The sequence below is a fragment of the Homo sapiens genome, chromosome X, assembly GCF_000001405.40.
Source record: "Homo sapiens chromosome X, GRCh38.p14 Primary Assembly".
In the NCBI taxonomy this organism is placed as follows: Eukaryota; Metazoa; Chordata; class Mammalia; order Primates; family Hominidae; genus Homo; species Homo sapiens.
In genome coordinates this window covers 37,759,538-38,259,051 of record NC_000023.11, presented here as the reverse complement: position 1 = coordinate 38,259,051, position 499,514 = coordinate 37,759,538, and the positions used below count along the sequence as shown (strand labels likewise).

At 38.9% G+C, this 499,514-nt stretch overlaps 6 protein-coding genes, 1 long non-coding RNA gene, 1 other non-coding gene and 2 pseudogenes across 42 annotated transcripts, besides 6 other annotated features; 3 read left to right on the top strand and 7 right to left on the bottom strand.

Moving 5' to 3' along the window:
• LOC124905176 (uncharacterized) lies at positions 35,360-38,144 on the bottom strand. Its single transcript, XR_007068212.1, has 2 exons — positions 37,253-38,144; positions 35,360-35,630 (listed from the first exon to the last, which is right to left on the bottom strand). It is a non-coding gene; the product is annotated as an uncharacterized LOC124905176 (long non-coding RNA).
• SRPX (sushi repeat containing protein X-linked) lies at positions 38,181-109,713 on the top strand. 7 transcript variants are annotated; one of them, NM_006307.5, is made up of 10 exons: positions 38,181-38,356; positions 80,708-80,767; positions 84,701-84,892; positions 86,995-87,171; positions 94,157-94,283; positions 97,998-98,119; positions 98,856-99,035; positions 102,023-102,156; positions 104,469-104,590; positions 109,158-109,713. In NM_006307.5, the coding sequence occupies exons 1-10, from the start codon at positions 38,260-38,262 to the stop codon at positions 109,339-109,341; spliced, it is 1,395 nt and encodes a 464-aa protein (NP_006298.1). In that variant the 5' UTR covers positions 38,181-38,259; the 3' UTR covers positions 109,342-109,713. The 7 variants fall into 7 exon arrangements, with proteins under 7 accessions (NP_006298.1, XP_016885382.1, NP_001164221.1 ...); XM_017029893.3 differs by lacking the exon at positions 109,158-109,713 and adding an exon at positions 105,020-105,105; NM_001170750.2 differs by lacking the exon at positions 80,708-80,767.
• SYTL5 (synaptotagmin like 5) lies at positions 130,232-370,137 on the bottom strand. 28 transcript variants are annotated; one of them, XM_017029972.1, is made up of 21 exons: positions 369,894-370,137; positions 360,090-360,203; positions 319,363-319,470; positions 309,647-309,785; positions 225,044-225,518; positions 204,630-204,839; positions 186,890-187,005; positions 185,354-185,462; positions 182,351-182,485; positions 169,465-169,606; positions 164,628-164,757; positions 162,818-162,918; positions 156,618-156,710; positions 155,961-156,026; positions 152,281-152,459; positions 150,353-150,452; positions 148,570-148,731; positions 138,586-138,694; positions 136,837-136,972; positions 133,546-133,754; positions 130,232-132,464 (listed from the first exon to the last, which is right to left on the bottom strand). In XM_017029972.1, the coding sequence occupies exons 5-21, from the start codon at positions 225,160-225,162 to the stop codon at positions 132,322-132,324; spliced, it is 2,259 nt and encodes a 752-aa protein (XP_016885461.1). In that variant the 5' UTR covers positions 225,163-225,518; positions 309,647-309,785; positions 319,363-319,470; positions 360,090-360,203; positions 369,894-370,137; the 3' UTR covers positions 130,232-132,321. The 28 variants fall into 28 exon arrangements, with proteins under 28 accessions (XP_016885461.1, XP_011542303.1, XP_016885462.1 ...); XM_011544001.3 differs by lacking the exons at positions 360,090-360,203; positions 369,894-370,137 and adding an exon at positions 352,912-353,041; XM_017029973.2 differs by lacking the exons at positions 360,090-360,203; positions 369,894-370,137 and adding an exon at positions 352,443-352,545.
• Positions 154,520-154,589: an enhancer, noted in NCBI's record as "active region_29521". NCBI's record gives its function as "activates an Ori minimal core promoter by ATAC-STARR-seq in GM12878 lymphoblastoid cells {active_cell/tissue: GM12878}" and the evidence as "EXISTENCE:reporter gene assay evidence [ECO:0000049][PMID:35858748]".
• Positions 154,700-154,869: a silencer, noted in NCBI's record as "silent region_20734". NCBI's record gives its function as "represses an Ori minimal core promoter by ATAC-STARR-seq in GM12878 lymphoblastoid cells {active_cell/tissue: GM12878}" and the evidence as "EXISTENCE:reporter gene assay evidence [ECO:0000049][PMID:35858748]".
• MIR548AJ2 (microRNA 548aj-2) lies at positions 235,066-235,157 on the top strand. Its single transcript, NR_039674.1, has one exon. It is a non-coding gene; the product is annotated as a microRNA 548aj-2 (primary transcript).
• Positions 264,148-264,780, bottom strand: H2AL3 (H2A.L variant histone 3). The gene has a single exon (NM_001395555.1). It carries the CDS (start codon positions 264,706-264,708, stop codon positions 264,262-264,264), a length of 447 nt encoding a protein of 148 aa, NP_001382484.1. The 5' UTR covers positions 264,709-264,780; the 3' UTR covers positions 264,148-264,261.
• H2AP (H2A.P histone) lies at positions 267,738-268,273 on the bottom strand. The gene has a single exon (NM_012274.2). The coding sequence runs from the start codon at positions 268,210-268,212 to the stop codon at positions 267,859-267,861; it is 354 nt and encodes a 117-aa protein (NP_036406.1). The 5' UTR covers positions 268,213-268,273; the 3' UTR covers positions 267,738-267,858.
• On the bottom strand, positions 312,087-313,221 carry SC4MOP (sterol-C4-methyl oxidase pseudogene; annotated as a pseudogene).
• On the bottom strand, positions 388,838-388,943 carry RNU6-49P (RNA, U6 small nuclear 49, pseudogene; annotated as a pseudogene).
• Positions 411,481-420,216, top strand: DYNLT3 (dynein light chain Tctex-type 3). Its single transcript, NM_006520.3, has 5 exons — positions 411,481-411,571; positions 412,694-412,735; positions 417,147-417,270; positions 417,947-418,024; positions 418,401-420,216. The coding sequence occupies exons 1-5, from the start codon at positions 411,542-411,544 to the stop codon at positions 418,475-418,477; spliced, it is 351 nt and encodes a 116-aa protein (NP_006511.1). The 5' UTR covers positions 411,481-411,541; the 3' UTR covers positions 418,478-420,216.
• Positions 411,708-411,817: a silencer, noted in NCBI's record as "silent region_20733". NCBI's record gives its function as "represses an Ori minimal core promoter by ATAC-STARR-seq in GM12878 lymphoblastoid cells {active_cell/tissue: GM12878}" and the evidence as "EXISTENCE:reporter gene assay evidence [ECO:0000049][PMID:35858748]".
• Positions 445,113-445,312: an enhancer, noted in NCBI's record as "active region_29520". NCBI's record gives its function as "activates an Ori minimal core promoter by ATAC-STARR-seq in GM12878 lymphoblastoid cells {active_cell/tissue: GM12878}" and the evidence as "EXISTENCE:reporter gene assay evidence [ECO:0000049][PMID:35858748]".
• CYBB (cytochrome b-245 beta chain) lies at positions 445,591-478,993 on the bottom strand. Of its 2 annotated transcripts, NM_000397.4 has the most exons (13): positions 478,930-478,993; positions 476,869-476,964; positions 475,452-475,562; positions 466,993-467,077; positions 465,242-465,387; positions 462,911-463,101; positions 459,968-460,097; positions 457,704-457,796; positions 454,922-455,175; positions 453,884-454,046; positions 452,519-452,665; positions 449,361-449,485; positions 445,591-448,261 (listed from the first exon to the last, which is right to left on the bottom strand). In NM_000397.4, the coding sequence occupies exons 1-13, from the start codon at positions 478,972-478,974 to the stop codon at positions 448,135-448,137; spliced, it is 1,713 nt and encodes a 570-aa protein (NP_000388.2). In that variant the 5' UTR covers positions 478,975-478,993; the 3' UTR covers positions 445,591-448,134. The 2 variants fall into 2 exon arrangements, with proteins under 2 accessions (NP_000388.2, XP_047297811.1); XM_047441855.1 differs by lacking the exons at positions 476,869-476,964; positions 478,930-478,993 and adding an exon at positions 468,961-469,084 and having other exon boundaries at positions 475,452-475,571.
• Positions 478,902-478,951: an enhancer, noted in NCBI's record as "active region_29519". NCBI's record gives its function as "activates an Ori minimal core promoter by ATAC-STARR-seq in GM12878 lymphoblastoid cells {active_cell/tissue: GM12878}" and the evidence as "EXISTENCE:reporter gene assay evidence [ECO:0000049][PMID:35858748]".
• Positions 495,460-495,509: a silencer, noted in NCBI's record as "silent region_20732". NCBI's record gives its function as "represses an Ori minimal core promoter by ATAC-STARR-seq in GM12878 lymphoblastoid cells {active_cell/tissue: GM12878}" and the evidence as "EXISTENCE:reporter gene assay evidence [ECO:0000049][PMID:35858748]".

The window sequence follows — 499,514 nt, the reverse complement described above, 5'->3', positions numbered from 1 at the left end:
AAATACCACACGTATCTCATAAATATGTACAAATATGTATCATAAAAATTTTAAAGACAAAAGGTGATATTTGTCACTAGCAGTCTCACACTAAAGTAATATTAGATGTTTCAATTCCTTTAAGGCAGTATTCCTCAACCAGGGAGATTTTCCCTCTCCCCACCCCAGCGGACGTTTGACAATGTCTGGAGACATATTTGGTTGTCACAACTTGGAGTGGGGAGGTGGCGAGGAGAATGCTACTGGCATGTAGTGAGTAGAGGCCAGCGATACTATATCCTACAATGCACAGGATAACCCTGAAAACGAATTTTCCATTCCAAAGTGTTAATAATGCTGAAGTTAAAAAGCCCTGCCCTCAAGAAAGGAAAACTTAGGTTCACACAAAAACTTGTATTCAAATGTTTTATAGAAGCTCTATTCACAATCTCCAACACCTGGAAACAACACAAATATCTTTCAATAGTAATTGGAAAGCAAACTGTATTAGGTCTGTATAATGGAATGCTACTTAGCCTTAAAAGAAATAAATTGTTGATATCTGCAGCAACTTGAATAAATCTCAAAAGCACTATGCTGAGTGAAAGAAACCAGTCTCAACAGTTTACCTACTGTATGATTTCATTTCTATGAGAGTCTCGAAAACACAAAACTGTTAATGATGGATAACAGATCAGTGGTTTCAAGGGGTTAAGGGTGTGAATTCAAATGGGTATTATGAGGTAGTGTTTTGAAATGATGGAATGGTTTGTGTCCTAATTTTTGTGATAAAGCATGAAACTTTAAATGTGTAAAATTTATAAAACTGTAGAACTGTTTACACAAAAAGATCAGTGTTATTACATGTTAATTTTTTAAGTACAATCAAACTATACTTTAAAACAACCCAATCCAGGAAAATAAATTATATGGCCCCAAAACAATGAGGTCAGATAATCTGGCTTCATCTAAAGATAAAATTTGGGTTATCTTAGAGTAGTGGTTCCTAGCCAAGGGTATATGTAAAACACAAGGAAGTTTTTCAAATATAACTGCCTATGTCTTATCTACTTCTGATTCGCTAGGTCAAGGCTAGTCTTTTGGGATATGTATCTTTTAAAATAGCTTCCTAGGTAATTCTGACACAACACTAAGAATTGAGAATAACTGATCTGAACTTACAAATTACTATACACCTTCAGAATGTTATTTGTCACAAATAAGCTTCTAGTAATAATTAGCAGAAATTTCCAGGTTATATTCTCTGAAAGTCACTGGCTGTATTAGCCTGGGAGTTTAACTGCTATAACAAAGACACTCCAATTATGAGTTATTAAACATGATAAATGTTTATTTCTTGTTCACATGATAGTACACTAAGGGTGAGTAGTTGGCTTTGCTCCACACATTCAGGGACCTTAGCATCTATCATCTGATGGCTTTAGCATTTTCCTTGAGCCTTGGCATTTTCCAGGCCTGAAAGTGGCATGTATCACTCTGCTCACATTCCACTGGCGTTCGATGACATGTGCCCAACTTACTACAAGGGAAACTGGAAAGTGTAGGCTAGTTGTGATCCCAGAAAAACAAGGAAACTACCACAATGGAATATACCTACTATATGTGCCAGTGAAGAGTCAATCCATGTGCTTTCACAATTAACTGAGTGAAGGAATATGACATATTTATTTTAATACTTTTTATAATTTAAAACTCATTTTTAGAAGACAATTCAAACAGCATAAAACAGTCAAGTTTTCTCCAAAGCATAAATGTGTTTTGATTTTCCTCTAATTCAGTCTTCAGGAATCTCTCTGGGGAGTGGCTATAAATTTTAGCCCTGCCCTGACAGAACTCCCGGGGAAGCTTACAAACTGCTTTTCATGGGACACCACTTTTTATTTTATTTTATTTTTTATTTTATTTTATTTTATTTTTTTACATGAGAGCATTTTACTGGGTCAAGAAAGACACAAAAAGGATCGTGGGTCAGGGGTGGTGTTCACAGGGTTTGAAAATCTGATTCCTTCCAGCCCAGAGGATTTAGAGACCAGGCTCTTCAGGGAAAAAGCCAGGAGACTACATGTGGTCACAGCGTTGCCAGGCCAGGCGTGTGTGGAGCGGGAGAGGTGCTGATCTAGGATGACAAGATGTCAGGGAGGTAGGTACCGAGATGGTGGGACTGATCAGAAAGCAGGTGTACATGTGCTGGGGGCTAGGGGGCAGGCCTAGATAGAGTCACATTGGCCTCAGATGTCCCCAGGTCAGGTGGGTGTGAAGGGAAGGGGAGACATCACTTGAGCACAGGTGACAAAGTCGCCGGGCTGACTGGGGGTCGATGTGCATTTCTGGAGAGGTCAGACACACACTCACCAAGATGGTGGCAGTGAAACTGGTCACAGGGGTTTGAGGGGGCCTGGTGCATGTGGAAGGCGGGTCTGCTGAGCCCAATGCCAAGGTCATTGCCAGGTTGGGGAAAAGGGACAACCCCCCTACCCCTCGCCAGACACTGTCACAGGGAGAGCGAGCGGGAGAATCCTCGGGTCAGAAGAGATGGGGAGGGGTTCTATGTGGTCAGGTGACCTCAGGTGTCCCCAGGCCAGACGTGCGTGTGTACATGGATTGTCTGCTGCACTGGCATGACAAGCTCCCAAGCCGGGGGAGGGGGGCGCTGGACAGTCTCTGAGATGATGGGAGTGGAATCATCAGGTCAGAAGGGACGTGTGTGTGTTTTTGGGGGACCTGGATGTGGTCACGGTCGCGTGGAGTCGGGGGTCCCCGGCCCCGAGGATCACGGCGATGGGGGCGGGTCATAAGCTGGGGGCCTCGCCTGGGTCCGATAACTGGGCTCCCAGTCCCCGAGGATGCGAACCTCCCGGAGCTCGCCGGCCCCATGCCCCCCAGGTCACCATGACCCTCACTGCGCGAGCCCACAGCGAGGGGGCGGAGAGGAGGAGCGCGAGCGCCCCGGAAGCGGGGACGGGGCCTCGGGACACTTCTTTATCCTGGCAGACAGCCTCATTCCTAAGTGCTCAACCCATGACCAGGTGTCCCTCTCACAGGAAAGTTGTTTATAGTCGCAGGCGCCCTTGTGGCTCTTGTCTGACCTGTGTCGAGTCTATTCCTGCCAAGAGGGCCACTCTCTAGGAGAACGCCAACCGGGAAAGAAGTTAGGTCCGGGTGTGTGGGTGGGGTGAGACACAGAGAGGCAGCTCCACAGAACGTGTGAAATACCAGAGGCAGCATCTTCTTTACAGATTCCTCTCAGGGCCAGCAAGAAGGAAGGAACCCTCTGGGCCATCCATGCTTAGCCAGCAGGTGGGGAGCAAGATAGAGAGTGAGGGACCTGTGGGCCTAGGCCTTTATCGGGGTCCAGGCATTCCCAGGCCGCTTTCCCGTGGGGAGTTCTCATCGGTGGGTTGAAAGCCAGCAGGCAGGAGTTCCATGGAGGCACGCTGTGACTGAGAAGGGGTCGCTGTGGCAGATCCGTGCGGCCCATGTAGAGTGTGGGGGGTCAGTGGGGCCAGTCAAGTAGGTTGTATCTAGCTGTCCCATAGGGAGGTGGTCACCAGCAGGTGACTGTATAAGGTAGATATCTGGATCGACCACATTAAGGAACAGGGAGGAGATGGAGAACAGGAAACTGTGTCAAGGGTGACTAAGCCCTGCTTCTGGTATGAGAAAGTCCAATATATTCAAAATGATGCTGAGACAACATATTATAAAAATTCACTACATGTGTAGTCCTAAGAATACTAGAAAAATATGTAAAAGAGCTTAACTGAGTCCCAAATTCCCTTTCGCTAATATAAGTACACTCTAGCTTCATATGATGACACAACTTGGCAAGACTCTTTGACCCTTTCCCTTCTCATTCCCAGTAAGTTTCCTCCATTTGACCTCTAATAGCCCAGGATTTGGTCTTCCTGTATATTCAAAGACTGGTGCCATAGCTATAACTCTCTTTTTAAAATCTTTTGGGCTTTAGAAGCCTCCCTCTCCATTCTTGCTTCTGATCACAAGGACTTGCTAACATCACCCCGATTGTTTCTCTTGTACCCGAGTGAATGATTTTGTTCTCCATACTTTGTTCATCAGCTCTTCCCCTTCTCCAGAGTATACAGTGAAGATCCAAACACATGTGTTTTCTCTCCACCTCCCACACTGATAATAGTGTGGACTCCAAAAAAATCCACGCAGTGCACATTCATTATTACAGTATGTACAAATATTATCCCTAACCGTAACATGTGTACTCCAAGTCTTATCACATACAGTAAATTGGATGTGGGCAGTGGGATGGGTATCACAGAGCTACTCCAAGAAAACGGCACACACATGGAATACCCTTTATCCCATTCTTCATGCTCCACTTTAGTGCTACAAAAAATGATTCTTTGGCTGTTAGGATAGTGGTGGCAGCAACATTTGCAGTGGGTATGTGTGGGAAGGCATAGGTAGAGGAGGAAACAGAATAATGGAAATTGTCTACGATTTACTAAGGCATGAATTTATCACCATTTTCTTAGATGGGCCTAAACATCAAATAAATGGAATAATCAATGCATTCTGTTTGTTCCCTAAGGCTGTAACAGACTATGTTTGAATTTATTTGAAAGCAAGTTTTGTTTCCAAGATTAGATGACTTGCAAAAGATTTTATGCCTCCTTCCTGAGAACCTGAATAGAGCATTATATTTGGGTGATATTTTAGTCATTTTTCACAATCATTAGCAAAGGGATTACTCTGGCCACGAATATATCCAAGTCAGTGATTTCAGGAGTCAGAAGAGAAATGCTCCAAAAGACTACACCCCAGTCTTCAGCATGGGGTCAGTGTCAGGACTATAAGATTATGACTTCTTAGTGACAGGATTTCATATTTATAAAACCAGCAAAGTTTACTTTCATCAAGGATTGAAATATAAGACACAGGGCTCAGACAGTGTGTGGGTGAAGCAATGCGGAAAGGAGTAAGAAGGTACATGTGTAAACTGATAAAATTGATATCAACTAGACAGTGGGTGTATAATTTACATGCCTATATGTTACTTATTCTCTAAAATTCCCCCATGATGTAAATTTTGCATTCTTGAGACCTAGCAGAGCACTTTCCTCAGGGTTGGTATCCGATACCAAGGGAAATAACCATAAAAGAGAAATGTGAGGGGTTGGGAGAAATTAGACATCAAGTAAACCATAGGACACATTAAAAAGAGACCTTGAAGGGATTGAAATGGCCAAGGTTGAAAGAAATGGAAATCCAAACAACACAGAGAAACATGGACCTCCCTCTGAACTATTTGCATTTGAGCACAGCTGAAAAAGCTGAAGAAACTTGGTTTTTTAAAGCAAGCATAGTACACTTTGCTTAAAGCAACTGCCTGCCATGACCAAGTAGCTGAAAATAATATGAATTATGTTATCAATAATAATTCCAGAGTAAAAATATGACCTTCCAAAAACAACTGAAGGAAACATTGTTCTTGTATTTGTGTAAGGCTCAATGGAGTTGGCAAATAGTTTTTATGTTTCTTTTTCTTTTTTTTGAGACAGAGTTTCACTCTTTTTGCCCAGACTAGAGTGCAATGGCACCATCTTGATCTCGGCTCACTGCAACCTCCACCTCCCAGGTTCAAGTGATTCTTCTGCCTCAGCCTCCTGAGTAGCTGGGATTACAGGCAACTGCCACCACACCCAGCAATTTTTTTTGTATTTTTAGTAGAGATGGGGTTTCACCATGTTGGCCAAGCTGGTCTCAAACTCCTGACCTCAGGTGATCCACTGGCCTCGGCCTCCCAAAGTGCTGGGATTACAGGGGTGAGCCACCGCACCTGGCTCATGTTTCAACACTTAGTTGTTAACCACAAAAAACTTTTTAGAAAGGAAGCAGAAACATAATAACATTTGAAAATAATTATTTTCTCTGCCTTTTATGAATAGTCTCTGTTTCAGAGATCAACAGTGTGTCATTGATTAAGTAATTTACTCTTTACAGCTGCCAAAAAAATAAAATGGGGCTCAAATAAATTGACCAAACTGACATGTTAAACAGCTTTGTTAAAATTTTCATTACAAGAATGCCCTCTCTCACCACTCGTATTCAACATAGTATTGGAAGTTCTGGCCAGGACAATGAGGCAGGGAAAGAAATAAAAGATATTCAAATAGGAATAGAGGAAGTCAAATTGTCTCTGTTTGCAGACAACATGATTCTATATTTAGAAAATCCCATCGTCTCAGCCCAAAAAATCCTTAAGCTGATAAGCAACTTCAGCCAAGTCTCAGGATACAAAATCAATGTGCAAAAATCACAAGCATTCCTATACACCAACAGCAGACAAGCAGAGAGCCAAATCACGAATGAATGAACTATTCACAACTGCTACAAAGATAATAAAATACCTAGTATTACAGCTAACAAGTGACGTGAAGGACCTCTTCAAGGAGAACTACAAACCACTGCTCAAGGAAATAAGAGACGACACAAACAAATGGAAAAACTTTCCATCCTCGTAGATAGGAAGAATCAATATTGTGTAAATGGCCATACTGCCCAAAGCAATTTATAGATTCAATGCTATTCCCATCAAACTACCATTGACATTCTTCACAGAATTAGAAAAAAACCACTTTAAATTTCATATGGAACCAAAAAAGAGCCCACATAGCCAAGACAATCCTAAGTAAAAATAACAAAACTGGAGGCATCATACTACCTGACTTCAAACTATACTACAAGGCTGCAGTAACCAAAACAGACATATAGGCCAATGGAACAGAACAGAGACCTCAGAAATAACACCACACATCTACAATCATCTGATCTTCAACAAACCCAACAAAAAAGATGCAATGGGGAAAGGATTCCCTATTTAATAAATGGTACTGGGAAAATTGGCTAGCCATATGCAGAAAACTGAAACTGGACCCCTTCCTTATGTCTTATACAAAAATTAACTCAAGATGGATTAAGGACTTAAATGTAAAACCCCAAACCATAAAAACCCTAGAAGAAAGCCTAGGCAATATCATTCAGGACATAGGTGTGGGCAGAGATTTCATGATGAAAATGCCAAAAGCAATTGCAACAAAAGCTAAAATTGACAAATGGGATCTAATTAAGCTAAAGAGCTTCTACACAGCAAAGAAACTATCATCAGAATGAACAGGCAACCTACAGAATGGGAGAAAATTTTTGCAATCTACCCATTTGATAAAGGTCTAATATCCAGAATCTATGAGGAACTTAAACAAATTTACAAGAAAAACAAACCCATCAAAAAGTGGGCAAAGGATATGAACAGACATTTCTCAAAAGAAGACATTTATTCAGCCAACAAACATGTGAAAAAAAGCTCAACATCACTGATCATTAGAGAAATGCAAATCAAAACCACAATGAGACACGATCTCATGCCAGTCAGAATGGTGATTACTAAAAAGTCAAGAAACAATAGATGCTGGCGAGGCTGTGGAGAAATAGGAATGCTTTTACACTGTTGGTGGGAATGTAAACTAGCTTAATTTACATTGTGGAAGACAGAGTGGTGATTCCTCAAGGATCTAGAACCAGAAATACCAGCAATCCCATTACTGGGTATATACCCAAAGGAATATAAATCATTCTACTATAAAGACACATGCACATGTATGTTTATTACAGCACTATTTACAAGAGCAAAGACATGGAACCAACCCAAATGCCCATCAATGATAGACTGGATAAAGAAAATGTGGTACATATACACCATGGAATACTATTCAGCCATAAAAAGGAATGAGATCCTGTCCTTTGCGGGGACATGGATGAAGCCAGAAGCCATCATCCTCAGCAGACTAACACAGGAACAGAAAACCAAATGCCGCATGTTCTCACTCATAAGTGGGAGTTGAACAATGAGAACACATGGACACAGGGAGGGGAACAAAACGCACAGGGGCCTGTCGGGGGGTGGGGGAAGGAGAGCATTAAGACAAATACCTAATTCATGCAGGGCTTAAAACCTAGATAATGGGTTGATAGATGCAGCAAACCACCATGGCACACGTATACCTGTGTAACAAATCTGCACATTCTGCACATGTATCCCAGAAATTAAAGTAAAATAAAAAATAAAAAATTTCATTTCAGTTATTGTGCTTTTTTAACTCTAGAATTAGTTTTTTTATTTCACTATTAAGATTCTCTATTTGTTAACTCACTATTAACATATTTCCTTTTAATTTATCAAACATAGTTTTCTTTAATTTCTTTGACAAATTTATAATACCTGCTTTGAAGGCAGTCTCTGCTAAATCCAACATTTGAGTTCAATCAGAGTCAGTGTCTATTGACTACTTTTCCCTCTGAGTTTAGGTTACACTTTCCAGTTTCTTTATATGTCTATCAATTTTTAGTTGAGAATTGAACACTTCAGGCTACTCTCGGCACACTGCCTATAGGGTAACCCTGCTCTGCAAGGAGCAGTATTTAAAAAAAAGAGAGAAAAAAAGAAAATTGAACACTTCAGATAACATTTTATAGAATATATTGTAATAATTCTCGATTGTTTTATTTTTCTGAAGCCTTTTTGTTTATTTTGCTTGTTTGGTGTTTAATACCTTTTCTGAACTTAAACTGCAGAATCTGCTTCACTCACCTCACTCCTAGTATGCAGCCACTGATGTCTCTGCTCACATTTTTAATTCTTATTTTAACATTTCAGCCCAACTTTCTAAAGATTGCCCCCATCTCTGAATAGCTTAGTTATTGCCAATCAATTTGGCTGAGGTTGTGTTGAAACAGTTTGAGCTTATAAGGCTTCTACCCTCTGCTGATTGAACTGTGTGTGGTTAAAAAATGTATTCAAAGTTGCAGCCAGTTTTCATGTTTCCCTTGGCTTTCACTTTTCCCCAGGATCTTTTGGGTCTCTCCCATGTGTTTAGTTTGGCCATCCACCAGGGAAGTATAGAGAGCTTATCTCAGCACTTCTATGGTTCTCTGACTTCCAGACTCTTCCCGTTAAATATCTGGCTGTAATCACCATTCACCTCGAACCAGGACCTCAGCCTTGGGGAACAAGCAAAGCTGGGGTTTTCCCCATCTATAACAAACTAAGTCCACCACTTATATCTGGAAAATCTATGGGATTTCACCTTCCTCTTTATCATTTACATGTGTTACTCTTAATGTATCTCCTGTACATCTAACTCCATATTGGCATCTGCTTTCCAGAGGACCTAAACTGACATGACACAGTTGGTGTCATAGTTAAATGGGCCATCAACTCTGCAGTTGTCACTGATAGGATGTGTAAACTAGAATGGATGATGCACATTATCATCATTTATAAAACCAGGATTGTGCTGGAGCCACCAGCTAGTCTCTGTCCAGGCCTATTGGCTGAAATCAAAGACACTGCTTAATGCTTTAAGGAACCCCAGGGTGAAGTTCCTCCTGTAGAAAGGAATGAGGCAATCATATGGGGGAGAATTCAATGGTCATTTGAATTTGGGCAGTTGTCACCAACCTGAGGTGGGAAACTAGATTTGGAACTGAAGGAGGATCCACAGGAGATACCATTCTGGCAAAGAAAAATGTTTCTAAAAACCTTCCAGGACTTCCTGATTGTATTAATAATTGTATTCAGCTAGTTGTAACAGAGACTTGAATACAGTGGCTAAAAACACAATAGTTTATTCTCTTGCATAAAACAAGCTCATAGGTATACAGACGACAATTGGTATGACAACTTCACAAAGTCATCAGGAATCTATGATCATCCCAACTTTTTGCCCAGCCATTCTTACCATGTAACTTCTGTCCTTTAGGTCATCCCACATCCCAGGGTGAATGCTGGAGCTCAGCCATTATATCTGTATTCCACCTAGGAAAGAACAGGGAAGAAAAGCAAAAAGCCCTCCACTGAGTTAGCTCCTTTAAACAGCCTTCCCAAAGGTTGCATACACCACCTCCACTTAATCCCATTGGCCAGAACTTGATCACATTTCTACAACAAGGTAAGCCAGAAAATGTAGTCCTTTATTCTTAGAAGCAATATGCCTAGCTAAAAATCAGGATTCTCTTATTAAACAGAATTATTTGCCACACATCCTTCAGTTTAAAAAAATCTACATTGATCTGGTTTAAGTTGAACAGCATGGTCAGAGAGAGAGGAATGTGGGTAACTTTTTTCCATATGGGTCCCCTAGACACAAGAAGGCTGATGGCACGGAATCAACCATGACCATCAGGGAGAGCCCACTCACTACCCTAGAGACCTTGAAAAGAACGCAGACATAAGTCTCAATGAATGCAACTCTATGATTTTTTAAAGAGACGGGTTTTGCTGTGTTGCCCAGGCTAGAGTGCAAAGAAGCAGTCGTAGATCACTGCAGCTTCAAATTCCCGGGCTCAGGCAATCCTCCTGCTGAGTAAACTGAGCATGGTGGCACATTCCCATAGTCACAGCTACTGCTAATTTTTTTTTTTTTTTTTTGTAGAGTCGGCAGTCTTGCCATGTTGCCCAGGCTGATCTTGAACTCCTAGCCTCAAGTGATCCTCCTGCCTCTGCCTCCCAAAGTTCTGGGATTACAGGTGTGAGCCACTACACCTAACCATCTCTATGATTTTTTTTACTTGTCACTGAATACCTTTTCTCTTTTTGATAAGAGAAATTGGAAAAGCCCAGTCATACCTGTTAACAAAATACAATCAACCAAATTGGCTGTGAACATCTACTAATACAAACTCTGATTTGATAATAGCCTCTCATGCACAGACACATACACACAAATACATACAGATGTTCTAGTGAGAATTATCACCAGATCTAGAATTGAGTCTGATAAACCACAATTGTACTTGCTTGAATACCTTGGCTTTATTTACCTAAGAGGATGCCTTAACAGAAGACACAGGAAAAATTTTAGAAGTCTATTTTTTTAAGTAGATGGTCTCTGCTTTCTCTCTAATTATTCACAGAATGTGAATATATCATTGATCTAGGTCAGAAGTCCCATGTCAATGACACACGTAAACATATATGCACATAAGGTCAGTGCAAAAGTAATTGCGGCTTTGCAATTACTTTTAACGGCAAAACCGCAGTTACTTTTGCACCAACTTAATATATAAGTGATAATAATTCATGTTACTGAGCTATAGATTATATCAGACATCTTTTTGCAAGGGAAGTATTCTGCAAGAGAGACTACAGACTTGGTTTTCCCCATTCTGGACAACAGCATCTTGCCTACAACTCTCAGGTAGGGGTCCCCATTCCAAGTAGCTATCTGCCATAACACATGGAGGAAACTTTTCACCTGGAACTTCATAAAGACAACCTAGAAATTTACCGAGCATTATAAGTGTGTATCTTATATAAAGTTAAAGCATGGTTATACATAATAGTGAAAATATTAACATTTAATAAACACTTATGCACCAAACACAGTTACATGGGCTTTATTTTTATTAACTCTTTTAATCTTCACAACAACCCTATGAGAAAAGTTTTACTATCCCCATTTTATAGATTTAGAAATGAGTCACAGAGAAAAAAAAGTAACTGTGTAAGATCATACAGCTTGTAAGTGGATTTTTGACTTTACAAAATCTGTGCTCTTAATCACTATACTTTAAATTGTGTGCAGCATTAACTATAATTATTTGATTTCCTACATTTATTTTTTAATTTTTTCTCTATGAATTGATGAATATCTTTAGCCAAGTGTGGCTGAGAGAATTGTCTTCACTTTGATTTTTTCTTACTTTGTTGTGTTACTCAAGTTCTGGGTATAACCCTGCCATCACTTTTCTGAGTCTGTATTACGTTAGGCTACGTGTAGTGGCTTTGTAGGTCAACTTAGCTAACTTGGAACTGTGTTTCTCAGAATTTCTTTCCCTGTGTGGTTCTCTTTTGTGGTGGGCCACAAGAGAATTTAGAAGGTAAAGGTGAAGTAGTACCCATTATTCTCTGCAGCTCAGTGTAAGGAGCCAGGCAATCCTGCAGGCTGTACATATTGCTGCAGATATGCTGGGTCACTTTGTTGATATGGGACAAGAGCTGGGCCCACAGATTCTTTGCCTCCTTCCTGACCTCCTTCAGTTTCTTTAAGTTCTGAGCCAGATGCATATGCAGCTCCGTGGCAAAAGATGTCAACTTCTGCAGGTCACGCACATCATTGAAACTGGAGACAGTCAGTAATGGATGGTTTCCAGTTTGTCCTTATGGGCTCCAGTTTGGCCTTGCTTTCTCCCACTTTATATTCAACTTTTCTTTCTGATTTCTGGCCCTGCTACCTACAGTGACTTCACACTCATCATTGTATGCAGAGGCCACAACTCTTTTTTTTTGGCTATGATTTTATTTATTAGTTATTAATGTATTTATTTTCAATTTCTATTTTAGGTTCAGGGGGTACACTGCAGGTTTTTTACGTGGGTAAATTGCATGTTGGGGGTTTGGTGTACAGATAATTTTGTTACCCAGGTAGTGAGAATAGTACCTGATACGTAGTTTTTCAACCCTCACTCTCCTCCCACCCTTCACCCTCAAGGAGGTCCCTGTATCTATTGTTTCCTTCTTTGTGTACTCAATGGACAACAGCTTTCTATATGGTTCCTCACCAGCTTCCACAACTCCTTTGTCAGAAATTAATTGATCTTATATGCGTGGGTCTATTTCTGGACTTTCTCTTCTGTTTCATTGATCTGTTTGTCTACCTTTATGCCAACACCACATTATCTTCATTAACATAGCTTTTTAATAAATCTTGAAGTCAGGGAGCGTTATTTCTCCACATTTATTTTCTTTTTCAAAGTGGTTTTTGCTGCTCTAGTTCTTTGCATTTCAATATTCATTTTAGAATTTGTCTGTTAATTTCCATGACAAAAGCCTACTGAGATTTTGATTTGGACTGAGTTGAATGTAAAGATCAGTTCAGGGAGACTTGACATCTTAAAGTAATCCTTATCATAAATTCAAAATTCCATATCACTTACAGTATCTCTGCTTTCCTAATCAAACTTGAATGGATAAACCAATTCATAATATAACAAATAAACATGCAAACAAGCGGCTTAACACAACAAAGGTTTATTCTGAGCTCAGGATATAAGTTCAATGTGAGCCAACAAGGTGAGCTTTGGGGGTAGCTCTGTTCCACATAGCGACACAGGCTGATGGAGACGCTGATATCTTTGTTTTTGTTTGTTTGTTTGTTTTTTGAGATGGAGTCTTGCTTTGTCGCCCAGGCGACACTGCAACCTCTACTCCCCAGGTTCAAGCGATTCTCCTGCCTCAGCCTCCTGAGTAGCTGGGATTACAGGCATGCTCCACTGTACCTTGCTAATTTTTATATTTTTAGTAGAGACCAGGGTTGGCCATATTAGCCAAGCTGGTCTTGAACTCCTGACCTCAGGTGATCCACGCGCTTCGGTCTCCCAAAGTGCTGGGATTACAGGCGTGAGCCACCACGCCGACACTGATATCTTAACATTTGAGCTTCATGATTGCTGAGGCAGGAAAAGAGAAGAACTAGGAGACTCTTAAATGCTTTGCCTCAAAAGTGACAAATTTTACTTCTTCAAGCACTTTGGCCACATGACCCCATTTATTTGTAAAGAGGGCTTGGAAATGTGGAGAAACACATGGATATTCAATGTGCACTAGATGCCTCTGCCACGGTCCACACTTCTGTTTACCAAATATCCCCTTGCTTCCATTCACCCTGTAGTAGATGCTATTGGTGCCCCCACCTTGATGACTTTCACCAGGCAGGTGCACACATCTCCCAGCTGCTGTTAATGTTGGCCAGTGGCTCACAGCTGCTTCCTCTTCTGGAAAGTTGCCTTTAGCCAAAAGGAAATTTCCTCCTGATCTAAATACATTCCCATGTATAGAATACCCTCCACCATTCCCCAAGGGAGGCCACCCAAAGTCCCATGTAATCTATTAATATAGCTTATAATTCTGCATCTCTGGGCAATGCACGATAGCCTTCACCTCTGGACCAGTCCTGGTTCTTCTTGGTCCAAAAGCCTAATGAAAACAACGAATTGTCTGGCCTCCCCTTCCAACACACACCTAACATATAATGGTGGAAATAAACATTCTCATTTGGAAAGGGAAAGAAAGAGACACACAGCAGTTACTGGATGTAGCAGTTCCAAAACTGCTCTGTGTGAGTGGAGGCCCCTATCCTGAGAGTGAAGAACATTCTGAATCAGGCCCTGATTTTCTCTCTGGAAGAAACTCTCTTGTCCATTGTTCTTGGTGGTCCCTGGCCTGCCCTCTAGCAGCTCTCCTTTTTCTATTCCGCTTCTTGCCATAACTAAAGTAGTTATTGAAGAACATATATGCCCTCCTTGAGTCTATCTAGTGTTGTCTGCTGCCCTTAGAAGACTGGGGACCCAAAGATGGTTTATTTCATTAAAAAAAAATTTGATTGATTAAATAAAGGTTGTATATACTCAAGGTCCTTGGAGGATTTTAAGGCTTGAATAGTCGTCTTATTTTATTCCATTTGTTATTGCCCAGACTTGTGGCTTCTCTAGCAGTACGAGACTTTTTTTTTTTTTTTTTTGAGACAGGGTCTCACTCTCTTGCCCAGACTGGAGTGCAGTGGCCTGATCTGGGCTCACCGCAACCTCCACCTCCCAGGCTCAAGCGATTCTCCTGTCTCAGCCTCCCGAGTAGGTAGGATTACAGGCTCGTGCCACTACTTCTAGGCTAATTTTTGTATTTTTAGTAGAGACAGGGTTTCACCATGTTAGCTAGGCTGGGCTCGAACTCCTGACCTCAAATGATCCACCCTCCTCTGTCTTCCAAAATGATGGGATTACAGGCCTGAGCCACCGCGCCCAGCCACAAGACTCTTAAAAACTTGTTAGACTGAACAATGGGTAAACTGATTAATAAAAATGGCACACCTATGTAATGGAATATTATTTATCCATAAAAAGGAATGAAGCAGTGACACATGCTACAACACGGATGACCCTTAAAAACATTATGCTAAATGACAGAAGACAAATGCGAAAGACCATGTTTTATATAATACAATTTACATGAAATATCCGAAATAGGCAAATCCATAGAGACAGAAAGTAGACTAGTTTCCAGGGGTTAGCAGGAGGGAGGAATGAAAAGTGAGTGCTAATTAGGTATGATGTGTCTTTTGGGGCTGATGAAACTGCTCTGGAATTAGCGATATTGGTTGTACAACTTTGTGACTATACTAAAACCACTGAATTTGACACTTTAAAAATAAACTTAATAAAGCCTTATTAGACTTCTTAAAATATGATTGTAGTCAATGCCATGTAACAGCCACACCCATAGTTCTTTTGAGGACATAATTAACAGATCTGGCACACTTTTTGCTGTTTTGTAAATCCCACATCTTTCTCTCTCTATTGATTTAATAATGAAAGAATCTAGAAGAGGGCAGAGAAGGCCATCATCTTAATTACATTTTTTTTCCTGAGTAATTTTGTACAAGTAAGAGATTTTATTGAGGGCTACACCCTTAATCTGATCTTCACCTTACAGCACTTTTGACAAAATGGTTTTACTGAAGTATAATTGAAATACAATAACCTGCATATATTTAAAGTGTACAGTTTGACAAATTTTAACATGTATATATACCATTACCACATTCAATATAATGAACATATCCATCACCCCCAAAGTTTGTTTATACCCCCTTGTAACTTCTCTTTCCGCCCTTCTCCATCCCCTCCCCCAGGCTATCACTAATGTTTTCTCACTATACATTAATTTGTCTACAATTTATAGAATTCGAATAATAACAGTAGGTACCCTTTGTTTTGCCTTCATTCATTCAGCATAATTCTGATTTGGCTCATATGATAGGTGTATGGTTAACTTTTAAATAAACTGCCTAACTATTTTCCAAGTCTTTGTACCATTTGATATTCCTACCAGCAGGGAATGAGAATTTAATTTCTTCATATTTTCCCCAACATTTGGTATATATAACCAGCCTTTTAAATTTCAACCATTCTCATAGGTATGTAGTAATATCACATTATGGTTTTAACTGGAATTTCCCTAATGATGTTGAGCATCTTTTTGTGCTTATTTGTCATCCGTATATCTACTTTTGTGAAGTGTCTATTCCAAATTTTGGGTGCTTATTTATTTTCTTATGATTGATTTTGGAGTTCTTCATATATTCTGAACATATAATTTACAAATATTTTCTCTTCACCTGTGGCTCGTCTTTTAGTTTGTTAACATCATCATTTGAGAAGCATACCTTTTTCATTTTGATGAAGTTCATTTCACATTATTTTCCTCTTTTATAGATTGTGCTTTTGGTGTCATATCTAGGAAAGCTTTGCCTAGTCCAAGATCACAAAGATTTCTTGTGTTTTCTTCTAGACGTGGATCAAAGTGCTCTTTTTATTGGCATATAGATGTGTGATGGTTACATTATCATTTGTTGATAATACTATCTTTTTGCCACTGTATTGCCTTGGCACCTTTGTCAGAATTTAATTGATCTTATATGCATGGGTCTATTTCTGGACTTTCTCTTCTGTTTCATTGATCTGTTTGTCTACCTTTATGCCAACACCACATTATCTTCATTAACATAGCTTTTTAATAAATCTTGAAGTCAGGGAGTGTTATTTCTCCAAATTTATTTTTCTTTTTCAAAGTGGTTTTTGCTGCTCTAGTTCTTTGCATTTCAATATTCATTTTAGAATTTGTCTGTCAATTTCCATGACAAAAGTCTACTGAGATTTTGATTTGGACTGAGTTGAATGTAAAGATCAGTTCAGGGAGACTTGACATCTTAAAAATATTGAGTCTTCAGATCCATGAAATTTAATTTTTCTCAATATTTTAATGTTTGTAGTATACAGGTCATGCACAGCTTTTGCCAGATTTATCTACAGATCTCTCATATTTTTAATGCTATTGCAAATAGCATTACTTTAAAAATTTCAATTCTGATTGCTTGTATAGTAAATGGTATATATAACTTACTTATTAGTTCTAACAACTTTTTGTAAATTCTATTGGATTTGGATTTTTTTAATAGACAGGGTCTCGCCATGTTGCCCAGGCTGGTCTCAGACTCCTGGCCTCAAGTGATCCTCCTGCCTTGGCCTCCAAAACTGCTGGGATTATAGGCATGAGCCACTGCACCCAACCTGGATTTCCTATATAGACAATCATGCCATCTTTGAATAGACAGTTTCATTTTTTTCTTCCTAATCTGAATATATTTTATTTTCTCTTCTGGCCTGATTTCATTGACTAGAACTTCCAGTAAAATATTGAATAGAAGTGGCAAGAGCACACATCCTTAGGGGAAAAGTATTCTACCTTCACCATTAAGTATGATATTAACTGCGGTTATTTTGAAACGTTCTTTAATGGTTTGAGGAAGTTTCCTTCCAGTCTTAGTTTGTGGAAAGCTTTTACCACGAATAGATGTTGAATTTTTGTCAAATGCTTTCTCTGCATCTATCAAGATGATAATATTATTTTTCTTTTTTGATCTGTTAATGTGATAAATTACATTGATTGAATTTTGAATGTTAAAACTACTTTGTATTCCTAGGATAAACTCTACTTGGTTGTGATATATTATACTTTTTGTGTTATATATTGCTTGATTCAATTTACTAAAATTTAAAGAATTTTTACATCTATGTTCAAGAGGAAAATTGGGCTGTAGTTTTCTTTTTTTGTAGTCTTTGTCTGGTTTTGCTATCAGAGTAATTCTGGCCTCATAGACTACATAGGAACATATTCCCTCCTCTTCAATTTTCTCTAAGGTTTTATGAGAATTGGTATGATTTCTCCCTTAAATGTTAGGTAGAATTCACTAGTGAAGTCAACTGGGCCTGGGGTTTTCTTTGTGGGAGGTTTTAACTACATATGTTGGCTCTTAAATGCTTAAGCTTAGGAACAATATATCACACTTTTCACAGCCATAACCAGCCATATGGTTCTACCTAATTGCAAGAAGGCTAGAAAACGTAGAGAAGCACATAGGTATTTGGTGGTCAGTAAATGTCTACGCTGTAGGGTCTTTCTGAAAATGTATAGAAAACTGTCTACATGAGTAACTGCTCAAAAATTACTTTAAAGTTTTGAGATGTAGCAACTATATTACTAGGCTAGTTCATCTCCTCCAACATTCTACAAAAATCCCATTGCTTTTATTGTACAACTCTGGAAATAAAATCTTATTCTCTGTGCTGTGTCTCTGTCCTCTGTTCTATGGAAACTCAGTTTTCTCCTCCTATGGCTTCTGCTTCACATTTGTGAAGGAGAGGATTTTATCCAAGTTAGGCTTTGGCAGGAAAAAAATAATTTCTAGATTGGATCCAAGGTGGAAATGGTTCCTCAGTGTTATGGAAACACAAATACCACGATTCTTACTGTCTTACACTATAAATATTCCAGTGTCTGCACAGCTTCTCTTGGCTACGGAATCATTTAAATATTTCATGTCTGCCAATATTTGAACTACAAAACCCCCTAAAGTTTTAATTTTGTTAATATTTTCATATTATTAACACTAATTGATTAGGCATGTCAGATAAGTTTGTTCAAAAATTAAGAACTTATTAGAAGTTATATTATTCAGGGTAGATGCCAAGATGCTGTGACAGAGACCCACTGTAGATTGGCTGATTCAGGGTACATGTTTCTTTCTCAGATCACAGTCCAGAAATGTGCAATCCAAGACTAGTGAAGCCACTCTGCAATCCTCAACATGCTTCCATTTCATGGTTCAAGATGGCTGCCCAGTTTTCATCTCCTAGCCAAGATTAAAGGGAGAGGCTCAGGATAGCATGTGAACCTTCCATTATCAAGGAACAACTTGGAAGTTAGCATACATTACTTCCACTTACATTCCGTGACAGAACTTAGTCTTAGGACTATATCAAATTGCAAGGGAGGGTGAAATACCCTGAGCTGGGAATTCATGTGCCTAGCTAAAGCTCAGGGGTTGTATTATTAAAGAGAGACTGGATATTGGTGAAACGTGAGCAGGATTTCAGGAGTATGCAATGTTGACAGGAAGGCAGAAGAAAAGGTTTGGAAGCAGGCAAAAGAGGGGCAGCTTTGAGTGGGCAGGGGTGGAGCACTGGGAAATAGGCATTGTAGGAACAGTCAGGGTGCTGCTATTGAAATTTTTAAAAATACAACCATTTTGTCACTTATTCTGTCTCTTCTTCTAATTCAAGGTCAAGATGGCCAAGAAAAGGTGCCTGCCTTACACTATATCAGGGAAATAAAGAAGAATCAGGTGGATGCTACTTCCTGAAACTCTTGGGCTTTCATAGTTGGACGGGGAGACATCTGGATTTCCCATTCCACTAGATTTTTCACAATAGGGAAAGGTAGTTCCCCAGAAAGAAATTGAGGTACGATTTGTTCTGGGCTATCACAAAACACAAACAGACCACATCAACCACTTAAAATATTTGCCAGAATATTGATTCCATCATTTAATTCATTTGGCCATTCCAAAAACAAGGAAGTTTGTGACTATTATAAAAATGAAGTCACCATTGTACCTCATAGTGCCAGGCCTTAGGTTTTACTGATGCTTTCTTTGCAATATTTCTTGTACCTGTGCCTTCTTTCCCATTCTTTGTATGTTTTTCAAGCCTTATCGTCTGTTGCCTGAAGTATCCATCCTTGGCTAGGATGCTTGGGGTTCAAGTAAGAGAAAAGCCTAACTCAACTGATGCAAACAGTAACAACATTTTTACCACCTATATGAAGGAGTCCAGAACCCCAGGTAGGCTCCAGGCAACATGGATACAGGCTCTGGTTCTATTTCTCTTGTCGTTCTCTTCATTCTCCTCATCTTCCTGTGTTGACTCCAGTCTCAGTCTGGTTGTGAAATGGCTATTGTATTCCAGGCATACATTCATGCATAATGTCAGTGGAACAAGAGGGACTTTCTCTTGTCTGTATGATTATTTTAGGAGTATAGTGGATGCTGAAATGTGCTACCTATATTCCTCTTTAGGATTGAAGGACCTATTCTCTCAGCTGCTGGAGGTGTTTTTAGCAGAGAGCCTGCAGCTGTCAGTCCTTTTTGGAAATGCCCTTTACTGAAGATACTTGCCTTGCTGAAATTCACTTTCCCTTCCTGGGAGCAGCCAATATCCAATAACTGTTTGTCACCAGTACATAAAGGTCCAGCTTCCTCACCTCAGCTCAGAACGACTCCGCAGGACCATCCTTAGAGTTCTTTGTTGGGCTGGCTGAGGCATTCACTGAAACTACATCACAGCTGAAAGTCTCTCTCACCCACTCCTGCTGTCTTCTCTTTCCTCCCACAGGCATCAATCTCAAATGCACTCCCTCATGAAATTCCCGCATGCTCATTGCCTTCTCAGAGTCTGTTTTTTCAGAGAACCCGATATGCAACAAGAAGTGAAGATACCTTTCACAGGCCCCCCTTACATCTCAGTGTCCTACTGTGCCACATGCACACTCCTAATTTGATTCTTGGTAGGAGGAACAGGACTGTCATGATTGGCTTACACCAAGTACCGCTTTTCCCCTAGAGCTGGGAATGGAGTCAAGCTCCCCTAATTCTTGTAGAGCAAGGAGGGGAACTGATCAAAACTGGGTCTCTGCTAGCAGTGAAAAAGCAGGCAATGAATGTTGGGTTGACAACCAACATTGTCTGAGGCATCAACTTCCTGCCTCAAGATTTTCCTTCTTGCTCATTGCAACCACTGCGATGGTCATCTTCTCCAGAGACTGTTTTACTCATATCGCTTTTATGTTTTAAAAAAATCTCCGTGGATACCCACAGATCATATTATACATAATTTCAATCTTTTTGTTTTATTTTCTTTTTGATATAACCCACCCAGAGAAACAACATATGCTCATCAGTCACAAGGGCGTGTTGCTTACTATTTCAATACAGAAGGGATCTTAGAAAAGCAGGAAAGAAGGAGAAGGGCACCCCAGGTAGGACAGTGCAAATTAGGCTCTCCAGAAGCATGTGTTTTTGACAACCCAGGAAGCCATATTGCATTCTCCTGGAGAATCACTCACCTATAGGTTCTAGGCTTCAGAATCAAGTAGATTTTAGCCTGATCATCAAAGATCCAGGTAACTTAGCTCCAATTTTTCTTTCCAGCTGCCTCTCTCACTATTCTCCTACATGACCATTCTGCTCTATCTTACATTGCTGTCTCTGCTTTCATTCTTCAAACCCTGCCTTAAGCCTCACCACCTCCATAATAGCTTTTCTGAGCCCTGCAGTCCACTTTAACTTCTCATTTACCATACCACCCATAGTGTCAGCCAACAGATGATGTCCGGCATTCACAAAGTCCTTCAAAACTACTAAGACATCATAGGTAGATATTTCTGTATGTATTCCCAGCCTTTTCTCTAATCACATTTCAGTACAGTCAAGTGATTCCTGGATGTGACCACACTACAACTGCCACGAAGACACAGAGGCTCAATCATTTTAAGAACGCTGAACAGACAGAAAATTACTCAGTCATTTCTCATACACACAAAAATAAACACACGTCTTAGTCCATTAGGGCTGCTATAACAAAATACCATAAACTGGATATTTTATAAACAACAGAAATTTATTTTTCACAGCTCTGGAGGCGGGGAAGTCCAGGATCAAGGCACCAGCAGATTCTGTGTCTGGTGAGGGCTTGGTTTCTGATTCATAGATGGCAACTTCTCGCTACATTCTCAGATGGTGAGAGAAGAAAGGGTTCTCTTTCAGGGCCTCTTTTATAAGGCCACTAATTTCATTCATGAGGGCTCCACTCTCATGATCTAAATTACCTACAAAAGGCTTCATCCCTTAATACCATCGCCTTAAAGGTTAGGATTTCAACATATGAATTTTGGGGGAACACAAACATTCAGATCATAGCAACAGAAAATGTGGAATTCTTAAATGCCAATGGTCTCTGGTAAATTCTTGAAGCATTCCATGTGTGAGCAACTGGAGTGAAGAAACCCTGTGATAACTCTTGGTATTCCCAAAGTGACTTTGCACATGGTCAACAAATGTTTGATGAATTAATGAGAATCATCATTCACTGTGCTTTGAGTCATTAATTTTTTAGTGAGAAATGTCACATCAAATAAGCCTTAAGAGGTTACACAATTAGATAAATTGAAGTGTTAATTCAAGCTTTCATATGGGAAAATTCAAACTTTCATATGGGAAAGTTTTACAAACTTGTCCCAACAATAGGAATTCATTCATTTATTAATTTACTCAAAAAGTGTTTTTTGAGTACCCACCATGTGCTCTTTGCTAGTGCTATAAATACAGTGATGAGCAAATCAGACACCGTTCCTGTGTCAAAGAGATTTAAAGTCTATCTGGGAATATATATATTATTCAAATACTTTACATAAATAGACAAATGTTATATGGTTTCAAACAAGTTGTTCAACTAGATACATGCTATAAAGTACATGTTTCAGTTATCTATTGTTGCTTCATAATGAATCATCTCAAAATTTATTGGCTCAAAACAACAACTATTATTTCTTATTATATCTCATAGGTCTAAGGTTAACGTGGCTCAGCTGGGCATTTCTCACTTAGGGTGTTTCATGTATTTGCAGTTCAACAGTGACTGGGGTTGAAGTAACCTTGAAGGCTTCCTAACTGTCATGTCAGCAGTTGATGCTAGCTGTTGACTGAGATCTCAATGACCCCTCCATGTGGCTTCATCCCAGTGTGGTTGCTGGCTTCCAATAGTCAGCATCTCAAAGAAAAGACCAGGCCAAAGCTACATTACCTTTTATGACCTAGCTTTAGAAGTCACACAGTGTCACTTCTGACAGTCACATAGCCACCTTAAGAGGAAGAAATATGGAGTTTCCTTCATAGGAGGAGTGTCAATGTCACACTGTTAAGAAGAGCATAATGGATGGAAGGTATTGTTACAGCCATCTTGGAAAATATGCAGCACATAAGACAGGCAGGCAAACTTATCTACTAGGGAGTCAGGGAGAACTTCTCCGAAGAATAGTCACTTAAGATAAGATCTGAAAATATGGAGCTGTTACCTGGAATAAGGAGTAGGAAATGCAAGCAAATGGAATATTATGTGTAAAAACCCTGAGGCAGAAAGGAACAGTACACAGACTGAAAGAAGTGTGGCCACAATATGGAATGAGGGGAAGCATGGAGGACAGAGTTGAAGCTAGATAGGTAGACAGGATCCAGATCAAACAGGGCCTTTTTGGCTGTAGTCAGAATCTTGTTCTTTAGTCTGTAGCACCAGTAATTCATCAAAGAGTTTTAAGCTGGTGAGTGACAGTTTGTTCCTAGTACAGCAAGTAGAGAATAAACTGAGGTTGCAGGAGGGACAGGAGTGGATGCATGGGACTACTTACAAGGCTGTTGTTGGGAGCCCAATTGACAAGTGATGGGATCTAGCACTGGCTAAGTGGGTGGCAATAAAGATGGAGAGACAGGGCTGGATTCAACCACCATAAACAGGAAAATCAACAGCACTTACGGATGGGTTGGGTGGGGTGGGGCATGGTGGAAGAAAAGTGTCAAGGATGAACAGTGGTGCCAACTATAGAGACACATAAGACAATTAGGTTGCAGAGTAGAGGTCCTGAATTTATTCAGTAGACCTGGAGTTGGGGATGCATTTGAACAATGAAAAGAAGATACATAGAGTTAAGAACACAGACAAGGACCTAAAAATACAGATTTACGGGATCTCAGTGTTTAGCTGACAATTAAAGCTGTTAAGTATGGATAAGATCATCTTGGGAGAGAGTATAGAGATTCTCATGGAATCCAATATTCAATGGTTGCCCAGAAGCAGATGGATAGCTAGAAACTGAGAAGCATCCAGAGATGTTGGAGGCAGGATAATATTATGTCCTGGAAACTAAAGGTTGTTAGTGCTACTAGAAGTGATAAGTGGTTATTAGTGTTGAATGCTTCTGAGAGGTGTGCAAAGATGAGGACTAAAATATTTCTGTAGGTGACAATAACACGCAGGTCATGACAGCAAGAGTTATTTCAGAGGAGTCATGTGGGCAGACATCAGATTGGACTAGGATATTGGAGATAGAAGGTTTAGGCAACATTTTTGAAAGGAAGAAAGTTGTAGGAAACGATATAATATGACCGTCATGCAATGGCATCCATTTGAGAATAAGATATACCAAACATTGGATTTCATATACCAGATCATATACTCAAGAGACACATCACTGCATGTTCTCCTTTTGAGAGAAGGGAACATGAGGCAAATGGGGGAAAGTGTTGATAACTTATGTGTTCCAGATGACCACAAATTGAATCCACTCCAGCAGAGAGAGAAAAGAACCAGAGCAGGAAAGCAGGAAAAGCTTCAAACAGCTGCATGAAAAATATTACTATAGAACCCCAATGCTGATAGCTCAGAATCTGCATTTAGTGTGGACGTGTTCAACTCTCATGGGTCTCTGTGCAAGTCTTGTAACCTTTCCATGCATTGACTTTTCTTTGGCTATTTACCATGGTCAGAGAAAGGCCGATCCTTGGAAAGCACTTGGAACAAAAAGTCCAACAGGATTTGACTAAATGAAGCATTTGATTAGTTATCACTAACAGAATGATGCAACCCAGGAAGGACTACTAATTCATTGTTTCTAAACTTTGCCATTTTTTTTGTACTTGGCTCCAGCCTTAAGAGCTCTTGCCAAACAGCAGGGTTTCTGCATGTGCTTTGGCCTCCCTGAGGACCTCATAATGAGCCAGAAACTCTCACCATCCAGGAGAGGTCTTTAGGAAAAGAAGGGGAAAGGGCATGGGCACAACCACAGGGAGAGGCAGCTTAGAGTGAGCACACACATAGAGAGAGTGGGGAGGACAGAGGACAGAGTCCAACAGGGGATGTACATTAGCTGTTCTTGCAGCTGGAAACCCTTCTCTAGCCTCCAGGACAAATTTTCCAGTCTAAGTCCTGGCAGTGATGCTGACCTTTGGGTTGCTTACAAGAGAGTAAATGAAAGCTTTCCCTCTCCTCCAACACATCCTTCTTTGACTTGAAACATGTGACAAGGCTGTTACCTCCAGCAGATGCTTGCTGGATGAATCAGCATTCTAAAAGACCAAGGCCCCAGGATGTGCCAAAGCAGCAACAGAATCAGTAAGGATTAAGAAGCGAGTAGGGAGAGACAGTTCAATGAATGCAGCCTTCTGCAAGGGGGCAGTTGCACCATCTTTGAAGTGGGCAGTCCAAAAATCTTATTGAGAATAAAGGATAAAAGGGTGAGAACTATGTGTGCAGGACCCGGAGCAGACCCAATTGGGCCTAAAATGGGTCTTGTTGGGGGAATCAATATGATAATAGTTGAATGGAAGCATTATCTCTGAGGATAGTCTCTGTATATTAAAAAGTCCTAGTCCTACACCAGTTATTTTCCTTTTCAAACACATAGCCTCAGGGATACAAATTGGGGGTTTCCTTTTCAAATGCATTGCCTCGGGGATACAAATGAGGGTTTCCTCACTACCACATTAAAGCATTCCTGCCTCAGAAGTGTTGTGGCCTCCTTTTTCTCTGTTGCTGTGTTAGGCAGAAAGGGTAGTTTCACAAACTCCATTAAAACCCACAGTGAGGGCTTTAAGGTTATGGAGCTCAATCCTCATAGGAAAAAGATTGAGCCACAAAATGTAACTGATGTGTCCTCATGTTGTTCCATTTTTCAGTCTGCTTCTAGTCCTGGGTCATGTGCCCTTGTGTATATTCCCTCGGGTCCTATCTGGCAAAAAATAAAGGCCTTTCCTCCTTGGGATTTGGATGTCCTCTATCAAGATCCAGAAGCTGATGTTTGCTATGGCTTCCTTCACTCCCCTCTGTTCTAATTGTATATTGTCTTTTTTCCTTTCTTCCTTTTTCACCAATGTTCCCAAGAATCTTATCCACTGTAGTGACTTCAGCGTTTACCTCCATGAAAGCATTTCAAATCTATATTCTCTCCTCATCTTTCCTACTGAATTCCAAATTATCTTACCTGTAGACATTTTTACATTGTTGTTTCACTTGCATTGTAATCTTAACATGTTTAAACTCAATTCTCTCCACACTGGCTCCTCACCTGTATCCGTCCAAGACCAATCAAAGAAGCAGAATCAGTAGGGGATATGAATTGCATACAGCCAATATGGATTTGTTACAGGGAATTGCCTTTATGGAATTGTGAGAGTTGGATAAGCAGTCTCTGTATGGTTATTGTTTCTGATTCTGATGATGGAGCTTGAAGTCCATGGGGCAGGCAGTAGGGAAAGAAAGACAGGTAAAGTGGGGAGATCAAGAACAGGTTGGAACCAACAAGCACAAGCTAGAACCCCATGAAGAAGAACTGGAATACATGTTAGTTCTTGTTGCCTCTGACCTTGGTGATAAGGGTATCTAGCAGAAGTGGGACTTTTTGTCACAGAGCTAGATACACATACCTGGCCTAAGAGTCACAGAAACCAAAAGGCAATCAGGGCAAAAGTAGAGCAGTTACAGGCCCAGCTGTTGCCTCAAACCAACGAAGTGAGTCAGCAGATCGACAACAACATGTATGAGCTGAAATAATGGCCACTGTTTCTCTTCCAGCCTTCAAATCTCCCAAGAATCTCCCATGTGGCCAACCCTAACTGGAAACAAACAAGAGAGTGAATTCTGGGAAGTGTAGCTCAGCCTAGGCAAGTTGATAACATTACAAAGCCATTAAAATCCACCCCTAGACAACTTGGCATCCATATATATCTCCTTAAAGTATACTTAATCACTGAATAATGATAATGCCAAAGGCATGCCTCTGCCTAGTGTGATATAACTATCTCTCATACAACTGAAAAAAAAAAATGCTAACCCTTTTCCCAAGTTTCTTTTTTTGTCCTTGGGTGACGTTTATTATTTTCCAGGCTGCTTCACATATATCATTTTATAGCTTGTAACTTAAGTGCTAAGATATAAAGTAAACTATTATTAAGACAACTTGTGTTAGATGATAAGGGGCCATGAAAGCGAAAAAAAATAAAATGTCTGGTTAATATATAAAAACATATTTATATTAAAATAAGGAAGAAATACTTACAACTCTTATAGTCCTTGTTTCTGCAAGGGTCATATGGTCATAGTTAATATCAATCACTACCTTTTTCCCATATTCTATCTATTGCTATTCTTTTTGCCCTCAGCAAGCACCTCAGCTGGTCATAGTTCTTTGCTTGGTGGAGTGACACAAAACTTCATTCTTGAAAGCTCTGGGGTATTAGCAGTCCTGCCTGAATTGAATTGTTACAGTTTTTTGTTGACTTTAATCTAGGACATGGAAGTATTAAGAGGCACTCTTGAAGATTTCCTGCATTCCATATATGATTGTTACTCTATTGTGTTACTAGTAACAATTGTGTTGCTACTGGTCACACAATTTTTCCCTGATAGAACTGAACACCCTAGCCAGAAAATAATCTCATTTTCTGCCTGTTAATTCAATGGCATAAGGTATCCAGAGTAGACAGGCAGCAGTCTCATCTTCCATTTCAGTGGAATTAATGTTGGGTCCCCTTTTGAAAGTATTACTCCCTTAGAACTACGATCTCTAGACTAGTAGAGCCTACAACATAGGGATAGGAAGCAACATTTTGTTAATGGATTAGTAGAGGTAATAGTGAGTGCTGCTACTCCTATTTTCACCGCTGGCTTTTTAAATGTATGACCATATATATATATATATGTTTTTTTGTTTTTTTTTTTTGAGATGAGTCTTGCTTTGTTGCCCAGGCTGGAGTGCAGTGGCGCGATCTCGGCTCACTGCAAGCTCTGCCTCCCAGGTTCATGCCATTCTCCTGCCTCAGCCTCCCATGTAGCTGGGACTACAGGTGCCCACCACCACGCCTGGCTAATTTTTTGTATTTTTAGTAGAGATAGGGTTTCACCATGTTAGCCAGGATGGTCTCGATCTCCTGATCTTGTGATCCACCCGCCTCGTTCTCCTAAAGTGCTGGGATTACAGGCGTGAGCCACCGCGCCCAGCAGATCTATGAATATTGACTATGGGAGAAACAGCACCATATAGTGGACTCTGACTCAAAGCATCCTGGAAGACATTGCCCAACCCTGCAAGGTGTTTTCAAAAGGCCATAACAGCATTTTCAAAAGACCACTCTGTTTCTATCAAGCCAGCTGCTTCAGGATGATGGGGAGCATGGTACGACCAGTAAAGTCTGTGAGCACGGGCCCATTGCCATGTTTCATTTGCCGTGATGTGGGTTCCTTGTTTGGAAGCAGTCTAGTATCATGATAGTAGATAAGGTAAGTTTATGGATGGTAGTTTTGGAAGAAGCTTTGTGGACAGAGAAGGTAAATCCATATCCAGTATAAGTGTCCATTCAAGTACCCAGGTAGACTACTCAAAATCCTGCCCACTGTGAGGATGATTTTCCCCTCATCCCTGTCTTTCAAGGCTGTTATTGAGCAACACTGTAGATGCTGCCACTATCTGCTTTCATGTAGTGTCTTCATGTCATGCAGCATCACCAGTAAACCAAATCTGAGGTTTTTCTTCCTTCCCCTTGTCATAGGGAACTCCCCACCAGACCATCGATACAAGTTGGAAAAGTGAAATTATATAGCAGAAGTAGGGGCCATGAGAATTTGGGCTACTTCTTTTTTTTTTTTTTTTCAGATGGAGTCTCGCTCTGTCGCCCAGGCTGGAGTGCAGTGGCACGATCTCGGCTCACTGCAAGCTCTGCGTCTGGGGTTCACACCATTCTCCTGCCTCAGCCTTCCAAGTAGCTGGGATTACAGGCACCCACCCCCACTCCCGGCTAATATTTGCATTTTTAGTCGAGACGGAGTTTCACCACATTGGCCATGCTGGTTTCGAACTCCTGACCTCAAATGATCCACCCGCCTCGGCCTCCCAAAGTGCTGGGATTACAGGCGTGAGCCACCGCACCTGGCCTGGGCTACTTCTTCATGCAACTTACTTGTGGCTTCAAGGCCTGATCAAGTCTGATCACATATACACCTCTTCCATTTGATAATGGAGTGCTTCTTTGCACACACAACTTTATGGCTTATCTAGTTGAACAACCTCAAACTCACGATGGGGAGCTCAGATTCCATGGTGAGTTAGTGGCTCATGGTTAAGCATCCAGTCTCTACAAAGGCTCAGTAGCAAGGCAAAAGTTGTTTCTGAAAAAGAGAGCAGTTATCTGCAGAGTATGGCAGTGGTTAGCTCCAAAATTCTAAGGGTCCAGTTTTGTGTCACTTATAGGGGCTTGCCAAAGACTTCAAAATGCATCCTTCTCTGTCACTGACACTTTAAGCACCACTGGAGCTCCTGGGTCATATGTCCCAAGTAGCAGAGCAGTTCGCACAGCAGCCTAGACAAAAGCCTTCTCTTATTCTGGGCTCCAATCAAAACTAGCAGTTCTTAAGTCAAATTCATACAATGGCCAACCAAAGAGGAAAATAAGAGGCATTCTCTCAATCAGCTTCTGTCTTAAAATTCCCTAAGCAAGTGTCTTATTGGCCTGCCTGGGACCTGTGCCAGTCCCTCTAATTGCAATGTCTTGGGAGTAAAGTTCTACTACTGACACAGCCTCATTCACGCAACCACACCCCATTACTAGAGTTTGAGGTATCTGTGGTTGTTAGGCCCCCTCCAAAACCATATTAGTTCCCCAAATGATGTTCTGGGAAAACAAATCAAGGTCTACCCCTGGAAGGATTAAGCTCTTTATGGCCTTCACTGTCTTCATTCATGAAGATAGCATATCTTCCCATTTAATTATTTTCTCTATGGCTCTTAGTTACAATTTTTAGAATATGTGTATATGTACATGTGGTGTATCATACATTTGTTTTACAGCTTAAACCTTTATTATCTAGTTATTTTGGGTAATAAGCTATTAATCTTCATACATTTTCTATTTATATACTTTACTGAACTCTCTGTGGCAGGCAGAATTCTGAGATGGCCCCCACGACCATTACTTCCTGATGCTACTCCCATGATTACATTAGGTTGCATTGCAAGAGAAAATTTCTAGATGTATTAAGGTTACTAGTCTTGACCCTAAGGTAAAGAAATTTCTGGGTGGGCCTAACTTAATCACTAGTCCTTCTAAAGTAAAGTCTTCTCTAGCTGGTGGTAGAAGAAAAAGTCAGAGAGAGATTCAAAGTGTGAGAGAGATTTGATGCAAGGGAGGTTCTCTGTTGCTAACATGGAAGGATCTGCAGGTCAAAGGGACCTGGGAGTGATATCTAATTGCTGACAGTAGTCCCTGACTAGTATTCATTAAGAAAACGGAACTTCAGTCTTATAACTGCAAGGACCTGGCAGGCTAGAATTTGTGCTGTATTTGATGTTTGCTATATGTATCACGTGAAAGACTAAATCTGCTAATCACAGTTGGTGCCAGAGACCTCACATTCCTCTAGTGCGTTTTTTTTTGTTTGTTTTTTGTTTTTTTGTTTTTTTTTTTTTTTTGTCTCCCTGCTTGACTTTGGGATTCCTTAATACTCCCCCTCAGGGAGAATCTGGATCTTTCTGCTCTTTCAGCTGGAATTCACTGTCATTATGCTGGAGCCCTGTTGGTGTCGTAGTAGGGTGTGGGGAGGAAAAGTGTTCTATAATATTATGATGAAATCTCAGCCTTTTAGTGAGCATGTGACCTTCGGCTATGACCTTCGCAGATATTTCTTAGTTTTTTAAAACTTCCCCTCTTAGGTGAGACAGGAAGGCTAAGGAGGCTGAAGTACAGGAAATGCACTTCTGTTAGGTGGGATAAGCCTCTGGTAAAGTAATTCCCCTTAGTAAAGTAGTCCTTTTTTATGGAGAAGTCTCTGGGCATATTTCAAATGATTAGATTAATCTTCCCCTCCCGCTGCCAGCACAGGAAGGGTCTTTCTTGGACCTTCATCATGAAAACGTGGCAGGGTTCTTGGAGGTAAAGCCCACAACAGTGTGGGGGTCCCAGCTATGACTTCAGCTCCCATGGGTCTTTCAATGTCATATTAGTCGACACTCAGCCTCCAGCAATTTTTCCAAACTGCCATTTAAGTTTATGGTTCCAGCATGTCTTCTGCTCCAGGTAAGCAGAGCTTGACTGTGACTCTCTGGACTTCTTTGTCTTTCCAGATGATGATGGTGGCAATTTGCCCTGAAAACTCAGTTCTCTGTTGGGTCAGAGAAAAGACATTGATTTTCAGTGTGTCCAGATTTTTCTTGTAAGGGCAGGAATGATGGCTTGTAAGCACATGCAGGTGAAACAGAAAGTCATTAACTTTAATTTTTATTTCTGCATTCTTATATTTCTCAGTTCTCTTTATGACCACCTATTCCTACTTTAAAAAAGAATTTTTCATGAATCTTTTATTGAAAGCACCAATAGATATTCTCTAAAATTGCTTTTCATTTTTGTAGTTTATTTTCATAATAGAGATCTGTTTTGCTTTGAACCTTTAGTAAAAATATTCCTTTTCTTGTGCTGTAGAAGTTTTTCAACCCCAGGAGCTTGTGTTGTTTCCTTCTGAATATTTACGCTAGAAAAAGAAGAAATCTCTTTAAGCCAAAGGATTGTAAACAGACACTATTCTTATACTGTCTTTATCTTCTTTGATCTTGACCTTGAACATTCTTACTTTAACCCCCTCAGAGCTAGATTTTTCATTTTTTAATTTTCTATTTTAATTTCTGAAATACATGTGCAGAACTTGCAGGTTTGTTACATAGGTATACATGTGCCATGGTGGTTTGCTGCACCTATCAACCTGTCATCTAGGTTTTAAGCCCCGCATGCATTAGGTATTTGTCCTAATTCTCTCCCTCCCCTTGTCCGCCCCCTACTCCCGACAGACCCTGGTATGTGATGTTCCCCTCCCGGTGTCCATGCGTTCTCAGAGCTAGATTTTTAATATATATGCATGAGCACAAGCATCAACCCAACACACCCTACTCGTCTGGCATTCGTTTCACATGATTTCAATAGACTCAGGTCAAATCATCTTGCCCTTCTATTCTTGAATTCTTGAAAAGTCTGATACATACTGTAGTTTGTACTGACGTATTATGTGAAAGAGTAAATCCACGATAACTGTGCTACTCACAATGTGTTCCCTGGACTGGTGCTGCTTTCTGAACTGTTTTGTACTGGTCCACAATTAGATACGTACAGAAATGGAGAGTATGACCTTAGAGACTGTGATAACAATTTGATAAAATAATTTTACTTCTGCTGGGCATGGTGGCTCACGCCTGTAATCTCAGGACTTTGGGAGGCCGAGGCGGGTGGATCACCTGAGGTCAGGAGTTTGAGACCAGCCTGGCCAACATGGTGAAACCCCGTCTCTACTAAAAATACAAAAAATAGCCAGGCGTGGTGGTGGGTGCCTGTAATCCCAGCTTCTTGGGGGGCTGAGGCAGGAGAATCACTTGAACCTGGGAGGCGGAGGTTGCAGTGAGCCGAGACTGCACCACTGCACTCCAGCCTGGGCAATAGAGCGAGACTCCATCTCAAAAAAAAAAAAAAAAAAAGAAAGAAAGAAATAATTTTACAAATTATTATTATTATTTACAAATAATAGATTTGTGGAATCTAATGAGAGAACCTTGAACTTTTGCTTTGTGTATGTCTTTGGCTTGTTTTCTCTTTTATTTTTCTACTTAGTCATCTTTACTGATTTTACCAAAGCATGGATCAATGATGGATTGGACATTAAAAAAAAAAAAAGTCCTTTGCCACAGGTAGTTTGAGAAGAACTGCCTTAGAATGAAGCACTCCTAAATATCTCTTTGACTTTTACTCTACTGGCAATCCATTTCCCAAGGTACAGTGAGCCACCACATTTCCCCTTAAACTTCCATCACTTTACTGTGAAAGGATACAGAAAGAAAAGAACTGGGTTTATTAGGGAAGCAGAAGTAGAGTAGGAAAGCCAGACTAATGCCATTTTAAGTTAACCTCCATCTTGAGACTAACAAGGCACATTCCTTGCCAGTCATGACCCATGGTCATGTTTATATTTAAAGAAACAGCTTAATGATATCTGCAAGGACATATTCCTACAGCAACAGAGTATCCCTATGTCCCAATATCCATAACAGTATATGATTTCAAGTTCATTATAGTTATGCTTTAATGTACTTATGTCAATTATGATGTATTTATTTATTTATGCTTTTATGTATTTATAGTATTGCTTTGGTGTATTTATGCCAATTATGATGTATTTATTTAAGATGTATTTATCCTTGGCATCCTAAGTGCCAAGGATAGTTTTATTTAAATCAGCGAAGTAATACATTTTGTCATACTTTCAGCCCACCCACATGTAGACATAACTTAGCTTAGCTTTTACATAGATAAGACCCCTAAACAAGAAAAACTTAAAACAAAGATGAGGCATTCCTCTTCTTGATTTCTGAGGACACCCTAATCTGTAACTGAGTAGCTTTTTATAAACTGTCTCTTCTCACTGTACTCTGCGACTTCCTTTTAACTCTTTCCTGCTGAAGATCCAAGAACCCATTCTTGGGGATCCCTTTTCCGGCAACAGCTTGAGAGGGCTGGGAGAATGAGGAGGCATGGGAAAATGGGAGGGGCATAACGGGGCTTTGATTCTTAGAAAATACCTCTCCTGCAGTACGTAGATGGCTGCCAGGGTCTCTTTCAATGCTGTCTCTGAGTCGACAAGCTCAAGGAAGAAAGTTGGGGGCAGGGAGGTGACTCTTGAGAATCCTTTTCCTTCCTTGTCTCCTGGGGCTCACTCTGCTCTGACTCAGGGGACAAGACTGTTTTGTTGACTACAACCTCCTCAACACTGCACAGAGTGGAAAGATACCTCCCTCCTCCTGCCAGACTTTGATGTCTGTGTTCTCTTCTTCTCACCTCTGGTACTTTGCCCAGTACTCAGGAATGCTTCAGATGACAAGACAGACACTGTCTGCATGCACCTGAGGTGCCTTGGAGACTTAGCTTATAGGCAAATAGATTGCACTGTCGTAGGTTGTACTGTGAAGCCACTACTGGCAACTCCTACTCTGTATCGGTGTGATTTTTTTTTTTAAGAAAACATTTTCAATGATCTGTTTAATTTAAATAAGAAATATCATTACATGCTTACATATTTAAACAGTACAAAGGATTGTACAGTAATAAAAAATTATTTCTCCTACTGACTTCCCCATACCCTGATACAGTATCATGCCTTCCCCATACCACAAATGGTAGCAAGATATGTGTATTATTTTGCTTGTTATTTCATTAAACAAAATATGTGAGACTACCTTTCCTACTGATGCATATGCATCTTGTTCATTCTTTTTAATGGCCACATAGTATTTCGTTACATAGGTATGCATAATTAATAAAATAATTCCCCATTAATGGATATTTACATTTACAAAAATGTCACCAACCTTTTGTTACTATGAGCAATGCTGAATAAAACCTTATAAACACTTCTTTGCACAGATGAGCCTGATGCAGTGGGGAGACTACTTGGCTTTCTAGTGATTCTTAGATTCTTCATGTGTGATTGGTTTTTGAGATCTAACATAGGACATCATATTTATCCTTGCTGTCTTTTAATGTTTCAATACAGCATGCCTGCCTAGAGAGATGTTTGGAATCTGTTTCTTGCCCTCCTATCTTCATGTCCTTTGCCAAAAATATCTTTTTCTAGTTCATAAATAGTAACATCAAGCAGGATAGGAATGGTGTCATAGCTCTGTGGCACTCCCTGAGTGACTTCTCTTTGTTTTCATCAACTCATTAACCCTTAAGTTATTTGACAGATTATGAATCTATTTAACTATCTGATTGTCTTCCAAGATATTGTGGGATTGGGATGAATTGACAACCTCTTCCTCTACCTTACCTCTACCCTCATCTCTTCTATCAGAGAGAAAACTGGAATAAAAATAATAAGAAAAATAAAAGTCCCATTGGAATTTTCTCTATAGGGTAGAAAAGAGAGCAAGAGACTTTTTTTCCTCATTCCAGGCTCTTATTTTATTTTTTCATGTTCATATTAGTTCTTCCAAGGGTTTATATCGAATACTTCAAGCTTGTCAAGGAAAAATAATGGTTTCCCAATATTATATCTAATTGTGTTCCCTATTACTCTAACCCACGTGATTTATATACCTTATACATTTTGACAACAATGGCATTCCTTTTAGTATTCCCACTAGGTAAGAATACCACCTTGTTCTCTCCCCTTTATCTTTGTTAGGTAAAAATGAAAGGGTTATTTCGATTTATTGATACAAGAGGCAACTGAACTTGGATCTGTCCTTCAAGATATCCTTGCACAATGAAAACAACAAATGTTATTTTTCTCTGTAAACATTATATAGAGATGTTTCTTCAAGTCTTTTATTTTTGTTTATTTTTTTAATGGACACATTGTAAATGTACATATTTATGGGACCCCCATATCTACAAAAAACACTTAGCTGGCCATGGTGGCACATGCTTGTAGTCCTAGCTACTCAGGAAGCTGAGGCAGGAGAATTGCTTGAGCACAGGTGTTTGAGGCTGCAATGAGCTATGATCATGCCACTGCACTCCAGCCAGGAAACAGCACTCCTTCTGGATAAACAAATTCAAATTCAGAATAAGACCCTGTCAAAGAAAAAAAAAAAAAAGAAAGAAAGAAAAGAAAAAGAAAAAGAAAAAATCAAGTCAGTATTTTTTTTTTTGAGATGGAGTCTAGCTCTGTTGCCCAGTCTGGAGTGCAGTGGCACAACCTCTGCCTCCCAGGTTCAAGTGATTCTCCTGCCTTGGCCTCCCGAGTAGCTGGGACTACAGGTGTGTGCCACCACTCCCGGCTAATTTTTGTATTTTTAGTAGAGATGGGGTTTCACTATATTGGCCAGGCTGGTCTCAAACTCTTGACCTCAAGTGATCCGCCTACCTTGGCCTCCCAAAGTGCTGGGATTACAATCATGAGCCACTGCACCAAGCGTCAAGTCAGTATTTTGCGTGACCATCACCTCATCCATTTCTGATTTCTTTCTTTGTGGTGAGGACATTCAAAGGCCAGAGAGCAAGTCAACAGTAAGTGTGGTGTTTCTTGTAATCCAGCCAGAATCAGTGGATAGAAGTGAGCTAGAAGTTCCTTCTCAGCCCAGTAATAGAATGTATACTGGTTGTGGTGAAGACACATTGCTTCAGAGGTGACATAGGAAAGGAAGGCTGCTGGCCAGGCTATCCTGGACCTGGAATTTGGGGTGCACATTAACCCTTGTTTACAGACCTAAAGAAGTAGTTCTCTATTGGGGGCATTTTTCCCCTGGGGGACATTTGGCAATGTCTGGAGACATTTTTTTGGCTGCCATAACTGGGGAAAGGGGGATTGCTAGTGGTATCTGTTGCATAGAGGCCATCGATGCATCTCTCAACGTGCAAGGCAGTCCCCCTCCCCAAGAAAGAATCATCTAGCCCCAAATATCAATAGTGCCCAAGTTGAGAAACTCCTGGTCTAGAATTTTTATCCTATACTAAAACTTATACCGTGGAGCTTAGCGGATTGGGGAGAGACAAAAATATGCATCTGGTCAAACTCCAGGTCACATTCCTAAAGATTCTGATTTTATTAGTGTGAGGTAGAGCCTGGATATGGTATTTTCATGAAGCTCCCCAGGTGACCCACATAAACAAGGTTGAGAATGACTCCCTGGAAAGTCTGGTCTGATGGAGGCCACAGAATAGACTGACCTCCCCCATTTCCTTGCGACTAGGGGGTTATTTAAGGGTTGTTGGTTCCCTGAAGAGGTAGCAGCAGTGGAGAAACCCACAGGAGATGGAGCGAAGTCCCCCCAAGTGCTAGAGAGGGTAAGATGGACGTTCAAGTCTGGGGCTTTTGTGAGAATTGGGAAATGGCACTCCTTCTGGATAAACAAATTCAGAACTTCTAGGTGAGTGCCCCCAGGGCTCTTAGCCTAGCTATCAGACCAGACTACTGTGGCAGAGAGAAAGATGCCCTTCTAGTGGATGTGGCCCCTGCCAAGACGCAAAGCTCCCTGAACCCAAAGGCATTTGGATTTTGGCTCCCACTTGCCCCTTCCTCTGGATGCCTTTGTACAGTGCCCAAACTGCACAACCTAATGCAGCAACTCCAACTAAAATTTGCCTTAGCTAAGATCTTTCTGAGACAGCAAAGGGGCAACGTATTGCCTTACTGATTTAACAAGAACTAAACAACCAAAACAACAAACAAACAAACAAAACTATGAGAGGCTTACTCAAATGCCTCAAAGAAACCAGATCCGTCCTGCGGGCAGCCTAGAAACCCTGTCCTGATGCCAGGATCCAGCGATGCCAAGCCACAGGGAAGAGGCTCCAGTCTGGTCGTGGTATCTTTGGGGTGGTTGAGAACAACCCAGGAAATGAGGAAATCTGGCTGCAGGAACCTACAGCTGGATCCCCATGGCTGTGGGTGAGACAGAGAACTTTCTGTGCCTTGTGCTCTCCCATCAGCTGATCCTGGAAGGAGAACCTCAAGCCCCATCCTAAACCGCAGCAGAGCAGGCACGCACCCGGTCCAGTCCTTGATTTATTCCTTTGCAAAAGAGAAACAAACTAACAAAAAATCTGTAGTATGGACTTTGACGTCGGCAGAACTACACACCTAAGTTCCAGTCCCTGCTCTGCCAGTAACGGGGGTGAATCTGGGCAAGTTTCTAAGCGTCGGTGTCTTATTGGAGAAAGTGGACATGGTAATAGCGAACTTGGGGCATGGTCGTGAGGATCAAAACAGAGAACATGGCCATAGTATCCGGCCGCAGTGGGCCACTCTGAATCCCCTCGGTTGCCCCTTCTGTTTCCGTGTGACTCACGCAGCTTTCTGCACAGATGGTATCCTTCTAGACGTCTGGGATGTTCGAGGCGGTTGTATTGAATACCGTGTGTGTATTCCGGGTGAGGGGGCGCGCAAATTGGGGCAAAGAAAGCTACTTCAGGATATTTCGCTCTGCTGGGGCTTGTCTCCAGCGCTCTCTGGCCAGAAAAAGCGCTGGCACAAAAGGAGGAGGTGGGTGGGTCAGAGCCCCGAACCGCGCAGTGTTCCAGGGGGGGCGGAGAAAGGAGGGCAGGCCCCAGGCAGGAAGGAGGGAGGGAAAGAGGCGAGAGGAGGAGTTTTCCAGCCCGGCCTTCGCCCGCCCGCTAGCACGCAGTCCCTTGGTCTCTTCGGTCTCCTGCCGCCCCCGGGAAGCGCGCTGCGCTGCCGAGGCGAGCTAAGCGCCCGCTCGCCATGGGGAGCCCCGCACATCGGCCCGCGCTGCTGCTGCTGCTGCCGCCTCTGCTGCTGCTGCTGCTGCTGCGCGTCCCGCCCAGCCGCAGCTTCCCAGGTAGGATCGGAGGCGTGGCTGCCTCCTCAGCTGGGCACCAAAGACCCCCGGAGTCGCCGTTGGGACCCTTCGCTCGGGATAGAGGGAGGTGCCGGGGGCGCCCTTTGTTTGCGCAGAACTCCTCTTTCGCAGCCCGAGGGTGGGGATGATGCGGATCGGGGCTGGTGTCTGGGCACGCGCCGGGAAGAACTGACCATCCCATCTCCAGGCGCGGGGCGCCCTCGCGGCGACGGGAGCCCTAGCACCTTCTGCGTCCGGGCTTCCAGAGTTCCAATCAAACCCTTTTCGGTGTAGGAGGCTCCACAGAGAAAGTTTGGCCGCAGACTAGTTTGCTACTTTCTCACCCCCAGAATTTTGCCTCTCACATGGTTGCCCACTGGAGGCTGGCAGCTTGTCCTGGAAGGAGCCTCTATGCCCTCCCACTACACGTCCCAGGCTACCCCCTTGGGGCCGCAGGACACGAGCCACGGTAAAGCGACTTTTGTGGAAGGCACGGGCGGGGCCTCCCCTGAATCTCTTAACCCCCCCTGCTGGGGATTCCGAGAAAGTCTGCGCCTCTGAGGAAGAATTGCCAGCTGAGAGTGGTGACATGTGGCATGCACTTGATTAGCCCCAGGGAAAGAGGGCTACTCGCGCAAGGATCTGCTGGGCAGAGGGTGCGGCTTATTCCTGGAGGGCGTGGTCTCCGGCATCTAAGGGGGCCCTGGTGTTTCTTGGGGGCTCTCATGGTGTGAGCAAAATTCTCTTTGGAGATGCACTTTAAAAAGCTCCAGCTAACTTCCTCACCCTGGAGTCTTAGGTTAGCGAAGAGCTTCAGGGGAGTAGGGCAATGTGCCATGCACTCCTGTTGCCTCGGAATGGAGAGGAAATCCATGGATGCGTTTTAATTTAGTGTTAATGGGAAAGTGGGTGACGTCGGCTATAGGGCGTGCAAATATTTGGCTCTGCGTTCAACACCGTGGGCAGCTTAAATCTAGGGTATGAGAAATGAACCTACTGAGTTCTGGTAGAAGGATAGAGGATGCCCATCTTTCTAGCAGTGTGCTTGGGAGATGTAGGGATGGCTGCGGGAAATTCTCTGCACGCACCTAAATAAATGAATGAATAGAACAAATTTGTAAATTAATAAACAGGAACATTTGTGTTTTGAGCTGACTCTTAAGTTTTAAGCTGCTTTGTAGGAACTGATTCAGGGTAAAGTGGAAAGGAAATTTTATCCTTACTGCCAGGCAACTGTTATTCCCATGGTGTGTTAATACCTCCTCTCCCACCCCCTTTAGCAGGAATCAGGTTAAAATGAACCTGTAGGGGAAGAGGAAGTCATTAAGCGTCCCAGAAGCAGCTTTCTGGGAGCGGGCAAATAAGGTGAGAAGCTAGAGGTAGCTTTTCCGCACTGAGTTGGGAGGTGCCTGTGAGCTGCCTGGGAACCTCAACTTTTAGTTGAGCCTTTCTCAAGCTGGGGACCCCTTCTCCTTTTCCATCCGACCTCCCTCCGTTCTCCTCCCCTGCCCTCCCCTCTCCTTTCTCTCATCTTCCACCTTTATATAGTACAGCTTGCTACCAGGGCCCAGCCACAGAATCATGAGTTCGCCAGTTTGGGCATTCACTACCACCTGTCTTTTGGGACCTATCCCTGGCTTTCCTGGCTCCCTCTGCCAGCCTGCAAGCTGCTCCCAACTTTTAGCCACCATGTTCCTGCTTGCCACCACCTCCACTGACTCCTAACCTGCCCTCCGGCTCTGCTCAGACCACAAATGAGCTGAAGCTGATTGGAGCTGCTTGATAAACACTCCTCTTGAGCCTCCTTTTGGCATGGCTCAATGGGGTCTCTTGGGAAGTGTGCTCCGCTGAGGTTGTGAGATCCAGAGGAGGGGATTTCAGTCCAAGCCAGAGGCTTTGGAAGGCTGGGGAGGGGAAAATCTCTAGGCCCTTGGGTCTGAAAGCAAATCACATAGGCTGAGTTCACTCTAAGTGCTGGGTGACAAATTTTAAAGATCATTTCAGAGACACTCTCTTAGCAAGTGGACATCATATCTTCAGTAAGAGAGAAAGTGAAGGACTTGAATCTGGAACTTCTGAAAGAAGATGGAGATCTAGGGCTCCATCAGCAAGTCGATTATGTAACTATCTGCACGTGAATAGCACATCTGTCAGAGTGAGAGTAAATCATTCTCATTCCCACTCCTAGAAGGTCTCTGGAGTTCTTCCATCTTAGAATTTAATGCAGCTTTTCTGGCTCTCTGATCTATTTTTTGCAGCCTAGCAAAGATGCAGTGTCTATAAAAACCTACATGAAGTGTATGGAAAATTTGTAGAAAAGTTGTTTGTGTTTGACTGTGTTTGTATGCTTATAACAGATGAGAATTTAGATTCTGTTCTTAAAATAATTCTTAGAGCTGTATTTGCATGTGAGATAGTGGTGGTTCACTCTGCCTCCTTCTGCAAACAAGGCTGAAGATGGAGAATGAGTACCATGGCCTCTAAGAAAGGCTTCGTGAATCTTACATCTGGAGAAAACTGGTAAAGTAGCGTGGTTTTACTAGTCAGGAAAACCAAGTGAGGTTTGCTAAAAGCCAAACCAGACTACATCAGCTGAAGCAGTCTTTTGAAATACCACATTTGGAGATAAGTACTAGGAATGGAGCACCTAGCTCAGGTTATATAATTAAGGTGTCACCGGGAACAGGCTAGGAATTCCTATTTAGATTTAAAACATGTAATCAGCTGACAAAAGTACTCTGCAATGAAAAGGAAATATGCTGGGGAGAGCAGGTCATTTTCCTCTGGCATTTTCTTCATTGATAACACTTTCAGTACAGTACAATGTTGTTTGTTAGTTACTACTCATTTCGCAGATTTGGGAGCTGAATGAGACACCAGAAACCATTGTTAAAGCAGCGTCTTCACATCTTCCCACCTCATCAGTCCTCGTACCATAACCAAAGTGCTGCTTTTCTCTTTTAGATTATTGCTATAACATTCTCACTTTTGGTCTCTCTAATTCTAGCTCATTTTACTTTCTCACTTTAGATAATGGTCTTTTAAGTCCATTGACTTTAGTACTGTTTTTTATCACATCACTCCCTTACTCAAAAACTTAGGGCAGCAGGTCCCTGTTCTCACTCAAGTAAAAAGTTCTCAGTTGTTTTTAGGGGGCTACACAGTTTGCTTCTAGCCTAATTTTCCAGTCTTTTCCCCCTGGTTTCCTAAAATCCTATCCTTATAGAACCTGAGTCACATTTTCCTTCTTGGCAGATGCTGCTTTCTGTACCTGGAATCCTTCCCCCTTGCCATTTGTCCAAATTCTGCCCATCATCCAGCAACACCCCCACTTTGATGAGACCTTTTCTTGATCGCTCCAATGGGAAGCAACGTGCCTTCCTTTTAACACCCATGGTCTCACTCATGTCTCTTATATTTATCACATATATCACATATTTGATAATGCTGTATATTATCATAATTTATGCACTCTTCTTCTTGTAGATTTTAAGACCTTGGAGGCAGGGGCCGTGCTATGTCTTACCCTTATTTGTATTTCCCACGGTGCCTAGCAGAGCACTTTGTGCCACATGGATATTTGTGCGTAATGGATTAACAGTGCCTGTAACTCCAGTGATGGGCCATTGGACAGGAAAGGAGCTGAGGGAAACATGTGCACAGGTACACAGGGCTTTGTGCCACCATGAATCTACATACATAGAAACGATGGCTTACTGGATACAGAGGTTCCTTTTAAATATACGAACACTCTCTGTTTAAGCAATAACCTTCTCTGTTGGGGGCTGTAAGATGAGAGACTGACTGCAACCGCAAGCTGGAGTTTGCATTTATTATTTTTGTTGGCCACCTTGATCTGTGCCTTTCCCAAGTGGTTGAATGGTTTCCTTAGTAAACGCAAATATGTGTGCTACGTCAATTCCCCTTTCAGAGAACACAACTGAAATTAGTAATTGAAAGTGAAGAGAGAATTTGAACAGAAGAAGGTTTAGTTTTGCCAGGCTATAACATAGTATGAAATTTGTAGCAGGCAAGTTATGATTAATGCCCAGGTTAGAGATTCGCTTCCAAAATAGCAGCGTGAATAATAACCTCTCCCAACTTCCAATTCATAGGGAGTTTCTCAAACCAGCCCCTCAGTTCTTGACTGTGTGATGTCTTAACTGCTAACTTTTATGGGCCATTTGTTTTAGGAGGGTGGTCTTTTAAGCCTGAATCTCTGGGAAATTTGGGTTTAGTTCTGAAATAGAATCAGTTTCTACCTTTTCTAATAAATCCTGGGCTCTGCCCAGAGACTTATTTTTAAAGTGAACACTGAATGATGAAGCATTTATGTGCTTGGGAGACCACGATGAAGAAGGTATGCAATTTCTTCTCTCTCGTAGCTTTCTGTCTTGTGGGGAAATAGAGACATAGTTATTTCAGGTGGTCAATGTTATAATACAATTGGATTGACAGGCCCGGGGAGCACAGAGAGGAGCTATGTGGGAACACTGGAATTGGTTATTGAAGAATGATGCTGAGACTTGCTGGTGCGGAGATGGTGGCACTAAAGGCCCAAGAAAAGTGAAAGTAGAGGATGTGTGGGCTTCTCTAAGAATGTTTTGAAATTGGAGACAAAAATCTGTGTGAGTGTCCTTTTTCTGGGGAGACGGCTCTATCCCGATTCAAAACCACTAGTTACTAGAGCACCTTCATGAATTCTATGAGAAAATATGCACTTAATGGGCAGAAAAATCAACATACAGAGTAAGATGAAATTACCACAGTAGGTAAACTTTGATTGAACCAGTGAGCAGGTGGCCTTTCCAGTTACAGCCAGCTGTATAGTTTCCAGTTATTTTCATTTAAAAAGCAGTACCAAGCAAAACAGATGTAATCGTAAATTGTAATTGCCTTCAGGCCTGGGCTGGTAACTTGCTGTACCCCCCTGCCCCACTTAGTACACAGTGTGACTTGGGGGAGGATCTTTAGTCAGTATTTGTGGATTAATTGATTGAAGTAATTGTGAATCAAAGTATTCCATTTCAAATCTCCCCTGTAGGATTTAACCAGAATTTCCAAGATGACACTTTCCTGAGAAAACGGATTGCAAGATAGCTAAATGTCAAAGGAAATTTGTCCATTTGGACAGGCAACGAATCAGGGCATAGTTAATTGCGAAGGCTCTTGGATGTCAAATCACCGTAAGACATTCTAAGAGACTTAGAAACTCAAGGGAGTTCTGGGGGCAGGATGTGCAGATAAAGATTTAGAGGAAAAGCTTGTGCAAGAGAAAAGTCCTTGGTAGCACTGCTAAGCTCCCAAGTTTTCCAGATGATAATTGGTAGCACCTGGATCTTACGGGTGTCTGGCACATTCTGACCTCAGAAACCTCTGGAGTACTCATTCCCGAGCTGAATGATTCACTCACCCGTAATCCTTAGCTCACAATGGATGCTTCTTTATGCATTGTTCTCCAGGGAGAAGATAAATGGGTTTGGACATAATGGCTTGGATTATCCCAGAGGTTTGGGGTTGTAAATTGAGCATAATGATTTTCAAACTTTCTTCTGAGTAATAGATCCAAACATAGAATCTGGGGACAGACTTTCTGCCTTGGCCTTGAAATATCATTGCAATATTTCTTCTGTCCCACTCTTACAGTGACCTGTAGTGTAGTCACATGTACTAGCAGCTCATTTCCCCTGCTATCACTAGCTGTTTGCAATGTACATCCAGTAGTACTTAATGAGAATCTCCTCAATGCTGATTACACCCCATGATCTGCTAATGGATGACGCTCGCCTGCCGCTTATTGTGTGGGTGGCTGAGCTGAATGACCCTGCCAATCCCAGTGATCCAAGATTGTTCGCAAACACGGTTAAATTAGGGCCACAGGGTGAGAATTAAGCCAAGGTTTGGCAGGCCCATTGTGGAGTGGTGAGGAAGCGGTGGAGCGGCTACATCCTCCACCTCCTGAGATTCTGCCCACAAAGTGGCAATTCCTTATAGGAACTCTGACAGACATGTTGGTACTGACTCAGTGTTAGTCAGATCAAGGCTCCAATTCCTTTCAATCCCCAACACTGAAATTTTGTTTCCACTTAGATTTTAATTCAGCTTTCCAAGGAGTAGGGTCATTGTGTTGCACCATTACCTATTCACGGAGCTGATGCCCCCAGCCACGTGAGTAGGTTGTGGGATCTTGTTCATTTTTGTATTCTCATGGTCTAGCAGGGAGCCTGACTTCTGGGAGGCTCTCAGTGGATCTGTGGAGTGACATGTGCTGGGGGGCATGCCTCTGGCCAGTTCTGAGCCTCTGGGTGGGTGTCTTGGTCTTTATCTAGATTTCTGCAGGAGTTTCTCTGTTCCACACCCAGGCTCCCTTGCATGGGTTGCCTAATTCATGGAACCACGGAACCTCAGACTGGGAGGATGCCTGAGATGGTAACTTGCCCTGCATTTTAGGGAGGAGCCTCTGAGGCTTAGCAAGTTGAAGGGATTTGTCTGGGGTCACACAGAGAGTTAAATGCAGAGTTGGGAGTAGACCTCAGTCTAGTGGCTATAGAATTCCTTTCACTTCATAGGCATGCATTGAATTCAATTTTTGAGTGATCCCTACATGTCAGGCATCCTGTGGGGAACCAGAGATAGGCAGGCAAGAATGAATGGCACTGAGCATTTGATATGGTTTGGATCTGTGTCCCCACCCAAATCTCATGTTGAAATGTAATCTTCAGTGCTGGAGGTGGGCCTGGCTGGAGGTGATTGGATCATGGGGGGCGGATTTCTCATGAATGGTTTAGCACCATCCCCTTTGGTGTTATTTTTGCAATAGTAAGTTACCATAATACCTGGTTGTTTTCAAAGTGTGTAGCACCTCCTTCCTCTCTCTCGCTCCTGCTCTGGCCATGTAAGACATGCCTGCTTCTCCTTCGCCTTCTGCCTTGATTGCAAGTTTCCTGAGGCCTCCTCAGAGGTAGAAGCTACTATACTTCCTGTACAACCTGCAGAACCGTGATCCAGTTAAACCTCTTTTCTTTATAAATTACCCAGTCTCAAGTATTTCTTCATAGCAGTGCAAAAATGGACGAATACAGCATTGTTCACTGAGCCCCTGTCCAGGGTGTATCTCAGGGCTATTCTTTATATTGACACTTGGCTGTACTCTCAGCATCTCATATCTAGAGCTGTTTGGATGTTTTTCAAGAGTTCTGAGAAGTTGCTGCCTCAGTGTCAGTCCTTGCCCTCTTTTGAGGTTGTCAGAGTCCCAAATGCTTCCTCTCTATACCATTTGCTTTGAGCTCCCCAACTGATTTGTGATTAAATTCATAACAGTTTTATTGAGATACAATTCATGTACCATACCTCATTCATTTAAACTGTACAATTCAATGGTCTTAGAATATTCACAGAGTTGTGCATTCATCACCACAACCAATTTTAGAATGTTTTCATTGCCCCCCAAATAAACTCCAAACCTTAGCCATCATTTCTTAATCCCCCATCCCTAGGCAACCACTAATCTATTTTCTGCCTCTATAGATTTGCCTACAATTGACCTTCCATAAAAATGGAATTACACAGTATTTATCATTTTGTGTTTGGCTTCTTTCACTTAGTATAGTGCTTTCAAGGTTCAACTGTGGCAGGATACTAGCCAGAGTCAGCCAATGGTGCCTGGCCACCTCTCAATGCTGGCTGCAGGGCCACCACTGGTGCATAAAGCACCTTTGGGTGAATTAGAAAAAGAGGCCCCCATCTGGCCACATGTAGATCTGTGGACACAGGGCTTGGTCAGGAGACAGACTTTGGGCAAGAAAAGGATAGAGGCAGGCCCAAGACTCAAGGACTTGAGGCCTTGAGTCCAAGGATTCAAGACTTGGAGAGTGGAGGACAGGCTTGATTTGAGACCCCACTTGCTCTTTTTGAGGGTGTGACGGTGGGTGCTGTAGTGCAGGGAACTCCCTGAACTATATCTATGTAGTCCTGGATGTCAGTAGCTTAACTCCAAGTGGACAAGCTATGGACCCCATATTCTTTTAGAGCTTGTGACTCTGTAAAATAACAAAACAGAAAGCTGTGCTTGCATGCCAGCAGCATCTGTGGTGAACTCTTGGGTCACCTGGGAGCACGTTAAAATTGCAGAAGCTCAGGCCCAAACCCAAGACCTACTGAATCAGCATCTTCATTTTAACAAGATCCTTCCAATGATTCTTCTACATGATGAAATTTAGGAAGTACTGGTCTGATGAATGAGTTCAGCCCTTGGCCAAGACAGAGTGGCTTGCCTGTTTATAACTGACACACAATGGTTCACTTCCCCTCCTCTCCCTTTTCCTGTTGGCTTTGCCTTCATCACTGAATCCTCTGACCTTCCTTTCCTAAGTCCCCAGCATTCCTGAGATAAGCATGTACAGCCTGTAGGTTAGGTTTTTCCTCCCTTCTCTAACTCAAAAACAAATGCAACCTCCCTTGGCTTCATCTCCTTTTAAGCCTTTCTGCCAGGAATACAGCCCCTGCCTGGCTTAGCCTTGAGCAGCAGCAAAGCACATCTTCAGGCTGATTGGTAACAGGGGCCTTGCATGGCTTTTTCCTGCAGCTAAGATGTATTAATACCTGATGAATAACTTTAGCTGTCAAGAAAACCAGGCTAGTGTGATCAGGGCCGCTCCTGCCACTCCGGCAAGACTCCTGGGGCTGAGAATTCCTGGAACTGATCAGCTCTTAAAGACACAGGGACTTCTTATCTTCATACCAGAAATCAATGACACTGGGGTTAGCGGGGAGGCAGCACCTTGGGAGATGAGTGAGAGTGAGACCAGTGGGTTAGTCAGGAAAACACACAGCCCCTCACATTAAGCCCCTCAAGCTCCATGAATTGGGGATGTCAGGAAGACTGAACTGTTAACAGCACTTAAAGAGGGTCTCTCACCTTTTCAGGGAGTTGGGTAAGTAGTAGTTTCCAACCCAGCAATGGTATTTTTTTTCTCTGTTCTTTTCCTCTTTTTTTTTTGACCGAGTCTTGCTCTGTCACCCAGGCTGGAATGCAGTGACATGATCTCGGCTCACTGCAACCTCCACCTCCAAGGTTCAAGAGATTCTCCTGCCTCAGCCTCCCGAGTAGCTGGGATTACAGGCGCGTACCACCACACCTATCTAATTTTTGTGTTTTTAGTATAGATGGGGTTTCACCATGTTGGCCAGGCTGGTCTCAAACTCCTGACCTCATGATCTGCCCTCCTCGGCCTCCCAAAGTGTTGGGATTACAGGCGTGAGCCACCGTGTCTGGCCAGCAATGGTATTTGTACAGGCTGAGTAAGGATCACCTGGGGAGTCTGATGAAATATGGTTTCCCTGGCTCCGCCTCTGTGTATTTTGATTTGGTAGATCTAGGTTAGGGACCAGTAATCTAGGGTGAAGGTCTGCAAACAAAGTCCAGGCAGGCCAAAGATGGCTCACTGCCAGTTTTTATATGATTAGTTGAGCTAAGAATGGTTTTAACATTTTAAACTGATTGAAAAAAAATCAAAAGAATAATAATGTTTTGTGACAAATGAAAATGATATAAAATTCAAATTTTGATGTTATTGGAACACAGCCATGTTCATTCCTTTGGGTATTTGTCTATGGCTACTTGGTGATACGATGGCAGTTGAATAGTTGTGACAGAGTCCATATGGCCTGCAAAGCTGAAATATTTTCCTTTACAGAAAATGTTTGCCGAACCCCTAATCCAAGGCCTTACTCAAAGTGTGGTTTGATAACCAGCCTCACCTGGGAGCTTTATAGAAATGTAGAATCTTGAACACCATCACAGATATGAAATAAGCACCTACCTTTTAACAAGATTCCTGGGTGTTTGGGGCTACTTCTTCCCCACCACGAGGCTCAGCTCAGGACTCATCTTGGAGGTCCAGGCCAGCATGCTATAACTAGCCTTGTATACGGTTAATTTATCTGACACATAACTGGGTGTCTCATTCTCAAGGTTTGAGGCTTGGTAGCCTCCTGATATCTTAGATGCTCTAAAAACTAGGTTGCTGTTTTATTCTTGCCAATTCTTGGCTAGGATCCAGTGTCCTAATCTGAGGCTGGAGGTGGACTGGCTTTTGCTACCTGCTGACATATTTCTTAATGCTTCCTGGATTTCTAGACAGCAGTCTCCAGATGTGCTGCCCTGCCAGGATCTTGGTATGTAGTATGGCCCATAGCTCTCCACCGTCTCCTACTTCCTTCCATGAAGCACTGCTTCCCAGAGACATTCAGAAATGGTATATGGGAAGCAGGATGCACTGTAATTTAGTTGCAAAAGGCTGGGTTAAATAGGTTTCTTTATTGCAGGACTGCTCAGGGTCATTGATATGCCAGTATACCTTGTTACTCTCTGAGAGAGGACAAGGAGGAATAGTGAGGACCACAGAATCTCAAAGTGGGGTCTGTAGACCAGCAGCAACAGCAGCAGCATCTCCTGGGAACCTAGTAGATATATACATTCTCAGACCACACCCCAGAGCTACTGAATCACAAGCTGGGTATGTGGGAAGTGGGCCTAGCCATCTGTATTTTAGCAGATCCTCCAAATGATTCTTATGTACACTCAAGTGTGAGAACCACTGGTGTGGACGTTTCCAAATGGTTTTCTCCGAACATCTCACTAGCCTAGTGTTTCACATTTGTTGATTTCAGTGAACACTGTGTTTTTGGTTTCAGGACAGGACATTTGGGAACATGACATTGAATTTTTCCTGAAGCATTTACTGGTGGCAGTGACCACTGCAGGCTTGGGGAGGTGGAAGTGGGGAAGAAAAAAAACCCCAACCTTTGGGTAGCATCATCTGTCCCACATCTGTCTCTCTAGCAATTGTGTCTTGGTTAAAGGAAGTTTTTTTGAGACGAAAGCCACCAACTTTTGGGTGTTGCCAACATGTGTTCTTTAAAATGTGTTTTTGTGTATTCAAATGTAAAGAAAGCTGGGGAACAGCCCTTGGGGTGTTTCTCTCTCCTCTTCACGTTACTTCCTTTCAGAATACTTTCTTCTGTAAAATTTCCTCATCCAAATTCCAAACTCATCTTTTCAGGCCAGCCAAGTCCAAATGGCTTTCATTTGAGTGAGTGACCCTTTTCTCCATGGGAAGCCTCAGGACACATTCAGATAGGAGGGAAGCTATGGCTCTCAGCATGAGGAGGCTGTGTCTTCCTTCTCAAAGCTCAGCTCACTCCCTCCCATTCCAGACCTTCTTCCTTTGCCTTCCATGGCTAGTGGTGTCACAGCCATGGGTCTGTGTGTGAACACTTTTTAGTGTTTACTCTGTGAGGATATGTAACTGCTGTGTTGTCACTTAGTTTGAAATTCTCAGTGATAGTGAGGCTTGAGGGTGAGTTGGGAGGAAGCACTAAGTTATTCTACTTCCTCCATGGGCTGGCCGCTGAGGAGAGGAATGAGGGTTGAGAAAGCCATGCAGACCTTGATTTTCAGTGAAAATAGATGAGACAACTGACAACTTCCATTTCTATGTTTTTGGTGGGCAGAAAATAGATATTATCGTTTACTTTTCTTGGCTTGGTGGTCTGAATGCTACACATATCTATAAAATGGCCCATCTGATATTGCAGATGAGCTGAAAGTATCCTCTGATGAATGTACTTTAACAAGGCTTTCAAAAATTGTAGGCTGACCACTTTTTTTCCAAAATTTTTTGCAAAAAAAAAATATATATATATATAGGCTGAGCACAGTGGCTCACACCTGTAATCCCAGCACTTTGAGAGGCCTAGGCGAGAGAATCTCTTGAGCCCAGGAGTTTGAGACCAGCCTGGGCAACATCTTGGGACCCTATCTCTAAAAAAAAAAAAAAAAAAAAAGAAATTAGTCAGGTGTGCTGGCACTCACCTGTAGTCCCGGCTACTCAGGGGCTGAGGTGGGAGGATCGCTTGAACCCAGGTGGTCAAGGCTGCAGTGAGCCATGATCATGCACTGCACTGCAGACTGGGTGATAGAGTGAGTCCCTTTCTTTAAAATAAAATTATAAAAGTAAAACATGCTCATTATGAAAATATTCAAATAGAGGCATAAAAAGTTGAAAGCAGGCCCACCCTTCATTTTCCTCTTGATTCCATTCTCTTTTTCTGAAATTGCCACTCAGTAGTTTGATATAAACTTCTGGACACTTTTCTGTGCTTACGATTCTTAAACAAAAAAGGTAAAAAAGGAATGTATTGCTACATGTAACAACAGGGATGAATCTCATACATAATGTTCAGTGAAATAAACCAGACACAAAAGAGTACATATGGCAATTCCATTTCTACAAAGTTCAACAACAATGTGCAAAACTAGTCCATGGTGTTACAAGTCAGAATAGCAGTTGTCTTTATGGGGTAGCCACTGGGAGGGGCCACAAGGGGGTCTTCAAGGGTGCCAGCAGTATTCTGTATCTTGATCTGGGTTGGGAGGTCTCATGGGTATGCACATACATAGAATGTATTGAGCTGTATACACTTAAGATTTGTGCACTTTACTATATATGTTTACCTCAATTATAAAGAAAAAAATACCCACAAATGTATGTGTGGGCGGGGCATAAATGGATTTAAGATGTCTTTGTTAAATTTCCATGCCATTGCCTATGGGAACTTTGGAAATATATGGTAGTGATTTGGGTTGTCATAATGATAGAGAAGGCCAGGCCTACACAATAAAGAATTGGCTCCCTTAGAATGCCCATAGCGCCCACATTGAAAAACACTGTTTTAAAAGTTTGCAGACTGTTCTATTGGGCAGGTGTTCAGAACATGGGGTAGGCCTTTGAAATAGTCTTGCCTGGATCTTTACTCTGTCTTTGTTTAAATGGAGTTGAAGCCTCAAGAGCTGATGTGGATGGATGGGTTCTTGATTTGTTTTTGCCTTCTGAACCAAATTGTAAAGGAGTGGAATCATCTCCTTTGCCAGGGAACAGAGGCAATTTGATAACCCTCAAATGTGAACTTGATGCAAGAGAGAGCTCTTCTCCAGCTCAGTGTATCCCTCCCATGCTCATAGCTCTCTGAGGCCATGTGGCCTCCGCCAGTGTCTTGGTCTGGAGTCTTCTGCTGAAAGTCTTACTGCATCCTCCTTTCCTTTCTTAGATTTTCTCTGTGTCCCATTTGACCTCTATAGAGGAGAGTTAAGCATTTGAAGGACCACATGCCACATCACAAATTGCTTTTGTTCCACTGTCTGGTTTTACTTTAAAGGCTAGCCCTCTTTTTGTCTGTCTGTGTTGACTGGGGACAGTCAGGCTACAGAGCTTTGTGAATGCCCCTTGGTGAGAACAGGACTTGGCATTTATTGAGGTCCCCTGCTTTGGGCTGACCTCCTCAGATTTAGGTGTTTGTCTTTTTTCTGTTTCTCCTCTCTCCCATCTCTGGGCAATGGGCAGGGACACACTTTGGCCCTTCGTAGTATTAAACAATAGAAGGAGACTAAATTGGAAAAATATTATTTTCCCCTTGGACCAGAGTAATGCCTTCATTTATAAAGCTTTTCTTTTAAGTTTATTTTTGTTGGCTCTGTAAAGTAGGACCACAATTGATATTTCACAAGCCACATGCTGTTTTAATTGTCTTTGCTAATGAAAGACAGAGGGCCTGGGGATTATGGGTGCCATGGACTCTGCCTAGGGTCTTCCTTTTGGGGTCTGCATAGAAGAGTTTGAATAAGAGGATGGAATATTGTCTAATATTGCCTCTGATGAAACAGCTGTGGAAGCAAGGCTGTCTCTGAGAGCTCATGTCTGGCAGGGATCATTCTCTCACCAGCCAGCCATTCTACTGCCATTTATTTCTGGATGAAATAAAGTTAAAATGAACATTTAAGTGTAGCCTCAATGGGGAAAGAAGTTATGTAACGGTAGTATTTGGATGCCAGAGAGGGAGGAAGAGTCCCCAGCAGGATGGAGCCCCAATTGCCCACAACAGTGACTCACAGCAGTTGCCCAGTGAGCAGTACCCTTATTGTCTTTCTTCTCTTCGCTGTCTCTCTGCTCTAGTCCATCGCTATGCTTCCTGGGATTGCTTCCCAAATGAACTACTTGTACTTTGTCTTAGAGTGTGCTTTTGGGGGAACTCAGACAATGGCTAAGCTGGAACTTAACCCAGGATTTTGGTTTCTGGTCCAGAGTTCTTTGTACTGCTGAATTGACTCCTGCTGAATAGAACTCTCTAGGTCACTGAATGAACTGTAAAGAAGGCTTCTGTGATGGACACTTGGAGGTTGTTTCACTTATCTTTTGATGCATAAGAAACCACTCCAAAACTTAGTGGTTTAAATAAGTGACAACTATGTATTTACTCATGATCCCGCAGTTTGGGCAGGACTTTGGGGGACGGCTCATCTCTGGTTCACATGGTGTTGTCTGGGGTGACTCATCTGGGTCTAGAGGATCCGGGATGGTTCCACTCATGTGTCTGTGTCTGACACTTCATCTGGGATGACTGAAATCGCTGGGATGGCTGGTCCCTCTCTCTGCCTCTCTGCAGTCTGCATAGTTTAGCTCTTTTCCATCTCCCCGTGTTGCCTTACTCTCCAGCAGGAAGCTGGCATTACATGCAGCTGGCCTCCCAGTGGACAAAAGCCAAAGCTACCAGGACACTTAAGGCATAGATCCAGAATTGTCACAGCATCACTTCTGTTACATTCTATTAGTCAAAGAAAATCACAAGGCAGGCCCATATTTGGGATGGTGGTGGTAGTGGATGGAGTCTACCTCTTATATGCATGTGCAGGGTGGGAGGAATTGTCGGTGGCCACTGTGCAGGCAATCCACTACAGAGCTGGTTTGGGACGGCATATTGGAGATGGGAGTTTAATTTTCCAGGATGTTTGCTGGGTGCCTTCTGATTAGATGCTGGACCTCAGGTTGCTAGCCAAGTGTATTAGGCTGTTTAGCTACAGAATGTGGCATATGCAGATTCATTGAAAGTTCATAGAAGTGAGTAAATCAGCATCCCTGGGAATATCAAAGGCTCATTTTCCAATGGTTATTGATACTATCAAAGACAAAGACTTTATTAAACAAAAATGAACTCAAAATAGATCATAGACCTAAATATAAAGCCTATAAATATGAAACTTCTTGATGACAACATGGGAGAAAATCTTTGTGAACTTGAGTTAGGCAGAGATTTCTTGAATATGACACCAAAAGCATGGTCTATAAAAGGTATAATTGATAAATTTTACTTTATTCAAATTAAAAACTTCTCTTCCAAAGACCCCACTAAGAGAGTAAAAAGAAATATATAAAGAACTCTCTAAACTCAATAACAAGAAAAAAAGCCACCTAATTTTTAAAGCAGACAAAATATTTGAACAGATACTTAAACCAAAGATGTTCAATATTATTATCCACCTGCTAACTGGATTAAACTCAGGCAACTTCTGCTTTCGTCTGCCAACTGTGAACAAAGCCACCTGCTCTTTTAGGGAAGTGATTTGTAATATACAGTGCAAATGTAAGGTATGGTTATACCTCCCACAAAACAACTTGCACACATTTCTGCTCCTTGTAGAGGGCTGACTAGCCATTTTCTCTGTCTCTCTCACTGGACTTTATGTGACAGACACCCGCAAATTGCTAGCCATGGCCGTTAAGTAACCACTGGCCACTGGCAATTTGAGGCAGATCATTTACTGTAAGCTCAAGTGGACGTGGGTGTCTCCTACCATGCTTTTCCAAACCAGGCTGGTTTTTAGGCCTCCCTAAAAAAATCTCCCACTGCCTACTTGTTCTGCCCTCAAGTGTCCTGATGTCCTTTCATTTCAAGGAACTTGCATCATTTGAGCCTGTAACAGAGGGCTTTTAGTCTTCTTTGGTACTATTGATATGTAAGAAATGTACTTTGACTTTGATGTTTTTCTTTGAATTCATTTGTAAGCAATGGTAAAGTTTGAAATGTATTACTTCATATTATCATATATTATTCTTCTCAAGACCTAATGTTAAATTCAATGCTGAGTGCTTAATAAGGATACTGATTACATGAGAAGTAACAGAACAGTTTTCATCTAGTTTCTAAATTTAGGGGAAAAAAAAGCTTGGATGAACGCCAAATAATTTCCCACTTTTGTGAATCCCAAAGGCCCCTCTTCATGCATTGAACATTCCTGAAATTTCTGGAATAAAAAAAATTGTGAGAAGAACACACAGGGTTTTTAAAAACGACTTTTTACTTGAGGTGTACTTGCCATGTAATAAACTGTACTGAATTGCTTTCATACCATTTTCAAAAATTAATTGGAAATTTTTGTACAGATCTGTTTCTGGGTTCTTTATTCTGATCCATTGGTTTATGTGCTTATTTCTTCACTAATACCAATACTGTCTTGATTACTGTAGTTTTGTAATATGTCTTAAAATTGGGTAGTGTGATTCCTCTAACTTTATTCTTCTTTCCAAAATTGTTTTGGCTATAAATTTCATATAAATTTTAGGATCAGTTTGTTTATATCTGCAAAACCTTGCTAGTATTCTGATGGCAATTATGTCACACCTACTGATCAGTTTGGGGGAGAATTGATATCCTTAATATTTGAATCTTTCAATCCATGAATATGGTACATCTCTCCATTTATTTAGATATTAGTTGATTTCTTTCACAAACATTTTTTAGTTTTCAGTATACAGATCCCATACATGTTTTGTTAGATTTATAAGTATTTCATTTTATGGGGCTACTGGAAATGTTTTTATTTTCTTAACTTTCCTCTCTAATAGTTTATTGCAAGTATATAGAAATACAATTGATTTTTGTGGTTTGACTTTGTATCTTGTGATATTGCTAACCTCAAGTGTTATTTTGTCGATTCTTTGAGATTTTCTACATAGACAATCATGTCATCTGTGAATAGGGACAGGTTTTTCCTTTCTTCCTTCCTGCCTTCCTTCCTTTCTTTCTTTCTTCTCTCCTTTTGTTGCGCAGGCTGGAATGCAGTGGCACAATCTCGGCACACTGCAACCTCCACCTCCCAGGTTCAAGTGATTCTTCCACCTCAGCCTCCTGAGTAGCTGGAACTACAGGTGTGCACCACCATGCCTGGCTAATTTCTGTATTTTTAGTAGAGATGTGGTTTCACCACATTGGCCAGGCTGGTCTTGAACTCCTCACCTCAGGTGATCCACTCGCCTCAGCCTCCCAAAGTGCTGGGATTACAGGCGTGAGCTACCGGGCCTGGCCAGAGACAGGTTTATTTCTTCCTTTCCAATCTTTGTATCTTTTCTTTCTTTCTTGTCTTATTGCACTGGCTAGGATTACCTGTATAGTGCTGAATAGGGTAGTGAAATTGAGTGTTGTGTTGTTCCCAGTCTTAGGGGGAAAGCACCTCAGTCTTTCATCGTAAAGTATAATGTTAATTGTGGGCTTTCTGTAGATCCCCTTCATCAGGTTGAAGACATTCTCTTCTCTTCCTAGATTGCTGTAATTTTTTTTTTTAAATCACGAATGGATGTTAAATTTCGTTAAATTCCTTTTCTGTATTAATTGATATGATCATCTGGATTTTCTTCTTTAGTTTGTTAATGTCATGGGTTGCATTGATTAATTGATTTTTGAATATTAAGCTAGGCTTCCACTGTCAGGATACGTACCATTTGGTGTTACCATATTATTCTTTTTATGTAGTGTTGTGTTTTATTTGGTAATACTTTGTTGGGGATTTTTGCATCTGTGTTCATGACTGATATTGTCCTGTAGTTTTATTTTGATGTGAAGTCCTTATCTGGTTTTGGCATCAGAGTAATGCTAGCCTTGTAAAATGAGTTGGGACATGTGTTCTCCACTTCAATTTTGTGGAAGACATTCTGTAGAATTCTTTTAAAAATATTTGATAGAATTCACCAGTGAAATCACTGTGCCTGGAGATTTATTTTTAGGAAGATTATCTATTCATCTTGAGTGAGTTTTGATAGTTCGTGCTTTTTGAAGAATTGGTTCATTTCATCTAAGCTGTCAAAGTTATGTGTAGAGTTATACACAGTATCTGCTGTGATACCCTCTGTTTCATTCCTAATATTGGTAATTTGTTTCTTTTCTTTGTTTTTCTTTGTCAGTCTTGCTTGAGTTTTGTCAATGATATGAATATTTTCAAAAAACAGCTTTTGGTTTGATTGTTTCCATTGTGTTGTTTCATTAATTTCTACTTTTGCCTTTATTATTTTTATTATGTCCTGCTGCATGCTTTGGGTTTGTTTTGTTCTGTAGTTTCTTAAAGTGGAAGCTTAAGGTATTGTTTTGAGGCCTTTTCCTTTTTCTAATATAAACATCTGATGCTGTAAATTCCCCTCTGAGAACTGTTTTATCCCACTCACTGTACTCTCTCTCCTCTCCTTTTTGAACTCTATTGACTGAAATGTTAAACATATGGATATTGTCCCACAGCTCCCTGAAAAAACCAAGATTAAAAAGAAGATTGAAAAAAAAAGTTTATTGAGCAAGGGGAAGACCAAGAAAGACAAAAAGTCACAAGGAGTCTTCCTACCCTCTTAAGACCACATCTTCTCTACAGAGAAAAAAATCTCCATTCCCAGAGTTTTAGGTATCTAGAGTTTGCTATACAATTGCTGTAGTCGCCACTGCTGTCACTCCTGCCCACTGTCACCACAGGGTTATATGGGGGCTGGGTCATGAAATAATGGAGAAAATGAACATAAAAGAAAACCAGGGAATTTTCTTCATTCTCTCTGAAGCATTACAGTTCTTCTTTTCCACTCTTAGAGTCAGAGATAGAGGGCTTCTCCTGGAACTCTCTCTGTACCCAGTGTCTACTTCTGTGTTTGGGCTGATTTTAGTCTAGTCCTGGGATACCAGAGCAACACCAATTCAGTGTTACCCCAAATTCTTTTTTTTTTTTTTTTTTGAGACGGAGTCTCGCTCTGTCACCCAGGCTGGAGTGCAGTGGCGTGATCTCAGCTCACTGCAAGCTCCGCCTCCTGGGTTCACACCATTCTCCTGCCTCAGCCTCCCGAGTAGCTGGGACTATAGGCACCCACCACCGCACCTCGCTAATTTTTTGTATTTTTAGTAGAGACGGGGTTTCACCGTGGTCTCGATCTCCTGACCTCGTGATCTGCCCACCTCGGCCTCCCAAAGTGTTGGGATTACAGGCGTGAGCCACCATGCCCGGCCCCAAATTCTTAGTCTGCCTGCTAATGTTTACTTTTTCAGAATCACCAAAGAGCTGTTCAGATGCACTTTGTTCAGGTTTTTCAGCTGCATTCAGTAGGAAAGACAGGGTGAAGTACGATTACTGCATCTTACCCAGAATTGGAATATTGTGACCTTTTTTTTTTTAACATTACATTATCCTTTTCATGGTAGTCAGGTGGTTTTCTTCCTCCCTTCCTTCTTTCTTTCTCCCTTTGTTTCTTCTTTTCTTTATTTTCTACTTTTTCTTCACTATGATGCCTAGTATATTGTTAGACCTGGATAAATAACTTTTGACTGTTGCAGATGGTGAAAAGTCTTTTGTGTGAGGTTTTATAGTTATTACAATTTAGAGAAAGGATTGGATTGTTTATCATTGGAAAACACTTTGTTTTCTAAAGATATATCTACTAGGATGAGAGAAGAAAAAATCACGATCTAAAAAGTGGGGAGTAATAGTCTTATAGAGTCACTGTGAAAGTTCAGAGGAATGATATATTTGTACCAGGAACAAATATGTTACATTTGTTCCTTTAAGTAAATTCAGTCCCATCCAAAAACGTATTTATTGACATTAGCTCATTTTTGAAAGCCTTTTTAAAATGAGCTAATATCAATAAATATGTTAATAATGAAAGGAACCTAACAATGCAGAATGATTAGGCATCAAATGCTGTATGTTTACTGTGGTTTGAATGTTTGTCCCCTCCAAAAGTCATGTTGAGATTTAATTGCTGTAGTAACAGTATTAACAGGGGACCTTTAAGAGGTGATTGGGCCATTAGGGCTCTGCCTTCATGAATAGATTAATGCCATTATAGCAGGAGTGGGTTGTTAGTTATCTCAAGAATGGGTTCCTGATAAAAGGGAGGAGTTTGCCTCCTCTTTCCCTTTCTGTCTCATGTACTCCCTTCTGCCCTTCTTTCATGAGATGATGCCGCATTAAGGCCTCACCAGATACCAGTGCCCTGTTCTGGGGCTCCTCAGCCTCCAGAACTGTGAGCTGAATAGACTTCTCCTCCTTATTAATTACCTGGTCTGTGGTATTTTAACAACAGACAATGGACTAAGACAGTGTCCTTCTTCTGCTTTATTAGATAGCTTATTTCAAAAGTGAACAAGCAATCCTGCTTGTAGTCTGAGAAATGGAAATTGTGGAGTTGAGGGAGATTCAGTAAAAGATGATCTTTCAGATGAGGCTATTGTTAAACTTTTCATTAAATTGCTTTTATTTTGGCCCTAGTATTGGTATCATCAAACATTAAACAGTCTTAAAAAGTGAAATGATACCCAGTCATCTATAAAAGAGTGAATTGTGAGAAATTATATGGCTTATTTCCCAGTAGAGACAAGTGATTTCACATTCTGCAGCAGACCCATGAGCCACACAAGTCACATGAAAGGTGGCCATAGCTCAGGTGTTTGGCTCAGCTTTCTATTCTATCCAAGCTATTTCTAATCACAGATGAACCAGCCACACATTCTTATTTTGAGCAGACATCTGAAATTGACTTCAGCTTAATTGCAATAACACTGAGGATTGGAAAACATTTGTGTTAACATCTACATTCTGTTCAAAACATCAACAAAAGCCAAATCCCCCAAATTAATAGGCTCTTTTGAAGACTTCTCTTTTGAATAAACAGTGTTGACATGTAATTCATCATTAACTCATAAAAACACTTCAGTAATATAAATCAGGATTGAAGTCTAAAAGCCATTCTGCTTTCAATTAGAGCATCCAAATCTGGTATACGAGACCTTTTCTCCTTTTTTTTTTTTTCCAGCCACTCTGTTATTTTGTCAATCTAATCTCATCTGTATCCTGCTCACGCTCTAGGAATCAAGTCTTTCCCTCAGATGCAATGCCTGCATTCTAATTTTAAAAGTAGTTAATAGAATATACCAATTCCATGTTTAAACAGGAAGAAACTAAGGCTCCTGAGAGGTGATGGGGCTAGCCAAAGTCACATGGCTAGCTAGTAGCAGAGCTAGATGAGGATTCTTAGCACCTCACTCCATTATTTTACCCTAGTCTTCTAGAAAGACCCTGTGCTGTTCCCAGAGTCTCACCTCTGAAATATCACACTTTTTTTATTTTTTTTAATTATTATTATTATTTTTTTGAGATGGAGTCTCGCTCTGTCGCCCAGGCTGGAGTGCAGTGGCGCGATCTCGGCTCACTGCAAGCTCCGCCTCCCGGGTTCACGCCATTCTCCTGCCTCAGCCTCCCGAGTAGCTGGAACTACAGGCGCCCGCCACCACGCCTGGCTAATTTTTTGTATTTTTAGTAGAGACGGGGTTTCACCGTGTTAGCCAGGATGGTCTCGATCTCCTGACCTCGTGATCCACCCGCCTCGGCCTCCCAAAGTGCTGGGATTACAGGCGTGAGCTACTGCGCCCAGCCCACACTAAAGTTTTAAATTCAGTCACAAATGTTTTTCAATACCTTATAAGTATATGAACCAAAACCAACTTGTGATGACATTAGGTTGGTGCAAAAGTAATTGCGGTTTTTGCCAATGGCAATGAAAAAAAACCTCAATTACTTTTGCACCAGCCTGTAGACGTCAGGATAGTGGCAGGTTTCTGACCATGTTCTGTTTCTTGATCTGAGTTCTCTTACATGGGTGTGTTCAGTTTATAACAGTTCATTGAATTGTGCACTTTTTAAAAAATAAAATATTTATTACGAGTGGCTTATGGTATTATCCCTGATTGTTGCTCGGGCCCCAGAACTTAATATGTTAGTAATGTCCTTTATTATGCAACGAGTCACCTTTCTCATCCAGCTTAAAAAATAATTTTCCTCTTAACATTTTTTTATTTTGCTCTCCAGTATACTTTTGCTTCCCAGCGCCTGCCTAATGTTTGTACCATCAGTGTTGTAGAATCCTACTTCAAAAGAAGCATTTGCTACAGCCCAGAATCATAGCGGTAATCATGCAGTGATCTTAGCCCCCACCCCAGGGTGCTTGCTTGTTTGATAGTCACTGTGAGTGTTCCTAATAAGCCAGGGCATATCTGGATTCATCATTTATCATTTTCTGTGCTCCAAGGCTCCAACAATATGTGTGATAAATAGCCTGTAGCTTATTTTCTAAATGACAGCAGTGAAACCTCCTGTTTTTCTTTCTTTGAATTGAATCTGAGACACATGAAATTGGTATTCTCTGAGGCTTCTCTCTTCTCCCTCCCCACATTTCTTTTACAGCAGGGGAAAAGGCAGAAACCTAAGTTTGTGATTGGTAGTGGATTGAAAGCCGTAGATCCTTTTCTCCTCTCCAGAGCTAAGGAAATGATCTTTTGTGAGCATTCATCACTCTGCCTTTTTATTATTTCTCTCTCTTACCTTTAGAGTCTTATTTCGTCCTGTCCTCCACCTTTCTGTACACCACTCCCTCCCCAAAGGTTGCTTTTTCATAGCGTAAAAGTTGATCCTGAGTATGTGTGCAAGACATTATTTGGTACTACAATTTCACAGAATCATATAATCTTAACCTTGGAAAGGGCTGTAGAGCCCCACCCTACTTCCCTCATCTCACCCCTCTTGCCAGCATCCTTCGGCCTCATGGGAACACTTCCAGCTTCAGTAAGCTTTGATGGAATCTCAAGATGGTCTTGGAGTCTTAGAATACCCTGCCTCACACTGGGCTAAAATCAGCTCTACATGACATCTAGCCATTGTCCTTATTTCTCACTTTTGGTACTGCACAAAGTAAGTTTCTCTCTATTTTTATCCATGGGATGACCATTGAGAAATCAGAACACAGGGATTCTATTTCCTTTTAGTCCCATTTTCTTCAGGCTACAAATCTAAAGTTTATTCACCATTCAACAAACTTTTTATTTATTTGTTTACTTATTTATTTGCTATGAAAGCTAGTCTCTGTTGGTCATTTTTTGTTTTTTCTTTCTAGCATCTTCTGGCATGTCTGTGTCCTTCTCAAAGTGTGGCCCCAAGTGATAAATATTTGAGGTGATAGATATGTAAATTACCCCAATTTAATCATTATGCATTGTATGCATATATCAAAATATCACTCTGTATTCCATAAATATGTACAATTATAACATGTCCAAAAAAAAGAAAGGAAAAAAAAAGAATTGGCCCAAATGGTCTGTTATTCCAGTGTGGTTGCTTCAGTCTAGGATAAGCCAGACTTCTTTGGTTTAGCCTCTGTCCTCTTGCAGGCCACTGTTGCTCTCTCTTTTTTAAGAAACTATTTCACCTGCTGGCTCACAATGTGGGCAACTAGCTGGCTGCTCTTTCCCAAGCCTGCCAGGGAAGCTCTCCCCCTTGCTGGGTGTACAGCTTAGTGTAGGGAGAGAAATACAAGACTTCATGTTTATAATCTCTATTTAATTTCTCCTTGTAGGTTTCAAACTAGCTATGGCCTATGGTTTCATCATCTGTTGGTTTTGCCCATCTGTAGCCAACATTGTTGATGCCCTGTGCCATCTCCCCTCCGCCCATCTCTGGATTCATCTGCAGCTGAGGTAGACAGTTCTCAAACATGCTGACAGTTTCTCACCTTAGATGTCCACATGTCTTAGAGGCTTTGCCTTTAGATTTACTCCAGTCCTGTGGGAGCTCGCTCAGCAAGAATTTCTGGAAGAGTAGGAGATGTAACACCCCGCCAGCTCTTAGCCAAAAAAAAGGCAGGAGTCTGTGGGTAAATACCCAACCTTTCGTGTCCCTGGGTTGTGTTTCCTCAGAGGCTCCTCAGTGGGAATGAATCCAGGTTGCCCCCAGAAGTAACCTGCTCATTAGCATATCTTTATGGGCTTTTCCCCTATTCCTTTCTCATTTCCCCTGCTTTCTCACTGTGCTTCCTGGGATCACCTTCCAAATGAACAACAGCACCCAAGTCCTTGTTTCAGACTCTGCTTTGGGAGAAAGAAAACTAAGAGCTTGTCCTCCCCAGCTTGGTTATCTTCTACAGATTTGTTCTTCTTAATTCTTCCTTCACTGGTAGAATGACACAGAGCCCTATAGCATATCTCCTGAGAGGAGGTTACCTGTTAATGGGTTGTGAAATTCTTGTAGTGGTCATGATTAGCACTTTTTAAACACTCAAATGTAATAGAATAGCAAATATGAGAGGGCATCATACTTAAATATTGTTCCATGAAACTTATTTTTCGATCATATAAATGTATGTGTGTACTGAGTCACAAGATGAAACATTTTCTGTGGATTGTATTCAAAAAAGTGAAAAGTAATTGCTTTCTGTGAATACAATTCATAAATCAGTATTTCTCTGAATGGACCTTTATGTAAACTAGATTTACTAGAGGAGGCATTCTCTTGGGTAAACCAAAGAAATGAGGTTACTTTGGCCTGATTTGCTATTTTTGAACCAACGCTGATTCCAAATTGTCACTATTCTAAAAATTTCTTCCTATTTTTTTTGTTAATAATCTGTTCTAAAATAACGCTTAGGATAAAATTGAAACTTTTCATGTCTATGGTTTCCATACTCCATATTTTTACTGATTTGAAAATTGTCTATCCACAGCCTTTGACACTTCTTTGGTTTCCCTTAATTTTTCAGTGATTATGAAGAATAATTTCACGTCCATCCTTTATATTCTTTAAGGCCCTGGGATGTAGTTTCCTTGGATCTGGAAATTTGAGCTCAGGTAAAATTGCCAGCTGGGATCTCGTTACTCTTGAGCCCTTCTTCCTAATCTGTGGCTTTTCCCCATATATAATATTAAAGCAAGAAAGATATTTAGGTGGACTTTAAGGAAGAAATTTCAACTTTCCTACAAGTAAAATGTTGAGAACAGCTTGGGAGTAGGCTGGGAAGGCTGTCTCCAAACTTTTGAGTTTTCATTGGGACTCTCTCAGTACTTGAGGCTGGCGTGTGCATCAGATTGTCTTCCAAGAGTATTTCCAGATCTAAGACTCTCTAATTTTATTGGCAAAGCATATCTTTTAGTTGGAGGCCCAAATGGTAATTTTTAAGAACTTCTTGGATAAACATGTTCTTATCATTGCAAACAAATGAGAAACAAACCTAACAAGCTCTTTGCATCAAAGATATTTTAATTGCTCTGCTTGAAAAATTTTAAATTAAACAATGAGTAGAAAAAAAGAATATTTACATAATATGGGTATGGTAAAAAAAAAAAAAAAAAAACCACAAACACCTCTACTTACCAGCCAGTTTAATAAGAACTTACCAAAAAAAGAGCAAAAACTTTACCCTGTAGTCCTTGCTATTCTTTCCTTTGGATTCTTTTCCTTTCGCTATCTCCTCAGAGGTAACCAATGTCCTAAATTTTGTATTTATCATTCCTATTATTTTCTTTATAGAATATGTTTATATCTCTAAAAATACATTATTTACAGCCGGGTAAAGTGGCTCATGCCTGTAACCCCAGCACTTTGGGAGGCCGAGGCAGGCAGATCACCTGAAGTCAGGAGTTCAAGAACAGCCTGGTCAACATGGTGAAACTCCATCTCTACTAAAAATACAAAAATTAGCTGGGCGTGGTGGCACGTGCCTGTAATCCTAGCTACTTGGGAGGCTGAGGCAGGAGAATTGCTTGAACCGAGGAAGTGGATGTTGCAGTGAGCCAAGATCGCGCCACTGCACTCCAGCCTGGGTGACAGAGCAAGACTGTATCTCAAAAAAAAAAAAAAAAAAAAAAAAAAACCAAAAACAAACAAACAAAAAACATTATTTACATTTGCATGCTTTTGACTTGTGTATAAATGGACACATGCTGAATATAGTCTTCTATAACTTGCTTGCTTTTCTTCACTTAACATTAGATTCTTAAGAGTTGCTCATGTTGTTACATGCAGTTGTGATTTTTTCATTCACGTTATCTTGTAAGATCCCATTGTGTAAATATGCCATCATTTATCCATGCTACTCTTGATGTGCATTTTGGGTTGTTGCTAGTTTTATGTTCTTGTAAACAGTGCTATTGGGAAGATTCTTGTCTATCTCCCTTGAACAATGTGCAGGAATTTCTCTAGACTAAGTACCTAGGAGTTGAATTGCTGGATAATATGCATACATATCTTTGACTTTGTTCAATAATGCCAAATTATTTACTAAGGAAGTTATACCAATCTAAACTTCTAGCACCAATGTGTATTTCCATTGCTCAACATCCTTGTTAACACTTGATCTTGTTATATTTTTAGAGTTCTTCCAAACTAATGGGTCAGAAATGGTATGACTGTGGTTTTAATTATTGTTAGTGGTATTTTAGTAATAATATAATAGTAATAATAATATGGTTATTAATTCTCAGGGGAAGGATTTTCCTTCTTTCACTCACTGCTGGGGTACAAGATGAGAACTTTTCTTTGTAGTCCCTATACATGGGATGGATTTATTTCACTCTTTACACTGAGAGTATAGGCTGTTGGTATATCAGCTTTATGTAGGAGGTGAGGGTGAGGGGATGTAGGCAGTCTCCTCTAAAACTGATGACCTTGAATAGTCTCTGGAGTTTGTCTTCTGTATCCAAGGTCTCACCAGTCCATGGAAATTAAAGCTCAGTTTTGGCAGTTATCCTCAGAATAAAAGGTGAGCCTTAATATCTGGTACCTAATCAGGATCCTGCTTTCACAGTATTTCTTACTTTCTTGCAAGCTAAAAGTGGATTTTTTTCATTGATTTTCATGTAAGCACAGCCAGGCTACATGGCTCACCATACTGCCTGAAATAGGATCCTAATTGCTTGACTTTGAAATTGATTCCATTTTCAACCTTTAGTTACTTTCAAATGTATTTCATGATATTGTGCCAGAGCAATCTGTAATTTGATGTTTGAAGGACATATGTACCTCCTCAAATTATCCTCTTCAGATTTACAAACTAGAAAATTCTCAGTGGAGATGGCTGACCTACCACTTGTTCAAGATTTTACAATGAGACAAAAAGTTGCCATTTGCAAGCATTTGAGGAAAATTTTTGGGTGTTCATCAAGGGAGGAGAGAAAAAGACTGCCTAGGGTGTTTCCCATTTGCTGCCTGCTTTAATTTTTCATTTATAATTCCTTGCTCAGAATTTCATTGAAGAGGGGAATTTCTAGGAAGCATTGGCATTCATGCTCTAAAAATGCCCTGTCTTAACTTCCCTAATGCAGCCTTAACAATGATGAAGATCCCATACCCAGTTTGATTGTGCTGTGTAAAATTTGAATGTGACTTGACTACTACACATAGAAGAACATTAAAAGACCCATACTAACAAAACAATTACTGACAGGTTTTGTTAGGGCTGCAAAATAGTGTGTTTGCATTTCCCCCCCTCCCCACCTTTCTTTTTTGGATAGGTTTCATGTGAATTCATGTGAGTACCTTGATTGAATTAAATAATTCATGTAAATCACCCAAGGCAGTGCCTGAGGTAGTGTCTGTTAACTAAATAGTAGGTATTTCTTCTCTCTTACAAGCTAGGACTGTAAGGACTGTGTTAGGACTCACTGGTGTCTACCTTGGCCAGTAAGACCAGATAAGATGGTGCTGTACAAAGCTGCTCCTGCATGGTAAAAGGCTGGAGAAATAGTTGCTACTTCATTTAATTTACCTTTTATTTCCTTCTTACCCTGGACTTTCATCTGCACACCAGGATGCTGGAAAATTGCTCAGAAAGACTCAATTTTTGGCAAAGTTCCCTTTAGGGCACATACTGCCTTTTTCACTGGCCCATGGTTTCTGAGAACTGCCCTCATCGCTGCAAATGAGGACTTCACCAGCCCCTCCAGTCCCTTCCCTGCAGACAGCCTGCCTTGGTCCTAGGGGAAGGACAAAGGGAGCCTGTCACTGCAGGCCCTTCTCCAGCAAGGGACTGGGAAGGGGCCAACATGCCTGCAGGCTCCTGTATTGACAAGTTGCAGCATCCTTAAGAGCAGCCAAGAAATAAAATGGTAATTTGTGTTTGCATCTGGAATTTCTGAGCTTCAAAATCTTGGATCACAGCACTCTCAATAACAGAAAACAGGACACACATATAAATATCCATATCCATATTAGCCTCTTTGTTAAACTCTGTCTGGGTCAGCAGCTCGAGACTGAAAAGTAGCAGGATGATTGTACAGGAAGTAGAATGAACCTGAATGCTGTGTTTCAGGGCAGGGGACAGCGGGCATGAGAGGGACGAGAATGGCCTCCCCATTTAGTGGACCCTGAGCCATCCCCCCAGGGACATCTAGAGTTTGACTATATTATGGCTTAAAACAGCTCTTATGGACTCTCTAGGGGACCTGATCACCACTGATAATGTGGTTTCCAAGGAAAAGCCAATTTCAAATTATAAGCAACTGATTTATAAATGCACTTTGGGGATGCTGCCATCTGTAGGTGAGAGGCCACATGACTCCCCTGTCATCAGTGCCCTGATACTTTGGCAGGGTTACAAGCCACGCTGTGCCTCTTTGTGGGGCTCTCTTTAGCTGGGCAGTGGGCTAAATGTGGTATTCGTTGGATAGCACCAGAAGCCTATCCATGCAACATATTATCTCCACTTGCCTGTTCTGCTGCCTGAGGTTTCCCCATGAGGATCAGGAAGTTTCCACAATGAGAAGAAAGCCATTTGGGGAACCCTGTAAAAAACTAGTGTGTTAAGGCATTATGTAAATATGAGAGTGGATAAATGACTTAGCTGATATGTACAGCAAAGACTATTCTGATTATCAACTTGGGAGTTCTAGATAAGGTGTGTAATACAATTGTTTTCAAACTCTTTTGATTGCTACCTGCAGTAAGAAATATGTTTTATATCACAATCCAAAACACACACATACCATGCACACAGTATGCCATCAACTCCAAAACTCTGTCAGTCGTCAGTCACCATTATTTTAGGTATCACTAAAAAAGAAAAATGATACCAATTAAACTATGCCATTCCATTGATTATAGAGCTCATCTTGGGTTCAGGGAAATTAAAATGTTAAAAAGTGTTGTTTTAGAGTCAATAAAATATGGTATATGTGTGTGTGTGTGTGTGTGTGTGTCTGTGTATAATTGAAACAAAAGTGTCATGAAACAATGCTCACTTTTACTATGTATGGTATATTATAAGTATCTGCTATTTTCCCCTATTCTAATCTAATGTATTTTATTGCAAATAAAGCTGGTCCCACTAAATTTATGGAATGGCTCACTAATGTTTTAATTTAATTTTAAAGTGTTAAGTCTGAGCTATAGTATTGTTTTGAAATAGGGAATTGGAAATGATACACTGAGATTGATTTCTTATCTCAAACCAGATGTCATGCTGTATGTTTTAGTCATCTATTTCATTCAAATGTAAATTGATGGTCTACTGTTTAAGTTAGGACTCTTGATGGCACATGACAGAAACCAGTTTCGAAAAAGCTTTGAAGAAAGGATGGGCTTATCATCTTATGTTAGGGCAGAGGTATGCTTGTGGGGCCAAGCAATACTGGAACCAAGGGCTCAAATATTGTGGGATCTCTCTTTCTCTCTTTCTCTGTTTTGTTTTTGCTTTTCTTTGATGGCTTCATTCTCTCGAATTAGCATTCTGTATGAGATTTAATCTTTGTCGTTGGCAGCTTCAGGGCTCACATCTTCCTCATTTTACCACCAGAGAAAAATCCTTCCAAGATTCTCATTGGTTCATGTAATTGGTTCATATGATTGCTCCTGTAGTCAAGGGATAGGATAAACTCACCTCTACTAGAACCACATAGGTATGAGGAATAATGCAGTTTTCCAAAAGAAAGGCTCTTCTTTCTTTGAGAGGAACACAATAGATGTCTATCACACCTAGGAAGTGCTAGCACCAGGCATTGTGTGCTGGGGTGTAGCCTCACACAACAGGTATTGCCAAAAGCCTGCAGATGATCATTTTGAAAACTAGAATTGCCGTCAGCTTAGTTGCACCTTCACTTTCCCACTAGAGCTTGAGTCTCCCAGTGAAGATAATAATAACTGACAACAGCTACTGTGTGACTATCAGTTCAAGGGCACCGAATGGAGAAATCGGTGCTTTCAAGAGAGAAGCTACCCAGAAAAGAAATGATTCTACCTCCCAACACAGGCAGAGCTGGATAAAATAGCCATCTGTAAAAAACTTCAAGTAAAGTCCAGGTTTTTGTTCTTGGGTGCTCGTGTTCTATTCCCTGTTGGGGAACCGGAGAATGTTTTATAAGGAAGAAGCCTTAGGTTTCAGCTGAGCAGACTGCAGCCTGTCACTTTCAGGCATTCTCATGATGTTCATTTCAGTGTTTCAGTGCTGTTTTCTGGAAATATCTTTCTTCACACTCTCTTCTCTCTGTCTCTCTCTGCCATTTAATGTACTATATTAAAATATCAATCTACAGCTGGCAATTAAAAGTTTGCTGCCTACAATTCTCAGTACACACTGTGGCGATTTTATTTTATTTTCTTAGACTCTGTCTTCTCTGAATTCAGTTATTCTCAGTTTTGCCAAGATGTGCCAGAATTTTGTAAGTTATACTGCTGGGTTACTGCCAAGAACGACGTACCAGTCGCAGCTTTATTTGGGCAGCTTTTTGTGCCTTAAATACAGTATCTGTTTCTGTAAGTACAGCCTTCACTGAGGGAGATGGATGTCTCATTCTGATATTGATGGAACAGCTTGAGCATATCAGTAATGTGTAGGCTAAAGTCTCAAGGGGAAGAAAACTTTTGAGAGCCTTTGTTAGTTTCACAGGGGCAGTAAGGGGAAACAAACCCTGACCGTATTCCCTGAAGAGTTTGATGTCTAGCTGGGAAGAAAAAACTCGAAATGGCTTCTGAAAATCCAACGCAACATAAAATCAGTGCTGATTTAAAAATGTGAACAGAGTGCATCAATGTGAATGGAATGGTTAGGAAAGATAAACTGGGGGAGCTAGGCTTTGAAATAGCTTTAAACACAAGAAAGGAACTGAGAGGAGGGAAAGGGCTTTCAGGTAGGTTTCTGAGTCATGAAGACAGAAACAAGGAGTGAAATTGCATGAGATTTAGAATCAGAAAAGTTCAATCCTTGTTCTCCTATAACTGATAATCACTTCATTCTCTGAGCTGAGAATACAATCATAAACAAAGTGTCAAAGAGTTGTTGCCCTCCCCAGGTTTACATTCTAGTCACTGAATGATACCTGCCTCATAAGGTTGCACTGAGGACTTAAAGAGGCAATGGAAATGAAAGACCAGGCAGATTTTTAAAATGATGTGCCATGGTAATTTGTTTATTGCCAGGTGTAGAAGGAGGAGGGCAATTTGATTTGCTTGACTGCTGTTGTCCCAGCTAGAGGTTGAGGATGGGAGTGTTCTAGGGTAACATAATTTGAAAACAGGTACTATGCCCTTCTAAACACTTCTGGTGTCCCATTTTACAGATGAGCAAACTGAGGCTCAGGAAAGAAAAGTGGCTTCCCAAATCAGGATGGCACTGGAACTTAATCCCAGGGCTTTTTCAGTTGCATCCTACCAGAGAGGATGGCCATGAGCAGTTGAGGAAACTCAGTGTCTGCTTGCTGTTTCATGGGATATAACATCTATGCCCTGAACAAATCAGATAAAAGTAGACTTCTACCACCGATCCCCCAAAGGCTTTCTCAGATTTTCAGATTCCTTCATTCTGAGGGAGGAAACCGAATTAACTTAACAAATGTAGGTTTTCAAAGTATTTAAATCACTGTTTTTCTAATACTTTTGACAAGACCCACAGGAAGAAATATATTCTACTGTGACCTATTGTTAGAGTGAATATATTATTTATTGTACAAATCAGGAAGGTTTTGAGTGTGAAAGAGAATGCTATTAATAATAATGTTAGATGGTAACCATGTGAGGTGATGGATATGTTAATTAGCTTGATTATGGTGATTATATCACAATGGATACGTATTTCAAAACATCATGTTGTAAACCTTAAATATATATAATTTTGCCCATTATACCCCAGTAAAGCTGAAAAAGTAATGCTGGGACAACAGGCATAAAATGGGACTGTGCTATGCAAACTGGGGATACCCTACCACACATACACCTATATAAAAACAAAAATTGTACAAAGTAAGGTTTATTCTTTATATGTGCAGTGCACCCTGACATTTTCAATTCTATTTCACTACAAAAATACTAGTCATGACCTACTAAATGGGGTCAACAGTTTGAAACATACTATTCTTAGTTGATGGTTGGTATCGCTGAGGCACTTATGATGGTAGTAAAGACAGGGATTTGGTAAGCTGAATGTCTGATATGTCCTATAAACTTGTTTCATCTGAACATTCTGTTGAATCTTCTGCCACAAGAAAAGCACTGGTAATAAACATTTTCTTCAGTTCATTCCCCATGATTAGCAAAAGGTTTAGACTAATCTTTCTGGATCCCTTTGTTCCATTTGGAACAAGAATCTTCCTCTGTGTATTTCCCCTCTTTTCTTACTCTTGCGCTTTTATCTATTAGTCTGCCACTTATTTAGGGATGTAAGGAATCCAAGGAAGAATGTCTCATTTACAGATCCTGGTTCTCTGTGTACTTGTTCTGAGCCTTCATCTTGGGGTTGAAGCTGGTGCTCTGAAAAGCTAAAGTTTCTTTTTCGCTCTACTCCTTCAAACATATACACCTTTACACACAACTCCTGGACATCTCTCCTCTGTTGAAACTTTGCCAAGATATAACAGAATAGATCTTGCCTGCTAGTCAGGCATACGGAACTGACTTCTGGGCTTCTTCAAAAGCCCCCATAAATTAGGACTTTCCAGAAGAGAAGCTTCTGCAGATTTAGCTATGGAGGAGAGAAGGGTTACCACTGTACCTGTGTCCACACAAGCTATGGACAGGCCCTTTGTTAGCCCATTTCTGTCACTAGAAATGTTTGTACACTCACCTGTGTTAACAAGAGCTTCAAGAATACAAGAGACCCGGCAATAGCACCTTTCAGCAATAAAATAACTTTTGGTGAGTCCCCATTTTGTAAATGTTTTTAAGTCATAAAGGCATATAGGGAACCACAGGGTTTTTCCTACCTCAAAGTGTAAACTATGGTAATGTCTTGAGCCTAAAAATCACTTTTTCCTAAAGCAAATTTTATTATCTGGATCATCTGAACTCATAGAGTAAACTTGACAACAGTTTACTTTTCTGAAAAAGATTGACTGTATGGCTTTTCCTGGTGGTTATTAAGATGAATACATATACATATGTTTATGAAAGATTTTCTAAATCACAAATCATACAGGATTGTTAGAGGAATTTTAAAAAACACACAGAAAACTTTGGAAGCACTGAGATTCTTGACCATGTTTCATGCTTAAACTTTAAAAAGTATATCATGCCAGATATAAGTTTGTCATATTTTTACATTTTTTCAAGAAACTCATTTACACAGCAGCTCAGGGATGTGGAGGCCTTCAATTTATACTCACATAATTAAGTAGAAAATGTGATTATGAACCCTCAAATTAGAAACTTGTAAAACTAAAACATATATATTATGCCATTTAATTTATGGCAACCCTGTTGAGGCATGCCTAATTGGGGTATTTGAGGCTTAGAGAGACTCAGTGGCTCTCTTAGCTTGGTTTCCTAGAAGCAAAGCTTATGGTTTGTTGAGGGAATACTCTCAGGAAAAAAACCTATAATTGAGGAAGGGAAGCAAGAAAGAGCTAAGCAAGGATAGAGTCTCAGGTAAATTCTAGCACCACAGGGTTCTTAGAAACATAAATACTGCAAGGTTGTCCTTCCACTCACCTTTGGGGGCTAGAAGTCTGGCTTCATGTTCCTCCATATCAATCAAACATTGGCTGCCTCCAGGAAACAGGTGGGGAGGAAGAAGTGGCTCCTATCAGCTGAGGACAATTCTCTGGAGAAGAGGGCAACTGTGAGTTATTTGCAGTCAAAGGCTCCCAGCAGCTAGGAGATGGGCACACCAGCCTGAGTAAAGGGGATCTGATTGAGGAATAAGCAGTATCTACCGCAGTGACCTAAGAGAAGACTATTAAACCAAGGCTGAGAGGTACATCAGAATCTTCTGACTTTAAGGCAAATGCCCTTTCTTTTTCCCTTCCTCCTTTTGTACTTTCTACTCTTCCTACACCTTTTCCTCCTTTTGTTTTAAAAACAAATACTGTTTATTATGTTAGAATTTTTATAAGTCAGGATCTGGGCATGGTTTAGCTGGCTCAAGGTCTCTCATGAGGTTGCAAGCAAGTTATTGGCTTGGCCTGCAGTTTCATCTGATGGCTCGACTTGTGGGTGTTATGTGTGTGTGTAGCTGGGGAGATCTTCTTATAACCTTACTTATGTTATTGTTGGCAGGCTTTTGGTCCCTCAACACATGGGCCACTCCACAGGGCGCCCTCATGACTTGGCAGCTAACTTGACCCGGAATGAGTGATCCAAGAGAGAGAGTGTGAGACAGTATTCAAGATGGACACCACAGTCTTTTTATAACTTGACTTCAAAAGAGATATGGTGTCCCTTCTGCCAAAATTTATTCATTAGAAGCAAGTTAATAAATTCATTCCACACTTAAAGTGAGGAGTTACAAAAGGTTATGAATGCCAGGGGACAGGGATAATTGGGGGCCATCTTAGAAGCTGCATATCAGAGTCTACCCTCTGGCACCCAGTGATTATTTCCCACCAACATGCAAAATATACTCACTCCCCCCCCCCTTTTTTTTTTTTTTAGAAAAATAGCATCTATTCACAGCTAAGCAGCTCACTGAGCCTGCTTTCTGACAGTATAATTGTAGGGGATCAAAGACCTCTCCTTATTCCTTAATGTCTCTGCCTTCCTAAGTCAAGCTAGTGATATTTCAGCATATATAACTCTTTTAAGAATTTTGTGGGTCTCCTGTGAATCTTCTTAGAATTCACTCTATTAGACAAAAGTTCACCCTATTAGCCACCTTACAAATCTCATAGATATAGACTCTTCTCTGTTTGATTGAGAGGAACTTGAGATACCCTTAATCTCTCTAAGGGGCCTTTTGTAAGACTGAAGGTACTTTAAGGCACTACCTTGATTTAACAAAGGATTTTACAGCCGTAATTTTGCCTTCATCTTTAAATCATGTTTTTCTGGCAATGCCTTGGATTTGATCTTTGTTCAGAAGCTATTCAAATGTCCTTCATACTGTACCACAGCTGCTCTGTAATCCATTGGCAGATCATTTGTTAGCACTAAATCATCTGGCTCCCACAAATAAACACCCTATGGCTTCCAATAGTACAAAATACCCTTTTGTAAACATCCAAATCTGCAGTATTGTCACAGTTTAAATTTATATACGGAAGCTGGACTGATTAGAATAAAACCATCCAAAATTATAAGCATGAGGACATAATTTATGTGTCACAAGAAATTTAAGGCAGATTTTTCTCTTTTTTCTCCAACATTTTTACCAATTCCAAATCATATACTGGGTATACAAGGTAAATTAGACATAGTTCCCACCCCTGAGCAATTTATAGACATGATTTATCTCCATAGAATACTTTTAAAAAGTTAGGTCTAGGCCTGTGCTATCCAGTATGGTAGCTATTAACCACATGTGGCTATTTAAATGTAAATTTAAATTAACTAAAATTAAATGAAATAAAAACATTCACTTCTCTTGTTTTACTAGCCACATTTTAAATGCTTAATAACCACATAGGACTAGTGGCTGCCGTATTTGACAGTACAGATAAAGAATATTTCCATCATTGCAGAAAGTTGCATTGGACAGCACTAATCTAGAAGAAACCAGTATGATAAGCATTTATCCTTTTTAAAAACATATTTGCTTCTCTCTCCCCAACACTAAAATGAGTTAAATATCAAAAAGAAGGACACTACATGCTTCTTCAGTAAATATTCTAACATGCTTAACAATAAAGAATGCTGTAAGACCATGGCTTTTAAAATTTATTAAAATCTACTGAAAGCTAACATCTTTTTCCCCTAGAAAAAGCATGCTAGTACCAAAAGGCATGTATCAAAAGCATGTACCAAAAAACATGTTCAATTACAAGGGGTTCATGGGCCCTCCAAAGCCCTTTCATTAATTCTGTAGTAGGCCATGATCCTCAGGTTAAGAATCCCTACTGCAAAGTAAATTTTATTTTCCCATTGACTTTCAGTATAAAATTGATGGTGCAATTTACTATTAAATATGCTTCTTTCTGACAATATTAAAATTATGTCTAGAATAATGATGAAGGGAGAAACAAAATGTAAAGAATGAAGAACTGTCTTCAAAATGACTAAAAAATAAACCCAACACTTTGAGCTAAAAATATAATACAGAGCCAGCAAATCTACCAATTTGGGTCAGGTATCATAATCAATAAAGAACTATGTAGTTTTAGCAAATTTGCCAAGTTTTCCATTAGTCTTAAATCTCTACCACATCCCTACCTTACGGTGAGAAACCTTATGGCGTGATAGCAGGAACACTCTACTAGCCTTCAGAAATCTAGTCTCCTGATGTAATTTCAATACATATAATAAGTATTATTTAAGAGTGACTTTGGTGCCTCGATGATCTTATCTACCTGGACATTCAGAATGAATGGGTGGGGTTCCATAGGCCAGGAAGACCCTAATTTGAACTTTGGAAAAAAAAAGAGTGGCTATTTCTTTGAAAATCTGTTGAATTAGAGAAAGTTTTTGCAAGGAGAGCAAAATTATAAATGCAGTTGGCTCCAGGTATGGCTGAGAGACAGAATCCTACATGGCTCTGAGTTTCTGATTTCTGAGCCAACGTACAATTTGTATTTGTGTGGAAGAAGCACTGAAGCATTCTTTCCAGAGTGGTAATCTGAACCATATGTAGACTGATTAATAGTTATGTCATAATAAAACCTCAATTAGCAGAATTCTAGAGGGATAGCCTTTTATAAATAAAGGAAAGTTTACTAAGAAACCTCCCTTCTCCCATCCTCCCCAACTTCTTTCTCTATTTTTCTTCCTTTTGAAAAATTTTAATGGTGGGGAAAATCTTTCCCCAATGTACATAAAGCTCCTCTGCTGCTTTAGTAAGTACAGTCTACTGAACATAAGTGAGTCTGTCTTCGAGCTTATTGTATCTTTCAGGGTGTCTATTTTGCAGACTAGTCATCATATTTTTATAGAAGTTAATATATGAGCTCAGGCTGAAAATAAACTGGAAATTTTCTGAGAGTGGCAGCTAATACCCATTTATTTTCTTTTCACTTAAAAAACACCTATCAAGGCTGAGGGCAGTGGCTCATGCCTGTAATCCCAGCACTTTGGGAGGCCCAGGCGGGCAGATCACTTGAGGTCACTAGTTCGAGACCAGCCTGGCCAACATGGTGAAACCCTGTCTCTAGTAAAAATACAAAAATTAGCTGAGCGTAGTGGTGCATGCTTGTAATCCCAGCTACTCAGTAGGCTGAGGCACGAGAATCTCTTGGACCCAGGAGATGGAGGCTGCAGTAAGCCGGGATCATACCACTACACTCCCTCCTGGGCAACAGAGCGAGACCCTGTCTCAAAAAAAAAAAAAAAATCTATCAAGAATATGCAGTAAAGTTTTCATTCATTTGTGTATCAGTTTATATGCATACAGTTGCATGTAACAAACAGTGCTATTCACAGTGGCTTAAATTGAAAGGATATTTATTGTTGACCTAACAAGAATTGTGGAGGTAAGATGTATAAGGTTGATGTTGTAGTCTGGTGACATCATCCAAGGTCCTGGGTTCTTTTTATCTATCCACTTTGCCATCCTCAACTGAAAATCTTTAGTCCTGTGACATCTTACCTTGTGGTTGCAAAATGGCTGCTCCAGCTTCAGACGTTTATCCTTACACAATAGCCTCCAAAGCTGAAAGGCAGAAAAGAGGGAAAAGTCTTCTCCTTGCGCAGTTTTCTCTTTTATCAGGGAGAAAAATCTTTCCCATAAGCTCCCTCCCCCTGCCCCTAAGCAGACTTCATTTTACTTGCCATTGTCCAATATTGGGTTACATGCTTATCCCTGGAGCAATTCCTGGCAAAGGGGAATTAATTTTTTGACTTAAGAGTCATCATGGTTCATCGTTTGGGGAGGGACACATTGCTGCTGAACACAACCTGTGATCTTTTAGTAAGAAGGAAGGGGAGAATGGCTGCTGGACAGGCAACCAGCAGCTTCTGCTACACATGGATTCTTCATTTTGCTTCTGTGGGACCCACTCTTGGCATATTTGTTCTCACACTACTGAAGAAGCCATTTGCTGTTTGCCTATCAGTGATCCCAAAGCCAGCTATCTCATTTCTTTGAAATTGTAGGCGCAGAAGGCAGTAAGGCCTAGTGAAAAAAGAATGATAGATTTGAAGGCCAGGCAGACAGGATTCGAATCCCTGATTTACCATTTACTGGCTGCATAACCTTGGACAAGTAAAGACGTTAGAGACTTGGTTTCCCTAATGATAAATCTAAAATAGTACCAAATGGCCAGTGTTATTGTATAGATTTAATGAGATAGTGCATAGAAATTGCCTAGCATAGTACACATATCATAGGCACTTAGTGTGTGTTATTTCCTTTCCCATGTGAATTCAATTGCACAGAAATCAGATTGCATTTAGCTTAGCAGATAGACCAATTCGGAAAAAGAGTAAGTTTGACTCCAGTAGGTTTTTTTTTTCTTTTTTCCTCCTTACTCATCTATGTTCACATAAAAGTCCCCTCTCTTATCTACAAAAGACTTGTGGGTAGAAAGCAGTGTGCCCTGTGTTAGGGTAGTGTCCAGTTACTAAGAGAAAGCTATAAAACCATATATTCATTTCTTAATTGGTTTGCTTAAATATCTGTTAGGTTTAATATAGGAAACAGAATCCTCTCTAGGTATTTTATGCAAAAAATGATTTAATGCAGGAAATAAGGTACTCACAAAATTGGAAGGGCTGGAGCAATGGAAGTCAAGAAGTCTGCATTAAAGGTCAAATGGCACCATGACTTCAGTCCAGATGCCAGAAACTCCTCCTATCACTCAGGCTAGGAAACTGTTGCTGCCGTGATTATCACCACTGCCAACGTCACTATCCTCCCTACCACACAAAGCTGATGAGGGGACAGTGGACACAGTTGACAACACTCACATCTGCTGTAGCCTATTTTCTGCATGCACAACTGTAGAAAAGAGTTCCTTCCCTTTGATTCCTTCCAAATCACTAAAAGTAGACCCTTTCACAACCTAGGGATAAGGGAATCTAGAAACTGTACTTTTCAACCCAATGCCAGGCTTTCTTCCGCCTTACCCATGTGAAAGCCCTCCTTATCTTACTAATCTGTGATTCCCCTGCTGGGCTATCTGCCCATGTGCATTCTCTCTTTGCCCCTGTTTTCCCTCTATGCCCTGTTTGGGCTCTGACATCCTGCTCTGGCCTACCATGCCTCCCTGTCCTTTCTGGTACAGATGTCTGCCTTGCTCTAAAGGCCTTAGAACTCAGTTGTTCAAGAAGAGAAGATTAGGAAAGGGTAAGAGGTCTCCTTGCTTTGTTAAAAATTACCGTACATATCTTTGTATTTCCCAACAATTTAGTGTTAGAAGTTTTTGAACTTTATAAAAAAGGAGTCGTATATATAGTATATAGTCTTCTGGGACCAACTTTGCTCACAATATTATTTTAGTTTTATTCATCCATATTGTTGTTCTCACACATGAGCTTTGCCATATTTTAAAATCTTAATGCATTTTTGCATTTTGGGGGTTATGCTTCTTTCTTTATTCATTCAGCATTCTATAATATTTTCCCATGTTAAGAAACCTCTTCAAAATGAACATTATTATGTTATGAATGGATCATAATATGATTGACCATTTCTTGTAGTTGGATATTTAAGTTAATTCCTATCTTAGAATGTGGTAGATGAAGAAGATAGAAGAAAAAAAGGCTGAGATTTTCCATGTGGCAGAGTAGCTGGAAGATGGTTATTTGCTGAAATGGGAAACACTGGGGGATGCACAAATTTGGTGATAAGAAAAGGAATCTGGTTTTGAGCAGGTTGAGTGTGAGTGTGGAGATATCCAGACAACAGTTGAAGATTCTAGCTTGGCTCTTAGGAGACAGTTCAAGGCTAGAAACAATGGATTTATCATCAGTACATGGGGAATGGTTTGAGGCAAGTATGGGAGTGAGATGGCCCAGGAAAATAGTCTGGAGATATGTAAAGGACCAATACTGGACTCCTGGGAAATACTTATGTCCAAATGGCAGGCTGATCTAGATGTGCTGTCCAGAGAGTCTGTTTAGAAAGGAGGAAGAAAATCGGGAAACTGTTGTCATTTGGAAGCCACTGCAGAAGAGAGCTTCATGAAATGAATGGGTAGTCATTCATACTAAATGCTGTAAATACTGTAGACAAGTTAACCAGGATGACAACCGAGGGCAAAATATATGTATGTGTGTATATGTGTGTTGGAGGGCTGGGCGGGGGGAGAAAGCTTGCTGCTCATGTATCTGGATTTTTTTTTAATTTGGATGATTGAAGGTTCACATGCAGACATGCAGTTCAACTGTTTCCTTGGGTAGATTCCTAGAAGTGGAATGACTTGATCAAAGGGTTTGAGCATAGGCCTTTGATTCATGTTGTTAGGTAGGTTTCCTGGTTTTCATTGTTTTTTGTTTTGTTTTGTTTTTGAGATGGGTTCTCACTATGTTATCCAGGCTGTTTTTTGAACTCCTGGGCTCAAGTAATTCTCCCACTCAGCCTCCCTAGTTTCTGAGATTACAGGCATGAGCCACTGTGTCTGGTTCCAGTGCTCATTTTTTTATATGCAATGATGAATAGTTTGTAATTTTGTACACATCTGGGTGTGCAGAGACAAGGTGAGGAAATCTGCAGCAAAGGAAAATACAGAATTGGGCTTCTGTAGTTGCGGGTCTTTTCCTAATGAACACAGTCCAGCCCTCATCTCCTCTCCACTTTCAGTTTCCACACTCTACATCTCTCATCCAGAACACAAGTGGAACAGGGACCATTACTCATTAGCTGCATGGGGATTTGAATAACCTCACAGTGGAGGATGTTCTTGTCTGTTATGGTGGCAAGTAACTACAACTAAATGCGTGACCAAGACAGAGCTAACTCGAGTCATTAATTAGACTGTGAAGTCTGGAGGGAAGTTCTCTGAATTTAAGATTACAGTTTTGAAGTTTGGCATCTGCTACCACTTCAAGGATTAAGGATTTACTGCTCACTGGAATTCAATATTTAATATTTTAAAAACCATTCAGCTCCAGCTTGCAAATGAGTTAAATTAAAATAATACACAGACGTTCTCTCTGAGGCCGTGGTTTTTATTGGTAGCAACGCTCATTAAGAAATTTTACTGGCTGGGCACGGTGGCTCACGCCTGTAATCCCAGCACTTTGTGAGGCCGAGGCGGGCAGATCATCTGAGGTCGGGAGTTCGCGACCAGCCTGACCAACATGGAGAAATCCCGTCTCTACTAAAAATACAAAATTAGCCAGGCATGGTGGCACATGCCTGTAATTCCAGCTATTCAGGAGGCCGAGGCAGGAGAATCCCTTGAACCCAAGAGGCGGAGGTTGCGGTGAGCCAAAATCACACCATTGCACTCCAGCCTAGCAACAGAGTGAGACTCCGTCTCAAAAAAAAAAAAAAAAAAAGAAATTTTACTTGAGCCATACGTTCATGAGAGGTTCTAAATAAGCACACAGATAGTCTATTTCAGCCTTCATTTCCTACAAATGCTGTATATAGAAGCAACTTTGTGTTTCTTTTGTCAAGATAAGACATTTGATTTACCTCCTTATCTTGCATTTAAATTTATTTCACAAGATGGACCTGTTTTCAGGTACCATAAACACCCAGTTCTACTGGGTTTTCTTTGACTGCTGGGGAAACTGTGGACTGTGTCTGATGCACACATTTTATTGCATCTCCCCTGGCATGAGATTCATATACATTGGCATCTTCTCAGAGTGAAGTTGACTCTCTCTGTTTCCCTATTCCAGAATTTCACTTGGCATATGGTGATTCCAAAACAGTTTGAGGCTCATTTTGCTTGGTTTTTGGCAATCTCAGCTCAGCCGGTTTCACTCTGAGAGATCTCCTGTTTGTTCCTTCATGAATGGCCACAGAAGCTTTTGCTCTTGGCTCTGCATTCTAATAGCACCTCCTGCATGGTCTGTGGCAAAGGAATGCTTTGAAATATGCGTCCATACTATGTGGCTTTTCTTGCTGCAGTTTCTGTTCTTTTTTATTGTAGGATCGGGAGACTCACCACTAGAAGACGATGAAGTCGGGTATTCACACCCTAGATATAAAGGTGAATGCTTTGCTTATGTGCTAATGAGGACCTGCTGGTGCCAGGAGAACTTTCCTTTTTGCCTTGTGAAACAGATTGTAATAAAGTGACCAGACAACACATTTAAGTTCTAATTATCTATCAAGGAAAAAAAAATATATATATATACTCCCTTTTTTAAAAAAGGAAATAAAGCAAAATGCATTGGAAATCTCTGAAATGCTGTCTTTCAGCATCCCAATGGTCATTTTATTCTCATAAGTTTCTTTACTGTCCTCACTTCTGCAAAGGCAGCTGTAGCTGATGAAAGTGAAAATCAAGCCTAATTCATACATTACAGCCAGAATCATCCAGAGTAAACCACCTAAGGTCAAATCTGGACCAAGTGCTGATAATGTACTAAGATGAATGGGGAAGGAGAAAACTTGATTTTCATAAGCTCATTTCATCGTGCTCTTTCTGAGCCCAGCATGGCTTCTGAAACGGTATGTTAAAGTATGTTGCTCAAATGAAACTTAATGATAAAGAACTCCATCTCTACATATTCCCAGCAATCCACTCCCCAGCACGTATAAAAAGCCTAAACAAGAACCTTCTGTCCAGACTCAGGTAAGTATGTCCACAAATATTTCTACTGGTGAAACATTTCTCTGAAGCTTAGGGAAACCTGGGAGAAATGAAGGTAAATTTAGAGATGCTTTCTCTCTGAATCTAGTTCCTCTTACAGTGGAGGAAGAATTTGAAAAAAAAAAAAAAATGGTTAACAAAGTTTCACTGCGGCATTTTGCCCTGGAAATTTGTCCTAATTCCTGGGATGAGGACATGGCCCTTGTTTGTTGTGATGTGTCTCAGATACAGGAGAATCAGGGTAGGACTGGACAACTTTTGACTGGAGATGTCCTTCAGTTGTTTTCTACACAAGTGAACAATATTTCCAATATAATGACTGGTGCCTGGTGCTTATGTGCAGGTGTGCTTCCCATCACATACCACATTTTTTTGTGAGATCTGAATGCAAATACTCATTCCTACCTATAGTTTCTATCTCCATAGCCTCAGGAATTAACCAATCAAGCAAAGCACAAATACGTTAATCAGATGCTTGGGGTAAGGAAAGGTTCTAATTCGCAAAACTTCTTAACTATTTATGGGTTTAGATTTTTTTTTCTTTGAGTCCCTTGTTGAAAAATCTTCCTAAAACACATGCATGCACAGATGACCCTTCACATCTACAGCAGGGGTTGCCTAGTGCCCTCAGGTCCTTGTTCTTCACATCCATCTTCACCTCACAGCATTGCAAATGTGACAGGTAGACCAGATGGCCAAAATGTGTGCTTGCCCTAGAACTTACCCTGAATGTTTAAGAATAAATTTTCTTAGGGCATTGTTTCTATTGTCAGTTAAATTGCTTACTGGTAGCAATCATTTCAGTATGTATAAGTATATCAAAGCATCATGTTGTGCGCTTCATACAATAAAATTTAAGTTTTATTTATTTTTATTATTATTTTTTGAGATGGAGTCTCACCCTGTCACCCAGGCTGTAGTGCAGTGGCGTGATCTTGGCTCACTGTAACATCCGCCTCCCAGGTTCAAGCGATTCTCCTATCTTAGCCTCCCAGGTAGCTGGGACTACAGGCACACGCCACCACACCCAGCTAATGTTGCATTTTTAGTACAGACAGGGGTTTCACTATGTTGGCCAGGCTGGTCTCGAACTCCTAACCTCAGGTGATCCACCCACCTTGGCCTCCCAAAGTGCTGGGATTACAGGCGTGAGCCACTGCACCTGGCCAAGTTTTTTTAATTTTAAAAGCTAGAGACAAGCCATTATTAAGTGAGGGTTTAGTTTTAGATCCTGAGGCCCCTGCACAATGTCCAGCACAGAGTAAGTGTTTTTGAATTAAAGTAAAATAAGAAAGAAAATTAAATGTAACCAACATTTACGGTGCTCCTGGTATGTGGCAAGCATGGCTTTTGATTCTTTTGCTTGGAATACCATCATATATTCATATTAATTGAGTGAGTTTGTGATGTATGAGTATGCAGGTCATATATATACATACATTAGTTCCCCCTTATCTGCGGTTTCACTTTCCAAGGTTCCATTTACCTTCAGTCAACCGCAGCCCCAAAATATTAGATATTTTGAGAGAGAGACAGTACATTCACCTAACTTTCATTACAGTATATTGTTATAATTGTTCTATATTATTATTAGTTGTTGTTAATCTTTTATCATGCCTAATTTATAAATTAAACTTCATCATAGGTATGTTTGTGTAAGAAACAAACAGTATATATAGCGTTAGGTACTATCCAAGGCTTCAGGCATCCAATATCCCCCGTGGGCAAAGGGGGAGTACTGTATATCACAAATATATGTAGTACATACAGATTATATTAAAACCCTTAGAGGAAGGAAAATTTATTCAAGGAAGTTCTTTAGGCCTTGTGTGAGCTCCTACACGTTTATATCCACATGGTTAAATTTAATCAGCTCTAGGTTAAGCCTTTAGGACATCACCTTTACCTAGAAAGTCCAGGGAAGATTACTTGAGTCTTGAGTTTAGGGCTCACTTGCAGCTGTCTGCAAAACATGATATGACGAAAGTATTAGCCAGACCAGGGACGGTGGTGCGTGCCTGTAGTTCCAGCTACTTGGGAAGCTGAGACAGGAGGATCACTTGAGCCTAGGAGGCCGAGACTGCAGTGAGCAATGATCATGCCACTACACTCCAGCCTGGGTGACAGAGTGAGACCCTGTTTCTAAAAAAGAAAAAAAAAAGAGAAAGTATTAGCTGAAGGAAATGTGAAGGCAAAACTAAAACAGTGGTCTATGCATAAGACGTGGCCAGAACTGTTGGTTTTTGTAACTGAGAAGCAGTTGGAGGCATATCCTCAGAAGAGAATTCCTGGGAAAGTAAAACAGGGTCTGTCCTCCTTCCTGGCCACATGATGGCGGTCTTACCTCACTCACTGACAGCTCAGGTGCTGGGTTGGAGTGATGAGCCAGGCAGTTGCAGGGAAGTGGCTCCTATTCATGGCATTGAGAGCCCGGCAGGCTTTAGGGAACTCCTCACTGTTCCCCATCAATTGTGGGACAATGGGGCAGTGGCTGCTGTAGGAACTTATCCACCAAGGAGCTAGTGTTGCCCTTATATTTTATGGATCTCAAAGAGAACATTTCAAAAGCACAGCAGGGAGGTTCTGATTTATTCATTTCATCCCAGCTGTGCTTTGGGCAACTATGAGACCAAAATCAAAACACCTGCAACTTTGCCATCTGGGGAGGGTGTCACCCTGTTACGTAAATGGGGCATAACTGGGGACACTTCTCTATGGAGAGCAATTGTTCTGTGACTTTAAGCGAAATTTATATCTTGTTACAAACACCTGGAAATTGTAGCATCATTTAGATTAATGCCAGTATTACAACATTTTAGAGAGAATGTGCATACGGCTCAGACGAAATCCAAATTAACCAATTATTGAATCCCTACCGCTATGTATGACATCAGTTGCCCTTGAAAGAATTATCTAAAAAATAAAAATAAAAAATCTTATGTATCTAGTTAAGGGAAATACTAAAAAGAACAAGCATTTATTGAACATATATGCTAGGTACTGTGCTAGATGCTTGATATGCAATTTTTATTTCGTCCTTGTAACAGCACTATGGCATAAGTATAGATATTGACTCAGAGAGGTTAGCTAACTTGTCTAAGATCACACAGTCAGTTATAGAGGAACTCAGATTCATGTTCAGATATATCTGACACTTAGTCCCATGATCATAACCTCCCTACCCGGAGACACCTAAGAAAACATGGGGCACTAATTGAAGGTCCAAAATTTGGAATGTAGCCAGCCTGGGACAGTAAGAGTAAGGGGACACATTTTCTGAAAGTGTCATTTCATATTTATCTCCTCTTTTGTTTCTGCTACTTGTAGATACCCCGTGGTGCTCCCCCATCAAGGTGAAGTATGGGGATGTGTACTGCAGGGCCCCTCAAGGAGGATACTACAAAACAGCCCTGGGAACCAGGTGCGACATTCGCTGCCAGAAGGGCTACGAGCTGCATGGCTCTTCCCTACTGATCTGCCAGTCAAACAAACGATGGTCTGACAAGGTCATCTGCAAACGTGAGTAGGCCAGCTCTGTGTTGGGTCCTCAGGGATGACCAGAGCCAAAGTTCTTTTGCTCTGAGATTGAGGATTTTCACTGAATATTGATGAGAAAAATTCTCCTTATGATCAGGGGGACACCAGGGGGATTCTAAGATATGGTGGAAGTGAGTTGGCTCCTCTCAGAGAGAATGATATGATCAGCTGTTTGAGAAAAGGGGAGAGAAGATCATTGTTCAGAAAATGAGTTACATTTGTTCAGTTAGTGCTGGATCCTGAAGAGGTGTTGGGGATTTAGAAACAAATAAGACGCACATGGGTCCTGCCATGAAGAGGCTTTAGTAAGGCAGAGGTGTCAACTGGGAGATAAGTACAAGAAGGGTACAAAGTCAGGGACATATGGTAGCAGATTAAAGAAGAGTTCTCCTGGCTGGGCGCAGTGGCTCATGCCTGTAATCCCAGCACTTTGGGAGGCCGAGGCGGGTGGGTTGCCTGAGCTCAGGAGTTCGACACCAGCCTGAGCAACACGGTGAAACCCCATCTCTACTAAAATACAAAAAATTAGCTGGGTGTGGCAGCGTGCATCTGTAATCCCAGCTACTCAGGAGGCTGAGGCAGGAGAATTGCTAGAACCCGGGAGGCGGAGGTTGTAGTGAGCCGAGATTGTGCCACTGCACTCCAACCTGGGTGACAGAGCAAGACTCCATCTCTTAAAAAAAAAGAAAAAAAAAGTGTTCTCCCAAGGAGTGGGGCTTAGGGAGGCAGGAAAGAGTCACAGAAGAAGTGATGCTTATTTATGAAAGTGAGTGTGCCTCAAGGGAGAAGCTTAGAGGAGCAGCATTTCAGGGGCTGGCTTTTAGCTTCATGACAAGTCATACCTCATTTGGAAAATTGCAAGTGGTACAGCATTGTTGAAGCACATTTTAGATGTCTTTGGTATTCAAAACAGCCACCACTTTTTGAGCGCTTATGGTTTGCCAAGAATTTCACATACATTTGATTTTTACAGTAACACTATCAATATGGGTGCCATTATGTTAACTTCATTGTCAGGGAAACTGAGGTTTCAAGGCTGCAGCCATGTCATCGAGACTATGCAGACTCTGCAACTGGGTGACTGTAGTGGACAATCTGCTCTACCCAGATCTCCTCGATGCCTTTTACTAGTTGTATGTATCCAGTACCCAGCTTCTGAGTACTTTGCTCTTAAAGACTTGGAACTTCAACCTTATTCAGAAGACTGCTCCTTCAGAGGACTGATCCCACTCGCTCTCTCTCTCTCTCACTCTCTCACTCTCGTTCTCTTTTCACAAGAGAAAGCATCTCCTGTGAGCAGCCTGTAGCTGCCCAATGACTGACTGATAAAGAATTATGAAAGCCCAGCTTCCTTGCCTGGGGGCAGGACAGAATGAGCTGTCATTCACACTCCAGAGCTTCCCTATGGGATCAGGCTGCTGCTGACTTTGCCTGAGATCTCATCTTGCCTGGATTTCTCCCCTTCCCTGTTCTGCTTTCCTCACCCCCTCACTAGTCTCCCTGGGAGCACTTTCTTACTAAACCTCATGCACATAAATCCGTATCTCAGAATCTGCTTCTGGGGAGCTCAACCTAAGATAGTGGCTTAGCTGGGTTGCCAACCCAAGCCAGTGTGACAGGAAACTTTGTGTCTTCTGTGTGACATAAAACCATCCATTGTTTCTTAAATTCCATTTGTTTTATTTATTTATACAAAGTCGTGTTCTTGTTGCCCAGGCTGGAGCGCAATGGCGCAATCTCAGCTCGCCGCAACCTCTGCCTCCTGGGTTCAAGCGATCCTCCTGCCGTAGCCTCCCGAGTAGCTGGGATTACAGGCATGCGCCACCACGCCTGGCTAATTTTGTACTTTTAGTAGAGATGGGGTTTCTCCATGTTGGTCAGGCTGGTCTCGAACTCCCGAAGTCAGGTGATCCACCTGCCTCGACCTCCCAAAGTGCTGGGATTACAGGAGTGAGCCACTGCGCCTGGCCTTCTTATATTTAAATTAACTTTTCACCTCATGCTTTCAGAGTTTCTAGACTCTGAAATGAAACTCTATAGACAAAAACTAAGAAATGCTGAATATCTGATTTTCTCATTTTCAGAAAAGCGATGTCCTACCCTTGCCATGCCAGCAAATGGAGGGTTTAAGTGTGTAGATGGTGCCTACTTTAACTCCCGGTGTGAGTATTATTGTTCACCAGGATACACGTTGAAAGGGGAGCGGACCGTCACATGTATGGACAACAAGGCCTGGAGCGGCCGGCCAGCCTCCTGTGTGGGTAAGAAAATGCCACAGCCCTTAGGAGGCACTTGCTTTGGGAGGAGCAGGGGGTGTTCACATCGTGGATTGTAAAGGGAGCATCACTATTCCTCCTGTAAGGCCTAAGCATGCAACTTTGCTCTCAGTAGCATCACTGGTTCTCTGGCTCAGCCCTAGATCTAACCTCAGTGTCTATCCTGGAGCTGACTTCGTAGCTGATGGCTTCCATCTGACTTTTGTCTTTTTCTTGGTTTGCTATTGAGGCAACTACAGGCTGGCAGAGATGTGGCATACTCCTGCTGATTTTAGTTCGGGGGCCTGAGCAAAGTTATTGACACTATAGGGACAGTCCAGTAGAGAACATCTATGTGTCTTTCAGCCCCAATGTAGCTTCTTTGTCATTGACTCTGGTGGTCAGCAAGCACTCAATTTGTTCAGCTGGAAGGGATTTGGATATTTTGCCTTACTCTGGGTTTGTTGGGCAGTGAGTGGTTCCCATGGTGTGGTCCTGGGAGCAGAAGCAGCAGTAGCATCTCCTGGTCTAAGAATGCAAATTTTTACCAACCCACCCCCACCACCTGCTGAGTCAGAAACTTTAGGGGTCAGGCACAGCATTTTGTTTTTTAATGAGCATTCCAGGGATTGTGAGGCACTCAAATAGAGAGCTACTGATCTAAGGCACTGCTTCTCAAACTTTACTGTGCAGCGAAGTCCTCTAGGGACCTTGGGAAAAATGCAGATTTAAATTCAGCAGGTCTGCGGTGGGTCCTAGGATTCTGCTAAACGATGCTTTAGGGCAAAGTTTCTGAACCTCAGCATGATGGACATTTGGGGCCAAATAATTCTTTGTTGTGGAGCCCTGTTTTTTTTGTTTGCAGGATGTTTAGCAGCATCCTTGGATTTTATTCACTAAGTGCCAGTAACACTGCCCACAGGGGGCACCTCACAGATGTTGCTTTCAATATCCTCCCTGTGATTAGCTATGTGCATAGCTCTTCAAAACAAACCAAAAAGAAAATTGAATCTACTCCCTCATATTGGAAGGGGCAGAGGTGATGGTGGGAGGAGAGAAGCTCAAAAATCTTTCTGCTAAGCAAGCTTTGGCAGAGTACTCTAGGGATCATACTGTTTAAATTTCCAGATTGTGTGCAACAATGGAAAGAAAATGCTGATTGTTCTCAAAAACCAACAGCATGTCTTAAGCTGGACCAGATGCGCCTGGAACCTTCCCAGAGGAAGAGAGAATGAACCCCAAATTCAGGAGATTCATATTACAGTTTGTCAGAACAAGGTTCAGGCATATTTGGGAGAAGGAGGATTGTACATGCAATTAGTTAGGGATGACAAAAAGGGGTACAGCGATCCACAAGAGAGCCTAGAGCTCCCAGGAAAAAAGAGAGAAATGGGCAAAGCAAGCAGGCAATTCTTTCTTTGATTTTCGCGACAGACAAGCTGAGGTTTGTCCCCAGTGAATTTTACTCCAGGGGTATTATTTACTTTTTTGGCTTTAAATGTATTAAAATAGTTTAATAAATTTGTTTTTGTGTTGACAGGGGTAGGGGGTCCTTGAGCGTAACTCAGAACTTCAACCTATTTTAGGAGGTGACACATAGTGGCTAAGTAGTTCCCAGATTTCCACACAACCTTCAACAGTCTTGGCCAGAGCTGTACTGAGTGGTGAGAAAGTTGTCCCAGTTCTCTTCTAGACTGTGAGGGAAGAGAGAAGACTGGGCTTACTTTGGACTCTGAGGTGGTCAGTTCTGTGGTCTGGCTAATTTGAAGGTGCCACAAGTTAAAATTAATTCTCTTACACAGACCATACTCTGGCAATGAGCTGAAATTCATAGTTATTTCAGAAACAGATATAGATAAAAATAAGTCAATGTAGGAGGAAAAAAAATACTGCAAATTGCAGGAGGGTAAAAAGTCTTTGAAGAGCCACAACCTCCATTGATCTGGAAGAAAATAAACCTTAGAATGTAACCACTATTGTTTTCGGGGGATATTTTTCTTTCTTTCCATTTTTAGTTATTTTTGGTTATGTTGGCATTTAGATAGAACAATGAACAGTTGGAATCACAACAAGTCCTCATGTAAAGACCAGATTTTGAGTAGACACATGATCTCTCCTTTAGACCAACACTTCTTCCTAGGCCAAAACAGGAAGAAAACAAATTAAAGATACTTTAAAAACCACGGACAATGAAAAACCAGCAAAGGTCTTTTGACATTCAGAGAGTATCCATTTAATTACTTTAACAAAAGACAATGTACAAACTTTCCTTTTTGCCCTGTGGAACGGATTGTAATAAAGTGACCAGACAACACATTTAAGTTCTAATTATCTATCAAGGAAAAAATATTTTTAAATAAATATATTTTATTTTTTGCTCACTTATTTTTTGTTTTCTACAGAGTAGAATAGGTGGAGATTTATTAACACAAATGAAATTCTGGAATAAAACATTTTGGAGATGTAATATATGGAAATTGATGGCATACGTTTCTTGTGTCCCAGCTGTCTCACAGCTGGTTTACCCAATGACCCATAGGAATGGGATCATTGCATTATTGCTGGGCTGCATTGCATTATTCAGTTGATGCAAACATCAGTAGGGCTAAGAATGAATGTATCCATGCATTGTTGCAAATGATGTTAAATTGTGCTAAATTCTTCCTGGGTTGACAAATACACATTCTTTTGCAAACTTTCAGAGGCTAGTTTCAGTTAAAACAACTTGATTGACTGAGATACTGATTCACTTTTTCCCTTACATGATTTGTTAGTACAAACAGAACAGGTCAACTTTTAGTGGCTCTCTCTAATATAAATGTATCACCAATGAATTTTTATTTGGGCTTCTTTCTTGTGAAGATGTTGACTTTTAGAGATGAGGTCTCATTATGTTGCCCAGGCTGGCCTCTTGCTATGTCGTCCAGGCTGGTCTTGAACTCCCAGGCTTAAGTGATCCTCCCACATCAGCCTCCTGAGTAGCTGGGGCTACAGGCATGAGCCACCACACCCGGCTATGATCATGACTTTTAAATGTGGATTTCATTGCCTCCCTTCTTGCCTCTTTTGTCTGTTTTGGAAAGTTCTCTGGATTTTTGTATGGTGCCAAACAGAGGAAACCACTTCCCAGAGCCATCCACAGAGATTACGCTCTGGCTGGGGGAAGCAAACAACTGGATGAGTTTTCAATGGCCAGGTTTGTTCTGCATTTGGCAGTCACTCACTTCCTATGCCCCCTTGAAAAGAACTCTTCCTTTCTCTATCACCAAACTCAAACTATTTTATATTTGCATCAGTGATCTGTTGCTGCACAATAGACCACACAAAACTTAGTGGCTCCAAACAACTATGTTATTGCTCAAAGATTCTATGGGTTGGAAAGTTGGGCAGAGCTCTGTGGGGACAGCTCATCTCTGCTGTATGTGGTAATGGTTGAGGTGACCAAGTGGAGCTGGAGGATTCAAGATGGCTTCACTCACAGGTCTGGTACCTCAGTTGGGAAAAGTTGTACTGACTGGGGTCTGGCTGAGTCTCTTTCTCTCTCTCTCTCTCATTTATAATTTCTCATCCTGATTACATGGCCTCTCCAGTCAATTGGACTTCTTTAGATGGCAGCTGGCTTTTAACATAGTGAAAGCAGAAGGCACCAGATTCTTTGAGGGCCTAGGTCTGGAACTGGCACAGGGTCACTTCCCTTGCATTTTATTGTTATCTGTTGGGCAAGACTTTGTCCTTTTGAGCTTCTTCCTTATTTCCACTACCTACCGGGTTAGATGTGTCAAGGATTTCCAAGTAAATAGTTCAGCTTCAGCTGGGTGCTGGTGGCTCACACCTGTAATCCCAGCACTTTGGGAGGCTAAGACAGGCAGATTTCTTGAGCCCAGGAGTTCGAGACCAGCCTGGGCAACATGGCAAAATCCTGTCTCTACAAAAATAAATAAATAAATGAATAAATAAAATCAGCTAGGCATGGTGGTGCATGCCTGTAGTCCCAGCTACTTGGGAGGCTGAGGTGGGAGGATCACATGAGTCTGGGAAGTCAAGGCTGCAGTGAGCCGATATTGTGCCACTGCACTCCAGCCTGGGTGACAGAGTGAGAGCCTGTCTCGAAAAAAAAGTTCAGCTTCTTAGATAAATAGTAGTTGATACAATGCAATATATTTGTATCTCATATTTTATATGCACAGAGATAACTAGAGCACAGAGAAGGGAGACAGTTTGTCAGATGTCTCCAATGAATGTGGCAGAGAGCAAAGGCCAGAATTTTCACTGAAGGTTTCAAGATTTTTATATAATTGCAGGCATCCTAATTCAACAGGGGATAGTAATTATGTTTCTATAGTAACTTTGTTCCTTTCATTCATGGAAATGTATAACTTATAAAATGCTATCGGGGCCAAGTCTGGGTAATAACAGGCTTAGGTCTCTGGAGCATCAGCTGAAGGGCAGACCAGCTTGTCTCACCAGCCGAGAGAGAAGGCAGCTGCTTGAGGATGTGTCAGGATCAAGTCCTGCAGAGGCTCTTCAAGGGTTCATGGGGAAGCTATGACAGACCATCACAAAACAGTATGTGTGCAAAGGTTGGCGGAAAACACTAGGTCAGCAGCAGGCAGATACACAAAAGGGTTTGGTTTATTAAAATAGCTTTAAAATATGTAATGGCATTTAAAAATCCCAGACCACAAAGAAATTCCAAAAGAGAGGAAATGCTTCTTCCCAGTCTATAAATGAGGATGCTAATAACACTGCTTAGTCTAATGGGTGGTTGTGCAAATTCAGTAAAATAATATAGGGAGGGTACTTAGCATGGGGTGGGCATGTAGGAAGGAGTCCTCCAATATTAGTTATTATTTGTAATGATTTATTTCTTCTTGTTTCTTCTTTGGAAGAGCACTGTTTCTGAAAAGCTAGGCCAGTTCAGCTGATCATTGTTAGCTAGAGATAAGCTGGCTTTGGGAAACTCTGAGACTCTTCACCCAGATAACCTATCTTGGAGCCTGTGTGCTTACACTGTTAGTACATCTTGATACAGAAAACAAACAACAATGTATCATCCAGACATTTAGTTTACCTGACAGAGACTAAGTTGCTTTTCACTCTGACCATGCTGCACCAAGAAAATATGGTAACACAATGTAATTTTACATTGAAATCTGTATGCTAATAAATATACTTTCTATAATGTAATTGCCAGCTATATTTGACCAGCAGGGGGCAGTCATTATATACTTGTCTTTCTGTGAAATGTTCATCTGAATTATAAAAGTTTGTCTTCTATCACCTATCATAGTAAAAAATTAAATGTTTTTAAAAACGTAACAGCTGAGTATAGACATCTTGAATGCATTTAAAGCATCTTCCATTTCATCATAGTATTTGTATACTTTATTTTATCAATTCTGAGAAGCGTATTATTTCTACCTTTTAATATCCCTGAAATAGGGATGCATTTCACAATTAGGAGTGACTTAGATTCAACAAAATATGGTGGTTATTCAATTTAGGATTGGTGCATTAAGGCTGTTAAGTTCACACTCCACTGAAGCACGACATAGAATGAAAATGAATTTGGATAGCTGAAGGCAAAATTGTTTAATAAGTTATTCGTAACTTCTTACCCTGAATAAAATGAGAAATTATTAGACAAGACACAGGAGAAAGTATATAAAGAATTTTACTTGGTGCATTTAGTCTCTCAAAGACATCTGTCATTCAGAATCAAAAGGACATTTAACTTTCATTAAGGCAGTAATAGCACTTAATACTTATCAGTTGATATGTAAAGTAACATGAAGCTGAATGTCCTTAATTTGCTATGCCTTCTTTAAATACATTCTCTACCTGTTCAGAAATATTAAGTAGAATTTGCAGAAATGTGAACTTCCTCTTGTGATTTCACTTCAGCTATAAGATGAAATACAACCCAGTGTAGAGTTGACATCTCATTTACTTTGAGCCCTCATTAACCACCCATCCTTGTTATCACTATCGAGGCAGAACTCCTATTACCAGGTAGAGAAACTACTTGAAGAAATTTGGGAGGCTTTTGGAGGTCCAGAGCCACAGTAAAACTGCTGTCCCAGAACATAAAACCATAAGTGTAGTTCAGTAGCAGTTCAAGGGGAGAGTGGACCCAGACAGACCATTGCCTATTTTAAGATATTAAGCAATATGTTGATAATAGATAGCAGGAAGAGAGAGAGCTTGTTCCAGTGGCAAGTGCTCCGACTTAGATTGTAATTCACAGTGCCATTATCTACATGTGTGGTCTTAAATAAATCATTTAAGTTCTTTGAGCCTCAGTTTGCACATCTGTAAAATGAGAGAGTTGGGCGGCTCCTCTACACCTCCATAGCATTCACTTTTACCTTGCCTGGGGCAATTGCCATTTTCTACCTCATGTTATATTTCATGTGTGATAATGTAATCCCTCCAATACATGGCAAATTCTCTGAAATGTCAGGAGCACATGATTCTCTTGCCTTTGTGCACCCCCAACCCCAGCAGTTGGAATGAAGCCTTGGATAAGATTGGTACTCATGAAAAATTTGTTGCCTTGAATTGAATCTGACTAGATGATAGCTAGAATGCCTTTCTGTAATATTCCATGATGCTGTGTTCAAAGCAGGAAGTACTCACTAAAGCCAAATGACTTCTAGTTTCAGCTGGGTAACTGCCATGTGGCCTTCGGTAGGCAGAGTTTGGAAGCATGGGGAGGAAAGGCTGTAACTAATGAATTACCCACAGGACACCTTGCAAGGCCAGTTGATTGCAGGTTTAGCCCTGCAAATGTGAGTATTTAAACAATCTTCAAAACTTAGCAGGAGAGTAAAAGCATTATGAAGGGAGAAAAGGGGAATATATAGGGTGAACAAACTCTTTGAAAATGGAGAATACCCAGAGGCTTTGGTATTTTAAACTGTGGGTGTTGAACCCCAGTTTGACTAGATATTTCTTGATGATGATGAGAATGTTTTGGTTATATTTTCAGATATGGAACCTCCTAGAATCAAGTGCCCAAGTGTGAAGGAACGCATTGCAGAACCCAACAAACTGACAGTCCGGGTGTCCTGGGAGACACCCGAAGGAAGAGACACAGCAGATGGAATTCTTACTGAGTAAGTGAAACTTGGCAGATAAAATGATGCTGTCTCTTTTATGTGAGATGTTTACTACCCAGAGTAGGGGAGTGTATATATGCTGGTCTATTTATGCTTTCAGATGTGGTCCCCCTGGTCACTACCTAACATACTATATATGTCACCTATGTATTTGTTGATTGCCTGTCTCTATTATAATATGTTCACTGCTATGTCCTTAATGCCCAGAACTGTGCCTGGCACATAGTTAGCACTCAGTAAATCCTTACTGAAGGAAAAAGGAGAAATAAGGGGTGGTGAATGATGTGATTATTATGCATTGCATGCCTGTATCAAAACATCTTGGCTGGGTGCGGTGGCTCATGCCTGTAATCCCAGCACTTTGTGAGGACGAGGCAGGCGGATCACTTGAGGTCAGAAGTTTGAGACCAGCCTGGCTAACATGGTGAAACCCCATCTCTACTAAAAATACAAAAATTAGCCAGGCATGGTGGCACACACCTGTAATCCCAGCTACTCAGGAGGCTGAGGCATGAGAATCGCTTGAACCTGTGAGGCTGAGGTTGCAGTGAGCCAAGATTGCACCACCGTGCTCCAGCCTGGGTGACAGAGTGAGACGCCATCTCAAAAAAATTAAAAAAAAAAATCTCATGTACCCCATAAATATATATACCTACCATATACTCACAAAAATTAAAAATAAAAAAAATGTAAAAGAAGGGGTGGTGAGAAGAAGGGAAGGAGGAACAGAAGGGGAAAGAGGAAGCCAGTTGGTTAATTTAAGAATAGAGCCACCCCCATTGCCTGCCCAGGCAGACCCTACTCATGCCCCCAGGCCATTACCTGCACTGGGAAGCCATCTGTGTCTCCCAGGTGGTGCCAAAGGCTGCCGCTCTTGTGCTCTGTGAGTACAGTTTAGTGCAAAACTTTTTCACCCCTTGTTTTTTGGCTGTATTTATCTCTTTCAAAGCTTTTTAATTTATTTTTAAAACTCCCGATCATATCAAACACTTACAGATGCTTATTTAAAAAAAGAGAAGGTATCTTCTGCTTTCTTCCCCACCTCTACCCCATTCTCCTGGACCAATTTCATTCATAGTTTGACATGTATCTGAGTTGCTTTTTGTTGGTGTGTTTGTTTTACCAATCACAATGAGAAGCACTGTTAAGAAGCTTTTAAAAATGGGTGGATCCCTTTGTGAGGGTTAGCTATGTGTTGTTCTAATCTAGCATTTGGGCCTGTACCCCTGCAACTGTTTGGTTGGCCTTCATATTCCCTGGAGACCACTACTTCATGTTAGCACATTCATATCTGTGCCTTAAAGTTTATGGGCATATTAGAGTTCCCCACTGAGTTTTCATCTGTAGATGAAAGGATACCTCTAACTTATCTCCTGGTGATCCATAAAGCAGGAAAAGACTTTCTAGAATCCTATCAACCCAGGCTGTGCATGACAAAACATTTTTACACAATGATTAGCAATAACAGTACAGTTTCTAGTGAGAGGAGACAGGACATTTTGTTCCTACATTCCAATAATCTTCCCCCAGTGCCTCATCTAGCTTAAGTAGTATTACTAGTTATGCTCTCCCATTGTAACTTCTCAAAGATAAAGTTTGACCATTAAAAAATTATTTGCTGTCACATACACATCCCACAAATTCCTTTGGAGAAAATGTAGGCAATCAGAATTGAAAAGTAAGTTGATGTTATCAGGGATTGGGTTTTATTTACCTTTGACTCTTCAGGGTCTAGCACAATGTCTGGCCCAGCCCCAGCACGTAGTAGGTTTTTAGATTTTTGCAGCTCTGACTGCTGTTGAAAAAACCTGTGTGATAAACACAAAACATCAAGCCATCAGATGACTCTATTTGTCTACAAGCTTTGTGAGAATATTCACCTTGTTCTTTTTATGGGTAACTTGCGTAATATGGTTAGGAGTGTTACATTTTATTTGATTTTTTTATTTTTTGAGACAGATTCTCACTCTGTTGCCCAGGCTGGAGTGCAGTGGCACGATCTTGGCTCACAGCAACCTCCGCCTCCCAGGTTCAAGTGATTCTCCTGACTCAGTCTCCTGAGTAGCTGGGATTACAGGTGTGCACCACCATGCCCTGCTAATTTTTGTATTTTTAGTAGAGATGGGTTTTTGCCATGTTGGCCAGGCTGGTCTTGCACTCCTGACCTCAGGTGATCTGCCTGCCTCAGCCTCCAAAAGTGCTGGGATTACATTCATGAGCCACTGCACCCGGCAGGATTGTTACATTTTAAAACAGCATCTCAGTATTCTCCTGTCCCTTTGTTCAGAGCAGCTGTCTGCTTCCAGAGTTCTACAACCCAGAGGCCAGAAAGGCTTAGAGCAGGATGTGGTGGGAATGCACTCCAACAGGATGAGGAGTTCAGAGAAGGCTGTCTTGTTCCCTTTTCGCTCTCACTAGGGCTCCTTGCTGCCCTGGCATTTCTCCTATGACCCCTTCCACCATTTCCTATCCAAGCTACTGCTCTATCGCTCCCTTGTGAGGGAGAAGGTTCTAGTGTCAAGCTCTGAGACAAGTGCTTCTTGTGAGTTCCCTTATTTACTCCTTCTGTTATTTGCATGTCACAGGTGAAACAAAGTCTCAGAAAGGTTACATCCACTTATATTTGAAGTATCACTCCTCTCAGGTTTATCTGAATTTAAACTGTGCTTTCTAAAGACCTTAAAGCATCTAAAGCCAACAGCAGCATGTCTCAAAATAGTGGGATTTCTGACATTTTCCCAAGACCCCTCTCTCATACCTGGTAAACAGCCACCTCACCCACCTACATGTAAGGCTTTCCTCAATGGTGACAATGATAATTCCACGTGTTCATTATTAGCAAATATTCTCATCATTCCCAGAACTGTAGGGAGATGGGGAATTATATGTATATTGAAAAACAGAACGTGGATTTTGATCCTGCTATACTTATTGGTGTCCTCATTAGGCAGCCAAGAAAAAAGATAAACTCACCCTAGCTGTGTGACCTTGGGCAAGTTCTTTAGCCTTTTTGTGCCTCAGTTTCCTCATCTGTGAATCAGAGATAATACTACCTACCTTATAGGGTTGTTGGATTAAATAAGGAGGATTAAGTAAATATATGCAAAATGCCTAGAACCATGCCTAACATGTAAGGTTTATGTAAGTGCAAAGAACACTTTTTGTCATTATTATTATGTTATTAGGATAACCAAGGAATCACAGAGAACTTGCCTTTAGGTCTCCACTGTCCCAGACAGAAAGAACAGAGAAAGTTCTAGCACCCACCCCCGCCCCGCAGGCCCAAATTGCCAGTGACTGCTTGGACTATATTCTCTAATGATTTTCCTCACAGAAAATTCCCTCGTCTTCCCAACAGTGAGGCAATTCAGGTCCCCCCTGGAACAAGAGTGAGATTGAAGGAGGAGACTTGGGCCCTATATTTTTCATCCTCCCTCCCCCCTCTACCCACTTCCCTACCATTCTACCCTTCAGCAAGAAAAAAGTCTAAGCTTCCCAGTAGTTTGGGTCTTCCATTTTCTGGTCACAAACTGCTCTTCTAAAACAGACTAAAGCTTAGGAGATTCTATTCTTCAAGAAATTTTTGTTTTATTTAAACTGGTCTAATGGTTGCCCCTCAGTCTCTCCATGTCCTGTAAAGAGTAGGGGATCGTCACTTGCTTGTCAGGTCCATAATGTCATCTTTCCTGTTTCTGATTTTTTTTCTCTAAGTGTCATTCTAAAAGGCCTCCCCCCAGGCTCCAACTTTCCAGAAGGAGACCACAAGATCCAGTACACAGTCTATGACAGAGCTGAGAATAAGGGCACTTGCAAATTTCGAGTTAAAGTAAGAGGTAAGAGTACTGCTTATTGGTTTTGTTTCCCCCTCTCTTTAGAAGAGCAAAGGGAAGTAGGTCCTCAAGCCAGAACTCTCTCAAGTGCCTACTGTGGTGGGAGACTTGCCAGCTTTAGATTAGTCTCTAATAAGGCTTGGGGAAGTGCCCTATCTTAATGCCTGAATTTCACGATACACATCCGGATGGGCGTCAGTGTTGCCAGATTATTTAAGGAGTTCCCAGGACTAGTCTTACAGGATCCCATAGCTGACTGTCCTAGAAGAATATTATTCAATAATTTTTCCATCCCTGAGCTTAGGTGGCCAGCTGAAGCCTGTGAGTCCATCTACAACCAGGGTGAATAGGAGCCCCCTAATTTGGGCCACCAGGAGAACATGTTTTTAGTGTTCTAGTACCATTGGTATGAAAGAAAATGTTTTTAAGGATTATTTTATGCCTGATGGTTTGGGCAACTAATTGCTAACCATCTTTACTCCTTACTCTTCTGGACTTCACTTCCTCATCTATAACACTAGGGGCGAAACCAGTTGATATCAGTGGTCTCATTGGTATGGATGGTGACCATTGCAAGACTCACTCACTGACCAAATAGTCATCCCTCCTCCCTCACTCATTTCACAGGCTGATGTAGAAGCCTGATTGCAAAGCTGATGCCTCTGCATCCTCACCTTTTCTGCTTACTCTGTGGATGGGAGCTCAGCACTGAGACCCCTCTGGACTTGTGTCCCTACAGTCAAACGCTGTGGCAAACTCAATGCCCCAGAGAATGGTTACATGAAGTGCTCCAGCGACGGTGATAATTATGGAGCCACCTGTGAGTTCTCCTGCATCGGCGGCTATGAGCTCCAGGGTAGCCCTGCCCGAGTATGTCAATCCAACCTGGCTTGGTCTGGCACGGAGCCCACCTGTGCAGGTAGGTATGCCGCCCCTCCAGCCTGCAGCAGAACCTGTAAACCCCTTGGTTCTTGATTCCAGTGCAAGAGAGGTTTCCCTTCATATACTTTGAGAAGTTCATGGCCATCCCTCTTTATCTGAGTGGATGAACATAGTCCCTAGATCCCTGCTGCAGCTCATCTCATCTGCCATCCATCTTGCCCCTGCCTATCCTCTAATTTCCTTTTCATGTCCTCTAAGGAAGAAGCTCAAGGTAGGAACCTAGGGCCAGCCTTTGGTGACATTATGAATCAGCAAAATTTGCTCTAGTTTCCTTTGTTCTAGAAATGTAAGGATCTTATTTATAAAGCTAGTAAATTGCCATGTAGAGACAATATCATACCTGCTTTGCATCACTGGCATGAAAGTTACATAGACTTTGGGCATTTGGAATCTTTCCTCCTATGTAAAATGAAGAAAATAATACCTCATCTACCTCTTGAGTTGTAAGGATTAAATGAGGTCATCTGTGGAACAGTGGAATAGAGCAGTGCCTGGTACAGGCAAAGCCTTATGCCAGCTCTTATTCCTGATGAAGAAAAATTGGGCTGGGTAATGAGTCTGAAACTTGGACTAGCCAGAAAATTATGTATGTATCTCTTGTTTATAGACTTCTCTTTTTCTCATTTCCTGGCACCCTTTCATCTTTATCACTTTCTTTTAATTGAAGCCCCCATTTAGAGTTAAGTGACAGAGAGACATATATACCATCAGCTAAATGCCTGAGATTCTTCAATTTCATGTATTAAAGTAGAAAGAACACACCTATTATAGACTCCCTACCTAAGGACTTCATGCCCACCACCTATGAGGCTATTCTGAATTGAGATATGCTATAAGTGTAAAATATATACCAATTTCAAAATCTTAGTGTGAAAAAGAATATAAAGTATCTTAATTTTTTATATTGATTACATGTTGAAATGAAATATTTTGGATATATTGGGTTAGATAAAACATAAAATCATTTCTACCTATCTCTTTATATTTTTTATTTGTTTGTTTGTTTGTTTGTTTGAGATGTAGTCTCTCTCTGTCACCCAGGCTAGAGTGCAGTGGCGCGATCTCGGTTCACTGCAACCTCTGCCTCCCGGGTTCCAGTGATTCTCCTGCCCCAGCCTCCCGAGCAGCTGGGACTACAGGTGCCTGCCACCACGCCTGGCTAATTTTTTGTATTTTTAGTAAAGACGGGGTTTCACCATGTTAGCCAGGATGGTCTTGATCTCCTGACCTCGTGATCTGCACGCCTCGGCCTCCCAAAGTGCTGGGATTACAGATGTGAGACACTGCGCCCGGTCTCTTTACACTTTTTTAATGAGGCAACTAGAAAATTTAAGATTAAATATAGTGGCTTACATTGTATTTCTCTTGACCAGAGCTATCCTAGACTCTGAGTCCCTGGGGCAGGGAAGAGGGCAGGAAAGAGGGCAGGAACTGTGTATCACTCAGTGTGACATCCTAGTACCTAGCATAGAGCTTGGCACATGGCAGGCACTCAGTATATAATGGCTGAATGAATGAATGTGTGAATGAACAAATACTTCAATGCAAACCTAAAATGTGAAATATGAAAACCAAGATTATAAATCATACATGGCATCTACTAGTTTTTCTCTTATTATTTCTTCTCTGGGGCTAAGCCTTTTGCTTGCCTATCTATACGACATCCTTCATTGACCTTGAACAGCTGGAATTAGTTGTCATTTATTTGCTTAAAGGGAAGACCTATTATAAAACCGCCTTGTCCCATGTCCTGTTTGCCTGTGTTGTTTGCTCTGTGGCCTTTGTGCCCCACATTGCTTTGTCCCTTCTGCACCAAGGAGGCAGACTTCAGAGATTCTGAGCCATTCCAAAGCCAGCCTGGCCACTGCCCATTCTCTTACCCTTCTGCCTCTCTGCACCCCTTTCCCCAGCAGATACTATGGTGCTTGGCCCATATGCCTTTCACATTCCCATCTGTGTTCAAAAGGCTACTTACTGCAATTAACTGGGTCTGTCTGTCTGAGAGCATTTCTTTCCTGGCTATGAAAGCATTGTCAGCCCATGCACAGAGCCAGCTGGAAGTGATGGAGAGTTAGTGCCCCAGAAGCAGCCCTCAGCAATGATGGAGCAATTGTATAAATACTCCAGTTCCCTCCAGTGGGTTAATTCTGGAGGTATGTTGTATATCATCTCCTAGAGTTCCCCAGTGGGAGTGAGTTCCAAATGCCCACAGCAAAAACTTGCTTGATAACCAATTGGTATTGTTTTCTTTCCTTCACTGTCTCACTTCCTGACATAGACAGAATAATGGTCCACCAAAGATGTCCACATCCTAGTCCCTGGAACCTGAGAATATGTTACCTTACATGAAAAAAGGGACTTTACAGATGTAATAAGTTAAGGATTTTGAAATGGGAAGAGTATCCTGAATTACCCAGTGGGCCCAATGTAATCACAAGCCTTCTTATATAAAGGAGGCAGAACTGATGTCAGAGTCATAGAAAGAGACGATGGAAGGAGAGGTCAGAGAGAAGAGAGATTTGAAGATGCTACACTGCTGTCTTTGAAGATGGAGGAAGGGACTACTAGCCAAGGAATGAATGTGGCCTCTCGATGCTGAAAAAGACAAGAAATCAGATTCTCCCCTAGAACCTCCATGGGAGCATAGCCCTGCCAACACCTTGATTTTAGCTCCATGAGACCAGGATCTTTTAGATCCTGACCTGCAGTATCTAAAAGAATAAGTTTGTATTATGTTAAGTCACTAAGTTTATGGTGATTTGTTACAGCAGCAAGAGGAAGTGAATATACTTCCGTACTCCTCCACAGGCGCTTCTTGGGACTGCCTCCCAAATAAACTGTTTACACTTGAATCCTTATCTCAGGGTTTACTTCTTACACAAATGGTTCTGTGTGTCATCATAGGCTCTGTTGAGCCAGAACAAGTGGAAGGTTTCTGACCCATGTGGCCATTTCTGATTACAGCCATGAACGTCAATGTGGGTGTCAGAACGGCAGCTGCACTTCTGGATCAGTTTTATGAGAAAAGGAGACTCCTCATTGTGTCCACACCCACAGCCCGAAACCTCCTTTACCGGCTCCAGCTAGGAATGCTGCAGGTGAGTCCTCGAGGCAGGGCCAAGGTGAGAGGGAGACCTTTAACAGGAAGGGCCCAGCCATTTCACTAAAAGCAAAGGCCAGATTCAGTGCCTAATGCACTTACAGTGAGTTTCAGGAAGTGGCACTTTAGAGCTACCACCATTCATTTCTGGTTCTGGGCCATAACCTGATTAACATTGACTCCTTAGAGTTAACCCAATCGTTTTCCAACTAATGAGGTTTGTCTGTCTTCACCAATAAGTCTAATTGACATGCTGTCCAGGCCTAGCCACAGAACAATTGTCTTTGCCAAACCTGTCCAGGATATGCCTGGCTGGAAGCAATCAATTGGTTGCCTGCCCACATTTTTCCCCAGGGAATTTCTTTGACTCAGAGGGTGACAGCCATTTTTTCTTAGAAAAGTGGTTCTCAACGTGTGATCCATGGACCGGACCAGAAGCATCAGCATCACCTGGGAGCTTGATAGACATGCCAATTCTCAGGGCCCCTCCCAGACCTACTGTGTCAGAATCTACACTTTTAACAAAATCTCCAGGTGATTCCTAAGCACTCTAAAGTTTGAGGGTCACTTTTCTGGGAAATGTGTCCTTCTCAGCTATGTAAATTTTGTAGCTACTAAATGAGGCAACCAACATCTTGGGTGTGTGGGGAAGGCTGACTAGAAACTGTAAGGATCAAACTAGAAATTGCTTGCTTTTGTCCTGAGGCTGGTTTGCAAAAGAGTGGCCAACTTCACTGAATACTAAAGAGGCAGGATGTATGCTGTGCCATGGATACAGTGCTGCACATTTTTTTGAGACTATTTTATTCATTTATTACAGTGGATAGAACTAAGTGCTTAGAACAGTATTGATTTAATCAAAGGCTACAATTTACTTCTCATATCAGCATTAATAAAATGGATAATAATAAGTCTCTTTTCACTCTTCCCACGTACTTGAAGAATTGCCTATGAACTCTGAAGAGCCATATAAAATTTTTGTGAGTTCCCTTGATAGGAACCAAATTCATTGCATCTTTACCCCTGGTCCCCACCAGCTTACCTCCCCTTGTATCTCCTTGTCCAAGCCAGGGGCTTGCTCTTCAGAAAACACAAGCTTATACCTCTGTCTTTTGTGGGAAACTGGCATTGCAGGCTATATTCCATGATCATGCATTTCCTCATCTCTTCTTATTCCATAGGAAAATGAATTAAGCCAAACAACTTGCTTTTCCTCTGTGTCAGCAAACTATGGTGACCCATGGCTAGTTTCGGTAAATTAACTTTTATTGGACACAGCCACACTAATTCATTTGTGCATGATCTACAACTGCTTTTGCACTACAATGATGGGTGAAGTGGTTAGGACAGAGGCAATCCAACCTTGCCAAGCCTGAAGTACTCTCTGGCCCTTTACAGAGAAAGATTGCCATCGTTGCTCTAGTCTGTCCCATCCCTTCAGACACTTGCTAACTTAACAACTGGTTGGATAAGATATTTTATATCAAGATGTTTTGGTGTGCCCTCCTCCTCCAAATATACTTACATTTGCATTTTAACCAGAGCCTTCAAAGAAAGGTTTGATTGACTTAGGCATTTCAGTGAGAGTAATACAAAAGTCTATTTCTAACTTTTTAAACTTTTCAACCAGTTCTGTAACCTCATATAGGGACGTTTCAGTGGAATTTTGGTAAAACATATTTGATGTTTTCGTCTTTCAAGACTTCAAAATTTCTTTTCCCATTTAGCCAAATTCATCATATTTGTCTTACATTACTTTTTTTTTTTTTATTGCCATTGCCATTCCTGATGAGCCCTCCTCGTGGTTGACTGGGCCACATTCCCAAGGTTCTTGCCAAGAGCCAGCTTAGAGGCTTGGAACCTTTTATCCTCTTTTCCCCTGGGATTGGGTGTGGAGGGCATAGGGCAGGGGAGTGTGGAGAGTGGAAACAGGGCAGAGAAGTGGACTCTGGAAATAGTCTTCTCTCCTTGCAAAGAAAAATTAGAATCCTCTGGGGTGGTCTTGGATACTTTTTAGGAAATTTGACTCACTCAAGGTCTCACCCTGTCTGGAAATACATAGACTGCCCTTTTGCTTAGGTTTTCAAAATCCCACTGTCAAGCCATATCTGAATGATTCCTCTAGCAAAGGTATTTAGGTTTTATAGCCACTATCTTAACCCCAATTTCTCATCTGTTTTCAGGACAGTTCAGAGTGAGCAAATAAACTTCCAGAGACAGGCCAGTGCTGCTTCTGTCGGTTTCTAGTTTGATAAGGATGTCTTTTTTAGCCATGCTCATACTTCCCCTGTTGGGTTTTCTTTTTCCCAGCAAGCACAGTGTGGCCTTGATCTTCGACACATCACCGTGGTGGAGCTGGTGGGTGTGTTCCCGACTCTCATTGGCAGGATAGGAGCAAAGATTATGCCTCCAGCCCTAGCGCTGCAGCTCAGGTAGGGGGAAGTTCTGTTCTTAAATCTTATCCCCTGTGAATGCATTTTTAACTGATTAGGTTCCCTGGTTTCTTTCTATTCAGGATTGAGTTCAGGCAACCTTCAATGTTTAATTGCTTTTATTCTGGGAGTGTTATAACCATACTAATCAGTATGTTGCTGTTTGTTCAAATAAATTGTGCAGTGGGTAATTACCAGTGTTCTTTCTTACTCCCTCCAACCAACCGTTTTTGCTTCATGTGTGTGTATGTGTGTGTGTGGTTGGTGGAGGAAGGATGGTTAGGAGAGGAGCACCTGAAGAAAAGACTTAAGCAATCATGGTCTTATTAGAAGAGCATGCATCCAATTAGACTTCCCAGGCTTGGTCTCTTTTTTCTCCATGCTTCCAGAACACTTGTTCATACCTTTATTTTAACAATTATATTTTAGTTTCATAACCCTTACAAAGTTGGAGCCATGGATTTTAGTCTCTGAATAATGATGTATTAAAGAAGCAGAATTCAACAACCAAAAGGTAATTTCAGAATAACCCAAATTTCTACTTGCATCTCTTGACCACTGTGAAATCGATAATTAGGCTAAAGCAAAACTCCTTAAAATCTTCCTTTCTCACCCAGCCTTTTCTCTCACACACTGCATGGGAGAGTACAGATCTCTGTTTTCAGGGTCCCAGGCTGCTCCCTGTCTCTCAGGGCCTCAGGCAGTTACAAACATCTCGAACACGTGGCTTTCAGGCTTCTGCAAAAGTGGGGAAAGAGAGTAAAAACTCACACTGACTCCTTTATGCTTCACGTTGGAGGTGCCACACCTTGCTCACTCTCTTAGTTCATTGGCCAGAACTAGTTACATGATTGCAATTCACTTTTAAGGGAGGCTGGGAAATGCAGTCTTTCTGTATTGCCAGAAAGAAGAAAATGAAATGGGACTTGGTAAACCCTATCACACCTGTTCAGAAGGCACAGAAATTCCTTGAGAGGTTATATGATAGAAACATATCCTTAGCAAATGATGCTATAGATAGACACAATAGCTTCTTTCTCTAATTTCCCTGTTTTCCAGCTGCCTTTGACCCATCCCATGTTTGATTTGTACCACTTTCCACCCAAAAAGATTCTGCCACATTCCTACCAAGGTAAAAAAAAAAAAAAAAAAAAAAAAAGAAAGAAAGAAAGAAAGAAAAAACTCAGAGGGCCAGGATGGAAGAAAAATAAGATGATTCATGAGTTCTCTTTAGTCGGCTGATGAATGGAGAAGGCTGGGTACACTCATATGCTTTTGTTTTTGTTATATTTTACTGCATTTGCATGTAGCACCTCCCCATACCGACTTCAGTAGCAGAGCTTTCAAATATTGGCTACTCAGTACCTAGCACAGTACCTGGCACCATGTTGGCGCTAAGTGGAGTAAATGACTCAAAATTTCATTGAAACAGCCTTACTATTTCCAGAGGTGATAATAGCTTTTAAAAGTATATTGTATATCTACAGTTAGTATACAAATACTTCAAGTTGAAGTGTACAAAACTTAAGACAGAGAGTTGTGTTGATATCTAAATATTTATGGTGAATATTTTCAAAGTAGGTTTTATGAAGCTGTTGCTTATTTAGAACTACTTGCTCATATCCTGTGTCAATGATTTTTTAAAACTTGTTGCAGAATTTTCTGAATGGTCTTTGGATTGAATGTGTGTGTATGTGTGTGTGTATGTCATCTTCATAAAATCTTGATGTGATTTTAAACTGTTTAATCTACTTGAAGAACAGAAAAATGTGATTAAAAAATACTTGTCATTCAGATTGTATATATTGGGGCTACCATAGACTTCTATAGGCTGAAGATAATTTTTAAATACATTATGTCGTGGTTCTCAAATTTTTAACCTCCATCAGAATCCCCTGGAGGGCTTGTTAAAATACGTATTGCTGGAGTCTACACTGTAGGCTCTAAACTGTGTTTCTGATTCAGTAGGTCTCTGGTCGTACCCGAGAATTTGCATTTCTCGTGAGCTCCCAAGAGACCACATGGTGAGGACCACTGGCCTAGTTTTTTACCAAAGCCTTTACAGTTTGAAATAGAATTTTTGCCCAGCAGCCTTCAAGGAAAGGGTCAATCACTATTTTGCAGCTGGATGATAGTCCAGGTAAATGTCATACAGAAATGATCACTCAGGTGCATTACCTAATGGATTCTGTGTCAGGCCGGCATGCCTGTGTTATCAAACATATCAGTGAGAAACAAAGAGCTTGGCAGAACTTTTTCCCTTTGAATTGGAAAGGTGTTTTTTAGACACCTTGGAGTCTAGTGCAGAGGAAAAAAGATGATTTAGGCAAAGAATGGGAAGCAAAAGAGGAGAAGGAAAAGCATAATGCCTGCATAATGTAAAAATTCTCTTGTCTGGCTATTTTCAAATAGCACCAAGGCCGTGATAAAACCCTTGAAGGGAGTCAACAGAAAGAAGAGACTGGGTGCCTGGGGTTGCAGGGTCACCGCCTACCTTCTTTCTTACCCTCATTTCTTTTTTATCTGGAGGTATGATCTGATTCATGCTTTCCAGAGGAATTTTCCAGCAATCTCAAGGAAGACAGGGACCAAGAAAGCCATAGTTTCTATACCCACATTATTCTTTGAGTCTACAGTGTTCCCTGGAAGACTTTCCAGGAAGAACTCCTTCCAATCTGACGACAGACACATATGTAACTCAGGCATACTGTCGGCATCACACCTCATCCCCGATTTTGTGTGGTGTTTGATCATTCATCCCCAAGATTTCTGTGGTCTTTCGGCCCTAGTGGGATGCATTCCTGTGGCTGCTGCTAGCCTGCTGATCCAACCACTCAGCTCTTCCCATGACAGTTTTCCCTCTTTACATTCTGTGTCAATGAAGGCACAAGACTTACACAGGAATGTGTATGGTAGCAGATGGTGGCACCGTGGTGGTGGTGGTGGGGGTTCCCATCCTAGTCTCACAAGCACTATAAAAAAAATGAATGCTCCAATTTCTTATTGGTCACCCTTTCCCACAGGCTTCAGCCACCACATTCCCTATTCCTCTGTTTCCTGAGAGCTCCCTGTACCAGAACTCCTCCACGCTCCCAAAAGAAAACTCAATATCCTTCCCCTTAAAGATGCAGAGCATTTTATCTCTTCATTCACACCTTTGCAGCCTACATTCGCGTGTTCAGAACTCATTAATGCACTTTGCAGTCATCTACTTCTGAGCTCCCCTCTTAGCACTGCAGGAAACCTGGCAGAGGTATTGTCATGTCCTCTTTATTTCATTTCTAGTCACTGGGAGTGAACTGGCAATTTAGCTCCCCACTGGGATAAAATACAAATTATTCCCTTCTTCCTCGAAACTCCCTCTTAAAAGGCAGAAAAAAGTAGTTTGTGTTCTATGTAATGATTTTTTAACCTTGATCTGTTTGTATGAGGAAAACATATTTTACTTTAAATCCAGATGGCAGTGTATATTCTGCCTCATACATAATCTCAAAATATCTAAACTGAAAAAAAAATCTGGAGAAGAGACTGAGTGGGCTCATTTATTCATTGGGCTCAGCTTATCTGTTTGTTTGCTTTCTCTAGCTATTCCCATCTAAATATGTTTGTGTTGATATAAAAATCATATTTTTTAGTTTAAATTCTAGTGTGGTAGAGCAGAAAGAACACCAGACACTTGAAACCACTTCATATTCTTTTTTGGAATTATTTGGGGTACAAATTATGATTAATCAAGTCAGAATACATGGGCTGTAGACCAAGCTCAATCCCTTATAACTCTGCAGTCCTGAGCTGGCCACTGAACAGGCCAGAACTATCATGCTGGGAAATTATATCAATCAGCTTTACCTAGCCCAGAGTTTCTCAGCCTTGGCACTATTGCTATGTGGGAACAGATAATTCTTTGTTTGGTGGGGACAGTTGGCTGTGCATTGCAAGATGTTTAGCAGCATTCCTGGCCTCTACCCACTAAATGCCGGTCACATCTTCACTCTCCACTGTGACAACCAAAAATATCTCCAGACATGGCCAAATTTCCCCTGGGGGTGGGGAGCAAAATCACCCCTGTTCATAATCACTGACTTTGTCCTAGTGTGTATGTGGTCGTGCAACACTAGTCAGCAAACGTGGGTTTTGGGTTGATTCCAAACTTGGATTGATTCCAATTTAATAAAAAAAATCTGTTAGCCTTGTATGCACCTTGTACCAAACGTTGGTATGTGGCACCATTGTACGCCTGAAGTCTTCCTGACTATAATCTAAAACCAAAGCAGTGCTTTTCAACCTCTCAGGTACATACCAGTCATCTGGGGATCTTGATAGTAATGCAGACACTAATTCAGTAGGTTTGGGGTTGGGCATGAGAGTCTCCATTTCTAGCAAGTTCTCATGTGATGCTGCTGGTTCAAGGGTCACAGTTGGAGTAGACAGGGTCTAAAGGATGATTCAGTCCTTCATTGTATCAAAGCTTTCTCTGCACACTGTCACAGTAAGGCTCTGGTTGATCCACCAGGACCCTTGGGAGTCATGGTTTGACTTAGTCTCCTCTTTTCTTTGTCTGCCACAGGCTGTTGCTGCGAATCCCACTCTACTCCTTCAGTATGGTGCTAGTGGATAAGCATGGCATGGACAAAGAGCGCTATGTCTCCCTGGTGATGCCTGTGGCCCTGTTCAACCTGATTGACACTTTTCCCTTGAGAAAAGAAGAGATGGTCCTACAAGCCGAAATGAGCCAGACCTGTAACACCTGACATGATGGTTCCTCTCTTGGCAATTCCTCTTCATTGTCTACATAGTGACATGCACACGGGAAAGCCTTAAAAATATCCTTGATGTACAGATTTTATTTGTAATTTTAAAAGTCTATTTTATTATGAGCTTTCTTTGCACTTAAAAATTAGCATGCTGCTTTTTGTACTTGGAAGTGTTTCAAAAAATTATATGACCATATTTACTCTTTCTAACTTTCTTTACTCCATCATGGCTGCTTGATTTTGTAGAGAAATTAGAACCCATAACCATACACAGGCTATCAACATGTTATTCAATGTGACACCTAACTCTTTTCTATTTTGTTTTTTAAGTAAGACTTTTATTAATAAAACAAAATGTTTTGGAGCAAATTTAGTAGAACTCACTTTGTTTGTCAAGCACCAGCCATACTTGTTCAGTGTGGTCAGTGGTTTTAGGATTGTGATTCTTAGTGGTGTTTTAAGAATGGAAAAAATTTAATTAGTCTTTTTAGGAGCTCTGCTGAGCTGGGAGAGAGCTGAGCTGTCAGGTGTTCAAGTAGCCAATTAAAGCCACAAGCTGAAAATGAAAGAGTTAAGCCTTCAGTCACAGTCTAAAACCAGAGGAAGCATCAACTTCACTCTTCCATTTTCCCCTGTGGGACAGCACGCTGGTCAAGATTCAAGTGGAGCAGCACAGACGTGGGGTCATCTTTATATTGAGGGAGTCCCGAACAAAAGGCTCTGGCAGTTTTACGGACCCTGGAGTCATGTGGTGGGGTAGGAGTGGAAAAGTCCTGGGCACTGAGGCAGAGTGAAGGAAAGTATCTTCAAATTTTTTCCCTTTTCCTTACCCCATAAGATCTCAGCAGAGGAACCTGAAGACCTCTTGCCCAAGGCCTCAGATAAAGGGCCTAGAAATGAAGGCACAGGGCTAGGAATGTAAATATGTGAAAGAGCATGATTGGCCAGGGGGTCTGAGTCTTTGACTGCAACACCCCACAGAGACTGCCATACGCTGGCTGTGCACCAAGTCTGGTGTGTGGAGGGCAGCTTTCCCAGTGAAGCCTGCCAGGTAAAGTCTTCGTCATCGCCTATGATCAGGCCTGAAAAATCACACATTGGTTTTTAACCAGTAGCCAGACTCCTCAATTCTCCCATGCAAATCTTGAAATTTTTCCTCCATTTTTAGAATATCAGTTTGGTTCACAATCTATTCCTAAATAAAATGACTAAGTGAATGATGTTTCCCACTGGTTTCCCACTGAAAATCTTGCAGAACTTTTCTGTGCACCTTTTGGACCTTATAGAAACAATAGATAAATTCTAACATACAGAGATTTAACACAGAAAGCAGATTTAACATTTTTTTTTAATATTAGGCAGGGCGATTGCTGAACTGCCAATAGGTTTACACTCTATTTACAAACATGATTTTGTTCACAGAGCATACTAGAAGCCAGTTTTTGACTTCTGTCTTCTTCAGATGTATCAGAAAGGTCAATGGCATGGCTCATAGAGGAATGTCAAATAGTGACCAACTGGAAACCATGAAAAGTTCAATAGGGGTGGGAAGAGGGTGAAGGATAAAAGACTACAAATTGGGTTCAGTGTACACTGCTCAGGTGATGGGTGCACCAAAATCTCACAAATCACCACCAAAGAACTTACTCATGTAACCAAATAGCCACCTGTTCTCCAAAAACTTATGGAAATAAAAGAAAAAAGGAAAAGTTCAGGAGATCATTTGTTACAATTAAGCAAGCATATATCTGCCTCTACCTTTGTTAAAGCTCTCTTGCTTTGACAAGTCAGCCTGTGCCCTTTGCCCCATACCCTGAAAGGTTCAAACCTTGAAGATGAGCTGACATTTAAGGAACTACTTGGATTCCTTCAAACCAATTTACCTGATGACTTGGAATATTGCAAGCACTTTTCCCAACAAGATCAACAGACTATTTGAAGATCAATGAATCCACTATGGTATTTTAAAAGTAAATACCCTGCATCAAAATTTGGGGACATTTCTAAAGATTAATTAATAGCCTCTCTCTAGAGAACCGGTTTCCCACTGGAAATCTTGCAGAACTTTTCTATGTACCTTTTGGACCTAATAAAAACAAACAAACAAAAAAAAAAAAACAGTTCCTAATTCTGCTTGCTTACAATTTGGTACTGCAGAACTTCTACACATGTATGCAGGTTGTAGTATACACACACACACACACACACACACACATATATATACATATATATGTGTATATATATGTGTGTGTGTATATATATATATGTATATATATATGTGTGTATGTATATATATATATGTATATATATCCAGATATAGTTGTTGTCTGTGGGAGGTTAGTCCAATAGAAACCATTATTAGAAATCTAGTAGTGAAGGATGAACTAGAAGGTGGAAGAGTCCAGTCCATTCACAGAGAACTGCAGATTTACCTCTACAAACTCTCAACTCTTGAGCTTAGATCATTGGAGTGAGCAGTGAAGGAGAGGAAAGGCAGTGCACATTGAAGCAAGGATTAATGCTCAGGATGTTGATACCTATACTATTCCTGCAGTAAAAATTACCCCAAAAATCAGTGTCTTAAAACAACAAACATATTATCTCTCACAATTTCTGTGGGTCAGGGATTTGGGAGCAACTTAGCTGGCCAATTCTGGCTTGGAGTCTCTCTTGAGATTGCTGTCATATCTTGGCTGGGACTGCAGTCAAAGGATTGACTGGGGCTGGAGAATCCGCTTCCACAGTGGCTCACTCACATGACTGGCAAGTTGGTGCTGATGGTTGGAAGAGATCTCTATTTGTCTCCACATGGATTTCTCCACAGAGTGTTGCATGAATGTTCTCATAACATGGTAGTTGGCTTCCTCTGGTAGAAGTGATCCAAGAAAGGGCAAAGTGGAAGAGGCAATATCTTTTATGACATAGTCTCAAAAGGCACACACTGTTACTTCCACAGTATCCTGTTGGTCCAACAGATCAGCCCTATTCAATGGGGAAGAGGACAACACAATAGGATGGATACTAAGAGGTAAAGATCACTGGGGCCTATTTTGAAGGCTAGCTTCTGCCAGTTCCCATAGCTGCTGACAACTTCTTAACTGGGGACATGGCAATTTATTTATTTATTGGCATAAATTTAGAGGGTACAAGTGCAATTTTGTGACATGGATATGTTGCATAGTGGTGAAGTCTAGGCTTTTGGTATCATTATCACCCAAATAGTGTACACATTATACCCATTAAGTAATTTCTCATTTCTCATCCCCACCCACCCTTACCCTTCTGAAACTCTATTATTACTCCACACTCTATGTCCATGTGTACACATTATTTAGCTTCCACTTATAAGTGAGAACATATAGTATTTGACTTTCAGTTTCTGAGTTAGTTTACTTAATGGCCTCCAGTTCCATCCATGTTGTTGCAAAGGACATGATTTCATTCTTTTTGTTATGGCTGAGTAGTATTCCATTGTGTGTGTGTGTGTGTGTGTGTGTGTATCACATTTTCTCTATCCAATCATCTCTTGATGCACACTTAGATTGATTCCATAGCTTTGCTCTTGTGAATAGTGCAGCTGTAAACATACAAGTGCAAGTGTCTTTTTGTATAATGATTTCTTTTCCTTTGGGTATATACACAGGGGTGGGATTGCTGGATCAAATGGTAGTTCTATTTTTAGTTCTTTGAGAAATCTCTATATTGTTTTCCATACAGGTTGGATTAATTTACAATTCCACCAACAATGTATAAGGATTCCCTTCTCTCCACATCCTCGCCAACATCTTTTATTTTTTTGACGTTTTAATAATGAGGGACATGGCTTCTTTATGGTAGAAAACATGGAGTAGTTCTAGAATAAACAAATATAATTGTGGCTTCCCAAATTGGTAGGAAAATTCCCAATTTTACAACTTCTTAGCAGTTCCCTTGGCAGTCCCAGGTGGTTTAGGGACTTTTTTATGGAAGGTCAGCATAAAGTCTATTTTTTTAACCTTCCACTCTAGATAAGAACAATATCCTTTCTCTTTGAACTAGCTTGCGTTGACTCTATTCTCTGTAATTAAGTCCTTAATGATACAGACAGTAAAATTAAAAGCGTAGTCTTGAAACACTGGATTTCTTGGACTTCTCTTCCTTGCAATTCCACAGTTAACAGTGATATCAAGCATCTCTTGAAGACATATCTTATAAGCCATGATAAAATCATTCAGTACAATTGACCATTTTTCTTCAGCAATGCTTAGTCACACAGGTTGAGGAAGAGAGAAGGCATACTGAAAGACTAATCTGGGGGTAGATGGTTGTGACAAAGGTATGGTGGCAGGACAAGGGGAGGGAGTTGGTTGTAGTATTGAGAAAATGGATTGTGTGATTACACACAAGGACAAGAGTTAGTCCAAAAAGAAACTCGGGAGGCTGAGGCAGGAGAATGGCGTGAACCCGGGAGGTGGAGCTTGCAGTGAGCCAAGATCGCGGCACTGCACTCCAGCCTGGGCGACAGAGCGAGACTCCATCTCAAAAACAAAAACAAAAAACAGTAGTGGCACTGACCTATTCAAAGAATATAGGGAAAGGCTAATGATCCTAATGTGGTTTAAGAGTGAATATAATCAGTATAAAGATATGAGAGATTTGGAAGAGATGAAGAAAATATCATTGAAATTGTGATGTTAGGAAGTTGAATAAATTATCCAAATGGGTGATGTGGATACTGGCAGGAGTTAAGGCAAAGGAGATGAGTGAGAGTCAAATTCCAAGGATATATAGAGTGGAGGAGATAACTGTGTATAGATAGGTGACTGTAAGGAGAGCATGATGGAAAGTGATATGGTAGATGGCAGGATTCTCAGAGAAGGTCTTTTGCTCAGATTAGGAAAGAATGATCAATTAAGAAGGAGCTGTGGGGAATTGAGCAGATGTTGACATTACCTCTCAACCAAGTGATATTAAAGTATGAAAGAGCAACCTGCTGTAAGAAAAGCGACAAAGAGGAAAACAAGAATTTACTCAAGAATATTTTGAAAAGATACTAAAGCTATAGGAAGGTGCTATGGTTTGGATATATGACTCCTCTAAGTCTCATGTTGAAATTTGATTCCCAGTGTTGAAAGTGGGGTCTAATGCGAGATGTTTGGGTCATAGGGACACATCCCTCCTGAATGGCTTGGTGCCATCCTGGCAGTAAGGAGTGAGTTGTTCCTCTGTTAGTTCCTGTGAGAATTCTCCTGAGAACTGGTCATCAAAAAGAGCCTCCAACTGCACTCCCCTCTCCCTTGTTTCCTGTCTTGCCATGTGTTCTCTGTACATACCAGGTCCCCTTCACCTTCCTCCACAAGTGGAAGCAGTATGAGGCCCTCATCAGAAGCAGATGCTGGCTCTATGCTTCTTGTACAGCCTGCAGAACCATGAACCAAGTAAACGTAAACCTCTTTTCTTTATAAATTACCCAGCCTCAGCTATTCCTTTATAGCAACACAAGTGGACTAAGGCAAAAGGTCACTTTACTATGAAATGTGTGTGTGTGTGTGTGTGTGTGTGTGTGTGTGTGTGTGTGTGTACGGCAATAGTCCAGAGGCATCAAAGTCTGGAAGAGAGTTGGGCAAGGGGACACTCAGAGCAGTATGAGAATGAGACAACAACAAGACCAGTGAGGGAGACAGCTCATGCCTGTAACTGGAGGATTATAGACATCAGAGACATGGATGAACTTGATAGGCTTTGAGGTTTCCATTTTCAGAGGACAATGTTTTAGTGCCAGAACTGACATTCCTTGTGATTCCTGTGTAACCTATCTTAGACAACCGAGACAGGAAGAGTCAGGTCCAGCCCCCTACCATGACCAGAACTGACCTTATGGTGGAGGCTGGGCCTGGTTCTTCCTGCCTTGAGGTATCTAGCACAGGTTACACAGGAATCATCATCAACTCCACAAGGAGACAGGACTTCCTAGAGAGTATTTGGCTCTACGTGTGGGCAGGGAAATTCAAAAAGAGCCTGCTGCTGTTGTCAAAAGGCAAGAATATTTTCAGAGGTAACCGAGGTAATATTTTTAAAAATATTCTTTCATCTTTTGATGGACTCTTAGTTTGATTCCTTATCTTGGCTATTGTGAATAATGCCACAATAAACATGGGAGTGCAGATATGTCTTCAACACACTGATTTTATTAGATTGTAAGACAATTGGCCAGGTGTGGTGGCTCACACCTGTAATCACAGCACTTTCGGAGGTCAAGGTGAGAGGATTGCTTGAGCCCAGGAAATCAAGACCAGCCTGGGCCAACATAGCAGGACTCTGTCTCTATAAAAAATGTTTACAAATTATCTGGGTGTGGAGGCATACACCTGTGGTCCCAGATACTTGGAAGGCTGAGGTGAGAGGATCACTCGAGCCTGGGAGGCTGAGGCTGCAATGAGCTGTGACCACGACACTGCATTCCAGCTTGGGTGACAGAATGAGACCCTGTCTAAAAAAAAAAAAAAAAAGATTGTGAGACAATTGGATATGTTATGATGGCCTTTGGCCCAACATCAGAACCACCCCGGCAAGAGGATATTAAACCAGACTTGCTGAGTGGATTGTGGGGAAATAGATTTTATAGAACACTGCACAGATGAAGGAGGATATATTGTTCAAGGGTCTGGTATGGCTCTGCTGTCACCCCACAGATGAGAACTTGGCCTTGCTAATCTTAGTTCAAAATGGGAAGACACAGGAATTAAATTTCATTTAATGGCAGACTACCCCATATCATACTAACCTCCCTGCTGATAACAATTATAACTTTGGACAAAATAAAGAAAGAGAAGTTACTGGAACTCATTGGCACTCAACCAAAAGCAGGCAGAGTCTGAAATAACTATGACCTTGAAAGAATGTAAGCACATTGGGTAACATGCACATTTGGTTGGCTTTTCCCTTGAGGACTTTTCCATTTGCTAGTGTACTGGATGTGGAACTCAAGCAGAAGGCTGTACTCTTACTGGGCTGAGGATTCAGAGGATGACGGCAGGATGACCAGAGAGTGTGGAAATGGAGGAGATATGTGAAAGGAGAAAGCCAGTGGGTGGGATTTGGGAGGGGGAACCCAAATGTGCATATAAATTGCCCTTAAATCTTTAACTGACCCCTGAGCTGTGCATGCACAGAGTGAGGCTACGAGAAGTCCAGGAGGAAAACAAAATAGCTGAAGGGAAAGACCTGAGCTGAGCAGTGATCTCAGCAGCTGATCTGTGCTGGAGAGATAGTTTGGAGGTCAAATCCTTTCAAGTTAAAGGAGCTCAGTGAACAGGTTGAGCTTCCACTGAAAATTCAGGACTACTCTTCAAAAGTAAAGAACAAGATTCAGGATTCAGTTAAATCAAAGTAGACCTCCTTAACAAAGCCTAAAATCAAGCTTCCACAACACCAAGCTGGGTGAATTAGTAATTTAACTGTCTGCAAAAACAAAAATGTGAACAGCCTAGGTCTATAAAAATTTCCTTAAACCAGCAGTTCTCAAACCTTTGAAGGATTCCAAAGTACTTTTCTTTGTGTGAGTTACATCTCTCAATATTTACCAGGTTAGAAATCAAAACAGAGAAATTTTAAAAATTATATTTCGATGCATTTCAAAAAATAAATTTATTGCATGATGATGTAGATAACATATTTTTGAGAAAATCTAAGTATGTTTTGCAAAACCAAAAAGTAAGATGAGCAGCATTATTTTACATTTTTGCAAGTCTCTTCAAGTCTGGCATAATAGAAGATAGCTAGTTTCTCATATATGCTTTCCTATTCAGTCTCTTGCAATATGTTATTTTGATTGAAATATAAGAAGAAAATCTGGCTTCACAGATACACACACACACACACACACACACACATATATACACACACGCACATATATGTATTTGGAAAAGGGAGGAGTATTTTAATAGCCTATTTAGATAACTGTGAATATTTTTTTGACACTTCACCAAAAGTCAACAAGTGGTAGTTCCTTAAAGATTAATGGTGATATGAAAACTCTTTGTACTCTGTTGCATTAAAATCCACTGGTCTATCTTGTGCTTTGAATGTATCTTTTATCTATGCACAATTTTGTAACTCATGCATCCATCATTTAGAAAACACTGGTTCACTGAATCAAGTAGCTCTTCCAAAGATTGATAAATTTTGTTACACAATATTAGAATATCACATTAGTTAATGTCATCACCAATCTTATCAGAAAAGTGTATAAGTATTAGGAAGCTGTCACAGTCACAATGGTAGATACAAGTTTTCAAAAATTCTAATTTTTGCTTCAAAGCTTTAATGTTATCATTGGCAACAAGTACTGCCAATTGTTTTCCCTGAAGTGACAGGCTCACTTTGTTCGTTTTTGAAAAAATGTCTGCCAAATTCTCAAGCTTGAATAACCCGTTATTTGTTCTTTAAAATAAAAAGAATGCTGAAAATGCATCATACTTTGGTATGCACAGAAAATATTTAAAACATATGTATTTAGGGTCAAGATTTAATAAGACTATTTTTTACTGCTTCATCAGGGATATTCTTAAATAAAACTGGTATTTTACTTTTCTTACTATGAAAGCATGAAGATAAAAATATGCACTGCCTTGATTCCTGCCATAGTGCTACAGTTTTGCACAGTGAAAAGAGCAAGTAAGGAAGATAGTTTTGTCCTTGCTAACCCCTTGAAGAAGTTTTAGGACACCCAGGAGTCCAAAGACCAAACATTGTACTGCCTTAAACTGAAAAGCCCCGTTTGTTAATATAATTCTGGAATTGTGATGGAATCTGGAATAGAAAGGAGTGGAAAAAACCCAAAATTTGGCATCTTTCTTAACTCTGGTAGGTCTTGTGGGGACTGTTCCTAATAGCTGTGTGCCTTGTAGAGACCCCACACTTAAGGGAACATTTCTCCACATGTGCTGCATCTGCTCCTGTTCTTTGCAGCTATCTTTCTTTTGGTAGGTTCTGTATCCTTAGCTAAATTAATCAGAAATGAAGAGCAGGGATGAGCAGACCCTTTTGGTTCATCAAGACTCTAAACTGTGAGGGAGGGAGAGCATCAGGATAATAGCTAATGCATGCGGGGCTTAATACCTAGGTGACGGGTTGATAGGTGCAGCAAACCATCATGGCACACGTTTACCTATGTAACAAACCTGCACATGCTGCACATGTATCCAAGAGCTTAAAATTAAATTTAAAAAAATCTAAACTGTAACACTGCGTTCAAATGATCTCATTTAATCTTCACAAGAAGTCACAAATATTTCATCTCCTCTCAGCTTTACTTGCTTGTTAACAGCTTTAAAGCTGGGACTTACAGTAACTGAAGAAGGGACACTGAGGGCTTCTTGTATAGCTGTGTCCTAAGGGTTGCTGCAGTAAGGGGGATGTCTTTGTCAGCAAGACTGCAAGCACGACAACCTTGGCCTACCAGCCCTCTCAATACACTTTATGCCTTAACCTTGGATATGCATTCAAATTACTCGGGGAGCTTTAAAAAATACTGATGATTTGGTGCCACACCCAGAGATTACGATATAACTGGTCTAGGTGCAGACAGGACTTGAGGGATTTTAAAAGCTTCCAAGGGGATTCTCATGTGAAGCCAAGGGTGAGAACCACCGTTTTGGTCGAGGTGAGAAAGATGGCAGTTATAACCAATGATGGGAATACACCTCCCCCTTTGGAGAAACACTTGTTATTGCTTCTCTGCCTTTGGCCAAGGTTTTTAGTGTTTGCATTACAAAGTTAAACTTATGTTTAACTCATTTAAAATATGGCACTTGTTTCTCCTTAGGACAAAGCCACAGGAATGTTGCAAAGCACCTAGCTTTGTTCATCAGAATCAATTTTACTAATGAATGTGCAGGGTACAGATGCATTTCTGTTACTATGGTGTCATTTCTGAAGATGCTCAACAGCTTAAGGATTTGTTTTTCTGTTTGCTCTATGGCTGCATTGGAGCTTGAAGAAAATTTAATTTCTCTGCATCGTGTTTGAAATGTTGTATTGTCTCTCTCTACATCAGAACAAGTTTCTGTGAAGGATGGTGCTGTGCTTAGGCAGCAGTGCTGTGAGACTAACAAATTGACTTCAAATGGAACTGAAATGCCATTGTTTGGTCACAGATCAAATCTGAATCTTTCTCTCTTGAGTACCTTCCAATGTGTCGCTTAGTTTCATGAAATTACGTTTGACTCTTGGGCAGGATAAGTGGATTTCTGATGCCTTCTGAGACTAAGCATGAACTTCCAGGCTTCAAAAGAGGAGTTACTTCTCTCTCTCTTGAAAAACCAGAAAGAGAAGAAATACTTTTATTTCTCAACAAGTGGCAGCAATATAGCACAAATATATGAACTTTGTGAAGGGACTGAGTTCCAAGACCCTCTAGAGCAATGCTCCTCAGAATGTGGTCCTTGTACTAGTTGCTGGTCCCTGCACCATTTATTACTGGTTTACAAGGAGATAAGGAGTTTGCCCAAGACTGGAAATCAACAGTGTCAATAAATTTGTTATTTAGTTCAGCTGATGTTTTTGATTGCAAAACTTTCCATGAAGGAAGCCACACACTGATTTACATTCTGATGCAAGCTCCCTATCTTATCATGGGCCAGCACCTTGAGTAGCATTTCCCTAGAGGAGGGCCAGAGGTGAGACACTTGTTCCTTTGTCTCTATAGAGACCAATTAGTAAATTAGAAATTAGGAAAGAAAATGCAATGGAGTTTTTCAAAGGCACAGTAGCTTTTATTCCAGACTGAGTAGTCTCAGTCATTACTAGTCGAGAGCCCACGCAATTCTGATTAGCAGTTTTGCTAAAGGATTGGTGAGTTATAGACTCTGAGCCTAGACTAAATAATATCTTAGAAATAAAAGTGATAAGAAAAACTGTCTTGATTTTTGGCTACCTTATATTTCTTCCAGTGAACAGAGGCACTACGATTGGAAGACATTTTTTTGGTTTGTTTTTTATTCAAAGACGTTAACATGTACTATGCACATATTAATGTGCCAAGTGCTGGGAATGCTTCTCAAATATGTGAGCAATACAATCTTGGAATTCTATTTTGAGAGGCTGCTTCCTAAAGAACAAGCCTAATATCAATTACTGTATCAATTAGGGTCTCAGCAGGAAACAGATGGAACACTGAAACTGTGGCTGCAACACTGAGGAAAGATTAGTAGAGGGATTATTTATAAAGGTGCAGTCAGGGTCAAGGGAAAACAACAAGGGATGGTGATACTAGCAACAGCTAGGAGCCTTTACCACTAGTAGGCCTGAAAGATTGGAGGGCAGGAGTGGCTCTGTGGCTCTAGCTGCAGGAGAAGGTAACCTAAAAAGAACTATAGCCCTGAATAGAGGTAGCCACTATCACTTGGTGACCCAGCAGGAGGGAGCCAGGCTTGTAACTATACCAGTCTCACTTTCCTCACACCATTCAATCTCCTACTGCTGGCTTTCTTTGTCCAAACCCAACCAAAATCCAGAAGGTAAGAGAGTCACATTGAAGCAAATCATTAAGGTTCACCTCTTAGGGCATAAAACAGTGTGAAAAGAGCAAAGAGAAAATATGCAGGAACAGATGTAGAATATCCAGAGCAACATCTTAAAAAATTATAATTGACAACATTTGTTTCTTCCTTTGTGGTATGTAAAGTAAGGCTGCCTCTTACAATCAATGGTGTCAAAGAGTAAATTAATTCTAGCACATGTAAGTTGTCATAGGACTTTAGAGCTTGAGCAGACTTTGAATATCACTTAGTTCAAGTCTCCCATTTTATAGATGAGAAAACTGAGGTTCAGTGAGAGAACTTGTCTTGCTCAAAAGCCACAGCAAGTAGCACAGCTTGGAGAAGGAGCTAGGTTTCTTAACTATCAACTCAGTGTTCTTTATAATACATCATCCTCTTTCAAGTTTGGGTTAACCAAAATGTACTTTTGGGTTAAGCCTCACATTTATCACTGACTTAAGCCAACTTGGTATCCAAATGCTTTTCTCTACAGTTCGTCATCAGCAGCAACACAAATATTGAGTCTTGATTGAAAATAGAAGATACCAGCTAGAAGATGTTTGATTAGTACTATGGAATAAAGCTTTCAGGGACTATTTCCTCAAGTTTAGGGGAGACTGTGTCCAAAGTCAGTTGGTCCTCATTCTATTTAGCAGGTTATCAGAATCATCTAGAATAAAAAATATTTAGGTCTTTCATTTCAAGGACTCTGAAATAAAGTCAAATTACCTGGCTGAGGGATGTCATCAGGATAACCACAGGAGAAAACACACACACACACACACACACACACACACACACACACACACACACACACAAAGATGTTAGTAATCAAGCATGTGTGTATGCCGAGAAAAAAAAATCAAGGAATAAAAAGGACTCAAAGAAAAGACTGGCAAATGGAAGGATCTTAGGACAATGTTGGCATCAACTACAACTGACAGGCGATAGTCTTAAGTGTCAATATCAATTCTGCCATTTTCTGTACACCAATGCATTCCACAGTTCATTATTCTTGCAAATCAACTAAGGATCTTATTATAATGAGCATTGTGATTCGGTGGGTGTGGGCTGGGGCCCCACATTGTGCATTTCCAACAAGCTCCCAGATTTTGGTAATGCTGTTGGTTCATGAATCCCACTGTAAGAGGCAAGTCTCCAGCTCATGACAAACACAAGGTTTCTAGTTGGGTTGCAGTTTAGTGTAGTGCAAAGAAATTGGGCTTTGGGATCTGAACTGGGAAGCTCCATGTTGGGTGAGGCTGTATTACATACTATCTTTGAACTTGGGCAAGTTACTTAACCTCTATGAGCCTCTTAGGTCTTTTTAAAAAACAGCCTTAAATTACGTAACAATTCATAAAGTACTTGACACATAGTAGATGCTCAATAAATGTCATTTCTGATCCCTTCCCTTGATTTATTGAGGGGAGGGCAAAGGGAGTAATTGTTTCAGAGTTTAGACTTACAGGAAGATAAGTGAGCAAAAACCGAAATGGGAAGGCAGATTCAATAGCTGAGCACCAAGAAGAGTTGTTCAACATCATTCTATTTTTAAAAACAGCAACCAGACACCCATCCAATCTGTGTGTCAATTCAGCAAATGTGCTTTCCTCCAAAGACAAATAAATATAAAGACACGAGGGATAGGTGACATATAATCCATCTTCAAGAACCCAGGAATAAGAAAACCAAATACCATATGTTCTCACTTATAAATGAGAGCTAAACATTGAGTGCACATGGACACAAAGAAAGGAACAACAGACACCAGGGCCTACTTGAGGGTGGAGGGTGGGAGAAGAGAGAGGATCGAAAACCACGTGTCAAATACTATGCTTATTACTGGGATGACAAAATAATCTGTACACCAACCCTGTGGCATGCAATTTACCTATATAACAAACCTTCACGTGTACCCCTGAATGTAAAATAAAAGTTAAAAAAGAACTCAGGAATAACTCAGAACATGTTAGAGATATTAGGAAAGTAAATTTAATGAAAAAATCCCAATTTGCAGCAAGTTCAGGGTGGCACAAAGCTTTTGTCTGGGATGCATGTTACATACAGAAGCTTAGAAGTAGGCATGTTAAGTATTTAAGTGTTACTACTAATTTTGCAATTAGTAGCATGGTAAGACAAGCAGTTAGTAAATATGGCAAGGCAAGCACACAGGAACAGTTATTTGTGGCCAATAATAACAAAAAAATCTAGCAGGATAAATAAATAAATAAATAAATAAAAGAAAAATAAACAATTAAAAAAATTGTTACTGTTTCCTCAGAGTTCTTCTGTCTTTTTCTCTATTTAAAAACAAATAAAAATACTATATTTTACACTTAAAATTTAAGAGAGTAGATTTCACATTAAGTCTTCTTACCACAATAAAAAAGAAATGAACTATCAAGCCACAACAAGAGATGGAGGAAACTTAAATGCCATATTGAAAAGTAAAAGAAGCAAATCCAAAAAGGTTACACATTGCATAATTCTAACTATATGATATTCTGAAAAAAGGCAAAACTATGGAGACAGTAAAAAGATTAGTGTTTGCCATGGTTTAAATCACAGGAGATGTTTTGGGCAGTGAAACTACTCTGTGTTACAATGTAATTGTGCATATATGATATTATAAATTTGTCAAAACAAATAGAACTAAAATACAAAGAATGAATCCTAATGTAAAGTATGGTATTTAGTTAATAATAATGTATCAATATGGCTCATCAATTGTAACAAATGTACCACATCAATGCAATATGTTACTAATAGGAGAAACTCAGAGGGAAGGTAGTATGTGGGAACTCTTATACTTTCTGCTCAACTTTTCTGTAAACCTAAACTGCTCTGAGAAATAAACTCTATTAACTAAAAACAAACAAAGAAAAGAGACCAACGTCCTATCAGAACAAGAGTGTAGGAGAGTAAATTGGCAGCTGAAGCAGGTGAATGCCATGACAAAGCAGAAATGAACATACTCACATGTAGGTGACCCACCCTATGGCACAGTTTGGAAAATTATCCCTTATTCCTTTTAAAGAAGAGCCCCCATTCCAATGTTTCAGCGACCCAGTGATTTTAGATGTTCTTAGATATTGAAAATGTGTCTTCCTTCTCCAGCCCACTAAACCTCTGAACTTATCTTCAGGTCCCAGAGAAAAAGTCTCCTCATGACTATTATGTTCAATCCAGGAATGGAGACCTGGTGCATTCAAAGAGCTGGGCCAATACTTGGGCTGATTATGTCGTGCAATTCTCAGATGCTCTGTAAGAATTTGTACAACATATATTTTTAGGTGGGCCTGCCTGGTGGAAGAGATTTGAAAGAAGTCCCCAGTGAAGGCAAATGTCCCTTTTCCCTATGTCCTTCCCAATTCCTGTGTTGTCCAAGGTTGCATGCCCCATTCAGCAAAACAAAGGCCCCACACCTAAACAGATCTGTCTTAGGAGGCAATTTATCAGCCATAAATTGCTCTTCATGCATGAGCTCCTCACCCCATCTATCTATTCAAGCAGACATTATTTCTTCCTGCTAATACCATATTCTTCCTGAGAGGAGCTCTCCACCTCATTACATTTTCAGGGATGTTTAGCACCCTTTATAATTTGGCACCCTGGGAAGCTCCCCAGCAGCCCACTCCTCAGCCTGGCTCTGTGCATTCAGATGCCTTGCAAGCAAGTGACTCTAACAGAACTGGGCTCTGAGGTGACAGGAAAGAGCTAAAAATGAAGAATAATATTTCCATAAGCCCATGTGGAAAAAAGCATGAAGGACATCTCTTAAGATTCTGGTGTGCATGCCATCAGCCAGAGGGACAATGTAAGAAGATATTTAGGTATTATGGAAGACAAATTAATGGAGGTGGCGGGGAAGCTCAAAAATCAAGGCTAAGGAAAAGTCCAGATATCTCTTTCTTCAAATCAACTGAAAGCCAATGATCTCTCTTTTAAAATGTCCATTTATGAATAATAAATACTAAGAAAGGATGGAAACAAATATACATACCCAATCCCCAATCATTTCAACTACGGGTTCAACCTTGAATTGATTGCCATGACTGCTTTGTGATGGAATGGCTTCCTTCCTTGTTTCCAAAGGAGAAAGGTTTAAAAATAAGTCTACTTATTGGGACTTATGGATTCCTGTGGATTTGCACAAACGAGCTTCAAGTTTGTAAAGACAAAATGAACTATTGACTAAGTAGAAAAAATGTTTGGAAAGAGAAATCAGAATCCTTCCCCAAAGTAAATGTATCTCACAATAAAGTATAATAATAATAATAATAAAAAGAAAGAAAAAAAGAGGTAAAAATAAAATATTTAGATTTAAATATCTATCTAGTTCTTTGCCCTCCTATAAGAAGACATCTTTTAGAAAATTCCAATTATTTAAACTTTTGCTTCAATTACTGTAATAAAATATCTGATTTATGTGCTGTATTAATTTCTGTCTCCTTCAGAGAAAAAGGAAATCAGAGACAAATCTTTATTTGTGTCAAAATACTTGAGAGAAAAGTATGATCTACTACCCCATATGAGTGTTTTGGCATTTATAGGCAATACTAACCATATATTCTACTTTAGTTTTCCAAGTATAAAAGAAACCCTCCCCCAGAAAATTTGGATAAATTCTAGTGAGGTAAATGAGGTACAATTGATTACTCATAGCGACAACAGCAGTTTGCATTTCTATGGAAATTGTTTTGACAGCATGGTAAATTTCCTTCTGTACATAAAGAACATGACTCTACACAACATTATTGTGAGGCTAGCAGGTTTTATCTTCCTGACATAGGGTATAGGGAATGGGCCATAGAAAGCGATGGTCATTACACTGGAAGAGAGTGTTGAAGAAAGGGGAGGAAAGATGGTTTGCTTGCAGGTTCCATAATCTGTGGACCAAGAAACTGACCAATTTTTCTCCCCATGATATTAAACATTTTCTGTAATATTTATTATCTAATCCAATGAAGTGTGAAATTTCAGTCTAAAATAAATATATTACTATCACCCACAAGGGGTAACCTAGCATAAAATACAGGTTTTTTAATGTTTGCTACACCTAAACACTGGAGATCACTTAATTGTACATAGAATGCTTAAGACCTAACCCAGCATGTAGGAAAAGAGGGGCATAAGAAATTATGAACCACAGAGTAATAGAACTAGCTCACCAATAATGACCTTTTTAAAACAATGGATTAGAATTTGCAAAGCATATTTACATATATTACCTTATTTGATATCTTCAGTTACTCCAAAGTAGCCTATTTATTCCAATTTTACAGGCAAATAGACCATGGCCTATAAAGAGTAATTAACTTGACTGAAGTCTCATGGTTGGTAAGTACCCAATTCAAGACTTGAACTAGTATTCTCTGAGTTGAAGGTTAGACTCTTTCCACCCCTTCATGGTTGCCTTGCAATTAATGATCTCTGGGTATACAGAAGATCGACTATTTCAAGATCAAATTCAAGAAGCCATCATGATGTAGAGTTGGTTTGAAGAATAGAGTTGATATAATTTGTCCTCTAATGCAGTGTTTCTCAAACTCTGATCCATTTGTATTAGATTCACCCAAGAAGCTTGATTAAAATGATTGGGATTGCTGGAGATTTTGTTTAGTAGGCTTGGAGCAATGCTCTGGAATAAATGTATTCAATTCATTCTCCAGATGATTCAGATAGTCCTTTGGAATCCTTGATGCAGTGCAATTTTCCTGGCTATTGTTCAAACCTTTCCAAATCTAATTTTTGTTGTACTTTTGCCTGTATGAACATTCCCCTCCTATTTTTCCACAATTTCAGAGGTCATACATGACACTATCGTAGGAGTAAAACCCTTCTGGTAACTTCTAGAGACAATGTTCACTTTAATGTGAAATGTATACATGGGAGAAAAACAAACATTGATCACAGCCCAAAATGCCACTAGTTCTCACTTTCAGATGCTTCTAGGACTTGATATTTCATTACACTTTGCTTCTAAAGGTGGGGTTTACTCTAATTACTTCCATGGCTTTCTCCTCCCTCACCAAAGGTAAACCTTGGGCTGGGCGCGGTGGCTCATGCCTGTAATCCCAGCACTTTGGGAGGCCGAGACGGGCGAATCACGAGGTCAGGAGATCGAGATCATCCTGGCTAACACGGTGAAACCCCGTCTCTACTAAAAATACAAAAAAATTAATTAGCCGGTCGTGGTGGTGGGCGCCTGTAGTCCCAGCTACTCGGGAGGCTGAGGCAGGAGAATGGTGTGAACCCGGGAGGTGGAGCTTGCAGTGAGCCGAGATCATGCCACTGCACTCCAGCCTGGGCAACAGAGTGAGGCTCGGTCTCAAAAAAAAAAAGTTAAACCTTGGAGTAGTAGGTAGTGATGACACTAATATGACTGAATCAGGTGGGCTCAATTCATTCATTAATTACCTAAGTACTTAATGATTATTAGCTATACATTTGTGAACATTTCTTAAGGAAAAAGAGGCCGAGAGTATGAAGTTACTTCAAAATATCTTTTTTAATGGTGTTTTCGTGACCTGAAAAATCTACATCCTGATGAGTCCAGCGACAATAACAACATAAATGAAAGGAGAGCTGATTAACAGAATTAATCTACCACATCCTGTATGTGTTATTTATGTATGCATGGATAAAATCAGCCTTTTGGATTTGTCCATGTCCCTTTTCAACTTGATTTATCTGAGGGAAAAATGAGAGTTGAGATCTTCAAAGAAGGAGTAGGACGTTCCATGCAAGGCTGTGGCCTCTTCTTCTGATAAGCTGACATGCGGGGCCGGAAGCATACTTTGTGCTTAGATCTATGCTGAGACAAGCTGGGCCCAGCAGTCTAGGGTTGTATCTACAGTACTTGTTGGAAGGTTGCTTTTATAAAAATTAATTTTATTTTTAGTTGATAAATAATAATTGTATATATTTATGGAGTACAATGTGGTGTTTTGATACACATATACACTGTGGAATGAGCAAACCAAGCTAATTGGTATATCCATCACCTCAAATATTTATCATTTCTTTGTGATGAGAACATTTGAAATCCTCTCTTTTAGCTGTTTTGAAATATACATTATTTTTAAGTATAATCATTATGCTGTGTCATTGCACAGCATGGTGACTATAGCAAGGTGGCTTTTAAAAGACCAATCAGTAAACGAATTCAGACATTTTTCTTGATCTATGTGGGCCCCAGTTTCCTTATCTGTTAATTGGGAGTTAGAAATGGTGGTTTCTAAAGATGCCTACAGTCTAATATTCTATGATGTTACATTAGTTTGTTTTTGCTTGTTCCACAAATATTTTTTGATTACCTACTGTGAGCTAAGGACTGGGATTATGGCTGTAAAAAATATAAATATTGTCTCTGCCCTTCTGAATCTTACATTCTAGGGACATGACAGGGAGGAAACAGACACAGACATTCAAGGACTCATTACGTTAATAATTTATTATAATTGTGATGTGTGCACTGAAGGGGAAATAGAGGCAGGCTGCCGTGACCTAGTTCAGTAGAGAGTGATCAGGGAGGGTTTCCCTGAGGAGGTAACATTTTAGACCTGGATGACTAATGGGAATCAAGCTGAAGAAAAGATGGACCAAGAAGACTCCTGGCAAAGGCCATGAGGTGGGATAGAGCCTGGCACAATTGATAAGTAGAAAAATGAATTCTGTGGCTGAAGAGAAGGGGAGGGGAGTCATGGTCTGGGAGAAACTGGCAGTGACCATCTTGTGCAGGGCCATGAGCAGGAATTTATATTTTATTCTCAAGACAATGGGAAGCCATGAGGGTTTTACAGATTGCTCTGGGGATGGACAGATAGATCAATAATGGTAAGCAAGTATAGTCAAATGTGAATGGCAGAGCTGAATTTGGGTGGTGGATATAAGAGTGTTCACTATAAAGTTTCAACTTTTCTGTATATTTGAACATTTTAAAATAACATGCTGAGACAAATCACTCTGGCCACAGTAAGAGGAATGGATTGAGGGAGGACAAAATTGGTGGCATAGACGGCAGCTAGGAGACTGCTGCGATAATCTTGGAGAAGGGTGATAGTGGCTTGGACTAGGATGGTGCCGTGGAGACAGTGAGAATTGGACAGGCTCTAGAGATATTTAGGAGGCAGACTCAATATGATTTCCTGATTGATTTTTGCCTCAGGATAAGAAAGAGGCAGAAACCAAAGATCAATACCAGGTGTCTGGTTACTGTTACTGGGTGGATGAAGGTACCAGGTACAGAGATAGGGCACGCTGGTGCAGGAAGACATGGGTGCGAGGGAGACTGAAACGAAGGGTACAGTTTTTAATATGTTGAAAATATGAAGTATCCTGGTGGAGATGTCATATGGGCAGTTAGATCTGGGTCTGGGGCTGACAGGAAGGGTCTGGGTTAGAGATGTGAGTTGGAAGTGAAAAGTGTATGAAACCTTGAGAGTACAGTACATGATAATGCCTAGAAGGCTGTATAAAGTGAGGAGAAAAGAACTGAGCACTGAATAATCCAATTTTTAATAGTTTTGTAGAGAATGAGTAAAGACAAAGATGAAGCAGTGACTTGTGAAGCAGAAAATCAGGGTCATGTGATATTATACAAGGCCTTTATTGATGGGCTTTTGGATTGTTTCCAATCTCTTTCAATAAATATCCTTGTATGTACTCATTTCTCATATATGCACTTACCTCTGTAAGAAAAATACTCAGAAGTGGAATGGTTGGGTAAGATTTATACCTCATTTTGAATTTCAAAGTGTTTATTCTTTGAAGGAAAAGTTTGCTTAGAAAAGCCATTAAATATAGATAGCTTGGTTAACCATATTTAATGTGGTAGTGGGTTGGACTGGTTAAATAAATTTGATACATCCCTATAATTTAATATCTTGTAGCCATAAAGAAGAATGAGACAGTCAATATTTTCTGATATGGAAGAGGAGAGAGGAAGACTTAACTTTTCACAATTTTGAACTATTTGAATTCTGTGCTATTCACATGCATTACCTATATTTAAAAATACTATTTGTAGTTCTAGACCATACTTTTGCCTTTTATTTCCAAGAGCAACACCAATAGGTTTCTGATGGATTTTTGCATACTTAAGTTTTGCATTATGGGAATACCTAGTTAGATGTTGGATTTTATGAAACCATGATACAGAGAGTTGCTCTACGTGTGGCAAAGATCTGAACACATAAAGTTCATGCTCTTCTTGAGTTCAAGTTATAAATTTTAAAATTTATTATTTTTTCATATTTATTATTAATGAATAAATCCACTTCGTTGTGTCTATACCAGAGATGTTTCCAGACTTCACCATCACCACCCTCTTACCTCCCCTAAAAATGTAACTGAAGACAGAATGAGTCACATCAAGTCTGAAGACATTTTATTTTTCCTATGTGGGAAGCAATGATGATCTTACACTTTTTGTTTTCTGTTTTTAAGAAGGGCAGCACAAGGATATGTGCAGATTTTCTTTTAAGTACCTTGCTAAGCGACACTAGACTAATAACCATTTTCTAGAATTAGGTGACCTACTTCTGAATAAAATTGAAACTGGATTGCGTATTCCCTTACTAATAATAATACTAAATATATTCTTAAATCAGTTTTCAAAATTCAAGATGAAATCTAGAAATATGGAACAACTAGCAGGAATAAGCCCGAAGATGATTCTAGCTCCGTTACTACTAAAACCTAGTTTCTAAACTTTCGAGGATTTTATATGAACTCGCATGAAAAAATGAGCTCAGAGGCTAGAATATGACTCCAGAACATACCTTGGTCGGGTATGTTCATGCTCAAGTAATCAGACTCTGCTCCAAATTTCTTGACATAAGCCCTTTTATCTACCTAATAAGCATAGCATTATGCCAAGGACTATATTGAAAAAAGAACACTGGCCTAAGATTGATAGTCTGGATTTAAGTCCAGATTTAGTCACAGCCTCTATATGGCCTTGGGCAAGTTATCTCAGCTCTCTGAAATTCACATTTGGAATCTGCAAAATGAGCAACTGGGCCTGAGGTTCCTTCTAGCTTTAACTTTCTTTGCATCTAAGTTTCGTAGCTCAAGCATCTGGAATTCCAGGTGAGAGAAGGTATGGTAGATTGAACTGTTGGCCCCAATTCTTCATGCCTTCCTGCATCCTCACTCTTGTCATGGCTTCACTGTGGGCAGTGCATATTTCCCTGCCTCTTCATCTTGGCCCTCTGACTTCCTTTGACCAATGAGATATCAGTAGACATGACACAACCAGGGGCTGAAAATGTACCCGAGCAGTGGGGCTCATCTTATTGCACTTCTGCCATCAAGATGCTCTGGCTATCCCTTTGGCTTAAAGAGGATGAGGCATAAGAAGCCCTAGAACCTCAGGCCTATAGCAGGAAGCAGAGGTGCCATAGCCAATCTTCATAACTGTGAGAAAAAGGATGGTCATTTTAAGCCACTGACATTTGGTGTGTTTTTTCATTCAGCATTATTGTGACAATAGTTAACCACTGCAAAAGGAGATAAGAAAAACTCAGTGAAGGAGAAAACAAGGGGGAAGAGAGCAGATGGAGTCTTTGATTCTCTCCCATAACAGGGCAGAAGAGGAACAGAAGTAAAATAGCAGGTAGAGTACCTCCTTTTTCATTAAACTAGTCTCGTCAGTGAACACAATGTGAAAAGGTATATCAATTGACCATTATATCTCATTTCCTTTTAGTTAATGGCTTAGAACATTTTATAAAATAAATGTTTAAAACAGAGCTCTCTTAGGTCATCAGTAGGGTGACCCTACATCCCAATTTTCCCAGGTCAATTCTAATCAACATCAATCGTTCTGATGTAGTTATTTAGCTCTCTTTGTTCTAAAAAGTAAACTGATTTAGATGATAAATTCTATAGTAATCATAGAAAGCCCTGTCAATCCATCTTGAAATACTACTTGGTTAATCCACAAGTTTGCTGCAATAACAGGACAATCCCCTTGCTCAAGCAACCATCTCCACCATGCCTTCTTGAGATCATGTGGATTCCTAGGGTGAGTAAAAGTTGGCCAGTATCCTTTCTTCTGACTTTTCAAGTGATCTACCTTCTCAGTGGTCCTCTTTCTCTTCAAAGGATTTGAGGAAATCTAAAGTAACTTATAATTAGCAAATGGAGGCTTGTGCCATTTCTTTTATGGCATAAACCCTATAAGCCTTTGCACAATTTGCTTGTTGACAGGACAAGTAGTACACTTTCTATCATCCAATCAAGAAGGCCTTGATTGGATGGAAATATATGTTTTTTAGGCACTCAGCAAGACCCTAAATGTTCATACTACTGACATCTCTCCCCTCATGTCCCAACACTGTCAGGTGAGAAATGGCAGGGAAGCAGAATCCCAGGTCTCAGTTTGCTAATGGTAGGAAAAGACAGCCAGATAGGTCCTGGTGGCCTCATTCTTGGAGAACTGGTCCCTTTAGAGCCTACATTTTCCCATGCTGGAACGAAGCATGAGTACACCCTCAAAGGGAGTTCCAGGGTTGTTGGCCATCTTCTGCCAAAGGCGCTGCTCTTCCCCCTGAGAGTCCATCCAATCCACGTTCTTCCCATGGCTCACACCTGAAGAGGCGAAACGGGAAAATTTTATGTCACACATGAAATGCTTTGCTCTCCTGCAAGGTATCTATCAACTTCTGAGCAGGCCTTTTCACCAGAGTACCTTTTACTGGCTTGTTCTCACTTAGTATATATAGTGAGTGGTGTTAGAATTGAATCAATCAATCATTTCAGCCTGCACTATTCTCTAATGCCTAGGCCATATGAGGCAAATCGGGGTGGCCCTGGTGACTCACTTCCTCCCTACTTTAGCAGAGAGCTGGTTCATCTGGACTGTGCTAACATGACAGAAGAATGGGATGAATTTGGCTCTCTTTTTCTAACAAGGGCACTTTTCTGACCTGGGGAGTTTTCCTTTTAGTGGTATAGATATTTTTGGCTCCCCTTAATCTATAAATAAGTAATTATCATAGTGATAGGACCTTCCTCAACAGAAATGTTTACCATGGTGTATGCTGATGGTCTCATCTATGTCTGGCTTAGGCTATGGGATAATGAGAGTTAGGGGAATGCACGTGCTCTACTACTGTAATCCCTCTTCCAATTCACCCTGTTACAGTTGCGTCTTGTGGCACCAGTGGTGGGTTTCCTTGATCTGTTTTTAACAATACTGGTGTTATTTTTATGAAAAAATGATTTCCTTTCAATTCAACCAGTATGAATAATAGCTGCAAGTGCTGGACAGAACTGAGAAGATGATGAAGTAATGTTGGTCTTGAAAGTCGCTCTCCTCCCATCAGAAGCCTATGCTGTCTTGGTAATCATCCCCTGAGCAAAATATGAAGCAAGGCCCAAGAAAGTACTTACAATTCACTTAGACTAAGGTGTAAATGCTAGTCTATGAAAGGATTGAATATAAATATGATATCTTCCAATCTTCTAGCCTAAGGATACAAAGTTACTGTAGTTATATTTGTATTTTAACAATGAATAGATCCTTAGCTAAAGGAATGAAGTATTTGTGGTAATTTCAGGATTTAGCTGAAACTATATATATACATCCACTGCACATCACATCTGCAAGAATAGCGCCCCCACCTGGGCCTAGTCACAGACCATCCCTGTGGGTCCCCAAATCCCTCACCACTTCCAGAATTCAAACGAACTCCTCCCAGAAAGATGTTGCTGGAAAAGGCCTCCTTGTCCCAGATAGTAAGTTCTAGGCAAACATTCTTTATATCCTGGGGATGGATGCCACTGAACATGAATGTATGATTCCACTGAGGGTTAACACTCTTTTTTATTACCAGAGTTTTGTGCTTGGTGGCTTTGCTATCATCAGGGAGCAGGTAGCTGCATGAGAAAAAACAATCAAATCATCAATAAGACAGCAGACAGAAAATGTCAGCGTGTACACAAGTGTGATGTGTCTATTTGATTTTCCTTCCCAGGCTTCTATATGCTTAAATCTGGATTTATATAGTGAACTGACTTATTATTTCTTCCCAGTGGGACATTAGTAAAATGCCCTCACTCTCCTTTCTAATCTTATTTAGGTCCTTCCTTCCATCTTGAAAAGAAAATACCTCCTGTAATAGACACTATTGAATGCCTTGCTTCAAATCTTTTTGGCCTCCTTGGAGCTGACTTGCAGCCAGGATGGGAAGTTCCTGATATACTTTCAGCTTCCCACCTCAAGTGCTTGTGTCTCTTGATACAAGGAATAAATTCCTCTAATTAAGGAATTTATCTGATATTGTGTTAGCTGGCTCAGCTTATGTGTAGGAAACTCTGGGATTACTTGGAATTTAATACCCCTGGGGCAACTTTTAACTGATGAGTTTGAGAAATTGGTGGATAATTTCCCCATCTTCCCTGTCCCTCAAAGTGACAATCCTAAGGTATATTCCACAGAGTTCCTCACTGCTTCCCTAGTGGAATCATGCTCCAGTTGCCCACAGTGGTAACCTGCCCATTAACATATGTTTTAATCAACTTCTCTTTCTTCCTTGTTTCATTTTCTCCACTTCCTCACTGGTGTTTCCTGAAATTTGTCTTCAAATAAAACGCCTGTATCCTAGGTTTTCTCGACTATGGTCAAAACACTGTATGAGGCTCTAGGTATGTGATAAAAATGGCTGTTTTCCCCCTTCAGGGAGCATACTTTAGAAAAGAAGACATATGTACATATGGAATTAGTACATGGAACAAAAACGAAAAGTGCTACAAGCAAATGACTTTACAATAAAGAAGATACATTAAGTCACTTAAGATTTAATTTCATGTACCAAGCAAAGACTGCTTATTATCTCCTAATATCCATTCTCTCCTTATATTCCTCTAAAAAACTGTGTTTTTATTTGAGCACAGTGTTGCCCAGAATAAAGACTACATTTCCCAACCTCCCTTGCAGCTGGAATAGCCATGTGACTGAGTTCTGGCCAATGGGATATAAGAAGTAGTGCTGATAAAACTACTTCTTACATCTGGAAAGTGTCCTGTCAGCTGGAATTTGTGTGGGATAGCTGAAACAGGAGCAGCTATCCTAACCCATTAGGTGGATACCATAACGAGATGGAAAAATCCTGGGTCCCTGATAATCATGATGCTTCCATACCTGCACTGGGGACCTTACCTTCAGTCTTTGTTTACATGTAAGAGAGAAAAAAAACTTGTCTTGTTTAAGCCACTGTTCTTTTGGCTCACAGACCGACCTAATGTTAATGGATATATTTTATATTATTAAACTTTACAGAGGGTCTATTCTTGCTCCCTCACTGTCTTTTAAAAAAATCTCATGTCTTTTTAGAATCAGCCTAATATTTAAGTATTATTATAGACAGAATTTACCGGAAAGTTATTGGCTTTTGTTTTTCTTTCTAGAACAAAAATACTGTCTTTTATTATTTCTGCTTTATACATTTTCCACAAGATAAAGTGAATACTGCTCCAGAAGATGTCAAGTACCGTTGCAAGGTCACAATGTGGCCACGGGTTGGGAGTCATCTCCTCATTCCAGCAGCAGAAGCTTAAACTGGATGGTAGGGCTAATGACACAAATTGTAACTGCAGTATCCAAAGAAAGCATTTCTTCTATGCTTAAATCTACTGCAAGGAAGAGTGAAGGGAAGATGTGCCAGGATTCAGGCATACACACTCACCAATGGGGAGGCCCCAGAACTGCTTCTCCCCACTACTAGCTTTACCAAAGTTAGAACATGTGGCCAGGCACGGTGGCTCATGCCTGTAATCCCAGCACTTTGGGAGGCCGAGGCAGGCAGATCACTTGAGGTCAGGAGTTCAAGACCAGCCTGGCCAATGTGGTGAAACCCTGTCTCTACTAAAAATAAAAATAAAAATAAAAATACCTGTAATCCCAGCTACTCAGGAGACTGAGATATGAGAATCACTTGAACCTGGGAAGCGGAGGTTGCAGTGAGCCGAGATGGCACCACTGCACTCCAGCCTGGGCAACAGAGTGAAACTCTGTCTCAAAACAAAAACAAAAACAAACAACAACAACAAATAACATGTGAGAGTGAGCTCAACCCATTTCCTTGTAGGAAAAAATACTCTTTTCCAATACAGCATGTGAAGAGGAACAATATTGCCATCCGACTCAAAGAATGAACCTCATGGTCTGGCATCATGGGAATTTGTTTTACCTTATGTGCTTTACGGAGTTCCATGAGGGCAGGGATAATATGTTATTTATTTTTGAAAGCATAGCACCTGGTGCTTGGCACATGTGCATTTTGTGTTTGTTTGAATGACTGAAAAATAACCTTGCAGTCTTAGTTTCTCAATTTCCAAGAGAAAAATATCCAGTAGTCAGGAATCAAAAGGGATTTGATGTTTGAGTTGCCTAGAGTTAGGCAAAAGTATCCATTTTAAGGCTGCATTCCCTCAGGAAGCTGCCCTTTGCTCCACAACTTGGGCACAAATGCCTAGCAGGTGGTCTTGGAGCCTCTCCAAAGCACTCGACAGTGAATAAGTCCAGCAAGGATGCTCTGACATCTCTACTTTTTACAATTTCCCCCAAGAGAGAAAAATATCAAGGATCTGATATTTTGGTGATTGTTGCATATTGCCAGGACAAAATGATAATAAAGAACAATATAAATACATTATACATAGGAAATCATACTTTTGTCCACTTTCGATAAATGAATCTTACAGAAAAAAGTTGACTGTCTTGAGAGTAAGAGTGATGGGAATTCCTGAAATATGTTGGAAACAGAGTGACAGCTAGAATCAGCAGTTCCCTCAACACTTGTGTTATTTTAGATGTAAGAGCCAGCATGTAAGGGTAGTTCTCACCCATACACTTCTAGTAAACAGAACACGGAAGGCTCACAGCCACCAGTGGCTTGTGGATCACAGATCCTTTCATCTCCTATTAAGTATCATCCAAAAAGAGCTAAAACAAAGTTACCCCTTCACAAAGCTATCAGAAGTGCCTCCTGACTTCACTGCTGTCAAATTCTTTGCCTCTTTGATGAACACTTCTAGTATTCCTCCAGAGATTACAGGTGACTCCTTCTTCTTTCCCTTTTTAAAAGTCTTATTTCCTGTGTCAGCCACCAAAATGAGGGAATGGTGGAGAAAGAGAAAAAAAAATAGATAAATCATGAGTTCCATTTCAAAATTTACAAAGATCATCTACAAACATATATTTCATTTGCTGACTAATTTGGGCCTTTACATTATTGTATATTTTTATTCATTTAAACATTTTTGCCCCCATTGGATTCCTTCCAGATAGGTCTTTCATTTGTATTTGTTGAAACAAATGAAGAAATAAATTTAAAACTTTAAACACTCCCTTACAAAGCATATCTTTTCACAGGGTATAAAGGCATGGAATGCCTAAGAGTTTCCCGGAGCACCATTCCTGCTCTTAGTGAGAAATAACTATGATGAAGACAATATACATGCACCAAAACTCAAAAAGAGAAAATTCAATAACTCCCTTTGATATTTTAGTCTTACAAATAGTCAGTTTTAGTCAGAGCCAGCTCTAGAGGCTACAGCCCAAACACAGTTACGTTTTAGGGTGAGAGAAATCTCTTTTCCACCTCACTTTTCTTTTCTTATGAAATACATTCAACATGAATGATATAAACCAGTATCACAACCAGCACCTTTATTTAGTATTGTTTTAAGCACCTTACATATATGAACCTGTTTATTCTTCACAACAGCCCTTTGAAGTGAGGAAATTGAGGTCAGGTGATAGTGAGTTACTTGCACAGGGTCACACTGAAAAGAGTAATAGTGAATGGGAGGACAGAGGAGGCTGCCTGCAAGAATTGATGGTAAAAGAAGGGCAAGATAGTTTGGATGTTATCCTCACCCAAATCCCATGTTGAAATGTAATCCCCACTATTGGAGGTGGGGCCTGGTGCGAGGTGATTGGATCATGGGGTGGATTTCTCATGAGTGGTTTTGCACCGTCCCCTTGGTGCTGTCCTCATGATAGTGAGTGAATTCCTGTGAGAGCTGGTTGTTTAAAAGTATGTGGCACCTTCTCTCTTTCTCTTGTTCCTGCTCCTGTCATGTGAGACACCTGCTCCACCTTCACCTTCTGCCATAATTGTAAGCTTCCTGAGGCCTCCTCAGACACAGATGCCTGTTTTATGCTTCCTACATAGCCTGCAGAACCATGAGCAAATTAAACCTCTTTTCTTTATACATTACCTAGTCTTGGTATTTCTTATAGCAATGCAAAAACAGCTTAATACAAAGGGGAAGAGAGATTTATAAATTGATTCCATCTGATTTTTTCCTTTAAATCCTGTGTTCTAGATCAACTTCTTCCTCAAGACTCCCTGAATAGCTGTGAATGTCATAAATCCATGGAGCAGTTTCCTATACTTGCCTCCAGCAGCCTGCCTTCCCCCAACCCTGGGGGAAGATCCTATATCTTTGGGACATAAAACAAAACTGACCACCAAGGCTGGTTTCTAAGTATGAATCTTACAAGGATTCCTTGTAAGAGTCCTGCATTCTTCTATATATACGGTATACACATCTCAACTCTCCCCAAAAGACAGTGACACCAAACCCTTTATGTTTTGTTTGTGTAATATGAAAGAAATATAATGCAACCAATCCCTGAGTCCCACTACCACACTTCTAGAAACAGAATGTCATTGATCAAAGTCATTGATTTTTACTCTACCTTGGAGTTGTTCTGGTGGAAGCATCAGGTTCTCTTCTGGGGGAATGTAACGTAAAACAACTGTCAGCTCTCCTTTGTATTGAAGGCCAATATCAGGAGCAAACTCCACCTGGCCAAGGAGAAACAAGTAAGTTGAAAGAGTATGGATGATTGGCTTAGTATTGTAGTCCACATTTGAATGTGCAATATTTACTTAGTGGCATAAATGTGACAATCCATTCTCATTTCAACTCTGTTCGCTCTCACTGGTTTAAGAGATGACTGAGGTAAGAGAAAACAAAGGCTGGAAAACTCTATGAAGGCATTTGCATATAACTTTTAACATTTAAGTAAAAGAAATTTGAAAGAAGACATATAACTTATATTTGGCCAGTCAATAGATATTGAGCACCTGTGATGCATTGATGACTGGACCTATCACTGAGTTTACATATATAGTTTGGGATATGAAGAAGCAGGAATAAAAATGCCACTGAAAATACCTCCAGAAATTACTTCTCCCTGTCATCTTTGATGTCTTTTAAGTCTTTCCCAAGTGATCAAGAATGGAAAAGTAGGCAATAATGCTTGATTCACATGGGGCTGCCAGCCATCAACTGTTAAAAGCAATGTTGGTAATTCATATAATCAAAATTCAACATGGAGAAAGTGGTTCACTCAAACATTGTTGGTGGGAATGTAGAATGGTGGAGTCACTCTGGAAAACAGTTTGTAAGACTGTTTGTAAGACTAAACATGCAACTACCATCCAACCAGAAATTGCACTCTTGGTCATTTATCCCAGAGAAATGAAAACATTATATCCACACAAAACTTGTATAGGAATATTTGTATCAGCTTTATTTGTAATAGTAAAAACTGGAAACCACATGGATTTCCTTCAACAGGTGAATGGTTAAACAAACTGTGGTACATTCATACGATGGAATACTATCCATTAATAAAAATGGAATAGACTATTGATAAATGCAACAAGTTGAATCTCTAGAGAATTATACTGAGTGAAAAAAGCCAGTCTTAAAATGACATATACTTTATGATTTCATTTATGTAACATTCTTGAAATGACAAAATTATAGAGATGGAGAACAGATTAGTGGTTGCTAGAAGTTAGGGATGTGAGTAGTGGGAGGGAGTTAGATGTGGTTATAAAAGGTCAACCTGAGGGACATGTGGTATTAGAACTGTTCTGTACCTTGACTGTGGTAGTAGATACACAAACCTATAAAGGTGATAAAATTGCATAGGATGAAATATACACACACATGTGCACACACACACACACAAATGAGTACCAAACTGGGAATTCTGAATAAAATTGGTGAATCATATCAATGGCAATATCTTGGTTGTGGCTGGGTGTAGTGGCTCATGCCTGTAATCCCAGCATTTTGGGAGGCCTAGGTGGGAGGATTGCTTGAGCCCAGGAGTTTGAGACCAGCCTGGGCAACACAGTGAGACCCTATCTCTCAACATATATATGTATATGCGTACATATATATATATATATATATGTATATGCGTACATATATATATATATATATATTAGCTGGGCATGGTGGCATGCACCTGTAGTCCCAGCTACTTGGGAGGCTGAGGTGGGAGGATAGCTTGAGCCCAGAAATTTGAGATTATAATGAGCTATGATTGTGCCACAGTACTCCAGCCTGGATGACAGAGTGAGGCCCTGCCTCTAAAAAAATAAGCAAAACCTGGTTTGATATTATAGTACATCTTTGCTATAGGTTACCATTGGGGAAAATCAAGTATTGGGTACATAGGATCTCTTCATATTATTTCTTGTAACTGCATGTAGATTTATAATCATCTCAAAATATAAAGTTTAAATTAAAGAAAGTCAATGTGCACGTGCACCCAGAACCTCTATTCTATAGGTCTCCCACTTGCCATTGAGTCAACTGAACTTTGAGTTCTTTCACAGGTAGAGCAGGAAAGGCAGTATACTTTGTCAGGCTTTTCCTTTAGGGATCTGACTTCTGAGTCAAAAGCAGAGAACTGCTCTCTCAGAGAGGGCAGAATGAGAGTCCCGAAACCTAGCTCATTCATAGCCAAGCCAGAGACTGTTCAAGACTTGGCATAAATAAGCAAATAAACAGTAAAAAAAAATTAAAAATACTGAGACTGTTACAAAGAAAAGGAATCCTTGCCTGACTTTCCCTTTTCTTTCCTGCTGGTGGTAGTAAAACTTACTAGTAAGGGTGGGAAAAATGCTTGAAATATTTTATTCAACCTTCTTACCCGGGGCAAAAATGAGATTATATGGTAAAATAGACTATCCATCTAATATTTAATCTGATTATTTTAGATCAGGTTCCTTGTAACTGGACTCTTCTTTTTGTTTTGACAATCTCAGTAAATTTTAGTTTAGGTGACTATCATAAGTAGAAAATTATAATGGATGTTATGACAGATTAAAGATGGTTACCACTTTTTTGGTACCGTCATCAATGAGAGATGGGGTATTTGTGACCTCTCTTTGGGTCTGTGTGGGCTCTGTGATTGCTTTGACTAGTATTATAGAATATGGCAGAAGTGACAATGTGCCAGTTTTGGGGTCCAGGTCTTAAGATTGACAGCTTCTACTTTTCTTTCTTGGAATGGATATTTCCGAATGCTTCCTCTGGGAACTCGTACTAAGAGAGGCTAAAGCCACAGAGAGAAGCCGCATGTAGGTGCTCCAGCTGGCAGGCCTAGCTGAGTTTCTAGCCAGCAGTCAACATCATGTGTAAGACATGGAAGTGAGCCAACTCGAACAATCAATGCAGTTGAGCTTTCAGATGACATCAGCCTCAGTCAACCATCTGGCTGCAGTGGCGCCAGAAACCCTAAGTGAGAACTACCTAGATGAGTCTAGTCGACCCACAGAATCATGAGAGAGAATAAATTCTTGCTGTAAGCCCCGAAGGTTTAAGGTAGTTTGGCATACAGCAATAGTTAACCAGAGCAGGCTGTGTTTGCTTTTTGAGTGAGATCTTCGGGTATGAAAATACGCCAGTAGGAAAAAGTTATATGTGTAGGAATCACATACTAATATATAGTGTGCTACCAGAGATCAAAAACATGCATTATTGGGACTTACCAATGTTCCATTGGTTTTTAGCTTAAAATATACTGTAGACCCCGTATAAATATAGACTTCAAGTCTTATGAAAGGAAAACACAATAATGATGAAGCTTGTAGCATTATAATCACATATAAAAAATTAAAGCAGGGGAGTCATATTGCAGCCTGCACATGTCTAATGTCTTAGGGTATTTTTGATACTTATATTTTGCCAGGAAATTCCTAGGCAACACCCTCTCCTGGCATACCACCATTGTCATTATCCAACCCACTATTACTCAGAAAAAGTTAGCAGAATCCAATCATATTCAATTCAACTCTACCAACACATATGGAATGCTTACATTTTTATAAGGCATTTTGCTAAGTGCTGTGGGGACACAAAAGACAGACCCTGCTTTCAATGAGTTTTCAGTCTATCTAGTAGACATATTTGCAGTAGCAGGATCTATTAATTCACACTTAGTTAACTGCTGACTCATCAGTTTAATTAGTGTTCTTCATCCCTCGTGAATAGCAGAATCCTTTCTGCAAAGAACATGCATCTGCTCCCATCAGTTCAATTGTATGCACACTGAGAGTCAGCTGCATTAGTTAGTCCCCTAAGCTCTTTAGGCCAGGCATATTTGTGATTTTAATTATATAGTTTAAAGTCACATAAATTGATGAGTGCAAAAAGACAGCTGCTACTATAACAATTCAGTTGAATAGAAGAACTAAAGATTTGAAAACAAAGTTGCTATTGGATTATATGTGGGCTTGAATCTATCAAAGGTTAGAAAAAATCATACATTTTTTAGAAGAATTTGCATTTTGTTTACTTTGAAAGTATTCTTATGTTCTTGTTTCATTTGAGAAAAGCTCAAATTAGAATCTTCTGATGATGATGCATTAGGAGGAGAATTTATGCAAGGAATATATGGCAGAATTTTACTTACTGAACGAAATTCAAACAAAATTAATTGCCTCTATATCAGAAGACTTGCAAATGAACGTACATTTATTTGGTTTAAGTTAAAAATAAATGTTTAAGAAATGCATTGGGAAACTATAGTAATCAAAACAGCATGGTACTGGCATAAGAACAGATACATAACACCAATGGAACATAATAGAGAGTCCAGAAATAAATTTATGGTCAATTGATTTTCAACAAAAGTGCCAAAAATACACAATGGGGAAAGGACAGTCTCTTTAATAAACAGTATTGGGACAACTGAATATCCACATGCAGAAGAATGAAATTGGACCCTTGTCTCACACCATATACAAAAATCAACTCAAAGTGGATTAAAGACTTAAGCATGAGACCTGAAACTGTAAAACGACTAGGAAAAACATAGGGGAAAAGCTCCACAACATAGGTCTGGGAAATTTTTTTTTGAATATGACCCTAAAAGCACAGGAAACAAAAGCAAAAATAGGCAAATAGGACTGCCTCAAACTGAACTTCTGCAGAGCAAAGAAAACAATCGACAGAGTGAAGAGACAATCTGCAGAATGAGAGAAAATAGTTGCAAATCATACATCTGATATAGTTTAAGTTAAATCATTTAATATCGAAGATACATGAGGAACTCAAGCAATTCAATAGTAAGAAAACAAATAATCCAATTAAATAATGGGGAAAGGATCTTAACAGACATCTCTCAAAAGAAGACATACAAATGGCCAAAAGTGTGTGACAAAATGCTCAACATCGCTAATCACCAGGGAAATGCAAATTAAAATTGCAATGAGCTATTACCTCATACCTGTTAGAATGGCTAATATCAAAAAGACTAAATATAGTAAGTGTTATAGAACTACCATATTTATGACCTAGCAATCCCACTACAAGATATATAGCCAAAGGAATTGAAATAAGTATCTTTTTTTTTTTTTTTTTTTTTTTTTTTGAGACGGAGTCTCGCTCTGTCGCCCAGGCTGGAGTGCAGTGGCGCGATCTCGGCTCACTGCAAGCTCCGCCTCCCGGGTTCACGCCATTCTCCTGCCTCAGCCTCCCGAGTAGCTGGGACTACAGGCGCCCGCTACCACGCCCGGCTAATTTTTTGTATTTTTAGTAGAGACGGGGTTTCACTGTGTTACCCAGGATGGTCTCGATCTCCTGACCTCGTGATCCGCCCGCCTCGGCCTCCCAAAGTGCTGGGATTACAGGCGTGAGCCACCGCGCCCGGCCTGAAATAAGTATCTTAAAGAGATCTCTACACTCCCATGCTCATTGCAGCGTGATTCACAATAGCCAACATATAGAAACAACCTAATTGTCCATCAATGGATGAAGTGATAAAGAAAATATGGTATATATACACAATGGAATACTATTCAGCCTTAAAAAATAAAATCTTGTCATTTGCATTTGCAACAACATGGATAAATCTGGAGGATATTATGTTAATTAAAATAAGCCAGGCACAGAAAGATGAACACTGCATGACCTCACTTATATCTAAAATAGATATAAATCTAAAATAGTGGAATCTAAAATAGTTGAATTAATAGAAGCAGAGAGTAGAGTGGTGGTTATCAGGGGCTGGGGGTGGGGAGAACTGGGTAGATGCTGGCCTAACAAAATAAAATGTCAGCTAGATAAGAGGAATAAATTTGAGGAATCTATTTTATAACATGGTGACCATAGTTATTAATAATAACAATGTTTTGTATTCTTGAAAATTGCTGAGAGTAAATTTTATGTGTTCTGACCACAAAAAAGTATGTTATGTGAAGTAATATATATGTTAACTAGATTGATGTAGCCATTCCATAATATATACATATTTAGAAACCATATTTTACATGATAAATATATACAATTTTTATGTGTCAATTCAAAATAATTAAAAATAAAAGAAATATATTGTGTGTGTTTGTATGTGGGTGATTTCTGTGACTTTGTCTATTAACTGACCTACTACTGGTTGTAATTTCTGGGGCAAGAGGGTTTCTACTATACAGAAAGTTCAATGTAAGATAAATGGTGACAGTTATTCCAACACAAGTAAAAAGAAACTACTATGGGAAGAGAAAGATTAATCCAGATTGGGATAAAGAGGTGGCTCTTACCTGGTCCTTAAAGGATGGGAGACATGATGACAGATGAAGATGGATTGGGAAGGTTAGTCCAGGTTGAGAAAGCAGTATGAGTAAAATATGATGGGGGTTGTGTAGAATATGTTTAGGGACTGACAGGAAGTCAAATGTGATCAGGGGAGTGTGTACAGGGAGGTAGTAGCAAGGAGGATGAAAATAAGGTGTCAACTCAGGGTTTCCCAGAAGATGCTAAGGCACTTATTTAAGTTATAGTATTTTATTAGGAAGGGTACTGGGGAAGGGGGACCAAAAGTGAAGGAGGCTTAAGGATGTGATTTCAGGCAAAGTTCCATGGAGAGTAACTGTTGTTAAGTCCCATAGGGGTACTCTGGAGATGTGACAGATCACACTTCAGAGCTGTTCCAATCAGAGGCAAGAACGTGGGAGTATTGACGTTCCTTAATCCACCAGTCATTGATCAAGGCTCTGCTCACCCCCAGGAGACTTAAATACCCAGGCTATGTTGGCTTTTCTGGCCTGCAAACCAAGCCCTCTCTAGCAGCCCGAAGGCTCCCCTCCTACAATGATTGGCAGGGGTTGGCTGGTGGGAGTGAAAGAAGTGGGGAGCCCTGTTTGCAAGAAAACGGGGATGGGTAGAGAACTAACATCTTTGGCTGCTACAGTAGGCTGGGCCATTCAACAGAACACTGAGTGCCAGGGTGAGGGTTAGTATTTATTCAAACCATATCCAAAAGTAGTAGGGAACCACTGAGACTATCTGAGCATGGATGTGAAATAAGCAGATGACACCCACCACCTCCTGCTTTCTGAAAAAAAGAGAGGTCCACTTTCCATCGGAGTGAGAAAGAGACTCCCAGTGCATTTACAGGTGTAACACAGAGTAAGGAATTACAGACAAAAGTCTGCCAAAAAAAGAGAGAGCCTTTAATCTAGGTATAATTCCAAAGGAACATACATTTACTCTCTACCTGAAGGCAGAATAAGAGAACGTTTCCTTGGAAAACCACGTAAGCTTGCTGTTGATTTTCAGATGTCCTTGTTTTTATAATAGTACACTCTGGGAAGGCATGAAAGGCAATTCATACTGATAAAACCTTGTCTAACTACCTGACATGCCTTTCAGAAGGCTTTACAGCTAATAAATAATCCCATGCCATGAAGTAAAATGGAAGTTATACTGTGAAACTACAGTATGTTTGGCATCTTGAGTTCTTTCTCTGCACCAGCCTCCTCACTGGCTTAGCACTGTAGGATCTAACCCATACAAAGATAAATATTGAGGAACCTTCACTAATAGAGTCAATAAGCAATAAGGCACCATGCCGTTCTGGAACTCCTAGTGCAGAAGTATGTCAGTATTTCTAAATTATTAAGGATTATTAATTCTGATCCCCTATTACTAGGGAAATCAGTATGTGTAACTCATGTTTCACCTTCTCGACTGCATAATCTATGAGAAACGTCAAGTCTCCAAGGCTGCTCATACTACATCTGCAGCTGCTGGAGTGACAATTGCATGGAAATGACCGAGGCAGGAAACTGAAACTGAAGTGCCACTTCACATAGCTGGCTGATAATCAACCACACAGAGCCCAGCTCAGCCTGGGGATGAGCCACTAATGAAGCACAAGGCAGCATATAGAGCATGATAGAGCATGCCTTTATGCCTGTCCTCCCCATTTATGGAAGACATGATATCTAAGCACGTTTGTGTCTTCAGCTTTTCTTCTATATAGAACAGAGGAAGCTGGGCAGAGGAAGATGGCAGAGATTAGAGACACTAACTTCTGTTGGGTTCTTCAGAAATAGACTCTAAGGTGAAGATTCTTATGAAGTGATTTATTAAGGAAGTTCTCTCAGAGAGACCAGTAAAGAGGTATGGGAAGCAAGTCTATAGGGACAAGTCTAATCTTGGGCATAATTCCATGGAAGATAGCTTCCACCTGATGTGGTAGTATATGTAACACTTTGGAGTTTTTCCCACCTTCAGTAAGGAAGTGGGCCTTCATACTCCCCCACCTATCAGTTATTGATGAAGGGTTGTCTTGTGGCAGCGGGTATAAAAATTCCCAGGACTTCTGGCTCTCTGCTTACATAGGCAAAAAGCTACAGTAGCCCGAGGGAAGTCTTCTAAAGAGAGTCTCAGGTGGAGGCTGTTGTGGCAAATCTCCTAAAAGACATGGTTAGGAACCTAAGGGTATCTGGCAGAGGACCCATGGTATTCCACAGTGAATGCAATCAGAACTTTTCTACCTTCAGTAGACTCAGAAAGACTTAGAGATGCTTCCCTCTTATGATAGACTGTGAACCACTCATTGACAATGTGGAAGTGATTACTGTGGAAAATGTTGATTTCTAAGCACAAAGGATGCCTAGGAGAGGTCTAGGGGAGCTTAGATATCATTCCAGCAAAGTCCTTCAACTATTTCCAGGAAATTTACTGGAAGGATGCTATTGTTCCCTTCTTCAGAACCAGGGTATATTCTGATTGTCTTAAGCCAGCTAATGCATCTCACCTCCCTGGCCACAGTCAATAGCTTAGAATAGGCAAATGACAGAATTATAATTAGGAGAACCAGGCCCAATGCACTGATTTGGCTGTTGGAGGAGGAGGAACTCTCCTCTTCTGAACAGTGTGGTGCAAAGATGAAAGGCTTGCAGCCACTGTAGTCATTAGAGAGGCATGCTTGGAGCTAGTCAGGGAGGGCAACACTGCATGGAACCTGAAAATGAAGCCAATGAAGATAAGAAGAGAGACCAAGAAATTCCAAGACTTTGATAAGATTTGAACATCTGGATCAAGCTATGCCTAATCACTGCTGGCCAATAATCTCCCTCTATTTTTTGAGCAGTATTAGCTGGAGTTTCTGTCTGTTGCAGTACAAGGACTCCCAAGTAACACGTATACTATCTAGCACTTATTGAGAGCTTACAATGTTCCCAATAAAATGCTGACGGCCATGCGTAGAATGTTTATTCAAGCTTCACCGCAGACCTATAAGCTACATCCCACGATTATATTATAACTGAGGACACTAAGGAATAAAAAGTTAAATAATTTGCCCAAGGTCACATGGGCAGTCATGAAGCCAGGATAGAACCAAGTAAGTTTGATTTGAGTCCACTGTCTTCATCATAATGTGCTTTTGCCTTTCTGTATATAAACAATAATCTTTGGCTGCATAAATGTGACCTTTACTCACCTCCATTTTGGCTTAAAAAGTACTGTAAATGCATAGAGACTCCAGTCACTTAAAGTGAATCCAAGGTACTGTTGGTCTAGATTAGAACATGCTATACAGTATTGGCATTTAATTATCAGCTCTAAGATTTTTTTTCTGAATGTAACTCAAGGCCTGGGTCATGAATCCCAAAAGTAGGAAAGTAAGAAAATCAGATACTTTAGCTACTGGTTATTCCCTCATATAAGCAAAGGCAAGATCACTCCTGTTTGTGGTATAAATTGTGGAGAATGAGAAATAAAGGTAATGTTTGGGGATTGTTCATGCTGTATGAATTTGGTTTCGCCTATGTGAAAATGAAGACTCTCTAATAAGATCATATAATGTGTTGCTTTCAGTTATCCAATGAGACTGTCAAATAATAAAAATTTTTAACAAAAAAATGATTATGTAGCTTTCATTATACAGATGATCTATATTGACAAAGAATTTCCAAAACGGTGGATTTACAACATTTTTATAATATTATTCCAAAATTTGCTGCACTAATTTTTTGCAGATTATCACTTGAAATTTGAAAGTCTTCAAGTTCTTTAGGTCTGTGACATCAATTTCGCTCATAACTTGTCTCATTGCATAACTGACTAATCTGAGAGCATTTCCTACCTTGGGTTGAAGCACAAACCACTCATCAGTTGGATTTTCAAAGTTCCATGAGTCAAAAGGAATCTCTACTTCCCCGAGGAAGCTATTACGTCCAAATCGATCATAGTGCCAGACTGAGAGCTGCAGAGTTCTTGTTTCCAGCTGGGTATGGCTGATAGTGTACTGCGAATGAGATTTACAACATTACACTCCACAAGGAGGGCTCTATCCAATTCCAGGAGAGGTCGAAATTTACTTCCAACATCTTTCAGATCATATGCATCAGTAATATGAACAAAACAAACACAAAGAAAACTCTTTGTTTTTCTTTGTTTCTGCTACAATTGAAGTTCTATGCCATAAACTCATTTTGTGCCAGACTTTGCATTGAAAGATATATAAACAAATTATCTGAGGTAGAGATAAACTCCATATACTGCATAAAAAGTGTTAGGTGATGAAGCTTATCCTCTTTCCAGTTTTATTGGTTTTTCATTTTCCTTAATTATTTTTTCATACCTACTTTGTAAGCTCAAGGTTTAATATATACATTCTCCACCTTCTCTCTTATTTTATTCATAATGAGAATCCCCAAATCCAGAAAAGGATTGACAATGAGAAACTCGCAAACACCAAATTTTATAAAGTCCAGCCTAAGTGCAGAGGTGAAAAGGTGTACATGTATATTAAACAGAAAGAAGATATTGCTGGGCTAGCATTTTTTTTGTTTTTTGTAACAACATCATCCAGGGCCACATGCTCACACACCCTCCAGCCTTCTGCTTGTTCTATGCAACCACCATCTGGGACACACTTCACACTGACTGATTCCTGATCTTGGATTAGTGCCTATTCTTGTCTTTGCTGTTACTGTCATAATTAACCTTGGCTCCCTGCTTCCTAAATTTACCCTCTCACTGTGTTTGGGCTCATCTTTCCTATCCTGTTATGGCCATTGAATTTACTCTCTACCTGTATTTATTCATTTTTCAGTTTGTTCTGTCTTAATATTAGTTCCTGCTTCCACACACGCTCCCACTGACACATGCAGGCTTGTGGCTTTCTGCCTTTACCAATTTCCTCCTAAAGTGGACTCTGACACCATCACTCTGGGGCACAAGCCCATAAATTTCCATAGAATTGGCAATAACTTCTGCTTTCCATCCTCCCTGGGTGTTTCTTACCAGGCCAGATTGTTCCATAGCAAGAGAAGGGGTTAATTATGTGAAAGCGCATTGGAAAGAGATTTCTATTTTCTGGATCATTGACCTGGATTGGGCCATATTTTATCTAGGCTACTTTTGCTGAGATTTCTCAAATCTGGCTCTGCATTTCCACTATTCATTAACCACATACCTACATTTGGTCAAATTCTGAAATCCTAACAACAAACAGTATAGACCTATGCTATGTTAGCAGAACAATGAATGCGTGCAAAGTGACTCATTAAGTAGTGTCAAAACTGTGACAAGCTTCTTTTACGGAAGTCAGAAAAAGCACTGTTTGCCCAAAGGTAAAACCGATTTTTTAGCAAGAAGCATCAGCACCGATGCAGTTTGGCTGGATCCTCTCTACTCAAGGTTCAAATTCAGTAGCAGCGTAGACTTAAATAGAGTAAGAGTGTTTTCTTTTTCTCAAAAGATGTTAGAAAAGTCAAGGTTATTATGTTAATTTATTCAAATTCTAATTTTCTAAAACATATACAAGCCTTGACACACAAATAAAATATTCTCTGTAGTTACTTCTAAACCATTGAAGTTGTGAACAGTACCACATGAGTTACTATGAGACCGTATTTATTTACCTTTAGTGTTTCATTGAATTCTGGATTGGTGCCTGTTCTGATTTTGGTCTTACGCTTGTTGTTCCGGGACTTGTCAGGAAGAAGATATGACTTGACATAACTATAGATAAGAAAATATAAATGTAATTATTGTGAAACATCTATTTGCAAGAAATGTTCAAAGACTTCGCTGTGAATAAAAGGGGCAAAGGGCCAGTGAGCATGAGCGGAAATACCAAAGAGAATTTTGTCTATATAACAGGATACCTTAAAATAGAACACTGGGCCTTCCGTAAGAGAGAAGTGGTAAAGTATAATGATAAAAGAGTGTGGGTTCTGAAGTCAAGCCACCTGGTTTTGAATCACTCCATGCCTCAGAGATTTGGTGACCTCAAGAATTTACTAAATAACCACTCTGTGCCTCAGTTTCTTCATCTGTAAAACTGGGAAAATAACACTGTCTAACTGATGGCCTTGTGAGGATTAAATTAGTTGACACATCCAAGGAGCTACCATATTGTACTACTCAATACATGTAATACACTATTAATATTAATGGTCTCACAAATTTTTCTGGGATTAGATGCTTCTCTATTACTAGTCTTGCCTTCTGATGTCAGAGAGTGGGGTCAATGGTAATGGGTGAGTAAAAGAAAACAGTGAAAAAGGCAAAATAAAAAATAACAACCTGAAGTAGTGATAGCAATTCTACCCAACACTTTAGCTTGAGCTATCTCAGGAGCCTCTTGAAGCAGGGTATCACAGCAGACTCAGAAATGTACAAGATGTGTACAAAGCTGAAATGTATAAGATGCTACCAAAGTTCTACAGAATATCTGTTGAGTTTTAGAAGACCCCTTTCCATGCCAGTCAAAATAATTACATTGGTCCTGTAGCCCTCTGAAATGTAGCTGAGGAGGCAGGTGGACCAATCTGTAGTCAAAATCCACTCATTTGTCTATCTTAGGGGATTTGGAACCAGGTTCACTGAGTTATTTATTGGACTTAGGTCATCTATTGTGCAGAAAAGAGTTAACATAGTGGGCCTGAGACTACCATTCTTCTAAATGCCTGCTTACAAATTTGGCCCTTGGGTGGCATCTGGCAACTTGGATTTCAGGATTCCCACCATTCCCAGAACTGATAAAAGTGGCTCGTTGTTCCTAAATTGTTTGTACAAACAATATGGCTTATGCTGAACGGGTTCTTTTTCTCCTGAGAGACTGGAAATTTGGTATGTGACCAGCTGAGTTTCTAACACGCTTCCTTGGCAGACAACATTTCACAGATGTTGTCAGAACTCATCGCCAGAGGAATTAAATGCATCCTATGTGACTCCACTGGGAAAGGACCCTTGCAAAGCTTGAGCCTGATCTCTCCTGGACTTTGCCCCATGTGCCTCTTTGCTGATTATAACTGCGTGCAGAGTCCTAAGTCCTCCTAGTGAATCACTGAACCTGGCAGTGGTCTTGAGAACCCCTGACACACCTTTATATCTAGCTTCTCTCCAGTGTGCTATGGTCCATACCTGCCCTCCCAGGCTGATCTCTAGAATCCTGAGAGCCTCATAATTGCCCTTTTGAGTTGTTTAATTGGGTAACAGTTTGGTAATTTTCTCTGGAGGATTTCCCAGAACAGAAATCGACAAGATGCTTTTGTACATCCTGGGTGTGCCAACATGTCAGCATTCTACTTCAAAGAGCTGCCTCTGTGTAAATTGCAAATATGTCAATCCTGAATTATGTTTTAAAAATCAGTTAATCAAAGACACAACCAGTATACATTTGCTTCAGAGAATATTTAAAAGTGTGGTATAGGAGGAACATGACAATCAACTCTCTGAGAAGACTGAATCAAGAAGAATGCTAAGACTCTTTTGAAAAGGAAACACACATACAGACAAAAAAGGCAGTGACTGAAATAGTCTGAGGAACATGCTATGTGCTTACGCATCTGTCCTCTGTTTCTTTTCATCTCCTATGGCCAGATTTCTGCAATTCTTGACAAAAATGTACAGCCCACCAGTTTTGTAGCAGTAGCTGATATGGAGAAGGATTTCACCACTGACTTTCACGTTGCCATAGTCTCCCGTTTCACTGTAAACGCTCATCATGCTGTTAAGGCTGGTCTGGAATAAACAAGATGGAAAAAGGCTTCTAGTGTCATTCTAATGATCTCTTCACAGAATCAACTCATTTCATTCAATTATAGTTCCTGTTCTTTATAATGAGCATGGAAGTCTAGGGTGAGGAAAGAAAACAAGAGTCACTTGTTTGGCTGGTGTTGTATAAAATCCCAGCTGGAGAAAAGACAGCAGATCTAGTACCATCAGGAAAAAAGGCAGAAAATTTGCTTAGAGGGGAAGCATTTCCTTCTTGGGTTAGAGAATACCCTTTGCTTACTCACTTCTACTAATGAATACAGGGTAATTGAGGCATTTCAAATCTCACTTCTCGTCTATCTCTGCAGCTTTCTCCATTTTCACTGTTAGACTCAAGTTCAATCTACTATAAGGTGTAGAATACATTGATTGGGACAAAGGGTAGCTTATCTCATATTCTGTGCTAGCAGGAGCCACATACTGCTTTCTTTGACACCTACATGGAGCATCCCATCAGTCTCCGGGGAGCCATAACTACAGCTTTAACAAGGACATATCAGAAGAACATCACATACCCACAGCTTCCATGATTTCCCTCAACTGAGTAGCTAGCTGTGTGGCTACATGAGTAGTATATGACCATGGCTTTGTAAATCTGTATAAAGTAGCAGCCCACAAAATAAACTACTACACAATAAAATCACACACCAACCAATCAGGAAAATAAATTTTAAAAAAGTCCAAATCTACCAGAATGAATGAGGCTTTTGACAAGACACTAATGACATGAGACAGCTTTTAATTTATAGTAGTCCCCCTTATCCACAGTTTCACTTTCTGTAGTTTCAGCTACCCATGGTCAACTGCGGTTCAAAAATATTAAATGGAAAACTCCAGAAACAAAAAATTCATAAGTTTTAAATTGTATGCTGTTTTGAGTATGTGAAAGGAAAATATCTTGGGCACCCAAAATCAGAAAGCTAAAGGAAAAAGTCAAGCTGGGAACTTCTTAGAGCAAACCTGCCTCCCATACTACTCAAAGTCATCCCCCTGCTCACTGAGATAAGTGCATATCTAACTGCCTCCTTTGGAGAGGCTACTCAGAAACTCAAAAGAATGCAACCATTTGTCTCTTATCTACCTATGACCTGGAAGCTCCCTCCCCACTTCGTGTTGTCACGCCTTTCCAGACCCAACCAGTGTTCATCTTACATATGTTGATTGATGTCTTATGTCTCCCTAAAATGTATAAAACAAAACTGCGCTCTGAGCACCTTGGGCACACGTTGGCAGGACTTCCTGAGGCTGTGTCAGGGGTGCCGGTCCTCAACCGTGGCAAAATAAACTTTCTAAATTAACTGAGACATGCCTCAGAGTTTTGGGGTTCACAAGTAGCATGATGAACTCTCACATCATACTGCTCCATCCCACCCTGGATGTGAAGCCTCCCTTTGTCCAGTTGGACACACTGTAGGAGCCACACTGCAGATGCTACTTGCCCATTAGTCACTTAGCTGTCTCAGTTATCAGATTGACTGTCCTGCTATCACAGAGCTTGTGTTCAACTCATTCTTATTTTACTTAATAATGACTCCACAGTGTAAGAGTAATGATGGTAGTAATTTACATATGTCAAAGAGAAGCCAAAAGTGCTTTCTTTAAGTGAAAATGTGACCTTGGTGTTTCTTGGCTAGGGTTTGGTACTACGCGAGGTTTTAGGCATCCACTGGGGTAGGTGGAATGTATCCTCTGTGGATAAAGGTGACTACTGTAAATGTAATAAAATTATCCTTTGGCACTAGAAATGAAAACTATGTATCTCAGTAACTGTCACAAAAGACCACCTGGAGGTCTTTCGTGGATGACCCAATAGTTTCAAAACCACTTTTCTGTGAACCACTGGGAAGTCAAGACTATGGTAAATACACAGGGACCTTAGACTGTCTTCTTTTTCATAATTTGCTTTTGGTAAAAGCCATTATGTTCCACCAATTTCTGGAAGTAGAGACTGACCAAAGAACAGGATGTGGGTGATGTGGTCACATGTCTTCTAAGCTTCTTCACGGGCAAGAGCAGACCAATAATTCCATAATTATTTGGAAATTACAGCTTAAAGAAAGCCAGTGAGTGACCTAATCTGTCTTTCTTATTCCTAAAACAAAGCAACAGAATTTTCATGTTTAGCAGGTGGCTTTGAGCAGCACCCAGATACCTTTTTAAACTGAAAACGCTTATCTCCTCAGTCTGGGGTGAGGTCTGAGATTTGGCTGTTCTAACAAACTCCTAGGCCTGCAGTTCCGAAACTGTGTATCGAGGTACCACAGAGCACCACAGCAAACTCACAGGGGAATCACAGAAATATTTTAAATTCTCAAGGGAAACACAACAACACCTATCAGACACCATGTAAGCCACTAACTAGTAATTCACAGTGTCAACTTTAAACCACACTTTATTCTTTTCAATGAACTCCTATTTGTCTGAAGCTGAGTTTTTGGCAGTTGCTGCAACAAAAAGCAAGTATTGCATAAAAATCAATGTGAAATGGGAAATGAAAGTAGTGATGTCCAATCAGATTCCAAGATTTGGTAACTGTGTAGTGCTCAATAGGCACACATATCCTATTAGTGGTAAGTAATAGGTGCTATTTAAGGATGAAATAAAAATACTATTTTTCTTTCAATTTCTTTCACTTGTAGCATTTTTTTACAAATGGCTAGTAAGTTGTTAGGATACACTGCTTATTACATTATTTGGTTCTAACTACTTAATGAATGGACTAGTCAGGTGCTACTTTTAGTGTAGGAGTGCCAGGAAAGAATTACTGAGACATTAGGGGCTTTTTGAACTGAGAAAGTTTTGGGGTATCTGTTCCGAGAGATGCAATGTTGCTGGTCCATAGAGAATGCTTTGAGTATCAAAGGTTTCAAGAATAAACCCCAACCTACTCATGTTACAAATGAGAAAATTCTGGCTCACAAAAATTGTTGGTATGGCCAAGAAATAAAGCAAGATCTCCAAGTTTCTAGTCTGAGGACTACCCCACCATACCTGATTACCTCCTTATATCACTGATTTGTGTCTATACTAGATCTCTGTAGCCACATTTTCAAAGAAAATCCTCTGTAAGCAGAGGGCCCCTACGGATAGAAGGAAATTTAGGAACCCACAAATACGGAGGCTTGTGAGAAACTAAGACACCTATGGCAATTTTACTACTAACTAAACTATATGCTCTTAACCAAGCTAAGGCTGTGATTTAAAATAGTTGTTTACTTCAAAGGTTTTGTTGATAGTTAATCATTTTAGAGCATGTGTCTTTTGAGTGGTGTTCAGATTCCAATGTTTAATGAATTGGAATACTTGGTTTCTGATCATCTCATCAATCTTTTAGAAGATAACCTCTGGTTAATTGTATATAAGTCGGAAAAAGATAAATGTGGGACAAATTGCTTAATCATAGTTCCCAGACCATGAAATTTGTGAAGTATGGTTGGAAAGAACAAAAAGGAAAGGTTGAAAACTCACAGTGTCTGAGTCAGCATCAGGCACATTTAGGTAGGTCCACTTCCTGTCAGAACCTGCTTGAGAACTCTTTAGAGAAGTCATCCAAAGATCAAAAGAAAAAAAGCATCAGAGCAACAGAAATCAGAGAAGCCAAGAAAAAGACTTACACACAGTTAGATACAAGGACACAGGGCCTTCCTCTCAAAAAAGGCCTTGAACACTAAAGTAAGAAAGGACTTTATTTTGTAGGCAGTGGGAAGCTATGGATGGGTTTTGAGTAGAAGACAGACCTGATTGGGCATGTGTTTTAGGATAAATGACTGGCAGCAGTCTGGAGGACAGCTGGGAAGTTTAGAGAATGGTGTCAGGGAAATGTGTCAGCAGATAATTGAAAAATAATTTATAGGCTTGAGCTGACTGAGCCTGAACTAGGGAGTGAGGAGATTTTAAAACCTGGGTGAGGACTGTGGAAGAAGGAAGAAATCAGGAGCCTGAGAAAAAACCCACACCAAATTAGACTGAAATGTACTCTGTGGGCAAAGGGCAAGCAGGATCTTACAATGACTTTTAACTCATTATCACACATTTTCCTAAGAACATTCATATCTCCTTTGGAAATGCACAGAAAATCAAAAAGAGGGAAAAGAAACTTTCCACATGTCCTAGTGAACTGCTTACAGTTGATAGGCCACTTGCCAGACGGTGAGTGTTTGTAGATAACTGCGAGGACACTAAGGCATCAATGCTTTCTTCAGTCTCTTCCAAGGAGTCCTAAAAAAGAAAGGGAAAAATCAGTGGGTTGGTTGATTTGTTTTTCTAGAATGTTTTTTCACTTGAGAAACCACTTTCTTTCATAAATATTTGAGAATCAGATAAAAAATTTCTAGAAATCACTCCATTCCTAGGTTTTTCTCTTTTCCTCTCCGGTCAATCTGAATTATACCATCGGAGAAGTGGGCAGGGATAGGGGGTGGAGAGTGAGGTCTCCTTTCTAATGGTGCTTACTTTATTGAAAGAACATGAAATTTGGAATCATACAGACCTGGGTTCAATTCCTACCTCTAAGGTGATTCATGTTGGGCAATGTACTTACGTTACTTTAAAATTAAAAAAAATTTGTGTGTGTGTGCAAACACACACACACACACTGCCAAGATGGTAAAGCATATCTCAAAAATCTCTCCACTAGGATGAACTAGATACTGGACTCTCATCTCCAATCCCAGATTCTACTTTTCCTTTCCCATTTCTTTTTCTCCTTCATGATAAAATGGCTTTTTTTTTTTTTGCCTAGTTATTTAAGTGATGTATTTTCCTAGTAAAATTATTTCAAGCAATATAGATAAATGGAAACTAAAAACTTAGGTCTCTCATTAACATATTAATGATCAAATTTCAATATTTTTGATTATATCATCACATATATATATACACACACACATACATATATACACACACACACATACATATATACACATAGATAGATTGTATCATGCATACTGCTTTTTATTATGGGCACTTTTCTTTTTTGCTTCTCCTCTCCTCCTTCCCCTCCTTTCACACCAGGTGAAATTAATATTTAGCATCCTGCTGCACATGTTACATTCCATGTCTTTCTCCTTGTTTATGTGAAAAATCATATAAAAACATACACAAATCTGAGTATAAGTATACATTCATGGGAATTTTTTTAACTATAGTTTTATAAATCAGGATTATGATGTACACTTCTGGGCTTGCTTTAAAAAAGTCTTTATTATAAGATACAGCATATTAAAAAGTACATAAAACATAGATATATAGTATAATAACAAAATCAAATGATGAAGCAGAAGCTCCCTGTGTATCCTGTCCATATCACAAGCCCCTTCTCCCCTCGGGAATAATTAATATTTTAACTCTTATGGTTAACCACATTCTTGCTTTTATTTATAGTTTAACTGCATAAGCGTATACTCTGAAACAAAATGATTTCGTTTTGCCTGTTTTTGTACTTTGTGTAAATGTAATTAAATGCTATATATTCCTTTGAGTTTTGCTTTTTTTGCTTAATATTGCCTTAAAATTCATCAAAATTGTGGCATATTTTTGTAGCCTGTTCATTTATATTGTCATTTAATATTCCATTGTATGATATCCAAAACTTTATCCATTCTCTTGTTGCTGAATATTTGGGTTATTTTCAGATTTTTTTCTATTGTGACCAACACTGATATGTATATTCTGTGAATATGTATCCTGGCGCATATACACACACCACAGTATACACACAACACAGTATATATGTTCACACACTTGAATATATACCAGTGAGAGGAATTGTCAAGTCAAGGGGTGAACATATCTCCACGTGCTTATCTATATCATTTTAAAGATAATGTCAAATTTTCAGAAGTAGTTACACCAATTTACAGTCTAACCAGTAGTATATGAGAGTTCCCTTTGCTCCACTTCCTTGCCTGCAAACAGATGGTATTGTTAGATATTTTTTTCATTTTTGCCAATCCAGTAGATGTTTACAGTCTTCATGATTTTAATTTTCATTTCTCTTATTACTAAGTTGAATACCATTTTGTGATAATCAGCCAACTGGATTTCCTGTTTTGTGAAATACTTGTTCAAAATTTGCTTATTTTTATATTGGTTTATGGTAAGTTGTCACTTAACGTCATCCATAGGTTCTTGAAAACTGTAATTTTAAGTGAAAGGATGTGCAGCAGGTCCTCAAATAATGTCATTTCATTAAAACATTGATGAGGAAAAAAATGGTTTTGTTATATGTCATTTTGCTGAAAGTGGCAGTTTCCAAGAATCTGTTGATGATGTTAAATGAGAACTTATTGTAGCTGCCTTTTTCTCACTGATGAGCCCACAAGATGAGCTGGAATATCTTGTAGAATAGCATCTTGTAAGAAAGTGCTGGCTTCATGGATGAATTCTTCTGAACATCTGAGGAAGAATTAATGCCAATTCCTGTCAAATTCTTCCAAAAATTGAAGAGGAGGGAACACTTCCAAACTAATTTTATGAAGCCAGCATTACTCTGATAGCAAAGTCAGACAAGGATACTACCAAAAAAAGGGAAAATTGCAGGCCAATATCCATGATAAACCATAGATGCAAAAGTCCTCATCAAAATGCTAGCAAACTGAATTCAACAGCACATGAAGAAGCTCATTCAACCTAAGTGGGATTTATCCTTGGAATGCAAGGATGGTTTAACATAAACAAATCAATAGTTGTGATAAACTGCATTAGCAGAATGAAGGATAAAACCCATATGATCATCTCAATAGATGCAGAAAAGGCACTTGACAAAATCAACATCTTTTCATACTAAAAACTCAACAAATGAGATAAAGAAAAAATTTACCTCAACATAAAACCATACATGAGAAGCTCTTAGCTAACATTATACCCAACATTGAAAAGCTAAAACCATTTCCTCTAAGATCAGAAACAATACAGTATGCCCACTCTTACCAATTCTACTCCATATAGTGCTGGATGTCCTAGCCAGAGCAATTAAACAGGTAAAAGAAATAAAAGGCATCTAAATTGGAAAGGAAGAAGTAAAATTGTCTGTTTGCAGATGACATGATTTTATATATAGAACACTCTAAAAACTTCAGCAAAAAGCTGCCGAAACTAATAAGCTCTTTAATTCTGAAAAAATGCATCCCTATTATCCCTATTATTTTTTCAAATTGCCCCTTTTCTATATTTTTATGTTTTGCTCTTTCTTGGTATACAATTACCCAGTAGTCATCACATAAAGTACCAGTCTTCATGTTTCTTTACTTTCTTTTCAAAAGTGGATATTAAAAAATTCAAACATTCACAAAATAGAAAGCATAGCATAATGAACCCTTATAACTGATTACCTAGTTTTAACAATTATCACTTTTCCAGCTATTTTCCTTGCTGCTAATTTTTTCTCCCACAACTTTATAGAGGTATGACTTACATACCATAAAATTTACCTATTGTATGCATGTAATTCCGTGATTTTTAGCAAATTTATAGTTGAGCAAACTTCAATATAATCCAGTTTTAGTACATTTTCAACCCAATAAGCTCCCCCATGCCTGTTTGCAGTCAGTCCCTACTTCTTCACTCCCTGGCAACCATTAATCTGCTTTAATTTCTCTATCAATTTTCCTTTCATTGACATTTCATATAAATGTAATTATATGATATGTAGTTTTGCCTGGTTTCTTTCATTTAGCATAATATTTTCAAGGTTCATGCATGTTGTAGTATGTGTCAGTACTTCATTTCTTTTTATTTCTGAATAATATATCATTGTATTCCATCTATTCACCAGATATTATTATTTTCACTTTTTGGCTATTATAACCATTCGCGTGTAAGTCTTTATGTGGACATATGTTTTCATTTCTCTTGGGTAGATACCTAGGATCAAAATTGCTATGTCATATAGTAAATTTATGTTTAACTTTTAAAGAAATTGCCAAACTCTTTTACGGAATGGCTGTAGGTAGCATTTTTCATTACCACTAGCAATGTAGGGGGGTTCCAATTTCTCCGCATCCTCATCAACACTTATTATTATGTCTTTTTAATCACACCCATTCAAGGGGGTGTGAAGTGGTATCTCATTGTGATTTTAATTTTCATTTCTCTGATAACTAATGTTGCTGAACATATTTTAATGCAGCTATTAGGCATTTGTAAATCTTCTTGATTAAATGTCTATCCAAATCTTTTTCCCATTATCTAATATGATTATTTGTCTTTTTAATATTGAATGTAAGGGTTTTAAGAAATATATTCTAGATACAAGTCCTTTAACAAATATATAATTTGAAAATACTTTTCCAGTCTGTGGCTTGACTTTTCACATCTGTAGTGGTGTCTTTTGAAGTGTAAACATTTTTCATTTTGATGAAATTTAATTTACCAGTTTTTTTTCTTGAATACATGCATCATGCTTTCAGTGCCATATTTAAGAATTCTTTGCCTAACTGAAAGTCATGGAGATTTTCTCCTAGGTTTTCTTTTAGAATTTTATGGTTTCTGTTCTTACATTTAGGTTTATAATCCATTTTGCGTTGCTTAATTTCTGCATGGTATATGTTAAGAGTCAAAGTTCTTTTATGTTTTGTGGTATTTGGATATCCTGTTGTCCCAGTATGATTTGTTGAAAAGGTTATTCTTTCCCCACTGAAGTACCAAAAATCAATTGGCCATAAAGTTTTTTTTTTTTTTCTGGAATCTCAATTCTATTCCACTGATTGCCAATGCTTATGCCAATACTGTGTTGTACTGATAGCTATAACTGTAGAGTAAGTTTTTAAATCTAGTAGTATAAGTCTTCCAACTTTGCTCTTTAAAATTGATTTTGTTATTCTGGGTCCCATATATTTTCATATAAATGGTAGAATAATAATTTCTATTTCTACAAAATTATCCTGCTTGTATTTTGATTGGGCTTGCATTGTCTACAAATTTATTTGGAGAGAATTTCCATCTTAAAAATATTGAATCTTCTAATCCATTAACACAGAATATGTTTCTACTTATTTATGTCTCCTTTAATTCAGAAATATTTTTGTTAATTTCAATGCACATGTATTACACTTTTAAAAATGAATTTATTCCTTACTTTTGAAAAATATTTTTCATGCTATTATGAATGGAATTATATTCTTAATTTCATTTTCCAATTGATCATTGCTAGTATATATAAATACAGTTGATTTTTGTATATTGATCTTATCTCCTGCAACCTTGCTGAACTTGTTTATCAGTTCTAGTCATATTTTTGTAGATCCTTTAGTATCTTCTACATACAGAATCATGTCATTTTCTTCTTTAGTATATTGATATAAATTATGCTGACAAATATTCTTATATAGACTCATTCTTCCACCCATACTTAGCATAAAACTTACTTATTGCTATTTTTATTCACTGCTAGATTTTAATTGATATTATATTTAAAGTTTTGCATGTATATTCGTAAACTAGTTTGACTTGTAGTTTTATTTTTCAAACTATTTTAAAAATCAAGTCTGAGTGTCAAGATTATACTGGCTGCATACAATGAATGAAAAGATTTCAATGGTTTTCTAAGATCACGAATAGTTTAATAGTTTAATAATGTTGGAATTAGTAATTCTTTAAAGGTTGAACATGAGTAAACTTTGAAATAATTTAATCTCACTGCCCATCTCTCTTTTGGAGGTAGATTTTAAAGTATTTTCCCAGTTTTTTGTACTATAGAAAATATTATTTCATTTTAGAACTCTAAGTTTCCTAGTGTGCTTTGGAAAAACTATCAATACCATTTTACATTTGTGTTCTATTTCTTCCAAGGAGTCCGTATTTTATTATAGCAATTACAGAAATCTGAATATCAGAATATTAGACTGGGAAATAACCTTTACAATAATCTAATTTAACCTTCTCATTCTAGAAATGAGTTCACTGAAACATTAATTTTCACATAATTTTGTCTCAGTTTAGAAGTGAATTTATTGGTGGTAACTTGAGATATAGCAATGTTGATATAAATATGTAATCAGATATTTCTAATAATATTTGGCTAAGGAAAATGTTAGGATCTCTCATTTCCCAGGTTTAGATTAAGTGATAAGACTTTAGCCAGAAATTGAAATCTCCAACATGTGTTTTCTTAGACATAACCTTCACTCATTAACATGATTACCCATTATATTTTCTAAGTTATTCTTTCGGTTTTTATGTGTTGACTGTGAAGACTAACAGGAAGAGATGATTGTATATCCTCTCTTTACTCTCAACTCATCATCACCTAAAAGTGAAACCACTTGGAGCAAGATTATGCCCTTATTTCCTCCTCTTCATTATATTTTCTTCCACATCCAACTTACCTTGTCTAAAGCCCCAGGGACAGACTTGCTTCTTATGCTTACAGTATCCTCTGAGTCTTCTGTAAATGACTCACTCAAATCTAACTCAGATCGACTCTGATCTGGAAGGTGGAAAGGAAAAAGAAAGACGTGAGTCAGCCTGTTTTGTGAGAAGATTTCATTTTTTATTCCAAGTGTTTCACCTTTATTTCAATTCTTTTTAGGCACAGATCATAAATAGTGCCATGAAAGCAACAGTCGGAGTCAGTAACTTCATGCTGTTTATGATAACATACTTCTATTTTTAATAATATTTTGGTAATTGCCTTGGACCGAATTACACTTAGGTGTTCATGTTTCCTTCTATCACAGGAGGTTAAATGTTCTACTGTAAAATGCTATGTTTTAAGCTGTTTAAGGCAACTGCTTTGCTCCTAGACTTTAAAAAACTCTCTTAGAATGGGCCCTTAAATTTAGAAAAAAAAACATTAACAATTCTTGCTTGCAATATTTAGAGAATTCACTGTGTTTTCAGATTTGACATAAAATGCAATGCAACCTATTCTAAACTGCCACTTTGAAGTGATATAGCAAGTTCTTTTCACACAAAAATGAGAGGCTATAGATGCAATGAGAGGAAGTTCTATTTCTTAATGGACCAGAAGAGTCTTTCATCAGAAGAACACCTTGTTTTCACTTTTTGAAAATATAAGTTACAGAGCAATGCACCTCTTAGTAATGCTTTGGACAGCTTACCAAGTCAGGACAGCTTATTTCCACAAAATAGTTCTATACCAAAGCACTACTGAGATCAATATAGTTACTTATAAATGAGAAAGATTGGAGAGAGTAATCAAGTACTTAAGTTTGAATTGATGAAAAAAATAATGCAGAAGTACTTAGCATAGGCCTGACACAGAGTACGTACTCAATTAACAGGAGCTGTTGAGTAGAAGTAGTAGTAGTAGACCCTATGATGTTGGTTTCTAAACTAGTTTAAAAATTTAATTAACAGGTGAACAGCTTTTTTACTCCTGAGCAAAATGTAGCAATAACCACACACATTTAGAAAATCCTTTGGGAGCTGGCTGGCTAGAAGAGACCCCTCAGTTCAGCAAACAGAATCCTGCCTTAGGCTTTATGCATATATAATCATTAGGTTACAGGTAGCTTTTTAATGTTGAAGACTGCATCATGATTTTTATTCCATGTATGGGACATAAGCTTCAAAATTATGACAAATTTCTCCGAAGAATTTTCTTAGTCATAGCTATTAACATTTCAAAATGAATAATAGCTGCTTCAGAGGACTGTTGTGATAATGAAGTAAAATGACATATTTGAGTGTACCATGCAAATGAAAGGGGTAATTATTAATACTTTAGTGCTGCTTGCAAATAACTTCTTATTTAAACCACAGAATGATTTTCTTTTGTCTATATGTAGGGAACTTCTGACTACTATATCAATTGAACTACCATTTCCTTGAACTCTGAGCAAGCATTCTTATCTGTTATAGCAAATGTATCCTGGAATAATTTATATTTCCTTCATTCAAATATTGATATTCTGATGTAGCACTGAAACTCAGTGATGATACCTGGCAAGAGTATGTACTAAATAAATGGAATTTTCATGAATGTAAGGTGCCCAAAGCTTTACCTGGGTCTATCTTCAAGCAGTTCTTATGGAGTGGCCTACCACCATAGGTCAAAGAAGGGAATGCTTATTTTTTAAAGGATGAAACATCCACTTAATACCACACATAGCAGTCAATTCCATTTGATTTAGTCATTTTAAACAACAAAGTAGGCACATTGTAAATACCCACCTGAGGAGAGAGAGGTTCCAGACACTGCTATGGAAGGTGTGCCAGAAGTGTTTCTGCGGTGACTCTTTGTGAGCTCCTGAGAGGTACCTTCAATAGCAGCCAAATCCATGGAATTTTCAAAACCATACTCCTTCCCACAAAGTAAAAATGAGAAAAAAATTATACTGACTGTAATTTACTATAAAATTCATCTACATAAATATACTTCAGTATAAACACCTTTATATGTATTATTATTTAGGAGGAGCTAATTGACATTTGAAGGACCCTCACCAGGAGTCCATGTAACTTCAAAATTTACCATCAATAATTGCTATCCAAAATCCATTCCAAGAGGTTTGTTAATTAGTGCAAAAGGTATCCGGACAATTTCTCATTCCCCAAATCAATGAGTGTTCTAATATATGATTAATAAGGAAGATTATACAGGTACCCTCAATCTTACATGAGGGATGTATAATAATCTGTCAAGATTCACACTCTCAGAGTAGCACTCAAGCTTAGAACTCTGTTTGGTCCTATTTTGTTCCCTCTTTCAACATACCCTCTCTTCAACCATCCCTTACCTCTTCCACCCCCATTTAACAGGATGTCATGTACCTTTTCCATCTAGAAGGCTGGCTGGTCAGAATATGGGTGGTTACATCTATTTTGGAATGACTTTCATGCATGGTACTTACCAATGTTCATAAAAAAATAAAGAGAGAAAACTTCCCAAGCTCACAGGAATAGTTATTTTTTTTGTGTGGTGTCTGCTTGTTAATAAATGCTTGTACATGTGGTAGAATTCAGTCTGGGACTTGCATTTATTGTAACATATGGTAAAGAAAATTCTGTCCCGACTTCGCCCATGACCATAGACCCAACTTTGTCTGTGACCTTTGCCCTGCCATAGACCAAGGCAGGGCTTGACTGCTGCCTCATCCGAAGCTTTCTTGAGTGTTAAAACAACAACTATAACAAATTTTGGACCTTTCCAGAACTGGGCTGAGGTTAAGTGTCCATTCAAATTACATCATGGTATGATAATGATCAAATCTAAAACAGATTTTTCAATTCTCCCTTCTGTAAACAATCAAAAAGTGCCTTTTGAAATCCTAGAGGAATAATTCCCTCCTTGTTGCCCATCTCTTAGACATTCAGGGACACTCTGATGAACTCATTACAGTGAAATGTGGCTTTCACTTGCTTAATATGCTAATTGATTCAGCTTCAATTTAGACTGTTTTTAGTATCTTATTATTCTCCAACACATAATACCTGTAGCTGGAGGTATATAGCTCCTAACTTCCTCTAATTGCCATAAACAAGAAAAGTTTATCAGGAGTGTGACAGAGGTCAAACTGATAAATTAGTTTAGGTCAATTTTCAACACCTCTTCAAAAAGTTGTTCACACATGGAGTCCTTTAATGAAGCAAGACCAAGTTCCTTGGAGGCAATTATGTTAATGGCAAGTTTTCCCACAGGTGATCTGTGAGTATCATTAGTATTGAGCACTAATAGGCCAATTAATATTGCACTGTCATTAACAAGCAATACATACCCTGGAGGTTCAGGGTGTCAAGCCTAAAATTAATAGGTTGCATCATAGTAGAGGACAGGTTAGAGACTTTCATGCTCTAAAAGTTTTCTGTGATGGTTAATATTAGGTGTATACTTGATTGGGTTGAGGGATGCCTAGATGGCTGATAAAGTATTATTCTGGGTGCGTCTGTAAGGGTGTTGCTGGAGGAGACTGACATTGGAGTCAGTGGACTGAGAGAGGAAGACCTACTCTCAGTGTGGAGTGGGCAACATCCAATCAGCTGCCAGTGTGGCTAGAACAAAGCACACGAAAGAACAGGGAAAAGCGGCTTGTTTGCTGAGTCTGCTCACTCTTTCTCTTCCCAAGCTGCACCAGACACTTGGCTTCCCCTCCTCCTGCCTTTGGACATCAGACTCCGGGTTCTTCAGCCTTTAGACTCTGTGACTTGCACCAGCAGCCTCCCAGGGGCTCTTGGGCTTTCAGCTTCAGACTAGGGCTGCATTGTCGGCCTCCCTGGTTTTGAGGCATTCAGACTTGGATTGAGCCATCCTACTGTCTTCTCTCTTTCCGCAGCTTGCAGACAGCCTATCGTGGGATGTTGTCTTATAATCGTGTGAGCAAATTCTCCCTAATAAACTCCCTTATATATATGTTATCAGTTCTATCCCTGTGGAGATCCCTGACTAATATATTTTCTTTCATGCTAGAGCAGAAAAGAACATTGAAACAAAGAGATGCTAAGAAATGGGAGAAACTGAGTTGTTACCTTGCTCATCATCTAATGCTATATACTTGCCATCTAATGCTATATACTTCCCTTTTAATGAAAGAGCAAATGTACTTCATAAACTACTGTGCTGTCTTATTTTTATTCAATAGAAAGTACTTCTCTTTGTTTCTTTTTTTCTCTTAGAAAAGACCAGCTTAGACCAGCTAGATTGCAAGAATGAGATCAGCATAGGCACTGCCTATGTATATGTATATATACTCTACTAAATTGCAGGGAATTTCTGTTGCAGAGATCTAGGTGCTGTTTAACAAAGAAATACACAAGTAGGGGCTGTTAGTTTTGAGGGTATTAGCACATGAAAAGGGTGATTTCCCCCCTAATAATCTCAAATTGTACGTAGAAAGATAAACCTTGTTGTGAGAATAAACTTGATTAACTTATTGGTCATTGGACTGATTGTCAGCTGCTACCCACTGGGACAACTGTACTAGATGTTAAATTTTTAAAAATACTTCTGTGTCAGTTAATAAACAGCACTACTCCCAGTCCACCTCCCACTTCCCTGTGCTCCCTCTCATCTATAAGCCCAGGTTTCCCCATAATTCAGGTTTAGTGCATGACATAGAAGGGCCCCCGCATACTGCCCCAGCCTTGTGCCAGTGTCTGTTGTGATTTCTCAACATCCCTGCCAGACTGGTCACTAAGTGGTTTGAATATCATTCCTTTTTAGATTCCAAGAGGTGAGTGTATTCGTCAACTATCCATGCACCTTTCTAGCTATTGAACAGAAATGGCTTGCTGACCTTAGCATAAATATTTATGAAGTTTTAAATATGCCTTTTATCTTCACAACTACAATTTAGACTATAGATGTTTAAATAAATCTATTACTGTTTTTCAGTCTGTCTGAATGCTTTAACGGAATTTGACTACTCGCCACCTCCACTATCTCTTTGTTTCAAAACCCAATCTCTCACATGGGGTATGACAATGGCTTACTGATTGCTTTTCTGGCTTTCACTCTTGTTCTCCTACAGCTGCTTCTCAGCACAGCCCCCAAATCCTGCTTAAAGATAAGGCAGATTGTGTTACTCTTCTGCTCTAAAACCTCCAGTTTCCCCCATCTTAATCAGAGTGAATGCTGACTGCACACAGCACTCTTCAAGGCTCTATCCAGCCCTATGACCTCTTTGGATTCATTTCCTAGTTCACTTTGCCTCATTCATTCACCACAGCTGCATTGGCCTCCTTCCTCTTCCTTGAACATACCCGGTGTGCTCCCACCTCAGGGGCTCCACACTGGCTGTTCTTCTAGAGGCATTAAAAATATTTTAGAAACTGGCTGAGCAAGGGCACTGACCAATCAAGATGGAGGCCAGCTACAAGGAAGTAGAGCAGCCTTCCCTGCATGTACCTGCTGAATATCAGTGCTGTCTCTGCGTGGTGGAACACCTTGCCCCAGAAAACTACATTGCTAATTCTTTCACTTCCTTCAAGTCTTTGCTTGACTAGAGCCTGTCATATAGTAGGTTCTCATTAAATGTTGGTTGAGTCAAATAATTGTTTGTATTGTATGAACTCACTGCTCATATAAAGATTTATCAAATATAGATGCCAGCAATGTGGATGGAGCTTCCTGCTAAATAAAAAAATCTCACAAATGCTAATTCATTCCAAATATAACTTCCAACAGAATATTTAATAAAAGAGAATATTTTTCCCCAAATACTTTTTTCATATTCTCTTTTAAAAGAGAAAACCAGTAGAAAATATAATTGATCACATATAAATATAAAATGCAATTTAAGCCTTCATTATGTGTTGACCCCTATGTTAACAGATGTATAGAAAAGAAAATAAAAATTTCTACTTTAAAAACTAGATAAAAGTTCTACTTTTCCAGATTTAAATCAGTTTGGAAAAATTTGTGCACTCAACCTATGAATATTTTCTCTAAGAAGTAACAGAGAGGATCAAAATCAGAGCCTTCTAAAATGTTTTATATTTATTTAAGCCATATAGCAATTTAAAACTCCATCATACAAGTGCTACCTTTGAACCTGGTCTTTCTCTTCCCTTTTTCATTTTGGGTTTCCTGCCAGGAGCTAAGATGCAGGAGGTTCAGTCCTGATGAAGCTTCTACCTTTCAGCAGCATAAAGAACATGCTCTGATACAAACAGAGTTGAAACCTAGCCATGCTGCAGTGGTGAGGTTGAATTTCAGAGACTGGGTGTCTGATATGGTTTGGCTCTATGTCCCTACCCAAATCTCATCTCAAACTGTAATCCCCACAATCTCCACGTGTTGAGGGAGGGACCTGGTGGCGGATGATTAGTGAGTCATGGGGGAGGCTTCCCCTGTGCTGTTCTCATGATGGTGAGTTCTCACGAGATTTGATGGTTTTATAAGTGTTTGACAGACTCCTTCTGCCATGATTGTAAGTTTCCTGAGGTCTCTGCAGCCATGCAGAACTGTGAGTCAATTAAATCTCTTTTGTTTATAAATTACCCAATCTCTGGCAGTTCTTTATAGCAGTGTGAGAATGAACTAATACGGTGTTCATCAGGTTTGTGTACTTACTCTACTGATGACTGAGGTCACAGTTCGTGTGCTTGGGGCTGGTGAACTCTGAGTGCCTGGGGTCACACCATTGCTCCGACTGCTCTTCGGGGTCCTAGGACCAGGTTCCTGGTCATTGAGATCTGATGAGCCAGTGCTTCCCCTAAATGAGAAAGCATATTCTGACTTTAACATGGAAGCAGAGCAGCAACCAAATACACAGGCAGAGTAAAGCTGATGAGGAAACTGATAAGAACATATGAACCGCACTGAGTTCACAAGAGTCACACTGGAACTGCTTAGAAACTATCATGTTACCTTCCTCCTCAAAGGCCCTGAGGGGATCACTAGGTTTGTCCCCATTTGCCCCACAGTAATTAAACTTCACCCCATCTTTCTGATTTTGTTTCCTTCTGCTTACCAGCATTCTCTCAGCCAGTCTGGGTTCCTTACCATTTTCTCAGCTCACCATCTTGACTTCCACCTCCTGAGGCCTTTGCTTACCTTGTCTCCACTTGTTATGCCCTCTTAACCACTCTCTGTCTATACACATCTTTCTCAGTCTTCAAGGGCAAATGAAGTCCAGCCTTCCCCATTAGGCCTTTCCTGTCAAGCATAAGCCTTGTCAACCTCTGTTCCACTCAATTCCTATTGACTTACGGTCTTTGCCAGACTACTGTATTTAGTATTTGACTGCAAAATGTCTTGTTTGGCTCCCTAATGGATCCACATATGTGAGCTTGGGTGTTTCATTAAACTATGAACTCCTTGGGAACAGAGTCCATGCCATAATTGTCATGTATCTCCAGCAGCTTTGTAGTGCCTTAGTACAAAGAAGCCACTCAGTACATATTTAATCAAAGATTAGAAGTTATATTTCATTTCTCTGTGTTGTTTTAGTGTCTAATTCATGGTGCACATTTAATAAATGTGGTACAAAAATAATGACATTTGGTAAATGTGCTTGAATCACTTTCATGTGTGCTAAAACTATTCAATTCAATCCAATAACAATAAATGAAAAAGTGGTTCCTGCCCTTGAGGTGTTCACAATTTTCTTATTAAATGAGCTTCATAAGTCAACATAAATTTTGACAAGTCGGAGTTTAAGAGAAGTGTTTGTTCCCATTTTATTCTTTTCCCTCAGTGGGCACAAAATATGCTAAGTGGTAAAATAGAAGCCCTTATGAGTTTTACTCTCTCAGTTACTGTCTTAATGAGTTACAAATGCACATATAATAGTACACATCTTATTGGTAAAGCATACCAGCAGTGGTTAATAGTGATGAGGACTTACAGTTGAGCCAATAAGAGGAAAGGTTAAATAGAATAAAGGAATATTTTTTAAAAGAATGTTTAAATGTGCACATATCATTACTAGAAGATAAATCAGGCAGAAGAATAGGCAATGACCATTGGATAGAACTGTCAACCACAACTCCTAAGTTTTTTCAAAGCTGTGCACCAGAGAAGTCACCAAAACCAAATTTCTTTTGGACCACATTACCAGCTACCACCACCTTCAATAATCATGAATAGCAGTGGCATTTACTTAGTATCTTCTAGGTGTTAGCCATTTTCCATCCCCCAATATCCTTGTAAAATATGTTTTAGAATATTATTTAATATTTTTAAATGAAGAAATTGAGTATTGGAGAGGTTAATTATTCCATACATGTATGCATGTACACAAACACACATGCATACACACACCGACATACCACTATGCTATCATAGAGTTAGCATGTGATAAAATCAGCATAAAAACAGTATTGTCAGTCTACCCAAAGCCTGTGACCATTCTAGTTTCTCATACTGCTTACTCATCATTTCACTAAGAACAAATCATTCCAGCCAGGCAGGTTTTGCATTTATAGAATGAACTATCAAACAGAAGTTAATCAAAGGAGCAAAGAGCTAGGAATTAGTTTCTTGGGACTTGATTAAGAGAATTATGAAAATTTTCTATGTTACTAAAGAGTGGTTACTAAAGGGTGGCTTTTCTTTTTTACTAAACAGTCTCTGCAGAAAGGATCTCTGGCTTCCTCTTTGTAGAAATAGCAGTCTAAGTAAATTACAGTGCTATGAACTCAGCTGAGAAGATCTCTAAGACTGTGCCTGTTGATTCTGACAAGAGAGTAAAATTTTGTGATTAAGTAAATTGATACACTTTGGAATTCTAATTTCTTTGGTGATTTTCCTGAACCCTTCTACCTGAAGCATGACATTTCTACATTTGACAACAGTTAGCCATATTTGTACCCTTCCAAGTATTCTGCTCATCTCAGAGGTTCTACTTAGGAGAGGCATAGAGACTTTCCCATTGATGCTGTACTGTGACCATAGGTTCTTTAGAACAATGTTAACACAGAAATATGTCTCCCTACTGTTTCAGGTAAAATATCCTTTAAAAAGAAAGGGCAGGGGTCAATCTTGCAGAAATGACCCAAGAAGTTATGAACCAAAGGGACTCATGTGGGTGTTTCTGCTTGTGTGTGTGCGGAAGGTCCTCCCAGAGCCAGGTGGTTTTGAGAAACGCCCCATCATGGATTAGCCTTGCTGAAACCAAAAGTGCTACTTATGTAGAAGCTCTGGCAGAAGTTGATTAATTGTGGTGATGACATTCAAGAAGTTATCCTGTAATAAGGAAAAAATTCTTGTGATTGTAAGTCAGCTACTGCAAATTATCATTGCCAGCAGCATTATCTCAAAAATGACATAGAATTTCACATTTGTCCCTGACATTTACTGTGAGCTTCTCAAAAAATTTTTTCCAGTTGATTAAACTCAAAAAAGGTTTAGTCTAATAAGGCATATTATCATAAATATTTGTGTGCCAACTCATTTAGAAGGTATGTAAAATATGACATAAAATACACGAATCTTTGCCACTTAAATTGGAAAATGATAAAAGCTATGTCAAGTCAAAATTAAAGTTGTGAAGTGTAAAGGTCAACTAAGAAAAAGCTATTTTTTAATCCAGCTATAATGTTACTCAGATTTAAATAAGAAGTATGATAAATCAGTGCCAACAAACCTTCAAGCTAAAATGTGGTTAAGTAAAAACCGGCAAGAAAGAGATACATTTATCTCACTGTAAAAGGCCCAAATGTGGGGATATGTCACTGTCTGGGAGTTTGGATATTCTGGGTTGCTGAAAGACACATTTTCCAGATTAGGAAAAAGTTTAATTTACTTTACCTTATGAAATATACTTTAAAAGCCTTCTGTTTTGTTATCTCTAATTCCATGGGTAGGGGAAACACATCTGACAGCAATCATTTCAGTATACTCTTACAATGACCCTGTGTGGCAGATGCATCTGAATGTTTGTTCCAAGCTAGGGAATCCAGGAGTGGCCAGCCCTGAGGTTTGTTTCTTACCTATGAAAAACATCTGAGCCCCTGGCCCTTCTCATGGAACATGGGCCATACCGGGGATTGAGGCCCTGAGTTTTGGGTTAAATGAAGGTTTCCAGGTGGAGGTCGTTTAGGGGGAAGGTTTTAAGTGAAAATGCTATATAAACTGCATTGTTATTTGCAAGCGGTTATGGTTTTCCTGCCCAGCCCACCACTGCTGGACTCTGTCCCCTGTGTGTAAGATGCTAATAAAATTGTATGTCTCGTTTGCTGGCTCTGAGTCTCTTGAACCTGGCAGTTTCCCTATTGAGGTTAATAGGGGTTCAGCACAGCACCATGTTGCTCCAAAATCTTGATAACAGCTTCCCAGATACATCCATTTCTAGACAGAGGATCCAAGGATAGGGGGTAGAGATTACAATGTAATTGCCTTTCTGCTTTACATAAAGGTCTCCTAGGAGTTGTAGCCAGGAAATAATTTCCCAGGATCCAACCTTCCCAGAGTGGCTGATAGTGTTGAGCCTGTTCCCATATGGTTAAATGTGTGCTCTCCTAAGGCAGCACGAACCTGAGAGATCCTAAAACTCACTGGGACAATGAGACTAATGTGCAGTACAACACAGAGACAATGCAAAATATTCTCTCTGAGGTTTATGAGCTTTCCTAACTTCTTATAGTTATTTTGGATCTACAATGAATATGCAGGAAAGATGGCCAAGGAAGGTTGCAGTTAGAAAGTGAGATAAGCCTGCTAAATGGGAAAGAGATAACTAAAAATGAATGTAGCTCAATCTTCTAGTCTTTGGTGATCCCCAAGTGCTGTGTCTTTATTAATAGTCTTATGTGAGATGAGTGGCCCTCATCCTCAGATGCACATTAGAAACTCCTGGGGAGCCATTAAAACTCCCATGTCCAGACTATACTGAGGCTAGTCACATGGGACTCTCTGGGTGTGGCATCTAGGTGCCAGGATGTTTTAAAACTCCCCAGGTGATTCCAATATGAAGCCAAGGCTGAAAACCACTGTGCTAAGCTGTGGATAAAAGTTCATTGATCTCAGACATCTCTCCACCTGCATTGCTCCCTCTGCTTCTACCACTATTTTTTTTTTTAATTCAACAGTACTGACATGAAAAGAGCTAAGCTGTTCTTGTGGTTCAGACTGTGATACACTGAAGGACACTTTGTCTTAGTGAGTGAATGTGTTGCACTAGAAGTCAGCAAACTATGGCTTGTGGACATATTTGGGCCCACCAAATGTTTCTATATACCCGTGTGCTTAGAGTAGTTTTTACATTTTTAAATGGTTGAAAAAAATCAAAAGAAGAATAATATTTTGTGACACATGAACATTATATGAAATTCAAATTTCAGTGCCCATAAATAAAATTTGACTGGAATTCAGGCAGCCCATTCATTCATGTACTGTCTATACTGCTTCCATGTTCTGAGAGCAAAGTTGAGTAGTTGAGACAGAGATCATATGGACCACAAAGTCAAAAATATTATCTGTACCTTTACAGAAAAGGTTTTTGATCTCTGTGTGTATGCCAGTTTGGGGAAAAACTCTAAGTATGTTTTTCCTCTGCTCTCACAGTACTACAACAATCATCGATCATCACGGAAGTCTCTGGTGAACAAAGGTGTGGGGTTTTTCCCCACACACCAAGCAGCAGACACCAGATGGGTGTCCTCTAATTAAATTCTGACACTATCTATTCAAAGAGAGTGTCAGATCCCACAGGGTGAGGACTCAGTCCCCAAGACTGTCCTCCCCCAGACACCAGTCACAAGTCCGGGCTTTTAGAACTTCTGACCAACTGTCTTCAATTTGGGGTTCCCATGACCCCCTCTTTGTGTTTAATTAGCTGGAGTGGCTCACAGAACTCAGGGAAACACATCAACCAGTTTATTATAAAGGCTATTACAAAAGATACAGTTAAAGAGATGCGTAGGGTGAGGTATGGGGATAGGACTGCAGAGTTTCCATGCCCTCCCTGTGTGTACCACCCTCCTGGCACCTCCACATGTGTGGCTATCCAGAAGTTCTCTGAACTCTGTCCTCTTGGATTTTTATGGAGGCTTCATTACATAGGCATGATTGACAACCATGTAAAAATGTGATTGGACAGAAAGTGCATGATCTAAACCTAGCAAGGCTTGTCTGTTCAGACTTTTCTTGGTTTCTCTGTGTAGCATTCCTTCCTCTAGGTTATGAGGCAGGGTTTCCGGAATGAGGGTCTTTTGAACCATAATCAGGTTAGAGTCCTGCTTTGGCGGGTGAAAGAAGGACAGCAGAAGGTCAGAGAGAGAGTTTATGTTTTCTGAGGCCTAAAGTGACCCAACAGTATAACAAGGACTATGGAAGTTGGGAGGCAGGAACTATGGATGAAAACCTATATATATATATATATTAACACCACAGTGCCTATGCGCACAAACACACACACACACACACACACACACACACACACATGAGTCTATTTAAAAACTAAACTCTTTGGAGAAGCTAATACACCCAAAAGAAGTAAATTTCAGGTATTGGGTGTTTGTGTGTTAAACTTAGGCCCAAGTGAGCCATCATAGGATCACTTCAAAGCAGAATTAGGGAAGCAGAGAGATGAGAAAGACATGGAAATTCCTCAAGCAGCTTCTGTAGCTGCAATGTCCCCTGAAGCCACTGGCCTTCTATGGCTTACTCGCACATATCTTCCTTTTCCTTTTTGGAAAGAGGACAAGAGTAGTATAAGGTAGTGGGCACTCAATGAAATTGTGCCAAATGAATCCTAATGTTAACTATAGAAATAGCTTTATAATTTGACTTAATAAAACAAAAGCTGCTTTGTTTGAGGGTTTTAAAATGTTTAGTGTTTCCTTAATGGATTTGTTCCCTTTAAGAAGACTCCCTCTAAAATGGAGGAGACAGTTACCATGAGGAAGGGACTCCAGCTGGGTATGAAGAAGTAGATCTTAAGAACAGGTGGTACTCTCAACGTGATAATATTTTTGTTTTTTAGCATCCCATTAAAATTCTGATCAAATGTCTTATTTCTAAATAATGACCAGAAGCCGTTTTGAGGAGAGAGGCCAGCAGCCATGAAAAGCCTTGGGTCAATTAGAAGTCGGGGGCAAGAAGAAAGCCAACTACCTTCCCCCATAGACACACAAAAAAGGGGAGTGTTTAACAGAACTTAACTTTCAGCAACTAAATGGAACAAATACTTACTCCATACTTAGTAGTTCAGAATTGCCAACCTCTTGTTCTGAGTAGGATGTTATATTGCATATAAGAAGATAGGTATTAAGGCATCCAAAGCCATCTACATCCTGGTCCAACTTACCTCTCCATCTCCTCATCTCTTGTACACCATACTTCAATTTTTATACTCTAGAAACTCTGAACAGTTTCTTTTCAGCACACAGTCTACTTTATGTCTATTTTCCTTTGTACTTTTTATTTCCTCTGTGTAGAATGCTCTTCCTATCTTTCTTTACCTGGCCAAGTCCTCCTCATTTCTTAAAAGCTGCTTAGGGATCACCTCAATGAAGCTTACCTGAATCCTTTGAAAGGATAAATGCCTATCTTTGGTTTTCCCATAGCACGCAGAACATCTTTTTAAAATCGTATTACTATATTGTATTTAAATTATTTGTTTAGTTATCCCAGCCTTCCTGCTAAATTGGAAGCTCATAAAAGGGTGGAACAGTATTACTGTCTAAGAACTTCCACATTTACCATCTGGCATATATAGTACTAGGTCAATAATGTTAACAGAGCTGTGTGTTGAATTCATTTGTATGAATAGAATGCATAGATGACCAAGTCACATATCTCTGCTCTTCAATGATCTGTAGAAGAAGAAAGGCTATCTATTGTATCTTAGCTACCCTGAGAGTGGTAACATGTCACATAATACATATTTAGGTAGCAGTGAGTAAAAGAGCAATTTATTAAATTGGAGGAGGGGAAGGTGTTAGATTTAGTTCATAGAAATAGAGCATGCCAAGACAGTGAATCCATGGGAAACAATTGGAGAAACAGACAAAACAGCAAGGAGGAGGCTTCAGGCTTACAATCATTTGATCACAGGAATGAAGCATGGGTGTGGCTGAATTACTGAGCCTCCATACCTTCTCACATTATTGACATTATAATGAGGAAAGTCACACATAATATAAAGTAAACAGAAATCAGGGGCTGAACAGTGGTCTGACAAACTGCGTCTTTGAAGGAGGTCTGAGAGCAGTTTGGGAGGGAGGTTGTAGCAGACTCTCAGTGTCCCTGCCCATTTGCCTTCAGCACTTACCTCTACCCACAGAATCTTGGTTACTGGGAATACCCAGAACTCCCTGCCTGAGGAGTTTTTTGACTCATGGGAGCATGGAGCCCCTGTGAACAGGGCAAGTCGGAAGTGCCAGAGAGTTAGTGCCCTAGAAGCAGCCCTCAATAAATTTTGAACAAAGAGCTGCTGTAAAAATACCCCAGATTCCCTATCTCTTAACTGGATAACTCTGAGGTACATTCAGCACGGTTTTCTAGAATTGGCCAGTGAGATTGAGCTCTAGTTGCCCACAATAACAACTGGCTTAATGACATATCCTTTTTGCCTGCCTTCCCTTCCCTGGCTCATTTCCCCACTCTCCTATCTCTGTTTCCTTAGACCACATCCTGAACATATTACTTACTCTTGAATCCTTATTTCAGGATTGTCTTCCAAAGGAGCCCAAATCAAGTGCATATTTGTGCATATGGTGGGCAAAGGATGAGTTTAGAAAAGGATGGCTTTGAGTTCTAAATAGAAGTTTCTAGCTAAAGTTCTTTTTTTTTTGCAACTTCAGACTGTGTATCTCCCACTGATAAGGTCACAGCATAACAAAATACTCTGGTGAATTCATGTTTCCTCTCCTGTTTTATCATGTGTCAGTTGCTCCCTGGAATTAAAATTCACTTTTCTCAGGCCACCATGGTTTTGCGAATTGCTTTAGGCTGTTAGCATTTGCTACAGCTTGTGGCTTTGATTGCCCACCCCTCGCTCCTCCTAAGGAGGGCTGAGCTTACCCAAAGGAGATTAAAATGGAAAAAAAGGAATTAGCAGTGACAAAGGAGGGAAAGGCACAGGAAAGAGGTGAAAGTAATTTTCCTTTGGAGGACAATGCTCACAGCCTTTATCCTGTTGAGTCACCGAACGATCATTATAGAATAAATGTACATACTTTCAGAGATATGCTATACATTTGAACATTTTTTTAAGCCTGGTAAGGAATGGAGTTTGCTAATAGCATTAGCAACTAGCTATGTAATGTTTTATCTAATACGCAAAACAGACCATTGTTGACTTTGTGGATGTGGTCCTGACTCAGAGTTAAACACTCCCACCTTGCTATATTCAAATTTCTAGTAAGAGGCTGCCACCTAATTGGCACCTTAATTGCAAAGATGTCAATGAAAATTACATTCAGGACAGGAGAATAATTTTATTTCTGATGAAAAAGAAGGCATCATTTAGTGATAGAATGGGTTTAATAAACTCACTTTACTAAAATAATAGATATGAGGAATGGATGATTCTTTAAATTCATGATAATATCCAAAGTGCCATATTTCCTGGACAGAGAGAGAAAAAGAGAGGGGCAGTGCTTGAAATGAGGACAAGAACTAGCTAAGGGCTGGTTTGAATGGTGTGGTCTCTGCTTTTGGTGGATCACAGCCAAAGCAAAGCAGCTTGTGAAGCTTCACAGAGACTGTGACCATCAGTCCCAGATCCACTGGAGAGCAATTAGGAATAACTGGATGAAACTGGTGTGCGTGGAGTGGAGGAGTGGGAGGGCAGAAAGATGAGAACCTAGTTGGTTACGAGACCAAACAAGGTCCCACCGTCTGTTCACATTCCATGTAGATATTGCCATATTCTCCAATGACATGATAGAAACGCTACTGAGAAACAGCATCATTCTTCCTCCATTTTTACTGAACAAAATGCATTTTAGGTTCAAAGTTCTAGTTTTACTCTGTTTTTAAAGATAACATTGTTGGCATCTCCCTCAGATTCCTTTTACCAGCTGTGCATGCTCCTCCCTAGATCCTGAGTTCTTTTCTGCTAATGGATGTCACCTGCCACCTTCAGAGACCTTCCCTTTAGCCCTGGAGCTGGAGGCCTAGAAATGCCCTGGAGTTTGTCTCCCCCTCACCCCTATAGAAGAGTTGTCAGATAAAATACAGAACTCGCAGTTAAACTTGAATTTCAGATAAAAAAATTAATTTTAAGTATAAGGATGTCCCAAATATTGCATGAAACATACTTATACTAAAAAACAGTTGTTAGTCTCAACTATACATACCTGGGCATCCTGTATCTTCACTTGCTAAGTCTAGAGACTCTATTCAAGGGAGGCCATGGTCAATGACTGACTGGTATAGGAGTGCAATGGTCCAGCTCCTCAATGTGGAAAAAGCTCAGGGATATAGTTTATGCTCTAGAGTCTCCTACAGGATCAGGCTGAGTCCTCAGACCACACTGGAGCTAGCACCATTGTTTAGCTTCTTCCTCTTCTCTATTCTGTCTCTCCTACTCCCTTCCTGGTTTCTCTTGGAATCACTTGATTAATAATAAATCACTTGCTTATAAATCCTTGTCTAGGGGTCTGTTTCTGGGAGAGCATGACTTAAGTTAGAGATCTTGTAAATCATACCACAGTGACAGCTCATCACAACTTTGTAGGGATTAGAAATCACTACCTTGAATAATATTGTTTATTAACTACAGCTTACATTTATTTTCCTAAAAATATTCTTTGTCTCATGTGTCAAGTCCCTAGCAACCGGTGAACATCCATTTGACAAGCTCTTCTGAGAGGCTGCTAGGGCTTCTTTAATCTATTCATACTTTCCCTTGCTTTGAAACTACTGAAAAGAAAGCCAACTGCACATCTGATAAAACATCATTTACACTCTTATATGATGTGAGCCTTAAAAAGGAATGCCGAAGCCCAGCTGCTCCATGAAAATACCAATGATCCATGAAAAAATATGCATTGTAAGGGAAAAAGGGGAAATATTAGTAAGCTGGGTCAGGCAATAGACCAAAGAGACTGGGATCTTACAGTCTCTTCAGATGATGGAAGTTAAGAAAAGATGGGCTACCTCCTGCCTCAATTTTCTAAGGACTCATTTTGAAATAATGGAACTCATCTCACTGTGGCAGTCCATTAATGAGTCATCACTGTGATAAATGCACGTTCAAGGGAAAGGACATTTTGCTCTATTGATCTCCTGAGCATCTTTACTCACTTTCTTAGTGGCAAAATATTGTTCTTAACATGCTTAAGCCAAAGCACTCCTGGCTACTTCTGACTATGTGTAAGCCATTTCAGGTATTTACAATTTAAGATAAAGTCTACTTAGGGACTTTCTTTCAGCTTACAAAAAGAACAAGAAGCTCCTGGGTCAATATACCAGTACTTGGTGATGCATGTCCATATGGCTTTATAGTTTTGGTTATTTATGCCTAGTAGTAGATAATACACAAAGAGTAAACTGAGGCAGATAGAGTCCATTACGGTATAAGCACTGATACTGGAGACCATGCTCCCTATTATTCTTGTTGAGTAACTGTAAGACATATAACTTAAAATAGCACAATCTAATTTTGTTAGGCTGGCAGCCTTTTTTTTTTCTTTAACAAGGAACATTGGCCGGGTGCGGTGGCTCACGCCTGTAATCCCAGCACTTTGGGAGGCCGAGGCGGGTGGATCATGAGGTCAGGAGATCAAGACTGTCCTGGCTAACACGGTGAAACTCCGTCTCTACTAAAAATACAAAAAATTAGCTGGGCGTGGTGGTGGGCACCTGTAGTTCCAGCTACTCGGGAGGCTGAGGCAGGAGAATGGTGTGAACCCAGGAGGCTGAGGTTGCAGTGAGCCGAGATTGCACCACTGCACTCCAGCCCGGGAGACAGAGCGAGACTCCATCTCAAAAAAAAAAAACAAAAACAAAAAACAAGGAACATTGTCTTTCCTCTTTTTGTATATATTGCCTTTCTTAAATGCTAGCCTTAAGTGTTAGCCAAGGTGGCTCATCCATGGAGTCCCAGGAGGCTGAGCAAAAAGAACACCAAATTAGTTGCTTACTGTCTCTAAATAATTTTGACCACTACTATCTCAGAGTCAGGAGTCCAACTATGAAAAACAAAAATGAGATTTATTTATTCATTTTTTTTTGAGACAAGGTCTTGCTCAGTCACCCATGCTGGAGTGCAGTGGCATGATCATAGCTCACTGTAACCTCAAATTCCTGGGCTCAAGCAATCTTCCTGCCTTAGCCTTCTAAAGCATTGGGATTATAGATGTGAGCCACTGTGCCCAGCCAAAATGAGATGTTTATAGAAAGTTTTGTGGGACACAGCATGAAGCTACCTCAATGGAAGACAAATGAAACTATTTCAAGGATAAAGGCAACCATAGCTTAACAGTTTGTAATCATAAAAGGGAATATATCAGCATTCTTGAAAGTTTGGGAAATACTGAATACAGTATTAATATTTTGATAATGGGTGATAAATGACTTTACGCTTCCTTGTAATTTTTTTTTTCTGTATGGTTTTACATAAAGTAACGCTTGCATGCAGGACTGTTATAGGGACAAAAGAAACAGCTATGGAGAGTCACCATGAAAAAATAACCCAATAGTCAAAATAGTGTCCCCTCTAAGGAAATTTTTTGGTCTGCATTCTAAAATGGATTACAGGGAAGAATGCAATTCTGCTTGCATTCTTCCTAACCTAAGGAGAAAAGAAAATCTGCTACTTGTACTATCTGGCTTGCAAAATTACCCCAGACACAAGCAAACGAAAGGGAGTTAACAATTGGACAAACCAGTGAAATATGAAGGTGGATATTTTTTTCTCATTGCTAGCTTTGATAATACACTAATCATGAAAATAAGTCTTGACTATGCTCCAATAGGATACAGAAAATCACGCCTGATATAAAATGACTATGCTCTGGGCTATCCTTTGTGTTTCTCATTATTTTTCTTGACAAGTGATAGATCTGTGGATAGGACATTCTCAATTGGCTCCACTGATAATCTCCTCCAGTTAGAAGAGGTGGAACTAGAAAGGAAGTGAAATTTATGAAAAAGTCTCTGAGGAAATTCAAATTTAAAATTATTAATAATTTTTTAAAAGCTGCAAGGAATGTATTTGACACTCAGAGGTTTCTTTTTTTCAGGAGCTTAAATAGAAAAAGCTCAAGAAGTCAATGAAAAACATTTACTTGCCCTGTACATTTCCATTTGAACTGCAGCCCCAAGTGCCAGAATATAAAGTTTCATCCCTGCAGGTGACATAGGCAATTCCAATAGCTGTAATTCTAGAAGTAGGGTACGTGCTTTCCATATCAACTAAAAAATATCTTCCTGAATTTTCACATTATGTGTTAGGAGTTCTCCAAGTGGTAATATTTCACAGATACCTAAAATCCCCCTATGAATGGGAATATATCAACCTTAACCTCAGGCTACATCATTGCTCAATCTGTATGACTCTTACCTGTCTGAACCAGGAGGTGATTTTAAACTCCGAAAATGTTGACCGTCTAAGTCCAAGCTATAGCTCCGCCCAGTGTCAGTTTTGGGAGTTATGATTTCTCCTCTGGTTGCCGATCTGAACTTGCTAAGAAGAAATCTGAAATTATATATATGTATTTAAAATTAGATAAGAAAGAAAGCATTTAAAAATATCATTTCAAGAATACAATTTCTAGTACTTTTAATAATAAAGGATTCTTCAATAAAGCAGCCTTAGGGCTGAGAGGTTCTGGAGAGTTCCCAGTGCCTCTGCAATACAGTATCAAGGGTGATAATGGGGAAGGTTACGCCGTTCTCTCAAGACCGTACCACTTGCTGGTAGGTCACTACTAAGCAAAAGACTGCCTATTCTGAGAACTCAGCACTGTCACCTGAGAAAGAAGATGCATTCCCTGAGTTGGGCCTGTTTGCAGGAATAGTGAGAATAGAGAGTTTGAACTCCCTTTGCTCAGAGAGGGAAGCCAGGATGATCCTCTTGGACAAACTGAGGTAGCTGCTTATTAGACTGCAGCTCCATGAGAGCAGTGACTCTGCCTTTCTTGTTCCTTGACAGATTTCCAGAGCCTAGAATGATGCCTGGCTTATACTGGAATCCAACCAACTCTTGTGGAACGAATGACTAAACTCATCTTTATTATCTTCCATGACATTTATTCTTGTGCCTCATGTTGGATAAAATCTGATTACCTTCCAATTTCACTAAATTATTTGGGGTTTAAGCAGAAACAGCCTTTTAGGAACTTAAAGTCCTGATCCAGGATACCATGTGCCCAAAACATGGGTGTTTCCAAATGTACTTGAATAAGAAAATCAAAGCTATATTCCTTTTTGTAATGGCATTGGGAGATACACTTCATTTACATTCTACAGTTTTCTAGAGGAAAACATGGATTCCAAAGGTACTGGCACAATCTTAATAGAATCTGCCATGTTGTCTCTGTTTCAAAGACTCCTGGAATAGTGTCATTGTCAAAGCATCTGAAGCTTTAATCTACTGGAAAATTACATTTTTTCTTTGGTGAGAATAGCACTTAATATAATGTCAAGGTATGCTGCTCTGAGAACCACCTCATGCATGTCCTCTACTTAAGGTATCTCCTCTGCCTGGAGTCACTCTTCCTCCGTTTTGTGATCCTGAACCCCATTTATCTCCTCCTCAAATCTCATGTACAATTTGATGTCTTTCTGGATGACTCCTATACTCAACTGGCACTTATTGTCCACCTGCTTATTTATATGTACTCAGTAATTTATAACCTTAGGATATCTCTTGTGGTGAACACCCTCCTCTGTTTTAGAAAGGCTTTTAGGAAGCTCACATTGCCATCTTAAATTTTCCTGCAATTCTTTTATACTTAGTAACTTTTCAGGTGTGTACCTTTTCTCCCCAAATAGATGTTATATTCCTTGATGACTGAGAACAATCAGAATCTAAGGCTCAGCCCAGTGCTACAATGGTTTCAATGATTCAGAATTTGCATAATTGATTGTGATGGTGAGTTAGTTACTGTCTCCTATCTCCAAGTCCACTATTCTGTAACCTACTCTATGATGCCTGAGCTGGGGTCTGCAAATGACAACTCCTAGAGGCATTTGTGGGCTCTGAGTTACTTATTCAATCAAGCCACTGATTGTTTTTGATGAGTCAGGTGCCATGCTAGATACTGCAACACAGAAGCAAAGAAACCACTGGTCTACCACTAAAGAAGCTTACAATTAAGTGTGTGCATGTGTGTGTGTGTGTGTGTGTGTGTGTGTTGAGGGGGTGTCAGAGTGCAATATGATTGGTGGTGCAAAGGCACAAAGCATTGTGGGTGACCCAAAGAGTGATAAATGAACTCAAGATGGTAGGAAGGATCAATACATAGGATAGGATATACAGGATACTCTAGGCTATCTTTCCAACTCATCTCTGCTCATCAATGAAAACATGGTTTGTCATGAGTGCTTGAGTTAGATGACATTTAGATTGTATTCCTACTGACAGCCCAAGATTCTAAAAGAACCCTAGACATTTTGTACAGCCAGATAAATCTTCTAACACTAATGCCCTCTCACTTTGCATTCTACTGAGAGAATGAAGCAATGCTGTCTGAAAAGGACCATAAAGTTAGGCAGGCATGGTGGCATACAACTTGTAGTACCAGCTACTTGGGAGGCCAAGGCAAGAGGATTGCTTGAGCCCAGGAGTTCAAGGCCAGCTCAGGCAACATAATGAGACCCCATCTCAATAATAATAAAAAAACAGAAAGGACCATAAAATGACTTGGTGCACATTAGAACTCTCACTACTTCAGTCACAAAAACTGGCCAATAGCTGCATGAGAAACAAAAACTGAAAAATGCAGTTTCCTTTTGGTCCTTATAGCCTATATTTTGGGATCCACTTTTCTCCCTTGAAAGAAACTTCTTGCTCCCTTATGTACCTCCCATTCCTATTCTCAGTACTTGGCATCCATATTCTGTATTCATTTACTGAACTAAGTTACTGTGGTGGCCAAATGTGACTTTTTTTCTTAAGGAAGCCTGAATTTTAAATAGGGAATATGGTGCTTTAAGCTCAATTAATAAATCTTTATTTTGGATAAAATTATATATCAGCACACAGGTTGGAGGGGAGGAGTATTGACATTGTACAACAGAAATTGTTGTCACCTCTTTATAGACTGATCCTGGCATGAAACTTTCTACTTATAAGTAATGGGAACCATATAGTGCAAGACTGGATATGTCAAATGAAAGGAAAACTCTTCTGTGCTTAGGTCAGACAGGACTTTTATTTACTTATTGAAAATTATTAAAACTGCATTTCCTGAGGAGAATGATAAGAAAGTGTTACTTTGTTTGAGTCTCTGACCTCCTCTGGGTCATTGAAGTGACATCAAACTTGAAAAATTAAGGAGTCTTCATTTCAGAGGTGTCTGGAATAAAGATCAAAAATTCCCTCAGAAAGACCATGTCTTACCCCTTTCTCTTGGGCCCATCATGGCTGGCCTTCTTCCCAGCAACAGGTGAAGTGTCTGACTTTTCTGCATCCTGGCGGGTTTGCTCTTGGCTCTGTACTTCTTCAGCTCCTCATTAACAAACAATCAGAAGAGAAATTTACATACAAAATGGCCAGAAATGAGAGCAAATTTATATTCTGCTTTCACTTTCCCAGATTAGCTCAGGGCAAGGAAGTCTATAATAATTGGCAATGCCATTCCCATCCCAAGTTTTTCTGTCACACAGTTAGTTCTAATTTGTTGAGTGTTCTAGAGTTAACTGAAGACAAAGATCCTGAACTCATCTGTGGGAGGTTTACTGAGATAACCTTCCTAGGGATGACTGCATCAGCCTTCTGTTGATATTTTTAGAGCAGGGGAACATGGTCTCCTAAGATCTCCAAATCCCTGGAGACTGAGTTCTAGCATGAGGTTGTAGAAATGATGTCCTAATTTCTGGGCATATAAGCCACACTTCCTGGGAGGGTGGGCATCTGTGCAAATATATTGTGACTTGAGGAACTGCCTACATTCTGGAAGGTACTGGGGTTTGAGTGGAAGAAGAGGCCATGGCTGATTGCCTAATTCTAACTGTACTCCACACCATCTCTCTGTAGTATCGGATCTGTGTGACCTATGTGGAAAAGCCTTTCCTTGCTAGTGCCACACCCAGAAGTACCACTGGAATCAGTTCCAAGCCTTCTCGCCATATGTGCCAGACTTAAATACAAGGGCACTTGTCTCCTCTGGATGAAAGATGAGATAAGCCTAGAAACAGGCTGAAAGATGTTTCTTCCGCTTTTACTACACCATATACGAGAAACATGCTCCCAATCACAAGGTTTACTCCATCTTTAATTAACTAAATTGTAATTTGAATGCACCAAAAGGCACTGTCAAGGTAAAGTGTTATTTTCATTTGGTGCCAGTATTCATTCAGTAAGACTATGCATTTCAAGCCATTTAGCATCTCTGGCTCCTTCCCACCAAATGCCATTGACTCACCAGTCACTGTGACAACCAGAAATGCCCCCCTTGCCTTTCCAAATGCTCCCATTTTGAGGGAGGGAGACAAGGTACATATTATCAATCTTTGATTGAGAACCACTGGATTTAAAAAGTAACATTGAAAGGAAATCGGAAATAAATATTGTTGAAAAATCAAGGATTGCTTTCACAATGTGAATCATTTAATTCATCTGTTTTATGTTACTTTAAGTGTTTAGTAAAATATTGGATGCATTCAGAAAGAGAACTGTCTATGATGGAGACAAATGGTTTCTTTGAAAATCTTAGTGGGTGAGATATATGGAAAATCATTGTGAATTTTGTTTTCTACTGACTTCTTCTTGTCTTGTATGAATTACGTATCTAGATTTCATGCTACCAAGTTGTGAAATGCCCTAAGGGATTCAAGAAACTCATTTATGCTGATTAACTACATAACATAGAGAAGTTATTTAGTTAGCCAAATGGAGATGAAAACAGTTGTGAAACCACATAATTGCTTTAATTACCTGGACTTCTTCTTAAAATGGACTGTCGGACAACATCAGTGCCGAGAACATTGACTTGCTTGAAACGTTTTGCCTTTTCTTCAAAAAACCACTCACCAGTTATAATCCTTAGCTGCCTACTCAAGGGAAAAGGGAAGAGCATTGAAATTCAATTATTTAGCCACATAATTAACTCTCAAAAATCCCTAATAAACTGAAAACAGCAAATTATTTATAAAGTTTATCTCAATCTCTGGAGTATTTTATGGTGATAATAATAGCCAGTATTAATTGAATGTTTACTATCTGCTAGGTACTTGCTAATTACGGTTCATACTTCATATATTTTTATCCACATAGCAACCTTATGTAAACACTATTATCCTAATGTTATAGATGAGGAAATTGGGACTTAGAGCAATAAAATAATGTGCCTCATATCACACAGCTGGTAAGTAGCAGAGCCAGGATCCCATCCCAATAAGTCTGACCTGGGGCTCAAGTTCTTAACCACTGCATTAGTGGATAAGTGATCTTCAATGCAAGCAATAGGGATCAAGTAAAGGTTTGGAATGAAAAAGAGGTCATGATCAGACTCTGTGATCAGACTTATGATCAGATCTCTGTGATGAAAAGATTCTTTGATATAACATGTACAGTGGGTTAGACTGATGAGAGAATAGGATAAAGAGACAGGTTGGCCATTGTAATAGTCCAGGAGACAGATGATGGCACCCATGCTAGGGCAATGGTAAGACTAAAAGAGGAGTAATAAATTCAGATCATAGGTGGTGGAAGTGCTTGCCTGGATTTGGTAATAAGTTCAATGTTAAAGATGGGAAAGAAGGATCCTTGAATAGTCACACCCATCTTTTAAACCCTACCTGCAATGGCTACATGAAATCACCCCCATCTTCCCTCCTGAAATGCTTATAATCCTCTTCTTTGTCTGTACTTCTCCCATTACTTATAGCGTCCTTCAGTATTATTTCTACCCTCTCATTTCGACTGGGTTGTAAATGCTCTGAGAACTGATTTCTGTCTGCTTCATCTTTTGTTTTCCATAGTACCTACAAGAAAGTCTTTCACAGACCACGATCTCAATTAATGTTTTTCAAATGAATGACTACTCTCTCATAATTTTAACACATTACCCTTCTTTTCATATTCTCATAGTTCTTATTATCATCAGTGAAATGAGGGCAGGGACCTTGGCTGTGTTGTTCACCATTTCCAGGAGCAGTAACTGGCACTCAGGAAATATTTGTGGAATGAATTAGAATACCTGGAATTCAACCTATAGTAGTTATGCTGCTATAAAAGTCCTTTTCTGGCATATCACAAGGATTTTAACAGCTGTAGAAGTCATTCGGTAGACTAAATATATTTCTAATTAAAAATTAAGAAATGGCTTTAGCTGATTAGGTGAGCACTATTGTCCCAAAACCTCTATGGGCATGTTCTGAAAATAGTAAATAGGACTATGTAACTACGGTAAAGGATTTGTGGAGAATTCTATTGAAAACTGGAGTTAAAAGGTAGGATTTGGGGTCAAATATTTGAATGCTGAGGTAAAGAGGTGGAATGTCATTCTAGCAGTTTTTCTAAAGTTCAGATTGAATCACATAATCTCTGGCTAAATATATGAAGAAGAGAGAAACCAGAGGTAGGCAGGCAAATTAGAAAGTTAAACAATAAAGAGGATAGAAAATGATGAAGATGCAAATCAGGGTATCATGGAGGTGAGGAGTAAAGGGAAAGACACATACACTTGGCCCACTGAGAATGAGAATCAGTAAGAATTGGTGACATGTCTGATATGGTGGCTGAGGAAAAGCAACTGAGAGTCAAATAGGCATTTCAAGCCCCAGAATATTATATCCATTTGATTCAGCAACTTATTGGACTTGAAAATCAATAGCTGGATCTCAAATAGAAAAGTCACTCTTGAAAAATATGTCAACCTTCTTCCCCAATTATCCTGAAATCTGCTTGTTCAGCAATTATCCTGAAATCTGCTTCGGAATCTGAGGCAAAGGTAAATTATATATGAAACACCATTCCACTACTGGCAAAAAGTGAAAATGTTAACCTTGGAGAAAAGTATTCATTGAAAGGTAAGACCATAGTTTGTCTACCATAGATTTACTCCCAAGTGGTTATATTACCTATTGAGAAGCCCAGACTATTGGATAAGCTCCATAACAGTAACTATATAAAATACGCTTATGGAATACGGTCAAATCTAAGATATAACCTACCAAAACCAAAAGCTTGAATGGGTTAAGTTATTTCTGGATACATTTCAAGTGATCTATAGACTTATGTATCACAGTGTTGGAAATCCAGGTGACAATTGTGGTATTCTAAATTCGAAAGATGTCTCCTGTTTCTTGGCTATTCAGTCAAACACTAATCCAGGTGCTGATGTGATCAGACATTACAGATGGAATTAGGTTACTAATTAGCTGACCTTAAAATAGTGAGATTATCCTAGATTATCCACATGGGCCCAAAGCAATCACATAAGCCCTTAAACACAAAGGAAGAAGAGGAAGTCAGTAAAGACAATGCAGAATGGAAAGTCAGATTGCAAATATGAGAAAGATTTTATGTGCTGAGAAAGCTCTGAGGTGTAGAGGTCCACAGGCAATGACTGGAAAGTGAGACCTCTATGAGCTAAGAATGGCTTTCCGTGAACAGTCAACAAGGAAATGAGCACCTCATTCTGACAGCCACAAGGAACTGGATTCTGTCCACAAGAATGAACTTGGAAGTGGATTCTTCCCAGAATCTCTTTATAGAAAAAAGAACTCAACTAGCCAACACCTTGATTTCAGCCTTACAGAACCTGGAGTAGAGAAACGAGTCAAACTCGTTTGAGCTCCAAAACTGTGAAATAATACATTTGCATTGTTTTAAACTGCTAAGCTGTAGTAATAGTTAAGGTGGCAATAGAAAACTACTATGATAAGTTAACATAGAAATATATTTGTTCTAATATTCAACTCAGGAAATTGCATAGGTTGTAAGAAGATGAATAAGGAAAATTCAGAAACAAAAGGGAAAAGGTAGGCACACTATGGCCCATGGGTCAAATTCACCCCATCATCTATTTTGTACAGCCTGCAAGCTAGAAATGATTGTTACATTTTTAAATGGTTGAAAAAAATCAAAATAAAAATACTTAATGACATGTGAAAAGTATATGAAATTCAAATTTCAGGGTCTATAAATAGGGTCTTCTAAAAAATAATTTCAACTTTTATTTTAGATTAATAGGGTACATGTACAGGTTTGTTACGTGGGTATATTGTGTGAGGCTGAGGGTTGGGGTATAAACGATCCCGTTGCCTAGGTACTGAACATAGTATCCAATAGGTAGTTTTTCAACCCTTGCCCCCACCCCCAGGAGTCCACAGTATCTATTGTTGCCATCTTTATCTCCATATGTACCCAATGTTTAGCTCCTACTTATAAGTTAGGACATGCAGTATTTGGTTTTCTATTCCTGCATTAATTCGCTTAGGATAATGGCCTCCAGCTGCATCAATGTTGCTGCAAAAGATATGATTTCATTATTTTTATGACTGCATAGTATTCCATGTTGTATATGTACCACAATTTCTTGATCCAATCTACTGTTGATGGGCACCTAGGTTAAGTCAATATCTTTGCTTTTGTGAATAGTGTAGCTGTGAATATATAAGTATATGTGCTTTTGTACAATGACTTTTTTCTCCTTTGGGTATATACCCAGTAATGGGATTGCTGGGTTGAATGGTATAATAGTTTTGTTTTTAGTTCTTTGAGAAATCTCCAAACTGTTTTCCACAGTGGCTGAACAAATTTACATTCCCACCAACAATGTATAAGCATTTCCTTTTCTCCACGACTCACCAGCATCTGTAATTTTTTGACTTTTTAATAATAACCATCTGACTGGTGTGAGATGGTATTTCATTGTGCTTCTGATTTGCATTTCTCTGATGATTAGTGATGAATATTTTTTTCATATGCTTGTTAGCTCCTTGTATATCTTCTTTTGAGATGGGTCTGTTCATGTCCTTTGCCCACTTTTAAATGGGATTATTTGCTTCTTTGCTTGTTAACTTTATTACAGATTATGGATATTAAACATTTGTTGGATGCATAGTTTCCAAATAGTTTCTCCCATTCTGTGGGTTGTCTGTTTGCTCTGTTAGTTTCTTTTGCTGTGTAAAATTTTTTAGATTAATTAGGTCTCATTTGTCAATTTTTGTTTTTATTGTAATTACTTTTGAGGAATTAGTAATAAATTATTTGCCAAGGCTGATATTCAAAATGATACTTCCTTGGTTTTCTTCTAGAATTTGTATAGCTTGAGGTCTTACACTTAAATATTTAATCAATCTTGAGTTAATTTTTGTATATAGTGAAAAATAGGGGTCTAGTTTCATTCTTCTGCATGTGGCTAGCCAGTTATTCCAGCACCATTTATTAAATAGGGAGTCCTTTATTCATTGATCATATAAATAAAGTTTTATTGAAAGATATCCATGCTCAATTGTTTATGTGTTGTCTTTGGCTGCTTTTGTGCTACAACTACAAAGCTAAGTGGTTGCAGCGGTAGACCACATAGCTCTCAAAGCCTAAAATATTTGCTCTCTGGTGTTTTATTACAAAAAAGAAGAGTTTTTAACTTTTGCAGGAGGCAAAGAGTACACAAAAAGAAATAAGAACAAGGGGGAATACTATAGTTCAGTGACTAAAAATTGCTAAATAGTGGCATGCCAAGGCCTTAGATCTTTTTTTTTTTTTTGATATGTTCTTTGGATGTGAGATGGAGTAGATAGCATACTGACAGCAGTTTCATGTGTGACAGAAGAAAGTGGACACATCCAGTCTACATTCTCCAGGAAATGGGCCTCCATATCACTTTTACCATGCATGCTTAGAGCTGCCAACACCTAACACAAATAAGATCTTCCCAGAATTGTTAGTCATTACCTCTTGCTACCCTTGGAGAATAATAACTATAAGTCTTGTATTTGTTCAACTCAGATAATGCACTTGAGTCATTTGTCATTTCAGAGAAAATACCAGAACAGATTGTTGAGATTATGCCTTTGTCACCCTCTCAGGTGTCACGTCTTGTCAGGAGGCAGACAGAAGGCTTGGTAGAACAGGAAACTAATACTTAGTGAGTGCATGTCAGTCACCAAGTAATAGGCTAGTCACTTTATATACGGTATCTCTAATTCTCACTATAAGCAATGAAGTATCTATTACCATTACCAATTTACAGACAAGGAAACTAAAGCTCACATAGGTTAAACAATTTGCCCAAAGTTATAAAGGTATTATGTCAGAGACAGGATTTGTATTGAAATCCCACATGCTTTATACTTGGAAAAATTGTCTGAAGAGAACTCATACTTGTCAACTATAACAGGGCTTTGAGGAAGGGTGAAAACCTGTAGAGTCCAAGGAATAACAAACATAGCATTGCATATGATTGGCTGTGATTGTGGGGTGTGTGTGTGCGTGTGCATGTTTGTGTGTTGAGGGTGGAGTGGTAAGAATACAGAAGGGGTAAAAGACAAAAGAAAATAAAAATCCCACCCACTATAAAATTTATATCCCTCTCTGTCATGTCAATCTAGTATTTGAAAAACACAAGACTTGACATAGACTTTATGCACTGTAAGTCATACTCTGAAGAATGGGCCTGATTAAAATCACAGTGGGCTATACTTATTTGTGAATAATGATTACTGACAGTTCAGGGTTTGTTTTGTCCTGGTTTTCTTTAACACTAAACCTCTGGGACTTTTCAAGCCTTCACTTGGAAGCTTATATGAATGTAAAGTCAAATTAAATTATCTATAGTTTTACAGGGGAAAATAGGTAATCTTATCTTAAAAAAGAATAATGACCAAAAGATTCATTTTGCTCCTTTATTTTCTATTAACTGCTGGAGACATCTGCAACAAGATATGCTTATTAGATACTCTGAGATAAGATATTAGTTCCTTTCTATTATTCATAAGGAAACTAATTCAATTTTTTTATACATTTATTAATTACACAGCATTTTTTTTTGAGACAGAATCTCACTCTGTCACCCAGGCTGGAGTGCAGTGGCATGCTCTCAGCTCATTGCAACCTCCACCTTCTAGGTTCAAGCGATTCTCCCGCCTCAGCCTCCCGAGTAGCTGGGACTACAGGCATGCCCCATCACACCCGGCTAATTTTTGTATTTTTAATAGAGATGGGTTTTCACCATGTTGGCCAGGCTGATCTCAAACTCCTGACCTCAAGTGATCCGCCCACCTCTGCCTCCCAAAGTGTTGGGATTACAGGTGTGAGCCACCACGCCCGGCCTACACAGCAAATATTTATTGCATTTCTACTATGTGTCATGCCCCGGGCTAAGGCTAAGAATACAGAGGTGAAGAAGACAAACAAGGACCTTGGCCATATGAAGATGCTGGTGTACATTTATTCCTTTCTTCCTTTCCAAGCAGGAAAAGTGAAAAGAAACCCCTAGACACATTATGGTGAAACTATAGAGCACTACAGACAAAGGGAACATCTTAAAAGTAGCCAGGAAGGCAAAAGGAAACCTACAAAAGAACCACAATTAGCATGACAGTTGATTTTTAATAGCAATGATGAAATCCAGAAACCAATGACACATCTTCAAAGTGCTGGGAGAAAATACTATCAATCTAGAATTGCATATCCACAGAAATCACTGTTCACGAATGAGGATGAAATAAAGAAATTTTCAACATAATGAAAACAGATAATTTATCACCAAATAGATTCTCACTAAAGGAACTTTTAAAGACTATACTTCAGGAGAGGTAAAATAGGTCTGAGGTATAAAAAGAAATGGTGAACAATGAAATTGATAAAATATATAAAAATCTAAACAAACATTGATTTATAAAGAAAAATGAGATGACATAAATTGTTGGATTATACAATAAGAAATGTCTAAAACAAAGGACAAAAATTATGTATCAGCCAGGAAAATAATATTTAGAGTTCAAGAATACCAAGTTTCTTTTAGCTATTGATTTGCAAAGTTAAATATAAATGTTATAATTTCCAGGGTAACCACTGAAAATGAAAAAAGCATATAATACGAATACCAGTAGAAAGGATAACATGGGATGAGAAAAATACACTTTAATGAATCTACAGATAAAATAAATAAATGCAAATATTTCAGGAATCACAATGATAATAGAAATAAATGTAAATATTGCAGTAATCAGTGAGTACAGACTAAACTCTATAATTTAAGAAACAATATTATGAGATTAAATGTTAAAAATTACATATAGTATATATATCAGGTATATGTATATACAGCACATATGTAATGTATGTAGCATATAAGTATAACAAGTATTAAAATACATATAACATATACTATATTTTAAAATAATACATATGCCACATAAAAGAGACTCACCTTAAACATATGGACACAGAAAGGTTTAAAGTCAAATGTTGGAAAAACATGTATGCAGCTATTAACCAAAAGAAATTTGATGTAATTGTATTAATAACAGAAAAAATAGCCTTCAAAGCAAAAACATATTTAGAGATGAAGGGAAGCATAAAGAGTACCTCCAAATTAATAAGGAAAAGACCAGCACCTAAAATAAAATTGTGCAATACACATAAATACTCATATCACAGAAAAAGAACCACAAAAAGCTAATAAATATATGAAAAGCTGCTCAACCTCATACTTAAGCAGTAAAATGCAAATTGAAACTATAGGGAGATATTCCTTTATATCTATCGGTTTGGAAAAAATAAAAAATGTTCATGAAGCCAAGTGTTGGTAAGATCATGAAGTAAAGGAAACACTTATACAATGCTAGTGGGGTTTTGATTGTTACAACCACTATAAAAAAGAATTTAACATTATCTTGTCAAGCTGAAAATGCTCATACCGTTTGGTGTGCAATTTCATTCCCAGATGCACAATCTGCCGTAGTCTTCTCAAGCATTTTTGGCAGAGGTCACAATAAGAAATACATTTTATGTCACAACTCAGAAAATAAATACACACATGTATAAGTATACACATACACACACACACACACACACATATATATATGTATATCTATACTGACACTTTTTACTCCACTTTTTTTTAATGTTAGTTACTACCCACCAATGGGTCATGATCCACAGATTAAAAATCCCACCACTTGTTTTTAATGCTAGTTACTACCTACCAATAGGTCATGATCCACAGATTTAAGAATCCCACCATTGAGTGTACACACTCATACATGTTTGTCAGGCCATATGTATAAGAATGTCATGGCAGCATTTTTTGGTAAAATTATAAACTGAAACAATCTAAATGTCTGTTGACCAGAAAATAGATGCATTAAGGGAATGTAACAACAGTGTAGATGAATGTAATGTTATTCACACGAACATGGATGTATTTCACAAACATGTTGTTGAGATAAAAACATCACAAAAGAATACAGGTAGTATGATTTCCATTTCCATAATATTCAAAAATACAAAACTAGAAAACATGTTACTTAGAGACACATCCAAATGCAGTAAAACCATAAAGTAAAGCAAGGGAATGAAAAATACAAAACAAGATGTTCTAATTCTTAGACTGGGTAATGAATACACAGGGGCTATTTTTATTATTGTTTAAACTATATGTATTATAGAGTACCTTGGATATGTACTATATTTTTAGATTTAAAAATCTTTCTAGTTTATATAGCTATTAAGGTACCATACTCATAGTGAACACCTCATTCTATACAAGCGTGGAGGCACTTGTATATAATTGATAGTTGATGCAAAATAGCATGTCAAGGGACTAAAAATAGCTTCTTGCCATTCAAGAAATCTTTGGGTAAATGTAGGACTACTCCAATATGAATCTTTCCCTTGTAGCTGCACTATGAAAATTTGCTAAATTAGAAGTGATTTTGAAATGACCTATGTGGCAATTACCAATACTCACTCATCAGGCCAAAGATGACCAGATGCTCGTCCCACCTATGGACAAACATGTTGAGATTTTTGCCCATAATAATGAAAAAAAAAACTCCACATACCATGAGGAATCATGGAGAGTCTCAGTAAGAGGGCACTTGAAAGGATTTACTATAGGATTTGGGTTTATGTTAGTAATTTTCGGGAGAGTTAGATGGAGCAGGGATTTTCTCTGGATTAAGCGATGTCAGAGAATGGGGACAATTCTAACATTGGTATCTTGATAAATTTTATTTAGAAGGATGGCAGACTAATGCTAGGCTAAAGCTCTAATTGGTAAGAAAGTAGGAGGTTATTCACATTAGTCAAGAAATGGGGATGTTCGGTAATTTGCGGTTTCAACAGTCACCTTGTTTTCATCTATGCTTAGATAAGATTACAAAGTGTTCTTGTTTTGTTTACTTTATTATTGTTGTAGAATGATCTTGTGGGATTCTGGTACCCTGAGACTGCTTGATGTCCAACAGGATAACAGTATGGCCTACCTGTAAGTGCAAGACCAGCTCTTAACATCAAGGGACTAGGTTTGTCAGTGTGAGCCCAGTTTCCAGATGTCAGGGGCTGTATTTCTCTTTCTTATAACAAAGGTGTATACATCGTCTTCTGCACTCTGTGTATGTTCCATCCATCAGTATTATCTTTTTTGAAATCTATTTTACTGATAAACACTCAGTATTTTTCATCTATTTCAGTTATATTTTATCCATTGCAGTAATCATTACCAATCAATCAAAAATAAAAATATCATCAGGATCTTCCTAATTTAAAAAGACAAAGATTCTCACAAGGACATATAGCACGGTAATATGTTGCAACATAGCATGAATATAAGATCTGCCCATCAATGCCATATTAGAAGTATTTCATGTTTTGGCGGGACACAGTGGCTCACACCTATAATACCAGCACTTTGGAAGACTGAGGTGGGTGGATCACTTGAGGTCAGGAATTTGAGACCAGCCTGGCCAACTCAGTGAAACCCCATCTCTACTAAAAATACAACAAAATTAGCCGGGTGTGGTGGCACATGCCTGTAGTCCCAGCCACTTGGGAAACTGAGGCAGGAGAATCACTTGAACCTGGGAGGCAGAGGCTGTAGTGAGTCGAGATTGCGCCACTGCACTCCGGCTTGGGTGACAGAGCAAGACTCCATCTCAAAAAAAAAAGAAAAAAAGAAAAAATATTTCATGTTTTGTTCCAACTCATGTTGCTTTTATCTTTGGGGCCTTCTGAATTCAATTGGGTACTAATTAGAAAAAATGATCATTATGACTGTCTTTGTGTTGGACTGCAACTGCCTCAGCTAACATAACAATGTGGAATTTTGTAGGTATTATTAAGATAGAAAAATGAATTAACTGGCTGTGTCAAGGTCCCTTTTATCATGTTTTTTATAGAGTTTAAAAACTAGGCTTACAATAGCCAACTTGTTGGAATCAGAAGGGATTGGAGAAAATGTCAGGGCCTGCTCAGCCCATTATAACAGGTAACCTTCCTCTGTCAGTCCTTGCTGTAATCGTTTCAGTGCTAAAGCAATAAAAGCTCTTTACTTTTACCCAATCCAAAGTAAATGACAATAAAGGTCATTTACTTCCAACTGATTAGAGAGTGAGTCACCTTCTGACTCATCTCATCTCTTAGAGGTCAGGGTGGGAATTTCAATTTTATGGTCTATTAAATATAGAGACAGCTCAGTGGGGCTGCAATATTCTCTCACAATAAACAAAGAGTGTTTGCTGCCAATAAAATATTATTTATGCTTCCGTTTTGAAAACCACTCCATGAATAGCAAACAAGATACTTCCAATACTGAGATATAGTTTAAGTCTCTAATATCACACAGACTAACAGTTGCAATGTTGGAGAAGTAATGTACTCTGATTTTCAGCTTTAAAAATGAGAAGTAATTTTGATATATCAAATTAAATACTCATCATGTAAATTTCTAGCTGTCACAGAAGGATATAACTAAAAGACAAGTTGTTGTCATAGAAGGGTTAGAATCACACATTGAAAGAGCTGTTTCTTCCTTAAGACATTTTAACGCATCAAGACAGAAATTTATGAATAAAATAATAAACTCATCTTCCTCCTTATACTGTGTAACCATTGAAGATAGACCATTTTTTATTCAACTTTGTATCCTTAGTCCCTAGTATACTTAACAGGTTATCAATAAATGTGTGGGAAAGATAGATGGATGGGTTAATGAATGGATTAATTATATAGGTGGATATTTGGGTCTATTAAATTATTGTTACACCAATAAAATTAGTGCAATTGATTCAGAAGTTCTGTATCAATGCATTAACATGTCCCAAGGAAGACACGGAAGTTTTGATTTGTTATTATTTATTCTTATACCCTCTGACAACAACTTATGTTACATCTTTACGTGACAGTTAGGAATTTACTTTGTTCAGAGGGCAAATGCATTTGGCATGGCTCATTTCTTTTTAATCCCATGCTCCTGACAGAAGAAAACCACAATTGTTCTACATTTGTTCCACTTGCTTAAGCCTGATATACTTTAAGTAGAGGCCAACCATTTATTCATCCATTCAATTGTTCATTTGTTTGTTTATCCATTCATCTATCTGTTCATTTAACAAGTATTCATTGAGTACCTACTATAGACATTATTTTAGGCACTAGAACTACATCAGTGAACAGTACAGATAAAAACTCCTGCCCTTACATTCTAGTGGAGAAAGAAAAATAATAAGATAAATAAGTAAAATATAGAGCATGTAAGTATTAAGGGAAAAACCACAGGAAAGGGTTATATTAATTTGGGTAGGCTAGCTTCTAAAACAATCTCCGAATTCCACTGACTTATATTAAAAGTTAATTTCTCATTAAAATAACCTAAAGTTAATCTGATAAAATGTAGGAGAGCGGTATGAGTGACTTAGGCCTCTAGTTATCATCCGTACTAACTAGCAGATTAGTTGATGGCAAAATGTGTGAATACACAATCTCCTTGGATCTTGTATTGAAAAGTATACCTCAGTAATTACCTTGTAATGATATTTAGATAGATATATTTAGATAGTGATATTTAGAAGTTAAAGATAAAATTCTTCTCCCGGTACAGAAGCTTAAGATGACTTATAATTGATTGAAGAGTTTTTGAGTCACAGTCCCTGGTTACTGTTGTCTAAGTGAGTGAGGGCCTTGGGTGTAAAGAAGAGGGTGAACAAACATGGAATATAAATGACAAAAATAAATACTAACGATCAAATAGTATTTTATAAATTTAGAGAAATAGTTATTGAGAAATTCCCCCATAAATCCTCAGACTCCATAGTTGAGGACTAGCAAATCAGTCATTAGTTAAAATTCAATTTTCTTCTTCATTGCTCTAAAATGGAAAATCTCATCTTGGCAGAATCTGGTGGGAAAAGAGCTGTGTGAAAAAACAAGCAAACAAACAAACAAACAAAAAACCCCAAAACTTTTAAACTCATCCCAACTCTACTAACACACATCTAACTCTTAGCGTTCTTGTTTACACTATCCATAAAATATAAAACCAATTGCCTCTCTTATCTAATAGGCATGTTATGAGTCTCTGAAGGAGTATTCCCTATGAGTTTATGTGATCCAGAAACAGATCAGCCCTCATGGGGACCAAGGTCCCAATTTTGAAATTAGTTCAATCCTTGACTTGATTAAGGTAATCTTAAATATGCAAGAGCCTTATCCTAATTCCCTTTCAGAAGAAAAATGTACATTCTCAATAGAGGCATATTATACAGAGTCTCATTAAGTCCTACCATTTCTTCATATATTTTGGCCATCAATAAAAAACCACTAGGTTTACGGGAAGAAAGACATGACCAAAACCACAAGAAACAATAAACAATAGAAGTAGTCCCGTAGGGGACTCAGATAACAGATCTATAATTTATACATTTTAACATAATTCCAAATAATTACTTCAAGAAATTACAAGAAAAAAATGAGTAGGTCAGCAGACGGTTAGAAAACATAACAGAGGCAAAATGAAAATTCTAAACCTGAAAAACACAGTAACTGAAGTTAAGAATTAAATGGATGTGTTTAATAGCAAATTAGACACAAAGGCAGGATTCATGAACTGAAATATAGGTCAGACAAAATATACAAACTGAGTTTAGAGATGTAAATGGATAACAAATACAGAAGGGAGCATAAAGATATCTAAAAGATGCTGAATATTACTAAGATGCATATCTTGACTACCTGGCATAGAGGAGACAGATAATGGGGGAAAAGAAATATCTAAAGAGATATTCCCTGAGAAGTTTTCAAATATGACAAAAGATATTAATGTACAGGTTCAAGATGTTCTAGGAACATCAAAATAGATAAATACAAAGAAAATCAGACATAGGTTTGTTATAGTAACTGTTGAAAACACGACAAAAAGGGGAAAATATTAAAAACGTTTTAAAAATATTACCTTCAAAGGAACAATAATATACTGATAGCTGATTTCCTAATAAAAACACTGGAAATCAGAAGCCAATAGGATCTTCAAATTACTGAAAGTTAATAACATCCAACCTAGGATTCAATAAGCAGTGCAAACACATTTGAAAATTAAGAGTGAAATAAAGCCATGCTAAGAAAAAAATTGAGAGTATTCACCACCAGCAAAGCCACACTAAAGGAAATACTAAAGGGTACCCTTTAGGAAGAAGAAAAATTATTCTGATGGAAGCATAGAGATATAGCAAAGAATAAAGAGCAGTGGAAAGGGTAACTCTGTAGTAAATCTAAATATATAAAGCAAATATAATCAAAACTAAAAGGATAAATAAGAAATCCACAATTATTATTGAGAGAGTTTAGCATACCTTTCTCGATATCTGATTGGATATGCAGATTAAAAATCACTAAGTATATGGAAGACTTGGACAATGCAATTAACAAACATCATTGAATAGAGTTATCTAGGATACTCAAATCAGCCACTGCATAATTCCCACATTAAAATATAAAAATCAGTTTCTAATTCACAGTATGCACACAAAATAAGTTTCAGGTGGATTATAAGTTTAAAGATAAAAGGTAAGACAATAACAATTATAAAACATCACATAGGAGAATATTTTCATGATTTTGGTGTTAGGGAAAGTTTTCTTCAACAGGATTCAGAAAAAAATCCCTCTAGTAATCCAGGAAAAAATTAACAAATGGAACTACTAAAAAGTAGAGATTTCTGTTCATAAAATGATACCATTAAGACAATGGAAAGCCAAGTCAGGAGGTGAGAGAGGATATCTGCAATATAGGTAACCAACATAGCTTGTACGTAGAATATATAAAGAGCTCCTTCAAATCAGTAAAAGATTATGTTGAAATCCATATATTGTTTATTTCATCACTGTTCATCCTCCCAGATCTGGAGAAGGAAGTTTGCTGATGACAGAAAGGACTAAGAAAAATTTATTTATGTGAGATAAAGAATTGAGAATAATTGCTTAAGTAAATCAAAATAACGTATCCAAAGTAAGTAATAAAAGAACTTAAAAGATTCGTTTCTTTAAAACTGTTTATCTAAAGCAATATACAGATTCAATGCATTCTCTGTTAAGATACCAATTACATTTTTCACAGAACTGCAAAAAACAATCTTAAAATTTACATGGAACCACAAAAGACCCAGAATAGCCAAAGCTGTCCTGAGCAAAAACAAAACTAGAGGAATCACGTTACCTGATTTCAAATTATACCACAGAACTATAATTTCTATGTTTTTATGCTGTATAGCATACACAAATCAGCATGGTACTAGTATAAAAACAGATTCAAAGACCGATGGAACCGAATAAAAAATGAAGAAACATATACATACATCTACAGTGAGCTCATTTTCCACAAAGGTGCCAGAATCATACATTGGGGAAAGGAGAGTCTCTTCAACAAGTGGTGCTGGGAAAACTGGATATCCACATGCATAGAATGAAACTAGACCCATATCTCTCACCACATACAAAAATCAAATCAGAGTGGATTAAATACTTAAATCTAAGACCTCAAACTATGAAACTACTATAAGAAAACTTCGCAGAAAAATCTCTAGGACATTGGTCTGGGCAAGCACTTTTTGAGAAATACCCCACAAGCACAGGCAATCAAAGCAAACATGAACAAATAGGATCATATCAAGTTAAAAAGCTTCTGCACAGCAAAGGATACAGTCAACAAAGTGAAGAGACAACTTGCAGAATGGGAGAAAATATTTGCAAAGTACCCATCTGACAAGGGATTAATAATCAGAATATATAAGGAGCTTGAACAACTCTACAAAAAATCTAATAATCTGATTAGGAAGAAATCTAATCATCTGATTAAAATGGGCAAATGAACTGAACAGACATTTCTCAAAAGAAGACATACAAATGGCAAACACGCATATGAAAAGGTGTTCAACAACATTGATCATCAGATAAATGCATGACAAAACTACAATGAGCTATTATCTCACTCCAGTTAGAATGGCTTTTATCCAAAAGACAGGCAATAACAAATGCTGGTGAGAATGTGGAGGAAAAGGAACTCTCACACACTGTTGGTGAAAATGTAAATTAGTACAACTAGGAGAACGGTTTGGAGGTTCCTTAAACTACTAAAAATGGAGCTACCATATGATCTAACAATCCCACTCCTAGGTATATACCCAAAAGAAAAGAAATCAGTATATTGAAGAGATATCTGCACTCCCATGTTTACTGCAGCACTATTCACAATAGCCAAGATTTGGAAGCAACCTAAGTGCTCATCAACAGATAAATGGATGAAGAAAATGTGGTACATATACACAGTGGAGTACTATTCAGCTATAAAAAGGAATGAGATCCACTCATTTGCAACAACGTGGATGAAAATAGAGGCCATTATATTAAGTGAAATAAGCTAGGCACAGAAAGACAAACTTTACATGTTCTTACTTATTTGTGGGAGCTAAAAATTAAAACAATTTAACTCATGGACATAGAGAGTGGAAGGATGGTTACCAGAGGCTGGGAAGGGTAGTGGGGGTCAAGGGAAGTGGAGATGGCTAACAGGTATAAAAATAGTTAGACAGAATAAATAAGATCTAGTACTTGATAGCATAACTGGGTGACTATAGTCAATAATAATTTAATTTTACATTTAAAAATAACTAAAAGAGTATAGGTGGATTGTTTGTAACACAAAGGATAAATTCTTGAGGTAATAGATACTCCATTTACCCTGATGTAATTATTACATATTGCAAGCCTGTATCAAAATATCTCATGTACCCCATAAATATATATACCTGCTATGTATTCACAAAAATAACCCTACTTATCTCAATCCAGTATTAAAACATAGTTTGAATTGCTCTATTCAGGATCACTTTTGTGAAACAGTACAGGGAACATAACATTGGCTAAAAATGTAAGCACTGAATATAGGCGTCTTCAACAGAACGGTAGTCCTCATTTAGAGAAGATGAAAATGAAAGATCACTTCTACTATCTCACTATTTACTTTTCCTCCCAAGACAGCCCCTAAACTACTGTAACAGGATGAGTTAACTAGGCAAAAAACAAAACAAAAACCAATGAATTGGATTCACAGGAAAGGTAGATGAACACTCAGCTGCCTTGAGATGAGATTATGAGGCACCTCCCAGAGCAGAGGAGACAGACACTGGGAGGGAGAAAACATACCAGTGGATTCAGGGGAAATTTCTCAAAAGGAGGGGAGCAGTAGAGACTGAATCAGACTAAGACTGGTTTAACTGAACTGAGAAAACAATGACTCTTGGCTTTCACCCAAGTTGGCAAAGTGAAATTTGTGCTTACTGCACTCCCACAGGCTAAACAGAGAGGCAAATGGGAAGGTTCTCTCCCTTCATTCTTTCTCAAGGAATGAGAAAGAATTTGGAGGAAATTCGGTTTGGAGGAAATTCGGGAAGTACTCCAGCTTTGCTTGTCAGCTGATGTGCAGAGCAGGCTGAACATGTGAGAACCATATTGCCAGTCACCTCAAATGTCTAAGAATGTCTCAGGGAAATTATCTATGCCCTCTGAGGAGCCACGTGAAGCCAAGAGGGGCCCTGAGACAAGGATGCTCAGGGGAAGTTTTGAAATACAGAAAGAGTGGCCGGGTGCAGTGGCTCATGCCTGTAATCCTAGCACTTTGGGAGGCCAAGGCTGGAGGATCCCTTGAGTCCAGGAGTGCAAGACCAGCCTGGACAACACAGCAAGACCCTGCCATTCAATTAGCTGTGTGTAGTGGTGCATGCCTGTAGTCTCAGCTATTCTGGAGGCTGAGATGAGTGGATCACTTGAGCCCAGGAGGTCGAGGCTTCAGTGAGCCATGATAACAGCCACTACACTCCAGCCAGGGTGAGAGTGAGACCCTGTCCCTAAAATAATAATATTAATAATGATTAAAAAGAAAGAGATATGGTTCAGTGAGGCTTCCAATTTTACAATGCTTTGCAATTTTTAAAAAAATATTCTTTCTGTATCTCTCTCTCTCTCTCTCTCTCTCTCTCTCTCTCACATACACACACACACACACACACACACCCCAGAGCCCTGCCAAGGCATTGCTAAGCCTGTGATTGGGCTGTAATTTCACCTGCACTCTCTATCCTTAAACTTAAAATACTCTTTTTCTCTTTTGCCTTCCCCACTCCAATCCCTTCAGTCATCAATCTCCACTTTCCATGAAAAATCAAGAAACTCACGCGATTTTGTCACAGACAGTGCACTTCCAGCTGCCATTGGGGCCTGCAACTCGACACTCCCTGCATACCCTCAGTGAGCAAGCCTGACAAGGGTCTCCCCGGTCAAAGATTAGGCCCAGGTTTCTGTGACAGTGAACACAAACTCTGCTGGCCTCTTGTTGAGTTTTCCCACTTCTACGTTTTGCTTCTAAGAGTTCATTTTTCAGCTTCCTGAAAGAAGAGGGGAAAAAAAATCACTTAAAAAAACAAACAGGAGCAGAGATATCTACAATGTCTAAAACAATGTCTAAAATAGATAGAATATTTGCCTCAAATAAGGCTGCTTTAAACTGGGGACCACCATGCAATCTCACTTAGAATTTTGAAAAGGTGCCTATTTGGTGTCGCTAGTTTCAATTCCCATCTCTTTAATCAAGAGATATTTTCATTTGGAAGGACATTTGAATCAAGGAGTTAGAACCAAATATTTTCAGGAAATACAATTTCTCCCTCCAGAGGCAACAATCCTTTGATATCAGTAACTGAAAAATAAAATGTTTGTGTTTTACTTTTGAATTTTGACATTCTCTTCCAGCACTATTATTTTGCTATTAGTATTTATTCTCATTCTACTGTAACTTCTCTAGGATATCTTTGATACCATAACACTAGAGAGCATGGCCCCAGGTTACAGGCATACACAGTACCTGGTTCTTTACCTGCCTATATATACTACTTGAGGCAGGAGTGTGAAATCAAACTCAGCATCATTGTAGGCACAATCTCCATGCACTTAAGAAAAGTAATAAAGACATTGCCTACCATTTCAGATGAGATCAGGTGCTTTCAGAGTGGTATGGCTGTAGACTGCCTACCATTTCACATCGAAAAGCTTCTGCTTAGCATTTGAAAGTTTCCAACAATTTCTATTAGCCTATGGGCTTTGCTGTTAGACATGCCTATGTTTAAATCCAGGTTCCATCATGAATAAGCTGTCCAGCCTCAGGCAATGATTTACCCACTCAACCCCAGTCTCTTCATTTCTAAAATGAGAGTAATAATATTCCTTCATGATTGTTTTAAAGATTAAATGAGATGATAAATGTAAAGTTCCCAGCATGCTGCTTGGTACATAGGTTCCATGTCCCTTCTTTTACTACCTGACATGTGATATATTTATCCTTTAGAAAATTGCTGTTCCAAGTGTGGTCCTTGTTCCAGCAGTATCAGCATCACCTGGGAACGTTTTAGGAATGCAGAATCTCAGGCACTGCCTTAGACCCTGTTGGATCAGAACCTACATTTTAACAAAATTTTCAGGTGATTTGAGTTGGAGAAGCACAGCTTTGGAGATTCAGTCTCAAATTTGGCTATATATTGGAATCACTTTGGAAAGATTTTAAAAATACTGATTCGCAAATCTCACTTCCACAGATTCTAACATAATTAGCTTTGGATGTGGCCTAGGTAACGGGATTTTTAAAAGCTTCACTGTTTATTCCAATATATTGCCAAATTTGTAAAACACTGCTCCAGAAGACAGGTTCCTTCTCACTTAAATGCTTCACAGACATGTCATTGCTTGGTGCTACTGAGCCAATCTCTTCTTCAACACAGAATGTCTATGTTCTAGGAAAAAAAAATTGAGAATCATCCCACACATTTTATACCATATCTTTTTACATTTGTGGTGTTAAACTTTGTCATGCCCATCTAGACTAGCATCTTCCCAAAGGCAGGAACAAAGGCCTTAGTTTATTGTATATACTGCTCAGGATCCAATTTCATGCTAGGTAATAAAGCAGTTGAATATTTAAAGCTATTTATTATTTCTTTTGATCTTTCAAACTAGCTTGTGAGGTATTGTAAGACTCATGTTAAAAATAATAAGCAGTACAGATGGAATCAGGAACCAGGTCATTTATTTCTCAGCCTGATGATAGATTCATAAAAAGAGAATTTTCAAACTGTAGAGCAAAGTTTTTAAAATCTTTGACTTCATGTCTCACTCATTCATCCAACAAGCACTTATAGTACGCCTACACTGTGCTAGGCATTCTGGTATTGAGGAAAAAAATGAGTCTAAACAAAACATCTACTAAGAATTACCATTACCCTTTATGTTAGTTAAGGAGACAAATGACACACCATGACTCATGTGTTGCAACAGGCAGCCATACTAAGCACTTTTAAGTCCCCACCAAGTTTGTGGTAATTTGTTACAGCAGCCACAGGAAATGGATATACCCTTGACTTGGCTTCATTTCTTACAGAGTACATCATTCCTGGGCATAACACATCCAACTCCCTGGGCTTTCAGTTCTTTGACCTGGTCATCTTCTTTGACCTTCCTGTCCATGTGCACCATTCACTCTCATGAAGAAACCCTGGAAGTTGTTATCTCTAGAAATTATATTATATCCAAAATCATGAATTTAAACACTGTTGAAACCATTATTCAGTTCTAATGAGTACATCACTTTCTCATTATCCATCATTTCTCCTCTCAGCCTCACTTCCCCTTGGAGCCAGAACAGAAGGAACCCTGCTTGGGATTGTGCGTCTCCTACCCTACAAACATCCTGGAGGCAGAATATCAGCTCTTTGAACATTCATGTGGATTAAACAGAGTGAGAAGATATCACAGCCTTCTGTTATCAGTTTCATATGGAGAAATGGTAATGACGACAGAAAGGAGACCTCTTTGTCCCATCACCAAATATTTCAAGCAATGAAGCATAACTTTTCTCTTTCCTTTCCTTCAACATAAGCAGGCACAGATCCTTAGTAGGGGAAGAGAAAAGAGAAAAAGAAGTAAAAGAAGAGGAAAAGAAAACCTTTATTCCTTCCCTGTGGCTCACTGCAGTGGCTTGAAGTGCTGTATGAATTTGAGGCATATGGGAAGGAGATTGAAATGGATAATAATTAATAATTTAAAAAATGTCTAAAATAGATGGAATATTTGCCTCAAATAAGACTGCATTAAACTGGAACCACCATGCAATCTCACTTAGAATTTTGAAAAGGTGCCTATTAGGTGTCCCTACTTTCAATTCCCTTCCAATCTACTCTCCATGGAATAATCAATATCATTAGTCAATACTCTTTTAAAATATTTCTTACATCATGTGGTTCCTCTGCTTAAAACCAACCAGTAGTTTTCCTTTATATTTTTAATGAAATTTATACCTCTTTCCCATAGCCTGTAAAGATCTGCCTAATCTGCTCCCTCTTCCCTCTGGTCATCTCCTGTCTACAGATAGGAGATAGGATTCAGCAACATAATTCTTCTTAAAGTTTCATAAATATACCAAGTTCTTTCCCACTTCAGGGCCTTTGAACATGCTATTTCTTCAGCTGGGAATGCCTTCCCTCCACATTCCATCACCCAAAACAGTAGTCATTTATCTGTTCACTAAATACTTCCCATTCTCCTTACTTCTGAAAGCAAGTTGGGATTGCACCTTTCTGCCCTGTTGGCATTAGATGTCATCATGTGACTCACACTGGCCAATGAAACGTGGTAAGTAATCCCAGCTAAAAGCTTTAAAATCAAGGGCAGGGTTCACCACACACCCTTTTCTTTCCATAGAGAATGACAATGTTCCAAATAGTGTCTGCTCTGCAAGTCTGGATCCTGGTCTGAAAATGCCATGAAGTAGAGTCCCCAGACATCCTGTTATGAACATGTGGCATGAGTGAGAAATCTTTGTTGTTTTAAGCCACTAAGAGTTTGGAGCTGTTACTGCAGCATCACTTAACCTATATTGACTGATAAACATACAACTTAATTCTTAATCTGGCTGGCTCCCGCTTATTTTTTTTTTAATTTTAGTTTTACTGCTGCTTGCCCAGGGAAGGTTTTCTCTGACCACCAAATCTACAACAGCTTCACATTCTTTAATTTTCCTTGTTGCTCTATAGATACATTTATATTAACATATAAATTGCTGACCTATATGTAGTTGAAATTGTAAAGACTGAAAAGATTAACTATCTTGATGGTTGTTGAATGATACAATCTTTTCATTTCTGTATTCTAGTGATATATTGAATGTTTTTTTCCATCCCATCATCAAAAATGTTCCATGTATTAAAAAGACTTTTTGCTTTATCATCACATAGACACATTTCTTTCAAATCAGGAATTGCTTTCATTAAAATTCTTGTCACATTTGTGTGGCATTATTTTTCTTGTGTTATCTTGTCTGGACCAAATTGTACTGAACACCATTTTACACCAAATAAGATAGGAATTTTAGAATGGAAGCAATTAGCTGCCTTGAAGAGGAAGCCATGAATAAACAGTTTATAAAGTATCTTTAATTCCTTGATGCTTTTAAACAATCTCATCTAGTAGAGCACATCAAGGCCTAAGGGAGATAATGAGCAAGCAAGGATTACACAGTGGCCCAGAGCACAGGGTTCTAAAGTCAGAGTGCCTGGGTTCAAGTTCTGGCTATGCCACTTATTTCCTCTGAGACCTTAAGACAATTATTTAACGTCTCTCTGTCTCAAGACTTAAGGAGACTTAACCTCTTTGTGTCTCAAAATACTTCTGTAAAAACAGCATTACAGTGTTGTTATGAGCATTAAGTAAGACAATGTTTGTAAGTGTTTAGCACAGCTTGACACATAATAATTATGGAATAGACAATTCTGGTATGTGTTTCCCAATATCTGTTCTCCCTTTCTTCTTTATTAGTGGAACATCTAGCTATACTCATGGCCACTCAGAATAAAAACTAGATTTCTCAGTATTTCTTGCAGTTAGGTTTTGTCATGATACTAAATGCTGGCCAATGGAGTGTAATCAGAAACGATATACCTTTAGGTCATGCCTTTAATGGAAGAGGGAGAATCCTCTTCCCTTGACCTCTTCTCTTTTTCCTGAAGCTGGGATGAGAACATAGGAATGAACCATCCTGGATCAAGAGCTAAACTCTCAACATGGTGGAGCAACAAAAGATAGGGAGTCCAGACCCCTGCTTTAATGCAGCCCCCATAACAATACCACAAAAGCCACCAGTCAACCCAGACTTTTACGTTAGACAGGAATATGTTCCCATTTTAAGTCATGATTATAATGTGTCTCTGTCACCCGCAGCCAAACCTATTTCCCAAAAAAATACAATAAGAACTCAGGAAATATTAGTTTTTATTCTTTCTTCCACTTGCAGAGATGTTGCTGTCAGGTTTTGCTTCAGCCTCTGATGTAATGCCTGCAAGCTAAGTACTTCTCTAGAACTAGTGTTTCATATTCCATTAAGAGAGCAAGGCCACAGTGACTGACAAAGTCTATTGTCAACAATGACACAAAAATCACTAAAATAATATATGCGGGCAGAATAATGTCACAGCAGCCTGATTCTGATGCCTGCACAGCTCCTTGCACTCCCATCTTTTGTAAGATTCAGAGACAATGCCATCAACACTGTGGTATTTCATATTTGCCTGAGGAAAATTCAAGGCTGACCAGACCTTCTTTCTGTACTCTGAATATAAAAAAAATTATGCTTTCATTTGTGCTGTAGCTTCCACATGCAGTGCCTATCATTAAAACCTAAATTTCACAACACTTAGCCACATAATAACAGGCACTTTACTTTACATGTTGATATGGTTTGGCTGCATCCCCACCCAAATCTCATCTTGAATTGTAGCTCCCATAATTCCCAGGTGTTGTGGGAGAGACCTGGTGGGAGATAATCATTTGGTGGGTCTTTCCTGTGCCATTCTCATGATAGTGAGATCTTATGAGATCTGATGGTTTTATAAAGGGGAATTTCCCTGCACAATTTCTCTTCTGTTCTCTGCTACCATGTGACATGTGCCTTTCACCTTCCGCCATGACTGTGAGGCCTCCCCATCCAAGAGGAACTGTGAGTCCACTAAACCTCTTTTTTTTTTTTTTTTGTAAATTGCCCAGTCTCGGGTATGTCTTTATCAGCAGCATGAAAACAGACTAATAAAGTAAAGTGGTGCCAGTAGAATAGGACACTGCTGAAAAGATACCCAAAAATGTGGAAGCAACTTTGAAACTGGGGAACAGGCAGAGGTCGGAAGAGTTTGGAGGGCTCAGAAGAAGACAGGAAAATGTGGGAAAGTTTGGAACTCCCTAGAGACCTGTTGAATGGCCTTGACCAAAATGATAATGATATGAACAATGAAATCCAAGCTGAGGTGGCCTCGGATGGAGATGAGGAACTTGTTGGGAACTGGAGCAAAGGTGACTCTTGTTATTTTTTTTTTGTTTTTGAGATGGAGTTGCACTCTGTCGCCCAGGCTGGAGTGCAGTGGCGTGATCTCAGCTCACTGCAAGCTCCACCTCCCGGGTTCATGCCATTCTCCTGCCTCAGCCTCCCAAGTAGCTGGGACTACAGGTGCCCACCACCACGCCTGGCTAATTTTTTGTATTTTTAGTAGAGAGGGGGTTTCACCATGTTAGCCAGGATGGTCTCGATCTCCTGACCTTGTGATCTGCAAGCCTCAGCCTCCCAAAATGCTGGGATTACAGGCATGAGCCACCGTGCCTGGCCTCTTGTTATGTTTTAGCAAAGAGACTGGTGGCATTTTTCCCCTGCCCTAGAGATGTGTGGAATTTTGAACTTGAGAGAGATGATTTACAGTATCTGGGGGAAGAAATTTCTAAGCAGCAAAGCATTCAAGAGGTGACTTGGGTGCTGTTAAAAGCATTCAGTTTTAAAAGGGAAACAAAGCATAAAAGCCTGACGATGCGATAGAAAAGAAAATCCCATTTTCTGAGGAGAAATTCATGCCGGCTGCATAAATTTGCATAAGTAATGAGGAGCCAAATGTAATCACCAAGGCAATGCAGGAAATGTCTCCAAGGCATGTCAGAGACCTTTGCGGCAACCCCTCTTATCACAGGCCTGGAACAAAAAAAGGTTTCATGGGCAGGGCCCAGGGTCTCCATGCTGTGTGCAGCCTAGGGACTTGGTGCCCTGCATCTCAGCTGCTCCAGCTGTGGCTGAAAGGGGGCAATGTAGAGCTCAGACCACGGCTTCAGAGGGTGCAAGCCCCAAGCCTTTGCAGCTTCTATGTGGTATTGAACCTGCAAGTGCACAGAAGTCAAGAATTGGGGTTTGGGAACCTTTGCATAGATTTCAGAGGATGTACTGAAATGCCTGGATGCCTAGGCAAAAGTTTGCTGGAGGGGCAGGGCCCTCATGGAGAACCTCAACTAGGGCAGTATGGAAGGGAAATGTGGGGATGGAGCCCCACACAGAGTCCCTACTGGGGCACCACCTAGTGAAGCTGTGAGAAGAGGGCCACTGTCCTCCAGACCGCAGAACAGTAGATCTACTGACAGCTTACACTGTGTGCCTAGGAAAGCCACAGACACTCAACATCAGCCCGTGAAAGCAGCCAGGAGGGAGGCTGTACCCTGCAAAACTACAAGGGTGGAGCTGCCCAAGACCATGGGAACCCACCTCTTGCATCAGCGTGCGTGACCTGGATGTGAGACATGGAGTGAAAGGAGATCATTTTGGAGCTTTAAGATTTGACTGCCCCCCTGGATTTCAGACTTGCATGGGGCTTATAACCCCTTCATTTTGGCCAATCTCTCCCATTTGGAATGGCTGTATTTACCTAATGCCTGTACCCCATTGTATCTAGGAAGTAACTAACTTGCTTTTGATTTTACAGGCTCATAGATGGGAGGGACTTGCCTTGTCTCAGATGAGACTTTGGACTGCAGACTTTTGAGTTAATGCTGAAATGAGTTAAGACTTTGGGAGACTGTTGGGAAGGCATGATTGGTTTTGAAATGTGAGGACATGAGATTTGGGAAGGGCAAGAGGCAGAATGATATGGTTTGGCTCTGTCCCCACCCAAGTTTCATCTTGAATTGTAGTTCCCATAATTCCCATGTGTTGTGGGAGGGACCTGGTGGGAAATAATTGAATCATTTGGGTGGGTCTTTCCCATGCTATTCTCATGATAGTGAATAAGTCTCATGAGATCTGATGCTTTTATAAAGGGAATTTTCCCTGCACAAGTTCTCTTCTCCTGTCTGCCACCATGTGAGACGTGCCTCTCACCTTCTGCCTTGATTGTGAGGCCTCCCCAGCCATGTGGAACTGTGAGTCCATTAAACCTTTTTCTTTTGTAAATTGCCCAGTCTTGGGTATGTCTTTATCAGCAGCATGAAAACGAACTAATACACATGTCATACCATTGCTTTGACAACAACCCATGAAAAATACATTATGATTCCCATTTTATAGACAGGAAAGTGGAATCTCCGAGAGGTAACTTGTGGGTCACAGGGCTATTAAATAAGGAGGTCAGGATTCAGACCCTGAATTTTACATTCCAAAATCTGCACTCTTCCCACACACCAGTATCCTCCCACTGGCTCTCAATATATTAAAATATTTTTGCTCAGAAAGGACTCCGTATTTATTCATGACTGTTGTTTCTTTCCTAGCTGTGCAAAGCCATGCTGAGCACACTCAAAGTTAAGCCTCAGTAAACATGGAGGGTTTCTTCCGCCCGCCCAGCTTCTTTCAACATATGGCATCTGCCCAAACTGGATCTTATCACAAAGTCTCTCATGACAAATATTCCCCAAGAGAGTCATTCTTCAACAAGCATGACTCTATCTTAATACATTTTGTATAACTTTTGATTAGTTTTCAAATCAAAGGCTATTAAAAAGAATCACAACTCTCTGAGAACTGGGAAAAAGTTATGCCTGGATAAAAAGCTGCTTAAGAGAAAGTAACAAGAAGAAGGAGTAAAAGAACACTTGTTTAGATAAAGAAGTCTTGTGACTTGTGCCAATTTCATGTTTACAAATAGTCTCAAGGAAAGAGGGCATTGTGAAGTCTTCATATCTGCAGAAGAAACTTCCTGATATTAAAAAGCTTGGCTCATAGGAATATACCGGAAAATCTCACAAAACCATGTCAACTGACAGGCAATTGACAAAAAACAAAACAAAACAAAACAAAAAACCCAAATCCAAAAAATACTGAAAACAACGGAGCAATAATGCTGAAAAGTAACAGTTTTAGGGAAAATAATTAAAACCACAGAAATACGAGGAAGAACTTAACCAATCCCTTATAACCTAAGAGAATCAATGACTTATTACAGATTTTCCAGAAACATTAAATGTGCTCATATATGCAAAGGGACAATGACTCAAGCATTCATTCTGAATTCTTTTTAAAAAGGACAATGGAGACAAAACAGCAAACATTATCTGTCTCTGTAAAGTCATGATGATGGTGACCTCTGCCAAATTTTGCCTGACTTCTCACCCTTGCTTAGATTCTTCTCCTTTCCTGTGTTGCTTTCCCTACTAGTAGTTTATGGTTTCTCTTTAATAAATCACTTGCACACAAATCATGAGTTCAAGGTCTACCTCTGGGGGAATCCAACCTAAGACAGGGATCTTATAAATAATATGACAAAAACAGCTCGTTACAACTCTAAAGGAGTTAGGAATCACTGCAATTTGATACCTTGCTGTTTATTCACTATAGTCTTATCATAGCAGAAATTTATCTCATACGTAATTAGCAAACCAAGTCTCCCACATGGAACTATCTTAAAATAACTATTGTCTCAATTTCCTGGCCCATTAAGAAACAAGAATGTGTTTTGCTAATCTGAAACCCAAAGAATACCTTGCTCGAGTATTAAAAACATCAGAAAGTCTTGTTATCAATATGATAAATTACTCAGAAAAAAACAGAGATGGAGATAGAATCAGTACAGCAAGAAGTAGGAAAGCTGCATTTCTTTAAAAAACAACCAAGATAAAATGCTGGGCTTCTTAAAATATTTGGTATCACAATGCAATGATAGAATTGACTTGATGGAAGAAAATTGGGCATTCATACAAAAAAACTGATACTTTAGAGAGAACATGTTGCTCATGAAAAATTCTTTAAAACCAATTCTGCTGCTGAATATGGACACATACTAGAGGGTTTCCATTTTAGTTTTTATAAATGTATAACTGAAGTTTATTTCTAGAATGACTCTAAATTGAATTTGTGCAAACTAAATTATTTTAAATGTGGTGGGGAAGGGGTTATATGTTCAGCAAAGGCAGTTATCAGTACTTACTTTTTCCCATTTTACCTTTTTAGGTGATACTTATGGGGATTCACATTTTCACAGATAAAGGTTATTGCAAAACACATTTCGAGCAGTTTCCCTAGTTGTCAGTATCAGTACATGATACAAGAAATGTTGTCACCATTTCTTTGAAATTTGTTGAATATGAATATAAATGTTTCCTTTATGTGTTGTTCTTTCCTTAAATGCTTCACTGAAAACCATCACTGGCAGTTAATTACAAACTTTCAGATTCTACGAAAGGAAGGTGAGATTTGTGATAAACAATAAACAATCTGATTCACAAGATGCATGGTCTTAATTGAATCAATTTTCTCAGATTGCCGGTTTTTAAAATTAAGGAAATATTATTCAAAATATGAATCACAATATAAGAGGATTTAAGAATGAGAATGTTCATGGAAATAAGAATAAATAGTTAAGAAACACGTTGCACATTCATGTTATATGGAAAAATCTTATGTTATGAAATCTTATCCAGCCAATAAAAATGTTTACAAATAATTTTTAATGACATGAAAAATGTTCATGAAATAATGCAAAGCAAAAATAAAGAATAAAATTTACATATATAGTATGTATATGTAAATTTCATGCAATTTCCAGCTATATGAAAATATGTATATATATATGTATATATATATATATATATATATATATATACATACATACATACATAAAAGTTACAGGAGGGAAATTCAACACAAATGGAGACTATTTACCTCTGGGAAGTGGAATTCTATGTGAGACTTTAATGTTCATATTATATGGTTATCTAATTTTCTATAATAAGCCCATTGATTCTATTAATGAAAATATGTACCAGACAATATTAAATGTTTAAGCAGATTGAGGTTTATGATATTTTATACAGTATGTATATGTAAATTTCATGCAATTTCCAACTATATGAAAATTGCATATATATATGTGTATATATATACACATAAAAGTGACAGGAAGGAAATTCAACACAAATGGAGACTATTCACCTCTGGAAAGTGGAATTCTATGTGAGACTTTAATGTTCATATTATATGGTTATGTAATTTTCTGTAATAAGCCCATTGATTCTATAATGAAAATATGTATCAGAAGATATTAAATGTTTAAGTGGATTGAGGTTTATGGTATTTTAAAAGTTGCAGACATTGATGCCCTTTATAGATCCTAGCACAATACTGAGATTAAAAACTTTAAAAAATTGCTTGCTGTGTAAGAATTTTATTAATTTCTTTGCATTAAATATTTTCATTATGCTTAATTACTCTGCAATAAAAGAACAATTATAAAAATTATGAAATGCATGTTAGCCTAATCTTATTATAAATTTAAATTGGTTAAACCATAACTTCTATTAACATAGGAACATTCTTATAAGATTACTGTTGATATAAAATGGTCACTTGCCTGAAATCTAAAATATTAGTGGTGACATTTTTATTAGTGAAGTTTTCACTTATATCATTTTCTTAGGAATAAAATACCTATTTCTCCAAGGATATAGTTGATATTAGATATTCCCTTATGAGCTGACTTACCTTTGAGGGGATGGGTCTTCTTTACTCCCCCTTCCAGCCCCAACATTCAGCCAGGTTCTGGATTACATGGGCTTTATTGTTCTGTTTCTGCAATTTGCATTGAAAGGGAATGGTAGTTTCTTGGGATGTGAGTGCCAACTAACCCCTGCTGCCTAGAGACATGACCTCTATACCAATTCTGGCTAGAGACAATACACAAGGAAGGGAAAGGGTAGTAAAATGGGAATATGGGGAAGAGTAAAAAATATACAGAGGATCCTTGAACAACATGGGTTTGAACTGCCCAGGTTCATCTATATGTGGATTTTTAAAAAATAAACAAAGTTGGATCTCCATAACCTTGAGTTCTGCATTTGCAACCAAATGAAGATTGAAAACACAGTATTTGTGGAATATGAAACCCACATTTACAGTGGGCCAACTCTCCCTATACACAAGTTCCACAAGGCCAACTTTAGCCTTGAGTATGTGTGGCTTTTGGTATACACCCGGGCCCTGAAACCAATCCCCAGCCTATACTGAGTCTCTCTTTATATAGACTCTCTCCACTTATATATGTAGAGAGAAAACCTATCTCTATATATATTTCTATATATAGTCTAGGTATTTGAAATAATATATATCTTATATGAATATAATATAAACACGTTAATAATTTGAAATAATATAGATCTCTATATAGAGACATATGTAGATACAGATAATAGATATAGTCTCAGGTAACAATCTTACTTATGACTATGGTGATCTATTATTTCAAACCCCCAAGAAAATGGTCTGAAATAGCTAGAAGAGAATAATTAGAATGTTTCTAGCATAAGGAAAAGATAAATACTTAAGGTGATGGATATCACAACTACACTGATTTGATCTTTACAAATTATATAAATGTATGAAATTATAACATGTACCCTGAAAATATGTACATCTACTATGTGTCAATAAAATAAAATGTAAAAAAATATTAAAAATGATCTGGCAAGTTTATTTATTTGGACAATCCAATGTTTAACATGTCTCTGAATATCAGGTATTTGTGGCCCTGTGCCTATGGTGCACCTTACAAGTAACGCTTCCTCGGAGAAAAATGCTCTAGAATCAAAATTAAAGTTAGTTTCCCTAAATGTAATTATATATTGAAATTGGTAAGGTCTTTGCTAGGAAAACGTCCAAGGTTTAAGGCAGATCTGAATATTTTTGTTCATTTTTCTGTGACTCATTAAGCATTTGAGTTCCATTAGGGAGCCAGTATGTTCATGCTGGGAGTTTCTGTTAATCCGTTAAGAAGCTTTGTGGCAATTCTATTAGGATTAAACCAAAGTGTTTACCAAACTAGAAGTCCAGTCCAACAGTTCTCCTGGTGTTTTATGGGGACAATGAGTCTTTAGGCTTTTGAGAAGGTCAAACTAATTTTGCTCTTAGTGGTAGAGTGATAAGATTTGGAAAAACAAACAAATGATCAAACATTTATAGTGTATTAAAAGGGTATTATTGCTTGGCGCTTAGACTCCCTGACTTCCAGGCTGAATGTATAATTCTTGAAATCACTTCAAATCCATTTGAACCAAATATTGAACTTATCTGCAGGATTCCAAATAAGCAATTTGAATGCACGCTCCCCTCCTGTTTCTCCTTCCTTCTCTTCTCCTAGCACTGAAATGACAAAATCAGTCACATTAAGAGAAAACCATAAGGTGAATGGGAGTTACTAGGCTGGGGTCTGTGGTCTCTTGGAGATATTAAGTTCTGGCTTATTTAGTGGCGCATTTCAACTGAGCCAGCTTTACACAAGAAACCAAAATACATTTGCTGGCGAGGATGCAGAGGAAAAGGAACTTTCATACACTGTTGGTGAAAATGTAAATTAGTACAACCACTATAGAGAACAGTTTGGCAGTTCCTCAAGAAACTACAAATTGATCTACCATATGATCCAGCAATCCCACTCCTAGGTATATACCCAAAAAAAGGAAGCCAGTATATTGAAGAGATATCTGCACTCCTATGCTTGTTGCAGCACTGTTCACAATAGCCAAGATTTGGAAGCAGCCATCAACAGATGAATGGATAAACAAAACGTGGTACATATACACAATGGTGTACTATTCAGCCATAAAAAAGAGTGTAATCCAGTCATTTGCAACAACATGGATGGTCTGGAGATCACTATGTTAAGTGAAATAAGCCTGGTACAGAAAGACAAACTTCGCATGTTCTCACTTATTTGTGGGATTTAAAAATCAAATCAATTGAACTCCTGGACATAGATAGTAGAAGGATGGTTGCCAGAGGCTGGAAAGGGTAGTGTGGGGCTCGGGTCGGGGGGGGGATGGTTAATGAGTTAAAAAAATAGAAAGTATGAATAAGACCTACTATTTGATAGCACAGTGTGGTGACTATAGTCAATAATAACTTAATAATATATTTTAAAGTAAAGAATTTATTTGGATTATTTGTAACTCAAGGGATAAACACTTGAGGAGATGGATACCCCATTCTCCATGATGTGTTTGTTTCACATGGCATGCCTGTATCAAAACATCTCATGTATCCCATAAATATATACACCTACTATGTACCCACAAATATTTAAAACTTTTTTTTTTTTTTGAGATGGAGTCTCGCTCTGTCGCCCAGGTTGGAGTGCAGTGGTGCGACCTCGGCTCACTGCAACCTCCACCTCCCAGGTTCAAGCGATTCTCCTGCCTCAGCCTCCCAGTAGCTGGGACTACAGGCGCATGCCACCACGCCCGGGTAATTTTTTGTATTTTTAGTAGGGATGGGGTTTTACCGTGTTAGCCAGGATGGTCTCGATCTCCTGACCTCATGATCTGCCCGCCTTGGTCTCCCAAAGTGCTGGGATTACAGGCGTGAGCCACCACGCCTGGCCTAAAACATTTTTTAAAAAATAAAAAAAATTTTTTTTGAGAAAAAATTTGTTTAAAAAATTCACTGCTAGAGCTGAATAAAACTTTGATTTGGATAGAAAGAAAGGAGAAATGTTATGTTGTAAGGCAACCAATAGAGTTTACCACTGAGGCAAGCCCAAGATTAGGTGCCAAAGAAAACATGTGCAGATATGTTTTCATGTATGGTGGTCAAATGGAAATGATGTACCCTTAGTGAGAATAAAGCTCACAATATACTGCTGAAATGAATATTCACTAATAAGTTGAGGATTTTTAAGTACAAGTCAATACCACAAAGTAGATATTTAACAGTATTTGTTTTTAGGTGTGAGAGATCAAGTAGAGTAAAAATTTGTTAATGAGATTTTTTTGGAGTAGATATTATGACCCACGTACATGTTAGTCTGAGTTCTTTTGAAGTAAATGAAAAGCAATCTAAGGTACAAAATCAAAATAATCAACAATGATTTCCATTTTGTGCTTCGAAACTGTCAGTATTTTTATCCATTTGCAATAATTGTTGATAGCTCAATTTTATTTGCAACATTTCTGCTTTTTCTTCATTGCAGTAAAGCCGTCAATAAATTTGAGTGACTTGCTCTCCATAGAGAACCTTAAAAATATTCTTACCCTCTAACAGTGAAAACCTGTGTCTCGCTATCTCCTACCACTCCTTCCTGCTTAGTCTGAAGGAGAAGAATGTATACAAATATATTTCAGCCTCTTGAATGAACTTAAAATGCAATGGTAGTAGACAGATGCCTATTCCCCAGCTGATGATTTATGCCTGGAGGTAATTATCAGGCTTGCCATGTGCCTTCTGGGTATGGAGCACCTTTACGAGTCCCCAAAGACCAGTCCCACCTTAATCAATGCCACACTTTAGTGGGTATGTGGACTGTGAAGCACATTTGGGTGTCAGGCCTAAAATATTGATTCAGTACAATTTTTACGCTTTCTCCGTCTTCTACATTTTTATCTCAAAGGACAAGCTATTCAAACAAATAAACACACAAACGAACAATAAATCCACTGCCTCCCAAACTCCACTTTACTAACTTTTCAGATAAGTTTATTCTTTGTAATCTTTTTCAGTCTAAAAAAAATTTTGGTTTCCATTTCCTTCTGAAACTGATTAGTACAGTCTGAAGGTGGCTTTGTGGCTCATGGTAAACAGCCAAAACATAGTTGACCTATATTTGCCAATGTGAAAAGTCCTTTTCACATTTCAAAGGCAAGCACAAACGTTCACCTTTTCTGTGAAACCATTGCTTCAGTTTCTATCTTACTTGTAATTAATTACTTCTTCCTTTAGACTCCCCCCAAAATATCCATTTGTACCTCTATAGCATGATGAAAACTATTGTAATAGCTAGCACCAAAGTTTACTGTTGTAATAAAATCTGTTACCCATCTAAATTTCTTGTATTGATGGTTTTGGAGGATATCAAGGAAAAAGGACTAAGTTCTCTGGCCTGGCAAAGAAAAGAGTAAGGAATAGCCATAAGTGGTGAGATGCAAGGAGAGAGGAGAGTTCAACAGAAGCGGGGGTACAGAGTCAGGATGAGCTATACAATTCACAAAAGTGTGGGAACGGGGGCTATAGCCAGCTTTATATAAATTCCTGAGACAGTTAATTATTTGTATCAACTTAACTGGACCACTGGGAGCCCAGATATTTTGTTAAACATTATTTCTGGATGTTTCTGTGAGGGTGTTTCTGTATGAGATTAATATTTGAATTAGTAGACTGAGTAAAGTAGGTTGCCCTCCCCAATATGGATGTACCTCGTCTAACCCGCTGAAGGTCTGAATAGAGTAAAAAGCTGAGTAAGAATGAATTTTCTCTCCCTGTCTTCAGGCTGGGACATCAGTTTTCCCTTGCTACTGACTGCCAGACATGGATTGGAACTTATTGCATCAGCTCTCCCGGTTCTCAGCCTTTGGACTCAGATTCAAATTATACCATCATCTCTCCTAGGTCTGAACTTCTCAGCCTCCATAATCATATGAGCCAATTCTTTATAATAAATATTTTTATCTATCTATCTATCTATCTATCTATCTATCTATCTATCTATCTATCAGAAAAATGTTTGCAGAATTTAATTGCCATGCAGACCCACTGCGCTAAAGTTAAGGTACCCTGAACTGATTTAGGTTGTACTTAAATTCATAATAAAATGGCTATTCAGAGGAGATAAAGGGAGAAAAGCCAACAGAAAGTTATATTATCTGACCAAGATGCTTAATCTTGGGCTTCTTTCTTTAGCTTGGACTTTTTTCTTTACCAGTATGTAAACCACAATGACTGTGATAAAAATTGTTGGGAAGATCATAGCTTGTAAATCAAATGAACCAAAATTCTTTATTTTAATGCTCACCTTGCAGACTTATTATATTTCCCCTGAAACGAACTTTACTAAATAGTAATAGCTTTGGTAATACAAACTTCATAGTGTCTCAGACTGGGTTTTCTAGAAGCGAATTCTGCTATGTAGATTTGTGTGCAAGCGACTTATGTAGTGCTCTCAAGAGAAATCTATAAGGGAGTAAGGGAGGCAGGAGAAGGCAGGGAGAGGGGCTAAGCAAGGGTGTGATTTTTAGGTGAAGTCCAGCCTCAGCATCATCCCACGGGAAGCTCTGGAGCTTAAGTTGCATTGCAGAGTCTGTTCTGCCTTGAGGCAATGGATTTCTGTACCCGTCAACCATTGGCTTTGGGCTACCCAGTTAACACTCAAGTTTACCTGGCACTTGTGTCTCTTTAATCCTATGGGAAACTCCAGTCACCCGAAGGTAATTTTGTACTTCAAGTCCTTAGAATAAAGTGCATGAAAACTAGGAGGTGAGAGGGACTCCAGGGGATCTGAGTAGAGCACTGATAGTGTCTACTGCAACTAGCAAATCAAGGGCACCACAAACCAACTATAGGGCTAATGATTATAACCAACAATTTTTGAGTGCTTACTGTATGCTGGCATTGCTCTAAGCTGTTTGTAATATTAGCTTATTTAATCCTTAGAACAATCTTATGATGTCACTGATATTATTTCTGTTGTCAAATGGGGAAACTAGATTTATCCATGGAAACATCTTGTCTAAAATGATACAGATATTTCATGCCGAAAGTAAGATTTGAACTCTGGCTGTGTGATTCAACAGCATACACCCTCAACATCATGCCACCCACTTTGGAATGACTTCTGAATACACCAAGCTGTTAAGAGTGGTGAAGCCTGAGTCATATTACAAGAACTCAGAACAAAATGAGACAACACATCTAATGCAGTTAATGCAGATGGAACAAGGAGACAAGACGTAGCTTTAGAAAATCTCTTTTCTGTAAAAGTATCTCTTGGATTTATAAACAGCCTTTCTTATGCTATTCTCAAAAAAGTTTGAAGAGCCAGGAAACCAATGACTTTATTCTTGATACTCTGTTGTATATTACACCCAATTTAACCGAATTTACTTATAGGGAATAAGGAAAGAAGACTAGGGAAGAAAAATGGAATGAGAAAAAGGAAGAAAGAGTATAATAATAATAATTGTTATTATTATTATTTTTTGAGATGGAGTCTGGCTCTGTCACCCAGGCTGGAGTGCAATGGCACGATCTTGGCTCACTGCAAGCTCCGCCTCCTGGGTTCAAGCGATTCTCCTGCCTCAGCCTCCCGAGTAGCTGGGATTACAGGCGCACACCACTGTGACCCGCTAATTTTTGTATTTTTAGTAGAGACGGGGTTTCGCCATGTTGGCCAGGCTGGTCTCAAACTCCTGACCTCAGGTGGTCCACCCTCCTCAGCCTCCCAAAGTGCTGGGATTACAGACGTGAGCCACTGCGCCCAGCCAACAATTATTAATACAAGTTATTGATAATGACAGAAACAAATATTCAGAACAAAGTCCTATTCATTGTACTTCATTGTCTCTGGGCATCTGGTTATTAAATTGTTTATTCCTATAGAAATAATTTTTTTTGAGACAGAGTCTCACTCTGTCACCAGGCTTGAGTGCAGTGGCGTGATCTTGGCTTACTGCAACCTCCACCTCTGGGGTTCAAGTGATTCTCCTGCCTCAGCCTCCCGAGTAGCTGGGACTACAGGCGTGCACCACCACGCCCTGCTAATTTTTGTATTTTTAGTAGAGACGGGGTTTCATCATGTTGGCTAGGATGGTCTCAATCTCCCCACCTCCTGATCCGCCCACCTCTGCCTCCCAAAGTGCTGGGATTACAGGCGTGAGCCACCACGCCCGGCCAGAAATGATTTTTTTTTTTTTTTTGAGACGGAGTCTGGCTCTGCCGCCCAGGCTGGAGTGCAGTGGCGCAATCTCGGCTCACTGCAAGCTCCGCCTCCCGGGTTCATGCCATTCTCCCGCCTCAGCCTCCTGAGTAGCTGGGACTACAGGCACCCGCCACCACGCCCGGCTAATTTTTTGTATTTTTAGTAGAGATGGGGTTTCACCGTGTTAGCCAGGACAGAAATGATTTTAAATTCCCCTTGGAATGTCATCAATTCCTAGTTAATATGTCACCCCCTATAAACAACATAATTTTTTTTGGCAGGGCATTACACAAATTAGTTTACTTTTCATGACTTGACTACTAATGTCAAAAATATTATTCATGATTTCTTTGAAATTATTAACTACATTTTGTTGCCACCTGAATTCTATGCATAGAAAAAGTGCAATAATTTTCATCGAAACTTTTGTTTCTTCAAGATTAGTTGAATATCTTGGAAAAGTGGAAATGAAGCTTCTGGGCTCTTAACTGTGAAATAAACATCAATCAAGAATACTTAAATTATTTCCATTTCTAAAGATCCTAGTGGCTTTGGGCACATTAAAGATTTTTTCAACATGTGAATATAATCACATGATAAGTTTTCTCCTCAGGTAAAATAAACATAAGCTTCTGATTGTAGCTTGGGGAGCCATACAAGACACAAAACCTACACATTGCATAGTTGGCAGTGACTGAGGAAGGAACACTATTTCTGCTCCTTTTTTTCTGGGGTAAGGTGTAATGACCAAATATATTTTAAAACAAAGACGGTACAGGCAGCAGCCAATCACAGTGGATTTTGCAAATGATCAGAACAATGATGTGACCAATTAGAGCAGGCGACGCAACCAATCAGAATTGATGCTGGCTGAAATATTAGGTGAAGTCATGCCGGGGAAACCAGCTAAATATGAGCTCTGCCTACAGTGGATATGAAATTCAACTGTGCCCACATCGTTCAACTTTCTTCACAAGAAACTTATTTTTAAAAATTCAAGTGGTTTCTGGGGTATGATGGGAAATTTTTACTCTCCAGGTCCCTTTCTTCTCGCAGCTGTGCTGGAGGCAAATCCCCAGTAAGACTGATCTGACAATGGCATTACAAATAAATAATAGCTAACATTTATTGAACACTTAGGTGACAGGCACTACATATGTATAAACTTCCTTAATCTTTACAACAACCCTATAAGGTGGATACTGTTATTATCTTTGTTTTACCGATGAGGAAACCAAGGCATAGGGAAGTTGAGTAGCTTGCTCAAAGTCACACGACTAATACTTGCCAGAGCTGGTACTCAAACTTAGGTAGTCCTTCCTCTTAACTAAAAATTATGACTTTATTAGCAAATTAAGTGTTCTCATCAATACCACTTTATTAGCTAAATTCCATTTTCATGTCTGGCTAAATGGTGAAATGCCAAAGTTTTCCGATATTTGGGCTACTGATGAGAACTCATGAAGTTCCTAACTGACATCTGTCCCCATTGTGGTTGCACTTGGCCCATTTCTGATCTAAATTGCTTCAAACAAACAGAAAGCAGTCAAGGAGGACTGAAAAAATAAAAAGAATACTACCTTATTCTCTTGTCCTCCACTTTTTTCAAATATTCATCTCTCTTTAGGACGCCCAGGATCATTTCCTTCTCATGATCTAATAAAAATGACAGATTGATGAACTCTGAGTTCTTAGACATGGTATTTCAGCAGCAGCTCTGAGTAGCAGTGGTTGAATCTTCAAGAAGGTGAATTGATATCTACAACTAAGATTCCCCCAACCAATTCAGAATCACTCAGTTGTTTGGTGTAAAGTGTGATTTTTACAAGGTCTCTGCAGAATTGCGTATGGTAGTTAAGTATTCTTTCAGGCTATACGTAGAACAGCCTCCACTGGGATTACACTCCAAGAAAGTCATTATTGTTTTAACTGAAAAATGTTTCCAAAGCCTTTGCTGTGGTATACAGTCAGGCAGCAGCTGAATTTAACTAACGATGCTCAACTTCAATTCTTCAGAACAGGAATCAGATCCGCTGGGAGAGAATGCAGAAAACACTAAGACGGTGGAGAAAAAAAAGAGGAGAGAAAAATTTAATTAGGCTATTTTTCCCATAGCACTTGTAAAACTGCCTAATTTTTGAAATTTTGTTGTATCTAACTCAAAAAACTATTTTTTAAAACAGTAAACATGCATTTATTAAATCTTTATTTAGTGTTTTTTTAACCAGGAAATGTTATTTGGATTTAGTTGATTCCTGGTTCTCTATGCAAATTCAGTTTTCTCCATTATAATTAGCTTCCTCCGCCAGCTGCATCACGTCGCCACTCTTGCAGCTGACTGATGGGTGAATTGGGTCACCACTTTGGGACACTAAGTGCACAATCTGGACTGCCCATAACAGATCAGGGCCTTTAAGTGGCTCCCTCCTTCTTTCTTCCTTCCTTTCCAAAACTAGGCCCACAGCATAAAAAGCCCTGCTGTTGAGACAAATACGAACCTCTGCTACATGCATCAACCTAAATAGATCTCACAAACACTGCTGAATAAAAAAAATTAAGTTACAGGCTGGGTGTGGTGGCTCACATCTGTAATCCCAACATTTTGGGAGGCCAGGGTGGGAGGATCTCTTGAGGCCAGGAGTTTCAGACTAGCCTGGGCAACATAGTGAGACCCATGTCTCTACAAAAAATTTAAAAATTAGCTGGGCATGGTGGCAGATACCTGTAGTCCCAGGTACTTGGAAGGCTAAGGCAGGAGGTAATCACTTGAGCCTAGGACTGTAGTGAGCTTTGAGATTTCACCACTGCCCTATAGCCTGGGCAAAAGAGTGAGACCCTGTCTCTTAAAAAAAAAATTACGTTACGGAAGAATTCATGAAAAATGATAGCATATACATATATACATATATATGTGAAGTATATAACTTGCAAATATATATATAATTTAGAAATGCCTACATTCATAGTATAAATATAGGCAAATTAGGAAATTCAAGATCATGATTACCTCTGGTGGACACAGGTATTCAATTACAGAAGAGAACACAGCGGCTTCAATGCATTGGGTAATGTTTTGCTCTCAAAATGAGTGTTTATATCTCATGATGTACATGGTTGTTTGTGAATTATTTTAGGTATGTATTGTATATTGTAAAATGGATGTTTTAAAACTACCCCTTTGTCAACATAAGAAGCTCACCAGGCCCTGACTCTCATCCTAACTCTTGAGCACATTCTTTCATTGGTTTGTTACCTGGATTCTCTCTCTAAAGCTGCTTAAGAATGATGACTTCTTGGGTAATCTACCTGATTTTTGTGATTGGGCATCATCCCATGATACTGTCCCTTAGCTTTCCCCAAGATCTATGAACTACAATTTACCTGCAAGTTACACTTGGTATGCTTGCCTCTAGGAAGGCTCCCAGGAATAACTACATACATACTTAAAGGCTGCTTTGGGGCCTCCCAGTAACCATGAGGTCAGGCTGACCCCAAAATCTCAGGAGATCTGAAAGGAGAGGATCTTGTCCAGAGCTTCCTCGACTTCCACAAACCCCTATGTGTTTGTTCTATACAGTGTACACCAAACCAGAACTTTGCTGAAATGACTCAGAAATGAACTGCTTCCTACAGACAAAGAGCCAGCCCCCTCTTAGGAAGCTGTTCAGGTTAGTGCATATTCTCTGGATTTACTCCAGGTCTTCCCTCCATCTTGAAAGCTCTAGAGGCAACAAGGCCCAGAGTGCTCCAAGTTTGAAAAGAACAGGAAACAATAAGGTTAGGATAAACAGGGCTTTTCAGAAAGGTTAATTGTTTTTTGCATCACTGTCAACTGCAGTCTCCGCAGAGAAAGAACACAGTTGTTTTTTTCAACCCCTTGTGTATCTCATCTGGTATTGTGATGAAATGGAAAAAAAATTGAAAACTCAGTGAATGACTATGTTATCATTACACCCAGGGTTCATTGAAGACATATTTTGTGTTTGAAATGTCAGACTTAGACTTTACTTTGTGAATGTTTTATAGAATCATATTCAGAAATTATTCAAGGGGTTGGTAGCTATAAAAATGCTTGACCTGAAGCTTATAGCTATCCCTGCCTTGGGCTATAAATACAAATCTTCTCTCTAAAAATCCAAGAGTCTGCCCTGTGAGGAGGATGAAGGGAGGGAAGTAACACCATGGGTAGCACATGAAGGTGACAGAGAAGACGAGAGATCAAGTGAGAATATAAGAGAAATAAAATTGCCCTGTGAGAGTTTAATTAAGAAAATTAGTCCTAAATGAATTTTTATTCATCTGTACCTGGACCAACAGACTAATATTATCGTAACTGGTGTGTAAATGGGTGGCTAAGGAGATCAGAAGTAGCCAAAACTCTATCAAGTTTTGATTAATCAGAAAAAGGAATTGTGAGGCTAGTCTTAAGCTGTAGTAAAATCTGTACTTTGTGTTATAAATTTGTCTTTCTGTGTTGTTCTATAATGGAGAAGGGTACCTTAAGATAGAACACAGGCTTAGGACTCCTGTAAGCCCGCTGTTCAAGCCAGCCCAGCAAACTGGTCAGTTACAAACTTTGCTGCAGGTCCCTAAAAAAAACAAAAACAAAAAACTGGATAAAGTTTCCCTCTCATCTTATTTTATTTCCTTGAGAGCTTGACCTTATAACTATGTGGCAGTACTTTCTCTTGGTCTCCACCTTCCGGAGAGCAGGAACTTTGGAATTCATGGTTAGCCCTAAAAATTACCTTGAGAAGTTAAAAGCCTTTGCAAGTTCAAAATTGGCTGCTCTAAGCTCCTTCTGGGAAGGGCAATGGAAACTGCCCAATGCTGTAGCTCAGCATCAAAGGCTTCACCATTTTACAACGGTGGCCCAGCTTCAATTCCAGGATTAGGGAATGAGTCTTTTCTAGTTTGATATCTGTGTGACTTTTGCCATTTGTAGATTCTCTTCCCCACCCATGATGAACAACTTCCGGCTTCCCTTCTGGAATTTTTCCTTTCTTTGAGCACCTGGGAGATTACCTTTGGTAAAGTTCAGAAGACAGGAATATTGGCCATTTGGCCTGGTTCGGTAATAAGAGATTTAAAAGGACTTTTTAAAAAGAGCGCTATGGTTAAAATTTAGCTTATTTAAAGCGGATATTCAAGCTCTAACAGCATGAGACTCCTTGGGAAAAACAGAGGAGGCACCACAGACTGGGTTCTGGGAAAAACTTGTTTTCCTCATGAAACTCCAGGAATTGGAAATGGATAGATTCCTTTAAAAATCTAAGGTTCTATTCTGTTTTGCATTGCATTATCCAACGTTTTTCACTTTTGGGGGGTCAGAAATTGCTTAGTATTATGAGAGAACTTTGTTGTGTAATAACTAGGTAGGAAATATACTTTTGGGGAAGGCTAATGGCAGTTATTGGGGGAATATGTGGCTTTTTGCATGTTTAGATCAGAGAAGTATGCTGTTGGCAACCTAGAAGGTTAAAAAAAAGTCCCCACCCACCGCTGAGAGATAAGACTCCTATGGAGATGGGCTGATTCCCTCTTTTTGGGATCCAGGATCTGGCATAAAAATGGGATCCTTAATTTTGTATATCTGTTTTGCCTTCCAGCTGTGCCTGCAAGTTAAGCCCTAGAAACTGCATGCCTTAAAGACAAACTTAGAAACTGGCAAATGAAAAGTCTTACAACTACTGAATCTTCTTCTGTATGTGTATTTATATGTGTTGTGTGTGTGTGTGAGATATTTTTAAAAACTTTAATTAGTTTAAAAATAAGAGCTTAAATCAAATATTTTGTCAGAAAAGTAAAAAGTGTAATGCCTTTTAGTACACGACTTAAGTAATCTTTGGAAAGTAAAAACAGTTTTAAAGATTATTGATAAAATAAAGACATTTGGTCTAAATTTTACAGGTCAGATATTAAGCTTTCTAAATGCTTTAAGGTCATAAACTGCTTGTTTGACTTTTGAAAATTGTTCAATTTACCTACTTTAGAGCATTAGATTCTAGATAAGACCTGGGGACATGTGATGTTAGCCATGCCCCCTAGCTATGCTGGAAAAAGTCAAATCTTATCTGTTGTCTTAGGTGCCACACCTGGTACATAATTAAAATCGCTTACTAACCAGGTTTTTCACCAAAAGTAAAAATTGCTAAAAGCTAACATTGTAATATGTTATTGAGACAACTGAAGAAACAGTTTTACATGCAAGGTGTGTAAAGAAACTGAAATGCGTTTTTGGTAAAATATTATAAGAAGTCATAGGAATGTGGACTTTTTTTTGCCTAAAAGTTTAAAGGATTGTTTGAAGTTAGATAGGATATGCTTGAAGGTTTGAGTGAGTTGGGAAAGTCTTGTGACAAACTAATCTTTTAAAAGAAATTCTGTGTGTGAACATATTGGCTAAAGTTAAAGGGGTATTATTCAGTTCTTCCATGAATTGAACATTGGAATATAAGCACAACAGGTTTTTCTTAGAGCACTAATCTACTTTTTAACATAAATTTGTAAAGAGTTATAAAAGGTATAAGAATCTTACCTTATGGTCAAATATTAAAATTGGTTAGATGTATCTATAAAGTTTTATTAAGGATAGGGTTTAACATTAGTAGTACACTAATATAAAAATGACGTTTGGCTTATTTGGTATAAAAATCATACAGGAAACATTGTCAACATTGCCACCGAGGTAATCAAATTGCTTTGTCAATCATATCTTTTGACTGTGACTGCCCTAAGACATTTTGTCATCCACCAACAGTTGTTGTCTTATTTTAATCCTATTTAAAAGGTGGTTTATAGTCAGCTAAAGGACTTTAACAGGTGTTCTTGAATGCAGGTTTCTGATAACATTGGGGATTATGACATTAGAATAAAGAAAAAAACTTTCAGGACTCTCATGAAAAGCTGAAATGTTAATAAATATCAAGCAGGACAGGAGTTAACTGCATGGATTGAGCTAATAGAAGACCAAAGTGATCTTTTTGACTTTTTGCTTAAAACGTTGCTGATCCTTTGTTTTGTTTTTCAGAGACAAGAAAACTCTTCTTTTGAGCTATTTATAGCTTTTAACAGTTGAGTAAAGTGTACTCTTGTGAACAAAATTTGAGGCATATTTGTTTCTCTCTACCTGACTTCTCCAGAATTGGAACCTATTTGTGAGTATTCTTAACTTATGGCAATATAGTTATTTGCATAAGCACAATAAGAATCTGTTTTCTTTTGCAACAGGACACAATTGGAGAAACTGATTATTTTACCAAGGCTTTGACTGGAATGATGCATTTTCCTTTAAGGAATCAAACTTGATTTGTAGAGCCAATAAAAGCCCCTTGGGAAAACTGACCTTATATCTTGTCTACACATTCCCTGTACAGGGTTTCTGACTTGTGGTAAGTAAAGAATATCACTTTCTAATAGGTCCAGGAGCTGAAGGTTATCTTGGGACCTCAAGAGGAGAAGAATTGGCTGGGCGCAGTGGCTCATGCCTGTAATCCCAACACTTTGGGAGGCTGAGGTGGGCAGATCACAAGGTCAGGAGTTTGAAACCAGCCTGGCGAACATAGTGAAACCCCCATCTCTACTAAAAATACAAAAAATTAGCAAGGCATGGGGGCAGGCACCTATAATTCCAGCTACTCAGGAAGCTGAGGCAGGAGAATCACTTGAACCTGGGAGGCAGAGGTTGCAGTGAGCCGAGATTTTGCCATTGCACTCCAGCTTGGGCAACAAGAGTGAAACTCCATCTCAAAAAAAAAAAAAAAAGAAGAAGAATTAATTCATAGGTATTTGAGGATATAAACCCATGGCTGGGCTTGGCTTTAAAAAAAAGGTCTTATTTGAGATTTCTTATGGGACAGAATTCCATCAAAGCCAATTTAAAAAGCCTATGTGAAAAATAATTATTCTTGCTGCACTTTATACAAATAATCAGCCTAAATATAAGACTAAGGATTATTTTGCAATCAAATTGGTCTTACCATGATTTGTCTTTAATACAAATGGAAAACTAGACAGAGAAAAATTGTGTTTCTAGAAGTATGGTACTTCTGTTATTAAATTCTAGTCTTATCAGTTGTTTTTTGTTGTTGTTGTCGTTTTTTTCCTGCAATTTAGACTGACCCTGCTTATTCCTGTTAACCAATTCGTGATGTCTGACTGCATCTCAAAAGAAACAAAAGGGCTGTGTAATGTAAAAATATGGTTCAATATTATAATTCTGGGCACATATTGGAATTGGCTAGTGACTCCATATCAGCTTGTTTCCAACAGTTGCCCAGTTCATGGAAAGCCTTCTAATTTAGTTTACTTGGGATAATTTTGCTTATTTTGCTTTACTGTTGTGGAATATATTGCAGTTGTACTCTTTGTGTAATAATGCAAAATAAGTTTACTGAAAATTTTCTTAAATTGAACACTTACTAATCTTCCAGATATCACCTTTTGTCAGAACTCAAGAGTTATGAATGGCCCTCACTGTAATGACACTTTCCAACTGAGCTCCTCTCTACTCTGAATACAAGAGACCCTAATAGTTAGGCAGGAATATCATCACCCCTGTTCAGCATGAAGAAGTTACAAAAGATGGATCTTCATTCCTCTGCAACCCTTAGGATTAAGGATTCTCTTGTAAAAGGGAAGGGGAAAATGTCAGAGGTGTTTGAACCAGAGCAATGCCATCTTAAATAGGAGCTGGGTAAAATGAGGCTGAAACCTACTGGGCTGCATTCCCAGAGGGTTAAGTATTCTAAGTCACAGGATGAGACAGGAGGTCAGCACAAGGTACAGGTCATAAAGACCTTGTTGATAAAACTGCAGTGAAGAAGCTGCAAAACCAAGATGGTGACAAGAGTGACCTCTGGTCATCCTCATTGCTACACTCCCACCAGTGCCATGACAGTTTACAGATGCCATGGCAACATTAGAAAGTTACCCTGTATGATCTAAAAAGGGGAGGCATGAATAATCCACCCCTTGTTTAGCATATAATCAAGAAATAAGCATAAAAATGGACAACCAACAGCCCTTGGGGCTGCTCGGCCTATGGAGTAGCCATTCTTTTATTCCTTTACTTTCTTAATAAACTTGTTTTCACTTTACTCTATGGACTCACCCCCAATTCCTTCTTGTGTGAGATCCAGGAACCCACTCTTGGGATCTGGATCGGGACCCCTTTCCAGTAACAGTTGGCTAAGGAGATCAGAAGTAGGCAAAACTCTATCAAGAAAATCAGGATGTTTTCTCCAGAAGGCAGCACTGAACTATGACTATAAATTTAGTAAGATAGAATGCAGTTGATGATAACGCAGTCCTTCCGGAGAAATACAGGGTGAAGAAAAGGAGACAGTGAACCAAGGCATAGACAAGGAAGATCTAAGGAGCTAGGTGATGTCAGTGCCCATCCAGACTCCAACTAGAGAAAGGGAATGAAAATGAAAATAGTTGTTTGTTCCCTGTAGCGCATGTTCCATGCTAGGTGATGGAGCCTCATTCTGAGAAATTTTCATGCCACGAATCACTCAAATCATACAGCTAATTACCCTTGCTCAATCTCACTTCCTTCCAGACACTTTTGATTATAAGTTGGCTTCCCATAGAGCTCTCCCTTCAGGAGTGAATGTTCTGGTCCTGTCTATGGAGTTCTCCATATTTGGTTTAGTTTGAACCCATGTCAGATCTGTTTGCTGTGTGCTAACCAAATCAAATTTTTCAGCCTTTGCACTGAAGACCAGCATCTGGACTGCAATGACTTCACCTGAGGATATATCATCACTGTGTGTCTCTTTTCAGCGATTTCATACCTCACCTGGAGAATCCCTTACCCATTACACATTTTAATCAAGTAGAGAAAAAAATGAGTAATTGATCCTCATTCTTTTAGTTAAATGGGGCTAGTAAACACTAGTCAGATTAGGAGGGTGAAATTCATTTTTCTTTTATTGTTCAATTCCTAACTTAAACAGATCTCTCTCTTTAAATATAGATGTAGATTTTTCCCTCTGTGGCCAGTAACTTTGTTGAACTATGCTAAGCTGTTTAGAAAGATGGCAAGATGCTTTGTATGTCATTCTATTGCCTTTCAGCATAGATAACTTTGGACAAGTCATTAACTTCTGATTATCAAAAAGATGTGGTAGTCAAATACTCTCATAGCATCACAAAGGGACATAAGTTTAAAAAGCATCTATTTTGAGTAACACACACCTAAAAATAATAGGGGCCGATATTTGAATCAAAGGAAAGGGTATATCTGAATATATCTCATTACTGTGTACTTGAAATGCAGCTTTAAATATAGAATGTTTCTGAGAGTGCTCTTAGGATGAAATTAATAGAAATAAAGTTAATTTCCTGTTTGACTGTCACCATGTGACAATACAAATTAGATGAATTTTCAGCACACTTACAGAGATGTTTAGGATGCTTAGAATACAAGCTAAATCACATACGCAAAATACCCTTGAGGATGCCTTTCAAATAGAGGAGCAGTCATCCTGCAAAGCAGCTGTGATTGGATTACCACAAGCACAGCAGTCCACAAGACTGTCAAAAGGTAAGAACTGTCATGCTGTGGATAGAGAAAAAAGTAGTACTTTTACAACGAACCCCAAACTGAATGACTCAAAGAGAGATGCTATGGAATTACAGGAATTTCTTTGCAACAGAGCTGTTTCTTCTCACACGGGCAATTCTGTGTGGTACATTATATGGGAGTGCCATAGTCAAGATTTTTTTTTTAATTTCACAATGATATGGATTCTTCAAATAACAGTAGAGAGGCTAACAGTGCCATCAACTTCATACCAATACTTCAAGAGCAGTATCCTCAGAATGCTCCAAATAATAACCACTAACACTTATTCAACTAATCCTTATGACTTCCTAATGAAACAAATTGCTATTATTCCTATTTTATAGATGAGAAAACTGAGGCACAGAGATGTTAAGTAACTTGCCCAAGGTCAACTGGTAAGTAATTCAGAATAGTTTGGTTTCAGGGACCCTGCTTGTAACCACTACATTTGAGGCCACACAGTGACTTCATGGAACAACAGTATCCCATGAGATGTTATTAGATATTATATGGAATTGTTAACAGTGCTGTATTAGTCCATTTTCATACTGCTATGAAGAAATACCTGAAACTGGGTAATTTATTTAAAAAAAAAGAGCTTTAATGGACTCACATTTCCATATGGCTGGGGTGGGGGTCCTCACAATCATGGTGGAAGGCAAAGGAGGAACAAAGGCACGTCTTACATGGTGGCAGGCAAAAGAGCGAGTGCAGGGTAACTGCCCTTTATTAAACCATCATATCTCGTGAGACTTATTCACTATCACCAGAACAGTATGGGAAAACCCGTCCCCATGATTCCATGATTCAATTACCTCCCACCAGGTCCCTCCCACAACACGTGGGGATTGTGGGAGCTACAATTCAAGAGATTAGGGTGGGGACACAGCCAAACCATATCAAGTGATGTAGTTCAACAAAAAATTTGGATATGTAGAGTTAAACCAAGTTAAATATTTTTTTTTCTACAGAACTTCTCAGAGTCTTTAATGTCCACTGTGAATTTTCACAGAGCTCTCAGTTTGGAAAAAGGTATTAGGTTGGTGCAAAAGTAATTGCAGTTTTTGCTATTACTTTTAATGGTAAAAACTGCAATTACTTTTACACCAACCTAATATTTAAGATCACTGTTTATTTTCTTGGCATTGTGTATTTTGATATTTTTAAAGAGAAGACTACTTCTACCTTTAAAAATGCTGGCTAAGAGAAAGCCTTAATAAAAATTTCAAAAGAGAAAGATTTGAAAAATAAGTTATAAGATAAAGTTTGTAATAGTCTAAAGTTAGAAACTGTTAGAATCTATTAGAGTTAGAAGCTCTCGAAGCTGGAAAAGAGAGCAATACCGATGTTCAATTTTAAAATGAGGCATTTAAAATAAATATATTGACATGGAAAATATCTAAGTTATATTGCGAGCTGAAAATAGACAAGATAATTATGCTTTTTAATGCAAATGCTTTTAAAACAATGCAGTAGATATATGCATGTACATAATAAATGTAAATGCATAATAAAAGGCACAGGATAATACATATTGATAATGAATCAGGTTGCATATGAAGATGAGAGTTGGATTGTTAGGGGTCAGAGAAGGGATGAAAAGGGACTTATTTCCATATTGTTTATTATTTTGGATGTATTCATGTAACCATATATTATGTCTTTAAAAAATTTTCAAGAACCAATAAGGTGTGGTGACTGACTAGAGTAAGAAGCCAAAGAAAGAAAGAGGCTAAAAATAATGTTAAGAATTGAATCCTAGAAGAAAACAATAGGGAAGATGGAGAATGTGCTGGCTTTTGTGGGAAATAATGGATTTGGGTTTCAGACATGCTGTGAATTAGGTGACACCACCGTGGTTCATCAGCATCATAGTTTTGTGCCTCCAATCTGGCTCTTCTATATGCAATTCCAAAATACAAATTGATAATTGTTGCTTTTATACTGAATACCCTTTGATGTCTTCCCTTTGCTCTTTAAGAGTTCAAGTTGTTTAATATGGTTTACAAAACCCTTCATGATTTGTCCCTTGCTGATCTCTCTCTCTCGTATCTATCCTCTAACCACACTCAAAAGTTCATTCCTCTAAAAAAGCCATAATCTTCCTCACCTCCAGATCTTCCTATTTGTAAGACTCTGCCTGGGATACTTCCCCCATTTCTCCATCTCCTAATTCCTAAGTATCCACAGGGATCTACTTAAATGGCTGACTCCTAGTTTAGCTTAGCTATCTATGATAAACTGAATAATGGCTCCCAGAGAAGTCCACATCCTTATCCCCAGAACCTGTGAATATGTTACCTTAGATGGCAAAACTTTGCAGATGTGATTACGTGAAAGGTCTTGAGATAAAGAGATTAGCCTGGATTAGATGGGTGATCCCAATGTAATCACAATGATCCTTACAAGAGGGAGGTAGTAGAGTTAAAGTCAGAAAAGCAGGTGTGACGACATAAGCAGAGGCTGAGGTGATGGGCTTTGAAGTTGGAGGAACAGCCACAAGCCAAGGAATGCAGATGGCCTCTAGAAGCTGGAAAAGACAAGGAAACAGATTCTCCTGCAGGCTCCAGAAGAAATGCAACCCTGCTAACACCATGATTTTAGTCTCCCAAGACTCATTTTGGACTTTTAACCTTCAGAACTGTAAGATAATACATTGTATTGTTTTAAGACAATATGTTTGTGGTGATTGGCTACAGCAGCAATTGGAAACTCATAGTATCTATCCAATACATTTTCATACTTCTCTTACAGTAACACTGTATCAGTTGGGATAGGCTAATACAGCTTTATTCAAAGTTTGGGTTGCAAACCAGTGCAGGTCTGTAAACTTACTGGTTTGCAATTATATAAGTAAAGAAATTAAGAATAAGCATTTAGAAATTTTTATAGTAATTTGACAGAGTAATTTTAAATCTGTTGAATCTGATGAAAATTTGTACTTGAATGTTTATGTATTTCATGTCTCATTTATCTGCTAATTTACTTAAATTGTATTTTGCAAAAATACTATTCTATCCAGGTTGAAAATAAAAGTAACAAACAACCTGATCCTTCATCACAGACATTTTGAGCAGTACTGGGGTAGACTATGTTGTGACACAAATAACTCGCAAATTGCAACAGCTTGTAACAGCACAGGTTTATTTCATATTTCTTGGCCATGCTATATATCCCTCAAGAATCCAGGCTGTTTAGGGAGCTACCATCTTGAACACTGCCAATTGCCACACCAGAGGGAAAAAAGAGTTCTGAAAGGTTTCATAGTAGGAATTAAATGTCCTGGCCTGGAAGTGAAAAACATTATTTCTACTTACAACTCCTTAAACAGAACTGATGGTCACTTAGCCCTACCCAATTACAAGGGGGCCAGTAAATGGTATCCTGCCATCTGCCTACAAGAGGAAGAAATCGTAAATATTTGGTGAACAATGCTAAGGACTATGCCAAGCACTCATCATGCTGATTTAAAATGCTGATTTTAACCAACATGCATTGGTTTTCCCTGCTAATGTCTAAGCTCTGTGGGATATCTCGTTTTGTCTTGATCAGCCCTGTATTCCTAACACCTCACAACTCCTGGCACCATAGTAGGTATTTGAAAATATTGCCAAATGAATAAATTTATGAATTAAATGCAAAATAAGACATTTGAGAAGTGATGCCTAAAATGAAAATTGGAATATAGCCCCTCACCACAGGGCCTGACAAGCAAAACTAAAGACTCCTCAAAGGGCTTCTGCAATACTTGTATACATCCCATTATTTGCAGTAGAGATTCATAAACATTGTTGGGAACAGTTGATCCCTTAGATAATCAGTGACAACTATAGGCTCTCTACCTCAAAAATATACATATACATTCTAATGACAAAGGGAGGTAATTTCAGGGGTTTATAAACTGTGGTCACCCAAGGGCTTATGGTCCACAGGGTAAGCACTGCTAATACAACATCTTCAGAATAAAAGACTGACTTTGTGTACCCTCTCAAAGTTGGTGTTGGAGAAAGTGTGGGGTAGAGGAAAGGGTATGGGCTTTGGAAACTAATGGAATTAAAATTCTACTCCCTGAGATAATAACATAGATGTGCTACTTTGTCTTTGCATCTCAGTTTATTCATCTGTTAAATGGGCATATTAATATCTACTTCCTGGGTTTGAAGAATATATCATTTGAATATTAAAATGAGTTAATGTATAAAAAGTGTCTAGCACAATGCCTGGCATATAACAGATGCTCAGAAAATTTAGACCCCTCCATCGTTTCTATTCTCAATGAAGTTAAGCAATACGTCATTAAAATGCATCAGTCCAACACAAACCTCCATTCCCTTTGATTCACAAAATACCCAGAGGTCTCTGGCTTCCTAGACTTTCTATTAAGAATTTATAAATCTTAGCAATTCCTTAGAAACATCATAATTTTTAATTAATACCATTATTAATAATACTAATAGTCTTTTTATATGTGATGGCATGCTTGAAGGCTCACAATACAAAGGCAGTGAAAAAAACTCAGGATACAAAATTACTTATGCAGTATGGTCCCAATTATATTAAAAGAAATATATATATATATATATATATATATATATATATATATATATGCACACACATATATGTATTATAGAAGAAAGAATGAGAAAAAATAAGCCAAAATATTAAGTCTATTTCTGGATAGTTATAAATGTATTTTAATATCTTCTTTATAATTTTCTTTATATGTTTTTACAATGAATACATGTTACATATAAAATCAGTTAAAAAAATACAGCAAATGGCATTTCTGTCAAAAATATCTTATAGCCATATTACCTCTGCTTCATATGTCATGATGCACAATGCATATATCCACTGATTATCAATAATTATCATGCTAGGCTACAACACAGGCAAAGAACAGTATGAGTGTCATATAGCTTTGAAGTTAATACATCTAGTTCCTAAAGTGATGTTTAATTCAAAAAGACATGTTCGGTCTGAAGAAAATATAAAACCAAAGAACAGATAGAATGAGTTATAGAGCATATAAATGTTCGTGCAGTAAACACGTATAGAATCATGTGTCAGAAACTATGTTGGGCCAGGCATTGTGGCTCAGGTCTGTAATCCCAGCTCTTTGGGAGGCCGAAGCGGGCGGATCACCTGAGCTCAGGAGTTCGAAACCAGCCTGGGCAATATAATGAGCTCTCATCTCTGCTATAAATAAAAAGTTAGTTGGGCATGGTGGCACACACCTGTAGTCCCAGCTACTTGGGAGGCTGAGGCACCCGGGCTGAGGCACCCTCCACGTGGGAGGTGGAGGGTGCAGTGAGCCAAGAACACGCCACTGCACTCCAGCCTGGGCGACAGAGTGAGACTTTGTCTCAAACAAACAAACAAACAAATAAAAAACAAAAAAAGAAACTGTGCTGGATCTAGGGGATACATTCATGAAGAATGCATAGGTTCTGTTTTCAAGGGGCTTCTCTATTTTCTATTATTTTCTAGTGGAGACAAGCATAAACATAAAATCACAGTTTCATAAATCCCAATTTTGGCTTTGAGAACACAAAGGAAAAAACAATTAGGAAGAAAAAAGTGGTCATTCTAGGTTGTAGAGACAGCAAATGTGAAAAAGTCATAAGAACACACAACTAGTCCAGAAGAAATAGTGACTAACTCCAGGTCTGGGGTCTGGGTTAATATTGGAAAGCTAAGAGAAAGGGGGATGTCAGAGTGGGAGGAATTTGGCATCCAAACAAAGAATATGGACTTTATCCAGTGTTTTTCAAACTGTATCTTCAGGAATGTTTTCTTAGGAAACACAGCGAAAGAGGCTGAGTGGCCAAGCCTGTGGCGCCGACGACTGCTTCAAACAGAGCAGCTCCGTTTTCATCTGTTCTATAAGTTAGATTTCCTGGTAGGATTTTATTTGAAGAAAGAATTCCATGACCTTAAGAAGCCTGAAAACTGTTCTCATGCCATCAAGCTGTTGAAGCTTTAAAGCCAAGGAACAGCGCAATCATATTTGAATTTTTTATTTGTTTTTTGAAAGACCAGCACTCAGTGATTGGATGAAAGACAGGGGAAAGGTCAGGTAGACAAAATGAGGAGGCTCTTGCAGAAGTGCCAGGGAGAGATTAGGAACTAAAGCTGTGTAGTGGGAAGGAAAATAAGAGTCACTTTTGGGACGTTTTAGAATAATCTCAATAAGATCCAGTGACCTCTTCGATGTGGGTGGTATGGAAGAGAAAAGAGAATGACTCTGAGGTTTCCAGCATGGGGAACTGCAAAGGTTTTTAAATTTTAGTGTGCATAAGAATACCTAAGTATATTGTTAAAAATAGATTTCTGGGTGTCTATCTCCAGAGAGCCTGATTCAGTAACACGGGGGTAAAGCCTAGAAATGTTGATGATAATACTGTTCACAGTGATGGAGAGTACAAGACAAAAAACGTTGAAAGAGAAAAAAAAATAATTAATTGCAATTTAGATATGTTGAGGTCCGGATACTTATGGTGCAACAACAAAGGTACTTATGATGCAACAACAAAGACCTGTCCAGAAAGGCATTTAGAATAGGAAACTTCCCATAAACTGTTTATAGCTTATCAGATGTCTATACTAGAGGTATTTAATTGGGAATCATTGGTGCCTCGATGGTGGATGGTGGTTGATGCTGTGCAAGCAAGTGAGATTACCAGGAAGAGAAGTGAAAGGGGCAAAAGATAGAATCATGAGAAGCAACAATATTTAAAGAATGGACAGAGTGTGGCAGGCCAGGTCTCACTAACGCAGGCCTCCATAACAACTGTTTCAGCACTGACTGAGTGGTGAAGTTAAATATTAAAAGCTGATAGAGCCAGTGCCCTTATACAAAGGCTGGAAGGTAACAAAAGCCCACCAAGAGTTTTGCCCAGGCCTTTCCTGGGCCTTGAAGTATGGCAAGATAATGAAGGAATTCTTAACAGGACCCATTTAGGATAAAACAAACTTTACTGGGGGTCTGAAGAAACGCCCCAGACCTCCACAAACAAGTTTATTGGGGGTCTGAAGGAACTCCCCAGACCTCCATGATTTAGCAGGAGACAAGATAAGGGTAATCACCGCCGGCACCTGGACCCATTTAGATTAAGTAAATTTACTGAGGCTCCAGAGGAAGGTCTTTAGGAGTCAGATCTTAGTTATAGAATAGAAGAAGTAAATCACTTATGTCTTTAGATGAATGCACACTTACATGTAGACATATAGCTTAGAAGGTATATAAGCTCTTTGTCAAAAATATCTCCAGACCAACTCAAAATTACAAAGTCAAAAAACTTTGTAATTTTGAGTTGGTCTGGAGATATTTTTCAGCCATAGCCGGTTACAGAAATAAACTTCCTTCTTTCCCAGCTTATCTGAATCTCGTTATCGGGCCATGAGAATAAGCAGCCTGATCTTCGGTTTGGTCCAGGGACAAGAGGAATAAATGAGATGATGAAAGAGACTGAAGAGGGATGATCAACAGAATGGGAGGAGCAGTTAGTTAAGTCTAATGAACTGGGAGTCAAGTATATCACACAGAGTCAATGATGTAGGTCATTGCTAAGTTCACATTTCAACTAAACAATCAAGTAAACTGTTAACAACACCTCCAGCTGCAAGAAGTATCACACTAAATCCAGAATCTCTGAAAAATGCACCATATCAATACATTTGGCCTAATCCAGTGTTATATTACATCTTCCTTGGCCTAACATTCTAGGTTTCTAATGATATAAATTAGTAAATCCTGGAATTATTTTGGTGCATAATCTAATTCCATCCAGGTCAGACTTTGTACTTGTTCCCCTGGAGCATGCTGAAAGCTGAACACAGTTGCGGGCCTTGTAGCAATGGGCATTGGTTGGAAGAAGGAAGTGGGTTTTGAGAATGGGCAACCTCTCGCATCAAAAAACAACAACAACAACAACAACAAAATTGGCTGAAAAATCAACCATTAGTTAGGAGATCTAAAGTCATAGACTAAGACATAAGGAAAAAATAGTTCAAGATGGATGTCTAAGAGGATGCTCTGCAGTAGAGGCTTATGGTGCAGGAGACCACCTGAAGCCTGGAGAATTTTGAAGTCATGCATATTCAGGCATTAACATAGCATAGATCATTTTTGCAGCATTCAAAGTGAGTTAGTGTTGGAAAATAAGCAGAAATGCCTTCATACATATGAAATGCATGGTCAGACAGCTCTTGAAAGTTCAATGTTCTGAACAAACACCTTAATGTAAGTAGCTTGAAGGTGAGTGTAAGAAGATAAAATATTCTACCTGTACGTTTGGTGAACCATCATCCAAACCCAATTAACCAAGCTCTCTATATGGATTGCAGACTACTCTTAGGGAATCTTGCTTCCAAGATCATAGAGACATGACCTAACTGAAAATGCATGAAGGTCTTTTGTGGACACCCACCCATGCTATCACCCAGGAGAGCAGCTTGAAGCTCTAGGGAGATGTATTTTTAAACTAAAAGTGAAGTTGACCCTCATCTGCCCAGATTTCTCCTCTAGAGGAGGAGTTATACATAAATATAGCCAGCTTGCTGCCCCTCATACTTGGTTAGGATTCCTATAAGTCTGATTGATAATGTCATGTCTGCCACATGTAGCAAGGAGCTGTGGAGAGTAAGATGAACAACATTTCTGCTCCTTAAAGGTGGCTTTCCCCCATGGTCTATATTAGAGGTTGGCAAACTTTTTCTATTAAGGAACAATTAGTAAATATTTTAGACTTTTTGCGCCAAGAGCCAAAACCATAGCTATTTTGTGGATAAGTATGCATCAATCAAGAAAATAAATGTCTGCCAATATTTTACCGATGACATTAAAAATATAACAATAATAATTGAGTGCAGTTATTTCATAGCATAGATCTACTAAAGAGAAGAATGGAATTTTAGGGCACATAACATCTAACTTAAAGTGAGCATTCCTATCATTAAAATTAATGATAGTAGGCCTAGCGCATTCCAGAGCTACTGAATTTGAATCTAAATTTTAACAAGGTCCCCCAGTGATTTGTACCTTAAAGTTCAAGGCCATTCTGGTCTAGAGTTTCTTAATACATTTTTGGCTTATATTTTTATCACTTTAGAGAAGATAGTGAAAGCTGTGGATCCTAGAAAAAGTTCACAAATCATTTGAAGTTCATTCAAGACTCCTACAAGGTCTGTGGCTTTGAAATTAAGACCCCAGGGATTCTGTGGACATGCCCGCCCAGAGCGAAAGTGTTCTGAAATTAGATTGTGGTGATGGCTAAACGCACTGTGAATAGACTAAAAAAAAAAAAACATTGAATTGTACACTTCAAATGGGTGAATTGTACAGTATGTACATTATATCTCACAAAAGCTGCTTTTCAAAAAAACAGAATCTCTTGAGTTTGTGTTCCATGGATTTTTTTTAACGTCCTATGGGGTTCCAATGGACACCTCAAGTGGAGAATTGCAAAGAGTCAGGTTTTGGAGTCAGGAAGCTCTGCATTCAAATCCTAGCTTTGGCAATTACTATGTTACAGAAACTAAGTTACTTAACCTCTCTGAACCTTGGTTTCTTTTCATACAGGGTGGAGATAATAATAGTACTAACTTCACAGGGTTTTGAGGAGGATCAAAAGGAACTTCTAATGCAAAATTCCTGGAAGATTCCTTGTCACATGCACTTTTTCATGTGAAATGGTGGGATTCCTCAGATATCAAATGCAAAGCCAAAAATAATTACATGCTTCGCATTATTCAAGTCGTAATTAATCACACATGTCATATTATCCATGTTGTACTATATTTTCCACTTAAATGTATATTTCCTGCTCCATTATTATACTTGCCTTAATGCTTTTTCCTTATGAGTCATGGTAATAATGATAGTGAACACTCAGCACTTATATACAAGTTTCAGGCCCTGTTATGAATTCTTGATTTACATATATGAACAGTACAATCTTTACATTGTGAAAGGAAAATAAATCTCTGGACCCCAAAATCACTAAGCCGAAGGGAAAAGTCAAGCTGGGAACTGCATTGGGCAAACCTGCCTCCCATTCTATTCCTAAATAAGATACCTACAAAGATAAAAAAGCTACATACCTCCCTCACAATTTTTCTCACAGGGAAATTTCTTGTGGACAAAGGACAGGGAGAACTCAAAGTCATCCCTCTGTCACAGAAGACAAATGTGTATCTGATTGCTTCCTTTGCCCTGTTTTTTCACTAAGCCAGACTAAGGCATAAGTGACTATTCCTGTAAATTGTGCTTATCAAAATATCAAAAGAATGCAACCATTTGTCTCCTATCTACCTGTGACCTGGAAGCCCCCTCCCTGCTTAGAGTTGTCCCGCCTTTCTTGACTGAACCAATGTTCATCTTACCTATACTGATTGATGTCTCACGGCTCCCTAAAATGTATAAAACCAAGCTGTGTCCCAATCACCTTGGGCACATGTCGTCAGGACCTCCTGAGGCTGTATCACTGGCACATCCATAATCTTGGCAAAATAAACTTTGTAAATTGATTGAGACCTGTCTCAGATACCTTTTGGTTTACAATATCAATTATTTGATTTAGATACTTTCACTATTCCCATATTACAGGTAGGAAAACCAAGGCAGAGGGAGGTTAAGTAACTTGTCCAGTGTTACACAGCTTGTAAGTGGTGAAGCTGGATTCTGACTAAGGGGTCTGACTCTATTGACTGTGCTCTTGACCACTATAATATACTGTAGAATTAAATATACATACATATAACATATATGTACACACACAACAATATTATATATAACATAATATACAACATAACACACAGGTGTGTGTGTGTGTTTAATTTTGTATTGGTCAAATTTATACCAGTGCCCAGCACTCCTGCTTTGGAGGGTACACACTTGTACATACCAAAAGAGTTTTATTATGACAGTGTAGAGAGGATGTAGGATATGACATCAGAGCAGATTGCCCTGACTAAAGAAAGAAATAAAAGCTGAAACAGTAGTCAGAGTGTGGAGAGGGTAGAGAGGAAAATGAGATTGGGGAGGTCCTGATGCTACCTGGCTCCTGTGAGCAGGAATGGGGGAGCTAAGCTAGGAGAGGAGGAGTTGGTGGTGGTTGAGGGACTAGGAGGACTGAGGGGGCCAGTAGATCTAGGGGCCTTGAGTAATGATGAGGGGCCCAAAGAATGCAGGGTCCCCTTAAGAAAAGATCATGGAGAGGAAACCAATCAGTGAGATGCTGGAGATGGGGTGAGGTCAGTGACAGGTTCGCAGATACCAGTATAGATTGAGTGAGCCTGAGAATCAGGAAGAAAGGTAAAAATTGGTGCAGCAGGAAAAAATACCCCAGGAAGATGCCTTTGGAAGTTACTTAAGCTGACCAAAGTGACTCTGGTACAAAGCAGGAACTCTGGTTTAAATCTTGGCTCTAAAATTTCTGAGAAACATGACTGAACCTCTGTATGCCTTGGTTACATAGAAAACACTTGAATAGTTCTTGAGTCACGGTAAATCCTCAGAAAGTGTGAGCCTTTGGCATTATCATTAGGAGCAGTACTGAACCTACATTTCATGTTTGCTGACCCAGGTTCAACATTTTTCCCAGTATAAGCAGTGAAAGATTATCACTAGATGATATTCTCACTGTTCAGGAACCTACTCTTTAGGTCTGAGTTGAGCCAATATTTAGTTATATCCTATTGTGCTTAAGTATAAAGCCATACATATGACTATTATTCACAAGAACAATAAGAGTCAGATGGGAATTCACTTGAAAGAAAATCAATAGCTGTTTGGTTGTTGTGTATAACTGATTTAGAAATAACCTTCCTGTGTTTGGAGCTCAAACTCTGTAACAGTCAACAAAAATAATTAGATGGCAGCTGTGAGTAGTTCAAAGCAAATTAAATTCTTCCTTCTTGAACATGGCTAATGCAAACAGGACATCCCAATCTATATTTTTTCCATATTAATGTCTGGACTTCCTTGTATTTAAGATCAATAGTATTCTCCCTGTGCTGGTCTCTCAATTAGTGGGAAGTGATTCTTCATCACAAAATGGTTTTTTAGTACATATCTAGTTCTAGTCAAAATATGCAACTTAAAAATTATACATTTGTTTGTGGCCACAGACATCTTTGGATATACCATTATCTGTTGAAAGTTGGGAAAAATGCCTATTTTGCAATAGGCTCTTACTGCTTTGTTTGAAAACTGATCTTTGATATAATGTCACTTGATTTAATGAAATCAATTTCAAAAATTTTAATCATATACTGATTTTAATGTAACTTCACACCAGGGAGAGAAGACTATTGTTGTACATAAATAGCTCTTAGGGGGATATATTAATGGATTTGTCTATACTCTGCTATTTGTATTAAGTAAACCTGTTTGATATGATCACTCTTGTTCTGTGTTTACAAAGTGGGCTGTTGCTGAACTTTCGTTTTTATAATCCAGATAAAAGTATATTTGGATTTAAAGTTTATATTTGAACCTGGAACATCATTATCTGATGGCTTCTTTCCAAGTTTGGTTTCTCTATTGCACACCCCCACGTCCCACCCCAACTCAACTATATTTTCTGGTAAAGTCTACCACTTCCATTCTTAGTAAACATTATCAATGTTAAATGGTTGTTTAAATTATATTATTTGGTCTTGAGGATTTTACTTGCTTTAGAATGATATGTATCTTAGAGTTGTTTTGTATTCATTTTCTTGGTTTCTTTCCAAGTCCTGATATTCTCTCGGAAATATTTTTTGACTGCACAACACCAAAACAAAAATGCCGCTGAAGTCTATTTACATGAACCAGACGTGTTCTTATTCATTTAAATGAATCAGACATGTTCTTATTGTAGGAACAGAGTGTTTCCTGGCATTCTGTTAGAAATATTAAATCAAATTAGCCTGGATAAGTCGACTGTTACAAAAATTGGAAACTGCTAAATTAAACTTTAACAAGAGTTACAAATGGCACTGGGCCTTCTTGGAAATGAAAAAAGTTATTAAGTGTTCGGTGAAGGTAAATTTGATTTTAATATTCTTATTCAGTGAAGAAGAAAATGAACTAAAAGCCTATTAAGTTATTTTTGTAGCTAACGCTTAGAGAAAAGTAAAAAAAAAAAATCCCACTAAACTACGGTGAGAGAACATTTAAATGAACAAGAAGTAGTTAAAATAGGAAATAGAAAACAAACATAGCAACTCCAAAAATTGAGCCTGAACTTTTGAAATAGTTAGCAAAGACAAAGATGGAAACTCACAGATACCCTAGAAAATATCCCCACGGGCAGCAGCAGCAGTTAAGTACACGGGTACAACATCAGTTAAGTACAGGGCAAAACAATATAATATACTCTCTTTTTTTTTTTTTTGAGACGGAGTCTCGCTCTTTTGCCCAGGCTGGAGTGCAGTGGCGCGATCTTGGCTCACTGCAAACTCCGCCTCCTGGGTTCACGCCATTCTCCTGCCTCAGTCTCCCGAGTAGCTGAGACTATAGGCGGCAGCCACCGCGCCCGGCTAATTTTTTGTATTTTTTTTAGTAGAGACGGGGTTTCACCATGTTAGCCAGGATGGTCTCGATCTCCTGACCTCGTGATCCACCCGCCTCGGCCTCCCAAAGTGCTGGGATTACAGGCGTGAGCCACCGCGCCCGGCCAGCAGTATAACATACTCTCTAGGAAACAGAGAGCATCAGTATTTGAGGCCTTTGTTTGATGCTCAAATACAGAATAATGGATGAGAAAAACCAGACTCTTCTTGCACAGCATTACTGGACATTGGATTACTTAGTATAAATCTTATGTAAGTAATTTTTATCAATTATGAAAAATATCAAACATTTATTACCACTTGTCAAGGAAAACTGGAGATGCAACATGTAACAGCAGTCTAGGACTCCAGAGCATGCCCTTTTAACCAGATTCTAAAACACAGAGTTGCTGATATGATAGCACTCAGTGCTTGAGAAAATTGCCTCTGGTGCTGGGCTGCTTGGATTTGAAATCTGGTCCAATTACCAATTAACCTCTATGATCCTCAGTTTATTCTTATGTAAATGGTAGTGGCGATGATGTTGATGATGATGATGTTCATCTCATGAGGTTCTTGTGAAGATTAAATGAGTTAAAAAATTTAAGGCACTTAGAACAACCCTTAGAATATTCTAAGTATTATTATTATTTTTCTTTCTGACATGAAACAATCAAACAAACTAATCTCCAAGTGTATTAGTAAAAATACACACTTTGGGCAATAATCCTATAAATTGTGAGGAATGACATTTCTAAGGGCCCTTGTCCTCTGAAATGCAATAAGCATATGACTGTTAAAGAGACGGATTTCTAGAATATAGAGGACAGTTGAGTCAGCTTTCTCAACATTTGGACATTTATTTGGATACTGACATTTTGATTCCATGATATACTGACATATTTCACAACACAAAAGGGCAATCTAACATTTGTTCTTCTTTAACAAAAAGAAAATGTGTCTGAAAGACTGTTATCCCCATTTTTGTGCCCCGAATGGTCGCTCAGAACGTTCATACCTCCATCATTTGCTCAGTTCTGCCCCAAATGGCAAGATCATTCTTTTTTTTATCTGAATCATGAGGGATTCATCTAGGTACATGTGTCCAGTCTGTAGCTCTGTGCTTGCATCCTTGCTGTACCTAATCCCCATCTGGTGGCTCAGTTCTAATACCTGGCTTTCACCTCGTAACCACACTTAGCCTCATAGGCCCCTACCACCTCTTCCACATTTGCAGAGCACTTACTATGAGCTAGGCACTATTTTAAGTATTTTACATTTACTAAACGTTCTAATCCTACAACACTCTTATCAGTAGAAACTATTGTTATCCCCAATTGACAGTGAGGAAACTCAGCAACAGGAAAGCTAACTAAGTTTTCTCAATTTCATGCAGCTGGTAAGTAGCAGAGCTGAGATTCAAACTCAGGTCATCTGACTGCAGAGTCAACACTCTCAACCCCTGCACAATATGATTTCAATAGTTAAGACCTGGGGTTTTGGTCTCTGCTACTGAGTTATTCTTCCAGCAACAAATCTTACTTTAATATCTATATAGTTCTTCATAGTTCAAAATGATTTCCTCTCCATGACTATATTTGTTCCTGTGGCCACTATATGAGATAGAATGAGTCTGAGGAAACTGTGGTTCACAGAGAGTGCACAGGGGGCAGTGAATGGTAGAATCAAAACTTAAACCTGGCTCTTTGGCTATGTTCTTTTCACTACCCCAATGATTCTGGGGCTTAGAAAAAGAAGATATCCATGAGGTGTGGACTTTCTGATGGAGATGGGGCCTGACCAAAACCTTGAATTGTAGGTAGCTCTTAGACTGAGGGAAAAAAGGATGAGAAAATAGAGAATAAAAGAAAAAAATAACAGAAAAGGGAGATGAGAGAGGATGGCTTCTAGATACATTATAATTAAAGAAATGAATGGACTTGGTAGTGGTTTGGATATTGAGAGCAAAGGAAAAGTTAGAAGCAAAATTGACTCCAAGATTTCAAATGTGAGAAACCAAGAGATCATTAATGCCATTCACAGAAACAAATGAAATGAAAGGGGAAGTGGTTTGACATAAAAGCTGTGAGTTTGGCTACAATCATGATGAATGTCGAGTGACCCTTGGACATACAAGTGGGAAAATGTATAGCAGATGGAAAAGATAAGATGTGGAAATGGAAGTCTTGGAGGTATCCACTTAGAGGTGATATTTAAAACTAAGGGTTGATAAGAAGTTATAGAGAAAGGCAAAACGTAATAGGTTATAGGCTAAATAAATGCTAAACCTTTGAGGGAAACCCAAACTTAAGGAAGAGAAAAGGAAAAATAGACAAGAAGGGAAGTGGTAGAAAAGCAGTTGAATAAATAGTATAGAGTCATGGACAAGAAGGAAAGAGAAAATTTAAGAAGTAGGAATTGATCATGTGTGTCACATAGAGCCAAGGGGATGAATAAAATGAGAATTTGGAAAAGTATTCCTTATAGCCCTTATCACACTTGTAATGAATTATTTGGGTGAGTTAACACCCTTCCTAACTAGACTGGAGATATATAAAGGCAGACTTAAGTGTTCCCTACTGTAACTTCAGTGCTCAGCAATGCCTGATGCATAGCTGTCACTAAATAAATATTTATTGAATGGATGAATGAATACATAAATAAATGAATGTACTTGAATTTCCTAGCAGCACTACAGGTGACCCTTGGAAGTACAGTGTCAATAAAGTGATGAAGATTGATTTTATGTCATAGGGGAATTTGAAAGAAAGATTTTAAAAGAGAAAGTGAGGCAGTAGGGTATGTTTTATTAATCACTTCTTAGAGAAATGTTTTTGTTAAAAGGAGAGAGAGACCAGATCAAGTGAATTTTTTATCCCAGTACACTACATGTTTATTATATTTTGTTCCTCTAGGAGCTCCTCCCTATTTTAGATAATCTTTCAGAACCTAAGGTAACCACAGCGGTTGCTAACTCTGCAAGTAACAGAAGCACCATCTGCTTTTTTGCTGTCTTCAGTAAAATCAAAAGTCCATGGGCTAAGCAAGATGGAAGATGTAGAGAAACAGAGGTCAAAGGAAATGATGATACTCCCCACAGAAAGAGATAACCAGGAATGGAACGAGGTTGGAGAGAAGTTTTGTGAAATCATGGAAAATGTGTGAATGTATATAGAGGGGTGAGAGAGAAAGAGGATGAGAGACCACAGACAAGTAAGATATGAATGTACAAAAGCATATTTACAAGTAGATTTTAAGTAGAATGTATTAAAGATGATTAGCTAAGTGCTTACGCAGGATGGCAAAATAGTCATAAGATACATCATCATATAATAGAGCTTAAGTAAAACGAACTGCTCATTTTACATATTAAAGCTACATTTCCTTTTCCTTCCCTTAACATACTAAATAATAATAAGGAAGTAATTTCAACAAAAATACTAAATGGGCCTCCAAAAGAAAAGAGGTAGAAGCTCAATAATTTTATTCACTAAACCTATCAGAAGACTTTAACAAATCTGAATAAATAGAAGGATAACATAGCTAATACCCAAACTTAAAATAGCAAAGAATTTCAGGAAATCATAAATACATAGAAAAAGCATGATTCAACAACTAAAAGAGCAGTAAGACATTTTCTCAGTTATTAGTTGCCCACATGTAAATATGCATGTATATGTGGGTATGTACATATATATACTGAGGGATGCAAGGACCAATTTAAGGATTTCACTAGAGTCCAAACAAATGGCTTCATGCATTTAAGACCTAGGGTATGAATTGTAACACTTTTGTGTGTAAGCTGTTGTCCAAATAACATATAAACAACTTATTACAAAATGAAAAAATTATATACTTAATTCCTGTGTTTAAAATACTTTTTAAGGAGGCTACTACTGAAGTAGTACTTCTAAATGCATTATTACATGTAAACAATATTTTATACTATTTTGAATGCTATAAATATATAACTCCTGTTTTCTCCAGGCATATGCTTTTCTCCAGGCATACACATATACTTGGAGCAAAGAGAAGTTATATATTAATAGTTGTAAAATTACGTTTTTCATTTAAATGAGGAAGACAGTATTGGTAATTAAAACAATCTACATTAAGGAGAAATTTTTTAAACCCTGATGCATCTTTTCAGAGTATATTAATGTTCACAGTTAATATCGCATTTCTGTAAGCTGTTACAGTATCATATTCATGTTGAAATTATTCCAGGTTTTTCAGACTTTATTAATCCTTCTACTGAATTTATATCCATACTGGATATTTGTCCATATCAAAAATGGAACTGAATGTAAAAACAATTAAATAATTCCAAATGAAACATCTAAATTTTCTAATAAATGAAAGAAATTCAGAGCAAAAGGACAATCTATGTTATATAGAGATGTGAGAGGTTTATATAGAGAGGTGTGAGAGATTTATAGCAAAATGATGCAACACTTCTGCTGTGAATTTGATTTTTTTATGTCACTAGAATGCATATTTGTTCCTGGAGGCACTCACTCTTCAGTAGAACCTAGTGCAATGCTTCACTTCATAGATAGAATCAAGTGTTAATAACAAAAAGATACTTATATTTCTCTCCTCAATCCATTAAACTCATAGCTACCAATGGCCAAAATGTCCCTTCTGTACATATTTCTCCCTTTTTTACTGTAAAATACAATATCAAATGGTGGAAGGAGCTGTTTTCTTCCTGACCAGCAAATCCCACTACTCCCCTACCACACACAAAATACAGAAATTAAGAAATCAGATATCACACTGGAGATCCCTAAACGCATTAGTCTTACCTTAATCTGAAGGTTAGAATGTTTTTATGGGCTTATTTTTCTCTCAAACACACAAACTGTAGAATGCTGGACTACTTGACCCTTGTGAACTACTTGGAGCAGGAACTTGAAAAACCAGCCTCTCATATTCCCACAATCTATTTACACATTGAACACACCCAGTAGCACAGAGTAATGTTTATCTGTTGCAGACAGCTATTTCAAGAAGAAGGCAGTATCTCTAAAGCTGAGCTTTCAAAAAGGAATGTCTCTGTTGATCAGCAGGGGAAAGGTAACAGGTTTCATCTAAAGCACATTTTAAACATTTTTTGACATGAGGTATTTTTTACACCAGTGTTTTAAAGGTGATTCACTCTTTTAATATTCTTCTACCCCTGAAAATCTCTATTCTTAAAAAACCTGGGAGAAACGTGATAACAATGAACACATATGTGCCAGGCACTGTTGTAAGTGCTTTACATATATCCTCTCCAATAATTCTCCAAATGTGTTAGGTGTATAATATTATTATCCCCATATTACAAATGAACAAACTAAGTAGTCTGCCCACAGTCACCCAGTTAGTAAGTACTGGAGTCAAAAGTTAAATCCAGGCACTCCATAACCATAGTCCAGGTATCTAATCATAGCACTGTGCTATGTATGTATGACTTTTAGAAGACAAATGTGTAACAGTATGTGATTGCTCAGCTGAACATTAGAGAATGAGTGAGGTTTTCTCAGTGCTTGTATGGTACTGAATCTTTAGTTGAAGTAAGTGAAATTTTTGTTAAGATCACTTCTGCCAAGGTGATTACCCATTTATGTTACCATAGCCAGGTCCCTTTTAGCTACAGTGGGGAACCCCAAAGGTGGTGTCCTGGAGAATCGAAAACGTGAGTCTAGCTTGAAGTACCAAGAGAGTTATTACTTTCTTATGTTAAAAAACTCATACAAAAGAAGTCAATACAACACCTTTAAAAAGTTTAGAGATACATGTTTTGTTCCATTTTTTTCAGATTGGATGATTACTTTTGATCTGTCTTCAAGCTCATTTGATGCTAGCCATCTCCAAACTAATGTGAGCCCATCTAGTGTGTTATTAATTTCAGTTACTATAATTTTTTAAGCTCTAAAATTTCCATGTGGTTATTTTTATAGTTTCCATTTCTCTGCTGAAATTCACTATCTGTACATTTATAAAGATCATATTTTCCTTTCATTCTTTGAACCTATTTTCTGTTTGTTCTTTGAATACATAATAATTGATTTAGTCTTTTTCTATGAAGTTTAACAACTGGACATTTTTGGGTCTGTTTCTACTGATTTTATGACAATAGGTGATATTTTCTTGTTTCTTTGCATGTTGAATTTTTTTATTGCATATTGGACAATGGGGATCATATAGTGTAAAGACTCTGCTATCTCCCTCTGAGGAGTATTAATATTTGTTCTATTAATATTGGCATTTCCATAGAATTGGTTTGGTTTTGCTAATGTAGTTATGCAGAAAGTCTAAGGTCCTTTCCAAGCCTGATGAATTTGGGAGATCAACCTACAAATTCTGTCTCCCCTGCAGATCTTGTAAGGGCTGAGTTTTAGGATTTTTTATTTGTAATTTTTATGGAAAAATAGTAGGTGTATATATTTATGAGTTACAGAGATATTTTGATACAGGCTTGCAATATATAAAGATCACATCAGGGTAAATGGGGTATCCATAGCCTCAAGCAATTATCCTTTGTGTTACAAACAATACAATCATACTGTCTTCATTATTTTAAAATGCACAATTAAATTATTATTTTTACTATAGTCACCCTGTTGTACTAAGAAATACTATGTCTTATTCATTCTTTCTATTTTTGTACCCATTAATCCTCCCTACTTCCCCCCAGCACCTCACTACCCTTCCCAGCCTCTGGTAACCATATTTCTACTCTCTATCTCCATGAGTTCAATTATTTTCATTTTCAGCTCCCACAAGTAAGTGAGAATATGCAAAATTTTTTTTCTGTGTCTGGCTTATTTGACTTAACATAATGACCTTCAGTTCCATCCATGTTGTTGCAAACGACAGAATCTCATTCTTCTTTATAGATGGTAGCACTCTATTGTGTATATGTACCACAGTTTCTTTATCCATTCATCTGTTGATGGACATTTATATTGCTTCCAAATTTTGTCTATTGTAAATAGTGCTGCAGTAAACATGGGAGTGCAGATATCTCTTGAATATACTGATTTCCTTTCTTTTGGGTATATACTCAGGAGTGGGATTGCTGGATCATATGGTAGCTCTATTTTGAATTTTTTGAGGAACCTACAAACGGTTCTCCATGCGATTGTACTATTTAAATCTAAGACCTCAAACTATGAAACAACAAAAACAAAACATTGGGAAACCTCTCTAGCACATTTGACTGGGCAAGGATTTATTGAGTAATACCCCACAAGCACAGGCAACCAAAACAAACAGTGACAAATGGGATCACATCAAGTTAAGAAGCTCCTGCATGGCAAGGAAACAATCAACAAAGTGAAGAGCCAACCTACAGAGCAGGAGAAAATATTTGCAAACTACCAATCTGACAAGGGATTAATAACCAGAATATATAAGGAGCTCGAATAACTCTATAGGGAAAAATATAATGATCTGATTTAAAAACTGGCAGGGGATCTCAATAGACATTTCTCAAAAGAAGACATACAAATGGCAAAAAGGCATATGAAAAGGTGCTAAATATCAGTGATCATCAGAGAAATGCAAATCAAAACTACAATGAGATGTCATCTTACTCCAGTTAAAATGGCTTATACCCAAAAGAGAAGCAATAACAAATGCTGGTGAGGATTTGGAGAAAAGGGAACACTTGTACACTGTTGGTGTGAATACAAATTAGTACAACCACTCTAGAGAACAGTTTGAAGGTTCCTTTAAAAACTCAAAATATGAACTTAAAGTAGTTTTTTCCAATTCTGTGAAGAAAGTCATTGGTAGCTTGATGGGGATGGCATTGAATCTATAAATTACCTTGGGCAATATGGACATTTTCACGATATATATTCTTCCTACCCATGAGCATGGAATGTTCTTCCATTTGTTTGTATCCTCTTTTATTTCATTGAGCAGTGGTTTGTAGTTCTCCTTGAAGAGGTCCTTCACGTCCCTTGTAAGTTGGATTCCTAGGTATTTTATTCTCTTTGAAGCAATTGTGAATGGGAGTTCACTCAGGATTTGGCTCTCTGTTTGTCTGTTATTGGTGTATAAAAATGCTTGTGATTTTTGTACATTGATTTTGTATCCTGAGACTTTGCTGAAGTTGCCTATCAGCTTAAGGAGATTGCCAAGTCAATCCTAAGCCAAAAGAACAACACTGGAGGTATCACGCTACCTGACTTCAAACTATACTACAAGGCTACAGTAACCAAAACAGCATGGTACTGGTACCAAAACAGACATATAGACCAATGGAACAGAACAGAGCCCTCAGAAATAATACCGCATATCTACAACTATCTGATCTTTGACAAACCTGAGAAAAACAAGCAATGGGGAAAGGATTCCCTATTTGATAAATGGTGCTGGGAAAACTGGCTAGCCATATGTAGAAAGCTGAAACTGGATCCCTTCCTTGCACCTTATACAAAAATTAATTCAAGATGGATTAAAGACTTAAATGTTAGACCTAAAACCATAAAAACCCTAGAAGAAAAACTAGGCAATACCATTCAGGACATAGGCATGGGCAAGGACTTCATGTCTAAAACACCAAAAGCAATGGCAACAAAAGACAAAATTGACAAATGGGATCTCATTAAACTAAAGAGTTTCTGCACAGCAAAAGAAAACTACCATCAGAGTGAACAGGCAACCTACAGAATGGGAGAAAATTTTTGCAATCTACTCATCTGACAAAGGGCTAATATCCAGAATCTACAATGAACTCAAACAAATTTACAAGAAAAAAGACAAACAACCCCATCAAAAAGTGGGCAAAGGATATGAACAGACACGTCTCAAAAGAAGACATTTATGCAGCCAAAAGACAGATGAAAAAATGCTCATCATCACTGGCCATCACAGAAATGCAAATCAAAACCACAATGAGATACCATCTCACACCAGTTAGAATGGCGATCATCCAAAAGTCAGGAAACAACAGGTGCTGGAGAGGATGTGGAGAAATAGGAACACTTTTACACTGTTGGTGGGACTGTTAACTAGTTCAACCATTGTGGAAGTCAGTGTGGCGATTCCTCAGGGATCTAGAGTAGAAATACCATTTGACCCAGCCATCCCATTACTGGATATATACCCAAAGGATTATAAATCATGCTGCTATAAAGACACATGCACACGTATGTTTATTGCAGCACTATTCACAATAGCAAAGACTTGGAACCAACCCAACTGTCCAACAATGTTAGACTGGATTAAGAAAATGTGGCACATATACACCATGGAATACTATGCAGCCATAAAAACCAATGAGTTGATGTCCTTTGTAGGGACATGGATGAAGCTGGAAACCATCATTCTCAGCAAACTATTGCAAGGACAAAAAACCAAACACCACATGTTCTCACTCATAGGTGGGAATTGAACAATGAGAACACATGGACACAGGAAGGGGAACATCACACTCTGGGGACTGTTGTGGGGTGGGGGGAGTGGGGAGGGATAGCATTAGGAGATATACCTAATGTTAAATGAAGAGTTAATGGGTGCAGCACACCAGCATGGCACATGTATACATATGTAACAAACCTGCACATTGTGCACATGTACCCTAAAACTTAAAGTATAGTAAAAAATATATATATTTAAAAAAACTCAAAATAGAGCTACTATATGATCCAACAATCCCACTGCTCGGTATATAACTAAAAGAAAGGAAATCAGTATATCCAAGAGATATCTGCACTCCCATATTTATTGCAGCACCATTTATAATAGACAAGATTTGAAAACAACCTATATGTCCATCAACAGATGGATAGAGAAAATGTGGTACATATACACAATGGAGCACTACCAAGCCATAAAGAAGAATGAGATCCTATCATTTGCAACAACATGGAAGAAACTGGAGGTCATTATGTTAAGTGAAATAGGCCAGGCACAGAAAGACAAATTTCACATGTTCTCACATATTTGTGGGAACTAAAAATTGAAATATTTGAACTCGTGAGAACAGAGGGTAGAAAGATGTTTACCAGAGGCCAGGAAGGGTAGTAGGGTGCTGGAGGGGAAGTTGGGAGGGTTAATGGGTGCAAAAAATAGAAAGAATAAATAAGACATTAATTCTTTCTAGTTTTTCTATGCTAGTATTTGCTAGCACAACAGTGACTATAGTCCAAAATAATTTAATTGTACATTTTAAATTAACAAAGAAACTATAACTGGATTGTTTATAACACAAAGGATAAATGCTTGAGGTCATGGATACCCCATTTACCCTGATGTGATGATTACGTATTGAAGACCTGCATCAAAATATCTCATGTTGATATGGGAGGAGGGCAGGGAAGTGCTGGGTAGGGGAGGGTGTGGTCTGTGGCTAGGGCTCCACCCCTGGGCCTGTGACCAGGGACCTAGGTGAGGACAGACATTTTTTCCTGCCCAAATGTTGCATTTCCCAAGACCACGCTGGCCCACCACACCCCTATCCTGTGCTTATAAAAACCCCAAGATCTTCGCGGGCAGAGAAACAAGCAGCTGGACATCAAGAGGAGCACGCTGGCAGAGCGCACCGACAGGCACTGGCAGATGCTGGCAGGTTGGCAGGCCATTGACCAGCAAAACAATGCGGAGTTCGGTTGGGGCGGTCGGAGAAGAGCCCGGCCACTGAGCGGGCCTGGATCCAGGGGAAAACCACGTTCCCACTCCATCTCCCTTCTGGCTTCGCTATCTGCTGAGAGCTACTTCCACTCAATAAAACCTCGCACTCGTTCTCCAAGCCCATGTGTGATCCGATTCTTCCAGTACACCAAGGCAAGAAACCCTGGGATACAGAAAGCCCTCTGTCCTTGCGATAAGGCAGTGGGTCTAATTGAGCTGACTAACACGAGCTACCTACAGATGGCTAAACTGAAAGAGCATACTGTAACACATGCCTACTGAGGCTTCATCTGTAAACATTCACCTTTAGATACCGCCATGGGGTCAGAGCCCCACAACCTACCAGTCTGCATGCTCCCGCTAGGGGTTTGAGCAGCAGGGCACTGAAGAAGTGAGCCACACGTCCATCACATGCCCTGTGAGGGGGACAAGGGAACTTTTCCCATTTCTATGTAACCCATAAATACATACACCTACTATGTACCCATAAAATTTTTCAAAAAATAGACTTTTGGGCTTGGGCTCATCATATCACCCCATAACCACATTTAAGACAATGTCAGTGGATAGAGTCAGAATTTCCAGAAAACCTTAACTGAGAAGCATTTGTGTTCACAACACAGTTACACAACGTCCAGTGGAACAAGACCTAGGTTTTCGAAGTCTAAGGACCTGCATTATAAAATCAGCCCTTTTTTCCCAACCTGTCTGGGCTTCCCCAAATAAAACACAAGTGAAAGTTCTCGAGAGTGAGTTGTTAAGTGAGAGTGTTGTCAAGACTCACTATCAAGAATGAGACCTCACAAGTTGTTGTGAGTGCTTTCCTAGAAATCCAAGCGACCCCAACATCTTGGCATTGAACACATGAGCTTCACTTTCCCAGAAGAGAACATTAAGCACCTTCTATCTTGAGCGCTATTTCTAAGGATAAAGGAGAGGAAAGAGCTTCAACAACAGGTGGGATGACCAGCTCTCATCCCTGCTTTGACCTTGAAAGAGCTGATTATCATCTTTGGGCCACAGTGACCTCAGCTGTAAAATGGAGAACTTAGAAAAAAAGTCTGGTCCCCTTTTACCCATTTTCAGTAGAGATTCTTTCTTAGGAAAAGAGCATAGTCTGATAACTGTATACCTCAAGAAGACCTTTGAAATAATTTTTCCAACCTCATTTTACAGCCACAGAAGCTGATGGTCCCCCAAGTAAATTCTACTGAGGGGACCAGAAGTCAGCTCTTCTGCCCCTCCTTTCACTATTTTCCCCTTTCTTGTCATGAAGACTCCCCTTCACAGTTGAGCTGATGAATTATTTTCATCCTACATTTCAGAATGCAAATAACTCCCAACCATGGTATGTAACCTGCCTCCTTGATGCTAACTGGTTTCCTTTACTAGAGTTTGCTTTAATAAGTTAGAGATATTTCCCTACAGTTATTCTAGAACATTAAGAGGATCAAATCTTCTACTCTCATAAAGTCCTTTGGAAGACACACATTAAGAAAATGCCAAATGCAGATTCTATTTATTGCCCTTCATTACATTTAAAATCATACTCCTAAAATAATAGAATACAATAAATTCACCATTCCAGTGTTACACACACTGTGATTTTAGGAACAGTGTACGGCTACAAAGTTTTTATTACTGATTGGCTGCAACAGGTACAGGAATTGAATACCACCATTCAGGATCCTTTATAGAAATCTGTCTTCGTCACACATTTAAGTGAGTGAAGTCATCTTATTGGACAGGGTGTATACCAGTCTGACTGTTGTTAAACTCCAGTGATGATTCAATGGTGAGCCATACAGTAGTCATGCACAATAGGACCACATATCATCTCTAAATTAAATAGAACATGAAAAATAGAAAATAGTGGCTTTACACCATAAATAATCTGAGGAGTGCTGCACTGCACTATAGTAATTAGAGAAGGAATCCTTCTGAACATTAGAGTTGGAGATTTAAATTACAGTGAGAATAATGAACTCATCTATAGAAGCCAGACAGGTACTTTAAGGAAAGGGATGAGTCAGTAATCGGATACAATAGGGAAGAGTAAGTGTTATGAGATCTTTAGGGTGTCGTTTTTCTGGCCAGAAATCTCTGTGGCAGGTGGCACCTTTGTCTGAGTTGTGCTCGGTCCTGCTGGGCTCGCTGTGCCCACTCAGCCTGGCAGGCTGTGCTTGGCTCATGTTACCAGCCTGGGTCCCACACCTGTCAAGGGGGAGTAAGGTGTGGAACGGCAAGGGGTGTGTGAGGAAGCGTGGGGTTCAGCCACTGCACACAGTCAGACATGCCAGCTGCTGCAACAGGGCAGGCAGGCAGTTCCAGATGCCAGAATAGGTGCCGGCTCTCTGTGAGGCTGCCACTGGACCAGGCGCACGACAAGCAGCTTCCACAGCTGGCACCGGGAAACATGGTGGCACCTGGAAGTTTGGAGATGCCAGTGAACCACAGAGCCCCAAAGAGGGAGTGACAGCCCTTGCTCAAGTAGTTCTCAGGTCTGGGCTCCCCGAAGGGCCAAAACTCTTCTCTCTTTCTCTTTGCCTGCAACATGGCGAGCAAGGGGCATGTTTCAACCTGTTTGTGTTAAAGCTCTTTTAGCCCCACCATTTGACGGGTCCTGAGTTCTTGTCTTGTGACCAGGAAGAATGAGGTACACCAACAAGTGGAGGGTGAGAAAGATGAAGGGGAGCTTTACTGAGCAATAGAATAGCTTAGTCTCCCACAGGGGGCAGCTCCTTTCTGCAGCAAGGGTGTCCTGATGAGTGTTCAGCTCCTAGCAGAGAGGAGACCTTGGAGTGGGAAGCTCCTCTCTGTAGGCAGGTCTTCCTGTCATCTTCCCAGCTGTCAGCAGAGAGGAGGACTTGGGGTGGCTAGCTCCTCTCTGCAGCTGGTGGTCCCAACATTTGTTCAGCTCTGGCTGAGTCCTCTGGCTTTTAAGGGCCTCAGAGGGGAGGAAGTGTATGCTGACTGGTCCACGGGTGGCCATGGGTGGGCCCAGATAAAGCACAACACATTCCCGCTCCAGTCTGTAGGACTGCAGTCCAGCCCCCAGCTTTCAGGCCCTTCCTGGCCTGAACTCGGGGCCTCAATGTGGACCTTCCACCTAGGAACCTGTCTGCCTCCTGCTGCCGTTCATGGCACCCAGGCTGTAGGTGCCAGGGGATATCTGCAGGCCAGCACTGAGCTGTCCTTGGCCCCCCATTGTCTCCCTTCCTAAGCTTGTCAGAGCCCAAAGTCTGGAGGGGGCTAAGGCAGCAGGGAACTGGTGTGTCAGCACTGCCCCAAGCATGTGCACACCTGACCTGGCTGTGACAGCACCTGGGATCAGCCCTGACTTTGCTTTGAGATTGGAGTGGGCACTGACAGCAGGGAGAGCCAAGCAGGGGGAGCAGACATTTCCAAGAGGGTAGGGATGCCTGGGTCTGCAGCCGCGATTTGGATGGCTGCAGCTGTGTCCAGGAGGGCAGGACTCCTGCCTGCTCCATGGAGTGGGAGGCCTGGGTCCACAACCACCGCTCGGGCAGCTGCGGCTGCAACCGGGGAGCTACTGCCACACCAATTTGAAAGGGACAGGGCTCCCACTTGTCCCCAGCTCCCACCAGCTCCACAAAGTGTGCAGCCCTGGTCATGGCTCCCTGCTGCAGCTGGCATGATGGCAACGGCCACCCCAGATGGGCCACCACTGCCATCATGAGGAATGTAGGAAACTAAATATCTCGTCTTAATGGGGTAGCAGCTAATTATTTCTATCTAACTGTAGCCACATATATACCGAGACATTTTGATTTTCTAAGGAAACCCAGAAATTGAGATTTTCAGATGAAAGATCTAGATTTTTCAATGTTGGCAACAAAATAATTTTCCTTAAAAACAGCATTGTAGTTCTAATGATCTCATCTGCTGTCCAGATTAGGTATGTGAGCTGCCACTTTGTAATCTGAGGATTAGGAAAATGATGTGTTAGATGTTGATAGAAGTACCTCTCTTTCTAGACTCCTATTTTGGGAGTAACGGAGGTACTCTCTAAGGAGTCAGGCCATCTCCCATAGGCTACATCATGTAGGATCTATCACATAAAGGGAACAGGAGACCTGGGCCTTCAAAATGCTTTGCTTCCCAAAAGATGCTCTAGGTGGGAGACGAGCCTGATAACCAGGCCTTGCGGTAAAGCCAACAAAAAGTTGCCTTTACCCTCCAAGTCTCCTGCCCTCAGGCTTGACTCTGGGGCTTGTCTATCTTCACACATGAAGTTTTCTGCAGTCTTGACCTGAGTCTGGCACCAGCCTGCCCTGACACTGCTTGTGATCCCTGGCCTGGTTGGCAGCCACAGTCACCCCGGCCTCTGTCCTTGCCCACTTGGGCGTTAGTTTTCACACTCCCAATAGGACACTGGCCACCAGTGCTGTCCTGACCACAGGATACAGGCCAGAGAGACTCCTTCCTCACCTTTCCCTCCCTCCTGTTAGAAATGCACAAAAGGCCTAAATATGGGTGGGCTCATGCCTTCCCAATAACAGTGATTCTCTCTGCCTCCCCACCTCCCCTGAGTGTAGAATTCCTTGCATGTGTGGAAGGGGGATCTGGCAGGGTGATGCATTAGTCTGAAGCTATGCTGGCTGTGGCCCCCCACGATTCCTCTGAAACCCACGAGCACAGCTGAGCACAATTCTTAAAGGGATAGCAGTGCCTCCTGCTGACTCTCCCATGCCCCTTGACTCTGCAGAGAGCTTGCAACAGGGGCTCATCCAGGGTCAACCTCCAAACTCCACCTCAGGCATGAAACAGAGTCTGAAAGAGCCCAGAAGCCCGGGTCCTTACAAGGTCAGAGTGACCGTTAGTGTTGACGACTGCATAAACTGTAAGGTGACCACCTGACTACACAGAGGGACTCATCTGCCATGGGCCACCCACCTACTATGGCTTCTCCTGCCTTGAATGAAGTCCTCAGATGTGCATTCCAGTGTATCCAGGACATTATATCTAGTTCTACAATAAGCCACAGCCATAAGCAACATCAACAGCTTTTAAACACCAGACAGCTATTTAATCAACATGTCAAGATCTGAGGAAAATGATCAGTTCACTGCCATTACCCATCCTAGAGGGACTCACTTGAATGGAGGACACTGGACTAGCAGGAACACATACCCTGAAAACAAAGATGTTTCACTTTGGCAAGTGGAGAGGGCGCTGTTGTCACCATGATTTGATCAGCTGAAGGAGACTTCCTTCCTGTAGATGCTGGAGAGAGGCCTGCTTGCTGCTCAAATGCACAGAGGAGAAAGTGACCATCTGGGCTAAAGCTAGGAATGCTCTATAGCTCTCCATAAGGAATCATCCAGTGGTGGGGTGGGCATCTTCACAATGAGTTGCCTGGGAATATAAGGTTCAGTGGAAATCATGTGGCAAGAAAGGCTTCTGGGATTCAGACAAGCATATCTCCCAAATAGCCCTAAGGACAATCCCAACACAATCTCCATGTAAATCCCCTGTCCCATGAAGTTCATGCCAGCCCGTGTGCCCTCTTTCCACCCACCTCTGTGGCCACCGCCCTCTGATTTCAGACCTTTGTTATCCTGAATAAAGCCTCCTGCACCTCAGTCAGAGTCTGCAGCTCCACCCTAGGCCCCAGCATCAGGCTGGGAATTCAACAAGCCTCGGAGGACCCCAGCCAACTCCCTGGCCTCACAAGGCCTTCCTGTTCAGAGACAATGAGGAAGTCTCGGCGTCTTTATCCCAGCCAGTTCCTCCCCACAGGGCCGGCACCCTCACTGTCACCATTGGAAACTGCCCCCTCTAAATCACTGATTCAAACACTCCACACTGGCCACCCCTTCCCCCGCTTCAGCTCTCTGGGGATAGCTTCTCCTTGATGTCTCACAGACACCTCCAACCCAAAGCAACGGAAACGGAGACGAGTCAGGAGCACTGTCATGCATTTACACAGTTTAATAGCTTGGGCAGATGGAAGCAACCTGGGGTCTTTCATCTATGGGAATTTTGGCATCTGGAGGAGGTTGCTGATGAAGTCCCGCATGGCTCCGAAACTCAGGAATCCTTCCTCCTCCTTCTTCTCCTCCTCCTCCTCCTTCCCCCCATCACCACCAGCACCACCATCTCCTCCTCCTTCTCCTCCTCCTCCTCCTCTTCCTCCTCAGATTGGGGCATTTCTTCTACTTGAGAGTGGGTGTCATCTTCCAACTCCAAGATCCATCTGAGCTGCTCATCCTTTTGCAGTGCCCTCTTCACGTGTTCTGGGGTGATGCACAGCCTGCAGCTGTTCTTGACCTCCTTGCCCACCTTTTCCAGGATGTTGGCTGTCAGATACTCGAGAACACCAGCCAGGAAAACAGGTGTGGTTGAGCTCAGGTGCCGGGCATGCTGACTTTCTCGCAGGCAGCGTTCCAAGTGGCTGACAGGAAACTGCAGCTCTGCTCTTCTGGAATGGGAAAGGCGTTGTCTCCTAGGCCTACAGAACATTTTGTTTCCAGCCATGAGGAATTGCTGGGTTTTGCCCCAATTGGCACAGCTTGATTTTCCTGCTGGCCTGAGCCTCTCAAGGTACCAGTGCTTATTGCCACCCACTGTATCCCTATGCTCCAGCCCCTCATTGGTCAGGGAGTTGCCTTTGTGACAACCTCCACTTTTTGATGTCATTGGTGTCCACTGGGCTCTGATCAGGCCTCAGCCTAGAAAAGCCCATGAGAGGAACCTGATCACCCTAGCAACTGGAACTTCCTTTTGAGAGGGACCTGGTTGCCCCAGTAACCGGAGCTTCTTTTTGAAAGGAACCTGGTCACCCTAGTAACTGGAGCTTCTTTTTGAGAGGAACCTGGTCACCCTAGCAACTGGAACTTCTTTTTGAGAGGAACCTGGTTGCCCTAGTAACTGGAACTTCTTTTTGAGAGGAACCTGGTCACCCCAGTAACTGGAACTTCTTTTTGAGAGGAACCTGGTTGCCCTAGTAGCTGGAACTTATTTTTAAGGAAAAGCTCATTTTCTATTTAACATTTTAGCAAAAAATTGTGTCAATGAAAGTATTGTCCTGTCTTTAGGACACCACTCCAGGTTCTTTAAGTTTAGCCTTGCATTGTCTGTGAGCTAATTTACATTCCCTCTAGAAGCTGTAAGTCACTTACAGACATGTTCACTGCCTTGCTCCCAATTTTGCCTCCATGTATACATTTACTTAAACATTCATGATCAATGTTCCTATGTTTATTCTTTGAATTCCCTTTTGAATGGCTTATAATATCCGCCAATTTCCTCACGAGTTAATCGATTGTTTCAACGCATTTCCATATCATAGGTGTTTGAGTGTTATGATTTTACTCTGTTAGAAAATACCTTTTACCTGTTTTTAAAGGTCACAATGTTATACCCAGTGGATTCATCTATCAGAGCTAGGCAAACTTGGTGACAGAGATGTGTGCTTCATGCTTGGTTAAACCCAGGAATGTCTTTGCTTGCCTCATCTAGGTGACTCCAAAGCCCAAATAAGTCTTTGTTCATTGTGTTTTTCTAATTTTAGTTTCAACATTTAATTTTTATTTCAATATTTTTCTCTACTAATTCTGTATTTTGTTGTTGTTGTTGTTGTTCATTGACATTAGGTAAGTTATTTTCATTGTTGACCAAATGGTTGGGAATTCAGTTTTAGGATCCAACCATCTGGAGAGCTGTGTAAATGAGTTAATGATTCATAGAAATACAGTCTCTGTTGTGTAAAAGACAACAGAAAATCTGGTTTGACAGTCTTTTGTCCATTTGTCTATTTATAGCTCAAATCAATTAAGAATTTTATACTCTCTTAGAGGAGAACAGTTTTTTTTTTTATATTTGGATCAGAGAACTTTACTGTTTCTATTTACACTTGACTCACGGTTGAAATTGTAGAACTGAAGCTATAAGCTCTATCTCTCTGTGCCTATATGTCTATGTGCTTGTAATTCTGAAATAGCTCCACCTCTGATTGTGTGATTATGTAAAGTTTTCCTACCTCTGGATGGTATTGACGTGTTCGATTATAAAGTCTCTTTTGCTTACATAAATTAAATATTCCCAAATTCCTCCTGTCTCTCCACAGGGCTCAGCAGGATGTGGTTCTCACAGCCAGTGGCCTAAGTCCCCAGTGGTCACCTGAGAACCAGGACCACTGCACCTTGGGGAAGCCTGCCTACAGGTCTGCTGTTAGGGAAGGAAGGAGATGCAACTGTTTATTAAGGGGGACCCTGTGCATGCACTGTGTGGAACAGCAGTTTACAGGCACAAGTGGACTCAATCTTGGGAAAACCCACAGATGGAGAGACTTTTACTACCCCCATTTTACACATGAGGAGGACTGCTCAGAGGGAGTAATTGAAGGTCTAATATCACATGTCCAGGAAGTGGTGAACTGGGATCTGAAACCCAGGCCCGCAGCTCCCATTGTTGGAGCCGGCTGTGCAGCCTCTGACCAACCCTCTGTGAAAGGCCAGCAGGCAGCAGACTGTGGCTCCCAAGGACCCAAGGAAGAGGTGGAAACCTAAAATGTGGGCACTCACAGGCAAGGGGACAGATTGCTACAACACTTGATGTGACACCTCTTTTAAACTTAGCACAGAGCAGGAAGTTTTGAAAAGGATTGCATGTGCTTTAGAGGCCGCCACTTGGGACAGAATTATTTCTATACCTCTTAAAACATGGATTGAGTCACTAATAATCCTTTGGTGCTCTATGCAATATATGGTAATTATAATGAATAAGTATTCAATTTAAAAATGAAATTGTTAATCGTGTTTTAAATGAAATACATTTATAATTAAGCTGATTCATTAATAATTAACAACCATTAAGAACTTCTTGAATTGCCCATCTTAGGCCAGATCATAAATTTTATATATTCTTTTGATTTATTTTACCAGTGTCCTGAAGAGAGGACAAAAAGATATATTCACAGCACTAGCTAATAATCCCTGTCTCAAATCCGCTTTCATAATAAGGCAGGGCATAAAGAAATAAGAAATGAAATCCAGCAGGCCATCATTTCTTTTTTGCATTTTTCATGATGGTTTCTCCTTCACTCTTCAATCTCCATGTAAAGCCCCTGTCCCATGAACTTCATGCCAGCCAGTGTGCCCCTCTCCACCCACCCCTGTGGCCACCGCCCTCTGACTTCAGACCTTTGCTATCCTGAATAAAGCCTCCTGCACCTCAGTCAGAGTCTGCAGCTCCACCTCAGGCCCCAGCATCAGGCTGGGAATTCAACAAGCCTCAGAGGCCCCCAGCCAACTCCCTGGCCTCACAAGGCCTTCCTGTTCAGAGACAATGAGGAAGTCTCGGTGTCTTTATCCCAGCCAGTTCCTCCCCACAGGGCCGGCGCCCTCACTGTCACCATTGGAAACTGCCCCCTCTAAATCACTGATTCAAACACCACACTGGCCACCCCTTCCCCGCCTTCAGCTCTCTGGGGATAGCTTCCCCTGGATGTCTTACAGACACCTACAACCCAAAGCGACAGAAACTGAGAGGAGTCAGAAACATACTCATGGATTTACATCCTTTAATAGCACTTGTTGATGACAACAGCAGATATTCCTCAGCTGTGACACATTTTTGCCCTGGCTAAGCCTGTGAGGTTCCCTTCAAGGCTCTGGGACCCAGTCTTCAGTCATTCTTCCTGGATTTGGGCATCTCATCAAACAAAAAGCGAGTCACATCACTCTCAGCGCTGTGGGGCTCACGGTTGTTGTCCACTTCTCTCTCCCTATCTTGTGAAGTGTTGCGCATACTGCCATTGTTGCTGGCCTCCAAGCCTACCCGCTCCATGATGTAGTCAGCAAGGCAATCGAGCAAGGTAAGGAGGGTATTTATTGTGGAGGAACTCTGGCTTTGGACGTCTCGTTCATCTTGCACAACGCGGTCCACGAAGCTCCTAGGGACCTGTAGCTCATTTCTAGAAGGGTCTTGAGTCTGGTTGTTATTTGTAGACGAGTTCTTACAGTTCTTTTTCTCTGACATGATGTTTGCTGGGTTTGGCTCTCATCAGCTCTGCTTGATTCTCTAGCTCAAGTAGGTCTCTGAGGACACTAGTGCTTAGTCCTGCCTATTGTATCCCTCTGCTCCAGGCCCTTATTGGTCAGGGAGCTAGCTGCCTTTGTGACATCCCTAGACTTTGTGATTTCATTGGTGTCCACTGGTCCCTTATCAGACCTCAGCCTAGAAATGTCTATGACACTGATCTAGTCACGCTAATGACTGAACCTTGATTTTGAGGGAACTATAACTCTCTACCTGATTTTGACATTATAAAAATAAATGTGTGCTTCAGTGGAAAACTTTGCTCTGTCTTTAGGACACCACTGCAGGTTATCTGATTCCAGCCTTACATTATCTGTGAAGTCTTTTATAGCCTTTTGTTAGTTGTAGGCTGCTGATACATGTACAGCATATTCTTTAGTAGAGGTTCGGTTGTTCTTCACCTTATGAAACCAGTTTTGCCTCCATTTACACAATCATTTAATATTACTGATGAATATTCCCATATCAACTCTTTGGTTTCCCTTTTGAAGCAGTCATAACATCTTTTTCTTTTAGCATGTGTTCATTTCATATCTGTATGAGTGTCATGATTTTACCCCATTTGAAAAATATATTTTAGTCATTTTTCAATTAATAATAAGATGCTCAGCCGGGCGCAGTGGCTCACTCCTGTAATCCCAGCACTGTGGGAGGCAGAGGTGGGTGGATCACAAGGTCAGGAGATCGAGACCACAGTTAAACCCCGTCTCTACTAAAAATAAAAATAAAAATAAAAATAATTAGCCGGGCGTGGTGGCGGGCGCCTGTAGTCCCAGCTACTTGGGAGGCTGAGGCCAGAGAATGGTGTGAACCCGGGAAGTGGAGTTTGCAGTGAGCCGAGATCGTGCCACCACACTCCAGCCTGGGAGACAGAGCGGGACTCGGTCTCAAAAATAATAATAATAATAAGATGTTCAATAAGTTTACCTGTCAGTGCCAGGTAAACAGTTGATAGAGAAGTGCATCTTGTGCTCAGTTTAAGCCCAGATGTGTATTTCTTGTCCCTCCTAGGTGAAGCCAAAGCACTAAGAGATGTTTCTTTTCTATTATTTAATTTTCTTCTCTACTAATTCTGTGTTTTCCCTTTGACTTTGGTTCATTTACAGCCAATAACTTTGCCATTCCACAAGGGAAAAAGTGGAAAGAAAAAGGAGTCTCAAATCCAAGCATTTTCAAAATCCAACCATTAGGTTTCAAGGCCTGAGAATATTCTAAGGCTTGAGACTCCTCCCTTTGATGACTCTGATCCTATGACTTCACCTGGGGTCATAAATCTGCCCTCTGGCCTCTAGGTTCTGCCCTCAGTCATTGTTCCTTTATTTTGAATGGTAGCATATGTTTACAGCTGAGTAGTTTTATCAGCCTGCTTCCTCCTGTCAAATTTTGAGAGTCCTGTAGACTTCTTTCATTTCTTCCTCTATTTGTCCCTTTCAGTCTAAGCTGGCATTGTTTCTGCTGATATAACATTGTCAAAAACTTACAGGCCTTTTATGTATGTCATGGGGATTCATGCCATTAGACAAGAGGCTTCTTCAAGATCCCTCATAGAAAATCCCATCTCTATTCCTTGCTTATTCTGAGAAGCACACCCCATATCTCTTCAAAACACCATCTATGTGATTGAATACTTTGATCTTTTGATCCCTTAAAGGCACTAACAAAAGGATGTCTAGCCACGCCCTTGATTTTATCTCTGGAGGATGATTTTGTGGCAATGAATTTCCTAATTTTGGTGTCTTTTGCAATCTGGATAGGCTGAAAATTTCTCATATCATTGAATTCTGGTTTCTTTTTGCTTAACAGTTCTTCCCTCAATTTATGTCTTTCCTCTGGCATTTTACTATAAACAGCAATAAAAAACAGGCCATTCCTTTAATCCTTTGCATGAAAATCTGCTCAGCTAAATATTCAAGTTCATTGCTTACAAGTCCTGCTTTCCACATAATTGTAGAGCACAATTCAGGTAGGATTTCTGATGCTATATAACACAAACTCCCTTTTCTGATATTATGTTACTAATTTCTTTCTAAGCATTCACCAGCAACACCTTTGACATTTTATTTCTATCAATAGTTTGTTTATGATAATTTAGGTGTTCTCTAAGACAATATAGACTTTCTCTACTGTGTTCCTCATGTCTGAGCTCTCACCAGGAACACTTTGAACATTCATATTTCTATTAATGATCTGTTCAACATAATCTAAGGTTGTTATATAATGCTCCTGAAAATTATTCCAGTCTATAGCTATTATCCAGTTGCAAAGCCACTTCCACATTTTTAGATATTTCTTATAGCAGCAACCCACTTCCAGGGACCAAACATTGTGATAGATCCCTATGGCTGCTCTAATGAATTGCCATAAATTTGGTAGCTTTAAAATACACGCATTTAGTATCTTACAAACCTGGAGGTCAGAAGTTCAAAATCAGTTTCACTAGGCTGAAAATAAGGTGTCAACATTGCCATACTCCCTCTGGGGACTCTAGAGGAGGGTCTGTTTCCTTGACTTTCCCAGCTCCTAGAGCTGCATTCCTTATCTCATGGGCCCCTTCCTTCCTATTTACAGCCAGCAGCATAGCATTTTTCTTCAGTAGTCACATTTCCTTCTTCTGTGTCAAATTCGCCTCTGCCTCACTCTTTTATGAACTTGTGTGATTGACCTTAGGTTCTATCAGATAATACAGAATAATCTCCCATCTTCCACAATCATCTTTGTGAATTCTCTTTTTCCATATAAGGCAACATTCATAAGTGCAAGGGGTTAGGATCTAAGTATCTTTGGGGACCATTACTCGGCCTATCACAGGAGTTATTCCCAGGAAACTCTGGCAGGGAAGAGAGGAATTGAGACAGAGAAGGAAAGGAAGCAAACAAAGTATTCGTTATCAAGCAGCTAATGTCACTGTAAAACTTTAGAGAACGCTGTAGTAAACACATCTTCCAGGGGCAGATGATGTCCCACTGTTCTGGACTGTCATATTATTGAGCACAGTGGGCTCTGATGACCTAATGAAAGGTCTCACACAAAGAAATAAGGGTTCTGACATTTGAAAGTCAGGCAAATATCTACTTAAATGGTATGAGCTGTTGGAGTATGGACAGGGCACTGACAGCATCTTCTATACCCAGAAATGTTTGTATACCCTCCTAATAAAGCCTTTCCTTTTCTTCTTACCTCATGCCTGCTGTTTCATCCTTTCATGTAGCTACCTGGCATCAGACACTGAGGTTGATGCTGGATATTCAATGTTAAGCAAACTAGGCATTATCTATCTCATCCTTATGAAACATCCAGTCTAGTAGGAAAGACAGATGTTAAAACAAACACCCAAACAAATATGTATTTCAAATTTATTGTGCATGATCAAAAGCAGAGTTTATAAACTTTAGCACTATTGACATTTTGGACTGAATAATTCTTTGTTTTGTGGCATAAAGGCTGTTCCTGGTAAAAAAGGACAGCAGTACCTTGGCCCCTATCCACTAGATAGTAGCATCTTCCAGTTGTGATGTCAAAAAGTAGCCAGAGGACAAAATTATTCTCAATTGATAATCACTTATTCACATTTAAAATGTTATTTTAAATGTTATTTTAAGGATGTAATTTACATAGGGTTATGGAGGAATGTTGAAATGACACTGAACCTTAGAACTGTCACAAGAATAAGGAATGAGTCAGAGAAGTGGTAAGATAAATAACATTCCATGGACAAATCCCCAGACTAGTAAAGTATTTGGCATGTTTTAAATGAAAGCTAGTAAGTATGCTGAACCTGAGTGCAAAAAATGAGAGTGTAAATGATGAGTTAATGGGTGCAGCACACCAACATGGCGCATGTATACATATGTAACAAACCTGCATGTTGTGCACATGTACCCTAGAACTTAAAGTATAATAATAAAAAAAGATTTAAAACTCTTATGAGTTATAATAGTAATAGAAACCTGCTTACTGCTCCCTTGTTTGCTACCTGTACTTCTTCAAATGATAAAAAGCTTCATCACTACCTTAGTTCACCAAAATGCTTCAGCACAAGTGTACTATATGAATCACTATTGATCTGTCTTGCAAGAAGACATGGGTAGTGAGAATAAAAGTGAGAACTTCCACTATTGAATGAGGTTCTCAAAGCGGGGGAATAAGGGAGGAGACCACCCCTCATATTGTCTTATGCCCAATTTCTGCCTCCAAAGAAAGAAGAAGTAAAAACTAAAAGGCAGAAATGAAATCCACAAGCAGACAGCCCGGTGCCACACCCTGGGCCTGGTAGTTAAAGATCGACCCCTGACCTAATCGGTTATGTTATCTAAAGATTACAGACATTGCATAGAAAAGCACTGTGAAAATCCCTGTCCTGTTCTGTTCTGTTCTAATTACCGGTACATGCAGCCCCAAGTCACATACCCCGTGCTTGGTCAGTCAATCACGACCCTCTCATGTGGACCCCCTTAGAGTCATGAGCCCTTAAAAGGGACAGGAATTTCTCACTCGGGGAGCTCAGTTGTTGGAGACGTGAGTCTTGCCGAAGCTCCTGGCTGAATAAAGCCCTTCCTTCTTTAAAAAAAAAAAATAGTGTCCTTTGAAACACAAAAGTTTTTATTTTGATAAAAATAAAGTGCGATTTATCTATTCTTTTCATTTGATGCCTGTGTTTTTTCACATATAAGAATCGATTGCCCAAAAAGAGGTCATGAAGATTTTTTTCCTATGTTTTTTCCAAAAGTTTTATGGTTTTAACTTTTTCATTTAGTTCTTTGATTCATTTTGAGTTAATTTTTTTATATAGTCTAAGGTAAGGGTCCAATTTCTTTCTTTTGCATGTGGCTATGCAGTTATACCAGCACAATTTGTTTGATAGTGCTCTTCCTTCCCCATTGAATGGTCAAAAATCATTTGACTATAGATGTATGGGTTTATTTCTGGACTCTCAATTTGATTCCACTAATCCATTTGTCTATGTTTATACCAGTTCCAATGTCTTGATTACTGTTGCTTTGTAATACATTTTAAATAAGGAAATGTAAGTTATTCAATTTTGTTTTTTAATATTTTTTTAATTAGTCTGAGTCCCTTGAAATTTCATATGAATTTTACGTTCCACTTGTGAATTTCTAAAAAAGAAATAAACTGGGATTCTGATAGGGATGGATTATGTTAAATCTGTAGGTAAATTTGGGGAATATTGCCAATCTGACAATATTAAATCTTCTAATCCATGAAAATGATATGTTTTTCCATTTATTTAAATGTTTACTTTTGCAACAATATGTTGTAGTTTTCAGAGTATAGTCTTTGCCCTTCTTTTGTGATATTTATTCCTAAATATTTTATTATTTTAGGTTGCATTATAATTATTTTTCTTAATTTCCTTTTCAGGTTGTTCATTGGAAGTGTATAGAAAGACAATTGATATTTTTGTTTTTAACATTTTTTCTTTGTTTACATTTATGCTCGTAACTCAGACAATTGATTTTTATATATTGATCTTGTATCCCATAAACCTTGCTGAACTCATTTACTAGTTCTAATAGACTTTTAGTGGATTCTTTAGGATATTCTATATATAAGATAATGTTATTCATGAATAGAGTTAATTTTACTTCTTCCTTTCTAAACTAGATGGCTTTTACTTGTATCTTTGCTTAACTACCCTGGGTAGAACCCATAGTACAATATTGAGTAGAAGTGGTTAGAGCAGACATCCTGTTTTGTTCCTCATCTTAGGGGAAAAACATTCAGTCTTTCACTATTAAGTATGATGTTGGCTGTAGGTTTTTCATAGATACCCTTTATCAAGTTGAGGAAGTTCCTTTCTATTTCTAGCTTGTTGAATATTTTTTATCTTGAAATGGTTTTGGATTTTGTCAAATTATTTTTCTAAATCAATTGAGACTATTATATGTTTTTTCTATTGATGTAGTGTATTACATTAATTAATTTTGGGGTGTTAAACCAACTTGGCCTTGCTAGGATAAATCCCACTTGGTCATGGTGTACAATTCTTTTTATATGTTGCTGGATTCAAGTTCCTATTATTTTCTTGAAGGTTTTTGTACCCATATTCTTAAGATATATGGTCTGTAGTTTTCCTTTCTTGTGATGTCTTTATCTGGCTTTGGTATCTGGGCAATGCTGGCATCATAGGATGATTTAGGAAGTTAGCCCTCCTTTTCCATTATTTTGTAAGAGTTTGTGAAGAATTAGTATTAATTGTTCTCTAAATATTTGGTAGCATTCACCAATGAAGCCATTTGGGCCTGGGCTTTTCTTGGTAGGTAGTTTTTTGATTACTAATTCAATCTATTTATTTCTTAGAAGAAGTCTATTCAGATTATCTATTTCTTCTTGAGTCAGTTTCAGTAGTTTATGCCTTTCTAGTAATTTGTCCATTTTATCTAAGTTATCTAATTTATTGGAATAAAATTGTTCATGGCCTTTCCTTATGATAATTTTTATTTCTGCAATGGCAGTAGTAATATTCCCTTTTCATTACTGATTCCAGCAATATGAATTCTCTCTTTTTTATTATCTAGCTAAAAGTTTGTCAAATTTGTCATCTTTTCCAAGAACAAGCTTTTAGTTCCTTTAATTTTCTCTATTTTTTTGAATTCACTATTTTATTAATTTCTGCTCCGGTCTGTATTATTTCCTTTCTTCTGCTAGCTTTGAGTTTAGTTTGCCCTTCTTTTTTCAGTCTCTTAGGTGGAAGGTTAATTTATTGATTTGAGATCCTCTTTCCTTTTAAATATACATCTGTGTTTACATCTATACATTTCCCTCTAACCACTGCTTTAGCTGCATCTCATAAGTTTAGGTATGTGATGTTTATATTTTCATTCATCCCTAATTATTTTCTAATTTTCATTTTGATTTCTTCTTCCACCCATTGTTTTTTAGGAGTGTGTCGTTTACTTTCCACAGATTTGTGGGTTTCCTACATTTCTTTCTGTTATTTGTTTGTAGTTTCACTCCATTGTGGAAAGAAAAAACAGTGGACATTTTTTCTATCCTTTTAAATTTAATGAGGTTTATTTTATGGCCTAGCACATGGTCTATTCAGAATGTTGTGTGTGCACTTGAGAAAAATAAACATCCTACTTTGTTGGGTAGAGTGTTGTATGCAAGCCTAATAGGTCTAGTTGGTTTGTGGTGTTCAAATATCCTCTTTATTGTTTATGTTCTACCTACTTCTCTCCATTACTGGAAGTGTGGTATTCAGTCTCTATTATTGTTAAATTGTCTATTTATTGCTTCATATGTTTTGGTGCTCTGTTGTATAGATGATCATTATCGTTATATCTTCCCAGTGGGTTGACCCTTTTATCATTTGAAAATGTCCCTCTTTATCTCTAGTAGCATTTTTTATTTTAATATATGTTTTCTATGACATTAATATAGCCACTCCAGCTTTCTTGTGGTTATTTGCACGATTATGTTTTGCCATTGTTTTACTTACAATCAATTTTTGTCTTTGAATCTAAAGTATGTTTTCTATAGACAACACACGTTGGATCTTGTTTTTTAATTCAGCCTGACAAACTGCCTTTTATTTGGACTGTTTAATCCATTTGCATTTGATGCTATTACTAATATAGTTAGATTTACCTCTGCCATTTTACTTTTTGTTTTTTATAGCTTACATGTCCTTTTTGTTCCTATATTACTGCTTTACTGCTTCCTTTTGCATTAAATGAATATTTTCTACTGTAGAATTTTCTTTATTTTTTCACTATATTTTCTTGAGTTATTTCCTTAGTCATTTCTTTAGGGCTTATCATATGTTAACTTATCAGAAACTGAATTCCATTGAGATACAGAGACATTATTTCTATATAGTTCTATTTATTTCCCCATTTTTATGGTCTTATTATTATATATTAAATCTATAAATTCTACAAACCCAGCAATACATTGACATAATTATTATTTTATATATTTTATGTATTGGAAAGAAGCTGAGAGAAAAAGAGCAAACATATACTTATAGCTTTTGTTATATGAACCTTCTTATTTCTCATTTATGGCTCTCTTCATTTGTTTCTGTGGATTTCAGCTATCATCTGGAGTCACTTCCTTAACCCAATATGGCTTTTCTCCCACCCATCCCCTTTTGTGGTATTATTGGAAAAATAGATTACATTTCTATATACTACATGTATGACATACATTATTTACATATTGCTTTATACAATTGCTTTTTAAATCAGTTAAGAGAAGATAGGAAAAAATACATGTACACTCTCTTTCATAATTACATAATTACCTTTACCAGTGCTCTGTTTATCTTACTTATTTAGTCATTATTTGCATAGATGTGAATTACTATCTGGGATCATTTGTTTTCAGCCTGAAGAACTTTCTTTAATTTTTTTAAATTCTTTTTTTCTTTCTGCTCCTCAAATTGGGCAATCTCAGTTGACAAATCATGAAGTTCATGGGTTCTTTCTTCTGCCATTCAAATATACTAGTCAGCCCTCTATTGAACTTTACATTTCAGTTATTATAACTCTCAAATCCAGAATTTCAATTTGGTTCCTTTTTATGATTTCTATCTCTTTATTAGTAAACTCTATTTGATGTGGCATTTTCATATCTTCCTTTACTTCTTTAATCACAGTTTCCATTAGTCCTTTGAAGATATTTATAATTACAACTTTAAAGTCCTTGTCTGTTACATCACATGTCTTGTTGCTCTCATGGGCAGCTTCTGTTGCCTGCTTTTTTCTGGTATATGGATTATACTTTCCTGTTTCTTTGAATGTCTTACAATTTTGTGTTGGAAATCAGAAATTTTAGATAATATGTTGTGGCAACTCTGGGTATTGGTCCCCTCTAAGTACTTACTGTTTTCTGCCTGTTTGTTTAGTGACTGGTTAGATTATTTTAGTGAAGTGTAGTTCAACCCACTCTCCCTCTCTTGCAGTATAAAACCTTTGATGCTGCTCCTCATGAGGTGCAGACTTGGGAATGACCATAGTTACCCTGGGATGACATTGGTTTGGGCAGAGCTCTCTTTTTCTCTTTCCCTGATCACATCCAGCCATTAAATTCCACTAATTACTGGCTGATTGTTCTGTTGCTTCTAACATAGGGCATAAATTGCTCCATAGACTGATCCAATCTAGTCTGGGCTCTCTTGACAGGTTAGTTACCTAGGTCAATGTTTAAAATTTGCTCTCAGGCCGGGCGCGGTGGCTCATGCCTATAATCCCAGCACTTTTGGAGGCTGAGGCAGTTGGATCGTTTGAGCTCAGGAGTTTGAGAGCAGCCTGGGAAACATGGAGAAACCCCATCTCCACAAAAAAATACAAAAATTAGCTAGGCATGGTGGCATGCACCTGTAGTCCCAGCTGCTCAGGAGGCTGAGGAGGGAGGATTGTTTGGGCCCAGGAGGTTGAGGCTGCATTAAGCTGTGATCGCGCCACTGCACTCTAGCCTAGATGACCTTGTCTCAAAAATAAAACAAAAATAAAATTTGTTCTGTCCCCAGTAGGGCTCATCACACCTGTCCTTTTCCAAGCTCCTCTCCAGCAAAGCAGTCGGCTTACAGTTTTGTCTATATCTCTGATTAATTTAGCAATCTACTCTCAACTGTCTTTTAAAACAACTTCCACTGTTTTTGAGAATGCCATTAGGCTTGAATTTCTCCACTTCCTCTTGCAAATAAAGTCAGTTCCTTTGGAAGAGATTCACGGTTCTATCTTTTATGGCCTGCTTCTCCTCCGGGGAATAATCTCTATACCTTGGCTCTCAAGCTGGGAATGGAGATAATGGCACATTATTCTCTGAGTGACATCCCTGTCATAGGAGCTGAACACTTCTGAACATAGGTAGTAACATTAGTTCTTCTCAGCTTGCCTCTCTCCATGTGGATCACACATGGATTAGAATCTATGCAAAGATGATCAGGTCCCAGTATACTCAATGTTGCCACACCTAAGGTAGAGATTCCATCCTATATACTGGAGGCTAGGATGAAGAAGCAAGCCCCCACTTCTTGGTCACCTTGTCCAGAACTTAGCCTTAGCAACAGGTAGCTGCGGGCAGGTTAAAAAATGCTGAAGTCCTGAACTTCTCTTAAAGGTAGCCCTTGGAATGGAAACTGGAGGGAGAAGGAACCCTGTGTTCTTTGCTGTACCAGTCCTAAGTGGAGTTTCCATTTCACTAAGTTTGAAGGGGAGAAGAATAGGCTGGGTCTTAGTTCAAATACCATAGACTTTTGCTATTCCCACCAATTTTAATAGATTTTCTTAAACATTTATTCCCTTGCTATACGCCTTTAGGATCATTTCTAGAGATTTTAAGTGGTTGAGTTTGCAGAGCATCTCACACTGTTATACTGAAAGTAGAATTCTGGTTGTTTTTTGATTTACTAAGGCTTGCCAGTTTATTACGCAGCATTATTGGGGCAATAGATAACTGTTGCACACTACCTAATTGTGGAACCACTAGAACCCCAGGCTCCCAGTACTTCGTGGGGAATCCAGAGTATTTCCTCTATTGGCAATTGAAACCACCATATGGATTTAGTGCATGAAAACACTTCCATGATACATAATCCAGTGGTCTGAAAAACACTTCATTATGTAATTTCCAAAAGTGACAAATTAAGTCAAGTTGAAAGAATTTTACTTATAGATAGGTGCAAAGGAAGTTTAATTCTTTAGGCAGTAAGAAATGGCATCATTCTCAGCAAACTCGCAAGAACAAAAAACCAAACACCGCATGTTCTCACTCATAGGTGGGAGTTGAACAATGAGAACACATGGACACAGGAAGGGGAATATAACACACCGGGGCCTGTCGTGGGGTAGGGGGAGGAGGGATAGCATTAGGAGATATACCTAATGTAAATGATGAGTTAATGGGTGCAGCACACCAACATGGCACATGTATACATATGTAACAAACCTGCACATTGTGCACATGTACCCTAGAACTTAAAGTATAATAAAAAAAAAAGAAAAGAAAAGAAAATTTAAAAAAAGAAATGGTCAAGCATTTACTCTATTACAGAGAAAAAGTACTCTCACAATTCAGTGGCAAGCAAACACAAGACTGAAGATCTGTCTTCAGTTAGGAGGAGCCATCACTCCATTTGAAAACATTTCATGAAAGCTAAACTTGCAGAGTGAGATCTTCCCTCAGACATTTTGCCAGAATGAGAGAGAAAGTGGAGAGTGGTTATTATCACATCTAAAAACCTCCTTACTTTAATTCCAGAGTCAGAAAGATAGTCTATCTAGTATGCTTTATTCATAATACAAACTGTGAAAGAAAAAAATAAAAACTCAGAACCCAATTCACTATCCAAAAGGAAAAAAATTAAGCTGAAGGCTGAGTCATGCAAGAAACTGTCTTTCCTTTTGTTCAGAAGCAGATAGCTAGATATTAAAGATTTAATATCCCCACAGCGGCTACACTATGTTCACCTTATCTTATGTAAAGTGAGATGAATACATAATTAACCTTTCCCCTACCTGCTCCTTTTCTCTTGCAACATGTGGATTCAGTAATGTGACTATAACCTCCTTCTTTCCCCTCCCGCCCACTTTTCCCGTTTAAATATTGAAGCCCTCAAAATCATCTTTGGAGAAAGGCACAGACCACAGACTGTTTGTGTAATTTCATGTTTTTTCTTCTGGACATTTCCTTATCTTTGGCAAAATAAACTTCTAAATTGATGGAGACCTGTCTCACACACTCTTTGGTTACAAAACAAAATGTCAAAATCACTGTATGTATTTCACTGCAAAAATTTCACTTACAATTTGTGTTCATAATAGATTAAATTAAATATTAAGTTAAATAATATATTAAGTTAAAATCATTATGTTATAATACAGAATGTACTGCACAATCTCAGCTTTAAAATGTTTACCCTTCCTTCTTCTCCTGAACCTCCATTTTCACCTCACCTTCTCCCCTTTATAGCCAGTAAATGTACTCAAGATCCTTAAAGACCCAAATAAAACATTTTTTTCATCTTTGAAGCTTTTTCTCAGTTTTCTAGGTTATTTTGTTCTCATATTTGGGCTCCAATGGTACTCTCTAAAAGATAATACACCAAAATGGTATTAGTTATCACTTCTTCATGGAAGGTCATTTGTATTTTCCTCTTTCTACTTGTCTATATTTCATAATTGTTTATATAAAACATGAATTGCTTTTGTAATAGGGAAAGAAACAATAAAATTTCCATAGAAAATGAAAATTAAATCATGCTCAATTGAGATTCACAGAGGGGCTTTATTTGTAAGCATTATGATGTGTGACCAGGTTATGTGATCACATAAGTTGATCTGGGAAAAGACAGAGCCTGGAACTACTGCGGTTCATTTCTCAAAAGACAAGGTGGCTCTAAGCCGTTTCAATCACATGTTGAAAACTGAAATAATAACTTGTCTCCCCCTCACCACCTGTCTTTCCTCCCATATATCCTATCATTAGTTGTCATTTTTTCTCCAGTTGCCCAATCAGATCTCAAAGTCATCTAATAGCCTCTCTCACTCATTATGGGCACCAACTCTCAATTCTTTCTTAGAAATATTCCCCAAACCATCCTCATTGTCAGTGTGATAGTTCAGGACCTCATTTTCGTTTGCCCAGGTATTTGCCACGACCTCCTGCTGGTTTCTCTGGTCCATTCTCATCCTTTTCCAGGTTATTTTCTCACTATTACTGGGTTCTTTTTGGTTTTGATTTGAATTTTCAAAAATGTGATTGCACTAGTGAAATAAAGAGACTGACTCCATTTTTTAAATGTTTGATTTCTGATAGCTGTAAAGCCACACTCCGTTTTCTTCTTCTATCCTACAAGTGATCAAGCTAACAATAAAGTCTAGGTGTTCTCTCCTTTGGTGCCAGTGGAAAATTCAAACCGCCACCAACCCCTTCCTGTGCATGGGAACCACCCTGGCCTTACTCACTAACCACCATAAAACTTCAAGCCATTTTTACTGCTTGTGAGTCACCCTACTCTTCCTAGAAAGCCTTATTATGTGAGTAAGAAATCTTCATACCCTCTTCGTGTGTGTGTGTGTGTGTGTGTGTGTGTGTGTGTGTGTGTGTGTGTGATCATTGGTCCCCATACCGAAATCAAATTTGGGTGGTTGTTCATCCTGTATCTTTAAGGTGGACACAACAGTATTTCCCTAACATTCAGTCCCTTCTACCCCACAAAGTAGAGTACAGAATACATCTCATATGACTCTTCACCATTTCTCCCTATCCTACCTCCCTTGCATTATTCCTCATTTCCTCCTCCCCACACAAACCAATATTTAACCCCCTGACCATTCATTTCCAGAACATTCTATGCTCTGTCACAATTGCTGAGTGTATATCTCCTGTTTCCTTTACCTGGAACGCCTTTCATACTTCCACTTCCCTCTTCCCTTTCCTACCCCCAAGCCACCTTCTTTCTCCTTGATGTCTACAAAATGTTTTTTTTCCATCCCTAGTACTGAGTAGGATGGCTTCTCCTCCTAAAGTCTCCACTAATTTCTCTAGGCAGATATTTTCTCTTCTTTTCCTGGCCTATAACAATATTGAAATCATTGTTCTTGCATGCTTACAGGTCTCTCTCCCTCTGCAAGAATCTGAGCTTTTCGATGGTAGGGACCTTCCTTTTTTCATCTACTGTGCTTGATTTCTAGCACATTCTTATGAATATAATCAGTGCTAAATAATATTGGTTGAGTAAATAAATAATTTTTTCAAAGTAAAGTCAAATTCTTATTAAGAGTAAAGTGATGTTAGTAAACAAAAGATTGTGAGTTCTTTGAGATAGAGAAGGATTTTTCTCTTTTTTGAGGTGGAGTCTTGCTATGTTGCCCAGGTTGGAGTGCGGTGGTGCAATCTCTGCTCACTGCAAACTGCCTCCTGGGTTCAAGCGATTCTCCTGCCTTAGCCTCCCGAGTAGCTGGGACTACAGTTGTGCACCACCACACCTAGCTCTTTTTTTTTTTTTTTTTTGTATTTTTAGTAGAGACAGGGCCTCACCATGTTGGCAAGGCTGGTCGGTGATCTGCTCGCCTTGGCCTTCCAAAGTGCTGGGATTACAGGCGTGAGCCACCATGCCTGGCCAGGACTTTTCTTTATTTGTCTCTAGTGTTAGATGAAAATAAATTTTAAGAAATTGTTGCATGGCTAATAAAACAATTGTAAAATATTTAAAATCTAGCTACTAAAGGCTTTCACTTTTATGAGTGTCAAGGTGAGATGAGTTCATTATTATTCCCAGAATATACACACTTCATCGTCATGGAGTGAGATTCTTTCAGGACTCATGATGCTTCTCTGTTAAACTTGATCACCATAGAAGAAGCAATGTGGCCTCTGTGGCTTAATAATCATGAGAAAAATCAGCTAACAGAAGTGAAAATGACTCATGTGTCTCATTCTCCCCTCCCATGAAAACAAATTTGGAAAATTATGGGTCACAGTGTTTTCTTCTGTTTTCCCTAGTCTGCTTATGCAAGAGTTAAGAAAACCTTCTCACCATGTGATGGTAAATATTTACATCTTTTCTTGATAACAGTTGAAGTCTGTAGTCACTAACTTTATCTAAGAACATGCCATTTGCAACATTTTGTCAACTTAGATGACACCCTTAAAGATAAGCATATTCCAACAAGAAAAATTGTATCTTGGATCACATTTCATTCAGTTATTCAACAAATGTTAACTGAGCATCTATTATGCATCTCTATCACAGCACTGAATCCACTGTATCCTGCTTATCTATTTACAGGTTTCTCACCCCCTGCAAGTTTTTGAGCTTTGGAGGGCAGAGGCCACTCTACTTTTATATAGTACCCACTACTATGCACTGAGTTGGCACATTCATCCAGTGCTGACGAAGATTTAGTTTCATGACCTTATAAAATGTACCGATATCTAAAGCCTGGAAATCCTGAAAACAACAGGATTATATAAATATAAACTTATATATTGAGGTTCACATCCTAAGTATGTATAAGAAAGAGAACCAGCTTAAGAGTATTCTACTTCATATGAAAATATACGAGCAAATGTTTTCGTAGTCCGAAGTCTCAGTGAGATGTGCTAATAGGTTTATACAATTGCTAAGAAAAACACAAAAGGTCAAATTCCTGACTGCTTCCACAGCTTCTATACTCCACCCACTCTGTGACCATGGGAGGATTGGTGCCATGATAAATCCATGGACACCAACTTTCATCAGGTTCAAAAGCCTGCATGGCAATCATGGCAACCAATATACATGTTCCCTAGAGGATCCCTTTGCCCACTCCTAACTAGTATATATTTTTTAACCTCATCACTCTCTTCAAACCATGTTTTTCCTCATTTTCTATCTCATTATTGAAGGTGCTGTCAATGCTTTCAAATATTTCCTCAGTCCCTGCTGCTCCAGTACATGCTGACTTCACCCTACTGTAAACACCCATACCTCTCAACTAAAATCTTTTATCTCAGCTGGCCTGGGGAGGACTGGAAGTCGTGGAAAGCTAATGTCCCTGGGAGGAGCTCTCAGCCAATGACAGGTGGAAGATGGAGAAGAAATATTCCAGTTCCCTTGCTTCTAAAATGGAGTAATTCTGATGTATGTTCTGCTCTGTTTCCCAGCATTTCCCAGCAAGACTGAGCCACAGTTGGCCAAAGCGGAAACCTGCTACATAGTACACATTTTATTGGCTTACTTCTCCTACCTGTCTAACTTCCTAAATAAATCTAATGGTGATTTTTGGAAGTAACACCCAAATAAACTATGTTCACGCAAACCCTGTCTCAGTATTAACTTCTGAGGGTACAATGCTAAGACATTCTCTTTCAGCAAAAGCACTAACCTTCTATTACACAGAAAGAACAATGACCCCACCCCTATCCCAGGGATGATCTATAACCCTGGTGATCCAGTTACAAACTTAATTAAATCCACACACATACTTCCCTTCTGCCCTTCACCTTCAGTGGAAGAGTTGCCTATTCTTTTACTTAAGAATAACCCAACAATCTGTTATCTGGATTCATTAGTCTTGAAACTTTTTGTAACATTTTATTTTGAAGTGATTTCAGATTTATAGAAAATCTGCAAAATTGCAAATAGTTCTCATATTCAAACAGGACTCCCAAATGTTAACACTTTACCACATTTGCTTCATCATTCTGTTTCTCATTGTTTTATAAAATTATTGTTGTAGTAAAAATCACTTAACATAAATTTGCCATTTTAAAGTGCACAATTCTGTGGCCTTTAGTACATTTACAATATTGTACAACCATCACTACTACCTAAGTCTAGGACCTTTTCATCATCCCAAAAGGAAGCTCACTACCCAAACAATCATTTCCCATACCTACCTTCACCCAGCCCATGGCAACCATTAGTTTTGTTTCTCTCTATTTACCTACTGAGAATATTTCATATATATAAAGTCATATAATATGTGATTTTTCTTGACTGGCTTTATTCACTTACGATAATGTTTTCAAGGTTCATTCATGTTGCAGTACGTATCAGCACTCCATTCCTTTTTATGACAGAATATATTTCATTGTATGGATGGTAACACATTTTGTTATCCATTCATTAGCTGATAGACATTTATTTAGCAAATTTTCAGTCTACAATACAGTATTATTAACTATAGTTGCCATACTGTACATTATATCTCTAGACTTATAAATCCTATATAACTGCAACTTTGTACCATTTGGCCAACATCTCCCTGTTTCTCCTACCCACCAACCCCTGGTAGCTACCATTTTACTCTGTTTCTATGTATTTGACTTGTTTAGATTCTACATATAAGTGAAATTATTCAGTATTCTTCTTGCTGTTTTTGGCTTATTTCACTTAGCATGGTGTCCTTATTTTTAAGTCTTTAAACAAGCACAATTGGGTGGATCACCTGAGTTCAGGAGTTCAAGAGCAGCCTGGCCAACTTGGTGAAACCTTATCTCTACTACAAATATTTTTTAAAAAAAAATAGCCAGCCATGGTGGTGGGTGCCTGTAATCCCAGCTACTCGGGAGGCTGAGGCAGGAGAATCACTTGAACCCGGGAGGCAGAGGTTGCAGTGAGCCGAGATCGCACCACTTGCACTCCAGCCTGGGCGACTGGGGGAGACTCTGTCTCAAGAAAAAAAAAAAGTGTTTTATATTGCTCCTCTGGTACTAGCAAGCTGCACCAGGTATGTGGGTTGCTGTTTTTATGATACTCACCACTGAGCTGGTGGGAGTGGGGAATGGGAAGTGAGGAGTTAAATCATCAGAGTTCTCTTAACAAACTTCAGCAGCTTCTTTCATTAAACATTCCCCTAGTCATTGTAAGTTTGGGATTATATTCTAGAGTTCTGAAAAAGTTGATTCTGACCACTTTTGCTTAATTTTTCTTTTAGTGGAAGAACAGGGTTTTGGAGTGCGCTACTCCAATAATTTGGTGACCTTTTCTGATGATGCATTTGAGGACTACGCTCTGATTTTTTTTCTTACCCAAATTCCTACCTAAGGGGTCGAGGGAGTCATGCCCTACAAACCATAAATTCTCATCAGATGAGCTTTATTTGACCCTATGTATTGTGACTTACTTTTCAATCTGACTCTGGCATAACATTATGAGACAATGAAAAAAATATTTAACCCCAAAATATATTTCCTTGCCAGACCTTGAAATTCCCCTGCAAAGTCTATTGTGAGAAAAACCCACATTCTATAGAGAAGCCCCTTCCCCCTTTGTTTTCCTTCCTTTCTTTCTCGATCCAGGAGATAATCAACTAAGAGCAAGGCAACCTTTTAAGTGCAATAGGAAACAATTTACAACATGCTGTCTCTGAAGTCTGCTATCTGAGAGATTCCTCTGCACAATAAAACTTGGTCTCCACAATACTTTATCTTTAACCTGAACATTCCTTTCTATGGATCCCAGGTCTTTAGACAAACTCAACCAATTGTCAACCAGAAAATGTTTAAATTTACCTATAGCCTGGAAGCCCCCGCTTCGAGTTGTCCCGCTTTTCTGAACCAAACCAATGTATTTCTTAAATGTATTTGACTGATGTCTCGTGCCTTCCTAAAATATGTAAAACCAAGCTGTACCCCAAAGACCTGGGGCACATGTTCTCAGGAGCTCCTGAGGGTTGTGTCACGGGCCATGGTCACTCATATTTGGCTCAGAATAAATCTCTTAAAATATTTTACAGAGTTTGACTCTTTTCGTCAACAATAATCTGGCTCCCAAAACATATGGGGCCTCAGAGAAGACTCAGGACCCCGAAGGAGTTGCCCGAAACCGGAGCTAACGTATCAGCAGGGGTCCATTGAAGCCCCACCGCGTTGGAGCTTCTCCTCCAGTGGAACTGGTGAGTCCTCTGAGTCCTGGACCTCCCTTTGGTTGATGGTCCTTGATTTATTCTGAGTTGGTTTTCTCCTAGGAAGTTGTTGTTTAAGGATCCTAATTCTAGTTCAGAGATGCATTCTAAAGGGAATTCTCTATTGCTTTTTCTACTAAAATTTATCCTATTCCGGTTTGTCTGTGTGCATTTGTGTGAGGAACTGAGCTGTTGTTTTCCTAGATAAATGAGAGACTGAGTTTTTCATCTCTGAAGAGAAAGGGCATTTGCTCCTCCCAGCTGAAAGGTGCCCTTGGGTGACCGGGAGCCTCATGGGAGTGTCTGGGGGGTTGACTCCCCGAGATGTGCAGCGGCCCTGCAGGGAAATCCCCAACAAAAATCAATTTTAAAAAATGGCTCGTCCAGGAAACGCATAGAATTGCTCATTACCCAGCGTTTTGAGCCCTTTCAGAGGTCATAGACCTCTGGAGAGAGAAACTGAGACACGTAAGAGGGCAGAAACACTCAGTGGTGACAAACTGTAGAGTCCTGCCCGCAAACAGCACACATGGATCCCACAAACAGCACACGTGGATCCACCACACAAGAACCTAGGGCACAGCTCAGTTCCTCCTTTAAGAAAAAAAAAAAAGCCGGAATAAAGATAAAACAAGGAGAATGACCCCCTTCTGGGCGCTCCATAGGTTTTATCACACCTGTACTTGCCAGAGTTATATAAAATGGAAGTAATATGGTCTTTGTGCACATTTACATTAAGGAAAAAGAGTCCTAAGGTTGACCTGCAAACTATAGAGCTTTTGGGTTCTATTTTATTTTCTGCCTGCTTTAAATCTGCTGTTACTTTTCAACTGAGATAAAAACCACTGCCATCTAACAGTGGTTTTTTGTTGTTGTTGTTGTTGTTATTGTTGTTGTTGTTGTTTTGCAAACTGGCAAAGTTGTATTTGTCTCATGGCTAAAGTACTGAAGTAATAGCTACGGGAACTTTGCGTGTGTGTGTATATTTAAAGGCCTTTATAATAGACTTCTATAATTTTATGTTCAATTGGCAATTGAATCCTTTTTAATTTCCCTCTAGCACACCAGACTTTCTCTTCTTACCTTATGATGTAAACTTTGCTATCTGATTTTCACCTGAGTTGCTTTTAATACACAAATGTAAGGCTATTTAGCTGACAACTGCCTGGGGTAAGATTTTTAAAACATGAAAAAAAAAAGAAGGTCTTTATAAGTCTATGCAATGTGCTTCTATTGGCATGCTTAATACGTCTATATATTTATGTGTATGTACACAACATCTTCAATACTAAAAATATGTAAAGAGCTCTAATTAATTGGCTTTAAAAAGTGCTCAAATCAGATACTTAGAAAAAAAGGAAGACTAGTCAAATGCTTTTTCAAGCTCATGTGACTTAAGTGAAATCTTTACTAAATAAGGTGGCGTTAAAATTATTGGTAAAATAATATCAGCAATGTCTTTAGAATTGTTAACATTATGTTTGCATCTATTAATCAAGTAGCTTCATGTTTATTCCTGCAGAATACTATAAGATTTGCCATAAGGGTTATAAACTATAAAACCCAGCCTAAGACAGAATGATCTTTGCTTGTATATGCTTATGAAATATGGTTGGCTTAAATGAAAACAGCTAAATACTCAGCTATTGGTATAAATACCCTTAAAACTAACCATAAGTTTTATTACTTAAGTAGATACCTGAAACTCACAGCTATAAGAATGGTTAATAGAAAAATAACTTTAAATATTGGCTATCACAGTTTTTGTAAATAATCTAGGTAAACTACTAAATTAATCAGGTAAACGTAACAGGATAAATGCTTTTAAACAAACTTGTCATAATTTAGGATCTAAGGTTATTAATTAGTATTAAATGGGCAATTCTAATTTAAGAATTACAGGAAAACCTTTTTTAAAAAAATATTCTTATTAAAGGTAAAATATCTTTGTCTAATTCAAGGCTTATTTAAGGGTTATGTAAAAAACAAGGTAAAGGAATCAGAAAATAAGAGATGTAAAGAAAGTTAAAGATATAAAGAGGTATTTTTGGTAAAAAAAAAAAAAAGGTAAAAAAAAGTAATTTTATATAGGAAAGAATCTTGTGTGGTAAATTTTTGCCCTAAAATAAAAATGACGGGGTTGTACAAGAAAGAGGGATGTTTAAGACAAAACAGTCTAAACATGTTGTGAATGAACTACATAAGTCGTAGTAAGGTCAGCAAAATGAATTTTTAAAGGGGTTGTATAATTCAGTTGGCTATAATTAAAATGAAATCATAATAATATTTCTAGAGATGGGTCTTTAATATTAAAAGGAAATGCACTAATACAAAACTAAATAATTGGTTAAAACAAAATTTTATTACAAATACTGACTTATTTTTAATGCAAGAAGTTTTTAAACTTTTAAATTCTATAATCTGTTTCTTTAACATTCTTCAGATTGATATCTTAAAAGTGCCACTCTTTCTCTTTTGAAAAGGCCAGGCTGGGCACCTTGGCTCACACCTGTAATCCCAGCACACTGGGAGGCCAAGGCTGGTGGATCACCTGAGGTCAGGAGTTTGAGACCAGGCTAGCCAACATGGTGAAATCCTGTATCTACTAAAAATACAAAAATTAGCCGGCTGTAGTGGTGGGTGCCTGTGATCCCACCTACTCAGGAGGCTGAGGCTTGGAGAATCTCTTGAACCCAGGAGGTGAAGATTGCAGTGAGCCGAGATCTCACCACTGCACTGCAGCCTGGGCGACAGAGCAAGACTCGGTCAAAAAAAACGGAAAGGCCTTGAATGATGGCTCTTTCCTTTCCTCTACCTTTTGTTGGCTCCTGTAACTTTTACTAATTATCTAAGTAAGGGAGAAAAATTGTTTTCGAAAACAGGCAAATTAAGTATCTTTTGAACATGGCTTTTATTCTGCATGCCTGTTATATCTCGATCTTTATATGTGTCATGTGGAAGTGATGTTTCACTTCAAAACTACATGTGAGAGCTCTAATCAAGTAACTTAAAAAATGTAAGTGCTTATTAGATTGGTAAAAGCTAGCTCAGATGCCTTCTAATTTACATAACCTTGGTAATTTTTTGGTAAAAATTAATTTGGTAAATTTAATCTGAAAACTCTCCAGTAATTTAAAAATCTTAAAGTCCTGTTTAAACCCTTGGATTTTTTTCCCCCATTAGAAATTTAGGTTACTAAAAAGTTAAAATAGGAGAAGCATAAAATATGCTTTTGTTAAAGTTTTATAAACAAAAGGATGTCAATTCTCAAAAAAGTAAGTTTTTTTGCTTAAAGATCTATTTAAAAGTTGCTTTATAATAAAGGAACTTATACGGATAAAACTAAGTAAATTTTAAAAAGAACAAGCCAGGGCAACAAAACTCTGAGCCCTATGGTTACCAAGAAAATAGTCGATATGAGGGAAGGGCAAAACCAATTAACTATTTAAAACCAAAGGGTGTAATATAAAGAAATTGTTCCATTTTGTAGATTGGTATAATTCGGCTTCTTTAAAGAAACTTCACTATAGTGGATTGTAAAAATAACCACTTTAAGAACAAAATTCTTAATTTTAAATGCTACAGATTTTAAAAGCTTGTTTGGATTAATACAGGACCAACAGCTCATTACTGAACAATCACTAATGCACAGGGGGTTATTCCTGAGAAAGCGATCAGCCTAGTGGGCCAGATAATGCCATTAAAAGGTCTATTTGCCCTAAGAAGGGGACTGCCCAACTCTCTCTATAAAATACCAAGTGAAGTACCCCAGATGAAACCGTTAATATATTTCATACGCAAGCCATGTTGGACTAGATTTATGATAACTGTGATATCCTCCCACCTAATATGTCTATTATCTGGATCATGGTAAATTTGGGGGTTAAGGGGGCCCTTTTTACATGGGTGCCCCTCCCACAGAATCATAGGACTATTTAAGAAGCCTTATCAAATCTGCTATCCTCATAGGTCTTACAGACCCAACCCCCTTTCAAACCCTTTTCACCAGAAAAGGTAAAATGGTCTGGGGGTAAAAAGGCTTCCTGGGATCAGAACATAAAAACATACAGGTTAATAGAATTATAACAGGTGTAAGATGTTTAAACAAGCTTTATGTAAGGTAGCTGTAACCCCTTTTACCTAAATGTCTTATGAAAATGGGTACTGTATCTAACTGGGGGATGTTTTCGCCTTTCTAGTACTATGAAACTAAAACCATGTAAGGAAAATGAAGACACAGGAAAATATATTCCAGAACAAGGAACAGGATAAATTTCCAGAAACCCTAATGGTATGGAGATATTTGATTTACCTTACATAGAAATCAAAATAACCATCATAAAGATGCTCAAGGAGGTCAAGAGAAGAATGCATAAATAAAGTGAGAATTTCAACAGAGAAAATATAAGAAGTACCAAACAGAAATCTGGAAGCTGAAGAATTCAATAAATAACTGAACTGAAAAATTCACTAGAGAGGTTCAATTGCAGACTAGATCAAGCAGAAGAAAGGATGAGCAAAATCAGGTGCAGTGACTCATGCCTATAATCCTAGCACTTTGGGAGGCCAAAGAAGGAAGACTGCTTGAAGCCAGGAGCGTGACAAAGGATCAGTAATCTCAAACACAGGTTATTGGAAATTAACAAGTCGGAGTAGCAAAAAGAAGAAAGAATGAAAAGAAGTGAATAAAACTTAAGAGACTTATGAGACAACATAAAGCAAACCAACATATGCATTATGTGAGCATCAGAAAGAAAAAAGATATAGAAAGGGACAGAAAGAGTATTCAAATAAATAATATCCAAAACTTCATAAATCTTGGAAAGGGAATGGACATCCAGATCCAGAAAGCCCAATAAATGCCAAATAAGATGAACGCAGAAAATCTACACTAAGATATATTATAATCAATTATCAAAAGTTAAAGTCAAAGAGAGCATTTTGAAAGTAGCAGAAGAACAGTGACCTGGCATGTATAAGGGAAATTCAATTAGAGTATCAGAGGATTTATCAGCAAAAATTTTGCATACCAGAAAGGAGTGTAATAATATAATAAAAGTACTAAAAGAGGCCAGGCATGGTGGCTCACGCCTGTAATCCCAGCACTTTGGGAGGCCGAGGTGGGCAGATCATTTGAGGTCAGGAGTTTGAGACCAGCCTGGCCAACATGGTAAAACCCCGTCTCTACTAAAAATACAAAAATTAGCCAGTCATGGTGGCGGGTGCCTGTAGTCCCAGCTACTTGGGAAGCTGAGGCAGGAGAATCACTTGAACTTGGGAGGCAGAGGTCGCCGTAAGCCGAGTTCGCACCACTGCACTCCAGCCTGGGCGACAGAGCAAGACTCCATCTCCAGAAAACAACAACAACAAAAACCCCTTTGTCAACCATAACAGCAAAACTATTCTTCAAAAGTGAGGAAAGATAAAGATGCTCCTAAACAAACAAAAGCTTCAGGAGTTCATTAACACTAGACATGCCTTACAAAAAATGCAGAAATTGAAATAAAAGGTTGCTAAACAGCAAAACGAAAGCATACAGAAGCATAAAATTCGATGGTCAAGGTAAATATATAGGCAAATTCAGAATATTATAATACTGTAATGCTGGTGGGTAAATCACTTTTAACCATATTATATAACTTAAAAGACAAAAGTATTAAAAGTAACTATAAAATACATTCATGGAGCTGGGCGCGGTGGCTCATGCCTGTAATCCCAGCACTTTGAGAGGCCAAGGCAGGCGGATCACAAGGTCAGGAGTTCGAGACCAGGCTGGCCAATATGGTGAAACCCTGTCTCCACTAAAAATACAAAAATTAGCCAGACGTGGTGGCGTGCATCTGTAGTTCCAGCTACTCAGGAGGCTGAGGCAGGAGAATCGCTTGATCCTGGGAGGCGGAGGTTGCAGTGAGCCGAGATCGTGCCACTGCACTCCAGCCTGGGTGACAGAGTGAGACTCTGTCTCAAAAAAAAAAAAAAAAAAAGAAAAAGAAAAACGCAAACTGTGAGATTAATAACAATGTGTGAAGCAGAGGTAAAAATGCAGTTTTTGTACGTGATATACATTTCATCTGCTTAAAATAGACTCCTATAAGACATTTTAAATATGTCTTATGATAACCACAAGAAAATAACTATAGAAGATAAACAAAAATAAGAGAGACAGAGAGAGACAGAAAGGAATCAAAGCGGATCAATACAAAAATCTATGAAACACAAAGGAAAACTGCAAGAGAAGAAAAAAGGGAGAAAAGAACTAAAAGACAGACAGAAATTGATTGACAAAATGGCAATAATAAATGATTCCCTAAGAAAAATTGCTTTAAATGTAAGTGAATTAAACTCCCCAATAATAAGGCATTGAGTGGCTGAATGGGTAAAAAAATAAGATCCAACTATACATTGTCCACAATAGACTCATTTTAGGTTTAAGTACACAAATAGGTTGAAAGTGAAAGATTGGAAAAAGATATTCTGTGCAAATGGTAATCAAGAGAGGAACAGTAGCTATACTTATATCAGACAAAATAGTAAGTCATAAACTGTCACAAGAGACAAAAAGGACATTATATAATGATAATAGTGCCAATGCAACAGAAATATATAACTATAAATATATATGCACCCAACATCAGAGCTCCTAAATATAAAAATCAAATATTCACATAACTGAAAGGAAAAATAGACAGCAATACAATAATAGTAGGCGATTCAATACTCAATTTTCAATAATGGATAGAATATCCAAACGAAAAAATCAATATCATAAGAGTAGACTTGAACAACAGTATAGAACAAATGGACCTAACAGTCATATACAGAATATTCCACCCCAAAGTAATAAGTACACATTCTTCTAAAGCACACAGAGAAAAATTTCAATATAGATCACGTTAGATCCCAAAAACAAGCTTTAATAAATTTAAGAAGATTGAAATTATACCAAATATCTTTTCTAACCATAATGGAATGAAACTAGCAATCAATAGCAAAAGAAAAACTGGAAAATTTATAAATGTGTGGAAGCTAAATAACACACTTTTGAATAACAAATGGATCAAAGAAGAATCAAAAGGGAAATTTAAAAATATCTTGATGTCCACAGAGGAGGTCTACAGAAAAAAATAAAATAAAAATCTTGAGACAAATGAAAACAAAAATACAATATGCCAAACTATATGGGGTCCAGCAAAAGCAGTACTAGAAGTAAAGTCTGCAGCAATAAATTCCTATATTAAAAATGATGAAAGGTTTCTCGAAAACAACCTAAATTTACACCTCGAGGAACTAGAAAAGAATAAACTGAGACAAATGTTAGAAGAAAGAAGGAAATAAAGGTTAGAGAACAAATAAAATTGAGTATCAAAAAACAATAAAAAAATGAAATTTAGAGTTTTTATGGAAAGATAAAATTCACAAGCCTTTAGCTAGAATAACTAAGAAAAAAGAGAGAAGACTGAAATAAATAAAATTAGAAATTAAAGAGGAGACATGACAACCCCTGCCACAAAATCAGAAGGGACATAAGAGATTACCTTACCCAATTTTACACAAACTGGATAAACTAGAAGGATAATTTTTTTAGAAACATACAAATTACCAAAACTGGATCATGAAAAATAGAAAATCATAACATATATATATAATGATAATGAGAATGAATCAGTAATCAAAAATATTCTGACAATGACAAGAAGCCCAGGACCAGATGTCTTCACTGATGAATTCTACCAAACATTTGAAGAAGAATTCAAACCAATAATTCTCAAAGTCTTCTGAAAAATTGAAGAGGAAGGAACATTAACCAACTAATTTTATGAGGCCAGCATTAACCTGATAACCAAAACCAAAGATACCTAAAGGAAAGAAAATTACAGGCCAATATTCCTGAAGAATATAGATGCAAAAATCCTGAACAAAATATTATCAAGCAGAATTCAATAGCACATTAAAAGAATCACGTACCATTACCAAGTGAGATTTATCCCTGGGATGTAAGGATGGTTCAACATATGCAAATCAATAAATGTGATACACACCACCTACCTAAGTCTGTGCAAGCTGTTATAACAAAAGAACATAAGCTGGTTGGCTTATAAACAACAGAAATTTATTTCTCACAGTTCTAGAGGGTGAGAAATTCAAGATCAAGGCCCAGGCAGATTTTTTGTCTAGTGAAGGTCTGCTCTCTGGATCATAGATGGTGTCTTCTATCTGTGTCTTTGCATAATGGAAGGGGCAAGGGAGCTCTTTGGGTCCTCTTTTGTAAGGGCACTAACCCCATTCCTAAGAGCTCTGCCCTCATGACCTAATTGCTTCCCAAAGGCCCTATCTTCTGATACTATCATATTGGTGATTAAGTTTCAACATAGAAATAGGGGGAGGCACACAAACATTCAGAGCATAGCACTGCATTGACAGAATAAAGGATAAAAATCACATGATCGTCTCAACAGATGTAATAAAAAAAGCATTTGACAAAATGTAATACCCCATATCATGATAAAAACACTCAACAAACTAGGAATAAGGATAAATTACCTCAACATAATAAACAAAACTAACATCACATTCAATAATAAAAAACTGAAGGCTTTTCTTCTAAGATTAGGAGCAAGGCAAGAATGCCCACTCTCACAACTTCTATTCAACATAGTACTGGAATCCTAGCAAAAGCAATTAGGCAAGGAAAATAAATAAAAGGCATTCAAATAGGAAAGAAAGATATAAAATCTCTTTGCAGGTAACATGATCTTCCGTGTAGAAAACCCTAAATACTCCAGAATAAACAGAACTAATTTAAAAATTAGTAAAGTTTAAAAATACAAAATCAAGGCCGAGTATGGTGGCTCACACCTTAATCCCAGCACTTTGGGAAGCCGGGGCAGGCGGATCATGAGGTCAGGAGACCGACACCAGCCTGACCAACATGGTGAAACCCCGTCTCTACTAAAAATACAAAAAATAAGCCGGGCGTGTTGGCACATGCCTGTAGTCCCAGCTATTCAGGAGGCTGAGGCAGGCGAATCACTTGAACCCAAGAGGCAGAGGTTGCAGTGAGCTGAGATCACGCCACTGCACTCCAGCCTGGGAGATAGAGTGAGACTCCGTCTCAAAAAAAAAAAAAAAAACCCACAAAAACAAAAACAAAATCAACATACAAGGATTTGTTGTATATTAATATACCAACCATATATTTTCTGAAAAGGAAATTAAGAAAACAATCCCATTTACAATAGCATCAAGGTGAATAAAATACTTAGAAATAAACTTAAGTTTTAAATAAACATTTAAAATACTTAAAATACTAAGAAATAAAAAACTTATACACCAAAAAATACAAAACACAGATGAAGAAATTAAAGGAAACACAAATAAATGGAAAGACATGTCATGTTAATGGATTGAAGGAGTGAATATTGTTAAAATGTCCATATTACCTGCTATGGTTTGAATGTGTCCCCAAAATTTCATGTGTTGGAAATTTAATCCCCAATTTTGTATGTTGATAGTATTTGGAGGTGGCGCCTTTGGGACGTAATTAGGACTAGAGAAGGTCATTAAAGTGGAGCCTCCCTGATTGTACTGGAGGCTTTATTAAAAGAGGAAGAGGGGTAATCAAAACCACAATGAGATACCATCTTGCACCAGTTAGAATGGTGATCATTAAAAAGTCAGGAAACAACAGGTGCTGGAGAGGATGTGGAGAAATAGGAACACTTTGACACTGTTGATAGGACTGTAAACCAGTTCAACCATTGTGGAAGACAGTGTGGTGATTCCTCAAGGATCTAGAACTAGAAATACCATTTGACCCAGCCATCCCATTACTGGGTATACACCCAAAGGATTATAAATCATGCTGCTATAAAGACACATGCACACGTATGTTTATTGTGGCACTATTCACAATAGCAAAGACTTGGAACCAACCCAAATGTCCATCAATGATAGACTGGATTAAGAAAATGTGGCACATATACACCATGGAATACTATGCAGCCATAAAAAAGATGAGTTCATGTCCTTTGTAGGGACATGGATGAAGTTGGAAACCATCATTCTCAGCAAACTATCGCAGGGACAAAAAAAACAAACACTGCATGTTCTCACTCATAGGTAGGAAATGAACAATGAGAACACTTGGACACAGGAAGGGGAACATCACACACCGGGGCCTGTCGTGGGGTCGGGGGAGCGGGGAGGGATAGCATTAGGAGATATACCTAATGTAAATGACGAGTTAATGGGTGCAGCACACCAACATGGCACATGTATACATATGTAACAAACCTGCACATTGTGCACATGTACCCTAGAACTTAAAGTATAATTAAAAAAAAATGCTTGGGACAAGAAAAAAAAAAGTAGGAGACAAATCATTTCAATTATTCTTTTGCACTGATTGTTTTATGTTTATGAATCCATAGAAACCTCATTTCAGAGGCATTTGCTGCACTTGAGACTTGAGCTTGGTTTGTAGCTTTGAAATTAAATTGGCAAGTATGTAACTTCAAAAAAAAGTATACATCACTTGTAATATGCATTAGAAAGATTAAGTGAGTTAAAGTGTTACTCTTAAGATTAAGAGATCAAGACAAATTGCTTTGATTTTGTAATGTACATCATACAGTAACATATAAAAAATAAATAAGTACCATCAATATTATACAAATATATGATTTACAATATCCCCATTATAGCAAGAAAAATAATGCAGTCATAAAATAAAATGTCTTTTAGGCATTTATTATGCAAAGCATGTAAATTATTGTTCTCATTATGACATAAGAATAATACTCTTTTGGTGACAAAAGATATATTGTGTTAGCTCAAGGTCCAATGAAGAGCTTCCAGGAAGTTCAAAAGTAAAATCTGGCCATGTTTGCTATACGCTAAATAGAACAGCAACAACCTCTGCTATCCTTTAAGCATAAACTATCCCTTTACATAAACTTAAGTAAATGGCTTGTTACAAATAAAAATAAATAACAATTTAGAAACTAGTTAACAAAAAAAAAAAAAGAGGAAGAGAGGTAACACACATTTGCCCTCTTGTCACATGATGCTTTTTGCCATGTTATGATGAAGCAAAAAGGACCTTGCCAGATGTCGATGCCATGCTCTTGGACTTCTCAGACTCCAGAACCATGAACTAAATAAACTTCTTTTCTTTATAAATTACCCAGTCTATGGTATTCTGCCATAGCAATGGAAAATGCACTTAAGGTAGAAAATTGGCAACAAGAAGTGAGGCCATTGCTATAACAGAGATCTGAAAATATGGAAACAGCTTTGGAATTGGGTGATGGGTAGAGGCTGTAAGAATCTGGAGGAGGCCGGGCGCGGTGGCTCACACCCGTAATCCCAGCACTTTGGGAGGCCGAGGCAGGTGGATCATGAGGTCAGGAGATCGAGACCACGGTGAAACCCCGTCTCTACTAAAAATACAAAAAAATTAGCTGGGCGTGGTGGCAGGCGCCTGTAGTCCCAGCTACTCAGGAGGCTGAGGCAGGAGAATGGCGTGAACCCGGGAGGTGGAGCTTGCAGTGAGCCGAGATTGCGCCACTGCACTCCAGCCTGGGCGACAGAGTGAGACTCCATCTCAAATAAATAAATAAATAAATAAATAAATAAATAAATAAATAAATAAAAATAATCTGGAGGAACAGACTAGGAAAAAAAAATACCTGCATTGCCATAAATGGTGCATTAACAGTGACTCTGGTGAGGGCTCAGAAAAAGGAGAAGACCAGAGAAATTCTAAAACATTTTAGAGATTGCTTAAGTGGCCTTGACCAAAATATTGATAAAAATACGGACAGTAAAAGCCACTCTAATGAGGTATCATATGGAACTAAAGAAACTGGAGAAAAGGCCATTCTTGTTATAAAGTAGCAAAAATCTTGGCTGAACTATGTTCATGGTTGAATGCTTTATGGAAGGCAGAATTTAAGAGTGATGAACTGGAATAGCTTGTGGAACATATACGAAAGCAGCAAAGCATTCAGGATGTTTCAAGGCTACTTTTAACAGCTTATAGTAAAACAAAAGAGGAAAGAGATGATTTGAAGAGAGAATTTGTAATTAAAATGAAAGCAGAGTGAAATGATTTTGGACATGTGGTAGAGAATGAAAGAGCATTTTCAGCACAGGAAACCAAGGGTGTGACTAAGTGATCAATTGATAAGGAGATTAGTATGGATAAAACAAAGCCAGAGACTATCGGGACATCAGGAGAAAAACTCTTGGAGATCTTCGAGTCTTCCCCTCCCATTACAGGCTCAGAGCTCTGGGAGGGTAGAATGGTTTTGAGGGATGGGCCACTGGCCAGGGCTGCCTTGGGTCTCTGTTCCTTGCATTCTGGTGCAGCACTCCTCATCATAACAGCTGTGGCACAAGATGCTCCAGGTGCAACTTGACCTACCACTCTAAACGGTATGAGACATAAACTTTGGCAGCATCCATGAAGTGCTAATTCTGGAGATGTGCAGAATGTAAGAGCTGTGGGAACATCCTTCACCCAGATTTCAAAGGATGGCATGAACAGCCTGGAGGCCCAGGCAGAGAGTTGTCACAGGGTAGAGCCACAGCAGAGAGCCGCTACAAGGGCAATGCTGAGCAGAAATGTAAGGTCAGTTGTTGGGATTCACTCAGGATGGTGGCAGAAATATTAAAGGGACATATTAGGGAAAGTTATAGGGAATAGTCACAAACCGTTTGGAAGGCCGAAAGCTTACATAGCTTGTAATAATTGAACAGGCTGAAGGCAGCCGGTTCTTACATTAGAGAATTAGGTCATAAGGTAAATACTAGGGACAACAGAGTCTTCCTCATTTAAGTCTGTTTACCCTACCTCCAATAACTAACCTTTGAGCCAGATGGCCCTCATGGGGGAAGGTTGACCAAGGCTATTGCCCCCTAATGGTATTTACTTTAAACCGCGGTACCTGAGCTTTAATCATTAGTAGAACTACTCTCTTAACCATGTTAATTATCCACAAGTGTGTTTACTCAAAGCTTCTGTTGTTAATTCTGTACTAAATAAATGCCTGGAGTGCGAGCTGCTCAGGGCCGGCCGCAATGACAAACCTCTCTTGGTGTGCAGGTGGTCGGACAGTCAGCAGGACTGGCAAAACAGAATATCTGTGTGTCAGTGTACGTTTTATTCATCCGTCGTTTAGGTCAGGGTCTGCGGGCAGATCCCCATAGCTAATGCCCTCTTGTGAGGAGCCACACCTCAGTCAGTGCTAGAGCTGTCACGGAGAGTCCCCACTAGGGCAATGCCTAGTGGAGCTGCAGGGGAAGGACTACCCACAAGAATTCAGAATTGTAGATCTACAAGTATTCAGTCCCCTTGGGAGAACTGCAGGCATAAGACTCCAACCTGTATAAACTGCTGCATGGGCTGAGCACAGCAAAGCCACAGGGATGGAACTGCCCAAGGCTTTGAAGATTCCAACCCCCCCTCCCACGCCAGTACATTCCAGAGATGGCACATGGAGTGAAAGATCATTCTAAGCTTTAAGGTTTAATGTTGTTTCCCTGTTGGGGTTTTGACGTGCTAAGACCAGCTACTTATTTTTTCTTGCTTATTTTCTCCATCTTTAATAGGAATGACTATCCTGTGCTTAGCATTGCATTTTGCAAATACATAGCTTGTTTTGATCTCACGGGCTTGCAGCTGGCAAGGAAATTGCACATTTTGAGTCTCATCTATATCTGATTCAGATGAGACTCTGGACTTTGGACTTCTGAGTTGATCCTGAAACAAGTTACGACTCTGGGGCTACTGGAATGGAATTAATACATTTTGCATGTGAAAAGAAAATAAAATTTGGGGGCCAGGGGCAGAATGCTATGGTTCGATGGTGTCCCCTAAATGTCGTGTGTGTGTTGGAAACTTAATCCCCAAATCCATATGTTAATGGGATTTGGAGATGGGGTCTTTGAAAGGTAATTAGAATTAAATAAGGTCATCAAGCTAGGGCCCCCATGATGGTACTGGAGGCTCTATGAGAAGAGGAAGAGTGATCTGAGCTGACACACTCTTCCCTCTTGCCATAAGATGTCCTCCACCATATTATGACACAGCCAGAAGGCTATTAGCAGATGCTGGTACCATGCTCTCAGACTTCCTAACCTCTAGAACTATGAGGTAAATAAACTTTATAAATTACACAGTCTGGGTTTTTTTTGTTTTTTTTTTTTTGAGATGGAGTCTCATTCTGTTGCCCAGGTTGTAGTGCAGTGGCACGATCTCAGCTCACTGTAACCTTCGCCTCCCAGGCTCAAGCAATTATCCTGCCCCAGCCTCCTGAGTAGCTGGGATTACAGGTGCCCACTACTCCACCTGGCTAATTTTTGTATTTTTAGTAGATCCGAGGTTTCACCATGTTGGCCAGGCTGGTCTCGATCTCCTGACCTCAAGTGATCTGCCTGCATTGGCCTCCCAAAGTGCTGGGATTACAGGCGTGAGCCACCACGCCCAGTCACAGTCTATGGTATTCTGTGATAGCAACAGAAAATTGACTAAGAGTTGATATTGTTAAAATACCTATACTACCTAAAGCAATCTACAGATTCAGTGAAATTTCTATCAAAATTCAAATGGCATTATTTACAGAAATAGAAAAAATCCTAAAATCATATGGAACCACAAAATACCCAGAATAGCCAAAACAATCTTGTTTAAAAAAAGTTAGAGGCATCATACTTCACTATTTCAAAATGTATTACAAAACTACAGTAACCCAGTAGTATGATACTGGCATAAAGACAGACCTATACAACCAATGGAACAGAATGGAAAGCCCAGAATTAAACCCATACATGTAGTCAACAGACCTTCACGAAGGGTGCCAAGAACACTCAACTGGGAAAGAGTCCTCTCAGTAAATGATGCTGGGAAGATTGGACATTCACTTGCAAAAGTATGAAATTCTACCCATGCCATACACCACACACAAAAATTCACTAAAAATGAGTTAAAGACTTAAGTGTAAGACCTGAACTTTAAAACTCTTAGCAGAAAACACAGCAGGGAAAGCTTCATAATGTTGGTTCTTGGCAATGATTTCTTGGCTGTAGCCTCAAAAGCACAGGCAACAAAAGCAAAAAATAGACAAAGGGGACTATATCAAACCAAAAAGCTTCTACACAGAAAAGGAAACAACAGATAAAAGGCAACCTACAGAATGAGAAAAAAAATTGCGAACTATATATCTGATAAGGGGCGAATATACAAATATATAAAGGTTTCCTACAGCTCAGTAGCAGAAAAACAACCAAATTTAAAAAGTGAGCAAAAACTGTGAATCGACGTTTCTCCCAACAAGACATACGAATGGCCATGAGGCATATAAAAAGATGTTCAGCATCACTAATAATCAGGGAAATGTAAATCAAAACCACAATGAGATATCACCTCATACCTCTTAGAATGGCTAAGATAAAAAGGAAAGATATCAAGTGTTGGTGAAGATGTGATGAAATTGCAACCCTGGTACAGTGTTAGTGGGACTGTAGAATGGTGGATCTGCTATAAAAAACAATACGGAGGTTCCTCAGAAAATTTAAAATAGAATTACCAAATGATCCAGCAATCCCACTTCTGGGTATTTACTGGTATTAAATAGAAATATGGATCCCGAAGGCATATCTGCGCTCCCATGCTCATAGCAGCATTATTCACAATAGCCATGATATGTAAACAACCTAAATGTCCAACTAGAGATAAATAGATAAAAAATACGGTATATAAATACAATTGAATATTATTCATTATTAAAAAATCATGAAATCCTGCCACATGAGATAACATAGATGAACTTTGTGGACGTTATGCTAAGTGGAATAAGCCAGTTATAGAAGAACAAATAATGCATTATTTTACTTATATAAAGTATCTGAAATAGTGAAATCACAGAAGCAGAAATTAGAGTGGCAGTTGCCAGGGACTGGCAGGGGGAAATGGGCACTTGCTATTCAATCGGTACAAAGTTTCACTTATGCAAGATGATTAAGTTCTAGAAATCTGCTGTACAACGTTGTGCCTATAGTAAATAACACTTCATTGTACATTTAAAAATTTGTAGAGAGGGTAGATCTCATGTTAAATGTTCTCACCAAAATAAAAATGAACTAAATTAATTATCTAATTAATTAAATGACTTGATTTAAGTACAGATTTTTCAGTAAAGTGCCCCAAATTACACTGAGCATAGACAAGAACCAGCAACTAGGCAAAGTGAAGTACAAGTATAGATGTAGAATTCTAAAATCTCTGGCCACAATAGTTTCTGCTTTTGCATCTTAAACTGAGACTATATGCTAAATAATTGTTTAGCTTGGAATTGCAAGATTAGTCCATGTAGTTACATTTTGTATCTTTCCCACACAGTTCAACCAGTAGAGTTGGCTTAGGAGAATCAATACAGTATGGATGTTTGTATATGGGTGTGTTCAATTTCAACTTGGTCCACCATGGAAAACAGGCCATAAGTAAATGACTAAGGTCTGCATTTGTCTCCTGTTCCTCTCATGATCACTTTGTGGTGATGCCTAAGAAGCCCCAGATGATACAAATGCTCAGGTTGGAAGCTTGGGACTCAGTCTAGAAGTAGGAGTGAAGGAGTCCTTACCAAAGCCCAACATGGAACTTGAATCCTGAGGTAGGAAATAGCTATTGAGCCAATTCACAGAGTCCTTTAGGGAAAGATAATCATAAATTTAATTACTTAAAACCTAGAACTTTCTTTACATTTCCCGGCCAGTGTATTGCTACATAAGGGTGAGTCTCAACTAAAAAGATGTGAGCATTTTCCCCAGTCAGAAAAGGCTGTCGTCTCTTAACCTTAAGAACAAAAATAAGTAAAAAATGTTCATCTAATTATATGTTTCTAGCATAACACAATACAGACGATGTTGGCAGATAATTCCAGTCTTTTACCTCACTCATTTTGCAAACACAGTAAAACAAAGTAAATAGTTTGAGTCATCATCTTTGGACTCTTAAAATCTATTACATAAATTGAAAGAAGCATAAATAATTTAGATATTTTTAAACAAACTTACATATAATAGGCAACCAATTTAAACCATTCCTCTAAGTTCCCTGGAAAGAGACCAATGTGTAATCATCAGTTTTTAAATAATCCATGCTGTGGTACCAAATGAATATAAATGTAATGTTAAAAAAATTGATCAATAAATTATAATCTCATTTATTATTTATAAAACACTTTTTGCCACATCCTCTCTGATTTTTTTATAACCACATTGTGAGGTATACAAGAAGGGACCATAACCCTAATTTTACAGATATGAGAAAACTCATTTGCCCTGGATCTCGTATCTCGTTAGTGGTAAAAAGATCCAGTGTTCTTTACAGTATGCTGCAAAATATTTCCTGCTATTGATAAGACTTTGTTGCAATGACCTCTAAGAATTTTGGTATCATTAAATAAAAGTTATATAAAAGTTGTTCTATTTTTGATAATATTTTTTCTTCATATGGCATACTGGAATTGAAACTTAGAGACCTGAAATTATGTTCTGATTATGTTAACTCACCATAGCTTCATAGTGACACCAAAAGAGCTTTGCACACGATGTTGCTATATGTCCATTTGTGCGTGTATGTGTGTGCGTACGTGTGTGGTGAAAGATGGGGAGGAAAGTTATAACTATCAGAAATATAATACAACATAAAACACAATTAAATCAGTTTTGCAAATTGTGAAACATCTGTTATGTTTTGATTTACTCCAGCATGGTCCAAGAGTTATAAACTTCTCATCACAACAGAAATTGAAAGCAAAGGTCAATTAGAAATGTTATTTCATAGAGAGGTCTACCATTACCATGTCAGAATGCCAGAAATAAGTAAAGTTCCCTTCTTGTTCTTGCTTACTTATCTTTAAGACCTTGTATTTGCCTCTAAAGCTGTATGTTTCCTTGAGGAGAGCATCTTGTCCCCATTTACGTGAACTCATCAAAGCACCAACCCTAGATCAATTTACCTTCTTCATGCCCATATCCAGGACAGCTAGAGAAAAATCACACAGCCCTACAGACTGGGTGAGAAGACAAACTCGTGGTCCACAAATCAGCTAAGCCTAATCACCTGTGAATTCTTTTCCTTACCTTCAGTCAGTTCCTGAAGCCAGTGCCCTCAATGACTTTTCAATGCTCTTCTGAAATTACTCAGGCCCTGATGCCCTCCCTCTTAGCCTTGGCTCTCTCAATATACTGCCCTTCCATTAACTTACTGATGTCCACACTTAGCTGTACCTCATCATAGGTTCAGAGGACTAGATGTTCTTTTCCCTTTTCAAATCTACATTCTTTCATTTTTTTGTCCTAAATCTCATCTCCTCAGACTTGCTCCATGATCTTGTTCCAACAAGCATTCTCTTTTTTTCTTTAACTTGAATATCTCAAGTTTCACTGATTCCTTTATCTCAGCCTATAAACAAATCTAAAATACATACGCATTGCCCTTCATGTAGTCTACTGTATAGTTTGTCTCTTCTTCATATTTATTATAATAAATTTATTAAAATGCTTATCTGTACTTGCTGCATCCAAACCACCTCTCAGTCACTTCTCAAGTTGCTGTAATCTGACTTTTACCCCCACTGCTCTCCTGCATCTTCACTAATGTGGGGGTCCCCAACTCTCTAGCCATGGTGATTAGTAGAGGGATGGGCATGTGACTTATACCTGACCAATTAGAGTCTTCCCTCAGGTTTATTTTGTATTTTGAGATAACAAGGAAAAAACTCCTTTTTTTTTCTGGTTTTGGAGCTAATAGAATATGAATCTGGAACTGCCTAAGATCATGACTCTAGCCTCAAAGAGTCACTCAGCTTAAAAACAAAACAAAACAAAAAAACAGAGAGTCTGAGGGAAAAAAAGATGGTGTTAAAATTTCTAACTTTAGTCATACTCAAAGCCAGCTCTGACCCTGAGTGTTCTCATATGATTATTTTGTCCATTAAATTCTACTCTTTGGCTTAAATCAAATTCTTATTTGTTGACTTTTCCTTCTCAAGTTCCTCATCTGTCATCTACTCCAGCAACATCTTCTCATTCTATTATATTCATTTCATCCTGCATATGCTTCCTTTGATGATTTCAACCAGACTCATGCTTTCAAACTTTAAACTATGAATGATAACTCCCAAGTCTATATCACCAGACCAGTTCTCTCCACTGAATTTCATACTCAAATATCAACATTATACTAAATAATTTCACTTTTTTAAATTAATTTATTTATTTTTTAGACAGAGTCTTTCTCTGATGCTCAATAACTTCACTTTGATTACCCAAAGGCAACTCGCTCCAGAGTGAATATAAACTCGTTTTCCTGAGATCAGTCCCAAGACATGTTTACCCTGGTGGTTCTGGCGTAATTATTAATAGCACTCTTTCACGTTCTCTGAAGTGCCCTGGTTTTGACGATAAAATTCTTTGTCACTCTCTCTCAGACTCAATGTTTCCTACACTGAACCCACTATCCTTCTTTCCATATCTCAGTCAGTCAAATTGGAAGCCTAGAGTCATCCTTGACTCTTTCCCCTAAATCTGTCCTCCATGTTATAACAATGTCCAGGCCTTGAATACTTCTTGAATCTATCATTTTCTCTCTTTTCCAGCTGCCACTGCTCTGGACTTTTACCATCTTTGAAATAGCCTCTTAACCTCCAGTCTTCTTCCCCTCAAATCTATCACTCACAATAACAATAAGGGTGTTGAATTATTGGCCCAAATTCTTCATCCCTCCTAGTGTCCATCCTCTTAGTGTCCTCTCCAGAAAGCAATCCCTGGCCCTCTCCTTACCCCAGTTACCTTTGCTAATGACATTGAAGTTCCTTCCACTAGAGATGGAGTATACTTCCCTACCCTTTGACTTTGGGCTTATCCACGTGATTTGCTTCGGTCAGTATAACCACAGGTGTAACTCAAGTAGGAGTTTGGCAACTTCAGTTCTTGTGCTTTTGACCTTGTCATGGAAAGAACATTTCTTGGCTAGCCCATAAGTCTAATAAAGACAAGAGTAAGGTCAGCAAAAATTGGACCCTGTCTACCATCTGGAGCTAAGTGCAGACAAACCCAGGGCTAGACAAACCCAAGTGCAGAAGAGTTAACTCTCAATCAAGTAGCAGAAGCGTGAAGAAGAATAAATTATTGTTGTTTTAAGCCAGTTAATTTTCCTGTACTTTTTAATGGAACAATAGCTTATTGACATAACTCCCCTCTCTATTTTAGTTAGTAATACTGAATTCACCCAAAAGAGAAGCCTAAAGATATCCTTGATTTTCCCTCCTCACCCTGACCTTTACATTCCAACAATTCCTAGATCTTACAAATCTATATTCCAAACATTTCTTGAATTCAGAGCCCCCTCTGTATTTCTTTTGCCACTGCTCTGATTCAAACCCTCATATCTTTGATCCTGGATTACTGCAATAGATTTGCCTGGTCTCCTTGTGTCTAGCCCATCCTCCTCAAGAATATGATCCATGTATCCACCAAAGGACCTTTCTCTAAGGAAATTTGACCATTTCTCCCCATTGTATTCCTTCTCCACTTTGTTAAAACTTCTTTAATGGGTTTCCACCATCCACAGAATAAAGTCTAACTTCCAAGCAAGACCCTCAAGGTCTGGCCCTAGCTAACTCTTTAGACTCATCCCTCACCACTCCTGCCTTACAATTTTTACTACAGCAACACTGCTTGTAGTTCCTCAAAACCTCTCCAGAAAGCAATCCCTGGGCCTCTCCTTAACCCAGTTTATGGTTTTCTCCTCCTTGCTCCTCACAATTTGCTGTACATATTTATATGTACTTACCACAGTATAATGACCTATCAGTCTATCTCTCCTACTGTCTTTTTGAGGTGAGACTGTCTTACTCATGCTTTAATTGGAATCCGCCACCCTAGGGCAGAACCTGACACATACGGCATGCTTAGTAAATACTTAGTGAGTAAATGAATGAATGACTGATTTTTTTAAAAAAACTCATAAAACATATTTATACCGTTTATTAAAATGCTTTTGATATTTTCTGTTCCTAATCCCAAATAATATATTTTTCTTGCTATTAATACATGTGATTCAAAAAATCACCATTGAAATCAATTCACTTATTTACCGAGGATCTTTTAACAAATCTAATGTTAGTAATATGAAAGCAAGATAATGGAGTTTAGCATTTATTTCCACATAGAAACAGATATTTAGTAAGAATTTAATAGAACAGGGCTTCTTAGTCAGATGGCACTTTTCTTTGGTATATAATAGTGAACTAAACTTTGAAAAAAAAATTCTTTTACTTTATGGATCCATAACTTTTTTTTTTTTATTCCTCGTAAGTCTTTCTGCCCTTCAGATCAGATCAATTTACACATATTCCAATTTCTTCCATGATTATTGTTCTACTCAGGCTCTTCAGTCAATTTCGGTAATTGCTATAAAAGTAAAATTGTATTACATGTTGGATGGATAACACCCATCATGTGCTGCACTGATTAACAATTGAAAAACTTCAGTATACCTTAAAATGAACACATATCAAGATATGTTTCCAAACATCTTTATACTTTCATAGCCTGAAAAGCTCTCAGAAAAAGAACTTATTTAATTTGGTCAAAAATCAATATTTGGTGTATTTTCAATTACTGTCTTTTATAATAAAACTGTTAATGAATAATATTTTCTATAACAACCAACTGAATATACATCATACATTAAAGGTAATTTCAACCAATATTAAAGCCACCAAAAAAGCAATACGCTGGTTTGAGTTTCTTAAATAGGAAAGCATTGCATACTTCTCGGTTATAAACAGAATTCCAAGTACAGGTTCTGAAGACTGAAAGCATATATCAAACCTTCGGAAAAGTAAAAGTAAATAAAGATATATCCTGCTTTACAGTTATTATTTCTGAAAGGTAGTAATTCACATATAAGTTATCAAATGGTATTTGAAAATCTTCCTACCTAAAACAGCTCTTCTGAAAATACTTTCAGCAAATAATTATTTCATAAAATATATATGCACAATAGAGCAATATCTTTTAGATATACATTTATTAGGTTTCCTCTAAGTGAGAAATACTGTAGAGTAGAGGAACAGGTGCCAACAGAAAGGGTCCCAGAAGCATATATACCATATCTAAGAGCAAGAGGATGTTTAAATACATAATTTATATTTCCTTAAGTAGGAAAACAGGTGAAAGGCAGTGACTCAATCTATTGAGAGAAAATCTTTCAAACTTCTTGAAGTTCCAATTTGATCATGATGGCATTCCTCAAAGATTTAAATAGGTATTGATTAAAGACTTCATAAAATACGGAAAAGGGCTGGGAGCATGAATAGTCCAAAACAACAAAGGATACAAATCACTCACATTTAAAAATTTTTTGCAACAGGTATTCTTTTCTAATGATGTGTACCTTAGACCAGTCAAGAAATTGATTTCCATGTCCTAAGCATTCAAACCACTGTCTATATGACAGGAGAGATCTAGAGTGGAATTAATAATTTGTCATGGTTCACATGCAATTATAATGTTAAACAGCATATAATTACAAATTAAACACAACTTTTTTTAAATGTTGTACCCAGGGTCAACTGGGCACCCAGGTGCAACTAAAAGGGCAAAACATGTACTCTACATTTCCTTTTATTTTCCCTAACTAGTGTATATTTTCCTTTTTTGTCTTCCTTGGTGCCAAATAAGCTTCCCTCATTATGGTGAACATTATTTATTTTTTCCTTTTTTCATGTTCTACCCTCTAACCACAATCAAAATGTACCTGTTCTTCTCAGATCTTGTGAGGTGTAAGAAATTAAGCTGATTAAGGTGGAAGCACTAATGGCATGATAGCTTACTCTTTCCAGATTTAATCAATGAGGAATGCTTTGGGCAGCAAGCAATAGCAATATGAATAACAACAACAATAATAAACAAACTGCAATGATATAAACCATTGGAGGTACCTCAATGTCAGGTTGGTTTGGTGGCTCACCCATGTCATGAAGGACATAGGCTTTTTCTGCTGTTATGTTTGACCATCCTTAGCATATGGGATTTTGTTCTTTGAATGGTTGCTTCATGGTTTCAAGATGCTCTTCCTAGCTGCAAGTATCACAATAACAAAGTAGCATTTAAAGGCAGGAATTCATAGAAATTAGACTGAGACAAGCCATTTATGTACCTTGTTCCTTTTATTAGAAAGTACAAACTTTCCATGAAGCCCCATAATAACTTCCCTTATATCTCATTGGCAGGGGAGAATAGGAAAGTGAGTCTCAGGTTTTTTCAGCCTCCATGGTAGAGGTGGACAAGAGAAGAAACGGGTTGGAAATGATTTTTAGATTCCAATGTGAATGGCTACCATATCAGATAACATGACTGAAATTGAATAGGAACCTTTAGAGTTTACATACAGAAAAGAAATAGCAACAAATTGAGGCTCAGTTTGTTTTAAAATCTCTCCCCCTTAGATATCTGTATTCCTATGTTCACTGCAGCATTATTCACAATAGCGAAACTAAGTGTCTGTCAATGGATGAATTTAAAAAATGTGGTACATAAACAAAATGGAATACTATTCAGCCATAAAAAAGAAGGAAATCCTGTCATTTGTGACAATATGGAGGAACCTGGAGAACATTATGTTAAGTGACATAAGCCAGGCCTAGAAAGGCAAACATCCATGATCTCACTTATATGTGGAATCTAAAACAGTTGAACATAGAAAGTAGCTTGGTAGTTACCAGAGGCTGAGGCGGGGAGGTGGTGGCAGATGGGGAAAGTGGCAATGTATACATATATCAAATCATCAAGTTGTATACTCTAAATATATATAAAAATATATGTAAATATATAAATTCTAACCATCATCTATACTTCAATAAAGTTGCAAAAAATAATTTAAGCAAAAATTATGTAAATGATTTCATAATATAATATATAATTTTATAATAACATATAATAATATTCCTTGAAATGATATATGCTTTTTTATTTTTAAAAATAAAACATAAAACTAATGCTTAGAAAATTGATTCCAGTGATGCTTTTGGACTTTAAATTCTAGAACAACTAATATTCCTAGTAAATAAAAGCAGCTCATGTTATACCTCTTGTTGTCATTAACCTTTACTACTCTGTTATATAAGGTTCCCTGTCATTATTGTCCATTAGACTGCTTGGTAATAGGATAAACTTGGGAGGAATTATGCAGGATCTAAATGAAATAAGTGTAAGAAAATAAGAAAAAAAGTTCCTGACCATTCTGAAGCCTCCTGGAGTAGAATTTGCCCACTTAAGAAATATTCTCATACTGAAACAATGAAGCTATGAAGAAGATTTGGAACTCTGTGTATTTGGGCTTAAATTGACTGAGTCATTTGGTACTTTGGTTTTGTTTGGAAATGTATAAAAACATCAGGAAAAGAAATATGAAATGGAGTTGGGGAGGCACAGGAGAAAATGTTTTCAAATTAAGATGTTAACAAATAATCAAATAGTTCATCTTATTTAATCTCACAAAAATCCTTCAAGGTGGCTATTATTAGCCTCACTTAATGTGAGGAAACTGAATATGGAAAAAAATAACTAGCTTAGCCAAACTTACAAAGTGGGAAAATTAGGATCTACACCAAAGTCTGTCTGCCAAATCTATGCAGTTTCTATTTCTTTTACCCAACAGAGAAAGAGTGGCCAGAACACAGCGCCCAAAAAGATGTAAATCTTAGCTAAAATGATATCAGTTTTCTGATGGTGTATTAGTCCATTTTCACACTGCTATAAAGAAGTACCTGAGACTGTGTAATTTATAAAGGAAAGAGGTTTACATGACTCACAGTTCCGCATGGCTGGGGAGGCATCAGGAAACTTACAATCATGGCAGAGGGTGAAGGGGAAGCAAGGCATGTCTTACATGGTGGCAGGAGAGATAGAGAGAGCAAAGAAAGCCACATCCTTTTAAACCATCAGTTCTTGTGAGAACTCACTCAATATCACGAGAACAGCATGAGGGAAACTTCCGCCATGATCCAATCACCTCCCACCATGTCCCTCCTCCGACACGTGGGGATTACAATTTGAGGTGAGATTTTGGTAGGGACACAGAGCCAAACCATATCAGATGGAAATAGGAAATGTCTTATGATGCACAGGAATGTTCACAAAGCAATCACTGAATGAAGCTGATTGACCAGAGATTATCAAGAAAAGGGTGAGCCTTATAATATGAAGACAATCAATTTGGCCCCTCAGAAGTGAGGGAGAAATAAGGGACAGTGAATGAAAGAGGAAAGTTTAAGGAGAGGAGGAAATGAGGGAGAGAAGAAAGTGGGGCAAGAGAGAGAGTAAGGCAATGAGGTGATGAAGAGGGGACCAGTTTTGCAGGAAATACTTATTATCCATGTATTCCTACATATACGGAATCTGTGTGTAAAGTAGAAAAAGTCTCCACTAGGAAGATAATTAGAGGTTATCAATATTCCTTTTATCACTTAGCAACCAAGACACATGCTTATTTCTGCTCCCCAGAAGCAATGTTAGCTACTAGTTTCAATTCAGGAAAATGTATATCTTCAGAAAGGTTTATATGAGATATTTATTCAGCTTTTTCTCAAACTTCTTCATATTTTCACTATAAACATTAAACTGAAAGTGTGTTCGAAAAATTGTATTCCACCATGAAAATGTAGAAGCATACTTTCTGATGAAGTTTATGTGGTGTAAATCATGATGCTGAGAACCAGCATAGAAAAGGATGAGATTTAAAGGTTTGAGAGGAATATCATAACCACGATGGGCATCAATAGTTTCTATCAAATAAATTGTCACCCATGTCCAAAGAAGAATTAATTACATGGTAACACAAAAGCATGATTCCAATGAAAAATCCAGTTCCAAGAATTAGAATTTCCAAAGGATGTGCATATTCAGCTTCTATTCCAAATGGAGCTTGAAACTCATGATGAATTTTATGAATCTATTTACATATTCTTTTTGTGGTAAAAGAATCTATGCAGGCTTAGAAATAGTGCCAAGTAGTATCAAAGACTGTAGTATAGCCAAAGCACCTTACCAAAAGCATATACCATTTTGTCATTCTTTTTCAATCATAAAGAATATTGAAATACTCTGTAAAATAATAGGTTCCACACATAAAAGCAGCTGGATACAAAAGTGATTAAAGAGAAGTAATTTAAAGCACTTCCGTTGGTTTTCCTATGTCTCTGGTTTATATTTTTCAATGTTATTCTTTTTAATGCAAGGTATAAATTGAAATAGAAACCCAGGTAAAAAGAACAAGAAATAAAAGTTTTCATGAACAATAGCAGATCCCCATGTTGCAATCTAGAACATTGTATAATTATTAACATACAATTCCAAGCATTTTAAAATGGTTCTTGCAGAGGACTGTCAGGTAAAAGTGAATCTACATACTCCACAGCTACAAATGCTGAACTACAGATGCTGGCACTTTCATTTGTTGCCATTTCTCAAATCTCTGCATAGAGCCTTCTAATTCTGGATAGTCATAAGGTGACTGTAGCCATGATTTTTGATGCTTCTGATTTTGTCATTCCACCTGTTTTAGCCAACTCTCATTTACTCATGAGTAAATCATACCTAATAAATTTCTAAAACTCAAACTGACTTCTAACAACAGACTTGCTGATGCGAACTCAGGAAGTACAAATTTGTTTACTGTTAAGATTAAGTAAACATACCACAACAGGATGCAGATGGAATTTTAAGGCCCAATTTGAAGACACGCTCTAAGTTCATTGAGTCTTCAGTGAGCCACCAACAGTGGAGATCAGGTCTATTGGAAGGTGCCAGGACAGTGTCACCCTTATCATCAACCAACACCACCCTGCTTTCCCATCAAGACTGGAGAACTATGCAGAAGGTGGAAAAGTCACCAGTCTTTTGGGCGCTGTTCATGGAGACTGATTATTCCCTCCCATCCCACTGAGGAGAAAATAATTTTCTGAAATAAAATGATTATTTCCAGGAATACAAAGTAAGATGAGAGTCATGAAATCTGACTAAGATGTCATAAAGTTAGTATCAAATCTTTGGGAAAGGGGTGTTGACACAGTTGGGGGACAGTTAACAGAAAAAAATAAAACCACATCATATTTTTCTTCTTACTGAATTAAAAACCCTCAACAAACTTGCTCCATGAAAGCTGAAAAGGTAAATTCTAAAATCATATAATTCACAGTTATCTCAATTTATAATTCTTGTAAAAATAGAATTACTATACCTATATCTCTGCTTTGCTTCAGATTGTATTCTCAAGAACACAGTACAATTTATTGAAACAATAACATATATGTAAAGTTAAGAGTAGTTGCAGAATGCAAAAGCTTTGCTTTGAAATCAGTCGACCATCTATTTAATTATTAGTATAGGAAGTTGTACCAGCTTTGGAAGTTAGTTTAATTTGGGTTCCCCCAAAAGTAGACCCTGAGGCAAGGACTTGGAGGCAGATAAGTATTTATGAGGTAATCCCAGGATGCAAAAGTGAGAGATAGAGAAAGTGAGACAGAGAAAGGAAGAAAAAATCAAATGTATTCTACTTCTATAGAAAAATGAGACTCAGTCTCCTTAAGGATACTGTGAAGAACTGCACACAATGCTCTTCAAAATTATACCATCAAAGGTAGGAGTGGCTGGGGCATTATTCTACCTACTCCTACTCACCATTGGCTAAGGATTGTCTCTGGAGGTGTTAACTTACTTTCAGTTGTGCCCGCATTCATGGAATGACCCTCCATTTTTTGCCCCACTGCCCACTTGGCATGGGTGTCTGGCAAGTGCAGGGGACTCATCTCCACAAGTGAATGGAAATCAAGTTCCCAAGGGGTTGGGGCAGTTTTGTGGTATGTCACAAATTCCTGCTATAGAGGTTTAAGTGATTTCTGCCTTCTTCATGGAATCACCTGCTAATGTAATAGATTTCTTTAAGTATATTATCAATTACACAGGCATTTTAAGATAAAAAACATACTCATCAATTATTGCCAAATGTCAAATCTCAATCAAAATGCCCCCAGACTCTTTTCCCAGAAAAAAAAAAATCTTTTTCAACAGGTACATCATTTCCAAAACAGACCAGACCTGTGATAGACTTTTAAATATTAAGAATACATAGGATGGTGAGTAAGAAGATTTGGTTATAGCTTAGCCTAGGGCCATAAACAATCCATAAATAAACATGAAACGACTATGCTCCAAAATTCCTCAGCTATGTCAGGCCATGGGAAGTTCCTTTCTCAGGCTTCCACCTGAGAGGCTTCTGCTTGACATATAAGGAGCATTTATAGTAAACTGAATTTTGATAAAAAGCTCCAGAAAAGCAGGGAACAATTGTTTATGAAAATCATCTAGATTAGTGTGTTCAGAACTCTGCCGATGAGGCCATGGGAGAGAAAAAAATAAAGGGGTAGGTCTGGACTCCTCCCTTGCTTCAACAGGAGCCATGGTGAATTTTTGTTTGTTTTGTTTAGGCTTATGCTTCAGCTTGAAAGACACAGAACAAATTCTCTCGATTTACAAATGAAACACAGGCTGGGAGACATTAAGTGGCTTGTTAAAGACCACACTGCCAGACAGAAGCAGAGCTAAAACGAGGAATCTGACTTCTAAGTAACAAAGACTCCCTCCTTTAACCTAGTTCCGACCTTGGGCTCCCCTCTTTGTCCCTGTAGAATCAAGTATAAGCAAGAATGGGGCTAAGTTAGTTTACTGAAAATCCCCCACACTTTGTATAATCAAATTTCTCATCCCCCATCCTCGATATCAAATCACCCTGGCCAGCCTTCAGCAGGAGTTATGTTGAGTTGGTCTAGTAAGAGTCACCCTTACCCTGAGGTTTCCTTTTAGTAATTTTCCACCCACTGACCCTCAACCTGCTCCTTGGTTGTAAATCCCCACTTGGCCTTATTGGAGTCAGAGTTAAGCCCAGTCTCCTTCCCCCATTTCAAGACCTCATTGCAGTGGTTCCTCTACCTATAGCCAATAGTCTCCCCAAATAAAGCCTTCATTACCATCTTTAGCAAGAGTCCTTAAACATTTTCTTCTTTAACATAAGCCAGCAATGCACTTCCTAATTCACCTTAGTTTTCCTTTCCAAACCTGTGTCAATTCACAAAAATACTCTCAGCAGTAAGCCTCCCTATTGTCTTCCCTTTAACAAATGTAGTGAGAATTTAAAATGGTACTTAAAACAATACTGACTATGGTCACTTCATCCTCTCTAGGGGAATGATTCAAATCTTCTCAGAGGTAGATAGCTCTTTTGTTTAGAAAAATACTTTGATGATGGGCCTTGACTGACTTGTTCATAGAGAAATGTGAGGACCCTTGCTCAAATTTTAAATGAATGAGAGCCAAATTACACCATGAAACAGAGTAAGAGAGACTAAGGTGGCCAGAAGGGAGGCCAGCAAGAAGGGAGGAAGGGATGAAAGCAGGGGACAGAAAGAGGAAGAGGCAAAGATATAAGCAATATGGAGGCCTGAGGAGAAATTCTCTGTGATCGGGCATAGCTAAAGAACTGAGAACATGGTGGCATGATATTCTGTTGTAAGTTTGTGGTACTGGGCTGGGTTGTCACCATTTTTTCCCTTCCCTGTTATTTCCAAGATTTAGAAATCGGCCACACACAAAAGCCATATGTTAGTTTTATTTGAAAAAAGGGAGAAGTGAAGCACAGCAATGGGGAAGAGGATAGGAGAGCCCAGAACGGATAGAGAAGACCTGGAATTAAGCAGATGAGCTGGTGTTCAAGAGCTTAGCAGAGAATGGTGCTATACCATAAACCAGCCCAGGACAACGTAAGCCATCTGTGGGGAGTTCTTAGAGATAAGGGGGTGGAGGGCAAGGATAAGTGCCATTTGATTTGAACATCCTCCCACTAACTCTTCTCATCAGTCAAAGTCATTTCCTGCCCATAATGCATTGAAGAACTATGACAGAAGAATAGGACAGAGTGTGTGAAAATTGCTCCAACTTTCAGGTACTTGTCAGGAGAAGCAGCACGTAATACTTGACATGACTCATTTAAGTAGGAGATGACAGCAGGTAAAATTAACAGGAATCTGAAGTGATGTGCTATTTCCCTTAAAGAAATATATGATCACAAATGAAAAAATGCCATAAAATTCACATATGTACTTTATTTAAAATGTTGACATACAGGAAAAATGTACTAATGAAAGAATTTGTGCTTATGTTTATGAAAGACCTATTATTATAAATATTATTTGTAGAATAAAACTCATTAACTCAATTAGATTCACAAATAATACAATAGAATTTTTCTGAATTATTAGAAAATTTATACCACTAACGACTTTTAATGGTAGTTTAGGCCTACCAAAACGGTTAACCCTGACAGCAAGAAAATCAAAATCACAGTAAGGGAATGGCTAAGATAAAATATAAATGAAAAGTTTTTTTTTCCCTACAAGTTATTTCAAGTAATTGACTTCCGTGGGTAGGAGGCATAAGTAAAAATAGATTTTAGAAAATTATTCTATGAAAAGAACACGTGATCAAATCCTAAAATGCTTCAGTCCTTGATGTGGTTCAATGTCTTTAGTACAGTGGCTCTCACAGTGTAGTCCCTGGCCAGCAGGATAAGCATCACATGGGAACTTGCTGGAAATGCAAAGTCACGTCTTAGAGATACATAATTTGACAGTCAAAGAAGTTGGGGTGTTTTTATCCATCAACTTCCCATCAGTCATTGGTTAAAGGCTACTTCTGGGGACCTTATCCTAGACACAAGGAGAGCTTGCCTCTTTGACCACAGGGGAAAAAAAGCCCTCAGACAGAGAGTAATAGTAGCAGGTTTTTGCAGCAAGCAGCCTTTTGCATGTCCGGGTGAACACGGAAGGGATGGTAGGGCACCAGCAGCCTCTGCTATGGTCTCTGAACTTCATATGTTAAAGATCTAGGCTTTATTACCTCAATCATCATTATTATGTTAACGTCAATGATGAATTACAAGGTCAGAAAGGGGTAAGGGGTCTCAGGAAATACACTCCAAAATTGTAATCAGCCACTTTACATTTCTTTCTGGGATTGTCCCTGCACAAGCTGGATGTGGTGGGGAGCGGGTCCCAGATACGGCTGTGCAATGAATCCAGTAAGCATGACTTTCTGGCAGGGAATCCCTGAAGTCGATGCATTTTACTTGTCCTTATGACACTTACATTTAATAATCCAGTGATTCTAAATCTGTATTTAATTGTCATTGTAAGGCATGATATATTGTATGCCTGATTTAAAACAAACAGAAACTCCAATTGATTCAGTCAACAAATGCATCTAATTCTACCACTGATTCATAGTAACTACATAAATTGCCAGTAGGAACAGGAAAATCCCTCTACAGTAAGCCCTAGTTAGGCAACATCCTTCCCTAAAGCTTATTTCTAGAAATAGTCATGAAGAGTGAAAACAACTGCCTCCAAGAATGATTTCTTTCACTGGACTCTGTCATTTACCCTCTACTGGGTTCTAATCAGGTTTTCCAAATAAGTCTCCTGGAAATATCCCATTGCAGCATATCAGATAATTTACCCCAGAGTCAACACAAAATTTAATCAGAAGACAGTAAAATAAACACAGTGGTCATATTTATTTATTACTGACTTCCAATAAATTTTACAGGCCCAGTTCATACACCTAGATTGATTTTCATGCAAAAGATAACATCCTTGCACAAATTATATACATATATATATATATATATATACATACACACCTATCCCTAACTGAAAATACTTGTCTGTATACTAAACATGTATACCTAGTAAAAGAGAGAGAACCAATGTGGGAAACGAGATCACTGGGAACCCTTGATTTTTTTTTTTTTTTTTTAGATGGAGTCTTGCTCTGTCGCCCAGGCTGGAGTGCAGTGGCGCGATCTCGGCTCACTGCAAGTTCCGTCTCCCATGGGAACCCTTGATTTTAATGGTCACCTTGATATTAATGATCCAGTGGCTAAATCCAGCCTATAGGAGTGTTTTGTTTGTCTTGTCTATTATGTTTCATTTGTATGAAAAAGGAATAAGCATTTACATATAGGGGAATTCAAATAAAATAATCCATGTTTCTGCTTCCTCTTTCAAGAATCAGGATCAGGCAACAGTGGTCTCAGAATCTGTGTGGCAACAAAAGGCAGAGGTTGGAGAATGGCTCTCTCCTTAAGATAGGGTGGACACAGCCAGGTGAGGTGGCTCACACCTATAATCCCAGCATTTTAGGAGGCTGAGGCGGGCGGATCACCTTAGGTCAAGAGTTCGAGACCTGCCTGGCCAACATGGTGAAACCTCATCTCTACTAAAAATACAAAAAAAAATTAGCTGGGCATGGTGGCGCACGCCTGTAGTCCCAGCTATTCAAGGAGGCTGAGGCAGGAGAATCGCTTGAACCTGGCAGGCAGAGTTTGCAGCGAGCCAAGATTGCGCCACTGCACTCCAGCCTGGGCAACAGAGGGAGACTCTATCTCAAAACAAAACAAGACAAAAAGATAGGGCAGACACACCCAATTTATCATAGTTATCACCATTTCCTCATTGTCTACCTGCCTTGCCTCTAGGGGTATTGAGTTCGTAACCCATTGTAAATAGAATTTTAGACACAGTTTTGGAAATGTAGCACATCTTACCTTTTACACAGATGCCTCAGATGTAGGAAATTTTCATTTGGAATACAAGCTTCTGTATCTTGACTAATTGCATTAATGTGTATAATTGATGGCGCTCAGCCAGTGCACCTAGGATGACAATGAATAGCACATAAAATATTCTAAGATAGCCTTTCCATTTCCCATTGTAATTATTAGCAATACTCTCCAGGTCTCATCTTAAGCCAGGCCCTGCCGCTGCCCTATACAGGTCTTCCTCTAGATAATTTCTACCACAGCACCAGCACAGCAGAGGAAGGATAGAAGAATAAAGATAAAGCTAAAACATAGAAAGAAGTTAAGCCTAGGTATAAATTTGTGACTAAAACAATAATCTGCTTGTAAGGAAACTGATCTTCTTCTTGTGGAATGGGTTATCTTTCTTTTTTTTTCTTTTTTTTTCTTTTTTTTTTAGAAGGAGTTTTGCTTGTTGCCTAGGCTGGAGTGCAATGGTGCGATCTCAGCTCACCGCAACCTCTGCCTTCCAAGTTCAAGTGATTCTCCTGCCTCAGCCTCCCGAGTAGCTGAGATTACAAGCACCTGCCACCACGCCCAGCTAGTTTTTTGGGTATTTTTAGTAGAGACGTGGTTTCTCCATGTTGGTCAGTCTGGTCTCAAACTCCCGACCTCAGGTGATCTGCCTGCCTCGGCCTCCCAAAGTGCTGGGATTACAGGTGTGAGCCACCGCGCCTGACCATTTTTCAAACAATCTCAACAACTTTGTTTCAAAAATTTTTGTATTAATGCAGGCTCATTTGAATAGGTGCAGTACCTAGTAAATGAACTGTTTGAAAGTTCAACCCTTCATTTGGATGAAAGAACAATTGCCAGAAGGTCTGTCTTAGTATTTCACAGTAAGTAATCATATCTAACCTTTGAAAAATTCCAAGCTTAGCTGATAAAAGGGAAAAAGCTCAAGTGAGGGTTGTGCTCAGTCTAAAGCATTTTGGCATTACAATGGGATAGGAATACATATTTAAAACAGGGGCAAGGGAGGAGGCTGAAGAGGGAAGGAAGGAGGAAAGGAGTGAGGGGTGAGAGAGAGAAAGAGAGACAGAGAGAGAGAATATGACAAAATGACACAATGAATGGCAGAGATGGAAAATTCTTATTTTGTGGGTTAGGGATCATCCTCAGCTCTTTGTATCTTTAAGTTTCTTTTCCATTCAAACCAAAGTTTTAAAGCATGTGACTTTATGAACAACAAGGAGATATAGTATAAAGAAATGAAAAATTCAATGCAAATAAGCATTTGCTTAAGTATTTTAAAGCCAGCCACAAGTTGATTCATGTCAAGGTGCAAGGTTAGGCTGCTACTATTAGAGAGATGCAGCATCTGAGAGCAGAAAGATTTTCTACTTTAGTGGGGCTACAGAATGACTAACAATTTGATAGTTATCACCAGTGCCTGACAAAGGGTTATTTTCAATGACGGAAGATTGGACAATAAAGGACATCCATAGATAAGTTTCTCTATTCATTTTCTGAAAACTTTCCAAACCTGTACATTCAAAAATCTCCCTGGACAAGCCCTTTAAATTCTGCAGGCTCAGTGAAAATACATCTTATCATTATCTGCTGCAGTAAAAATAAAGTTGAAATTGTGCACATATATCATGTATTCATTTCTCACATATTCCCCCAATCATCTATGTAGTAATATTTTCTTAGTTCATATATCCTCCAGCCAGGATTACAGCCCAACCCCCTTCCATAATGAAACATAATGTTTTGAAGCAATAATAAAACCTGTATCACATATGCAACAATCATTAAATCCATAGACTTTCTGTCTGTGTTGGGGAAATCCCTGAATTTGCAATGCCCATCGCTTGTCATAGACATCTTCATGTTTGCTTTATATACAACATCTGTGTAGCTCACTCATGTGATCATGGGAAGAAGAAAGATAAGAATTAATGGGGATTCCACATTGGTACTCTGTTGATCCACTGTATTAGTTTGCCATGGATGTGTAACAAATTACCATAAACTAAGCAGTTTGTAAGAACACTCATTTAGTACCTCACAGTTGTGTAGGCCATAATTCTGGGTGGACGTGGCTAGATTTTCTGCTGAGTTTCACAAGATGTTGGCTGGCTGAGCTCTTTTCAAGAGGCTTTGGGGGAGAATCTGCTTCAACCTAAAGTTCATTTAAGTTGTTGGCAGACTTCATTTCTTGCAGTTGTAGGACTGAGGTCCCCCTTCCTTTTCTGACTGGCAGCTGACAGCCTCCCTCAGCTTGTAGAGGCCATCCACAGTTTTCATGTGGTCCCCTTCATCTTCAAAGCTAGGAATGGTGGTGAATCAAAGCCGCCTTGCGTTTTGAATGTCTCTGACATTCCCGTCTGCCCTCTTCTTCTGCCAGCAGTTGGAGAAAATTCTCTACTTTAAGGGCCCATGTGTTTAGATTAGGCTACTCGATACCCTGATAGCTTACCTTTACAACTGTGTTATGAAGTAACACAGCTGTAACAAGACTCAATGTATGAGTCAAGACTCAATCACAAATTTCATACCCAATTACCTTCACAGGTCCTGGGGATTGGGACCTGGAATCATGGGGAGAATTTCTAGAAAATGTACCTACCACATCTGTCAACGTACTTTTTTTTTTTTTTTTTGAGACAGTCTTGCTCTGTTGCCCAGGCTGGAGTGCAGTGGCATGATCTCGGTTCACTGCAACCTTCGCCTCCCGGGTTCAAGCAATTCTCCTGCCTCAGCCTCCCAAGTACCTGAGATTACAGTCACTTGCCACTACGCCCAGCTAATTTTTGTATTTTTTTTTTTTTAAGAGAGACAGGGTTTCTCCATGTTGGCCAGGCTGGTCTCGAACTCCCAACCTCAGGTGATCTGCTCTCCTCTGCCTCCCAAAGTGTTGGGATTACAGGCGTGAGCCACTGCACCTAGTCTGTTTTGATATATACTGTCCCCTTGTGGGAACAATTTATGAGTATGACATGGACTATATCAACTGTTGGGTGAATAACCGCATTCTAAATGTTCAATGAAGGAAGCCTCAGCTTCCTGGTTGACCATAAGAATTTGCCTCTAGAAGTCGGAGGTGAGTGAATCACCTACAGTCCTCAATAGCTGGCTATCAATACATTATATCTAGACCTCTAGGGGAAGGCAGGCTTATATATAAAAGATGAAAAGCCTAGATAAAAGGATACTTTCTTTTTAAAATTATATGAGCTGTATCATATGAACTCCTCAGCCTCCTCAGCCTCTGGATGCTAATGTGAAGTCTTAATAAATGATCTTGAGATTTGAGGGATAATCAGTCCATTAATTTCTATAACAGATATCTAAATGAGAGTTACTAGAACAAGATAATGTGAATACTAAACATAGTGTAATTTTTCTAGTGCATGTGGCAGATTATATTTTCTAAAGATGGCCACAACAATATCTCCCATCACATACGTTTTTCTGTCAATTTTTGCTTCATGTGTTTTGATGTTCTCTTCGTGGGTGCATATATGTTTATAATTTTCATATCTTCTTGTTGGATTGACACTGTTTATTATTAAATGTATTCCTTTATCTCTAGCAACAATTTTGTCTTAAAGTCTATTTTGTCTGATATTAGAATAGCCTCTCCAGCTCTCTTTTGATTACTATTTGCATGGTATATCTTTTTCCATTTTTAACTTTCGACATATTTGTGACTTTGAATCTAAAGTATGTCTCTTGTGGCCAGGATACAGTTGTATCATTTTTAAAAATCCGTTATGCTGTTTAATTCACTTATATTTAATGCGATTACTCGTCAAGCAGGATTTGTGTCTGCCATTTTGAAATTTATTTTTTATATGCCTTATGCCTTTTTGTTCTTTTAGTCATCCATTATTGCCTTATTTTGTGTTAAAAAGATACTTTCTGGTGTACCTTTTAATTCTCTTGTCATTTCTTTTACTGTATTTTTTTAAGATATTTTCTTAGTAGTTGCCCTGGCAATGACAATTAACATCTTAACTTAAAACAAACTGGCTCAAATTCATGCCAATTTAATTACAACATAATACAAAAAACACTGCTCCAATTTATCTCCATTCTATGCACCCTTATTTGTGTAGATATTGTCATAAAAATTAAAGCATTAAACATTGCATGCCCATCAATACAGACATACAATTATTGCCTTATGAAATTGCCTTTTAAATCAAAGAGGAGAAAAAACAGTTAAAAAGAAAAAATAAATTTATGCTATACTTTATATATGTTTAACTATGTAGTTATCTTTACCTGGGTTCTTTATTTCTTTACATGGTTTTGAGTAGCAGTTTGGTGTCCTTTCATTTTAGCCTGAAAGACTCTCTAATTTTTCCTGTTGGACAGGTCTGCTAGTGACAAATTCTGTCTGTTTTTATTTATCCGGAATGCCTTAAATTCTCCTTCACTTTTGAATGATAGTTTTGATAGATATAGAAGTCTTAGTGTCTTAGTTGACAGTCTCTTTCTTTTAGCACTTCAAATATATCAACACTTTGCCTTCTGTCCTCCTTGGTTTGTGATAAGAAACCTGCTGCTAATCTTATTGGAGATTCCTGATCTGTGATGATATTGCTGCTTTCAAAGGTTTCTCTTCATGATGACAGTTTGATTATTGTTTGTCTAAATGTAGATCTCTTTGAGTTTATCCAACTTGGAATTCATAGGGATTCTCGAATGTGTAGATTCATATCTTTTATTGAATTTGTGAAGTTTTTGGCCATTTTATTTTGAAGCATTCGGCCAGGCGCTGTGGCTCACGCCTGTAATCCCAACACTTAGGGAGGCCAAGGCAGGCTGATCACTTGAGGTCAGGAGTTTGAGACCAGCCTGGCCAACATGGTGAAACCCCACCTCTACTAAAAATACAAAAATTAACAGGGTGTGGTGGCGGGTGCCTGTAGTCCCAGCAACTTGGGAGGTTGAGGCAGGAGAATCACTTGAACTCAGGAAGCAGAGGTTGCATAAGCCAAGATCGTGCCACTGCACTCCAGCCTGGGCAACAGATCAAGACTCCATCTCAAAAAAAAAAAAGAAAAAAAAAAGAAATATTATTTCTGCTGTCTTTTCTCTCTCTTCTCCTATTAGGACTCCCATTATGAATATGCTAGTATGCCTGCTGGTGTCCCACAGGTCTCTTAGGCTATGTTTTTCTTTTTTTTTTCTGCTCCTCAGATTAGATTATCTCAATCAGTCTATTATCAAGTCCACTAATTCTTTCTTCTGCTTGCCCAAATCTGTTGAACACCTCGACTGAAAGTTTTATTTTAGTTATTGAACTTTTCAACTTGCAAGTTTCTTTTTAAATACTTTATCTCTTTATTGATGTTCTGTTCTGTACTTGTAAGACATTGTTCTATGCTTTTCCTTAGTTCTTTAGATGTGGTTTCCTTCAGCTCTTTATAAAATAGCTGATTTCAAGTCAGTAACCTCAGCAACTGGTCTTCCTCAAAGATAGTTTCTATTGACTCATTTTTCCTGTGGATACGCCATAGTTTCTTGTTCTTTTGCATGCCTCGTAATTTAAAAGTGGACATTTAAAATAATATAATGTGGTAACTCTGGAAATCAATTTCTCCTACCTCCCCAGGGTTTCTTGATTGCTTAGTGACTTTTCTAAACTAATTCAGTGAAATCTGTATTTCTTGTCATGTGTGGCCAGTGGAGTCTCTACTCTGTTAGCTAATGATTAGATTGAGATTTCCTTACATGTCTGAAACCAATAAGTCTCCTAGTCTTTGTTGAGGGTCTCTGAGTGCATGTTGAGGCACCCCCTCAACACTCAGGCAGAGAGTTTACAACTCCAACTTAGCCTTTACTTCCTATTTGCAGAGCACCTTGAGGTTAGTCAGACATAAAAAGTTAGAGACTTCTCAGGTTTTTCTTGAGCATGCAAAGAGCCCTATATATGTGCATGGCCCTCCAGATTTCCAGAAACATGTTACAATTTTTGAAGCCCCCATGGACATTTCATTTTCCAGTTATTCCATTTAAGTTTTTTGTTTAGCCTATTGTCTACCTCAATTGCAATCTATGTACCACCTCAGGCAGCTTCAAGGTTCAACAATTGCCTCTGTTGTTTTTGACAAATTCTCTGAAGAAAAAGCTTTACATACTGAGCAAGCTCCAAGTCAGGTAAAATAAAGACAGCTTTGAGAGTGATCTTTCAGGGAACCACAGACAGGTCAAATAATGATAATTCTCTGGAATGTTGCAGAGTGCTTCAACTCTGTTCTACCCTTTCCGGTGGCTGTCAGGATGCTGGTTTTCACTGATTGTAGGCTATTGGTTTTTTTAAGGCTACCATGGGGCTGAAGAGAGGGGGATGGGAATATGGAAAGTTAAAATGCCAGAAATTTTTGCAGTTCTTAATGAGTTTTAGCCATTGTTCTTGAATAAATGCTCCCCAGATTAGCGCAACCCTTTGGTTAATTTCCAGAGTTCTGAAAATGTTGATTCTGACCATTTTTCAGTGTTCTTATTATTTTTATGTAGGAGTGAATTTTCAGAGGTCCTTACTCTGCCATTTTCACTCAATGTGACATTGACACTGCACCATTAAAAAGTGGAGTCTATATCGCCACCTCCTTTAAATCTGTGCAGGCCTTGTGAGTGCTTTGACCAACTGAGTCAGTGGAAGTAATGCTACTCCAGTTCCACTTGTAGGCCATAACTGCCCTGGCAACTCCTACTTTCTGCCTCTTGGAAGCCAGCCATCCTGTAAGAAGGGCAACTACCCCGAGACCATCATGCTGTGAGAATCTCAAGCTACACGTAGAGGCTCTGAAGAATGATACAACATGTAGAGAGTGAGAGATCAAAGAGCACTAAGGTACTAGGCATGTGGGTAAAAAAATTCTTCTTGGAAGCTAACCTCGCAGTCCCATCTTTTCTAGCTCATACAATCTGAACCAGAAATTTGTCCTGCTGAGCCCTTCTCAAATTCTTTGCCCACAAAATTGTGAACAAAATAAAATAATTATTTTTAGCCACTAGTTTTTGAGGTGGTTGTTATGTGACAATATAGCCAAAATGGTAGATAATTAAAGCCAGAAACAGGAGATTCTGCTCTGATGAAAACCAGAGTCATTGTGACTGCCATTACTGCTATTCCAACACCCTCAGTGGGTACCTTTATCATTAAGCCTTTGAAAATTGTTTATTTGTTCTCCTTTTCAATTGATTTATAAAAGGAATGCTACCATAATTCCTCCTAAATATTCCTTTATTCTCTCTCCTCAACTCTGTCTTGACTCATCATGGGGTTTTTGGAGAGACAGAAGTCAATTTCAGTTTTGAAGACATGAAAAGGTTTACCCATCTCTTTAAAGTAAAGATGGCTCCCCCTCCATTTTACCCCAACCCCTACATTTCCTGTGTTACACCATCATCATTCTCCACAGTGACAGCAATCCCAGTAAATAATGTCTCCTCGCTCCTTCTCTGGGACTCAGCTGTTTACTGCTCCATGCCCCTCGATATGTGCATCATACAGACTTCGTGTGGACAGTATGAGGATTCCTAAGTCCTTGCACAGTTTTTTAATTCAGAAATAATCAGTATTGTTACTTTATTTTTTTAATTCTTAAAATTTACTTTTAAAAATAATATTCAATTACTAAAACAACATTTAACAAGCTAGCTTTCCTATAAGTCTTTAAGACCAGTTTGCAAATCCTATTATTCTATTTCTATACACACTAAATTTTAACAGTGACTGACTAGAAAACCTTTAATTAATATTTAGTCAACTCAAATTGAGCAGACTGAACTCCTTAAACTATTAGCCACTGACTAGAAAACCTTTAATTAATATTTAGTCAACTCAAATTGAGCAGACTGAACTCCTCAAACTATTAGCCCTGTTTATAATTCAGTTAATTAATTTACAGGATTTGAATTACATTCATAAATTTATTATATTAAAATTTCTCTTTAAGTATTTCAAAGCCATGACCTAAAACCAAAGCTTTATTCAGTCATTCAGCAAATTTTGGAGCACCTACTATATATCAAGCTCCTTTATAAGTGTTCTGGATACAGCAGCAAGCAAAACAAAATGCTTGCCTTTGTGGAGACTGTATTTTAGTGGGTAAAGTAGGTAATAAACAAGTATATGGTATCATTCCAGATACTGATAAATGCTCTATAGAAGAGAAGGTAAAGTGATATAGTCACTTTTTATTGAATGGTCAGGGAAAGCCTTTTAGAAGGGCTAACATTTCAGAAGAGTACCAAATAAGATATTTTCACAAAACTTAATGCTAGAAAATCTAAAAATTCAACTTGAGACCTAGTGAACCTGAACTTCTCTTAGGCCTTCAGTACTGTTTGCTAACTTAGTAAATTTATCTCACACTTTCCAAATATCATTCAAAAGACTAAAATCAATGACAAAATCTTACATTTGGAATTGGAATCATAATCTAAGTCTTGCATATTCTCTAACATGCCAAATTCTCTCTGATATTGCAAAACCATTAAATACCAAATGGATACAGTATTACAATTATTATGAAAACCTATCCCAAAATTTAATTCTAAGCTTATTTTTAAAACTTTAATATGAAGGTTAGAATGATTGAAATAATGACGTAAATTCTTTACCCTTCCCTGTATCCATGCCATTTGCCAATTGACTGCAGTTCCTCCTATCAAGAGACAATATATTTTCCTACCCCTTGATTCTGAGTCCAGGCACATGTCTTATTTTGGAAAATGTGATGTTAACAAACATGAGACAACTAGAGGCTTGAAAAAGTACTTGTTCTCTTTTTCCTCTATCATTGCCATGAGACCATACCTGGGCTATCCTGCTGGAGGATGAGGGACACATGGAGGAAATTTGAGTTGCATCACAGAGATTTTGTGGTTGTTACACAGCATTATAGTAGAGAGAGATAACTGATGCAAACCCTGTGTTTGTTCTTCATGTTCCATGGGTAGAAAATAAACTTAACAACTAAGACACAATGTTTTCATTTCAAGGGAGCTGAGCATTTTGTGCGAAATTAATCAGGATGAGATTCACCTGCAAAAGTAGCTGACCAAGGAAAAATGTACTTCCCCTGATGTAAAAGTCTAGAGAAAGGCAGTCAGATTGGTACGGCAGTTTCATCATGTCAAGGACCCAGGCTCCTTCTATCTTGTTGCTCTAGTATAGGTCACCTCATTGCCAATGATGACTACTCCAGTTCTAGCCATCTTATCTATACTCCAGCCACAAAGAAGGGAAAAAAGGGAAAGAATAAAGATAGGCTTTTTCTCTCTTCAGAGATAGCTTCTGGATGTTGTACATCACTTCTTATATCCCTTTGACAAAAACATATTCGTATGGTCAAACTTGGCTATAAAGAAGGCTAGGAAATATAATCTTGATTCTGAGCACACATGTGCCCAGCTAAAAATCTGGGGTTCTATTAAAATAAAAAAGTAAATTATAATATTTAAGGATAACCAGCTGTCTCAACATAGCAATCTCAATGCTTAAGCAAACTGGAATTACCAACTAGTTAAACCAGGGTTACCATCTCAGCGGACGGGTCAGGTTGTCAGGACACAGAATCTACTAGGGTAAGGCCCTAATAGGTGCCCTTACCCTTTTATACATTTGCTATGAAAACAAGAGACTCTCTATCTTTTTGAGAGGGATTGGTCTTTGTTGGTTTCAGGTTTTACCCTAAAGTTAATGGTTCCATTTGACTTAACTAGAAGTCGACCCCGAATTCCAATTAATTTTCAGCTAACTTCCTTCAGTTAACCTCTGTGCAGCCTGACTGAATTCTGAATTCTTATTATATTTTTTTCTTTTTAGAAGGATGAAAACCAAATCAGTTATAGTTTTCACGTCTCTCATTCATAACCCTAAAGTCATCTAATAACATATTTGTCAAAGTGCTTTACATAAGCAACTCTGGCATTCCAGCTTTCTGAGATCTCTCTTTTGATTTAGCAAAAGGAAATAATTTCCTCAAATGCTTCTGAGGTTTCCCAAAGGTGGCCATTTGTCTCAGATCAGGCTAGGATCACCTCTTCAATCCTCCTCAGACCACCCCTATCCATTTTGTAACTGCCCCTCCCTTTTGTTTTCCTCTGCATGGTACCTTCTTCACTTCTACTTATCTCAACAATAGTTGATGCAAAGCATAATACAGCCTTGCCCATCTTTTACCAAAGCAAAATAAACAGTAGGCTATTATTTTAAAAACTTTATTGAAGCTTTGTGGTAAACAGAGGGTAATTTAAACACTAATCTGGAAAGATTTAAAACCTGTTCTGAGTTTTCTAGAGCCCACAGGTCTTATTCATTCCCAGAGGTCTCATATTGACCCCCTTCCTCTTTAGCCACTCAGCATGCCATCCTGTTGCTGAGAAGAAAAGCCCTTATCTCCTCAGATTAGTGACCTCTGTCTTGTGCTCTCTCTCAAACTCTTGGGCCTACAACACACTCCCTTTAAGGAAGAAAAAACAGGTGAAAAGCCCATTAATAGCACAATAATCCTCCAGAGATGCAGTCTTACTCCAAAGAAAACAACATTTTACATTTTTATGCATTGTAAGATCTGGGCTTTGCCTCTGCATAACTAAGAGATGCATTAAAATATTATTTTTCTTGTGTACACAAAAGCTCAGGTATCCCAGTGATAAATTCTGTCTTCACCTTGGGAGTTACAAGCACAAACTCCAAGGTAGCTTTTTAAAAATAGCAACTTTTAGTCCTGCTTTAAATATTCTAAAGCACATATGACTAATTAGGCAGACTGATAATAATTTACCATGTTAGCTTACCACTTAAATTCCACCTTCCGGATAAGAAATAAGATGGCTTACCAAAAAGTCACTACCACTGGACTAAGATAAAGAAAAAATAAAATTTAATGAGAAATGGAAAAATAATTGTGCCAGTAATCAGGGATGAGTTATTATAATAAGGACTAAATTTGATTTTGGACTTCTTAGAAGACAAAATCAAAAGGCACGAGGGTTTGTCCAGTTGATTAACCTGATGTCTTATACAATCCTATGATGTGGTGAATGGTTGTTTTAGATTCTCTTGGGTAGATCCAGAGAGAAGTGGGGCTAGAACCCACAGCTACTGTGTAAGGCAGGAGTTGGTAAACAGTTTGTGTAGTTGGCCAGAGAGTAAATATTTTAGGCTTTGCAGGGCTTTGTGGTCTCTGTGGCAGTTACTCAACTTGGTAAGTGTAAGACAAAGGTACCCATAGACAATCTGTAACTGAATGGATGTGGCTATGTTCTAATACAAAAACGTGGTGATCCAGGCTTGGCTCACAAAGCAGTAGCTTGCTGACCCCCGGTGTGAGGGTATGTATTAGGTAAGGGACTGCAGTGAATGGATGAGAAAGCTCCTTCTCTGGAAAGGGGGACTAGTTAGGTTGAATGTGTGAGATATTTATTTTGTAACCATTTTCTTAATGGCAACCACTTAAATAGTATAAGGTGCAGGACCCCCAAAACTTGATACAGCCCCCATGCATGGGCAGTGAACAAGTAGATACAAATGTGGAAATGTCATGAAATCAGGGAATGATTCTGGACAGGTATATATGTAATGCCTTCACTTCCTCTTTGCAATTCATGTAAAATATTTAAGTAATAAAATCAAATTTTCTTTTCCATATCAACTCACACAAGGTTTGAGCCAGACCTGTATAACCTCACCATTTCCATTGTGTTTTCTTTGAAACTACTTCTGAAAGTATTTTAAAGTTATCTTGGGGATTAGCCATATTTTCAGGCCATTTTTTCACTTCCAAGAAAAGTTATGGTGGCTTGACTGATGCTATAGAGTAGAATCCAGGGCAAGTACACGATAAGACAGAAGGAGTATCTGTGAATTCTGTCAGTTTTTTTGTTTGTTTTGTTTTGTTTTGTTTTTGAGACAGAGTCTTGTTCTGTCACCCAGGCTGGAGTGCAATGGTACAATCTTGGCTCACTGCAACCTCCACCTCCTGGGTTAAAGCAATTCTCCTGCCAGCCTCCCGAGTAGCTGGGACTACAGGTGCGCACCACCACACCCAGCTAATTTTTTTTTGTATTTTCAGTAGAGACGAGGCTTCACTATGTTGGCCAGGATGGTCTTGATCTCCTGACCTTGTGATCCGCCCGCCTCGACCTCCCAAAGTTCTGGGATTACAGGAGTGAGCCACCACACCTAGCCCTGCCAGTTTTTAAAAGTTGCATACCACCATCTCCTCCACACACCTTCAAACAAGTATTTTATCAGTCGGAGCTGCCTTTGTTTACCTGCTTTAGTCTCTCATAAGAATCCCTTTGTTCTCGAAAGTATCTTGATTTGGTTTAAGGTAATCTTACATTAAACTCTTCCCCCAACCAGAGAGCCTTAAACAAAACACTAAAACTAATATGCAAGCTGGGAACCATGATTATGGATTTGCTGCTGTGTAGCCCAAATGCATGGAAGACTTTCTTGAATATTTGAGGAATGGAATGGCATAATTAACTTTTAGGTTGATTGAAATACATCTTTTAAAGTTTTCCAGTATGTAGACATATCCGTCAGAAGGATTCCATATGGATTTGCATTTATTTATGTGAAAAAATGCTATCAGAGCCTTTTGTTCACCCCCCAATCATGCCATCTTTTTGTAGGTAAAGAAGATTCAATACAGGCTTACTGCAAGCAGAGAGAATGGTTTGCTCTTTCTGAATTATCTACAAGAGAGAGAACATTTCCTGGAAAGGCAATCCTCCATAAGTGGTAGATCTGTCTCTATAAGTTATATCAAATACTGGCACCTACTGGTGAAAATATGACAGAGCAACTATCACACACAAACTACTGAGTCAGAGAGAAAAAAGAAACGAAGATTAGAAATTTAAAATATGAAATCATGGATACCCCTGACAGAAATAAATTATCACGGTTGAGAGAGAATGATAAAGTTCATGGAGAGAAAGAGATTCTGGAGACTGGTAGCCCACATGAAAATTTTTTAAAAAATAGCTAAGAGATGACCATTACTAACAGACATGATGCAGTTGTAAAGCCTCAGTATCCAATATAGCAGTGACTACCACTTCACTTGTCAAAAGTTTTCTATTTATTACTAAAACCAATAGAAAAATCCTAAATTTTATTTGATTAAAATTTTACTTAATTCCTGCAATCATTCATTTAAAAAATATTTATTGAGCACACTGACTATATTTTAAACACTATTCTAGGCTCCAGGAACACAGCAGTGTAATGACAAAGCCCCTGCTCTTGTGAAACATGTTCTATTGGGGAGGGGGGTCAGCCAGTAAAAAAAAAAAGTAAATAATAACTAGAATACATAAGGAACTTAAACAACTCAATATCAAAAAACAATCGTATTGTAAAATGGGCAAATGATCTGAAAAGACGTTTCTCAAAAGTAGATATACAAATAGCAAACAGGTATATGAAAAATGCTCAACATCACTAATCGTCAGGGAAGTGCAAATCAAAACCAAAACAGTATGGAGATTCCTCTAAGCACTAAAAGTAAAACTACCATTTGATCCAGCTACCATTTGATCCACTACTGGGTATCTACCCAGAGGAAAATAAGTCATTATACGAAAAAGATACATGCACAGGTATGTTTATAGCATCACAATTCACAATTGCAAAAATATGGAACCAGCCCAAATGCCCATCAATCAACGAGTGGATAAAGAAATTGTGGTACATATATATATGATGGAATACTACTCAGCCATAAAAAGGAAATAATTAATGGCATTCACAGAAAACTCGATGAAACTGGAGACTATTATTCTAAGTGAAGTAATTCAGGAATGGAAAACCAAATATCATATGTTCTCACTCATAAGTAGGAGCTAAGTTATGAGGACGCAAAGGCATAAGAATGATATAATTGACTTTGGGGACTTGAGGGAAAGGGAAGAGGGGGGTGAGGGATAAAAGACTACACATTGGGTTCAGTGCATACTGCTTGGCTGATGGGTGAACCAAAACCTCAAAAATCACCACTAAAGAACCTACTCATGTAACCAAATACCACCTGTTCCCCAAAAACCTATGGAAATAAAAAAATTAAAACCAAAACCAAAATGAGATACAATCTCATCCCAGTTAGAATGGCTATTATTAAAAAGAGTAATTTTAAAATGCTGGCAGAGAAAAAGGGAACACCATACACTGTTGGTGGGAATGGAAACTAGCAGAGCTGCTACAGAAAACAGTAAACAGCTTCCTCCAAACAATAAAAATAGAACTATCATATGCTCCAGCAATCCCAGTGTTGGTAATATTTCCAAAATAAAGGAAATCTGTATATCAAAACGACATCTGCACTCCCATGTTTATTGCAGCACTATCCACAATGGCCAAGTTATGGAATCAACCCAAGTGTCCATCAATGGATAAATGAATAAAGAAAATGTGGTATATATACACAATAGAATACTATTTGGCCATAAAAAGATTAGAAAAGATTAAAAATTTAAATGAAATTCTGTCATTTACATCAACATGAATGGAACTGAAAGTCATCACGTTAAGTGAAATAAGCCAGAAGACAAACAGCACATATTTTCACACATATATGGGAACTATAAAAGTGAATCTCATGGAGATAAAAGGTAGAATGGTGGTATCAGAGGCTGGGAAGGGTAGGGGGAGGGGGAATGAGAGATTGCTTAAGGGATACAAACAGACATTTAGATAAAAAAAAATAAGTTCCAGCATTTGATAGTACAGTAGGGAAATTCTAGTTAACAATAGTTTATTATGTATTTCAAAACAGCAAGAGAAGATTTGTAATGTTCCCAACACAAAGAAAAGATAAATAGTTTAGGTGATGGATATCCCAATTACCCTGATTTGATCATTACACATTGTATACAGGTATCAAAATACCACATGTACTCCTTTTGGGTACATGTACAACTTTTGGGGTATATGTATAACTAATATTTATCAACAAAAATTAATAGAAACAATAAATATGTAATATTTCAGATATGTGGTAGGGAAAAATGAAGTAAAAAAGAGGTTAGGAGTACTCTTGCTATTTTATATAGGGCAGTCAGGGAAAGCTTCATGATAAAGTAACTTACAAGTATTTCATAAAATTTTTATGCCTTCAGATTGGAAGATGTAACTTCTTACTTCTTCTATAAGCTATACAATAAGTATTCACGCATTAAGGTATTTACATCTATTTGGTCAGTTTATGGAGCAATGGGAAAAGAGAAGCCACCTTCCAGGTACCTACTATGTGCCACACACTTTATATACTATATATGTTATCTCATTTAATCCTCATCATCAACCTCTGAAGTATTAGTAAGCTTGCTGTATAAACGGGGACACTAAAGTTCAGTGAAAATAAGTGAATAACCCAAGACCATATAGTCGTTAAGTATCAGAGGTAGGATTTGAACCCATGACTGATGGGATTCAAAGTCGTGAAGCTAAAGCTGGATGCCCTACGTAGCTACTGGAAAGTGCCAGTCAGAGAAATTATACTGCCTTGCATACCAAGTGATGTAAATTTACTTTTTATCTAGACTTACCTTAGGGCATGCAGAACTTTCTACTTTGTATTTATTTATATTGTGTCAATTTTCCCCAAGAGGTTATATAAGCTTTATGAGAGTGGCATCTGTGTCTGAATCATCTTCGGTGTCTGGTAGAGTGTCAGAACCTTGGCGGGAACCTCTTAAACATATGCCTAAATACTTAACTGAATGAAATAAACCCAGAAGCTTAGAATTAAGTCACTAACTATTAAGTCTTTCCTCAAATAACACCAATGTTTTTTGAACAACACACTAGGGAAAAGTCTTATGGTAACTAAGAATGTCACCTGCTTCTACCAAGGTAATTAATAAAGAGTTAAATCATAAGCACTTAAATCAAATTAGAAACAGGATTTGCAGGTGAAATTCACAATATTGACTAAGTGGGTTTCAGTGTTCTTTGAAGCAAAGTCTTAATTGTTGTTGTTGGTAGTGATGTTTTTCTAACACAAGGAGCCCCTCCTACTGCTAAGCACATGAGTTCCATGACCTTTAACCTTTGGAGTTAAACCTTTTGAGAATATATCTGAGAATTGTATATATATACACAGATATATATATATACGTATATGTATGCCATTCTTTATATATATATAAAGTTTATATTTGTTATAGATTCCATAGTCATATTTCCCCTTTGTAAACCACTGGACTAGAGGATCAAAAATGCTTTTTGAACCTGTAGTCATTTTTACTCTTCAGAGTAATAAATGAAACAGTACTTCTTTCATTCTTGGAAACACTACTTAAGGGCATCTTTGTAACCAAGCAGGTGAGAGATTACTACACACTCAAGACTAAACTAGTGGAGAAACCATGAACAGATTCTGTAGAATAATGTAGAACAGTGTCTTTGTTATGCCCAGGGTCAATTTGTAAACAGCTTTTGCTTCTTCTGGCATAGAGGAAAAGAAAGATTTGAGGATATGAAAAGAATGACTCTTACAGCAGGGGAATAAGTGGACATCTGCAACATGGCTGCAGGCCAAGAGATAAGGAGAGTAAAGACAGTGTGCCTCCCTGCAAAAGGGCAGGGCCAATGGACGGAAAGCACAATATATCTGATACCAAGTTTTAAATTTCCTTTCTGCATTGTAAATCCCTGGTATTATCCTCAAGCCTTAAACAAGACAACTTTCTGTTAGCTGGGTTTTGAGAAAGAGGCTGTTTTCCACAGTTTGGGGATGAAATGGGTCAGAGAGAGGTAGTAGTATCATGGAGAACCAGTTACTAGGAAGCAGGGGTGACTGAAAGAAAAGCTGTTATGTATGTGATACTAAGTGAGGGGACAAGAGAAAATTCACGTTAAGCTTGTGACACACGTAAAAATACCCAGGGTTCCTCAATCTTACTGGGAGAGGAAAGTGACCCCCAACATTCTCAAATAATCATGTTCCTAGTTTATATTAAAGGGAGAGGTAATGCAGCCCCTCCACCAATCTCTAAGGACTGAAGAACTAGACACATTTGAATTATACTATAGTGGTGCCTTTGTTTTCAAGGATAATAAAGGGCATTGCCAAAAGGCACATGTAAGAGCAAATGTATACATATGGAAAATTCATTGAGTAGTCTCAGGTCATGGCACAAAATGAAAAGATAGTTTGTATTTAAATAGTTCATAAAGTATATCCACATTTTCCCTAGACTAATATTTACTTACTTTATTACTTCAAACTATCCCTTTAAAAATGGATCATCAACTGGAAGTCATAATAATTTTGTTTTATTGCTTGCCATATGGGATTTTCTCCCGAATATTTGGACATTATAACTGCAGACAATTTGAGAATCTTTACCTCGGAGGCTCTCCATCCAACACCATTTTAAGAGAAGGGAAGTGACATTGCCACAAATATCCCTGATGTTCATCTCCTCTATAAAATCCCCATGCTTAAACCCTCACAGGAAGAACTTCCAAAGGAGAAACCAATGTTTTTGTACACCCAATACTTCTGGGCAATTTTCAAAATTTGATTTTCTGATGTTTGAGATGGTGATGAAGTAGTAGGGAGAGGGAGAGGTGTAGCTAATGTGCTTCAAAGTGGATGTCTCAGCTATAAAACCACAAAAGCCAAAATGGGATTATTGTTCCTCCAATGAATAAGCAATGAATAGCATCAGGAAACAAGCAACGGTCATAAAATAATGAATCAAATCCTAAATTGGTAGCATTTCGTTGTCAGTGTGACTCACTCCTTTTCCGTCCAACTCATCCTTTCATTAACAAAAGAAACAAAGTCACTCTGATCATCTAGACTTCTTGAGTATCCAATTTTTTCACTATTATTGTTCCCTCTTATATTTACAGACCTGTTTATTTAATCCAATGAGGTGGAGGCAAAGAGCTTTACACTGTGCTTTGTTGTAAGGAAGCATAGATGGCTAGAGAAACAGGGAAATATTGTGGTATAGAAATAGTAGTTAATACTTATTTAGTATTTACTAAGTGCCAGATAAAAGAGGTAAAGTAACATACCCATATTATAACTGGTAAGTGGCAATAGCAGAATTCCAACCACTGTACTTTACTTAGTGTGAATTCACATCCTGAATCTGCATTTACTTATAGACCAGATTTGATCTTAATGATGTGAATAATTCTGAAGTACTGTATTTTGCAGCCTTGAGGGAATATCATATACTAAATTCCTAATCATTTGTTTCTTCCACCAAGAGGATGTTGTGGGATTCTTGGTAGCACAATGAGAATAACAGAAGAGGTTCCCGGATCTGTAATTTCTTCCGTTTACTTAAACTTTCTGACCCAAGAAACTCTGAGGTTTCAAGGATCATCTAATGGAATACCTGGGCATCAGGAAAGACAGTTTCATATAGGAGTTAACAGCACAGACCTGGGAGCCGTAATGTCTTGGTTTGAATCTTGGCTCCTCCAGTTAATAGCTTGAGATAATACGTTACTTAACTTCTCCATGACAGTTTCCATATCTCCAAATTGGAATAATAATGGCACTTACTCTTAGGGTTGTTGTGGCGATTAAACAATAGAATCAGTCAAGCGAGTAGATCAAGGGCCACACTGCTTTGGCACCTCATGCACAGAAAGCACAAGGAGAAAATTGAGATGAAAGACCAATACAGAGCCCTTTCCTCTCTATTACTGGAGGGAAGCAGTAAAATAATCATGTGACCTTTGTAAGAAAGGGATCATGTGACCCTTTTAAGAATAAGAATGAAGTCAGTAGTCAGGTGGGCCTGTGAAGGAAGCTCCAGGTAAATGCAAGGAATTTTGCTCCTTAAACATTGTGGTTTTTGTGCTAGATGTTCTAGGCATCATATTCCATCAACTGAGTATTTATTGTATCCATATGGCACTGATGTAGGGAATGGGGATACACAGAATTGCAAATCGGTCTATCCTCCAGAAACTAACATTTTAGCTATGAGTAGACATATTGGGGGCACAGAAGGGCTAGCCTAGATGCTAGATATAAACATGGTAGAAGTTCAGAGAAGAGAATGGTGGGCAAAGGCTGAGCAAACCACAAGAATTCTGGATTTATGGCTAAGTTTTATCTTGATCTCATCCAGGCAGATCATAGATGCCAAGAGAGAGCCAGGGAGGTCCTCTAGGCATGGCAAAGGGTACAGAAAAAATATAGAAATGTATATGATATCACTAGAGTCCAGTAGTTCTACCAATTGGCTGGAGGAGACGATTCTACAGGGAGAGGAGTAGTGGGAGCTGCAGTGAGAGGTGTAGGAGGAAAAGCTACCTCCACAGATTTGACTCCATCTGTGGAGGTAGATTTTCCATGGCCTGAAGTCTTGATGCCAGTTTGGCACCTTGGTGAGCAGAAGTTTCAGACCTCGTCCCAAATATTTTTGGTAAAATACAAGGTAAACTACTTCAGGAAATAACAATAATAATGAGTGGTTATCACAAATTCCCTGTGAGCTGAATGGACTATTATTTCTTATTCAGATTTTTTCATTGATTACAAAGGATATTAAACCTACTGATTGAATGCGCAAATCCACATGGGCCAAATAGCATCCTGGCAACATCAGAATATCTTTTGATCCTCCCAGTAAATGCTCTGGTCATGTTCCACTGTTGGGAATGTTCACAGACCATATGCTCTTCAGAAGCATATATATATTCCAGTGGATTTTCTCCTACTTTTACTGGTAACCAGTCAAGGATTCAGATATTATCTATACAGATACGAGGTATACTTAATTTCTCACCCAGATTAATTTAAAAGCACCCCTTAAAATACTGCCCAAATGTAATTCTTTTCCGTGCTTTTAGTGTCAACAACAGCATGGCTTTGCCTATTAAGTTAAAACACAAAAAGGTTACAAAAATGTTTCAGCAAATATTTAGCTAGAACAAGGTCTTCAGAAGAAAAATAGAGGAGAACAAATAAAGGTTTCATGTGGCCAATATTACAAGTGGCACTTTACAAATAAATACATCTATATCCAAAGCCTTTTCGTTTTGTGGAAATGTCTTCTATCAATCAGTTAATGACATGTGTCCCAGACCAGACACTGCAGACAACCATTCTAGCTTGTGGTGGGAGTAGGGTTAAAGAGCAAGGGTGAGTTTACAATGTATCAGCCTAATATGATCACCTTTTAGGTATTTAGGATACTTAGATCAAAGGGAATTGGCATATGAATATGGGGCAGACAGAGATTTCTTTCTTCCTTTATATTCTCCCTATATAAGAATATACAATATACTTCTCTAAGTGTTTTTACTATAACCTTTTACTCAGCTTTAGAGAACGTGAAATGAGGTCAAACTCCTTGTTTATAGTGTCCAACGTAATTAGAATAAAGTGTTGTTTCACCTGGCTACTCACTTTGCCAAATGCCAAGGGAGGAAAAACAAGGAGTACCCCTAGTCATTAATATCAGAATGAAACTGCTTTTCTAGAGCTAAAACTGCCATGTCAAGTTCTGTGTAGAGTAGTCAAAGGGTCCAGGGGTCCTCCCCTCGGGATTCTAAGTCCTGTCAACACCTTGACCATCTCTATGCAGAGATAGAAGAAACTCAGGGGATCGGGAAGTTGAGTTCTTTTGTCTATGCCTCCATGGCTGATACTGGAGAATGACTCACACTTTCTCCAAACCCCTTCTAGCAGGCCTTCTTGTACTGCAGATGCTAGAAAGCTAAACACACACACACACACACACACACTCACTCACACTTTCCAGACTCCCTTGCAGCTAGAGTTCTAATTGTGGTTTATAATCTAGTAGTCAGATGCATCCACGGGATGACTGGAATGAGAATGTGAACTTTGTGCTGGATGTCAGTGATTCTTTCAAGCAGTGAGTTCAAGGCATTCAGTTCATTTGGAGAGCACTGGTGAAGGTTCTAATAGCTATTCTCCAGAATGACAGATGCTGAGCACCATGAGGCAGCAGGGGCAAAGTGTTTGCTAGAAACATCCTGCAGTGTGATTACTGGTACTTCTGGCCATGTAGCATCCAAACCACGTTCTCTGCCTCTCCCAGAAATTCCTTGAAGTACCATCCTCAGTTATTTGTTGCCATAAAATGATGCACAACAGCCCTATAATTTCAGTGACATACAAAAATAAGCATTTAGTTATCCCATAAATCTACAGAGTTCAGATGGCCTGGCCTTGGCTGATTTTGGCTGGGTTTGCTAATATATCTATAGTCAGCTGCAATTCAGCTTGCCTAAATGCCTGGAGATCAAGTGGCTGTTAGACAATCCAAGATAGCTTCAGCTTGGGTAACTTTCATGACTTGGCTCTGTACCACATGTCTCTCATCCTCCAGCAGGCTAGCTTTGGCTCTTGTCATCTTCCTGAAGTTGACAGAGGAACAAAAACAGAAGTAGAAGTGTGCACATGCTTTTTCAAGCCTCTATGTGCTTCATATCCACTAACATCTCCTTCACCAAAGCAAGTCACATAGTCAACCTCAGAATCAAGGGACATATAGATATTATCCTTAGTGAGAGAAACTACAAAGTCACATGTCCAAAAGACAAGATTAGGGATGGAGACAATTGGGGCCATAAAAATCATACCACCTAATACCTTCAAATAAACTCTTCTGCTTAAACTGGGCAGAGGGGATTTACTTGTTTTCAACTAAAAAACTTAAGTAATATACCCACACTGCTTGATCATCAGGGGTTGAAACTCACAATAGTGGGAAAACTACACCAGAAAAAAATCTTGGAAAAGTGAATTGTTTGCCAAGCAAATGTAGTAACTGAATTAAGAATTCTATGATTAACCTCATAATCTTTGGTTTGCTCCTGCCCTCCCCTTTCTTATTTCCTTTTGTTGCCCTGCTGTCCCTTTCCTGGCCTTTTTCCTTAGAGTATAAAGAAGCAGAATGATAGCTATTTGCTAATAAATGCATTGAAAACGTCTGAAAAAAACATCAGTAACAGTTAACAGGAGTTGCCGCTGAAGAGGGATATAAAAACATGAAAAGGTGGAAAGCAATTTTCACTGTGTGCTCTTTTATGTTTGAATTTTTTAATGTTACTGAATTATTCTTTTGGTGAAAAATTAGACAAAAAATTAGATAAGGAAATGGAAAGAGATAGATGAATAGACCAATAGTGAAACAAATTCTGTATGTAGCTATTGGTTTTACTCTTTTCTGTGCTTAGGAACTATAGGGCTAGCCATAGTTTGTGACAGAAATTCATGCCACTGGCCAAAAATAAGATTGGAGCTGTTTAGCTAAAAATTCATTACCATGAATCCATACAAATACAAATAAATTATTGAATAAATAAACACATAAATGAAGGAAGGAAGAGACAAATCTTAAAGGGCAGAAAAATTCTAAATAATTTTTGTAAATACCTTCAAGGAGGTGGAACATAATTCCTGATTCCTTAAATATGGGCATGCAGTATGGAAAGGGAGAAAAAAATGTGACTTTATGGTGGAGAAATCTGACAGTCACTACTTCAGCCAGGTGATCAAGGTCAACATCAACAATGATAAGTTATGTTGATAGTATATACCCTTTATATGATGTTATGAGAATGGCACTCCTCCCAAAAATACAGAACCCCAGTCTAATCAGTAAAAAATATCAGACAAATCCCAGTTATGGACTTTCTACGAAATGTCCAACCAGTACTCTTTAAAACTGACAAGATCATCATAAACAAAGAAAATCTGAAAAAATGTTACAGCCAAAAGGAGCCTAAGGAGACATGAAGACTGCGTGGGATCCTGGAACAGAATAAGGACATTAGGTAAAAATTCCGAAAATCTGAATAAAACATGAGCCTTAGTTAATGATGATGTATCAATATTGCTTCATCAGCTGTAGCAAATGTGCCATACTGATGTAAGATTTTAATAGGGTAAACTGGATATAGGTATACGTAACTCTCTACTATCTTCAAAATTTTTCTGCAAACCAAAACTGTTCTAAAAATAAAGTTTATTAAAAATCCATTACTAATTCTGAAAAAATAATTAAAATCAATCAGTCATTCAACCAGTAGGTATTGTAGAAGATACAAGTAGCACTATCTAAACACCTAATCAGACTCATACAAACAGAAACTTCAAACTTGGAGCCAGGTGTTTGTGTAGCTCAGAAAACAGCCATCACAAGATCTATATAGCTCAGTAGTGAGCCCATTTGAAAGCAGCTATGGTATGAATAAATAACTATACCTGATCTGCATAATAAGTGTACAGTACTAGCTTTCCTGTATGCTTAAGCAGTCTTTTAATTTATGGAGAAGTCAGGAAAATGCTTCTTTTTCCTTATGTATTAAGATTGTGCTATCCCTGAAAGTAAGTGTTTTAGTGGAAGGTTAGGAGGGGTGCGTGGGCTCCGCTCATTACAGCTCACTGCAGTGTAAAGGTCTTAAATGAAACAAGACTCAGCTTGCCAAAGCCCACCTTATGCTGTTGTGTGGGAGCCATTAGGGAGTTATTCTAAAGTGGGCAACTCTTAGTGGAGAAGGAAGACTGATGAATCCAAGAGCAAGATCAGATCCTTTGAGAAGGAGGCAGGAGTTCCTAACGGAAGTATGGAGACTTGTCTGCAGAAAATTGAAAAGTAAAGTCCTCTTATGGCACACAGTAGAGTAGGTGCTCAATAAATGGTAGCTATTATTATTATTTAAAAAAAAAGATCTGTGAGGTAAGAATGGAAACTGAGACGGCTCTCCTACCCTCCATGAAAGGTTAGAGGTAACTGCTTTCTCTGTAGGCTGTGGGTTAGGTAATATTTGGTATTCAGTTTAAAATTATTTCCCACATCTGTTGTAGTTTCCTTTGCTTTGCTTAGAGCAAGTTTCTCAATCTGGGGTCCACGAACCCCCAAGAATATATCAGTAGAATTTAAAGAGTCCATGAACTTGGATGGGAAAAAAAAATGACATCCTTATGTTCACTAATCTTTATCTGACATTTAATATTTCCTGCAAGTATGAATGTAAGCAACAAACCACAGTAGTATTAGCAGTACCCGTGACTGTCACTAAAGAAACAGATATTTTTCATATCATATTACAGTTATTGTAGATATCATGTAATATGTTTCAAAATCATTACTACTTTAAAATTTAGGTCATTAGATCCACCGTTAGATCTTGTTGCTTAATAACTTAATTAAAAAGTACATAGAGTACTATACCACACAATTGCTTTTAATTTCTGATAACCGTATTTCAATACAATTTGCTTCCTTTGTAATCCAGTGAGTTTGAGTTTATGTATTTAAGCCACCATTCTGATAAGGAGGTCACCGACTTCATCAAAGGTTCCAGGGCACAAATGATTTAAAGATTACAAATCCTGGCCCAAAATTCAAAAATCTGGTACAGTTTTACTGCTTTGTTTGGTGGCATTGTTAAGGAAAGCAAGGAGTAGGTTTGGAAGTATAAAGAAAAAGGTCATGTCAACTGCCTCCCTACTCACTACCATTTTACCCAACACACGCCTGTGCACGTGCATGCGCGCGCACACACACACACGAAACAAGGAGGAACGTAGCCCCTGTGTGCTGTGCTGAGACAGCAGTAAAATAAGAGGTGGATTGTGCACAGCAAAGAGCAATGGGCAGCTTCAGGACATATAGAAGAATCACAGGCAAATGGACACAGGCGCAGAGAGGACACAACAAACTGTGTTTTTCTAAATATACTAGAGGATGTGACCCTGAAGGGCCGTAAGAAAAACGGAATCTTGTACCCTGCCATTCTAGTTGATTACAATATACTTAACAACACAAAAGAAAAAAACACATTACATGATGAGAAACATTGACTCTGAGAGCCATTAGTTTAGAGTGAGGGCTAGAGGAGGCTTTTCACTGAGGCTGTCCTTTGTTAGTACAGCATCTTTGTTGGTGATGGTTTCATTTCTTTAAATTATTACATAAAATCTGATGTATATAAAAGAATCTGTATCAATTTAAATAAGTTATAAAGAGTAATACTAAATGAGCCTTTATGAACCCATCACCGCATTCAAGACCCAGAACATCATCAATGTTCGTACCTCTACTATCTGCTCCTACCTTATCCCATCTCTGTCTCCCCAGTACTATTCTGAATTTTGGGTTCACCTTGTTTTAGGATCTATCATGTGTGTATGATTCCTAAGAATGTGTTGTGTAGTATTGCTTTTTTTTGGGCTTTATAAAAATGATACCCAACTGCATGAAGTTTTTGGTGATTTTGTTAATAATATGCATCTGTGTTCTTGCATAGAGAAATGGTTAATTCATTTTTACTCTGTTGAAATAATAATTAATACCAAATTTATTTATCATTTTTCCATCAATGGACAATTAGATTATTTCAGAATTTTTGTATTATGAACCATGTTGCTATGGCCATTCCTAAGGAGAGTTCCTGCTTCACATGTAGGAGTATTTGTCTAGGTGATATACCTAGAAATAAAGTTGCTAGGTCATAGGGTATGCAAAATGTTCAACTTCACAAGACAGTACTAAATTTTCTTTTCCAGAATGGTACCAATTTGTACTCCTATCAATAAAGTATGAGTTCCTATTGATCCACATTCATACAATAGTTGGAATTATCAGATCTCATGATGTATTTTCATCTTTGTACACCAAAGATAGTATTTTGCCTCATCATAGAAGGGACATAAAAATGTCAGCAAGTGCTAAAAAGTTTTGTCAGCATAGCTTACTTCAAGGTTACACAGAAGGTTATACAGAGGCTGAAACAAGAGTTTCAATGTAGGTAGTTTGTTTGGGGAAGTGATACTAGGGAATAGAAGTAGGAAATTCAGGAAAGGAAAAGAAGAGAGAAAACCAATACGGGAGTGTATTTTTGAGTTGGTCACAACTGTAAACAACTAGGGCGTAATCCTACTTAGTTAGACCCTCTGAGAATCTCTTGGAAACAAACACTATTAAAAGGCAATTGAGAATTATCAGGCCAAGGATGGAGGAGGGACTATTTATCTTAGGTTCCCATCTCACATTGGTCAAGGGTTGGCTCTTGGGCCTTTAACTCCCTCACATTCCATAACACACATGTGTGGGTACAAGAGTGTTCCAACAGGCCTTCCTGTTGAAACATCAAAGAAGTCCTGGAGTGAGAAGTGAGATATTTGCTGTGAGGCTAAGGCAAGGCACTCTCTGGTTTTACCCACATAAAGCTGGTTAATGGACTAACGGCTTAATTAAATGGTAGGCTATAAGGCTGTGCAGTGAGGCACAAAAGATGTCCAATAGACATAGCTAGTAAGTGGCAGAGATGAAACTCAAACACATGTATCTATCACAGATCAAATATTAGGTACTTGGTATATAGCATGAAAACACTGTCCACTGCCTACCAATAGCCAACTCTACCTTTCATCTCTGCTGACAGAATGCCAATTGGTTTCAATAGCAGACAAAGATCTCTGTGGTAGAGCTGGCACAGTAGCTCCATGGTGCCACCACAGGCCCAGATTTCTTCTACCTTTCTGTTCCAGCATCTTTAATGCTAGCTTACATCCAGTCAGTCACTCCATGGTCCAAGATGGCTCCAGGCATCATGCCTGCATTCAAGACTAACAGCAGGAGGAAGAAGGGGGAGGTACAAAAGGGCCCTCCTCCCAGCCAAGTCAAATCCCTTTAAGCAGGCTTCCTAGAAGTACCACACAACACAATTACCTCTCACTGGTGGAACTCAGTCATAGGTTCACACCTTGATACAAGGGATGCCAGGAAATAGAAACTATTTGCTAGATACATCATTACCAGTAATAAAACTGGTATTCTGCCACTAAGGGAGAAGGTGGGAATAGATATTGCATGGCAACTCAAAGTCCCTGCCACAATAGTCATTTGATTTAGAGCAGGTTTTTAATATACATATATCAGTCTTCTTATTTGTAAAATGGAAATTAACATGACTACCTCACAAAGTTGTTATGAGGAAAAATAAGATAATATAAATAAAATTGCACAGTGGCTGGTATGCAGAAAATACTTAATAAATGCTAGCTGGTATTAATTCACTTCGATGAGTCATCAGCATCAGGGCCTAGCTTTGAGCCAACCCCCAGATAACTGATCTTTATCAGTGTCCCTGTATTTATTAGGTTTGAGGGTGTTGGGTGCTGACTCACACCCACAACACTCATAAGTGTTTAAAGCTAGAGTGGCGGCTTAGTAATTTACAATGGGAGATATAACTGTCAGGGAGACCAGACACTCTGACCAGGTTATTCTCACCCTGAAGGCAATGAACATGTGGCATCCTAAGGCTGACTGCTGAGCATGAAGTCAGGAGAAACAGAATTAATTATACAGTTCAGATCTTTAACGGCATTGGGCTTGTTGTATCCATCTCCACAATTGGGCTTCTGTTATCTGGTGGTCAGAAGCTCAGGCTAGAAACATGACAGGTAACCTCTTCCCATTGACAGTGCTGGGAGGTGCATTACTGGAAAAATTCACCAAGAATGTGGAACATGTGGGAAAGCTATGAGGGTAAACTCAAAACAGTTATGGCATAGTAAATCTATTCTTAATAGAAGCCCTATACATCTGGCATAACTTTGGAAAAGTTGTAAGGGAAATACTTTAGCAAGACCCATTCTTTAGATAATAGGCCCAGAGTAAATGGGGCAGCTAGAAACCTGATTACATCTTTGTTTAAAATACTTATTGGATTACAAGTTGAATACCTTTTTAAGTTTAAAATAGAAATATTTTCACTGTTTCATATGGAGATATAAATAGAGCTTTAAGAACAATTTAAAATAACATAAAATGCTTTAAATTAAGCAAATAGAAAATCATAACCTGTGTGTATACAATATACATGTACGTATATGTATGTGTGTGTATATATATCACCTATATATAGCACATATATATATATCAAATTTTCTAATAACAGTAACAAAATGTGAATTTTACCGATTTAATTCTATGAAGTCAGGTAAAATATTTTCTTCATATCCAATAATTTTGGGGAGGGGATACTCTTTGATGTAGCTCACTGTTGGTCTCGTGTAGAAACAATTGTGTGATTAAATTAGAAATAATTTAAAATTAATGTTTTAGGGGGGAAATTTGCAATGCCCCATGAAATCTCTAGAATGGTTAATCCTTTAAAAATCGCATATGAGAAGTATGCAACCAATCTCATAAAATCAGCTTTGAGCTTCTAGAAGAGCAAGCTGCAAAATAGCTCTATGATTGGAGAACAAACATGAATAGAGACTAATGGGCTGATGTGTAGCCTCTGTATTTATTCACTTCTATTTGTATGAGATTAAAAGAAATCCCAATACAGCATTTTCTCCCACTTTCTCATCCTTCGTCCTATTAACAGAAAAAGTAATTATGCTTGGCAAAAAGAAAAATGTAATGCTGGCCGGGCACAGTAGCTCACACCTGTAATCCCAGCACTTTGGGAGGCCGAGGCAGGCAGATCACTCGAGGTCAGGAGTTCAAGACCAGCCTGGCCAACATACTGAAACCTCGTCTCTCCTAAAAATATTTTTTAAAAAATTAGCTGGGTATGGTGGCAGACACCTGTAATCCCAGCTACTCGGAAGGCTGAGGCAGGAGAATCACTTGAACCTGGGAGGCAGAGGTTGTAGTGAGCTGAGATGGCGCCGCTGCACTCTATCCCGGGCAACAGAGTGAGACTCTGTCCAAAAAAAAAAAAAAAAAGTAATGCTATCAGCAATTAGAATTACAAACTTCACATACAATGATGTATGTAATGACCCTGACTCATCCAATACCATAAAGTCTCAAAATGTCAGAGATACATGGTTTGCAATGTATCATCCCTACACCAGCAGCATCAACATCATCCAGGAACTTGTTAGAAAGGCAAATTCTTGGGCTCTACCCCGACACCTATGGAATCAGAAATTCTGGGGCTGGATCATAACAATCTGCTTTTAACAATTTCTCCAGGTGATTCCGATGTCCATTAAAGTTTGAGAACCACTCATCTAGACAGAACCATGCTACTTCAAGTATGATCTGTAAACTGGTAACATTGAAATCACTAGGGGCTTGTTAGAACTGCAGAATCTCAGACCCCACCTAGACTTATTGGATTAGAATCTAAATTTTAATAAGGCCTCCAGGTGACTGGTGCGCACATTAAAGTTTGAGAAATGTTGTACTTGTCCAATGGTTTCTTTCATGGGCTGAATTGTGTCTCCCCCAAATTCACATGTTGAAGTCCCAGCCTTCAGGGGCTCTAAATATAACTATTTGGAGATAAGGCCTTTGATGAGGTAATCAAGTTAAAATTAGCTCTTTAGACTAGGCCCTGACACAATATATGACCAGCATCCTTATAAGAAGAGATTAGGACACAGACATTCACAGAGAAAAGACTGTAGTAAAGATACAGGGGGAAGATGGTCAGGTGCAAGTGAAGGAGAGAGGCCTCAGGATCAACCAACCCTTGATCTTGGACTTCCTGCCTCCAGAACTGTGAGAAGAAACATTTCTGTTGCTTAAATCACCCAGTCTGTGGTCCTTTGAATGGCAGCCCTAGCAAACTAATATAGTTTCCAAACTCAGGCACATGTTGGAGTCATCTAGGGAGTTTTTAAAATATTGATACCTGGGTTCCATTCCCAGAGGTTCCAATTTAAGTGGTCTGAGGATCAGCTCATAAATCTTGATTTTAAAAACCTCTCCAGCCAGGCATGATGAATCAGGCTTGTAATCCCAGCACTTTGGGAGGCTGAGGCGGGTGGATTACCTGAGGTCAGGAATTGGAGACCAGCCTGGCTAACATGGTGAAACCCCGTCTCTACTAAAAATACAAAAATCAGCCGCGTGTGGTGGCAGGTGCCTGTAATCCCAGCTACTTGGGAGGCTGGGGCAGGAGAATCGCTTGAACCTGGGAGGCAGAGGTTGCAGTGAGCTGAGATCACGCCATTGCACTCCAGCCTGGGCAACAACAGTGAGACTCCATCTCAAAAAAAAAAATAAAAACAGAAAACAAACAAACAAAAAAACCTCCCCAGGTAATTTTTAATGTGCAACAAAGTTTGAATACCACTGCTAATCTACTCCAGGGGTGTCCAGTCTTTTGGATTACCTGGGCCACACTGGAAGAAGAATTGTCTTGGGCCACACATAAAATACACTAACACTAATGATAGCTGATGAGCTAAAAAAAAAAAATTGAAAAAAAATCTCATAATGTTTTAAGAAAGTTTACAAATTTGTGTTGAGCCACATTCAAAGCTGTCATGGGCTGCATGTGGCCTGCAAGCCACAGGTTGGACAAGCTTGATCTACTCCATTCTTTTCATTGATGAGAAATCTAAGACAATTGTAATCATTAAATTTCAATCTCTCGATACTTGCTTATCTGATCTCCCACCATGATGTCCAAAAACTACCTTCTGTAAGTATTTGAGAGAATATTCTACTGGAAAAGAGAAAGTTAAATCAAAGCGGGCAATAATATACACTCTTTTCATGCTTCAACTTTTTAAGTTTTAGTGTGTGTGTGTGTGCTAGGGACCATTTTGAACTGTGTGTGGGGGAGGGGGGCAGTAGTACATCTTCCCCAGTACAGGTATAGAGAAGGTCCCCAAAGATAATCTGTTGAACCAAGTTGTCAGTGCCACTACCTCTCCCTAGGTTCTTCTTTTCCCTCTTGTTAAGTTTCCCTCCAGGCTCCTAGGATCCAAATTAAAGACATTCAGATGCTGTAAACCAGCCTTCCAAGGCATTGGCAGCAAACCACTCATCAGTTTTTTTTCCTCACTAAATCCTTTCCCATGTCCCTGTGAAGTTTTGAAGCTCCCAAACTCAACACTCCACTCAAAGGACAACTATTTACTGAATATTTACTCTTTTCCAGGAACTTGAGGGTTTGATCCATACTTAATAGAAACCCTATGAGATTACACACACACACACACAGGCAAGGTGCAGTCTCTAAAAGTTAGCACACTCCATAAAAGTGATTTGGCACCCTTAAAATACCATATACCCATGTGGAGAGGGGAAATCTGCTCTAAATGTGTGCTTTTGCTACATTGATTAATATTTAGTATTTTACTTGGCCAGAACATTGATACGATCACAGGTTCAAAAAGACTTATTTTCTTGACAGTCTAGAAGACTTTCTGGTCAGTTCCCCAAATACATCACCTACCTGCCTCTCCCTGGCTGCCTTTCCACTATAGAAGCTGAAAAAACGGATACTTTCCCAGTCTCCTTTGCCACTAAGGGCAGCTATGTGCCCCAGATATTGCCAATGAGATAAAAGTAGGATTCTGTTAGATAAATTTGGGGAAGGATATTTTTTCTCTGATGAGAAAGTTGCATGAGGAAAAATACTCTGACCTTTTCCACCCCGTTTCCTGTCATTGAACATGGGATTAGGACCGAGTGTCTTGAGCTGTTAGAGCCATCTTGAAGCCATGAGGGTAAGACACTGACTCAGAACCCTGATATTGTTGGGTCACTGTATCAACTCCAGTTATTACCTACTGTCAGCCTTCTCTATTTTCTTTGTTTTTTTTTTTTTTCTTTAGAGACAGGGTCTTACCCTGTCACCCAAACTAGAATGTAGTGGTGCAATCATAGCTCACTGCAGCTTTAAAATCCTGGGCTCAAGGGATCCTCCCACCTCAGCCTCCTGTGTAGCTGGGACCACAGGCACATGCTACTGCGCCCAGCTAAACTTCTGTAGTATTACAAGCCATGTTTAGTTGGCTTTTCTGTTACTTTCAGCAAAAAAATAAAAAATAAAAAATAAAAAATTAAATATTAAAGTTCACAACAATATATAGATTTTTTCAAATATAGAAAACTCTCATTTATTTAGAACACAGTGTATTCTGAGGATCCACACTTTGAGTACCATTGAATTAAATGACTTATCTTTTAGGAGTGAAGAGAAAGAATGCACAGGTGGATTTCAAGGAATGGTAAACCTAATCTGGACTGCCAAATTATTTTATTCATTCATTTTTTTTCAACAGACCTTACTTTACTAGGCTCCAGGGATACAAAGATTAATAAGGCATTACCCTTGCTTCCAAATAAATTTTATTACTCTAAGCAAGATGGATATGTAAACCTAGAATCATAAGGTGGTAAGAGCTAAGATAGAGGTATGTAGAGTAGAGGAGTTATGTTATCAGAGAAGTGGGAAGCTTAACGGCTCCCCGGGGACGACATTGGAAGAGGATCATGGAAGCTTCCACTCAACTCTAAAAAATTATTCCTGTGATCTGACTAAACATGTAAGGTTTTATTAATTTTATTTCAAGGAGGGTTCTTTTCTATAATTATAGGTTATAAAACAAATGACAATTCAAGAAAGATCGGGGACTAATCAACTGCCAGAAAAGATACCCCATCCATTTTTCTCTCCCACAAAGCAAGACAAAAACATGGTTTTGTGTGTGCATTTTGGGGTGGGGGTGGCAGGCATATCAGCAGGGTTGTTTTCTGGAATAGAATACTTCTGTGTTGTGAATTAAGACCACTTGTTAACATTGCATCAAACCAAACAATTTGATGGTAAAGCAATCAGTTATCAATATGAACCACAAATTCATGCATTCTGGGAGATGCTCTCCTCTGCTCCTTTTAAGCAAAAATAACAATAATTAGTATTTACTTAATAGTCACAGAAACATTTTGCATTTAATGATAGAGAAAGGGGAAACATCTCCCCGCCACCACCACCAAAATGATTTTTCTAAAAGAGGTTAACAGAAGGAGGTCCCTAACCTTAGAGGAGAAACTAACACGTAGTTTTGCACTGTTAAATCCTTATAAGAAACAGAATAGGTCCTCACTGGTTGTCTTGCAAGGGAATAATAGGCTTTGGAGCATATCTGAAAATAGAGAAAATAAAACCAGCAATAGTCTTCTAAAATTTTCCTGGAATACGATACTTTGAAAATAAAACATTCAATAGTGTCCTTCAATGAATTGTTTCAACATTCTGGCATTCACATTAATTGTGCCTCCGGAACATTTCGATTCAGTCAGTGATAACGAGATAGATATGCAACAACTGCAGTTACCTTAAGCGCTGGCATGTCCTGGGCTGGAGAGGGTTGTTCCAAGATCCCAACTCAGGCTACAGTAAAACATCTGCTACCTCGCAGAGAATGAAGAAGCCACTCTGGCAAAGGATCCCAGCTAAGCCCTCTGGCTCTCCTGTCCCCACCTCTAAGAATTACACCGGAGGAAAATGGGGGAGAGGAGGGAAATACACGAAACAAATAAAACATTCCTAGCTCCATAAACGCCGCATTCGGACATGTGAAGGTACCCGGTAAATTAAGAATATGGCCCCAGAGTTTTGTTTATCTGGGGTCTGAGCATAGATTTTATATTCTCTGTTGCGTTTTTTAAATCTAACTTTCTGTCTCCAATGGAGAGAGCCAGAGGGAGGAAGCAAAGGCAGACAGACACAGGCTGGAAGACCCCCTCCCCGCGAGTCCCCCAAACAGTAAGCATCAGAAGACGAGAAACTTGCCTGGCCCTCACCTAGACGGAGAGGCAGCTGGTCCAGCCTCAGGAGGGGGTCAGCCTGCTGGGATGAGTCACTGAAGCTGGAGCTGAAATGCAGACCCCAGGCGGGAGGCAAAGTCCCGCTCCTAACCCAGGGGAGCAGAGTGACTCACGCGCTTGGCGTCCGCCTCTCGGCGCTGTGCGCCCCTCTCCCTCCCCACCCCCAGCAAGTACCAGGACCTAGTGCCTCGAGAGACGCGGTCTCCAGGCGCCCCATCCACGGGGCTCACAGCCGGATGCCCCCAGGCGGCGGCGCCAGAGTCGCGCCAGGCACAGCCCGCCCCTCAAGGCAGCCGCCCGCTGCCAAGGGGTGAAAGCCTCCTTCGTGGATCTCCCTCTTCTCGGCTCCCCGCCACCCCAGGACCCCATGACCCCGGGCTGACCATTTGAGCTCAACACACCTTTCATATACTACCTGGACGCGGCTTTGCAAAGTCCCTCCTGCAGGCTGTGCCAAACGGGCTTCAGGATGCACAGCCAGCCCCAGGACTTAACAACCGGTCTGCAAAGACCCCACCCCCGCCATCCTTGGTCTCCACCTTGTGGTGGCTCCGGAAGCCTCTCAGCCCAGAAACAGGTGCAGCTGGCTCCTCAAGATCCCAGGTGTATCCTTTTCCATAGGTCTTTCCTTTCCTCGGACCCTACCTTGCAGGAACTGTCACCCCCCACGCCCCCCCCACACACACACACCATGGCCCATCTGACACATCCACCTGCAAGGTGGATATGGCTATGCCCAAACCTCCCACAGTTTGTACCTACACCAGGAGTACCCCTACTGCTCACCACAGCCAAGGCACAAGTTACTCCCATCTCATCTCCTAGGAGCCCCCTTCCTTGTGGAGGAGGCTGCAAGTCTCTCCTCTCTCATATCCCCCCTGGGTCTTGGAAAAGTACTGTGGGGAATGATGGGACCCTGGTGCCAGGGGTCACCTTCCTAATTTGACATGGAGTAAGAAAAGCCAAGGCTCCACCCAAACTGGTTTTGGTGGCAGTGCTTCGTTGGGACGGTCAAGATGTCCTGGGGTGCCAGGACTTAGAAGAGTTAATAGCTTCAGCAAACATGGCATGGGAATTCTGACTCATGACCTGGTGTGTTCTGGTAAAGGTCAACTTGTTCTGCTAGGAGGAGGGGTAGGGGTGATGAGCCCTCAGTCCTGCCTTCACCATATCAAAACTGGAAGGAAGAAAATGTATAAAAAGAGTTCCTTTAGCCCTGGCAAGGGTGAGGGATTATAGAGTTCAGAGAGAAAGAAACAAGAATAGGGAAGGGGTGGGCCATTTTCTCAACTTGAGGACAGCATTTCAGCTGTCAGACTTCTTACAACTCTGGTAAAGGATGGGGGTCCAATTTCAAAAAGTGGGCAATATCCCCTAACACTCGCCCTTTGTTGTCATCCCATTGCTTTCTTATACCATTATAAACTGAGATCTCCCCCATAATTGGATGCGTAGGGAATATAAGTTACTCATTTCAATGTACTAATAACCCAGCACATGGCCTAACACATAGTGGAAAATAAAGCTTTATTGAAAGCTCAGAAGTCTACTATCCAGGACCTTCCTCCCCCTGTCTCTGGCTCCCACCTCTACTTTCCATCTTTTTCCATTTCTTTACCTTTACTTTTCTTGCTTGTCTATACCTACTTCCCTGAATAATACCAGCCTTCAGTTTTTCTACCTCTATTTTCTAATTTTATAAGGCAGTGTTTCATTTCCAATTTTATTTGTTCTCTTTTTCTAAAGTCCCCCCCACTCTGCATTCTCTCCCAATGCCCTATTTTCAAGTTTAATTTTAATGAAGTGCCTTTCCTCGAACCCTACCTTGCAGGAAATATCACCCCCCCCCCCGGACCACCCCACACACACCTCTTTTTTGTTTGTTTTAAGATTGGATCAAAATTCTTACCTATCAAAAATCTTACATTCCCCAGAGAGTGAGTGTGTGTGTGTGTGCGTGTGTGCCTCCAAGACAATGTGTCTTCTTGCGCAAAGCAATCAGCCATATATTACCAGAGCCATATCTTCATTAATTCATTCAACTCACATTTACTGTGCACCTAATGCATACTAGACATTGTGTTAGGTCCTAGGTTTATAGAAATGGATAAGGTAATGTGACTACCATCAAGAATGCCACAGACTGAGGGGTGGGGGAAGGGGAAGAGCAGATAATAAAGCAAAGTTACATAACAATGCTGTAAGAGAAATGTGTACAAAGGTGCTGTGGGAATAAGAAGGAAGCTCACAGTACTTCATGGAGGAGGCAGGAGGTGGTCAGGAAACATTTTACCAGAAGACGGCAATTGAACTGAGTCTTGAAAAACAATTAGGAGTTTTCCAGGAAGACAAGAAGGGAGAAATATATACAAGATGAGTAATTTACTTTGAATTTTATTATTTTTATTTATTTTTTATTATACTTTAAGTTTTAGGGTACATGTGCACAACGTGCAGGTTTGTTACATATGTATACATGTGCCATGTTGGTGTGCTGCACCCATTAACTCGTCATTTAACATTAGGTATATCTCCTAATGCTATCCCTCCCCCCTCCCCCCACCCCACAACAGGCCCCAGTGTGTGATGTTCCCCTTCCTGTGTCCATGTGTTCTCATTGTTCAATTCCCACCTATGAGTGAGAACATGCAGTGTTTGGTTTTTTGCCCTTGCAATAGTTTGCTGAGAATGATGGTTTCCAGCTTCATCCATGTCCCTACAAAGGACATGAACTCATCATTTTTTATGGCTGCATAGTATTCCATGGTGTATATGTGCCACATTTTCTTAATCCAGTCTATCATTGTTGGACATTTGGGTTGGTTCCAAGTCTTTGCTATTGTGAATAGTGCCGCAATAAACATACATGTGCATGTGTCTTTATAGCAGCATGATTTATAATCCTTTGGGTATATACCCAGTAATGGGATGGCGGGGTCGAATGGTATTTCTAGTTCTAGATCCCTGAGGAATCGCCACACTGACTTCCACAATGGTTGAACTAGTTTCCAGTCCCACCAACAGTGTAAAAGTGTTCCTATTTCTCCACATCCTCTCCAGCACCTGTTGTTTCCTGACTTTTTAATGATTGCCATTCTAACTGATGTGAGATGGTGTATCATTGTGGTTTTGATTTGCATTTCTCTGATGGCCAGTGATGGTGAGCATTTTTTCGTGTGTTTTTTGGCTGCATAAATGAATTTTAATTTGAGTCTCCTTTCCCTTGTAATGGCATCATTATTAAGGCAGATGGTGTGTAACATTGTTCCAGAGTTAAAAGAGTTCTCTTTCCTGATAACTCCAGGGACAATTCTTGGTTCTACTTGGATCATGTGTCCATCCCTGAAACAATTACCATGGCCAGGTAGGTAGTATATTCTGATTGGCTGGCCTGGGTCATGTGCCCATTCCTGGGTTTTTGTTCTTTGTTTTGTTTTGTTTTATTTTGGCGGAGGGAGAGAAACATAAATATAAATACCTTTCAGTTCCTGCCAGGAAAGATGTGAACAAAAGTAGCATGTCAATTATATGTATACAAGCATTTCTGACATAAAATGACATACTCGGCTGAAAAATCTCTCATTTTTCAAAATCACACACTAAAACTAACAAGGCATAAGAGTTAAGGCAGATCACTCAAAACTTATGTACCTTTATAAGCAGAGCATTAACAATTTTTTTAAAATAATATATCAGGTGATGACTTGTGCACAGCTCAGACACACAGCTTGTTATGGCTAGAGGCCACCTCAGTAGATATTAAACATGCAAGAAACCAATAGAGAGGAAATTCTACTTGAGAGAGCTGAGACAATGCAGATGGAAGTGGAAGTCTAAGACAGAAAGGCTGCTATTAAGGTGCGCACAGGAAGAAGTACACTCTGCCTGAGGCAAGAATCATGCAAGGCTGAGGGTCTACTTCCTTGGAGAGGAAGCCCTGGGTGTAGAACCTCACTTTTAATTTTAAAACATAAATAAAGCTAAAAGGGCTTTTGACACTGCAGCAGCCAAATTGAGGGATTTTTCCTTTCATGCTGAAGGTTAAAATTCTACTTCAACCCAACGTCCACATGGTATTGACATTCTTCCCCTATTTCCTATTACATATATACTATTTGTTATAGATAATGTGTTATAGCAGAAGATATTGTGTATATTTGTTTATTACCTATCAAATATTTATCAGGCCCATGTAGTCTAATCTAGTCTCATGCTTTAAAATTCCAATTATTTGCTAATGACTCCCAAATTTATGCCTCTGGACTGGTTATTTCTCCTGAACTCCAGACACTTATCAAGCAACCTGTTGAGCAACCTGCTCAACATCCTCACCTGAATGGCAATAGGAATCTCAAACTTCCCTTACACAATACTCAACTCTTTCATTTGTTGCCTATTCTAGACATTTTACACAAATGGAATTATAAAATATGTGGGCCTTTGTGTGTGGCTTCTTTCACTGAGCATAATGTTTTCAAGGTCATCCATGTTGTAGCATGCATCAGAACTTCATTCCTTCTTATGATTGAATAATATGGGCCTACTTCTTAGAGAAGAACTTCAGTTTGGGAGTGTAGAGGAGAGACAGGAAGGATCTCTGAGAAAAGCTGCAGAGCGAAGGCTTAATGGAGGTTTTGTGTTTTCCGGTTAGATAGTTGTCCCTCATATGAATCCTGTGCTTGCCTTGCATCCTGTGAGAGCCTCAGGCCCAGCTGCAGGCTTGTCTGCTGGCAGGGTAGTGTCAGCAGTCCTGGCTTTTTGCTTAATGACAACGCTGCATCAATGCCTCTTCCTGCAATTGCTTCTACAACAGCTTCTATGAGGTAAGATCTTTGGGATGCCCGGATCACCTGAGGGAGATTCATGGCAGAGCACCTGGGGTCTGGTTCCATCTGCTCCCAAGGTAAGGTGAACTTGGATCTATGGGATAGTCCCAAGGGATCCCCTCAAAATCAGTGGTTAGACAATGGTGGAGTCATTCAGTCAACATGTGGTTTGTGATAGTCCTCTCTATTTATACAATAAATCTTTGTGAAGCACCCACTTTGGCACCAGGATGCTAAGCTGTGCTGAGGAGTCAGTCATCCTGTGGTCCTGCACTAAGTGCTCCTTCCAGTCTCAATACTTCTGTAATTCTCTTCTTTCAAAGGAACTTGCAAACCCTGATAGATCAAAAAGAGAAAAGTTACTTTCTTTGCCTCCCCTAACTGATGATCTCCTGGGGAAGATTACACAGAGTAGGGGCTCTGAAGCCCCCTCCACACACAAAAAAACAAAATCCCAGGAGTGGGCACATGACCCAGGCCAGCCAATAAGAATACACTACCTGCCTGGCCATGGTAATTGTTTCAGAGATGGACACATGATCCAAGCAGAACCAATCAGAATTATCCCTGGAGCTTTCAGGAAAGAGAATTCTTAACTCTGGAGCAAAGTTATACACCATCTGCCTTAAAAATGATGCCACTACATGTAAAAGGAGATGCAAATTAGAATTCAAAGTGAATTATTCATCTTCTATATATTTCTCCCTTCTTGTCTTCCTGGAAAACTCCTAGTTGTTTTTCAAGACTCAGTTTAATTGTCATCTTCTGGTGAAATGTTTCCTGACTGCCTCCTTCAAAAGTCATGTATTACTGAGGTCTTCTTTTACTACTTTATTTTGAATGGCAACTCTCCCACCTTATCCCTTATTCCTGCTTAATTTTTCCAATTGTCCTTATCACTATCTGACATACTAAATATCATATTCATTTATGTCTTTATTTTCTGTCTCCCATTTGTAGAATATAAACTATGAAAGTATGAATTCTGTTTTATTCAATGCTGTATCCCCAATGCCTAGAACACTATCTGGCCTGTGGTAGGCACTAAGGAAATATTTGAGTGCATATTTGCCTACTGTGCACCAGGCACTGTTCTAGGCATTATGAATGGGACAGTAAATAAAAGAGGTAAGCCCCTCCCTCACCATTGTGTGTGTGTGTGTGTGTGTGTGTCTTTGTGTGTGACCAATCCCCAAATATTAACTTATAGAAAGCAAGACTTGTTTCAGTTTCATTCAGCCTATTCTATACGGACAAGCACAACTCTTATGCTTAAGAGAACAAATACTGAATATGATATAATGAAGATTTGCTTACATATTTACCTATATTTGCAAATTATATAAATTCTCTCTGAAGTGTTGCTTGTTTTTTTTAAATTTGAAAAGCCCATATAATCATTATCTGATTCAATTCAACCCTTTCTTCATTGGTAGATAGTTCTATAACATCTTGGCATTAAACCATTACAAGCTGACTGTAAATCTGTTTTGTTATGGAAATATTTCATTCTTATAGGTACCCAATATATTAAAAAAAGGTCTCACAAGTAAAATTACAATGAAGCTGCATGGCACTAAAATAACACGATCATAATTATGAAGTAGCACACCAGTGTCATGGGGCAGCACATAATTAAATGGCAAATGAAATAGGGAGAGAGGATGTGTTGTGAACTCAGACATGGACAAATAAATGGTGACTGGAGTGTCTGGTTCTAAGGATTAGGCATTTTGCATTTTGCGTTTTCAGTGAGCATTTTCAGCTCACTGAATCTAGCACCTTTAGGGTTGGGTGTTAACAGATTGGAACAAAGCACTTAAATTTCTGAGCCTAAGTTTCCTAATCAGTTAAGTGAGCATGATAATACCTACCTTATCTTTTAGGGCTGTTAGAAGAAATATCAAAGATTTATGTAGGCTGGGCATGGTAGCTCAAGCCTGAGCCTCATTAGCTCAGCTAATCAGGAGGCTGAGGCAGGAGGATGCTTGAGCTGAGGAGTTCAGGGCTGCAATGAGCTATGATTGCGCCACTGCACTGTACCCTGGGCGACCTAATAAGGCCCGTCTCTAAAATAACAATAATAATAAAGATTAATAATAATAAATGATGTATAATAGATTAATGCTTTTTCTTTATTACTGGGAATAATTGAATTTTTCTACAAATAATACTTCTTATATTTTCTTCCTTGGTATGTTATAAGATTCTTATTCAAAATTCTACGTTGTCTCAAGTATTCTTACTGCAAACCAAAGTTTTAATGAATGTGATTTTGTGGATACTTAGTACTTTTCAATATATCGATACACAAGTATTTTTAAGTACCTACTAAGTGCTGGGTCCTGAAAGAATGTGGGCTCTTAGGTGAGATTGCCCAGGATTGAGTCTCCACTCCACTATTTATTAGCCATGTCCCATCTCTGGTTTCTGATTCCTCATCTATAAAAAAGAGAAATAATCAGAGTAATTATTCACAGAATTCTCATGAAGTTTAAATAAGATAATCTACATAAGTACTTAGCACAGTGCTTGACACATTATAATCATTGAATGAATGCCTAGCTGTTATTATCTTGTCCTATAAGTATAGCTGCATAGAGGAAGGATATAAAATAAATGGAAAGAATTATTCCTGTCTCTAAGAAACTAATAATCTATTTCAGAAGAAAAGGACTATATTAAAGAACTAGAGAGAAATCACAAGATAATTATATTAGTTAAGCGTTTTTATTTGCAAGCAACAGAAATTAACTTTGCTTTATTTAAGAAAAAAAGATTGAGTGCTGGAACAAATTCATTTTAATGATTCAGGAGGGTTCCACAGACTCAAAAAACAAGTTCAACCATCGAACCTTGACAAGGACAAGAAGCAAGTCAGCTCCTGAAATTTGGCAACTAGAACAAAGTATGAATTCTATGGCCCCCTGAGTTCAGGCAGTGCTAAAGTCTGAATGTTTGTGTCCCCCCACATTCATATGTTGAAACCTAATACCCCATGTGATAGTATTAGGAGGTGGGGCAATTGGGAGGTGATTAGGCTATGAGGGTGGAGCCCTCTTGAATGGGATCAGTACCTTACAAAAGAGACCCTAGAGAGTTGCCTTGCCCCTTCCCCCACGTGAGGACACAACTTGAAGGCACTATCTCTGAGGAAGAAGGCCCTTGCCAGAGACCAGATTTTTTTTTTTGAGACAGAGTTTCACTTTGTTGTCCAGGCTGCAGTGCAGTGGCGCGTGATCTTGGCTCACTGCAACCTCCGCCTCCCGGGTTCAAGCAATTCTCTTGCCTCAGCCTCCTGAGTAGCTGAGATTACGGGTACCCACCTCCACACACAGTTGATTTTTTGTATTTTAGTGGAGATGGGGTTTCACCATCTTGCCCAGGCTGGTCTCAAACTCCTGAGCTCAGGCAATCTGCCTGTCTTGGCCTCCCAAAGTGTTAGGATTACAGGCGTGAGCCACCGTGCCCGGCCTCCAGACACCAAATTTGGCAGCACCTTGACTTTGCAGCCTCCAGAACTGTGAACAATAAATTCCTGTTGTTTATAAGCTACCCAGTTTATAGTACTTATGGTGTAGCAGACTGAGCAGGCTATGACAGCCAGTAAGGTGACTTCAGCTCCAACATCTCCCAGTCTCTGGGGCTCTGTGTCTCAAGTTTCACAGTTTCAGGAGGGAGAAACTGATCGGTTCAGCTCATGTCAGTTTTTTACTTCCATGTTGATTAATTGTCATACTCTCACATGAGACATGTATTTGGCCCCTTGTTAACTCTCTGCCCTCTGCCCTCATTTTTTTTTTTTTTTGAGATGGAGTCTGGCTCTGTTGTCCAGGCTGGAGTGCAGTGGCATGATCTCGGCTCACTGCAACCTCTGCTTCCCGGATTCAAGTGATTCTTCTGCCTCAGCCTTCCAAATAGCTGGGACTACAGGTGTCTGACACCACGCCCGGATAATTTTTGTATTTTTAGTAGAGATGGGGTTTCGCCATATTGGCCAGGCTGGTCTCGAACTCCTGACCTTGTGATCTGCCCACCTCGGCCTCACAAAGTGCTGGGATTATGGACATGAGCCACCGCACCCGGCCCTCTGCCCTCATCTTTTATAGTGCTCCAGCACTCTGACTTCTTTGCTTTCCTTCAAAAAGAGCCAGACATGCTATGGCTCAGGAAATTTCCACTTGCCATTCCTTTTGCCTACCATGTTCTTCTCTTAAATAACCACATGAATTACTTAAATCTCCTTCAAATGTTTGTTCAAATGTATCTTCTCAACAAGGCCTTCCCTGACAAAGTTATTTAAAATTTCAACAGCCCCTCCTCTACACACATGCATACACATATACACTTCTACTTCCTCCCTCTGTGCTCTATTTTTCTCTGCAGTAATTATAACATTCAGTACCAGTTAGCTATTACTGAGTAATAAAACATCACAAACTTAATGGCTTAAAACAACATTTTATTCAGCTCATTATTCTGTGGGTTGGCTGGGCAATTCTTCTACACTGGACTGGCTCAGCTCATCTTTTCTGGGTTTGCTCATGCACTGATAGTCAGCTGGGAGGTCAGCTGGTGACAAGATGATCCAGAATGGCCTCATTCACATTTCTAGTGTTTGGCAGGCTGTCAGCTGGAGACCTCTGTTTTCTTCTATGCAGCATTCTCATCTTCCAGGAGGCTTCCTTGGATTCATTCACATGGTCATCTCAGCATTTCAAGAGCAGTAATACAGTAAGCCCCAGCGAACCAGCACTTTTCAAACCTCTGCTTGTGCTTATATCTTATTTGCTAAAGTCTTTTTGGCCAAAGCAAGTCACACAGCCAGCTCAGATTTAATGAGTTGAGAAAATAGACTCCAATTCTTGGTGAGAAGAGCTGCAAAGACATGCTGCAAGGAAACATGATAAACAGATGTGCAAAGAGGGATAAGAAGAATTTGTGGCCATATTTGCAAGCTACCACACCTTCTAGCATACCATGTAATTTACTTATTTATTTTGCATATTGAAAAAAAGACTCTCCATTCATTTGTGAATCCAGGACACAAGAATAACACTGGTTGAGAGGGATTTGTGTAGAAGAATCAGTTTCAGTTATTTTGCTCACACTGAAGAAAAGATGACTGTTTATGTGAGAAGGTTTCCTTCCAATCAACCCATCAATTGCTACATTTGTATGTTACAGCATCTGTGCAGTCTTTTAGCTGTTTTAATAGAACAATGTATTAACTACCCTAGTAATTGCACAGACAAAATCAACATCCCACATGAACATTTAAATGAATGCAAATCAACCTAATGGCCTCTCCTAGAGGGAGCATAATCATGCAAAAAACATTTGTACTAACTGATGCTATATATGCAAATGAGATTTTAATTTTGATACACTTTCACATGGACCTAGCTTCAATTCAATGCAAATCCACTTGTAATATATCATTAAAGCTGAATCAGTCTATTTTCTAATGTGCTTAATATTGATATAGACAATGAAGTTTAATTTTTAGAATATCAGGTGTTCTATTCTGCACATTACTTAACCACCTCCGAGAGAGAACATTATTTTAAGGATGGGGACATAATGTCTTGCCTTCCTACGTTTTTTTCTTTTCTTTTCCCTAACCATCCTCCACCATCCCACTTTTCTCAATGTTGCCCTATAATTTTGTTTGTTAAGATAATTTTAAGAGTTCAAAATGGCATTACTCTTTTGCAATTTACACTTGACCTCAGAAGAAGGAAGGAAGGAAGGAGAGAGGAGAGAGAAAGAAAAGAAAAGAAAAAGAAAGAAAGAAAGAAAAAAAGAGAGAGAGAGGGAGGGAGGGAGGGAGGGAAGGAAGGAAGGAAGGAAGGAAGGAAGGAAGGAAGGAAGGAAGGAAAAGAAAAACTAATCGAACACTTACTCTGTGCCAGACACTAAAACCCTAGACTAATCCTATGAGGTAGATATTATTGTCCCCAGCTTACAGCTAAGGAAAGAAAGGCACAAAGAAGTTAAGTAATTTACCAAAGATCATACAATTATTAAATGGTATATCTAGCTTTGAACTTAAGTCTTTGAGCAGGGCTTTTTGAGGATGTAATTAACAACCACTCCTGGAAGTATTTTGCATTTCTGATAAAAATGTTTGAGCGTTTTTCTAATAGATGTTTAGATTTACAGCTCTGTCGGGATTCTCCAGAGAAACAGAGTCAAAGGTGATAGACATAGATGTAGACATAGACATAGGTAAAGAGAGAGAGATTGATTTATTACAGGAATTGGCTCACGCAATTATAGAGGCTGAGAAGTCTCATGATCTGCCCTTTGCAAGCTGGAGCACCAGGAAAGCTGGTGGTATAACTCAGTCAGAATCCAAAGGACTGAAAACAAGTGGGGATGGGGTCAGTAAAGAGGGAGTAGTGATGCAGACACAAGCAGGAGTGTCACTAATCGGGCAAGAGAAGATGAATGCATGTCTCAGGCTCAAACAGGGAGGAAATTCACCCTTCCTCCACCTTTTTGTTCTATTCAGGCCTTCAATGTATTTGCTGATGCCCACCCACATTGGTGAGAGCAAGCTTCCCTACTCAGTCTACCAATTCAAATTGCTAATCTCTTCCAGAAAACTCACATACACTTGCAGAAATAAAGTTTTACCAATTGTCTGGTTATCCCTTAGACCAGTGAAATAGACACATAAAATCAGCCATCAGAAGACCTGTCTGGGAAGTTAAATCTATGCTCACAATGCATTAACGACTCACCCAGTCATTTTTTGGTTTGGATTCCAGAACCAGACCTTCTTTCTATTATCCAGTTTAACAGTAGTATCTAGCCATACTCTCATCTTATTTAAAAAATATATTCTACTGGCACTCCAATGCATTGCTTGGTGGAGTGTAAATATGTACACTTCCACTCCTTTGGAAAACTGTTTGGCAGTATTTCCAAATGCTAATTTATACAAACTCAATGACCCAACAATTCTACTCCTGAGTATATACCCAAAAGAAATTAGTGCATGTTCTGCCAAAAGCTTTAAACAATAAGGATCACAGATGCTTTAATTATAATAGCCAAACACTGGAAGCAACTCTAATGTCCAACAACAGGTAAATAGACAAGTAAACTGTGATATAGTCATAAATATACGTACACAGTAATTGAAAGGAATGAACTACTGCTACATGCAAAAGCATGGGTGATGCTCACAGACATTTTTTTGTAGGGCAAGAGAAGACTAGGCACAAAAGAGGACATATAGTGTAATATCATTTATATGAAGTTCAAGAAAAGGCAAAACTTGTAAATGGTTACCTGGGTAAGATAAAGTAGTACTGATTGGGAAGTGGCACAAGGGAGCAACTTGGGGAGATGGGAATGTTCTCTACCATAACCTGAATTGTGAATTGTGGTTACATAGGTTTAAAAATTTATCAAGCAATTAAGATTAACATACTTAATTATATATTATATATACTAATCTCTATATAATATATAGATTATATATACTAATCTCTATATAATCTATAGTTTATCTATAGATTATATATAATCTATAGTTTATCTATAGATTATATATAATCTATAGTTTATCTATAGATTATATATAATCTATAGTTTATCTATAGATTATATATATAGATTTTATATATAATTATATATAATTATATATATAGATTATATATAGATTGTATATATAATCTATAGATAATATATAGATTATATATAGATTGTATATATAATCTATAATCTATAGATTATATATTATCTATAGATAGATTATAGATTATATATACAATCTATAGATTATCTATAGATTATATATACTAACTATATATTATATATAGATTATATATACAATCTATGTATTATATATAGATGATATATACTATATATAGTATATGTCAAAGGTTTTATTCAAACTTATATATACTATATAGTGTAGTATGTTATATATACTATATAGTATATAGTGTAGTATGTTATATATACATATATAGTATATAGTGTGGTATGTTATATATACATATATAGATTGTGGTATGTTATATATACATATATAGTATAGATTGTGGTATGTTATATATACATATATAGTATAGAGTGTGGTATGTTATATATACATATATAGTATAGAGTGTGGTATGTTATATATACATATATAGTATAGAGTGTGGTATGTTATATATACATATATAGTATAGAGTGTGGTATGTTATATATACATATATAGTATAGAGTGTGGTATGTTATATATACATATATAGTATAGAGTGTGGTATGTTATATATACATATATAGTATAGAGTGTGGTATGTTATATATACATATATAGTATAGAGTGTGGTATGTTATATATACATATATAGTATAGAGTGTGGTATGTTATATATACATATATAGTATAGAGTGTGGTATGTTATATATACATATATAGTATAGAGTGTGGTATGTTATATATACATATATAGTATATGTGTATATATTATACATACATATATTGTATATATGTATATACACAATATATGTATATCTGTATATACAATTATATACATATATACTAATATACGTATATATACTAATATATACATATATACTAATATATGTATATATACTAATATATACATATATACTAATATATGTATATATACTAATATATACATATATACTAATATATGTATATATGTATATACAATTATATACATACATACTAATATTGGTATATATACGTATATACAATATATGTATATATAACATACATATATACATATACTATATATGTATATATAACATACTATACTATATACATATATATGTATATACACATATACACATATGTAGTATATGTCAAAGGTGTTATTCAAACTTATAGCAAATGAAGGTAAAGAATCTTTCTTGAATAGGATTATTCTTAACTTTCTTGAAGTATTATATATATTATATATAAATAAATAAATAAAACCTTTGACATATACTAGAAATCAATTTTCTGAGAAGTTGCTTTAATATGTGTTTGGCTCCAATGTCGTGTGCTTTACATTCACTGGATAAAATTATGCCCCTTTACTGTTATCTATCTAGCCAGAAGGCAGCCTATTATTTACTGCTCTACTTAAAAGCCTTCTTTATCCCAGGTATACCTATGGCTTGTATTACATTTATCTCTCAGGTTAGTAGTTGACCTATTTATTCATGCACTGTTATCCCATTACCCAGTAATCTCTCTGTTTCACGTGTCTTTGTTTTCCCAGAGTTCCTGCCTCAGTGCAAAGCCAACTAAGGAACTTCAATATAGTTTTTGAATTAAACCACAGAATAAGTTGCTTTACATATTTCATCCACATCTAGTTTTCCAAGGAGATGAACAATTTGGGGCAGAAGTAGGATGCAAGCTTTTTTCCCTAAGAATTCCTTGCTCCCAGATTTGCTTTTCCATACATCTATCAGAGATGCCCAGAGAATGTAAGGTTATTGTAAAAAGAGAGTTGCAAAGCATTGCCAAGAGGCCTACAGAAGATAAAGAGAACCATGTTTGTTTCTTTATAAGTATACCTATGATATTTGCCTGAAAACACAAACACTCATATGAAATCCTTTGGATAATTCATACTCACATACACACATACACACACACACGTATGTATGTGTGTATATCAGCTTTATTGAGATATAATTTACATAACACGCAATTCACCCATTTAAAGTGTACAATTCAATAGTAGTATATTCACAGAGTTGTACAGCCATCACCACAATCAATTTTACAATATTTTCATCACCCCAGAAAGAAACCCTGTAACTATCAGCAGTTACCTCTCATTTTTCCAATCCTCCAGCCTTAGGCAAGCACTAATCTACTTTCTACCTCTACCGAGTTGCCTATTCTGGACATTTTACATATATCGAATCAACAATGTGTGATCTTTTGTCATTGGCTTCCTTCACTTAGCATGCTGTCAAGGTTCATATATGCTGTAGCATGTATCCATACTTAGTTCGTTTATTTTGTTGAGTAATATTTCATTGTATGGACATTGCACATTTTATTTATACATTAATGAATTGATGGACATTTTGGTTGTTTCCACTTTTTGACTATTTTGAATAATGCTCCTATGAACATTCATGTATCAGCTTTTGTGTGGACATTTGTTTTCATTTTTCTTGGATATATACTGAGGAGTGAAATTGATGGATCATATGGTACTCTATGTTTAAACTATAAGGCTCCCATTTCTCCACCTCCTCATCAACATTCATTATTATCTACTTTTTACATTTTTATTTTATTATTTTGTAGAGACAGGTCTTGCTTTGTTGCCCAGCTGGTCTTGAATTCCTGGTTTCAAGTGATCCTCCTGTCTTGGCCTCCCAAAGTACTGGGATTACAGATATAGGCCACCACACCTAGCCTGTTTTTTAAAATTATTATTATAGCCATCCTAGTAGGTTGGTCTCTCAGCTGTTACGTTGATTTGCATTTTCCTAATAATTGGTTATGTTGAGCATCTTTTCGTGTGCTTATTGGCCATTTATATGTCTTTTTCAGAGAAATGTCTATTTCGATTCTGTATCCATTTTCAACTGGAGTGTGTTTGCATGATTTTTACGCAGAGCAAAACACAAATGCAAAACATAAGAGGACATGTGACTCCCATTTAATTTTCCTTCACAGTGGCAAGGCCAACATACATTTGGGAATATTAGGTATTAGTGTTCCCGGACCAAACCAAGGGTCGGGCTGCTGATCCTTGCGGCCCAATAATGAGATGCAGATGAACTAGGAGAGAAGGGAGTTTTTATTTCTGTAACCAGTTACAGGGAGAAGGCCTGGATATTATTGCCAGACCAATCCAAAATTACAATGTTTTTCAGAGCTTATATACCTTCTAAGCTATATGTCTAGATGTAAGTGTGCATTCATCTAAAGACAGAAGTGATTAACTTCTTTTAATCTATAACTAAGATCTGAGTCCTGAAGACCTTCCTCTGAAGCCTCAGTAAATGTACTTAATCTAAATGGGTCCTGGTGCTGGAGTGATTACCTTTATCTTGTCTCCTGGTAGGTCATGGAGGTTTGGGGAGTTCCTTTAGTCCCCAATAAAGCTTGCTTGTGGAGGCCTGGGGAGTTTCTTCAGACCCCCAATAAAATTTTTTAATCCTAAAAAGGTCCTGTTAAGAATTCCTTCGTTATCTTGCCATGCTTCAGGGCCCAGGAAAGGCCTGGGCAAAACTCTTGGTGGGCTTTTGTTACCTTCCAGCCTTTGTATAAGGGCACTGGCTCTATCAGCTTTTAATATTTAACTTTACCACTCAGTCAGTGCTGAAACAGTTGTTATGGAGGCCTGTGTTAGTGAGTCCTGGTCTGCCACATTAGTATGACACAATGAAGATAAAATAATGCAGGGAATAAAACCTAAATGAAGCATAATTGTGATATGTTTTTATCTGTTTGGAAAACAACTTAACTCCAGTCCTGTAAGACTTAGTATTTATCTCAAGCATTAGTGGCACTTCCTTTTTTTTTTTATTTTCTTTCAGCTAAAAGCCAAAGAACTGTTAAATTGCCAAGAGGCCTTCATTTTGTCAGAATTGAGATTAAAATATCCAAGAGAAGTTAAAGCAATTATTTTCCACTGGGTGGGCTATTATTAGGTAAATTTTACTTTGCTTTTCAATGTATCTAATAAAAACTCTTTGTATGATTATCCCCCCCACTCAAGCCCATCCCACATCCAGGAGTTATTTTGGCTTCATATGACCTTATTGTAAAAACATTAAAACCTGTGTACCATCTAAAACTATCTTTAGGATTAATGATATTTGTAGTAAAATAGTCAGCTTTTATTTTTTAGTATGAGACTTCAATAGGAAACAAAAAGAGCTGTCTCCACTGGACTGTTTAGTAGACTGATACCAACTCCCATATATGAAAGAGCCCTGGCCACACCACGACGCAAGAGATTTTTATGATAAAGAAGTATAATTCCACTACATAATTTGCAACAAGTAAAATGCTACAACCTGAAGTCTCATAGAGCCTAATGATATCTCAACTTTCCACAGTGAGTATTCTCTGGGTCACTTACAGCTCCTGTTATGAACTCTGCAGAAATAGTCTTGCTACTCGCATGGTCTGCTTACCGCTCTTCATTGGTGTGGTTAATTCAGTATCTTCTGCCTTCCAGTCTTTCTTTTAATATCCAAAGCATCTCAAATTTCTCTCCATACAGCATTGACAAAGGAAGCAGCAAAGTTTCTCTTCTGACCTGCTCACAACTCCAGTTCTCCTAGATGCCCACAATTTTTGCAATAAAGTTTCAGATTAGAGAATTTCACTTCCCAAGTCATATCTTTTTTTTTTTTTTTTTTGAGACAGAGTCTCACTCTGTTGCCCAGGCTGGAGTGCAGTGGCGCAATCTCGGCTCACCGCAAGCTGCGCCTCCCGGGTTCACGCCATTCTCCTGCCTCAGCCTCCCGAGTAGCTGGGACTACAGGTGCCCGCCACCTCGCCTGGCTAATTATTTTATTTTATTTATTTATTTTGAGATGGAGTCTCGCTCTGTCACCCAGGCTGGAGTGCAGTGGCGCTATCTCGGCTCACTGCAAGCTCCGCCTCCCGGGTTCACGCCGTTCTCTTGCCTCAGCCTCCCAAGTAGCTGGGACTACAGACGCCCGCCACCACACCCGGCTAATTTTTTGTATTTTTAGTAGAGATGGGGTTTCTTCGTGTTAGCCAGGATGGTCTCGATTTCCTGACCTCGTGATCTGCCCGCCTCGGCCTCCCAAAGTGCTGGGATTACAAGCGTGAGCCACTGTGCCCGGCCCCCAAGGCACATCTATTTATGGTAAAGTGGCTTCTGAAAACTAAAGAAATTCACTCTGGAATAAAGTCATGATGGACCTTTCCCTTTTCTTTCAAAGACCTGAGAGTCAAAGAGGCTGGAGTGTCAACTTCGAGGGTCAGATCTGACTTCAAGCCTTAGAACTGCCCTTTGTTGACAGGGGTGTTTTTATTAGGGCGGTTTATTTGACAAGTTCTAGGTTTCAGACTTCAAAATCTACTCCAGTGTGGCCTGGTGCGGTGGCTCACTGCCACTTTCAGGAGACCTCGCTTAATTGGTTCTGGGAATTTTAACTTTCCCTTACCCCATGCACCACCTGATTTCCATCTGTTTGCTTGTTGGCTCCGTCACAAAGCTGAGAAACACTGGGGACAAAAAGGCACTGAAGAATTTAGTTTCATTTTAAAGCTCAATCCCTAAGATTGTCTATTGAAATTTGGTATCTCATGGTTGTGGGTGACAGGATTAGGCACGTGCAAAATTATGGGACATGGGGAACTTTTCTTTCTCCCCCAAAGTGGGAAACTTGAGAGCTAATAGGATTGATGCTAAAGATCCCTTCGTGACTGACAAGCAACCGCCTGAACTTTTGATTCAGTGTCGCCGCAATGGGTGAGTCTTTTTCTGGTTTCCCTGAGCTCCTCACTTTCCCCCACTCTGCTGTAAGCAATGTTTTTCTTGTTATCTTTCTCTCTTTTCCCTTTCCTATCTTTTCTATCACTCAGGGCGACTGTCTGTTCTTCCATCTTGCCTAGAGACCCTGTGTTGAAACTCCTGGTTTCAACATTCCACCCCACTTTGAGTGGATCAAAGACAACAAGGGCCAATGAGGGCAAATTTGAGCCATGCCAGGTTGATATTAGGTGCTGAGTGGGATGGCTAAAGTCTATGTTTTGTCACATGTACTTTGCCCCAGCCAGAGTGCAAAATGTTAATTTGGCTCCCACATGCAGCTCATTGGGCAGCATCTTGCAAAGTTGGAAAAACATGATTTTCTTTTGTAATGTGTCTTGGCCCACAAAGCTATGGCACAGTAAGCAGGGCCATCAAACCACCCAGAGAAAGGAAGTCCAGAAACCTGGCATGCCAGCAAAAGAGTAAGAATTTCTTAGCAGTCAGGATTCTGGTCTCTCTCTTTCTGTGTAAACCAGTTGAATAAACGGTAAAAATCACTATTTGTCTCCTCTGCAAGGTTTTGATTAACTGGAAAAAGGATTTGTGAGGCTAGTCTTAGGCTATAGTGAATCGAGTGTATTTTGTGCTATGAATTTGCCTTTCTGTGTCATTCTGTCATAAAAAGGGGTACCATAGAATAAAATGTGGGCCTAGGACCCCTTTAAGCCCACTATTCAAGCTGGCTTAACAAACTGGTCAGGTATAAAGTTTGCTACAGATACCTGAAGCAAGAACTAGATGAGGTTTACCCCTTGTCTTGTTTTATGTCCTTGGGAGCTTAACCTTGTGACCATTTGGGGGTACTTTCTCTTGGTATCCACCATCTGGGGTGTGGGAATTTTGAGGTTCATGTCATAGTTAGCCCTAAAAATTATCATGAGTAGTTAAAAGCATTTGAAAACTCAAAATTGGCTGCTCTAGGCTCCTTCTGGGAAGAGCACCTGAGACTGCTCCATGCTATAGCCCAGTAGCTAAGGCTTTATCTCTTTACAATGGTAGCTCATGTTCAATTCCCAGCTTAGGTAATGAGTCCCTTCTGGTTTTATGTTTGTGTGACCTTTGCCATTTACTGATTATTTACCCCTCCATGAACAACTTCTGACTTCCTGTCTCAAATTTTCTTTTCTCTGATACTTTGGATACTCTAAAACTTGTAAAACTGCTTGCCATTTCTTTGAAGACACCTTGTGTGTTCATGGTTAAGTCATACCCTTAGTTAAGGCTTACTGGTTTCACCTGGGAGGTTACCTTTGGTAAAATTCAAAACCCAGAAATATTGGCTGTTTGTCCTGGCTAGAGTCTGTTAAAAGAGATTTGGCTAAAAATCAGCTTAATTAAAAGCATACGACCTATCTGTAAACTTACTTAAAAGACCTTTATGCTTTTTCTCTTCTTGGGTCTTGTTTGTTTGATAAAATGTTTTTTGTTTTGTTCTCATCAATTGACTGAATTATTTCCCCAGTCTGTTTTCTTGCCCTCAATGCCCAAATGAAAGGGCCTAAAATGATTTTTGACAGCCTGGCACTCCTTGGAAAAATACAGATAAGGCACCACAGACCCTTTTTTGAGAGAAACCTCTGTTTTCCTCATAAAGCCCCAGGAATTGTAAGTGAATAGATCCCTGTAAAAATCTAAGGCTGTCCTCCATTTTGCACTGCATTACCTGACTTTTTGACTTTTGGGGATATCAAAAATTACTTTGCATTATTAAAGAGCTTTTAACCTTGGCTTGTAATAACTAGATAAGAAATACACTTTTGGGGATGGCTAATGGCAGTTATGGGGGAGAAATAGTCCACTACTTGCATGTTTGAATCAGAGAAGCATGGTTTTAGCCACCTGCAAAATATGAAAATGTCCACCACCACCCCCTCCCTCAAAATTTAAAACTCTCACAGGAGATGGGCTGATTGGTTTTGGATTGCCCATCAGCTTCAGGGAAATGTCCTTGCAGTAAAATTTGTGGTAAAAGCATTGCACTGTCTGGTCCTATAGCATTTCCCTCTTTTTAATGACCCAGAATTTGGCATAAAAATGTGAAAGAAAAACTTAAAATCTAGCAAATGAAAAATCTTTAACTATCAAATCTGCCCTGCCTGTCCATCTGTGTATTTATGTGTTGTATGTGTCTGATATCTTGCTACCAAAATAAATGAAAGCTCTGATTAATTGGCTTAAAAGTAATAAGCATTTAAATATCTTTCCAGAAAAAAGAAACTTTAATGCCTTTTAGTTCACATGGCTTTAGTAATCTTTGGGAAATAAAGATAATTTTAAAGATTATTGGTAACATAAAAATGTTTTGAAAATCTAAATTAGGCCGCTCGGATACTGTGTTTACTAAACTACACAGTCTGGTTCTTTGACTTTTGATAATTGTTCAACTTACCTGCTTTAGAGCCATTAGATTCTAGGTAAGGCCTTGGGACATGTAGAGTTAGCCATGCCCCCTTGCTATGCTGGAAAGAATCAAACCTTATCTGCACTTCTGTCTGGTGTCCTAAGCTCCACACTTGATACATAATTAAAATCACCTACTTACCAGGATTTTTTTTTTACCAAAAATAAAAGTTGCTAAAAGTTAACATTGTAACATATGTAATTGAGACTACTGGTGAAACAGTTTCATGTGCAATGTTTATAAGGAAAGTAGAATGTGTTTTTGGTAAAAGAGTATAAGAAGGCACGGGAGCATGATTTTTGCCTAGCTTAGAGGGTTAAAGGATTGTTTTAATTTAAATAGGAAAAAGCCAAAGGTTTGAGTATGTTGTGGAACGTTTTTGAAAGGTTAATCTTGTAAAAGAAATTCTGTGTGTGAACATATTGGCTAAAGCTAAAGGGATATTATTTAGTTTCCCCATAACTTGAACATTGGAATAAAAGCACAGCAGGGTTTTCTTAGCACACTGATGTGCTTTTTTGCAGAACATTGTAAAGGGTTATGAAAGTTTTCTGAAAATATTACCTTATTGTCAAACAGATTAAGATTGGATAGATTTGTCTATAAGGTTTTATTAAGAATTAGGTTTGACATTAATAGTACACTAATACAAAGTTGAAATTTGGCTTTCTCTCTTGAACAAGATTTTCATGTAATATTAAGAGATAATGAAAAATTGTTGTTAAAAGAAGAGAGAAAAAAAGAAAGATTGTTTGGAAAGCTAAGTCTTCCCTTTATCAGTAAGTAAAGGTTTTTGCGTTTTTAAAATCTTTATCATTTTGGCTAATAAATGACTTATGGTGACCTGAGATTCTATTTTATAATATCAAGTGTTTTAAACCTTTGATATTTGACAAACTTTCTGGTTCATTTCAGAATCAAGGAGACTTTTCTTTTGAGCTATTTACAGCTTTTAACAATTGAGTAAAGCACACTTCTATAAACAAAATTTGGAGCATATTTCTTTCTCTCTACCAAATTTCTCCAGAATTTAGAAACTATCTGTGAGCATTGTTAATTTATGGCAATATAGTTATTTGCATAAGAATTGCAATAAGAATCTGTTTTCTTTTATAACAGGACACAATTGGAGACACTTGTTATTTTACCAAGGCTTTGACTGGAATGGTGTGCTTTCAGATATAAATAGACTGCTTTAAGGAATCAAATTTGACTCATAGGCTGATAAAAGCCCCTTGGGAAAACTGGCATCATACCTTTTCTACACAGTCCCTGTACAGGTCCCTGACAGGCCCAGGAGGCCCAAGTTATCTTGGGACTTTGAAAGGAGAGGAATTCACCCAACTTGTACAGGTATGTTCAGGAACAGATAAACCCATGGCTGGGCTCAAGGCTTTAAAAAGTTTAACCTGAGATTCCAATAAAGCCAATTTTTAAAAAGAGCCTACATGGCAAATAATCATTCTTGTTGCACTTTATGCAAATAATCAGGCTGAATATAATAATACTAAAGCTTATTTTGCAAACAAATCAATCTTACCATGATTTGTTTTTAATAAAAATTGGGACTGGAGAGAAAAAGAATATATTTTTAAATAACTATGGAACACTTGTTTTTAGATCCATTGTATTTGAGTTTTTTCTGGAATTTAGACTGACCCTGCTTATTCCTGTGAACCAACCAGTGATCTCTGGCTGCTACTCCGAAGAAACAAGAGAAATAAATATCACTTTTTGTTGGGACCCAGAGTTATATAAATGGCCCTCACCATACTGATACTTTCTGACTGAATTCCTCTCTACCATGAATACAAGAGATCCTAATAGTTAAGGCAGGAATATCATTGCCTCTATTCAGCCTGAAAAAAAGCTCCTTAGAATGAAGGGTCCCCTTGTAAAAGGAAGGGGGGAAATACGTCAGAGGTGTTTGAACCAGAGGAGCCCATCTTGAATAGAGGCCGGGTAAAATGAGGTTGAGACCTGCTGGGCTGCATTCCCAGGAGGTTAGGCATTCTTAGTCACAGGATGTTTACAGTTAAGGAAAAAAGTTAATATTGTTTACTGAATAGAGCCAGGATTTAATAGACCTAGGAAATATCAGACCCAGGAAATGTTCTGATGTCCTGATATCTTAAAAACAAAAGCATTCTTAGTTTAAGTTTAACTTTAAAGATAATAATATATATTCTTGCAGAAGACAGTATTTACATAAACATTAACAAACCTTTGTTACAAGCCCTTGTAGTACAGCACATCTCCCCCATGATTTTTTGCTTTATCTTATATATAATCAAGCATTGTACCTAACGTGGGCATTTTCCTCCTCTTGCTTTTGGGAACGCCCTGCTCCATCTATGGACTAGCCATTCTTTTATCCCTTTATTTTCTTTCTTTTTTTCTTTTTGTTTTTGATGGAGTCTTGTTCTGTTGCCCAGGTTGCAGTCCAGTGGCATGATCTCGGCTCACTGCAGCCTCCGCCTCCTGGGTTCAAGCGATTCTCATGCCTCAGCCTCCCAAGTAGCTGGGATTACAGGCGTGCATGCCACCAAGCCCGGCTAATTTTTGTATTTTTAGTAGTGACGGGGTTTCACCATGTTGGCCAGGCTGGTCTTGAACTCCTGACCTCAAGTGATCTGCCTGCCTTGGCCTCCCAAAGTGCTGGGATTACAGGTGTGAGCCATTGCGCTCAGCCTTCCTTTACTTTCTTAGTAAACTTTCTTTCACTTTACTCTGTGGACTCACCCTGAATTCTTTCTTGCATAAGATCCAAAACCCTCTCCTGAAGTCTGGATTGGGACCTCTTTCCAGTAACACAACCAATCAATCCCTCTCAGATACCAAGGAATTACAGAATATCCTAAAGTCTTTCACAGAGCAGTAAAGAAGATCTATACTTCAACAGGGAGCAAAGCTTCTAGAAATTACGCTTTTAGGTATCACTCTGCCCATTCATTTATGGTAGCATCTCTCAATCTTTCTCCTTTCTCTCATTAATCTCCCAGATGACTCTCTCACATAGATCTCCAGCCTTTCTAGATTTTTCTATTCTGGGAGTAACTCTATACCCTTTCATATGTAAATCAACTTAGTGTTTTCACTTTCTCTAATTCTCTTCACTTAATAACCTAGCATCAGTAATCCAACAACCAAGGATTCTCAAAAGGTGAAAAAGGGCAAAATGCTGGGAATGTGTACACATTACTAAAATCAATTATCGTTATAGCTAAAAACAGACTTTCAAGGCACTTGTGAAAATTTATCAGCTCAGTCCTGTCCTCTCTTCCTCTTCTCCTAATTCATCCCCTTTAGGGTAAAGGTGGACTTGTTATAAAGGATTTATATTCCTCTCTAAACTAAGATACACAGGCTATATTCTAACTAGTGAATAAATTGAGGAATTACAGATATCTTACCTAATATTACAAATCTCACAGCATGGGCATTCCCAACTTGTTGAGAAAGACAGAACCTGCTTTAAAGATGAAACAGTCAATATGTACTTGGCCTCAACATTTTTTTAAAAAGTTGAGCTAAGATATCTTTTTCTTATTTCTCTCTAAATTGCAAGCCCCTTGAGGGCATCATTGTGTTTATTTTAGGGCTTAGTGGCACTTTACTTATAGTAAGTGCTGAATTACTATTATTTCAAGATATGTGTCTAATGATCCAAAAATGAGAAACAGATAAATCATTTAAAAATAAAATTATAATTTCATTTTCCTTCCTTCCAAAATGCAAATTTCCAACATTCTAAAATGTTGTTTATCTGAAGAGCCTTTTCCAGCTCTGTTAAATCCGTAGAAGCATTAGTCATTCTTATTATTGAACCAAGAATTCATCCATAACTCTGTAATGGCTTTTCTGATCTCCTGAGGGAAAATACTGCTAAAAATAGATACTCGCCTTTTTTTTTTTTTTTTTTTGGTGAGGAAGAAGTATGTACTTCAACATCCATCATCCTGGGAATATTAATAGTTTTACTCCTGGATTTTTGTTCTCAGTTCTAACGTGATTTTGAAAGATAAAATATTTGGGTATAATGCTCATTTAACATAAGTCATATATGCATAAGACAAGTCTCTGACCATATTATGTGGTCCAAATATCCTTATTATACTTTAATGTAGAAAAAGCAAACAGCTTGTGTGGATGTTTGCTTTGTAAACAAACACACAAACATTGCATTCAGTCACCGGTCATATCTCTTCTAACCTAGGAGCTTCTATTGAGCACTAAATTGTAGAGCTTGCTATATCGTTTGAAAAGAAAATACTCACAGGCTTAAAAGTTTAAAACAAGATGAACCTTTATAGGAACTTCACTAAGGAAGGAAGGAGGAGCCCGGGGCTAGGTACCCCCATATTCCAGTTCCTTAGCAAATCAAAAGTACGGACTTCCTTTTATACTTGTATATATCCAATGTCTTCATCTGAATCTTCCTGAAAGCAGAGCCAGGTATGGAGCTCTCTGTGTGTGGCTCCCACTTTTCAAAGCTCGCATTCACCTAGGCACATTTTGGGTTTTAGGTACGTAATTGAATCCTATCTCACCTTTCTTCCCCTCAGTGATTCTTCATAGTTTCTGGGTTACAATGGGCTCATTTTCCTGTTTGCCAGCATGTTTATAGATTTATTTATATATTTATAATTATTTTTTACATTTTCTAGAAACTGGGCATAAGACAAAAAAGCTTGCTTCATGGGATTAATCTACTATCATAAATTGAAATCTTGAATTTTCACTAACCCTGTGATAATGGACTAGACAGGTACTAAAATCTCTATCTTGAGTTTATTATAATCTCTGCTAATGAACCTATGACAAAATTTTGGTTCAAGATGGCTGACTAGATACCTGCCCTCCCCAGAAAGACGAACTAGTGACAAGAGTGGATCCCAGGTATAGAAACTTATCCGGATCTTGCTCTTCTACATTAAAATATGAGTGCTAATCATCCGCCAACATATATTCTCTCTCTCTTCCTGCTGACAGAATTCCCAAATTTTAGATGGCCACTCAGCTTGAGTCTACATATCCTAGCCTCCTTTGCAGATAGGTGCGGCCATGTGGGTAAATTCTAGTCAAAGAGATATAATGGAAACAATGGCGTGCTGTTAAATGTTTAACAACTAGCTTTTCAGCTGGGGAAGTGGGAGCTAATTTGTAGCAAGTGTTGATCTCTGTGGTGTAAATATTCCCATCATGTGTAATTTCAAGCTACAATGCAAAGTTGGGAAGAGATTTCCACATCATTAGATAGTATTCCCATCATATAGATGATATAGATGCAAATAACCTCAATAGCCTAGATACAAGCATATCTCAAAAATATTGCATGTTCAATTCCAGACAACTGCAATAAAATGGTTATCACAATAAAGTGAGTCATACAAATAAGTTTGTTTCCCAGCTCACATAAAAGTTATGTTTACACTACATTGTAGTCTAGTGAGTGTTCAATGGTGCCATGTCTTTAAAAAACAATGCATGTACTGTAATTTAAAACACTTTATTGCTAAAAATGCTTACGATCATCTGAGCCTTTAGCAGGTCATAATCTTTTTGCTGGTAGAGGCTTTTGCCTCTACCAGTAGCTACTGACTGATCAGGGTGGTGGCTGCTGAAGGCTGGAGTGGCTATGGCAATTTCTTTAAATAAGACAACAATAGAGCTTGTTGCTTTGACTGACTCTCCCTTTCATGAAAGATTTCTCTGTAGTATGTTGCTGTTTGATAACATTTTACTTGCAGCAGAACTCTTTCAAAATTGGAGTCAATCCTCTCAAACTCTGCTGCTGCTCTATCAACTAAGTTTATGTAATGTTTTAAATACTTTGTTATTATTTCAACAATGCTCACAGCATCTTCACCAGGACTAGAATCCATCTCAAGAAACCACACTTTTTGCTCATCCATAAGAAGCAACCATGATCTGTTAAAATTTTATCATGAGATTGCAACAATTCAGTAACATTCTCAGGCTTCACTTATAAATCTAGTTCTCTTGCTATTTCCACCACATCTGTAGTTGCTTCCTCAATTGAAGTCATGAGCCCATCAAAGTCATCCATAAGGGTTAGAATCAACTTCTCTCAAACTTCTGTCAATGTTGATGTTTTGACCTCCTCCAATAAATCATGAATGTCCTTAATAGCATCTAAAATGGTAAATCTTTTCCAGAAAGTTTTTGATTTACTTTGCCCAGATCTATCAGAGGACTTACTATGTATGGCAGCTATAGCCTTACTGAAATATATTTTTTAAATAATAAGACCTGAAAGTCAATTCATGGGCTGCAGAATGGATGTTGTGTTAACAGGCGTGAAAACAACATTAATCTTCTTGTACATCTCCATCAGAGCTCTTGGGTGACCAGATGGATTGTCTATGAGCAGCGAGCAGTAATATTTTGAAAGGTATATTTTTTTTCCTAAGCAGGAGGTCTCAATAGTGGGCTTAAAATAATTAGCAAACTAATAATTAGTAAACTAATATTAGTACATATCAGTAAAATAGCTGTAAACAGATGTCCTGTCATCCAGACTTTGTTGTTCCATTTATAGAGCACAGGCAGAGTCAATTTTACATAATTCTTATGGGCCCTGGGATTGTTGGAATGGTAAAAGAACTTTGGCTTCAACTTAAAGTCAGCAGCTGCATTAAACCCCTAACAATACAGTCTGTCCTTTGAAGCTTTGAAGCCAGACATTTATTTCTCCTCTCTAGCTATGAAAGTCCTAGATGACATGTTTCTCCAATAGAAGGCTGTTTTACCTACATTGAAAATCTACTGTTTAGTGTATTAACTTTTATCAATGATCTTAGCTGGATCTTCTGGATAACTTGCTTCAGCTTCTACATCATCACTTGCTGCTTCACCTTGCACTTTTATGTTATGGAGACAGCTTCTTTCCTTAAACCCCATGAGCCAACCAACTTCAAACTTTTCTTCTGCAGCTTCCTTTCCTCTCTCAGCCTTCATAGAATTTGAGTTAGAACCTTGTTCTGAATCAGGCTTTGACTTATGGAAATGTTATGGCTGGTTTGATTGTCTGTCCACTAAAACTTTCTCCGTATCTTCCTATCATTTGCATGTTCACAGGAGTAGCACTTTTAATTTCTTTCAAGAATTTTTCTTTTGCATTCACAACTTGACTGACACAAGAGACCTCGCTTTTAGCCTGTCTCAGTTTTTGACATGACTTCCTCACTAAGCTTAATCATTTTTAGCTTTTGATTTTAAGTGAGGGACATGTGACTCCTTCTTTCATTTAAAAATTTAGAGGCCATTGTAGGGTTATTAATTGGCCTAATTTCAATATTGTTGGGTCTCAGGGAGTAGGGAGGCCCCAAGGACGGGGAGAGAGACAGGGGAATGGCCAGTTGGTGGAGCAGTCAGAACACACGCACATTTATTAATTATGTTCGCTATTTTATATGAGCATGGTTCATGGCACCCCTAAACAATGACAATAGTACCATCAAAGATCACTGATTACAGATCACCATAATGAATATAATAATAATGAAAAGTTTGAAATACTGTGAGAATTGCCAAAATGTGACACAGAGACATAAAGTGAGCACAAGCTGTTGGAGAAATGGTGCTAGCAGACTTGGTCAACACAGGATTGTCACAAACCTTCAATTTGTGAAAAACATATCTGCAAAGTTCAACAAAGCAAAGCACAGGTCTGCCTGGCAATAGTAAAACATAGTAAAATAATTTTCAAAAGATGAGTTTTGAATATTTACCTTATTTTTAATATAATTTGTTTAATGATACATTATATACAAATTAATTTTTAGTAATGATTGTGTTTAACAACTGGATCACAAAATTGAAACTTTTTAACAAACGTTTCTTGTGAACTGGTACAAGCTGCTGCAAGTCAACTCTGGTACACCTGTGAATGAAATCTGTGTCTTACCCCTCCAGTGGCATATTAGATGCTATGTTTTGAGCTGGAAAAAGTAACTGCTTTGCTGTTTTGATTGTATTCTGGAGGAAAGTGGTATTCATGGATACTTGGGTGTTCAGAAGGTACACTGTGGCACAGACTGCTAATTGTCCCTAATACTCACTTTTTCTTTCTTTTCTTTTCTCCTTTTTCTTTTTTTTTTCCTTTTCCCTCCCTGCCTGCCTCCCTCTCTCCCTCCCTCCCTCCCTCCCTCCCTCCCTTCCTTCCTTCCTTCCTTCCTTCCTTCCTTCCTTCCTTCCTTCCTTTCCTTTTTAGTACAAGAAATCTCCATTTTAAAACTGGGTAGCTAGGCACACAGCTAAAGGCCACTTTTTCCAGACCCCTTGCAGTTAGGTGTGGCAACCACATTCTGGTCAAAGCAATGTGAACAGAAGTGGTCTGTGCAACTCTTGGGTCACTTTCTTAAAAGGAAGATGAGTGACCTCTACTTATTTTTCTCCTTTTTTCTACATGGGTTAAAACAGATATGATGATGCTGAGTCACCTTTGACTTTGAGGATAAGAAAAACATCGTAGAGGATGTCAGAGCAACAAGAAGAACGAAATGAAAATCTCTTAGTGACTTTATGGACCAGAGCTTCTTTATCCTTTTGTCCTACTTAGCAGCTTGGACATTCATATAAAAGAGAAACAAATCGGGCCCGGTGCCATGGCTCAAGCCTGTAATCCCAGCAATTTGGGAGGGCAAGGCGGGCGGATCACGAGATCAGGAGATCGAGACCATCCTGGCTAACATGGTGAAACCCTGTCTCTGCTAAAAATATAAAAAATTGGCCGGGCGCAGTGGCTCACGCCTGTAATCTTAGCACTTTGGGAGGCTGAGGCGGGCGGATCACGAGGTCAGGAGATCGAGACCATCCTGGCTAACATGGTGAAACCCCATCTCTACTGAAAATACAAAAAATTAGCAGGGTGTGGTGGCAGGCCCCTGTGGTCCCAGGTACTCGGGAGGCTGAGGCAGGAGAATGGCGTGAACCCGGGAGGCGGAGCTTGCAGTGAGCAGAGATCTCGCCACTGCACTCCAGCCTGGGCGACAGAGCGAGACACCCATCTCCAAAAAAAAAGAAACAAATCTTCCTTCTCGTTAAAGCCATTGTTATTTATTCTCTGCTAAAACGGCTAAAGCAATATACAGAAGCTGATAACAATAATTCCAGTTCTCTGAAATAAGACACTACCTAATGCTTTTGCTAAGAACCCTCCTCCTATTTCAGAAATAATTGATTATAAGTAATCAACTTACTGAAACATTTTATGGACCAATATAGTTTTTCTGTTGAAAGACATGGCCCCTATGCAATCTCATATTTCTTCCTAAAACATGTTTTAACTGTTTGATGGGTATAATTATGATAAAATTACTATTTGATATGTTATTGAAGGTTTTCAGATAGCATTATATCTCTGCATTTCATTTTGGGAAATTTCAATATCTTCCAGCTCACTGATTCTTTTCTTGGCCATGTCCAGTATACTAATGAGATCATCAAAGGCATTTTTAAATTTCTATTACAGTGGTTTTGATCTCTAGCATTTTTAAAATTCTTTCTAAGAGTTCCCACTTCTCTACTTAAATTATGCAACCGTTCTTGAGTGTTGTCTGTTTTTATCTATTTTTTTAATCTATTAGAACCCATAACATATTAATTATAGTTATTTTAAATCCACTGTCTGATAATTCTAAAATCTTTGTCAGAACCAGATCTGGATCTGATGTTTGTTTTGTTTCTACATTCTGTGATTTTTATTGCCTTTTAGAATGGCTTGATTTTTTTGTTAAAAGCCAGACATAATGTATCAGAAAATAGAAATTATGTCAAATAGGCCTTTAATGTAAATGTTCACGTTAACCTGGCTAGAAGTTGGTCTGTGTTTAATGTTTGCTGTAGCTATAGGTGTCTGAGGCTTCAAATTCCTCTAGTGTTTTTGTTTTTGCCTCCCCTGTTGACTTTGGGCTTCCCTAATACTCCTCAAAGAGTCTGCATCTTGCTGCTATTTCAGCTAAAATCCACTGCCATTTTACTAGACTCCTATTGGTGTGGTGGTAAGGTACTGGGGAGGGAAAGCATTCTACAAACTTATGATGAAATCTTAATCTTTTAATAGGCCTGTACCTTTGTGCTGTGACCATCACCAGTGTTTCCTGGCTTTATTTTTCTCCTCTTGTGAGAGAGAAATGCTAGAAGGGAATGGAGTAGGAAAAATGCCCTTCCTTAACTTGGAATAAGATCCTGGTTAAAAGTCTTTTCCCCTGGAGATTAGGCCTTTGTCATATACAATACCCTGGGCATATTTCAAGATGGTTGCTCTTCCTTTTACCCTACCAGAGCCACCAGGAGATCATGCTCAATTTTTTTCCCATAAGTATGTGGTGGGGATCCTGGAGGTAAATCTCAAGAAAATATGGATCCCACCCCCCCGCCATAAGACTGCATCCCAGAAGTTTCTTCCTTTCATTTTAGTCCACGCTCTACCTCTAGCAATTTCTTATTATTGCCATTTAAGTATTCCTACCGTTTTATGGCTCTAGCTGCTTCTGCTCCTGGTTAACAGACCTCATCTGTGACTCTCTTAATTCACCCATCTCTCCAGATTTCAGGGTGATGGTTTGCCCTGTACTTCAGTTCTCTGATGGGTCCAAGAAAAAATCATTGATTTTTAGTTCACCTTTTCCTGTCATAAGGATGGGAGTGACAACTTTCCAAGCTCTTTACATGTTAGCGCTGAAATAAGAAGTCCACAGCATGCTATCTTAACTTATAATATTATGTTTCTATACCATATTGAATTTAAATGGAAATTTTAAGTGAATTTTTAAATTTGAAACTTAGGGCTGGGCGCAGTGGCTCATGCCTGTAATCCCAACACTTTGGGAGGCCGAGGCGGGTAGATAACCCGAGATCAGGAGTTTGGAGACCAGCCTGTTCAACATGGCAAAACCCCGTCTCTACTAAAAATACAAAAATTAGCCGAGCGTGGTGGCGGAAGTCTGTATGTAATCCCAGCTACTCAGGAGGCTGAGACAGGAGAATCACTGGAACCTGGAGGCGGAGGTTGCAGTGAGCCGAGATAGCGCCATTGCACAACAGCCTGGGTGACAAGAGTGAAATTCCATCTCAAAAAAAAAAAGAAAAGAAAAGAAAAGAAAAAGAAACAGATTAGATCTGGCGAAAAGGATCATTTACTCCAGTAGTAGGAACTTTGGATTCCCTGGCAAGCTGTTCACATGAATTACAAATATCTGGATGTTGTAGGCAAAGTCTACCATCTCAGATCATGCCACATAGATGGGAACCTTCTGGGCTGGCTCTACTAAAACCACCAAATATGTACCTGGCTTATGTCAAAGGACATTCAGTGAATTTGAATTTTACCTTAAGCTAAGTGAATGAATTTCTAGTGATATGAGGGTAGACTCATGGTTTCCTAAAAATTTGAGCCTATTAGGATGGGGAAAGGGACAGGAAACTGAATGGGTGTTCAGAGTTTAGTGCCATAAAAATCAGTAGAGCCAAGGAAGAAGATATCCTATAGAAACCACCCAGACACCAAGAGGCTCTGACTTGCCAAGACTTCCATAGATGGGTGGCCACAGGGTAATATTATGGTTCCCAGAATAGTCTCAGACCACAGAAATGTAGACTAAGGTTATGTACTCAGCAATGTGATCCTGAATTGGGGAAAATCTCACTCCAAAATGTTGCAGCTCTCTTGGAATAAGTAACCTGTGTTATTACTTCAATTCACTGTTGACTTGTATGACTTCACTTGTCCAGAACCCATTCGTTCAATATTCTCTTCACAGCCATATGCCATGAAAACTGTTGGTTTCCCTTTCCCTGTCTCATAAATGATTCAAATCTATTTCCACCCACCTGCTACCTCTTGTACTCTGAGAGTGGGATATTTCCTCTAAAGAGAACCTGTCAGTGCTAATTATGGAGGAAAGCCTATGTGGCAAAGATGTGTAGGTTTAAAAGACAAGAAAGTCCCCCACAGAGGTTCTGTGAAACACTGGATACACTGACAACTTAATAAAAAGCTTGATTCAGTGACAGTTTTAACACACTGGCATGGTAAGTATCATTAGAAGTAAAGTGACTTTCAAGGGAAAAAATGTTTTATGGAACTGTGTGAAGAGCTATGATTGATCTTAAATTTCCTCTGTTTCATGGCTCCTGAAGTGGTGCATCAAAGAACAACTGGTACGGGAGTTGTATTTCTCCTCAGGTCCCACACCTGGTAACAGCTTCTTTGTGGCATTGGGGAGTGTCATTGTTTGTGAAACTCATTCATCCAGAGAAAACAGGCTGAGTGTTCTGCTTTCTTTCTCTTCCAAACCCACATTCATATAGAGCTAACTTGGAGGGTGGGTAAGAGGAAAGGCAAAAAGAAGCAGGGAGAGGATGAGCCATGTGGACATAGTTGGATGTGTGTGTGCTCTGGATTGGGGCAAACACAGTCAGGGGAACATTTGGTAGGCACAGCTTTGAGAAAAACAGGCTTGATGTTGTTTGTTTCAGACATGTGAAGGATCGTTGGATTTACAAAAAATTTTTTCTCTCTCTTTTATCGTTCTCATGGAAATAGTAGGAAGCTATTACTGTGTGCTCGAGCTTCACCAGTGTTCTAAAAATTTGCCTGATAAATCAGGCACATGGTAGCCAAACAATGTAATGATGAGTTTGTACTTTATTACATGGCTTGGGAGATGATGAAAAAATTATTATTAAACAGGTGTCAAGAGCTCAATATGCATAGTAGCTACTAGGGTTAGCAATTCAACCTGAAAAAGAAAAAAAACTATACAAAATTCTAAATGAGGTATGTCTATCCATGTTTATCACTGTTACCACTGACATTTCAAATAATCCAATCTGACTAATCTAAAAGAAGCCACTTAGTCAAGCTCTAAACATTTATGCTTATTTTCGTGAAGTATATATAATAGTCAGACTTTCTATGGCCATGAATTACAATAATGACTCAAGAAAATAAACAATGTGATAGATTCCTCCCACCAAGAGGAATCTAACCACCTTGTGAATCTAACCACCTTATGAATTGCTTTGCCCAAAATGCAAAAGAAGTAATGTTGTTCCAATTCTGAGCCTAGGTGGCAAGAAATCTTGCTTACTTCTGCTTTATCTCTTGGATTCTTTCCTTTGTATAAGTCTAGGCTAGCCTGGTGAAAGATGATAGAGCAGGAGGAGCAGAGCTTAGTCATCCCAGCTGAGGCTAACCTAGACCAGCCAGCCACCAGCTGACTCACCAGCTGAACATAGATATGTGAATGAGCCAAGCCAAAATCAGCTGAGTGCAGCCGAAATTAGCAAGACTCCAATCACCCAGATAACCAACAGACTTCTGAAAAATTATAGATGGTTGTTGCTTTAAGTCATTACATTTTGAATTGGTTTATTACAAAGAAATCGGTAATTGATATGTCAGTGAATATTAACTTTCTCTGGGAACTGCTGCCCGATTTAAGTCATTCTAATTTCTTTTGGGGTTTAAGAATGTGCAACAGGACATGTTTTCATTCTGATGTAATCTTCAGAAGAGGATATGGTTTATTATAGACTAACTTTTTACTTTACTAAAACCGCAAGTCCCTCTATCATCTTAAGAAATGTCAATATCCATATGGAAGATCCTTTCTAGTTTGATGTTTTCTTGACCTTCTGAATTCCAAGAAACTTAAACCCTATGACTCTTCAACAACCATTTCTTCTTGCCTAAATTGCTTCACACCAGAAATTATAATCTCCAACATCTGTTAGCCTCCTCGCATGTCTCATCACATCTGATTTTCAAATTTATTTAGTTTCTATCCTTGGTTCCTTTATTTTTTGCAACATGTCAGCTCCTGTTGGTCTCACTTATATGATAGACACTAATCATTGGCTCACTTAACTCCAACATCAAACCCCTCTTCCTGGGCCTCCCTCTATTATAGTGGCTAGAATATTAAAGCTTTGAAGTTCTGGTCTTCTTTGCAACAAGAGATGCAATGTGATACACTTTTGTCCAAAGAGGTTAAGGGGAGATTTAATGGAAAACTGCCCTCCCAAAGTAACACTTCATTAAGAGAAAGCTTTTGATCCTTTCCTCCTCCTTTCTGCCTGGAACTCATACGGGATGATGCCCTTGTTCAGCAGCTATATTGCAACAACAAAAATAAAAGCCATGCAAAAAGGATGAGGAAGAAGAATGATATATTGATGTTACTGTGGAGTCAAAACACGACCCTAAGCCCCTTCTTCAGGATTTTTGTTGTATGAGAAAAATAATTTCTTATTTAACCTATCACATATGGTAAGGTTTTCTGTTGCTCACGAATGTACTGTAAAGTTATATTGATACAATGTCCTTCCCTATTTGTTCCTTCTGGATTTTTGTTTTGTTTTGTTTTTGAGATGGAGTCTCACTCTTTCTCACAGGCTGGAGTCCAGTGGCTTGATCTTGGCTCACTGCAACCTCTACCTCCTGGGTTCAAGTGATTCTCCTGCCTCAGCCTCCTGAGTAGCTGGGATTACAGATGCGTGCCACCACACCTGGCTAATTTTTTTTTTAATTATACTTTTAGTTCTAGGGTACATGTGCACAACGTGCAGGTTTGTTACATATGTATACATGTGCCATGTTGGTGTGCTGCACCCATTAACTCATCATTTACATTAGGTATATCTCCTAATGCTTTCCCTCCCCCCTCCCCCCACACCACAACAGGCCCCAGTGTGTGATGTTCCCCTTCCTGTGTCCAAGTGTTCTCACTGTTCAATTCCCACCTATGAGTCAGAACATGCGGTGTTTGGTTTTTTGTCCTTGCGATAGTTTGCTGAGAATGATGGTTTCCAGCTTCATCCATGTCCTTACAAAGGACATGAACTCATCCTTTTTTATGGCTGCATAGTATTCCATGGTGTATATGTGCCATATTTTCTTAATCCAGTCTATCATTGTTGGACATTTGGGTTGGTTCCAAGTCTTTGCTATTGTGAATAGTGCCGCAATAAACGTGTGCATGTGTCTTTATAGCAGCATGATTTATAATCCTTTGGGTATATACCCAGTAATGGGATGGCAGGGTCAAATGGTATTTCTAGTTCTAGATCCTTGAGGAATCGCCACACTGTCTTCCACAATGGTTGAACTAGTTTACAGTCCCACCAACAGTGTAAAAAAAATATGGAACACTTCACGAATTTGCATGTCATCCTTGCACAGGGGACATGCTAATCTTCTCTGTATCGTTCCAATTTTACTATATGTGCTGCCGAAGCGAGCACACACCTGGCTAATTTTTGTATTTTTAGTAGAGATGAGGTTTCACCATGTTGATCAGGCTAGTCTCGAACTCCTGACCTTGTGATCCACCCGCCTCGGCCTCCCAAAGTCCTGGGATTACAGGCGTGAGCTACCGCGCCCACCTGTTCCTTCTATATTTATTAACTCTTGCCTTCTATCACACTATCCTGAAATATTTCAAATTAGAATCTCTGCAATCGCCCATCTTCTCTTAGACTTGAATTATAAAGTCCTTCTAGAGAAATCATACAAGCATGCATTTTTACCACTACAAATTTATCATTCCCAGCTTTAGTATGTCCTCAATACTAGAGTAAATCTTCCCTGTCTTCACTTAGTAACAGCTATTAATGTTTATCATTCTTCTTACTCTTTGCAATGTGACTTTGCAGAATGCCCTACCCAATATCACTTTGTACTTTATATAGAGGCCATAATATGGGAACTCCATTTCACTTTTCTTCTCCCACTCCCTTCTTTCCTGAAAACTTATCTTTATCTATTCCCATCCTTATTTTTACATTCCCAGTTCAGTGGAGAAATACCCCTTCTTCTAAGCAAAGCTAATTCCTTTTTCTGTGCCCTAGTGTTCATTGCCTTCTACCTGCTCAGAGATCACTCTGCCTAAGTCGTTCCTTCTTCTGTTTGTTCAACTACTCTCTCTTTGCTGGTTTTGTCTCCTAAGCATATAAATGTACTTATATCTCCACAATCTTCAAACAACACACTTTCTCTTTATTCATACCCATCTACCTATCGCCCTCTACCTCTCCACATTGCGTTTAGTCTGTCTCCACAAAACAGTAGATTATTCTATTTTTACACTCTTCAAATCTTCTGCAGTTGTGGTTTCAAACCCACTGCTCCATTAAATTTGCCCTAATTAAGGTAAGCAGAATCCTTCTAATTACCCAATTAAATGTGCTCTTTTCAATCTTTATCTCATTTTCTTTCTTTGTCATTCACTCTCTTTTTGAAAACTGTGATTAGTCAACTATTGCTGCATAACAAACCACCCCAAAACTCAGTGACTAATGAAAAACAATCGTTTATTATTACAAAACAAGTCTGTGGGTTAGGTGGGGGTTGTTTGATCTAGGCTGGGCTCAGCTGAGAATAACTTATTCTGCTATGGGCAGTGACCTACCCAGGTTTGTCCTTCTCATGGCAGAGACATAAGAGTACAGGACAAATTGTGCAAGCTGCTTTTCAAACCTCTGTTTTTGTCATATTTCCTGGCATTTCACTGGCTAAAGTATGCCGTATGATTGAGCCTAGAGTCAGAGTAGAAGAGCACTGAAAATGTACAGGACAACGGGAATGAATATAGGGAGGGGTAAAAATTAGCCATTAATGCAATTTACCTACTCTATTACCTTTTTTGTTTCTCTCTCTCTCTCTGTGTGTGTGTGCGTGTGTGTGTGTATGTGTGCATGTGATCACTTCTTCTATAATTGTTCTTATCTATCTTTTAAGGACTCTTCTACTGCCCATCCCATCCCTTGGATATGAGCGTTTCCTAATATGTCAGCCTCTGTGTTTGTTTTTCTCTCTGCATACTCCTCCTGGGTGATCTAACTACCCCCTATATATTAAGGATTCTCAAATTTATATCTCCATATATGCCCTTCTTTAGACAAATTGAAGCATTTGTAATTTTCCACACGTGCTTTTTCATGCCTCTATGCCTTCATGCATTCTGTTACTTTTTCCTGGCAGTTCCACCTTCCTTACCCTCATTCACATCTACAGCTTCTCCAAGAATCAGCCCGGTTGAAGCATCAGTTTATCTTTTCTCCTCTTACTTCAAAGACCAGGCCAGTGTTAGAACATAACAGGCTATCAACAAACATTTATTGAAATAATTATTTAAAATAAAAGTAGCATGCATTTCATTTTGTTCCAAAATTTTAAGCAAGTCATAGTCTGTTGGGCAAAGACATAACACCAAAATTTGTTTTAGACTACTAAGATGAAAGGTGACATGCAACCAGATTTTATGCTGCTCTTTTCCTCCTACTCCTCTTCAAGAAAGATTCACAACATGATACATACTAGCTGGGAGTGAATGATTCATTTTATTTGAACCTGAAATATAACCTCTAAATGATAGACCTTAAATAGTTGTTTTCTCACTTAGTGGATGGCATTGCTTCCTGGAGTTGACCTTTTGTACTTTCACTTTCATTTTATATGTAAATGGCTGAATGTATTTTTGGTGGGTGATATGGCTTGGCTGTGTCCCCACCCAAATATCATCTTGAATGGTAGTTCCCATAATCCCCATGTGTCATAGGAGGGACTCAGTGGGAAGTGATTTCATCATGGGGGTGGTTTCCCCCATGCTGTTCGCATGATAGTGAGTGAATTCTCACAAGATCTGATGGTTTTATAAGCGTCATATGATATATAAGCATCATATATGGCGGATCCACTGGCAGCTTGCACCATGCTGTCTGGCATTTCCCCTGCTTGCACTCATTCTCTCTCCTTCCACCCAGGGAAGAAGTGCCCTCTGCCAGGATTGTAAGTTTCCTGAGACCTCCCCAGCTATATGGAACTGCGAGTCAATTAAACTTCTTTTCTTTATTAATTACCCAGTCTTGGGCATTTCTTTATAGCGGCATGAGAATGGATTAATACAGTCAATTAGTACTGCAGGGAGTGGAGTGCTGCATTAAGTATACCCAAAAATGTGGAAGTGACTTTGGAGGGCTCAGAAGACAGAAAGATGTGAGAAAGTTTGGAACTTCCTGGAGACTTGTTGAATGGTTTTGACCAGAATGCTGATAGTGATATGGGCAATGAAGTCCAGGCTGAGGTGGTCTGAGATGGAGAAGAAGAACTTCTTGAGAACTGGAGCAAAGGTAACTCTTGCTATGCTTTACTAAAGAGACTGGCAGCATTTTGCCCCTGCCCTAGGGATCTGTGAAACTAAACTAGAGAGACATGATGTAGGGTATCTGGTGGAAGAAATTCGTAAGCAGCAAAGCATTCACGAGGAAGCAGAGCATAAAAGTTTTAAAAATTTGCAGCCTGCTGATGCGATATAAAAGAAAACCCCATTTTCTGAGGAGAAATTCAAGCTGGCTGCAGAAATTTGCATAAGTAATGAGGAGCCCAATGTTAATCACCAAGACAATGAGGAAAATGTCTCCAGGGCATGTCAGAGACCTTCATGGCAGGCCCTCCCATCACAGGCCTGGAGGCCTAGGAGGGAAAAGTCATTTTCTGGGCCAGGTCCAGGACCCCCCTGCTCTGTGCAGCCTTGGTACTAGGTGCCTTGTGTCTCAGCTACTCCAGCCATGGCTAAAAGGGGCCAAGGTACAGCTCACACCATTGCTTCAGAGGGCGCAAGCCCCAAGCCTTGCAGCTTCTATGTGGTGTTGGTCTTGTGGGTGCACAGAAGAAAAGAATTGAGATTTGGGAACCTCCATCTAGATTTCAGAGGTTGTATGAAACACCTGCATGTCCAGGCAGAAGTCTGCTGCAGGGGCAGAGCCCTCATGGAGAGCCTCTGCTAGGGCAGTGCAGAAGGGAAATGTGGGGTCAGAGCCCCCACACAGAGTCCCCACTGGGGCACTGCCTAGTGGAGCTGTGAGAAGAAAGCCAGCATCCTCCAGACCCCAGAATGGTAGCTCCACTGACACGTCATGCCATGCACCTGGAAAACCCACAGACACTCAATGCCAGCCTGTGAAAGCAGCCGGGGGTTGGGGGGTGGAGGCTTAGTACCCTGCAAAGCCACAGGCGTGGAGTTGCCCAAGGCCATGGGAGTCCACCTCTTGCATCAGCATGATCTAGATACGAGTCAAAGGAGAACATTTTGGAACTTTAAGGTTTAATGACTGCCCTATTGGATTTCGGACTTGCATGGGCCCTGTAACCCCTTTGTTTTGGCCAGTTTCTCCCATTTGGAACAGGTGTATTTATTTGCCTAATGCCTGTACCTCCATTGTATCTAGGAAGTGACTAACTTGCTTTTGATTTTGCAGGCTCATAGGTGAAAGGAACTCGCCTTGTCTCAGATAAGACTTTGGACTTGGACTTTTGAGTTAATGCTGGAGTGAGTTAAGACTTTGGGGGACTGTTGGGAAGGCATGATTGTGTTTTGTTATGTGAGGACATGAGATTTGGGAGGGGCCAGGGTGAAATGATATGGTTTGGTTGTGTCCCAACCCAAATCTCATCTTGAATTTTAGTTCCCATAATCCCCACTTATCATGGGAGGGACCAGGTAGGAAGTGATTGGATCATGGGGGTGGTTCCCCCATGCTGTTCTCATGACAGTGAGTGGGTTCTCAGGAGATCTGATGGTTTTATAAGTGTCTGGCATTTCCCCTGCTTGTACTTATTCTCTCTCCTGCTGCCCTGTGAGGAGGTGCATTCCACCACGGTTATAAGTTTCCTAAGGCCTCCCCAGCTATGTTGAACTGTGAATCAATTAAGCCTCTTTTCTTTATAAATTACCCAATCTCAGACAGTTCTTTGTAGCAGTGTGAGAACAGGCTAATATAGTGGGGAAAGCACACTATGTTCAACCATGTCATTGGTATTTAGCATATATTATGCAATGCACCATTAAATTTGATAGAATAAGTAAGCATAATTCTATCAAAACATTTTCTTATGCAGCTTTTCCTTATCAAGTTGAGTGTTATTGCCTACCTTTCTGATAAGTATTTACTGTGAAATTTACACATTAGCAGTCTCTGGGTAACAGGGCATAGTATGAATGCCATAAACTGGACAACTGGATGAGGACATAGACTCTGTGTTGAGTTAGAAATAAACAAGCAACTACAGATAAATCTTCTAATAGTGCCACTGATTTGTTGATCAAAGACTACCTATCAGTATAGACCATCATAAGGGACCTCAATAAAACCAAAATTATTGCAATTGAACTTTATTTTTTAAAAATTTTAACATTTTTTTTTAAAGAGTCTCGCTGTGTTGCCCAGGTTGGAGTGCAGTGTCATGATCTTGGCTCACTGCAATCTCCACCTCCCAGGTTCAAGCAATTCTCATGCCTCAGCCTCCTGAGTAGCTGGGATTATAGGTGTGTGCCACCACACCCATGTAATTTTTGTATTTTTAGTAGAGACGGAGTTTTGCCATGTTGGCCAGGCTGGTCTCAAACTCCTGGCCTCAAGTGATCCACCTGCCTCAGCCTCCCAAAGTGCTGGGATTACACATGGGACAAACCACACCCCACTGCAATTGAACTTTAAAACACTTTGTGTTCTATAATACCAGTTTGCCTCACCATACAACCCTCTTAGCTCTCATTCATTAATTTAAAAACAAAAACATTTATTGAATCACGCATAGATCTTTGCACTAGAAATACAATGGGGAGCAGGATAGACCAGTTCCCTGCTTCTTATGGGGTTTACATTTGAGTAAGAGATACAAGATAAGCAGTTTGGCAGTTACAATAAACACTGGAAGGAGTGGGATTAAAAGCAAAGGAGAAAGAAGAAAAATGTCATTCCATGGTCTGCGAATAAGATAGAAGGAACAAATGTCAAAGAACCTGTGGAAGAATTACCACTCTGTTATAAGGGAAGCAAATAATAGCTAGGCATGCAAGTGTGTTCTTTCATTCAATGACAAGAAGTTAAAGGAGCCCTCAAATGATGGATCCAGTTTCTTGCTAAAGTGGGAAGCAATATGTTGATAGTGACAGGAATGTTCTGGAGTCAGAGAGGTGGAGAGTGGGAAAATGTTTGAAATGGCTGTGGTGGAGAACCAAAGCTGAACAGATCAGAGAATCATCAGAGGTTTCCCCTCCTGCTCTGAGAACCCCACTGTGGATGCAGACCACAGAGTTACAGAGCCCTAGTCTGTTCATTGAGAGACATTTTCAACCAGCCTAGATTTAGGTGGAGAAAAGTCAATGAATTGGATCAATTCAAGAGTTTAGCTGGGTTAATTTTTTAACCAACAAAGAATCAGAGAAAGATTACAGCTTTCTTCACTTTGTGACAATTCCTGAAAGAAATAGCCAAAAACCAAATGCCGAAATCACTCCAGGAGAGATTATCCTAGTTAAAAGCCCTCAGTGAGGGCCTCATACAAATTTAAATACAATCCCACCACACTGACCTGATGTCCTCACTATAATGACTGACGATCTCTTGGCTCCAAATACCCCCATTCTATCAAACATTAACTCAGAGTAATATGGAGATAAGACCATGTGGATAGAAAACCCTTTGTAAACAGTTTTTATTGTTCTCCAAGTCTTCGTCTGTGTTTAGAAGGAGAAAACTGAGACTTGAATGTTTCAATCAGTGCCTATTTCTAATTTTTATACCTTGAAACAGCCCACTAGGAATGAGAAATGTGTATAATCATGTTGCTTCAGCACCTTGTTCAACATCTACATCATCCATGTCTTTACCTAAGGAGAATAGAATATAATTATGATTGTTACAAGGAGAAAACTATCCACAATCCCTTAATGTCAACTGAGGTCAATCTATATATGTTTATATTTGATTATGCTTTTGAAAACCAGGGCTGCATCATGGGTTGAATAAGTATACATGATTGGTGCTGATGCTTGGCAAATACTCTATTATGTGTAAAACCATGACACAAATGCTCATTTTGTTCATATTCAATGTTTTTTCCCTCCCTGTACAAAGGTCACTTTGTTTTAAAATTAACTACTTTAAAAGTCCTCATCTGGCTTATGAATAAATACTTAAAATGTGCTTTGACTATGAAGAAGGTCATTAGCATATGCACTTTGACAATGAATGATTCCCTGTGATAAAGCTGCAGATTTTTGATGAACAAAATGGCTATACCTAATGAAGCCATTTTATGCTAGTAAATACATTACTCCAGCTCTTCAAAAACACCAGGAAATATCTTTTGTGAGACATGGTTTAGAAGGATCACAGAAATTAAGAGCTGAGTATAACTAAATGGATCTCCTTGCATGTGTTCTTTCCCTGAAACAGTACTGAACTGATTCATGCAGTACATGTGCTTTTCTTATCCAGTTCATATGCCCCTTCAGTGCAATAAAGCATTATAATAAACAACAGGGTCAGATTATGTACCCTGTATCAAAAGGTCAGCATTCTTTCCACTAAAAGACAGACACTAAATAAAAAACAGATTTTTTCTCTGTGAGGGAAGGAAATATTCTCAGTTTGATATTTGTTTAAAGATTGTAATATGAGGATGAGGTGGGGCATAAATTAGCCACAACACTAGTAGAATTTTTAGTTAAATAAATGGTTAAAAAATCACAACCTTCACTAGAAATGGTGGGCACAAGAGGGACCAAAACACAAAAAAACTAAGTTTTCCAAACCTTAGCCAAAAACATTCTTATTGTGATTATGCAGGCAGAGCATGCCTGAGGCACAAATGTAATTTCATCTTTACATGAACAAATACTAAAGCATAATAAAATTGTATGGCAGAAACAAGGGCAGGAGGCAAAAAAAAAAGAAGGGATATAAGATGTCTCATATAGAATCTATGAACGTCTGGAGAAAAGGGATCAACCTATATGGAAAAGTCTTATTTCCTATTTTTCCTTGGTGCCTGCTTATTTCCCCCTGCCCAGTATGTTTATCATGGCACTGTACTCTAGGATTTGTACTCAGTTGTCCCTATTCACTCATACTCACAACCCCATATATGAAAAAGCCAGGAAAGATATCAAGTCAAAATCATGGAACCTGATAATAACGTCCCCCAGCTGATAATACAAAGCTTCTTGTACCACTCTCCTGGCTACAATGCCCACAGTAGGATATAAAAGAGGCACCAAGAAGAAGAGGAATCCTCACTCCTGCTTAGATGTTGGCTTCAAAAATATTTTATGTTCATCCAGATGCAGTGGCTCATGCTTGTAATCCCAGCACTTTGGGAGGGCGAAGTGGGCAGATCACTTGAGGTCAGGAGTTCAAGACCAGCCTAGCCAGCATGGCAAAATCCCAACTCTACTAAAAATACAAAAATTAGCTGGGTGGGTGGTGCACACCTGTAGTCCCAGCTACTCTGGAGGATGAGGCAGGAGAATCACTTGAACCTGGGAGGCAGAGGTTGCAGTGAGCTGAGATCACACCACTGCACTCCAGCCTGGATGACAGAGAGAAACCCTGTCTCAAAAAACAACAACAACAAAAAAAAATATGTATATATACTTCATATTCAATCATCCAACTTTCTGACCCCTACTCTCTTTGCTTCCATCTCACTTTTTCTAGAACCTTCACCCCAGTAATTATCTGACACCATTTTGACCTACAGTTCAATGATCCTATCACTTTTTCGCTGTCCATCACTACTTACCGAGCTTAGAATCCACAAGCTATCAGACCAATCACTCCCCTGAAAATGCCTTTGAAGGCCATGATTCTCTCTTCCTCAGTCAAAATCACTTGGAAAAGCCCCAATCCGGGTTAACCCTACTCTTCTCCATATGCTTCCAAGAGCTGAACATGGCCAGAGGCTGCAACATCTATGATAGGTTTCATTTTAAAATTATGACCACAAAACGCAATTGAGTTGCCTGAGATTTTACCATATTTTTCTAATTTATTTCCTTCCCCACACTCTGAGAAAATCCATCGTCCTCTCTCATGTAACGTCAAACTTCAAATCTAACTTCTAATGTAACTTTCAAATTCTTGTCTAACTTCTTTACATTATTTGAGTGATTATCTAAATGTCATTTTCTCAGAGAACTCTTCCCTCTTCACCTTATCTATAGTATCCTCACCCTAGTCACTCTCTATTCCCTTACTTTTCTTACGTCTTCTTTATAACACTTACAGCTACCTCGTCATGTGTGTGTATACACACACACACACATATATATATATACACACACACATATATATATAATGTAAGAGTTAAAGAAAGAGGAAAGAAACATGAAACACAGATTGGCAGTTAAAGACACCTTTACTTTAGATAAAATATGAGAGGGGTTTCTGGCCAATTTTGGTCAGGAGCACTTTCTCTTACAGACTAAGAGAATATATTTGTTTTAGGGTGAGGGGGCTTATCACTAGCTTGGAATGTTTCAGTGTGAGGGAGAGGATTTATGGCAGGGTTGGAATGTCTCTGGGAGGAGGGGAGTTTATTTTGGGACAGACATCTTTCCGGCTGGAGGGGGTTTATCTTGAGGCTGGCATCTTTCCGGCCAAAGGGAGGTGATCTCGGAGCTAGCATGTCTCTCGTCGGGGAGGAGTTTGGAATGTTTCTGGTTGGAGATGTTATTTGTGGTTTATGGTCTTGCTGACCTTAGCCATTAGGCTGATGCCCTTTGGATTTAGGCAGTTTTTTATTAGGTGAACTTTAGAATGAAGGGCTTGCCCAAGATGGCGATGTTCCTGCTGTCATATAATACACATTATGTACATATCATATGTATATATGATATATATCTATATATGACAAATATATGTGATATATATATATATGATATATATATAGTGTTTGTGTATTGTCTGCCTTTCCTAATAGATCATAAACTCCATAGAGATGGGCAATCTTTCTTGTTCATTCCCATCTTCTAATACAGGATTTCTTAACCTCAGCATTATTGACATTTTATGGCAAATAACTTACTGTAGGGGACTGTCATGTGCATTGTTGGAAGTTTGGCAGCATCCATGGCCTCTAACTACTATAAGCCAGTAGGTCTCACCCTGCTTATGACAATCAAAATGTCTCCAGGCATTGCCAAATCTCCCTGGGGTGGAGGTGGGGGCAATGGTAAAAACCTGCCCTGGTTAAGGACTACCTCTCTAACACAATGTTTGGCAATAGAGAGTGCTAAGTAAACCTTTGTTGAATGAATGAATGAATAAATGACAAACCCATAGGACACAAAAACATTCCCAAGAAGTAGCAGAATGTATTGTTCTAACATCCAGCAGAACTATGTTTAAGCCTGTCCAGCAAAAGTGAATTTACCTTGTTGTAATGACATCTGAAGGGGAAGAAAAGATTTTGCACCAAGGGTTCTCAACCCTGACTGACTACATGTCATAATCACCCACCTGGGGAAGCTTCTGAAAAACTACTGATGCCAGTTTTGATTCCAGAACAATTAAATCAGAATCTCAAGGGGGTGGGGTCTAGCACAAAAATTTTTTTAACACCTCATCCTGTGCTTCTGATTTGCAGCCAGTGTTAAAATCCTATTCCTTTCAATTCTCCAAAGACTAGTATTACAGCATAGCAATCCTCATTGTCAATACATTTCTCCTCAAATATCTACATTAGTGATCAATTCCTTGGAAATGAAAGAAAGGATATCTCAGCACAGTAACTTCCCGCTCCATTTATATCTTCTATTCCCTGCCCCATTGTAGATCTATATTCATCCTAAGTAAGGTAATTTAAAAATTAGTGTTCTATTTTTGATAATTAGTTCTGGTAATTAAAAAAATGTATTACCTTGCAATTTTCTTTTGTAATAATGGCTTGTACTATGAAATAAAACTCATTTTGCCATACTGGGACCAGATATTACAAAGGCTTTGAAATAGTACTACGTGTGAGTCTTGACTACAGTGCCTTACATACTAGAAACAAAAGAATGATAGAAGAAGTTGCCTACAACAGAGCCTGTAGGGAAGCAGAGTTTGCATTTTAAATTACAGAGTTCTATGAACACTTATATCATGGCCTACTAGTGACAACATTAATAACTGATCTTAAGTATCTTATTCAAATCCACAAAGTTTTTCACTCCCAAAATGGTACTTTGTAACTCGATCAATAAACTCTGGTTCTCAAAGATGAATCGTTTTGAAGCAAAATAAATACTTTCCAATTCCCGGAACGTTTTCTTATGGGAGTATATGTTTCTCTATGGTTTGAAATTGAAGGACTGCTAGCTACAAAACAAATAGACAAATTATCTATCACCATATTACAATCATTATTCATAAAAGTAATGATTAAATTCCTCAAGCAAGATAATATATTTCACTTAAAGTACTTTTTGTACATCAAAAGAATTGTTCTGCAGTTGTTGTATTCAGAGTTCTACACACATCAATTATAAAATGTGTTAATCATATTGCTCACATTTCCTTTATCTTTTCTAATGTACTTTTTGCTAGCTTATTCTGTCATCTATTGAGAGGAGCATTAAAATCTTCCATACAACTGTGAATTTATCTTTTTCATCTTTTAACTGTATTCATTTTTATTTCCCATATTTAAGTGCATAACACTTTGGACTCTTTTGTCCACCCAGTGAATTGACTCTTACCATTATGAAACGTGTCTCTTTTCCTCTAGTAATGTCTTTTGCCTTAAAACCTACTTTATCTGCTATTAAAACATATATGCCAGCATTAAATAATGTTTCATTTTGCATCCTTTTACTTTAAATTTTTCTGCATCCTTGATATTTTTATGTGACTTTTATAATCAGCATATAGGTGGAGTGTGTTTTGTTCTGTCCTTGGTTATTTAAGTGGAATGTATGATCTACTTATATTTATTATAAATCAGATATATTTGGAGTTAAATCTATCATTTTATTATTTTTACATATTTATCTCGCTTTTACTATGTTCTTTTTTTCTCTCCTTCTTTGCCTTCTTTTGGGTTAACTGAGTATTGTTAAAATTCTATTTCTCTACTCTGTTAGCTTGGTAATTATACACTGAAAAAAAATTTTTCATTTTGTGCATTTTACTCTATACAAAAATGCATTCTTGATTTATCAAAGTATAATATTACTTGATACCTTACCCATTTCTTGAACAATAAAAGGACATTTGAACACTTTAACTCAATTTAGCCTCCTCTCAATTTATATGCTACTGTTATCCTGTATTTGAATTTGGCATATACTTTAAACTCCACAGATATTATTATCATTGTTTTATAGAGTTCATAATCATTAAATGTAGCCCTGTAATTACTCTTCATTTCTTCCTACATCACCCAAACTTCTATCTAAAATTAGTTTGTATTTTGCCAAAAGTATAAATTTTTGTATTTCTTGGAATGTACTGCTGGTAACTAATTTCTAATTTCATTTATATTTGCCTAAATTTTTGTTATTTCGTCTTTATTTTTGAAGGGTTTTTTGCTGTATAGACATTCTAAGTTCAGAGTATTTTCTTTCAGTGTTTTGAAGGTGTCAAAATACATTGTCTAGGATGCCCACTTTCACCACTCCTATTCAACATATTACTGAAAGTCCTAGCCAGAGCAATTAGGCAAGATAAAGGAACAAAAGGCATCCAAATTGGAAAAGAAGAAGTCAAATTGTTCCTCTCTGAAGATGACATGATCTTATATCTAGAAAGCCCTGAAGATTTAGGAGAAGAATCCAAGACAGCAATGGAGCAATCACTTTCTAGAGATATTTGCATGACAAGAAAACCAGGTGCTAATAGTCAAGACAATGGGGAAAAAAAGGCATTTCAGAGATCTTTGAGGCAGCCTCTCCCATCACAGGTTCAGAGACCCAGGAGGAAAGAATGGTTCCTGGGCCAGGCTGGAGGCCTCATTACCCTGCACAGCTTCAGGACACTGCTCCCCACATCCCAACTGCCCAAACTCCTGCTTTGGCTCAAAGGGTTTTAAGTACAGCTTGGGCCACAAGCTCCAGAGGGTGCAAGCCATAAACCTAGGCAGTTGCCATGTGGTGTTAAGCCTGCAGGCATGCAGAGTGCAAGAGTTAAGGAGGCTTGGCAGCCTTCACCCAGATTTCAGAGGATGTATGGAAAAGCCTAGGAATCCAGGCAGAAGCCTGCTGCATGGGCAGAGACCCTACAGAGAACCTGTACTAGGAAAGTGAGGAGGGGAAATGTGGGATTGGAGACCCCACACAGAGTCCCCACTAGGGAACTGCCTTGTGGAGCTGTGGGAAGCAGACCACCATCCTCCAGACCCCAGAATGGAAGACCCATTAACAGCTTGCAACTTCAGTGTGGAAAATCCATGGGAGCAGAGCTGCCCAAGGCCTTGGGAACCCACGCCTTGCATCAGTGTGCTCTGGATTGTGGGACATGGAGTCAAAGGAGATTATTCTGGAGTTTTAAGATTTAATGAGTGCCCTGCTTTGTTTCAGACTTGAATGGGGCTCATCTTTCTTTTGGTTGATTTCTCCCTTTTGGAACAGGAATGTTTACCCAATGCCTGTACTTCCATTGTATCTTGGAAGTAAATAACTAATTTTTGATTTTACAGGCTCATAGGTGGAAGATATTTGTCTTGTCTCAGATGAGACTTTGAACTTGGGACTTTTTTGAGTGATGCTGAAAGGAGTTGAGGCTTTTGGGGGACTACTGGCGGGGATAACTGTATTTTGCAATGTGAGAAAAACATGAGCTTTGAGGGGCCAAGGGTAAAATGATACAGTTTGGATGTTGTCCACTCTAAATCTCATGTTGAACTGTAATCCCCAATGTTGTATATGGGGCCTGGTGGAAAATGTTTGCATCATGGGGGCAGATCTCTCATGGCTTGGTGCTGTCCTCAGGATAGTGTGTGAATTCACATGAGATCTGTTTATTTAAAAGTGTATGCCACCTCCCTCTCATTTTGCTCTGCTCTGGTCATGTGATGTGCCTGCTCCTGCTTCACCTTCCACCATGAGTAAAAGCTCCCTGAGGCTTCCCCAGAAACCAAGCAGATCCCAGCATCATGCCTTGTACAGCCTCTGGAACTACGAGCCAATTAAAACCTCTTTTGTTTATAAATTACCCAGCCTCAGCCTCAGGTATTTCTTTTCTTTCTTTCTTTCTTTCTTTTTTTTTTTAAGACAGAGTTTCGCTCTTGTTGCCCAGGCTGGAGTGCAATGGCACAATCTTGGCTCATTGCAACCTCCGCCTCCTAGGTTCAAGCGATTCTCCTGCCTCAGCCTCCCGAGTAGCTGGGATTACAGGCATGCATCACCATGCTCAGCTAATTTTGTATTTTTTAGTAGAGACGGGGTTTCTCCATGTTGGTCAGGCTGGTCTCGAACTCCCGACCTCAGGTGATCGGCCCACCTTGGCCTCCCAAAGTGCTGGGATTACAGGCATGAGCCACTGCGCTCCCCCAGGTATTTTTTATAGCAATGCAAAAACGGCCCAAACACCAACACAATGAGAAGATAAATGTGCAAGGTGATGGACATCCTAAATCTCCTGATTTGATCATGACACACTTTATGCATTTCTCAAAATGTCACTGTGCACCCCATAAATCTGTACAATTACTGGATATCAATTTAAAAATACATTGTCTTTGAGTTTCCACTGTTTCTATGAGAAGTCAGATTTGAATCTTCTTGTCTCACTTTTGAAGGTAATTTGTCTTTTTGGGTGAGGCAGTGATACTTTACAATTTTTCTCTTTCCTTTGGTTTTCAGCCATTTTATTGTGAGGTGCAAAAATACAGTTTTTATTCATTTTGCTTGGGGATCATAGGGATTCTTGGACCTGTGGCTTAAGATCTATGCTAAGTATTCTGTTTGTCTCTCCCCATACACAGTCCACACTCCTTCGTGCTTTGGGAAACTGACCTATATGGATTACAGTCGTTCCTATGCCCTCTAGTTTCCAGTTGGGTTCAGCTAATGAGAAACAGCAATAAGAGATCAGAGGGAAGGAGAAAGGGTCAGGATAATTATTCCCCGAGTTCCCTTTGTGGAGGCCACCTCGGGCTTGTTATATCCCTTGACAAAAGATCATTTTTCCTCTTAAAGTGGCCTTGTCAACATGACTGTTTAATCCTCTTTCCCCTCAAACTTCACAGCTTAGGAGTAGTGACAATTTCACTGTTGTTAGCCCCATGTTCTTTCACTATCACTTGCCATTAGTTCACCTGCCCACATCTTTGTAAATGAGCACTCTTCAATTTATGCCAACTTTAGTGTGCCATCTGCTTCTTCTTGGCAACTTGATTGATACAGTAACTGGTACCAGAAGTAGCATGTGATGGTTAATTTTTTGTGTCAACTTGGCTGGGCCACAATGCCCAGATATTTGGTCAAACATTATTGTGGATGTTTCTGTGAGGATGTTTTGGTTGAGTTTACATTTAAATCACCAGACTTTCAGTAAAGCAGATTGCCTTCCATAATGTGGGTGAGCCTTATCTAATCAGTTGAAGGCCTGACTAGAACGGAAGGCTGACCTCCCCAGAGCAAAAGGGAATTCTTCAGCAGATAGTCTTCAGACTTTATCTGTAACATTGGTACTTCCTTGTTCTGTATCGGGCTGCATCTGGATTCTAACTGTAACCCTTTCCTGAGCCTCCAGCCTGTTTGGTCTACCTCATCAGATTATGGACTTGCCAAGCTTCTACAATTGTGTCAGCCAATTACTTAGAATAAGTATTTTTTGATAAAATTAATGATATTCATATTTTAAAAGTGTGTATGGCAACAATTATCTTAAGCAAAATAAAAAGAGGAAAAAAACTGGGAGAAAGAATGTGTAACTCATCACAAACACAAGGATAATTTGTTATTTATAAAAAGTTCTCACAAATCAACAAGTATGAAAATGGGAAAGGGATAGGAAGAAACAGTTCAAAAAAAGGAAACTATAAGTGACTCTTAAATATCTTAAAATAAATCTCTTTATATACACACATACTCAAAATGAAATTCTGAGAATTGGTTGTTCATATACTTAAAGGAGCACACGGATAATCTTCTTACTGGGAAGAAATAGGGCATATGTAATTCATGACCACGATGTGGCATAATGATTACTCACTTTATCATCAGAGGATGTGATGCAGGTAGAGGGCAAGGCACTGGAGGTCAAGTGGCTGTAGCGCTTAATCTCTATAGCAACAAAGTTTCTTATAAAGATTGTGGAGTCACCTGGTGCTTTATTATAGCTTTAGAAAGTACAGATAGGGAAAATATAAGAGTTATAAATATGAAATGAAGAACATGAATTAAAAAACTAGAAAGTCTGGATTCAGGACTAGATCTAAAAAATAAATAAATAATAATAATAAAAAACTAGAAGACCTCCACGTCAGATTTAAGGGAGTCCCTCATATCTTAGAGCTGTACCACATCACATTGATCCATGACATTGTTGACATTAATTGGAACTGTAATCACAGAGTCCCTGGAAATATAGTAGATGTAGAGCACAAAATGTGCTGCTTGACATATAGAGGAGGTGCATCATCTATTATAGCATTTAAGTTGGTCACACAACCACCTGCAATCAAAAACATTAGCTATGATCAGTGGAGGTAAAAGGGAGAGGGGATGAAGTAACACAGAATAGTTGCTATAGTCCTTGCCTCTGTAGCTGGGCAAGTGGATGGATATTGATGGAGAAAAGTGATAGGCTATACTGGATTCCTGAACCTATTCCTTATAGATCTGCTATATCCACCATCCCAGCACACAGCATTGTAAATAAATCCTCCCTGAATTAATATTTTGGGAGTTTCATCTGCTTCCTACAGAGACTCTGACTAATATGTTCTTTCATCAGTTTTGGAAGACCTTCAGCTAATATTTCATTAAATATTGTTTCTGTCCATTCTGTCTCATCTCCTTCTGGAAATCTCACTATGTATGTTAAACTTTCTCATGGTATTACTTTTGTCTGTATGCTTTCTTCTGTATTTTACATTAATTTATGTCTCTGTGCTTTACTCTGGCTATTTTATTCTGTCCATTTTTTTTTTTCTGAGAGAAAGTCTCACTCTGTCACACAGGCTTGAGTGCAGTGGCATGATCTCAGCTCACTGCAAGCTCTGCCTCCTGGGTTCAAGCCATTCTCCCGCCTCAGCATCCCGAGTAGCTGGGACTACAGGTGCCCACCACCACGCCTGGCTAATTTTTTTGTATTTTTAGTAGAGACGGGATTTCACCATGTTAGTCAGGATGGTCTCGATCTCCTAACCTCATGATCTGCCCCCCTTGGCCTCCCAAAGTGCTCGGATTATAGGCGTGAGCCACTGCGCCCCGGTCTATTCTGTCCAATTTTTTAAGCTTCACTTAATCTTCAGCTTTGTAGGAACCACTATAGAATCGATTCTTTGTTCTTTTTAAAAAATTGGTTACTGTATTTTCTACTTCTAGAAATTCCATTTGTATACTTTTTATAATTTCAAGTTATTGGATGAAATTCTCAACCCTGTCTTTTATCTCTTTTAATATAGTAAGCATAGTTATTTTAAAGTCTATTTCTGATAACTCCATCATCTTCATCCCTGATTGGGCTGTTTCCATTGTCTTTTGATTTAAGATAATGTTGTTTTGTCTCGTTATGTGTCTAGTTATATTTTATTGTCCACTTGATGTATGCAAAAAATCATATGTCTGATTTGAGACCTAAGATAATGTTTTCTTCCTTCAGAGAGAATTTACATTGGCTTCTAGAAGTTGGCTAGAGGCATTAGCAATTCCGGATCACCTTAATTCAATTTTAGGGGTTTGGGTAATTTAAAACTGAGATTCAGTCTGCAAGATCAAGTTTGAGTGTTTCACTCCCAGGGTTTAATCCATGGGGTTTCAACCCAAAGCAAGACTGTTTACCAGAATCATCTTCCTTGGCAGGACATGCAGTCTGATTATTTTACCCCTTGGCCCATAAGCAAAAGGCTTAACATCTTCTCACCTCGAGGTAAAAAGTTATCCCAAATGCCATGCTCATCTTTCTGGGTTTCATTATTCTATGTCTTAGATCCATAATTCTTCCCTATCTTGTTAAAAAATCCAATTCCCTTGAGCAAATGTCTATTATATTTTGTCCAACCTTTGTAATTATCAGTGAAAGAGATGGTCCTAATTACATAGTCTACCATTACAGAAGTCTTTAAATATAATTTTAGTGGTTTGTAAAGTGGGTCCAAATGTTTTTTATCAGCTGCTTCTATGGCAAACCTTTCTAGACAATATAATTTATTCATATTTAGGGAAAATTAATTATTAAAAACTCATTAACAGGAATTGCTTATGGCTGTTCAATGCGTAGAGCCAGATATAAAATATTATATGGGTGAAACCAAGATTGAGGGTCTCACTAAAGCATTGAAAGAGGTTTTATTTGGAAGCTTTAAAAAATTCAATTTTAACACCCTTTCTATTTTATTTTTTCATATAATTATATAAAGTAATGAAAATATTTTTTCACCAAGCCCCATACAGATGCCCACCAAGCCCCTCCAGTTTACCTCAATGTACCATGTAAGTATTATCCTCTATGTGGGCCATAGCATGGAAAAGTTTGGAAAGGACTGACCTACCAACATTTACTTTATATCAATTTTTTTTTTCTTGCTGGCAGAACTCACTTTTCACCATACAGAATGAAAAAACAAACATTTGTTGTCCCATATGTTTTGCCCGGTGGGGAGTCACGTGGCCCAATCTTGGCCACTGGAACCTGAGGAGAAAACTCCTGAGGACTTGAAATAAAGATTTTCTTTCCTAAGAAAATCCGATCAACCCCAGAAAATGCTCATCTTAGTCACTGAACGTGATATCTTTGTTCCTAGCGATACCAGAACTAATGCAGCCGTGTATGACCATGAGGCTAAATGTTGCTGACATGCTGAGGATATTGGCATGGAAAGATGAAAAGCACAGAAGCCCCAAAATTTGTTGAGCAACTAAACGAACCTGGAATATCTCTGCCTCTGTATGTCTGTGTATTAGTCTATTCTCTCATTGCTTTACAGCAATGAGAAATACCTGAGACTGGATAATTTATGAAGTAAAGAGGCTTAGTTGGCTCGTGGTTCTGCAAGCTGCACAGGAAGCAGAGTGACTCCTGCTTCTGGGGAGGCCTCAGGAAACTTACAATCATGGTGGAAGGTGAAGGGGAAGCAGGCACATATTACATGGCTAGAACAGGAAGAAGAGAGAGAGGAGGGAGGTGCTACACACTTTTAAGCAGCCAGATCTCATAATAACTCACTCACTTACTCTCACAAGAACAGCACTGAGGGGATGGTGCTACCCATCATGAGAAATCTGCCTCCATGATCCAATCACCTCCCACCAGGCTCCACCTCCAACACTGGGGATTACAATTCAACATGAGATTTGCTGGGGACAGATCCAAACCATATCAGTCTGGTTATATAAAAAAATAAATGCCATTATTTCAGCTCATCCTATTTGGGTCTTCTGTTACTTGCAACCACAGGATGCTAGTTAATAAACCCACTTGTAGTTTTAAAGCATGAGCCCCAAATTATTTGACACTTCTCCCATTGAGAAGTGGATTATGTGTCCCCTCCCCTTGAATCTGAGTGAATGTTTCAATGATTAGAGTATGGTAGAAGGGCTGCTGTGTAACTCGTGACACTAGGTGATAAAAGGTGACATATCTTCTGCCATGCTCGATGGAACCCTCATGCTTGGAGCCTTGAGTTGCCATGTAAAAGATCTGGCTACCCTAAGGTTGCCATGATGGTAAGAAGCCAATCCACTCGGTGGGGCCATGTGTTGTTGCTCCAGTTGGAAGTGCTAATATTTTATTCATCCAAGCCCAGATATCAGACATGTGAATGAACAAGTCTTCAGATGATTCTGGTCCCCACCATTGAATTTCCTCCAGTCTTTGAGTCTCCCCACCTGAGGCCCCAGACATCACAGAGCAGAGGCAAATTATTTCTGCTGTGCCTTGTTCAAATTTCTGACTAAACGAATCCATGAGCATAATATAGTAAATAAGCTGCTAAATTCTGGGGTAATTTATTACACAGGAATGGTAACTGGAACAACACTTCTTCATCTCACTTTATATGCATCATGAATGATCACATAACACAAACTTGAGATGTGCTGGTGTAGCTCTTGCAGTATTAAGATTAGGTAACTTCAGGGTTTAACCCACCCAGGCATAGAAACAGTTCTTTAGGGAAATAAAACTGATGTTCACAAAGACACTACGAATCCTTCTCATGAATAGACTGCCGGAGTTGCTCATAGGATGAAAACTTTGGTAAAAAAAATTCTTGAAAGAGGATGTGCTTCCTCTATGAATTACAGTCACTTTTCTGCAGTAACCCTGCATGATCCACAACTTAGGAGAACCAATAACAAACACCATACTATCAAGTAAACAGCCTTGTTTGGTTCTAAGTTCATAAAATAAGAGCCTGAGGTTCAGAAGCCCAGGAGTCCAGTTAACACCTATGTGCCCTGTAGAAGTTACTTTATCTTCTCAGCTTCAGTTTTACTTGTAAAATAAGGGAGATGGACTAGAAGACTAATGGTTTCCAACTTTGATTCTGGGGAGCAAAATAGAAAAGTGTTGTGGTTGGCTGAATAATGCTCCCCCTCAAATTTGTCCACATCTGAATTCTGAGAATCTGTGAATATGATACAGAGTGCAAAAGACACATGGCATATGTGATTAAGTTAAGGGTCTTGAGAGGGAAACAGGAGGGCAAGAGTCATACATCTCTCGTTTATAGAGATGCCTCACACTTCCTTTGAAGCAGAAGCGAGAGAGGAGAAAAGATACTACTGGCTTTGAATTTGGAGGAAGGGGTCATGAGCCAAGGAATGCAGGCAATCTCTAGAAGCTGGAAAAGGCAAAGAAACAGAGTCTGTCTTGGAGCCTCCAGAAGGCATGCAGCTCTATGGGCCCATTTTAGACTTCTGACCTCCAGAACTGAGGCAGGAGAATAGGGTCAGGAGGCAGGGAACTTAAAACTGTTTCACGCTTACTTCATAGAACTAAATTGAAAGGAAAACCCTGGCCAGGCACAGTGGCTCACGCCTGTAATCCCAGCACTTTGGGAGGCTGAGGCAGGCAGATCACTTGAGGTCGATGAAGTCGGGAGTTCGAAACCAACCTGACCAACATGGAGAAACCCCGTCTCTACTAAAAATACAAAATTAGCTGGGCGTGGTGGTGCATGCCTGTAATCTCAGCTACTCAGAAGGCTGAGGCAGGAGAATCGCTTGAACCCGAGAGGCGGAGGTTGCCGTGGGTGAGCCGAGATCGCGCCATTGCACTCCGGCCTGGGCAGCAAGAGTGAAACTCCGTCTCAAAAAAAAAAAAAAAAGGAAAACCCTAACCTTCCATACCTTCCATGCCTAAGTAACAAAAGGACCAGAGGCTATTCCCTTTGCAAATCCCCACCTTTTCTGCAGGGCAGATGGGAAATTTAAAGTACCTCTGATTGGTTGCTTTTTGCAACCAAAGAGCAAAAAGCAACCAATCAGACATTTGCACAGGAGTGGAACTTTGTAACTTCACTTCAGCCTCTGATTGGTTGCTGTCTGCAACCAATCAAACTGATTATGGGCCAAATCTTTGTTTGAATAGAAGTGCAACTTTGTAACTTCACTTTAGCCTCTGATGGTTGCTTTCTTGCAACCAATCAGACGTTTGCATAGGAGTGTGGCCTTTGTAACTTCAGCCTCTGATTGTGGGCCACTACTTCATTTACATGGGGTGCACACCAAGTGGCCAATGGGAAATCTCTAGGGGGTATTTGGACCAGAGAAGATTCTGGATCCCGGCCCTTGAGCGGCTTCTCTGCCCGCTCCCACCCTGTAGAGTGTACTTTCGTTTTCAATAAATCTCTGCTTTTGTTGCTTCATTCTTTCCTTGCTTTGTTTGTGCGTTTTGTCCAATTCTTTGTTCAAAGAGCCAAGAACCTGGACACCCTACACTGGTAACAGAACTGTAAGAGAACAGGACTGTGTTTCTTTAAGGCACTACATTTACGGTAATTTGTTACAGTAGCAATAGGAAAGTAATACAGTGGTTAAGAGCTTGGGCTCTGCTATCAGACTACTTGAGCTCAAGTCCCTTTTCTACACCCTACTGGCTGTATGACCTTGGGCAAATTAAATTCTCTATACCTCAGTTTCATCTTGATAAAAGCAGTGATGGAAGAACTAACTCCTCTGACTTATTGTGAGGTTTTGAGGAAGTGTCTAGGATCATCTGGAAATTAGTAATTTATTTTAAAATTACTAATTTAAAATTACTACATTTATTTTAAAATTACTAATTTAAAATTACTACATTTATTTTAAAATGTAGTCATTGTTCTCTTGTTGAGAAGCATCTACTTTAGGAGCCGTGTATACAGCTTCTCATCAGATCCTTACAACCAGTAGTGAAATAGGTATGATGGTAAGTTTCCATATGAGAAAACTGAAGCTGTGGGAGGTGAATTTTTCCAAGTAACATAGCTAGTAAGTGGACAAATCAAAGTGGCTGGTTTACCACGAAATTAACTACATTTATGTGCCACATGATGGTGAATGAACAAATACGTGCAAGTAATCACAGCAGTGGGCACTCAACCACTAGTGCGGAGTCTAGACTAACTGCCACTAGGTCACCCCATCTGATCCACACTGGCGCCATTCCCAGTTCTTTACATTCATCCCTTGTTTCCAGAAAGGGCAGAGGAAGCGAGGAAAAAGTGCGTGGCCTGAAGTGACGCCTGGCGTTGCCCGAAGCCCGCCCAGCGCTGCCAGGTGACGCCACTGCGACACAAAGGCGGGGATTGCGTAGGGAAAGGCCCTAGGCCATAAACGGGGGTGGGGCCTCCCCGGAGGCCAGTGCGCGGCCGCGGTGCTCTACCGGCGTGTCGCTCCGCCCCAGGGAGAGCCGGCGCTACCATGGAGGAGTACCATCGCCACTGCGACGAGGTACCGCCCCTTGGCTACCTGGGAGCGCCCCCCACTCCCGCCTTCCTCTGCGCGGGGCTCTTGCCGGGTGGTCTCCCAGCGAGGGCGGTCCCAAGAGTTGGGGTGCGGCGTCCTCCGAGCCCGGGTCCTCTCCCCTGGGCCCGGGATCCGCCCCGCCCGACCCGTTCTCCCCACCCCAAAGTCCTGAGATTCGGGGTGGGAGGGGTGGCCAGGAGCGCGCGGATCAGACGGTGGGGTCGGGGCAGGGTTGGGAGGACGAGGCCTGACTTGGGTGCGAGGAGTGGGCATGGGGTGACGGGCGCCGCCCTCCTACCGGGCGGGCCTCGAAAACGGGTCTTCCCGCTGCTGCCTCCGTCCCTTGGCTTCCTCAGCGCGGGTGCTGCAGCCCCCATGGCTCGGAGTCTCGGGGTCCTGGTGGCACTGCCATTCCCGCTCCCGGTAATGCTTGCCAGGATTAGGCAAGGAGGTGCTTTATGGATTACGAGCCCTTGCTTACTGACTCAGGCTTTCCCAACCCTCACCAGAAACCCATGATGTCAGTTGTTATCTCCCTGTTATTGATGGGGACTCCAAAGAAAAGACTAAGTTGTCAGACCACTTTATAGTACTAAAGTGATATTAATCTTGAGTTATCAAGTATTTTCATAATCTTTAATTTGGGAAAGGAATTTTTGCCTAGAAATTTTTGCCTAGCATAAGTTAAAAACAAAATTGAAAATAGTCTACTAAGCATTCTCTTCATATGGACCACTTCATTCTCTCACTTAGCTGAAACCATTTCTATATTCTTATGACACATAACATCCTCATAGTCACCTCTTGCTTATTTCCTACGTTTTACAATACAATGATTCTTAATCTAGGATGTTCATTAGAATCACCAGTATAAAGCACTTTTTTAAAAAAAAATGTAGACTTGCAGGCTCTGCCCCAGACCTCACGGGAGGTAGGTAGGGAAAGCATTCAGTATTTTTAAGTGTTTAGGGGCAAGATTGGCCCCTTCTGTAGACCTGATGCCCTTTAACACTTTAACACCTGTCTAGGCCAGCCTAGGATATTCTGTGTAGCGTCATACTTGTAAGCCTGTGTTGAAAGCAGCTTTACCTTTTGTTTTCCCTTTAGGTTGGCTTCAATGCTGAGGAAGCCCACAATATTGTCAAAGAGGTGAGTCATACATTTTGTTTCTCTTGAAGCTTGCTGCACTGGTGGAGATTTTTAAAAGCTATATTTTGAGTTTCAGCACAAACTTAGAAACCTTACTGTTAAAAGAAGAATATTTTGTTTTGTTTTATTTTATTTTATTGTTTTTTGAGATGGAGTCTCGCTCTGTCACCCATGCTGGAGAACAGTGGTGTGATCTCAGCTCACTGCAACCTCCACCTCCTGGGTTCAAGCAATTCTCCTGTCTCAGCCTCCCGAGTAGCTGGGTCTACAGGCGCCCGCCACCACACCCATCCAATTTTTGTATTTTTAGTAGAGACGGGGTTTCACCTTATTGGTCAGGCTGGTTTCGAATTCCTGACCTCCGGTGATCCACCCGCCTTGGCCTCCCAAAGTGCTGGGATTGCAGGCGTGAACCACCACACCCGGCCAAGAACAAGATTTTAAATATTTATCCACTAACTCTTTATAGGGGTCCTTCTATATTTTGTTGTGTGCTATCAGCATCTTGAGGCTTATTCTGAAAGAGATGCTTAAGGATTTTCTTAGTCTAGAAAACTGGTTTAAAATTGATGCCCTGTCTTTTGGATAAAATAACTTTTATTCCAGAAAGCAAACATTATTTTAAATGTTAATGCTATAAAGTATATGTACGCATATATATGTACACACGTCAACTTTTATAATGTAAAGTATATGTATAATATATATGTATATTGTATAAAATAGATAACAAAAGCCCTAGAAATATCTGCCTTTGGGCATGTACACTTTTTTGCCCAATATAATTGGAAAAAATGATCATTTAACATATTTTAAGCATTGATATGATAGTGAATCAAAATTTTAAGAAAAATATTTGAAACTCCTTTTAGGCAAATAGAAAAGAAATTACCTTTGGGAATTAATTCTGGCAGGGGACCGTTCATTATTTTAGAGGTATCACATACAGACCACAGTGTGGGAAAGGTATTTTTTGACACCCAGGTCTGGCCTTACACAGCTAGAATTAACTCAAGGTCTGAGAGGAATAGACAGGCACCTGAAAATCCTGCCATATTTGAATACTTCAGAATTATGCATTCTATCTATGTAGCCTGAGAGTATTTAATTATTAAAAGTAGAAAGCAAAGGTTTTTAATACCTTTACAATGTAAAAGCACAAATGAGGGAAACTGGGAGGTGGAAGAGGGAGTGGAGGTAATGAGAAGGGAGTGATCTTAGTTTTCAAAGTGGCAAGTCAGGAAAGACTGTCCTTGGTTGATGGAACATAAAAGAAAGAATGCTGGGCTATTTGGGATTCCATTTAAATAGTGCCTTCTTCCTTAAGTTCTGAACCAAATGAAAAGAAAAAAGAGCCATTAGAAAGAGAACAAAATACCACCTTTATTATTGATAAAAACCAGTTTGATGATTGTACCTTGTTTTGCTAACTCCCATTCAGTTCAGCCCTGGGAAGAGTCATCCAAGAGAAAGTTTGAGTCAGCAGAGAGAAACACTTGTTCAGGCTGGTGCCTTTCATTGGTTTGGGTGGAGAGGGAAGGAGAAACTAAAGCCCAAGTTCAACACATTTGGGAGACTCCCAAATGAGATGTTAGAACAATGGTTATCACCCACCAACCAGGTAACTCATTCCACCTCCATGGGGAGGAATAACTGACAGGACAAGAGGCCAGGAATGTTAAAGAACAATCCTCTGCGTTGAAGAAAACATCCAGAGTGGAAAAGAAACATGTTTCTAACAGTGTAAATATATTTAAGTTAAAAAATCGTGATTTCACTATATTGAGAGAAGGGGGCGGGTGGTCTGAGGGAACCAAATTTTCATCTATCATAGTAGGAGTTACATGGATGTTGCCTATAATTCATAAATCAGGAAATAGTGAGATAAACATTATTTGGAGATACATAAGTAACCCTTGGAAGAAATAAAAACAGTTGTACACTGATGAGTTTCCTCTGGGGAATGGGACTGGGGATGGGAAAGGAAAGGGTGGGAAGGAAACTCTTCATTCTAAGCTTTTCTGTTCTACTGGATTTTTCAAACCATATGCCTGTTACTTTAATATTATATCAAATTAAAAGAATCATGCTTTTTCAACTGGGAAATACATACTCGGCAGTGGCTAGGTGGTGCTAGAAGTCACTGGATGCATTTTAGAACATCAGTTTTTCTTGAATATTTGTGAGAGGGAGTTAAGTAATATAAATAATATAACTGAAAACATTTTTGAATAAAAACAAACTCTGATGCATTATGTAGTCAAAACAAGCTTCTCTTGAATTTTTATATGAAATATGAGACTGCAAAGAAACTCAGCTTTGCTACAGGTTACTTGCAGCTAAATGTCTATCTTTCCTCTTCCCATGAACCAACCCTCTTCTGCCATTGAAACATTTCCATTGAGACATTGGAAATGCCTGAGAATGAGCAACATTTTAAAACAGTTTAGCACTTCCTAGATGATTACATAATTTCAGCAGTTATTTCTGATTTCCTTACTGATCTTATTTTCTTATTGATCTTATTTTCTTTCCTTTGATTTCTTGCTCTGAGCCCCTATGCTAATATGTTTTTCCTTCTGAACTCAGAGACACCCATTTATCAGTAATATGCATACATTTTCTTTAGTGTTAGTAATAGAAATTGCTTCCCCAAAAAATCGTCGAAGAAAAAGTGAGCTACAAATGACTTAGAATTTAGTCTAAAGTGTATTTGATTTAAGATACCCAGCGAGTATATCAAAACCAATATTGCTTCAACAACATTTGTTGAATACCTGCTAAGTGCCCAGGTCCTGAGTTTAGCACTGAGAATACAGAGCTGTTTAAGGACCTCATTGTCTCATGGGCCTCCATGTTAATGTAATTAATTAGGCTAGATGTTAATTAATAGTAATTAGCAGGGCTATTTACAGTGGCACCCACACCCCATGGTGTTTTCTGCTGTTTAGAGCAAAACTTGGAGTGGTCCTACTAAATAACCTGAAAGAAAAATGAGTGCTCTTACTTTATCCTTAAGGAAAGGTGATCTCAAGAGAGGAATAGGTTTGTCCAAAGGTCACCAGCTTAGGAATGGTAAAGCCAGAATTAAAATTCTATTCCCCTGATCCTTAAGCCACTACCCTTCCTACTTTGTCATGTTATTGAGCTTTCTAGGAGAAAAATTTGAGCCATATTACTTTTGTCAACCTTGCTAAAATATTTCATTTCTCTTTTCATATTTTATCATTAGTGAAGATTTTATACTATCCAACTTAAGATTTTGTATTAGTGCCTTCATAAATCTTTACTGTGGTCTAATTATAGTAAATAAAGCTGCATGTGTGTGTATGTGTGTATTATTAAGCTAGATTCTAAAAATGAATTAAATGAGTCTAATGATAGTAAATGAAGCTGCATGTGTGTGTTAGATTCTAAAAATGAATTAAATGAGTGCTTTATTATCCAGGCTTTATCACTCAAATATAAAATATAACAGCAGCAATATGATAATAGTAGTTAACATTATTTATATGCTAACTCTGTGCTAGTCCTGTTTGAGCACTTGGTATTCATTGTCTCATTTCATCCTAACAACAACCTGATAAGATGATGCTGTTATCCTTACTATAAGGATTAGGAAAATAGGGATTTGAAGGGGTTAAGTCACTTGCTAAAGGTCACATAGCAGATAGGTGTCAAAGTAGGCCTTAAAACCTAGGATTGTGATACTAGAGCCAGTGCTTTTAATCAGGTGTCAGAAGTGGATGAAATCAAGCACTATGGGAAATTATGATATTTGACTTTATCTTTCTAGAGCATCTTTATTTACTTTCAGTGGCAAGTGTGCTAGTTGTTTCATAGCTAAACAATCACATAGTATGAATGAGAATATAATCAGTTGTTGTTTCATAGCTAAACAATCACATAGTATGAATGAGAATATAATTAGTATACATAAGAATTATGTTTTTAAATTAGTCCCATCCTGTTTCTAGCATGTGAGCCCTAGTTCAAATCCCAGCTGTTTCAAAGCTACTTGTTAACCAATTGATAGCACCTTTTAATTTCCCCACCATAATTTTTATGACATAATTTATCATTAGTCTTCCTTGTGTTATAGATATTCGAATTTTTTTATTAGCTTCTCTGCTAGATTAAGTTATTTACACAGAAGCCATGACATATTTATCTTTATATGGCCCATAGTATCTCATAGAGTGAGATAATGCAAGTGGAAACTCTTTCAAAACTCTTAAGCAATTAGAGACAGTGCATAATCAATGTTTACCAAGTGTATATTTTCTAAGATGCCTTATTGAGCTATAAGTATATTTTATGTTTTGAATAAATTTTTACTGCAATTTGTGTAAAAATTGTTCTTTTTGAACAATTTTACTGACTAAATTAACTGCCCTCTGTGCCCTTTTAGTGTGTAGATGGGGTTTTAGGTGGTGAAGATTATAATCACAACAACATCAACCAGTGGACTGCAAGCATAGTGGAACAATCCTTAACACACCTGGTTAAGTTGGGAAAAGCCTATAAATATATTGGTAAGTATCAGTATCCTTCCTCACTAGTTCACTTGCTTTTGTCATTGTGATTTTCTCTGAATTTTGAGAAGGTATATGTACAATAGACATTTAAGTTGGATACTAAAAGGGTATAAAGGACTTCTGATTTACTCATTCAAAGATAATCTATAATAATACTTAAAAGATGAAGATCTTTCACTACTCAAAGGCAGTTTGAGCTACTTTTCTTTGGTAGCATCACCCTTTGCATTTCCATCAGTTCTTTCTTTCCACTGAGACCCCCCCTTAGCTCAACTGTGTTTCTTTCGGTAGTCCCATGCCTCTTTACCTGTAATTCCACACAGCAACTGTTTATAAAGTGGAGTATTTCCTGCATTTCTGTGTCTGAATTCTGCCCATGGTACAAAGCACAGAATTTGACTGATATTTTTCCTGCAATACAATCACCAATGGTAATGACAATGGTCAGAAAACCAACTGAATCCAGTGGGGTCAAAATCATGATGGTAGATAAAGATGAGAGTCTTTTATTTTTTTTTCAATCTATTTGCTGAACGCTTTGTTTTCTGTTTTTTGTTTGTTTGTTTGTTTTTTGTCTTGTTTTCGGCTTGTAGAGCTCTGAACTCACACACTTTGACCTTGGTTCTCTTTTCCTTTGTCTGTAAGTGCCCTCATTCTGTGACTTTATTTGCAGTGACCTGTGCAGTGGTCCAGAAGAGCGCATATGGCTTTCACACAGCCAGCTCCTGTTTTTGGGATACCACATCTGATGGTAAGAGATCTTAAGCTGATTTACACAAAATCCAACTTTTAGCAAAGTCAAACTGCACTTTTTAACCAAGTACTTATTTAATTCTGATTAAATTCTGAAAAGACTATCAACAGTATTGCTTTGTACCTAGTAACAAGTATACCTTCAGACCGATATGAAATGTGAAAACTTAACAGGTTGAAGGAAATAAGATATTAAAACATGTGAAAAATGTATGTGTATATATATATATATATATGTGTGTGTGTGTGTGTGTGTGTGTGTGTGTGTGTGTGTATATGTGTGTGTGTGTGTGTGTGTGTGTATATATATATATATATTCTCTGATAATTTTTATGTTTTGCTGGTATTTCAAAATCCTTTTTTTGTGTTTCAGGAACCTGTACCGTAAGATGGGAGAACCGGACCATGAACTGTATTGTCAACGTTTTTGCCATTGCTATTGTTCTTTAACTGACTAAAAATGTTGGGCTAAAGCCATTAACTTAAGAATTTGTCAGTGTATCCTTTCCAAAAAGAGTAATAGTTGTTTACTAGTGTGCTAGATGAAAAGCGTGCAATATGCTTTAAAGCTATCAACAAAAACTGAATATTATAAGCAAGCAATATCATAGTAATTGGCAGATTAGCTCATATTCTATACAGCATCGTTTAAATAGGAAAAATTTAATGCTAGCAAAAAATAAATTTAGAAATATGGCATGACATGAAAATACAATCTTATATTTACACCAGCTTTTCACTAATATTTTGTACCTAAGGTGATGGGGAACTCCATTCAGATAATAAAATTCTCTTTCAGCTAGAGAAGTTAACAGGAATAAATATATGAACAAAAAAGCTGCAAGGATAAATGTGGAGAAAATGATGAGAATTAGCTAACATTTTTAAGTTTTTTTAAACTTTCTTCCCCTCAGTTGTACTTAATATTTAGTGGAAAGTAATAATTTTTTTAATTTTCTATCAACTAATAGTATAGTAACAACTATGATTAACTTGTTTACTTTTTCTGAGGATTAGTAAATCAATTTTTTTTAATTTCAAATTTTTGGATTTACACTTGAGGGTAAATTAAATCTGGTAAACTGAATTTCCTAGTTAAATAAAATTAGTTGCAGTATATGATGAACAGTGTATGACTCAAACAGCTGCCTTACAATTCACTCATTCCATGTGGAACAAACATTTATCAGATGCCTATTATGGGCATATGTCTCTGCTAAGCACCATAGTTGTCAATGTGCTGTGCAAATGCTAAGTTCCTTTTAGCAATTGTTCAGTTGGAAGACGTATTAATATTTGGGGAAGGAAAAGAAAGTAGTTGTTTTACAAGGGAGGAAAAAAGTGAATCTGGTTACACATATGGAAGTAAGCAAAATGAAAAGCACTTATTGCTTTCTGACAGAATTATAGATGTAATTTTAAGAGTTGCTCCTAGCAAGTTAAAAGTGCATATAAAATATGCAACTCTTAGTTAAAGGCCTTATTATCAGTCTTACCTATACAAGTAGTAAATTTTGTCATTGCTTTAGTTACAACCATCTGTAAATAACTTAAAAGACTTATTATGTGGGGTTCAAATTGAGTGGAATAAAGTATAGATTAAAAGTATACAATCCTTAGCACGTTATCTCAGGGCTTATGAAATGTAATTAAATTTATTAAGAAAATAGATGAAAAATTAGGGTACACAGCTGGCCACCAAATGCGAAGTCAATCTGCTACTTAACCCTGAAAACAAAATCAGTTTTGCATATTACCACTAACACTAATACATATAGAGAGCGGAACCATAACTCATTGAATTTTGGAGAGGAATAAGCTTAGCGTTAATATTGACAATATTAAGGCAATATTCTTGTAGGAATACTATGTGCATGTTTGATATTTTGCCAAATAACAATAATTAATAATTGTTCAATGTTTAAGAATAATATTAACAAAATAAAGGAGTTTAATGCAGTGATCTTTGTTTTTGGCACATCAAAAATTCTCAGTCATTATTCATGTTTCTTTATGCTGCTGGCTTTTGTGCCCTGGAAGATCATAATAGTGACCAAAATATACATGCAGACTTGTTTTTTATTATTGTTGTTTAAGCATAATTTAAGAAAAAAAATTTTTACCTGGTGAACTTGCTATCTGCTCTGTTTCTAGTTAAAATATAATAAATATTATCTTCCTGTGCTGTACTTTTGCTTCTGGATAATCATTTAATAGTTAGAGAAATGACATTCTGCTTGCTCTTAGAAATTCTAAATAGAAGAAATGCTGGGGGTGGTGGCTCACACCTGTGTAATCCCAGCACTTTGGGAGGCAGGTGGATCATTTGAGGTCAGGAGTTTGAGACAAGCTTGGCCAACACGGTGAGACCGCATCTCTCTTAAAAATACAAAAATTAGCCAGGCGTGGTGGCACACATCTCTAATCCCAGCTACTCAGGAGGCTGAGGCAGGAGAATTGCTTGAACCCGGGAGGCGGAGATCGCAGTGAGCCGAGATCGTGCCACTGCACTCCAACCTGGGCAACAAAACAAGATGCCGTCTCAAAAAAAAAAAAAAAGAAAAAAGAAAGCAATTCTAAATAGGATAAATGAATATGGGACCACATAGATATATTATGCATATTATGCAGAATAAATACCATTAAAATAGCAGCCCAAATCCAGTATTTACCATTACAACATAATTAATAGCTTCTATTTTATGCTTTTTATTTTATGATTTTAACACAAAATTTCATTTTCAAAAATCAGTGTAAAAATATATTCTGTAACTACTAGTTTTTAATGATTATTTTTTGCAAGGGATTTTGTCTTATTTGTCAACTTGCAATTGTGTTGTTGTTTTTAATTAAGGACTTTAAGTTTGTAAAATTAGGGAATTCAAAGGATTTTTGTAACGCTCTAATTTTATGTTTGTAAAGTACCCACATGCTGCCTAAATGATGGCAACCTCTCATTACGATTTCTCTAGTGAAAGTACTTTTCTGCTCTTCTTTCCAAGTTGAGTGTTACCTGCTTTCATCATCACATTCTTTAATCTTAAGACGTCCAGGATTATATTTTCAAAGTTTAAGTAAAAATAGTTGCCTATTTTTGATAACAGTTTTTTTAAAAAGTGGGAGAAAAAGTGTGTGACTTTTTGTGGCAGAAGTCATTCTTACAGCAGATACCAAAGCAAAGATTAAGGCCGGGCATGGTGGCTCATGCCTATAATCCCAGCACTTTGGGAGACTGAGGTGGATGGATCACCTGAGGCCAGAAGTTTGAGACCAGCTTGGCCTACATGGCAAAACCCTGTCTCTACTAAAAATACAAAAATTACCTTGGCGTGGTCGTGCATGCCTGTAGTCCAAGCTACTCGGCAGGCGGAGGCAGGAGAATCGCTTGAAACTGGAGGTGGAGGTTGCAGTGGGCCAAGATCGTGCCACTGCACTCCAGCCTGGGTGACAGAGCCAGACTCCATCTCAAAAAAAAAAAAAAAAAAAAAAAAGATTAAGAGGTAAATAAATTTCACCTCATGTGCTAGAATCTACCCAAGGGGCATTTGTTTTATAACCTAGAAGGTGGAGCTATATTTGTGGTTAAAGAGGATTTAATGTCAAGTAATTCTCTAAAGTTAACCTTTGTATATTTATGAAATTTTTTTATTTTTTTATTTTTGTAGGTGGAGTCTTGCTCTGTCGCCCAGGCTGGAGTGCAGTGATGCAATTTCGGCTCACTGCAACCTCTGCCTCCCAGGTTCAAGTGATTCTTCTGCCTCAGCCTCCCGAGTACCTGGAACTACAGGCACACGCCATAACGCCTGGCTAATTTTTATATTTTTAGTAGAGATGGGGTTTTGCCATGTTGGCCAGGATGGTCTCGAACTCCTGACCTCAAGTGATCCACCCACCTCGGCCTCTCAAAATGCTGGGATTACAAGCGCGAGCCACCCTGCCCGGCCGAAAAGATCTCAAACATTCATCTCTTACAAGATTTAGATGACTATCATCAATATGCCTTAACATCAGTAGTTTAGGAGACTCTAGCCCACTTTGTCTAGTTGCAAACTGTAATTCTCCCTGTGGTCCCACTGAATATCATTCCACAGCATTCTTGGATATATATGATGTATTGACAATTCAGGTCTAGATAGAAATGGCCCCTATTGCTTCATGAAGAATATCCTTTCCCCAAATGTCTTCTGAGGAGCTCAAGATTAAAGCTAGTATCCTGTACAGACACTTGCAGGACTGCTAGTATGATATATATTGACCCTATGGGAGACAAAATGTGGGCAACCACCCCTATTCTGGGATCCTTAAAAGATGAGAACCATATCAGAAAGTTCCTTCACAGCTACCCCCAACTAGGTCAGGGAATTTGATGCCTGGGCTTATCTAGTAATAAATATTCAACTTTATGGCAAATGCATACCTTTTAATTTTATTGAATGCTTTATCATTTTAGATACATTTTTCATGAATGCCATTGTCTTAGTCTGTTTGGGCTTCTATAACAAAATACCATAAACTGGGTGGCTTATAAACAATAGGAATTTATTTCTCACAGTTCTGGAGGTTGAGAAGTCCAAGATCAAGGCACTGACAGATTCAGTGTCTATTGAGAGCCTGCTTCCCCTTCATAGACGACAGCTTCTAGCTGTGTCCTCACAAGGTGGAAGGAGCAAGGCAGCTCTCTGGAGTCTCTCTTGTAAGGGCACTAATCCCAATCATGAGGGTTCCATACTCATAACTTAATCACCTACCAAAGGCCCCACCTCCCAACACCATCACATTGGTATTTAGGTTTCGACATGACTTTGGGTGAGCCACAAACATTTAGACCATAACAACCAGCTTTAACTTGAGATATTTCAATCTAGATTTCTCAGGGCAGAGTTTTATATGAGGAAGTATTATTTAATGAAAATTCTGTCAATTTATTTTTATTTCTTATAAGGCCTTATGGAGAAAATCTCTTTGAAAATGATTAGATTGTGGCATGTACTGACCCTTCTATAACCTCTAATTTTGTAGGCTAGGAATTTGATATGGGTTAAGTTGCATGAATTAACATGGGCTTTTGCAGCTAATGCTCATACAGAATACCACCAAAAATGATCAGGATTGGTATAATGGGTTATTGGTAATTAAACAAAGCAAACTTCTTTTGTAAAGGGCCAGCTAGTAAATATTCGAGGCTTTGCTTTTGCAACTACTCAAGTATGTCACTGTAGTGTAAAAGCAGCTGTCGACAAGTAAATGGATGGGTATGACTGTATTCCAATAAAACTTTACATATAAAAATAGGTAGCAGGCTGGTTAGAGTTTACCAACCCCTACATTAGAGTAAGATATATTGTGTGGTCACTTTAAAAATTATACCTTAATGATTTGGGCCTTTGTTTTAATTGTTATAAACAATCGAACACAAAACACATTTACCTATTATGATTTTATCATGTTGGACTCAGAGGAACCTTATCAGTAAACCAAACTTGTGATCTCTTTATTATAAGAAAGAAGGGCTATAAATCAGTTTTTCCAAAACTAGATTATTCCTTTCTGATGCGCATCACCTAACTTTTCACTGGATTACAGATTATTTTTTATCTTCTTATCTTGGGGTTTATTTTACAACCATATTTTTTGAAGAACATTATTATAAAAATTCAACACTTTGTGGGTGTTTTATTATTTTTGGCTTACTTTATGATTAAGATGGGCTTCTAGTTTACCTAGAGAATTTTCCATGCTTGCTGGACATTGCAGTCATGGCCTACTCAATACCTCCTGTTAGCAGAAATTGCATAGCCCACAGATCAAATAATCCTGCCCTTCAGCTTGGGGAAATAGATGCTGTATTTAGGAGTGAGTACATATTGCATTAGGCATGAGCACCTGACCCAGTGATGATTCATCCATAGACGGATTTTAAGCCCATAAGGCGGCTGGCACATTAGCTAAGCCAAGCAAACTAGTTCCCTCTGAATTTTGGATTAGAAAATAAGCAGAGTATTAGTTAACAGGCGGAGAAGAGGGCAGATGAAGAGAGAAGCAGAAACACTTGGGTCTGGTTAAGGATTAGCCCACGTTTTCTTAATGTCAGAGCTGCGGCTACAGATGCCCTCTCGTCTCTCTACCACTCTCCAATCCAGGGAAGACTGTCCAAGCTTCAATACTACTAACACCAGCAGCAGTACTGATAATGGTATCAGCAGCAATTGTGGCAGAGAGCATGATGTACTAGGCAGGAAACAGGTTGATGGGAATAGTCTACTCCAGTAAATGACAGAATTTCCAGGTGATAAAAAATCAGATCAGTAACCTAGACATGAGTGTTCATAACAGCTTTATAAGTAATAGCAATAATCTAGAAACCACTCAGATATCCTTCATTGGGTGAATGGCTTAACAAACTGTGGTACATACATAGAATATTACAAAACAAAAACAAAAACCTACTGATACGTGCAAAAAAAAAAAAAAAAAAAAAATAGCATAAATCTCTGGGGAATTATACTAAGTAGAAAAGCCAATCTCAGCTGGGTGCAGCAACTCAGGCCTGTAATTCCAGCACTTTGGGAGGCCAAGGCAGGAGGATCACTTGAACCCAGGAGTTTGAGACCAGCCTGCGCATCATAAGCAGAACCCCATCTCTACCAAAAAAATAAATTAAAAAAGTGGCCAGTGTGGTGGTGTGAACCTGTGCCTCACCTACTTCGAAGGCTGAGGCAGGAGGATCGCCTGAGACCAGGAGGTCCAGGCTGCAGTGAGCTGTGATCATGACACTGCACTCTAGTCTGAAAGATAGAGTGAGAACTTGTCTCAAAAAAAAAAAAAAAAGCCAATCTCAGAAGAATGCATACTGTATGATTTAATCTATATAAAAATTTTTAAACAATAGTTAAAAAATGGAGAACAGATTAGTGGAAGTCAGAGGACAGAGATGGTGAAGGGAGAGGAACCTCCTCCATCAGGAGGCAGGAGAGAATTCGGTATGGTTATAAAAGGGCAACACAAGGAATCCTTTTGCTGGACCTGTTCAGTATCTTGGCTGTGGTGGTGGATACACAAACCTAGATGTCATAAAATTGTGTAGAACTAAATACACACACAAATGAGTACAAGTAAAACTGGGAAATCTGACTAAAATCAAATCTTATCAATGCCAATATCCTGGCTGTGACATTGTGCTCCAGTTTTGCAAAATGTTAACCACTGGAGGAACTGGGAAACGAATACATAGGATCTCTCCCTATTATTTCTTACAATTTCATAAAGTCTATTTATCAATACAGATTTCAATTAAAAATGAAGGTGAGATAAAGATAATTTCATACAAAAAACATTTTAAAAGCAGATCAACTTTTGGTTAGTTTTATTATTGTCTTTAAATTTCCTTTAAATTTAAAGGACAATGCACCCTCTTATTGCTTATACCCAGGGAGGACCATTCTGACTACCCTCCTTGATACAACCCTGGGTAGAGACATAATGAAAGATAAAGTGAGATGCCAGAACAGCCAAGCCATATTGCAGGGGGAAGGGTGTGCCATCAGAGAGCAGGTAGGTAACATATACGGTATTAGAAAAATCAGCTGCTGTGAATAGAATTGAGCTTTATTTTTTAAGCTTTGATGTCAGTATTAATAATTTGTACAACACTGGAAATTATGTTTTAAATTTGAAATTTAAAAACCAATAGAAACAGGAAAATTTTAGTTTTGCTTTTGTAATGTTCTAATCCTTTCATGTGAGTCTAACAACATTTTTCTTCAGGCCCAAGATGTCAATGTCAAGGTCTTTTATTTCTCTTTGTGATGTGCAGTAAAGAATTTAGCCTAGATTTCTTTAACTGGGAGCATTACATAGTTCTATTCAGTTCTTAGTTTTGTCCTGAAGAAACAGCTGTTCACAAATGTAGTTACTTCCAAACATGAATAAAAATTTGCGAAATGGCCCAGGATAACTTCTTCTGAGGCATTTCTAGCATTCTGATTGCTTGCTGTCATCATCTTTAATTTTCAACACTGCATTTCATGGATTTTATCTGTTGCTCTTTATTCACTCTATCATTGGTGATAGAGTATGATGTATCTAAAATAATCAGAAAGCACGTTTTCAAATTCAGTTTTCAACTATCCACCATTTGAGGAACGTGGATCAATTTATCACTGTCAATCCTAGAAGGAGTTTCTAGGCCAGATTACTCCTCGAGGTTTTGTTTTGTTCTTTTTTAAAAACAATCCTCCAGCCAGTTTCACCAAACGTTAACATTTTGCCCTATTTATTTTTATTAATTTCTCTTTCTAAAATATAAGATAAACATTACAGATCCGGATGAAGATCTCTTCATGCCCCAATTTTCATTTCTAGCTGCTCTTTTCCAGAGGTGTTCACTGCCATCAATGTGATGCTTAGCATTCCTTTGCATGTTTTTTTACTATTACAATTTTGTAGGTACCAAGAAAAAATGTATGGTATTGTTTGGTATGTTGCCATACTTCATAAAAAGAGTATTATTTTTATGTATTACTATGCATTGTATATTATTCTGCAACTTGTTTTTCTTACTGCACATTGTAATTTAAAGATTTAGTCATGTTGATACATATACTCTATGTCATTCATTTTAACTGAGGTATAATATTCCAGTGCATCCATTCATCCATTCTCCTGCAGAGGGACATTTATGTTGCTTATTACTATTGACCATGCTGCACTAGTCATTTTTGGACAAGTCTTCTTGTGCACATATATGGATTTCTCTAGAGTACGTAGCTAGATATTGCTAAATCAACATCTATAGCTATCTCATTCTTTATTAAATGCAGTGTAATGCCAAAGTACCCTCTGAAGTTGTTGCATCATTTTACATTCCCTCTAGAAGGTACTATTTCTCCATATATTTACCAAAATGGTATTGCTATACTTTTTCATTGTTGCCAATTTGATAGGTATCTTGCTATAGTTGCATTTCTCTGATTACTACTGTTACTAGTGAAGTTAAATATTTTTCATATATTTTGCCATGTGTTTTCCTTCTTTTTTCTTTGAAGCACATTTAGCAAATGTCAGATTGTGTTGAACAGGTTGGCAGGAGAGAGTGTTGATTGAACAAGCTTTGATTAATAATGCACTGACGGCACAGCCGTGAGTAGGAAGGAAATGCCTGCGCAACACTCCCCAGGTTTGTATGACGACTGTGGTTCTTACTTCAGAGCCTATAATGTCAGAAGAGAAACATGTGTCCAGAGATTTTTTTAAAAATTTATTTTATTTTTTATTATACTTTAAGTTCTGGGATACATGTGCAGAATGTGCAGGTTTGTTACATAGGTATACATGTGCCATTGTGGTTTGCTGCACCCATCAACCCGTCATCTACATTAGGTATTTCTCCTAATGCTATCCCTACCCTATCCCTCTACCTCCCGACAGGCCCCGGTGTGTGATGTTCCCCTCCCTGTGCCCATATGTTCTCATTGTTCAACTCCCACTTATGAGTGAGAACATGCGGTGTTTGGCCTCAGCCTCCCAAGTAGCTGTGATTATAGGCACCTGCCACCATGCCCTGCTAATTTTTGTATTTTTAGTAGAGACAAGGTTTCACCATGTTGGCCAGGCTGGTCTTGAACTTCTGACCTCAGGTGATCCGCCTGCCTTGGCCTCCTAAAGTGCTGGGATTACAGGCGTGAGCCACCACACCTGGCCACCATTATTACTATTATTATTATTATTATTATTATTATTTGAGATGGAGTCTCGCTCTGTTGCCCAGGCTGGAGTACAGTGGCACGATCTCAGCTCACTGCAACCTCTGCCTCCTAGGTTCAAGCAATAATTCTCCTGCCTCAGCCTCCTGAGTAGTGGGGATTACAGGCACGCACCACCACGCTGGGCTATTTTTTGTATTTTTAGTAGAGACAGTGTTTCACCACGTTGGCCAGGCTGGTCTCTAACTCCTGACCTCAAGTGATCTGCCCCACTCAGTCCCCCAAAGTGCTGGGATTACAGGTGTGAGTCATCAGGCCTGGCCAGATGGAGGCTTCTAAATGGCCTTCTGACTCCACCTCAAACTCTATATATGCTGTATCTAAAAGGGCTTCCTGCACAAGCAATTTTTTTTTTTTTACTTTATAAATAACTGTACTTCCTAATAGCATCACCAATTTGCTTTCCAAAGCAAACACTGTTGACATTTCAGTTCTTTTTTTTTAGTTTATTATTTTTATTATTAAACACTTCCATGTTTCTATCATAGTTCTTATGATTTGTTTCATAATGGCACTTTAAGTTATACTCTGTCAACAGACATCTTTTGCATGTTAAATATGCAGTAATGGAATTCACTTGCTGTATAGTTAGAATGCTTTTAATTAACTTATTTGGAAGTCCAGAAATAAAACATATTTCAGGTTGACTTAATCCTGTGGCCTAAGGTCTGTTTCTCTGTGATTGCTTCATTTGTGTCCCACTGTTTGTTGACTTTATCCTTAGCCTAGCCTACTCTGTTAGTTGACTTTATCCTTAGCCTGATTTTCATCATTGTGCAAAAATGGCTAAAGCAGATCCAGGCTTCCCATTCGTATACCATATTGAATAGAGGAAGAAAGAAAATATATTTGAATAGTTAAAAATAAGAAAATTTCTTTCCCTTAAACCTCTGCTAAGCATTCCTGTGGTGGATAGTGGCCTGCAATAAATCTCTTCTCCTGGTATTCATGCCCTTGTGTAGTCACTTTCTTCATTGACTCTGAACTTGGACATATGACTTGCTTTGGCCAATGAGACATATGATGAAAAAGCAAAAGTTTATTTACACATTGTATTTTTCTCTTTGTGTTCTTGCATCCTTGTCTCTTGGAATGCTCCTCCTTGGAATCTGTTAACCATACCGTAAAGAAGCTCAGGTTAGACTACTGAATGAAGAGAAGTCATCTGAAGATGGACTCCAAAGAATAAAAAGCCACCTTTGGAATTTCTACCTCCTGCCAAACTCCTAGCTAAATGCAGGCACATTAGTAACTCTGTTACACCATGTGGAGCAAAAGAATCTTCCAATTGACTTCTGCCAATCCATTACGTTTTGAGGTTGTTTGTAATACAGAAACAGGAAACAATTTCACAGACTTGCACTGGTAAAAATTAGGTCACTAGCTAGAAAGAATACAGGAAGAAAAAAAAACAAAATTAAGCCACATACCCAATATTGAGCCAATCTCTTAATCTGGAAATTCTATTCATTGACTTTCTTAAATTTGGGCTCCTGAATGATTCATTGTAGCAAGGATAGAATCACATTTAGACCAGAGAAGCATTAGTTTTCCCTAAAGTATATCAAAGATATGGGAGAGCATTAAATACTTAAACAAAAATCAGAGTACTTTTAATGAAAGGTAAGGGGAGTGTTGGATGCTGGCTAAACTATCAGCAATGTAGGCTGGGAGTGGTAGCTCATGCCTGTAATCCCAGCCCTTTGGGAGGCTGAGACTTGAGGATCACTTGGGGCCAGGAGCTCAAGACCAGTCTAGGCAACATAGTGAGACACGGTTTCTACAAAAATTTTAAAAGTTAGCTGGCTGTGGTGGTGTGCACCTGTAGTCCTAACTACTAGGTAGGCTGAAGCAGTAGGATTTCTTGAGTCAGGAGTTTGAAGTTAGAGTGAATGACACTACTGCACTGCAACCTGGGTGACAGAGTGACACACTGTCTCTTAAAAACAAAACAAAACAAAGAAATACTCTCTCACATTATTACTGAAATGTATAGCCATCTTGATCTAATTTGTTTTCCCTCTCGTGATAGGTGTACCAGTATAAGAAGTGTTTGACTTTCTCCTTAACTTTTGTATTGGTTTCCGATTGCCACTTAAACTTGGTGGTCTAAAACAACACAAATTTATTCACTTACAGTTCTGGAAGCCAGAAGTTCAAAATGGTCTTACTGATCTAAAATCAAGGTATAAGCAGAGATGTGTCCTTTCTGGAGCTTCTAGGAGAGAATCCTTTTTCTTGCCTTTTCTACTTTCTAGAGGCTACTTAAATTCCTTGGCTAGTGATTCCTTCTAGCACCCTCAAAGGTAGCAGTGTAGTATCTTCAAATCCCGTTCCTTTCTGACCTCTGCTTCCATCATTTCTGACTCTGAGCCTCTTGTTTTCATATTTCCCTTATTAGGAACCTCGTGATTATATTGGGCCCACCCCAGATATTGTCCCTATACTTAATCACACCTGCAAAATCCCTTTTGCCATGAACATATTGACAGGTTCTGAGGATTAGAATGTGGACATCTTTGTGATGGTGGGGGGTGTATTACTCTGTCTACTACAATTTTATTATCACATGAGGCTCAATGTCAGTGGTCTCTCATTCTAGGTATCAGATAATAGGGAATAGTAAGGACTGTGATAAGTTGGATAGCACACAATTTAGAAACAAGGGCTCAGGGTTAATCTTCCAGTTTTTTCAAAAAATCCAGAAATATCAATTATGATGCACAATCTCTCAATTTCAAAATTTCCATATTTTAGAACATGGTGTTTGGGTTTAAGGAGGTCCAATCAATAGTACATCTCTTTCCTAGTTTAATTCTGAATCAATTGGGAGACAAAGATAAAGATAGCTTCAAATAAAAATATTACCTTTCTGTTCCAGAATGGAACTTATCTCAGGGCAGCTAGTCTTTCTAATGTTAAACTCCAGAATTTGAATTATTGCCCAGTTGAAGGCAGAAACGTGCTCTGCTGGTGAACCAGCTACAAAGAAAAAGGGAAAAAGGAGCCATTTTACCTCTCATGGAAGGAGTGAGGAAATAAAGAAATATCAGGGGTTTTATATGAATTGATAAATCTGTACATAGAGAACGACCTGAAAGAAAACATCACAAGTTGGGGATTAAGCACTGTTCCTTTAATGCTTACCACTGAGTCATATTTTTTTACACACTCTGTAGCCCAACATTATACAGGCCAAAAGAAACATGTCTGTGGGTCACATGTAGCCCATGGGTCATTAATTTGTCGGCGTTTCATAGCTCCTGCAGATTTAGTCTTCTAGTAGCCCCTCTCACTCTACCCCAGCTCCCTCTATTGATTGGGCCATCTGGTCAGACATTGCACTTTTTCCACCAATGGTCAACCGACAAAGGGAAGGAAATGAAGCCAGCTATCATCTGGACTTGAGGCCCCATCAGAACGTCTGGGTGCAACTGCTATTGTAGCAAGCTTGGTAATGTAAACTAGGGAGTTTACATGGACAGAACTAATGTTCTATGAATCATTAGCGTAGTCTTTCTAGAGGGCAATTTGGCAGCATCTGTCAAATTTTTAAGTGCTTATGTTCCATGACCAGAGTATTAGAGATCTATACTACAGAAATAATAACATGAGTGAGAAAAAGAAAAAAAGCAAAGAAGAATTTTCTTTGTAATAACAAATTTAAAAAATGAAAACAACTTTAAAGTGTCCACCAAAAGGGGAAGGGATAAATAAATTATGGAAAAGTAAAGATGAAATATCACTTTTTATTTTATGTATTATATGATTTGAAATAGTTAAACAATTACATATTAATTTTTAGTACTTAATTTAAATTACACAATACATGATATTGTTTTTCAGCCAAAACATCATGATATAACAAAAGCCTAAAATGCCCCTTGCCCTTCATCTTGTCTTCTCTTTGTCCCCCACCTTCCCATGTACTCCCATGAGGTAAAATATACTGTCATTTTGATGTATAAGATTCCAGGCTTTTCTGCACATTTACATGAATAAATGAATGTATTTTTTATTGTAAATAATATATATGATTCTGCAGACTGCTCTTTTTATGGAACAGTATGCCTTGGGGATTTTTTTTCATGTCAGTATATACAGACTCACCTTGTTGAGTTTAGCTGCCATACTGTATCTACAGTATGGATAGGACACAGTTTATTCATTTTCCTATTGATGAACATTTAGGTAGTTTCTACTGTTCCACTCTTACAAAACAATGCTGCTATGAATATCTTTGTACAAACTTCCTTGGGTCCATGTATCCACTTTAGAAGTGAGATTACTGGGTTATAGGATGTATACCTTTCAAATCTTAATAAATAGTGTTTCTTCTGTAATTTAAAAATAATACTTTGTTTTAAGAAGCGAGAAAACAATATTCTTAAAAATAGCAAGTGGCTCTCTCATGTACAGATATACAATGTATACATATATAGCTAAAGAGATCCTGTGCCAGCCCTTAAAATTATCATTCTAAAATGGAATTCATTGTGAATCACAGCTTACCCCCCAAAAAAGCACAACAGTCATACACACTGGGCCTACTGTTTTTGGCATGCTTGGGATATAATACCCGCCGTTCTCTTTACATATACTTATGGGTAGTGTGTGTGTGTGTGTGTGTGTGTGTTTGTGTACATGCAAGCATGTGTGTGTGTGTGTCTCTGTGTGTGTGTGTTGGCACATGTGTGCTGTATAGAACTTGCAACAGGGTTTCTTCTAGATGACTCGTCTGAACCACAGCAATTTCTGTGGAAGTTGGAAGAAAATTGATGAATGTAAGAGATATCATGGAGTTGGAATCCCCTGGAAATCATGATTGGTAGGTCTAGGCAGCCAGGCACAGAGCAAAACTAAGGATGTCATGAAGTTTAGTTTCTTGTTTGCTGAGCTGAACGAGGTTTGTTGAACTATCTAAAACCACAGGGAGCACTGTTCACTGGGGTCAGCTTCGTCGATGCTGATAGCTTTGTCTCTTTGCTGCCAACAGCAGCATTTGGTAAGGTGTAAGAAGGCCTGCATTCTAGTCCTGGCTCTACCTCCAATTGGCTATGTGATCTTGAAGTAAGCATTTCACTGCACTTAATTCATCTATAAAATGAACAGGACCTTTTTCACCTTTAATATCATGGACTAGCAACTCCAAACCAAGAATTGAACAGACATTTAGATATCTGTTACACATACCTAAATCTATACAAGCTTGCATGTAACAGATATACAATGCTAAATTAATTCTTTTCATCTGTGCAGGATCTATTCTGGTATTTTTTCTTCAAGAATACTTGTTGTAAGGTTTTGCAGAACTAAAATGGGACAAATAGAAGTGAATCCAAAGATGATGTAGATGCTTCCAACAAGTGAAAGCCTGAAGTGGGAAAATTTGGGATGCCCAGACTCATAGACTGGAAGGGGATAGAATGAGAAAGAATCATCATAAAGTTGTAGAATCCCAGACTTTAAGGTTGCCTATACAAACCTCCAAGCTTCAACAGATATCAGTTCTACAAACACACCTGGCAGATGGCTATGAAAGGAGCTTGTTTGTGGTCTGGACTGGGGGGTGTGTTTTACAGCAAAAGGTAGCTGTCAGGGTAATGTCTTCCATTCAACTGGTCCCCTTTAATGCTGAACTCAGAGTAAGGCAGCACGGACATGTTTCATGAAAAAGAAACCTTGGGAGATCTTTATGCTAAAACACACACACACACACATGCACTGCACACACATGTATGGTTGGTACAGGCTTTGAAAGATATTACCTTGAAATTATTGTTTTGTTTTATCTTCAAAGACTTTATCTCTTCATGCAGTTTAGCTGTGTGGCCACCAGGGGACAGAAGGATGCCATTGATTGTATTGTGAATGTAAGCCTCGAAGTTTGTGCTCTCCCTAAGATTCAAAATGATGGCTCTCTGCTCATTTTGACCCCCTACCCAAGATATATAGTCACATATATCCAGCTTTTTCTATAAAACGAATGCCTTTGCTAAGCTGATTAAAATATGTCAAACTTTAAACTCATCATGCTGGAACCACATTTCCTAGGCCCCTGAAAAACAGCAGCAGTCTCTGGTTTGTAGCAACTCTTTTTCAGAGAAATCACTGGAATTCCAATTCCTTCTGTTTTTTTAAGGTCTCTCAGCTGTGTCTCATTTGGATTCCTCAGTGGCCTTTCCAAGGCCTCTTTTAGCCTAACTTCCCAAGACTCATTCTCCTTTGCTGGTCTCTTTCTACAAACGCAACATGGGGTTAGGTCAGTAATTCATGCAGTAAATATTTACTTTGTATTCACTGTGTGCCAAAACAAGCCCAGGCTCTCAGGAAACAAATAAAACTTTTCTGTCCTACAGCTTACATTCTAGTGAAAAGGCAGACAATAAACAAATATGTTCAGATGGCAATAAGTGCTATAGAGAGGTAATAATAAGAAATAGGAGAGGGAGATTGGGAGTTATTCAAGGAGGGGATGGTGGCAGGGCTGCTATTTTAGATGGTACTGTCAGAGCATATTTCTCTAATAAAGATGGCATTTCAGCTGTGACCTGAAGGAGGTGAGAGAGCAAGCCACATATTCCAGGAAGTTGGGGAGGGGCACAAATGTAAAGATCTTAAGGTGGCACTAGTTTCAGTATGTGTGAGGGGCAGCAAGGTGGCCAGTGTAGCTGGAGCTCAGTGAGAAATGGAGAGAATGATGGGAAATAAGATCAAATAGGTGACAAGAAATCTGATCTTGTAGGACCATATCTGTGAGATGATGCAGCTCTGACAGTTTTGAGCAGAGGATTGACATGGTCACTGTGGCTATAGTAAGAAGTGTGGGAGAAGGGATCATATTCTGGAAATGGCTTGAAGGGAAAGTTGACAGGATTTAATAATGAATTGTATGTGGTAAGTATGAGAAAGAAGAGTCAGGGGTAGGCTAAATATTTGGCCTAAGCAAATGGAGTTTCTATTTACCGGGACAAGAAAGACTTGGGGACAGGCAGTGAGGTAAAAAAGAAAACTAGAATAGTGTGTGTGTGGTCCTGAAAGCCAGGTGAAGAAAGTTTTGCAAGGAGGAGAGAGTGATCATCTGTGTCCTACACTAATGAGGTGGATGGCATCCCTTCTGGCTGTAGCTGTCGCTACAGGTGTTACTTGCCTCACAGACTCACTGACATTGCTGTGCTTTTCTGCCATGTCAGATACTTGCTGGATTGGGAAATGGTCCTCAAGTGTTAGAGACAATTCCACATGACCTCAAAACATGATGGTCCTCTATAGTCTGTTCTCAGTTCCCAGTTTCCTGGAGCTCAACTAGTTAACAGACACCTGAACTCTCATCCTGCATCAGGGGACAAAGGGACACACTACTCAGTGCTGCATTCAAAAAGCTCCTCTCCACCACACTCTGTTCAGCTTCCGGAGCAAAGTCTGTGAGAGGACCCCAGCTTTTTCCTTTTATAGTGGTTCTTTTCCACCTAGAATGCTGCCGGGGGTTGAGCGTCTACCTCAGCTCTCCCATACAAATCCTAGGGCGTCAAGCAATACTGCCTGTTTCATGGCCATTAAACCTTCATGTCCAATCTACGCAGATAATCCCAGGCACTCCAGGACTCACAGTGGCCCTAGACATACAAGCTGTACTGCACTAAATTAAAGAATCGTGCCATAAGCATTTTGCTGAGTAAATGGAATTACTAAAATAGAGACATGTTATTCTCACCCAATTTTTAGCTGTTTGTTTAACATCATAACATAATTTTGCTTTTATATACTGTCACTAATTAAAATTTAAGTTTGAAATTATCATTCTCTTCCAAGATCAGTTTTTGAGATAAACCCCTACCCCTTCTTCCCATCCCAGTCAATTTTATTATCTCCATTCATTTACCATGACTCTTCATAAATATCTTACGAAGGTATAGGGTAAGCTTAGGGGGAAACACGTTGTCCAGATTCAAGTCCTAACTGATTTGTTTCTTAGATGCATGACATTGGGAAAATTGCTTAATATCTCCATGACTCAGTTTTCTCTCCTAGAAAGCACAGATAATAATTGTTGTGAAGATTAAACAAGATGAAGTATGTAAAGTTCCAGGCACATTGTAGAAGCAAGAAGATAGAGTCCATCTTAGCTTGGGTCCATAAGAAAGAAAAATGTTGGCCCCAGTCAACATGCAATGATCACATAATGTAGCAATAAATAAGCTCTAGTTGCTTTAAGCCATTGAGATTTTGGGGGTTGTTACTTCAGCAGAACCAGGTGCTGACTAAGTAAAACAGAAATTGATACAGTGGCTAGGGCATACTATAACAAAATCTAAAATGAGTGACTTTGACAGAGTGGTAGGTTGGTGGGTGTTAAGGAAACATATTGAAGACTGAAAAGATGAAGATCCCTGTTAAGCAGAGGCAAAGCATTTGTTATAAATGTTGCCTATAGTCACTTGGGAAGAAAATCATGTGCCTATTGAATGTGTAGATTTGGAGGGAAAGATGGAAAACATAATGCTAGTAGTCTGTTGTTTGCTGTTAACTGAGAATTGACTGGCTTGACAGTAGAAATGATGGAAACGTCTCAGTATCAACTAAAGTTTATGGACTTTGCACATAATGCTGTGACAGGTTGGAAGAGCTTTGAGATTGCCCCCTTGACAGTAGGTATACTATCAAGAAATGAAGAAGTAAAGCAAAAGGAGTAAACACAAGCCAAATCATGAAATCTCTTTTAAGCCACATTAAGGAGTTAAGTCTCTTTCTTGAAGCAGCAGGAAGCCTTCAAGGGTTTTTGAAACAGGGATGACATGAGTGGCCTGGAAATGAATTTCTTATCAAAATTTAGAAGAGGCTAACATCTTATAAACAATATATGTGCACAAATCAGATCATGCATAATCTGAATTAAAATATCCTCAGAAACAACAAAGCATACATAATATAAAGTAAAAATAAAAATTCCCTTTCACATAACGCAAATTCCTCTTATTTCCCCAGATTATCATATTAATACTTTGATGTGTGTCTTTCCAGACCTTTGATATGCACCCAAACACATGCGTGTGCATGTATGCCCCCATTCCCCCATGCATGCACACACACATAAACGTAGAGTGTTGTTTTGTAACATGAATAGAGTCACACATATAGATCTAACTATATGACTATTTAACATGTGTTCCAGTGTGTGGATACACTATAACTTCTTTTTTTAAAATTTTACTTTAAATTCTGGGATACATGTGCAGAAAGTGCAGGTTTGTTACGTAGGTATACATGTGCTATGGTGGTTTGCTGCACCTATCAACTTGTCATCTAGGTATTAAGCCCCGCATGCATTAGGTATTTGTCTTAATGCTCTTCCTCCCCTTGACAGGCCCCGGTGTGTGATGTTCCCTTCCCTGTGCCCATGTGTTCTCATTGTTCAACTCCTACTTACGAGTGAGAACATGCGGTGTTTGGTTTTCTGTTCCTGTGTTAGTTTGCTGAGAATGATGGCTTCCAGGTTCATCCATGTCCCTGCAAAGGACATGAACTCATTTTTTTTTATGACTGCAGAGTATTCCATGGTGCATATGTGCCACATTTTCTTTATCCAGTCTGTCATTGATGGGCATTTGGGTTGGTTCCAAGTCTTTGCTATTGTAAACGGTGCTGCAGTGAACATACATTGTACTAGAAATTCTTATTGATGAACAATTAGAATGTTTTCAATGTTACATTAAATAACTGCACACATCTAGAGTAGTTGTAAAGCTGTCTCCAAACTGAGGTGTGCACGATGTATGACTCTATTTTTCTCTAACAAAGTGTAATTCTCTTTTAAGCACCTTCTATCATGTAGCAGGAAAACTAATCCCAGTCTTTTTAGGATTATAGACTTACTGTCACCCATGGAATTTGAGTAATGGTTCCAGAATCTTATATAAGTCAACAGGGTTGGGTGGGGCCCTTGGACATAGTGTAATCTGTCCATTTTCCCTATCAGATCCAGTGTCTTTCAGCTACTTCTGTGACACATCTGGGCATGTGAAATTATTTCTATGAAACTTCCTGTTGTCATATCTACATAAACAGATGACATATCCTTTTTCTCCCTCAGGTGTGGTCAATATTCCACCCATTCCATTGTGCTTTTATATTGTCATGGTTGATAACTTTACATTCTATTTTGTAATAGTCTAAGTCTTCTGTAATTTGTCTGTTAATTAATTTTAAAATTAGAAAATCAATACACATTTACATTATTATGAAAGACATCTTTTCAACATTGACCTGAGTGGTGTGCTAGGAGTATTTTTCTTTCTCTACGAATTTAATATCATGACTATACCACTCAAAGGGAATATTTCTAGAGTGATGTTTGAATAGATTCTTTTTTAAAACTCCCACCAAATGCTTTCACCATATGCTCAAGCTGTTCCTGTAGATCTTGTTGGAGCATTGTCCCCTGCTTCTGTCTGAAATAGTTGTTCTCAGAGCCAACTGTCCAGCCATAATCATAGAACATTCTTTGCTCTCCTGGGGTAAAGCCATTGCTTTTTAGGTCTTATTTCTTCATTCATTTTAGATTACTTCCTTGGTTTTCAGAAATACAACCTCAATGACTTCTCAAGAATGATGCAATTTTAGGTAAGGTTAATTTTAGTGTACCTTCTTTCCCTCTATGGTCAGAGCCCCATCTGTGTGGGGTTGCCCCTCTTCTTCCCGATTTGGATGTAATGTCCCAATGCAAAGTGTAAGGTCTAGTTCCTGACCTGTCACTGAGGCTGGATGATGTAACCTAGAAATGTATATGGGTGGGGGGTGAGAGTGTGTATTGTATCATGGAGTTAATCTTGACCAATGAAAAACAGATAGGAAGGGTACACCCTTGTACTGAGCACACACACATGCTGAGTATGGTTCTTTGGGGCTCATTGTGAATTGGTGGCTGTGCGGTGATGCTTCACATCTTCCCATGCCTCACTTACTGGGTTTCTCATGCTCACCACCTTAGGCTTATACCTCCCAAGCAAAATATAAGTATTTTAATCCCTGCCTGGAACTTTGCTTTTTAGCAGAGTGCCTAGGCTAAGCTAGCCAAGTATAGTATTCTAGGTTGAGGCTGGGCACGGTGGCTCACACCTGTAATCTCAGCACTCCGGGAGGCCAAGGTGGGCAGATCATGAGGTCAGGAGTTTGAGACCAGCCTGACCAACATGGTGAAACCCGTCTCTACTAAAAACACAAAAATTAGCTGGGCATGATGGCGGGCACCTGTAATCCCAGCTACTCGGGAGGCTGAGGCAGGAGAATCGTTTGAACCTGGGAAGTGGAGGTTGCAGTGAGCCGAGATTGCACATTGCACTCCAGCCTGGGCAAAAGGGCGAGACTCCATCTAAAAAAAAAAAAAAAAAAAAAAAAAGACTTCTAGGTTGAATATCATTTCCAGCAGAACTCTGAGTTTCTATGAAACTTCCCATGGACATATGTACATAAACAGATGGCATATCCTTTTTCTCTCTCAGATGTGGTCCCTGGTCCATAGGGCTTGGTCCATAGACTTCTAGTTTCCAGTGTTGCTGAAACAAGTTTGATTCTTGCTACTTTATGGGTTAGCTGTGTCTTGATTTGTTTTGTTTTGCTTTAATATTTCCTTTCTGGAAGCTGTTGCAAATTTACTTGAACCTCGATGTTCTGAAATTTTGTAATAATATGTCTAGACATAAGAAATTATTTTCAATGTGATGGCTACTCTGTGGACTCTATCCGTATGATGACTTGTATTATTTAGCTCAGATAAAGTATCTTATAATTTCTGACACTTTTCTCTCACGTGCTATTTCTATACTCTCTTTCTGAAACTTCCGTCAGTTGGATGACAGACTTGACTCTTCATTTCCATGTTTCACTCTTCCCCTTCTTTGTATCTGGTATTTCCATGCCTCTAATTTCTCTGGAATTCTTCAGGGAGATAGGCATCTTCCTGAGCCTTGTCCCTTCCTCAAATACTTCTAAGTTTTATTTCTTTCAAATTAATTCATAATTTACCACTTCTCTATCAATTATCCAGCTTCTAGGAACATGGTAAAAATTTTTATTTCTCGATAGTCCTCTTCTGTTCTCTTTACACAGGTTATATCATTATTATTTTTATTTTATTTTTTATTTTTTGAGACCGAGTCTCACTCCGTCACCCAGGCTGGAGTGCAGTGGCACGATCTCGGCTCACTGCAACCTCCGCCTCCCGGGTTCAAGAGATTACTCCTGCCTGAGCCTCCTGAGTAGCTGAGATTACATTTGCCCACCACCATGCCCACCTAATTTTTGTATTTTTAGTAGAGATGGTGTTTCACCATGTTGGCCAGGTTGGTCTTGAACTCCTGGCCTCAGGTGATACACCTGTCTCAGTCTCCCAAAGTGCTGGGATTGCAGGTGTGAGCCACTGCACCTGGCAACCATAATAATAATAACATGCTAATTAAAAGACATGCTAATTATTATTATTATTATTATTATTATTATTTGAGACGGAGTCTCACTCTGTCACCCAGGCTGGAGTGCAGTGGTGCGATATCGGCTCACTGCAACCTCCACCTCCCGGGTTCAAGCGATTCTCCTGCCCCAGCCTCCTGAGTAGCTGGGATTACAGGCGTGAGCCACATGCCCGGGAATTTTTGTATTTTGGGTAGAGACGGAGTTTCACCATGTTGGTCAGGCTGGTCTTCAACTCCTGACCTCGTGATCCCACCTCGGCCTCCCAAAGTGTTGGGATTACAGGCGTGAGCCACTGCGCCTGGCCCCATTATTATTTTTAAAATGCCATTTAAGAGTCTTCAGAGAGAGAGAGAGAAAGAAAATTGCTTAGGATCAATTCTTCATCCTGAACCAGAATTGTCTGAATTTTTATGATGTAGTTGAATCTGTGTTTTCCATGTAGCTTGTGGGTTTCAAGACTGCTTAACAGGGCTGTGTTTTTCCTGTATGTTAGACATGCTTTGGATTCATTCAGCCAGTTTAATATTTACTGAGTGATGGGTTTACGGTTTGTTGCCATCATAAAGCAATAAACACCACCTGCAGCCGACCTTCATCTAGCAGATCAAGACTTCCTCATTTCTGAAAATAACTGAGTTTTTAAATACCATTCAGAAAGCAGAATGTAAAACAGTTGCTTCTTAGTATAATCTGCATTTTTCATTTTCAGCTGGTTTAAAAAATTATTTTTAGAAGAATACAACTTTATTTTAAATTTTATTTTCTTAAAAAAGTTTTAATGCCTCAAATAAGATGTATTTTGATTTTCTTTCCCTCCCTTTTTTAAAGCAACCTAGTTCTTTACTTTTATCTTTAAATAAATTGTAAACAAATTTCTACCTTTTTTAGGCACAGTCTTCACAAATTCTTTCCTCCTTTCCTCTAAAACGTGGAGGTTCCTGCACTAGAAATGGAGACATATTAATAATACTTAAGCCATCCGAGAACACCATGAAATGAGTCATTCTCAATGGCTACACTTTTCTGATACCCTTTAGACTTAGGCAAAAATCCTATTTTGCATAAACATTTAGGCCGGCTTAACTTGAGTTAACCCTTTTGTGAATAGACTGTTAATATCATTGCCAGATTGTAAACTCTAATTAATAGTCTCACTCCTTTAGGTTCTAGCCAGTACAATGACCAGAGAAAAATCTCAGTATACATAGCATTTGTTGAATAAACATGTGAAGTGAATGAATGAATAAATGCAGTACAATGATGCTCTTAGGTTCTATTGAGGCATATGGAGCTCCTTTTCTCTTACACTAACTGGCCCCAAGCTGCTATGCTTTTAAGTGTTTGAGTCTGCTTTGCAGTGTTTCTTTCTTTGCCCTTCCTTAGGTTCTCTGATGTCACTTGTTATCATTGTGTATGTACCTATCTCTAGAAGTCTTTCTCTCTTAACTTGCTACTTCTCATCAACTATGACTTTGGGACCAACATGACTAAGCTGGTTATGGCAAGTACACAACAACTCTGAGTGAATTTCTGACTGACTTCGCCACTGTTTAATGTACCGTTTGTGGATTTGAGCTCCTTTTTGGTTGCTCAGACATTGTCCTCACCCACTTACCCACAGTTCATACTTCTATTTCAGATAGTGAGATAGCCAGTAGCTTATTTCTACATGAATGGAATGACGTGCTAGTTATTGGAGCAGAATTGAAATAAACTACCTGTACTTTCCAGATGGCAACACCTTTTATCTGAGCCCAGGGACTTTCACACTTCCAAAACACGTATGACTCCACGTAATTCATGACAATTCAGAGGATATAGTATTTTACTCATAGCAAAGCTAATATATTATTCATGGCAATCCCCAAAAAAGGGCTATGTGGTATTAGCACAGATACAATCACCTACAGCTCTCACCCTGAACCCCCATCTCTCTTTCAACAATTTTTGATGCCATTTGCATCAGCGGTTTTGTTATATAACAAACTACTCTGAAGTTAGTGGCTTAAAACAACAAGCATTTAACATTTCTCATGCATCTACAGGACATCTGGGTGGTTCTGAGGATGTGAACTGAACTTACACATGTATCTACAGTCATCTGTGGATGGCCTGGGCAGTTTTGTTAGTCTTGGGCTCTCTCTCACATATCTGGGGTCTTAGGGCTGGGACTAAGTAGGCTGACTCTGCTCTGCCCCATAGGTTGCACCCTTGAGCGGGCTAGCCTGAGCATTCTGTATGGAAAAGGTAGAGAAGCAAAAGAGAGAAGAGAAGCACACTAGGTTTCCTGAGACCTAGACTCTGGAACTCACACGTCACTTTTGCCACATTCTATTGGTCAGTTCGTTATGAGAATAGCCCAGATTCAAGGGATGAGCAAAAGGACTCCTCATGATGGAAGGAATTACAAAGTCACACTGCAGAGGATGTGGATCCAGGGAGAAGTCGGAAATCTGAGCCAATTTGCAATCAATTCAAGCATTACTGTTTAAAAAAAAACAATAAAAAACACACTATTCATTATATTCCTTATCTTGTTTTTTCTATTAATATGGTTACCATTCATTTGTTTTACATTTTCCCCCGATTCCCATCCCCTCACCATTTGATAAACAATATCTCAAAGAGGAAATGAATTTCTCAAAATGCATTTTTATATTTACCAAAAGGAAAGGAAAGTTTTGTGATTATTTTCTATAAAGGAAGGGCAAAAACTCATGTTCTTAAAGGCTGTTTTGCATCTGACTTTCTTTGTGAGTTGGGCATGGTCAAGCTTGCTGTTGCCTTCGATCTCAGTAAAGCCATAGGCATGTTTGTCCCAGCGGAATAAGCACTGGGTAAGGAATGCAGCAGGAAGTTGATAACATAGATGTGAGTGTGATATTTTAGCCGCGAGTTATGCAGAGCCCCCACCTGGAAAACAGGATAATCAGATAGCTGTGCTGATCTCCAATAGCTTGGTCTGGAATAACTCCCATGTTAATAGTGTTCCCTGATGGTTTTCAGCCAATGCAAGCACATTTGCTATTCCCAAGAGATGTTTAGGTAGCATAATTTTTTTTTCTTATCAATCGACATAAAGATTTCTAAGAATTGCCCTAGAATCTCTTGGAAATAACGAAGTCGTTTTCATTCCTTATGCCCTGACTTGCCCTCATCTGATCAGAAAAAGTGATGTTTAGTGTTTTCTATGAGCATAAGTAGGTTAGTGATTTTATTATTACTGAAAAGAGGAAGTGATATTTAGCAATCAAGGGATCTAACATAATGCTAAACTTGGTGATTTCTTTATAATCGAATGTAATTTTAAGATTTATGAAGATCTTTTGGACTTTATTTCTTATATAAATCAAGTTTGCTGTCTTTGGAGCAGTCCTCTATGAAGTAGGAAGAAAATACTTCGGGCTATTTTCAAAAGTCAGATAAGCACAGTCTTCATGTCATTAGTTCTTCAGAGTAAAATCTAGAAAATAAGCTCACAGTGGCCTCTGCTCATGTACAACATTTCCTAGTATTTTTTAAATCCAAGAAGAAGTGTATTTCAGGATTTAGTTTCTTCTTATAATTTATAGCATCCCACTTCCTTGAAAATTATGAATCTATTAGCAATAAGTATTAACTGGAATATCCAATTACTTAGACTACCTCATTCCCCAACCACTACAACAAGATAATAAAGGCTACAAGTTTAAATGAATCTCAGGCCACTTGGTTGATCATTTTTCCAGGTTTTAAAAATCTCTAGTGGTCAGATTTCCTAGCCTCTGTCAACACTTTGTTTTTTGCCCAACTGAATTTATGGTTGAGAAATTTAGCTCCTTCCTCATGCAATCTTATTACACACAGACACACACACACACACACACACACACACACACACACACAAAACTATAGACAACAGCTGGCCATTCTCTGAAAGACAGAAATTGTTTATAAATAAAATAAATATAAATGAAAAAGTAGACTTAATAAATATTATTGAGTCACCCTACAGCCTTCTTTTCTCCAAGCAAAATAATTCCATTTTTTGATAGGTTCTATTTTATCATAATTTAAAAGTAAAAATGAGCATGAATCAGATTAACCAGTGTTTCTAAACTAAGATACCAAGCTACTTAAATGGTATAAACTAGAGATTTATGTTACCACTGTTACCCAGCTATTCTTGGTACATAATTTGTACCTAGCATAATTGCTTTGAAAATATCCTTAGTTTTTGGCCGGGTGCGGTGACTCATGCCTGTAATCGCAGCACTTTGGGAGGCTGAGGCCGGTGGATCACCTGAGGTTGGGAGTTTGAGACCAGCCTGACCAACATGGAGAAACCCCGTCTCTACTAAAAATACAAAATTAGCCAGGCGCGGTAGCGCATGCCTGTAATCCCAACTACTCAGGAGGCTGAGGCAGGATAATCGCTTGAACCCGGGTGGCAGAGGTTGCGGTGAGCTGAGGTCGTGCCATTGCACTCCAGCCTGGGCAACAAGAGCAAAACTCCGTCTCAAACAAAAAGGAGAGAGAGAGAGAGAGAAAGAAAATATCCTTAATTTTTTATACCTAGTGTAATCTGCTAGTGTAGTATAAAGGACATGGAGTTTGTCCCCAGAAAGATGTGGATTGAATGTTGACATAGTCACCCAATAGTTATGGGTACTTTTCCTTCTCATTCATCTTCGTTCAGACTGTTTTCTTATCAACAAAATTAGGATAAAACGGCTACCTTGTAGTGTTGCTGAGGGATTAAATAAAGTGTATGTAAAATGTTCGGCATAGTAGGAGGTGTTTACCAAATGTTGGCTATTTCTATTACTGCCATTTATTTTAGGTAATGTCCTTTCCCTCCATGGCAGCACCTGTTGACTCCCACAGGAACATGTCATGCCCACACCCCTATGCATTTCCTAAATAGTGGAGATCGTAACCGGTTGACTCATTTAGAACAAGGGCTATCACAGAAGCATGAGCATATATGCCCACAATTGCTCACAATTGCCCACAATTGCCCATATTGCCCACAATTGATGATACTCAATTGTGAAGTTAGAACATGAAAGTTCAGTAGACGTGGAACAAAGATGTCACACTGGGGCTTCTTCGTTTCTGAAATTCTGTCTATGACATTAAGTTGCCCTCCCTGTCCCTTATATTAGTGTTGTGAGGATCAACAGTATTCAGCACAGAACTTAGTCTTCAGCTTTCACTTCCCAATCCATAAACCATGAAGTGTTTGGCATATCATATACAGAAACACAGAGTGTCTCAACCCCACCGGGGTAGAGAAAATTGTTACTAGCTGAATTTACCCTTTAATACAAAGATCAGTAACACAGACACAAAGAAAGCTCATTCATTTTAATAGTTGAGCACAGTTTTAAGAATTCCCCGTAGGAATTATCTCCCAGGTCCCCCGCTAGAATTATTCACATACAAAGCCTGCAAGTATTCAAATTTCACAAACACAATTGCAAAAGCAGAAGAACTAAGAAAAACCTTCATAGTCTTAAGATTAAAAACAATGCTTCATCATTCTTAGAGTACCTGTTAATAAATGCTAAATACTAAGTGCTAAAAAAAAAAAAAAAAAAAAAAAGCTAGGCTGGCAGCTGGCTGCTGGTGGCTGGCAGCTGGTGGCTTGAGAGAATAAAAAAGGAAACTTTTATAATGACAAGCACTCTTATATTCATTTTTTATCTCATAACTGGATAACACAGGGCAGATCTCTCTACTTTCATAACTTAGTTGGTTTTGAAGATAGAAAACCTTGGAGAAACACTCTCGGAGCAACAAATGAAGCTGGTTTTAATTATGCACATAGGTTAGAAAGGGCCAATATTCTCAGACTCCTTATAACTGAGGTACCCTCTCCAGTTCATACTTTGGTGTAAAGAATTGAAACAATAAACAGAGCCTGACTCATAGTAATAACACAATAAATATCTGTTGAATAGATGAATTGATACCTGAGGTGCAGTGTGAACAGGCTGGACCTAAGTGTCTCTAAGCAGAAACCATCCTGGTACATTTCAGAAAGGCTATATTCGCACAGCAGGCCTTATTTGTCAGACCTACCCTCAGTGCCCTGAGGATTCTGGGAGACGAAAGGAATAGTAGTATGACAAAGAACAACTGAGTTCTTATTTAGTTCATCCTAGTCCCTTGAATAATCCCCCTCAGCATCAAAATTTGTGACCAGATTTTAAAAGATTCAATACCATAGATAATCAAAACAACATCAATATGTGTATACCTCCTTCAATTATATTCTATACATATCAAACTTTAAGAAATCTGGGGCAGGGAATGACCAATATGAGACCCCCTTCCCCTCTCTCTCCCTTTTGCCTTTTTTATTTTCTCTCACTCTCCCATTCTCTTTTCTCCTTATTTCCTTTTCCTCCTAAACCAGTCTTCTGCCCTTCCCCCAGCTCTTTCTCCTTCTTCCTCATTACCGAAGTTGAAGAGTTCTAAACATTTGTGGCTCCAAGGGGTGGGGCAAATAAAACTGGTTTTAGTTCCCAGAAATGGGAGCAGTTCTAAGAACAAAAAGAAAACCCTGCTCTTGGCCACACTAACAGTGATTTAGAGACTCTCTCTTGAACATATATTCAGAACATACTATTGAGTGTGAATTTGATCTCTGTATAGAGATTTTTGTTTCTGGGTTGTTAATTTTAGGATGATGATGATGATATAATACAAATAAACCATTAGTCACACAGATGCGATCCATTTTGTGTGTGTATTTACGGAAAATAAGGGGTGGGTGTTATTTAAAACAAATGACCATATCAGATACATATTTGTCACAATTCCTAAGTTCAATATTCATAAGGGCTAGCTGGAGAAGACCACTTTGGGCAGGAAATTAGTCTGCATTTATTTTATAGCACAAGGAGCAGGACTAGATGAGCCAGAGTCATGGCAGGAGGTTAATTCTCCACCTCCAACCCTCTTTTTTCATGCTTCAAATAAGAATGTGCAGAACCCTTCAGGCAATCCTATTGGTTAGTATCCTTAGCCTGTTCTTGACCCTAGGGAGAATCAGATTCCTTTGGTCTATGACAGTAATAGAAGTTATTTCTTTAGATAAATTTTGTTTAAGGCTTTAAATTAATTCTATCTTGGCATTGTGTGGTTCTAAATTCATTCATTCATTTAACAAAACTTACTTGAGTATCCGCTCTCTGCCAAGCACAGTGGTAAATGATGAGTATTACATTAACTCCAATCAATCCAATATTCTTCTGTAGAAAGAACATCTGGCCCAGTTACCCTGCTGTATTAGTAAACTGGAGTATGCTCAGATGTCAATACTGTCACTAATAAGTGTTGAGACACTCTCAACATGTATTATGTCCTAATGATCTGGAAAATTTCCTTCAGTATGATAATAATGATGGCAAAAATGACACAAAGTAGAAATATATAGCTACTCCTTGGTTTCCTTCTTCTTTTGGGGAATATAAAAACTGATTTTGAGGATTCTGAGGCAGCTCAGTATTGTGGAAAGAGTATCAAACCTGGAGTAAGATGGGCTAGATCTGGTCACAGTTTCATAATCTTAGGGAAGTTACTGAACCTTTTGATCCTTTCCCTTTTGATTCTAAAATTGAGTCCAAGAATCTTTTCCCTAACTTCCACTGACATTACTGAGAGGAAAAAAATGAAATAATGTTTGTAAAAGTGCTCTCAAAACCATAGAGCTCCACATAAATGTAACTTATCACTATCAAACAATCTTTGACATTCCTTTAAGGGAAAACCATTACATTATAGTTTCTTTTTGTCCATTTTTAAGCAGGGGGTATTTATATTATCAATTAGCATTATTTGAGCATTTGGCAGCACAACCCACATTTATTTCCTCATGGAAGAGACAAGTTAGAAGTTTTCCTTGTTGAAAATGAAATGCACTCCCCGAGGGCCAGACTCAGAGTTGGAGATGCTTTGTTTACTCAGGGTTTCAGCCAAGGCTTCAGGTCCACAGAGGAAAACTCCTATTCTGGTACTTTTGGGAAAGAAAAAAAAAGACAATTTCAAGCTTTGGGATGAGATGTCTACAAAGCAGGTAGGTGAATTTCCCGTTAATTTGAGGCCCCAGGGCAGAGTCCCCTCTGCTCCTTTTTCTTTTCCACAAATAGCAAAGGGATCATATTGCTCAGAGGGAGTGTGGTTCAGCCTGTTTGTGTGAGCATCTGGATAGTTCAAAAGGTAGTTGACTTCCCTGGCAAAAGTAAAATCCAACCAAGGTTTTTGGAAACTTCTATCACAGAGAAAATGGTGGTGAATTCATGAGTCCGTGGGCTACTTTCCTTCAGGGCTCTGTGCCCCCTGGCATCTTGAAATTAGGAACAAGCTAACTATGCCAACCACTCAGTGTGGCTTCATTTCTCTAAATTTTAGAGTCTGAAGCCCTGTTCAAAGTGTGGTTTCTGATCAGTAGCCTTGGCGTCAGCTTTTTAAAAAATGCAGATTACCTGGCCCTACCTCAAATCTTCTAAATTGGTATCTGCATTTTAAAGAGATCCCCAGGCACTTTGTATGCTCCTTACAGTGCAAAAAGCAATAGTCTGAAGGGTACACGTATGGTGATCTCTTGAGTTTCTTAGGTGTTCTAGCAAGATAAGGGATCCCCCTCAAGGTTTTATAATGACTAAAGTTTTAGTGAGAGCAGAAAGCACCTTGAGACATCTGTCAACTTAAGATTTTAGACCCAGAAGCTTTTAGAACTGAAAGTGGGGACAGTGTCTTCTTAACAATATGTATAAATTATATTGAATCTTTAAAAGAAGTAGATACACTAATGAAATTTAGGTGACTAAAGAAAAGAACTAAGCTGTGGCCCTACTTGGGACAGGCAGGTTGAGAAAATCTGAGATGGGGACCTGGAAATACTTGTTTTTAATTAATCTCCAGGTAATTTGGTATAATTTAAAGATCCTTCTTAAAGTTGAAGATATCTGGAATCTTCTGTTGGGCATGAATTCAATCTTTATATAGTAATATACATATTTGAGTTTCTAAAATATATAAGTTTAGATATGTATAGGGGCTGCCGCTTTAGGCAGATGCAAGCCTCAAAAACATCTTGGTGACAGACTCCTTACTTAGGGTGTTGACTTGCAATTGTCTTGAATTCATTATCCCAGTTGGGCCGTCCATACAAAGTCTTTTGTTTCAGGCCTGTGATCACATCTTTCTCCTCATCATGGTGCACAGCAAAGTGATTGGCCTACAGGAAAGGACATGAATTCAGAAAAAAAAGAGACATTCTGTAAAAGCACATACAATGTATTTACATCCTTCACAAGCTATTCTAACCAAGGCACCCTGCTGGATGCTGAAAGGTAAACAAAGATAAATAAACTGGATCTCTCTCAAGCAATTTACAGTCTAGAAAGGGAGACTTCGAAGTATAAATATAAATAATCCCATATGTCGAACAGGGTATGATGTGTGTCATGAAGGAGGCACAAGCGTCCTAATGAGAACAAAGAAGGAAGGTGAAGTGGAAGAATAGGGGAAGGGTTAGGGCCGCAGTATTTGAGTCAGGCATTGATGGATGAATAGTGTCTCACTGTTTTTCTCTCTGCTCTATGTTTGACTTTTTCTCTCCACCCTAATATACTTCCACTCCTTTGGGAGAATTACTAAGAGATGTAACAATTTTAGACTAAAATGCAGCAATACTTTGGTAGCATAAGACATCAAATCAAGCCTAAAGCTAGTGTGTGTGTATGTGTGTGTGTGCACGCACATATGTGTATATAGTCACATACTGTTTTTCTGCTACCATTCTAGGAGGCTTCAGTTTGAGCAACAGGTATTTTTCATAAAAGTGGTTAATTAAATTTATTTTTAAAAAGCAAATCAGATTTGAAATTCACTAGATGGATGATGGTCATAGAGGAGGTTAAGAAAGGTGGGCACTCCAATTTAATAATTCTATAGATATCAGTTTTGCAAAGCAAAATAATTACTTTTTCAATACAAATAAATAACTGATTTAAAAAAGAAACCTGTGCATGGCTTTTAAAATAACAGAACAGTAAAGCAATTTATATACTATAGATTTTTTTCCTGAGTTTTATTTTTATCAAAGCATTTTTGTTTTGTTTTTAAATTGCAGAACTGGCATTTTGAAACCACTTTTTATGGAGCAACAATTCTTATCGTTATGTTTCCCTAATCTATATTTGCTACAAGATTCCTTTAAGACTTGGAGAATCTGTGATAAACAATATGTTGAAACCCAAATGGGAATTCAGTCTTCACAGTGACAGGGTGCACATGGAAGATTCCCAGGGTTGTGGAGTCAATGTCTATGTATGCCCAGTTGCTACAGTTTGAATGTATCCTCTCCAAAATTCAGATGTTGCCTATGTGATAGCATTAAGAAGTGGAGCCTTAAAAAGGTGATTAAGACATGAAGGATCATCCCTTATGAATGAGTTAAGGGCTTTGGAAAAGAGTCATCACACAGTATTTGACGAGCCTTCCCTTTTTCTTTCCACCATGTGAAAACACAGTATTTCTCCCACCCAGAAGATGCAGCCTTTGCTAGACAACCAAACCTGTTGGTGTCTTGATCTTGGACTTGCCAGCCTCCAGAACTTTGAGAAAATAAATTTCTGTTCTTTACAAACTACCCAGTCTTGGGTGTTTTGTTATAGCAGCACAAATGGACTAAGACACCAGCTGAGACACTGGACAGAAATATGCAGAGACTCTTGCCTTAGCTCCTCACTCATGGTGATAGCTTATGCTGCTTCCAGGCCAAGTCATTAACGTTTGCTTACTTACAAAGATGTTACCACTCCAGGAATCATTACCTTGTTTCAGGGTTTGTCAATTTCAGCACTGTTGATATTTGGGACTGTATAATTCTTTGTTGTGGGGGGCTGTCTTTTTAATTGTAGGATATTTACATTGCCAACTGTCTCTGGTGTGTGTCTTGGGGAGGAGCAGAGCAAAATTGTCCCAGTTGAGAACTATTGGCTACTTTATTATAGTGGTCTCCAAACATTTTTGAAAGAGCACTCTCATTGTACACACACATACACACACACATACATGCATATATATCACATTCATTAGATATATAGTAATTTATTTATAAATGATAATCATGAACTACTGCAAGATGCTGAAAGGACAGGCTCTGGCACATTCTGTCTCTGTCACTTACTTGTTGGGTGCTCTTAGGAAAATGACCTAACCTGGTCTGAGTTTTTTCATCTGTAAAGTGTGGAAAATAATAAGAGCTACTTCATAGGGTTGGTGACATGATAAAATTAGACAATCTATGTGACTAGATACATAAGAATAATACCTGGCAATATATATGCATAATAATTATAAATGTAGTGAGTATATTATAAAACATACAAAAGCATATAAATTAAATGATTTTATAAATACATATATACATAGTACATATAAATATATATGATACATATATAAATACATATTAAAATATATATATACAGAATCCTTTATATGCTTATGTATGTTATATAAACAGATGCTCCTCAGCTTACAATGGTGTTATATCCTGATAAAACCATCACTAAATTGAAAATACCATAAGTCTAAAATGGGTTTAATACATCTAACTTAATAAACATCATAGTTAGTTTAGTCTAGACTACCTTAAATGTGCTCAGAACACTTATATTAGCCTACAATTGCACAAAATCATCTAACATGAACCCTATTTATAATAAAAGGTTTAAGACCACATGTAATTTATTGAATACAGTACTGAAGTATGGCTTGTACTGAAGTATGGCTTCTACTGAATGCATATTGCTTTCACTTCATTGTAAAGTTGAAAAATCATAAGTTGAACCATTATTAAGTTGGGGAGTGTCTGTTTTACACACACACACACACACACACAGAGACAGAGAGAGAGAGACAGAGAGACAGAGAGAGAGACAGAGAGAAAGAGAAAGCTAAATTTTCCCCAAAATAACCCTGTGCATCATCTCAATCACCTGGTTTCAGAGTGCCTGGTGGGAGAATTGCTCTAATAATGTCAAAGTGATGGCTTTTATTCCCTCACAGGCTCCTTGGCTTTGATTCTAATCTGAGCAGTCTAAATATAATGTGGCGATACTAAATGAGAGTGAATGGACCGGATCACCAAATCCACTAAACATACTTAGAAAAAATAGTACACAAGACACACCAATAACCAAGGGGAAGTTCGTAAGCCCTGTACACTATGGGAAGGACCTGAGCCTTGGAGTCTTGTCCTTACCTGAGACTCATCCCAGCCAGTGAGGTAGATGTTGTAGCTGAGGAAGCCGGCATTGTTCCTTTCCTGCATCTGGCTCTCCAGCAGTTGCAGCAGATCTGCAAACCACTCAAAGGCATGTGTGTCCCGGCACAGCCAGTAGAAGTAGATCTGAAAATGGGGTGGATCATGAAGCAGATTATATTTGGCAGGCCCTATCAGCATTACCATGTGGAATTCCACTTTCTGTCACCTAAACTTTTTCTTGATGCTCAGAATGCCTAGAAACATAGATTTTCAGAAGGCTCTGGACATTTCACAGGGTAGTTTACATGAACCTGCTCTGGCCTTCACTCTAGCAGGGCAGTAAATAAGTAACTTGACCTCAGAAATACACAACTTAAGAAAAAACTATTAGCCCACCAAATTTCCCTCTGAGTCTGCTCTTACTCTCCCAGAATCTCTGGCTTCCTTCGAACCTCTTCTCAGAAAGCCTGATGGAATCTAGACTAGCAGGGATTGCCACAGAAATTCTTCCCTGGCTGCTACTGCCAGACATTCATGAGTTCCGAGGGGAAAAATAAGGTTCTATGCACATCTCCTCCACATGGAAAAGAGGTACAGGGAGAATGAAAAGTCAAGGTAGGCTTAATGTCCCTATTAGAGTTTATCTTTACAGTTATTAGAATGGCCTGAGGTTTATTTAGGATGCCCTTTATTACACAATAAAACCAAATTTATAGGTAACCAAAAAATCTCCTGTGAATTGATCCTGAGGAGATATTCATAAGTAGAGTTTCAGGTCTCCTCTCCTCCCTTTGCAAAAAAAGTATTGGGTGAGTGGAGGGGGTGGGGCGCGGCTGGAAATTGAATCAATCTCAGTATCTAACACAAGATGAAAGAAAAATTATTCAATATCCTCTCAATAGAACATGAAGAGATCATTTAAAGTCATCATTATAAAGCCTGTGAAGACATTGAAAAACACTTTCTATAATGTTTTTTTAAAAGCAGGACATGAAATTATACATACTTAATATTTACAACCTTCTAAAAATATGTAAACATGGAAAATATTAGAAGAGAATATACAAAAATTACAGCTATTAAGTTGGGGCTGTGAATACTTTCCCAACTTTCTTTCTTCTGAATTTCCAGCAACACTATACAAATACAATATATTCCCTTCACTAATAGGCCTACTTATCTAGAAGCACATTAGATTTAACAAATATTCTTTTGAAGAAAAGCCTGTCTCTCTGGAACCACCGGAAGCTTTTCTTCACTTCCCATGGTCTCTGCCAACCTTAGCCCTGAAAGCACTCTCAGGCCTCACATGGCAGAGTATGGTTACTGCTCTAAGGCCCTCCGATAAATGAAAGGACTTACCTTTTTGAGCTTCAGATTGGTGGCGTTATTGCAATATTTGTACCAGACTGACTTGAGAATGGATGCGAAGGGTGTGACCCCAATCCCTGCTCCCACTAACATCACCACCTCATAGCTGAACACATCTTCACTGGCAGTGCCAAAGGGCCCATCAACCGCTATCCTGAAGGGAAATGGGGAGGAGATAGTTACAGAGATGTCTTGCTCTTCAGAGTGAGATGGGGCACCCATAATTATTGGGGATGTGCAACATGTTAATTCAAATTGGAATAATGTATCTATTGGGTGCTTCCTTCTATGAAATAGCTTTCAAGTAACCAAACTTAGTGCCAACGTTGGGTTTGGAAGTAAAAAGAGAAATATTTGGCTAACCAAAAACATTCGGTAACTCAGAACAAGTTTTTTTTTTTTTTAATCTCCCCACCCCTCTTCACACACAACAACGCCCCCTCCACACACACCCTATGTCTTGCCAGGACATCCCACTCTTGAAATTCTTGCATACGGTGCACCCTGAAGTGAGGATTTGCTGCATCATTACATCTTGTAGATTTAATGTCTCCACTTTTCATTTATCTATTCATTGAGTTATTCAACAAACTCTCAAACCTTTCTTTAGCACCTACTAAGTGCCTTATAGCATGTTAGGCATGCAGGGAAAAGGAGGCAAAGGGGCTAATATATGGCATTTAACCTCAAATAAATTATGCCAATGAAAATTTAAGAATATTTTTGATACACTACAATTATATTTGTTAGGAAAGTTAATATAACTTGGCCTTGACCCTTACATATTTAAAGGAATTTGGGAGTATTTATTTCTAATATTTGATTCAAGGTTTTCATATTTCACATAAGATTTATGAAAATATGCATAAACACACTACACATATGAAACGGTGACCACAGAAATAGCTACCTATATTCTTAGAACCTGTGTGTTTTGTTGGAGACTTAGTAAAACATGGAGGAAGAGGAGCTATTTAGTGCCATTTTTCCTGAACTCATATACGTTGGTAATATGTACTTTTTACTCACTTAGGTAGTTTCCACGCATCTTGAAACTCCTGCTTATCACAGCCACAAGCATTGAACAGCCCCTCTGTCCAGTCCCCAACGATGCGGATATGGATACTAAAGAAGTCTTCCTCAGGGGCGGATGTCAGTGTAAAAGGGTGCCACTCCAGCTTGGACACCTTTGGGCACTTGACAAAAATGTATTGTCCCACTTCCATTTTGAACCCCTTCTTCTTCATCTGTAGCTCGATGGTTTTGAAAGGGTGAGTGACCACCTATAGAATAAAACATATGTCTGGAAATGACATTTTTCCTAAATACTTGCCTTTTTAGTGTCCATATGGATAAAAAACTGAGCTAAATTGGCCCACTTAGATCTCTGCTTTAGGGACAACACAGGAGTTCCTCCAGCAGATGTGTCTGTCACAGGGAATTGCCCTCAGTTGTAGCCCATTACTAATGATGGGCTGATTAAGGGATACTAAGGCCTAGTCCCTTTTCCTTAACTTAGGTTAACTCCAAGAGGCCATCTCAATTTCCACACTCCCTGTAGTATCAGCTGAGGCCACAGTTACAACTAGAAAGAGGATCAGCTTTTCTCTCTCCCCATTCCTGCCTTTCTTACTTCCTTTCCAGGTTTATCTCTTATAGAATTCCTTAGAAACCTTCTGCATGCAGTTATTTCTCAGTCTTTACCAGGGAATCCAACATAAGAAATCAGCCTATTGTGATTTTTTTTTCCTCTCAGAAGTCAAAAAAGTGCTAAAAAATTTACAAAAACTGATGTTTCCTGCTCAGCCTTCCTATCCCCCAAGAGGATGAGAGAGGGCCTTAGTATTAGGTTGGTGCAAAAATTATTGCAGTTTTGCCATATTTTAATGGCAAAAACCGCAATAACTTTTGCACCAACCTAATAGCTGGCCAGAAGAAGGAGATCCCATTGACTAGTTATGTAGCAACATTCCCCAAAACAAGACTAACTAAGTTGGTCTATCTTTGTCCTGAATCACACCTTGAATCTGCCTGATTCCATGCGTTATTTCTACATTTCTCCCTACCTGGGGAGTACACCATCTTTTCTACCCACCCATTGCCATCCTCATCTGTCTACGTACACACGTTTATAACAGCTTTATTCATAATAGCAAAAAACAGGAAACAATCCAAATGTCCATCAACTATTGACTGGATAATTTTTTTAAAAAATAGAACACAGTGAAGAGCAATACAGAAAGTAATATACTGTTTCTTTGATGATTCCTAAGACTTCTAGAAGAACCTTATATGTATAATTAAAGACAAACCAAGGGACATCAAAGGAAAGAAAAATCAATAGAAATAAAATAGCAGCTTCCTAATGTTAACTGATATTGCTGGGCTTTTCTCGAACAGGGAGTTGTGGAAGAGTGAAAAATTCTTTTTTAAAAAAATGTCAAACGTTTCCAGAACTTGTGATTTAAATGCATCTTACATGATAAAAACTATAACAAACTTCCCTTCTGTTCTGAAATAAGGAGTTGTAAAGCTTCATTTTGAAAACAGAAAATTAAAATTATGTTGAAAATTGTTTACCATGTTGCAATTTTGTGTTGTGGAAAAAATTTTTACCATATTACAATTTTGCTATCATAGGCACAAATGAGATGTAACTAAATAAGTGGACAGCATTCTCATTGGAATACTTTTGGATAACATCTTGTTTCTCATATTTATTTATATGAGAAGAAAACAAATATCTATTTTCTTCAAAGGAAAACAAGTTTTCCTTAAAGGTATGTTTAAGAAAAATACTTGTCTGACTCAGTCATCTCTAGTCTAGTAAGGGAAATTTTGCAGCAACTGTTTTTGCTGATCTGTGGGATTGTTCTTATAATGCAATATAAATATCACAAAAGGAGAACTGTTGTGGTTTCCTATATTTCAAGACTTCCAAAGCCAGCTGAACTAACTTTACTATGACCCACCATAGACAGCAAATGAGGAAAGATAGGGTGGAGGACAGGAAGAATTTGTGTGTTTTGCAAAAATAACCCACAGTAGGGTTTTGGCAAATACTTTTTGAACTGAGTTGAATTGAATTAAATTTTATTTGATAAAGATAGACTTTCCTAGTGTTTCCTGAAATTATAACAAGGAGTTCCATTTACATTTATTTAGTTGGATATTTATTTATTTTGTGATGAGAAACAGATTAGAGTTCAGGAAAAGCCACTCTAGACTTGGAATTAGGAGAGCAAATTTGAGAGGCAGCTTATTTACTAACTTGTTGAAATTTTGGGCACTTCAACTTTCCTATTAGATTATTACATACACAGCACAGAAAAGGTGGTAAAGACAACCTGAAAAACTAGCTCAGCCTCAGTGAGACCTACCCTTAGATCTCTGGTTCTTTTGGCATCTGAAAATTTTAAGACTCAATTTATGCCCCTTTGAACTCACCTCTTTTTCTTTTCTGCTCTTAACTAACCAAATAATGCCTCTGTCGCCTTCCCCTCCACAAACACACAGACACACAGACACAAACACACACACACACACACACACACACACACACACACACACACAATGGGTGGGGGAGATTGATGTCCAGAAAGAACTTGGCTTCATTTTAACATCAAAAATGGTAACTTGTAGTTTCCCCAGTTAAAGGCTCAAACATTTGATTATTGAGCTAAGTAAATTGAAATAAATTGTAGGTCTTCTCTCTGTTGTAACATCTGATCAATGATATAGAGGAGTTGGGAAGACTTGTCCATGATATAGTTAGACACTGACCACTAGTAATTACTAAACCAATCAGTACCTTGGTGATGACCACCTTCTGTTGAGATCGCCAAAACCGCACCAACCTCTCACAGAGATACAGAAACATGGGACCCACTATCCATTTCCAAGTCTGTAATCAGAGCAAAAATGAAAATGAGATACATTAAGTGGTAATAGATAACAAAATATTCAGAGGGAGAAAAATTTTAGAAGCCAAGTTAATCTTTGTAGGCTTGCTTAAATATTTGACATTAGATAAATAAATTTCTTCTACAATGGAATATATGAAAATATCTGAAACTAAGATAATTTTGAGCCAGTAAAAGTAAACATTCTCCTTAGTCACAATGGGGAACTGTACTGACAAGATAAAACTTTCCCAAGAGGAACTCCTCACAAGAATGGGATTTCCTCTCAGTGTTGCAACTACAGTTGCAGTAACCCTATAACAAAGCAAGGTTGGTTTCAGAATTAACATTTCTTTAAAGGATAACATTTCAGCAACACAATATTTTTAATGCAACACTGTGATTGCTTTCTCTTAGTTATGTAGTCACAGTGACAAATTTGCAAGATGACAAATTTTATGCAAGAGTTTGGCTGTTTCTCCAATATTCTGAGAAATTCTGGGAGTATGCAATGCACTTGCTGAATGGAGACAAACCTAGAGCTTTTCAGACTTCTTTAGCTATTTCTTGGGTCAGAACATGCAGTGTTTCTGAACACTGGAATTACTCTGTAGCATTATTGGCCATATAAAAACATTGAGGTCAAACAGATCCATCCTGAAACTCAGCCAATTGGACTTCTAGTTTAATACCTAAACTAGCAAAGAATTTTAGACAGCAATATTATCTAAAAAATGACTTTCCGGAATGTATTCTAAGGGGGAAAAGATAAGAGAGTGCTTCCGATAGTCTCACATATAATCTTTCTACTAGATTACTTTTATAGGAAACTTACTGTTGGAAATTGAGAGCACCTGAATCTCTCCATCTTCAGCCAAACTTGAAGAATATTTGCCCCAAATATAAACAATGTTCTGTTGTTGGCCTTTGTTTTAATGGGATAGATATATAAAACAGTCTCAAATCATCTATCTGTTTCCTGAGTGCTACCATGGAGCCCCACTGAATGGAGCCAGATTTGGATATTGCTGCTAGTATACCTAGAAATTCTTTGAGGTAGGTTTCTGCTAAGGTACTAGTACTCTGACTCCAGCTGTCATCGAGGAAATGTGCCTTCCCCTGCCCACAAGAGGATTGGCAATACAGTTCCCTTTTTATCCTTTCTATTGATGTCTGCATGTAGTGGAGCCAATTCACTGATATGTCTGGTTGCTTCCATTAATGGGAAAAGATGCTTAAAGATCCTACGTCTTCATATAGTATGCTGTGTCTAGAGTAAGAGTGCTCCTATGCTAAGAGAGTAGGAAAAAAGAAAGGAGAAAATGGAATGGAAAATTTGCCTTTATGTTATACTGTGCCTAAGGAAAAAAAAATAATCCTCTTCAGAAGCCCTGCACAAATGTTGATTTTTGCCTAGTTTTATACCAATGGCTAGCACAATAACCAACAAAGTATACCATCTGCCAATGGGGAAAATGATATGAAGATTACAAGGCCCACATCTTACTCTATGGAGCAGTGTTATGAGAATACACAAAATGGAACCCTTCAGAGCTCCCAATAGAAGGAAGAAAGTATTTCACCATGTATTTCCTTGGTCACCCTTGCCACACTTCTGCCCACCACATGATGCCATTGGGATGTTGGTATGAACCTCGCCGTCCAGCCTCCTTTATGCCTCATAAACAGAAAACTCCTAATGCCTAAAGGTAGCCTTATGTACCACCTCATCAATTTCCTTTTCAAATTGGAAAGCTGTATAGAAAGTATTATGTGCTGGTATCTGAAGAGGCCCTTTGCTCCTTATAAGTGATTTATTTGAGCTATCCAACTCAGCTCAAGATGGAATCCCAAGTGTCCCCCTAAAAATCATTAGCTGGCGTCGTCATGAAGAAAAGAGATGGAACTTCTTGAACCAAAACAGCACTTCTAAAAACACTATTTTCCCAAGTTTTATATCAGGATGTTAATAACAGAACAATGCAAAGCTTAGTTTTCAAGAAACAATTCTATCCAATAAGTATAGCAGAGAAAAGTAGACACATGTTTTAGCTGTTCCATGACATTTGTAATGGACATCTATATAGATGTATAACATCTGTACATGTTTCTTAGACACAGGTTAAAGATTGTCAGTAATGAAACTGTAATAACAACAATGAATTGTACATACCATAGGAGGGTTTCCAGCAAACTGAGGGATTGGGCATTCCTTTATTTTTCCCCATTCTGAGATTTTTTGTTCACAAACTGTTATATTATGCACAGCCAAACTCTCTGCGGTCTGCCCACGTACAATTCGTCTGGGTGAAAAATGTAAGTCCAGATCATTTAGTAATAGGAAATTAAATTGTTTTATTAAAAGATTCTGCATATATTTTAAGTGCTCTGATGTAGGCCCTGTACTTTTCACTTAAAAGCGATAGCTTATTGCTCCCTCTGAATAGATGAAAGGAAAGAAAATGCATAACACTCAGCAACAGAAAAAATATATGTGCAATTACCAAAGGGATATTTACATGTAACATTATAGAGGGTAAGTGTTGGATCAAATTCTCTTAAGGGAGAATTTCTACTTCTGTCTCAAGTATCATTTTCATTTACAAACAAACAAAAGCAGAAAAATTGCAAATCTAACAGAGTGACTGCTGGCCCCTACAGTGCCTTTGTGCAAATTAGAAAATGGTACCCTTCCTATGAAGATATAAGCAAAGGGCTCAATCATCAAAGTGTGGGCTAACTTTATTGTCCTTGGCCAGGCACCCACTATAGTAGACAACTGAGACAGTCATATACAGTAGCCCTGAAGCTTACAAGAAGTGCCTTATTTGTGGGTTTGGAAATTATCTAAATCAAACCAAATTTTGAAACCAGTTTGAGATACTTAACTATATAGGGATTATAACATTCTCACAGACATCAACACTAATAGTGTGTACCTTGAATTGCTCAGAGCCCATTCATTTCAATTCAATAAATGCTAGTTGAGCAACTACCAAATCATAAGACAATTATTGGTGATAGAGAGAGGAAGGCCCAACGTTGAGTAGACTTCAAGGAACATAAATGACAGCATCTTCAGAATATATAAGAAGAAAAGACACAGAAAACCCATTGTAAAGGTTTGTTTTGGAGACCTAAAATTTATTGTGTCATTTGGTGTATTCTGAGAATGTTTTAATTCAAGTTCATTAACCACTCCTTTCTATCCTTAGGTCTTGGGGAAGAGAATTATCATGTATTGAGCACTTATCATGTGCCAGGCTTGGGGAAAGTCATTTTACACAAATTATCTCAGTTAATCCTCATGACAAGCCTGAGAGGCAAGTATTATTACCCCCATTTTACATGAGAATGTAAATCAGAATGATTTAGTAACTCAAAGCAGAATGTTTTGGTGAAAACAATTGTGTTTTGTGTCAGACAGACTTGGGTTCAAATCTCATTTCTACCCCTTACTAGTTTGGTGGACTCAGGCAAATTATTTAACTTCTTCTGAGCCTCAGTTCCTTCAGCTGTAAAACAGATGTAATAGTACCTCATTAAAGGTTCATTATAATAAGCAATTTGCATGATGTATAAAAAATGCCAGACACAAAGTAAGAGTCCAAAAAATAACTATTAAAGTTCAAAATGCCTAAGTTCCCATGGTAAGTAAATGATAGGAAAATAATCTGATTTTCTCCTTCTCTTCTCAATGCCAGGACCAGGAGTCCAGAAACCTGCATTTTAAACCCAATTCAGCTGCTACGGAGCCATGAGACTGTGAGAAATCACCTAACCAGTGTAAAGAGCAGATTCTCTTCAAGTGGAGAAGGAGATAAACATATCTCCTCTGTCTGCTTCAAAGGAAGATGAGTATCTGCGAAACCATACAAACAGAAAGTGGTGGAATTACTAAATTGGAGAGGGGAAGAAATTATTTCTCTTCTCTAGGATTACCTGAAACACGGGATTATGACTAAGTCCCATTTAAAGATATTTGAGTGCTTTAAGAGAGTCATCAGATTCTTGGTCTCCATTGATTTCTCCATGCTTACAAAGAGTTTATCAGGGGTCACAGTCAGCAAGTAGTTTAAGAATGCAGTGCCCAATGCAGCTTTCCCCACCCTTCCCCTTTTTCACAGTCATGTCTTGGCCACCAACTGGGCTCTGGGCAGAGTGAGTCTTGAGCTTCTACTTCCTCCAACCCTAATTTCCTGGAGCCCTATACCCACCAGGGAACTTCCCCAGGCCTGCCTTTGTGTGCAGGTGGTATGAAACTGCACAAAAAAGGAAACTTGGTATGAAAGAGGATCTCCAATCAGGCAAACTCTCCTAACCACATAGCCAGGAACTGTGTGTCTCTAAGAGAACATTTATCACAGCCTGCTTTAGACTGCCTGGCTCCAATCTCAGCTGGGCCACTTACCAGAGAGGTGGCTTAGGCTGCATATTTTAACATTTTAGCTCCAGGTTTCTTGTCTGCAATTACTATCCCCAAGAAATGGTGATAGTGAGAAATCTATACATTTTGGGGGTTAAAAGAAATATATCATGTCAAACCCTTAGCACAGACCCTTAATAGAAGTTAGCTGCTACTTTCATTATATTAGAATGTTTGAAGGCAACAACCACATATTTTTCCTGCTTGTATTTCCTGCAGTGCCTGAGATAGGTCCTCATACATGGTAGACAACAAATAAATGACTGTGGGCTTAAATCAAAACTTATTGAACTATAACAAACCTCTTCAACTGATTAATCATTAACTCTTCTAGTCTGGAGGTTTGTTTAATTTACTAGTGATTAAACCATAGAGGATATCATTGCAGATGTTCCAGATCCTACCAGTGCTCTCAATATGTTTTATACATTTGCAAAGATACTCAGACTTTGGTGTATTTTTCAAGCTTGCTATATATAACTTCACCATGAATAGCAATTACATGGGTGCATGAAACAAAAATGCCAATGTTGACTGGTTTCTATCAAACTGACCTCTGCTATCCTCTCACATTCCCTTAGCAGACAGGCTAACCACACACAGGCAAGGAGGTCACTGTGCCTCTAATGGAGCATCCTGCCTAGAAATTGAGGGACATGAAATCCTTCACTTCAGAATTTAAACACTCACTCAGCTCCATGGATGGCAAGGCCAATGAAGAAGATCACAAAGAGATGATGTGTGTACCAAAAGACTTCAAAGTAAGACCTCCGGATGGTTTTGGTGGAGGAAGTGATAATTAATATGAGGCACAGCGTGATGACAACTCCAGTGATGCCTGCCAACAGGGTCACAGCCAGGTACAGGCCTCCTTCAGGGTTCTGTAAAATATAAACACACACACACACACACACACACACACACACACACACACACACACATGTGCGCAAGCACAATATTATAGGTTCTCAAATGCAGGACTATTATAAAGTGTCCAATGTATAGAACAATAGATATTTTCACCCCCTCTTTGAATAATCCTAATCATCCCTCACAGACAGATATAGATTTGAAATAGATGTTTCTAAATTTTAAAATGTCTTACATGGTTAAGATGTCATAGGAAATGTGAACTGATGTACTTAAATAGTTATTTCTAAGGGGGTAGAAAATAAAGGAAATCAATCAACTACAGGATGTCCTAAAAGTGTCTGAAGGCTCTTTCTCCCTTTGATTTTGAAAGGGCCACAGTGCTTAGTTTGCAAATATATTCTGGGAATGCTGAACATCATCAGCTGTGCTCCCCAGAAGCAGATCCTGAGATGAGACTTCATGGGCAAGTGACTTAGAAAACATGTGCTCCAAGAGAAACTGGTAAGAGAGTAGGGAATAGGATAGAAAAGACAAACAAGTCAAGCAAGGGGGTGAAATCAGGCAGTCTCACAGGGGATAGCTTCAGCCTGATCCTGCAAGGCAACTCTGGAGGGTAAGTTACAACTTAGAGTTTATCCTGTCTCAAGGCAAGGAAGCCAGGTTTCATAGTCTGCATCCACCAGTTATTGGCTAACGGTTTGCACAGGAACAGGTAACCATTCAGCCACCCCCCACCAACCTTCCAAGATCTCTGAGCCTGTGAGAAAAGGGACTTTAGTAGCCCCAGGGCAGTCCTCTGAGGAGGAAACAGTTACAGGTTATTGAAAATGAAAACATTTAGAAGAGTAGGAGAGCATAGATACAGTAAAAGTGATCCAGGAACAACTGAATAGAGCATGATAGTGTAGATTTACCTAGTTATGTTAATGTTGCCACCCTCATATATCATTGGGCAAACAATGAATAATGTAAAAGAAAAATTACCCAATATATTGTAGAAAAAATCTGTTTTTTATGATGCTGTTTAATTCCCTCCCTAAGTATATCAGGCAAGTTTTTCTCATGTAAGTCTGAGAATAATAATTATTTTTTCCAAAACTAAGGATGTTTTCTAAACACAAGAAAACATTTTTAGAATTCAGTGCATATTAATGTGATTTAGTCATCTTCCCAAGTCATTGGGTGCATGAAGACTTGGAGCTTCTGTCTTTGAGTGTAGGAAGCTTCAACAACTGCTGGGATAGAAGAAGTTCTTACTTCTGGATACCCTCCTGGCTACCCCTAGAGAAATGCTGAGTTACTCCCAGTGCACATGTGCTTCTCAAGGAATGACAATCTGTAGACACAGGCCATCCCTCAGATGTTGTTGGTAAGAAAAGAAAAAGGCATCACACAACTGTCAGCTGGTGGCTGGCCTTACACTAATACTTAGGCCAGGATGTTCCCTACTTCACATAAATAATTTCACAAAACACCAGCTTCTGAGGAGGTCACTCTGTGACTGTGATGGAGTGAGATAAAAGCAAAACCACTCCAAAATCATGTCTGAGCCTAGACAATGACTACTGCTTCTTTGCCTATTATAGACTTAGTCCTATTCTGTTCCCTCTGCCTCCTAGAAAAAATAATTAAGATACCTTATCTGAGAACTACCCCCAATTCCTGACCATAACTGATCCAGAGAAAATCCTTGCATTCTTAAATCCTCCCCCAAACCATCTAACAGAATCCTAAATTCTAAATCCACTTTACATCCCCTTGAGATGCCCAGAGTTCCTCAAGGTGTGAGATTTCTTTTGCTGTAGCAAGTAATAAACCAAACCTTGTTCGACTAGACATGTGTTCCCAGCTTTCTTTGACTGGTGGGCATAGTCACAGGTAAGCCTGAGTTACTCCAGGCTTCACATGCACACATTCTCATGGATGAGCTTAAAGACCTGGAAAACATCTAGAGACCTCCACACATGAGGTGAGGAGTGTGGGAGACATTTTTTTCTATACTCCCATTATTGTAACCTACAGACTTGTCCCTCTGATGGTTAGCCAACTTTTTTTTTTTTTGGCAAAGGAGAGGTCTTCACTCACTGAAATCTAGTCCTCAATTGTAATGGCCTAGAGAATATCTAAGTCAGATAATGAGAGGCTTACCTTTATTCTCTTTCGAGCAAAATTGAGATAACTTTCATTTTGCCTGTCTCCAAGTTCAGAGAGTGCTACTGAATAAGGATCAGAATTATTGACTCGGGCATTCACACACCATTCCACATTAAATAGATGTGCAATGGTGTGAATCGCTGAAAAGGGCAGAGAAGAGAAACAAAGAGAATGAAGGGTATGAACAAATTTATTGTAAGCTGGGTTTCTGGGACAGCCTCTGACTCTATGATAAGCCACAGGGAGACAAAGGGAGGCCCAGGACACTTATAGACAAGAACTGGGTCTCCAGAACCAAGGAGACAAGGCAATTCTAGTGGGTAAGATCCTCTCTAGTTGTGTAATTGTGGGAAAATGACTTAACTCTCTGGTCTTGGTTTCCTAATTTGTAAGATGAAGATGTTGAGCTATATGCTCCTAAAGACTCAATCAAGTTATAAGATTCTACACAATAGCCTTAGTTTCTGAAGGTGTTTAGATATGCTCTCATTATCTCTCTCCATAATATATTTGGGCTCAAACAAGAAAACACTCATGTAGTGAATGCCTAATTGCTGGCCCATTAACCTGACTCTGAAATTACCTCCAGAGAGAGATGACAAATTTGATTGAATTGATACAAACCTATGGCCATAAGGTATGAATCTCTCTGTCTTAAAAATTGCATTCTTTATTAATAAACACTTACATAGGGCTTACTAGATGCCAAGTACTGTTATAAGTACTTCACAATGACTTAATCCTTACATTGACTCAATGATGTAGGTACTATTAATATCAGCTCATCTTACAGGTGAGGAAGCTGGGACATAGACTGCTTTAAAACCTTGTTCAAGGTCATCAAGCTAGGAAGCAGCAGAGTTAAGAATCAAATCCAGTACCTCTGGCACGCAAATATGTGCTCTTAATCCGTACACTATGCCAGTTTCTAACAAGATTTTATCATATATTTCTTTTGAACTATTTATTTGCCACTGCTAAAAAAGCCTGCCAGATCTACTAGTAGAAGAGAAACTCAGTTAAATGCCTGTAATCTAAGCCTATTTTACTCAGGCTAGGAACAGACTTTTTAAGGGCAGAGTACAAGTCTGCTTTATCACTGTGCTTATATATTCTCTGGCACATGAATGATTTGTTGAGTGAATTAGTGGAATTAGATAAGGGTCCCAAATACAGCCCTTCTTGCACTGACACTACCACCCTAATAATTTTAATAATAACATATAATATCTATATACACACATATATATCCATTGTATGGATACATGCAATAACAATAACAATAGTAATAATAATAATGAAGGTATTTAGCTGATAATGACCGTCTTGAGGGATTCTCAATTTATGGGCTATGGCTCCTGTAGGTTTGCTGCAAAAAGTCCACAAATTCACACATGCAACCAAGAACTTTTTTTAGAATAAATAAGTTTTCATGAGTGAATTAACATTTTTGACACTAGAAAGAATAGCAAAGGGTGAGGACACTAGGATTGACTTTTCTGATGGCATATTTTCATTTTTATAGGAAAATCCTGAAATAAAAATGCTTTAAAACCTAAAGGAATAAATCCTAATATTGAAGTGGCAGAAAGTGTGGTAAATACTTTTGAGCAAAACTCATTAAAAAAATACAACATATCCAACCACCACTTAATCTAACTATAAAACTGGTTGATCTCCTATATAAAAAGGTATCTATGAATAGAGGGAACTCCCTGGTTCCAAGTTTTCTTTAATAAACTTACCAGAGTGAAGTGCAATCATCCATGCCACCATTTTATGAAAGGTGAGATTCCTGTCCAGTTGTCTTCGAACTCTTGTTGAGCAGCACTTTGGATTAAGGGGGAAAGAATGGAATAGTAATTGTTAACAGGAAAGCTTGCTATGTGTCAAACATTTGATACATATTATCTCATTTAATTTTCATGACCACCCTGCAAACTGTATCATTATATCTATTTGATAAATGAGGAAACTGAGGTTCAGAGAGATGCAGTCATCTTCCTCAGGTCAAACAGCCAGTAAGTGACATGGCTGGCTTAACTGGTATGTTTTCTGTTCTCATACTGGTGACATAAAGTCTCCTCTGGAATCCATTGCTTAACTGTATAAAAATATAAACTTGTACAAAAAACATATCTAGCTACATAGTTTCTAGTTCTGATTAATTTACTCATTAAACAAAGGATGTAGAAATTAACATCACATACCTCATAGTCAAGTGGGGACACAGACAAGTGAACAGTTCTAGAACAAGTGAATAGTTTTCAAACAACACTGTTCTAGGACATACACACTATGAGAGGAGAAAGAAGGGTACACCTGCCCATGTAGGTGAACAACATCACAGGGGAGATCATTGACCAAATGCTAATAGCCAAAATAACAATAGCTAACATTTACCAAGAGCTTCTGCAACTGTTTTACATGCATTGACTAATTTAATTCTTACATTAATCTTTAATGTAATTGATGTAATATTTAATTTAATTTAATCTTTAATGTAATAATCAAATTAACTCTTTAATTCTTACAATAATGGTACAAGGGAGGTACCATTATTATTACTACATAACAGATGAGAAAACAAAGGGATAGAGAGTTTACCTAGCCTTAGGTCACACAGCTAATAAGTTGCAGAGCTGGGATTTAAACTCAGGCCATCTGATACTAGAGTTTATATAAACATTCTGATATTTCATACTTTACATGATTTCCTTTGGCATTAAAAATACTATTGTACTCAGTATTTTAGTGTATTTGACGAACCTACATATGTTAGAAAATGTGAGTTTGAATCTCAATTCGTGCCAATGCTCAAAGAAAGAAAAAAACTGATTTAAACTGATTTATGGTTGAATTAGAGCTTGGCTCTCCTGAAAACTGGCCAATGTCTTGCTCTGGTTGCTTTGTTCCATAGTCTAAATGCACTGTCACAGAGATTCAGGGAACTTTAAGAACAAGAGAGTGAAGTACCAAAGAAAATTTATGTACTTAAAATATTTGGTTCTAAATGTTTTATTCAATTTAAATATAGGGGTGTTTAATATTTGGCTTACTTATTTTTAATAAAATACTCTGATTTTGTAGAAAATATAATTGCACAGAAAATTGTGCTTACTCCACCATCTATCTCTCAGTTAGCCATAACTAGGGAGGGCAGGAAGTTTAAACCATGAGGTCAGGTTCTTGAAATTACAGAAATAGTAGCAAGGAAGACACTGAGGATTCCAGAAAAAGGAAAAATAAAAAAATTATGCTTTATTGAATTCCTTCTGTGAACTAGGTAGTTTACCCATAATCATTACTCATTTAATGCAACAAGGTAAATCTTAATGTCCTCATTTTACAGGTAAGAAAACTAAAGCTAAAATTGCACATTGGCTGGGATCCAAGTCTATTTGTCTATAAAAGGTTAATGCCCTTTTCTACCAAACCAAATGCAGGAATATAGTCACTATTATTCTAAGTGCCTAGAAACCTGTGACAAGAATTTAAGTGTAAGTATTCTATCCGGAAGGTGGTCATAGAAAACGAGGGTAAAAATGAGACTGGGAAGGAAATTAATGAAGAGTGCATTATTATATCAGCTACCATGATCATATCATATCATTGGGCTCGATCACACCAGGGAACTCTGGGAGACTGTGTAGAACTTATCCCAAAGGGTTTTTTATTCATTTACTTTGTTTGTTTCGTTCTTTGGTTTTTACCTAACGGGTTAAGAAGCTTGGGTGTTCAACCACCAACTGCCATCCATGATTGGCTGAGGGCTGCTCTGAGGGATGCTCTCAGGACATCAATCCCCTGGGATTTCAGGCTTGCCCCAGGAGAAAGCTGAAAGAAAATCCCCAGGCAGAGAGTGAATGATGCTTGCAAAGGGCAGTTGTCGCATGGATTGGAAGTGCCAGTGCTTAGGGAATATGGTGGAGCACCAATGCATTGGTTATAATTAAATGTTCACCAGTGGAGCTGAGCAATGACTCAGACTCTCAAAACAATGGTTTCCTATTTGAAATAAAAACTTGTAAAATACAAATTTTCAAACTTAATGTTTTTGAAATAAAAATTTATTTGTAAAATACATTTTACTGATCTGTTGTTGAAAAGTTGACCATCTTTGTTTTCTTATATAGCCTCCTTGTCTTTTGTGTTCATTACAAGTGCTGAAAATTATTTTCTACTTTGTATTCCTTAAAATTTTGAGGAAATAACTTTTTCCTGTTTCCCAATTGCCATGTTCCTTTATAGTTTATTTATTTATTTATTTATTTATTTTCTTTCTTTCTTTCTTCCTTTCTTTCTTTCTCTTTCTTTCTTTCTTTCTTTCCTTCTTTCTTTCTTTGGCTTCTTAAATTTCAACTTAATTTCCTCTATAGTTTCTGAGAGTCCTTGTGGTAGACAGAATTCTAGAATGACCCCCAATGACTTATATAATCTCCTCCCCTTGAGTTTGGACCTGTGAAAATGATGAGACATCACTCTGTGATTTTGTTACATTATATGGCAAAAGGGATTTTGCAGAGGTAAAGTCCCAAGTTGACTTTAATAGGGAGATTATCTGGGCCAACAAACCCAATCACATGAACTCTTTAAATCTGGGTTTAGAAGTCAGAGATGGAGGAAGTCAGAGATTTGAAGCACTGCTGCTGGTTGGAAGGTGGAGGAGGGCATGTGGCAGGGAATGCAGGAACATCTAGGATTTGAGTGGACCCTAGATGATCACCAGCAAGGAAACAGGGACCTCTAGTGCTACATCTGTAATGAACTGAATTCTGCCAACAAGAATGAGCTTGGAAGAGGGTTTTTACTTAGAGTTTCCAGGTGGGAATTCAGCCCAGAAAACACCTTGATTTCAGTCTTATGATACTCTGAGCAGAGAACCCAGCAACTGGGTGCTGGACTTGTGACCTACAGAACTGTAAACTAATAAACAGGGGTTGTTTTAAGTTATTGTGGTAATTTGTTACACGATAGATGATTGATACAGTCCTTACAGGAGTGGTGAAACTAGGTTGGAGTCCAAAGAATCAGAGAATGAGAATTAGTAGGGTTGGAAAGCAGTACTGAATTACACATTTCAGAGCAAGTTTTGTCTTCAGATATACCTATGTTGGGTCCCAGTCCTCCCACCTAGCCGTGTGACATCGAACAACATACTCAGTCTCCAGTTTCCTCACCTGTATAATTATCATAGTTAGTCCCTCAAATCCCTATTGCATATATTCATTGACAGGTATTTAATCAATATTTGATGTTATTTAGTATCATTATTTAAGTTTTCAGTTAGTAAGGCTGCACTCCCCAGCTAGCAGGTAAGCTTCCTGTGTGAAAAACAGTATGTCATGTACTTAAAAAAATCTTTTAATCATTATTTGGCTGCATAAATGAAGTACATTTTCATGCCCTGGAACTGGAGATGATCATACTAAACCTATAGAGATGAATTTACCCCCATGTCTATACTTGCCACACACTGTTCTTTTCTATTTGTTGACAAATCCTTTTGAAATTTTTTGGGGAAAATTCACTGGCTCCTGCACGCCGAATTTAAAGCAAACGAATATGGTTTTGTTGTGGAACATACACTGTCTTCATAGTCCTATCCTTATCATCATAATCACCATGGATCATAAAAAATGTAAAATAATATATGTTGATGCCCCCTGATAGCTTTAACTGTAGATCCTTAGAGAAAAATTAACTGAAAGCCAGAACAGTGGAGAGATGTGATTGGGAAATACATTGTCCATTCAATGATACTCTGTTTCATCTTAATAGGTAATTTTTAAAAAGCTAGTTAATGTAAAACACATATATTATATTGAAAGGAAAAAGTGAGATTACTAGTAACTAATGGATCAGTGGAGTGGGTCCAACCATCAGGGCACAAATCCCTAATTTTTCCCACCTACCCTCTTTGGTGTGGACAGGAATGGCAAACAAATCCAAAAAGAAGCCACAAGTCATGCTGATACTGGGCTTTTAAGAATACCATCTCCTCACCACTTCCTTAAAAAAGGAGGCGAGACAACCGGTTGGTGGCATAGGAAGGAAGGACTTTACTGTCTGTGACTGCCCATAATTTTTTGTTCCCCATCATCAGGCAGATTGCATTTATATGCTTTGAGTTACTTCTAAATTATTGCCAGCCACTTCCCAATTATCCACGTTGCCATCATGCCCCATAGCTTCCTTACTAACTTACTTTACTTTCTGCCATTGACTTCTAAAGGGAAGTTTCTCTGTTACTGTCACCGGAAGCCTTGCCCGATTTCAATAAACTACCATTCTAATGCAAGGGAGATTATTGAGTCACTTCAGCAGATTTCTATGCTCTATTGAAACTGAGTAAGAAAAAAATATTTCAAGAAAATGGGAAGTGGAACTAAAAAGAAGTACATATTTTATGGGGTGTAACACTTTACAGAAACTCAAAAGCTCTACTTTTTGTACACTTGATCTCACCACACGCACCATCAATGTATCTGATTTAGATATTTATACGCAACTGGGAGAAATTACAAAATCCAACTTTGAATCTACAGAACTCAGGCAAGTAAGTTGACAGTAATATCCACACCTGCTGGCAGTAGAATATCTGATAAATATGAATAACACTACCTTATTTGCATAGCACTGTTTATAATTTGGAAGTTCCATATTTATTCTCTGTCTCTCCTGTTAACACTCTAAGCTCCTTAAGCTCATGGCCTATCTATAACTTAATCTTTACTTACCACATGTCCCCAGTGCTTAGCACATAAATGGCACTCAACAAATATTTATTGACTGACAACTCACTAATTGACAGACTTAAACAATTAATATACTTTTAGACCAACATATGCCTTCTTACATTTGTGTTAGTTGACCTGTTTTTCAACTAAAAAAAAAAACTATGAGACAGAAAGCCCAAGAGACTAGTGCTAGACCACGTGATTAAAGATAGAGGCACACTGAGTGCCTCTGACTCCCAGACTATATAAGGTAACAGATAAAACCTCACCCTCTCACCTTCCTGTTTCTTTCTGATCTTAAGACTAGGACTGCCATCCAGACAGAAATTAGTTTCTGCATGGCAAGTTGGGGGTTTTTAAGGCTTCCTCAGAGATTTTTGTGTGCTGAGCTTCACCCATTCTCCATTTTTCTCAACAAAGCAGTCTGAGAGCCTTTACCCCTACCTTTCCTGGAGTGGTGGGGTGGGCAACCCTGGGGCTTTCTTTCTCTAGGTAACCAGAAGGATTACAAAGCAAAGTTTCAATGATTGAGACCTCTAGAAACTGAATGCAAGTTCGTGGTTATTTTGCTTATATAGTGTCCTACTATTAAGTCCTTGTATTTATAACATCCTTGTCATTTCTAGTCTAGGTTACTTGGCATGCTCAAACACTCATATATATAATGGCTTTCTAGGATCATAATACTGCAACAGCACAATTTCAAGAAGTTTTGGCAGCATGATTTAAAGTGAATGGGCTCTGGGGACACAATGACCTGGGTTTGAATGCCAACACTTCCATTTAATTTTGTTCCCACTTTACTGGTTTGATGTGCAGATTTCATGCGGTGAATTCCATTAAGCTTCAATGAGTGGCAGCTATATGATTTCCAACATTAGTTACAGCACACTCACTCATTTTAATCACAATCACAGAAGAAGTTTTATTAGAAAAGTTCACATTTCAGGTTAGGAATCCCAGAAGAAAGTACATGCTTGATCTATAAAAGAATGTTGCTTGCTGATAGTTTTAAAACATATTCTTTTATATAAAGATCTATGTAGTTATACAGCCAAGCTTCTCTGCGATTTGAAGGGCAGTCTCATTTCATCCCTGTCTTTAGAGACTCTCATGCAGATCTTCCCTCCTGGGTCACAGGAGGCATAAAAGCTGGCATTACAACATGTGCTGCTCATGGGACATGGTGCTCACCGGCAGTGAAATTTGGACTTGTAGACTAACCAAGATTTCTTAACAGGCCATCTTGGTGAAAACATTGCCTGTTTCTCAGGCTTTACTTCCTCTAAATAGAAACTATTCTAATGGGGGTAGGGAGAATAAAAATGAATTGTGTCTCCTTAGAAACAAGGAACTCGCCAGGCAGGTGACTCATGCCTGTAATCCCCACATGTATGGAAGTCAAGGAGGGATGATCACTTGAGCCCAGGAGTTCCAGGCTGCAGTGAGCTATGATCGTACCACTGCACTCCAGCCTGGGTGATAGAGAACCCAACTCAAAAATAAGCTATAGTGCATGGGCTTCATTTAGCAAATGTTCACTGGGCACTTACGATATATTAAACGTTATACTTTACAATAGGTGGCTCATTAATAAAACTTTCAATTGAGTGTAATTTTACCTCTGTGATTTCTTAAATTTGGAAGATTTTTTGGAAATCCTTGTAATCAATGTTTAATACCAAGTACTGTTGTTAGTTTTTGGTTTTGGTTAGCTCTCAGTTTGCAAGACAACATTGCGTAGCATAGAATTTATGGCTTAAGGAAAGGAACCTCATCACAGAATTTTTCAGAGGAAGATATCACGACTCTTTCTGGAACATCTTAAATTGGTTATCAACATTCTTCTTTTTCTGAGGAAGCGAAGGTGTAACAGTTATTTCTGCCAACTTGTACTTTAGATTTGTGAGAGCCCAATTTTGGCAGTTGGTTTAAGATGAAATGGTATTTTGTAAATAGTTAAGTCATAAAATAAAAGCTAAATTATAGCCTCTAGTCCTATATTAGTAAATTGAATGTTATATGTTCTTAAAGAAAAAAATTCTCTGGATCAGCATGAATTTAGTGTAACTAGGAAAAATGAGGCAGAGTTCAAGGCAAGTTATGCTTGTTATTACAGTTTAGTTCACTGCCTCCTTCAAATATTCTGTAATTGCCAAATTAAGCATGAACTCCTCAACTATACATATGCAGTTCTAGTTTACCAGTAAAATCCTACCTCTTTTCTCCAGCCTTATGTCAGGCATCTGCCCTGTACAATCCCTACATTCCCACAAAAGTAGTTTGCTTTCTGCTGTCCTCCATAAGTGATCTCTACTTAATAAGTATTTTTTTCAAAAAGCTTACTATACCTTTTATTTTTTAAAAAAAACCTAGAAGCTACTAGTCATTAATGAACCACGGAATTGGTCCCACCAGGACACCAATCCCTACTTTTTTCCCAGCTACCCTCTTTGGTGTGGTCACAGGTGGCAAAAAAATATTTATAATAATAATACAAAGAGAAGCCAAGGCTATGCCAATTCTTGGCCTTCAAGAATACGATTTCCTCACTATTTCCTGTGCTTCTGTCCATGCCATCTTCTCCACATAGAATGCCTTTCTCTCTCCTTTACACCTCTTAGAAGCTTATTTTTATATACTCATCTCTAATGTCACCTTCTCTAAAATGCCCTTCTTCATTCTCTGCCCCACCTGACACAACTTCTCTCTTGCTTCCCCATAGTATTTTATTTGTAAAGCTTTGTGGAACCCATCATATTTTGCTTTGTATAATATTTATTTGAGTACACTTGTAGATTTTAAGTTCCTTGTTTGTCATCTTTGTACAATAATACTAGTAAGAAATTTGTATACCATTTTATGGGTTACAGAGATTCTTCCTACTTATTTTTTCCCCCTTCTAGCACAGTACATTTAGTGGCTTACTAAATTGTTGGAGTGAGAGTCAAAGGAATTCTGGACATTTAGAAAGCTCTATGCTCCCCAGTTCCATGAAGCCAACACTTCTTGGTTACATTCATTATAGTGTGACTCTGTCCATTGACTCCATCTCCTTGAGATATTATCCACAGAAGATATTTCCTCTGACTTAAATTTTTTTGAATGACACTGAAAGATTAACTCCCAGATATCACATGTCAACTTCCTAAAGCTCTGTATATATGCATATCTATCATATATATATGTGTGTGTGTGTAAACGTGTACGTGTGTGCTACTTCATTGCTACTGTTGAGGTATAGGTGGTTTTGTGTGTTTTTTCAAAATTTGTTTTCCAAATAGTTGTCTTAGGGAGCTCCATCCCCAAATAGCACAGAAATATACTAGATAATGGCTTGGCTCATGAGTATTCTACAGAAGCTGGAATCCTCCCAAATCATTCATTTGTTTTTACCTAAAAAAGGGCATTTTGCTTGATGGCCTTTGAAAATTAGAGGAACTTAGTAAAACATTTTCTCTTACCGCACTGGAACCCCTGAGGAAGGACAGCAGATTTCGACAGACTGGCAAGAGAATCAGCATGCAGTTGAAATTCAGGCAGGCTGCAGGGGCCCTGGCCAGTGCCAGTGCTGACTAGAAGAGGCGGGAAAGGGAGCAGAGTGACTTTTTTGAGCACAGAATATGCCCTGTCCCCACTTCCCCAAGGTTCTTAGCATGAGGCCACACACCAGAGACACCAAGTGATCTGTACAGGAAGGTCCTTCAGAGCCAACGGTTTTCCTTTAGGGCTAGCTAGGACCCTTTGTTTTCATCTGAAATTGACCTTTTGCCCTAATTCAACATTTTATTATTAAAATGTTCAAACATAAAGACAAGTTGAAGGAAATTTACAATAAATACCTGTTTATTCATCTCCCAGATTATACCTTTTATGCTTGCTTTATCACATTCTATCTATCCATTCCTGTATCCATCCATCAACTCATCTAATTTTTGATGCATTTCAAAGTAAGTTACAGACAACAGTTCACTTTCTCTTTAACACTTAAGGTGCATATCATTAACTAGAGTTAAGTATCAAGACTTTTAAAGATTTTAAATATTTTCTTAGCACTTAAATTGATCTTAACAGTATCTTAAATTGGTATGGTATAATGCTTTGGCATTATAATTATTATATTTGTAATGTCTAAAGAAGTTGCATATTTTGGCGGGAGAAAGCATCAATGTGAATAAGCTAACAACAATTATAATGATCTAGCATAATTATATGCTAAAATTATTTATTTATGATTTATAATACTTATAATAATTAATATTAAGCAATTAATTCATAGTTTCAGCATGATGTAACAGATGTCTTCTGGAGGCAAGAGGCCTGACAGTTCAAGGAAACTCAGAATACTAAAGGACCCAAGGAAACTGAAGGGCCTTCACTCTACTGTCCTAGTCAACAGATGTGGCCCTTGAGCAAGTTCCTCGAGTCTTTATATGTAGAGAGAGATTTATTTTCTGAAGATCATTTCATAACATGTGATTAGGAGCAGAGCTCTTCATGCAAAAAAGTACTAGGAATTAGGTGACTTAGAAAATATGGAAAGTCCCACTTGTCCCACATGTGTCACTCCTGGATGGATTGCTCCAACCTGCCCTTCCATTTCAGAGTGAGTATTAGATTTCTCCTTTAAGCTAAACAATGGCACATGGTTCTTGGTTGGGGAAGGATGCCACTGGGGCCCTCTGCCCCACTTTTGTTGGTCCCAGACTGGAAGGCTTTAAGTGACTGTTGCCCAGGAAGTTGCAATGGAGGGAGTGAGGCTAATGGTACTGTTTGGGTTGGTCAGAATATGTATTTAAAATGCTAACAGGAAGATGAACAAGAATGTCTGATGAGAAATGTGAACCAGCCAATATTGCATGGGATGGAATTTATACTTACCCCAAGAAGTTTTCTTGTGTAAAAGAACTTAGGTGGAATATCATAAACCCGGTAATACCAGACAAAGAGGAAGACGTTCAACCCCAGCCAAACCAGCTGCACAAACAGAAATAATTGCATGAAGTTTCCGCATTTCCACAGTAGATTCCACACAAGACTGGAGTCAGATAAGGGTCAGGACTTCCCCAAGTCCAACTTTGACAAAGGTAGTGACAAAGCTGGATATAACCAGCTTAGAGCCAGCTCTTTCCTCAACAGTGTCACTACACTTGTCTATAATTAAAACCTCTCCACCCTGTGTTGTTCCCCATGATTGTTTTATGATTTGGCCAGTATACCAAATTATCAGTCTTACATTACCCCACTCCCTTTTTTTCCCCTCTCTTTTGCTTAACCTTGGATAGGTAGCTGATAGCAGGCCACTCCACTTAAAATGAGAAAGGAAGGGAACATATTACTATTGCTTTCCCTCCACCAGTATGACACTGCGTTCTGTTCTCACAGGTGCTAATCACCTCCCTCTACCACACAGTAATCCAGCTAGTGAATTCTCATCAGCTAAAATGCCAAGCCTTCCATTTTCCTTGATTAGTTTTACTTAATGCTTCAAGGAGAGAATATTGAGCATAGTGAGGGGCTTGGGATTTACAACAAAAACAGCTTTCTAGATCATGACAGTTCATTTTATCCTAAGCACTGACTGGATCAAGTGGTCACACTACCCAGTTCTCTACCTTCAGCTCCATAGTGATCTTTTCTCAACTATGCTTTGAAGCTATTATATGCTCTAGACACTTGATAATATTCTCTCTTTACAAAGAAAAAAGTGCTAAAGCAACTTCCCAATTTCCTGATCTTGTCATTCTTTCTTTACTCTGACTTTCCAAGCTGTGTTTTCACTTTCAAGTGCATGAGTATATAATTTAGAAGGAGGTCATTTCCTGGGAAAAATTGTGGCGAGAGCTAAAAGTTTAATTTGAACTTACTTTCTATAGAAATTATTTGCCCTTAAAAATGGTGATAAGAAGTTAAGTTTACAGCTTCGAATACTCGGAAGAATTCTCTGTTGCAGTAGAATGTTGGTTTGGCGTAAACATTTTTTATAACAAAATATTTGTTGTTTTTATTTGTGCCACTAATTGCTTTCTATATTTAAAACTCAAAGACTCATTATTTTTCATGATAAATTTTTACAAAAGCTCCATTCATATTCCATTCATAATTGTACTTTTTAACATCTGTGTAATGCTTCTATTGGTTATTTAGAAAGGCTATTTAAAAATCGTATTTCTATCTACCCAATTTGTCCATTATTGCTTTGCTGATAACACCATTTTAAGAGAACAGTTGATTTTCTTTGTTTTAAAAAGTACAGAAATCATTCTGTCCACTTGTAAATTAGCTATATCTTTACTTACATAGTTTCTCCAGACTATATTGATTTATATATATATACAATTATATATAAATATACATACTACATATTTATGAATCTAGATGACTTATTTCAATTCTGTTCTTTTGAATTTTTATAAATCTTATAAATAACTCAAGTTTAGATCTCTGAAAAAAGAAGGTACTTGTTTTTGAAAATAAATTTGAGAAGTTTTATTATATTTAGTGTAATTACTGAAATAAAGGCCTACTTCCCATACATGAGTCAATCTTATATTTTTTATTTAGAAAATGGTATAAAATTTCAATTTGTCATTTTTAAAGTAGTATAAACACATAGACATGTGCGTCTGAGTAAACATTACTAAACAACTCAGAATCAGAGATCATTAGCATGAAATATTTTCTACTCCTTCTGCGAAATGCTGGCTAATTTATTCCTCCTAGGAATTCAGAAGTAAGCTAGAAGTGAGCCCCCAGATATGTTCTTTCCATTAAGGAATTTGGAAGAATGGACTCAGTCTGTTTACAGATAGATATAGGTTCACATGGTAAATCAGTTTCAACACAATTCCTCAAATGAACAAAAAAGCTTTGGTCTATTTTAGTTCCAAGATAACCCCGAGAAGTCAGAGAATTTATAACTTATCTCTTGTTGGTACTTACAATGACAAAAATGGAGAGCCCCTCATTCACAGCCCAGTTCCCCATGGTGGCAGAGGTTGAATGTGTTGTGTTTGCCTTTCTTCTATACTATGCTTCTTCTTCCAATGAGGAAATGAAAACAGCAGCCCTGGGGCAATCGGTTTCCTTTTCTTTTATCAGAAATTGGCTAATAATCATTGGTCAACTGAAAAGCTTGCATCCATAACAAACTTAAATCTTTAAACCTCAACAACTACAAAAAAAGGGTCTATAATGATCCAGTCACAATTAAACATAGTGGAAAATGAAACCAATTTCTACAACTAAGAGATAAATAACAGTGCATTTTAAGGGATGTATTTTACACAGTGAAATAACTTTTTAACTAACCAGCTATTTGATCACAATTTTTAAGCCACTCAACTAGACATGACTTCGTGCTGGGTAAAACACATTAAACAGGTGTGATTTTGACAGGCTGGAACAGCATTCATAGCCTTGCTGAGAAAAGTAGTAACAATTGTAATGGTTGATATTTACAAAATGCTTAATATGTGCCAATTTTATGTGCTATATATGTCTATATATGTGTGTGTGTATGTTCATGTATAGCTATCATATATATATATATATATATATATATATATATATATATAATTTGAAACATACATATATAAATACAGATGCTTTGGCCAATGATGAACCACATGTATGACAGTGGTCCCATAAGATTATAATGGTGTTGGCCAGGCACGGTGGCTCACGCCTGTAATCCCAGCACTTTGAGAGGCTGAGTGGGGTGGATCACTTGAGGTCAGGAGTTTGGGACCAATCTGGCCAACATGGTGAAACCCCGTCTCTACTAAAAATACAAAAATTAGCTGGGCATGGTGGTGGGCACCTGTAGTCCCAGCTACTCAGGAGGCTGAGGCAGGAGAATCACTTGAACCTGGGAGTCAGGTTGCAGTGAGCCGAGATTGTGTCATTGCACCCCAGCCTGGGCGACAGAGCAAGACTCCATCTCTCTCTCTCTCTCTCTCTCTCTCTCTCTCTATATATATATATATATATATACATATATATATAATATATAATATAATATATAATATATATACTTGTGTGTGTGTGCTGAAAAATTCCTACCATCTAGTGACATTGTAGCATAACACATTACTCATGTGTTTGTGGCAATGCTGGTGTAAACAAACCTACTGAGCTGCCAGTTGTAAAAGTATAGCACATACAATTATGTACATTACATAGTACTTGATAGTAAAAATAGATGACTATGTTACTGGTTCATTTATTTACTAGACTATACTTTTAATCATTATTTTAGAGTATACTCCTACTTATAAAAAAGTTAACTGTAAAAGAATCTCAGGCAGGTCCTTCAGAAGGTATTCCAGAAGAATGCATTGCTGTCATAGATGACAGCTTCATGCATGTTAGTGCCCTTGAAGACTGTCCAGTGGGGCAAAATGTGGAGGTGGAAGACAGTGATATTAATGATCCTGACTTTGTGTGGGCCTAGGCTAATGTGTATGTTTGTGTCTTAGCTTTTAACAAAAATGTTTTAAAGGTAAAATATAAAAATAAAAAATTTAAAAACAGAATAAAGCTTCTAGATATGGATATTAAAACATTTTTGTACAGCTGTAAAATTTTTTTTGTTTTAAGCTTAGGGTTATTACAAAAGAGTCAAGAAATTAAAAAAGCAAAAGTTTATAAATAAAAAGTTACAGTAAGCTAAATTTATTTCATTATTGAAAAAACAAAATGTTTTGCATATTTAGTATAGCCTAAGTGTACAGTGTTCATAAAATCTATAGGAGTGTACAAAAATGTTCTAGGCCTTCCTATCCATTCACCACTCACTCACTGACACATAGAGTAACTTCTAGTTCTCCAAGCTCTACTCATGGTAAGTGCCTTATACAGGTGTACCATTTTTAATCTTTTATACTTTATTTTTATTGTCTATTTTCTATGGTTAACTATGGTTAGATACCATTGTGTTAGAATCTCTGACAGTATTCAGTACAATAAAAAACGATAAGGTTTGTAGCCTAGCAGCCATAGGCTATACCATGTAGCCTAGGCGTGTAGTAGACTATACCATCAGGTTTATGTAAATACACTCTATGATTTTCACACAACAACAAAATCACCTAAGGATACATTTCTCAGAACAAATCCCCCATAGTTAAGTGATATGACTGCATATATGTGTGTATTACACATATAGACACACATGCAAACACACACACATCAATTCATTTGATCCTCACAACTCAACCACTGTAAAGCAGATTCTATTATTATGATTATATTTACAGATAAGGAAACTGAGTTCCAGAGCAGTTCAGTTACTTGGCCAAGTTCACATAACTAGCAAATAGTAGAGTTGGGATTTAAAACCCAAGAAATTTGGTTATACTTTTGACCAAGATACTAGAAAAAAGCCTTACTATGCCTACACTAAAAACCCTACATTAAATCACTCCACATACAACTATAGGAAAACATGACAAAATACAAGAAATATACCAAAATGTTTAGATGGCAATCATGTTTCCAGGCAAACATGACATCCTATATGCTAAGTGAGTAAACAGGGTCAGCACAAAGATATGTCAGATATGGTAGATGCCAAAAGCTAAATGTAGCATCATTTCCCTTGTTGGTACCCACTCTTCAAGACATGAAAGAGACAGGAAGGTAGGATAGTAACCCCATTATGAGATCAATATTGACTAATTGCACAAGGGTAGTTGTACAGCAGTTATAGCTAATATGGAGGTAAAAAAAAAAGAAATGGGAGGAGTGAAAGGGAACAAAAGAAGGAAAAAAAAGACATAAGTACTCTTTTGATTGTTGTCCATGAACTACTTGGGAAGCTTCTGTAATTACGATAATTAGCAAAGTAGTAGTGTTTTTCACTTCTTAATATTCAAGGAAAGGTACTTTTTAGAATGCTATGGCTCTTAGACCATGTGTAAACCACATAAAGAGAAGTTAGTCTCGTGGTTCTGTTCCACACAGAGATGAATTCAAAGAAACACACTTAGACAATTAAAACATGTGCCAATTATTTGCCTCTTGCTCTCAGGTCTATTCCCCACTTTCCTTGCTCTACTGTGTTTCAGAGAAAATTGTATTGCCAGGCTCCTTGGCCCTCTGGCTTCTAGTATGTTTAGCTGAATTGGAGAATGGATAGCAGGAGATAAGCCATAGTGTTTCTTCCCTGAGCTTTCTGCTTTAAGTGGCATCCATGAAGGGGCTGCATCTGCACTGAGGCTCCAACTTTCACCAGTCAGCCTCTCCCCCTGTGGCATGAGCTAGTCCTAGCCATCACCACTGTAGCTCAAGATTCTGCCAGGTGGCCCTGGCTTCTGAACTCAAGTTACACCACCACCTCCTAGTTTCCCTCTAACCCCTAGGGTGGTAACCACTTCCTGTAGTTGTTCATCTTTATATTATGTTGCCTCTGCACCCCATGTTGGGATTCTCTACTTTTCCATAATCCATGTAACAAATTTCCTGGTATGAAATTCCCCCTGTTGAAATACAGTGGTTTCTGTTTTTTGACTGAAACAAAAAAGTTACTCATATCTGTACTTATTTTTTTCATGTATTCAAAGAAGTGAGGCCTTTATACCCAAAGAAAAATAAAACATATTTAAAAATCCACTTTCTCTCCTCATCTCTGCCACTCTCAAACTCCTCTACAAAGATGACTGCTTCACCATAAGCTCTTGGAACTCATCAGTCTTTTCCTCTGTACTTATCCCCACTGTTCTCTTTCTCTGCCTATTGGATCATCTTCCTTTATCCCACTTAAATTTTCAAGCCTTTCTCATACTTTTCCACCTGCCTCCTGAAGCCTGTGCTCTGCTGGGGAGGCAATGACAAAGGGATCATTAATCTGCATATACCAGGAAATAACATTCCCAGTTTCACATAAACTTATTTCTTGAACATTTTCCCACTCCCTTTCCTTCCCTCCATAATTTGAGAAGAAAATTCAAAAAAGAAAGAATCTTTTCCCTGAGTAATCAACCATTCCATTCTACTGATTTCCCCTCCCCCCCGCCTTTATAAAAGTAATCACAGGGCTATGAGTAGCAATTTCTTGAGAACCTTAAGCACCTCAATCAGTTTTACAGTGGGAGAGAGAGAGATCAGTTGCAATGAAGAGTAAAGTCTTTCTTTTACAGAAAGTTACTAACTTCCCTTTTGAGAACACTGGCTAAGTAAAATGTAATGTGCACTGCTCTTAGAAAGGCAGGCAGAAAGTTTGATGAAAGAGTAACAGGTATTAGTTGAAAGGCATTGACTAGACATGGAGATGAAGAAAACTGAACCTGTATGCATTAGCTAACAGTTTATCTTCTCCCACCCTCATTGGCTTTCATTCTCTCCTAAGCTGTTAGTAGCAAACTAGACTGTGGTGAACATAAGGAAGTACTCACCATACCCATTATGCAGTAATGTCCAATATCCTCACACTTGTGATTGAAATCCCAAACATCTCTGGTTGAGAAAAAAATGAGAGAAGAGAAGTAGACCCAAATCCAGAAAATTCCCTGATTTTGCAGTCTAAGATTTATTCTTGAAAGCTTAAATTAAAAATTATATTCCTCTGCAATAATCAAGTAGTCTATAGAGTTTAATCACCATTATTCTAGTTAATTAATTTGGCACTGTGAGAAACTGATATTAGATATGACACATATTTTCCCAATTTTTGCCTAATTATATCCAAGTTGATATAAAGAAAAGATTAATTTAAAAAAAAACTCTATTTAAAGCATTGCCTTGTTTATTCTTTCACTGTGGATTGTAAAGCACAAATCTTTTTAGATTTTAGATTGATGCCTGGACTATCACATAGTCACAGGACATGTTTAGCAATTGATATGACCATGATGATGATGGTGATTGATTAAGAATTGTTAGAGAAAATGCAAACTTGCAAACACTGCTAGCTAAATCGAGGACTTTCTAGGGAACGCCCTAGAGGGAAGATTTGTTCACAGAGTTACGTGTACTATATTTGAAAAGTTTAACAGGAATATATAATAATATGTTCTTTTCTATTATTAGTTATTGATAACAGAATTTACATTGTGAGCAGGTTGAAAGTGGTAACAATCTGAGGTAACCTTCATATTACCATAATCAATAACATCATTCTTGTCTTTGAAAATATATGCATAATAAATGTATTACTTAAAATATTTTCAGGTTATTAAAATGTAGCTTCATACCTGAGAAATGATTATTTTTTCTATAAGCTTTTTACATTATGCGTAACACTTTCATGTATATATGTTATTTTATCTTTATGACTGCCCAGTGATTGCCCAGTGGTCCACATTTTTTTTTATTATACTTTAAGTTTTAGGGTACATGTGCACAACGTGCAGGTTAGTTACATATGTATACATGTGCCATGTTGGTGTGCTGCACCCATTAACTCGTCATTTGACATTAGGTATATCTCCTAATGCTATCCCTCCCCACTCCCCCCACCCCACAACAGTCCCCAGAGTGTGATGTTCCCCTTCCTGTGTCCATGTGTTCTCATTGTTCAATTCCCACCTATGAGTGAGAACATGCGGTGTTTGGTTTTTTGTCCTTGCGATAGTTTGCTGAGAATGATGGTTTCCAGCTTCATCCACGTCCCTACAAAGGACACGAACTCATCCTTTTTTATAGCTGCATAGTATTCCATGGTGTATATGTGCCACATTTTCTTAATCCAGTCTATCATTGCTGGACATTTGGGTTGGTTCCAAGTCTTTGCTATTGTGAATAGTGCCGCAATAAACATACGTGTGCATGTGTCTTTATAGCAGCATGATTTATAAACCTCTGGTTATATATCCAGTAATGGGATTGCTGGGTCAAATAGTATTTCTAGTTCTAGATCCCTGAGGAATCGCCACACTGACTTCCACAATGGTTGAACTAGTTTCCAGTCCCACCAACAGTGTAAAAGTGTTCCTATTTCTCCACATCCTCTCCAGCACCCGTTGTTTCCTGACTTTTTAATGATCACCATTCTAACTGGTGTGAGATGGTATCTCATTGTCATTTTGATTTGATTTTCTCTGATGCCCAGTGATGATGGGCATTTTTTCATGTGTCTTTTGGCTGCATAAATGTCTTCTTTCGAGAAGTATCTGTTCATATCCTTTGCCCACTTGTTGATGGGGTTGTTTGCTTTTTTTCTTGTAAATTTGTTTGAGTTCTTTGTAGATTCTGGATATTAGCCCTCTGTCAGATGAGTAGATTGCAAAAATTTTCTCCCATTCTGTAGGTTGCCTGTTCACTCTGATGGTAGTTTCTTTTGCTGTGCAGAAGCTCTTTAGTTTAATTAGATCCCATTTGTCAATTTTGGCTTTTGTTGCCATTGCTTTTGGTGTTTTAGACATGAAGTCCTTGCTCATGCCTATGTCCTGAATGGTATTGCCTGGGTTTTCTTCTAGGGTTTTTATGGTTTTAGGTCTAACATTTAAGTCTTTAATCCATCTTGAATTAATTTTTGTATAAGGTGTAAGGAAGGGATCCAGTTTCAGCTTTCTACATATTGCTAGCCAGTTTTCCCAGCACCATTTATTAAATAGGGAATTGTTTCCCCATTTCTTGTTTTTGTCAGGTTTGTCAAAGATCAGATGGTTGTAGATATGCAGTATTATTTCTGAGGGCTCTGTTCTGTGCCATTGGTCTATATCTCTGTTTTGGTACCAGTACCATGCTGTTTTGGTTATTGTACCCTTGTAGTATAGTATGAAATCAGGCAGCGTGATGCCTCCAGCTTTGTTCTTTTGGCTTAGGATTGACTTGGCAATGCGGGCTCTTTTTTGGTTCCATATGAACTTTAAAGTAGTTTTTTCCAATTCTGTGAAGAAAGTCATTGGTAGCTTGATGGGGATGGCATTGAATCTATAAATTACCTTGGGCAGTATGGCCATTTTCACGATATTGATTCTTCCTATCCATGAGAATTGAATGTTCTTCCATTTGTTTGTATCCTCTTTTATTTCATTGAGCCATGGTTTGTAGTTCTCCTTGAAGAAGTCCTTCACATCCCTTGTAAGTTAGATTCCTAGGTATTTTATTCTCTTTGAAGCAACTGTGAATGGGAGTTCACTCATGATTTGGCTCTCTGTTTGTCTTTTATTGGTGTATAAGAATGTTTGTGATTTTTGTACATTGATTTTGTATCCTGAGACTTTGCTGAAGTTGCTTATCAGCTTAAGGAGATTTCGGGCTGAGAAGATGGGGTTTTCTAGATATACAATCATGTCATCTGCAAACAGGGACAATTTGACTTCCTCTTTTCCTAATTGAATACCCTTTATTTCCTTCTCCTGCCTGATTGCCCTGGCCAGAACTTCCAACACTATGTTGAATAGGAGTGGTGAGAGAGGGCATCCCTGTCTTGTGCCTGTTTTCAAAGGGAATGCTTCCAGTTTTTGCCCATTCAGTATGATATTGGCTGTGGGTTTGTCATAGATAGCTCTTATTATTTTGAGATAAATCTCATCAATACCTAATTTATTGAGAGTTTTTAGCATGAAGGGTTGTTGAATTTTGTCAAAGGCCTTTTCTGCATCTGTTGAGATAATCATATGGTTTTTGTCGTTGGTTCTGTTTATATGCTGGATTACATTTATTGATTTGTATATGTTGAACCAGCCTTGCATCCCAGGGATGAAGCCCACTTGATCATGGTGGATAAGCTTTTTGATGTGCTGCTGGATTCGGTTTGTCAGTATTTTATTGAGGATTTTTGCATCAATGTTCATCAGGGATATTGGTCTAAAATTCTCTTTTTTGGTTGTGTCTCTGCCAGGCTTTGGTGTCAGGATGATGCTGGCCTCATAAAATGAGTTAGGGAGGATTCCCTCTTTTTCTATTAATTGGAATAGTTTCAGAAGGAATGGTACCAGCTCCTCCTTGTACCTCTGGTAGAATTTGACTGTGAATCTATCTGGTCCTGGACTTTTTTTGGTTGGTAAGCTATTAATTATTGCCTCAATTTCAGAGCCTGTTATTGGTCTATTCAGAGATTCAACTTCTTCCTGGTTTAGTCTTGGGAGGGTGTATGTGTCGAAGAATTTATCCATTTCCTCTAGATTTTCTAGTTTATTTGCATAGAGGTGTTTATAGTATTCTCTGATGGTAGTTTGTATTTCTGTGGGATCGGTGATAATATCCCCTTTATCATTTTTTATTGCATCTATTTGATTCTTCTCTCTTTTCTTCTTTATTAGTCTTGCTAGCAGTCTATCAATTTTGTTGATCTTTTCAAAAAACTAGCTCCTGGATTCATTGATTTTTTGAAGTGTTTTTTTGTGTCTCTATTTCCTTCAGTTCTGCTCTGATCTTAGTTATTTCTTGCCTTCTGCTAGCTTTTGAATGTGTTTGCTCTTGCTTCTCTAGTTCTTTTAATTGTGATGTTAGGGTGTCAATTTTAGATCTTTCCTGCTTTCTCCTGTGGGCATTTAGTGCTATAAATTTCCCTCTACACACTGCTTTGAATGTGTCCAAGAGATTCTGGTATGTTGTGTCTTTGTTCTCTTTGGTTTCAAAGAACATCTTTATTTCTGCCTTCATTTCGTTATGTACCCAGTAGTCATTCAGGAGCAGGTTGTTCAGTTTCCATGTGGTTGAGTGGTTTTCAGTGAGTTTCTTAATCCTGAGTTCTAGTTTGATTGCACTGTGGTCTGAGAGACAGTTTGTTATAATTTCTGTTCTTTTACATTTGCTGAGGAGTGCTTTACTTCCAACTATGTGGTCAATTTTGGCATAGGTGTGGTGTGGTGCTGAAAAGAATGTCTATTCTGTTGATTTGGGGTGGAGAGTTCTGTAGATGTCTATTAGGTCTGCTTGGTGCAGAGCTGAGTTCAATTCCTGGATATCCTTGTTAACTTTCTGTCTCGTTGATCTGTCTAATGTTGACAGTGGGGTGTTAAAGTCTCCCATTATTATTGTGTGGGAGTCTAAGTGTCTTTCTAGGTCTCTAAGGACTTGCTTTATGAATCTGGGTGCTCCTGTATTGGATGCATATACATTTAGGATAGTTAGCTCTTCTTGTTGAATTGATCCCTTTACTATCATGTAATGCCCTTCTTTGTCTCTTTTGATCTTTGTAGGTTTAAAGTCTGTTTTATCAGAGACTAGGATTGCAACCCCTGCCCTTTTCTGTTTTCCATTTGCTTGGTAGATCTTCCTCCATACCTTTATTTTGAGCCTATGTGTGTATCCGCAAGTGAGATGGGTTCCCTGAATACAGCACACTGATGGGTCTTGACTCTTTATCTAATTTGCCAGTCTGTGGCTTTGAATTGGAGCATTTAGCCCATTTACATTTAAGGTTAATATTGTTATGTGTGAATTTGATCCTGTCATTATGATGTTAGCTGGTTATTTTGTTTGTTAGTTGATGCGGTTTCTTCCTAGCCTTGATGGTCTTTACAATTTGGCATGTTTTTGCAGTGGCTGGTACCATTTGTTCCTTTCCATGTTTAGTGCTTCCTTCAGGAGCTCTTTTAGGGCAGGCCCGGTGGTGACAAAGTTTCTCAGCATTTGCTTGTCTGTAAAGTATTTTATTTCTCCTTCACTTATGAAGCTTAGTTTGGCTGGATATGAAATTCTGGGTTGAAAATTCTTTTCTTTAAGAATGTTGAATATTGGCCCCCACTCTCTTCTGGCTTGTAGAGTTTCTGCTGAGAGATCCGCTGTTAGTCTGATGGGCTTCCCTTTGTGGGTAACCCGACCTTTCTCTCTGGCTACCCTTAACGTTTTTTCCTTCATTTCAACTTTGGTGAATCTGACAGTTATGTATCTTGGAGTTGCTCTTCTCGAGGAGTATCTTTGTGGGGTTCTCTGTATTTCCTGAATCTGAATGTTGGCCTGCCTTGCTACATTGGGGAAGTTCTCCTGGATGATATCCTGCAGAGTGTTTTCCAACTTGGTTCCATTCTCCCCGTCACTTTCAGGTACACCAATCAGACGTAGATTTGGTCTTTTCACATAGTCCCATATTTCTTGGAGGCTTTGTTCATTTCTTTTTATTCTTTTTTCTCTAAACTTCCCTTCTCGCTTCATTTCATTCACTTCATCTTCCATCACTGATACCCTTTCTTCCAGTTGATCGCATCGGCTCCTGAGGCTTCTGCATTCTTCACTTAGTTCTCGAGCCTTGGTTTTCAGCTCCATCAGGTCCTTTAAGGACTTCTCTGCATTGGTTATTCTAGTTAGCCATTCGTCTAATTTTTTTTCAAGGTTTTTAACTTCTTTGCCATGGGTTCGAACGTCCTCCTTTAGCTTGGAGTAGTTTGATCGTCTGAAGCCTTCTTCTCTCAACTCGTCAAAGTCATTCTCCATCCAGCTTTGTTCCATTGCTGGTGAGGAGCTGCATCCCTTTGGAGGGGGAGAGGCGCTCTGATTTTTAGAGTTTCCAGTTTTTCTGCTCTGTTTTTTCCCCATCTTTGTGGTTTTATCTACCTTTGGTCTTTGATGATGGTGACGTACAGATGGGGTTTTGGTGTGGATGTCCTTTCTGTTTGTTAGTTTTCCTTCTAACAGTCAGGACCCTCAGCTGCAGGTCTGTTGGAGTTTGTTGGAGGTCCCCTCCAGACCCTGTTTGCCTGGGTACCAGCAGCGGAGGCTGCAGAACAATGGATATTGGTGAGCAGCAAATGTTGCTGCCTGTTTGTTCCTCTGGAAGTTTTGTCCCAGAGGAGTAGCCGGCCGTGTGAGGTGTCAGTCTGCCCCTGCTGGGGGGTGCCTCCCAGTTAGGCTACTTGTGGGACAGGGACCAACTTGAGGAGGCAGTCTGCCCATTCTCAGATCTCAAATTCCATGCTGGGAGAACCACTACTCCTTCAAAGCTGTCAGACAGGGACATTTAAGTCTGCAGAGGATACTGCTGCCTTTTGTTTGGCCATGCCCTGCCCCCAGTGGTGGAGTCTACAGAGGCAGGCAGGCCTCCTTGAGCTGAGGTGGGCTCCACCCAGTTCAAGCTTCCTGGCCACTTTGTTTACCTACTCAAGCCTGGGCAATGGCGTGCGCCCCTCCCCCAGCCTCACTGCCGCCTTGCAGTTTGATCTCAGAGTGCTGTGCTAGCAATGAACCAGGCTCTGTGGGCATAGGACCCTCTGAGCCAGGTGCGGGATATAATCTCCTTGTGTGCCATTTGCTAAGACCGTTGGAAAAGCGCAGTATTAGGGCGGGAGTGACCCGATTTTCCAGGTGCCGTCTGTCACCCCTTTCTTTAACTAGGAAAGGGAATTCCCTGACCCCTTGTGCTTCCTGGGTGAGGCGATGCCTCGCTCTGCTTCGGCTCACGCTCGGTGCACTGCACCCACTGTCCTGCACCCACTTTCCGACACTCCCCAGTGAGATGAACCCGGTACCTTGGTTGGAAATGCAGAAATCATCCGTCTTCTGCATCGCTCACGCTGGGAGCTGTAGACTGGAGCTGTTCCTATTCGGCCATCTTGGCTCCACCCCAGTGGTCCACATTTTACTTAGGAAACTAAGTTTCAGAAAAGCTTGGTTGCTTTCTTGAGATTATAGCCAGTTAGTGAGAGAATGTGCTCTGGACCTTTTTACTTCAAATCAAATATAATTTTTTATTATAAACCTCAATATTATGCTTTCCATAGTAGGTTAAAACTCATAGTCAAAAAATTTCTGAAATGGAATAATACAGTAGTTGTAGACTGTCACAATAATAAAAATAAATTTCAACCACAAAATTATGTTCCTAATTACGTCAAGGTGCATGTATGAAATTGCTGATGAAAGAGAGATGTGTTACTATGCCAAGGTTCTTAATGAGTTTTATTCCTTGTGCTAATGAAAAATGGATTTCTGTTCCCTTTATCTCTGCCATGTATCCTATTCTTTCCAGAACCATCATGCTCCCACTCTATATCCTTCTATGATTTGTGTAGCCCCACATTCCTTGCCTAAGGATGGCTACTGCAATGACTTCATTCCTCTGGACTCAGTGTTTGTCCCAGGGGTGGGCATTTAACCCAAGGAAGACCAATTAGTTTTTTGCATGGTGGGGTGGAGTTTTAGGAACTTTGGAGAAGAGAAAGTCAAGCTTTTCTCTCTTTGTGAATGATGTATGCCTGATGCTGCCATAGGCCATTTGGACCACCTTGTGCTAAATAGCTACATAAAAATTATGTCAACACAAACAAAATCATAATCAGTATTTAGGGAAGGATAGAGAAGTCTGGAGACAGATGTGATTACAGTGTTTGAATTATTGAGTCTGATCTGCCTGAGATACTTGGACCTCTCAATTATTCTTTTAGATTGGGTTTCCTGGGAAGCAGATTCTGAGATGGAGTTTAGTGTGCAGGAGTTTCATTAGGGAGTGTTCTTAGAGGTAAATAGCTGTAAAAGGCAATGAAAAATAAGAAAGCAGAAGTGGGCAGAAGGAGCAGTTGAGTTATCATGTGGTCACAATAAGGCCTCAGCAATCCCACGAGGAGATCTGAAGCTGGGATGACCTTGAGTGATCTTGGGCAAGATCTTGGACCTGGTTGCCACATCACTGTATTTAACCTGGCTACAGAAGCCATAAATTCCCACCACTGCCACTTTCTGCTTAAGGAAAACAGTTCCAGTTGTATTTCTACTGCTTATATCAAGAAGGGTTCTCAGTAAATCATGGTATAAAGAAACTCACTTTTATTTCATCACCAGAATCTCAAGAGTTAATAAAAGTTGAAGAAGTTTGCTGGAATGGGATCCAAATGTTCTATCTCTTGTTTGGGAGAGAAAATAACAAAGTAGAAGAAGAGGTATTCGGGGAAGAAGGGTTAGTGTACTGATCTAGGCAATTAAAGGCATTAAGAATGTGGCTTTTACTGGCATTTCACTTAATAGAAAATGAAAATGTCTGGCGATGAAGATTTACATTTTACCCCTTTATGTTAAATATGACTTGTATACATTAATTCATCAGAATAAAGGAAAAATGAGGAAATCTCTAGTTATTGATTTGAACTAAAACTTTTCAGTATGCATCCTGTATTATATTGGCTTATTTCCTTGAAAAATCTTTTTTTACAAACAACTTGGTCTTATTAACAACAGCTGACATTTACAAAGCATTTTATACACACCACATGTCTTATGTGCTTTGTCTCATTTATTTTTCACAACCACCTTATGAGGTATGTAAAATTATCATATCCATTTGTAGTTGGATAAATATTACCCCCAACCAAAGATGTCTAGGTACTAATCTCTAGAACCTGTGGATATGTTACCTTATACGGTTAAAGGGACTTTGCAGGTGTAATTAAATTAAGGCTATTGAGAAAGAAAGTTTTTCATGGATTATCTGGGTGGGCCCAATGTAATTACAGGATCCTTATCCTGTAATCCCAGCTACTTGGGAGGCTGAGGCAAGAGAATTGCTTGAACCCAGGAGGCAGCAGTTTCAGTGAGCCGAGATCGCGCCATTGCACTCCATCCTGGGTGGCAAGATCAAAACTCTGTCTCGAAAAAAAAAAAAAGAAAAAAAAAAAGAAAGAAAGAAAAAGAAAAAAGAAAATAGAAAAAAATAATCATATGGAGAGAGAGAGAATGACAACGTAAATGTGACAAAATGTTAATAGTTGATGAATCTGGATCAGGAGTACCTTGGATTTCTTTGTAATACCTTTATCTTCTGCATGAAATTATTTTAAAAGAAAATGGTTTGTAAAATCTAACACCTCAGAAGCTATCTTCAGTGTGTGCACATTTCTCTGGGAATTGGGGAATTAGTTTTGAGGAGAGGCTGCTCTTCTAGTAGGGCAGACACTTTGATGGACTTTTTGGGAATTGAAAGGCACTGCCTGGTCTAGGGGTTAGAGGTTGAGTCAGAGAAGAGTTAAACTGCTCAGTACAGTAAAATGAAAGGGTGATGTTCTTGGGTGGAGAAACTTACAGTGTTACCTGATGTGAGGCTTGCTCTGGAGTTTGTGGAAGAGAATGTCATGGTGGATAGAAGTGGTTCTCACAGAGATTAGGAATAGGTCACGGAATAAAACAGAATATCTGTCCCAAGAAATGATATGGCCGATAAGGGGCTTTCCTGTTCATGATGATGATCATGGAAAAAAGGGATACACGATAATTATTGCTGGTTTTCCTTTTCCTGTTTTATAGTCCCTTTCTGTTGTTTATATCTTCATAAAGCTAATTAACAAGCACAACACAACATCAACCTTGAATTAATGGTCATCTTGTGGGATAAGGCAGAAGCTAGTCCTAAATTGAAGTAGATTAGCTTCCTATCAACAACATTTACAGGCTTCTATTTAAAAACAAAATGAAACCAGATCCTTGTGGTGTGCACATGTCTTCCTAATCCCAGCCAAGCTCTTTCTTCCCTATCACAGCCTCAGCCATTTTGAGGCATCTCACTCCCTCACCTCAACCCACAACATCTGCTTCCCCTCATTTCTCTCCAGTAAGACCTTACTGAGGTTGCTGTCAACTTCCTATTGGTAAACCAGGGGTTATTCATCAGCCTGTTTTATAGTGGACATAAAAAAGTAAAGCAGATAATGAATATTTATTATACTTTAATATGAGATTATTCATTTGTGGCCATTTGGGAGATTTACAGAATTGCTTTCTGAGACTGAGTATCTCAGTAATTAAAGAATCCTAAGAAAGTCAATCAGCAAGACTGCAAATGAATCACAAGATTTTACTTTCTCATGGATGTGCAAAGACATCTGCACACTCTGAACTTGAAACTATAAGCATAAAGTGTGAATACTGCCCTCAGTTCAAGGAAATGAAGGTATTCAGACTCAAATCATATTTGTATATAATTCTGAGACTACACCCATTTTCCTTGCTAAACTTTCCTGGCCTAAATGGATTAAATAAATATTTTGAACACAGGCAAACATTTTGGTGGAAGTGAAATCATAATTTTTTTAAAAAATTGATGACTATGGAGTAATTTAAAATTTTCTATTTGCTTTTGAAATTTAAATATCTATATCTATATATAATTGGATAAATATCAGTCCTGTAAGTGTGGTTCAGTTTTAAAAGTGCTGATTGGATTTAAAAATGAAACATGCCTGGCCAGATGTGGTGGCTCATGCCTGTAATCCCAGCACTTCGGCACGCTGAGGCTGGGGGATTGCTTGAGTCCAGGAGTTCGAGATCAGTCTGGGTAACACAGTGAGACCCCGTCTCTTCAAAATAAATAAATAAATAAATAATAAAAAATAAAAAAATTAGCTGTGTATGGTAGTGTGTGCCTGTAATCCCAGCTACTCAGGAGGCTGACGTGGGAGGACTGCTTGAGCCCAAGAGTTTGAGGCTGCAGTGAGCAGTGATCATGCCACTGCACTCCAGACTGGGTGACAGAGACCCTGTCTCAAAAGAAAAAAGAAAAAAGAAGAAAAGAAAAAGAAAGAAAAGAAACATGCCCATCAAATTGGTGAAGGGTCCATGGATTTATGATACACATTTGACTATAGATCCCAAAACTCTCATGAAACAGCTAGCAATATGTCCCAATTATGAGCAATGCTTGGGTCTCAGGTGAATATATACAATTACTATGTTGATGAAATAGCTGAAATCAAAGAGGCATCATGAGCAATGCAACCCTAGAGTCAAAATGAGATTCCCTCTGGCTGTCTCCACTTCACATCTCCCCAGAATAGTTTAGTTTGTTAAATACCAGCATAGCAGGCATTGTCTTGACTATTCCAAATGTTTTATCATCTCCCTTCTTTTCTGTTGTCCTCAATATAAAGGATGAAAAACAAATAATAGCTCTTCCAAACTTCCTTGAAAGTAGCCTTCAATAATCTTCCAAAGGAGGGTAAAGCATTGTTGGGAAAGGTTTTCGTTTTATTAAAAAATAATAATAATAATGAAGTCAAGATGATGTCAGCAAAAAAGACAATGTAATTTGTCCCTTTCTCCTCACACCCATTTGTTGAAGACCTAATCCTCTGTGTCACTGTAATTGGAGACAGGATCTTTAAGGAGGTAATTAAGTTTAAATGAGGTCATAAAGGTGGAGTCCTAATCCAATAATCCTAATTTTTTGTTGTTTAAGCCACCAAGTCTCTGGTACTCTGTTATGGCAGCCTGAGCTGCCTAATAGTCATACAGGTGGAGTAAGGAAATCTAGGGGCCTGTATATCCCCAGAACCATTGAAAAATCTGTGAAAAAAGCAATCAGGATGAAACTTCTCAGGACCCTGGAAGATAATGAAAGGTTTACAGCAACTAAGTGAATGCTCAACCAGGAGAAAGCACAACATGATAGCTTTGTGGCATTTTACTTTTGTTCCACCCCACTCCTTCTCAGTGGGACAGTGATCTTCAGACAGAATTCTTCATTCTGATTGTGGGCACCTGGTTCTGAAGGGAGAAGAGCAGATATTGTTTCAACAGAGCAGAAAGTGTTTCAGCAGAGCAGAATAGTGTTTGTCTGTTTTGATCTGTTTGGGGGTTCCCTGAAGAACTGACACAAGGTGCTTAATTTTGTTTTACCTAATTTGGAGCTTTCTCAGGGTAGAGAAGTGGTTATGTGAAGTTCCTTCCTCAAAACTTTGAAAAGCAAGCCACTATCATCTAGGGCAATAAATAAATAAATAAAAACATTTGGAACAAACAAAGGACACAATAAAACTCTGGCAGGAAAATCTTTGGTGTGAGATTCCTTGGGTGAATAAGGGCTTTGAAAAGCTTCCATGTAGACTAGGAAAACTAAAGCCCACACACATGTCCTGGGCAAGATACATACTTGGAAAATAGCTAAGAAGAACTTAAACTTCTACCTCTGGCTGATTTCTAGGCTCAGAGAAAGCAGGAAGTGAGGGTAAAGGCAGAAGTATTGTCTTTATTGAATTTCTCTGTTTTATTTCTTTACTGTTTAAATTTTTTTAATTTGTGAATTAGCTTCATTTTAGGTACCACTTTAAAAGTTATATGTAGGAAATGTATGTATAATATACTAGCAGGTATCTAAGAAAATTGGTTTAATCAAATCTTTATTTTTCTGACTGTGCCTTGTTTTATATATTTGCTTGGAAACAATAAAATATTTTATATACTTGTAGAAAACCTAATTTATATTCAAAGAGCAATCTTTAAAATTCAAAGCGAAATTAATGAACTTAACTATGTAACAAAACTCACTTTGAATAGAAAACCAAAAGATTTTCATGAGATTTTCATAAAGACCTTGCCATCAAGTACATTTTCTTTTGTTTTTGTCACAATAAAAGAAAGGACAAAACTGAGAGTGATATCCAGAGTCTTACTTTCTTCTAAATGTCATGAAGAGGCAGATCTAGCTATTCCTCTAATATTAGCTCAGATATTGAGAAAATATAGTCATAATTGTATCTCTTTGTTTCTAAATCAAGAGATAAATGGTGCTAGTGCTTTTGGTGCAAAGTTGCTAAAGGATTTAGGAGCCAAAGACAATCAGTCAAAGAAGGAATAGCCAAGAAAATTTAACTTAATTTTATAGTACTCAAGGAAAAGTCATGGGTGGAAACTGTTAGGTCAAGCTCTGAGGGAGAACAATGAAAGATTAATGAAAAAAATATATGCCTTATTTCTCTCAGTGTTAGTGACTACATCTTTCTCAAAATTATATATCCTCTTCAATGCAGCATACTTTACTTTTATTTAAATTACTTAAATGAAGAGCTTTAATATTATAGAAAAAGCATAACTGAATGTGAAAGTCAGCTACACTCCTTTCAACTGAGTTAATCCATTAGTGGAAGTCTAGCTGCATAAACCAGGCACCACATCCAGGTGGTGGCATCAACAGCCACTTCATGTCTCCCATATCCACTGGTGGCACCTTCATGGATTTCTCAGCATGTTGCTTGTTTTAAGCAGGGCATTTAGTTGCAAACAACAGAAGCCAACTTTTGATTAACTCTGTCAAAACATAACTTATCAAAAAGCTACACAATGTCTTGATAGATTGACAGGAAGGTTGGAGAAACAGAAGGGGAAACAAGGCAAGAATAAAGGGAAGCCAAGGTGATGCCAAAGGAAAACATCTGGATCAGTGGCATCTACCACCAGCACTGGCAGTAGAATGGGATTCTAAACTCTCCTACTTCTCATCAATATATAAAGTCCTGGAAGCATCTCATTATGTTTCTGCTTTTGCTCCATCTGCCAAGAATCAAAGAGAATAAATATTTCAGCTTTTCGTCTTCTGTCACAGTGGTGGATTCTTCAAGCACAAGAAGGAGCTTTATAGGATGGGCAGCTAAGGATTGGGTAATTTCTATCACAGCACCAGTGAGGAAAGTAAATGCTAGAGTTTTGGTCACACCCACACACATAATGCCTTTTCCAGTTAAGACAGTCTGTAGAAAGAATGCTGCAGAAATTTGTGCATCCATGAGACACAGATGCATAGGAAATCAAATTTTTATATTCTGTTTCCAGAGATTCTACTACCTTTACCTATCTCCTCTCAGCTTTCTAATCCCTCAGGCAGTACATCTGCCCCTCTGAGAGAGGTTGAAAGGTGAGTGGGTTTCATCAATAAAATATAAATGGTATAGACAATGGTACATACACTAGTACATGTTTAATAACTGCATCTCTGGATTTAGAGAGGCAGCCCTGATTTGTAGAATTTGCCCATTTCTGTGGTGTAAATACTTCCACCATGGCAGATTTCAAAGATGGTTATATTTAATATCCAGTTTACAAAATTTCTGAAAGTTTAGCAATTAGCTTTCATGACCAAGTATGCAATGGCTTTGGCATAACACTGAGTGGATAAGAGTGACATAAGGCCTAGCAGTTAAGAGGAAAAATAAACTTGCTAAAAGTATGTGTGAAAAGAAAAAGAAAAAATGGCCACTGTATTTCTAATATATATTTATCAATTTGGAAAAGAGAAAAGAGAGACAAGTAGGAAATTAGAGAGTCACAGTTTCAAGGCCCATCAACTGATAAGTTATAGGAAATGATGAACATAAATGTAGCCTAAAATAAGTGAGGTGAGAGAACTCCATGAAAACAAGCAGAGAAAATAATTGATCTACTGTTTTGGGTTAGAGAACTTATTTAAAGAGGCTTGAGAAAAAAGAGCACCTGGAACAAATCTTGAGGGTTAGATATATTTATCATTCATTGCTACAAAAATGTTGCATAGAAACTACTGCAGATCATCGTGGCTTAAAATATTAATCATGCATTATTGTTCTTGGGTCCATGAGTTGTCTAGGTAGTTCTCTTGGTCTTCACCAGGGTCACTTATATATCTGCACTCATCTTTGGGTTGGATAGGTGGCTCTGTTGATCTTGGCTGAACTCATTCATATGTTTGAAAGGCATCTGGTTCTTAGCTGGTTTAGGATGGCTTCAGTTTTTCTTCATTGGTTCCTCTTATCCTTCCAGAAAGCTAACCCAGACTTACTCTCATGATGAGTTAAAGATGCAACAGTGAGTGAGCCAAATCTTACAAAAGAGCAAGAGGAAATATATATGAGCTTTTCTTTTCTTTTCTTTCTTTTTCTTTTTCTTTTTTTTTTTGAGACAGAGTCTCGCTGTGTTGCCCAGGCTGGAGTATAGTGGCAAGATTTTGGCTCACTACAACCTCTGCCTCCCAGGCTCAAGCGATACTCATGCCTCAGCCTCCTGAGTAGCTGGGATTACAGATGTGAGCCACCACACCTGCCTAATTTTTATATTTTTAGTAGAAACAGAGTTTCAGTATGTTGGCCAGGCTGGTCCCAAACTCCTGGCCTCATGTGATCTGCCCACATTAGTCTCCCCAAGTGCGGGGATTACAGGTGTGAGCTTTTCAAACCTCTTCTTGCATCACATTTGCTAACATTTGATTGGCCAAAGCAAGTCACTTGGCCAATGACTCAGAGTGAGATGGTATCACAAAGCTGCAGCCGTAAAGTGTGGCTAGAGAAAAGCCATTACTTGATTTTATTACTACAATCAATCTACCATTCTAGGTATTATGGAAACAGTGGTAACCATGACAAACATGGTTTTCTCATTCTTCATGGAACTCATAGCCTAGTGGATGGTGCAGAAGTGTTCACAGGCAATTAATACACAGTGTAGTTAGTGGTGTAACATGAGAAGTTTATATTGTATTGGTTCCATATTTAGCAACCCATGACATCTTGTTTACACATTGCTTTCAATAGTATTCAAATCATCCTGTGTCTGAAGTTAAAAATGGCCTGGTCCAGTCCATTTTAATTCGGTCTACTAGAAGATTTATATGGCCCATGAAGTGTTTTAGTTTCTGGGGAGGGACAAAAAAGACAAAGATAAATAAGAGGCATTTCCTGCCCTCCGTGAAGTCAAGGTCTATCAGGAAATAAATTTTAGTCTTTATTTTCTTGGAGTTTGTGAAGTCCCCATTCCTCATTTCTTCTCTATAGTTTATGAAAGCTAGACCAGGAAAGGAATGGGGAAACATTCTTACCAAAGTGTTATTGAGACAATTATCCATAGCTCAATGTGCTATTTGGCAATGAACCAAGAAAATCTCCCTTACTAATTTGGGAATGGAACCTATGTCC

Coding starts and splice junctions, on each gene's coding strand:
- SRPX (NM_006307.5), top strand. CDS start 38,260: ATGGGGAGCCCCGCACATCGGCCCGCGCTGCTGCTGCTGCTGCCGCCT. Junction 87,172..94,156: donor CCGGCCAGCCTCCTGTGTGG/GTAAGAAAATGC, acceptor TTATATTTTCAG/ATATGGAACCTCCTAGAATC. Junction 94,284..97,997: donor GCAGATGGAATTCTTACTGA/GTAAGTGAAACT, acceptor TTTTTCTCTAAG/TGTCATTCTAAAAGGCCTCC.
- H2AP (NM_012274.2), bottom strand. CDS start 268,212: ATGTCAGAGAAAAAGAACTGTAAGAACTCGTCTACAAATAACAACCAG.
- CYBB (NM_000397.4), bottom strand. CDS start 478,974: ATGGGGAACTGGGCTGTGAATGAGGGGCTCTCCATTTTTGTCATT. Junction 452,666..453,883: donor CCAATCTGAAGCTCAAAAAG/GTAAGTCCTTTC, acceptor CCCCATTTTCAG/ATCTACTTCTACTGGCTGTG. Junction 448,262..449,360: donor ATTGCAAGTCAACACCCTAA/GTAAGGAGTCTG, acceptor CTTTCCCAAAAG/TACCAGAATAGGAGTTTTCC.
- H2AL3 (NM_001395555.1), bottom strand. CDS start 264,708: ATGGCTGGAAACAAAATGTTCTGTAGGCCTAGGAGACAACGCCTTTCC.
- DYNLT3 (NM_006520.3), top strand. CDS start 411,542: ATGGAGGAGTACCATCGCCACTGCGACGAG. Junction 411,572..412,693: donor ACCATCGCCACTGCGACGAG/GTACCGCCCCTT, acceptor TTTTCCCTTTAG/GTTGGCTTCAATGCTGAGGA. Junction 418,025..418,400: donor TTGGGATACCACATCTGATG/GTAAGAGATCTT, acceptor TTTGTGTTTCAG/GAACCTGTACCGTAAGATGG.
- SYTL5 (XM_017029972.1), bottom strand. CDS start 225,162: ATGTCTAAGAACTCAGAGTTCATCAATCTGTCATTTTTATTAGATCAT. Junction 156,027..156,617: donor TGGCAAGTGGCCTATCAACT/GTAAGCAGTTCA, acceptor ACTTCTCTAAAG/AGTTCTCAAGCAGGTTCTGA. Junction 150,453..152,280: donor AAGAAACAGAGGACAGATGC/GTAAGCACATAG, acceptor TCTTATCTATAG/TTATGTCAAGTCATATCTTC.